At 44.1% G+C, this 530,328-nt stretch overlaps 3 protein-coding genes and 1 long non-coding RNA gene across 10 annotated transcripts; 3 read left to right on the top strand and 1 right to left on the bottom strand.

Moving 5' to 3' along the window:
* The first annotated feature begins 44,989 nt into the window (after window positions 1–44,989).
* LOC137377025 (acyl-CoA (8-3)-desaturase-like) lies at window positions 44,990–112,123 on the top strand. 3 transcript variants are annotated; one of them, XM_068046171.1, is made up of 12 exons: window positions 44,990–45,417; window positions 79,948–80,058; window positions 80,540–80,737; window positions 81,231–81,332; window positions 82,596–82,724; window positions 84,525–84,585; window positions 88,893–88,969; window positions 93,428–93,525; window positions 103,068–103,164; window positions 105,286–105,365; window positions 106,258–106,383; window positions 109,208–112,123. In XM_068046171.1, exons 1-12 carry the CDS (start codon window positions 45,235–45,237, stop codon window positions 109,257–109,259), a joined length of 1,314 nt encoding a protein of 437 aa, XP_067902272.1. In that variant the 5' UTR covers window positions 44,990–45,234; the 3' UTR covers window positions 109,260–112,123. The 3 variants fall into 3 exon arrangements, with proteins under 3 accessions (XP_067902272.1, XP_067902273.1, XP_067902274.1); XM_068046173.1 differs by lacking the exon at window positions 44,990–45,417 and adding an exon at window positions 53,922–54,159; XM_068046172.1 differs by lacking the exon at window positions 82,596–82,724.
* A 14,651-nt stretch (window positions 112,124–126,774) lies between these two features.
* On the top strand, window positions 126,775–133,950 carry tmem258 (transmembrane protein 258). The gene is made up of 4 exons (XM_068046170.1): window positions 126,775–126,873; window positions 129,911–130,020; window positions 132,253–132,402; window positions 133,781–133,950. The coding sequence occupies exons 1-3, from the start codon at window positions 126,871–126,873 to the stop codon at window positions 132,377–132,379; spliced, it is 240 nt and encodes a 79-aa protein (XP_067902271.1). The 5' UTR covers window positions 126,775–126,870; the 3' UTR covers window positions 132,380–132,402; window positions 133,781–133,950.
* Window positions 133,951–137,272: 3,322 nt separating this feature from the next.
* Window positions 137,273–505,631, bottom strand: myrf (myelin regulatory factor). Of its 5 annotated transcripts, none has more exons than XM_068046165.1 (27): window positions 505,178–505,631; window positions 496,002–496,064; window positions 297,511–297,598; window positions 282,786–283,133; window positions 254,935–254,996; window positions 245,327–245,597; window positions 243,980–244,080; window positions 236,437–236,560; window positions 229,126–229,321; window positions 227,744–227,820; window positions 226,478–226,588; window positions 224,103–224,193; window positions 203,410–203,610; window positions 199,337–199,445; window positions 194,092–194,201; window positions 193,279–193,439; window positions 191,243–191,315; window positions 189,878–189,966; window positions 188,198–188,263; window positions 185,329–185,423; window positions 178,882–179,067; window positions 178,490–178,771; window positions 177,050–177,137; window positions 167,906–167,980; window positions 162,354–162,456; window positions 154,139–154,213; window positions 137,273–141,670 (listed from the first exon to the last, which is right to left on the bottom strand). In XM_068046165.1, exons 1-27 carry the CDS (start codon window positions 505,221–505,223, stop codon window positions 141,581–141,583), a joined length of 3,381 nt encoding a protein of 1,126 aa, XP_067902266.1. In that variant the 5' UTR covers window positions 505,224–505,631; the 3' UTR covers window positions 137,273–141,580. The 5 variants fall into 5 exon arrangements, with proteins under 5 accessions (XP_067902266.1, XP_067902267.1, XP_067902268.1 ...); XM_068046166.1 differs by having other exon boundaries at window positions 137,273–141,667; XM_068046167.1 differs by having other exon boundaries at window positions 245,327–245,594.
* Window positions 143,784–194,288, top strand: LOC137377023 (uncharacterized). The gene is made up of 3 exons (XR_010976342.1): window positions 143,784–143,948; window positions 184,824–184,871; window positions 193,970–194,288. It is a non-coding gene; the product is annotated as an uncharacterized lncRNA (long non-coding RNA).
* Window positions 505,632–530,328: the final 24,697 nt, after the last annotated feature.

Below are 530,328 nucleotides of genomic sequence, written 5' to 3'. Positions count from 1 at the left end.
CCAGAAGTACTGCACAAAGAACAGCTAGGCATTGCGCAAACGACTACTGGCAACACCTATGCAGTCATATTCAGCTGGCCTCAGACACCGGAAACATCAGAGGAATGTATGATGGCATGAAGAGAGCTCTTGGGCCAACCATCAAGAAGATCACCCCCCTCAAATCTAAATCGGGGGACATAATCACTGACCAACGCAAACAGATGGACCGCTGGGTTGAGCACTACCTAGAACTGTACTCCAGGGAGAATGCTGTCACTGAGACTGCCCTCAATGCAGCCCAGCCTCTACCAGTCATGGATGAGCTGGACATACAGCCAACCAAATCGGAACTCAGTGATGCCATTGATTCCCTAGCCAGCGGAAAAGCCCCTGGGAAGGACAGCATTACCCCTGAAATAATCAAGAGTGCCAAGCCTGCTATACTCTCAGCACTACATGAACTGCTATGCCTGTGCTGGGACGAGGGAGCAGTACCCCAGGACATGCGCGATGCCAACATCATCACCCTCTATAAAAACAAAGGTGACCGCGGTGACTGCAACAACTACCGTGGAATCTCCCTGCTCAGCATAGTGGGGAAAGTCTTTGCTCGAGTCGCTCTGAACAGGCTCCAGAAGCTGGCCGAGCGCGTCTACCCTGAGGCACAGTGTGGCTTTCGTGCAGAGAGATCGACTATTGACATGCTGTTCTCCCTTCGTCAGATTCAAGAGAAATGCCGTGAACAACAGATGCCCCTCTACATTGCTTTCATTGATCTCACCAAAGCCTTTGACCTCGTCAGCAGACGTGGTCTCTTCAGACTACTAGAAAAGATCGGATGTCCACCAAAGCTACTAAGTATCATCACCTCATTCCATGACAATATGAAAGGCACAATTCAACATGGTGGCTCCTCATCAGAGCCCTTTCCTATCCTGAGTGGTGTGAAACAGGGCTGTGTTCTCGCACCCACACTTTTTGGGATTTTCTTCTCCCTGCTGCTTTCACATGCGTTCAAATCCTCTGAAGAAGGAATTTTCCTCCACACAAGATCAGGGGGCAGGTTGTTCAACCTTGCCCATCTAAGAGCGAAGTCCAAAGTACGGAAAGTCCTCATCAGAGAACTCCTCTTTGCTGACGATGCTGCTTTAACATCTCACACTGAAGAATGCCTGCAGAGTCTCATCGACAGGTTTGCGTCTGCCTGCAATGAATTTGGCCTAACCATCAGCCTCAAGAAAACGAACATCATGGGGCAGGATGTCAGAAATGCTCCATCCATCAATATTGGCGACCACGCTCTGGAAGTGGTTCAAGAGTTCACCTACCTAGGCTCAACTATCACCAGTAACCTGTCTCTAGATGCAGAAATCAACAAGCGCATGGGTAAGGCTTCCACTGCTATGTCCAGACTGGCCAAGAGAGTGTGGGAAAATGGCGCACTGACACGGAACACAAAAGTCCGAGTGTATCAGGCCTGTGTCCTCAGTACCTTGCTCTACGGCAGCGAGGCCTGGACAACGTATGCCAGCCAAGAGCGACGTCTCAATTCATTCCATCTTCGCTGCCTTCGGAGAATACTTGGCATCAGGTGGCAGGACTATATCTCCAACACAGAAGTCCTTGAAGCGGCCAACACCCCCAGCTTATACACACTACTGAGTCAGCGGCGCTTGAGATGGCTTGGCCATGTGAGCCGCATGGAAGATGGCAGGATCCCCAAAGACACATTGTACAGCGAGCTCGCCACTGGTATCAGACCCACCGGCCGTCCATGTCTCCGTTATAAAGACGTCTGCAAACGCGACATGAAATCGTGTGACATTGATCACAAGTCGTGGGAGTCAGTTGCCAGCATTCGCCAGAGCTGGCGGGCAGCCATAAAGACAGGGCTAAATTGTGTCGAGTCGAAGAGACTTAGTAGTTGGCAGGAAAAAAGACAGAGGCGCAAGGGGAGAGCCAACTGTGCAACAGCCCCAACAAACAAATTTCTCTGCAGCACCTGTGGAAGAGCCTGTCACTCCAGAATTGGCCTTTATAGCCACTCCAGGCGCTGCTTCACAAACCACTGACCACCTCCAGGCGCGTATCCATTGTCTCTCGAGATAAGGAGGCCCAAAAGAAAAAGAAGAAAGAGTGTTCTATTAATGTAAGGAGTGGGAAGAAAAATTGTAGTAGCTAAAAATATCAACTTATAAACTGTTGTCAAATGCCAAAGTAACAGAACATGTAGCCCAATGGAAGCTTAAGGAACTTCACCTCATCTCTTTGTGAGGCACATTCTGAGGCCTTCTGGATTCAACATTGAGTTCAACAATTTGAGCTCATAACCACTGTTCCCATTTTTTTGGATAGCAGTCTTTGTAACACCAGGTTGTGTAATGCACAGCAGACCACCACGATACATGAGACCCTCGCCAGGGCATACTGAAGGCCTTCACCAGACCTATCTAGGCACCTTTAGCAAACCAATGGCCTGCTGTATGGTCACACACATTGTCCAGTCTCCTCTGCATCTGTGCAAGGGTTCCTCACAGGCATCAGTAGCCATGCCCTCAGTGGGTAGCCCTTGTCTCCAAGGATCCATACCTGAAGGCATGTGGGAGGCAGGAAAAGCTTGGCACCTGGGACTGCCTCAAAATGTAGGCATCGTGACAATTTCCTGGGAAGTGTGCACAGACCTGCAGGATCCATTTATGGTGGTAACAGACAAAGAACAAAGAAAGAACAAAGAAAATTACAGCACAGGAACAGGCCCTTCGGCCCTCCAAGCCCGCGCCGATCCAGATCCTCTATCTAAACATGTCGCCTATTTTCTTAAGGTCTGTATCTCTTTGCTTCCTGCCCATTCATGTATCTGTCCAGATACATCTTAAAAGACGCTACAGACCAGTTGTATATTGAGGGAGTGGAAGCCCCTCCTGTTGATGAAGGCTGCTGGCTGGTGTACAGCAACCTTGATGGCCACAGGTGAGCTATCGATCACACCCTTCACCTGAGGGAATTCAGCAATGGCCCTGAACCCATTGGACCTCCCAGCTTGAGAATTGGGATCTGTGCAGAAGCACACATAGTCACTGGCCCTCCTGAAAAGGGCATTAGTGATCTCCTTGATGCACCGATGGGCTGCTAACTTGTAAGATCTCACGCATCCTTAGTGGATCCCTGGAATTATGCAGAGGTGTAGAAGTTCAGTGCCACAGTGACCTTCAGCATCACTGGCATTGGATTCCCACCAAGCCCCCCTGGGGCACAGCTCTCCTGCATCATAGTGTATAGAAACAGGAGTAGTCCATTCGGCCCTTCGGGCCTGCTCCGCCATTCAAAAAAGATCATGGCTGATCGTCTAATTCAGTACCCTGTTCCCGCTTTTTCCCCATATCCCTTGATCCCTTTGGCATTAAGAAATATATCTGTCTCCTTCTTGAATATATTTAATGATTTGGCCTCCACTGCCTTCTGCAGTAGAGAATTCTACAGGTTCACCACCCTCTGAGTGAAGAAATTTCTCCTCATCTTGGTTCTAAATGGCATACCCCGTATCCTGAAACTGTGACCCCTGGTTCTGGACTCCCCAGCCATTGGAAAATCCTCCCTGCATCTAACCTGTCTACTCCTGTTAGAATTTTTTATGTCTCTATGAGATCCCCTCTCATTCTTCTAAACTCTAGTGAATATAGGCCCAGTCGACCCAATCTCTCCTCATACCTCAATCCTGCCATCCCAGGAATCAGCCTAGTACTCCCATGCACTCCCTCCATGGCAAGAACATCCTTCCTCAGATAAGGAGAACAAAACTGCACACAATACTCCAAATGTGGTCTCACCAAGGCCCTGTATAACTGCAGTAAGACACCCTTGCTCCTGTACTGAAATCCTCTTGCAATGAAGGCCAACATACCATTCACCTTCCTAATTGCTTGCTGCACCTGAATGCTTGCTTTCAGCGACTGGTGTACAAGGACACCCAGGTCTCGTTGCACCTCCCCCTTTCCCAATCTATCACCATTCAGATAGTAACCTGTTTTTACAACCAAAGTGGATAACCTCACATTTATCCACGTTATCTGCCATGCATTTGCCCGCTCACCCAACTTGTCCAAATCACATTGGGGCCTCTTTGCTTCCTCCTCACAGCTCACATTCCCTCCCAGCTTTGTGTCATCTGCAAACTTGGAAAGGTTACATTTAGTTCCCTCACCCAAGTCATTAATATATATTGTGAATAGCTGAGGCCCAAGCACTGATCCCTGCGGTACCCCACTAGTCACTGCCTGCCACCCGGAAAAAGACACGTTTATTCCTACTCTCTGTTTCCTGTTTGTCAACCAATTCTCAATCCATGCCAGTATATTACCCCCAATCCCATGTGCTTTAATTTTGCTCACTAACCTCTTATGTGGGACCTTATCAAAAGCCTTCTGAAAATCCAAATACACCACATCCACATCCTTTATCTATTCTACTGGTTACATCCTCAAAAAACTCCAGTAGATTTGTTGAGCATGATTTCCCTTTCATAAACCCACGCTGACTTTGCCCAATCCCGTTTATGCTTTCTAGGTGTTCTGCTATCACATCCTTTATAATAGACTCTAACATTTTCCCACTACTGATGTAAAGCTCACTGGTCTGTAATGCCCTGTTTTTTCTCTACCTTTTTAAAATAGTGGGGTTACATTTCCGACCCTCCAATCTGTAGGAACTGCTCCAGAGTCTATAGAATTTTGGAAGATGACCACCAATGCATCCACTATTTCCAGGACCACTTCCTTTAGTACTCTGGGATGTACTCTGGGAAACTTACAAGTTTCTTTTCATACTCCCTTTTTGTAGCTTATTGTCTGCTTCATTACCCTTTGCTGTTTTTGATATCCTTCCCATTCGCCAGAATCTTATTTTTTTAATTTTTGTGTGCATTTTCGTTTACTTTTATGCGATCTCTTACCTTCCTACATTATAACAGTGACTACACTTAAAAAGTACTTCATTGGTTGTAAAGCACTTTGGGACGCCTGAGGTCATGAATGGCACTATATAAATGCAAGCCTTTCTTTTTTTTCTTTTCTCTTTAGTCATCTAGGGTGGGGCTTTTTGGCAAGTAGAGCTCTTGACCTTGAGGGTATAAACTGGTTCTGAATCACATTCAATTCTTTTTTGAACACCTCCCTCTGATTTTCTGCCATTTTACTCATTAACAGATTTGCCTAGTATGCTGTGGACAGTCTCTGTCTCATTGCACTGAAGTCAGCTTTACCTAAATCTAGAATCTTAATCACTGTTTCACGTTTCTCCCTTTCAAACATTACATTGAACTCGATCATATTATAATCGCTATTTGATAAATGTTCACGCACTGTTAGGCTGTTAACTAAATCTAGCTCGTTTCTCATTACTAAACCGAATATGACATGCTCCCTGATTGATTCTAGGACATATTGTTGCAGAAAACTATCAAGAATACATTCAAGAAATTCACTGTCTTTCTGACATGTGCTAGTCTGCTTATCCCAATCAATATGAAAGTTAAAATCCCCCATTAAAACCACTCTGCCTTTGCAACATACTTTTCTCATTTCTGCATTCATACACTCTACCAGTTCACAGCAGCTGTTCACAGGAGCCTATGAGCAAATACCAATACAGTCTTAAATCCCTTTCTTTTTCTTAATTCAAACATAAACTGCCTATTTACCACTCGTTATATCCTCTCATCATTGAAATGATTTCATCCTTAATCATTAAGGCTAACCTCCTACTTTACTATTTTTGCTATCTTTCCTGTACATCTTATAACCTGGTATAATTAGTTACTAGTTACTAGTCCTGATCTTCTTGCTGCCATGTCTCTGTAATGGCTACCATGTCATATCCTCAAGTTGAATTTCATAGAATCATAGAAAGGTTACAGCACAGAAGGAGGACATTTGACCCATCATGTCCATGCTGGCTCTCTGAAAATATAATTTAGCTGGCCCTGAAAATGTTTTCTCTTCAACTCCCTTTTGAAAGTGTTACGACCAGGTGAGAAAGGTGTCCAGCCTTCACCTGGTCTTACTGTAATAGGATTTAATTTTTAAACACACCGTGTTTTGAGCTCCCCCTTGGTGAATCCTTGTTCACTGCTTTCCAATTATAAGGCAAAGAAATGAGCACAAACAGGCTTTCTTAGGTTTAAAGATGAAAAGTGAAATTTATTAAAACTTAAATTTAAACTAATTCGGTTAAAGCCTATGGATGCATGCCATGCCCCACGCTAGCATGCATACGCGATATGCACATGCAATAGAGACAGAAAAGAGCAGAAGAGAAATAAAGTGGAGAGGTTTGAGGCAATATCTGAAGAGTTTCTTGTTACTGTGCTTCAAGCTCACTGTAGAGTCCTTTTGTAGGTAGTTCTTGCTTGTAGGTAATTCTTGCTTTTCGTTAGGGCCCAGTATTCTTCTTAAACCTTGTTCACTGTAGGAGATTTTTCTCTCTTGGGGTTCCTGTGTCTACAATGGATTCCAAAGCGGGTGATAACGAGATGAGAGCAGACAAGAGAGAGACGTTCTCAAACCAGGAGCTTTCTGCCAGTTCAAAACTCTGTGGCAAGTTCCAATTCCTGCAACAGCCAGTTAGTCATGTGACTAAACTGGTCTGGCCACGTCTTTTGTGCATTGGGAGCAGGGATTGGTTCCTTTGTTCCAACGCTATCTGCTAGTATGCAAAAAATGTCTTTTCAGCCACGGGCTTGGCAACCCCTTGTTAAAGGCCTTCTTTTCTTCCCAGCAACAATTTGAAGTTTAATGTCTATATGGCGAAAATAATGTGCCTCATTCTTGGCAGGTGGGGGCCTGAATGACCAAAGCCACGACTGAATTTGCCTTCACCATACTCTCAGGCAGTGTGTCCTAACCACTTGCTGCATAAAAGAGTTTTTCTTCATGTCACCATTCGTTCTTTTGCAAATTGCCTTAAATCTGTGTCTTCTGGTTTTCGACCCTTTCACCAATGGGAACAGATTTTCCTTATCTACACTGTCTAAACTTCTTATGATTTTGATATCTCTACCAAATATCCTCTCAACCTTCTCTTTAAGGGTAAATATGCCTGCTTCTTCAGTCTATCCACATAACTGAAGTCTCTCATCCCTGGAACAGTTCTTGTAAATCTTTTTTGTGCCCTATCTAAAGCTTTCACATCCTTCCTAAAGTGGAGTAACCAGAATTGGGCACAATATGCCAGTTGAGGTCAGACCAATGTTTTACAAAGGTTCATCATAACTTCCTTGCTTTTTTGCTCAATGCCTCTATTTCTAATGCCAGGATCCTGTATGCCTTTTTACCCACTTTCTCAACTTGCCCTGCCATGTTCAACAATTTGTGCACACATACCCCCAGGTCTCTCTGTTCTTGCATCCCTTTTAGAATTGTACTCTTTATTTAATATTGCCTCTCCTCATTCTTCCTATTAAAATATATCACTTCATACTTATAAAATCATAGAATAGATTCATAGAATGGTTCCAGCACAGAAGGAGGCCATTCAGTCAGTTGTGTCAGTGCTGGCTTTCTGTAAGTGATACTAAGCTCGTCCCACTCCCCTGCCTTTTCCCTATAGCCATGCAATGTTTTTTCTCTTCAGGTAATAATACAATTCCCTTTTGAAAGCCACGATTGAATCTGCCTCTGCCACACTCTCAGGCAGTGGATTCCAGATTTTTACAACTTACTGCATAAAAAGTTTTTCTTCATGTCACCATTGCTTAAATCAGTGTCCTCTGGTTGGATACAATCCTCCAGTTGAGGCCAAACCAGTGTTTTATAAAGGTTCACCATAACTTCCTTGCTTTTGTACTTTATGTGTCTATTTATAAAGCCCAGGATCCTGTATGCCTTAGGAACCACTTTCTGTCCTACCACCTTCAACAATTTGTGCACATATAATATATATATCATATACCTCCAGGTCCCACTGTCCGCCCATTCCACCAGTCTGTCTGCGTCCTCTTGGAGTCTATCACTACCCACTTCATAGTTCACGATACTTCCAAGTCATCTGCAAATTTTGAAATTGTGCCCTGTCTAGATCATTAATATAGATTAAGAAAAGAGGTGTCCTGGTACTGACCCCTGGCAAACTGCACTGTATACCTTCCTCCAGGCCGAAAAAAAAACTTTCACCACTACTTTATGTTTCCTGTCACTCAGCCAATGTCATATGCATGCTGTCACTGTCCCTTTTATTCCATGGGCTTTAACTTTGCCAGCAAGCCTACTATGTGGCACTTTAGCAAACACTCTTTGGAAGTCCATATGCACCACATCAATCACATTACCTTCGGACAGCGGACCTGCATGAGAAGGACAGCGGCGGCGGGAGATAAAAACCGGCGGCAGACAGCCCCTTCTACCTGTTTCTACCTGTCAGAACCGAAGTGTGACATCACAGGAAAACAGGTAAGTGATTGGTGGGTATCTCTTCCTTGTCTCTTTTGATTGGCCAAGTGGTTTAAATCAAGAGACATTATAACAGCTGAAGAGTACAGTTAAGAAATTCACTTTTAAAATATTTAACATCCAAAGTAATTAATTAAATAGAATAGAGACGGCAGGCGATGTGTCGCAGCTGTAGTATGTGGGAGCTGGTGGACACCAGTGCGATCCATGGTGACCACATCTGCAGCAAGTGTTGGCTGCTCGAGGACCTTCGGCTCAGAGTTGATGAGCTGGAGTCCAAGCTGCGGACACTGCGACACATCAGGGAAGGGGAGAGTTACCTGGACGCTGTGTTTCAGGAGACAGTCACACCCCTTAGATTAATTACATCAAATTTGGTCCGTGATCAGGGACAGGAGGGTGTGACTGTGAGTGAGGCAGGTATGGGGATCCATAATTTAGCTTCAGAGGAGCCGCAGCCAATTATCCAATTGGTACAAAGTTCTTGCTCCCTGTGTGGACAAGGGCACAGGCTGCAGGGAGGATGAATGACTGAACACAGCACCATGGTTCAGAGTGCCATTCAAGTGGGGGGAGAAAAGAGAAATGTAGTTGTACTACAGGATAGCATAGTTAGGGAATAGATACTGTTCTCTACAGCAAAGACAGCGAGTCCCGAAGGCTGTGTTGCCTACCTGGTGCCAAGGTTAAGGACATCTCTTCTGGGCTGAAGAGGAACCTGGAGTGAGAGGGAAAAGAGCCAGTTGTCCACATAGGTACCAACGACATAGGTAGGACTAGGAAAGAGGTTCTGCTGAGGGACTATGAGTAGCTCAGGGCTAAATTAAAAAGCAGAACTTCAAAGGTAATAATCTCCAGATTACTACCTGAGCCACGTGCAAATTGGCATAGGGTAAATAAGATTAGAGAGGAAACGCGTGGCTCAAAGATTGTTGTGGGAGAAATGGGTTCTGATTCATGGGGCACTGGCACCAGTACTGGGGAACGAGAGAGCTGTTCTGTTGGGACGAGTTTCATTTGAACCATGCTGGGACCAGTGTCCTGGCGAATCGTATAACTAGGGTTGTAGATAGGACTTTAAACTAATTAGTGAGGGGGAGGGTTCAATTGAAGGGAAGTTTAAAAAAATCAAAAAGAAATGAGAGAGCTGAGGTGCAGGGTAGTGAAGAGGCGAACGATAATCAAAGTGTGACAGGAAGGGGCAGAAAAAATAAGCAGAAGAGTGCAGCAGAAATTGGAACCAGAATGAGTAATACTGGTAAAAAGTCAAAGCTTAAGGCTCTTTATTGGAATGCATGCAGCATTTGAAACAAGATAGATGAGTTGACAGCACAAATAGAAATAAATGAATATGATTTGATAGCTATTACAGAGATGTGGTTGCAGGGTGACCAAGACTGGGAACTCAATATTCAAGGGTATTTGACATTCCGGAAAAACAGGCAAAGAGGAAAAGGAGGTGGGGTAGCTTTGTTAATAAAAGAAGGTATTAGTGCGGTGGTGAGTAGTGATATAGGTGCAATAGATTGTAATGTGGAATCAATTTGGGTGGATATAGGGAATAGCAAGGGGAAGAAGTCACAGGGGAGTTGTCTATAGGCCCCCGAAGAGTTGCCTCACTGTAGGGCAAAGTATAAATCGGGAAATAATGGAGGCGTGTAAGAAGGGCGCTACAATTGTCATGGGTGATTTTAATCTGCATATTGACTGGACAAATCAGATTGGCAGAGGTAACATGGAAGACAAATTTGTCGAGTGCATCAGGGATTGTTACTTAGAGCAATATGTTGTAGAACCTACCCGGGAACAGGCTATTTAGATCTGGTAATGTGTATTAAGAACTAAGACCATAAGAACTAGGAGCAGGAGTAGGCACTTCAGCCCCTCGAGCCTGCTCCACCATCCAATACGATTATGAGGTAGGATTAATAAGAGATATCGTAGTTAAGGATCCTCTAGGGGGTAGCGATCACAACATGGTAGAATTTCAAATTCTGTTTGAGGGCGAGCAACTCGGGTCTCAAACCAGTGTCCTCAACTTAAACAAGGGCAACTACAGAGGTATGAAGAAAGAGTTGTCTGAAGTGGGCTGGGAAAATAGACTAAGAGGAAGGTCAGTGGATGAGTAGTGGCAGACATTTAAGCAGATATTTCACAATGCTCAGCAAAAATTTATCCCGGTCAAAAAGAAGGACTCGATGAGAAGGATGAACCGCCTGTGGTTAACAAAGGTGGTCAAGGAGAGTATCCAATCAAAAACTAAGGCATACAAAGTGGTGAAAACTTGTGGTAGGCCAGAGGATTGGGAATTTTTTATAAACCAGCAGTGGATGACTAAAAAGCTAATAAAGAGGTAGAAAATTGATTATGAAAGTAAATTGGCAAGAAATATAAAAACAAACAGCAAGAGCTTCGTCAGGTATACAAAAAGAAAGAGAGTAGCTAAAGTGAGTGTGGGACCCTTGGAGGATGTGGCTGGAGAATTGATAACGGGAACAGAGAAATTCCAGATAATTTAAACCAATATTTTGCATCGGTCTTCACGGTGGAGGACACTATAAACATCCCACAGATATCAGATAAGCAAGGAGCTAATGAGAGGAAAGATCTTGTAACAGTCTCTATCACGAGGGACAAAGTATTTGACAAACTAATGGGACTAAAGGCAGACAAGTCGCCAGGAGCTGATGGCCTACATCCAAGGGTTTTAAAGGAAGTGGCTGCAGAGATAGTGGAGGATTGGTCGAAAATTCCAGAACTCACTGGATTCCGGGAGGGTCCCAGCAAATTGGAAAACCACTAATGTGTTGCCCCTGTTCAAAAAGGGAGGGAGACAAAAAGCAAGAAACTATAGGCCAGTCAACCTAACCTCAGTCGTTGGGAAAATGCTGGAATCCATTATTAGCAGGACATTTAGAAAAGCTTAACACAATCAAACAAAGTCAACATGGGTTTGTGAAAGGGAAATCATGTTTGAGAAATTTGCTAGAGTTCTTTGAGGATATAACAAGCAGAGTTGATAAAGGGGAACCGGTAGATGTAGTGTATTTGGATTTCCAGAAGGCATTCGATAAGGTGCCACATAAAAGATTATTGCACAAGATAGGAGCTCACAGTACTGGGGTAATGTATTAGCATGGATTGAGGATTGGTTAACTCACAGAAGACCAAGAGTTGGGATTAATGGGTCTTTTTCAGGTTGGAAAGACGTAACTAGTGGAGTGCCACAAGGATCAGTCCTAGGGTCTCAATTATTTACTCTCTATATTAATGACGTGGAGGACGCGGCAGAATGTAATATATCCAAATTTGCTGATGATACAAAAATAGGTGGGAGGGCATATTGTGATGAGGACATAAGGAATCTGCAAGGGCATATAGATAGGTTGAGTGAGTGGGCAAAAACTTGGCAGATGGAGTTTAATGTAGGAAAGTGTGAGGTCATGCACTTTGGTAGGAAGAATCAAAAGACAGACTATTATTTAAATGGAGAGAGACTCCAAAAAAGTGCAGCATAGAGGGATCTGGGTGTTCTTGTGCAAGAAACACAAAAAGGTAGCATATAGGTTCAGCAAGTAATTAAGAAGGAAATGGAATTTTGGTCTTTATTGCTGGGGGTTGGAGTTTAAAAATAGGTAAGTCTTGTCACAACTGTACAGGGTGTTGGTGAGGTCACACCTGGAGTACTGTGTACAGTTTTGGTCCCCGTATTTAAGAAAGGATATACTGGCATTGGAGGCAGTTCAAAAGAGATTCACTAGGCTGATTCTCGGGATGAAGGGGTTGACTTATCAAGAACGGTTAAACAGGTTAGGCCTTTATTCATTAGAGTTTAGAAGAATGAGGGGTGATCTTATTGAAATGTAAAAGATTCTGAGGGGACTCGACAGGGTAGATGTTGAGAAGATGTTTCTACTAGCGGGGGAATCTCGAACTAAGGGACATAGCTACAGAATAAGGGGACACTCATTTAAAACTGAGATGCAAAGGAATTTCTTCTCTCAGAGAGTAGTGAATGTCTGGAATTCTCTACCCCAGAGAGTTGTGGAGGCTAGATCACTGAAAGTATTTAAAGTGGAGGTAGATAGATTTTTGAAATATTGGGGAGTTGAGGGCTATGAGGAGCTGGCACGAAAGAGGAGTTGAGGTCTGGGGAAGATCAGCCATGATCTTATTGAATAGGGGGCAGGCTTGAGGGGCCGAATGGCCTACTCCTGCTCCTATTTCTTATGTTCTCATCAGCCCTCTCTGTTACCTCATCAAAAAATCCAATCAAGTTAGTTAAACACCATTTTACTTTACTTGACTTTCCTTAATTAATCCACACTTGTCCAAGTGATTGTTAATTTTGTCCCAGATTATCGTTGCTAAAAGCTTTCCCATCACTGAAGTTAAACTGACTCGCCTGTAGTTGTAGGATTTATCCTTACACCCTTTTTGAACTGGCATGTAACATTTGCAATTCTGTAGTCCTCTGGCACCATATTCATATCTAAGGAAGATTAAAAGATTATGGCCAGTGCCTCCGCAATTTCCACCCTTACTTCCCTCAGCATCCTCAGATGCCTCCCAAACATCCCTGATGACTTCTCAACTTTAAATACAGCCAGACTTTCTAATACCCTATCTTTATTAATCTTTAGCCATCCCAGTATCTCAGCTACCTCTTCTTTCACTAATGACTTTGGCAACATCTTCTTCCTTGGTAAAGACAGATGCAAAGTAACCATTTAGTGCCTTAGCCATGCCCTCTGTCTCCATGCATAGATCCCCTTTTTGGTCCCTAATTGGCTCCAGCCCTTCTCTTACAACCCTTTTATGATTTATATGCCTGTAGAAGACTTTTGGATTCTATTTTATGTTAGCTGCCAGTCTCTTCTCATACTTTCTCTTTGTCTTTCTTACTTCTTTTTTCACTTCCCATCTGAACTTTGTATATTCAGCTTGTATTATAATCTGTGCCAGCAATTCATTCAATTTGTTTCTTATACTATGTGCATTTTTAATAAAGAATGCTTATTTGGACCACACACCCTAATCTGTCCTTCTGCTCTAATGTTTTACTCACATGTTCCTCATTTCTCTTTCCTGGTTTAATCACTTTCTATCTTTTCGTTTTCCCTTTACCTGTAATACCTAAAACACAATTTCTGACTGTAACTCTACTTTCTTCCATTTCATTTGTTTTCAAACTATTATTTATACTACCTTTTTTCACATGAGCCCTCCCCTATTTCCTAGTTTAAAGTCCTTGTGACTGCTCTATTTATCCTTTGCACTCAAACCTTGTTCCCAGCCTGGTTCAGATGGATCCCATCCCAACGATACAACTCCTTTCTGTCTCTGAAATGGTGTCAGTGTCCCATGTAATGGAAGCCCCCTTTCCCACACCACTCCTTTAGCCACATGTTCACCTCCCTAATCTGCTTATCCCTGCAGGTAATAATCTAGAGATTATAACGCTTGAGATCCTGTTCTTTAATTCAGCGCCTAGTTCCTGGTACTCTCCAAACAGGACCTCTTGCCTATTGTTCTATATGTGTTGGTTCCAACATGGACCACAATGACTGGACCCTCCCCCTTCCTCTTCAATATCCTTTCAAGCCGTTTTGAGATGTCACTCATCCTGGCACCATGTAGGCAACATTCTATGTGGGACTCTCAATCCTGTTTATAAAGGATGCTATTTGTTCCCCTAATTATTGAATCTTCTACAACCACCACATTATGCTTCCCATTCTTCTCCTCCCTTCAGACAGCCTCCTGCTCCAAGGTGCCAAGGTCTGCATTCTGGCTGACATTCCAACAGTTTTCATCCTTGTCCTCCTACTTGCATTAAACCTGTTACATCTCTAACCTTTTCCAGTTCCAATGAAAGGTCATTAACCTGAAACATTAACTCCTGTTTCTCTCTGCATAGATGTTGCCATACCTACTGAGTATTTACAGCATTTTCTATTTCCATTTCAGTTTTCCAGCATGTACAGTATTTTGCTTTTGGAATAATGACAGAGCAATTGCAGCATGGACTCATCATCATGCTAGGCAGGGACAGAGGACAGAAAAGGAGATAGAGAGTGATGGTGGAGAAGAGGAAGGGTGGTTAGGAATACAGTGAGCGGAATGGACGTGAGGGAGTGGGCGTGAGGGGAGGAAGTGATGAGGAGGGAGAGTGGGTATTTTTGAGTGATAATGGAAATGCATGCAAAGAAAGGGATAATAAGACAGCAGCAGGGATTTCTGCAGCTCAGATGAATTGATTTAATGAAGTTTGTTGACGTGATACTGCCAATGATTTGTTACATCGTGGCAGCATTTGGCTGTTAAGCACAGCAATATAATCTTTCCGCCACACTATCTTAAAAGAACTAACCAAAGTTGCAATTTTATCTTTGAACAAATGGTTTGTTCTCTCATTCAATTTAAGAGATAAGGATAGTCAGGGATACAAGAAAGACTGTTCATTGGGCTTGACATAGCAGGGGCACAAAAGTGTTAGTTAATCAAGGCGAAGCCTGCATGTGAATGTGAAAGGCTGCTAGAGCCAAAACAAGCTGGTGCCAAGAACAGTCCTAGGGATTCTACAGACTCCCAAGGTCAGTAGTTATCAGAGATGGAAGCATGTGCTGGGTGATAGGGTAGTTAATGTCTATTGGTATCAATTGCAAGAACATCAAAGCGTTAATTTAATAAAAGGCGTTATTTGCTAAGGCAAGTGAAATAAGGTTAATGGAAGTTTGAAAACAAAGGGGAGTTACAGCTAGATGTGTCACATGGTAGTGATAAGAAACGGTATATAGGGAGAGAGTCAGCACCTAAATAGCTACAGTGTATCTATCCTCCAGAGAAGAAAGAAACCTTGGTTGATGTGGTTTCCAGGGCCGAGATAATTACTGTGTCCTGATTGGTAAGGTTGTGCCATAGTGGAATTCTCCTATGCTGCGATGGTCCATGTTGCTGCTTTGCTGGTATACTTGAAGTCTGTCAGAAATAAAAGCTTGAATATATATCTGATTCAACAGGCCTGAACCCAAATTATATTTAAAGACATGGCAGATCATTGGCTAACAGAGAAGAGGGAGAAAGAGGGAGGGAGAGTGCAGTGAGGTTAAAAGAGGGAAAGAGGAGGTTGGCGATGGGAGAAGAGCAGAGGAGGAAGTGAGGGAGAGAGCAGAGGAAAAGCAAAAGGGAGAGACAAGATGTCAAATAGAAGGAAGTGAGAAGAGGCCAAAAAAATGCTCAGGAGGGGGCTTGCAAGGCCTAGATACTGCAGGTAGGGAAACTGATATTAAGCAAGCTGTCTGGTGATGGTAGTTTGGGTGCTATTTCTGCACGGAGATTAATTGCAGGATGTGCCATGAAATTATGCTCTTATTGTGGCTGGGCTCTCAGTGCCGGTGTAGTGAACTGTATCAGATACATGGGCTGGCTTTAGTGTTGGAGAATTTGACAAGAATAACCTAGTTCAGCATGTTATGAGGGACTTTCAGGGGAGAAATTGGGTAAACTCCAAACATGGGCATGGGGATCACATTGCATGATTAACTCATGTTTGTTCCTTGCATTGCAATCAGCATGGTAAATTCGTGCTGCCTGCCACTTTACATATTGTTGCTTGCGGTCTGCACTATCTGCACCATTCATTGGCTGCATGCATCAGCAGGGGGCCCGATATCATAAGTGGTATCACTACTTAAACCTGCACTCTTAAAGGGCATTGTAGCTGCAAGAAGTGATGGGAGTTATTTGAAAACTGAATCTGTGCTGTGCTACTTTGCTCTTTCAGAGAGCCGGCGTGGACACGATGGGCTGAATAGCCCCCTCTGTGGTATATATTAACATGATTTTGTGGTATATATTAACGATTTGGACGTAAATGTAGGGGGCATGATCAAGAAGTTTGCAGACAACACAAAGATTGGCTGTGTGGTAGATAGCGAGGAGGATACCTATAGGCTGCAGGAAGATATTGATGGTCTGGTCAGATGGGCAGAAAAGTGGCAAATGGAATTCAACCTGGAGACATGTGAGGGATGCATTTGGGGAGGTCAAACAAGGCAAAGGAATACATGATTAATGGGAAAATACTGAGAAGTGTAGAGGAAGTGAAGGACATTGGAGTGAATGCCCACAGATCCCTGAAGGTCGATAAGGTGGTTAAGAAGGCATATGAAATCCTTTCCTTTATTAGCCAAGGTATAGAATATAACAGCAGGGAGGATATGCTGGAACTGTATAACTCATTGGTTAGGCCACAACTTGAGTACTGTGTGCAGTTCTGGTCACTTCATTACAGCAAGGATGCAATTGCACTAGAGAGGGGTACAGAGGAGATTTACGAGGATGTTACCAGGACTGGAAAAATGCAGCTATGAGGAAAGATTGGATAGGCTGGGGTTGTTCTCCTTGGAACAGAGAAGGCTGAGGGAAGATCTGATTGAAATGTACAAAATTTTGAGGGGCCTGGATAGAGTGGAGGTGAAGGGTCTATTCACCTTAGCAGAAAGGTTAGTGAAGAGGGAGCATAGATTTAAAGTAATTGCTAGAAAAATTAGAGGGGAGATGAGGAAAAACTTTTTCACCCAGAGGGTGGTAGGGGTCTGGAACTCACTGCCTGAAAGGGTAGTTGAGGCAGAAACCCTCGACTCATTCAAAAGGAGTCTGGATATGCACCTCAAGTGCCGTAATCTGCAGGGCTACGGACCAAATGCTGGAAGGTGGGATTAGAATAGGTGGATCGTTTTTCGGCCAGCACAGCCATGATGGGCCAAGTGGCCTCTTTCTGTGCCTTAAACTTTCTATGTTTCTATGATTCTCTGCACTGTAACAATTCTGTGATTTTGTGATTTCTGCGAATGGCTGAAGATGTGAAAGAAAGCTTTCAGACACTGCACTGGAGGTCTTGATGGAAGAGGTAGAAAGAAGGAGAAACGTCTTCTATCTGCAGGGACCAGGAGGCATTCCAGACAGATGCTCAGGAGGCAGTGCAGACAACTAGCTAACGCCATGAGTGTTGCTTCAAGAACATGGCTGCAGTGCAGGAAGAAGTTTAACAATCTTACTCGAGTTGTAAAGGTGAGTGAGTTCATCCTCAAATGGCATATCCTATGAAGAGCACCACTAGCCTCATCCACTGCTCAATTTACTATACATCCCTCACCTACTTACCAACAATCTCTATGAATTAGAGAACCCTTCAATTCTTATACTTTACCTGACCTTCACGATCTTAGCACTTTTGCAAGCCTCTCACTCACAGCTCAAAGCTCACACACACTGGCAGCAGTTCAACCATGACAACCACACCACCCAAACATATTGCAGGACACTCACTGACACACTTCCCTCTTTCATGCAGGAGAAGGCAGCATATAACAGGCAGCAGGAAAGAACTGCAGGAGTACAAGTGTGCCTGCATTTATTAACTCCCTTAGAGAAGACAATGCTGGACGTCATAGAAAGGGGCATCAATGAGGCCGTGGCCACTGGCAGTGTTGAAGTGATCAATGATGAGAGTATCTGCATACCTAATCCATCTCTTATTCTACTTCTCCCTCATTCCTCAATCTCAGCTGACTGAGAAGCTGCAGATGGTGTAAGCATCCACCTTCTTATTTTCTCGTCACCTCTCATCATAACCCAACTCTTGTTCCTTTTTCATTTCAGATACCCAAGAACTGGAACATGCCCAATCAGTGGAGGAAGAGAAAGAAGATAGTGAAGATGAATAGACAGCATAATTCATTCTTACACTTACAACCACCATCTCAGATAACCAGCATTCGCTCTTAAAATCACAGCCACTAGCTCAGATGTTGATACAAAATGTTTTTTAGAGGCTAGGATAGAGGAGGAAACTGCAATTGGTGAGACATCAGGCACAAATCTGCAGGAGCCAGAGTGGAAGGAAATGATAGCGTAGGTGCTGGCTTGCTGGAGGGTGAGCTTGCACACTAGTTTTGCTGTAGAGAACTCAAATGAGTCCTTCAATGGACCAGGGGACAGAAGGCTGATGGGTGTACATAACCGAATGCCTGGTGCAATGGAAAGTCTGTGCAATGTCAAGGAGCATGGAGGAATACAGCACCAACTTGGCTCAGGGCTTTGCATAAAGCTTATACTTTCAAATATGTAATGGGTAGTAACCTCCATCGTCACATATGTGGAACCAACCATAGAATCATAGAATAGTTACAAAACAGGAGGAGGCAATTCAGACCGTCATACCTGTGCTGGCTCTCTGCTAGGGCAATCCAGCTAGTCCCACTCCCGTACCCTTTCCCTGTAGCCCTGCAATATTTTTTTCCTTCAAGTACTTACCTCATTCCCTTTTGAAAGCTGCAATTACATCTGCCTTCACCACCCTCTAAGGCAGTGCATTCCAGATCATAACTGCTCGCTGCATAAAAAAGCTTTTCCTCATGTTGCCTTTCGTTCATTTGCCAATCACCTCAAATCTGTGTTCTTTGGTTCCTGCCCGTTCCACAAGGGAACAACTTCTCTCTATCTACTCTGTCTTGATCTTTCATAATTTTGAACACTTCTATCAAATCTTCTCGCAACCTTCTCATCGCTAAGGCAGCGTGGTCCAATAGGATTTTAATGCTCACCAAACCTACAGCGATCAGGTCATCACTTTTACCACATGATACAAAATATATGCAATATTCATAAAACAAATACACAGTCTTTTGAAAATAGGTTTTATGTTTTAAACCGTCAGAAATCAAGAGTGATACACAGTAAAACATGGTAACTTTAGGAGCTTAGGATGATACACAATAAAAGAAGGTAACTATTATTTATCCAGAAAAAAGCATCAGCTTTAGTATGTATGTACTGGCAGAATAAACATAGCATAATAGTAAGATACTGTATTTATTATGGCAAATTTAAACGTGCATTCATTTTCTTTCACCAATGTCCTGAAATTGGGCAGAAACTTATCACAGACTGAGCATCTCAACATCACCTCCAGACTTGCATCTGGTATCTGCAACTGATACTTCAACTTCATGAAAGTTATTGCTGAAAAAGTGGATTCATTGAGCCAAACATCAAAAACAGCTTTGCAATGCCTGAGTGGAGAACCATGAACTAATTTTCCTTTAAAAGCCACACCACAGCAATAAGACAGATTCATCTTTCAGCTGATGATTGACCTGGCTTTGAAGTGAAAGCAAATTGGCTTCAAAACTGCTCCTGTCCAGGGAGAACATAATGACTAGTCCTTGAGATAGCTGAGAATTATAGATACCAAAGTGAAACGCCATCAGAAACTCTTTGCTCAGCATGATAGAGCCACCTTCAAATGGCTCAGAACGCATACTGTCCATCCGACTGCTCACCGACTCTGGTCCAGAACAGCTACTCAGCATCTATGCTCCAACACTCTGCTCCCCACCTGAAGCTAAAGACCAGTTCTACGAGGAACTCCATAATATCATTAGTAGCATCCCCAATACCGAACATCTGTTCCTGCTGGGGGACTTTAATGCCAGGGTTGGGGCCGACCATGACTCATGGCCCTCCTGCCTTGGACACTATGGCATTGGAAGGATGAATGAGAATGGACAGAGACTGCTTGAGTTGTGTACCTATCATAACCTCTGCATCACCAACTCGTTCTTTCACACTAAACCCTGTCACCAGGTTTCTTGGAGGCACCCAAGATCATGTCGTTGGCACCAGCTGGACCTCATCGTCACAAGGTGAGCCTCTTTAAACAGCGTTCAAACCACACGCAGCTTCCACAGTGTGGACTGCGACACTGACCACTCCCTGGTGTGCAGTAAGGTTAGACTCAAACCAAAGAAGCTGCATCACTCCAAGCAGAAGGGCACCCCGCGCATCAACACGAGCAGAATTTCTTATCCATAGCTGTTACAAAAATTTCGAAATTCACTTGAAAAAGCCCTTCAAAACACTCCCACAGGGGATGCAGACATCAGGGGGCCCACATCAGAGGCGCCATCTATGAATCAGCTATGACCACCTATGGCAAACGCGTGAAGCGGAATGCAGACTGGTTTCAATCTCACTTTGAAGAGCTGGAACCTGTCATAGCCGCTAAGCGCATTGCACTACTGAACTACAAGAAAGCCCCCAGCGAGTTAACATCCGTCGCACTTAAAGCAGCCAGAAGCGCAGCACAAAGAACAGCTAGGCGCTGCGCAAATGACTACTGGCAACGCCTATGCAGTCATATTCAGCTGGCTTCAGACACCAGAAACATCAGAGGAATGTATGATGGGCCAACCATCAAGAAGATCGCCCCCCTCAAATCTAAATTAGGGGACACAATCACTGACCAACACAAGCAAATGGACCGCTGGGTTGAGCACTACCTATAACTGTACTCCAGGGAGAATGTTGTCACTGAGACCGCCCTCAATGCAGCCCAGCCTCTGCCAGTCATGGATGAGCAGGACGTACAGCCAACAAAATTGGAACTCAGTAATGCCATTGATTCTCTAGCCAGCGGAAAAGCCCCTGGGAAGGATGGCATTACCCCTGAAATAATCAAGAGTGCTAAGCCTGCTATACTCTCAGCATTCTACGAACTGCTTTGCCTGTGCTGGGATGAGGGAGCAGTACCACAGGACATGCGCGATGCCAATATCATCACCCTCTATAAAAATAAAGGTGACCGCGGTGACTGCAACAACTATCGTGGAATCTCCCTGCTCAGCATAGTGGGGAAAGTCTTCGCTCGAGTCGCTTTAAACAGGCTCCAGAAGCTGGCCGAGCGTATCTACCCTGAGGCACGGTGTGGCTTTCGAGCAGAGAGATCGACCATTGACATGCTGTTCTCCCTTCGTCAGCTACAGGAGAAATGCCGTGAACAACAGATGCCCCTCTACGTTGCTTTCATTGATCTCACCAAAGCCTTTGACCTCGTCAACAGACGTGGTCTCTTCAGACGACTAGAAAAGATCGGATGTCCACCAAAGCTACTAAGTATCACCTCATTCCATGATAATATGAAAGGCATAATTCAACATGGCGGCACCTCATCAGACCCCTTTCCTATCCTGAGTGGCGTGAAACAGGGCTGTGTTCTCGCACCTACACTGTTTGGGATTTTCTTCTCCCTGCTGCTCTCACATGCGTTCAAGTCTTCAGAAGAAGGAATTTTCCTCCACACAAGATCAGATGGCAGGTTGTTCAACCTTGCCCGTCTAAGAGCGAAGACCAAAGTACGGAAAGTCCTCAACAGGGAACTCCTCTTTGCTGACGATGCTGCATTAACATCCCACACTGAAGAGTGACTGCAGAATCTCATTGACAGGTTTGAAGCTGCCTGCAACAAATTTGGCCTAACCACCACTCTCAAGAAAACGAACATCATGGGACAGGACGTCAGTAATGCTCCATCCATCAATATCGGTGACCACGCTCTGGAAGTGGTTCAAGAGTTCACCTACCTAGGCTCAACTATCACCAGTAACCTGTCTCTCGATGCAGAAATCAACAAGCACAGGGGAAAGGCTTCCACTGCTATGTCCAGACTGGCCAAGAGAGTGTGGGAAAATGGCGCACTGATGCGGAACACAAAAGTCCGCGTGTATCAAGCCTGTGTCCTCAGTACCTTGCTCTCCGGCAGCGAGGCCTGGACAACGTATGTCAGCCAAGAGCGACGTCTCAATTCATTCCATCTTCGCTGCCTCCGGAGAATCCTTGGCATCAGGTGGCAGGACCGTATCTCCAACACAGAAGTCCTCGAGGCGGCCAACATCCCCAGCTTATACACCCTACTGAGTCAGCGGTGCTTGAGATGGCTTGGCCATGTGAGCCACATGGAAGATGGCAGGATCCCCAAGGACACATTGTACAGCGAGCTCGTCACTGGTATCAGACACACCGGCCGTCCATGTCTCCGCTTTAAAGACGTCTGCAAACGTGACATGATGTCCTGTGACATTGATCACAAGTCATGGGAGTCAGTTGCCAGCGATCGCCAGAGCTGGCGGGCAGCCATAAAGGCGGGGCTAAAGTGTGGCAAGTCGAAGAGACTTAGTAGTTGGCAGGAAAAAAGACAGAAGCGCAAGGGGAGAGCCAACTGCGAAACAGACCTGACAACCAAGTTTATCTGCAGCACCTGTGGAAGAGTCTGTCACTCTAGAATTGGCCTTTATAGCCACTCCAGGCGCTGCTCCACAAACCACTGACCACCTGCAGGCGCTTACCCATTGTCTCCAGAGACATGGAGGCCAAAGAAGAAGAAGAAAGTGAAATGGTTCTTGCATGATTTGAAAGGCAAACCCAAAACTTTCAAAATCAGAGAAGCGCTTGCCAAATTTGCTGAGCAGATTCTCCAATCACTTAACATAGTGCTGCCAGTCAAAATCAGGATTTTCCGCGTACCACTACAGATTTGGAAAATGCATGAAATCCTGACTCTTCATGTGTGCCACAAGAAGTTTCAGTTTTGACTGAAATGTTCAAAGAACAAAGAACAGTACAGCACAGGAACAGGCCATACTGTTCTTTGTTCTTTGAACGTTTCAGTCAAAACTGAAACTTCCTGTGGCACACATGAAGAGTCAGGATTTCATGCATTTTCCAAATCTGTAGTGGTACGCGGAAAATCCTGATTTTGACTGGCAGCACTATGTTCATACAAACTGTGCCAAATCGCAAATCAGCTTTCCCTTTCCCTGAAGTTTCAGGTTCATTCCATTCAAGTGGGCGGTGATGTCAGTCAGAAAACACAAGTCATATTGCCATGCTTCATTCTCAGTCACAAAGTAAGTTGCCAACTTTCCTTCCTCAGCTAGAAAGTCTCACATTGGAGTGAACAAGGCAGCAAATCGTTGCAAGACCTTTCCATGTCGCAGCCACTGTACAATCGCAAAGTCAATGATTTCAGTGAAATCTAACTTCACTTCTTCCAACAAATCCACAAGCTGTTGATGGTTCAGAGCGCTACTGCAAATGAAATTGATGATTTTGACCACTGTGTTCATCAAATCTTTCAGCAAGACTTCCCCTGCCACATGAACACAAAGATTTTCTTGGTGCAAAATGCAGTGAAACCAGGCCAAAGCAATGCCATCAAGGCCGTTTGCAGTCATATGCTGCTCCAGTGGACCATTCTTTCCAATCATTGCAAATGCATAGTGACTGAAGCTAACTTCTTCAAATCCAATTCAAACTTTTCCATGACACATTTAAAAGTGTCAGAGTGTCAATGCCATGTGTATGCTCTTTCAGCCCACTCATTTCCAGCATTTCTTTCTGAATCTCCTAGTCTTTGGACGCAAAGTGAATCCAAAAAAAAAGCTGTGTGCACTTTGGAAATATTTTTTCAAACTGTCCACCTTGTTTTCGTTGAATGTTGTTTACACAACATACACAGCAGTTTCTTGTTCCTTTTTCACGATAGCAAATTCCAACTCCCATTCATTGTGAAATGTATGCCCGACGTTCGTTCAATCTCACTGTTTCTTTGCTGCAGTTTCCACTAAAGTGCAGGCTTTTTCATCATCAATCTTGGGTTCGCAGTGCTGTTTTCTGATAATCTTAGACATGTTTGAAATGTGGGAAAAATATTTAGATAAATTAGAGCATCAATTTGCTACATGCCTGTTACTGATTTACCACATGTGGTGAGTGGCAAGCATATTGAACAACACTTCCCTAAGGAGAACAACTCTAGCTTCTCCAATCAATTCACATAACTGAAGTCCATCATCCCTGGAACCATTCCAGTAAATCTTTTCTGCACCCTCTCTAACGCTGTCACATCCTTCCTGAAGCGCAGTGCCCAGAATTGAACACAAGGATTGCAGCGGTTCAAGAAAGCAACTCACCACCATCTTCTCAAGGGCAATTAGGGACGGGCAATAAATGCTGGCCTAGCCAGCGACACCCAAATCCCATAAAACAAATTTTTTTAAAACTTCACTTGTGGACAAACTGGTGTTTTATAAGGTTCATCATAAAGCCACATGCTTTACTAATCACTTTCTCAACCTGCCCTGCCACCTTCAATGATTTGTGCACAAATACCCCCAGGTCTCCCTGTTCCTGCATCTCCTTTAGAATTGTTCTTGGGACCTATAAGCCAGTTAGCTGAACATCAGTAGTAGGTAAAATGCTAGAATCTATTATTAGGGACCTGGTAACAGGGCACTTCGAAAATATAATATGATTAAGCAGAGTCAACACAGATTTACGAAAGGGACATCATGTTTGACAAACCTGCAGGAGTTTTTTGAGGATATAACTAGTAGGGTAGACAAGGGGGAACCTGTGGATGTAGTGTATTTGGATTTTCAAAACAAAGTAACGCCTGACAAGGCAGAGCATGTGCAGAGCGATCGCGGACGTCATTAACGCGTGCGAAGATTTGCCAGCCTGCCAGTATGAATGCGCGCATGAGCACACATGATGCCACCATATGATGACGTCCTAATCACTCAATAGCCATCTCCATTCACCCAAACAGTACCCCGCTCCCTCCCATCATCTCTGCTTCGATCCCTACCATGTTGCTGACTTCCCTCAGCCACTCGCTCCCACTACCTGCTTCCCGCCACCACCCCCCCCCCACCTCAGCTACTCGCTTCCGCCCCACTGGCTGCTCTCCCCCCTCGGCTACTTTCCAGGCCTCCCCCCTCTCAGCCATTCTCTCCCACCCTCGACGCATTCTGACCCCCCCCCCCACTCCGCCCTCCCCATCGGCTGTTTCCCCCCGTCAGCTGCTCGCTCCTGACCTCACCACTGCTCCCCCCCACTCCCCTTGGCCAACCGTTCCCCACTCCTCACTCCCCCCCCCCCCCGCCACAAACCTGCTCTCCGGCAGCTCGCTCCCAGCTTCCCCCTACCTCGTCCAGGCACTAGCTCTAGGCTGCACCGCTTCCCTCCTCTGGGTCACTCGCTCCTATGTCGCCCATCACCCCTCACAGCCTGCCCGCTTCTTTGGACAGCACGCCGGAGAACACTTGAACGTGGGAGCGGGTGGCCGAGAGGAAGATAGCAGCAAGGCCTGGAGCTAGCAGCTGGGGGTGGGGGGGAGGAAGCGGGCAGCGAGCGAGTGGCTGGAGAGCTGGGTGGGGGGGGGGAGGCGAGGAGCAGGGTACGATCAGCCGAGAAGAGGTGGGGGGGAGCAGTGGCAAGGTCTGGAGCAAGTGTCTGAGGCGGGGGGTGGGGGGGAAGCGAGGAGCGAGCGGCCGGAGGCGGGGGGGAGTGGCAAGGCCGGAGCAAGTGGCTAAGAGAAGGCAGTGGGGAACCAGTGGCGAGAAGACAGGTGCAAGAGGGAGCAGCAAAGAGAAGTGCAATGGCAGGAGGGAATGTTGGGGGTGGGATGAAGGCGGCGATGGCTGCCATTGAGAGGATTTACGGGTTGAATTTGTTTTTTGTGATAAATTGAGCAGCGCCGTCTTTAATTCCGGCAGCTGCCTGAAATGTCACAGACAGTGACATTTCAGTGGAAGAGGCTGCATTTGTGCATGTGCTAGTACTGTACCACCTAGTGGTTGCATTGTCAGCAAACACAGCCTTTTCAAAAAGCCAAGAGGTTATTGCACAAAATTAAGACTCGTGGGATTGGAAATAATATATTAGCATGGATTGAGGATTGGTTAATAGACAGAAAGAAGATAGTAGGAATAAACAGGACATTTTCAGGTTGGCACCCTTATCCAAGAGTATTCTTTCTAAAAACCTCCCCATCACTGAGGTTAAACTGATTGGTCTATAGTTGTTGGGATTTTGTTGTTGGGTAGTTGTCCACCATTTTTTGAACAGGGGTGTAACATTTGCCCCACCTCAGTATCTAAGGATGATTGGAATATCTCGCTAATACTTCTGCAATTCCATCCTTACTTCCCTCAGCAACCTAGGATGCAGCCCAACTAGATCTGGTGACTTATCGATTTTAAGTACAGCCAGCATTTCTAGTACCTCCACTTTATCAATTATTAGCTGATCCAGTATCTCAACTACCTCCTCTATAACTGTGACTTTGGCAGCATCTTCTTCCTTGGTAAAGACAGATGCAAATTACTCATTTAATACCTCAACCACACTCTCTGCCTCAATGCATAGGGATCCTTGTTGTTCCCTAATCAGCCCTCCTGCTCCTCTTACTACCCACCTGCTTTTTATATGCCTACAGAAGACTTTTGGATTCCATTTTATGTTAGCTGCCAGTCTCTTCCCGTATTCTCTCTTTGCCCCTCTTATTTACCTTCACTTCCTGTCTGAACTTTCTATATTCAGCTTCGTTCTCACTTGTATTATCAACTCGGCATCTGTCCTATTCCCCCGTTTTCTGCTTCATCTTACTGTCTTTTTTATCATCCAAGGAACTCTGGTTTTAGTTGCCCTACCTTTCCCCTCATGGGAATGTACCTAAACTGTACCTGAAGCAGCTCCTCTTTAAAGGATGGCCATCGTTCAATTACAGCTTTGCCTGCCAATCTTTGATTCCAATGTACCTGCGACAGATCTATTCTGAACCCATTGAAATTAACCCTCGTCCAGTTAACTATTTTCACTCGAGATTGGTCCTTGTCCTTTTCCATAGCTAACCTAAACCATATGATTCTATGATCATTGTTCCCTGAAAGTTTCCTAACTGACAGTTGCTCCACTTGACCACCTCATTCCCAGAACCAGATTCAGCAATGCCTCCTTCCTCATTGAGCCAGAAATGTACCGGTCAACAAAGTTCTCCTGAACACACTTCAGAAACTTTTCCCCCTCTCTGTCCTTTACACTATTACTATTACAATCGATAAAAGGATAATTAAAGTTCCTCATTATCGCTGCTCTATAGTTCTTGCACCTCTCTGCAATTTCTGTGTAAATTTGCTCCTCTATATCCTTTCCACTATTTGATGGTCTATAGGACACATCCAGTAGTGTAATGGCATCTCTATTGTTTCTTAACTCTAACCAAACAGATTCTGTCCTTGACAACCCACCAGGACATCCTTTCTCCAGTATTACAATATTCTCCTGAATCAATTTTGCCACCACCCAACTCCTAACCCCCCATGGTCTTCCCTTTCTTTCCTGAACATCTTGTGTCCAGGAATTTTTAGTAGCCAATCCTGCCTGTTTTGGAGATAGGTGTCCATTAGAGCCACAATATCATATTCCTATGTAGCTATTTGTGCCTGCTGCTCACTAATCTTATTTACTGTACTTTGTGCGTTCACACACATGCACTGCAAACCTATCTTAGATCCTCTTGTATTCACTCTTGGTCTGATCCCACCTAATTGTAATATTTCCTACTCTAATGCTATCTATGTCTCTCAATCCATTGTGCACCTCTTTTGTCCTTTCTAATGCTACATCCTGGTATCCATCCCTCTGCTAAATTAGCTTAAATCCTCCCCACAGCACTAGTGAACCGCCTCAGTAGGGCATTGGTTCTGGCTCTGTTGAGGTGCAACCTGTCTGCCCTGTGCTGGTCCCATCTCCCCACAGAACCAATCCCAATGCCCCAGGAATCTAAAACCCTCCCCCCTGCATCATTTCTCCAGCTATGCATTCATCTGCTTTATCCTCCTATTTTTGTACTCACTAGCACATGGCACCGGGAGTAATCTGGAGATTACTAACTTTGAGGTGCTGCTTATTAATCTCTTTCCTAGCTCCCTAAACTCTGCCTGCAGGACCTCACCCTCTTTCTACCTTCTGCTGTTGGTACCGATATGGACTACGACCTCTGGCTGTTCACCTGACCTCCTGCAGCCACTCAGTGACATCCTGGACCCTGATACCAGGGAGGGAACATACCGTCATGGAATCATGCCTGTCGTTGCAGAAACTCTTACCTGTTCCTCTAACTGTTGATACCCCTATTGTATTGCATTCCCAAACTTCCAACTCCCCACCCCTATACAGCTGAACCACCTGTGGTGCCATAGACTTGGCTCTGGCTGCACGCCCTAGAGGAACCATCACCCTCACCAGTGTTCAGAACTATTCATTTGGAGAGTGAGATGCACTCAGGGGACTCATACATGATCTGCCTAGTCCTTTTGTCTATAAAACCATAGTCCTTTGGTCTGTCTGGCAGTCACCTATTCCCTCTCTGCCTGAATGCTCTTAATTTACTGGGTGACCACCTATGAGAAACATGCTTTCTACCTAGCTCTTAGCCTCACTGATGCACTTGGGTGATGCCAGCTGCTGCTCAAGCTTCAAAACCCAGAGCTTGAGCTCCTCCAGCTGATGATGCTTCCTGCACCTGTAGTTGTCCAGTACAGGGAAGCCTCCTGGAGTTCCCACATGGCTTAGGATGTGCATCCAATGAGACTGAGGTGCCCTGCCAAACCTCTATTTATTAGATTTCAAACTAAACTTAACAGGAATAAACTAAAGACAGAAAACACTGGCCAGCTACTCTTCAATCATCACCACCTCTTGTGCTGACATGACTAGATTTTGTTACCCCACTCCCTGAGGCTCGCACTCCTTCCAGGCTCTGGCCATTCTGTTGCTCCACCTCCAAACTGTTTTGGGCCCACGCTCCTTAACTCCCGGCTCTCTGATACAACAATGATGTAGTGTCTGATGGCTTCCATTGTAGTACAAGCAGCTTCCATCAAAGGTCTGACTGTTGCAGTGGAAGCTCAGGCTGCTGCCCTCATGTGTCTGCACACCAATGTTTAAAGAGGATTCCAGGGCTTCACTGCAGTCCATGAACCTGTTCTCCAACTGATCAGTAGGATTGCTGAGGTGCTGCCCCAGGAGAGTGGTAGTGGCTCCACTGAGCACGAAACTGCTTTCGTCTCTCAGGATGACACAGCATTCGTGCTCTCACCACTGCTACACCGGCAGCACCCTTTTCAGCCAACCAGCCATGACAGTTGCAGCCCAGGCTGAATGGTGCAGTCTGAAGCCAAGCCTTCGAGGCCCAGAGCTCCTTGAGGTCACCCTCCAAGACCATCTGCAGTTTCCTCCTCTGGAAGTCAGCAGCCTTCCATGCTGCAGCCACTGGGGAAGCACTTCATAGAAACACTAGGAGAGGCAAAGGCACATAAAAGACAGGCACTAAGGGAATGCACAAGGTAATTTGTTTATTTTTATATGCTTTATATCATGATTGAATTTATAAATTTGGATTGAAATGTGCATCATCTGATGGTTTTTTTGTTTTGGTGTTGTCTGAAAGCAGACAATGTCTGTGATACAGGAATGGTGAAGAGTGTGGGATGGTTGGTGAATTGGGAGCTGTGGTTGAAGTTACTGGTATCACTCATTCATTGTTTCATCACTTAGAGTCCAGGCAGAAAATGCCTGTCCACATTGTAGCCTCTCTTCCTCTTCTTCCACTTCCTGTTGCAGTTCTTCCTTCTCCACTCCACTTCCTACTCCTCAGCTTCTTGTCTGACCAGTGGTAGCAAGGGCTGTTCTTTCCCAACAGTCAGGTTGTGCAGCATGCAGCATACTTCTACAAAGCTTGATACCCTCTCAGCTGAGTACTGCAGGTCACCTCCAGAGCAATCCAGGCAGCAGAGTCATTGCTCAGGATAATAATAGCATGCTCTATAATGTTCCTAATGACAGCATGGCTCTCACTGTACGCCTGATGTGCATGTGTGCATGGTGTTAGGACCAGGTGAGAAAGGTGTCTAGGGTTCCCTCTCAGCCTTGACCTGGTCTTACCCTAACAGGGTTTTATTTTAAACATACTGTGTTTTTAGCTCCCCCTTGGTGAATCCTTGTTCACTGCTTTCCAATTATAAAGCAAAGAAACCAGCACAAACAGGTTTTCTTAGGTTTAAAGAAGAAAGGTTGAAATTTAATAAACTTAAACTTGAATTCGGTTAACGCCTATGGATACAACGCGCCCACGCTAACATGCATACACGTTACACGCATGCAGATAGAGAGAGAAAAGAGCAGAAGAAAAATAAAGTGGAAAAGTTTGAGGCAATCTCTGAAGAGGCCTTTTGTTACGGTTCTTCGAGCTCACTGTAGAGTCCTTGATCGTAGGTAGATCTTGCTCTTCGTTGGGGCCTAGTATTCTTCTTTAACCTCATTTGCTGTAGGAGACTTTTCTCTCTTGGGGTTCATGTGTCTTCAGTGGATTTGGAGTTCCGTGAGAAAGAGATGGGAGCAGACAGACAGGAGAGGTCTTCTTCAGTCCAGGAGTATTCTGCAGTCTCTGAGTTCAAACTGTTTGTACAAGTCAGAAAAACCAGGTAGACAAGCAGGCTAGTAACGTGACCAGCTGGTCTGACCATGTCTGTTTGTGTATTCGGCAATCCCAGCAGTCATCCTGAAATTTGAGATCCCTCACCTTCAATGTCTGGTGCTTAAAGTCCATTGTGGGTTGAATTGGATAAGGGAAGTAACCCCTTTTGTCTCCATAAGCACTGTCTGGATAATATGCAAATGTCTTTCCAGCCAAGGGCCTGGTGATTTTTTTAAACCAGTCCTTTCTTCACTTCAGCAACAGTTTTCAAATCAATGTTCACATGACAAAATTAATATGCCTCATTCCTGGCAGGTGGGGGTCTAGCATGACAATGGGTTTCGGACTGCAGTCATCCGCCATGTCATGAGTGGATAACGTTTGTTGCCCAACAGCCAGACTTTGACTTGCTGTGCTGGTTGAAATAAAGTTGGCACAGAGGACTGCCTCACAATGAAGGAATCATGACTACTGCCAAGATAATGGGCATTCACTTGCATGATAAGCCACACAACAGCTGCACTTTGAGGAAGTGGAATCCCTTTTGATTCATGAAAATGGCTGGGTTCACATGAGGTGCACATAGGAACATAGGAATATAGGAACAGCAGTAGGCCATTCAGCCCGTCGAACCTGCTCCGCTATTCAATTAGATCATGGCTGATCATCTACCGCAACGCCACTTTCCCCGCTATCCCCATATCTCTTGATGTCACTAGTATCCAGATATCTATCGATTTCTGCCTTGAACATGCTCAATGAGTGAGTTTCCACAGCCCTTTGGGGTGGAGAAGGCAATATGAATAAAAACAATGGTACCATGGGGAAGCCCGCTATCTTTGCAAACACATGTGCTCTCTTCGCCTGCTTATCTCTGGCAAGAGGGAATGAGGTGAAGCCGTCTGTCTGTGTAGAGAACCTTAGTGACCTCCCTTATGCAACAATGTATTTCAAGTGGTGAAATGTTGCTGATATGTCTAGCAGCAACATGGATGGAGCCAGATGCATAAAGGTTAAGAGCCATGGTCACCTTTATAGCCACAGACAATGCTGTCCTTGCTGTGCTTTGAGGTTGCAGTTGTGGCTGCAGGGGTTGGCAGATTTCAGTCATGATCTCTTCAGTGAAGCAAAGCCATCTTACGTGTTGGTCATTGCTGAAGTTCAGTTAAGAGAATTTCTCCCTGTAGAAACCCTGTGGATATGACATCCCGCTGAATAGAAAGCTCCAAAACGCATATTATCACACCTGCAGCCAGAAGAAATAATCTAACAAGTAACCTGTAAGTAGTTCGGGATCCCTACAAGTAAGGTGGCTGTGGGGTCCTTTATTATGCTTAACGTCGTGTTTAGTTGTGCGACGTTAAGAAAGGGCATAGGCTGGAGTGTGGTCTTCAAAAGTAGTGATGCTGGCATCAGATCAGCATTGCACACTGATTGACGTTATGATCTGCCTACTCTGCACGTGCCAGCCGTTATTAGGTACATGCGCGCATACGTCTTGGATGTTATTTTAGAGCATTAAAAGGCCTTGCAGTGCCTAAAAATTGGGTGCTACAGGGCCCATTGCTCTTCCTCAGTATTTAGTCAACGGTCAAATCAAGCAGCATCCTGAAGGATTGATCTGATATTTTTATAATAGCCTCTACTGCTGGTAGATTATATGCTACATCAAAGAACTTGGAAAAGGTGTCTTGTTTTTCTAGTTCTTAATTTTATTTAAGGGATTGCAAGAGACTTGAGGGCATTGAGAGTTTAATTTCATGTCACTCAGATAGGCAGTTAAACCAATTTTCCTAAATGCAAAGAAGGGAGAGTGCTGAGCTCTACTGCACTTATTGAGTTCACCCTCACAGACGATATCCTCTTTAAAATTTAGTTGCTGTGAATGCCTGTTTGTTTCAGTGTGCTCCCTTTAAATTCACTTGTACAACTGCACACTCGCATTATTTCACAGAACAAGGCCTGCATGGTCCATTTTAGGCCATGTAGCTGTGCAGCTTAGCAGGAACATTGCTCACAGCACCACCATTGGAATATTGCAGCAATTCACCCTTTCCAATATGTGATAGATGGGAGCTATTTCAGAGCCTGAACAACAGGGCCTAAAACACAATTGTGTTTAATATGCATTCTTGGGATAAAGGCAAGGCTGGAATTTATTGTCCATCTCTAGAAGTGTCTTGGGATGTTTTATTACGTTAAAGGCACTATATGAATATATGTTGCTGTTGTTGTTGTCCTTAAGAAGGCGGTGATGGGTCGTCTTCTTGAAGCACTTCAGTCTGTGTGGTGAAGGTACTCGTACAGTGTCGTTAGGTAGAGAAGTCCAGGATTTTGACCCAATGATAATGAAGGAATGTTGATACATGTGCAAATCAGGATGGTGTGTAACTTGGAGGGGAATGTGGAGGTGATGTTGTCCCACCTTTCTAGGTGGTGAAGTTTACAGGTTTGGAAGGTGCTGCTGAAGAAGCCTTGGCGAGTTGCTGTAGTATACCCTATAGATAGTATGCACTGCAACTATGGTATGCTGGTGCTGGAGGGAGTGGATGTTTAAGCCATTGGATTGGGTGCGAATCATGAAGATTTCTTGAGTGTTGTTGCAGCAGTAACCATCCAGGCAAGTGAAGAGTATTCCAGGCAAGTATCCATCACACTCCTTACTGTGCCTTGTAGGTGGTAGAGAGATTTTGAGGAGTCAGGATGTGAACTATGTATCACAGAATACCCAGCCTATGACCTGTTTTAGTAGCAGGACATTTATGTGGCTGGTCCAATTGAGCTTTTGGTCAGTGGCAATCCAGGATGTTGATGGTGGGGGATTCAGCAATGGTAATGCCATTGAATGTCAGGGGCGGGTGTTTAAACTGTTTCTTGTTGGAAAAGGTTACTGCCTTGTACTTATGTGGTGCAAATGTTATTTGCCACTCATCAGCTCAAGCCTGAAAGTTGTCCAGCTCTTGCTGTGTGCAGGTATGAACTGCTTCATCATCTGAGGAATTGTGAGTGGAATTGAACAATGTGCAATTATCAGTGAACAGCCCCACTCCTGAACTTATGATAGAGGGAAGGTCCTGAACTGAAGTAACTGAAGACGGTTGGGACGAGGATACTGCCCTGAGGAACTCCTACAGCAGTGTCCATGGGCTGAGAGGAATGGCCTCCAACAAACACAGCCATCTTTCTTTGCGTTGGGTATGACACTGGTGAATTTTGGTGAATTTTGCCCTGATCCCATTGACTTCAGTTTTACTACAACTCCCCAGTGCCATACTCAGTTGAATGCTGCCTGGATGTCAAGAGCTATCAGTACTACCTGTGAAATTTCACTTTTGTGTTTAGCAGGTTATGGTGAAAAAGTGCCTTTTGATAGCACTGTTGATGATTGGCTTGAGATGGCTGCATATATACCAGACCAGATAAAGACTGCAAGTTTCCTTCCCTTAAGGACATCAATGGAACAACTGGGTTTTTATGACAATAGAACATCTTCATGATCATTTTACTGCTTTTTATTCCATTATTTATATATTTTTGAAACTGTATTCAAATTCTCAAACTGCCATATTGGTATTTGAACTCATGTTCCCTAGATTATTTATCCAGGTATTTTTTTAAATTCATTTCAAAGGATGTGGGCGTTGCTGGCCAGGCCATAATTTATTGCCCATCCCTAATTGCCCTTGAGAAGGTGGTGGTGAGCTGCCTTCTTGAACCGCTGCAGTCCATTTGGGGTAGGTACACCCACAGTGCTGTTAGGAAGGGAGTTCCAGGATTTAGACCGAGTGACAGTGAAGGAACAGCGATATAGTTCCAAGTCAGGATGGTGTGTGACTTGGAGTGGAACTTGCAGGTGGTGGTGTTCCCACGCATGTGCTGCCCTTGTCCTTCTAGGTGGTAGATGTCGCGGATTTGGAAGGTGCCGCATGAGTGGCCTTGGTGCGTTGCTGCAGTGCATCTTGTAGATGGTACACACTGCTGCCACTGTGCATCAGTGGTGGAGGGAGTGAATGTTTGTGGACGGGGTGCTGATCAAGTGGGTTGCTTTGTCCTGGTTGGTGTCAAGCTTCTTGAGTGTTGTTGGAGCTGCCCCAATCCAGGCAAGTGGAGAGTATTCCATCACACTCCTGACTTGTGCCTTGTAGATAGTGGACAGGCTTTGGGGAGTCAGAAGGTGAGTTACTTGTTGCAGGATTTCTAGCCTCTGACATGCTCGTGTAGCCACGGTATTTATATGGCTACTCCAGTTCAGTTTCTGGTCAATGGTAACCCCTAGGATGTTGATAGTGGGGGATTCAGCGATGGTAATGCTATTGAATGTCAAGGGGAGATGGCTAGATTCTCCCTTGTTGGAGATGGTCATTGCCTGGCACTTGTGTGGCGCGAATGTTATTTGCCACTTATCAGCCCAAGCCTGGATGTTGTCCAGGTCTTGCTGCATTTCTACACGGACTGCTTCAGTATCTGAGGAGTCATGAATGGTGCTGAACATTGTGCAATCATCAGTGAACTTCTGACCTTATGATTGAAGGAAGGTCATTGATGAAGCAGCTGAAGATGGTTGGACCTAGGACACAACCCTAAGGAACTCCTGCAGTGATGTCCTGGAGTTGAGGTGATTGACCTCCAACAACCAAAACTATCCTCCTTTGTGCTAGGTACGATTCCAACCAGTGGAGAGTTTTCCCCCTGATTCCCATTGACCCCAGTTTTGCTAGGGCTCCTTGATGCCATACTCGGTCAAAGGTTGCCTTGATGTCAAGGGCAGTCACTGTCACCTCACCACTTGAGTTCAGCTCTTTTATCTATGCTAGAACCTAGGCTGTATTGAGGTCAGGAGCTGAGTGGCCCTTGCAGAACCTAAACTGAGTGTCACTGAGCAGGTTATTGCTAAGCAAGTGCCGCTTGATAACACTGTCAATGACATCATCCATCACTTTACTGATGATCAAGAGTACACTGATGGGGCAGTAATTGGCCGGGTTGGATTTGTCCTGTTTTTTGTGTACAGGACACACCTGGGCAATTTTCCACATTGCCGGGTAGATGCCAGTGTTGTAGCTGTATTGGAATAACCTGGCTAGGGGCGTGGCAAGTTCTGGAGCACAGGTCTTCAGTACTATTGCTGGAATGTTGTCAGGGCCTGTAGTTCTTTGCAGTATCCAGTGCTTTCAGCCGTTTCTTGATATCATGCGGAGTGAATCAAATTGGCTGAAGACTGGCATCTGTGATCATGGGAATTTCAGGAGGAGGCTGAGATGGATCATCCACTCGGCACTTCTGGCTGAAGATTGTTGCAAATGCTTCAGCCTTATCTTTTGCACTGATGTATTGGGCTTCCCCATCATTGAGGATGGTCCACAGCACCTCATGGATGCCCAGTTTTGCATTGCTAGATCTGTTCGAAATCTATCCCATTTAGCACGGTGGTAGTGCCACACAACACGATGGAGGGTATCTTCAATGTGAAGACAGGACTTCATCTCTACAAGGAGTGTGCGGTGGTCACTCCTACCAATACTGTCATGGACAGATGCATTTACAGCAGGCAGATTGGTGAGGACAAGGTCAAGTATGTTTTTCCCTCTTGTTGGTTCCCTCACCACCTGCTGCAGACCCAGTCTAGCAGCTACGTCCTTTAGGACTTGGCCAGCTTGGTGGTGCTACCGAGCCACTCTTGGTGATGGACATTGAAGTCCACCATCCAGGGTACATTCTGTGCCCTTTCCCCCCTCAGTGCTTCCTCCAAGTGGTGTTCAACACGTAGGAGTACTGATTCATCAGCTGAGGGGCGGGGGGTGGGGGGTGGTGTGGTGGTGGGGTGGTGGGGAATGGGGGCAGTAGGTGGTAATCAGCAGGAAGTTTCCTTGCCCATGTTTGACCTGATGCCATGAGAGTTCAAGGGGTCCGGAGTCGATGTTGAGGACTCCCTCACGACTGTATACCACTGTGCCTCCACCTCTGCTGGGTCTGTCCTGCCAGTGGGACAGGACATACCTGGGGATGGTGAAGGTCGTGTCTGGGACATTGTCTGTAAGGTATGATTCAGCGAGTATGACTATGTCAGGCTGTTGCTTGACTTGTCTGTGGGACAGTTCTCCCAACTTTGGCACAAGCCGGCAGATATTAGTAGGGAGGACTTTGCAGGGTTGACAGGGCTGGGTTTGCCGTTGTCATTTCCGGTGCCTAGGTTGATGCCAGGTGGTCCGTCTGGTTTCGTTCCTTATTGACTTTTTAGCGGTTAGATACAACTGAGTGGCTTGCTAGGCCATTTCAGAGGGCATTTTACGAGTCACTTGTAGGCCAGATCAGGTAAGGACAGCAGATTTCCTTCCCTAAAGGACATTAGTGAACCAGATGGGTTTTTGTAACAATCAACAATGGTTTCATGGTTTCCTTAGATTAGCTTTTTAATTCCAGATTTCTTTTATTAATTGAATTCAAATTCCACCTTCTGCAATGGTGGGATTTGAACCTATGCCTCCAGGGGAATACCCTGATCTCTGGGTTACTAGTCCAGTGACAATACCACTATGCCACCGCCTTCCCACTGATTGCTAGTCCCATAACATAAAAACACACTATTGTTTTTGCTTACAATTAGGTTCCACCTAATTTCATAAACAATGTGAGCAGCCACTTTGAAGTAATATAATGTGAAGCCAACTCTGTTCCTGGTTATAAAAGAGATTTTTCTGCTCAGATATCCTGATGTAATCCAAATCATTACTTTTTTCTATAGACAGTCCTGGGTGAAAGGTTGATAACATGATAACACAGGACACCATCAAGTGGGAGTAATAAAAGAGAACAGGCGAGATAAACTCAGGAAGTAGTTTGCAGTAGGAAGGCAAGACTGAGAATGGATCTCCACAGTGTTTTGATATTGGGAAACATAGGTTAAAATAAGGGATGGTGTGAGAAATATTGATTTCAACACAGTGAATATGTATGGAGGAGCAAGAGAATGTGGGATAGCATATTATGAACCAAGAAGGAATAAGAGAATTCTGAGAGGTACTGGCCATTGTAGTATCAATAACATAAAGCTTAAGTCATTCAGAAAAAAATCATGACATGGACACAGAAATCTCCCAGGTTATAATACTGGTTGCTGATGACAGGCTGTGATTTCAGTGAGATTTATAATGGACTTTTTGATGGAAAAAATAAACCTTTTTTCATAGAATATTACACAACAAATTTGACCATTCAAATTTGATCTGGTGATTTTCTCCACATGAGTCACCTGACCTAATCCCATTCTCCTGCCCATATCATATAATATTCCACTTTTTCAAGCAACTTATTAGTTTAAAAGACAATTCTCTGCTTTAATAGCAGTTTGTGGCACAGAATTCCACATTTTAACTACTCATTGTGTAAGGCCTCTTTTATCCACCCCTTTAATTCTTTTTGCAATAATCTTAAATTTGTGGCATCTTGTTATCATTTCACCAACCAATGAAAACAATCTATCATTATTTACCTCTTTGTAATCTTGAGGGCCTCTGTCATGTTCCCACTAACGTACTCAGTTCTAATGAAAAAATGACCTAATCAAGGTTCTCACTATAGTCGTAACTTACCTTTATGTTCACATTTTTCATTGCTTTTATATCTTTCCTCTGATGAGAAAACAGAACCCAACGATTCCTTTTGACTTTTGAATTATTAGAAAAAACTCTGAACAAAACAATCTTGGATTCGTTTCAGAATCATGTAGAGTAATATAAAATATGGTATTTTTCAGTATTTAACCAATAGAATCAGCAGTGGTATATGTTTCACTTAAGAACATGTAGACTTGTGTAATTCCAGAAATGATAATCAGTAATTTATTACATTAAAAAGTTTCTCTTCGGATGGATCACATCATGTAACTCAAAACAGAAACATTGTTTAAAAAGTATAACTGTCAATGTCTGTAAAATGAAAAAGAGGGCAAAAATTGAGTATTTGAGAATGTATACAGATAGCTAAAATGTAACTTTTTATCTCTGACGTCGGAGTGAGGGGAAATCAAGCAGTTGAGAATTTTGTAATAGAAACTTTACCAACTTCAGCAAAACATTTCCCTCTTTTATATTTACTAGCAGATTTCGCTTGGCACTGCCTGAACGGGATGGAAGAAATCCTGTTTTATAATAAGTGTGTTCGATGGCAAAATGATGATATTGATTGTTAGGAATAAACTTGAAGATCAGATATATAAAATAAATAGAAGCCAACACAATTTCAGAAGTGAGGCTGGAATGGAGGTGCTGGTGGTGGACATCCTACCTTATCAACATCCAAGAATTTATTTTCAGGAAGTGATATCTCAAGTGGACATCAGAAAGTCCTACGGTGTAGAGTGTATTTGGAGTTCCAGAAATCTTTTGATAAAGATCTGCATTAAAGGATGCAACAATGGAGTTTAATGCGGAAAAGTGCGAGGTGATTCACTTTGGAAGGAGTAACAGGAATGCAGAGTACTGGGCTAATGGGAAGATTCTTGGTAGTGTAGATGAACAGAGAGATCTTGGTGTCCAGGTGCATAAATCCCTGAAGGTTGCTACCCAGGTTAATAGGGCTGTTAAGAAGGCATATGGTGTGTTAGCTTTTATTAGTAGGGGGATCGAGTTTCGGAGCCACGAGGTCATGCTGCAGCTGTACAAAACTCTGGTGAGACCGCACCTGGAGTATTGCGTGCAGTTCTGGTCACCGCATTATAGGAAGGATGTGGAGGCTATGGAAAGGGTGCAGAAGAGATTTACTAGGATGTTGCCTGGTATGGAGGGAAGGTCTTACAAGGAAAGGCTGAGGGACTTGAGGTTGTTTTCGTTGGAGAGAAGGAGGAGGAGAGGTGACTTAATAGAGACATATAAGATAATCAGAGGGTTGGATAGGGTGGATAGTGAGAGTCTTTTTCCTCGGATGGTGATGGCAAACACGAGGGGACATAGCTTTAAGTTGAGGGGTGATAGATATAGGACAGATGTCAGAGGTAGTTTCTTTACTCAGAGAGTAGTAGGGGCGTGGAACGCCCTGCCTGCAACAGTAGTAGACTCGCCAACTTTGAGGGCATTTAAGTGGTCATTGGATAGACATATGGATGAAAATGGAATAGTTTAGGTCAGATGGTTTCACAGGTCGGCGCAACATCGAGGGCCGAAGGGCCTGTACTGCGTTGTAATGTTCTAATTCTAATTCTAATAAGCTGGGTGTCCCAGATAAAACTTGGAAAAGGATAAGGAATTGGTTGAGAAGATGGAAGCAGTCTGAAGGGTTCTAAAGGGCCTACTTAATGTATATCAGTGGGAGACTCGGGCTAATCGACAAGCAGAGCAGGAGGCCCAAGTGGATGGCAAGGAGAAGACTGACAGTCACATTGTGCAGAAATAAAAACTGTCACTAAGACAACTCAGTGAACTTATAGTATATTGACAGGGGAAGGCCTGGGTAGGTGGTAAAGAATTGACTGGAAGGGAACAAGGGGTGGGAAGAGGGGTGCATGGTATTATATACTTATGGGGAATGGAATAGTATGATTGATCTGCCATTGTGCAGGGTGATACACACCTTTTTCCCTCTCTTAAATGCCATATCTCTTGGTGAGCTGGTAGAGGGCAAGGCACAGACCAAGTACTGAGTCTGAGTGGAAGCCTCAGGTCCAATAACAGTCAGGTGAGACACCAGGGCTTGGAGCTGAGCAGTGTGATCCAGACACCATCTGATCTGGGGGGTGGGGGGTTTCATAAGACAGACACAGGAGAAGGTTTCGGCCATAAGAACTAAACTCTCTATTTTTTATCCAGATGCAGTTTTATACATATCAAAGGTATGTTTAAAATATTTAATAATCCTAGAAATCACTGTTTGCAACATGAGCAAATGAACCCTTAATACATTTACACAACATTTCTCTGTTAGTTTAACAAGTTTATTTTTAAAGAGTTAATGACACCATTAAAACAGTAGCCAAAATATCATACAATTAAGTTAAATATCTGTGAGTTAATATCACAAACAGTAAATTCTGGGCTATAATGAAATACTAGTAAAAATAATATTCTTCGTGCATATATACAATGCAGGCCTTCATATCTGGAGTATGAGAATTCCTATCCTGCTATTCTACATCAACAACATTTCTCTTTCTCTCTCTTCCTCATTTGTTCCATCTACTAAACAGTGTCTCCTTCTCTCTCTTCATATATTTCTCACTCCTTTCCCTAACTAAGAGATTGATTGAATATAAGCCACTCAGGAGACATGGTTGGTCTAATAATAGCACGAATTAAATGCATTACCATCCTAGACAGGGGACCAACCCAGGTTGGAGTCAGTAAAAAACATGAGTTTGCAATAATTTTCAGATTTGAAGCAGCCCAATAAGATGAAATTTCAGACTATAATATTCAATTTTTGACACTCTGATGTCATGATGTTACCAATTAAAGTCAAACTTAAATATGACATTACACCAAACTATACTAATTTATAGTAAAATTGCCTGTCTGAAAGAGAAATAAAGAAGGAGGATAGAAATTAAGAGAGGGAGGATGCAGTTAACTTCATGGTCAAGTGCATGGCTGATAAAGGCAAGTATAACTGAGCCATACAAATCAGAAAGTCCCTGGTCCCAGGTTCATGTTAAATTAGCTGATCTGAAGCAAGGTGGCCAGGTGTGGAAAGAGATGCAGTGGTTTTTGTCGAGGTTCATCCCAAGCAGCTCTGTAACACAGGAGTCTGTGCTCTACGGGCTGTTCCCAGGGACGCACACTGAGACAAACATCAATTGCTGCTGGAGGACTATCAATTCGGTGAAAGATGCCCTTTGGTCTGCCCGAAACTTGCTGGTCTTCCAGCGCAAAGAGTTGCCCACCACCGAATGTTGCAGACTGGCACATTCCAAGGTCCAGGACTACGTGCTGAGGGACGCACTAAAGCTTGGGGCAGCCGCAGCAAAGGCTCAATGGGGAAAGACCACAGTGTAAGGACCCCCACCAAGCTGAACTGAGGGGCTGGATCCATAGAAAACCCCTCGAACTGTATCGTTGATATTTTCATTTGCTGTAAATGTAAAACTGTAATTGGCATGACAATAGTGAAACGGAAGGGTTGTGAAGAAACTCATGATAGTATAGAAGGAAACTGATCTCCCTTGCAATGTTTGTATTTTTTGGTGCTGTTTGAAACTGTTTGGCAATGTAATTTTTGCAGATTTTTATGAATAAAGTATATTTTGGAAATAAAAAAAAATCTGAAGCAAGGTGGCAATGGGGGCATTACAATTGGCTGGGAAGGGGATAAGACATAGTTAGTGATCTTGCATTTGATCCTTATACAGTGACTACTTCTGGAAAGTAGGCATATGTGGACATTGGGTAAGGACAGAATTGGGCTTGATTGTGATGGTTTTCACAATTGAATAGACTGCTGATACTAGCTGTCTAAGCACTAATGGCAGAGGACAATGAAGGGCAGAAGGAAGCAGACAGAATGTGGATGTGGTGCTTTGTAGGAGAAAAATCTCAGAGATGAGGAGAAATGACTTCCCTTAAAGGGTCGTGAATTCACTATCCCAGAGTGCGGTGGATGCCAGGACATTGAGTAAATTTAAGGAGGAGATAGATTTTTAATTAGTAAAGGGTTGAAGGGTTATGGAGAACAGGCAGGAAAGTGGAGTTGAGGCCGAGATGAGATCAGCCATGATCGTATTGAATGGCGGAGCAGGCTCGAGGGGCTGAATTGCCTACTCCTGCTCCGAGTTCTTATGTTCTTATGACCTTAAAAATGGAGATACTGAAATGGGTCCTTTGGAGAGGAGAGAACAAAAAAATCACCAGCACCTTGTTAATGGGAGTGGGAAAAGAGAGTGGCGGCATTAAATGAAGGGAGAGTATTGTTAGCTGAAACTCATGAACAGTGACGTTAGTAATTTCAGACCTTAACTACGCTCTGCAATATGAGCAGGGTCTGCCAGTCTTTAGGGGCAGGAAAGGAAAGCCAGTATTTGGGGTACAGGCCTTTCAAAAGATCACATCACAGTTGTGTGTTTTTAAAAAAAAACTTGTGATTGTTTCAGTTGCATTTCCTGTTTAATTTCAAATCTGCTACATTTGCCACTTATTTTTGCTCTGTTATTGATTTTTTTCTTATGCTTTTGATGTATATGTATTTTAATTATTTGCACATCCTTTTGTCTATTTTTATATCCCTGCACCATCTAATTAATATTTTATATTCAAGGTTTATATTAAACATTTTACAAGTCATTTAACCTATTAACGCCTTCCATGTGATTGGTGTATCAATTAGTTCTCTTTTCTTCCCCTCCCTTCCTTTCCCTTGGGTGTGTTCTCATTTTTTTCCAACCTTACTGGAATGCCTCTCTATCTTTCAGTCTGTTGAAGGGTGCAAACCTGAAATGTCAGAATGTATTTTTCTTTTTATTGTGTATTTCCATGCAGTTTGTTTTAATATCAGATTTCCAGCATTTACAAAGTCCCCTTTTAGCTACAAAGACCGCTGTTTTCACATACTTATAATCAAGGCTTCTCTTCAGTCGTCAGCTTTGGGGTGGGGTGATTTCCAGCTACTTAGTTTTCTAGATTGACATATATGATCTCACTTTTATTTGTGGGATTTTACTGCGACAAAATAGCAGGTCTAGCAGGACCATTGGGAGGCACAAGTTGTTCTACTTCAAAGTAATTCACTCTCTGTGAAACTTAGTGACATTTCTGAGGGATGTAATATAGTGAGATATAAATGTGAAAAAGGGACACAAATTATTTATGACGTACTTCAAATCTACCAGATTTCAATATTTCTTTTGTCTATTAAAAAAAGATTGTAGCCTTAAAATGCTCTTTCAGAAGGGGAGGGGATGGTGTAGTGATAATGTCACTGGACTAGCAACCAGAGGCATAGACTAATGCTCTGGCAGATGACGTTCAATGCAGAGAAATGTGAAGTGATTAATTTTGGTAGGAAAAACATGGACAGACAATATAGAATAAAAGGTACAATTCTAAAGGGGGTGCAGGAGCAGAGGGACCTAGGTGCATATGTGCATAAATCATTGAAAGTGACAGGACAGATTGAGAGAGTGGTTAATAAAGCATACAGTATCCTGGGCTTTATTAATAGGGGCATAGAGTACAAGAGCAAGAAAGTTATGTTGAACTTGTATAAGACATTAGTTCAGCCTCAGCTGGACTTTAGGAAAGACATGAGGGCATTGGAGAGAGTACAGAAAAGATTCACGAGAATGGTTCCAGGGTTGAGGAATTTCAGTTCTGAAGATAGTTTGGAGAAGTTAGGACTGTTTTCCTTGGAGAAGAGAAGGCCGAGAGGTGATTTGATAGAGGTATTCAAAATCATGAGGGGTCTGGACAGAGTAGATAGAGAGAAACTGTTCCCACTCATGAAAGGATTGTGAACGAGAGGGCAAAGATTTAAAGTATTTGGTAAGAGAAGCAAAAGTGACATGAGGAAAAACTTTTTCACGCAGGTTTGCGAACATGGTGGAGGCAGGTTCAATTGAAGCATTCAAAATGGAATTAGACAGCCAAAAAGGAAGAATTTGCAGGGTCATGGGGAGAAGGCAGGGGAATGGAATTATTTATTTTTTTATTTAGAGATACAGCATTGAAACAAGCCCTTCGGCCCACCGAGTCTGTGCCGACCATTAACCACCCATTTATACTAATCCTACACTAATCCCATATTCCTACCACATCCTCATCTGTCCCTATATTCCCCTACCACCTACCTATACTAGCGGCAATTTATAATGGCCAATTAACCTTATCAACCTGCAAGTCTTTTGGCTGTGGGAGGAAACCGGAACACCCGGAGGAAACCCACGCAGCCACAGGGAGAACTTGCAAACTCCACACAGGCAGTACCCAGAATTGAACCCGGGTCGCTGGAGCTGTGAGGCTGCAGTGCTAACCACTGCGCTGCCCAACTGAGGGAGTTACTCTTTTGGAGAGCCAGTGCGGACACGATGGGCCGAATGGCCTCCTTCTGCACTGTAAGGATTCTGTGATCTTCAATTCTTAGTCTCTGAACCGCCCTCAAGTAACCTCCACCCCGCCCCGCAATAATGTAATCTGGAACTCTCTCATTCCATTCATCCTCTTGATCACTCAGCAGATCTGATGTCCATGTAGCGACCAATGAAAGACATGCCCCGAACCGCGTGAGAGGGGTTAATGCTGCAACAAGCCAGTAGCAGTTAGAATTTGGCGAATTGGCGTTTCTGTCAACCAATAAGATGTAGAAATAGTTTGATTACCGCCCAGAATATCCACCAATAGCACTGAGACCTGCGCGTGTGATTGACGGTTCCGTGAACCAATCACTGTGAAAAGCACCTGTAATTGGTATCGAAACTATCCAATAGTCTTCCCAGGGCCTGTATCCCGGCGCTTGTTGCTGGATGTGGTCCTGAAATTGGGGAGAAGCCGAGTGTGGACGGTGGGGAAATGTAAGCAGGGAGCCAGGAGACCTCGCACAATCTGAGACACAGCCCGGGCAGGGGGTGAGGGAAAGCGGGGAGAGACTGCACCACAGCCCGGGCAGGCAGGGAGGGTCTGAGACACAGTCCGGGTGGGGAAAGGGTTCCAGCCACTGCCTGGGCTCGTAGTGATGGGCACGAGTACGGAGTGTGGCCGGGACGGGGTCTTTACCTGGGAGGAAGTGCAGAAGCACTGTACCCGCACCGACCGCTGGCTGGTGATCCACAGGAAGGTCTATGATATCAGCGAGTTCAGCAAAAGGCACCCGGGAGGCGCCCGAGTGATCGGGCACTACGCGGGGCAGGACGCTACGGTAAGACTGGCACTTCAGTAATCAGAGAGATGGTTGATCAGTGCGAGAGGTCACTGAGAAATAATCAGAGCAATCACTCATCAATAGAGAGAAAGAGACCAGCGAGCAATAACCAGAGAAAGACACAGTCTCAACATTTATATACTACCTTCCACGTTTCTGGGGAAGTTTTAAAGCTGATGAAGAGCAGTTGCTTTGTTACTGATCAATGATTAGAGAGAGCGAATTTCTCTTCAATAATAAGAGACAAAAAGTCACTCACTGATCAATAATCACAAAGAGTGTTGTTACAGTTTGGACTTTTCTGAACGTGGTGAAGTAATAAGCAGACCAACTTTTCTATGATCTATGCCATAACAGGTATTGTAGCTTAACAGGTTTAATAATAAATCCGAATACTGGAACTCATCCGTCATTCAAGATCACGTGGGATGCCCACCACATCTTTCAATTTCCCGAGGCAGACTATTACAAACATTACTGGTCAATAATTAGAGCAAGATTCATGACTGACTGTCACAAGTTAGTAATCATAGAGATCAGAGATAGTAAAAATCATGAATTATTGAACCAGATCATGATTAGCATTTACTGATGGATAATCATAATGATTACTGATTAACAGATAAATGAATCTAATTGAGAGACAAATTGATAATCACATATTACAGATCAATAATTGGGGAGAGAATGTGATCACAGATCAGTAACAAGAGGATGGTGATCAATAATGGGGGAGGCGGTGGCCTACATGTGACTCCAGACCCACAGCAATGTGATTGACTCTTACCTGCCCTCTGAAATGGCCTAGCAAGCCACTAAGTTGTATCTAACTGCTAGCACACTGTGGGTGTACCGACCCCACGTGGACTGCAGCGGTTCAAGAAGGCAGCTCACCACCACCTTCTCAAGGGCAATTAGGGATGGGCAATAAATGCTGGCCTGGCCAGTGACGCCCACATCCTATGAATTAATAAAAAAAAATAATCAGAAAGAATTCTTTAGTGCCAATAATCAGAGAAAGATCAATGTTCTGGGGGAGATTACAGATAAATAATGAAAAAAACAGATAATCATGGAGATTACTTCTCAATAGAGACAAAAAATATTTGAGAATGCAAAAGGCTTACAATAAAGATGGGGGCCATGAAATCCAAAACACAAACCATAGAATAGGGAGATAAACAATAAGTCAAAATGTGAAAAGTATCTGGGCGCTCACAAAGTCATCATACATCCTTTAGCCGTTCAGTTGCCTCGGGATCAGCATTCTGTTAAGTCCTCCTGGTAGACCAGCAGGGACTGAGCAAATATTCAACAGATGTGTGGCATCCCCAGCTGCACCATTGCTACACTGAAGGACATTGCAGAGTCCACACCTTATCACCCCACATCTAAAACAGTTGAGCATGGTCCAGAGATTAGGTAGCAGCTCAAGTTATGAGTTTCTTGTAGAGAGAGCAGCTTGACCCATTCAGTCCACCATAATGAGGCAGTATCCGCTGTGGAGAAGGTTGATCACATATTCTCGCTTGGTCTTCTGCTGATTAGGGTGAAAAGCCTTCCATATAACTGAAAAGTAACAGTTGTGGCCTCTCCTGGATTTTCTCAAGGAGGTTCTTTGCTGTAATGTGATATCTGATGTTAGGAATTTATATATTTGATAGGAATGGTAACCATTTGGTGTTGGTTGGCTTAATAGTCCCAATTATTCTCATGCTTTGATTTAACTTTAGTAGTGTCTTGTGTAAAGAGTTGAAACACACAGGAAGTGCAATATTCTTCAACTAAGTAGCAGAGGTAGCGGCAAGTGGCGTACCTTTGTGCATTAGCTCACCAAGTTGTGCCTTCAAGTTTATTTAGGAGGCAATTTTTGCTGTTGGTCTTTCCTTTATGAGCCGAGGTATGGAATATAAGAGCATGGAGGTCATGCTGGAACTGAATAACTCATTGGTTAGGCCACAACTTGAGTACTGTGTGCAGTTCTGGTCATCTCATGACAGAAAGGATGTAAAAGCACTAGAGAGGGTACAGAGGAAATTTACGAGGATGTTGACAGGACTGGAAAGATGCGGCTATGTGGAAAGATTGGATAGGCTGGGGTGGTTCTCCTTGGAACCGAGAAGGCTGAGGGGAGATCTGATTGAAATGTACAAAATTTTGGGGGGCCTGGATAGAGTGGAGATGAATGGCCTATTCACCTTAGCAGAGAGGCCAGTGACTAGGGAGCATAGATTTAAAGTAAATAGATGTGGTAGAAAGAGATGAGGAAAAGCTTTTTCGCACAGAGGGTGGTAGGGGTCTGGAACTCAAAGCCTGAAAGGGTAGTTGAGGCAGAAACGCTCGACTCATTCAAAAGGAGTCTGGATATGCACCTCAAGTGCTGTAATCTGCAGGGCTATGGACCAAATGCTGGAAGGTGGGATTAGAATAGGTGGATCGTTTTTTAGCCGGCACAGACATGATGGGCCAAGTGGCCTCTTTCTGTGCCTTAAACTTTCTATGATTTTATAAGGTGGTCCTTATAGGTAAGTGTGCAATCTAGAGTTACTCCTAGATATGTTGGTTTTAGGTCATGTTCCAACTGTTCATCCAAAAAAATGTTGAGTTCTCATGAAGCATTGTCATTAAGATGGAAGGGGAGGTTGTGGTGTAATGGTAATGTCACTGAGCTAACAATTCAAAGACCCAGGCTAATCCCCTGGGGACATGGGTTCAAATCCGACCACGGCAGCTGATGGAATTTAAATTCAATTAATTAATAAAAATCTGGAATTGAAAGCTGATTTCACTAACAGTGCCATGAAACTATCATCAATTGTCATAAAAACCTATCTGGTTCACTAATGTCCTTACCTGGTCTGGCCTACATGTGACCCCAGACCCACAGCAATGTAGTTGACTCCTAACTACCCTCTGAAATGGCCAAGCAAGCCACTCCGTTCAAGGGCAGTTAGGGATGGGCAGCAAATTCTGGCCTTGCCAGTGATGCCCACATCCCATGAATCGAATTTTAAAAAATGATGGCACGGTCTTTGACACACTGGGTTTACGTCTCCACGTTTTGCAATGGTCACTGATTGCTACATGTTTTGTTTCAAGTTGAGCTCAATTTTTTTGAAGTCTCTATCTCTTGAAGTCAGGCAGGTGTCATCAACGTACGTGAATGGGCTGTAAACTGTTGGAGGTGGATTATTTTTAAATATGTTAAAGAATTGCAGTCATAACAGTTATCTGGGCAGTCCATTCTTACTGGAACTTCCATGTGTTCTAGTTATTGCCTAACATCACCTGGAATTGTCTGTCTCAAAACGTGGCCAGAATTTTACTGGGCCATTAAGAGCAAGGTTGGAGCCATTGTTGGCGGGGTTGGGGGGTCATAAAATGGGAGAAGACTGCAATTGGGTGGAAGTCCAACATTTTGCTTCCGGATTTTACCAGTGGCGGGAACAATGGAGGGCGGACTTCTGACATCGTGGCAACGGGACATTAATTGAGGTATTTTAAAAGAACAATTAACTCCAATTTTACAGGGTGTTTTGGCTCTTATCAATGGCACATGAAACCAGGTGACAAGGAAGTGGGAAATAAGTGCTGGCTGTCTAATGAAGCCATAGGGAGAGCCAGCGTGCAGTGGCAGGAAAGGTAGTATGCAAAGGGAACAGACAGACCTTGGCAGAGGGGGAGGAGAAAGTGCCAGGAGTGTGGGCGTGTGGCCAGGGACACATAGTGGCAGTGGCACTTTACCCGTGGAGAGGACTCGGGGATAGGTTTTGGAGTGCTATCCTAATAGAAGGCCTAGGAATCAGAGAGAACACCTGCCATGGGCCTTGTAGCCCCCGTTGAGGAAGAGGGGCAGCTCAGAAGGAGGAGACCCAGGCACCAGCGGGGGCATATCTTCAACCTCACGACCATTAAGAGGCCAGCCTTGGGGTGGGAGTGGGGCAGAGGGGCATGCCAACGGGCACATGCAGGCAGAAGAACCTATCCACAGGAGAGAGCCTACCACCCGAGGCTGAACTTTCTCCAAATGGCTGAGTGGCTGTGTCAATGAAGACTGCGACTCCAGTGAGGCTTCAGGGATCTCTGCTCCATGCTGCAGGATGAGCTGAGACCCATAGGATTGATGGACACCCAATACCACTGGCCCTGAAGATCCCATGGCCCTCAAAATCTACGCCTCCAGCTCTTTCCAGGGATCCTCTGGAGACATTTTTCTTATTCATTTGGGGGATGTGGGTGTGCTGGCTAGGCCAGTATTTATTGCCCCATCGCTAATTGCCCTTGAGAAGGTGGTGATGAGCTGCCTTCTTGAACCACTGCATTTTCTGCAATGGCTTCTTGAGTGTTGTTGGAGCTGCACCCATCCAGGCAAGTGGAGAGTATTTCATTACACTCCTGACTTGTGCCTTGTAAATGGTGGACAGGCATTGGGGAGACAGGAGGTGAGTTACTCGCTGCAGAATTCCCAGCCTCTGACCTATTCTTGTAGCCACAGTATTTCTGTGGCTGGTCCAGTTCAGTTTCCGGTCAATGGTGACCCCTAGGATGTTAATAGTGGGGAATTCAGTGATGGTAATGCCATTGAATGTCAAGTGGAGATGGTTAGATTCTCTCTTGTTTGAGATGGTCATTGCCTGGCACTTGTGTGGCGCAAATGTTACTTGCCACTTATCAGCCCAAGCCTGGATATTGTCCAGGTCTTGCTGCATATGGACATGGGCTGCTTCAGTATCTGAATAGTCGCGAATGGTGCTGAACATTGTGTAATCATCAGCGCACATTCCCACTTCTGACCTTATGTTGGAGGAAGGTTATTGAAGCAGCTGAAGATGGTTGGGCCTAGGACACGACCCTGAGGAACTCCAGCAGTGATGTCCTGGCACTGAGATGATTGACCTCCAACTACCACAACCATCTTTCTTTGTGCTAGGTATGACTCCAACCAGTGGAGAGTTTTCCCCCCGATTCCCATTAACTCCAGTTTTGCTAGGGCTCCTTGATGCCATACTCGGTCAAATGCTGCCTTGATGTCAAGGGCAGTCACTCTCACTTCTCCTCTGGAGTTCAGCTCTTTTGTCCATGTTTGGACCAAGGCTGTAATGAGGTCAGGAGCTGAGTGGCCCTGGCGGAACCCAAACTGTGCATCAGTGAGCATGTTATTGCTGAGCAAGTACCACTTGATAGCACTGTCGATGACCCCTTCCATCCTTTTGCTGATGGTCAGGAGTAGACTGCTAGGGCAGTAATTGGCCGGGTTGTATTTGTCCTGCTTTTTGTGCACAGGACATGCCTGCGCAATTTTCCACATTGCCGGGTAGCTGCCAGTGTTGTGGCTGTACTGGAACAGCTAGGCTAGGGGCGCGGCTAGTTCTGGAGCACAAGTCTTCAGTACTATTGCCAGAATGTTGTCGGGGCCCGTAGCCTTTGCAGTATCCAGTACCTTCAGTCGTTTCTTGATATCACATGGAGTGAATCGGATTGGCTGAAGTCTGGCATCTGTGGTGCTGGGAACTTCAGGAGGAGGCTGAGATGGATCATCCACTCAGCACTTCTGGCTGAAGGTTGATGCAAATTCTTCAGCTTGTCTCATGCTCTGATGTGCTGGGCTCTCCCATCACTGAGGATGGGGATATTTGTGCTGCCTCCTCCTCCTGTTAGTTGTTTAATTGTCCGCCATCATTCACAATTGGACGTGACAGGACTGCCGAGCTTAGATCCGTTGGTTGTGGGATCGCCTAGCCCTGTCTGTTACATGCTGCTTCTGCTATTTGGCATGCAAGTAGTCCTTTGTTGTACCTTCACCAGGCTAACACCTCATTTTTAAGTAGGTCTCATGCTGCTCCTGGCATGCCCTCCTGCACTCTTCATTGAACCAGGGTTGGTCTCCTGGCTTGATGGTAATGGTAGAGTGGGGGATATGCTGGGCCATGAGGTTACAGATTGTGGTTGAATACAATTCTGCTGCTGCAGAAGGGTCACTGACCCGAAACGTTAACTCTGCTTCTCTTTCCACAGATGCTGCTAGACCTGCTGAGTGGTTCCAGCATTTCTTGTTTTTATGACACATACATACTTCGGCAGTCCCAGGTCCCAAAGCTTTTCCAGCTCACTTTCAGGAGTAGATACTTGGAGACAAAGGCTACTCACTAAAGACATGGCTGCTCACGCCTGTGAGGAACCAATGCACAGATGCAGAGGAAAGGTAAAAAACCTGCCACGGGTCAACTCAAGCAAAGATATGGAGGAGGCAGCTGATCAGGAAATGCAAGATGAGGACCCGCTTGGACCACAGGGAAGACGCTATGAGATACACGCAAGGGAGACTTGGGATGCCCTAATATATAGTAATTTCCTGTGACCCTTGTGCCTTTTCAGAAAGCTTCCAATAAAGCCTTACCTCTAATCAGTCCTACTGTCGCACCCTTCATTTTTCACCCCATCACCCATTGTCCAGGTGCACAGTGCACTATAGCAAGGCTGAAGAGCTGAACGGACAAACCTTACTCCACTGTTTCAAGTTCATTGAGGGAGTAAGGGTGTAGATGCAATCTTACAGGGCACCAAGAATTAGAATGAGATGCAGGAAGATTGAGTGAAAGACATATTGAGGTGCTCAACAGAAAGGAAACTTAACATCTAGATATTGTAATTACCTGTGAACCCCAAGTGCAGTTAGATGCTGTTCTTAACTCTGTCTTATGAGTACTTCTACAAGGTGCCACCCTTGTGCCTGTAGCTGATGTGGAGATGACCTGCTGATCGTGCTGCTCTGTGGCCTGGGATGTCCTTGGCTACTTTTTGAGGTGATGGTGCCATTGGCGGAGGGGCTGTGGAGCTGCTGTCCACACCAAGAGCACCCTGAGAGCAGCTGCTGTTCCTCCCTTGCAAGGCACACATTGTACCTCCCTGCTCACCTGAGAAGGATGAAGACCTGGTAGAGAATCCAGGTGCCTTGTCCCCCTCTCACCTTGCCACTGCTATACTGAGCTCATGTCATGCATCTCTGGCATCCACTGAGTTCTGCTGCAGCTGGCATTCCATGAAGGTTGCCAATTTTTTAATGGAGGAAGCCAAACATGCACCCATCAAAGACATGGCAGCACTCATGGTCTGGATGGACTCCTCCATTGTCTGCGCATGGGTGCACATAGCCTCTGGAAGCTCCGTCAGATGTTCCATCATCTCTTGCTACAGCTGCACCGGTTGCCATGTCGCAGCCAACTCCAGAGGTTCGTCATCAGTCTGGAGCTCAGCATGGGCCTGGCCTCCCCCAGTCTCTGACTGTCAGTGGCCTCAGCTATCATGACCTCTGTCAGCTGCTCAAACACATCTGTGATGCTCTCACCAGCTTGTGACCCTGAATATAATCGCGAACACATGCTCACCAACGTGAGAGTATCTGTGCTGGTGGAGGGTGCGGGGGAATGATGTGGCACTGCACCCTCTGAGGATTCCTGCTCCTGCTCAGAGGTGGCTGGCTGGCCACCGGTCTTTCAACCTCTTCTTGGCTTGGTTTGACCCTGACCTATATGAGAGGACATAAATGTGTAAGGATTAAGGGCTTCCCATTTCCTCATCCCAGACATACGCTGTGAAGCTCCATGTGTCGAGTGGTGGTCACATGGGCACTATGCCTTGTGTTTGCCAGATGCACCCTAGTACACCCACACTTGTTCTCACACTCTCTTGGCTTGGCACTTCAGTCTTGCCATCAGCAATTGCACAGCTCCCCTGGTGGCCTGCCAACTCCAAGGCCGCCGCCTCCATCAGGGTGAGGATGTGGAGGTATGGCATCCCCCTGCCAGCCTTGGCCCTCTCTCTGCTGTTGTGTGCCTTCTTTTCCTCTAAGCACAAAAAGGAAGACTGTCAGTTTCCCCACAGAGGCAAGCACAACACCTTTGCTGGTGGGGCCCCAGTGGTCCACCTGAATAGAACCACTCTCGAGGGATCTTGTGGCAGTCAGCAATGACAGATGGGCATCTCTCACCAAAAGGCAGCTATGCCTCTGACAGGATATGGTGCTGCCTTACCACCTCACCACCGACTGGGTGGTCACTTCCTCGGCACCAATCGAACCCTCTTGTGTTACCACCTACCAGCCACACAGGGAACAGATGTATGGAGTACTCATCTTGGGGGACTGAATGAGGTCATTGACATGCTTGTGGCACTGGTTCCAGGTTCAGAGTGTGACCCCATGTCTGCTAACCTCATCAGCAATCTCTGTCCAGGCTTGCTTGGCCAGGTGGGGCTCTTTCCTCCTCCCATCCCTGGGGAAGAGGACCTCCTGCCTTGCCCTTGCATCTTGGAGGAGAACCTGCAGGGAGGCATTGCAGAAACGTGGGGCCACCCGGGGTCTTACTTCTGCAATTGTTGCTGTAGCCTTCCGGTGAGTTCCTCGGTTGCTTTCGGTCTTCAGTGAGGGGAACAGCAGCAGCTGTCACAGATGTGTCAAGGCAGCTGTAACAGGAAGAGGTTCTTTTCTCCGATAGCACCAAATGCAGGGCTGGCAGCTCTTTAAATATGGTGCCAGTACCTGCTACGGCATCAAATGACACTGACCTTCCCACCCTCATTGCCATCTCAGACCCAGGATGAGACAGCCCCCTCACCTCGCGTTCCTTAATTGGCCAGCCGCCACGAGATAGCATGCAGCCGGCCGCCTAACGCACTTCCGGTTCTGCCACCATGACCCGTGCCCTCAGGAGGACATCTTTGTAGCTGTAACAACTCATCAAGGTAATGTCTTTGACATCTTGGAAACTATTTTCTATACAGGTGACAAGAGCAAGAACTTGTTCACACATGCTCCTATTTGATCTGAAGCCTGCCTACCCTCCGAGCCTGCTCATCTGTGAGCACAATTGTTTACAGAATTACATACTTTTGAAGTTTGTAATCACAGCTCTGAAGGAGGGAGTGTTTCTTATTGCTTTTGGTAGAGCTATCACCCTAGTTTCTGCTATATCTGCTTATAGCTCTGTTGGATAACACAGAACATAAAGAATGGCCACCATTTTATGTTCTTCCTTCCAAAGTCTAGTCACAGTTCTGCTGAAATCTTGACAACGAAGCCAGCTTGTCCTGCTTTCATGTACTTAATGATGTCCACACATTTCCTCAGTGGAGAATGGCTGAAGATAACTTCCCCATTCTGAGTTGGAACCAGGCTGCATCTACGCTGCTTCCACTTTACTTATTTCTAACTTTTGACATGCTATTGAGGTGTGTGGTGATACTTTTTGGGATGCTTTACATTGATATCCATATGGTGGTTTATGTACTACTCCAGCTGCCTTGTGAGTGACCATGCTTTTCTGCTAGTCCTTGACTAGAATGCTTTGTAATTGTATATACTTCACTCGGATAAGGAACACACTCTGTGCAAAGTTCCTGTTTTTTCTGCATGGTTAATGTTATTAATGTGGCCTGGAGCTTGGCTAGTTTTATCATCAGAATCCAGGTGAAATCGCTTGAAACAGCGCAAAAGATCGTAGAATATCAAGCATAAGTTAGGTCAGGTATTAGTCAAATTTCTGTGATCTTTAACAGTGGTTTGAAAATAATTTGATCTAAAGCTGGCCCCACCTACAAAACTGGCCATGTGCCCAGCTTGAAATAATGAAGGTGGCAAGTTTCTGCTGACTGTGCAGCTGTTTGAGGAGGCTATTCAAATTGAGCTCATTTTCTCAGTCACACAGTCGCCAGTAGGCATGTTTTAAATGTTTTTACATATTAAAAAATTAATTTACTAAGAACAAGAAATGCTGGATTCACTCAGCAGGTCTGGCAGCATCTGTGGAAAGAGAAGCAGAGTTAACATTTCGGGTCAGTGACCCTTCTTCGGAACAGGGTCACTGACCCGAAATGTTAACTCTGCTTCTCTTTCCACAGATGCTGCCAGACCTGCTGAGTGAATCCAGCATTTCTTGTTTTTGTTTCAGATTTCCAGCATCCGCAGTATTTTGCTTTTAATTTACTAAGAAAACTGACAAAGGTATACCCATGAAATTAGTAAGTGGTTCAGTATAGTATTTCTTAAAGTCTTTACCAGTGGTTTGAAATCAGGTTACTCACATTTGGAGGACTAGACACTCTTCTTGAAATGCTTTTTTTGTGACAAACCCATTGCAGCTGCAATAATAAAATTGCACTAGGTTACCACTCCGATATGTCAATGAATATTTTTTAATGCAAAGCGAAAAACAATTATGTTCTATTATGCTACCCAATTACACTGGTTCATGGAAGATTTTATATTTGATTTTTGCAAATGCCTCATAGACGGAACTTGAACTTCAAACTGAAACATCGCAATTTCAAGTGCAATTTGCACCCAATTTCCTGATTGTGGCCAAAGCTGAAACTCTCTCCACGTGTAAAGATACAGAGTTTTGCTTCAGGGTGATTTGTACAGAGCTTTTGTTAATTCAGCATGGTGATAGTTGCTCATTGTGTATTTGTTCCTGTTTATTCAGCAGGATACGGTTACTCACTGTGCAATTGTACAGAACTCCTGTTTATTGAACTGCATAAACAGTTGTCAGTTATTTGCATATACTTGTCTGGAGTCCCCTGTGTACTGTGATGTCTGAGATAACCGTTGGCGTTTGGCATTTATTTTATTTTTATTTAGAGATACAGCACTGAAACAGGCCCTTCGGCCCACCGAGTCTGTGCCGACCAACAACCACCCATTTATACTAATCCTACATTAATCCCATATTCCCTACCACATCCCCACTATTCTCCTACGATCTACCTACACTAGGGGCAATTTATAATGGCCAATTTACCTATTAAGCTGCAAGTCTTTGGCTGTGGGAGGAAACCGGAGCAACCGATGAAAACCCACGCGGTCACAGGGAGAACTTGCAAACTCCACACAGGCAGTATCCAGAATCGAACCCGGGTCGCTGGAGCTGTGAGGCTGCGGTGCTAACCACTGCGCCACTGTTTTTGACTAGCATCTGGCACCGGTTTTGAAATTATACATTCTTGTTGTGATCCAGTTTTGAATTTATTTTGGGGTTCTTTATAATTCAAGATCGAATAAAAAACTACTTTTCTCAAGTTTAATGCAAGCAGTATAGCTTTTGTTCACATAATGTTATCGATAGTGCTCTGTGTTGGAGCAGCCTGCCAATTGCTTAGTGATTGTTTAAGGAATGTCTCCAAAATAATATGCTCATATTGATATGAGACATTGATATGTACTGCGGTAAAGGAACAAGTAGAGCCATTCTCATCGTAGAGTATATTCACAGATCCCGCACGCCCACCAAGGAGCCATGCTTGAAGGCAGAGCGAGATGGAGAATTGCTGTGACAGTTTGTTGTCCTGTCTGCAATCCATATTTTGAGCATGACTTACTTATGGGAGCATGAATTTACCCATATATAATTACTGAATTTTTCCACCCTCCTCTTGCCTGTATAGAGTGTTGCTAGTGCTGGATGTCGACAGTATATGTCTCTGCTTTAGCCACCCAATAATAAAATGCTTAAACTGTAATACAATGATTGCTGTAGGCAATATTTCCCTGCCTGTTTTGTCTTGCTGATTGGGGTCCTATCCTGGATATGGGCAGTATTTAATCTCCAATCTAACTCCTGTGCCAGACTAATTTAATAGATAATGAACTCTGTTACAAAATCCTCCCTGTCACTGTGCTGTAACAAACTTGTCGATGGACAGATTTGGGACCCAGTGGGGGGTGGGCGGGTGTACGTGCTTGTGTATTTAATTACTGACTGGTTTATTGATTGGTTTCTCTGTTATTTCTGAAGCTGCCAGTCTCTTTCTAACACTCTGTGCTGTCTCAGTAAGTAATCCTTTTTCACTCAAATTCCCTGAGCGCACTGTGTTTACTAAACTTTAAAAAAAAAATTCATTCATGGGATGTGGGCATCGCTGGCAAGGCCAGTATTTGTTGCCCATTCCTAATTGTCCTTGAGAAGGTGGTGGTGAGCTGCCTTCTTGAACCGCTGCAGTCTGGGTGGTGAAGGTGCTCCTTCTGTTCGGGAGGGAGTTCCAGGATTTTGACGCAGTGACAATGAAGGAACAACGATATAGTTCCAAGTCAGGATGGTGTGTGACTTGGAGGGGAACTTGAAGATGGTGGTGTTCCCGTACATCTGCAGCCCTTGTTCTTGTAGATGGTGGAGATGTTGTTGAAGGAGACTTGACGAATTGCTGCAGCACATTTTGTAGATGGTAGACACTGTAGCCACATTGCTCAGGTGATGGAGGGAATGAATGTTTAAGTTGGTGGATGGGTGTTGATCAAACAGGCTGCTTTATCCTGGATGATGTTGGAGCTGCACTCATCCAAGCAAGTGAAGAATATTCCATGACACTCCTGATTTGTAACTTGTATGTGGTGGAAAGACTTTGGGGAGTTAGGAAGTGAGTCACTTGCTTTATAATACCCAGCCTCTGATCTAAGAACATAAGAAATAGGAACAGGATTAGGCTGTATGGCCCCTCGAGCCTGCTCCGCCATTCAATATGATAATGGCTGATCTTGGGCCTCAATTCCACTTTCTTGCCCGATCCCCATATCCTTTGATTCCCTTAGAGACCAAAAATCTATCTATCTCGGCCTTGAAAGTACTCAATGACTGTGCATCCACTGCTGTCTCCAATAGAGAATTCTAAGGACTCCCAACCCTCTGAGTGAAGAAATTCCTCCTCATCTAAGTCTTAAATGAAAGATCCTTTAGCCTGAGACTAAGCCCCCTAGTTCTGGACTTTCCAACAAGGGGAAAACAGTCTCTCAGCATCTATCCTGTCAAGTCCCACAGAATCTTATATGTTTCAATGAGATCACCTCTTGTTCTTCTAAACTCCAGTGAGTATAGGCCCTGTCTACTCAGCCTCTCCTCATAGAACAACCCTGTCATCCCAGGAATCAATCTAGTGAACATTCTTTGTACTGTCTCCAAGACAAATATATCCTTTCTGAGGTACAGTGACCAAAACTGCAGAGTATCCCAGGTGTGGTCTTACCAAAGCCCTGTATAATTGTAGCAAGACTTCCTTACTCTTGTATTCCAACCTCCTTGCAATAAAGACCAACATGCCATTTGCTTTCCTAATTGTTTACTGTCCCTGCATGCTAACTTGTGTTTTGTATACAAGTACACCCAAATCCCTCTGAACTCCAACGTTTAAAGTTTTCTCACCATTTAAAAAAATATTCTAATTTCCGATTCTTCCTACCGAAGGGAATAACATCACATTTATACTCCCTCTGCATCTTATTGCCCACTCACTTAACCTGTCTATATCCCTTTGTGTCCTCCTCACAGCTTACTGTCTCACATAATTTTGCAACATCAAACCTGGATACATTACTCTTGGTCTGTACATCCAAGTTATTCATATTTTGTAAATACCTGAGGCCCCCGATCCTTGCGGCATCCCATTAGTTACAGCTGCCCTGTTTATCCCTATTCTGTGCTTTCTGTTCTTTAACCAATTGTCTGTCCATGCTAATATATTATCCCCAATGCCATGACCCCTATGTTGTGTAATAACCTTTTATGTAACACTTTGTCAAATATACTACATTTCCTGAAATAAAGGCAAAACACTGCAGGTGCTGGAAATCTGAAATAAAAACAAGAAATGCTGGAAATACTCAGCAGGTCTGGCAGCATCTGTGGAGACAGAAGCAGAGTTAACATTTCAGGTCAGCGACCCTTCAAAAGGCTAGACCGGCTGAGTATTTCCAGCATTTCTTGTTTTTATACTACACCCCCTGGTTCCTCTTTATCTACCCTGTTAGTTACATCCCCAAAAACTTCCAATAAATTTGTCAGATGTGATTTCATTTACATAAAATCATGTTGACTCTGCAGAATTATATTATGATTTTCTATGTGCCCCTTGTTAACACCTCCTTAATAATGGATTCCAGCATTTTCCTAATGACTGATGTCAGGCTAACTGGCCTGTAGTTCCCTGTTTTCTCTCTCCCTCCTTTCTAATCCACTGGGATCATTCTAGAATCTAGGGAATTTTGGAAGATCAATTTGGAGGTCAACCAATAAATAAAGGAATGGCAGGGGTGCTTCAACCTCAGAAGTGCACCTCCTGTGCTATGTGGGAGCTCCAGGATGCTTCCCGTATCCTGGAGAACCATTTGTGCAGGAAGTGTTGTCAATTGCGGCAACTTGAGCTCTAGGTTTTGGAACTTGAGTGGCAGTTGGCAACACTGCGGTGCATTCGTGAGGATGAGAGCTATGTGGATAGCATGTTTATAGATGTGGTCACCCCACAGCTTAAGAGTATGCAGGGCCAGAGAGAATGGGTGACCACCAGACAGTGAAAAAGAATCAGGCAGGTGGTACAGAAGACCCCTGAGTGCATCTCGCTCTCCAACAGGTACTGAATACTGAGGAAAGTGATGCTTCACCTGGGGAGTGCAGCCAGAGCCCAGTCCATGGCACCATGGGGGGCCCAGCTGCACAGTGGGGTACAGGGAAGACTGGAAGAGCCATAGTGATTGGTGACTCAATAGTCATGGGAACAGACAGGCGTTTCTGTGGCTGCAGAAGTGAATCCAGGATGGCGTGTTGCCTCCCTGGCGCCAGGGTCAAGGATTTTACTGAGCGGCTGCAGAGCATCCTGAAGGGGGAGGATGAACAGCCAGCAGTCATGGTCCACATTGGAACCAACAACATGGGTAGAAAGAGGGATGTGGTCTTGCAGTCAGAATTTAAGGGAGCTTGGTAAGAAATTAGCAAGCAGAACCACAAAAGTAGTCATCTCCGGATTACTCCGAGTGCCACGCGCAAGTGAGTATAGAAATAGAAGGATAAGACAGATCGATGCATGTCTGGAAAGATGGTGCAGGAGGGAGGGCTTTAGATTCCTGGGACATTGGGACCAGCTCTGGGGGAGATGGGACCTGTACAGGCCGGACAGGTTGCACCTGAACAGAGCCGGGACTGACTTCCTTGCGGGACGTTTTGCTAGTGCTGTTGGGGAGGGTTTAAACTAGTTTCGCAGGGGGATGGGGACCTGAGGGTGGACTCAGTTGGGACAAAATCAGAAATGAAAATGGAAGGCAGAAAATTAATGAATGAGTCTGGAAGACAGAAGAAACAAAGGTTAGAAAATTAAAAAAAACAAGTTTTGCAGTGCTCAAGGGTACCTACTATGCAAGGAGTTTAGCAAATAAAGCAGATGAGCTGAGGGCACAAATAGACACGTGGCAATATGATATCATAGCTATTACAGAAACATGGCTTAAGGAGGGATAGGAATGGCAGCTCAATGTTCCTGGTTATAGGGTTTTCAGATGCGATAGGGAGAGGGATAAGAAAGGATGGGAAGTGGCAATTTTGGTCAAGGAAACTATTACAGCTGTGAGGAGGGATGATGTGTTGGAAGGTTCATCAAATGAGGCCATGTGGATTGAGCTAAGGAACAAAAAACGGGCAATCACACTGCTGGGAGTGTACTATAGACTCCCAAACAGTCAGAGGGAGATAGAAAAGCAGATATGCAGGCAAATCTCTGAGAAGTGCAAGAACCATAGGGCAGTAATAGTAGGAGATTTTTAACTACCCCAGTATTAACTGGGATAGTTTTAGTGTGAAAGGAATTGAGGGAACAGAATTCTTGAGGTGAATTCAGGAGAACTTTTTTGGCCAGTATGTAGCAAGTCCAACAAGAGGTGGCACAGTTTTAGACTTAGTTTTAGGAAATGAAGATGGGCAGGTGGAAGGAGTGGCAGTGGGAGAGCATTTTGGTGGTAGTGATCATAATTCAGTCAGGTTTAACATAATTATGGAAAAGGACGGAGATAGAACAGGAATTAGAGTTCTTAATTCTGGCAAGGCCAATTTTACAAAACTGAGGAGTGATTTAGCGAAAGTGGACTGGAAACAGCGACTTGAAGGTAAATCAGCGTCAGAGCAGTGGGAGGCATTTAAAGGGGAGATTGAAGGGGTTCAGAGTAAACATGTTCCCACAAAGAAAAAGGGTGAGATGGCCAAATCTAGAACCTCATGAATGTCGAGGAGCCCACAGGGCAAGGTAAGGCAGAAAAGGAAAGCTTATGTCCGACACCGAGAACTCAATACTACAGAACGCCGAGAGGAGTATAGAAAGTAGAGGGGTGAAATCAAAAAGGAAATTAGGAAAGCAAAGAGAGGGCATGAAAGAATATTGAAAGGCAAAATCAAGGTGAATCCAAAGATGTTTTATCAGTACATTAAGAGTAAGAGGATAACTCAGGAGAGAGTGGGGCGGCCCATAAAAGACCAAAAAGGTAACCTATGTGTAGAGGCGGAAGATGTTGGTATTGTTCTTAATGAATACTTTGCGTCTGTCAATGCAGGTATTGTAGTTAAGGAAGAGGGGTGTGAAGTATTGGATGTGATCAACATAGGGAGAGAGGAAGTATTAATGGGATTCTTTTGGGCCTCCTTATCTCGAGAGACAATGGATATGCGCCTGGAGGTGGTCAGTGGTTTGTGGAGCAGCGCCTGGAGTGGCTATAAAGGCCAATTCTGGAGTGACAGGCTCTTCCACAGGTGCTGCAGAGAAATTTGTTTGTCGGGGCTGTTGCACAGTTGGCTCTCCCCTTGCGCCTCTGTCTTTTTTCCTGCCAACTACTAAGTCTCTTCGACTCGCCACAATTTAGCCCTGTCTTTATGGCTGCCCGCCAGCTCTGGCGAATGCTGGCAACTGACTCCCACGACTTGTGATCAATGTCACACGATTTCATGTCGCGTTTGCAGACGTCTTTATAGCGGAGACATGGACGGCCGGTGGGTCTGATACCAGTGGCGAGCTCGCTGTACAATGTGTCTTTGGGGATCCTGCCATCTTCCATGCGGCTCACATGGCCAAGCCATCTCAAGCACCGCTGACTCAGTAGTGTGTATAAGCTGGGGGTGTTGGCTGCTTCAAGGACTTCTGTGTTGGAGATATAGTCCTGCCACCTGATGCCAAGTATTCTCCGAAGGCAGCGAAGATGGAATGAATTGAGACGTCGCTCTTGGCTGGCATACGTTGTCCAGGCCTCGCTGCCGTAGAGCAAGGTACTGAGGACACAGGCCTGATACACTCGGACTTTTGTGTTCCGTGTCAGTGCGCCATTTTCCCACACTCTCAATGGGATTTCCCACATTCCCACAATGGAATTAGCATCCTTGAAAGCTGATAAGTCACCAGGGCCGGATGAAATGCACCCCAGGCCATTAAAAGAAGCAAGAGAGGAAATAGCGGAAGGTCTGACCATCATTTTCCAGTCCTCATTGGATAAAGGTGTGGTGCCGGAGGATTGGAGAACTGCTAACATTGTACCTCGGTTTAAAAAGGGAGCGAGGGATAGACTGAATAATTACAGGCCAGTCAGTGCAACCTCAGTAGTGGGCAAATTATTGGAATCTATTCTGACAGACAGGATAAACTGTTACTTAGAAAGGCACAGGTTAGTCAAGAATAGTCAGCATGGATTTGTTAAGGGAAGATCTTGTTTGACCAACTTGATCAAATTTTTTGAAGAAGTAACAAGGAAAATAGATGAGGGTAGTGCAGTTGATGTGGTCTACATGGATTTTAGCAAGGCTTTTGACAAGGTCCCACATGACAGACTGATTTAAAAAAAAAAAATCCCATGGGATCCAGGGAAATGCAGCAAGGTGGATACAAAATTGGCTCAGTGGTAGGAAACAAAGGGTAATTGTTGATGGGTGTTTTCGTGACTGGAGGGCTGTTTCCAATGATGTGCCACAGGGCTCAATACTGGGCCCCCCTGCTTTTTGTGATATATATTAACGATTTGGACATAAATGTAGGGGGCATGATCAAGAAGTTAGCAGGCGACACAAGGATTAGCCGTGTGGTAGATAGCGAGGAGGATATCTGTAGGCTGCAGGAAGATATTGATGGTCTGGTCAGATGGGCAAAAAAGTGGCAAATGCAATTCAATCTGGAGAAGTGTGAGGTGATGCATTTGGGGAGGTCAAACAAGGCAAAGGAATGCATGATTAATGGGAAAATACTGAGAAGTGTAGAGGAAGTGAGGGACCTTGGAGTGAATGTCCACAGATCCCTGGAGGTAGCAGGACAGGTCGATAAGGTGGTTAAGAAGACATATGGAATCCTTTCCTTTATTAGCTGAGGTATAGAATAAAGGCCTGCTCCGGTCACGAAAGAAAACCCGGCCTGAACCTAACAGAACCACATTGGACCCGGGCCCAACCCGGTCCGAGTCCCTCCGTTTTTTCCCGCGCCCGACCCGACCCGACCACCGGAATGTTCCCTTTACCTACCTTGCGACTCGCAATCTGCAGGAAGCTGCAGCATGAGCGTGATGACGTCATAGAGATGCTCACTGCGCAGACTCAGAGGTTCCCTCTTTGATGTCTCGGACTCCCAGCTCCGGTAGGTTTTTTACTTTTAACACTTCTTGCTGTGTGTCTCTGACCAGGACCTGGCCCGACCCGACCCGAGTCCGAAAGCCGGACCACGAAGAGCAACCTGACCTGACCCAAACCCAACACATGTCGTTGGGTCCCGTCGGGTTCGGGTCGGGTAGCAGGCCTTTAGTATAGAATATAAGAGCAGGGAGGTTATGCTGGAACTGTATAACTCATTGGTTAGGCCTTGAGTACTGTGTGCAGTTCTGGTCACCTCATTACAGAAAAGATGTATTTGCACTAGAGAGGTTGCAGAGGAGATTTATGAGGATGTTGCCAGGACTGGAAAAATGCAGCTATGAGGAAAAATTGGTTAGGCTGGGGTTGTTCTCCTTAGAACAGAGAAGGCTGAGGGGAGATCTGATTGAAATGTGCGAAATTTTGAGGGGCCTGGATAGAGAGGAGGTGACAGGATTATTTGCCTTAGCAGAGAGGTCAGTGACTAGGGAGCATAGATTTAAAGTGATTGGTAGAAAGAGATGAGGAAAAGCTTTTTCACACAGAGGGTGGTGGGGGTCTGGAACTCACCACCTGAAAGGGTAGTTGAGGCAGAAACCCTCAACTCATTCAAAAGGAATCTGGATATGCATCTCAAGTGCCATAATTTGCAGGGCTACGGACCAAATACTGGAAGGTGGGATTAGAATGGGTGGATTGTTTTTCGGCCGGCACAGATATGTTGGGCCGAGTGGCCTCTTTCTGTGCCTTAAACTTTCTATGATTCTATCAAAACCAATGCATCTGCTATCTCCAGAGCCGCCTCGTTTAGAACCCTAGGATATAGGCCATTAGGTCTAGGGGATTTGTTGGCCATTGTTTCACTAGTTTCTCTAGTACTAATTCTCTGCTGATATTAGTTGAAGTTCCTCACTCATTAGTCCCTTGGTTCCCTACTATTTTTGGTATGCTTTTTGTATCTTCTACTGTGAAGACAGATACAAAATATTTGTTTAATGTCTTTGCTATTTCCTTATTCCCCATTATGATTTCTCCTGTCTCAGCCTCTAAGGGTCCTTTGCTACCGCCTTCCTTTTTATATAATTGTGGAGCTGTTACAGTATGTTTTTATATTTCTTGCTGGTTTAATGTTATCTTCTATTTTTTCCCTTTTTATCAATTTTTGGTCAACTTTTTCTGGTTTCTAAAATTCTCCTGATCCTCAGGCTTACTGCTATTCTTTGAAACATTAGCAGCCTCTTCTTTTAATCTAATACTATCCTTAACTTTTAGTCAGTCACGGATGGATCATTTTCCCCATGGAGTTTTTGCTTCTCAATGGAATGTATTTTAAATTGAGAATTTTGAATTATTTCTTCTAATGTTTTCCACAGCTTATCTGTCAGTAGGTTCAAGTCCCATTCCAGGACTTGGGCACAAAAATCAAGGCTGATGCTCCAGTCCTGTACTGAGGGAGTGCTGCACTGTCAGAGATGCCGTCTTTAGATAAGACGTTAAACCGAGGCCCAGTCTGCCCGCTCAGGTGGATGTAAAATATCCTATGGCACTATTTTGATGAAGGGCAGGGAGTTTTCCCTGGTGACCTGGCTAATATTTATTCTTGAATCAACACCACAAAAAAAGATTATCTGATCGTTATCACATTGCTGTTTGTGTGAGTTTGCAGTGTGAAAATTGCCTGCTCACAGTGACTACACTTCAAAAGTACTTCATTGCTGTAAAGTGCTTTGAGACATCCGGTGGTTGTGAAAGGCACTATATAAAATATAGGTCTCTTCTTTCGACCATCATACCTTTTAATCTATTTTCCCAATCAACCTTACCCAGCTCACCCCTCATACCGATGTAATTGGCTTTATTTAATTTTAAAACTCTTATTTCAGACTTAAGTACGTCACTCTCAAACTTAATGTGAAATTCTGTCATATTATGATCTCTCTGCCCTATAAGATCCTTTACTATGAAATTCCAACTCTCATTTCAGAATCCAATCCAAGATTTAAAATAGCCTTTTAGTTACACAACATATTGTTCTAGGAAACTGTCTCAAATGCATTCCATGAACTTGTCCTCGAGCCTATCTTTGTCAATTTGATTTGTCCAATCTTTATGAAGATTAAACTCTCCCACAATTATTGCATTACCTATTGTTACCAGCACCTATTCTTTGTTGATTAATACTCTGTTCAACAGTATAGCTACTGTTAGAGGCCCTTTTGTTATTTCTTGTATCCACCCATACTGATTCTACTTCTTGGCCTTCTGAGCCAAGAGCTTTCCTCACTACTGTCCTCATGTCATCTTTTATTATCAAGGCTACCCCCTCCCCCCCCCCCCCCCAACCTTGACATTTCATAATGATAGGCAGAATGGAAAGTACCCTAGAATATTTAGTTTCCAACTTTGGTCACCTTGCAACCATGTCCTTGTAATATCTATTAGATCAAATCTATCTATCTCTATTTGTGCCATTAATTCAGCTATCTGGTTAGAAATACTTCATGCATTCAAACAAGGAGCCTTTAATTTTAATATTTTCCACTATTCCCTACTTTGACTTTATACATTGGTGCACTATTAGCGTTAAACTCTCTGCGTCTTCCTGTCACACTCCCTTACTCAAATGGCTATACTGCTCTCATGCCTTGATTTTTCTCTTTAGATTTCTAAATTTCCCCTCACCTGGTCCCCCCAACTGCCCCTATTTTTTTAGTTTAAAGCCCTATCTTGTGGCCACTGTATTTATGTGGCTGGTCCAGTAAAGTTTCTGGTCAATGGTGTTCCCCCCCAGCCTATTGGTGGGGTATTCGATGATGGTAATGCCATTGAATGTCAAGGGTAGGTGGTGTGGCGATGCTCATTCCATGGCAGTTGAATGCCATTTATCAGCCCAAGCCTCATGCTTTCCAGATCTTGTTGATGGGGGCAGAGACTACTTCAGTATCTGAAGAATCACGAATGGTGCTGAATATTGTGCAATCATCAGCAAGCATTCCCACTTCTGACCTTATGATGGAGGGAAGGTCATTGATGAAGCAGCTGAAGATGGTTGGACCTAGGACACTACCCTGAGGAACTCCTGCAGCGATGTCCTGGGGCTGAAATGGTCGGATTCCAACAACCACAACCATCTTCCTTTGTACTAGGTATGACACCAGCTGGTGGAGAGTTTTTCGCCTGATTCCCATTGACTTAATTTTACGAGGGTTCCTTGAAGCCACACTCAAATGCTACCTTGATGTCAAAGCAAGTCACTCTTACCTCTGGAATTCAGCCCTTTTGTCCATGTTTGGATTAAGCCTGTAATGAGGTCTGGAACTCAGGAATTTATTAGTGAGGCACTCTGCAGCTGGGTACTTACTGGGAGTCATGAGTCATCTAATTTCACAGGCCTAGTAAATGGCGCAGCCCTGGGCAGGCTGGAGGCAGACCTGAGTGGGACCCATTATTGATTTCCCCAAATTTCCACAGTTTAATTTTGAATGGCCTGTTGCAGACAAATTCCACCGATAAAAGCCTGCCACGTGGACTGACTACACATGTAAAACAGTTTCAAATTCAGTAATTAACCCTCACTCTGCGATAGGGAGTGCTCTGATACATTGTTCCCAGCTGTAAATAAGCTGATTTATTGCCATGTTTGACTTGAGTTTTGATCTCGCACCCAGTTTCAATATTGTGCTGCTCCCTCCTGACTCTCCCAGTCTGGGACCATCTCCATCCCTCCTGACACTCCCAGTCTGGGACCAGCTCCCTCCCTCCTGACGCCTGCTCTGGGACCAACTCCCTCCCTCCTGACTGTCCCGGTCTGGGACCAGCTCCCTCCCTCCTGACACTCCCGGTCTGGGTCCAGCTCCCTCCCTTCTGACACTCCCGGTCTGGGACCAGCTCCCTCCCTCCTTACTCTCCTGTCTGGGTCCAGCTCCCTGCCTCCTGACTCTCTGGTCTGGGACCTGCTGCCTCCCTTCCGACTCCTGCTCGGTGACGTGCCCCCTCCCTCCTTACTCTCCCGGTCTGGGTCCAGCTCCCTCCCTCCTGACATTCCCGGTCTGGGTCCAGCTCCCTCCCTCCTGATACTCCCGGTCTGGGTCCAGCTCCCTCCCTCCTTACTCTCCTGTCTGGGTCCAGCTCCCTCCCTCCTGACTGTCCCGGTCTGGGACCAGCTGGCTGTCGGCTGAATTTTCGCCACAGAGATGGGAAACAGGAACCAGGTTTGTTTTTGAGTCAGAAACCCGTCTCTGGTGGGAAACGGATTAGAGTTCAGATTTTCATGAGGGTGAGCCCTTAATTGTTATGGAGACGAGTTTCCTGTACACTTCGTTCCTGCCTCGCTTGGCTCTGAGGTGGGTCAGTTGAAGTGTGGGACTCATTTAGATACCCACAGCAGCATTACTGAGGATGGTTGGTTGTTCTGAGGGAGAGGTCTGAGTTTTGTACCAAGGCCTTCCACCGCACCAGAGGGAAGCCAGATGTCACAGGGTAGCCAGAGACCTGGCACCCGGAGCAGGGCACACCCTCGCTTCATCGATGCCCACCTGGATCTAATGCTGGAGGCCGTGAGGGAGAGGAGGAAGGTCCTCTTCTTGGAGGGTGGCAGGAGGAGGTCACCTCATCGTGCAGCAGGAGCACCTCTATGTTCAGTGACATTTCCCTCCACCTCCTCTTCCTTCTCCTCTCTCACCTGCTCCTGCTCTTCCCCTGATGAGCTGTGTTCTTCCAGGGCTTCATCATTCTCAAGGTCCGTACCTCACTGGAGAGCCATGTTTTGGAGAGTGCAGCAGACCACCACAGTGTCTGAGACCCTTGCAAAAGGATATTGGATTGCACCACCCGACTGGTCCAGGCACCCGATTCGCATCTTCAGAAACCAAATGACCTGTTCAATGGTTATCCTATTAAACAGGTGGCATTGGTTGTATCACCTCTGTGTCTGTCTGGGGCTCCTGCAGAGGGGTCAGCAGCTATTTCTTCAAGGGATATCCCTTATCCCCTAGGATCCATCCACGCATTTTGGGTTTGGAGTGAAGATCTGAGGCAGCATCGAATGGCAGAGGATGAAGGAGTCATGGGAGCAAGGAAAGTGAGCACACACATGGAGGAAGCTCTTGTTGTTATCACTGACCAGTTGGATGTTGAGGGAGTGGAAGCCCTTCCTGTTCATGGATCTCACCAGTCAGTTGCTGGATGCTTTGGCCACATGGATGCAATTGATGCCCTGCACCTAGGGGAATCCAGCAACGGCTGTGAAACCCAATGCCCTGTGTCCCTGCGAGGCTGCGTCTGTTGTAAAATGAATGTGCTGTCCAGCTCTGGAAAAAAGGCCATCAATGGCCTACGAGGTGCAGTGCTGTGCAGCTGTTTTTGAGATGCCACTAACATCTGCAGCTGGTCCTTGGAAGGAGCCAGAAGCGAAAAAGTTCAAGGCCACAGTGACATTGATGGCCACTAGCAGAGCATGGCAACCAGTGCTGTGAGGTGTGAAGTCTTCGGCGACGAGGGCACAGGTGTCTGTGACCATCTGCCTGAAGAGCTGCAGTCTCCTGTGGCACTGGGTCTGAGTCACCTCCAGTTACCTCCATCTTTGGCAGTTGATCCTATGTTAAGAGTTTGTCCTCCATTGCATTCGTGCCCCTCTTTCCTCTCCTGTGCCTCCTGATGCCCAGTGTTCTGCCCTTCCTGCGGAGGATGTTGCCCCTCATTGCCACTGGGCCCAAACTCTGAGGACCATGCCCGCATTGCAACTGGAAACTTCCTTTGGGCAGGTGGCTGCTCATTTATCCTTGGCAGCCTTGTTCCCTGCTCTTGGGATGTTGGGTTGCCAACTCTGTTCAAATTCCAGGCACTGAGTGCCCACTCTGCCTGCCACCTGTAAGCGTAAAGGGCACCCGCTTACCAAGTGCCCAGTCCCCCTTTGCCCCGCTGACCCTCTTGTGGGGCCATGACTGGCTTCCCACTCTGGAGCCACCTCTTTTCAGTTTCTGAAGGCACAAGTAACCTGTCCGGCCCTTAGAAAATTAGAACTTCAAATCCTTACAAGCTCTTAACAAGCTTTTTTAAAACTTATTTAAGGGGTTGTGGGTGTCGCTGGCCAGGCCAGCATTTATTGCCCATCCCTAACAGCCCTTGAAAAGGTGGTGGTGAGCTGCCTCCTTGAACCGCTGCAGTCCTTGGGGTGTAGATACAGCCACAGTGCTGTTAGGAAGGGAGTTCCAGGATTTTGCCCCAGCGACAGTGAAGGAACGGCAATATTATTCCAAGTCAGGATGGTGTGTGACTTGGAGGGGAACGTGCAGGTAGTGGTGTTCCCATGCATCTGCTTCTCTTGTTCTTCTAGGTGGTAGAGGTCTCGGGTTTGGAAGGTGCTGTCTAGGGAGCCTTGGTGTGTTGCTGCAGTGCATCTTGTAGATGGTACACACTGCTGCCACAGTGCGTCGGTGGTGGAGGGAGTGAATGTTTGTGGATGGGGTGCCAATCAAGCGGGCTGCTTTGTCCTGGATAGTGTTGTGCTTCTTGCGTGTTGTTGGAGCTGCACCCATTCAAGCAAATGGAGAGTATTCCATCACATTCCTGACTTGTGCCTTGTAGATGGTGGACAGGCTTTGGGGAGTCAGGAGATGAGTTACTCGCCACAGGATTCATAGCCTCTGACCTGCTCTTGTAGCCAGGGTATTGATATGGCTACTCCAGTTCAGTTTCTGGTCGAAGGTAACCCCCCAGGATGTTGATAGTGGGGGGTTGCAGCAATCGTAATATGATTGAATATCAAGGGGAAATGGTTAGATTCTCTCTTGTTTGAGATAGTGTCAGGCAAGTCCCCCACCTGCGAAGAATGAGGAAGATTAATTTTGCCACTTGAACATTGATTTTAACCAGTTGTTGGTGAAGAAAGAACTTGCTTTAAACAAACGGAGACTTTGGCTGGAGAGACATTAGCATATCAACATACAGTACTTCAAAGGACAAAGGAGCTATTCCCTGCTCCAATTTAATCCGCAATGGACATTTGATTACCAGACATTGAAGCATTCCAGGTTAACTGCTAAGATGACCGGATACACAAACAGATGTGGTCAGACCAGTTTAGTCACATGACTAACTGACTGTTGGAGATTTTTGAATTTGAACTTCCAACAAGGAATTTGAAATCAGAGAAGCTTTGCTCCTGGACTGGAAAAGACCTCCCTCCTGTCTGCTCTCATCTCGCTCTCACCAGCTTCGGAAACCATTGAAGACATATGAACCCCAAGAGAGAAAAGTCTCCTACAGTGAACAAGGTTTAAGAAGAATACTGGGCCCCAACGAAAAGCAAGACTACCTACAATCAAGGATCCTACAGCGAGCTCGAAGCACAGTAAAAAGACAAAGTGATTCCTGACAACGCAGCCGGCCTTGGGCATCATCAGACTGCACCAAGCTGCACGCATGTGCAAACAGGCTCCTGCTCTCTGTGCAGCGTTCCACATTGCCAGGACTGGTTGGCGCATGCGCAGATGACGCCATCACGTAAAGCAGGGAGAGAGCGGGATGGGGGGGGAAGGCATGGGGCCCCCCGCTCCCCCCCGGCCACTGACTGCAGGTTGCTCGCCCCCCCCCCACCCCCTGCTTTCTCCGGCTGCTCGCTCCCCCTGCCTGCTCTCTGCGGCTATTGTGTGCTGCCATGGGTTTACGTTGCCTTTCTGTGATTATTTGAGCAGCACCAGCTTTAGTCTTGGCACCTGCCTGAACATCGCAGACTGACGTTTTCGTGGAACAGGCTACATTTGCAAATGTGCCAGTACAGCACCACCTAGTGGTTGTGTTGTCAGCAAATGCAGCTGTAAAAAATACCCTGTTTAGAGACTGCCTCAAACCTCTCCATTTTACTTTTTTTGTCTCTATTTACATGTGCGTATCGCGGATGCATGCTAGCTTAGGGCATGGCGTATATCCATAGGCGTTAACCGTATTCGAGTTTAAGTTTAAGTTTTTAAAATAAATTTCACTTTTCTCCTGTAAACATAAGAAAGCCTGTTTATGCTCAATTACTTTGCCTTATAATTGGAAAGTAGTGAACAAGAATTCACCAAAGGGGGAGCTCAAACACAGTGTGTTTAAAAAATTAAACCCTGTTACAATAAGACCAGGTGAAGACAGTAAAAGACCCCTTTCTTACCTGGTCGTAACAGAAATTTGGGTGCTAGGGTCCGGAATTTTACCCACTGACAAATGAGTGAAATTGGAAGTGGGAAACCAAATTGTTCCCAATCAAAAACACCAAGTTTTCTATACAGGTTTTCTTGTGGTTGTGTGTGATTGAAAACTAACATGTCTGCAACTGAAGCTAGTAGTTCTTCAAGACAGGGTGAAGTAGCTTGGGATAAGTTAAACGCACGGTCTATTGAGGGTTGAGAAAAATGCCTGAGCAGTGTGGGATCACTGTACGTGGCAAGGCTAGGAAGTCTGAACTCCTGAGGCTAGTGGCCAACCATTTTTCCCTTGAATCTGAAGAAGCAAAACAGTGGCAGAAGCAAAGATACAATTGGAACAGAAGAAACATGAAGTAGAAGTCAGGGAAAGAGAAACAGAAAGGCAGAGACAGGAAAAAGAGAGAGGGGCAGGAGAAGGAGAAAGAGAGAGCCTTCCAAAAGGAACATGAAGAAGCACAAAGACAGGAGAAAGAAAGAGAGAGGCAGGAGTGAGAGAGAGAAAGAATATTCCAGGGAGAATCCGAAGAGAGAGAGAGCTGAAGCGGCTTGAGTTAACTAGGGGGTGACAGAGTAACCCCAGTGAAAGGATGGCCAATATGGAGGGGCATAATTCAGGGCTGGGTACAAGATTGCTAAAACTCACCCAACTAATTCCAAAATTCAGGGAGGAAGATGTGGAAGTGTTTTTTTGTCTTTTGAGAAACTGGCAAGGTAGTTAAAATGGCGAGCTGAGACCTGGTTTCTGTTATTGCAAAGCAGTCTAGCCAGAAAAGCCCATGAGGTTTATTCCTTGTTGCCAGATGAGAGTTCATCAAATTAAGAACTGACCAAAAATGCTACCCTCGGGGCATATAAATTAGTACCCGAAGCCTATCGCCAAAAGTTTAGAACCCTCAAAAAGCAAGCCAATCAAACTTGTCTGGAGTTTGAATGAAGTAAGCAGCTGGCTTTTGACTAGTGACTGAGGGCTTTAAAAATACAGCTCAGCTATGAGGTTCTCAGAGAAGTAATTCTGTTAGAGGAATTTAAAATCTCTCTCCCATTCTCAATAAAGACCCATGTAGAGGAGTAGTGGGTTCAGGAGCCCGGCAAGCGGCCGTTCTGGCCGATGAGTTTGCTTTAATTTTTAAGTCGGTTTTCCAGGAGAGAACCTTACCTAATGAGCCCTACAAATCTGAAAAAGACAAAGTCCTGGAAGAGAAAGGAAAGCAGGAGACACAGGAGACCCTCCTCCAGCCAAAAAGGAAGGTGCTGTGAGCAAGAGTGAGACTGGAGACCTGTGTGCTTCCGTTTTAATAAGGCGGGGCATTTAAAAGCTGACTGCTGGAAACTAAAGGGAAAACCGGTAGGGTTAATCAGGGCACACCTGCTCAGTGCAGACGGGACCCTGATGGAAAGCACACAGCAAGCAGTGGCTTTAAGTGCTGTAAGAGTGCAACCCAGGAAGCTTACTACGGCCAGTACAGGAAAAGTTAATAGGATTCCTGAAGGTTATCGGGTTTTGTGTTTGAAGGGAAAGTAACCCCATATCCCTCGAGTGGGCCAAGCAGCCCATAGTGATTCTCAGGGACACAGCGACCACCAGTTCCCTTTTACTGGGAAAAGGCCTGATCTTTCCCCCAGAGAGTGCAGTGAACACCACAGTGGTGGTGAATTGTATTGGAGGGCAGTGTATGCCTGTACCTGTACACCGGGCGCACTTGGAGTGCGACCTGATTTCGGGACCGGTGACTATAGGGATTGTCCCTAGTTTGCCTGTGGACAAGGTTGATCTACTCCTAGGTAATGATCTGGCCGGCCAGGGTGAAGGTGGTACCACCCCCCCCCCCGCTCCCCCAGTAGTGAAAGAAAGACTGCAGGAGGTCAGAGAGTCAGGGCAGTGGCAGGTGACAGTCCCCTGCAGACTCCCTGAAAGTGTAGTGGGTCAGGCCATGATCAAACCAGCTCCCCCCAGAGGAGATTGCATTGTCACTGCAGGCAAATGACCATGAGGTCTGCCTGTCCGAGACTTTCTTTGGAATGTTGGGAGACCCAGGGAATGAATTAAATGAATTTTCCCTAACTGAGGCTCAGCGAGCCGACCCAGTATTGCGAGAGTTAGCACAGGCTGCCCAGTCTGAAAGTGAAGCAGGGGGAGTCCCTGATTGCTACTATTTAAAGAATGAGGTACTGATGAGGAAATGGAGTTCTCCTCACAGACCTGAGGGCAAGGAGTGGACAGTAGTTCACCAGTTAGTGGTGCCACAGAGGTACTGGGGAGAAATATTAAAAAGGGCCCACGAGGCTACAGTGGCTGTACATGCTGGTATATGAAAGACCAAAGCCCGCATAAGACAGCAGTTTGACTGGCTAAAACTCCACAAAGATGTGGTGGAGTACTGCAGGAGTTGCCACATGTGCCAGTTGAGGGGAAACCCCAACCTACACTCCTAAGTCCTGTACCAGTGTTAGGAGGACCCTCCAGCAGAGGACTGGTGAACTGTAAGGGACCCCCCACCGAGAACAGAAGGGGACAGGCAGGCACACAGCTGGCAAATGTTTAGAAAGTGAAGGGGAAAAAGTGACCAAGAGGGCATGTTAAAGGAAGTCTGGAAAGAATCCCAGATGAAAACCCCTACTGTCTGATCAGATAACACTGAAAAATTTGAAAAGTTAGACCCCACATCCTGATACATAAATGCAGACTCTAGAAGCACCCCAGCAGAGTTGCTAACAGTATTTACAGGAACCTGTAGTGACAAAGAGAGACCTCTAGGGGGCAGAGAAACTGTGAGGCCTCACCTAATTGAAATGTCACAGGAGAGTGCAGTCAAGTCTGCACAAATACCTGCAGGTAGGAATGTCCCAGAGAACAAAGGGGGAGATTAAGAAAGAATCCTCCCCCACAGTCAAAGGAAAAGGGAACCACCCATTCCCTGAAGTCAACAGTCTTTGCATGACTTGGAGAGTTCAGGATAGACTTGCCCACTACTACCTTTCCTGAGGGAAAAAAAGGGGAAGTTAAAACAGCCCTGGCACCCCGAAAAGACCATTTTTTTAATAAGCATCAAGATTGATGAATGAATGGAAATGAATGAGAGAAATGCATGTTTTTTTCTTTCTGGATCGTATATTTCTCGCAAATCCTGTAATGAAATGTGCCATTTTTCTTACAAATTGCATTTCATTCCTCTGGGTGTGGAGGTGTCAGGCAAGCCCCCCACCAGCCAAGAATGAGGAAAATTAATTTCTCCACGTGAACATTGATTTTAACCAGTTGTTGGTGAAGAAAGAAGTTGCTTTCAAAAAACATTTGGAGACTTTGGCTGGAGAGAGACATTAGCATATCAACAGACAGTACTTCAAAGGGCAAAGGAGCTATTCATTGCTCCAATTTAATCCACAATGGACTTTTGATTACCAGATGTTGAAGCATTCTGGATTAACTACTAAGATGGCCGAATACAGAAGTGGTCAGGCCAGTTTAGTCACATGACTAACTGACTACTGGAATTTTTTGAATTTGAACTTCCAACAAGGAATTTGAAATCAGAGAAGCTTTGCTCCTGGACTGGAAAAGACCTCCCTCCTGTCTACTTTCATCTTTCTCTCACCAGCTTCGGAAACCATTGAAGACATATGAACCCCAAGAGAGAAAAGTCTCCTACAGTGAACAAGGTTTAAGAATACTGGGCCCCAATGAAAAGCAAGACTACCTACAATCAAGGATCCTACAGCGAGCTCGAAGCACAGTAAAAACCCCCCACTCAGAGATTGCCTCAAACCTTTCCATTTTATTTTTCTTCTCTTTTCTGTCTCTATTTGCATGTGCGTATCGCGGATGCACGCTAGCGTGAGGCGCGGCATGTATCTGTCGGCGTTAACTGTATTAGAGTTTAAGTTTATTAATAAATCTCACTTTTCTTCTTTAAACCTAAGAAAGCCTGTTTATGCTAATTTCTTTGCCTTATAATTGGAAGGTGGTGAACCAGGATTCACCAAAGTGGGAGCTCAAAACACAGTGTGTTAAAAAATTAAACCCTGTTACAATAAGACCAGGTGAAGACAGTAAAAGACCCCTAGACACCTTTCTTACCTGGTCGTAACAATAGTCGTTGCCTGACACTTGTGTGGCGCGAATGTTACTTGCCACTTATCAGCCCAAGCCTGGATATTGTCCATGTATTGCTGCATTTCTTTACGCACTGTTTCAGTATCTGAGGAGTCATGAATGGTACTGAACATTGTGCAAACATCAGCGAACATCCCCACTACTGACGTTATGATTGAAGGAAGGTCATTGATGAAACAGTTGATGATGGTTGGGCCTAGGACACTACCCTGAGGAACACCTGAAGTGATGTTCTGGAGCTGAGATGATTGACGTCCGACAACCAAGACCATCTTCCTTTGTGCTAGTTACGACTCCAACCAGCGGAGAGTTTTCCTCCTGATTCCCATTGACTCTAGTTTTGCTAGAGCTCCTTGATGCTATACTCGGTCAAATGCTGCCTTGATGTCAAGGGCAGTCACTCTCACCTCATCCCTTGAGTTCAGCTCTTTTGTCCATGTTTGGACCAAGGCTGTAATGAGGTCAGGAGCTGAGTGGCCCTGGTGGAATCCAAACGGAGTGTCATCCAGCAGGTTATTGCTAAGCAAGTGCCGCTTGATAGCACTGTTGACAATACCTTCCATCGCTTTACCGATGATCGAGAGTAGACTGATGGGGTGGTAATTGGCTGGGTTGGATTTGTCCTGCTTTTTGTGTACAGGACATACCTGGGCAATTTTCCACATTGCAGGGTAGATGCCAGTGTTGCAGCTGTGCTGGAACACCTAGGCTAGGGGCGCGGCTCATTCTGGAACACAGGTTTTCAGTACTATTGCCGGAATTTTGTCAGGGCCTTTGCAGTATCCAGTGCCTTCACTTGTTTCTTGATATCATGCAGAGTGAATCGAATTGGCAGAAGTCTGGCATATGTGATGCTGGGGACTTCAGGAGGAGGCAGAGATGGATCATTCACTCAGCACTTCTGGCTGAAGATTATTGTAAATGCTTCAGCCTTATCTTTTGCACTGATGTGCTGGGCTCCTGCATCATTGAGGATGGGGATATTTGTCGAGTCAGCTCCTCCAGTTAGTTGTTTAATTGTCCACCAGCATTCATGACTGGATGTGGCAGGACTGCTGAGCTTAGATCTGATCCGTTGGTTGTGGGATCGCTTAGCTCTGTCTATCGCATACTGCTTACACTGTTTGGCATGCAGATAGTCCTGTGTTGTAACTTCACCAGGTCGACACCTCATTTTGAGGTATGCCTGGTGCTGCTCCTGGTATGCCCTCCTGCACTCTTCATTGAGCCAGGGTTGGTCCCCCGGCTTGATAATGGTAGAGTGGGGGATATGTTGGGGCGTGAGGTTATAGATGTAGTCGTGTACAATTCTGCTGCTGCTGATGGCCCACAGTGCCTCATGGATGCCCAGTTTTGCATTGCTAGATCTGTTTGAAATCTATCCCATTTAGCACGGTGGTAATGCCACACAACAAATGGAGGGTATCTTCAATGTGAAGGCGGGACTTTGTCTCTGCAAGGACTGTGCGGTGGTCACTCCTACCAATACTGTCATGGATAGATGCATCTGTGGCTGGCAGATTAGTGAAGACGAGGTCAAGTATGTTTTTCCCTCGTGTTGGTTCCCTCACCACCATGCCCCTGACCCAGTCTAGCAGCTATGTCCTTTAGGACTCGGCAAGCTCGGTCATTAGTGGTGCTACCGAGCCACTCTTGGTGATTGACATTGAAGTCCCCCATCCTGAGAACGTTCTGTGCCTTTGCCACCCTCTGTGCTTCCGACAAGTGGTGTTCAACATGGAGGATTCATCAGTTGCGGGGGTGGGGGGGTTGCGGGCGGGAAGGGTATTCAACAAGAGCTTTCCTTGCCAATGTTTGACCTGATGCCATGAGACTTCATGGGGTCTGGAGTCAATGTTGAGGACTCCCAGGGCATCTCCCTCCCGACTGTATACCACCGTGCCGCCACCTTTGCTGGCTCTGTCCTGCTGGTGGGACAGGACATACCCAGGGATGGTGATAGTCGTGTCTGGGACATTGCAAGGTATGATTCGGTGAGGTTGACTGTCAGACTGTTGTTTGACTAGTCTGTGGGACAGCTCTCCCTATTTTGGCACAAGCCGCCAGATGTTAGTAAGGAAGACTTTGCAGGGTCAACAGGGCTGGGTTTGCTGTTGTCGTTTCCGGTGCCTAGATGGATGCTGGGTGGTCCATCCAGTTTCATTCCTTGTCGACTTTGTAGTGGTTCGACACAACTGAGTGGCTTGCTAGGCCTTTTCAGAGGGCATTTAAGAGTCAACCGCATTGCTGTGGGTCTGGAGTCAACGTAGGCCAGACCAGGTAAGAACAGCAGATTTCCTTCCCTAAAGGACATAATTTCAGATTTATTAATTGAATTCAAATACCACCTTCTGCCATGGTGGGATTCAAACCCATGTACCCAGATCAATATCCTGGGTTTCTGGGTTACGAAACCAGTGAAAATACCACGACTCCACCGCCTGCTCTTTAAATTGTCTTAATTGACCTCAGTTGGGAGGAGAGCAGGATTCCTGTCCCGTCCTCGTCCTGCCCTAGTGACTATTGCTGGCGCCGAGATTGGTGCCTTGAAATTGACATGCTGCCTGGTGCCGGTATTTTCGTGGCCTCCATTCCTGACTTTGGAGGAGTCCTGAAAATTCAGCTGTCAGCCTGGGACCAGCTCCCTCCCTCCGGGCCCATTTCCCTCTGCTCTTTCCTCTTTTGCTGGCAGCTCCTGCCCAACTCTCTTGATCTACAGCCTTCCGAAATTAATTTTGCTGCACGTTTGTACTGACTGAAGTGTTTGAGAAAACATCCATAACAACTTACAAGTAACGCCAAATGAGAAAGTAAACTAAGGATCACAGAAATGGCAGAAATTTGGCTCCAGATGCACTTCCTTTTCACTTGGATCCCAACAATTATTTTACAGTTTGAACTGGAAGTAAGTTACCAATAATGTTACCAGTAAAAGTAATCATCTCAGTGAATTAACCAATTTATTTTTCAATTTAGCTAATCTGTCTCTCCACTGTAACTGTTTCAGTTACATAACATATGTATTGCTTAAATTGTCTCCTGGAAAACCTCAAGGACCCACCCAATAAAGAGCTTCTCTAACTTAGCTCAAATAATCAAAGCGCACACTCAGCTCTAAAATCGTACTGCACCCAGGGCACAGAGCCACCACTACCAATTCACTCTAACCATCTCATGCACTCCCTCCTAGACAGAATAAGAGATAAGTCCTGTCAATAGGTCGCTCACGACGACCTTCTCAAGGGCAATTCGGGATGGGCAATAAATGCTGGCCTAGCCAGCGACCCCCACATACTACAGACAAATTAAAAAAAAAAGACAATCCTTTTCTCCCTTCTTGCTTTCAGCCTCTGTCTCCCCATCTCATGTTTTCTTGATGCTTTGTTCTACAATAATATAATAATTGCTGGTCTAAGCATTCTCCGATAGTCTACCCGAGCTCCACATACCTGATCCTGCACACTCTTTCTCCTCCCTAAACCCTTGCTATGTTGAATCAACATTCATTGCCATTACACTGACTTATTCTTTTCCAAAGCCTCAAAACTGTGTAATTCCTTGCTTCCCTGGGTCTTCCCTTCTTCTTAAGATCTACAGGATTATGAACCTAAGTTTGAAATCGAGTAATTGCAACTTCCGAATTTACCTCATCTATTGTCCTACTCTTCTTAACCTTGGTGTCCTGCATAATTGCTTGATCTTTCACCTGTGTTTCTCTATTAAAAAAACTGAACTTACTGAACATTTTCAAATATTACACAGACTATACCACATCATCTGTATAAATAATGGCATTTTACTCAGGATAACAATTTGTCTTTTCCTTTAGGATCCATTTACTGCCTTCCATATTGATAAGACACTAGTGAGCAAGTACATGAACTCCCTTCTGATCGGAGAGCTTGCACCTGACCAGCCCAGCTTGGAATCATGGAAAAGTGTGAGTACCTTCTCCAGTCACAGTTCTGCAGACTCTCCTTAAGTGGGTCCTGGCCAAATTTTATCCCTCGAGAATATTTAGTCATCATATTTCGGGATCTTGATGTGTCTTTTTTCTACATCACAGCAATGACTACACTCCACAAGTATTTCATTGGCTGTAAAGCGCTTTGGGTCATTCTGAGGTCATGAAAGACGCTATATAAAGTCTTTCTGTCTTTTGTGTAGGCAATTGTTAAAACTGCCATGAATGCCTAGGACAGATTGACAGGATGCTATCATGTTAACATCTAGAAAGGAAATAGTCAGCTGCTTTTAAACATTATTTGGAAGAATACTGCTGGCATTTTTTTCTATTCACTTAAAATTCAAAGCAGCACAAATTTCTCAATGTGCCGTGATCCCTCAAGGTGAGAGTCTATCCATGCTGTTAAGCAGCCGTTTTTTTGTAACGTTGGTTGTTTTCTCCATTTCACCCTCAGAAACCGGTAACGGAAGATTTCCAGGAGTTACGTGCCCTTGTGGAAAGGACAAAGCTCCTAAAGCCGAATAAGCTGTTCTTTGCTGGACTGCTAACACACCTTCTGATCCTCGATGCTGCGGCCTGGCTCACCCTATGGTGTTTTGGTACCTCCCTTGTCCCCTTTCTGATCAGCACAGCTCTTCTGGCCATCGTGCAGGTGGGTTTGCAGTTAGCGGGTACGTAACGGGGTGAATTCTTCCTGCGTGTATCCAGCTGGCATGTTAGCTGGTGCATGTACTACGTGAAGCAGAATATGTCACTCGGTCTGACTGACCCAGTTGTATAATATAATGTTAAAAAGCTGTTGTCACCAGTGAATCATGTGACCCCCAATTACCATATGAACTGCCATAAATTGTATTTTACCTCAGTTACCATATGATTAGGGGTTTCTAAATACCACATGCTGTATTTTACCGTAATCACTTTACACAGGGTTGTTCTAACAGCAGATCCAGGAGCAGTCTGGACAAAGATCAAGAATCCAATGTGGGACTTACTGGTCTCCATGCTTAGTACGAAGACTCATCTTGATTATAGTCTGTGTAGCTCAGACTGGCCATGGTAACATAGATATTCCAGTTGATGAGAATTGTTGGGGGGCTCTTGGTATTTAGTTGTAATGTGCTCTCTTGTGGTTTTGTTTGCAGGCGCAGAGTGGTTGGCTACAGCATGACTTCGGGCACCTCTCTGTGTTCAGCAAGTCCAAGTGGAACCATCTTGCCCACAAGTTTATCATCGGCCACCTGAAGGTGGGTCACAATGTACATGTGGAGTCTGCACTGCTTTGTTGCTAGTCTACTGTAACTCCTGTATCATAGACTCAATCTCTTCCCAGTAACATGTATCTCTGTAACTTGACAACCTTATTCATTCCCTCTCGTGCTTGCTGTCCCTGTGCTTTCTTCTCTTTCTCACTCTCTTCTCCATATTGCTGCCTGTCTTACATTTAATATTTCTTTTTCATATCTGTGGCTGGGAATTTGTTTGGAGTAACTTTGCCAGAAAACCTCTGACAAAGTTACGCAGTGGAGCAGGAGCAGCTTCTAGGAAAGTTCCTGACTTATTTCTGCCTATGTCTCCCTGTGCCCATCTCTCTCTCTCTCTCTCTCTCTCTCTCTCTCTCTCTCTCTCTGACCATCTGCTGTATGCTCTCTTTATATCTTGCCTTCTGTTTCTCTCTATGTACGCTTGTGTCTCTCTAACTCATGTTCCATATTTCTTGCTATCTGTATCTATCGGTGCTGTACATTGACTCATAACAACTCCCCCTGTAGAGTGCATTGACTCCATATCAACTCCTGTTTGGCCCTATGTAGCCTCCGCCATGGGATTTAAATACCATGGCAACTTTAATGTGCACTATCTTATTAAATTCTTTTTATTGTAGTCTTCCTGCCGTTGAGACCAGGTTTGATCCTTGGTATCGGCACGTCAGCTGATCTCACTTGAGTTAACAGTAGGGGCACCTCAACTGGCCTCAGTGCCCCTGGACTAGGGAACAGAAAAGGTACTCTGGTCTGGAGGCACTGAGGATAATTAAATTGCCCCTTGTATCGATCCAGAAACACTTACTGGAAAGTTTCCTTGTCTGGATGTTCAATTAGGACAGGATTTGGTCCTGGCTGCAATGCCCCCAGGGCGAAATAGTCTGCTAACACTCACTGCCGAGCATAACAAGAATAGCCTCTAGGAAAAGTTACTGAAGGGCAGTTGATACCTGTGGAATCATCCTTCAGCAAGAGTCAACATCATAAAGAGAAAATTGTTATTTTTTCATAATCAATGCAGAGATATACTGATCCCCAAGACACTGATATTGAGACCTTCCCATTGTATATACAACACAATGGGGGAAAAACAAAATGTACTTATGCTAGTGGCTGTGTGAGTTCAGACTGTGTGGTCGAAAGCTGAGCGCACTATATTTGAGGACTGGGGGACGGGGTGGGGGTGGTTTAGGGTTTGATCCTCGCAGGCTGGCATGATGGTTTCTGTTTTTTTTCTGGTTACAGGGTGCCCCAGCCAGCTGGTGGAACCACCTCCACTTTCAGCATCATGCCAAACCCAACTGCTTCCTCAAGGACCCCGACATTAACATGCATCCCATCCTCTTTGTCCTGGGAAAGAAACTTTCAGTTGAGGCAAGTAGTGCACAGATACACAGCCAGCTGCTCAACCCCATGACATCTTCACCGATAGGACTTTTAGAAACTGTTGGGGTAGGTAGGGTGTAAGCAGACAGAGTGGGATATAGGATGCTAGGTTTTATATATATATATAGTAGTATGGGATATCTGGGGAGCAGGGTGATTGGTGTCTGGGAAGGACAGGTTCCTTTTTGTGGGGGTGGGCAGGGGGAGGGTGTTGGAGGGAAGAGGGACTCGAATGGTGGCAGGGATGGGAGTACGAGTGATGTCCAGAGAAGGAGAGGTGCCCAGGAATAGTGGGGTTAGGGCGGGGGGCGGTGTGGGGAGTAGTGTTGGCACAAGCCGTGGCTGGGGGAGAGGTGGGGAAGGGGGAGTTTGGGTGGTGGCCAGTGGGGCAAGAGATGCCCGGGGGAGGGGGAGGAAGCACGAGTTGTGGCCAGCAGAGACACCACCTGGCTCCACATTAAAGTAAGTATATTTTAAAAACTTGCCTTGTTGGTTGCAACTTTAGGGCCACCTATTAGGCCTGATTTTCCTGACCCTTGGGCAAATCAGTCTAGAGGTGGGAGTTTCACATGTTGTTCTTATGTTCTTATTTTGGATACTAAGGGAATTAAGGCATATGGGGATAGTGCAGGAAGGTGGAGTTGAGGTAGATTTTGAGGTAGAGGTAAAAGTTGAGATAGGTCAGTCATGACATTATAAAATGGTGGAGCAGGCTGGAAGGACCAAATGACCTACACCAGCTCCCATTTTTTATGTTCTTACATTCAAACAGGCATTAGGCCCCTTTTTTGTACCTTAAATGGGTGGAACTATGTCTGGGAAATTATAGGTCTCTGCATCTTGAGTCTATGTTGTCATAGTGATATGCAGAGTGCAGCTTTCTGTGTCTGGGAAAGGGAAAAGATGGACATTCCTAGGGCTTCAACTAGGGCTGGGTGAATATCAAGGGTGAAGCAGCTACAACTGGCTTAAACATTGCAAGTTAATATGCAGGCTGAGTGTGCCTATGTGTATAATTATCATCAGAAACCGTAGGAGCATTAACAGTCAGTAAATGCCATATTTGTGACCTCCACCACCCAGAAGGACAAGGGCAGCAGGTGCATGGGAACACCAGCACCTGCAATTTCCCTTCCAAGTCACAAACGTTCCCAACTTGGACATATCGCCGTTCCTTCATTGTTGCTGGGTCAAAATACCGGAACTTGCTACCTAACAGCACTGTGAGAATTGTCTCAACACACGGACTGCAGTCGTCAAAAGGCTCACAACCCCTTTCTTAAGGGCAACAAAGATGAGTAATAAATGCCGGTCTTGCTAATGACACCCATATCCCGAAAATGACTTTGGAAATCCCTGATTGAATAAAGCAAAAGGTAAAGTCAAATCAGTTACAGATCATGTTTGGTGAGAGCCAAGGACTGTGTGAGGTACCCATCGTGACCAGTAATGGTGTGTGGGAACCGTGAAGGAACTAGGCAGGAAAACAAGTCAAACACTGGAATGGATTTTATGAATTCGTGCTCCTGGCACAGAGCATTGTACGTCTGCTTCACATATTGGGAATTTGGGCATGGAAATTAGTGTGGCCCCTTGGATTTTAAAATCAATGGATGAAAAACTGTGGAGTGTGCTGACTTCCATAGCTGGATTCCCAACACACTCCTATTGCTTGAAGCTCTGCACCTGGAGCATTAATTCATAAAATCTAACCCACAGGTCTTGATTTTATTTTTGTGTGTATACGTGAGAGTTATGCAAACCTTTTCTTTATTTCCTTTGACCCAGGTGGGGAAGCAGAAGAAGAAGTATATGCCATACCAGCACCAACACAAGTATTTCTTCCTGCGTAAGTCCTGGCAGCATTCTGTCACACCTTATAATTACATTTACATAGAATTACATAGAATTTACTGGACAGAAATAGGCCATTTGAACCAAATAGCCCATACTAGTGTCTATGCCTCGAGCCAGCCTCTTCCCACCCTTCTTCATTTAACCCTATCAGCATAACCTTCTGATCTCTTCTCCCTTATGTGTTTATATAGCTTCCACTTAATGAATGTTTTTTTGGTCACCTCAACTCCTGCTTGTGATAGCATGTTCCACATCCACATCGGCGCAGTGGTTAGCACCGCAGCCTCACAGCTCCAGCGACCCGGGTTCAATTCTGGGTACTGCCTATGTGGAGTTTGCAAGTTCTCCCTGTGTCAGTGTGGGTTTTCTCCGGGTGCTCCGGTTTCCTCCCACAGCCAGAAAACTTGCAGGTTGATAGGTAAATTGGCCCTTATAAATTGCCACTAGTATAGGTAGGTGGTAGGGGAATATAGGGACAGGTGAGGATGTGGTAGGAATATGGGATTAGTGTAGGATTAGTATAAATGGGTGGTTAATGGTCGGCACAGACTCGGTGGGCCGAAGGGCCTGTTTCAGTGCTGTATCTCTAAATCTAAAAAAAAAACTAACCACTCTCTGAGTAAAGAGGTCTATCCTGAATTCCCTGTTGGATTTTTTGGTGACTGTCTTATATTTATGGCCCCTAGTTCTGGTCTTGCCCACAATTGCAAACATCTACCTTATTAAACCCTTTCATAATCTTAAAGATTAGGTCACCTCTCAGTCATCTCTTTTTTTCTAGAGTAAAGAGTGCTAGATTGTTAAATCTTTTCTTATAGGTATAACCTCTCAGCTCTGCTGTCATCCTAATAAATTCTTTTTACACCTTGTCCAGTGCCTCAGTTTTTTTTATGTATAACATGAAGACCAGAACTGTTCACAGTACTGTAATTGTGGTTTAATCAAGGTTCTATGCAAGTTTAACAAAACATCTCTGCTTTTTAATTCTATCCCTTTAGAAGTGAACCCCAGTGCTTGTTTTTTTTTTATGGATGTTAACCTGCATTGCTATTTTTAGTGATTAATGTATCTGTACCACCTCTCCCCCTTGCCCCCGCCCTGGCCCTGACCTTTTGCTCTCCCATTTAGACTCTTGTTGTCCAAGGTGTGTGTGGCCTCCTTATTCTTCCTACCAAAATGCATCACCTCACATTTATCTTATTAAAATTCATTTGCCAATTACATAACCATTCTGTAAGTTTATTGATGTCTTTCAGATGTGTGAACTACAGTAGATTTCGAAATAATGATTAGACAGCCCCTCCACCATGTACTTTCACTGCAGTGGTGAAGGTGACTGAAGCAGGGCTCTCATAACATTTCTGTATTCTAACTTTTAATGAGTTTTTAAGCTATGATAAATGTGAATTTAACATGAAACTTTGTTAGCTGCTTCTGAAATGAGCTCTTTCAGTACTTGTGCCTGCCCTCCATTCCCAGCCCTGGTCCTCTTTCCTAGCTCAGGGACTCATTAAGAATGCAGCCTGGGTATTAAATTAGTCCCATAGTTTTAGCTTGAACTATACAGTCTGACGGTGTGCTGTTTTTCCACTGATTGGAGAGGACAGCAATGCACAGTGGGAAATCTGTGCAGTCTTCAGGTGTGAAGTAACTCAGTAAAAGGATCATTATTAACCCTGGCATGTTATTCCCATTCACAACAGGATTTAAATTGCAAGTTTCAGTTAACAATGAATATGAGTCAATCTATAGAAACTGCATTTTACAGTGAACACGAACAGGGAAATGGGAAAGAGTCCAAATTGGAACAGATAAAGGCAGCAATTAACCCTAATTTTACCACTAAAATGCCTGTTAATAAACTGACGAGACCTAGAGAAAGTACTGGGATCAGGAGGTAGGGAGCACCATTCATTTGACAAACTGGGATCCTTCCTTCTCTGGCTGCGCAGGAGTTGCACCTCACTCTTCTTTTGGCCTAGTAGCAGAGGAATCTCATCACTACAGATTGGGCAGGTATGGTGCCAGCTTCCACTTGCTGGGTTGGTGCCCCTCTTTTTGGTCAGGCAGCAGCATTGAGCATCCCGTTATTGTTAAGGGCGAGGGAGTACAAGTTCCTGAAATTAGTTTTGTGCTGCTATCTGAAACCAGGTGGATGGTGACCCTGCCCTGGACTACTTGGCCTTGTGAATAATGAAGTTATTAATAAAAATTAAAACAAGGAATGAACATAGAATTGCTGAGAAACCAGGCCTGCCAGAGGGCAATGTTGCTGCTTTATGCAGAAGACGTACACTGCAGAGCTGGTGCTCCTCAATGGACTCCCATCCCTGGCCCCAGACAGGCTGACACTTGGCCTCTGTCATTTCAGATCTCCTGATATATCTTGCTATGGTGACATTCCATTCCCCTCTCGTTGATTGGCCAGCTTCCTCTCCTGACTTTCTGTGTAAATTAAGCTGGTGTTCAGAGAGTGGATTTCCTATATTTACGTCATACAGACTGTGGCCTGTGAACCGTGTGAGATTTGCTCAGACATGTATTTCCTGTGAATTGATTCATTTTGAAGGCATGTATGTGGAGCTGGAAATGTGACAAAAGCTTTAGAAGCTATAAGCTGGACCCCAGGCATGTGTATACACTCAAAGGTTTGGCTCTACAACCAAATGTGTTTATAACCTTTAATATTAAATAAAAATTCTTTGTGAAAAAGTTTTTTTTCTCCAGTTTCCATTCTCTTTCTTTCCTCTCTGAATGCATTGACGTTTACTTGGTTTTGCTTCTGTAGTTTTCAATAGGCCTGTGGTACATTTCCCAATTGGCCATTCCATATGTGTGATCCAAGACATTGACTACTATCATGCTGTTTGGCTGTGGAGGGCATCACAGCTGAGCCTGCTCTTGGCCTCTCCCAATATCCATGTGTACATGGGGGTTACTGGATGCGGATCAGGAGCTGGAACTTGCTTGACTTGCCCCCCGTACGCCAGGCACACTGAGGTGAATTGCTGCAGCCCCAGTCGCTGAAATTAGCTAACACAGCACAGACTGGAGATTAAACCTGCGACCTTTTTGGTTTGTACGTGTCAGTCCTACACCAGGCAATGCCTTTAATGATTGTCATACATCAACGATGATTCACCCACTAACCTATCAAAAGGTTCAGAATGTTTTTAAAACCAAATTGTAAACAACACAAGAACCTGAGCAGTAGGTTCTTTTCACCTCTGTGATCTGGATGCAGTCCAGATTGGATCTGATAGGATGAGACTCCACTCTTTGTACTTGACCTAAATGACTGCGGTTGCAATACATGACTACCCAAACGCTTGATTGGGTAGGGAGGCAAAGAGAATCCCTGTAGGGGCTTGCTGAACACCTGCCATACTTGGATTGAAGGTCAGCCGCACCCTTGGGGTAAATGGCATTTCTGCTGTTTCTCCGATGATTCCATTGAAGTTACAGCAGGAGGTTGGGAGAACCCCATGGAAATTCTAGGTGTGGGTGTCTGTAGAGGTGGAGTAATTGAATTGGAAGTGGAATTCTTCCACTGTATACCCACTGAATCTACACAGATGCGGAGATGTGCTGTGTCTGGCCTCTGAGTGTTTGTTACCTGAAACGGAAAGTGATTCCTCTTCCCTCTACCTGACTGTAACACCACTCAAGCCGATAAATATAAAATTCACCAAAACATAAGTTTCCTCAGCTATCTTGGTTCCATGCAGGCTAACCCTCTCCTTCAGAGCTGGGCTTTGAGCTCTTGTCTCTTTCGGAGGGGATCTTCTTTACACAGACCCAGTGGAGTCAGATGGGCTGTCTGAACATCCTCTGTAGCTCACTGTATCTTTTCAGATACCCAGACTGTTTGTTCTTGATCAAAATTCATGGTCACGCTTGTGCATTACTCATGGTCTTGATAGCTTGCCAATTGTACTGCTCCACTTTGTATCAGCAAGTATGACCTCCATAATCATCCAGCTCCACTCTGTGCCATGATTTTTTTCCCTTTTGTCCTGCCACTACTTTTGCCATGAATGGTGTTTATGTTTGGCACAGGTGCAAAATGAAGGGCAATGATGAGTGTCGGGTGTCACACATCAGGGAACAAACAATGAGCATAACATCTGTATTTTGCTTCTTGTGCTTGGCTGATGGGAGAAAATGATTATAATGAACTCCTGATGGTAGGTGCAGGAAGGGTTCAATGTTACTGACTCCAGTTAAATCATAGCTGTGTATCACAATACTGCCACAGTTGTTCAATTCTAAATCCTTTTATTTCTCTTTCTGTCACAGTTGGGCCTCCAGCATTGCTCCCCCTCTACTTCCAGTGGTACGTCTTTTACTTTGCTGTGCGACGGAAGCAGTGGGTGGTGAGTATTTCCCAGCAGCCTCCTGGGTATTTGTTCAATCCCAGCTTCAATTCTCTCAGCATTATACTTGTGGTTTGAAAACAGCTCCCCCACTGGCCCAGTGGCTAAGTGTATTATCTGCGGCGTACTGAGCCATTCAGTCCAAAAGATCCCAGCTTCCATCCATGCTATGTGCTAACATTTGATCTCACTTGGACAATGGAATGGGTGCTACAGTTCCCTCAAGATTACTGGGTTAGGGAGGGGGAAAATCAGCCAGGTTCCTGCACTTTAATGCTATCCAGTGGCTGCTGAGGTCAAGAAATTAATGTGCCTCATTCTTGACAGGTGGGGGCCTGCATGGCACTCACTATACTAGTAATATTACTAAATATAGCAGATTTACCCCCTCTTTTCTGTCTCTATTTGCATGTGCATATTGCGTATGCATGCTACCATGGGGGTGGCGGGGGGTGGGGGGGGGGCGGCGTGTATCCGTAAGCGTTAACCGAATTAGAGTTTAAGTTGTAATAAATTTCACTTTTCTTCTTTAAACCTAAGAAAGCCTGTTTGTGCTCATTTCTTTGCCTTATAATTGGAAAGCAGTGAACAAGGATACACCAAGGGGAAGATCAAAACACGGTGTATTAAAAATTAAATCCTGTTACAGTAAGACCAGGTGAAGGCTGAAAGGGACCCCTAGACATCTTTCTGACCTGATCGTAACAGTGAGTAAAACTGGAGGAGGGTAGAACTGGTATATTCTGCAATGCTAGTTGTAATTGTAGTGTAGCTAGCGTGTTGTTGCTAAATCTTTGGAGTCTGGATGAGGTCAACTAATAACTCTTTTATTTACACATCTGTATTTACACTCTCTGCAAGCCTCTCTAGCTGGCATCCTTCATGCTGCTACTCTCTCTTCCAAAGCCAATTACCATGTGACTATTACATCACTACAGTGGGAGGAGGTGTCTCCAACATTAACCCTTTCAGATCCTATACTTTATTTCCCCCAAGTCTTTATCCATACATTTTCTTTAACATATATACATTCCTGACTTTACTTACTACCCTTTCACTCCTCCCCCCACCAAGTCTCTGACTTTGCAGATTTAGTCTGTTTGAAGGTTTCATGACTCTCCCCGATCTTCTAGTCTGAGTGAGATGATCATTAGTCTTCCTTATAAGTCTGGATCACTGACTTGGTTGATTTTTAGTAAGGTCTGTTGTGTTCTGTTTGCTCTGTGTTTCTCCATCATCATCTGGTTCTTCCAAACAAATGTTTGACTGTTGCTTCTGGGGAATAGGGATAATGTTTCTTCTATTTCTACATATGTTCCCTTCTGTTGTGTGCAACACATATTATCTCTGGTAGTTTTCATGTCTGTGGATTACAGTACCTTACCTATCTAGATCTCATATCCATACGCTTTGGCCTTCATTCAGTTTCAGTAAGACTCTGGGACAAAATCTTTTGTTGTAATTTCACGTTTGTTGCCTTCTATAAGAGATTTCCCGGTCACATACTGTCTCGTAGTCCTGGACATCCAATCCTGGAACCAGTGTTTCAGGCAACATAGTGTTCTTACCTTCCTACCCATCGGTAACTCTGCGGCTGGTAGTCCGCACATCTACGGTGTAGATCGATAAATTAGAAGTGAGGATGGAAGGTCTTCATTCTTCAATAAGGACTTTATGGTTCTTACACCTCCTTTCTGCTTCACCATTCGACTGTGGCTAACGTGGTGAACTTGTGAGATATTGAAATCCCATTCTTATTGCAAACTGTGTGAAATATTCATTCACAAACTGTGGTCCATTGTCTGACAATACTTCGTCAGGGATACCATGTGTTGCAATGATGTCTTGTAGAACTCTTATAACTGCTTCTTTTGTTGTTGAATGCAACCTTCTCACTTCTATCCAACTTGAGAAATAATGATGATTATGTAGGACTTTCCGTTGAACATCAATAAATCCATACTGCGATGTTTCCATGGTCTGGTGGGAAATTGAGTAGTTATCAGAGGTTCACATTGTTCTAGTTTTTGTATTGCACAGATCTGGCAGTTCTGAATCACATTTTCGATGTCTTTGGATATTTCTGGCCACCACACTGATGATTGTGCCCTTGCTCTGCACTTCGTTATTCCCATGTGGCCTTCATGTAGATGTTACAAATATCCAATCTAAGTGAACTGGGAATGACTAGTCTGTCATTATAAACTAGCAAATCATCGATGATTGATTGTGAAGTATTTTCTATATTCATAGAAAGTTTTCATTGTCTTCTCACTAGGACATTCTTGTAGCCACCCTTGTGTGCAATACTGCCTTAAATGAATACATTCTTTATCGCTTTTTTGGGCGTGACAAATTTATTTCAGTGTCTGTATACTTGCCGGCCATTGTTGTACAGTATGCTGCGACTATGACTCCACCTCGTCTACAAAATTCACATCTTGTTGTGTCGGATGGTTTACCGTTGCTCTTGATAGCGCATCAGCAGATGTTTGCTATCTTTCCCTGGACATATACGGATGTGTATCTCATCAATCTTAAACGAAATCATGGATTCTTGGAGGCATTTTTGTGATCTCCTTCTCATCCAACAAAGATACCAAGGGTTTATGATCTGTCTCGATGACGACTGTCAATCCAACAATGTAATCCGAAAACTTCTCACAGGCCCATGTGACAACAAGTACTTCTTTTCCAATTACCACATACCTTGTCTCTGTCTCCAAACAAAGCTCTAGATGCTTAGTATATTGGTCTCCAAGAACCATCCGGTTGCCCCTGGAAGAGGACTGCCCCTAACCCCGTGGAGGAGGCGTCTGCAGCTATCATTGTTGGTCGCATAGGGTTATAGTGTGTCTAGATGTCCAGTGATATGAGCATTTCTTTAATCTTCCGGAATTCTTGTTCTTTATGTGAACTCCAACACCACGCTTGATCTTTTTTGAGAAGTTGTCTTAGCAATTCTGTTACCTGCACTAAATGAGGTGCAAATTTGGCTAATTGATTCACCATTCCAAGGAATCTTTAGAGCTATTGAATGGAAGTAGGAGTAGGGAATTCTGTAATGGCTCGTGTCTTCTGTGGGTCTCCCATTATATCCTTACTGTTTACTATGTGTCCCAAGAAACGAATTGCTGTCTTTGAAAATTTGCACTTCTCATTCAGTGTTAGCCCTGCTTCTCGAAGTCGTTGTAAAACTGCTCGAACTCTCTGGTGATGATCCTCTACCCGACTGCCCACGTTATCCATGTGACAAATCTCCCTTGAGCCCTTCTAAGATGTTAGACATAGACCTTTGGAAGATCTCTGGTGCGAAAGTTATCCCAAATGGTAACTGATTGAACCAAAGCCTCCCAAATGGGGTTATAAATGCGGTTAGTAATCTTGAGGTCTCATCTAAGGGAACCTGCCAAAACCCACTAAAATAAGAGCAAAATACTGCAGATGCTGGAAATCCAAAATAAAAACAGAAAGTGCTAGAAATACTCAGCAGGTCAGGCAGCATCTGTGAAGAGAGAAGCAGAGTTAACGTTTCAGGTCTGTGACCTTTTATCAGAACTGGCAGTTCAGTGCCAAGCCAGCTGGGATTCATGTGATGTTGTAGTTCCTGATTGAGTGCAGGATTGGTGAGGATAGGATCAGCTGTGATTCCACTCACACTCCCCTTTCAATGCTTCAACAGCCTGTTAACACCAAGGCCGGAATTTTTCATTGGGCGGGAGGCCCGTCCACTGGCCGAAAATTCAGTGGCGAGCCCGCCTCCACAGGCCTGGTGAGCCAGACTGGGATTTTATGCTCCCCAGGCCCTTAATTGGTCTTGGGCAGGACTTCCACCTGCTTGAGGCAGGAAGCCCCGCCGAACGGAGCTGCAGTCAATCAGCAGGCCGGCAGCTCTTAGTCCCAGCAGCGCCACCGGGAGCGGTGGCCACCGCTGGGACCACACTCAGCCATTGCAAGAAGATGAAGGACAGCCGCGGAAAAAAGGTAAATATCCCTGGCAAGGCCCTAAAAAATCAGTCGGGCCTCGGCAAAGCAAAGGGATATCGATTAGAGGGACGAGCTTCTTGAGGCCTCAGCTGTCAGCCAACCAAGGGTAAAATACCTGCCACAGCGGGTGGAGGCCCTTATGTGCCAGTTAATTGGCCACTTAAGGGCCTTGATTGGCCTGTGGCGGGCGGGTGGTTTCTCACTGCCGCTGCCCTGTGTTAAATTTCAGTGGGGGTGGGGGGGTCGTGTACGCCCCCTCCCCGCACTCCCCGCACCACCACCAGCCTGCTCGTTTGGGGGGCATAAAATTCTGGCCCAACTGTCTTGACTCGTGTGAAGAATGGGCACTGGGGTGAAATGACAGAGGACTTGAACTCAAGGACCAGTTATCTTCTTGAGGCAAGGACTAGTGAAACTGGAAAGAAAAATAATGATTCATTTGTAAAGTGATTTGTTTCTTGTACTTCACAGGACTTGGCCTGGATGGTGTCTTTCTACATCCGTATCAGCCTGACTTACATCCCACTGCTCGGAATTCAAGGTTTCCTGTTGATGTTCTTCCTTGTGAGGTGGGGCTCTTACGTTATATTAGTAACCATATTATTTGGTTGTCTGCTGCAACAATTATAATAACTGGTGCTGTGAATCTGGAATACATAAACCATCCATTAACAAATGCCTGTCATAGCAGTGGCTATGTGGGAACTGGCTGCATGTGTGATTTTTTTTCTCTTTGCTTGATTTAATATGTTTGAATAGACTTGGTGAGGCCTTTCTCCAATAGCCCTGTTTACAGTGTTTGCTCTACATGTCTGTGTCCCTCTCTCTTTTCTCTGCCCGTCTTTTAGTTTTCCATTCACTATCTCCATCTATTTCTGTCTTGCTGCTAATTTTTCAATCCTCTATCTCCTGACATCAACTGTGTCTAATACTTGAACAATTTATTCTTGCATTCAGTCTGACTGTCTACATGGCACGTTTTTATCTTGATCACTGTAGCTGATGTAATAACAGCTGCTGCATCCCGCCACCGAGAATCCAATCTTTATGCTGAATGATGTAGTTTCGAAGTTGCCTTTATTCAACACTTCCTCCACCCACTGAGGCTCTGGCATTGATTTGTACATTTGTTTATTCAATGCTGTTAGAGGCACACTACATCCATTTATCTCCATCTCACTGCCTGGTTCTCTGCTGTTTCTCCTTCCCTCTCTTAATGAGAAGCTGGACATGCAATGCCAGTGGCAACCTCATGACAAACTGGCCAGGTTAACTAGGACTGTCAGCCAGCCATGAGACCCGGGCAAGGGCCACTCCTGCCCCCACCACTGCTAGACCCACGTGTGGGGGCCTGCCCCCACCCCCCCCACTTCCCAGACCCAGACACCAGGCCCCACTAGACCTTACTGAACACAATATAAAAGACAGATGAAATGGTGACTGGAAGCTAGGTAAAAATATGTTAAAGAAACCATAATGCACAGTGGCTGAGGTGGTCTAGGGTTGGGGTTTTGAGAATGGCCACCTGATAATTATGATATTCTGCAACTGATTACAATGCGAAATGTGCATCTTTTTCTTCAACAGTAACAACTTGTATTTATATAGCACCTTTAACGTAGTAAAACATCTCAAAATGCTTCACAGGAGCGTTACCAAACAAAATATCGCACCAAGCCATGTAAGGAGATAATTAGCACAGTTCACCAAAAGCTTGGTCAACAAGGTAGGTTTTAAGGAGCATCTTAGTGGAGAAAAGAGATGTATAGAGGGAATTCCAGAGCTTCGGGCCTTGGTAGCTGAAGGCAGAGCCACCAGGGGTGGAGTGATTAAAATTGGGATGCTCAAGAGGCCAGAATTGGAGGAGCTCAGAGATCTCAGAGGGTTGTAGGGCTAGAGAAGGTTACAGAAATAGAGAGTGATGAAACCATAGAGGGATTTGAAAACAAGGATGAGAATTTTAAAATTGAGGTGCTTCCTGACCAGAAGCCAGAGTAGGTCAGCGAGCACAGGGCGATGTGTGAATGGGGCTTGGTGTGAGTTAGGACACAGGCAGCAGAGTTTTGGATGAGCTTAAGTTTATGGAGGATGGAAGAAGCAAGAAGTGCATTGCAATAGTCAAGGCGTGGATGAGGACTTAGCTGAAGCAGGGGCAGAGTCGGGCGATGTTATGAAGGTGGAAATTAGTGCAGATATATGGTCCAAAGCTCATTTTGGGGTCAAAAACAACACCAAGGTTGTGAACAGTCCGGTTTAGTCTCAGACAGTTGCCAGGAAGAGAGATGAAGTCGGTGGTTAGGGGACAGAGTTTGTGGTGAGGACAATAGACTGAATTTTCGCCATGGAAGCAGGAAACAGAAGCCAGGTTTGTTTTGGAGTCAGAAACCCGCCTTCGGTGGGAAACTGATCAAAGTTAGGATTTTCATGGGGTGAGCCCTTACTTGAGATGGAAATGGGTTTCCTGTCCAATTAGAGCCAGTGGGGCCAGGAATGGAGGTGGGTCAGATGAAGTGGGGGACCGATTTAGACTCCCCAAGACAGCCAGCAATGAGGCTGCTGGTTGTCCGAAGGGAGAAATCTGCTGAGTGTGCCAAAGCTTCCACAGCACCAAAGGGAAGCGAGATGTCACAGGGGAGCCGGAGGCCTTGCACCTGGGGCAGGCCGGCCTCTCGCTTCATCGATATCAACCTGAATCTAATTTTGGAGGCTATGAGGGAGAGGAGAGATATCCTCTTCCAAGAGGGTGACAGGAGGAGGCCACCAGGTTGCACGGGAGCACAAAGTGGGTCACTGGGGTGTCTTCTTACTGTCTCTGCCTATGTTTTCCTCTATTTGCACAGTATTTGCAAAGTTGTAGTTCATGGAACAGTAGCAACATGGATACAAAATTGGCTGAGTGACAGAAAACACAACGTAATGGTTAATGGATGATTTTCGGACTGGAGGAAGGTTTGTAATAGAGTCTTAGAGTTCGACAGCACGCAAACAGGCCTTTTGACCCATCGTGTCTGTGCCGGCCATTAAGCACCTATCTATTCTAATCCCATTTTTCAGCACTTGGCCCGTAGCCTTGTATGCTATAGCATTTCAAGTGCTCATCTAGATACTTCTTAAATATTGTGAGGGTTCCTGCCTCTACCACCCCTTCAGGCAGTGTGTTCCAGATTCCAACCACCCTCTGGGTGAAAAAAGTTTTCCTCAAATCTCCTCTAAACCTCTTGCCCTGTACCTTAAATCTATGCCCCCTGGTTATTGACACCTCTGCTAAGGGAAAAGGTTTCTTCCTATCTACCCTATCTATGCCCCTCATAATTTTGTATACCTACCTCAGCCTTCTCTGCTTTAGGGAAAACAACCCTAGCCTATCCAGCCTCTCTTCATAGCTGAAATGCTCCAGCCCAGGCAACATCCAGGTGAATATCCTCTGCATCCTCTTCAGTGCAATCACATTCTTCCTATAGTGTAGCGACCAGAACTGTACTCTGTACTCCAGCTGTGGCCTAACTAGCTTTTTATACAGCTCCATCATAACCTCGCTGCTCTTATATTCTATGCCTTGCCTAGTAAAGGAAAGTATCCCATATGCCTTCCTAACCACCTTATCTACCTGTGCTGCTGCCTTCAGTGATCTATGGACAAGTACACCAAGGTCCCACTGACCTTCTGTATTTCCTAGGGTCCTACTATCCATTGTATATTCCCTTGCCTTGTTAGTCCTCCCAAAATGCATCACCTCACACTTTCCAGGATTAAATTCCATTTGCCACAGCTCTGCCCATTTTACCAGCCCATCTATATCATCCTGTAATCTAAGGCTGTCCTCCTCACTATTTACAACACCACCAATTTTCATGTCATCTGCTAACTTACTGATCATACCTCCTATATACACGTCTAAATCATTAATGTACACTACAAACAGCAAGAGTCCCAGCACCGATCCTTACGGTACACCACTGGTCACAGGCTTCCAATTGTAAAAACATCCCTCAACCATCACCCTCTGCCTCCTGCCACTAAGCCAATTTCTCCAAGGGTCAGTGTTGGAACCCTTGCTCTTCCTGATATATATTAATGACCTAGACCTTAGTGTACAGGATACAATTTCAAAATTTGTGGATCATATGAAACTTGGAAACATTGTGAACTGTGAGGAGGACAGTGTAGAACTTCAAAAGGACATAGACAGATAGGTGGAATGGGCGGACAAGTGGCAGATAAAATTTAATGCAGAGAAGTGTGAAGTGATTCATTTGGGTAGGAAGAATGAAGAATATAAAATAAAGGGTGTAATTCTAAAGGGAGTGGAGAAGCAGAGGGACCTGGATGTATATGTGTATAAATCACTGAAGGTGGCAGGACAGGTTGAGAGTGCAGTTAATGGCGTGTACAGCATCCTGGCTTCATTAATAGGTACATTGAGTACAAAAGCAAGGCGGTTATGTTAAACTTGTATGGAACACTGGTCTGGCCTCAACTGGAGTATTGTGTCCAGTTCTGGGTGCCACACCTTAGGAAAGTTGTGAAGGCATTGGAGAGAGAGCAGAAAAGATTTATGAGAATGGTTCCAGGGATAAGGAACTTCAGTTATGAAAATAGATTGGAGAAGTTGGGACAGTTTTCTTTGAAGAGACAGTTGAGAGGTGATTTGATAGAAGTATTCAAAATCATGAGGGGTCTGGACAGAGTAAATAGGGAAAAACTCTTCCCATTGGTGGAGGAATCCAGAACAAGAGGGCACAGATTTAAGGTAATTGGCAAAAAAAGCAATAGTGACATGAGGAAAAACATTTTCACGCAGCGAGTGTTTAGGATCTGAAATGCAGTGCCTGAGAGTGAGGTGGAGGCAGTTTCAATCGAGACATTTGAGAGGGAATTGGATTGTTAGTTGGAAAAGATTAGATTAGATTAGAGATACAGCACTGAAACAGGCCCTTCGGCCCACCGAGTCTGTGCCGAACATCAACCACCCATTTATACTAATCCTACACTAATCCCATATTCCTACCAAACATCCCCACCTGTCCCTATATTTCCCTACCACCTACCTATACTAGTGACAATTTATAATGGCCAATTTACCTATCAACCTGCAAGTCTTTTGGCTTGTGGGAGGAAACCGGAGCACCCGGAGGAAACCCACGCAGACACAGGGAGAACTTGCAAACTCCACACAGGCAGTACCCGGAATCGAACCCGGGTCCCGAAGAAGAATGTGCAGAGCTGCGGGGAGAAGGCTGGGGAGTGGCACTAGGTAAATTGCTCCTTTGGAGAGCTGGCGCAGACACAATGGATGTGCAGGAAGGATGTTTCCCTTGGCTGGGGTGGCTAGAACCAGGGGACACTGTCTCAGAATAAGGGGTAGGCCATTTCGGACTGATGAGGAGGAGTTTCTTCATTCAGAGGGTGGTGAATCATTGGAATTGTCTACCCCAGAGGGCGGTGTCGACTTAGTCATTGAGTATGCTCAAGACAGAGATCGATAGATTTCTAGTTATTAATGACATCAAGGGATATGGGGCTGGTGTGATAAAATGGCGTTGAGGTAGAAGATCAGTCATGATCGAGTTGAATGGTGGAGCAGGCTCGAGGGGCCAAATGGCCTCCTCCTCGTCCTATTTCTTATGTTCCTATGTAACAGTTCTGTGATTCTGTGATAAATGATGACACATTAAGCCAGACGTCTGGGGCTCCTTTTATTGCTGCTGTTTCAGAAAAACTGGTATGAGGTGGTGAAAGAGATAATGGGATCCTGCATGGTGAGGGCAAGCCTCTGGGCAGATGCGTTTTCATCATTGGCAGTAGGTGACCAGATGTTCTATGCTGCGTCTTCCATGCCATTTCCCTTAACCTGGGTCAGAGGGGCTCAGTTGAAACATTCCTGAATTGGGAGATCCCTGACGTTCATGGAATCATGATAAGCCCTTTGTGCCCTGAGCCATGCCTGATGACCTCTATTTGCTGCTGGGGCACCTCCTGTTCAAAGTCATCTCTCTCTGCCTCCAATTCCTCCTTCAGTCTCACCTGCTCCTCCCCTGATGAGTTGTCTCCTTCCAGGGCCTCATCATCCTCAAGGTCCACAGCTTTCTGGATGGCCATGTTATGAAGAGCATAGCAAACCACCACTATGTCAAAGACCCGTGCAGGAGGGTATTGGAGGGCGCCACTTGATCGATCCAGGCACTGAAAGTGCATCTTCAGAAGCCTGATGGCCTGCTCACTGGTTGTCCTGCTGAGCAGGTGGCATTGGTTGTCTCGCCTCTGTCCCTCTGTTTGGGTCTCCTGTAGAGGAGTGAGTAGCCATCTCTTCAAGGGATTTCTCTTGTACTCTAGGATCCATCCACACATTCTGGGGGTTGGAGTGAATATGAGAGGCAGCATCAAATGGCGGAGGATGAAGGAGTCATGGCAGCTGTCAGGAAAATTAGTGCACACGTGTAGTTGTCACAGACCAGTTGAACATTGAGGGAATGGAAACACTTCCTGTTGATGAATCTCACTGGCTGGTCACTGGGTGCCTTGATGCCACATGGGTGCAATCTATGATGCCCTGCACATGGGAGAAATCTAGTGATAGCGACGAAACCCAATGCCCACTGTCCCTGTGAGGCCATGTCTGTTGTCAAATGAGTGTACTGCCCAGCCCTGGCAAAGAGGGCATCAGTGACCTGCGATATGCAGTGGTGTGCAGCTGTTTGTGAGATGCCATGAAGGTCTACAGCTAATCCTTGGAAAGAGCCACAAGTGAAGAAGTTCAAGGCCACAGTAACTTTGACAGCTACTGACAGGGCATGGTGACCAGTGCTGCGAGTAGCGAGGTCTTTGGCAACAAGGTCGCAGAAGTCCGTGACCGTCTGCTTGGAGAGTCACAGTTTCCTGCAGCACTGGATCTCAGTCATCTCCAAGTAGCTCCATCTTCGGTGGTAGATCCTGTGTTGGGGGTTTTGCCTTCATTGCCTTCCTACCCCTCTCCTCTCCCGTGTCCTCCTGATGCCTGGCGCTCTGCCCTTTCTGCGGAGGATGTTGCCCTTCATCGCCACTGGGCCCAAAATCTGAGAGCTGTGGCCCATTACTAGCTGAAGTCTTCCTTTGGGTTAATAAAAACAAAAAGTGCTGGAAATACTCAGCAGGTCTGGCAGCATCTGTGGAGTCCAGAGAGTGTTAATAGCAGAATAATGAGCAGATAATGGTGCTCGTTATTCTGCGATTAACACTCTCTCTGGACTAATGCTTTGTCTTTCACCACAAACATTAACACACTCTTTGCCTTTGTCCCAGGACAGCTTTGTTTTTTAATCTCTCCTGCTCTCTGCCCTATCAAACACCTTCCCCTTTGTTCTCTCGCCCAACCCCCTCCCCTTCACTTGCTTAAAACCTAATTCTTTTCTAACCTTTGCCAACTCTCATGAAGGGTCACTGACTTGAAACGTTAACTCTGCTTCTCTCTCCACAGATGCTGCCGGACTTGCTGAGTATTTCCAGCACTTTTTGTTTTTATTTCAGATTTCCAGCATCTACATTATTTTGCTGTTATCTTCCTCTGGGTTGCTGGCTGCTCAAGTGTCCTCGGCAGCCTTGCTCCCTGCTCTTCTGCCCCTGCAATGCCAGGGTGCCAACCCTGTTCAAGCCCTGGGCACTGAGTGCCCACACTCTCTGCCACCTGTAAGCACCAAGGGCACCCACTTACCAAATGCCGCTGACCTTATGGGGCCAGGGAGATTCCCTGGAGCAGTCATGGTTGGCTCCCCACTCTGTACCTGTCTCCTTTCAACTGATTTGCAATAGCTCCTGAAACCCATGCGCCTCCTTCAAAATTCCACCCTGGCCCTCCAACAAGCTCTTAACAAGTTTTTAAGCTACTTTAATTGGCCTCACTTGGGAGATGGATGGGATTGCTGTCCCACCCTCTCCCTGTTCTGTTTAACATTGATGGCACCAGGAACAGCGGCGTTCTGAAACGGACCTGCCGGCCACTGCTGGTATTTTCGGGTTCCCCCTCCATTGTCTCCTATTCCAACCTCGGCGGGTGGGGGGAGGAGGTCTGAAAATGCACCCCAATAGCTTTGGTCTTCTCAATATTTAGTTAAAGGAAATTTCTACAGGATGTCGGACCAACACTGAGACAATTTAAAGACGATGACAGGGTCAAGAGAGGTGGTGGTGAGTTAGAGCTGGGTGTCATCAGCATACATGTGTTTTCAAATGATGTCACTGAGTCACAGCATATAGATGAGAAATTCACCATCAGACCACGTGCACCCATCCTTTGTAAATGCAACAAGGAAAAGTTGGTCCTAAGCAGAGATTAGCAGGATGTGACAAGTGGTGTTCCCCAATATCTGTACTGGGGCCTAACTTTCCACCATATAATCAATGACTTATTTTTATTTTTTCATGGGATGTGGGTGTTGCTGGCTAGGCCAGTACTCATTGCCCTTGAGAAGGTGGCGGTGAGCCACCTTCTTGAACCATTGCAGTCTGCCTGGTGTAGATACTCCCACTGTTGAGGAGGGAGTCCCCAGGTCCCCACTGACGATGAAGGAATGGTGATATATTTCCAAGTCAGGATAGTGTGTGACTTGGAGGGGAACTTGAAGGTGGTGCTGTTCCTATGTGCCTGTCGCTGTTGTCCTTCTAGGCAGTAGAGGTTGCAGGTGTGGGAGGTGCTGTCGAAGAAGCCTTGGGGAGTCGCTGCAGTGCACCTTGTAGATGATACACACTGCAGACATGGTGCACCGGTGGACAGTTGTATATCTAAGTTTGCAGATGACACTAAGTTAGGAGGCACAGTAAGTTATGTAGATGGCACCATGAAGTTACAAAAGGACACAGACCGAGTTGCCTAAAACTATGGTAGATAGTGTTCAATGTGGGGATGTGTGACATCATCCGAGACAAATTGGAATATTTCCTTAATCACAGAAAAAAGAATCTCAGAAAATTTATGGCACAGAAGGAGGCCATTTAGCCCATCGTGTCTGTGCCCAGAGACAAAGAGCTATCCAGTCAGTTACAGAGCACCAACAACCTCTGGGTAAAAGAACTTACTCAACTCCCCTCGAATCCTCTGCCAATTACTTTAAATTTATGACCCCTGGTTATTGACCTCTCTGCTAAGGGAAATAGGCCCTTCCTAGATACTCTATCTCAGCGCCTTATAATTATATACACCTCAATTAAATCTCCCCTCAGCCTCCTCTGTTGCAAAGAAAACAATCCCAGCTTATCCAATCTTTCCTCTTAGCTAAAGTTCTCCATTCATGATGAGTGATCAGGGACTGTGAAGAAGCTAAAGATTTTAGGAGTACACATACACAAATCAATAAAAGCTAATGGGCAGGTACAAAAAATCAGAAAAGCTAATGGAAAGTTGGCCTTTATTTTAAGGGGATTGGAATACAAAAGTGCAGTTGCACAAAACCTTGATCAGGTCACATCTGAAGCACTGCATCTCAGGAAAGATATATTGGTCTTTGGAAGGATGCAGTGCAGACTCACCAAATACCAGACTTAAATGATTAAATTATGATGACGGGTTGCATAAAATTGGTATGTATTCACTTGAGAGTTTAAATGGTTGAGGGATGATATAATCAGGGTCTTTAAAATGATTAGGGATTTGATAGGGTAAGATAGTATGCCTCTGATAAACTGTCATTCCGTGACATCATCTGAAAACACAGCGATAGGTTTCACATGTATGCTGATGACACCCAGTTCTAACACACCACCGCCTCTGATAAACAGAAAATGCTGGAAATACTGAACAGGACAGGCAATGTCAGTGGAGAGAGAAAAACAAAGTTAAAGTTTCAGATGATGATCTTTCGTCAGTACTGGAAAATGGGAGCAGTGGTTATGATTTGAAATTGTTGAATGCAGTGTTGAGGTTGTAATGTGCTGAACTGAAAGACGAGGTGCTGCTCCTCGAGCTTCCATTGAGCAATCTGAATGATTTGGGGCTTAGTGACAGCATCGCTGAAAGGATCCCATACTAGTGGGGTCTGTGTTTATGTTTTATTTCTGCCAAATTAAAGATTTTATTCTATAAATACTATGTGCGAGCACATTCCTCACCTCAGACAATTAATTCCATGGTTTCTATTTGCAGGTTTGTGGAAAGTAATTGGTTTGTGTGGGTAACACAGATGAATCACATTCCAATGATGATTGACCACGATCAGAAGGAGGACTGGCTGACCATGCAGGTGAGAGCCTAAATGTCACTGGACACTGGTCTAAGTGGGGAGTTCCTGTTAATTAGGAAACCTTTTCATATCCATTGCATGCAGTGTAAAAGCCCATAATACTGACTATACCAAAATGTAAAACATGATGAGACAAATCAAAAATCTAATTTGGGTTTTAAAAACATATCGATTGTGGAAGAAAGGAAAGGCTTAGAAAGATGAAGAGTTCTCGGTCTTTGGAATGAATGAATTAGTATTGGAGATAGTAGTATACTAGGACAGGGTATCTGAGCTTTTGTCTTCATGGTTCATGGACCACATAGATGTGGACCCTGGAGCCTCAGTGGCAGTTAAATCCAGGATCCCATTGATGTCCATATATCTGAAGTTGCTTATACAAGCAGATGTGGTGTTCTGATGTAGGAGTTATCCACCAGCGAGACAACAGCCCTAAAAACAACCTTGTGCAAACCTCTGGGGCACAAAAATCAAACTGGGAATAAGAAAGAGAACCACAGATTGTGCTGACTTCTGGGCTATGAGGGCTGAGCTGTCACAGCTTGCAGACTGCACATGACCCTGCAACTGGTTCACAGGTCACTTCAACTTCCAGATTGAGTATCAGCCTTCAGCAGTAGGTACTCTGGCTGGGTACTTCGTACAAAGGGCACACAGAGGTCAGTGTCCATCCTGTGTTATACTGAGAGTGGGGTACAGTTGATCCTGCAAATTTATGGCACAGATTGGGATACAAAGGGGTTTACTTTATTTGTATGCGGCTTTGGAACTTATGGTGAAGTTGAGTTTATCCCATGAATGTGAGAAGTAGATTCTGGAGATTATAAACTGGCCAGACAATTGAGGATGGGACCCCTGTTAGGGTGTGTACTGCTGTGTGGGGTAAAACTGCAGCGAGGAGACAGAGTGTGCGGGTGAGATATTTGGAGCTTCAGAACAAGGGAAGAAAATTGGGGGAAGGTCATGCACTGTTTCTACAGAAGATACGTAACATTTATGCAGTCATTGTACTTCTGACAGTATGAGTAGTTGCTCTCAAGTACTAGTCTCTCTGCTGAAACAGGATACAACCCAAATTGTGCACATTGGTTAATATTTGTAACCAAGTAGGACTAATGAATTCCCTTTTACCCACTCTGTAATATACAAGTATAGGAGCTGATACTAGGACAGATGTGAGCTGTACAATATCAGCTAGGTACTGTATTATTACCCAGTATATACTGTACTTATTGATCTCTATGGGTTGTCTCTACAATACCATAGGTCTGTACCAGTCAATCAAGTATATTTCACACAAACTATTACAATTAACAGAAATCTAACTATTTAATATCCTCCTGAGCTGTACCAGGGAACTATGGACAGAAGATTGGAAACTGTACCAGGAAATTAAGGAAATGCATGCCAGGCCCTGTACTGGTTAGGTTGAACTAAAAAAGGATGAGATTGCAGCTGTGGATATAAAGGGACAGCGAGACAGAGGCAGGGAATATGAGTGCAATGGTTTCAGTACCGGATTAGCAACCAGACGTCATGATTCCAAATTCCATTATGACCATTTGTGAAGTTAAGTTTAATTTGGTACTTTGTGTAATTTGTTGTAATTTGTGCACTGTCACCAGAAAACTGACCATAAAAGTTACTGGATTTTCATAAATAGAGCCTGCCACCTCGACCCAGACTGGCCTACATGTGACTGCAGTCACATTGCGTTAATTAGTGACAGCTTTGTGCTGTGGCTATCCCCACAAGAAACAGGATTAAGACTGTCCCAAATTTATTTCACATAGGATCCTTGCACCTGGTGACAAGAAACTTCCATCCTATTATCCTGGACTAGTTTCAACCCTAACACCACAGGTAAATGGTCTATTCCTAAGGATAGCTCTTATGTTGTTTTTTTTCTTCCTGCCATACATTAGTCTGCACATCTGCTGAAGAAAGGATACACAATGTGCCAGTGTGGTGGTGTAGGATATCCACCAGCGTAACGGCTGTAGTGGCTCAGCATCAAATTAGTAGTAGATGAGATTTTGCTATATTTATTCCCTGCATCCCAGAGCTCATGATGTTTGTAACCATAAATGGACCACTAGCCCTGTTTGTTTTCTCTTGCAGCTGCATGCCACTTGTAACGTCCATCAGTCCTTCTTCAACGACTGGTTCACAGGTCACCTCAACTTCCAGATTGAGCATCAGTGAGTATCAGCCTTCAGCAGTAGGTACTCTGGCTGGGTACTTTGTACAAAGGGCACACAGAGGGGCAGTGTCCAACCTGTGTTATACTGAGAGTGGGGTACAGTTGATCCTGCAAATTTATGGCACAGATTGGGATACAAAGGGGTTTCCTTTATTTGTATGGGGCTTTGGAACTTATGGTGAAGTAGAATTTATTCCAGGAATGTGAGAAGTAGATTCTGACGATTATACATTAGCCGGACAGTTTTTGAGGATGGGGCCCCTGTTAGGGTGTGTACTACTGTGTGGGGCGAAAGCTGACATGTGCATTTTATTGACTTATATTAGCAACTACCTTAAAAGAAAAAGAAAGACTTGCATTTATATAGCACCTTTCATGACCACCAGACACCCCAAGCACTTTACAGTCAATGAAGTACTTTTGAAGTGTAGTCACTGATGTAATTAAGAAATCAACTGTGTTTCCTTTGTGAACTCAGCAGGTGGAAGTGTTTGTATTGTGAGGGTTGGCTGTCAGCACTGACTGCATATGCTATAGTTCTTAATATGATAAGCAATTGTTGAGGTGTTGTATTATTAAGCCAGCTTAGCTGAGGAAATTTGTTTCTCACCAACTCCTTGCACAAACCAATGGCAAAGTGGCACTGAAGCTAGTAAGTAACAGAAAATAAAATAAATGTCAGTTATGTGATTTGAGTCAACAAGGGCTGAAATTCAACCTCGAAGGGAAGGCAAAATGGGGCAGTGACTTCAATGTAAAGAAAAATTAGACGGGGTGTATAACTTGCAGCTGATTCACTACCGCCCGTTTTGCACTCTCACTGAGATTGAATTTTACCCCAACGGTGTTTAATTTCTGTTCCATATCTGATTACTCTCTGTGTTTTACAGCCTGTTTCCCACCATGCCAAGACACAACTTCCACAAAGTGGCGCCACTGGTACGGTCACTCTGTGCCAAACATGGCCTGGAGTACCAGTCCAAGACTTTATTTACCGCCTTCGCAGACATAGTGCAGTAAGTACAGACTACGGAGTTGAACTAATAGCAGTACCAACAATTCTAAGCTGCAAATACCTCTTCCTGAATGCTCTGTATCTTTACTGCATTGAAGTCAAGACTCAGTGCACCGTCTCCAATGCTATTTCATTCATAGGATCCTAGAATTGTGGAACCCTCACTTACCTCAGGCTTTCCTTCCTGCTACAATCTTTTGAAATGTAGGCCATTTTCCTGGGTTTCTTAATCATGAAAGCTCTTGTTTTAATCTTTGGAGACACGGTGAAGTGATCAGAAATTCTGAAGGAACACTTGCCCCTGCTAGTTAGATTATTTAAACACTCCACAACTGGCCCTGTGTTTCTATTGAGAAAGCCAGATGAAGGGCTAAATCTAATAGCGCAGGCCAAAACCTGAGCCGAAGAGAGTAGAAATGAAGATGAGATAAATTATATAGGGATTAAGTGATGCTAAGATTGCATTTTAAAACCCTGTGGTGTGTGGAAGGAAATGAGGGCTGAGAGAGGTGAGGTCTGAGGGCTATGGGAAGTGATGACTGAGAGGTGAGAACTGAGGGAGGTTAGGACCGGGGCTGAGGGAGATTAACACTGAGGGAGGTGAGGAGTTCTACAGTTCGGAGATCCTGGAAAGAATGCATTTGAGTAGTAGGAGACTGCGCTTTGAGCCTTGATTTTGACACAGTGAGGAGGAAGAGTGTGTGGCATGGTCATAGTAAAAACAGGAAAGGTTGAGACAGATGTTAGATCATTCAAAGTGAGAGAGGATTGCCTGTCGGACAAGAAGCTATGTCCAGTCCAGAGAGTTGTATTATTAAAGCTGAAGCCACCACTGAGGTAACTCGGGCAGCTGCCTCTGAAATCGTTTCCTGTTCTGAGATATTGGGAAGACGGAAGAAAGGTTAAAAGCAAATCTTTATCACTAGAAAGTTTCTTTCATAATTCCTATCTTTATTAAGTGCCCATGTGGTGCTGCAGTCTAATAGCAAAGTAACAAAAACTGTGGCTGTCCATACTCATTGTGGGTAAGGAGGCATTTTTGTCTCAGTAGAAATTTGACCCTGTCCAAGGCCGTCAGAGTTCTGAGAGAAAAGAAGTGTTTGGTACCAATGAGGTAGCTTGATTTCTTGAAAACAGCTTTAATAATAGAATTTGTTTTAATGTAAGCCCATGTTGTGTTTAGTAGCATTTGAAGGAGCAGCACATTGTCCTGAGTCAGCTAATCTCAGCCAGAATCCCACCTCTCTGGAGTAGGGAGGTGTTCCTTATCACTAAACTGTAAATCACTATCCAGTGACTCTTACCTACAATCCACACATGCATTTTTCAGCAAGGTCAGGTATTGGATTGGCTGTGATGCCATCTACAGCCAAATAGGCAGCCACTGTTCACAGTCCGAGCTCTCGCATGAAAAATGGTCACTTGGCCAAAGTGTAGGAGGTGCCCAGGCCCCATAGACCCATATTCCAACAAGTGTCAGCATCTTAGTAACAGGAAAAGGGAAAAAGGGGTGCTCTGTAATGAGCTGTTGGAGCTTAGAGTTGGCTTTCTCTCCAGTGCACCATTACACCACTAAGAAGTTGTGCACTTCTTGGTGATTTCATAGAACTTAAAGCATAGTGTTATGACCCGGTGAGAAAGGGGTCTAGGGTTCTCTCTTGGCCTTCACCTGGTCTTACCGTAACAGGGTTTCATTTTAAACACACCGTGTTTTAGTTCCCCTTGGTGAATCCTTGTTCACTGCTTTCCGATTGTAAGGCAAAGAAACCAGCCAAACAGGTTTTCTTAGGTTTAAAGAAGAAAGGTTGAACTTGATTAAACTTAAACTCAAATTTGGTTAATGCCTATGGATACACGATGCGCCCCATGCTAGCATGCATACGCGATACACACGTGCAGATAGAGACAGAAAAGAGCAGAAGAAATAAAGTGGAAAAGTTTGAGGCAGTATCTGAAGATGGTTTTGGTTTCTGTTCTTCAAGCTCGCTGTAGAGTTCTTGAATGTAGGTAGGTCTTGCTTTTCGTTGGGGCCTAGTGTTCTTCTTAAACCTTATTCGCCGTAGGAGACTTTTCTCTCTTGTGGTTCATGTGTCTTCAATAGGTCCAGAGGCTTGTGAGAAAGAGATGGGAGCAGACAGGAGAGGTCTTCTCAGTCCAGGAGCAAACAGTCTCTCTCAAACTGTCTGTACAATTAAAAAGAAAACTCAGGTTTCCCAGCAGGTTAGTCATGTGACTAGCTGGTTTGACCACATCTGTTTGTGGATTCAGCCATCTTAGCAGTCATCCTGGAATGTGGGCTTCCTCACCTTCAATGTCTGGTGATCAAAGTCCATTGTGGGTTGAATGTGTCAGGGAATGGTCCTTTGTCTCCACAAGCACTGGCTGTTAGTATGTAAATGCTTTTCCAGCCACGGCTGATCTGTTTAACAAGTCATTTCCTCACTTCAATAGTTTAAAATCAATGTTCATATGACAAAATTAATATGCCTCTTTCTTGGCAGGTGGGGGTCTTCATGACAAAGAGAAAGGCCAATATTTGTTTGTTTATGCTCCTTCCTCCCAATCTTTTTACTTCATCCCACCCTATCGACATATCCCTCTATAACTTTCCCCTCATACTTATTTAGCTTTCCCTTAAATGCATCTTATATTATTTGTCTCAGCTACTCCATGAATTAGCACGTTTCACTTTCTGACCATTCTGAATAAAGAAGTTAACACCCGAAATGAGCAGAATAATGGGTTCTTGGAAAGTGATCATAATTAGCCAGCAGCTCATGGGGAGAGATACTCGCAATTTATATGTTGTTTGTGTTCTATTGCAGCTCCTTGAAAGACTCTGGGGAGCTCTGGTTGGATGCATACCTACACAAGTGATTGGTCACACCAAGCAACGAGCTACATACTCAAACTGCTGCCGCCTTGCAGATAGGAAAGAAAGAAGGTTCCTGAAGGAGCTGCTGCCATTTTGTACGCATTGTGCCAAGTGCTACATGAAGAAATGCCCAGTTGTTAATTCAACACATTGTTAACTCTGATGGGATACAATTAGGATTAAAGAAACTGAACTAATGCCAGTAAGAATCCAAACATGATTCTCTTCTTAACAGACAATACAGTTTGGGAATTTGTTTTGTGCTCATCTAGGGGTGCTAGTGCTGGGAAATTGAATATTTTCTATTCCAGTCACTCGGTGTCACCGCCAAGCACTGCCAGGTCAAGTATTATAGCATAGTTAGATGTGCAGTATAGCTTCCTTTACTCTGCCCCAGCAACGTTCCTCATCCACAGTCTCAGAAAAATGCTCCCTCATCCAAAACATACGAACGTATGAATTAGGAACAGGAGTAGGCCATTCGCCCCCTCAAGCCTGCTCTTCCATTTGATAAGATGGCTGATCTGATTGTGGCCTCAACTCTACTTTCTTGTCTCACCCCTATAACCTTTGACTCTCTTGTCAATCTAGAATTTGAACAAAAATATAACATGTTTCCATTTCCCACAGTCCCACTATTCGCATTGCCAGTTAGATGCTGCAGCTCAATGCTCTATGTGAACTGGTTTGAAACTTGCCAAACTCATTTGATGCAAGACCCCTACAGCCAGCAATGAGAAGATCCTTTCATCCCAAATCCCAGAGGTGCAGCATAGTGTTTTTAACCCACTGCAGCACCCACTTCTATTTTAAAGTTATAGCCCAATGATTACTGCTAGCAATGATACCAGACAGGCACTTAATTTCCCTATTTTACTGGAAGTATAATTCTGTTTGTTTTAAATTGGTTAGTGCCTCCACTAAAGGCAGACCGAGGAGCATCATAAAATGTTAAGTGCCTATCCACTAATAGCACAACTGTAATTTTTAGGCTTGAGTGATTTCTGGCTATGTGACCAATGATTGGTTGTGACAGACTAATCAATGGCTGCACGCACCAATAATAACCAAGGACTCTCCACCAATAACAACCTGCGGCTGTATGCTATATATATGCTAACTTATCAGTATTTCATGATGTGTGAAAATGAAATGCGGTTGTTACTGCTGTGAAACTTGTGCTGGCCGTTGAGAGCAAGGGGTAATCTAAGGTGGCTCAGGGTAGCCATTCTATATTTCCCATAGCATAGACCAGACATTCCAGTTTGGTGGGGGGAATGGGGAGGTGGTATCCAGTAGTTTAGAGAAATTCGAAACATTTACTGCCCTGTTTTCAATCACTGTGTTTAGAAAAGATTCTGCTTTTAGATCTATTATGCAGGCTCTTAAAAAAAAAAAGGTAGTAAAATCAATATACCATATGTAGTGTTAGTGCAGGAAAGGTTGTGTTATTTAATTTTTAAGTCAGGTTGTCGAATTCTTATTGAACTCCAGAGTTGATCTCATGAAGTCACCATTGGCCTTGTGTGACCACCCAATGTGCAACTGATCTGTACAGCACAGGAAAGCTCCTGGTTCAGTGCCTGGTCCAATCTGAGTCAGCTGATCCCAGTGGGATAACAGTGGGAGAGCTACAATTGGTCTCAATACTCCAATGTCAGGAAGGAGGAAAAACACAGGGTTCACACTTGTAATTACCAACTACTGACCCTTGTAGGAAAGCACATGTGTGGTTGTGGGATAGGGACTGGATTAGGCTCATCATGCAATTCCCCTATGGTTCGATAGTTTGCTAACATTCACTCTGTAGGTTCATAGAATAAATATGACCAGATAGTGTAGAGTGCAGGCAATATGCACCAATACCCTGTGAGAGTCAGCGCCGTCAACCTAAACAGTGATGGGCTGGCTGTTGGCTGTTGTAGTTCATTTCTAGTATGCACTCATTAGGAATGCATTTGCAGTTGATCACAGAGCACAATCTTTTGTACACCCACAGATCCATGTCCCCATGTTCACACATACCTTTGCACACGGATTCAGTCACAGGCACCCTGCCAGTCACCTTCACTACCAGAGCATGTTGTGAGGCCATCTCCAGTAAAAGGCCCATTTGCTTGCTGCAGGGCTGAGGGCTGCAGTGGTCAAGTGTTTTACCGAACTGGACAATTTTCTCCTTAACTGACCAAGCTGGCCCTTGCAGGGTTCAGTTTCACAGGTTCCAGCAGCACTTGTTCCTCCATAACCTCATTTAAATGGGTATTCTTTACAAGTGAACCTTGATAATGAATGGCAGCTGGTTACATGATGAATGCTGCCAGACAACATATGCAAACCAATGCTATTCAGGCCTGACAGTAAGGCAGGTGAGCTTTTGAATGGTGATCAGGAGTAGAAACTCTGTTTTTCACAGCCATGGCCCAGGAGACTGAAACCAACTGTAGCATCCACCTGCTGCCTCCTAGCTGAGATCGGCTAACTGACAACAGACTGGGGATTGAACCTTTGACACTCTGGCTTGTAAAGCTCAGTACCACAGCAGGCGGTGCATTTAATCATTGGGCCATCTGTTAATTCAGTGTTCTAACAGGTGTTGACACTATGGCCCTGGGTTTTCTGATCATAATTCTGATGGTAACCAACTAACTTTAAATGGGTTACTATCAATATTATGATCAGAAACCTAGACCTATAATTTCGAGGGCCCAATCAAATGATTAGAATTAGTTTGGTTGATGTGCTTTATTGTATTAATGTATCAAACTGAGTGAACCTAGGCTTGTGTAATGTTTTTCAGCCATTATCCAACATTTTTATGCTGAATAAAAGAGCAATTATACTTCAGTATCTGTGATAGATTACTCCAGCCATATCAATTTTGTACTGTCATTTGTGTGTATGTGTGTGTGCTTGTATATAAAACATTGTACCACACCCTATATTGATCATCCTATGCTTGTACTCCACTCATTTGACTTTAAATACAGAATTCAGCTATTCAGTGGATCAGTTTTTAAATCCGTTTTAGGTGTGGTACGGACTGTGCCCATTGGTCCCAGGTTTGATTCTCAGTCTGTGCTGAGTTCGATGTTCTCAACTGGGACAGCCGTTCATGTGTTACAGTGTACTTCCACACTCTTTAAAAGCATAATAGAATTACATTGAGTCTACAGCTCAGGAAGAGGCTATTTGGCCCAACTGGTGCAGACAAGCCTCCTCCCATCCCTCTGCATCCAACCCTATCAGCATATTCTTCCATTCTTTCCTGCCTTGTGTTTAGCTAGATTCACCTTAAATGCATCTATGCTATTCACCTCAACAACTACTTGTGGAGTTGTTACACATCCTTACCACTCCCTGGGTAAAGAAGTTTCTCCTGAATTCCCTTATTGGATATATTGATGACAATCTTCTATTATTGTCTCACAAGTGGAAATATCTCTACATGTACAGTATCAAGCACCTTCATAATCTTGAGGACCTCTATTAGATCACCCCTCAGTCTTTTCGAGAGAACAAGCTCCAGCCTGTTCAGTCTTTCCTGATACATAGGTTCTCTAAGCTCTGGTATCATCCCTGTGAATCTTATGTGCACCTCTCCAGTGTCTCAATATCCTTACTATAATCTTCTCTTCTTTGGCCTCCTTGTCTCGAGAGACAATGGGTAAGTGCCTGGAGGTGGTCAGTGGTTTGTGGAGCAGCGCCTGGAGTGGCTATAAAGGCCAATATTAGAGTGACAGACTCTTCTACAGGTGCTGCTAAGTCTCTTCGACTCGCCACACTTTAGCCCCGCCTTTATGGCTGCCCGCCAGCTCTGGCGATCACTGGCAACTGACTCCCACGACTTGTGATCAATGTCACAGGACTTCATGTTGCGTTTGCAGACGTCTTTAAAGCGGAGACATGGACGGCCGGTGGGTCTGATACCAGTGGTGAGCTCGCGGTACAATGTGTCTTTGGGGATCCTGCCATCTTCCATGCGGCTCACATGGCCAAGCTATCTCAAGTGCCGCTGACTCAGTAGTGTGTATAAGCTGGGGATGTTGGCCGCCTTGAGGACTTCTGTGTCGGAGATACGGTCCTGCCACCTGATGCCAAGGATTCTCCGGAGGCAGCAAAGATGGAATGAATTGAGACGTCGCTCTTGGCTGACATACGTTGTCCAGGCCTCGCTGCCATAGAGCAAGGTACTGAGGACACAGGCTTGATACACTTGGACTTTTGTGTTCCGTGTCAGTGCGCCATTTTCCCACACTCTCTTGGCCAGTCTGGACATAGCAGTGGAAGCCTTTCCCATGCGCTTGTTGATTTCTGCATCTAGAGACAGGTTACTGGTGATAGTTGAGCCTAGGTAGGTGAACTCTTGAACCACTTCCAGAGCGTGGTCGCCAATATCGATGGATGGAGCATTTCTGACGACCTGCCCCATGATGTTCGTTTTCTTGAGGCTGATGGTTAGGCCAAATTTGTTGCAGGCAGCCGTAAACCTGTCGATGAGACTCTGCAGACACTCTTCAGTGTGGAGGAAAATTCCTTCTGAAGACTTGAACACATGTGAGAGTAGCAGGGAGAAGAAAATCCCAAACAGTGTGGGTGCGAGAACACAGCCCTGTTTCACGCCACTCAGGATAGGAAAGGGGTCTGACTATAATAAGGAATCCAGAACTGTACACATACTCAAGTCTGGTCTAACCAAGGTTTGATACAAGTTTAATAGAACCTCTTCTTTTTAATTCTGTCTCTCTAGAAATGAACCCCAGTGCTGGTCTTGCTTTTTAAAATAAAATGCCTTAGTACTCTGTCGCTACTTTTAGTGATTTTGGTATCTGTACCCCTAGATCCCTTTGCTCCTCTACCCTATTTAGACTTATCTAAGCATTACATGGCCTCCTTATTCTTCCTATCAAAATGTAACACCTATACTAAAATTCATTCATCAATTACATGCCCATTCTACAAATTTATTAATGTCTTGTATTTGTCACAGCCTTCCTCAGTATTAACCATATCCCACAATTTGATGTGCAAATTTTGTAATTGTATTGCCAATTCGCAAATCCAAATTGTTGATGTAAATGGTGACAGCATCGATCCTTGTGGAACACCACTTCCCACCTTTGCTAATCTGAGTAGCTACCATTAACCCCCATACTCAGTTTTCTGTTCTGTAGCCAGCTTCCTATCCATTCTGCTACTTACCCCCAACTGCATGCACTGGCCTTAGTCATGAGTCTACCAAGAGATACCTTATCGTAGGCCTTTTAAAAATCCAAGTATAATCCACTACGTTGTCCTTGTCTACTCCTTTATGGTACCTCTTCAAATAATTCAATGGCCTGGATTTTGTATGGGTAATGATGGCAAAACTGTCCGTGTTCACTGACAAGACTCCACTTAAATTGTCAGCAACTTCTGGAGTCTGCACTTGCACAGGATGATGTGGAAATTCAGAAGTTGCTGTCAGTGAATCTACATTTCTTCAGAGGGTGGTACCCCCACCTAGACTGCAATCAAATTGGAAATCTATGAGTTGACAAGGACTTCCAGTCTTACACTGTTATCTCGCTGTAAAAAACCCTTGAAAAAACTTACACTTTGTTGAATGAGGTGCACCTTGGTTTTTAATGGCGTATGAAGTTCATTATTATTGCTGAACATCTTCACTGGCCCTGAAAGCTAATTTTATATTTGTGGAATGTCAAATTTCTCTATAATAAATTGCACATTTAAAAAAAAATGTTGAAGTTTGTTTATCTTTATTTTAGCTTCTTCCTTAATCCAATCATGATCATTTATTTCTCTATCTGAAAATTTAATTTAAAAGTGAAGATCCAACCCTATCAGCATATTCTTCCATTCCTTCCTGCCTTGTGTTTATCTAGGTGTGCTCTTAACCTCCTGGTTTGCTGGACTTGTTTTAAATATAGGAATCATATTACCTGTCTGCCAGTCCTCTGGCACTATTCTCTTTTTCAGTAAATTTTTATAAGTACGTAATAGTGCCTCTGCTATCTCTTCCCTAAATTTTAATACATGTGGATGCAATCCATCTGGACAAAGGGATTATCCTCTCTTAAATTTGATTAGTGTTTCAATTATCACCCACTTTTTATCTTTAATGTCTTCTATATCTTTTTTGATCTCATCAAGTATCTACTGCCACTTAGTGTCCACTTTGATACCCTGCACCTACCGAGTACACATATGTGCTCCCCACCCAGTGCCTAATGAAATCAATGGAAATGAAAATCTGACAGTTTCTATAAAGGGCCCCTGATTCTATAATGCAAGTTGAAAATCTACCCCATTACATCAGAGACCCACTTGCTGCCACTCAGTACTCACCCAGACACTCCACCCACTTGCTAGCCAGTACCCACCATGTCACTGCACCCACCCAAACACTCCACCCACCAGTACCCACCCTGACACACTCCACCCATCTAGTACCCACCCACTACCCACCCTGACACACTCCACCCACCCTGACACACTCCACCCACCCAGTACCCACCCTGACACACACTCCAACCACCCAATACCCACCCAGACACACACTCCAACCACCCAATACCCACCATGTCACTGCACCCACCCAGTGTCCATCCTAACACACCCCACCTACTCTGACATACTGCAACCCCCCCTTCCAATGACTGCCCACTCTGACACACTGCACTTACTCAGTATCCACTTTGATCCGCTTCACATGCTTGCTACCACTTAATGCCGACTCCTACACAATGCTGCAAGGACACTTGCCTGTTGCCACCCACTCTTGAGACACTGCACCCATCCAGCACCCATCTGCTGCCCTGATATACTGAACCATAGACATAGCCTAAAATAAAAACAAAATGCTGGAAATGCACAGCAGGTCTGGCAGCATCTGTGAAGAGAAAAACAGTTAATGTTTCAGGTCAATAACATTTCAGCATCTGCAGTATTTTGCTTCTGTCAACAACATAACCTGCTGCCCAATCTGGTAAAAAAGAAAGACATGTGCCTTTCAGGACCACAGGACATCTCAAGGCAGTTTACAGCCAATGAAGTACTTTTGGAGTGTAGTCACTGTTGTAATATAGGAAACATGGCTACCAATCTGCTCACAGCAAACTCCCACAAAAACATGATAAAGATCAGATTTGTTTTGTCAAGTTGACTGAGGGACAAATATTGGTCAGGACACTGGGGATAACTCCCCTACTCTTCTTCAAAACAGTGCCATGAGATCTTTTACATCCACCTGAGCAGGCAGATGGAGCCTCAATTAACATCTCTTCAAAACGACAAAACCTCCAACAGGTTCCTTGCTACCACACTCACTCAGGAGCTGCCTTGATGTCAAGGAAAGTTACTCTCACCTCATCAGTTCAGCTCTTTGTTCCATATTTGGACCAAGGTTGTAATGAGGACTTCAGCTGAGTGGTCCTGGTGGAACCCAAACTGTGCGTTGGTGAGCAGGTTATTATGTTAGTGCCACTTGATCGCACTAACAACAACACCTTCTATCACTTTGCTGATGATTGAGAGTTGATTGATAGTGTAGTAATTGGCCAAGTGGATTTGTCCTGCTTTTTGTAGACAGGACATAGCTGGGCAATTTTCCACAATGGCAGGTAGATGCTAGTGCTGTAGGTGTACCTGAGTGTTAGCATTGATTTTTGTGCTCAAGCACTGGAGTGGGACTAGAACCCAGAACCTTGTGATTTAGAGATAAGGGTGCTATCAACTGAGCCACAGCTGATAATAAATTGTATCAACAATACCTTTTGGAAGTGCAGTGCAGAATGACAAACCAATTGTGAACTGGTACAGGCTCACAACAGTAGCTGCAGAGATAATAACTGCTGCAGGGCTTCAGGAGCACATGAGAGAAGCCAAAAGAGATACATGTACTTAGATTAAACCCATTAAGAACTCACAATCATCATGATTCCCCATTTGTTTTAATAATATTGCAGATAACAATTCATTACTTTCTGATTACATGATCTTCTCTCATGTACTTCCCAATTTTGGTGGTGTCTGCATTGTGTGTCTTGGCCCTGTTCCGATGCAGCTACAACACTGGCATCTACCCAACAGTGTGGAAAATTGCCCAGGTATGTCCTGTGCACAAAAAGCGGGACAAATCCAATCCAGCCAATCACTACCCCATCAATCGGCTCTCAATCATGAGCAAAGTGATAGAAGATGCCGTCGACAGTGCTATCAAATGGCACTGACACAGGAATAATCTGCTCACCAATGCGCAGTTTGGGTTCTGCCAGGTCCACTCAGTTGAAGTCCTCATTACAAGCTTTGCCCAAACATGGAACTAAGAGCTGAATTTCAGAGCTGAGGTGAGAATAACTGCCCTTGACATCAAGGCAGCATTTGACTGAGTGTGGCATCAAGGAGCCCTAGCAAAATTGTAGTCAATGGGAATCAAGGGGAAAACTCTCCACTGGTTGGGTCATACCTAGCACAAAGGAAGATCTTTGTGGTTGATTGCTAATTTCAACGCGATGAGGAGGGATCTAGCCAGGGTAGAATGGAACTAAACACTAAAATTTGAGGTGGGGGAATAAGGGGATAAAACTGAGTACTTAGAATGGAACTAAAGACTGACAGGAAGAGCTGTATCGGAACAATGGGTTATCTGTAAGGAAGAGATGCTTCAGGTACAGGCTAGGGACATTCTAACAAGGGTGAAAGGTAGGGGAACCAATAACAGGGCTCCTTGGTTGACGAGGAAGATAGAGATTATGATGAAATGAAAAAAAGAGTGTATGATACATGTCAGGTGAACCCTTCAAGTGAGAATCAGGCCATATACAACTAGTTGAGGGAGAGGTAAAAAGGAGAATAAGACTAGCAAAGAGAGAATATGAGAGTAGAATGACAGTCAACATAAAAGGGAACTCAAAGATCTTCTCGCGGCATGCAAATATTAAGCAAGTAGTAAGAGGCGGAGTAGGGCCTAATAGGGACAAAGAGGGAAATATATGTTTATAGGCGCAGGGCAAGGCTAATATTCTTAATGAGTACTTTATATCAGTGTTCACTAAAGAAATGCAGGCTGACAAAATATCAGTAGAAGCGGAGAGAGTAGAGGCAATGGATAGGGTAAAAATTGAGAAGGGGGAGGTACTAAAAGGCTAGATATTCTTAGGGTAGATAAGTCACCGGTCCGAATGGCTTGCATCCCAGGTTGCTAAAGGAAGTGGGGATGGAGACAGCGGAAGGGTTTGCCATAATCTTCCAATCTTCCCTTGATACGGAGGAGGTGCCAGAGGATTGGAGAGTGGCAAATGTGACACCCTTATTCTATAAAGAGCAGTCCTAGCAACTACAGGCCAGTTAGTTTAACATCAGTGGTGCGTAGAAACACAGAAACATAGAAAATAGGAGCAGGAGTAGGCCATTCGGCCCTTTGAGCCTGCTCCGCCATTCATTATGATCATGGCTGATCATCCAACTCAGTAACCCGTTCCCGCTTTCTCCCCATATCCTTTGATCCCTTTCGCCCCAACAGCTATATCTAACTCCTTCTTGAAAACATACAATGTTTTGGCCTCAACTGCTTTCTGTGGTAATGAATTCCACAGGTTCACCACTCTCTGGGTGAAGTAATTTCTCCTCATCTCAGTCCTGAAAGGTTTACCCTGTATCTTTAGACTATGAGCCCTGATTCTGGACTCCCCCACCATCAGGAACATCCTTCCTGCATCTACCCTGTCAAGTCCTGTTAGAATTTTACAGGTTTCTATGAGATCCCCCCTCACTCTTCTGAACTCCAGCGAATATAATCCTAACCGACTCAATCGCTCCTCATACGTCAGTCCCGCCATCCCAGGAATCAGTCTGGTAAACCTTCGCTGCACTCCCCCTATAGCAAGAACATCCTTCCTCAGATAAGGAGACCAAAACTGCACACAATATTCCAGGTGTGACCTCACCAAGGCCCTGTATAATTGCAGCAAGACATCCCTGCTCCTATCCTCGAATTCTCTCGCTATCAAGGCCAACATACCATTTGTCTTTTTTACCGCCTGTTGCACCTGCATGCTTACCTTCAGCGACTGGTGTACGAAAACACCCAGGTCTCGTTGCATATTCCCCTCTCTCAGTTTATAGCCATGCAGATAATAATCTGCCTTCCTGTTTTTGCTACCAAAGTGGATAACCTCACATTTATCCACATTATACTGCATCTGCCATGCATTTGCCCACTCACTTAACTTGTCCAAATAACCCTGAAGCCTCTCTGAATCCTCCTCACAACTCACCCTCCCACTCAGTTTTGTGTCATCTGCAAATTTGGAGATATTACATTTAGTTGCCTCATCTAAATCATTAATATATATTGTGAATAGCTGGGATCCTAGCACCGACCCCTGCGGTACCCCACTAGTCACTGCCTGCCATTTGGAAAAAGACCCATTTATTCCTACTCTTTGTTTCCTGTCTGCCAACCAATTTTCTATCCATCGCAATCCACACTACCCCCAATCCCATGCGCTTTAATTTTACATGCTAATCTCTTATATGGGACTTTGTCGAAAGCCTTCTGAAAGTCCAAATAAGGTAAAGTTTTAGAAACAATTATCAGGGGAAAAACAATCAACAGGCACTTGGAGAGGTTTGAGTTAATTAAGGATAGTCAGCATGGATTTGTAAAAGGGAGATCATGCATGACCAATCTAATTGAAATTTTTGACGAAGTAACAGAGAAGCTTGATGAAGGGAATGCAGTGGATATGGTTTATGTGGATTTTAAGAAAGCGTTTGATAAGGTACCACTAAAAGGCTGGTTAACAAAATTGAGGTTCATGGAATAAGAGGGTCAGTATCCAATTGGATAAAAAAAACCTGGCTTAAGGACAGAAAACAATGAGCCGTGGTAAATGGTTGCTTTTCAGACTGGAGGATGGTAGACAGTGGTGTTCCCCAACGGTCAGTATGCTTTTTTTGCTATATATAAATGATTTGGATTTTGGAAATACAGAGTAGAATCTCAACATTTGCCAATGACACCAAAATCGGAGGTGTGGCAAACAGTGAGGATGATATGAACTGCTTGCAACAGGACATAAATAGGCTAGCAGAATGGGCAGACAGGTGGCAGAAGAAATTTAATACTGATAAGTGTGAGGTGATGCATTTTGGCAAAAGGGAGAGGCAATATATACTTAATGGCACAGCTCTAAAGAGTGTGCAGGAGCAAAGGGACATGGGGGTGCATGTGCACTGATCTTGGAAGGTGGCAGGATATATTGAGAGAGTGGTTAGTAAAGCATATGGGATCTTGGGCTTCATAAATAGAGGTATTGAGTACAAAAGCAAGGAAGTTATGCTGAACCTTCATAAAGCTCTGGTTAGGCCCCAACTGGAGTATTGCATCCAGTTCTGGACACCAGACTTCAGGAAGGATGTGAGGGTCCTTGAGATGGTGCAGAGGAGATTTACCAGCATGGTTCCAGGGATGGGGGATTTTAGTTACAAAGTTAAGTTGGAAAAACTGGGTTTGTTCTCTCTAGAACAAAGTGTACTATAAGGGTATGAAAGGGTTAATGTAGAGAGAGTGTAAAGAATACCTCCTACCATTATGATGTACGGGATCACACGTGAGAGAGACTTGAAGATAGATGCAGCATGGCTTTAGAGGCATCACACAGACTGGTGTGAAGGTGTACATAGTTATAATGTAATAAAGGTTAATACTCTAATTACTCCAGACTAAGGAATCTCTCTAAGCTAGACTAACTAAGCATAGTAAGGTATTAAGGCATACGAAACAAACATACAATATGGTGATCATGAAGTAGAATCAGTTTGGGTGGAAATTAAGATCAGTAGGAATCAGAAAACATTGGTGGGAGTAGTTTACAGGCCCCCTAACAGTAGTTATATTATTGGACAGAATATTAAACTGGAAATTATTGGTGCATGTTGTCATGCTAGGCCCTGACCTGCCAAGAATGAGGTACATCAACTTTGTCATGAACAATGATTTTTAACTGTTGTTGAAGCGAGGAAATGACTTGTTAAACAGATCAGCCGTGGCTGGAAAAAATATTTGCATATTAACAGACAGTGCTTGTGAAGACAAAGGACCATTCCCTGACACATTCAATTCACAATGGACAGTGAGGAGGTGGGAAAGCGCCTGCTGGGGTGGTCATCGTGGGGAATGAGGAAATGGCAGAGGCATCGAACAAATATTTTGTGTCTGTCTTCACAGTAGAAGACACGAGTTCCATACCAGAAATAGGCAGTAACCTAGGGGCTAAAAAGAGTGATAAAATTAAGGATATTGATATCAGCCAAGAAAAAGTATTGCAGAAACTTGAGGGACTAAAATCTGACAAGTCCTTGGGACCAGATGGCCTACATCCTAGGGTTTTAAAAGACATAACTGCAGAGATAGTGGCTGTGCTGGCTATGATTTTCTAGAATTCCTTAGATTCAGGAATGGTCCCGTCAGATTGGCAGTTGGCAAATGTTACACCGCTTTTCAAGAAAGGAGGTAGAGAAAAAACAGGGAACTACAGGCCAGTTAGCCTAATATCAGTCACTGGGACGATGCTGGAAACTATTGTTAAAGAAGTCTTAACATTGCACTTGGAAAAGCATAGTATGATTCGAACAAGTCAGCATGGTTTTACTAAAGGGAGATCCTGTTTGACGAATTTATTAGAATATTTTGAGGATGTAACTAGTAGGGTAGATAAAGGGGAACCAGTAGATGTAGTATACTTGGATTTTCAAAAGGCATTTGATAAGGTACCGCATAAAAGATTAATAGGCAAGATAAGGGCTCATATTGTTGGGGGTAATATATTAGCATGGATAGAGGATTTGTTAACAGGCAGAAAGCAGAGAGTGGGCATAAATGGGACATTTTCAAGTTGGCAGGCAGTGAATAGTAGGGTGCCACAAGGATCAGTGCGGTCACCTTTGTTTTTATAGAGGGTGATGATATTGGCATCGCGCATGTCCTGAGGTACTGCTCCCTCATCCCAGCATAGGCAAAGCAGTTCATGGAGTGCTGAGAGTATAGCAGTCTTGGCATTCTTGATTATTTCAGGGGTAATGCCGTCCAAATGTTGAAACTGAAATTCGGAAAGCACTGGATACTACAAACCTCAATGAAGACCGTCCAAGTCTAGAAACAAGAGTTCAGAGAAAGACTGCCAATCTTCCGCATCTGACGACAAGAAGATCAGAGAGAATTGTGAAACCTTCTGACAGATTGAATCTATGCAGTCAGTCACCTGGAGGGAGATGGGGTAGTATGTAAATAAAAAGAGAATGTACATAAATATATATATATATTTTGATTAGGAGAGAAATGTAGTATAAGGGTCTGAAAGGGTTAAAGTTAAGAGAATGTAAAGAATACCTCCTATCATGATGATGTAAGAGATCACATGTGAGAGAGACTTGAAGATAGATGCAGCATGGCTTTAGAGGAGTTACCCAGACTGGTTTGAAGTTGGACGTAGTTATAATGTAATAAAGGTTAATGTTCTAATTACATTCGCGCCACATAAGTGCCAGGCAATGACCATCTCCAACAAGAGAGAATCTAACCATTTCCCCTTGACATTCAACAGCATTACCATCGCTGAATCCCCCACTATCAACATCATAGGGGCTACCACTGACCAGAAACTGAACTAGAGCAGCCATATAAATACTGTGGCTACAAGAGCAGGTCAGAGGCTAGAAATCCTGCAGCGTGTAACTCACCTCCTGACTCCCCAAAGCCTGTCCACCATCTACAAGGCACAAATCAGGAGTGTGAGGAATACTCTCCACTTGCCTGGATGGGCGCAGCTCCAACAACACTCAAGAAGCTTGACACCATCCAGGGCAAAGCAGCCCGCTTGATCGGCATCCCATCCACAAACATTCACTTCCTCCACCACTGGGAGTCCCAGGATTTTGACCCAGCGACAGTGAAGGAACGGCAATATAGTTCCAAGTCAGGATGGTGTGTGGCTTGGAGGGGAACTTGCAGGTGGAGGTGTTCCCACGCATCTGCTGCCCTTGTCCTTTCAGGTGGTACGAGGTTGCGGGTTTGGAAGGTGCTCTCTGAGGAGCCTTGGTGAGTTGCTGCAATGCATCTTGTAGATGGTACACACTGCTGCCACTGTACGTCGGTGGTGCAGGGAGTGAATGTTTAAGGTGGTGGATGGGGGTGCTGATCAAGCGGACTGCTTTGTCCTGGATGGTGTCAAGCTGCTTGAGTGCTGTTGGAGCTGCACCTATCCAGGTAAGTGGAGAGTATTCCATCATACTCCTGATTTGCGCCTTGTAGATGGTGGACAGGCTTTGGGAAGTCAGGAATGAATTACTCGTCACGGATTTCTCAGCCTCTGACCTGCTCTTGTAGCCAATCTATTTATTCTGGCTGGTCCAGTTCAGTTTCTGGTCAATGGTGACCCCCAGGATGTTGCTGGGGGGGTGGGCGGTGGGCAATGGTATTGCCGTTGAATATCAAGCAGAAATGATTAGATTCTCTCTTTTTGGTGATGGCCATTGTCTGGCATTTGTGTGGCACGAATGTTAATTGCCACTTATCAGCCCAAGCCTGAATTTTGACCAGGTCCTTCTGCATATGGACACGGACTGCTTCAGTATCTGAGGAGTTGCGAACAGTACCGAACATCATACAATCATCAGTGAACATCCCCACCTTCTGACCTTATGATGGAGGGATGGTCATTGATGAAGCAGCTGAAGATGGTTGGGTCTAGGACACTGCCCTGAGGAACTCCTGCAGTGATGTCCTGGGACTGAGATGATTGACCTACAACAATCGCAACCATCTTCCTTTGCGCTAGGCATGATTGCAATCAGCGGAGAGTTTTCCCCCTGATTCCATTGACTCCAGTTTTGCTAGGGCTCCTTGATGCCATACGCAGCCTTGATGTCATGTCACTCTCACCTTTTGAGTTCAGCTCTTTTGTCCATGCTTGAACCAAGGCTGTAATGAAGTCAGGAGCTGAGTGGCCCTGGCGGAACCCAAACGGAGCTGGTTATTGCTAAGCAAGTGCCGCTTGATAGCACTGTCAATGACACCTTCCATCACTTTACTGATGATTGAATGAGTGTAGACTGATGGGACGGTAATTGGCCGGGTTGGATTTGTCCTGCTTTTTGTGAACAGGACATACCTGGGCAATTTTCCACATTGTCGGGTAGATGCCAGTGTTGTAGCTGTACTGGAACAGCTTGGCTAGGGGCACAGTAAGTTCTGGAGCACAGGTCTTCGATACTATTGCCGGAATGATGTCAGGGCCCATAGTCTTTGCAGTATCCAGTGTCTTCAGTCGTTTCTTGATATCACACGGAGTGAATCTGTGATGCTGGGGACTTCAGGAGGAGGCTGAGATGGATCATCCACTCAGCACTTCTGGCTGAAGATTGTTGTAAATGCTTCAGCCTTATCTTTTGCACTGATGTGCTGGGCTCCCCCATCATTGAGGATGGGGATATTTGTGGAATCTCCTCCTCCTGTTAGTTCTTTAATTGTCCAGCACCATTCACGACTGGATGTGGCAGGACTTAGATCTGATCCGTTGGTTGAGGGATCGCTTAGCTCTGTCTATCGCATGCTGCTTACACTGGGTTGTAGCTTCACCAGGTTGACACCTCATTTTTAGGTATGTCTCGTGCTGCTCCTGGCAGGCCCTCCTGCACTCTTCATTGAACCAGGGTTGATGGTAATGGTAGAGTGGGGGATATGCCGGGCCATGAAGTTACAGATCGTGGTTGAGTACAATTCTGATGATGGTCCACTGTGCCTCATGGATGCTCAGTTTTGCATTGCTAGATCTGTTCAAAATATATCCCATGTAGCACAGTGGTAGTGTCACACAACACAATGGAGGCTATCCTCAATATGAAGATGGGACTTCACCTCCACGAGGACTGTGCAGTGGTCACTCCTACCACTACTGTCATGGACAGATGCATCTGTGGCAGGCAGATTGGTGAGGATGAGGTCAAGTATGTTTTTCCCTCACCACCTGCCACAGACCCAGTTTAGCAGCTATGTCCTTTAAGACTCAGCCAGCAGTGGTGCGACTGAGCCACTCTTGGTGATGGACATTGAAGTCCCCCAGCCAGAGTACATTCTGCACCGTTGCCACCCTCAGTGCTTCCTCTAAGTGGTGTTCAACATAGAGGAGTACTGATTCATCAACTGAGGGAGGGCAGTAGATGGTAATCAGCAGGAGGTTTCCTTGCCCATGTTTGACCTGATGCCATGAGGCTTCATGGGATCCAGAGTTGATGTTGAGGACTCCTTCCTGACTGTATACCATTGTGCCCGCCACCTCTGCTGGGTCTGTCCTGCCAGTGGGACAGGACATACCCAGGGATGGTGATGTCTGGGACATTACCTATAAGGTATGATTCTGTGAGTATGACTATGTCAGGTTGTCTATGCTTGACTAGTCTGTGGGACAGCTTTCCCAACTTTGGCACAAGCCCCCAGATGTTTGTAAGGAGGACTGGGTTTGCCGTTGCCGTTTCTGTTGCCGAGGTCCGGTTTCATTCCTTATTGACTTTGTAGTGGTTTGATACAACTGAGTGGCATGCTGGGCCACTTCATTTTCTGCCATGGTGGGATTTGAACCCATGTCCCCTGAGTCTTTGGGTTACTAGTCCAGTGACAATACCACTACACCACCACCTCCCCCTCATTCAAAATGCAATGGTTTTTATTGTGTAGGCAGCCATTTTGCACACAGCAAGATCCCATATACCATAACCAGAGCAATGATCAATTAATCTGCTTTCAGGAACCACTCAACAGGTCTGGCAGCATCTGTGGATAGAGAAGCAGAGTTAACGTTTCCGGTCAGTGACCCTTCTTCGGAACTGACAAATATTAGAAATGTCACAGGTTATAAGCAAGTGAGGTGAGGGTGGAGCAAGAGATAACAAAGCAGAAGGTGTAGATTGGACAAGGCCACATAGCTGACCAAAATGTCATGGAGCAAAGGCAAACAATATGTTAATACACATGTACATTAACTGCTGAGTGGTTCCAGCATTTCTTGTTTTTATTTCAGGTTTCCAGCATCCGCAGTATTTTGCTTTTATTATTAATCTGCTTTCGAGTCTTGATGGAGAGAAGGTAGACACCAGGAAAATTCTCTGATCATCTTCAAATCCGTGCCACTTTAGTAAATCCACATCAGCCACCAAACTGGAAGCTGTCTCCTATGCAGGAGCACTGCACTGATATTATAGGTTTTACACTGTTTTTCCGCCTCTCTGTTTCAGTGGGAGGCTCCACCTATCCATGTAACAAAGACCTAGATATTGTGGATGCGCATGAGCGGCAACCCCAATGACCCATGGGAATTGTAGTTGTCCACCGAAACGCGGAGTGATAAATACCGTTTGCTGGCCGCAGTTGGCTTTCGCTGTATTTACAAAATATTGAAATGCTCCGCGCGGAAGTGTCTATAATTCAGAGTGAGAAAGAAAACGAGAAGCAAATCAAGTGAAAAGGAGTGACTACAGTTCCCAGAATGCAGTGCGACCGAGACGCATCGTGAGTGACGCATCTTCCGCCGTGGAGACGTGGCCTGAAAGAGAGAAAAGATGGTGAGCGGGGGCCCGAGGGGCAGTAGCCGGTGGTGAGGGTATGGGATAGTATTGGGACGTGGCCCAGTAGTCCGGGCGGGGCTCTGTGGCCCAGTAGTCCGAGCGGGGCTCTGATTGCATTATGTTTTTCTAATTGTTCTGTTATTTCTTCCTTAATAATTTTCCCAATGACAGCCAATTTCCCAAATTGCCCTGGTTCCCATGGTTCCGATGAAGGGTCACTGACCCGAAACGTTAACTCTGCTTCTCTTTCCACAGATGCTGCCAGACCTGCTGAGTGGTTCCAGCATTTCTTGTTTTTATCCCATGGGCTCTTACCTTCTTAACCAATTTCTCATGCGCGACCTTATCAAAAGCCTTACTGAAGTCCATGTAGACTAAGTCAACTGCTTTACCCTCATTACACATCTAGTTACCTTCTCGAAAAATTCAATTAAGTTTGTTAGGCATGATCTCCCCCTGACAAAGCCATGCTGACAGGGCCTTGGTGAGGCCACACCTGAAATATTGTGTGCAGTTTTGGTCTCCTTATCTGAGGAAGGATGCTCTTGCTGTAGAGGGAGTGCAGCGAAGGTTTACCAGACTGATTCCCGGGATGGTGGGACTGACGTATGAGGAGAGATTGAGTCAGTTAGGATTATATTTGCTGGAGTTCAGAAGAGTGAGGGGGGATCTCATAGAAACCTATAAAATTCTAACAGGACTTGACAGGGTAGGTGCAGGAAGGATGTTCCCGATGGTGGGGGAGTCCAGAACCAGGGGTCATAGTAAACCTTTCAGGACTGAAATGAGGAGAAATTTCTTCACCCAGAGAGTGGTGAGCCTGTGGAATTCACTACCACACAAAGCAGTTGAGGCCAATACATTGTATGTTTTCAAGGAGTTAGTTATAGCTCTTGAGTCTAAACTGTTCAAAGGGTATGGGGCGAAAGTGGGAACAGGCTACTGAGTTGGATGATCAGCCATGATCATAATGAATGGCGGAGCGGGCTCGAAGGGCCGAATAGCCTACTCCTGTTCCTATTTTCTGTTTTTCTAATCCTTGATTAATCCCTGCCTCTCCAGGTGGAGATTAATCCTGTCTCTCAGAATTTTTTCCAGTAGACTCACCGGCTTATAATTACCTGGTTTATCCCTGCTACCCTTCTTGAATAATGGTACCACATTCACTGTGTTTGGTACCACATTCATATATGTTTGGGCTTTTATCACATGTATGAATGCAGCCATTTCAAAATGCATGTTCCATCTGGTTTTGGACTGGGTGCAGGAGGAGCTCTATGTGGTGGCATTAATTTTAAATCAATTTTTTTGTGAATAGACATCCAAAATTGGGGTCCTGATCCACACCCCATCTGGATTCGGACTTGGGCAAAGGTGACATTTTGGGTTTGTTATTAATGTTGCTTATGAACATCACCTGTGATGTACACTGTGAAGCTTCAGAGTTTCCAGTGAGTATGAAGTCAGTTGAACATCAGGAAGGCAGAACCCAAACAACAACAATGTATATTTATGTAGGATCTTTAATGTGGGAAATATACCAAGGTTCTTTACAAAAGTGTAATCAGCTAATAATTGACACTGAGCCGGAGAAGGAGCCATCACGTTCTGGCCTCTGCCATAGGATTAGCTCGCTGACTTAATTACCCCGCCCCCGGCCGCTTGATGTTTTGTTTGATTCAGAGCTGAGCTTCAAAACCCCACATCCCATCCATCACCACTGCTGATGAAATCATTTTGTTGTCCCCAAGTCCTGTTTCTTCAATGTCTTACTTGGCTGCAGCTTGCACCCTCTGTAGACTGCACTAAAAATTAGCTGCCTGTGGCCTTTCCTGCACTGTCCTGCATGTCTAACTCTCCTATCTCCCCTACTTCCTGATCGACATGGACCTCCTAATGCATTCACTTTTAAATCCTTATCCTTCAACTCTTGCACTTTCTTAGCGCACCCAATTTTTTGAACCCCATGTGTATTCTGCCAGTCAACACATATACTGTTGCAGTGGTATTCTAGCTATTGGACACTTTCCAACTTTGAGTTAAGTGGATTCACCTCAGATTACCTCATAAATTGAGGCTCCTTGGCTGCACTCTGTCATGTTCTCAAAGCCTGCTTAATAGTAAGTCTTTTTTTCACGTGACTGTTGCTCTGCTGCAACTTCTGGTCCTACAAAATACTTGGAGAATGACCTCCTTGTGTTGTTGGGTTATGCTGACCAAGTGTCTTTACTGAAGTCCTTGTGGTGATGATGTCGGGTATAAAATCACCTGATTTGAATCAATTGTGTGAGACCTTCTCCTGTGGGGTAGTCTCATCACATCAGCTTCATTACCCTTTCGAAAGGAATGTTTGATATCATTAACAACTTTTTAATGCAGAGCATGTGTTCCCCACAGACTCCTTGCTCAAATATAACCAATATTGAACACTAGGGAACAGAGCCTTCCACATGAGCTGCACTTTACTTAGTATGATTAGTATTTTTCAGGTTTGCTGGCGCTGTTACTTTAACAAGCAGTAGTCTCATTAATACAATAACAACTGACTTCACCTTTACAAAGGTAGTGGCACAGCACTTATTTTTAATTTGATTTATTACTTTTTTTGCTTTGTTTTCACTGTTACCTGCTAGTGGTTGGAGAGGAACTGAGCCCAGGCCTCTACAACTGTCACAGAATTGCCCACACACCCTTGCAATACAGTTCTTCAAGTCTCCTTTCATTAATCCGTTTAAAAAAGATTAAAATAGCAGCAGGTGGGTGTTGCAAGTGGCCTTACAATCCTTGGGAGGAAAAATGGACTAGGCTACACACTTCTGATCACTATTCCTTGACCCCTGCTAGAAATGTGTATATGATTTCCATAGTTTAATGACCTACTCACCACTTAATGTCTAGTTTCATACATGAAGAATGACCACTTGGACAAGATGTTTGAATATTATGGCAAGCTTGGAACTATGCCCCAGCACAAGTGTGTTGTGTACCACTACTGTGGTATATTAATTGAGTGTGCATTTTTGTTTTTCTTCAGGAGCTGGAGGCTATGACCAGATATACAAGCCCAGTCAACCCTGCTGTCTTCCCACACTTGACAGTGGTTCTTCTTGCAATTGGAATGTTCTTTACTGCATGGTTCTTTGTGTATCCTTTTTAGACTGTGACTGGTTAAGAATTATTTTGGGGACTGGATGATGTGATATATTCACCTTTCACCCCTAGGATTGAGGTTCAGTTCTAACCCAGAGAATTGGCAGAAGATTTTCCCTTGGTTGAAATGTGTTTAGTGTACTCTCACTTATTTTGATGGGTGATAGTCTTTGGCACAAGCTTTCACTTGGAATGGAAGGGCTGCTTGTGTTATACCAATAGGGAACAGTAAGTTGTGGTTAAGGCAGTTTTTGTGTCACTTTAGGGAAATGGTTATTCTGTAGCTAACCTATGCTGTAGCTCAGCTGTTTCTTTACATGCTGCACCCTGACGACATTGGAAAACACAGCGTCATTTTCCACATGTATGCTCATGACATCTAGCTCTACCTCAACACCACCTCTCTCGACTTCTCCACTCATATTAAATTATCAAACTGCTTGTCTGATATCCAGTACTGGATGAACAGAAATTTCCTCCACTTAAATACTGGGAAGACCAAAACCGTTGTCTTTGGTCCCTGTTACAAGCTCCACTGCCCAGCTACTGACCCCATCCCTCTCCCTGGCAACAGTCTGACACTGAACCAGACTGTTTGCAACCGTGGTGTCATATTTGACCCTGAGATGAGCTCCAGCCACCCGTCCACACCATCACTAAGACTGCCTATTTCCACCTCCATAACATTGCCGGACTCTGCCCCTTTCTCAGCTCAGTTGCTGCTGAAACCCTCATTCATGCCTTCATTACCTCTAGCCTTTACTATTCCAATGTGTTCCTGGCTGGTCTCCCACATTCTATCCTCCGTAAACTGGAGGTCATCCAAAACTCAAACTGTCCGTTTCCTTGCTCATGTCAAGTCCCGTTCACCCATCACCCCTGTAGTCGCTGGCCTACCCTGGCTCCTGGTCAAGCAATGGCTCAATTTGAAAATTCTCATCTTTGTTTTCACATCGCTCCATTGCCTTGCCCTCCCTATCTCTGCAAACTCCTCCAGTCCCAGAACCCTCCGAGATATCTGCTCATCTAAATCTGGCCTCTTGAGCATCCCCAATTTTATTTGCTCCACCATTGGTGATCATGCCTTCAGCTGCAAGCTTTTGGCCATCTGCCCCAAAATCGCCTTATGTGGTTCAGTGTCACATTTTGGTTGATAGTGCTCCTGTGAAGTGCCTTGGGATGTTTTGTTATTTTAAAGGCACTATATAAATACAAGCTGTTGTTGGAAGTGCTTAATACAAAAGGGAAAATTATTCCATTCCCTAGCAATCATATCCCTCACGTCATCAATGATCAATCCAATTTTACCGTTGCAGATATTATCAAAACTTTTTTGAAAGGCCTTTGAAATATTCAGGAACCCAGGTTTGAAAATATTGTATAATATAAAATAAAAACAAGAAATGCTGCAGTATTTTGCTTTTATATAATTGAAAATATTGTAAATAGTTTATGGAATGGCTCTGTGAATAAATGTGTCTCCTATACTACTGAGTCATATAGAGCAGAAAGGTTCCTAGTCTCTCTAGCTGGTCTCAATCAGAGTAGTGGGACTGCTACATTTGGTCTCTGCATCTTGGGATACGGAAGGGAATGGTTAGCAGTCCCATACCTGGAAAGTGCTCATGTTGGCTCCGGTGATTGGATCAGGTTTTTTTTACATGGCAGAATAGCTTTACCACATTGTATCTAGGATTGCATGAAGAATAGAGCGTGGTAGTGGAGGGTGCTAAGGACCTACGGAACCATGGTCCAATCTGAACCAATGTCTCCAAGCGAGATGGGGAAATTGGAGAGGCAGAAGAATTGAATTCCTGTGAGCTTTGGGGATTTGATTTGTAGAGTGCTTGTATGTCTTTCTGCTCATGCTTTGCGACACATCTTTCACATGCAAATTTCTGCATGAGAAAGAGCCAGTTATTACTGGTTTCTTCTGATCTTGAAGAGCCAGGAATTTACAAGCATGTCTCAGATCTACAGAGAAACCTTTTAAAGACACAGACCAGGTTGCTGCTCCGTCCCTAGCAGCAGAATAATACACTGTATTGCATGGTATAATTCTCATGTCCATATAAAACACCATATCTTGGATACCATGGGCAGTGAAGGGGAGATTTTTTAGTGCGTACAATAATAACTCCTCATGGTGTATGTCACTTCCCCCATGCCCTGAGCTGCAGAAATTAAATCCAACTGCCAACCAATTTTCCTGAATTGTTTTATTAGATATGAGGTAACATCTACAAAATACACACGAGATATCTACAAAGAGCTCCTGATTTCCCTAGTAGCTTCTCTCTTTATGGGATTTGGAGTACTTTTCCTCTTGCTTTGGGTTGGGATCTACGTATGAGGGCAGCAGGGAGTCTGCGGGAGGTAAGGAGCAGCTTCTGTTAAGAGCATTCAGCTTTGTTTCTAAATGTGCTTTTTATTTTTTCTTCACTGTAAATCTATCTTATGCTAGCTCTGTAGGACAAAGTGAGATATGGTAGTGAGCCTGTTGTCAGTCACTGTCAGGCAGTGTCTCTGAGAGGGTGTCACTGAGCAGGTGGGTAGAAGTGTCCAGCTCCAATACACTCGAATTATCTGCATTCACAATAGCAGACCTCTTGGAAATAGCAGTCTTCATGTGAATTCCAGTGCCACTCTATATTGTCGTTTATGTCTGAAACAGACTTGTTGCTTCATTGGTGGTGGTGGGGGGGGGGTGGTTGGAGACAAGAGGGGCAGCAAATTGGAGGTGGTTGCCCCTTTTCTCTAGGGCTCCTGGTTATAAAGTAACAAGAGCAAGGGGCTAGGAGCCTGTCTTCTTTTCAGAAGGGGACAGTGCATGATGCAGCACTGATTACTCATTTGGTAAATCCACCACCTGGTAAGGGCCTGAACCAGTCACTCCAGACTGGCTGAGGTCCATGCTTGAGTTAGTTGATCTGTTAAGCAGCAGAGTGCAGTAATTGGCCTCAGTGCCTCAAGAGTAGGGATTGGAACAAATAATGTTCCTAATTACAAATGTAGGGCAAATGTAGACTCGGCTGTGATGTCTTCTGCTGCCAGATGTCCCAATGGCTACACACAGCACAGGCTTTTATATGAAAAATTGCTGCATAAGACATACTGAGGGGCTGCCATTGTCTTGAGCCTGTGCTTCAGTGCAAGTCAGCACTTTTAGAATAAGTAGGGAGATAATTGGAGGGAAAAAGAGACGTATCTGATTCTAAAAAATTATTGCCAGTACTAACAAAAGGTAAGGCTCTTTTTTAAAATAAAAAGTCTTGGGAAAATGATGTAGTGGATGAACTCAATGAATTGTGCTTTTTTTGCCTCATCTCTAACAAACTTTTTTTACCCAAACTAGTTGGTTGTGTTTTTTAATCTGTGTTTAAATCTCTCTCTAGCCTTACCGCTCCCTCTAATCTTCTCCTGCGCTACACCATCTGCACTTTCTGTTCCCCAGACTCTGGCATTTTGTGTATCGCCTCTCCTTTTCAGTCCACTGATGATAGCCAAGACTTCAGCTGCCTGTCTCATCCTGGAATTCCCTCTCTAAGTTCCTCTACTTCCCTTTCCTGCTTAAAACTCACGTCTTTGATCAAGCTTTTAGTCACCGCTCCTAATCTCTCCCCTTTGGCTCGTGTTTGTTTTTCCATACATTTTTGTGAAGCATCTTGGCTACATTTTTCTACATTAACAGCACCATTTAAATACAAGTAGCAGTTGTACATTTTTTAACTTGCCTATTTTGTATCCTGTATAGAAATATGAAGGACCATTCCATCAGGAGAAGCTGTTTCTACACTGGCTTCACTGTAGCCTCAGTATCACCATTATTACAGAAGCAGTAGCTCTTCAAAAGCCACTGAGTAGCGCCTGGACTTTTTATAAAAACATAGTCTGTACTAATAAAAAATAAAAACTTTGTTCAAATTTTTGTTTATTTTGAAATGTTTCATGCTGTTTTGGCTGGTATTTTGTGCCTTTCAGATAGTTCATCTTTCAGATAAGACATTAAACCTAGACGCTGTCTGCCCTTTCCGGTGGACATAAAAGATACCATAGCATTAATTTGAAGGAGAGCAGGGGCATTTTCCCTGATGTTCTGACCAATATTCAGTCCTCAACTGACATCGCTAAACACAGATTATCTGATCATTATCACATTGCTGTGTGCAAATAGTCATGTTCAAGCTGAGACATTTTGGGGAAGAGGATGGAATTGGTGGCAAAGGTGAAATGTTTGTGGCAGGCGCTAAAGATTATGGGCTGAATTTCCAAGCTTCTAAGATGGTGGTCTGCACATGTGGCTTTTACTCCGCGGATTGCAGCGGCTCATTTACATGGCCGGGGTGGACCACACCCCCAACACCCCCGATGACGTGGAGGGGGCAGATGCTCTGGCACCCCTGCCATTTTTAAAGGGTTTACATAAGGAGCAGGGGTAGGCCATTCAGCTCCTCAAGCCTGTCCCTCCATTCAATAAGATCATAGCTGATCTGTCCCAGACCTCAACTCCTCTTTCGGGTCTGCTCTGCCCAACCCTCGACTCCCCTTAAGAGACCTAAGTGATAGTTTAAATTATTTAAGAAACAGTGGAGAAGTTTAAATTATTTAAGAAACAGTGGAGATAACAGGTTTCCTTTTGAAAGCATCTAAATTGTTCTCTTCAATCACTTCCTGTGGTAGTGAGTTCCACATTCTACCCACTTGAGTAAAGAAATTTCTCCCTGTTTCCCTGTTGCATTTATTAGTAACTATCTTGCATTTATGGTTTGTAATTTTGGATGTTTCCACAAATGGGAACATTCCACCTTTACCCTGTATAATCCAGAATTTTAAAGACCCCTATCACGTCACCTTAAAAAAAAAACCTGTTCAATCCTTCCCAATAGCTGTAATCTCTGAGTTCTGGTACCACTCTTGTAAATCATTTTTGCACCTTCAGCAGTGCTTCCATGTCCTTTTTATGGAATGGAGGCCAGAACTGTACGCAGTACTCAAAGTGTGACACAACCAGGGTTCTATACATTTAACATAACTTTACTACACTTGAATTCTGTACCCCTAGAAATAAATCCCAATGCTGTGTTAGCATTTTAAATTGCTTTGCTGACGTGCATTGCTGCTTTTAATGATTTATTTATCTCGATCCCTTTGCTATTATACCCTATTCAGTGTCTTATTTTCTAAGGTATAGGTGATGTTTCTGTTTTTCCTACCAAAGTGCATTGCCTCATCATCATCTATGTTAAAGTTAATTAGCCACTTAACTGCCAGTCTGCAGGTTTTCTAATGTTTTGTATTATGTTGCATTTTATCTCAATGTTAAATAAAGACTCATTTCCCTGTAGTGTTTCCTGACTTGCTAACTGGGGAAGGTAGCAAGTTTTTTTTAAACAGATGTTTCATTTGTTATTTTTTCCCTTCCATTCTCCTTTCAAGCTGCTGATGATTGCTGGGGTACAGTTCTATAGCACCAGTAACACTCCTAGACAATTTCATGGTGGTACAGAGGGAGAGAAGCATACCTTCCAGCATGTTCATGCCAGAGGACTGGAGAATTGCAAATGTTACAGCCTTGTTCAAAAAAGGTGTAAAGATAAGCCAAACAACTACAGACCAGTCAGTTTAACTTCTATGGTGGGGAAGCTCCTGGAAATGATAATTCAGGACAAAACTAATAGTCACTGGGGCAAATGCGGGTTAGTTAGGGAATGCCAGCATGGATTTGTGAAGGGCAAATTGTGTTTAACTAACTTGCTGGAGTTTTTTGATGAGGTAACAGATAAAGTTGATCAGGACAATGCTGTTGATGTGTACATGAACATCCAAAGGCATTTGATAAAGTGCCACACAACAGTCTTGTGAACAAAGTTATAGCTCATGGAATAAAAGGGACAGTAGCAACATGGGTACAAATTAGCCTTCAGAAAACAGAGAGCAATAGTTAATGGATGTTTTTTGGACTCGAGGAAAGTTTATAGCGGAGTTCCCCAAGGGTGGGTGTTAGGACCCTTGCTGTTCTTGATATATACTAATGACCTAGACCTTGGTGTACAGGGCACAGATTCAAAATTTGTGAATGACACAAAATGTGGAATCATTGTGAACTATGAGGAGGATAGCGTAGAACTTCAAAAGGACCATAGGCAGGTTGGTGGAATGGGCAGACAAGTGGCAGATGAAATTTAATGCAGATAAGTGTGAAGTGATTCATTTTGGTAGGAAGAATGCAGAGAAACAATATAAAATAAAGGGTCCAATTCTGAAAGGGGGTGCAGGACCAGAGGAACCTGGGTGTCTATGTGCATAAATCATTGAAGGTGGCAGGACAGGTTGATAGAGTGGTTAATGGAGCATGCAGCGTTCTAGGTTTCATTAATAGGGGCATTAAGTAAAAAATCAAGGAAGTTATGTTAAACTTGCACAGAACACTGGTTTGGCCTCAACTGGAGTATTGTGTCCAGGTCTGGGGCATCACACTTCAAGAAAGATGTAAAGTCATTCGAGAGACTGCAGAAAAGGTTCACAAGAATGGTTCCCAGGCTGAGGAATTTGAATTACCTGGATTGTCTGGAGAAGAGAGTAGATAGGGAAAAACTGCTCCCATTGGTGGAGGGATCAACAGGGCACAGATTTAAGGCAATTGGCAAAAGAAGCAATAGTGACATGAGGAAAAACTTTTACACGCAGTGAGTGATTAGGATCTGGAATGCACTGCCTCAGAGTGTGGTGGAGGCAGGTTCAACTGAGGCATTCAAGAGGGAATTGGATTGTTATCTGAAAAGGTAGAATGTGCAGGGCTAGGGGGAGAAGGCCGGGGAGCGGCACTAAGTAAACTGTTCCTTCACAGAGCTGGCGCAGACATGATGGGCTGAATGGCCTCCTGTGCAGTAACAATTCTGTGATACTGTGAATAATTGCATGAGCAGTGGCCTTATATTGGCATGTAGAGCTGAAGAGGATTACAGAGGTAGGAGGAATTTGAAGTCAAGGTTGGGGATTTCGAAACATAGTGTAGGAAAGGGAGTCAGTGAACATGCAAGAAAAATGGCATTTATTGCAGAATAGAATGTGAGCTGCTGAGTTCTGGGTGAGTTGGTGGGTGTGGAGTGGAACTGAGAAGGCTATCTTTACCCTTGTAAAATACAGGAATCCTGTAGCTGCACGTGTAAATGGCGCAGAGCATTGCCAGCAAATTTAAATGGGCGTGGATTCTTAAAGCAAATCAAAGCAAGAGGTGCATAGATAATAACGTTTTATTGTTAAATGCCAAGTAAAAATTATACAAATCAATTTCATAATTAACGTTTCAAATTAAAATCTTCAACAAGAGATGTAAAAAAGCTCTTAGTGGTGTGTGTTATCTCAAGCTGTAATTGACAGCTGAATGTACCATGAGCACAGGAATGTTTTATTTAAAAATATTTATTGCATATTAACAATTGCAGTGCTATTTGGTGAGAGATAATAAACATATTCAACGATCACAATGCGTTTCGTCAAAAGAACGATTCCTAGCGTTGCAACAGAAGGGGTGAAACAAGTTAGATAATATTACACAAAGAGCACTTTTTTCAAATAATTAGCCACCTTAGCTAGCATTGTAGTGTCTCCTCTGCATTAAGACTCTGGATTCGATTGGTAAGTCAGAATGAGATGGGTGGGGAGGCAGAATTATATTTTTAAAATGTTTCTCCTCTCCAGAAGTTGTTGGCTGTTCCCTTGGGTACAGCTATACAGGTAATCCAGTACATTATCCCAGTTTTCAGACAGTGAACGACTGTGCCTTCTATGCAGTTTAATGCAGGGTGGATACATTATTATGGAAATAAAGCAGTGGGACCACATACTCGTTGAAAAAAAAACAGGGGAGTTTAACTCGGGATTCCTTTTGTTCTTTTGGGGAGTGCACATGATATGTTTTTGCAATATAACGGTCATTAATGAGTTGCATTTTGACAAATGCCTTTTAAAAACTAATAAAAGGACGGTGCCTTTTTAAGACAGGAAACTTGGCCATCATTCAGTGGTTCTGAAAGTTAGCAGTCCACTTAACCCTGTCGCCTGCCCTCAACAAGTGCAGAACAGAACCAGAGAGGCACTTGGATATTGGGGGTTATAAGATCTCGCGCTGTGGACTATAAATGGTATCCTGCAGTCTGGATTGGCCCAGTGCATTATTTCATCCTTAAAGTTGAGGCACACACGATTGAAAGAAAGCTTTGCACTACTCCGAGTCTCTAATCAGACACACAGATGAACAAAAGCAGTCAGCTGTCCAGACGTCAGTAGAGAGCAATAAATATATTTGCAATAATAAAAAGAACCTCAAATACATTAAAGCTAAAAAAAAACTAGCAGAAACGTATCTGTAAGCCTAGCTTACATAAAACCCACAGAAAAAAACACACACAGAAAATCCTATGGACAGGTAAAAAAATCTAACCTAGGTACATGGATTAACAAGTGATTGTAAAAATAAAATAAAAAATTAGTGCTTTAAGAAATGATTGCAACAGCAATTAAAATACATAATATTTACAGGGAGCTTTGAGCTATTTTTATTTAGCAATTTAAAGGTGCAGTTATTGTGAACTTTAAGTAGTGGGGAGTAGTGACTCCTGCCAGTGTTAATCGAGATGCTTCATGGCCTCACCTTTTCTCAGCAGTCGATTGATCTCTTGTGTTTGATACAATCCAGTTTTCTTGAAAACCATCATTTCTGTAACGGTCTTTATCTGCAAGTCCTTAATGTGATTTATTTTGTGAGTCCCCACCCTACCACTTCTTCTTTTCACCCCTTCTGAAGGTATTAATTCTGGGCTGAGGCAGTTACACCCGTGCCTCACCAAAGTGGTCCTTCCTCATGAGCAAGCCCAGTTATCAATTAAAATCATCACGTTAAGGGAAAACAAAATTTAGAATTTATGGTGCTGGAGAAAATATAGAACATTTTTGGTACTTTGGCAGGAACATGATGTGAAATTCACACCCGGAATAAGACGTACAGATATCAGGGAAGCTATCGGACAGGCATTCCAGTGTGGTATCAGTCTGTCGTTTAGTTACATGGGGCCATCCATTTCTATACACAAGCACTTGCCAACAAGATCACTGGATAATGATCAGGAATGGGAATCGTGGCTGATTATTCCCTTCTCTGAGTCCAAATTGTAACATCCCTATTGCTGAGATTAGGATAGTAGGAAATCAAAACTGGCTGAATATTCTCACTCAAACAAGTCACTAGCTCCCGAATAAGACTATTAAAAAAGGGGGATTAACAAATTCTTTGTTAGAACAAAGGAAAGCTAAAGCTAATCCATTCTGATTCAGTAACAGTCACATTATATGCACTTGATACAGTATCGCACGAGCTATCATACTAATAACTGACATGTCCTTTCTTTTAAAATACCATTTACATTAGAGAATATTTACAACAGTCACTCTAGACAGTGGTTAAAATTAAGATATCCCAGAATCCCGGGAAGGGAGGATAAATCCATTCATCCAAACCAGGATTTATGGAATCTGTTTTACAGGCACATTGGGAAATAGAAGCTGGGCCTTGCAGGAAGACACTTTTCTCACAGGTTGTTTTACATAGTAATGTAAATCAGGTGAAGGGTCAATTCTTTTCTTAACTCCACTCCTCCCCTCTCAGTATTTTTCAGTGACTTTTTTCATGAAATGTTGTGCTTATTCAGGTGAGGGAAGTTAGTGCTGAGGAATTGGAACACTTTCTATGTTGGGAACCAGTATCAGCATCAAGTTCTCCCAGGTCAGGTGCAGCACAGTTAAATATGGATTAAAGCTCCCTCAAGTCTGCTGTGGTCCCCTGCCCCTGGATTGAAATTGCTCATATTCATTTCAAGTAGAACCATTCCAGCCAGGAGATGGAGACTTGCATCCCATCAATTTGAATCAGGGTTCAAAAGGTGAAAGTTCTAATCCTCTGTCACCCAGTTACCAATTTAATTGGTCTTTGAGTACTCATGTCCAAAATACCATTAAACAGAGTGATGCTAAAGTCTGCATATTTTATGACATCTGTGTTCTCTTTCCGTCATCATAAGGAGTACTGAAATTTTGTAACATTCTGCACATTCTCAATTTCTTAATTTGAGATGGGCCTCCATCCATAAATTTAATACAAATAAGATTTTTCTAACCTTTTATGATGAAAAGCTACAAATAATTATATGCTCGAATGAGTGATGTAACCCATGACAACCCTGGAGGCCAATGCTGTCACAAAACACACCACAATATGAATGCATTACATTGTCAACATAAGTGACCCAATCTCACAGAACATTCTAAATTATTGCAGTTTATGGGTACCTTCACAGCCAAGTGTCTGGCATGGTCAACTCAACTACATACAAATATGGAAGGATTTAAATTATTTAAACTTTTTCCCTGTAACACTTTTCAGCCCAAAGGTACGACTTTCTTGTTGGGACTGGATCATCAGTCAGGAGTGGCATTTTTCAATTCCTCCTGACCAGTGTAAGACTATCAGCCAGTATTTTATATGGACCAGTTTACTGACTGATTGAAATCCACACTAGCACCCATTACTTTATCCCTACTTCATTGATCTCAGTGCACAATGCATTGGTAAACCCATTTTGCCACACATGTGCTGACTGCTAAACAATACACACTTTCTTATTCTTTTGTCAATTTTCCTGCTATCCTTTGTCGCCTTGAGGTACTGATTCTTGTTGGACTGTGCATCCGCAGGTCCCAAACCTCAGTCAAGTGGCCATTCTTCACATGTGAGCTTAGACGGTGAATGTCGACAAGCAATTTTCCTGTGGAAGTCAATGCAGCTGATTCCAATGCTGCCCACATGTGGTCTTTCGAACAGGGTTCATTGAATAGTGAGCTGGATGCTGGATCAGAACGTTTGGCTGATTTTCTTTCCCTTGTTCAGGGAAATGCATCTAATATAGCACCCTAAATGCAGCTGTGTCAGAGATCAACAACAAACTATTTTAATACCAACATATGAACCATCTTAATTTTGTGTGATGGTTGTACTGGGTAGGGTTAATGGCAACATCTGCTAGTTTTGCAACCTCCATACTGTTACTCCTATTTAGTGCATAGCTGGGCAAATTTGGCTTTAATGTTGCAATTTCAAAGTGTATACTTCCTAAAATCAAAATCTACAGAAGCTCTACGATCCATTTGGTCTGAGCTGCCAAGCAGCACAAAATCATTTTCTTTGACTATCTTTTTACTAAACTGTGCCTTTTACAACAGGCTGTACTGCACAGAGTATTTCATCCCAAAATGATTTGCAGGAAATGGAAAATACCCTCCCTCCCCCCACAAAGTGTAAAAGCTCCTGTCCCAGCAGGAAGGTGAAGTGGTAAGTGCAGGCTGCAGGTGTGTGATGTATTGAACTCCTCAATCACACCAACATCTCCTTTGGTCATTCTGAATAACTATGTTGTCCTGGGCCAGAAAAGATTCCTCGTTGATAGTGTATTTCTTCTAGAGGAGAGCTAGTGGTCCATCTCACCAGGGAGGCCCTTCCTGTTCAATTGCAGACTCTGTAGAAGTGGAAGCTGTATTGTGTGAAGGTCTCTCCTGCAGAGGTGCTCTCGCTGTTGCATGTAGCCTGGCTCTGCTGAGAGGATGAGATAATGTTGTAATTTGGTCTGCACTATACAATCACAGAAATGTGCAAGAAATACAAGACTACAGCTGAGAGTGTGTCACATACAAAGAGCTGGGAGTGTGTAGTGTACAGGGCAGCAGGGAGCTGAGAGTGTGCCCACTGGTGCTCTCCAGTATTGACCAAGCTTGAGTTAGTTTAGTTTAGTTTAGAGATACAGCACTGAAACAGGCCCTTCGGCCCACCGAGTCTGTGCCGACCATCAACCACCCATTTATACTAATCCTACACTACTCCCATATTCCTATCACATCCTCACCTGTCCCTATATTCCCCTACTACCTACCTATACTAGTGGCAATTTAAAATGGCCAATTTACCTACCAACCTGCAAGTCTTTTGGCATGTCGGAGGAAACCGGAGCACCCGGAGGAAACCCACGCAGACACAGGGAGAACTTGCAATCTCCACACAGGCAGTACCCAGAATTGAACCCGGGTCGCTGGAGCTGTGAGGCTACGGTGCTAACCACTGCGCCGCCCTGTAAGAGGGCCAGCAGACAGCCAAGCCATTAAAGGTGGATCTTGGGTGCTTGCCAGCACTATGCTGCCAGAAACTTCAATACCTGATAGCTGTTGGGATTGGGTAGTGACCAGGCTCTCCATATGGAGGTCACATCCTGTGCCCTCTTTGGCCCCACATGTAAAGTTTTAAAAGTAATTTGACCATATTTGGCGGTCCAGGCTACTTCCCTGGTCTGGATCCTCTCATGCATGCTGGGCCCACTTGCACCATTCTAGATGCGAATATTCCTCATTTGACAGCAGCAGCAACCTGTGTAGTGAGTTCCTTGACCAGCTCACCACCTCTACTGGCCTTGTAAGGGGCAGGTAGAAGCTGAATGGATTTCCCATGAGATTGAGACCCTTTTCCTATGACATTCTGCCAGATTCCTATAAGAATCGCTGAGGAAATATAACCCCAGGATATCAGAGAGCTGAAACTGATTTATATTTAGGTTAATAGGGACTTGGGAATATCCCGTGTGCAGGATAACAGAGCTGTGGTTTTATGTAAAAGATAGCAGAGCGGTTGTTCTATTTAAGATAGCAGAAGACTGGAAATGTTCTATATCCAGGAATAACAAAGCAGGGATTGTTTTATATGTATGATAACAGGCTGTTGGGAAGGTGTTATGTCAAGGATAAGGGAGTTGGGACTGTGATATTTCAAAGTGTAAAGGGAGTGTTTTATATTTAGAATATCAGCGAACTCGATTGTGTTTTAAAATAGGATAAATGGTATCAGACTGTTTTATAGTGGAAAACTGCTCAGGAATGACCTGTCCAAAATAAGCAGGACAAATCCAATCCAGTCAATTACAGCCCCAACAGTTTACTCTCAATCATCAGCAAAGTGATGGAAAGTGCCATTAAGTTCCGCTTGATAGCATTGTCACTCACCAATAGTGTGGTCACCAATACTCAATTTGGATTCCAGCAGGACCACTCGGATCCACATCACTTTACAGGCTTGGTCCAAACATGGACAAAAGAGCTGAATTCCATACAGTGTCTTTGACGTCAAGGCAGCATTTGACTGAGTGATATCAAGGAGCCCTAGTAAAATTGAAGGCAATGGGAATCAGGCTGGGGGTGGTGGTGGCAGTGGGTGGGGTGGCGAAACTCTCCACTGGCTGGCATCATACTTAGCACAAAGGAAGATGGTTGTGGCTGTTGCAGACCAATCATCTCAATCCCAGGACATCAGTGCAGGAGTTCCTCAGTGTAGTGGCCTAGGCCCAACCATCTTCAGCTGCTTCATCAATGACTGCTGACTTGGGTTGCATTAGAGTGCTATAGTGGAAGTTTGGTAAATGAGGATAATTGAGGGTTAATTTTATCTTAAATCTAATCTGTCTTTTATTTAGTAGATCAACTTAACAGTTGCTGTTAAGGTTGGGGAAGGTGAGTTTTAGACCAGCTTTAAACAGTGTTCACTCAGGCTCTGCTTGCAGCTGCACCTTGTTAATTAGAGAATTTGTTTAAACCAGTTTTCAGGGGGCGAGAGTGAGTCAGTATAAAAGTGAGCCATCCTACAGTGCTGACTTTGTTTGCATTGGAGTGCTGACTTGGGTTGTAATAGAGTGCTATAGTGGAAGTTTGGTAAGTGAGGAAGTTCGGTGAGGAGCTCTTTTCATTTCCTACCTGTCCTCAGAGTGAGAGGAGCCCAGAACTTCCAAAGCGCACAGCTGACTGGGAGAAGACTCAGAGGGCAGAGTTCCGGACCGGTAAGTATAAAAAAAAAACTTACCTCTGGTTTAAAAAAAACTGAAAGTGACGTCACAGGAAAGCTGTGACCTGATTGGCTGGTAGGGAATTTTTTTTAACTGAATTTGAAAATAAAACATTGATAAAAATTGATTAAAACCCTAATTAACTAATTAATAAGTAGAGTAACTAAACCAGAGGGAGGAGATTACTGTATTTAGTTAGCACTTAATATTTATAGTAGGATTCTAGCACTAGGGACCATATAGTTATAACAATTTAGTAAGGATTTAATAAGTATTTATTTATTTCAAATTAATTTAATTAGTGTTAGAAATGTCAGTTAGAGGGGTGAAGTGTTTCACCTGTGAGATGTGGGAGGTCCGTGACGCTTCCAGCGTCACGGACGACTACATCTGCAGGAAGTGTACCCAGTTGCAGTTCCTCACAGACCGCATGGATCGGTTGGAGCGGCAACTGGATGCACTTGGGAGCATGCAGGTGGCAGAGAGCGTCATAGACAGGCGTTTTAGAGAAGTGGTTACACCCAAGGTGCAGGCAGATAGATGGGTGACTGCTAGAAGCGGCAGGCAGTCAGTGCAGGAATCCCCTGTGGCTATCCCCCTCTCTAACAAGTATACCGTTTTGGATACTGTTGGGGGGGGATGGCCTATCAGGGGAAAACAGCAGCAGTCAGAGCAGTGGCACCATGGCTGGTACTGTTGTTCAACAGGGAGGGACAAAGTGCAGAAGAGCAATAGTTATAGGGGACTCTCTAGTCAGGGGCACAGATAGGCGCTTCTGTGAACATGAAAGAGACTCCAGGGTGGTATGTTGCCTCCCTGGTGCCAGGGTCAAGGATGTCTCTGAACGGACAGGGGGCATTCTGAAGGGGGAGGGTGAACAGCCAGACATTGTGGTACACATCGGTACCAATGACATGGGCAGGAAGAGGGATGAGGTCCTGCAGGGGGAGTTTAGGGAGTTGGGTAGAAAGTTAAAAGATAGGACCTCTAGGGTTGTAATCTTGGGATTACTCCCTGTGCCACGTGCCAGTGAGGCTAGAAATAGGAAGATAGTGCAGCTAAACAGCTGGTGTAGAAGGGAGGGTTTCAGATATCTGGACCATTGGGATCTCTTCAGGGACAGATGGGACCTGTACAAGAAGGACGGGTTGCATCTAAACTGGAGGGGCACAAATATCCTGGCTGCGAGGTTTGCTAGCGTCACTCGGGAGGGTTTAAACTAGTGTGGCAGGGGGGTGGGAACCAGAGCAGTAGGACAGCAAGTGAAATAAATGAGGGGGAACTAGTAAATAAGGCCAGTAAGACTAAGAGGAACAGCAGGCAGGGAGATGTTGCAGAGTACAGCGGGACTGGTGGTCTGAAGTGCATTTGTTTCAATGCGAGAAGTATAACAGGTAAGGCAGATGAACTTAGAGCTTGGATTAGTACTTGGAACTAAGATGTTGCTATTACAGAGACTTGGTTGAGGGAAGGACAGGATTGGCAGCTAAATGTTCCAGGATTTAGAAGCTTCAGGCGGGATAGAGGGGGATGTAAAAGGGGTGGGGGAGTTGCATTACTTGTTAAGGAGAATATCACAGCTGTACTGCGGGAGGACACCTCGGAGGGGTCGTGCAGTGAGGCAATATGTGTGGAGCTCAGGAATAGGAAGGGTGCAGTCACGATGTTGGGGTTTTCTACAGGCCTCCCAACAGCCAGCGGGAGGTAGAGGAGCAGATATGTAGACAGATTTTGGAAAGATGTAAAGGTAACAGGGTTGTGGTGGTGGGTGATTTTAACTTCCCCTATATTGACTGGGACTCACTTAGTGTTAGGGGCTTAGATGGGGCAGAATTTGTAAGGAGCATCCAGAAGGGCTTCTTGAAACAATATGTAGATAGTCCAACTAGGGATGGGGCTGTACTGGACCTGGTATTGGGGAATGAGCCCGGCCAGGTGGTCGAAGTTTCAGTAGGGGAGCATTTCGGGAACAGTGACCATAATTCCATAAGTTTTAAGGTACTTGTGGATAAGGATAAGAGTAGTCCTCGGGTGAAGGTGCTAAATTGGGGGAAGGCTAATTATAACAATATTAGGCAGGAACTGAAGAATTTAGATTGGGGACGGCTGTTTGAGGGTAAATCAACATCTGACATGTGGGAGTCTTTCAAACGTCAGTTGATTAGAATCCAGGACCAGCATGTTCCTGCGAGGAAGAAGGATAAGTCTGGCAAGTTTCGGGAACCTTGGATAACGCGGGATATTGTGAGCCTAGTCAAAAAGAAAAAGGAAGCATTCATAAGGGCTGGAAGGTTAGGAACAGACGAAGCCCTTGAGGAATATAAAGACAGTAGAAAGGAACTCAAGCAAGGAGTCAGGAGGGCTAAAAGGGGTCATGAAAAGTCATTGGCAAACAGGATTAAGGATAATCCCAAGGCTTTTTATACATATATAAAGAGCAAGAGGGTAACTAGGGTAAGGGTTGGCCCACTCAAGGACAGAGAAGGGAATATATGTGTGGAGCCAGAGGAAATGGGCGAGGTACTAAATGAGTACGTTGCATCAGTATTCACCAAAGAGAAGGACTTGGTGGATGGTGAGCCTTGGGAAGGGAGTGTAGATAGTCTCAGTCATCTCATTATCAAAAAGGAGGTGTTGGGTGTCTTGCAAAGCATTAAGGTAGATAAGTCCCCAGGGCCTGATGGGATCTACCCCAGAATACTGAGGGAGGCAAGGGAAGAAATTGCTGGGGCCTTGACAGAAATCTTAGCATCCTCATTGGCTACAGGTGAGGTCCCAGAGGACTGGAGAATAGCCAATGTTGTTCCTTTGTTTAAGAAGGGTAGCAAGGATAATCCAGGAAATTATAGGCCGGTGAGCCTTACATCAGTGGTAGGGAAACTATTAGAGAGGATTCTTCGGGACAGGATTTGTTCCCATTTGGAAACAAATAAACTTATTAGCGAGAGGCAGCATGGTTTTGTGAAGGGGAGGTCATGTCTCTCTAATTTGATTGAGTTTTTTGAGGAAGTGACAAAGATGATTGATGAAGGAAGGGCAGTTGATGGTATCTATATGGACTTCAGTAAAGCCTTTGACAAGGTCCCTCATGGCAGACTGGTACAAAAGGTGAAGTCACATGGGATCAGAGGTGAGCTGGCAAGATGGATACAGAACTGGCTCGGTCATAGAAGACAGAGGGTAGCAGTGGAAGGGTGCTTTTCTGAATGGAGGGATGTGACTAGTGGTGTTCCGCAGGGATCAGTGCTGGGACCTTTGCGCTTTGTAGTATATATAAATGATTTGGAGGAAAATGTAGCTTAAAAAAAAACTTACTAATCAGACTAGTGATACAGCACTGAAACAGGCCCTTCGGCCCACCGAGTCTGTGCCGACCATCAACCACCTATTTATACTAATCCTACACAAATTCCATATTCCTACCACATCCCCACCTGTCCCTATATAGGGGCAATTTATAATGGCCAATTTACCTATCAACCTGCAAGTCTTTGGCATGTGGGAGGAAACCGCAGCACCCGGAGGAAACCCACGCAGACACAGGGAGAACTTGCAAACTCCACACAGGCAGTACCCAGAATTGAACCCGGGTCGCTGGAGCTGTGAGGCTGTGGTGCTAACCACTGCGCCGCCCATTTGTGGACGACACAAAGGTTGGTGGAGTTGAGGATAGTGATGAGGATTGTCAGAGGATACAGCAGGATATAGATCGGTTGGAGACTTGGGCGGAGAAATGGCAGATGGAGTTTAATCCGGACAAATGTGAGGTAATGCATTTTGGAAGATCTAATGCAGATGGGAAGTATACAGTAAATGGCAGAACCCTTAGGAGTATTGACAGGCAGAGAGATCTGGGTATACAGGTCACTGAAAGTGGCAACGCAGGTGGATAAGGTAGTCAAGAAGGCATACGGCATGCTTGCCTTCATCGGTTGGGGCATAGAGTATAAAAATTGGCAAGTCTTGCTGCAGCTGTACAGAAATTTGGTTTGGCCACACTTAGAATATTGCGTGCAATTCTGGTCGCCACACTACCAGAAGGATGTGGAGGCTTTGGAGAGGGTACAGAGGAGGTTTACCAGGATGTTGCCTGGTCTGGAGGGCATTAGCTATGAGGAGAGGTTGGATAAACTCGGATTGTTTTCACTGGAACGACAGAGGTGGAGGGGCGACATGATCGAGGTTTACAAAATTATGAGCGGCATGGACAGAGTGGATAGACAGAAGCTTTTTCCCAGGGTGGAAGAGTCAGTTACTAGGGGACATAGATTTAAGGTGAGAGGGGCAAAGTTTAGAGGGGATGTGCGAGGCAAGTTCTTTACACAGAGGGTGGTGAGTGCCTGGAACTTGCTGCCGGGGGAGGTGGTGGAAGCAGGTACGATAATGATATTTGAGGCATCTTGACAAATACATGAATAGGATGGGAATAGAGGGATACGGTCCCCGGAAGTGCAGAAGGTTTTAGTTTAGGCAGGCAGGCTTGGAGGGCCAAATGGCCTGTTCCTGTGCTCTACTGTTCTTTGTTCTTTGTTCTTATGAAACAATCCTGAACCCATCCAGAGAGATTTTTGAATTGAATGTGTTCTTCTGAAACAAAGTGTGAAGTAGCTACATGCTGGGCCATTGTTAGTCACCACAGGGAAGATCTGTGTCTCCCAACAGAGGCAAAGGTGTGAAACCATTTTTGACTTTAAAAGTAGCTCTCTGGAGAGAGGAGGGAGACCCAGGAAGAAGCATCACCAAAGCATGTCCAGCTGAGAGCTGGGAGAAAATCCAACAAGCCAGAAAGAAAGGCACCCTGCTGCAAATTCTACCTTTCAAGTTGTGCAGCAGTGAATTGCAAGTGATCCTCTGCCTTCAGACTGAACTTTCAACCAACAGAGAAATCTACAAACACCTCAGGCCTGCAACTAAAGAGAACTTGACCTCAGAGTTCAACAGGTTTACTGTGAACCTGAAACTCTACCTCACTTCAAGCCACTTACCTCTTTTCCTCTCTATCTGTCGTGTGTGTGTGTGTTTGTGTCTGCACGCGCAATCGAGTCAGAGTGACTGGGTGCAGTTGTGACAATTTCAGGATAAGGCATATTGCTCAATAAATAATTAATCTTTTGTTTTATACCTACAAGAAAACATGTTGCTGTCTGTTTATTTGACAAATAAAACACTGTTATGACCAGGTGTGGAAGGAGTCTCCGGCTCCCCTTTCGCCCCCTTCTCTGGTTTGACCACAACAGGGTTTATCCTTTTTACAGTGATTGAACTACTACCTCAGTGAGCACTTGCTCCTGTTCCGCTAATATATAATTGCCAAAGAGCCAATCAGACAGGTTGGCTTGAGTTTAAATGAGAAAGATATAACTTTATTATCCTTAACGCTCTAAACCAGTTAAAATTACTAAAATACAGTATGCATCCACACACATTCACACAAGAGTCATACACACACACAAATAGATTACAGAGGGAAAAACAGACTTGGGTGGTTGGAGTCACATGACATTCCCAAACCTCTTTGTTGGGCTAATGAGGCCCTTCTGGAATCTTCTGAGATTCAAGGTGCCACACCTTAAGCTGTTCAGTCACACTTGGAGGGGGTTGGCTCTTTCAAAGTCAATGGGTGTCGATGGCTCTTGACAACTGTGTTAAAGCTACTTCAGGTAATTTAATCAGAGAGCACCGCATTGTTCTGGCTAGGTTGAATCAGTCATGTTGTCTCCTGTCTAATCCTTTGGTGTTTCAAATGTAAATGTCAGTGGCCATCTTGGCTGCCAGACTACTCTTTTTAAAATAAGTTATTTGTAAGAATTTCCAGCAAAAGTTTAAGGCAAGGTTCCAACCAATGAAATTAATATTTCCCATTTGCCATGTAGGGTTTTCATGACAGCACAAAGGTGTAAAACCCAAACAACAAAAACACTTGCTATGGTCAGGTGGGAGATGAACAGTGGGAACAACTCACCCCCCCGCCCCCCGCCCCCCCCTCACCAGATTACCATAATATTACCATCACGGAATTCCCAACCATCAACATCCTGTGGGTCACCATTAATCAGAAATTTCACTGGACTAGCCATACTTATATTGTGCCTCCAAGAGCAGGTCAGAGGCTGGGTATTCTGCAGTGAGTAACTCACTTCCTGATTCTCCAAAGCCTTTCCACCATCTACAAGACACAAGTCGGGAGTGTGATGGAATACCCGCCACCTGCCTGGATGGGTGCAGCTCTAACAACACTCGAAGCTCAACACCATCCGGGACAAAACCGTCCTCTTGATTGGCACCTCTTCCACCACGTTAAACATTCACTCCTTCCACCACCAGTGCACAGTGGTAACAGTGTGTAGCATTTACAAGATGCACTGCAGCAACTCTTTTTTTTTTTAAATTTGTTTCATGGGATGTGAGCATCACTGGCAAGGCCAGCATTTGTTGCCCATCCCTTATTGGCATTGAGAAGGTGGAGGTGAGCTTCCTTCTTGAACCGCTGCAGTCCATCTGGTGTGGGTACACCCATGGTGCAATTAGGGAGGGATTTCCAGTATTTTGATCCAGTGACAGTGAAGGAACGGCAATATACTTGCAAGTCAGGATGGTGTGCGGCTTGAAGGGGAACTTGCAGGTGGTGGTGTTCCCATGCGTCTGCTGCCCTTGTCCTTCCAGGTGGAAGAGGTCACGGGTTTGGAAGGTTCTCACGAAGGAGGCATGGTGAGTTGCTGCAGTGAATGTTTAAGGCGGTGAATGGGGTGACACCAAGCAGGCTGCTTTGACCTGGATGGTGTTGAGCTTCCTGTGTTATTGGAGCTGCACCCATCCGGGCAAGTGGAGAGTATTCCATCACACTCCTGACTTGTGCCTTGTAAATAGTGGACAGGCTTTGGGGAGTCTGGAGGTGAGTTACACACCACAGAATTCCAAGCCTCTGACCTGCTCTTGTAGCCACAGTATTTATATGGCTGCTCCAGTTCAGTTTCTGGTCAATGGTAACACCCAGGATGTTAGTGACGGATTCAGCGTTGGTAATGCAGTTGAATGTCAAGGGGGGATGGTTAAATTCTCTCGTTGGAGATCGTCATTGCCTGGCACTTGTGTAGTACGATTGTTACTTGCCACTTATTAGCCCAAGCCTGAATGTTGTCCAGGTCTTGCTGCATATGGACACTGATTGCCAGTATCTGAGGAACTGCGAATTGTACTGAACATCATACAATTATCAGCGAACATCCCCACTTCTGACCTATGATGGAACAAAGGTCATTGATGAAGCAACTGAAGATGGGCCTAGGACATGACCCTGAGGAACTCCTGCAGTGATGTTCTGGGGCTGAGATGATTCTCCAACAACCACAACCATCTTCCTTTGTGCTAGGTATGACTAGAACCAATGGAGAGTTTTCCCCCGATTACTATTGACTTCAAATTTTGCTAGGGTTCCTTGATGCCACTCAGTCAAATGCTGCCTTGATATCAAGGGCAATGACTCTCTCCTCACCTCGATTTCAGTTCATTTGTCCAAGGCTTCTTCGATTGCACCTTCCAAACCCGATCCCCTACCACCTAGAAGGACAAGGGCACCATGTGCATGGGAACACCAGCACCTGCAAGTTCTCCAAGTCATTCACTATCCTAACCATGAAATATATTGCTGTTCCTGCATTGACACTGTCAAAATCCTGGAACGCCCTCCCTAACAGCATTGTGGGTGCACCGACACCACAAGAAGGCAGCTCACCATTATCTTTTCAAGGGCAATTAGGGATGGGCAACAAATGCTGACCTTGTCAGCAATGCCCACATCCCAATGAATGAATTAAAAAAAGGATAAGAGAAAGCTGGGCATGTTTATATCCAGGATAATTGGGAGCTGGGAGTGTGTTATATAGAAAGAACTTGCAACTTTACACAACTTAAGGAAATCCCAAGTTCCTCAGTCAATTAATTAGTTCTGAAGCATAGTGACTGTTGTAATATAGGGAAACACAATAACCAAACTGCACACAGCAATGTCCTACCAACTGTAATGACTTAAATGACCAGATAATCTGTTTTAGTGATGTTGGTTGAAGGATAAACTTTGACAGTACAGCAGAATTTCCCTGCTGTTCTTCAAATAGTGACATTGCATACACCTGTGGACAGATGGAGCCTCAGTTTAATGTCTAAATGACAGTGCAGCAATCCCTCAGTACTCCCCTGGAATTACGGCCTGAATTATGTGCGGAAGTCCTGGAGCTTCTGAGTCAGGCGTGAGAGTACTTCTAATGAGCAAAGTTTGATATATACAGGATAATGGAACTGGAGGTGTTTTATGTTTAGGATAACCGGGAGCTTGAAGTGTGTTATATCCAGTATAGCAAAGCTAGGAGTGTTTTACATACTGGATTATAAGGGATTGGGAATCTATCATATATAAAGTGTGGTAGTCAGGGTTGGGAGTGTGTTATACACGTGAAATGGAATAGGAGGTGTTTTACATGTAGCATAACACTGAGCTGGGCTGGTGTTATAAAAAGTGATTAAAGGATGATTAGACTATGTTATAGACAGGATAGCAGACAGCTGGGATGGAGCTGAATTTGTGTTAGATACAAACTGTGCTATATTTATGTTAAAGCTGGCACAATGATTGGAAGTGGGATTCTGCCTGCAGTTGTCTATACATTGAGCTCCGAATTTTGATCTTGTCACCATGGCTGTTGTGAAGCAGAGGACAAGTATCTCCACTGTTCGAGGAAAACATTTGATGTAAGCAAGACTTTTGTTTTGGAGGTCCTTTTATTGTTTTTAAGTTGAAACAGTCCATTCCGTTGCCACCTTTTTACTAGAGAGCAAGGAAAGGGAATGGCACTGAATCCAAGCTCAGTTGACATTCCTCAGGCTGTAAATGGAGGCCCGGAGGCTCATGGAGCGTAAGGGCCATAGGCAAACAGGTAGACTGGGTGGCACAGGGGCCCAGTACCACGAGCTCTGTACTATTAAGCCAATTCACAAGTCTTCCACTTGACTCAAACTGGATTGCTGTTGGACTGTTTAATACAAGGAAACTTATAAATTGCTATGGAAAAATGTCTTACTAGTGTAATTGAGTTACAACTTATGGCATTGATCAGAAATTCCATTCCCCAGAGGATCAATATTTATTTAAGAATGAGAATTGAAAGAAAACTCGTAAATATGAAATTTTAAAAAATCCACCAGCACAAGATGCCTCCTGGTGGTTGAACATGCACATGACCCCTGACATTGGTGAGTTCCCGGTGTCAATAAGAGCTGTTGTGTTGGGGAAGGGGGCACTTAGAGGCAATCAACTGCATTCGCACAGGAAGGGATAAGTTTGGAGGTAGAGTCATCCTGAGATGCTCTACTGAACTTTCCAGCAGCTGGGTGCAGAGTGGCACTGGTCTGGGCGACTTGGGATTTAATCATCCATCTGGCCTTTTGCCCTTTCAGGGTGGTTTACATGTAGCATAACACTGAGCTGGGCTTGTGATATAAAAAGGATGAAACCCAGTCAGAGAAAGGTGAAAATATCTGGCAGTTGTTCATTTCCAACTTGTTTAGATGGCCTGAAGGATACTGTGTGTGTATTGAGCAAGTTTGCCAGAAATTGCTCTTTTTGTGATTTTTGAAAATGTAATGGTACATGCAAATGCAACAGTAGCTGTAGTTAGTAATTTAGTCACCAAGAGTTCCCTTCAATCCTTCACATCATATCAATTATCCTTCCAACCACTAAGGTTATGATAAATCTGGAAGTAGTGATGAGGTGATTCCAAGCTTGAGTTTTAAAGGCCCATTGAATGTGGGAGGAGAGAAGAGCTGAATGAGGTAAAGAGTTCCACAGTTTTGAAGTCCTGGGACAGAATGAGTTACAAATCAGAGACAGTGCAATGAGTCTTAATTTCAACATAGTGAGGATGCAGAGAGAAACAGTACACTGCAGTTTTTCTCAATTATCATGGGGAGGGGATAGGCAGAGAAAAGATGTACAGAACAGTCCATCAAGAAACTAGATATGAGGAATAGAGCCCATGTTAGAGTGGGAAACAGTTCAATGATTTTTGATTTCAACATGGTACATGAACCAGGGAAATCATGTAGGATGGTGATTTTTGAACTTAGAAGGAACACAAGATTGCAAATGCTCTTCAGCACTATGTGTTAGAGTTTCACTTGATACTCACCAGATCAGTCACACGGAAGTGATAGGTGATGTCGTAGTATGGTGCAACCATCAATGGCCATTTATGTATTGTTCCCTGTGGTAGAGAGTGGAGAAAGGAATGGTAAATACAATGTTAATCATAATGAGATTTCAAGCCCTATTTTTCTGTCTTTCTATATTATCAACTACTTAATTCAGAATTGTTGGTTTCTTTACCAAAAAGTTAGCTGACCAGATTATGGTATCATTCTCATGTAATGAACCCATGAGACAATGTTACCCAACAAAAATTGGCTAGTGCAATGAAATCTGCAATTTTACCTGTTCAATGTTGAAGTGCTAACAAAACCCAGTCAGTATTTATATTTTTAACTTGGGGAATATGTCCAAAGCTTTATTGTTAATCACGATTGATGTTAACAGGTGGTTGGAAGAACCTTGGCATAGACTTGCTAACTGACAAAATATGCATGGAACTCAGAATAGCTCCTTGTTAGGATAAAATAGAGAAAATGGAATTCAGCCCAGCTTCAGGAAAAAAATCCTCACTGAGACAGCACAGCCAGGAACTTAGGTGAGACACTTCAAGGCAATGGTGTTCAGGCAGATTCTTCACAGAATAGTTAGTGCAGAAGGAGGCCATTCGGCCCATCATGCCCACACTGGCTCTCTGAGAGAAATTCCCTCTGTCCCATTCCCCTGTCTTCTCCCCATAACCCTTCATATCCTTCCTTTTCATATAACTGCCTAGTTCCCTTTTGAATGCTTCAATTGAACCTCCCTCCACCATGTTCTCAGAAGGTGCATTCCAGACCTTAACCACTCGCTGCGTGAGTTTTTCCTCTCACTTTTGCTTCTCTTACCAAATAATTTAAATCTGTGCCCTCTCGTTCTCGATCGTTCATGAGTGGGAACAGTTTCTGTCTATCTGCTCAGTCCAGAACCCTCATGATTTTGAATACCTCAATCAAATCACCTGTCAGCCTTCTCTTTTCCAAGGAAAACAGTCCTAACTTCTCCAATCTATCTTCATAACTGAAATTCCTCATCCCTGGAACCATTCTCGTGAATCTCTTCTGTACTCTCTCCAATGCCCTCAAGTCTTTGCTCAAGTGCGGCGCCCAGAATTAGATGCAAGGCTGAAGAAGTGTCATAAACATAGAAACATACAGGAGCGTGAGTATGTCATTCGACCCTTCGAGCCTGCTCCGCCATTCATTATGAACTATGACCCCTGGTTCTGGACTCCCCCACCATTGGGAATATCCTTCCTGCATCCTTGTTCTTGTACTCTATGCCCCTATTAACAAAGCCCAGGATACTGCATGCTTTATTAACTGCTCCCTCAACCTGTCCTGTCACCTTTAATGACTTATCCACATATACATCTAGGTTCCTCTGCTCCTGCACCCCCTTTAGAATTGTGCCCATTTATTCTATATTGTCTCTCCATGTTCTTCCTACCAAAATGAATCACCTCACATTTCTCTGCATTGAACTTCATCTGCCACCTGTCTGCCCATTCCACCAACTTGTCTAAGTCCTTTTGAAGTTCTACACTATCCTCCTCACAGTTCACAATGCTTCCAAGTTTCATATCATCTGCAAACTTTGAAATTGTGCCCTGTACACCAAGGTCTAGGTCATTAATAAATATCAGGAAAAGCAAGGGTCCCAGCACTGACCCCTGGAGAACTCCACTACAAACCTTCCTCCAGCCCAAAAAAATCCATTAACTACTACTCTTTGTTTCCTGTCACTCAGCCAATTTTGTATCCTTGTTGCTACCGTCCCTTTTATTCCATGAGCTACAAATTTGCTCACAAATCTGTTGTGTGGCACTGTATCAAATGCCTTTTGAAAGTCAATGTACACCACATCAACAGTATTGCCCTCATCAACCCTCTCTGTTACCTCCTCAAAAAACTCCAGCAAGTTAGTTAAACATGATTTTCCCTTAAGAAATCCATCCATCCATAATTAGCTCACATTTGTCCACGTGACTATTGATTTTGTCCCGAATTATTTTTTCTAGAAGTTTTCCCACCACCGAAGTTAAACTGACTGGCCTGTAGTTGCTGGGCTTATCTTTACACCCTTTTTGAACAAGGGTGTAACGTTTGCAATTCTCCAGTTCTCTGGCAACATCCCCAAGTCTAAGGAAGACTGAAAAATAATGGCCAGTGCCTCTGCAATTTCCACCCTCACTTCCCTCAGTATCCTTGGATGCATCTCATCTGGTCCTGGTGCTTTATCCACTTTAAGTACAGACAGCATATCTAACACTTCCTCTTTACCAATTTAAAACCCCTCTAGTGTCTGACTTACCTCATCTTTCAACATTGCCTAGGTTGCATCTTCTCCCTTGTTAAAGACAGATGCAAAGTATTCATTTAACACCTCAGCTATGACCTCTGCCTCCATGTGTAAATCCCCTTTCTGATCCCTAATTGGCCCCACTTCTCCTCCTACCACTCTTTTACTATTTATATGCCTATAGAAAACTTTGGAATTTCCTTTAATGCTAGCTGCCCAGTCTCTTCTCATGCTCTCTCTTTGCTTCTCTTACTTGCTTTTTCACTTCCCCTCTGGACCTTCTATATTCAGCCTGGTTCTCAATAGTATTTTCTACCTGGCATCTGTCATAAGCACAGCTTTTCTTCTTAATCTTAACCTCTACCTCTTTTGTCATCCAGGGAGCTCTGGATTTGTTTGCTCTACTTTTCCCCTTTGAGGGAACATACCTCGACTGTGCCCAAACTATCTCTTCTTTGAAGGTAGCCCATTGTTCATCTACTGGTTTTCCTGCCAGCTTTTGACTCCAATTTTTTCGCCCCAGCACCATTCTTACCCCACTGAAGTTGGCCTTCCCCCAGTTAATTATTCTTGCCCTGGATTGCTCTTTGTCCTTTTCCATAGTCAGCCTAAACCTTATGATACAATGATCACTATCCCCTAAATGCTCTCCTACTGACACTTTATCCACTTGGCCCACCTCATTCCCAAGAACCAAGTCCAGCAGTGCTTCCTTTATCGTTGGACTAGCAACATACTGTTGTAGAAAATTTTCCTGAACACACACTCAGAGCTCTTGTCCTTCACTGCCCTTTACACTACTATTATCCCAGTCTATATTTGGATAATTAAAGTCCCCCATTAAAAGTGGCGCAGTGGTTAGCACCGCAGCCTCACAGCTCCAGCGACCTGGGTTCAATTCTGGGTTCTGACTGTGTGGAGTTTGCAAGTTCTCCCTGTGTCTGCGTGGGTTTCCTCCGGGTGCTCCGGTTTCCTCCCACATGCCAAAGACTTGCAGGTTGATAGGTAAATTGGCCATTAGTAATTGCCCCTAGTATAGGTAGGTGGTAGGGAAATGTGGGGATGTGGTAGGAATATGGAGTTAGTGTAGGATTTGTATAAATGGGTGGTTGATGGTCGGCACAGACTCGGTGGGCCTAAGGGCCTGTTTCAGTGCTGTATCTCTAAACTAAACTAAAACTACACTATAATTTTTACACCTCTGTAATTTTCTTGCAAATTCGTTCCTCCACATCCTTCCCACTAGCTGGTGGCCTATAGACAACACCAAGCAATGTAACCGCACCTTTTTTGTTCCTTAGCTCTAGCCAAATTAATTCTGTTCTCGACCCCTCTGGGACATCCTTTTACTCCAGCACTGCAATGCTCTCCTTAATTAATACTGCCATCCCTCCCCCTTTTTTCCCTTTCCTATCTTTCCTGAACACCTTGTCTCCAGGAATATTTAACACCCAGTCCTGCCCTTCTTGGAGCCAGGTCTCTGTTATAGTCACAACATCATATTTCCACATGGCAATCTGCGCCTGTACCTCACCAGTCTTATTAACCACTCTCTCCATGCATTCATATACATGCACATTAACCCTGATTTAGACTTTATTACTTTCTCCCTTACTCTGACCCCACCTAATAACTTACTATTCCCTACTCTCATGCTGTCTTTCTCCCCCAGTATTCTGTGCACCTTGGTATTCCTCTCTAATACTTGCTCCTGGTTCCCACAGCCCTCACTAGATACCAGTTTTGCTTCCCTCCACTCTGAGCTCCCTCTCAGGTTCCCATCCCCCTGAAGCACTAGCAAATCTCCCTGCAAGGATATTCGTCTCAGTCCTGTTAAGATGCAACCCGTCCATCTTGTACAGGTCCCACCTGCCCCAGAACTGGTCCCAATGTCTTAGAAATCTGATGCCCTTCCTCCTACACTAGTTCTCCAGCCACATGTTCAATCGATCAATTCTCCTATTCCTTTGCTCACTTGCACGTGGGACTGGCAGTAATCCTGAGATTATTGTTTTTGAGGTCCTGCTTTTTAATCTTTTTCCTAGCTCCCTAAAATCTGCTTTCAGGACCTCAACCCCTTCTTACCTATGTCATTGGCATAAATGTGGACCACGACCTCTGGCTGTTCACCCGCCCCCCAGAAGAATGACCTGCCTCTCCATGATATCCTTGACCCTGGCACCAGGGAGGCAACACACCATCCTGGAGTCACCTATAGTGCTGCAGAAACGCCTGTCTGTTCCCCTGACTAATGAAACCCCTATCACTACTGCTCTTCCACTCCTCTTCCTCCCCTCCTGTGCAGCTGAGCCACCTGTGGTGCCACAAACTTGGCTCTGACTGCACTCCTCTGACGAACCATCTTCCTCACCAGTATCCAAAATGGAAAACCGATTAGCGAGTGAGATCATATCAGTGGACTCTTGCACTACCTGCCTGGTTCGTTTAGACTGCATGGACGTCACCCATTCCCTCTCTATGGTGTGACCACCTCCCTAGACGTGCTATCCACGTAGTCCTCCGCTTCGCGGAGTGACTCCATTTGCCGCTCGAGTTCCGAAATCCAGAGTTCAATCTTCTGCAGCCGGTGACACTTCCTGCAGATGTGTTTGTCTAGGACACACGGTGCGTCCATGACTTCCCACATGCCACAGGCTGTACATTCCACTAGGCCGAGCTGCCCTGCTGTACCTTAACTTTACAGACTATTTATTATAAGTAGAATAGCTTACCAGGTACTCACCAAACAGCTCCTTCCACTGCACCGAAGCAAGAACTAAATACTGGAGGGCTAAAAAAGTAGAAAAAAGGAAAAATGGAGCACCTCCGCCCCCTTCACTGAACTCGCCACTCACATACTCGAATCTCCACATTCAGCTTTTAATCTGCACTCCGTGAGTCTAATAGCCCTTACCAATGATGATAAATCTTTGCCAATAGTAATAAACCTTACTATCAGTAAACCTTCCAAATACTGACAAACCCTAATAATACTTAATACAGTTTATCTATTAAGTTGTCCTAATTTGAACTAATATTTGAACTGTTGGTCTCTCTCTCTGTATTATAAATTATAAAATCTGCTTTAGTTTTTAAGTTTATATACTAATAAATCGAAGAGGCTTATTCTACATTTGATTTACATTAAATTAAATTAGAAGCTTACCTGTATACTCACCCCAGTGGCTCTCAGTTTCCCTGCTCTCACTGTTAACGTGACATCAGTGTGACGTCACAGATTCGATTTTTTTTCCCCTGCTCCTCTCTTGCTATGTCTGTCTCCAGCCTCCAACTCTGTCCCTTTTGGTGGACTTTTTAAACCTCCGCTCCTGCTGTGCTCCTCGCTCGGTCTGTCTATCTGTCTTCGGCCTCCGACCCTATCCCTTTAGGCGTGCTTTTTAAACCTCCGCTCCCGCTGTGCTGCTCTCGGTCTGTCTGACTCCGGCCTCTGACTCTTTCCCTTTTTGGCGCGCTTTTTAAACTTCCGCTCCCGCTGTGCTCCTCTCTTGGTCTGTCTGACTCTGGTCTCTTGGATTCTTGGGTGGGGATGCCTGATAGTGATGGTACAGCTTGGAGAGGTGGAGCTCAGCTGTAGGGTGAGAAACCTCAAGAAGATGGAGCCAGGTTCCTAAAAATATTCCTAGTAACTACAGGCCAGTCAGTTTAACATCAGAGGTGGGTAAGATTTTAGAAACAATAATCAAGGAAAAAAAAAACATGCACTTGGAGAGATTTGATTTAATTAAGGAAGCCAGCATGGATTTGTAAAAGGCAATGTTTGACCAGTATGATTGAATGTTTTGATAAAGTAACAGAGAAGGTTGTTGAAGGGAATTCAGTGGATGTTGTCTATATGGATTTTACAAAAGCATTTGACAAAGTACCACATAAAAGGCTGATTAACAAAATTGAGGCTCATGGAATAGGAGGATCAGTGTCCGATTGGTAAAAAAATTGGCTTAAGGACAGAAAACAAAGAGTCATGGTAAATGAAAACAAGAAATGCTGGAAATACTCAGCAAGTCTGGCAGTATCTGTGGGGAGAGAAGAATTATTTCAGATTTTCAGCATCTGCAGTATTTTACTTTTATTTGAGTCTTGGTAAATGGTTGTTTTTCAGACTGAAGGATGGTAGACAATGGTGTTCCCCAAGGTTCAATGCTAGGACTGCTTTGTTGAGATATATATAAATGACTTGAATATTGGAATACAGAGTAAAATTTCAAAATTTGCTGATGCCAAATTGGGAGGAGTGGCAAACCGTGAGGATGATATCAATTGACTGCAACAGGGTATAGATAGGCTAGCAGAATGGGCAGACAAGTGACAGATGGAATTTATTACCGAGAAGTGTGAGGTGATGCATTTTGGTAGAAGGGATAGGGAAAAGCAATATATACTTTATAGCACAGATCTAAAGAATGTGCAGGGACAGATGGACCTGAGGGTTCATGTGCATAGATCTTTGAAGGTGGCAGGACATAGTGAGAGAGTAGTTAGCAAAGCATATGGAATCATGGGATTCATAAATAGAGATATTGAGTACAAAGCTGGGAAGTTATGCTGAACCTTTTTAAAGCTCTGGTTAGGCCCCAACTAGAGTATTGCATCCAGTTTTGGTCACCACACTTTAGAAAGGAGTGAAGACCCTTGTGAGGGTGCAGAGGAGATTTACCAGAATTGTTCCAGGGATGAGGGATTTTAGCTGCAAGGTGAGGTTGGAGGAGCTGGGGGTTGTTCTCCTTGGAACAAAAGAAGTTGAGGGAACATTTGATAAAGATGTACAAGATTATGACAGTCCTATTCAAGAAAGGAGGGAGAGTTAAAGCAGGGAACTACAGGCCAGCTAGCCTGGCATCAGTTGTAAGGAAAGTGCTGGAATTAACTATGCACTTAGAAAATCATAGTATATCAGACAAAGTCAACATGGTTTTATGAAATGGAATACCTCAAGGATATGGGCCTATAGGCCACTTAAAATAAATGCTAGTCACACCAATTTAATAAGGAGTCTCCATTTCTGGAAAAGTTTACTCACTCAGCTCTTGTAAAGGCCAAGCATACAATAATGTTTTGAAGTGACAGGGAAAGTGTCAAAAATGAAGTTTAAAAATGTACACTGCAGCTTTCAGTCTCTACCTGATGTTTCATTGATGTTTCTGTTTGACAAATTTATTAGAGCTTTTTAAGGATGTAACTAATAGGATAGATAAAGGGGAACTAGTAGATGTAGTATACCTGAATTTCCAAAAGGCATTCGATAAGTTGCCACACAAAAGGCTAATATGCAAGATAAGGGTTTGCGGAGTTGAAGGCAATATATTAGCACGGATAGAGGATTGGTTAACGAACAGGAATCAGAGTAGGGATAAATGGGGCACTTTCAAGTTGGCAGGCTGTAATTAGTGGAGTGCTACAAGGATTGGTGCTGGGCCTCAGCTATTTACAATCTACATTAATGACTTAGAGGACGATTCAGTAAGTAATGTTTCTAGCTTGCTGATAATACAAAGCTGGGTGGGAATACAAGCTGTGAGGAGAACACAGAGGCTGCAAAGAAACATAGACAAATTAAGTGAATGGGTAACAAGGTTTATTGTGAAATCTTTGAGGAGATGGGTCTTAATCAGAATTCTGACTGAGATTCCTCCTGGAAATGAATCTCTATTACAATCCACAGTGAGGTCTCAAGGAAACGGAGCTATGAAAGGATCCTGGGTGGAATACCTCAAGGATATGGGCCCAAAGGCCATTTAAATTGGTGTGACTAGCATTTATTTTAATAAGGAGTCTCCATTTCTGGAAATGTTTACTCACTCAGCTCTTGTAATGGCCAAGCATACAATAATGTTTTGAAGTGACAGGGAAAGTGTCAAAAATGAAGTTTAAAAATGTACACTGCAGCTTTCAGTCTCTACCTGGGTCATTGATGTTTCTGTCTTCAAGCCCGTATTTGAAATACTCCCACATAAATTGCCGTAGTTGACACTGCACAGGTAAACAACCAGAGGCAACGGGGTCCTATCAAAACAAAGGAAAAGCGTTAAGGATAACAGCAAGAAATGAGATATTGAGTGTGTTTTACTTTTGGGACCTAGTCTTAAATCTAATCCAGACTGCAGGAAGTTTCTCTCTGTTGGCTGTCAGGCTCTTATGTGAAACGAGTCTGAGGCAGTCTCAATCCAGTTCTTACTGAACATGTGTACACAGCATAAAACACTCACATAATATGACACAAACTGTCAATCTCATTCAGAAATGGAGTAAGGTCAGCTGATGTGTGATATAGAAATATTGATCATTCTGCGAGGAGAGTGATATTAGGTTAAATTTAAAGCACATTGTTAGCTGTTGAGGCTAGGTCAACTCAAAATGTCAAAACTGATTTGACAGACTTTTGTTAGGCAAGGGCATTAAGGCTTACCAAGGTGGATAAATGAAGTTAAGATAAAGTTCAGCCATGATCTAACTGAATGGCCTACTCCTATTCCTATGTTACTGTTGAGTGCAGAGAAATTTACTCTGTGCCTAAATATGTGTTCATCATGTTTTTTTTAAAATTCAGAAACCCAGGTGAAGGGTTAAAATTCACACTGCAGGGCACCTCCAGATACAAAGAGTTGAAGAGAAAGTAAATCAGGAAGCAGTAAATCAGTAACACCAATCTTGGGTTTTAAATGACTGCAGATTGTAGTAGGAAGTAGAGACTGAGGGTGGTGAGTTGTTCCACAATGTTGAGGTCATAGGAAAGAATGAGTTTTAGTAGAAGATGGTGCAGTACATCTAGATTTCAACACAGTGATCGAGGAGGAAGCCTGTAAAGGGTGGTGCATTTGTAGTTTATGAGGGACATAATAGAACATTCAGAGGACCACTCACCATAGTAGTATTCATAAAATAGAAAGAGATGGACAATGGGTCCAAAGAGTAAGAAAAATGTTCAGCACTAACATCTCTGAATTTGGGCACAAATACACCTCATCTCCCTACTCCTTCCTCCAAATAATGACTAACAGGAGCAGCTACAGGGCCTCCATTCCCACTGTCTGGATGTCTACATTTAAATAATTTCATTATGAACAGCCCTTGTGATAATTCTATTCTGACTCTAAGATATCAAATTGGTTAAATGTAATACAATGGGCCCGAGTTGAGGACTTGGAAGATCACAGTGGAATTTATTTTTTCAAAAGTGCCCAATTATCTCTGCCAATAGCTAGTGGGTAAATGTACCAGAAATCATACAAGCCAGAAGGTTCAATTTGTGGCCTGTGCTGAGTTTACTGATGTCCTTTTGTAGGTTGATCTTGCTTTGCGTTGGGGCCCAGTATTCTTCTTAAACCTTGTTCACTGTAGGAGACTTTTCTCTCTCGGGGTTCTTGTGTCTTCAGTGGCTTTCAGTTCCGTGAGAAAGAGATGGGAGCAGATAGGAGGAGAGGAGGTCTTTTCAACCTAGGAGCAGAGTTTTCTGCCAGTTCAGACACTGTCTCTACAATTTAAAACTCCCTAAGTTGGCCAACAGGGTGGTCAAGTGACCGACTGGTTTGACCAGGTCTGTTCTGTGTATCGTATGGGAGCAGTGGATAGCTCCTTTGTTCCAACACTGTCTGCTAATATGCAAAAATGTCTTTCCGGCCAGGGGCCTGCCAATTCCTTGTAACAGGCCTTCTCTTCTTCCCAGCAACAATTTGAAATGTCCATGTGGTGAAATTAATGTGCCTCATTCTTGACAGGTGGGGGCTGCATGACAATAACATTTTTAATATTGCCAAATGTCCCAGGGCACTTCACAGGAGCATCATCAGACAAAATTTGCCACCAAGCCACATAAGGAGATAATAGGACAGGTGACCATTGCCTTTGGTCCCTGCCATAAGCTCCATTCCCTACCCACTGACTCCATCCCTCTCCCTGGAAACTGTTTGAGACTGAACCAAACTGTTTGTAACCTTGAGCTGCCTATGAGTTTCCTGACCACATACCTGCGCCATCACTAATTCCACCTCCGACTCAGCCCCACCTCAGGTCATCTGCTGCTGAAACCCTCATGCATGCCTTTGTTACCTGTAGACTTGACTATTCCAATGCACACCTGGTTGTCCTCCCAGCTTCCATCCTCCATAAACTTAAATTCATCCAAAACTCTGCTGCCTGTGGCCTAACTCACACCAAGTCCCGTTCATCCATCACCTACGCTGACCTACACTGGCTACCAGTTGAATAACACCTTGATTTTAACATTTGCATCCTTGTTTGCAAATCCCCCCCATGGCTTGGCCCATCCCTATCTCTGTAATTTCCACTAGCCCCACAACCCTCCAAGATATCTGCACTCTAATTCTGGTCTCTTGAGCATCCACAGTTTTAATCTTTCCACCATTGGTAGCCATGCCTTCAGCTGTCTAGTCCCTAAGATCTGGAATTCCCTCCCTAAACCCCCCTGCCTCTCTAACTGTCTTTCATCCTTTAAGGCACTCCTTAAAACCTATCTCATTGACCAAGTTTTGATCATTGGTCCTAATATCTCCTTATGTGGCTCGGTGTCAACATTTGTTTGATAATGCTCCTGTGAACTGCCTTGGGACATTTTACTATATTAAAGGTGTAATATAAATGAAAGTTGTTGGTGTTTTCATTATTGCTGTTGACCAAAAGCTTGATCAAAGTGGTAGATTTTAAGACATGTCTTAAAGGAGGAGAGGTTTAGGGAGCAAATTCCAGAGCTTGAGTCCAGATAGCTGAAGGCATGATGATCAATGGAAGGGTGAAGTAAATTGGGCACGCGCAAGCAAGAATTGGAGGATTGCAGAGTTCGCTGAGGGTTGTTGTGCTGGAGTGGAGAAGGTTACAGAGATAGGGAGGGGCAAGACCACAAGGCTGAGAATTTTAAAAACCAGTTGTTGCTGGACCAGGTGCCAATATAGATCAACGAGTACAGAGGTGATGGGTGAATGAACTTGGTGCGAGTTAGGATTTGGGCAGTAGCGTACTGGATAACCTCAAGTTTACAGAACGTGGAAGACGGGAGGCCGTCCAGGTGAACATTGCAATAGTCAATAAAACATAGTAAAAGAGCCTTCCAACACTCATTCTTTGCTCCCAGTTGAGAGTTGTCAGCATCTGTGGAACTGTATCCTATAAAAGTCAGTCACTTTGGGATCGCAAGAAAGAAAAATGGTTGGGTGGAGGAGGGGATGCCAAAGTTCAGTTTATTGTCGCCATTTCTTGAATTAGAGAAATATGCCAAGTCAGATCCATTTTCTCAGTTTTATTGTCAGCATGTGACATGTAAAGCTATCCGGAACAACTGGTTAATTTTTTTATGCCACATGAAAGGTGAGACTTTGACTTTCAGTATTCAGAGGACTAATTTAATCTTGTACTATTACATTCACATGCTCACTTCAGGCAATTATTTACATACCTCCGGTCACCCTATTGTGTGAAAAGCAATGTGGATACCATATCAGAATGGGCTTGATGAGCTCTTACTGAGAGATGTGTTTGGAATCTTTTCTTGTAGAAAAAATATACTAAATATTCTATAGCTGTAGAAGATGGAAACATAGCATAGGAAGGAAGGAAAATAGATAGTAGTTATTCAGCAATATGCTCCCATTATGGGGGAGCAATACTTGTCCTTCACAGAGGGGACACCCACAAGATCTTAAGATAATACAGAGGAGGAAGGCATTCCAGTCCACCTTGATTCATCCATCCAGAAGGATCTTAAACATCACATTGTTGTGACCAATTGTGTTTTTAAATGATTCTGGTTTTTTTTGCCTCCACTGCTGTATCTGGAACTCTATTCAACATATTGATTAATGTTGTGTGAGAGAATTTCCTGATATCTGTCATAAAAGTACCCATCTCTAGTTTGAATTTGTGGCTCTAGTTCTTCTCCTGCAGTTTAATTTAAATACCCTTCGTCATATACACCAATTATTTGATCAGCTCTCTATTGCCTCCTTTAAAGGATGAAAAGTCCAAGTCTCACTCTTTTCTTATAACTCAGCCCCCTGACCCAGTGGTTCGTGGTTCTTCGCTGGACCCCCTCCAGTGCTCAAATGTTTCCCTTGTTTCTTGGCGACCAGAGTTGGCAAAGTATTCAAAATATGACTAAAGAACTATCAGGTTTGGTCATTACCTCCTCTCATTTCTATTCTACTATTTTGGTTTTATAGTTGAACATCCTATTAGATTTGTTGATTGCTGATCTGCATTGGTTGTACATGTATAGTGCTGAGTATAGTATAGTACTAAAAGTACAACATCTATTTCAAATTCATCCTTAATTTAAAAAGATTATTCATGGAGCATGTCATTTTTTTCCCCTATATGTATCAGTTTACATTTGTTTCCATTAAATTACATTTGTCATTGTTCTGCCCACTTCTCTTGTCCAACATATTCCAACATTTCTGAGCTGCCCCATCAAATTTGGTATCTTCTGCAAATTTAACCGCTTTACATTGAGTTTCTGAGTCCAGGTGATTTATGTAAATTAGAATCAGTAGCGATCCATGCCGTAAGACCTGAAGTACACATTGGGTGCTTCCCCCTACTCTGACATAATTCCTCTTACGCGTACATATCATTTCCGACCTATCAAACTGTTTATCAAATCTTATGGTTTGTCCTGAATCTCCACATTTCTAATTTAATTAAATCTTTCATGTGGAACTTTGTCAAAATCCTTTTTGAAGTCAGGATACAGCACATCATTGGGCTTACCATCGTACACTTAGGTTTTACTTCTTCAAAATAGTGGAGGAGGTTGGTCAGGGAGGATTTTCTCCTTGTGAATTGATGCTGACTGCTGTGAACTAGGTTATTGTACAGATAATCCTTAAATTGGCTCTTGATAATTGATTCCATCCTTTACATGGAATGGAAGTAAGTCTATTGGGGTTCTAGTTGCCTATGCCTGTTTTGTCACCTTTTTTTAAAATTGGCACCCCATTGGTCCATTTCTAATCTTCTGATTCCTCCCCAGTGTTCAATGATTCCCTCGTAATGGTCGTCAGTGGTTCACAAATCTCTGCCCTAGTCTTTTCAGTACTCTGCGATAAATACCATTGATAAATACCAGGTATATACTGAGTTAGCTCATTTCAGCCAGGGAAGCAGCAAAGCGCTTCATTTGAACTCAGAACCCCTGGCCTGGGAAGGGAAAAATAATCGTCTCCTGATGGTTAACCAGCAATCCCTGCTTGAAAGTCAACGTGTATGAATTTTGGGGAGGGACAGGATTAGGCGTGGCTGTGACATTCAGTTAAATATCCTAAGAATTCATACTGTTTGAGCTCATGTGAAGAATGGCCACTTTGTTGCAGTACTGGAGTCTGGCGAGGACCAAATTATTTACCCCTGAAAGGCTAAAGATTCTTGTTCAAATTTACAATGAGTTCAAGAGACATATCAACAACACAAAGCTTTACTTTCGAGAAGGAACGATGCCACTTACTTCATTTGAAGAGTGATGGTGACATCTATGGGTGTGGTCTTGCTGACTGGAATTGAGTAAGTGTAATTCCCTGAGCTACAGAGGAGAGCAGAAAACAGTTAATGGGCAATCAGACAACGGCAGCTGCAGACTCTGCAATTCCTTTCTTACAAACAGATTTTTGGCAGTTTTGCGACTTTTTTGGGCATCAGTGCAATAGTCATTCCAGTATGATACCCAAATACAGGATTAATAATACTGTCATTGTCATTGGAACCAAATGCAATGCTCTGGAAACAGCTGCATTTCTGCCTTGTCCCTGTACCCAAAATGCGGAGGAAATTTCAAGCCTTTTAAAACATTTGGGACAATGATTTTTGATTCATTTCCTCAATTCATGCACCATTTTGAGTTTAAATTAATTTTCTCAATCATTACCCGTGACAGATATCCGCTCCAGTAGAGGGGTAATAAAATTGACAGGAGCGTCTTAGTTTCTCTGAGTTATTCTTTGAAAATATGTTGCCAATTAAGTTCTGGAACAAAACAGCTTTCTCCTGGTTTCTGCTACTGAGTGAACGTTTAAAAACAAATAACTACTTAAAATTATGCCAAAGCACAACAGAGATCATGAAATTAAGTAGAGAACAAAATCAGGCCTAGAACTACTGCATCAAATTATCTATTGTAACTTAAATATTATTGTTTTGTACCAATTCATTCATCCACTATTGTATATCAATAGTAAAACAAATGCAACATACTGAATCCACTGTGTCTATAACAGCATTAATCCAGTACACCTCACCTGGTAAAAGTATATATAGGAACATCAATAAATATAACACACCCTCTCGGTGTATATATAGTGTTATGAAAGACTTCCATTTTTTTATTTTCTTTGAGGACTCGTGTTTGAAGATTGTGGAGATGGATTCATTTGGGACTGAAGTGGTTCCATAGATGCTGGAATTACCTTTTTTTAAAAAAAGGTCACTGGAAGAACTTGAGCTTTCTGTTTAAAAACAACCCTTACTGGATGTCACATGTCTTAAGCTAAATAAACAGGAGCCTTGGTGACTAGGGGGAGTTGTTTACAGAGAAGTGACATGCCAAGATTTATGGTGGTCAAGAGTTGGTTTCGTTTTGGATTGTCTGAGTCAGTTGGTGGAGAGAGGAGACACCAGTTCATCCTTTCTCCACCTCTGAGAAACCCTGAGAATCCAGCATGTGATAGCTGAAACCCCTGATGCCACATTTCTCCTGGAAAGCCTGCCAGATTAATACTCAACGTTGCCTGAAGAGAACTACTCCAAAATGATCCCAGTGACAGCCCCGTCTATGCATATTTAGGATGCCAGAAAAGGGATAACTGATATCATTCCATATCTAATCCTTTTCCTTCAAGAATTAACAAGTATTTGGCCAAAGTATTTTTTAGTCTTTTTTTGTAAAGAGACCTCTGCAGAGAGAATTTTTTTTTCTTTAACCAGCGTGTGTGTACATGTGTGTTGGGCTAATTTAAAAGGGGAACTTTCATATTTCAATCTGTATGTTAATGCTTTGCATCTTTACTGAATAGGTCTTGTTTTATAATAAATTTAATAGTTTTGTTTATTAAAGAAACCTGGTTGGTGGATTTTATTCTGAAATAAAAATAGAGTACATAATTGGCCGTATCAGTAACTGGGTAAACATTTAAATATATGTTGTGATCCATGGAGAAGTGAAACCAGAGGAAGATAGTGCACACTTCCCACCTCGGTCATAACATATAATTGGGGACTTTGTGCGGGATAACCCAAAGCCGATGACGAGCACTTGTAAGTGCAGTAATAATAATCGAAAAGGGGAAAAGAAAAAAACCAGGTTTCTCGTGCATTAGAATAAAGTTTACACTACCGGAATGGCTTTGTCAGTTGTTACAAACTTTCTGGAGAGGAAGGATTGATCCCTGAGTGATTCGCAAATCTTAACCAAGGCTAGGCTAAAAGCATTGGCAGAAAAGTTGGGGTTCCAGTTAAAACCAGGAGCTAAGGAAGCAGACATAATTGAAGTAATAGCATAGCATTTGGAATTGGAAGAAGGAAATGGCAATCCAGATGGTAGTTCAGTTGAATTAGCTAGAATTCAGTTGCAGATGAAGCAGCATGAACAGGAAAAAGAAATGAAAAAAAAACTTGAACTTGAAAGAGAAAAAGAAAGGGAAAGGGAAGAAAGAGACAAAGGAAAAAAAGAGCATTTCAAAAGGAAAGAGGAGAGAGGAAAGGAGCAAGAAAGGGAATTTGAATTTTAAAAAAAGCTGGAACTAAAACAAAAGGGTGGCCTTGACTCCAGTGAAACTTTTGAGAAGGAAGAATCTGACTTTAACCTAGGACTCAGTAGAGAGTTGTTTAAATTTGTGCAAGCCCTCCTGAAGTTTGAGGAAAGGGACATACAGGCATTTTTCATTTCTTTTGAAAAGCTAGCTCAACAGATGAGGTGGCTGAAAGAAAACTGGACACTGCTCATGCAAAGCAGGTTGACTGGTAAAGCTCATGGAGTTTATGCTATGCTTTCTCACAAGGCTTCTGTAGATTATGATACAGCAAAAAAGGCTATTGCTGCTTATGAGTTAGTCCCTGAAGTTTAAATACAGAAATTTCAGAACCTCTAGAAACAGCCTGGGTAGACTTATATAGAATTTGAGGGGTAAAGCAAATTAATTTTGATCGTTGAATGTGGGTACTAAAGGTAGAGGCCATTATGAGACCCTTAAGGAAATACCCGTGGAGGATAGAAGGTGGGAGGATGAAAGGAAGGCAAGTAGCCGGGGGCAAGAAAGGATAGCTGAGAATGCCCTAGGATCTCCTCCTCAGGGCAGAAAGGAAGATGCTGAAGGTGGATGTGAGGTCCAAAAGCCTAAGTATTTCCATTGCCACAAGATGCAGAATGCTGGAAGTTGCAGGGTAAACCCTGGGATTTATTGGGGTACACAAGGCCAATGCAGAGAAAGGGGCCCTGACTGACAGTATGACCGATCAGGCTGTAGCTCTGACTGCAGCTTTACGGCTAAGTACAAAAACCACTGAGCGCGGGGGACGTGAACAGGATACCTGAGAGTTATAGGGAATTCTTGTCAAAAAGAAAAATAACTTCTTATCCCTCAAATGAGGCAGGTAAACCTATAGTTATACTTAGGGATACAGGAGCCACGCAAGCTCTTTTGCTGGGGAAAGGCATAAATTTTCCACCAGAGAATGCTTTAGTGAATGGTATCGGTGGGGAGTATATACCCATACCTTTGTATCAGGTGCACCTGGAGTGTGACCTAATGTCTGGAACTGTAACCATAGGAGTTGTCCATAGTTTGCCAGTAGACAGAGTCAGCCTACTCCTGGGGAATGATTTGGCCGGAGCGAAGGTAGTAGCTTCTCCAATAATCATGGAAAGAACAAGTGAAGTCAAAGAGACAGAGCAGTTGCAGGAAAAGGTTCCAGGAATTTTTCCTTCAGGCGTAGTGACCCGAGCAATATTTATTTATTTAGAGATACAGCACTGAAACAGGCCCTTCGAGTCTGTGCCAACCAACAACCACCCATTTATACTAATCCTACATTAATCCCATATTCCCTACCACATCCCCACCTTCCCTCAATTCTCCTACCACCTACCTACACTAGGGGCAATTTACAATGGTCAATTGATCAATCAACCTGCAAGTCTTTGGCTGTGGGAGGAAACCAGAGCACCCAGCAGAAACCCACAGTCACAGGGAGAACTTGCAAACTCCACACAGGCAGTACCGAGAACTGAACCCGGGTCGCTGGAGCTGTGAGGCTGCGGTGCTAACCGCTGCGCCACTGTTGAACAAGTTCTGTTAGAGGTCAAATTGGCACCACAGACAGAAAACTGAATATCTGAAGCTTTCTTTGGGGGTTTGGATAATTCGAAAGAAGTGTTCAATTAGTCTTCTCTGATCAATGTTCAGCAAGCCAATCCAGAATTAAGTAAAGTGACACAATTGGCTCTAACTGAAGCTGAAGCAAAGGGAGGTCCGGAAGGTAATATATTAAAAATGGGATTCTGATGAGGAAGTGGAGACCTCCTCACAGACCTATGGACAAAGAATAGACGGTTGTTCACCAGATAGTGGTACTATCCAAGTATTGCCAGGAAATATTAAAGATAGCTCATGAAATCCCTATGGGTGGGACATGTGGGGATCAGGATGACCCAATCACGTATAGGTCAACATTTTTACTGGCCAGGTCTTCACCAGGACGTGGTGCAGTTTTGTAAAACATGCCATACGTGCCAGATTGTGGGAAAACTGCAACTTGCCATTAAACTGGCACCTCTATCGAAAACAAAAGCAGGACATCAATATATACTCACTGTTACAGATATGGATACTCAGTTCCCACGGGCCATTCCCTTGAGAACAATTTCTGCTAAGGTAATGGTAGAAAAGTTAACCCAGTTTTTCACTCGATATGGATTACTGATTGAGATTCAGTCAGATCAAAGTTCCAATTTTATGTCCAAAATTTTCCAGTAACTTGGGTATAACAGTTAAAGTCCTCAGCATACCACCCACAGCAAGGGCTTTAGAGCAGTACCGTCAGACCCTCAAAATGATGTTCAGGGTATACTGTCATGCATATCCCCATGATTGGGACAAAGGGTTCGAATTTCTTTTGTTTGCCACTCTGGATTCACCTAATGAGTCTGCCGGTTTTAGTCCTTTTGAAATAGTTTAAGGACATGGGGTAAGAGGTCCTCTAAAACTAATTAAAGAAAGTTTTTAGAACAGAGGGACTAATCTTCTCTGTTAGATTATGTATCCGTGTTCTGGAGCGGCTTATGAGAGCCTGCAAAGTAACTCGGGAACACCTTAAAGCTTCCCAAACAACCATGAAGAAATGGGCAGACAAGCATGCCAAGACCCAAACATTTGAACCAGGGGATGAGGCGTTAGCATTACTGCCTTTACAGGGTGAATTGCTGAAAGCAAGCTTCAGTGGACCATATAGAGCAGCAAAAAGGATTGGTAAAGTAAATTATTTGATTGAAACCCCAGATCACCACAAAAGAATCGGCTGTGTCACATCAATGTTGAAATAATATCATCACTGGGAGGTGGATAAGCAAGAATAAGTATGTCAGGTAATAGGGACAGTGAAAGATGAAAGGGATAGTGGGGATGAGGCAGGAGGCCTAGACAATTCTCAAATTGAACCTCCTACTGTCCGATTGGCTAACACTGAGTTGTTAGAGAGATTAGACACAATGCTTTCGTATTTAGATGCAGAACAACAAGATGATCTAACAAGGTTATTCACAGCATTTAAAAAGGTCTGAAGGGATAAACCAGGATGTACAACCTTAAACCATACATGATGTGGATATAGCAGAATATAATATAGCATTCTTATCGTTTATGTCCAGAGAAACAGGCCCAGGTGAAAGCTGAAATCCAATACATATTCGAAAACCACCTAACTGAACCCAGTCAAAGCAGCTGGAATTCTCCAGTGGTGTTATGCCTAAGTCTGATGGTTCAACTAGATTTTGCACAGACTGCAGAAAGGTTAATGCAGTAACAAAGGCAGACTCCTACCCAATTCCTCGCTTGGAAGGCTGTATTGACAGTGGCAGTGCCACATTTCTTACAAAAATAGATTTGTTAAAGGAATACTGGCAGGTTCCTTAACACCCTGAGCTAAAGAAATATTGGCCTTTGTCACACCAGACGGTCTTTTCCAATGCCGAGTGATGACATTCGGGCTAAAAGATGCCCCACCAACTTTTCAGAGACTAATTAACCAAGTGGTAGCCAGTGTTCCTAACTGTGGTTTACCTTGATGATGCGCTGGTATACAGTGACACTCAGAAGGACCACTTGGAACAACTAGAAGCTCTATTTAGAAAATTACAATCAGCTGATTTCATGATAAACCTTGTCAAAAGTGAATTTGCAAAAGTGAGGGTAACCTACCTCTGGCATGTAGTAGGGCAAGGACAAGTACAGCAAAAGTACAAGCATTAATGGAGTTCACTGCCCCTAAGACTAAACGAGAAATCATGAGTTTTTTGGGGAAGTGTGGCTTCTACTGCAAGTTTGTACCAAATTTTAGCACTATAGCTGCCCCACTGATGGATTTGCTACAAAAAAAGAAAGCCAAGATAGTGTGGTCAGAAGAATTCCAAGCATCTTTTGAGAGGGTGAAAGCCATTTTGATCAATGAACCAGTGTTGGCTGCCCAAAATTTCACTAAGCCCTTCAAGGTAGCAATTGATGCTAGTGACCTGGGGGTCGGTGCAGTCCTGTTACAAGATGAATGGGGCATAGAAAGGCCGGTGGGATACTTTTCCAAAAAGCTAAATCAACACCAAAAGAGATATGCAAAAATGGAAAAGGAAACCCTGGGCTTACGACTAGCTCTTAAGCATTTTGAAATATACGTCTCCCATGACTACCGAAAGACACTGGCATATACTGATCATAACCCCCTAGCCTTTGTGGAAAATTCAAAAACCAGAATGCTGGACTATTTCTATGCAGTTTACTACTGCAGCCCTATCACTTCAAAATTATCCACATTGTGGGGAAAAACAATGTAATTGCTGATGCTTTGTCTAGAATTTAACTTTGCTTTGAGTTATCTGAGTACCAAGATGGTGCAGGGCATAACTGTATTAGTCACAGATCCAAAGTGAATGAGAATGAGTGTGTAAATGTGTTTTAATGTTTTTTTCCATATTCTATTTTCCCCCCACATTTTGTACTGAAACTCATTTAAAAATGACTTTTCATTCATCCAAGGATGGAGGTGTTATGAAAGTACTTCCGTTTTTAAATTTTCTTTGAGGACTTGTGTTTGAAGATTGTGGAGATGGATTCATTTGGGACTGAAGAGATTCCATAGATGCTGGACTTTTTTCTTTTTCAAAAAAAGGGTCACTGGAAGAACTTAAGCTTTCTGTTTAAAAACAACCCTTCCTGGATGTCACATGTCTTAAGCTAAATAAACAACAGGCACCTTGGTGACTAGGGGGAGTTGTTTACAGAGAAGTTACATGTCAAGATTTATGGTGGTCAAGATTTGGTTTCGTTTTGGATTGTTTTGAGTCAGTTGGAGGTTAGCTGGCTAAGAGAGAAGACACCAGTTCACCAATTCTTCACCTCTCTGAGAAACCCTAAGAATCCAGTGTGTGATAGCTGAAACCCCTGATGTCGCATTTCTCCTGGAACGCCTGCCAGACTAAATCTTGACGTTGCCTGAAGAGAACTGCTCCAAAATGATCCCAGTGACAGTTATCTACGTGTATTTGGGACTCCAGAAAAGGGACAACTGATATCATTCCATATCTTATACTTTTCCTTCAAGAATTAACAAGTATTTGGCCAAAGTTTTTTTTTTTTTTTGTCTTTTTTTGTAAAGAGATCTCTTCAGAGAAACCTTCTTTATTTTTTCTTTAACCAGTGTATGTGTATCTGTGTTGGGCTAATTTAAAAGGGGAACTTTCATATTTCAATCTGTATGTTAACGCTTTGCATCTTTACTGAATAAATCTTGTTTTATAATAAATTAATAATTTTGCTGTTCATTAAAGAAACCCGATTAGGTGGATTTTATTCTGAAATAAAAATAAAGTATATAATTTGCTGCATCGGTAACTGGGTAAATATTTAAATATATGTTGTGACCCGTGGAGAAGTGAACTAGAGGAAGACAGTGCACTCTGCCTGACTCAGTCGTAACAATACAAACACTATTCTACACTGATCCAATCTGCCACCCCCAGTTCAGGTATATTTAGTGAACCTGATTTAATGCACCACACCCAGTTTGTGCATACAGGTACCCTGAGCCAGTGCACCCAGTCACTGTACATACAGGGACCTGGCCCAATAAAAGCTGACCTATAAAATATTTAATCTGGTAGCCTGACTGAGAACTCATTCTCCACCTGCACATATAAAGGACACCAATTCAGTATCCCACACTACTCCCTCTGTGAGTAGATATAGGGGCCTTCATCGAGTTTACTGCAGACAGTAATTATGTATATATAGGGGATCTCGATTTGGTATATCATCGCTATTTGCTTCCCCTGTTCTTTCCCCAATGTATACAGGAACCCCAATCCCATATAGCTAAACTGCGAAGTCTATTATAAAAACAAGAAATGTTGGAAATACTCAGCAGGTCTGGCATCATCTGTGGAGAGAGAAGCAGAGTTAACGTTTCAGGTCAGTGACCCTTCATCAGAACTGACAAATATTAGAAATGTAACAGGTTTTAAGCAAGTAAGGTGGGGGTGGGGCAAGAGATAACAAAAGAGAAGGTGTTGATAGGGCAAGGTCACAGAGAAGGTCATGGAACAAAAGCAAATGGTATGTTAATGGTGTGGTGAAGGACAAAGCATTAGTACTGAGAGGGTGTTACTTGACAATAAAATGAACAGCCCTGGCCCCAAGCACAAACATGAAAAAAAGTGGGTAAGGACAGTAGAAACAAACTAAACAAACTGAAATAAAATAAACAAATAAAAAAAGAAAAAATAATTAAAAATAAAAAGTGGGGGGGGGGGGGGGGGAGGGGGGTTGCTGTCATGGTGACGCCCTACGTCATTTTTGACAATCCGTGACTTTTCTGACGCTCTGTCATTTTGATAATACGAAACTTATTTCTTCCTATCTTGACTCTATCTTTTCTCCCCGGTCCAGTCTCTTCCCACTTACATCCGTGACTCTTCTGATGCCCTTCGTCATTTTGACAATTGATGGGCCCCCCTTTTTATTTTTAGTTATTTTTTCTTTGTTTATTTTATTTTAGTTTGCTTAGTTTGTTTCTACTGTGCCTAAAGGTCATGGTACAAAGGCAAACTTTACTTGCTTAAAACCTTTTACACTTCTAATATTTGTCAGTTCTGATGAAGGGTCACTGATCTGAAATGTTAACTCTGCTTCTCTGTCCACAGATCCTGCCAGACCTGCTGAGTATTTCCAGCATTTCTTGTTTTTATTTCAGATTTCCAGCATCTGCAGTATTTTGCTTTTATTATCCGTTCAGTCTATTCTCCTGACTGAGAACTCAGTCCTCCTCACTGTTATTGTCCTGCTTTAATACTGATATTTGACAGCATTTTAGTCACCACGCTGCTGATATTTCTTACCTGCAGGATCCTTGCTTCAGACAGTACTGCTCCGAGATGATCAGCCCATTCTCAATGATCTGGGCAGAAATCAAAGTCGTGTTCTTCCCTTTTGAGAGGAGAAATGGAATAATTACAATTTGCCCACAAAAAAACATGCATATGTGTGCAGTGTGCAATATGTGGTGTCTGCATGCAGTGGTGCAAATGTAATGTGTACATATTTGGTGTGATAATGTGTGCTGTATAGACACTTTGTACAGCGAGCTCGCCACTGGTGTCAGACCCACCGGCCGTCCACGTCTCCGCTTTAAAGACGTCTGCAAACGCGACATGAAATCCTGTGACATTGATCACAAGTCGTGGGAGTCAGTTGCCAGTGTTCGCCAGAGCTGGCGGGCAGCCATAAAGATGGGGCTAAAGTGTGGCGAGTCGAAGAGACTTAGTAGTTGGCAGGAAAAAAGACAGAGGCGCAAGGGGAGAGCCAACTGTGCAACAGCCCCGACAAACAAATTTCTCTGCAGCACCTGTGGAAGAGCCTGTCACTCTAGAATTGGCCTTTATAGCCACTCCAGGCGCTGCTTCACAAACCACTGACCACCTCCAGGCACGTATCCATTGTCTCGAGATAAGGAGGCCCAAAAGAATAGTTTATGTTGAGTGTGTTGTGTATAAAGGAGCTGTTTTCAGTGTGATTGTGTTTAAGTGTGGAGCTATGTATATTTGCACAGTTAAACTAAGAATAAAAGTATGATTAATCAAAGATAAATCTTCCTCTAACTTACTTCAGATCTCTGCAAGCCTTCCCCCACAACTATCTACAGCCATATTGATAAGAAAGCACAGAACTAGAAAAGGCAGTTTGGCAAATCAGGCCTGTTTCCTCCACAGACATGCACAATCTACCCTATCCCAGATTCTACCCACCCTCTTAATCTCCTGATCCCCAAAGATAATCAAATAAATCTCAGTCACCCTCACTAGGCCACACAAAGCCCCCAATAGCACAGGGAGCTTAAACATATTTTGCGTGTGTGGGGAATGAAACACTTTCCCATTTCAGGCAGCCGGTGTCAGTATCAAATTCTCCCCAGATCAGGTACAGCACAGTTGATGCAGAGTAAAGCTCCTTCTACTCTGTCCCAACAATGCACCTCAGTCTTACCCTCACCCGACTACACCAATATGACATTTTCCCATTTCCCACGACAACTATCCTATGACTTGTCTCAGTGTGATTGCAGTTTGGTGCCAATTAGTCCCAGTGAGCAGCAGTTTTGTACTGCGTGCCCATGGGGAACCAATTTACTCTAAACAAACCCACTTGCTATAAATAACAAACTGCACTCATCTGACCAGTCAGTTGTTCTGCGATATATACGTTCTCCTCTAATGCACACCATTTGTCAAGTATATCAGAAATAGCCGGAAATACACTGCATCAAAATGGATGCAACTCACAATCTGGGTTACTGTTGGTTGGGTCCATTTGTTCGGTGCTTCTTTGTCTCCTTGCGTGCAAACTGGGCAGTTTGTTCTGCGTACTTGCATAGCGAGGAGGAAATTTTGATTTGCCGTGGATGTTGGTGATCTGCGGCGGTGGAGGACTGTAACTGTTTGAGCCAGATCCAGAGGCGCTAACCCCATCTTTGGGCGATGTCTGCCTGCCATCGTAGCCATTCTTATTCTCATTTACCGAAGATTTGGCTTTGATATTGCTGGTGAAGGATATGCCAGTTTGATCTGGAATTGTCATGAATATTAAAGAGAACACCAGTATTTTTTTTTACTGTGCATCACACAAAAGAAGATGAAGTGCATATTCCTGAAGAGGGAAAGACATCTGCACTTACCGGCAGTGGAATGGTTAGTGCTAGTTGAAGAAGGGGTCAATGGGATGGTAGTCACTGGCAGGATGCTACTGGTGGGTGGATTTGTAGAGTTAAGGGGGCAGCAAAGTACTTCACATGAAGAGGTGTAGCAGATACTAAGTGGCTGGGGCAAGTGGGACATAGGAGAAGCAGGTGAAGGCATACCAACTGCAAATAGAAAGAAAATATTTACAACATAAAAAGTGATGCAAGTTTAGCAATGATTAAGACTCTATTTATATAATTCCAAATCTTAGAAATGTGAAATAAAACATTACAATATACTAACATGCTTCAGAGAGACAAAAATACAAGTACTTCTCCACACTATGCAACCCAAGTAAAAGGAAATGATTCACACTCGCCTATTATTGTATAGCTTGTGTGAGTTCAGTGTCAGCTCCTGTATCTGTACAGTAAGCCTCAGGTGAAAGGTAATGATTCAATATGTCTATTAGCACAACCCATGTTATGACTCTGGAGCAGGTGCTACTGCCATTTTTAAAGGCCTGCCAGCCCTGCATTCACTCCTGTCCTGGATATGGTGCAGCCTACAACTTTGGCCTACTGGGTCCTTTGTCGCACCCCACCGAGGAGAGCAAAGACACAGGGTGGTCCCATGGTTCAGTGATGCCTCCTTGCTGATTCTCCTCCCGGCTGCAAGGGAACAGCAGAAGGTTCTCTTCCCCAGCAATGGCAAGAAGAGGTCCTCCCACCTCACCAAGCAAGCCTGGGTGGAGATCACAGATGAGGTTAGCAGCCATGGGGTCATCCAGTGCAACTGGGTCCAGTGCAGGAAAAGGGTCAATTACTCACTGTGTTCTGCCAAGATGAGAGCTCCATACCAGTCATAGAGTCATAGAGTTATAGAGAGATACAGCACCGAAACAGGCCCTTTGGCCCAACGAGTCCATGCCGACCATCACCCACCCATTTTATACTAATCCTATATTAATGCCATTTCCCCCTCACATCCCCACCTTCCCTCAATTCTCATAGTCGTCTTCTAGATGACTGCATGTGACTATGCTGGAGGGTGCACAGCATGGGGAGGGTGGCAATGCGGCGGCGTTGGCTGATTGGCTAGAGTTCTGTCTCTTCCTGATAGATGCATTGATGTCTCTCGGCCACAGGTCACCTTCCTTCATAGCTCACCCCCTCTTAACTCCAATTACAGCGAGTGTCGGCAGGAGAGACATGAGATTCCCCAGTAAGGATTGAGTGGCTGAAAAGAGCTGAACTATCATGTTGATCTCTGTGCCATTCTCCACCATCTCCATCCTTCCTTTTGCAGGACAAGAGGTCCCATAATAGGAGAGAGATGTTACGGACAGGTGGAGAGCTCCCAGATATACGTCCATCTACCTCTGCTGAGGAAGAGGCCTTGGAGCTGGCAGGCCTCCAGGGCAGCCGCTCAATAGCTAAGGGGGAGATTGGAGTTCCTGCGCAAGAGAATGAGAATTGTGTCCCTTTGGCATGCGCAATGTCGGAGACCCACATAACACTTGGTAGACATCAGGAGAACAGCACAGCCTAACCAACATATGTTTGTGTTCTCCCATACTGGTAGCCATTCACAGGGGTCCACAGCCACTGGGGGACAGGCATCCATCTCTGAGGAGGAGAATGACTCAGGCTATGCATTGTCCCATGACTCTCTTGCAATCTCCAGCAGAACAGATACTTTCACTTCAGTGGGTACCTGCTCAGCTTTAGAATCAGTCACAAGCTGGTCAGAGCACCACATACGTGCGTGAGAAGCTGGTGGCGGCTGAGATAGCCGAGGCCTCCAACGGTTGAAGGACTGTGGGTGGCCGGACCCATGCTGAGTCCCAGGATGATGATCAGCCTTTGGTGTCAACAGTACAGGGCATGCTAGAGTTGTAGAGAAGGATAGGGCGAAATCTGTTGAAGATGCCAGAGATCATGAGCAGCCATGAGCAGATGATGGAGGAGTCCATCCATGCCATGACTGCTGCCATACCTCAGACCTATCAGCACATGGCTTCCTCCATCGAGAGGTTGGCAACCCTCACGGAGAGCTAGATCCCACAGATCCACATGGACCTACATACCATCACCTTGGCCATGAGCTCAACAAAGCAGTGGCAGGGCGAGAGAAGGAACAGGAGCTCAAGAGATCCTTCAAAGGGAGAAGAGGATGACAGCCACATCTGGGGGTTCCCCTCAGGATGCTCTGATTGTGGCACACAGCTCCTCAGCCTCTCCGCCTGTGAGCCCAGCTCCAGCAACTATGATGCCTGAGGAGAGTCCTACACCAGTCCAGGACACCCCCAGGCAGCCAGGGCCCTCCAGGTCTCAGGCAGCCAGAGGACACCTGCTGAAGTCATAACAGGGCAAGGGGCGGCCTGATCAGCAGCCTGTCTCTAGGCTCGCTGCTGCTGCTGGGATCATACCACAGATTAGAAAGAGCACATTGCAACACTTTGGGTTTCACGGGTGTAGAATATACCTTTTGAGTAAAATAATTAAAAAGATCCTTTGTTCCCTATGTGCCATTATGCCTTAATTGTGAGATGTAGACCTCATCCTTCCCCCTTCGGACTATGCCAAGTGACCACAGCCCTCATTAATATGCCAATGTAATGAGAGCCGTTGTTAACATATGCTCTCCCATGGGCACTAGTGCACATTGCATCCACTCGCAAGACAGGGACCATAAAAGGAAAGGATAAATTTATTTATTTATTTAAAAACGATTTTTTTGTGAGGTTGTCTCTAGCTGCCTTCACGCGTAGCTGTACCTGTCTGGCCTCCTGCCTTGCTACCTGAGGATGTGCCAATTCTGTCAACCTGGTCACTCAGATCCCAACCTGAATGATGGCCCAACCTCTGTTCCAGCTGTCTGATCACAAAGCAGTTTGCCTACCCCATACTGAACCCCTACCCCCACTCCCCCAAACGCACATTTTGGCCCTTTGCAGAATCTCCATTACCCTGAACCCCTTTGCAGATCCCCCGCTACTCTGGACCCATTGGTGGAGCCCCTGCTATTCCAGACCCCTTTGCAAAGCCCCCATTACCCCGGCCACCTTTGCAGAGCCCCCGCTACCTTGATCTCCTTCACAGAGATCCCGCTACTTCGGAACCCTTTGCAAAGCCCTGCTACCCTAGACTCCTTTGTACAGCCTCTGTAACTCCGGACCCCTTTGCAGACCCTGCAGCAACGCTCTCCCATAGTGGCCTCCAAACTGCCCTCTTCGTTATGCAGCAGTGGTCAAGGCTGACTACCCATCGCGTCATTGTGCCCTCTCGCCATCTCGCCATTGTGCCGCCACATTTCACTGATTGTGAAACTGGAAGCACGTCAGTGCCACCTGCTGTTCACAGCATTGGTCATCGATCATTAAATCGCTTATTATTATATTTAAATACATTTAAATCAGCATCTCAGCAACTTAAAATAGGTTCCCATCGTGTTACAGCGGGAGTACCACCATTGTGCTTTCCCGCTACTGACAAAATCCAGGATTGACAGCATGACACCGGATTTCCAGGTGGACGGTTGCATTGCAATTCTCCGACCCTCACCCCACCCCCCCCCCCCACCCCATATCCCGCACCACCATTCCCGCCCTCGACGGCTGCACAAAATTGAGCCCAGAGACAGCACAGAATGCTGTTGTGGGAAATGGAGGAAACTGACAGTAGGGGGTGCTGTTTTCACACATGTTTCAGACTAATTGTTGGGATGGTTCAAGGAGCTGAATCCCAGAATCTCTTCTCTCTCTCTCTATCTCTCCCATTTCACTCTATCTTTCCTTTTGAGTGTGGGTTCTGGTTTGTGTGGGGAAGAGACCTGCTGAAAGCTTCAAACCATACATCTGGTAATGGGCGTGGGGACCTGCAGGCCTTGGCAAATTCCTTCTCCTTGCCACTTTAGTTTTCCCTTACTCCTTCAACAGGGCTAAGGTTGTTTCATGGACTGTTTCAGCCCAAGTGAGTGGCCATGACAGAATTTTACAGTAAGGACTAAAAACAGTACTCGAGATCTTCCTGAAGTTGAGCTGCAGGAAGCTGTTTATTGACTGATATCAGGACATACAGCCTGACAGAAATGATCAGTTCTGTTGAGGAAAGTCGTGGGGATGTCGAGCTGGATGTCACCATCATGTATGTGGAAGCTGATTCAGTGCCTGTGGATAATGTCACAGTCACAAAGCATATTATTCACATTGGCCAGGCCAATCTTGAGGACAGATGCCAGACTAAAGTGATTCAAATAAGAGGTTTTGGGAGAGATGAGTACCTTTGCATTTATATCCCTTTCTCCTTCGTCTTTCTAGTAGGCCCTGCCCTCCCCTGACCCTTTTGGTCCTGTCGCTTTGCATATCCCTTCCCCTTTGAACTTCCTGCTGATCCCAAGTATCCTCTTTATCCCCTTGCTCTGCTTTTGCACCTGCCCCCTACTCATCCCCTATTTTCTCACCTCGAGGGTAGACAGTGAGAGGCCAGAGGCCCAGTTAACCTTAGGTCTCTATTTCTTGCTCTTCTATCCAGCATTCCTCTTCTCCATTCCTCTTTTCTGTCCCTTTCCCTAACCACTTGTACCACTTCCAACCTACTCTCTGTGCTGCTCCTCAGCCCGGTATCTCCTTCCCTCCCTACCAAATTATCCTCTCCCTGATACAACCCCTAACTAACTCTGGCTATCCTCTCCTACCTTCCTTTCCTCCCATGCTGGCCCATCCTCCCACCCAATATGCCCATTCATTCAGCCAAACGAGCCTGAGCAAAGCCAGTTCCCCAACAGTAAGCTGAGAATTTATTTTAGAAATGCTTATAGCACTATAAATCAAACATAGTACCTTGAATGTTTTCAAACATTCTCTATACCTATACACCTCTAAGAAAGCAGTGAAGAGAGAAGGCTGAGACTGGGACTGAAGATGCGTGGGTCAAGATTTGATGGGAAAGCTCGGATGGGCAAGTGGGTGGATTAACCAGTGAGGGTGGGAGAAACAAAAAGGCCTGAGCCGGATATGAAGTGAGGATGGGCGGCAGCGACATGACAAGCTGACTTGAGACCTGAGCAGGGAGTTACAGAAGGAGAACTACAGTCTGAAGGCAGACATTCCCCACATAAATGTTTAATTAAATGCCATGAAATGGGACAAAATCTTTAAATAACATTGATGTCAATATAATTACTTTACAACAACAAAAAATTGTATGGAGATAGCGCCTCTAACATAATAAAACGTCCAAAGTGCTTCACAGGAGTGTTATAAAGTGAAATTTGACACCGAGCCACATATGGCAATATTAGGGCAGATGACCAAAAGCTTGGTCAAAGAGGTAGGCTTTAAGGAGTGTCTTAAAGGAGGAAGGTAGAGGTTTAGGGAGAGAATTCCAGAACTTAGGGCCTTGGCATGGCCACCAATGGGGGAGCGATTAAAATCGGAGACGCTCAAGAGACCAGAATTAGATGAGTGCAGATATCAGAGGGTTGTGGGGCTTGAGGAGATTACAGAGATAGGGAAAGGCAAGACTATAGAGGGAATTAAAAACAAGGAGGAGAATTTTAAAATCAAGACATTTCTTGACCAGGAGCCAATGTTGGTTAGTGAGTACAGGGGTGATGGGTGAATGGGATTTAGTGTGAGCAAGGACACAGGCAGCAGAGGTTTGAATGACCTCAAGTTTATGGACAGAATGTGGGAGGCTGGCCAGGAGTACATTTGAATAGTCAAGTCTAGAGGTAACAAAGACATGAATGAGGGTTTCAGCAGCAGATGAGCTGAGACAGAGGTGGAACTAGATGATGTTGTGGAGGTGGAAATAGGCTGTCTTAGTGATGGTGCGGATATGTGGACAGAAGCTCATTTTGGGGTCATTTATGACACCAAGTTTACGAACAATCGGTTTACGTTCTTTAGATTGTTTATAACAGTTTATAACAGTTTATATTGCAGATGGAGATGGTGATCTAGTATTGGGAGATTTACAAGGTATGTTTAATGGCAAACATATGAAGTGATTCTTAGTTTAAAATCATTTCTAGGTGTTAAACCCAGATGTAACTGTTTTCAGTTTAAACGTACTTTAAAGGCTCCTTCACCATGAGGTGTGCAAGATTACAGCACATAATCCTCCCTGTCACCTTGGTGTGATTGCCAGGTTTAGAATGGTGGAAGTGTAATAAACTGTGTCTGTGCACTATAACAAGACTTTTAAGATGTTATTGGCATCTATAGTCAATATACCGAACATAGGCTTACAGCAGGAAGCGTTGCCCACAGGCACAATTTTCCATCCGATAATTTTACCAATCAGGAGGTTGTCTGGACAATGTCCATGATATGGGTTCCTGCCTCTAGGAATGTGCATTCAGAACTTTGGCCCTATAGTGTCCCATTCCTCAGTCCCAATTTCAGCTTCACTTGGTGTCAGATGGGGTTAACCTACCTGGCTGCAGAGGTGCAATTGTGCCATGTGCACCTAGAGGCGTCAGCCAATGATTTTCCTTCGAGGTTGTGTCTGGGTTGGCATTTGCAAGTGGTCTGCATATCAAAATAAAATTATACAACATTTATCATAAGTATGGATGATTAAATAACCTGGTGAACCCATTTATAGTGGAAGCTCAATTACCATTATTGAAAGAATTCTCATGGATAATGGAAGCCCACTGGGAGACGAAGTTTCCAGTATTGTTTTCTTCAGTCACTTTCATTCCTCCTTTTGGTGAGGCAATACTGGAAGCCCATAACTCCAAATTACCAATCCCACTTCAAAGAATCCCAGAGGGTTGAGGCAGCATGTGGGGAAAGGTGAGATGGCACCTGGAGACAATTTGGTCATGTGTTTGGGATTAATTCTCTTCTGTGGAGGGGGAGCCTCTCTACAGATAGTTTTACTTTCTTGTTGACCATTTTAGGGAAGATTTTAAAGAAATCATCTCCACCCATTGGCTTAAGCATCATACACAGTGAACACTGATAACTGGACTAATACAATCAAACCCAGATCCAAACACTACACACTTGTGTTTATATACCACCTTAAAGTTAAAATGGAGTGACTGTTATGCAGAATAACACAACAGTCATTCTGCACACAGCAAGATGCTACATGATCCAAGGAGAAAATCACCAATAAATCAGTTTTGGTGATGTTTGTTACTGAGGACATGTCCTCAAGGACACCAGGAGAGCTTTCTGCTCTTCAGCTATTTTCATGGTATCTTCCAACATCCACCTAAATCCACAGGGCCTCGGTTTAACATTGCTTCCAAAAGACAGCACTGTGGACAATGCAGCACTCCCTTAGTACTGCACTTGAGTTTCAGTCTAGATTATGTGCTCAAATCCTGGAATCGAACCTGAATTAGCAGAGCTCTGACTCAGAGTCATCACATTTTTAAAAAATGTCACATCCACCAAGCTCAATCTAGAGCCCAGTTTATGCCAAATGAAGACATTTTTAGCAGATTCCTTTAGACTTGCTGAGTCTATAATCGTCAATAATGATAACTTTACAAAATTGAAACAGAGAAATAAAGCAGACCTGGAAAAGGAAAGACATAGTTGTAGATTCCAAGCACAGACATACCGAGGATGAACATAGGAGCAGGAGTAGGTCATTCAGTCCCTCAAACCTGTTCTATCAGTCAATGAAATCATGGCTGATCTGTATCCTAACTCCATTACCTGCCTTTTCTCCATATCCTTTAGTATCCATGTCTACAGATATTTTCAATCTCTGATTCAACATTATTAATTGAGCTACCATCTACTGCTTTTTATAGGAGAGTTCCACATTTCTACCACCCTTTACATGAAGAAGTGTTTCCTAACTTCTCTCCTGAATGGCATAGTTCTGATTTTAAGGTTATGTCCCTATCGGTGGAAAACATTTATCTCTATCTATCCTATAAATTCCTTTCAAAATCCTAAATATCTCAATCAAATTACCCCTTAAACTTTTGTATTCTAGGGAATACAAGCCTAGTTTATGTAGTCTTTCAGCATAATCTAATCCTTGGAGTCCTGGTAACATTCTTGGGAATCTGCGCTGCATTCCTTCCAAGGCCAATATGTCCTTTCTAAGGTGCGGTGTCCAGAACTGTACACAGTACTCCAGATGTGGTCTAACCAGGGCTTTATATAGCCATAGCAAAACTTCCTCCCCTTTTTATTCTAGCTTTCTCAATACAAAGGCTAACATTCCATTAGCCTTTACGTTCATTTTTTTGTACCTGACCACTACATAATTACTGACTAGTGACTAAATTCCCCTCAGAGTCACTGATGTCCCTGCTCTCTGTATAGGAGATAATGTAGACTGTAGTCATGTTGACCACATTGCAAAGATAAGGCAGTGAGGGGCATAGATAGGTGTACATGAATATAGGAGAAGGAGGGGGGAGAGAGAAAGAGAGAGAGAGAGAGAGGGACAGAGAGAGAGAGAGAGAGAGAGAGAGGGACAGAGAGAGAGAGAGAGAGAGAGAGAGAGGGAGAGAGAGGGAGAGACAGGGAGAGATTAATGCATAATTAAAATAACTTTCAATGTAGAGTTCCAGAGCAGTGTTTTTGCTTAAACTCTAGTTAGAGACATGGAGTTATGGACAAGTCAAGTACCAGAGTCAAGTGGACATAACAAGACAAAACTGGTAGTGGACAGCATCATTATAATGCTTTCTGGATGTCAGTTTCATTCTTTTAAGATTCTAGTCTTTTCACCCTAGGTTTGCACCAGCTTCCTTCAAAGGGTCACACAATTATTTTGAACCTAATTTGGTTATAGTGAGGGCTTTACTTTAACTAATGTTTGCATTAGTATACATGAGAGAGCTGGATCTAAGAGATGATCAAAGTGAACCCATGTTTGAAACTAGTAGGGTGAAAATGACAACATCATCAATTGCCCCATTTTAATACCAAGGTTAAAGACCTTGAGTTAATCAAGACCAAGTTGATTTCCATAAACACATCATGAATCTATAAAGGGAACAACCATAAAATAAAAGCAAAATACTGTGGATGCTGGAAATCTGAAATAAAAACAAGAAATGCTGGAACCACTCAGCAGGTCTGGCAGCATCTGTGAAAAGAGAAGCAGAGTTAACTTTTCGGGTCAGTGACCCTTCTCCTTCCGAAGAAGGGTCACTGACCCGAAACGTTAACTCTGCTTCTCTTTTCACAGATGCTGCCAGACCTGCTGAAGGGAACAACCATCTTGGTCTCTCTAGAAGTTCCTGTTCATGTATTTCCTAACTGAAGAGTATAAAAACTTAGCATACTGTAGTGGAGACTCAAACGTCCTATCCACCTACCCATTGGCATCTGTCCCATCATCATTGCGCAAGTTCAGCACGTAAAGGGTGGACATAGATATTACGCTGATGAGGAAAAAGACACCAGTTTAGTTCAATTTAGGGAAAACATATTCTGGGTTAAAGTTCATTACTCCTGCCACTGGAGGTCTCTAGCATACTTCAACATCACTCAACAGGCCAGTATTTACAGCTTTCCGAAAATGAGAATGCAAATGGTTTTATTTTGGAGGCAGTATTTTTTTCTCGATAGATGAACAGGACAAGCTGAAGGTCTGTCCTGTTGGAGTGAGTGTTACAGTGAGTTAAATACTATGATTTCCCTTCTGGAACCGAGCTTCAGGTTGAGCCCAGACTGATGGAATGAAAATGTGGGACGCTGTGGGTATGTTCGCTGATGATTGCATAGTGTTGAGTTCCATTTGCAACTCCTCAGATAATGAAGCAGTCCGTGCTCACATCTAGCAAGACCTCGACAACATTCATGATAAATGGCAAATAACATTCGTGCCACACAAGTGCTAGGCAGTAACCATCTCCAACGAGAGAGAATCTAACCACCTCCCCTTGACATTCAACAACATTATCATTGCTAAATCCTACACCATCACCATTCTGGGGGTCATAATTGACCAGAAACTGAACTGGAGCAGCCACATAAATACTGTGACTACAAGAGCAAATCGGGGGCTGGGAATTCTGCACACTCACCTCCTGTCTCCCCAAAGCCTGTCCACCATCGACAAGGCACAAGTCAGGAGTGTGATAGAATACTCTCCACTCGCCACTAGCAAGGACAAATCAGCTTGCTTGATTCACCACCTTCAACATTCATTCCCTCTTCCACTGGTGCACAGTGGCAGCAGTGTGCACCATCTACAAGATGTACTGCAGCGACTTGCCAAGACTCCTTCGACAGCACCTTCCAAACCTGTGACCTCTACTGCCTAGAAGAACGAGGGTAACAGGTGCATGGGAACACCACCATCGCCAAGTTCCCCTCCAAGTCACACATTATGCTCCTGAGTTGGAAACATATCACTGCTCATTCACTGTCACTAGGTCAAATTCCTTGAACTCTCTCCCTAACATCACTGTGGGTGTACTTACACCACATGGACTGCAATGGTTCAACAATGCAGCTCATCAACACCTTCTCAAGGGCACTTAGGGATGGACATTAAATACTGGCCTTGTCAGTGACGCCCGCATCCCATGAACGAATAAATTAAAAATATCAGGACTGCGATGTGGTACCCTGTGCGATATTGGGACAGCAATGTAGGTTCCCGTGGGATATTGGGGCTAGGATGTGGGATCTTACGGGTTATCAGGGCTGGGATGTAGGACACTGCAGGATATCAGGATTGGAATATGGGGCCCTACAGGATATCAGGGGTAATGCTTAGTTGGGGAAGGGTGTGTGGTCTTTGGTTTGTGAAGTATAGAAGATCTCACTATGCTCTATGTAATAACTGTGACTGTTGCACAGGATTTGAACATGGTCTTATAGTGAGTCATAATTGGACAGCGTTGGAAATAAACACATTCTCGGTACTTCACAAGGCTGTTCTTGGAACTGGAATGCTGCAGGATATGTTACCAAGGCATTCATCAGCCTTATACTTAAACCAGAGCATTGCAAGTGCCAGGCTAAATGCGCAAAGACTTAATCCTTACCTGAACGCCATGATTATAACAAGAGCTATGATGGTGCCTTGGAGGAACCTCTGGCTGAGGCAACCCTGTTCTGTTGTGTTAGAATGAGCCTGGGGATGAAGACACACAAGGGTTACCCTTGGGAGATTGCCTATGTTATAGGATGCATTTAATTTATAATTGCAGACAACTTGAAAAGTCATGGAGCCAGTGCCAAATAAGACTGTGTGGCACTAACATGAGAAATTTCAGCACCTGGAAACTTTATTCTAATTTCCTTTCTCCTCTATCTTGAAAGCATTGATTCTGCTGTAGTATGGCTTTCATTGGCACCAGACAGTGCTTCACCCAAATCACCATGGTTCATGTGCACGCCTGGATATTGAGCATTAGCAGACTACTTAGATCTGAATACAGTAAATACGTGCTCATCTGATGCCCACACATGTATTTTCGAGCTGGGAGGTCATAAGATATTAAATCCTGGCTCAATTTTGTCTCCTTTACCCAGAGCCAGGGTCCCGAGGACAATATTTATCACACAAACTCTTACGGTCATCTATTGCAACAGAGACTAGAAATCAAAAAGCCGGGACACTCTGCCCTGTATAGACACACTAGGCAGTGCATTTACACACTGAACCAGCAGGAGGCATCCTACCTGGAACCTTTAAATGAAAAAAGAAGTCAATCACTATAAAGGAGCTGGTAGTCAATACAGGCTAAAGACTCAAACTTCTCTTCATCGGACACAATACTTTCTGGGTCTGCATATTTTGAGTTTATTTTGCATTTGTGAAATTACTCATTTAACCTCACAACAGATGTTCAATGAGAAATACTTTGTGGATTAGATAGAACGAAACAGAAATAGATCAAGATATATTTCTTCTATAGCGATAGAGGCATAGAAAAATGGAAAGAGACAGAGCCACAGATTAACAAGTGCAAGTGAAACAGGGCATGCTTTTTAAAAATTCATCAAGATGTGGTAAGGCTGGCATTTATTGCTCATTTCTAGTTGGCCTGCTTGATGCAACTAAGTGGCTTCTTAGACCACTTCAGGGGGCTGTTAAGCATCAACTACACTGGCTTGTGACTGAGTGACATATAAGGACAGACCAGTTAGGCACAGCAGGTTTTCTTCCCTATAGGACATTAATGAACCGATTAGGCTTTTAACGACAATCTGACAGCTTTCACTGATATCAGTTTTTAATTTCCAGATTTTTAAACTGAATTCAAATTCTTAAACTGCCATGGTGGGATTTGAATTGACATAAAATACAGATATAGTGAAGTACTAAAATATAGAAAGATTGAGGGAGAGATGAAGTCCGACAGACTGATAACATTTAAATCCTTACCGTTCTTATGGATACATACCTTATTGCCAACCTTTGGGTGCCTTTTCTTATGTGGCCCACTTCCTGCCCGACTAAAATGACTGCCAGTTTGGCTGTAAATAAACAGAAGTATTTCCTAAGTGCACAACTCACGGAGGTGTAATCTTTTGTAATGAATACAGTGGGGCCGATAATCTAATAACTGGTGCCCATTGTACTGAAGTGCATCAGGGCTGGCTCACCATGTAATGGCGTAAGCAGACCTGAGGACTACTCTGTACCCAATGTACCTTGCATATTTCAATCAGCCAGACAGAGCAGACAGCACTGGGAACGTGCACCACATCAGTGAATTGGGTTCATTTAGATCACAAACCCTATTCAAATTAGGGCTGCTCCCCATCATTGGCACAAGGGGAAACCTAATTTAAGTAATTTTCTCGCATGGCCTTGACCAGATAGGGCCATTCAGCCTATTTCCATTTCACCTGTCAGGTGTCAAAAGGTTCCTCTGGCACTGTGTTCCCCACTCCGTGCCAATTGTGCTTTTATCTGTAGGCACCAGCTGCCATTTATGTGCTGCTGGTGTCACAGATCCAGTCTTCAGTGCCCTTGGTTCACTGCCAGCATGTAATGGGGTGAGATCATTTCATTCAAGCGCAGGCGCGCACATGGCACCTTGTCCTATTGTATAGCCAGGATTGTATTATTGGCCCCAGTAACAACAAAAATGAAAAGGATACTCTACACAGGATAGGATCATACTTGAGTACAAACATATGTCGATTGTTACTGCACAAACACTGAATGTGCTCATAACAAATTCCCCTCGAGATTATTTTAATAGAAGCATGTAAATGCTCCTGTTAAAATAATGGATGGAGAAATTTGATACAAGTGTGTTAAGCATTCATATAACATTGCCGACAGTAATTTTTACCCTTGTGTAGCTCCCTCACGTGAGGCAGGCTGTAGAGCACAAAATCTACACAGATGCTGCCCCACAGCTACAGCATTATACACCAACATTTTTATCACATGACCCTAAAGCAGTGTCACTTTTAGCTTCCCCAGTAGGCAATGATAGATTCTGTGCAGTGTCACTGGTCTCTCAAATAGATATTCTGTCCTCCTTTGATTGGCACCCCTCTCTGGGGGGAGGGGTGAAGGGGGCAGGCCTCTTCCTGCAATGGAAATATGGCCCTAACCACACCCGATCTTCCAGCCTTGGAGCCATTAGCACTTTAGCCAACCTGGGGCAGACTTTGCTGCAGCAGGTCTCCGATGTCTGTGTACTACCTAAAAATATATACCTTTTAAAAATAGATTCTGGGGTCTGCTGTTTCAGCCTGTGGAAACCCACAGAAGCAGCTAGCAAAAAACAACTGGGTCCCACAAGCTTCATGTGCCCCGCATTCAAATCGCAAGAAGTCTGTCAGAGAACACATTTTCCGTGATTTGCATTGATAATTGTAATATATGAGCAGCTGTCATTGGGCCCAGAGAGAGTGAAATGAGAGTGTGGGTGGCAGTTGGTGCCAGAACATGTTCTCAAGCAATTTACAGGCTCACCTGCTTCAGACTCATTGAAAAAAATCAATGATCGAAGGCAGTAAAGCTAGACTATTAAGTCACAAAAGGACAATCCAGTACCCTGAAGTGATTGCCAGACTCCTTTTTAATCTCTCTCCGTCTCTATTTTTGCCTCCACCTCTTCTGATAATCACATCCCTGGAGATCTTCTCTTCCATTACCCCTTTAGTTCCTACTCTAAAACTGTAGAAGACCTTCAGTCTTCTCTTCCAGTCTGTCAGCTTTTGAAACCCAAGCTTTATGCCAGCTGATCACTGCTTCCTGATCTTCTCACCTAGTCTCCTCAAACTTGGTTGTGTCCTGGTGACTGTAGCCAACACTTACCCTCACTCTGATGACCCAGGTAAACAGGCAGTATATTATGATCGAGAAAAACAGAAACATGAATAATATTCTATGCTCAGGTCAGCAGGTTTAGCATTCCCCCCCCCCCCCACCCCCCTCCATGCCCATCCTCCCAATGTTCCGGCTGCATTTCAGTACCTGAGTGTGCCCCCACTGACTGTGGATTTCATGCTGTCCAGCCGCTTCAGTCTGGCCAGTTTCCGGCTCCATGTCTCTAGCTCGTTGATTCGTGTCTCAAGGTTGTCAGTCAACTTGCAAAGTTCCTTGACAGCCCCCACATTCTCCATGAAAATCCGCTCCTATATGGAAGAGGGAGGATGATGAGAAGAACTTAAACTCATCAAGCATCACACTGTAACAAATATAATTGTATTGCATAGTTAAACACAAGAAAATAAGGATCAAATTTGCTCTTTCCAACATATTATCACAGATTCTGCCTCCTTCTATATTATCTCCTGAGGAACTATTCTGTAAAAAAATCTTCCCAAAAGGTAAGTTCAGTAACCTCATGACCTTTATGATTTAGCCCGACCCAAATTGCCGTGTTTTAGAACCATAGACAAATTACGGCACAGAAAGAGGCCATTCAGCCCATCGTGTCTGTGCCAGCCGAAAAAACTAGTTGACCAATCTAATCCGATCTTCCAGCATCTGGTTTGCAGATGAGATTTCCAGAGTGTTGTACATTCCATAGAATGTCAGTACTTATAACTGCATTTTTACATTAATGTAAATACTAGAACTAATAACTGTTTTCCTGTTGTTCATAGACAAAAATAAATTTAAGATTTTCTTCCTTTTTGTAACTGAGTCTCTGTCTTTTCAGCACTTCTCCATGCCTTTAATTGGCTGAAAAGTTTGCCAGTATTGCAAATGGTGACTGCTGGGGCCGGGAGCAATACAGGATTTTTGGCTATTTGCAGTCCAGCCAGCAGAGGGCGACTCTACCTTATTCACCACCAGGAAGTTCTCAATGGTCTCTCCGTTGGCACACACCACATCTCCCGACTCCTTCACTGCCTCAGGCAGAATTTCCTTCACCTCTTGTGCGATAACACCTAATGGGAAATTGCATCATGTATCAACATCACAAACATTAGGATATTAAAAAAAACACCGTGATAGAATTATCAGCATTTTTATCTCCCTTGTCTGCAGCTGTGTTGAAGAAATGGGTGACAATGGGAATTGGGTTGATATTTTCTAGACAGTTAAAACTCCATTTAAGGGCTTGCCCAATGATGGTCCTGTCACATTCAGGACTAGTGTGTTCCATCACATCATCTACACCCACCACCACCCCTCCCCAACCCTCCAAATTCTTTCCTTTTCGCTTCTGAAGGTACTGATCTTTGCTTGGTTATGGTTCCAATAAAGTTCACACTCACAATATTCCCATGGAGTGATCAGCAGCAGAAACCTTGGCTAATTTTCCCTCTGCGGCACTGATGCAAATAGGACTTCAGTTGAAATCAGCGAACTCAGTACAGAGTGAGGGTTGAACCTATAACAACCCCAGTTTGTAAAGCTCAGTACTTACTGAACCAACTGAAGAGCCTCCTCAAGGCTTCCCCACCATTTTCTGGCCTGGGTGACCTGCTCCCTACTATCAGTCAGCTGTTAGTGAGTAAGAAGGAAGACCTGGGGTCACTTACCTGCCCACTTGGACACGTCAGGCCAGGGATCACAGCTTCATGAGGAGCTGCAGCGGCAGTGGGAAGGAACGAGACTGAGTGGGACCGGCACAGTTTAAAAGTGCAGCGGCAGCGGGAAGGAGCGAGACTGAGTGGGACCAGCACAGGGAGTGGAGAGCAGTCGGACCTGTGTGAGAGCTGTCCAGGCGTACGGAGTTTTGAAAAAAAAAGTCTACAGTGACATCACTAGAAAGCTGGAAGGTGATTGGCAGGTGAATAACTGCTGTGAAGGAATAGCTCTAAATAGCTGGCATAGTAACTAAGGTAAGAAAGGTCCACAGTTTATTTTCATATATAGTAAGTAGTGTTTTTTAGGGAGTTCTGTAGTAATGAGGATCAGGGAAGAAGGGCCCTCGAGTAATTGATATTATTTGATATTAAGCATCTTCCAAAAGGCTTAATTTAAAGAGTTAAGTCATGGCAGGAGAGCTCAAAGCCGTGGTGTGCTCCTCGTGCTCTATGTGGGAAACCGGGAACAATTCCAGTGCCCGGGACCAGCATGTGCGCAGGAAGTGTCTCCAGCTGCAGCTCCTGGAAGCCCGGGTTTCGGAGCTGGAGCTGCGGCTGGGAACAAGGTGGAGCATCCGCGAGGTGGAGAGTATTGTGGATAGCACGAATAGAGAGGTGGTCACACCGCAGGCTCAGACTCCACAGGCAGGAAAGGAATGGGTGACCACCAGGCAGAGCAAGAGGACTAGGCAGGCAGTGCAGGAATCTCCTGTGGCTATTCCCTTGCAAAACAGATATACTGCTTTGGATACTGTTGGGGGAATGGCCTCTCAGGGGAAAGCAGCAACAGCCCAATTCGTTGCACCACGGTTGGCTCTGCTGCACAGGGGAGGAATAAAAAGTGTGGGAATGCAATAGTTACAGGGGATTCAATTGTAAGGGGAATAGATAGGTGTTTCTGTGGCTGCAAAAGAGACTCCAGGATGGTATGTTGCCTCCCTGGTGCTCGGGTCAAGGATGTCTCAGAGCGGTTACAGGACATTCTGAAGGAGGAGGGTGAACAGCCAGTGGCCATGGTACACATTGGTACAAATGACATAGGTTTAAAAAAAGGATGAGGTCCTAAAAGCAGAATATAGGGAGCTAGGAAGTAAGCTGAAAAGTAGGACCTCAAAAGGTAGTGATCTCAGGATTACTACCAGTGCCACATGCTAGTCAGAGTAGAAATAGCAGGATATATCGGATGAATACGTGGCTGAAGAGATGGTGTGAGGGGAGGGTTTTAGATTTCTGGGACATTGGGACCGGTTCTGGGAGAGGTGGGACCAGTACAAACTGAACGGGTTACACCTGGGCAGGACTAGAACTGATGTCCCGGGGGAGTATTTGCTAGAGTGGTTGGGGAGGGTTAAACTAAAATGGCAAGGGGATGGGAACCTTTGCAAGGAGTCAGAGGAGGGGGGATCAAAGACAAGAACAAAAGACAGTAAGGGGAATAGGAAAAGTGATAGGCAGAGAAATCAAGGGCCAGAATCAAACAGGGCCACAGTGAAAAATAGTGGGCAGGGGCCAAGTAATGTTAAAAAGACAAGCTTTAAGGCTTTGTGCCTTAATGCACAGAGCATTCGCAATAAAGTGGATGAATTAATCGTGCAAATAGATGTAAATGAGTATGATATATTCGGGATTACGGAGACATGGCTGCAGGGTGACCAGGGATGGGAAATGAACATCCAGGGGTATTCAGTATTTAGGAAGGACAGACAAAAAGTAAAAGGCGGTGGAGATGCATTGCTGGTTAAAGAGGAAATGAACGTAATAGTGAGAAAAGATATTAGCTCTGACAATCTGTATGGGTAGAGCTGAGAAAAACTAAGGGGCAAAAAACGTTAGTGGGGGTTGTATATAGACCCCCAAACTTTAATGGTGATGTTGGGAATGGCATTAAACAGGAAATTAGAGATGCATGCGATAAAGGAACACCTGTAATTATGGGTGACTTTAATCTGCATATAGATTAGGCAAATCAAATTAGTCATAATACCGTAGAGGAGGAATTCATGGAGTGTATACGGGATGGCTTTCTGGACCAATATATTGAGGAACCAACTAGCGAACAGGCCATCCTAGACTGGGTATTGTGTAATGAGAGAGGAATAATTGATAATCTAGTTGTGGGAGACCCCTTGGGGATGAGTGACCATAATATGATAGAACTCTTCATCAAGGTGGAGAGTAACGTAGTTGATTCTGAGACCAGGGTCCTGAATCTTAATAAAGGAAACTACGAAGGTATGAGGCGCGAGTTGGCTATGATGGATTGGGAAACATTACTTAAAGGGATGACGGTGGATAGGCAACGAAAAACATTCAAAGAGCACATGGATGACTGCAACAATTGTTTATTCCTGTCTGGCGCAAAAGCAAAATGGAAAAGGTAGCCAAACCATGGCTTACAAGGGAAATTAGAGAGAGCATTAGATCCAAGGAAGAGGCATACAAATTTTCCAGAAAAAACAACAGACCTGAGGATTGGGAGCAGTTTAGAATTCAGCAAAGGAGGACCAAGGGATTGATTAAGAAGGGGAAAATAGAGTATGAGAGTAAGCCTGTGGGGAACATAAAAACTGACTGTTAAAGTTTCTATAGGGATGTGAAGAGAAAAAGATTGGTGAAGACAAATGTATGTCCCTTACAGTCAGAACCAGGAGAATTTATTATGGGGAACAAAGAAATGGCTGACCAACTAAATGCACACTTTGGTTCTGTCTTCACAAAGGAGTACACAAATATCATACCCAAAATGTTGGGGAACACAGGGTTTAGTGAGAGGGAGGAACTGAAGGAAATCAGTATTAGTAGAGAAATGGTGTTGGCGAAATTGATGGGATTGAAGGCTGATAAATCCCCAGGGCCTGATGGTCTGCATCCCAGAGTACTTAAGGAAGTAGCCCTAGAAATAGTGGATGCATTGGTGGTCATCTTCCAAGATTCTATAGACTCTGGAACAGTTCCTGCAGATTGGAGGGTAGCTAATGTAACCCCACTATTTAAAAAAGGAGGTAGAGAGAAAACAGGGAATTATAGACCAGTCAGCCTGATGTCGGTAGTGGGGAAAATTCTAGAGTCTATTATCAAAGATTTTATAGCACAGCACTTGGAGAACAGTGGTAGAATTGGACAGAGTCAGCATGGATTTACAAAAGGGAAATCATGCTTGACAAATCTACTAGAATTCTTCAAGGATGTAACTAGTAGAGTTGATGAGCAACAGCCAGTGGATGTGGTTTATTTGGACTTTCAGAAGGCTTTTGACAAAGTCCCACATAAGAGATTAGCCTGTAAAATTAAAGCGCATGGGATTGGGGGTAGTGTATTGCGATGGATAGAAAATTGGTTGGCAGTTAGGAAACAAAGAGTAGGAATAAACAGGTCTTTTTCCGAATGGCAGGCAATGACTTGTGGGGTACCAGAGGGATCGGTGCTAGGACCCCAGCTATTCACAATATATATTAATGATTTAGATGAGGCAACTAAATGTAATATCTCCAAATTTGCAGATGATACAAAACTGGGTGGGAGGGTGAGTTGTGAGGAGGATGCAGAGAGGCTTCAGAGTGATTTGGACAAGTTGAGTGAGTGGGCAAATGCATGGCAGATGCAGTATAATGTGGAAAGATGTGAGGTTATCCACTTTGGTAGCAAAAACAGGAAGGCAGATTATTATCTGAATGGCTATAAACTGAGAGAGGGGAATATGCAACGAGACCTGGGTGGTCTTGTGCACAAGTCGCTGAAGATAAGCATGCAGGTGCAACTGGCGGTAAAAAAGACAAATGGTATGTTGACCTTCATAGCGATAGGATTCGATTATAGGAGCAGGGATGTCTTGCTGCAATTATACAGGGCCTTGGTGAGGCCACACCTGGAATATTGTGTGCAGTTTTGGTCTCCTTATCTGAGGAAGGATGTTTTTGCTATAGAGGGAGTGCAGCGAAGGTTTACCAGACTGATTCTTGGGATGGCGGAGCTAAGGTATGAGGAGAGATTGAGTCGGTTAGGATTATATTCGCTGGAGTTCAGAAGAGTGAGGGGGGATCTCATAGAAAACTATAAAATTCTAACAGGACTTGACAGGGTAGATGCAGGAAGGACGTTCCCGATAGTGGGGGAGTCCAGAACCAGGGGTCATAGTCTAAGGATATGGGGTAAACCTTTCAGGACTGAGATAAGGAGAAATTACTTCACCCAGAGAGTGGTGAGCCTGTGCAATTCGCTATCACAGTAAGCAGTTGAGGCCAAAACATTGTAGGTTTTCAAGAAAGAGTTCGATCTCGCTGTTGGGGCGAAAGGGATCAAAGGATATGGGGGGAAAGCGGGAACGGGTTACTGAGTTGGATGATCAGCCATGATCATAATGAATGGCGGAGCAGGCTCGAAGGGCCGAATGACCTACTCCTGCTCCTATTTTCTATGTTTCTATGTTTCGATGAACTGCGGGTCCCATACTGCATTACTTCTCACCCACTTTCTAATCTCTTGGTGTTTACCTGTCTCAGATGCATTCTCAATGCCTGCTGTGGCAGCAAACTCTGGTTTGTACTGATACTGGACCAGCCGCATCTGTGTGATCCTCCTCAGCTGTTCCGTTGTGTCTACCTGCAACAGCAGAAAATCACAGTTGAAGCCAAATTCCCCAAAAAGAAAGTCTGTTGCATGAAATCCTCAAAATTCAGGCTGTGTCACTCACCATCCAGTAACATTGGAAAACTCATTAAACGGAGACTGGATGTGCAGTGGGATGGACACTGGACTTTTGCATCTGGGAACTGGATCAAAATCCAGCCCAGATAAAAGGGATGATAGGACAAAAAAATGCTGTAAGTACATCTCAGGTCCATCAGTAATATTCCCTCTAAACTGCACATGTATGTGGCCACACAGAAAACTGGAATGTACCGCACTGTACAATAAACATGATGTGCACAACCAATATTCTCTTTAAGATGCATAAGTGCACAGCCACAAAGGAATCTTGAATGTATGTGCAGTATAATAAACAGGCCGTGCACGACAAAGAAAAATACATTGTCCATCAGTATCTGAAAAGAGAAAAGACACATTAATATTGAGTATAACCTTACATGTGGTTACACCTGAAATATTAACCTGTTTTTCTCTTTACAGTACTTGATGCACTTTTTAAAATTCATTCTTGGGTTATGGGAATCACTACCTAATCTAGCATTTATTGCCCATCGATAGTTGTTATTGAGAAGATGGTGGACCTTCCTCTTGAACTGCTGCAGTCCATGTCGTGATGGTACTCCCACAGTGCTGTTAGGTAGGAAGCTCCAGGATTTTGACCAAGTGATGAAAGAACATAAGAACATGAGAAATATGAGCTGGAGTAGAGCATACCGCCCTTTGAGCCTGCTCAGCCATTCAGTAAGATCATGGCTGATCTTCTACCTCTCCTCCACTTTCCTGCCCTAATCCCATATCCCTTGATTTCCTTAGTATCCAAAATCTATAGATTTCAGCCTTGAATATATTCCTCAGCTGAGCATCCATAAATCTCTGCGGTAGAAAATTCCAAAGATTCACAACCCTTTAAGTGAAGAGATTTCTCTTCAGCTTCCCAGCATCAACACTATCAAGTCTCTTAAGAATTTTATAGGTTTCAATGAGATCACCTCTCACTCTTTTGAAGTCTCAGGAATATAGGCCCAGTACAGTTAATCTCTCCTTATAGGACATTCCCTGCATCTCAGAAATCAGTTTAGTCAGTCTTTGTTGCACTTTCTCTAAGGCAAGGTAAGGAGACAAAACTGTACACAGTACTGCAGGGTGGTCTCGTCAAGATCTTATATAATTGCAATAAGACTTCTTGACTCTTATACTCCTCTTTCCATTTGCTTTCCTAATTGCTTGCTGTACCTGCACGTTAACTTTCTGTCATTCGTGTACATGGACACACGGTCCCTCTGAATACCAATAATTCCCAGTCTCTCACCATTTAAAAAATATTCTGCTTTTCTATTTTTCCTGCTGGATAAGTTCACATTTCTATATATTATACTCCACCTGCCACATTCTTGTCCATTCTCCTAACCGCTATCCTTTTGCAGCCTCTTTGTATCCTCTGCAGAACTTACTTTCCCAACTAGGTTGGATCATCAGCAAGCCATTAGCTAAGGCCCAAGGCCTAATCTTTGTGTGCCCCACTAGTTATGGCCTGCCAACCCAGAAATGATTTGTTTAATGCTACTCTGTTTTCTTTTGGTTAACCAATCCTCAATCCATGCTAGTATATTACCCCCAATCCTATTAGTATGAATCTTATGTGGCACATAATCGAATGCCTTCTGAAAATCTAAATATACTACATCCACCGGATCCCCTTATCCACTAGTTCTCCCCTGCTAGTTCCACCCTCAAAAACTCAAGATTTGTCAAACACAATTTCTCTTTCATAAATTCGTGTTGCTTCTGAATATAAATCTACAGCATACAATGTCACTAAACTTGGCGTTAATTGGCAATTTTACTCAACAAAGGATGGTTGATGTAAAAAACATGAAAATTTTGCAGGAGTGCAATGGGGTCTTTGTCTGCATTTTGTGCGAGGTACATTTTTGGAGCAGTTGAATCATCAAATCTTACAGTGCAGAAGAAGCCGCTCACCCCATTGTGTGGTGTATGTGCTGACTCTTTGAAACAGCTATCTAATCAGTCCCATTGCCCTGTTCTCTCCCCATAGCCCTACATACCTTTCCTTTTTAAGTATATATCCAATTCCCTTTTGAAAGTTACTATTGAACCTGCTTCCACCATCCTTTCAGGCAGTGCATTCCAGATCCTAACAACATAAGTAAAATAATATCATGGATGTTAACTATTCAATCAGCTGTAGTCAGCACATACACCAAGACTATGGTTGTTAACTGCAGCCAGAACTATTCCTGGAGGTAGGGTAAAAGGAGTTTGACTCTCTAATCAAACCAAAAGCTAAATCCACCCAGACTGATAAGGTGAATATTCTTGAGTTTGAGACAGACTGAATCCAGCATTTTCTGCTTTTGAATCTACAGTATTTTACTTTGCTGCATATTCCACCTCTGTGCAGAGAGACCACTCCTTGAACTACTGAGAGTGTGGTCTGGGGCAGTCCACCCTCTGCCTATTGCTCTCTCCTGGTGAACGAAGCTCCCTGCAGCTTGAGCTCAGTGTGCCATCAGCCTGCAAAATAATGAATCATGAGTGCCGCGGCATTCCTGATGGTGCATGTAGAATTCAGAGCAAGTCTTCCCACCTTCCAACCTTCTCCTGCAACCTTCCAGCTTGAGCCCATCACCCTTGACCCACCCAGTGTTACCATTACCTTTCCCTCTGTAACCATTGAGCCTCCCCCCCCATTACCATGCACAGTGTAATCATCAGTGTAGTCATGTCATCTCTCCCCTGTTCCTACTCCCATTACTATCGCCATTACGACTCACCCTTGCACATCCTCACATCGAACTGACCATTATTACCGAGTGCCGTTCCCCTCCATATGAAGCTGTCGCATACCCACCTATTAGTCTTGACCTACCCCTACAGAATCCATTTGCCCACATTGACTGTGACTGTTCCTACTGCTAGCCAGTATTCTCAATATGCCCCACAGTTCCCAGATGTCGACAGCACTCAATCCTTCACTTTAGGCCCTTGCCAAATATCTTCACACTGTACTGATCTAATCCACCCATCACCTCCACCATCAACATCAACCATTCAACAACCAGGACTCCCACTCCACCCTACCCTGCTCCTCCATGTATCCGATCAACCCCACCCTTTCCTCCCCGACTAACCTCCCCGGATCCTCCATGTAGACCCCGCACATGCCGTCTCCGCCATCCCGAGATGATTCACCCTTGCTGGTGCGGAGCCTGGAGGTAAACATCCATTCCAATGCTGGTGTGGAAGGGAACATCCATTGCAATACTGGCATTAGTTTAGCAGATGAGTTTAAGAGAGAAGAGCACAGTTCGGAGACTCAACTGCACAAATCTGACTGTTGCACACCAGGCTGAAACATTCATTAACTGGGTGGCACAGTATTATCACTCACCGTTCACTTAATCTGGCAGATAGGACTAAATTGTAACTTTGTGTAGGGTAATGAGTATTCACGTTATTTAAATGGATGCAAAGCTGCAATCTGCCACTCTGCTGGGGGAACCCTGGAATACCGCAAACCCGCCACCAACTTAATTCCTCTAAAATATCCCACCGTTGGGAGTCCGAAACAATACCTCCCTAATTATATCACCTTGCACACCACCAAATCTGCCGCAGCGCACTGTATAAAAGTCACCCAGTGTGGCTCACAAGGTAGCTATTCTTGTTGAATGGACAGAGGTGGCATTGAGTGGATTAAAGGAATAGAGCAACTTGAAAACAAATTTAATTTTCAAAGTTTTTTCTTTGATTCAGGATCCTCTTGAGAAATTTGATTAACCATACCTTTATTTAAGAAATAGAAATTCCCCTCGAGTTTAATTACATCAAAACTCTTTGTATCTTGTTTACCACACGCAGAAACGTTCATCTAAGATTAACATTTTCCACTCACCTCCTGTATGTTCTCCTTTGCCCGAGCGTCTGATGGGTGCATTAATGAGCCCATGACCTTCACGTTACCATGAACGACCAGCGCTTCATCAGGACGATCTGTGTTAATACCAACTCGGCCATGGTGGAAGACAGTGTCAGGAAGCTGACCACGCTGCCACAGTACATCTGTGTCACTCTCAAACTGGCCAGGGTTTGAAGCCTGTGGAGAATGTGGACAAAGTGAACCTGGGCTCTATCTACCAGTTAAGCACAAAGCAGCACTCAGAATCTTTCTTTAAAGCTATCTATTTTCCTATTGGTCTGATTACATCTTTAGATTTCAATGGCTCCGGTTCCGAAGCACCAGCTGAAATTGGCTGCTTCTTATTGCTCAGGTGAATTATGGACAGAAGGTGCTGTGTTTGATCCCAGTCCTTACTCCGTCTGCTGATTTTACCTCAGGAAGCATTTGGGCTGCTACAATTAGCTTCAATTCCCCCGGCTTTGGCAATTAAAATGAGCCAAGGACCTTGCTCCTAGTCACCAGCAAATGGCTCTGGCTGGAAATGGCAGCTGCAATGGATAACGGGCAAACATGGGATTAGACACAGCTGTGAAGCCTTCCCTGGGGAAATAAAAAACTTACTAGTGTTCACTGTCGTGGCTCAGACATGAAATTGGGGGAGGTGCCAGTGGAAAGACAATGTCCGTGGAACCCTAATCAAACAATAGTCAGCACTTCCAGGAGGGGAGAAAGGTGCAAAGTTGATATGTTTTATTGCATCCTAACAGCAGCATGACTGGGCAGGTTCTGATATGAACCGTATCCATCCACAAGCCAGCAGGGGCCTCCCTCACTGATTGGCACATTGCTGATAAAAAGCAGGCACTTGCCCACAACAAGATAAAGGCCTCAGGTTTCGCCCGATTTACATCCCATGGTAAATGGAATACATCATTTCCATGGCAAAAAGAGCACATTCTATTACCTAGTTGCAAACATGGGGCAGTTTATTTTCTGATTTATAGGCTGCTAACAGAGTGTTAGCTTTTCCTGTGAGGGTGGGCACTCAGCAGAAGGTTGGGCACGGGTTGGCAGTGTTTATTTTTAGACATATCCATGAAGAGATTTTTGATCCTGTAACTGTAGTGCTGGAAACATTTTATTAATTGAAAAGCAGCCAAAAGAAGTACATTTAAAAAATAATTTATCATTCCAATTTATCAGAAGTGTACAACGTGAATGGGGAAGGACTCTTCTCCAGTCTCTGCTCCCACAGATCTCTGCTCTAGGATTCAGAGGTATCAGCGAGAGGAATTGGCAGAATTACATTCACATCCACTGACAGTGCTGTTCACTGCCTGCAATAAACTAATACCAGATAGAGAAAGTGTCTTACTATATACATTACTATGTACATGGTGTATAACATCTCAGCAACTCTCAGATTGGTACTGTCTTCTGGTCCAGATTGGGAAGCAGGAGAGACCAGACACATCACCTGTATGCACCTATTACAGACAACTAAACTGCCTTAGGTGAAGCTTTCAGATCATTCCAAAATTCAGAGGACAGGACCCTCCCCAGGGCACTGATGGGGCAGGGAAGTAGATTTGAACAATGATTCCCCCTTTCTGCTTTTAAAAAACCATTGACTTCATTTAAAAAAATGTTTGGAAAACTTTTTTAATTCAGAGGAGGAGAGATAGGCAAGTTGTGTGCCCATTTGATATTATACACAAACAATGTGCTTTGCTGCTGTTTGTTGCTTGCAGTCATAAATAAACAAAATAAAAGTTGGCCAAACATTCTTTCCTGAATCCATTAAATCCCTTGAAGCACCTGCTGAGTTCTTTTCTGGTGAGTCAAAAATGACCACAAAGTCTGGACAAGATACCCAATATGTCACAGTTACAGGGCGGTAGTAACGGCGACTCAGGGCTGGCTCATGTTCAAAGCTGCAGGATAACACCATTCTGAAGGCATTTTGTTGAAGCTCTATATACATGTGTGTAAATTGGTTAGAAAGGGAGATATACAAAAATATATATACACACACACACACACACACACACACGTGTTAGATAGTGGACAATAGACAGATGGAAGATAGGCAGACCGACAGATAGAAATTTGTGTTAACTGCACCAGATATAATTATTTTCTGTATGCAATTCCCTCTCTGCTTTCATTTGCAACAAAATGGAATCAATAACTTATAAGTTTTACCATCCTCCTCAAACCCACCCATAACGACTGACAATTAACCCCCTTTAATGCTATAAAACTCTATATCTGTGTTAAGAAACTCTCCAGAGCTCCAATTCATAAAAAGTCTATAAATCTGCATCTTTATGAAGCCCTTTAGAAGGGTTTATGAGTGTGGATGTCAAGTACAAGCTGGCTGCAATTATGTCACTCTTTCCAGCACAGGGGAGCAGAGAATTAGGATGCTTCTATCTGGATTCCTCCGCTGCATATGGAGAATGTGACTTAAAAATGTCAGGGGATCTGTTGGTGAATAAACTATTAAAAAGGATTTTTTTTAGTAGAGGGAGTTTATGCTTGACCTCTGTCTGGCATGGTTATGGATGCCTACCTACCAATCTGTCTGCACTTGTACAAATGATGATGCAATCCTGCAAACAGTCCTTCTTATGAAAAGGTACACAGCATTTGTTCACCACAAAAGAGGCAGTATTATGGATAGTGTAAGCTCCCACATTGATGCATTCAAAAATGATGCAGATGAATATCTGATAAGGATCAGGATTATGTATTAAGGATAAATAGAAAGAAAGATAGAATCAAATGCTGTGTAGAAAATGGTGGTTCCTGGGCTGCTGGAACCATGGAAATGTAATGGTAAGGAAAGCAGCCAGTCAAGGGGTGAGAATTCAGACCCCCATAAGGTTACATGACTATTCCAATTCTGGACTTTTGCCTGATTTATTTTTTGGGGGAAGTGGCAGTGGAGAATGTTTGCAGAACATTCCTCAGGAGATTAAATGAGTGATGGCACTTGCCATTGACCTTAAAGAGAGCTGCCCACAAAGATCTAGCGATTTCCGTGGTGTGGATTTCCCCTTTTCGGACATTAATTTCATGTCAGCCATAGGGGATTTCTGGCACCCAACAAGAGTGATAGTATCAAACAGTTTAAGCAGCCAATCACATTGAAGAATTCTCACAGACAGCAAACCAGGAATTAACAAGTATCATTCACTTTTTATAATTTTACAGAAGGTGAAATAAAGATTGGGACTTACACATGTAGTTAAGGTAGAAGTTGAAATATCATAAACACATTTAAAGAAATCAAAAATCTATGGAATTTTTAGCGTGAAATGGCAAAATCTGATATTCCACAAATATAAAATGAGTTTTTCAGGGCCGGAGAGATTGTTCAGGAATACTTATGACTCAGTACACAGTTAAAAACCTAGATACATCTCATTCAAAAATGCATAAATTTTTCAAGAATTTTATGAGACTAGCAGCATAAAAAGTGGAAGATCACATCAAATCAGTGATTCCTAATTGATTTCTATCTACAAGGACTTTAACAGCACACCCTATAAAGGAGCGGGGAACCACTGACAGCAACTTGTGGATTTCCTTGTTTAACTGCAAATATGCGAAAACTATAAGTTTAGTCACTTTCACAGAATAATGATGGCAAATGCTGACAGTTTCACGGTTGTTACAACTGCAAAATCTGGGCCATGGACTAGGGAAGGAACAGTCTCAACAGACTGAATGGACTTTCCCCATTCTGTGCTTTGACATGGTCTTAATGCGCACACTATATTGCATCTGAGCCTCTTATGTAATTATTTGGCTGCCCTGATACTTCCGTTTTGTAATACAATAACTTTGTTAGGTATTTTCTCCCCATTCCCTAGTTGGATCTCCCTGCTCCACACACTGAGTAAGTGGGACAAAGATCTCACTGTTTGCTAATGACTGTCTAGAGATTAGGAGGAGCCCGAATACAGTCTGAAGTGGCTCTTCCTCTCTGTGAAAAAATATTTGGACTCTATCCAGCAGTTCACCACATCAGAGGTGGTTGAAGGAGTTTGGGATACGGCAGGCAAAAACATGCTTTTGCCATCTCAGACTACCGTGCAATCACAGGAACATGAAAATGATTCCAGGCGGCATCCCCCGCAGTCATCGTCATTTTCAAAGCTCTATTTTCTTTCTTATCCTGCTGCCCTTACCAGATCTGATTCCATTAGAAGCTAATGACATTTCCTTCATGGACAGTTTCACCTCTGCTTGGAAACATTCTCTCAAAATTGTGTCTAAACTATGACAGGAATCCTGAGTCATCAAGAACTTGTGTTGCTGGCTGTAAATTGCAGGCAAAGTCCTCACTGCTACCTTAGCCAAACAACATGAAAATTCAGCCAATAGAAAAGCAATGGGTTGCTCCATTACATAAATTATAATTTTTCAAAGGGGAACACAAGTGAGATTGATTGGGGTAAGATAGAAAGATTTATTAAATGTTTACAATGCAGAGACATCACTGGTTGGTAGATCGGGGTTTTGTCCTGCAATTCTCCACTCATTTTGACTCATTCCAGTTGGAGAAGAGGTTGGGGTTAACCACAAAGAAGAGGGAAGATCAATGGAAGCATTAATGTACATTCTAGTGGTTAGTTTAGAGCGACAGGGAAGTTATAAATTGACTTGGGTCAACATAATACAAAGACATCCCATTGGAGAAGAACAAGATAAAAATAACTTTTAAGAAGTTTAAAATGCAGGTTCAAGGAGGTTCTCATACTTTTGGGAATATAAGGTGAGAAAATGATTATGCAGGACCAAAGGGTCAGCTGAGCCTTGGTTAAGCTTCCCCAGCTAGCTGGTGAATTCCATTTACTGTTTTACTTGTCTGAGTGCATCCAAACGGTTGGTAGTGTTTGGTGCAATGCAGGTTTGAAATGAGGGTTAGAAATGCAATCTACGTGTAAACTGATAGATTTAGAAAATGGTGCAAGGTCTATTGAAGCATCAACCATGCTGGCATTAGTGAGCTTAACCAGGCTAATACATGGCTTCAGCACTATGACAATGACACTTCCTGCCAATAGCAGCAGGTGATAAACAGGGTTCAATATATGCTGCTCCACACTCCCACAAATACTGCCAGCATTTATTGCAGCTGCGTCAGTAATTGTTAGGCTATAGTTTCACAGCTCGCCTCAAAAATGAAACAATGACCTTCTCTATAAACCCATTCTAGAGGGTGGCATATATTAATTAATGTTGTTCAGGTAAACAACTACAGACTGCATTCCTCTTTATCCTCAGCCTCTATTCTAATTCATTCTTTCCCAGGATGTAAAAACTGTGAAACTCTTTACCACTCTGAGTGCTTCCTTCTTTGTGTCATCAAATAGCTTTTATAACCAAAGCTGGTTTTATCTAATCACTACTTCCTTATTTCCCTAACCTCCATGCTACTCTTTTCAACCTTGGCTGTGTACTGCAGTATAGGTCTTGGTCTTTCGCTGGGGTTTCTCAGAAAATAAAAGACTTTATTTTTTATTCTTCTGATGGGATGTGAGTGGTGCTGGCTAGGCCAGTGTTTGTTGCCCATCCCTATAATTGCCCTTGAGAAGGTGGTGGTGAGCCTCCTTCTTGAACTGCTGCAGACCATCTGGTGTAGGTATACCCACAGTGCTGTTAGGAAGGGAGTTCCAGGATTTTGACCCAGCGACAGTAAAGGAACGGCCATATAGTTCCAAGTCGGGATGGTGTGTGGCTTGGAGGGGAACTTGCAGGTGGTGGTGTTCCCATGTATCTGCTGCCCTTGTCCTAGGTGGTAGAGGTAGCGGGTTTGGAAGATGTTGTTGAAGCACCTTTGAGGCCCTAGTACTGATATATTAACTACAAAGAAAGGTTTACATTTGCATAGCGCCTTATCACATACTTTAGAAATGTCCTAAATCACACAGAATTACATTATGCAGCTACTGTTGTGCAGGTATATGTGTCAGCCAATTTTCACACAGCAAGGCCACACAAACAACAGTGGTATGATGACAAGGATTCGATGGTGTTGGTTGAGACTGGAATTCTGGACAGCTTTTCCCATTGACTTGAATGGGGAAAAAATCACGCAAAATGTAAAAAAGGCAAAACAAACTGACCAAAAACAGTCAAAAAGTGACTGAAATATTCAAAGTACTCATCAACTATCACCACAGCTGATTCCTTGGTGACACTGGACACTCAGTTCACCTGGGTATCTTTAAGAAACAACATCCTCAATATTGAGAAATGGGCCAGAATTTTTTGTTCGGAGGGAGGCCCCACCCACCGGCTAAAATGTCAGTGGCGAGCCTGCCTCCGCTGGGCCTGGGGAGCCAGGCTGGGATTTTTCGTTCCCCAGGCCCTTAATTGGGCAAGGGTAGGACTTCCACTGGGAGCAGTGGCCACTGCTGGGAATACACCCAGCCATCGAAAGCAAGGTGAAGGATGGTTCCAGAAGTCAGGTAGGTTTTTAGGGCCTCACCAGGGACAATTGGCCAGGCCCCGGCAAAGCAAGGGGGGTTGGTTAGGGGACCGGTGGGGGAAGGGTGGGGGGGGAGGGAGTGTTGTGCGTTGGAGCAGTTGTGGGCTTCGGGGGTGGCCCTCTGTGGGACACTGGGTGCTCGATCAGGAGGGGACCCCCCCACCCAAGCCCACAAGAAGGCAGGCGCCTCTTGAGGCTTTTGCCATCCAGCCTCCGAGGGTAAAATACCCGCAGTGGTGGGAGGAGGCCCTTAAGTGCCAGTTAATTGGCCACTTAAGGGCCTTGATCAGCCTGGACACTGGGTGTATTGAGACTTCCTCTAGTTATTTGAAGCTGCCTTAACTCCTTTTGAGACCCACCAAATCAGTCACCTTCCTCTTGAAAATAAAAGCCGCAGGACCACCAAATTCATCGAGAAGCCAGCCATATCACCAAACTCCACAGATTGTATATCCCTTTTTCTATGAACTCTAACTCGACCAATCTACCCTTCCCCACTCTGTAACCTATTTGTGTACGTGTGAACCTCTCGTGTGTGTGTCTGCGTGTGAAAGTTGCCGAGTAGTTTTTTAAAAATTAGTTTGGTTTGATTACAATAAAGTTAACCTCTTTCTTTGTTAAACTCAAGAAAACCTGTCCGATTGGTTGTTGTTATGTTCACAGCAAGTAAGCAATCAAACACCTATTGAATTGGCCAGTACATCCACTTTAAAAAAGAATTAAACTTGTTGTGGTCAAACAACAAGAGGGAAAAGAAGGAAGCCCATCAACCCCTCCTCACCTGACCATAACAGAAATTTGGGAGAAAGCCCAAAGACAAATGGGAAATTGGAAGCGGAAAACCAAATTGATCCTGAGCAATAATTTAAAAATTTTAATACAGGTTTTCATGTGGTTTTCGGTGCTAGATTACTAAAATGTCCACATTCAAGGCCAATACCTTTGTAGAACAGAGGGAAGTAACTTGGGACAATTTAAAAGCCCTATCCCTTGAAGAGTTAAGAAGTATAGCTAGGCATGTAGAGATAAATATCCGTCCAAAAGTTAGGAAACCCGAAATCCTAAAATTTGTGGCCAACCATTTTAAAATTGACACTGGAGGACCAGAGACAGGCTGAGAGTTGGAAACGGACAGAGTAACATTAGCTAAGATACAGCTAGAACAGAGGAGACTAGAATTAGAATTCCAGAAGGAGCAACAGGAGAGAGAGTGTATCAGGAAAGGGAAAAAGAAAGAGCTTTCCAAAATCAGTTAAGGCAGCTTCAATGAACTAGAGGAAGTCTCAATACACCCAGTGAAGGCACGGCTAATGAGGGAATGACCCCTAGCTCAGGACCGAGTGCTGAACTCTTAAAGTTCTCCCAGTTGATACCAAAGTTCAACGACGGGGATGTGGAAGCATTTTTCAGCTCTTTTGAAAAGCTTGCAAAACAGTTAACGTGGCCAGTAGACAGCTGGATACTGTAATTGCAGAGCAAATGAACAGGAAAAGCCCATGAGGTTTATTCACTATTGCCTGATGAGAGTTCATCAGATTATGAGATGACTAAAAATGCTATCCTGAGTGTATACGAGCTAGTAACCGCCAAAAGTTCTCAACTCTCCGAAAGCGGCCAGAACATACTTACATCAAGTTTGAAAGGGTTAAGCAACTCGCTTTCAACCGATGGATATGGGCACTTATGTTAGAGGTCCACCTATGAAAACCTCAGAGAGATGATCCTCCTGGAGGAGTTTAAAAACTTGCTTCCCCTTTCCATAAAAAAACACAGAGGAACAAAAGGTTCCAAGAACCAGGCAGGCAGCAATCCTGGCTGATAATTATACACTTATTCATAAGCCCTTGCCCCAAAGGAAACCCTTCCCCAGTCACCTCCAAAAACCTGAAAATGATAGAAGTTGGGAGGGTGATAGGAGGATGAACAGCCATGGGCAAGAAGGGATAACTGTAAACACAGGGGGGCCTCCACAGGCCACAGAGGAAGGTGCTGAGAACAGGAGTGACGCCCGAAAGCCTGTATGTTTCCACTGTAACAAGGCAGGTCACCTTCGTGCTGACTGCTGGAAGTTAAAGGGAAAACCAAGAGGATTAGTCAGACTAGGGGCGGCACAGTGGCGCAGTGGTTAGCACCGCAGCCTCACAGCTCCAGCGACCCGGGTTCAATTCTGGGTACTGCCTGTGTGGAGTTTGCAAGTTCTCCCTGTGTCTGCGTGGGTTTCCTCCAGGTGCTCCGGTTTCCTCCCACAAGCCAAAAAGACTTGCAGGTTGGTAGGTAAATTGGCCATTATAAATTGCCACTAGTATAGGTAGGTGGTAGGGAAATATAGGGACAGGTGGGGATGTGGTAGGAATATGGAATTAGTGTAGGATTAGTATAAATGGGTGGTTGATGGTCGGCACAGACTCGGTGGGCCGAAGGGCCTGTTTCAGTGCTGTATCTCTAAACTAAACTAAACTAAACTAGTGCAGAAAAAGGGGTCCTGATGGAAAGCACAGGAGACCAGGCTGTGGCTTTAACTGTGGCAGTAAAACCCAGTATACCTACCGCTATGAGTGCGGGAGAAATTCACAAAATCCCTGAAGGTTACCAGGAGTTTGTGTCTAAAGGAAAAGTGACCTCAAGTGGGGCCAGTAAGCCCATAGTCATACTTAAGGATACAGGGGCCACACAATCCCTTCTGGGAAAAGGCATGGCCTTTCCCCTAGAGAGAGCATTGAATGAAAAAGTATTAGTAAATGGTATTGGAGGAAGTTATATGCTCATACCTTTATATCAAATGCACCTGGAGTGCTACCTTATTTCAGGATTGGTAACAGTGGGGGATTGCCCCTAGTTTACCTGTGGATGAGGCTGACTTGCTTCTTGGTAATGACGTGGCAGGAGCGAAGGTGGTAGCTTCCCCAGTGGGCTTAGACCGAACGTGGTCAGAGAAACAGAGCAGTTACGGGAAAAGGTCCCTGGCATTTTCCCTGAGTGTGTGGTGACCCAGTCCATGGCCAAACAAGCTCCATCAGAGGAAGCTGAACAGGCACTGCAGGCAGATGACCCTACTGTCTGGTTATCTGAAACCTTCTTTGGGAAGTTAGAGGAACCACAGGAAGTGTTCAGCAGGTGTTCCTTGGTCGAGGCTCAGCAAGCCGATCCAGTGTTAAAAAAGTTAGCACAGTCTGCCCAAACTGAAGCTGAAGCAGAGGGAGTTCCAGAGTGCTATGATTCCAATGGCTGGACATGTCCGTATCAGAAAAACCCAAGTCCACATCAGACAGCATTTTCACTGGCCACAACTTCACAAGGGTGTGGTGGAATTCTGTAAGACTTGCCACACGTGCCAGGTTGTGGAGAAGCCTCAACCTGCAATAAAACCTGCACCCCTAATTCCCATACCAGCTTTTGGGGAACCATTCAGCAGAGTGCTGGTGGGTTGTGTGTTGCCGCTGCCGAAAACAACATGGGACTACCAGTATCTTCTCACCATTATAGATGTGGCTACCCGATTTCCAGAGGCTATCCCGCTAAGAACTACCTCTGCCAAGGTAGTGGTGGAGGGGCTAACCTAATTCTTCACCTGATATGGGCTGCCTGCTGAGATCCAGTCGGATCAGGGCACAAATTTTATGTCCAGTGTTTTTCAAAAGGTCATGGGTAATCTATGAAAATGCAGGAGGATAAACATGCCAAGGCCAGAACATTTCAGCCTGGAGACCATGTGTTAGTGCTATTACCAATATAGGGTGAACCACTGAAAACCCTGTTCAGTGGCCCGTACAGAGTAGTAAAGAGAATTAGCAAGGTGAATTATATAATTGACACCCCAGATCGTAGGAAAAAACAATGGCTGTGCCACATCAATATGTTAAAACGGTATCACAGCCGGGAAAAGGACAAACAAGCACAAGTTTGTCAGGCAGTCAGGAAAGAGGAGGGCAAAAGTAACAGTGAGGATGAGTTAGAGGGAGGCCTGGAGGATTCCCAAATTGAATCCCCTACCATCTGGTTAGCTAACACCGAAATGCTAGGAAAATTAGACACCATACTCTCCTGTTTAAATGCAGAACAGAGAGGAGACCTAACAAGGCTGCTCACAACATTTAAAGGGATCTGTAGGGACAAACCAGCATGCATAACCCTAACCCTAAACGATGTGGATGTAGGAGAGACCCCTCCCATAAAACAAAACCCCTATCGCCTAGGTCCCAGGAAACTGACCCAGGTTCAGGAGGAAATTCAGTATCTACTGAAGCACAAGCTGATTGAGCCCAGTCAGAGCAGCTGGAGTTCCCCAGTTATACTGACGCCCAAACCCAATGGCTCAACAAGGCTCTGCATTGATTAAAGAAAGATTAATGCAGTGACCAGAACTGATTCCTCCCAATTCCCTGCCTGGAAGACTGTATAGATGGACTAGGAAATGCCACCTACATAATCAAAATAGACTTGTTAAAAGGATATTGGCAGGTTCCCTTATGGCCTCCCACTCCCACCCCCCCACCCAGCCCCGAGCTAAAGAGATCTCAGCCTTTGTCACCCCAGACAGCTTATTCCAGTGCTGGGTGATGCCCTTTGGATTAAGAAATGCCCCAGCCACCTTCCAAAGGCTGATGAACCAGATAGTGGCTGGCCTGCCCAACTTATTTATTTATTTAGAGATACAGCACTGAAACAGGTCCTTCGGCCCACCGAGTCTGTGCCGACCAACAACCACCCATTTATACTAACTCTACGGTAATCCCATATTCCCTACCACCAACCTACACTAGGGGCAATTTACAATGGCCAATTTACCTATCAACCTGCAAGTCTTTGGCTGTGGGAGGAAACTGGAGCACCCGGCCAAAACCCACGCGGTCACAGGGAGAATTTGCAAACTCCGCACAGGCAGTACCCAGAATTGAACCCGGGTCCCTGGAGCTGTGAGGCTGTGGTGCTAACCACTGCGCCACTGTGCCGCCCTGCTAACCACTGCGCCACACCGTGTAGTGTACCTGGATGATATGTTAGTGTACAGTGACACCTGGGGGACCACCTAGACCATTTAGAAGCCCTCTTCCGAAGGTTACAGTCGGCTGACCTCATGGAAAATCTTGCAAAGAGCGAGTTCACTAAAGCTCAAGTAACCTACATAGGGCATATTGTGGGTCAAGGCCTAGTGCTGCTCAGAGAAGCAAAGGTACAGGCGCTGATAGATTTTCCCATCTCCATGACCAAATAGGAAATAATGCGATCTTTGGGGATGTGTGGGTTTTACCGCACGTTTGTCCCAAACTTCAACACTATAGCCACCCCATTGACAGAATTATTACAGAAAAAAGCGAAGGTAGTGTAATCAGGGAGGTGCCAAACAGCTTTCGAGAGGCTGAAAGCCATCTTAACCGATGAACTGGTGCTGGCAGTTCCAAACTTTAACAAAACATTTAAAGTGGCAGTGGATGTGAGTGACATAGGGGTAGGTGTCGTCCTGCTCCAAGATGATGAGTCAGGCATTGAGAGACCAGTTAGATACTGCTCCAAAACAATTAAACAAACATCAAAGGAGATACTCTGTGGAGAATGAAGCCCTGGGACTGTTGCTGGCTCTCAAACACTTAGAGGTATATGTCCAAAATGGATATAGAGAGACCGTAGCTTATACCAACCACAATCCTTTGACCTTTGTGGAGAAATTCAAAATCCAGAATGCAAGGCTTTGTTGATGGAGCCTGCTTCTGCAACCTTACCAACTAAAGATTATCCACATTGTAGGGAAAAACGTGATAGCTGAGGCTTTATCTGGAGTCTAGCTCAGCACAGAATCATCCTAGATTTAAAAAAATTAACCAGAGCCTGGCTATGACAGCGTGAGACTGATGAATGAGTGTTTGAGGATGAGTGTGTGTGTGTGTGTGTGTGTGTGTGTGTGTACAGTTTCTTTTTAATTTGTGACCTCATAATGAAATGCTCTTGTCGTCACATTTCATTTCGCATGGTGGGGAGGTGTCACACCAACATGCTTGCTTGAATGATAATTTTCTTTAATCCACTGACTACAGATTTGAATTTATATATTTTTTAATGAAATTTTAAAAAGGAAGATAAAAAATACTTTGCTAGCAGTTTAAGATGGCCACCTAATTTGCAATACTGTACCCTACACTGTGAGGCCTGTGAGGTGGAGACGAAATGCCTGCTCATCCCAGCAAGAACCAAGACCCAGGAAGCTTAAGGGTACTGCTTGTTCTTTTTAGCCAGAAGAACTACACTGCGAACTACCATGCTTGAATCACTGGGTTACTGTCATGTGACAAGCCCCACCTCTGTGGTTTTAAGCTGGTGTTTCTCTGCAGCAGCAAGGAGAAGCATCTGGACTTTGACATGTGCAGACCCAAGTGGGGGTCCCCCTCTCTCTCTGTCTGCATTCTAACTTGCAAGCTTCGAATCCTGCCTGTTGACTGACCACCTTTGCATATTCCAGCTACAATCAGAAATCCCCTTGGAGGAAATCATTCGCATTGCTGTCTCCAAGAGATTCGCCAGATCAGTCATCCACCTCTTCAAACTAAAAGCTTCAGGACCACCAAATTCAACTAGAAGCCATCCGAATTACCAAACTCCACAGACTGTATACCCCTTTTTCTATGGACTCTAACTCGATCCAATCTACCCTTACCCACTCTGTAACCTATTTGTGTGTGTGTGAACCTCTAGTATGTGTGCGCGTGTGAAAGTTGGAGCGTAGTTTATTATTTTAATTAGTTTGGTTTATGTACAATAAAAGTTAACCTCTTTCTTAGTTAAACGCAAGAAAACATGTCTGATTGGTTCTTGTTATGATCATAGCAAGTAAGTAATCTAACAACTATTGAATTGGGCAGTATATCCACTTTAAAAAATAATTAAACCTGTTGTGGTCAAACAAGGGAAAAGGAGGAAGCCCTTTGACCCCTCCTCACCTGACCGTAACACTATGTATCTGAGACGTTCAATTATCACTCCAATACATGGATGGACCTCACCAATGTTCAGCTCATGTCCTGGAAAATGCTCAGGTGTAATCAGGCATGGCTGCAGAGAATAGCCTTGCTGTCCCAGAAACCAAACCAAGACTTTCTAAACAGGGTGAAGAGTGCTGACAAAATGGTTACCTTCAAACGAAGGCACTGTGGCAATTCCCCCGAAAGCAAATATTCACTTGCATGATGTGGTCATAAACAAGCTGCACCTTGAGAAACTGTGGTGGCATTAAGCAAGGGATCTCAAAGTAGTTGACAACAGCAACAAAAAAAACCATAAAAACAAGCCAGAAATACACTTCACACAGTATAAATGCTGATGCTGGGGTCTTCAAATTCTCTTCCTCATTATGCCGAGTGTGTAAGGACCTGAACCCACATTTATTCTATTCAGGCAGCAAGAGAAAACAGTGAAAATGAAGGGAAAAAAAAAATGACAATCCAGGTTGGAAAGCCTTCCATACGGTGTTGTTTTCTTAAATTATTATTGAGAAAGCCAGCTGAAAAAGTCAAGGCAAGAAGCTACCAGGTTTGCAAGAGTAGATGAGATGATGAGGAAAATCAGGGTGTCATAATCAAGTGATAGCAAGGTTGGGTATTAAAAGCCTGTAGATGGAAGTGTAGACGGAGGGATGTGAGGAATTCCATAATTTCAAGGTTCTGAAAGGATGAGTTAAGATTGGTGACAAGGTGATGAGTCTTGATATCCAAGCAGTGAGGGAGGAAGAAGAAATTTTATTTGAAGCTTAGGAAGATCAAGAGAGGAAGCTCAGAGCAGCATTGATCATGTAGTATCCACACAACAGTCAACAAATGCGAGAGAGAATTGATTTGATTCTAGAGATGACAGAAGTGATCACATAGGATCTATGTATCTTTTTGAAGTGTATCAGCCTGAAAAATATAGTTAAACTGGACCTGAATCTATAAAGAGTGCTACAGGAGAAAGATCTTCAATATTACAGGAGAAAGCCAGGTCCCACTGCTGGAGTCAGAAAGCTCTGTATTTCAGGAGAGAGAAAGATCTTTATTGCAGGGGAGAGCCAAGTCCCACTGCTACTGTCTTGCACAGATTCTTTCCAAACATTTATTTAAACTCTATTTCCTTTTCCAAACACGGGTTGCTTGTTCAGGAAATGTAGATATGGAGAGAGATTTCCTACACAGGTTCATAAGTGCGGACAGGAAACTCGCACAGCAGCTTTGGTCCAATTCAGCTGATAGGATACTAACCTTGCTCTATTTCCAGAGTGAAAGGGTTTCCCTCCCCCCCAGACAGCTGGTAATTATTAACAGTCATTATTTGTCTGTTACTTTTAAAAAAAGCCAAGAACACGAGCGTTTATATATTGTTTAGGGTTTTTTAAGGACTCACTTCTGGCTGTTCCATCCCATCAATCTACTTGCACTGGAGCTGATTCAAAAGACTCAGCTACTGTAATGTGCAATCTGTCACTCCATTGGCAACAGTACAATATAATCTTTTGCCACTTATGAAGATCCCTACTTGGAAGGAGTATGTGTCTCTGGAATTGAAACCTCTCAGACTCATCTTTCCTTTCTCTTCCTTATTTTCTCATTTCCTTTCCTGGTGGCAATGGGGCAGATTTTTCTGTACTTGTGCCTGAATACCTGGATGCAACACAGGAAAGAAAATCTGGCCGGAAGAATCACCTTATGGACCATAAGGGAACCTACTGAATTCTACGTCCATTTAAATTAATGAACAGAGAAATCAGGCAGGTTCCCATCCCTGCAAACCTTCCCACATGATTTTCCTTCATATACTGTGTCCAGGCAATTGAATATATCCAGGTACTGGAACAGAAAAATCTCCCTCAATGATTATGGTCCATGGGTGTATTTATACTCTGGCATGTCACCCAAGTGCGGTTATTCTTACTGTTTGAGTCTAGATAGTTAGGGTCAACAGAGTAATCAACTTTGGGGCACATCACAGCTGAGCTAGTCCTGTTACTTGATGTTCATACGTGTACACTTCCCAGAACACCTGGCAGATTTTCTTGTCCTTTCCCTCGATTGCGGCTCCAACCCAGATGAGCTAACTCATCACATACAAAGGACTTTGTGGTGTTTATGGTTCAGTGCACACTGCATTCACCCATGTGAAAGGGTAAGCAGTGGTCTGCTTCCGGATCGCTGCCCCTGCTCACTGTGCATGGAAGCTGTGTGGAGTTCCTCATACCCTTGATTTCCAAATCACACTCAGTGTAAAGAGCTCACTGCTATGTCTATGCCTGCATACATGAGAGAGACAGGAGGAAAGTCCAATATCACCAAGGCCAGCATGCTCGGATAATAGACCACACAATCAGAGCCAACTCAGATCTCAAGTATTTTAATTCTAGATCCCTCATAGTAGAATAGTCCAATTTTACACTGTACAACTGGCGACATGGCCCAAGAAGAAATCAGACTAACTTAGAACAGATCAACTGGAGATGGTCCCTTTACAGCAATTTCTAGCAGAGTGGGTAAGAGATTAAAGGACATCTGCAACTGTTCAGTGGTGAAAAACTGGCAAAATCCTTGGTTATACAGATTGAGAGCATGGCCTACATTTCTGGCACAGAAAAAGAAAGGTAATGAGAGGAAAGAAAGGGAGAGATAAAATCTGGAAAAGAAAAATGGGGAGAATAAGGACAGGAAGAGAGATTCAGAGATGGACAGACAAAAAGAGAAAGCCTTGAGAGAGATACATGGAAAGAGACATGGGAAGAAAGAGAAATGGGGTGAAAGAGAGAGGGATAGAACAACATGGAAAAACACAGAGACACAGACAGACAAATAGAAAGACAGGGGAGAGAGAAAGAGAACAAGGTGGGGAGAGAGTGAAAGAGATGGGAGTTGGAGACAGATAGAGAGGGAGAGTGAAGAAAAGGAGGGATGAGAAGGGAGAGAAACAGCAAACAAAAGGAGAGTAAAATATAAGACAGACAGACACATGGACATAATAGTGCCTAGAGAGAGAGAATAAGATAGAGATTAGAGAGAAATGATGAGAGAGAGCGACAGAAAAGATTGTATTGTGACACAGAACATAGAGAATATAAGAAACAGGAGTGAGGGATAAACAGACAGAAGAGAATGCGTGAGACACACCGGGAAAGCAACAGAAGCGACAGGAAGGTTTATGGCACAGAAAGAGGCCACTTGGCCCATCGTATCTGCACCAGCCAAACGACAAGCCACCCAGCCTTATCCCACCTTCCAGCATTTGTTCTGTAGCCCTGCAGGTTACAGCACTGGAGATACATATTCAGACACCTTTTAAAAGTGTTGAGAGTTTCTGCCTCAACTATCCTTTCAGGCAGTGAGTTCCAGAGCCCCACAACCCTCTGGGTGAAAAAGAATTGTCCTCATCTCCCCTCTAATTTTTCTACCAATCACTTTAAATCTATGCCGCCTAGTTACTGACCTCTCAGCTGAGATAAATAGGCCCTTCACCTTCACTCTAGCCAGGCCCCTCACAATTTTGTACATTTCAATCAAATCTCCCCTCAGCCTTCTCTGTTCCAAGGAGAACAACCCCAGCCTATCCAATCTTTCCTCATAGCTGCATTTTCCAGTCCCTGCAACATCCTTGTAAATCTCTGCTGTATCCTCTCTAGTGCAATTACATCCTTTCTGTAATGAGGTGACCAGAACTGCACACAGTACACAGTGCTCAAGTTGTGAAAAAAAGATAGGAGTGAGAGGGATAGAGTGGGAGAGACAGAGGAGAGAGGAGAAAGAGAGACAGGACAGACAGCCAGAGAGAGAGGTTAAGAAAGTGATGAGAGAGAGAGAAAAAGAGAAAGCCAAAAAAGGAGAAAAATTGAAAGAACAGTGAGAGACACACCAGGAGATAGAGATGGGGATAGATGAGGAGTGGAGAGGGAAAGAGAGATAGGAAAGTGAGGGAGGGACAAGAGAAGATGAAGATGGAGAATGCCAAAGAGACAAAGAAAGAGCATGATTAAGGACAGTCAGATTATTAAAGCTCACTGAAACTTTATATATCTGCTGCTGTTCCATTACACAGAAAAGCCCTCATCTGGAAGACGTACACTCCTTATATTAGACCAGCTCCATCATCAATGTCAATTGTCCTGCCCTCAAGTATTGATGCTTCTACTATGGTATGTGTGACTGTTACCAGATTTATAACACAGTACTAGGTGCCAGTGAGGTGGCTGGTTTTATCAAATAAATATTGTGAAGGAGCTGTCAAAAAATACACAAATAATATGGTATATCAGAAGGGAGTGAATTGTCAGATTATCCCTGGGGCTTGTACAGTAACTTTGAACAAAATGCCTTCAGTGCAGTGTTAACCGATACAGTGGAGCCTGTTTATTATCATACCTCTATATTCCATCATATATAGATTGTTCTAGAACATTAAAGCATCACTATCATATTGTCACAGAATCATTGAACCAGACATTTTTGCTTACAGCTGCTCAGTTAGCCACCTTGGTGCAATGCCCTCTATTATCCAATGAATCTTTTCACCCATTCTCTGACAGACACATAGAAATCTGCCTGCTTTTCTCACCTGTTAAGCAATATTTTTGCCCCCTCAATTCTTAAACTTACCTCCTTCCTGTACAGCTCTCTTTAGTTACTGATAATAAAGGGCTCCACTGTACCTATGCTCTGAAATAGTCTCCTGTGTGAGTGTTTTAAGCATTAAAATATCTCACCTGTGCCGTGTTCTGTGAATGAAGAACAGAGGAATCAGAGACAGCTGGAGATGACATGTGAACAGTCTCTACACACAGTCAATAATAATCTAGGGCTAGGAACTATCCCTTATTGCTATCCACCCATTGTTAGTAGCCTCATTGCTGGCAATAATTGTACCAATCAATTATCAGTCATTTCATTCCTGGTAATGATCCACCATTTGTAATAATATTTAGTAACAATGCATTATTACCACCTACCCATTGTTAATAACCACCCTTTGCTGGTAATAATTAATTGTTAGTAACTCTACTGTGTTAGCAATCACCCAACGTTACTATCATTTCTAAATAGATACAGTTATTAACAATTTGTCGGTAGTAATTGTCCATTATTAGTAACTATCCAGTAGCTTAATAATGACCAAATTGTTAAGTATCCACTGCCAGCAATAATCCATTCTTAGTGATAATCCAGTTTCTAATAATTCTTTGTCCAAATAATCCACTTTAGTTTCTTTGTTTTCCAGTTACTTTTGCAGCTCTGTTTTGTTTTTCAGCTGATTCTTTACAAGGTATTTGCTCCAGTAATTGAACAGTCAGACACACAATTATATTTCACACTGTTTTTAGGTAACAACATGTTCTGCATACAGAATGTACTGTCTACCCAGTTCTGGGCCACTGGCTAAATTCCAATAGCCTTCAATGTGCTTTATTAAGAGCAGTCAGCCTGCCAGATGGAGGATGTGTGTCAATTGCATAAACTCCACCTGTGAGCGTGGAGAGCAAATATATGTTCCACGTCTCTGTAGCATCCAATCCCATTCCCTTATCTCTCCCCTAACCCCGACAACCCCAGCAGCCACTGGACTATAGTGGCTCTCAAGGAAAACATCTGGGTGAGCCACCAGCACCAATGCACGGTGGCCTGCTCTCCAGGTTGATTGAGAGGAGTGAGACAGTGATACTGGAGGGGGCACGATTACCTCAGACACACAGAGCACAGCAAACTTATTAAGCACTGCTGGGCTAAGTGTATTCTATTCACTCTATATGGGAGGTATAAAAACTTAAAATCTGCCACTTGTGAAAACCAGACACAATAAAGTCACTATAACTTGTGCATGATTTAAATATTCCTAGAAATTGATGGTGTAATAGTCCATAATGCCACATCAGGTAAAAACTGATAATCACTCCTGTCTGGTGATGTCTAACTTATGAGAGCTCCTCAATGTTAGGCACTGAGCAAAATGCTACAATTCACTCCCATCTTATATATAGGGTCTATTTGTGCCTTGGTGTCAGCTTCTGTACATGTACAGTGCACATCAGGTAAAAATAAACTATCACTCCTGTCTGATACTGTGTGGCTTGAGCGCACCTTAGTGCCAGCTCCCGCATAATACTCAGTAGCTTGGATAAGGTGTTTACGTGCTCAGGTAGTTATTTTGGAGAGCAGCACATGACATGTTGTTAATGAAGGAGCCAGAATTGATTTGTATAGACCTCAGATAAGTGCAGCAATTTAACATAGGAGAAAATGTCCAGCGTGCATTGTAGGAGTTTTCGAGAACCCTCCTGCCACTGTCAGCTTCTATAGGTATAAACAAAGGGGATTCCATTTAAATTGGCATGATCTCCTCTGGTTGCTCAGTGTATTAAAGCCCCCCTCACTGTAGTACTGAGCAGGACAGACCCGGACTGTCACAGGTTCCAAAATGCATTGTGCTGACTTGAACCATCTCAGCCAGGGCAGCAGCAGGGTTGGTTAGTCCAACTGTCCTCAGTGTGCCCAAGTTAGGGAGCGTAAAAGTCAGCCTGGATTCATTCTCAATGGATATGCGATGACTCCTTCTGGAAAATGCCTCTATGTGGAAATCAGGTGTGGACAGAATCAGCTTTAGTTGTGATGCCTCTTATGGTAAAATAGCCTGTAGATAATCTCTGTCTACACTCCTACAAAAATTGGCACTCAGATGAAGTATCAGAAAGCTAGTAATACCATGAAATCAGCAGGAAGGCATATTGTGCTAGCAACTTGTTCCCAGGAAGTCATATACTGCTGATGATATCCCACTAGTCCTACAAATGCTGACAGAATGTAACATCCCACTGCTGATATCCCGCTATCCCATAATTTCCTGTAGACATTAGCAGGAAGTAGCATTCTACTGGAAATATCCCACAATTCTCTACACATACTCATGTGACATATGCATTAACCCACATATAGTCACAGTTTACTGAGTAACAACTCATGGAGTAATAGCGGAATAAGGCATGACCACTAAGACGGTTAGTTCCTAATGTCACTCAGTAAAACATTTCAGAAAACAAGAGCATCGCGAACAAAACATTTGAAGGTACAGTGACAGCTGTGACCTAAGATCATGTGGCATTCCAGGAATCACTAAAGATAATAACCAGGCATAGAGTGCTATCACACAGGTTATGTAGACTGTACATGTGTCATGCGTGAGTTAGAAATATTCTTACCCGAACAATGATTCTTTCAGAGATCTGAGCAGCCACAAGGTGATTCTGATTCTGAGCCTGAACTTGAAGGGCTACTACCAACATGAAATACCTGAGAAATGAGGAAGGAATCAGAAAGAGGAAGAGATGGATAAGCAAAAGAGGGGGAGGAGAGAGTCAGAGATAGAAAGAGACAGATGAGTTCAGAAAATGGATGAAGAGATAAGGGAGAGAATGAAGAGAAAGATGGAAATAGACAGGTGCAGAAATGAGGGTTAGAGATGAAAGGAGTGAAACAAAGAAAGAGAAAGGGAGAGAGTAAACGATAGAAAAAGAGATGGAAGGTGAATGAGTGAGAAAAAGGGAGAGTATTAATAAACAATATTTATATATATCATACATAGATATATATCTATATGTGCACAACAGTTATGTTCCTCTATTTTATAGCACTTTTTCTCACATAATCTTTCCTTTCCTACCCAATATCTTCATTGTAACTCTACTATAAAATCTTGATGCTTCCTGTTACTCAACATGCAGCCGCTAAAAAAAGGATGTTCCTGTCCTTTTTAGTATGTTCGCCTGTAAAAGTATCATACTTACTATTGCTGCAATAAAAGATGATATGGAGACTCATCTTTATTCTCAGTGGAGATCAGGTGGTTAGTGGATGGAATGATCTGGTGGCCCGTCTGATATTCTCAGCAAAAAGCCTGAGTCTTTATGATGATCGGGCCTTATTTGCATCTGATTATTGAACTGTAAGATCACAGATTAGGATGGGGGGTGGGGGTGGGGGGGTGCAGGGCTGGGCGGAAATCCTGTGGCTCCTCTATGGAGCCAAGCTTTAAAGCCCAGACTTAAAATTGGGGAGCCACAAAGGGACTGGCTGTGGGTTGGAATACATATTCCACCTAGCCCCACAAAGATTACTTTGAAAACTTAACTGTGCGGTTTCTGCTGCAGCTACTTTACGTCTAGTAGCAATGAGTGGAGGATGCATAGCACACATTCTACCCATTGGTACTTGAAATTCCTGGTAGCACTTTCATATCCTTAGGAGGTCACAAAGTGCTTAAAAGAAGTACAAAAGAAATGCCAATATCCATAAACCCAACACCCAGCACAATTCATCACCTTCAGGTTCCTCCCATTGGTATCTGAAAATTGCAAGAGTCCTGTCAATATGTCATAGGATCTCAAACTGCTTGCCAATGTGCCGTCTGTTTACATGTTCACTTAGAAATGGCAGTGGTGCACACGGTTCAGGAGTGGGAGTGAGGCACCAAGTTCAGTGTGGTGATTTTCAAAGAACCACCACTCCAATTCCACATGGTGGAGGCATCGAATATCAGCCAAACTCTAACAAGAATGTCTGCTGTTTAAACCTTAGTTTTCATGGAACATGGATCACCTCTGAGAATCCCAAGGTAATGCTGCCAATTTAGACAAATTTACTTAGCATCCATCTTGGGCCTCTGTCCCATAAAGATTTAAGAGGAGTATTTATCTTGATTCATCTTTGCTCAATTTTCCATTAGATATTTCTGTCGCTTTTCTCTCTTCCGCACCTGATGGTGCTGACTGTTGCTGGGGTGTGGGTTCATGGGTGTTGGCTGCTATTTTGATACCTTTTCTAAGAGCTTTGGGACCTCATACGGATGTGAAAGTTCCACATAAATGCAAGTTCTCTCTTTTTTTTATTTCTTCGCAGAATGTGAGCATCGCTGGCGAGGCCAGAATTTATTGCCCATCCCTAATTGCCCTTGAGAAGGTGGTAGTGAGCTGCCTTCTTGAACTGCTGCAGTTCATGTGGTGTAGGTGCACCCATTGTGCTTTTTTCTGTAGCAGTTTGATACAACTGAATGGCTTGCTATTCTAGTTCAGAGGGCAATTAATAATCAACCACATTGCTGTTGATTTGGAGTCACTTGTAGGCCAGATCGGGTAAGGATGGTAGATATCCTCCCCTGAAGGACACTAGTGAACCAAATGGGTTTTTATGACAAGCCAGTAGTTTCATGATCATTATTAATGAGACTAGCATTTTATGCCAGATTTATTAATTAATTGAATTTAAATTCCCCCAGCTGCCATGGTGGGATTTGAACTCATGTCTCTGCAGCATTAGTACAGGCCTCTGGATTACTAGTCCAGTAACATTACCACTATGCCACCATCCCCCTTTCAAACAGTGAGCATTGGCCAGTATTTACTCGTGAAAGGTATCACCAGCACAGGAAGCTGGCTGATGTTCCGTCTCCATAGAATAGGGATGCTGAGTGGGTATTAACCATCTTCTTGGTCTATGGTCCTATAAACCAGAACACATCAGTAGAAATGGAAATCCTATCAGTTTTGCAGGACCCGACGACATCCATTACAGTACTCACCTCTGGTCTGGATTGGGTTTGCCTTTCTTCCTCATGTTGTTAGCCGTTGTTTCACTGAAATGTAACCTTCCAACGGTGACCTTTGTGACCTGATCAGAAGGGATGTTAATCCTATGGAATCAAAAACCTCCATCAATATCCTACATCTTTCAATATCCTTCAGTACATGTTAATACTGCCACAATCTCTCCATTTCCTTAGCACCTCTCAAAACCCATGACCATCTCCCATTATCCCACAATGTCCCTATTTATCCCACATCATCAATATTTCTCAAGATCCCTAAATATCCATGAGCATCTCTAAGTATCTCTCATATTCGCATGCACCTCTTTTCATTCCTGCCCATCCTTCAAGTCCACTTGAACATTTTTCAATAGCCATTAAAGTTTGATGTTCACTTTTCATCTTTACCTTACTGTATGTTGCCCGATTTCTCATTTGAAAGCAAGAAAAAAGCCCACAATATGCCATATAAAAGGACAGAATTATTGCTGAACAAACTTTGTGAAGTTGTCAACTATTCAGATTGTGTTTGCTCTTTGTAGCTACTGGAGCCAAGCTGAGATATTACTTGTCACTCCCAACAGCAATGTAAATGTATTTAGTAATCTGAGGGGTTTAAGGTCCGTCTAACCCCTCATTTTGCAAGAGTAGGGTGAGTGAGACTGCAGCCAGTGCTGGTCAGTGCATAACAAATAGCTACAGAAGAAGGTATGGCGTATGACTGTTTTAAGGACTAGGCTGTTGGTAGCTTAGTACCATGTGAAAAGAAAGGGTTGCATTTATACAATTCTTTATCACATCTCTTAAATACCTTAAAGCTCTTGCATTCCCTTGAAGAACAGTGACAGTCGTACATAGGCAAAGATGCCAACCATTTTGTGCACAGTGATACCCCACAATAACAAGATTAGTGACCAGTTAACCTAGTTTGCTAATTGTATTTTTTGAGGGGAAAATCTGAGCCAAGAAAAAAGAATTCGCTACTTTTCCTCAAATTGTGCCATGTTTCCTTTAACAACTTCAGTTTAATAACATTTCATCCAAAAGACCAATGTAGCACTCCATTAGTATCACATTAAAGTGTCTGCCTAAATGGTGTGCTCGAGTCCTCGAACTGGGCTTGAATCTACAGTCTTCTGAGTGCCGTTGAGTGAGCCAAGCTGGCATCCGGATAGGCAAATAAAAGTGATTTTCCATTGTTTGGAAGGATTGTTCCAATTCCTAAAATGCACAATGAACACCTGTGTGGCTTATACTTACGTGACTGGGTTGAATGGCCGTTTGCTGCGGTCTGACTGTGACTGCTCAATGTTGATGCTCTGGTTCATTGCCTCCAACTACCAAAGAACAGTATTAAACAATCATTAAAACAATATACATCCCTGCTCTTTTTCAACTTTACTGATCTACAAAAGGATTCAATTCCAACCAAATTCTATCCAAAAGACAATGTGAGAAAGGGATTTGAAATGGTCCCAACATGACTGTCTCCTGCCACTTCAAGCGGCAACAATTCCAATCTGACATTTTGCTTCAAGATGAACTTGCATCTTCATTTTTTATAAAATTTCTAACCCTCCAATTTTCATGAGAAACAACTAAAATAGCTGACAATGGGCCTTAAGTGGAAAAACACATTGCCCTTTATGACTTTGGGATGTGAGTTTAAAGCCATCCCAAACAAATGAAAGTTAAGTTTCCTTGCCTGTTATATGAATTTACAGCAACCAACTCAACAATGAATTGGCAATCTCACTAATTCTCCTATCCTCCTTAAATATTCACTCTGTCCCCCAACGATACACTTTGACTCCAATAAGTTTAGGATGCACTGCAGCAACTCACCAAAGCTTCTTCGACAGCACCTCCCAAACACACCATCTCTACCACCCAGAAGGACAAGCCGGTGCATGGGAACACCATCACCTCTGAGTTCCCCTCCAAGTCACACACCATCCTGCCTTGGAAATATATCATCATTCCTTCATTGTTGCTGGGCCAAAATCCTGCAACTACCTCCCCTACAGTGGAAATAGTAGTACCACACTGACTATAGGGGTTAAAGAAGGCAGCTCACCACCAGCTTCTAAGGGCAACAAGGAATAAGTAATAAATGCTGGTCTTGCTAATGATGCCCACATCCCATGAATGATTAGAGTAAGAGAAGCTGCATGATAGCAGTGTGGGAAGCAATAAGATGTCACACTGATGCAATAGGATGTTCTTCCAAGAGCAAAACAAACCAGGTGGGCAGTGGACAGGGCAATTGCACCACCCATCCAAGGGCTCTAACCAGAGGCCTGAACCATTTTCATGATTGAGTTTTATTTGAATTTAATTGGCAAGCTATCGGTACTCAATTATTGTTAACAGGCAGCTCGCTGAACATGGGTGATGAAGGGTAGGAAATTTGGACCGGTATCCAAACAAATATAAAAAATACCATCATCGTCCCTGGCTAAGGCCTCAATAATTTGTAGACATCAGCTCTATAGCCAGTCATTCACAGAAAACTACTTTGTCTCCACACTGAGTACTTTGGTAAGATTGGTAAATGGAAGAAAAGGCATCTAAGGATCAAATATATCCAGTAGTAAAGCTCTCTTACTCCCACCCCTTCCCCACCAATAAATATCACCCACCTTTACACCATGCAACTTCAGGAAGAAACAATCGATTGGTTTGAGCCCCTCAGGGGTTTTCACGTATTTAGGGTCACCCATCATGCCGACATAAACAGTAACCTGGAAGTGGTTCTTCTTTTGGCAGACAAAAGCATCATCAGGGACAGAGAAGTTAAAGCCTTTGTCAGCATCTACTCTATAGCTGGGATTGGGTCTGTAAAAGAAATGAGAAAATTTAAAAGAAATACTAACACCAGCTAATGTATAACTACAGACATTGGACCACAATGAGTTGCATTTACATAATGCCTTTAATGTAGACAGTGGCCCATGATGCTTTTATAGACAAAAGAACTAAAGGAGTGCCCCCATTCTGCCAAATATCTCGATAAACAATAGCATGACATAAAAATATAAACAGAAAGTCCTTGCTCCATACAACGGCTACTAGAATGTATCATATGCTGACATGTGATTCTCCTTTCTTTATGGATGGCAGACCAGATGAACACACTTACCAGTTTGAGACACATGAGTGAATCAATTTGTGGGGCTGGATTTTCAAATGCTCATGGGGGTGAGGTTGGGTGCGGGCATGCTTTGAAAATTGCGCTCTGGATGGTGTGCCAGTCCGATGCCTCCAGAACGCATTGCAATTTTCAAAGCGAAGGTTGGGTGGTGGGGGGTGGGGGAGGGGGTGTGCCACCAACCTGCTCACCTCCAATTAACTGACTGTGAAGCTCGTTGAACAACTTGTTAACGGGCTGGAGAGGGCCAGAAGGAAATTTTCAAAGTGGCAAATAGGAAGAGCGAACGGTCTGGGGAACCTGTCAGGGGCACTGCGGGGAGCCATAATGTGACGTAGCTGCTGAATTAAAGTGTTGAAGAAAAAGAGTTATTCACACCGAGGTGCTCAAGCAGTGGCACAAAATTGCCATTGCTTGAGCAGCATGGATCAAGTACATTGTGATTAACCATTTGGCCACTTGTATGCACCGTAATGCAGCTGCCCTGCTGTTCTCTTGCCTGCTCCAATCTTCAAGGCAATGGCAAGCCCAGTCATGGCTTCCACCTGCCTTTCAGCATCGTACTCCACAGCCAGTTCCCACCTCCAAGCAGTTCCTGGGGCCACTAATAAGGAGCTTTGCATATTAAATAACCACATTAGTGACATAAGACACGGCACGGGGTCGGAACCCAGGAATGATGCAGGCATCAGATTCCCAACACGGATTGAAAATCCAGTCCTAGGTTTGTGATTTCAGTAGAAATGAAAATTGGGTGGTTTCTAGAACATGCTGATCTGCAAACCTGGTTTTACACCCAGGCAACAATTATCCTATATGTGAAAAGAGAGGGAAATAAAACACTTAAAATTGACTCCAACTTTCTATCACAACTATTCTTGTCTCTATTTTATCAAAAATGTATATACAACCTTTCCCTGAACTTTCTTCTCACCTACAAGTATCCCACCTTTCTCCTTCTTCTATTGCCACAGTGTTGAAATCATATTCATTGCATTGCCTCCTACTCTAACTCATTCTTTCCAAACCTGAAACTCCCCCTCTCTGTCAGTCTTCTCCTCTTCCTCTTTTAAAATCTAAGCTTGGTGTCCCTAACCACTTCTATCTCCTAACCTTTTCAATCTTGGTGGTGGTGTGTGCTCTGAGCCTTGACCCTTCATTTGGGCTTCTCAATCAAATAACCTTTTCATCCACAAGGAGGCAAAGTTCACTGCCCACCCGGGAAGAGTAATAGATTTACTGCAGAGAGGAATGCTAATTTAAAAAAATAGGGTCTTGACCTTCCTAAACCAGAATGATATTTCTGGACCAAAATCAATAACTGCTCAGGATCTCATTTCCATTTTCTTGTTGAACATGTGGATCCTTACTATTCTGAAGATATGCAGTTTTACTGGGAGATGCTGTGCAATCAAAACAACATGTGAAGATCAAAAGCAGATTGTAACGACATTCAATGATATACAGGCCACACAAAATTGTACAGGCTTTCAGATTGCCTCTGTGTGGTTTCACAATAAACAGCTGCAATACTAACACCATGGTGCCATTTATATTGTCCTATGTGGTTTTATACTACTCTGTACAAGAACATGTTAATGCACTAAAGCAAAGTAGTGCAATATAACCTGAATTTTTTTGATGTAGCCATTTTTCTAAAACCGATATTTGCAAAATTCACCACCTTCAAAATAAAGAGGTAATATGGGATATGTCATAGTCAACGATTAGAGACCCACATTGGCGCATGGCATTGTTAGACAATTCTGTATACCTGACGAGAAGCTCATTTCAACACTATAACCACCAAAACCAGCACACACACACTATCATTTACATGCAGTCAGACTTAACATTTGGTTCCATTGTTGGCCAGGCAAATAAGCATATTAATTCATTCCTGGATTAAATGGATTGTGTTATAAGCTGGGAGATAATCACAGGATTCAAATAGTTTTTATATATATACATAATATATATATCTCAAGGATACATTTTAAAAGGCCTCAGTTGGGGTGGGAGGGGAAGAGGGATAAATTAGAAAAAAAAGCAAAAGCAAATAGAGATGAAGTGGAATCCCAGAGGGTCAGTCCTTTAATAACTTAGAAATATTTGACAGCTCCGTTGACAGTAACACTGCACCCACAAAAATGCAAGGAATGTACTTGCAGCAGGTTCACAACCAGTTGCTAGGAAACCAACCCCAATATTCCCAAGATCAGCCAAGAAATCACAACTCCAACAGGAATGTTTAAGCTCACATTTAAACACACGTCAGCTACAGACAGCTCTAAGCATGTGTTTTCTGTCAATCAGCAGCAGACAGAGCAGTCTGCCAGGCAAAAGAAAATACAGCTAGTTCCATCAAACAGTTCCTCAAACAGGGCATATACAGCACTGACAGACATCCAGGAGTTCACATGCAGCCATTTTTCATACTGAAGTTTTACAAGCACTCTACAGAAAAATCCTGAGTTTACACTTTTGCTCATTCCTCTTTTTCTCCCTCTTGCTCTCTCTTTTTTAACCTGTTCAAATGCCAACTGCAGCTTTCAACTCTCAGCTGAGATACTTATTCAAATATTTCCGTTCCTGAGTTAGCTTAAACTGTATTGTGTAGCTAATTTATCAGATGGCACTAAGTTTGTGTTGGAGTTACTGAGGTCCCGTAGCTGTATTAGGTGATCAACCACTCAAAAAAAAAGTTCAGGTTGGTTGCAAGGAGAGGAATGAGGGTACAGGTACTGTGCAGCTTGTGTTGGCGCCTGCACATGTCCAGTACACAACAGGTATAAGGTGACAATTCAGTTCACTTCTGTATGGTTCATGTGTACCTTTATGTAAGTTTTTGCATGTGTACATTGCAAGTGATAAAAAGGGAGCAAGTGATGCTTCTGCCTGTCCCAAGAATTAATTTGGCCCCTGCAGCTCTCTCCGCTCTGTGCGGCTTGCTGATAGAATCATGCATATCAGGACAGTGCAGCCACAGCACAGAAAGCTGTTGTCCTTCTGGTTAAAAATTCTTTCTCCGTCAGGACTCTGTTAAACTTCATCTTTTGCTGAGTGTTTGTAGAAGAGTGGGTGATGGGATTTAAACCACATGCTGTGGCCTCTTGTCCCATGTGTAATGCACATTAATAAATGGGTCTGACAGCAACAAGGAGCAGCTGTGTGGAAACTCCGAGCAGCAACCTCAACAAAATCAGCAAGAAGTCAGTCATCACTACGCTGATCTATAAAGGGTTTAAGACTGAGGAATGCGCACGCTGAGTAAATGAAAAAGGGGGGAGACGAAGAAAGATATAAATAAAAAGTTGAGAAGGGGAGAGAAAGAAAAAGAAGGGAGAAAGTAAGAAAGGGAGAAAAGAGTAAGGGTAGGGAAAGAAAGAAAGAGTGAGGGCAACAAAGCAAAAGAGGTGACAGAAAAAAAGAACGTGCAGTAAGAGAAAAAGAAAAAGGGAGAAAGGAAGAAAGTGAAGAGATGGATAGAAAAATAAAGTTCAAATAATACGAGAACAAGAGGGAAGTAATATTTATTGCATTAAGCCCTGCTTTACTTAGCACTAGAATAATAATACCAAGATAATGTTAGCATTCTTTAATAAACTTTACTCATTATTTTTCATGAATAACACAATGTGCATCATCATATAACAACAACCTACAGTTCTAAAATATTTCTACTGTTGGTAAAGCCCCAAGTGCTTTAAAGAAGTGTAATCAAAAAATGGATACCAAGCCAAAGAGTGTGTTATGAAGAGGAGTGAACAAATGGGTGGGTTTCATGGACAAAACAGAAGGGAAGAGATGGAAAAAGCAGAAAGGTTTAGGGAGAGAATTCTAGAGAATGGGGATTAAGTGGCTGAAGTGGGTGGAGAGGGAGAAATGCTCTTGAAGCCAAAGTCAGAGGAATGGAAAATTGTTAGGAAGGATTTAACAAAGGAAGTTAAAAAGATAGGAAGGGGGAAGGTCATGAAGAGATTTAAACATGAGGATGAGAATTTTAAATTTGAGGCATTGGGAGACTGGAAAATAATGTAGATAGCGAGAACAGGGGTGATGGGTGAGCAAGACAAGGGCAGGATTTTATTCTGCCCTTGGAAATGGGCACAGAGGCAGGGGGGCTGGGGTGCAAACAAAATGGCCGTGCCGTTCCTGGCATTGCCCAGGTCTCCTGCCATTTTGTCTGGGGCGGGGAAGGAAGAGAACGGCCTTGCCGCCCCAGGCCAATGGAGGCCCTTAAGTGGCCAATTAATGGCCACTTAAGGGCCTCTTCCCACCTCCACTTCAATTTTATTGAAGGCAGAGGGGCCTGCTGCTGCAGGGAGACATTGCCAGGTAAAGCCTGGTGGCTCCTAGTGGGGTTGAGAGGGGGTCCCTCCTTTGGGGCAAATCCAGGGTTCCTGGAGAGTCCCTCTGGCGGCAATGGCTGCCCCACCCTGGGAAGACACCCCCCCCACCCTCACCAACTACTTCTCCCACCACATCACCAGGGTGCCTCACTGGCCCCGGCAACCCTGACCCCACTTACCTGTCCCGGGATCTTCTCCTTCTTTCGTATTGCTGAGCTTCCAGCCTTCCAATTGGCCGGCAGCTCTGGAGGTGGGAGCTTGTCCCTTGAAAAGACGATATCCCGATGGTGGGCAGTTAATTGGTTGCCTGCAATTGATTGCAATGAGAATCCAACACAAGACCAAGGCATATCCTTCCCCCGCCTTCCGGCCCGCTATCAGGACACTCATCGCCAGAATAAAATCCGGACCTTGGTGTGGGATAGAATACACACAACCACGAACCGAGTTTGCAAACAGTCTGGTTCAGTCTCAGACTGTGGCTAGAGAGAGTAGTGAAGATGCTGGCAAGGTTTGGACAGGGACCAGTCAAACCTGTAGCCTGACAGGAGAGGCAGTCGAGGGGTCAAGAGAGGTGGTGAAGAAGTAGAATTGGGTGTCATCTATATACTTATAGAAGCTGACTCCAGACCCCAATACCTGCATATGATGTCACCGAGGCGCAGCACACAGATGCGGAAGAGCAGTGGCCAATGACAGATCTTTGGGGGAGTCGAGAGGTAACAGTGTGGGGGTGGGAAGAGAAGCCATTGCTGGAGATGCTAAGATCGGGCAGGTAAGAGTGGAACCAAGCTGGACAATGGAGATAGTTGTGGACGGAGGATGAGGAGGTGGAGAATGTATCAAAAACAATGCTGTGTAAAAAGCACAGTGTAAGCTGACAAGCACTGCGCTAACCATGACAGCAATCAGTGGGAGCAGGAGATGATGAAAAGAAAGCGACTAGGACCTGTGGTTCAAATAAAACTTGCACCAAACAAACTGGACCATCTCCATTAATGACATTATCTAAACCATTCAATTCAATCCTAGTCTATAATTAATTTGAGTATTCATTACAGGATATATTAATCATCCAAACTACTTTTATTCGATCCCAGCTGTAACTCACTCCTGACTATCCAATATTATATAAATGAATCATCCAAACTCTTTTCTTCAATTTAAACTGCCCAATTAAGACTTGTCATCCCTTTAAGAAATGAAATGTGTTGGTCTGAAGTGGCATTGTCTTTGGGAATGTGTTTGGGACTTCGTTTTCTGCTTGAAGTGGGAAAAGAACCAGAATAGTTTTGTATCATTTGTCTTTCGATGGTGGCATCAGCAAATAACATAATGACATGTTTCCAAAGCAAGTTATGTCACTGCAATGTCCTTAAGCACCAGAAAGAGCTTTGGTCAAACATTTTAATATAGTCTGATACACTAATCATTGTGATTAATGTTATCTGTTGCCAGCAATGAGAACTGCCAGAATTGAATTACTTGGTATCTCTTCACAATTGTTCGTTCTGAAACACTGGACAATCAACAAGAAATTGATCACCCCACCCCCTCTATCTCATGTATCCTAACTAACCCGCAGGAATTTAAGGAGTTCGAGAGAGAAGCCACTCCTCAGGCTTTGCTGATTGCTGGCTGCCTGTCCTTTTCCATCCATCATTCTCAGACATTGTCTCCAGGTTTCTGACAACTTCCTGACATTATCTGAGACTGCTTTACATTTTTGGTCATTAAAAAAAATTTTTTGCTTATAAAATTTACTTGGCAATGGAATACTTTAATTGAACATGACCAGGGAGTCTTGATGCTGACATTGAGTGGAAAATAAAGATTAGATGGAAAATGAAGCTCCCTTCGCACTATACCTTCAAATATTCTTAGGTTAGCCAAACAATGTGCCAGTGTGAGATGTTTCTATTTCCCACACCAGCCATCCTGTGGCCTCTCCCAGATAGAATGCCAATCTGTTCTCAATTACTACTAAGTTAGGAGCATGTGGTGTTCAGTGCCAAAAGGATCAGCACTGAGACTGTTCAATTTCATTTCACATTACCCTGTTACACTCAGCAGTGAGAGAAGACTTTCATTCCATAATTCTGGGCTGGATTTGAACCTTGGTCCCAGGGGTGAAAGGCTTAACCCTCATACTTTATTTTCTGTCCGAATTTAGATTTCAAAGAAAGGTGACAATTTTTGCACCATGTGTGTGTGTTGGCACATCAATTTCCTCAGTGGCAACTATGAAATTTCTTGACAACATGCACTTGGAACTTAACTTGGCTGAAAACTTCCCCTAAATCTGTGATGCACAGGGTATATTGTGACAATGGAACCTAAAATGGAAATCAAGAGCAGAAGGTTTTTCCTCCAGAGAGAGAGAGAGTTCATTCTGGACTGAGTAGCCTCATGGGGTTACCGTGGGGAATCTCACACTGGCCATTACTCACAGGTCTTTGCAGTTGATGTCGCAGAGAGTGGTCCACTTGTTCTGCTGGTGTGGCTGCCATTTTATGCACTGGTAGTTGGGGTCCAGGTAGGAGCCATTCAGACTGTCGTTGTCCTGCATCAACCCTGAAATGAGATGGGCAGAAAAAAAGTTTGATATCACAGTAAACCAGAATAAAACGTTTCTTTCAATGGCTGAACACTGCTCCCCAGAAACCACAGTTCCAAGACGGAGCTTAAAGAACCTCAGTATATCCCAGCCAGATATCACATATTGCCTTTTCTGACAATAGAGTTTTTTTTTCTCCCCCGATTTCTCTAGACACCTTCTGGTATCTTTTCCAAGCAACCATTCTTAGAGTGGGAGCCCACAAAGGGAGAACTGAATTTTCTCTGTTGATACATTTGCAGTGAGGCTTTTCTAACACCTGCCAAGGTAACAGTGCCACTAACCTACTGCCATTGACTCCCAGAACCCTTGTTACCCAAAGCAGAGCACTGGGGGTCAATAAAAGGCTGCAGCCAGTTAAAGGACAGCATGAGTAAGATGATAGAAGGAGTAGCTACTTTGAGATTCTAGGAGTTCCGCAGAATTTCCCATACATCAGTGAAGGTGCCGCTGGCAAAAGTGAGGGTCGTGAGTGACAATCGGATGAACACTGAGGCTACGAGGCCCTACAGGGAACTGATACAGGCTGTCTGGAGGGAGGTAGCAGATGCAGTCAGTGCAATCTTCACCAATTCAAGAACTGCTGACAATGTAGAAGGAAATTTAATGACTTCAGAAGAGTGGCCAAGGTAAGTAAAGGTTCTGGTGTCAATATACATCCTCCACCACTCATACAGCTTCACTCACCTCTTTACCCATCATATTCTCTCTTTCACTCTCTCAGCACTTATATAGAATCATAGAAGGTTTACGGCACAGAAAGAGGCCACTTGACCCATCGTGTCTGCACCAGCTGGAAAATGAGCCACTCAGCCTAATCCCACCTTCCAGCATTTGGTCCGTAGCCCTACAGGTTACGCCACTTGAGGTGCATATCCAGACACCTTTTAAATGAGTTGAGTGTTTCTGCCTCCACTACCCTTTCAGGCAGTGAGTTCCAGACCATCACCACCCTCTGGGTGAAAAGGTTTTTCCTCATCTCCCCTCTAATCTTTCTACCAATCACTTTAAATCTATGCTGTCTAGTCACTGACCTCTATGCCCTTCACCTCCAGTCTATCCAGGTCCCTTACAATTTTGTACATTTCAATTAAATCTTCCCTTGGCCTTCTCTGTTCCAAGGAGAACAATCCCAGCCTATCCAATCTTTCCTCATAGCTGCATTTTTCCAGTCCTGGCAACATCCTCGTAAATCTCCTCTGTACCCTCTCTAGTGCAATCACATCCTTTTTGTAAAGAGGTGACCAGAACTGCACACAGTACTCAAAGTTGTGGCCTAACCAATGAGTTATACAGTTCAGCATAACCTCCCTGCTCTAATATTCTATACCTTGGCTAATAACGGAAAGGATTCCATATGCCTGCTTAACCACCTTATCGACCTACTACCTTCAGGGATCTGTGGATATTCATTCCAAGGTCCCTCACTTCCTCTACACCTCTCAGTATTATCCCATTAATTGTGTACTCCTTTGCCTTGTTTGACCTCCCCAAATGCATCACCTCACACTTCTTCGCGTTGAATTCCATTTGCCACCTTTCTGCCCATCTGACCAGTCCATTGATATCTTCCTGCAGTCTACAACTATCCTCCTCTCTATCAACCACATGACCAATTTTTGTGTCCTTTGCAAACTTCTTGATCATGCCCCCTACATTTACATCCAAATCGTTAACATGTACCACAAAAAGCACGGGCCTAGTACTGAGCCCTGCGGAACGCTACTTCCAGTCGCAAAAATACCTGTCAACAATTTACGTTTGTTTCATGCCACTGAGCTAATTTTGTATCCAGCTTGCTACATTTCCTGGATCCCAGTGGCTTTTATTTCCTTAACTAGTCTGCCATGTGGGACCTTGTCAAAAGCCTTGCTAAAATCCATATAGACTACATCAACTGCATTATCCTCATCAATCCTCCTTGATACTTCTTCAAAAAATTCAATCAAGTTTGTCAGACAAGATCTTCCCTTAACAAATCCATGCTGACTATCCTTAATTAATCCGTGCTCTTCTAGGTGACAGCTTATCCTGTCTCTCAGAATTGATTCCAATAATTTGCCCACTACTGAGGTTAGACTGACTGGCCTGTAATTATTCCGTCTATCCCTCGCTGCCTTTTTAAACAAAGGTACAACGTTAGCAGTTCTCCAATCCTCTGGCACCGCACCTGCATCCAGTGAGGACTGGAAAATGATGGTCAGATCCTCTGCTATTTCCTCCCTGGCTCCTTTTAACACATAGGTGTCACGGTAACTCACTTCTGTTCAGGGTAACGGCTCCAAACACTCAAGTATCTTTTTTACAAAGCCAGTCTATCAACTCTCTGTCCCTGCCTCAGGGACATCTGCTAGTCTTCAAGGATACTTCTTTTAAAGGGACAAGGCAACTGCACCTCTCATAATAATGGCATGACCTCTTATAGGGCAAGTCCCCATGACACTTAGAGGCCTGTAACATCCTAACAAAGGAAAGAATGGACACACAACCAGCATCAGAGAAGGGCAACCAGAGGACAATCTCTCCTGCAGGCAGGAGAAGCAATAGATTTAATAAGCATTTGCACAACAGAGCCTACAGAAGAGGGGAAGGTTGATGGCAAGAGTAATCCTAAATTATCTTACTGAAGTTTGTTTTAAGTTGTGTTTGCTAGAAAACAGTTGAAGAGAGTCAGGGAGAAACAAAATTGCAGCATGTCCAAGTATGGGTTAAATGGCTATAGTGTCACTGGTTGACTGAGGGTGACATAGCCACGTGGATGCCATATGGAGTTGGGGGCATATAAAGAGCTGCCTCATGAGGGATGAGCAGAGCAGTTGGAGTCAGAACAAATGATCAGACAGCTTTAACACATGGTTACCTGCTCTTCAAAGGATTGGGCGAAATATTGACCTTTTGTACTTAGTGCCTTGTTACTGTGTGTAAATTTAAAATATTTTTAATATCTATTTAATCATGGGATGTGGGTGTCACTGGCAAGGACAGCATTTATTGTCCATCCCTAATTGCCCTTGAGTAGGTGAGGGTGAGCTGCCTTCTTGAACCGCTGCAGTCCATGTGGTGAAGCTCCTCCAATAATGTCCAATAATCTTGTTAGGTAGGGAGTTCCAAATCATTGACCTAGTAATATTGAAGGAATGGCCATATATGTTCAAGTTAACATGGTGTGTCACTTGGAGGGTAACTTGGAAGTGATGGAGTTCCCACATGCTCCTGCTGTTCTTGTCCTTCTATGTGGTAGAGATCATGAGTTTGGAAGGTGCTGTTGGAGAAGCTTTAGCAAGTTGCTGCAGTACATTTTGTAGATGGTACATACTGCAGCTAGGGTGTGCTGGTGATGGGGGGAGTGAATGTTTGAGCTGGTGGATCAGGTGCAGATCAAGTGGGCTGTTTTGTCTTGGACATTGAGCTTCTTGAGCGTGTTGGAGCTGCACTCATCCAGGCAAGTGGAGACTATTTATTTAGAGATACAGCACTGAAACAGGCCCTTCGGCCCACCGAGTCTGTGCCGACCAACAACCACCCATTTATACTAATCCTACATTAATCCCATATTCTCTACCACATCCCCACTATTCTCCTACCACCTACCTACACTAGGGGCAATTTACAATGGCCAATTTACCTATCAACCTGCAAGTCTTTAGAGGTGGGAGGAAACCGGAGCACCCGGCGGAAACCCACGCAGACACAGGGAGAACTTGCAAACTCCGCACAGGCAGTATCCAGAATCAAACCCGGGTCGCTGGAGCTGTGAGGCTGCGGTGCTAACCACTGCACCACTTTTGTTTTAGAACATTAGAATATTACAGCGCAGTACAGGCCCTTCGGCCCTCGATGTTGCGCCGACCTGTGAAACCATCTGACCTACACTATTCCATTTTCATCCATATGTCTAGCCAATGACCCCTTAAAGTTGGCGAGTCTACTACTGTTGCAGGCAGGGCGTTCCACGCCCCTACTACTCTCTGAGTAAAGAAACTACCCCTAACATCTGTCCTATATCTATCACCCCTCAACTTAAAGCTATGTCCCCTCGTGTTTGCCATCACCATCCAAGGAAAAAGACTCTCACTATCCACCCTATCTAACCCTCTGATTATCTTATATGTCTCTATTAAGTCACCTCTCCTCCTCCTTCCCTGTGCTGCCCCTATTCCAACACACTCCTGACTTGTGCCTTGTGTGTGGCGGAAAGGCTCTGGGGATTCAGGAGATGAGTCACTTGCCACAGAATACCCAGCCTCTGACCTGTTCTTGTAGCTACAGTATTTATGTTGCTCTATGGCAGCGAGGCCTGGACAACGTATGTCAGCCAAGAGCGACGTCTCAATTCATTCCATCTTCGCTGCATCCGGAGAATCCTTGGCATCAGGTGGCAGGACCGTATCTCCAACACAGAAGTCCTCGAGGCGGCCAACATCCCCAGCTTATACACACTACTGAGTCAGCGGCGCTTGAGATGGCTTGGCCATGTGAGCCGCATGGAAGATGGCAGGATCCCCAAAGACACATTGTACAGCAAGCTCGCCACTGGTATCAGACCCACCGGCCGTCCATGTCTCCGCTTTAAAGAAGTCTGCAAACGCGACATGAAGTCCTGTGCCATTGATCACAAGTCGTGGGAGTCAGTTGCCAGCAATCAGCAGAGCTGGCGGGCAGCCATAAAGGCGGGGCTAAAGTGTGGCGAGTCGAAGAGACTTAGCAGTTGGCAGCAAAAAAGACAGAAGCGCAAGGGGAGAACCAACAGTGTAACAGCCCCGACAAACAATTTCTTCTGCAGCGCCTGTGGAAGAGTCTGTCACTCTAATATTGGCCTTTATAGTCACTCCAGGCGCTGCTCCACAAACCACTGACCACCTCCAGGCGCTCGAGACAAGGAGGCCAAAGAAGAAGTATTTATGTGACTGGTCCAGTTAAGTTTCTGGTTGATGGCGACACCAAGGATGTTGGTGGTGGGGGAATTATATGATGGTAATGCCTTTGAATGTTAAAGGGAGGTAGTCAGACTCTCTCTCTTGTTGGAGATGGTCATTTCCTTGCACTTGTGTAGTGTAAATGTTACTTGCCACTCATTAGCCCAAGCCTGGATGTTGTCCAGGTTTTGCTGCGTACAGACACTGACTGCTTCATTATCTGAGGAATTGTGAATGGAGCTGAACATTGAACATTGAACTGATTGTTGCCATATTGGTTGTCTTGTGGAAGTGATCTACAGCAGGTCTGGGCAAGGCTTATTATTTGTAGCTACAGTATCTTGTGCTTTCTTAGAGTTTTGCAATGTCCTGAACACTCACATGAAATTTCTTTAAATATTACCAAATGCACAACTAAACAAGCTCTTGTGCCTTTCACATCATAGGGGATGCCTTAGTGGAAAAAAAGGGCCTGTTTCAGTGCTGTATCTCTAAACTAAACTAAACTCTCTGATAACTGTGAAGGCAGTTCCATATCCACAGCTGCTGCCACTTTGTCCCCCCAATCCATCCAGCCCATCCAACCTTACCTGTGCAAACACCAACACAGGGACCCCCCCACCTGTGAACATTTAGTTGGACTGTTAAAAGGTTGAATCATTGAACACTAGTGAGAATGAGGACTTGGGAATGAAAGAGGGAGACTGTTGTTCCACCATGGGGGGTGGGGGGGGGTGCGAAGAAATGAATGGCATCAGCTGAAGAGTCTAGGGAGCCTAATCTGTGGGCACAGTTTTCAAAAGTCCCACAGTTTGGGAACATCAATCTCACTTGGAAGCAGTGGAGGTGGTTTCCAAGCATTTAGTTAAGACAGTGAAATGAGTGGGAAGAATCCACTATCTGCATCTGTAACATTTGGCAGAACACTCCTCATAACCTGCAGAGCACCTTGGGAACTGGGGCAGTCCAGGAAATTTCTGCAGCAGAAAGATGCCAGGAAAAGCTTCTGGAGTGCCAGTTACCAAAGCTTTAACACATGCTTTGACCAGAATAGTTTCACAGGGCTTGCAAGATCTGATTGGGATGAATCAATCTGCGACAATACCGAGCAGAAGCACCTCAGTGCCTGTGCCCAGATTCAATTGTCTTCAAAGAACAGGTGCCTCCTTACTACTGCAACTGCCAGGCTGACAGAAGTTGGGCCTTTCGGGACAGAAGCTACCCTGAAATGAGTCAGTTCAAGTCTCTAAGGTAACCATCGCAGCCACCTGCTGCTTAACCTCATGTGACTCAGGGAGCACTTCATAGCAGTAGTAGATTAGGAACGAGAGTAAGTAAGATAGCTGGCACAAAGTGTAGCCAAAGTATTAAATGTTTGTAGATACGGAGAAGAGATTCTGTGGTACATCCCAGTGAGTGTTATTGTTTAAAGTAAACACAGCTTGATCAACATAGAGTTGTGAGTTCATTTCTGTGTCTACTTTCAGCTTTTGGTAGTTGGATGAAAGCAGGGAAACGTAAACTTCTGTCTTATGAAGCACTTGGCAGATGTCTTGGAAAGTGAGGGACTTTGTGCAAGCGTGTGAGCAAAACAGGCAGGTGTGAAAGGACTTTAGTGAGTCAACTTTTATTTATTCAAAGTTCTACATGCTCATTCATGCTCTCCTTCCTCTGAGCTGAGTAAAAGTAGCAGAAAATGTCCTGACTTAATCTCCCAAGGTGCTAAAATGAACACTTTACAGGCAAGGAAACACCACACAACATAGTCTCCTCAATTTGCTATCTGCCTCAGGGTTGCCCTGCAGCAGCTCTTTACACCACTGATATCATGGTGATAATTAGTGGGTTGTGGAATGGGGAAGAAGTTAAGAATTGGTCAAGGGGCTTATCCACATCTTCTTGGCCTCACTTAAATGTGGAGGAACAGACTTGTGCTGGGCCTTAAAACTGTTATTTTTTGGAAGGAGAACTCAGGTGCTATATTTCTCGAACAGATTTGAAGCAGTAGCTTTTATTGGTGCATTTTCCTCTGTTACCACCTCAACTTCACCCCAAAATGGGCAGTAACAGAGGAGAATCCAGGTCAGAGTGTCAGCTGGGACATCACAGTCAGACATTTTCCTATCTTCATCCATTTACTTTCCCGTAGGAGTTCAACAGATAAGATTAACAAATAGAAACCTGCCTGACTGGCTCCCTTCCTAACCCACGTGCACAATACCCTAATTGTGAGGGGGAAACTGCATCCTTGGCTGAGATGAACTAACTCAGCACTGATTGAACCTGAGACACAACACCACAGTGACCAACTTTACCTACTGAAAAAGCTCTACATCAGCACATTCAATGATAAAATATAATTTCTCCTTCCCTACACCAAAAAGTACAACAGTCAGGCAATTATTACTGTAGAGTCTAAGTAGCTATTGGAAGGAATGGGAACAAAGATGAAGCTCCTACCTGGCTCCTGTTTTATCATTCCATTCAGCATCTGAGCGTTTAGAGTGTTTGGAGGGGAGTCTGAATGTTTCCGCTTCTTGGCTGGATGCACAGGAATACCACTGTAGAGACGAGATAGCATTGAGGTCAGATTGCAGAAGGGTGTAGCTAAGAGAGCGAGAGATAAATTGAGAGAGAAATCTAAAAACAAACTTCATTCATGCATTCCCATGAGAACACTCTTCCTTAAGGGGGTCAGCTAATTTAGACTACTCAGAGTTAGTGCTCATGGCTGGGATTTTACGTCGGGGCTGAAGCCCCACCTATCGGCCAAAATGTCAGTGGCGAGCCTACCTCCACCGGGCCTGGAAGCTACGCAGTGATTTTACATGGCCCAGGCCCTTAATTGGCCTCAGGATGGACTTCCACCCCTCTGAGACAGGAAGTCCTGCCTCTAAGAGCTGCCACTCTGTCCCAGCAGCGCCAATGGGAGTGGTGACCTGTTTTGGGACTGCACCCAGCGAGAGGAACAGCAATGGACGAGGCCCCGGAAAATTATGGTATGTGGAGCCTCGCCGGGGACAATCAGTCAGTATAGCGAGGTGGGGAGCTGGAGGGTGGAGGGAATGTGCGGGGCGGGGGCTCTCCGTGGGGCATAGGGTGCTCAATCAGGAGGAACCCCTCCCCCCCACCCCCCAGCCCGCAAGGAGGCCACAAGGTTTTACTGGGTAGCCTCCTGAGCTGCTGAGTCACCTGCCCACTGCTGGTAATATACCAGCTGAGGCGGAAGGAGGCCCTTAAGTGTCAGTTAATTGATCAGTTAAGGGTCTTAATTGGCTTGGGGTGGGCAGGCCGTTTGTCACCTCCCCCGACACTCATAAAATTGCAGCGGGGGTGGGAAGGCGATGCCTCCAATTCAATTTTATGTCCCCTTCTGCCTCTAGACTGCTCCCACAGGGGGTGTAAAGTTCCAGTCTATGAGTACCAACCTAGCTACTTCACAATATTCAATACAAAGTAAACTCAAACAGGGTAGATTTTACAATGAAGTTAGGGCAGCCACCAAATCATCAGCAGCAAAAATACAAACAGCATAGCAATCTGTTGTTATTGGACTATTGAGTTCCTTTTTTTGCACTTGATGGAAAATAAGTGCATTCAGAATACAATCAGTAATAATAAATACCTGAAGTTTGAAGACAGTGAAGATTACTGCATGTTGAGTGGTTGAAGAAAAAGGATACCTTTTGTATTAAAATGATCAGTCTCAGCAGTACTCTGAATATATATATAAACACAGATTAAGTCATGCATTAACACACACACACAAACACATGTTCTCCAAGGCTCTAGTCCCTTGCATCTTACTCTGATCCATGATGTTGGAGAAGCTGGTGAAGCATTTGTGACTGCTGGGCTTGATGGAGCTCATTTGGAGATATTCCTGATACTGGATACTGGGGTATCATTGGCTCAGGCTTCATGTATATCTCACGTGGCACATTGGGATAGTGGGTGTTGGGCGGCTGATGAGGGTGCGGTGGCTGGAGATGTGCTTGTGCAGGATGTTCCAGACGAGAAGGGGGCGTCATATGACATAAATGCTCAGGGGTCATAGTGCGTAGGAGATGAGGCTCTGCTGAAAGAGATAAACAAGTTTTAATGCTTTACAAATTGGTATGCTTGAGCAGCTTCCCTTCATACTTTGTCTCATTTTACAAACGCCTTTGCCCCATTGTGGATTTGTTTGGAACAGGTTTAAGAGCAACTCTCTTGCAAATAGCTTACAGTATCCACATTGGTGTTACCTTGGATGATTCTAAATGAGCAACAAGCTTGGAGGTACATTAGCTCCAATTAGTATTCCTCTAAAGTTCTTATCGTCTCTTCAATTTTTGCCCTTGGACTGGAAGTCCTTGGTTTCATACGCGCTAGAGTCCTCCAGCACCTCAGCTGTCATCCTAGACTCTGAATGTTGCCAAAGGAAAGGGGAGGGACAGAAATCACACTAAAGCTAAGCCCAACCTAAACTTCATCTGACATTGACAAATACATACTTTCTAGCAGGTGCACTAGCACTAGTTATAGCATAATCAGTAAAAATTGCAGGTACAAGTTAGGAATCTCCTGGTGCTGTATGACTCAACTACTCACTGCCTCAACCAGTTGAGTGATCGGGAAGTTAGGTTTCTCTAAAGTGTCTGGTGTATTGCAACAATCTTTCCGCTTGTATATCAGTCCTTAAACACCCTTTAATCCAAAAGTCTCAATGCTGATCCTAGAAGACTATCCTGACAAAATTTGGTATTTTCAGCTTGCCTTTACTGTCTGCAATAAACTCAAAATGTTGAGCAGAGAGGTTGACCTAGAATCTGCAAATGATGTAGCCTGTTGCTAAATTATTGACTCTTGGCATGGTGAACTTGTACTGAAATTTGAAACTGAGCTGCTCTAAAGGTTAGCTTTTGCATTTTAGTTTTCCCCCGACTTCTCTCCTGAAGGTGTTAACTCATGTTGGGGCATGATGGTCACACATGTAACTATTCTTTATGCCAGGGGATAGACAGTTAAGTGGTGGAAGGCTATAAAGGCTATCATAGCTGAACCTTATCTTGCAGATACCCAAAGCTTACACAGGTACATTTCCCATGCAGAGTCCACCATACAGTGAGAACCCCAGCCGATTTTCTCCTCTCTAGCCCAGGGATGCTGGGGCCAACGTCAGAACCACAATGGATGCCATGTCTGAGATTAGCTAACTCACGACAGAGTGACGATCAAACATGAGACCCTTGTCTATATGGTGTTGTACTGTACTATGTAAGAAGTTTATTCTCTAAGCATTGATGGAACAGTCTCAAAATGCTTACATGTATGTTTCTGTGTAGCTTAAGCAGGGATGCTCAGAGAGCTTTCTATTTGAGATCAACTAAAGCCAATTGTCTGGTTGTGCTGGAACTCGTATTGAACATCCAGAGATGTTGCAATTCCACCTATCAGTTGCAGAAAGTAAATCCAAACTATTGTTTACCTACATTAATCTACCGTGTCTTTCCATCACATGAACATTATTGTTACTCATACTTAAGGGTCACTCTAGCAAACGCTTTAGCGTGCTGCACCATAGACCGATGGAGTGTGGGTTTGCACCTGCTACTCACATGTTAAGCCCCTATTTATAATCATGCCACCGTAGGCAATGGTCAAGTGCTCATTTCATGTTTGAGATGAATGATAGGATAGCTCATCCCTTGTTTTCTCTGACTGGACAGGTCAAGGAGCAGGTACAGCAGCGTCTGAGCTTGAGTAACATTCTACTGCCAACTGGGTTATGAATGAAGCCCCAGGAAAAACAGTGAGGAAGTTATTCTGACAAAGGCCACAAGTAAGGGGGGAAAGAAAAGTAATGGGAGTGAATTTTTGTGTGTGGGAACACTGGCAGTGGGGGTTTCTGCTAACAAAAGCACAGGCAGGAGTTTGCTTGGGGGCAGGTTGGTAATGGGCAGAAAGGCACAGAAGATTGGTGTGGAAATCTGGGAGCAATGAGATTTGGCAGGAAGGAACAAGGATAGAGGAATATTCGGTGGTCAGTGCAGGGGACTGCAATCACAGCAAGATAGTGGGGTGGAAGGAAAGGAGGAGGGATTTCTTAAAGGGGTTTCCCCAGCAGTGACTTGGATAAACACACAGTATTTAAAATATATGCTGCTGAGCATTTATTTTATACATTGTTTCACCAGGTCACTATCAGGAAAACCCTCTCAACAAGTTTCCACCACATCCCACTGTAACCAGATCCCTCCCCACTATAACTGACCTCAAGCTTTGAGCCACAAATTGTGGTAACATGGAGTGAGTCGGCACCATTCAGCCACATTCCCAATTTTAAGAGCTTCATGGTGAGAACTGTTCTAGACAACAGTGCCAGAATGCCACCTACCGTAAGGTGCAGCTGGGAGGTCTTACAGTTATGTAAGCAACAGCACAATCTATCTTGGAAGACTGAATCCAAGGCTAGCAAAATGAAGAAGTAACCTTGATCATGACACAAAAATGTGACAGAGGAGCTTGATTGACAGACAGACACTATCATGAAAGAAGTAGCATGACAGAAAAAAAGTTTGTTACCTCACAGGATGTGTGCAACGATGCAAGACTTTTATTATATTATTAGTAATTTACATGTTGTATTTTTTTTATATACAAGCTGGTGATGTAGTTGGGAGAGACAATCACCGCATCTAGTGCCAGAGCCAGAGTGTGACAGTTGGCAAAATAAAATTGAATGGAAAATGTTGACATTGTGATTTAGAATGGTAAATGTTAACAGGCACGGATCAAAAATCATAACTATAGAAAATAATGCTTCTCAACAGAAACTGCATGTCTTATGTAAGATATTTAACCATTGCCACAATGTAAAAGTGAAATATTTAATAGGGACATCTGATGGGCAAATCATTTCTTTCTCATGTCTTTTTCATCTGATAATCAACTTAAGAAAAATGATACATAGCATTTTTACTTTTCTTTCCAAAAAACTTTGTTGAAGATCTCCCCTTTAACAATGACTATAATCTTTAAAAAGGTGCCATATTAGCTCAGTTGTGTAACTGAACCATACAGACGAGAAGGTCCCAGGTTTAATCTAATTTCTATACTGATCTGAACTGGGTTGCTGCTTGATTTTGTTGATCCTGGAAAAGTGAGGAGGGGAAAACAATTACTGGGGAACTTCCAGGTCAGGCGCAACACAGATCTGAGGGAGAAGAAAGCTCCCTCTAATTGATTTGCTTCCACAGGGTTGCTATCAATTGACCCCAGTGGAAAAGTGGATGTTGTTGGAGGACAGGGGTGAGCTTGGCTGTGATGCTCCCAGGTTTCAATGCCAAGACCCACTATCTAGCTTCATGCATAAAAAGTGACTATTTAGGTGAGGAACTAGAAGGTGAAATCCTAAAGAGATAGTGACTTCAGAAGAGGGAAAAGTATATTTTTAAATCTTGGGTGATTATAAAATAAATAAAAATACCTTTTCATATCTCAGCCAAATGGGGAGGAGAAATACAATCAAGAGAGCTGGAGCACTTTGTGTGGAAATTGCTATGAAGATTTGCAGTATCCTAGATTTTATTATATTTGTTCTGGCTCTCTGCCAATCTAATGCAGGGAGTTTTTCTTTGACATTAGCACATTACAAGGTGTACTGTTTCTTATCATTCGGAGTAACTCTTTCACTTTTAAAAACACACAGTTTCTTAAACAAACAGTTGTTATAAATTGCCTCTCTAATCTGGATAACCCTCTTAAAATATTCTCACAAAAAAAAATTGAGGGAATCAGATCAGATTCTCAAAATCTGTCAGAAATTTTTATTCTTTACCCTACCCACCCCCAAGTCAATTCTGTGCATTACGATGAGTGACATTTATGTTGTGGAACAAAACTGGGCACCCAGTAGAATTATCAAGCCCTCCCAGGTCATATATAGCAGTTGTGAGTAACCTGTGGCAAATATAGGGACAAAGCCTGGAAATTCAAAGTTTGAGCAGAAGAAAATTCATCCTATTTGCACTTACACTTTATTTATGAGTTTATCTAGTTTGTATTTTGTGGAACCTGAGGTTCGGAATGGACTTTTTAAATGTTGTACTATTGCCTCTGTAGTGGTTAAATACTAAAGCAGAGCACCAAGATCTGTTAGTATCTGCAACTTGTGATATAGGTAAGTTAATGTGATCATGGATCCAGTGCACACACCTCCCCCCACCCTGCCTAGGCTCCACAGTATACACCTCTGGAGCTCATGAAGACAAAAGATTGACCACTCCTGCGGGGCAGCACTGTTTAAATGTGGAGTAAAGGTCCTCTACCTTTCCCAAAAAATATACCTTTGCCCTACTTCCACTGCATCAGTGTGACATTTTTCTTTTTCCTATTTTTCCTGTAGTCTCTCTGGACATGATATTCAATTTAGTGACAATCAATGGTAACTTTGTGGTACTAGGAACTAGATTGAGACTCCCCAAAGCCATGGCCAGGAAACAAAGGGCTCGAAATTAATGTGCCCCGCTTTTTGGGTGCAGGGGTCTCTTGGTGACAGTGGGAAGGCTCTGTGCCTGATCTAAAGTGGGCACAGTGAACAGCCACCAGATGTAGGCATAGTAGGCAGACCATGATGATTTGACAGCAGCACTGCCATTTGGAGCTCAATGCTCCAGCTAATGCCCTCTCTTAATCTCCCAAAGCTGAACAGGAATTCAGCAGTTGGAAGAATTCCCCCCACCAGTGCTTTTTAAAGGGATTACCAACTAGTTACAGGTTAGTAGCTGGTTGATTTCTTCTGGCTGTTGCTTTGATTCTACAAATATTGGGTGCTTTTCCATAGTTGTTTAAAGTTGCAAAAATCTACAGGGAGCGGTGTGGCAGGTGCTCTAGGCATTTTTGCTGATTTCAAGGCTTCTGCACAAACCAATTGCTCCCAGACATGGGCACACTAGTAAGCATTCCCCTTAGAATAAAGCCTGACTTGAAAAAAGAACAGAGGTCACGCAGAGCAGGACAAGCTGCTAGAAGAGGGAGGGGGAGAAGGGCTCTCAGCAGGACACCATATCTGCCTTGCATGTTCAAGGAAAAATTCTCCCACCTGAACTTCAACAAGGAACAATGTGTGAGTCACCTGCAATTCAATAAGGGTGTCCTCACTGAAATCTACCACCTGCAACCTCAGAACAGGGCAAATACCGCATTGCCAGTGGCTGTGAAGCTGTGGCCACAGACTTTCTGGCAGGCCTGCCAATGCACCAAGCATTTCATTGTGCATACCCATCAGCCTTCTTCTATACATTGCCCCATCAATGTGCTCAGCTGAGTCCTCTGCAGCAGAACCCATGTGCGACCTCCCCCTCCAGTGAGCTGACATTTGTGTTATCGTTGTCCCGTGCCCTGGCTACAGACCACTCATGCCTGCTGTTTCACTACATGCAGATTTTGCCTCTATGATATCCTCTAGGGTATGTGCAATTTCAGTATCTGAGCTGGTGGCTGCGAGATTGAAATCGAGGTGCTGTGCCTTCATCGTCACTGCCTTCTTTATGTTCCTCCATTGCCTGGCCAGGTTGCACTTCGTGAATATCTGTAAGGAGAAAAGAACAAGTAAGGTTGTGGTGAGGAGAAGGGAGAAAAGTAGGAGATGCAGGCTTTCACTGCCTGCAGCTTATAAATCAAAAGAGAGTGCGCAAAGAGTGGGAGGTGGGGTGTGAGAAGGAGAATTAGGTATGAGGATAGCGTCTTCTTTGATGGTTTCAGCACCTCTGCTGTCCAAGGCCTCAGCATTGCTGTCCTAACAATGATCAGCACTGTCTCCTCCATCGGGGTAAGGACAAGCAGCCATGCCTGTCTCCCTCCAGTTAGCTCGAGCTGCCTCTGGTTGTGCACCACCTTGTCCTGCAAGAGAGAGCTAAGTTTATCATTGAGTGTTGTGCAATCTGTTTGGCTGACATGGTTGAATAGTTGGCAGTGTTTGCAAGCTGTGTGATGTGGGCATTAGGCTTGCAGCAGTGTTAAATGTGTGAGGGTGCATTGGAGCATCTAAATGTCAGGTATGAGCCCTGGTTGATCGAGATTGTTGGTAGGTGAGTGATGGGCGTGTGATGAATTGAGCAGTGTCTGAGGCTAGTGGTGAAGTTGGTAGGCTATGGCTTTTGAAGATACCTTGGCCATTTGAGTGAGGTAATTAAACTTCTTGTGCCACTAGATCCAGGTCCTCGGAGCTTGACTCCTGGCATTAACCTCAATGGTCATCTGCTTTCATCGCCTTTTGAGAATGTGTCTGGAGGATCTCCTGGCCCCCTGTGAATATAGGACCTCTCTCTCCTCCTTTGCACCTTCTCCACCAAGGCCTCGAGTGCAGCATTCATAAACACTGGAGCCCACACTCTTCCATGTTGTGCAGTTCTTCTGTCTTTTCCACAGATTCAGTTCCCACTGAATGGAAAATGTTGACATTGTGATTTAGAATGGTAACGATATTGACCCCCTTCTCAGGTGTCCAGTCAATCAACAGAATGGTTAGCACTGGCTGGATGCTGAAATCATGTAAAACAGCAGGCAGCATGAAGTTGGTGTGCTGCTTGCATTGCAATCAACGGGCATGGGTTAATTGCACATCACAATTCCCGCACCTGGCTTCAGGGGCTATCAAATTTAGCCCCCTAATACATTACTGCACATGTGTTACCTCCAATCCAGGCTCCATTATGCTTCTACCGCACCAAAGGGCTGTGCCTACTACTTTACCAAAGATGCACTTTCTACTGGTGACCCTTCCTGAGGACTGCACCTTGATTCCCACAGGCTGCAGCAGAGATTTCCTCCTCCAGGGTACAACTGGTACCCTTCCCTGAAGCTGCAATTGCTTCCATGCTCCTACACCTAAAACTGGGAGCTCAGAATGGGTTGGATTTTTGTCTTTACTACCTGGGCATTGGGCATCAACTGCAGAGAGGGAAATCTTGCAGGGAGGACCACATGCCTGTAACAGGGCCTGTCTAATTTCTCTTCTATTTCTATTAATGGTACTGTGGCAGGTTGTGTAAAGGGCGTGTAATCCTCCCCGCAAGGATTTCCTCCCTGCATTCCATCCAGGCAATCTACCTCAGTATCTCTGCATTCAGTTACAACTCTCGACTAAAGTGTCAGCTTGACACAGTTGTAGCATTCTCATGAGATACTAATATAAGTATGATTGAGGAAGGCCTTGCAGCCTACCTGAGTTCATCCTTTCGGTTCTGCCAATTGTTTCTTTTAACAATTCCAAAGTTTTTCACTTTCACTGCTCTACCCAGTAGTTCATTTCATTGTTGATTATTTTTTGTGTGAAGAACTTCCTGACATCAGTCCTGAATTTGCCTTTTAATAATTTGAATCCTTGGCTGCTTGCCAACTGTCACAGTTTTGTTTGAAATAACTTTCTGAATCTCTTTTCTTCTTTACCATTTATTATCTTATATATACGTCATCTCTTGCAAGACTGAAAAGCCCAAATTTCTCCTGTTTAGCCCCATACCTCAAATCTATGTCACTAGAGATCAGCCTCACTGTTCATCTCTGAACTACCTCAGATGCCTGAATGTCTTCCCAGTTCCTCATTGGCCAGATTGCTTGCAGTAGGCAAGGTGGGCCTGACCAGAGCACTGTATGGTGTAAGCACAATTCACTTTGAATTATCCTCTATTGTCTTGGCTATATAGTTCAATATTCTGTTTGCCTCATTGGGTGCTGCTCCACATGGTGTATCAGAAGGTTCGGGATTCAAGCTTTAGTGAAGGACTTGAACACGTTAACTGGCTCTCCATTGCTGTATTGGCAGTGGGGTTACCCCACAGATAAAATGTTAAACTAAAGTCCTGTCTGCCTGTTCCATTGGTTCAGATAGACATCACCCAAGGACCATTGGAAGAATAGGAAGGTTTTTTTTGTGCCCCTCAACTAACAACACCAAAAACAGATTAACTGATCATTCATCTAATTGTTACTTGTGGGATCTTGCTATGCACAAAATGGCTGCCATGTTCACCTACATGGCAACTGTCACTACACTTTAAAATATTTCATTGTGACGTGCTTTGGAACTATTCTGACAGGTACGATAATGCACAATATAGACAAATGCCTTTATTTCCCAATACCTGTGCTCTCACCCAAACATTTAAAAAATCCATTCGAGAAAATGCACTCCCAGACTAAATTCTAATCTCACAGGTCGTGCCACGTTGCATGTCAGGACGTGAAAGAAAAAGTCTGCCCCATTTCCCCTGCTGTTTGCTGGTTATGTGCAAGATACTTCCCCCACTACTAGCTCACCCTCCCTTTGGGAATGTCATGGTTGTTTCAGACTGGTGCACTTCACTGCTGCCTTATCGGTACTGAAAGTTGTAATCTATTAACGTGTAACAATTTGACACAGAATAAAATAATGATCTTATAGATGACTCACATTCCCCACAGAATAAACAGTAAGCCTCTTCTCGCTTCTCCCTGCTCTCCAACATGAAAATAAAATTGCATTCCCTCCAATTACAACAGCAAGACCCAAGCTTACAAAAGCACTTATATACTAAACTACCTCCTCAAAAACGGACATCCCACACAAGACTGTATGTTTTACCCACCGACAGAAACTGTACTGTACTTGTGACCTGATCTACATTTCCTTCTATTGGTTCTTTTTTTCAATCCAAGACTTGGACTTCCTTGTGCCTTTTCTCTCATTCTCTCGTCTTTCCTTCTCACCCTACATTCTTTCTTTTCTTCTCTCTTCTGTTTTCTTCCTCTTACTCCCATTCACCTTCTGATCTCTCCTCGTCCTTATTTTTCCTATCTTTCCTCCTCTACAATTCACATCACCTTTTTCACATCAGAACTTAAACATCTGACAAAGAATCACGAAAACAGATGAATAATTTTCCAACAACATTGAGTTTGCAGGATCCCTGCCAAAAGGAACATTCGATAAGCACAACACAAAGGTTGAGTAAGCTATACAACACAGCTCAGAACAGCACAAAAAGCGCAGGCAAAGTTCATTAAAGCAACAAGCGGCAGGAAAGGTACTTGCAACAAACAGAAATACTTACTCACCATCCAGAGTCTTCCTTTTAACTATTTTGGCTTTTCACCTTCAGACCTCAGCACACCATTTCAAAGAGTGTCCACTGACCAGTAGTCCTCTTCCCTACAAATTCTTAGTGTTGCCACTGCAGATTTTCTCATTTGCTAGCATTGTTTACTCACTAATTTTAGCACGGTAAGCCGTTTAGTGAAGTGTAGCTCTAAACAAAAGCTGAGAGCTTTGATAATATTTATAAATGGTTGCTTTCACTGATAATTCAGGCATGCGGTCACACCTTTATTCAGACAGAAGTTTGGTAGAGCCTAGAGCAAACCAATCCCAAATAGGAAGACATGGGGCTTACCATTCACCTGTTGAGGGGAGTACGGCTCAGATCCAGAATCAGGAGGAGATTCAGGTAAAGTGCTGAGAAGACAAAAGTGTTGCACAGCATTCCGTTATAAGGTAAAAATGATTAAATGCTATGGCTTAACACGTAGCCTAACTTAAAAGAGAATCTAGCAGATATAGTATTCAATCAAGGATTTTATTAACAAATACCTAATCCTTTCTTGACCAATTGGCCGGTTGGAATCGCACTCCTATACTGTGAATGTTGGCTTTAAAAATGAACCAAAACCATTGGAATAACAAGTTCTTTACCAACACTCATGGCTAGGAGTTGCTGAAATCAATAGATGCAGAGGACAAGGAGACAAAGTAAGTTTTGAAAAATAGCAGGGGGAGGAATGGAGCGAACGGCAATAATGATGTCAGACAGACCAAGTGTCCCTGATTTTAATGGAGTAAGTTTTGAATAATGTGTTTCATAGGATTCTCATTCTTTTAACAAATCCAGTATTGAAACATTGAAAAGAATTTATCACGCAACTCCCAGCAACCTGGCTCCACCTTTTTAGTATTGAGAAACCACATTAAAAGCATTTATATTTCACAAGGCCCGTGGTGCAGAACACTAGGATTAGGAGAGAAAATGGGATAAGTCAATGCAGGTGATATCAAGCTTGGGCTGAACTGTTCAGAAGGGAGTTGCATCAGTCCCAATGAAGCAAACGAGTAGTTGGGCAGAAAACTATATGAAAAATGGCCAGATCAAACCCTGAAAGTTAGATCAAGCAAAGAGGTAAATGCCAAAAGCATCGTTAGAAGGGCCCAAACTGATTTATCACAAAATACCTATTTACATCCTCGTTGCCGATTCCCTCCACAATCCCATTTTTACCCTCACCCACATGAGATTGGATACACTTCCTGAGCTTCTCTCCATTGTGCAATGATCAAAATCGAGATTTGTATTTGTTACTCTGAATCCTGTGCACTTTCTCGCTATGTTTGTATAAGTACGGTGGCCCAACCTGAACATGATATACCTGCTGAGAATTTCCTCATGACTTTTACCAATCGGCTGCTGTTTATAGATCTAACTAGTTACAATGGTTAATTGGGAGATTCTGCAAGGAAGTTCCTGGTGCATATATGGACCAATTAATGCTTTATAAAGTATTGGTTTTAATTCCTTAGATTTACTAGTGGGGCCAATTTTGACTTTCAGCAGACTTTGAGCAGATGGTGGATGAAGTGATCAGACCACCACCCAATGTCATCTGTGAAAGGGTCACTTAAATCTCACTGGAGAGCTGCCCACATGTTTCTGCAATGGTAGGCAGCTCGCTGAATTGAAGGACAGGATTTCCAGCGATCTTGGTGCCTATTAAAAGAATGTGTGAGCCTCTTAAAAGTGAGTAGTCTTTTTACTCTGCTGTAATATTTGCTGTGAGTCCAAAATTTGGAGTGATAGATATCATATTCAAGAGCCCCAAGGTTTAGTGACTCAGCACTGGAGATTTTCATGGAGCAGGTGAGAGCCGACAAAGAAGTCCTCTTCCCCACTGATGTCAAGGTAGACCCTCCAGAAGATCGGCACGGAGATAGCAGAAAATAGAAATGGCAGAAGCAGCACACCTGGAATATGGGTTCAGTGCTGCAAGAGGGTCAAAGAGCTTACCCAGACAGAAAGGGTGAGAATTATGATTTGCCATCTCTGTTTTGCTGCATTAGACTTTCCGATAGCACTTCCTCCCCCTCACATTGCAAACACTTCCCTTCCCACTTTCCTTGCTTGTCCTGCAATCACATGGTGATCTTGCACCAACCCTCCTTCTCATTCTAATCTCTCTCTCACACACACACACACACCTGTTTTCCTCACAACTGCACAAACTGCATGACGCTTTTAGCTGGTAGCAACTAGAAAGCCTCTGTTGACTCCTTTCATATTTCACACAGGAGCCATTTTCTTGTACATGACCTACTCACATGCTGTTTCTCCTTCTCAGCATGCCTACTATCAGAAGATGCTCCACACATCTGCATAATACTTTACAAGAATGATACACTAACTCACTCCTACTCTTTCTGCAGGATACACTAGCACACAACAACTGGGAGAGGATCTGAGCCAAAGGAGGGTCAGCTTTCACTCAAGGAGCAACTTGACTGCAGTCAATCACACCCCATACTTAGGGGAAGCCTGCTATATTAGGAGAATCTACAGCCCCTTCCTGCTGGCTTCTGGAGTCTCTGAGGAACATGATACACTAGTTGGCTTTGGCAAAGAGGGCTTCAGTCACTGTTTGATGCAGCCATTGTCTGCAAACTGAGCAATATGACTGATAGCATCTGCTGGAACCTGGAAAGACCTTGAGGCAAAATGCACTGAGGGCTCTAGTGACTTTCACTGCTACAGGAAATGCATGGCTAGCTGTGGAAATGGGCTGCTGGTCTTGCTGCAAGTGGATGTGCATCTCCCCGATAAAGAGCAGTCTCCTCATTCAAGCAGTCCTCCTCCTTTGTGGATTCCCAACTACCCCAACTGCAGCTCCCTGTGGTTCCCCCACTTGCTGTTGCTGCTCTTCCTGCAACCAGAATGCAGCGACTGAGACAAATCCCATGTTATGAGCATCCAGAAGCTCCCTGAGCTTTTTGAAGGCTTCGTAGCAAGTTGTACCATAAATCAAATCAATGTCCATGTCTGCAAGCAATGTTTTTTTCCTCTAAACAAATGCCAATGACCTGAGTACTTGCTGAGTGCCCCTTTAAATAACACTTCAAATGACTGTTCTTGGTCTGTGCTGCTCAATACTCTGTGTGATTTCAGGCAAAAATTGGCTTCAGAGTCCGACTGACGTCACAGGATCCTGCTTTGAATACGATAATGAGCTCCCATCTAAAACAGACAGGCACTTGGGACACCCTTATAAAGGCCCTAATCAAAATGGGGGTGGGCTGATCAGGAGCGGAAATGGGAAAGTTCATACCTGGCAGAGGCTGTGAAAATCAGCCCCACCATCTATCTCGCAGTTAATACACCCAACATTTTATTGGCATGCTGTCCTTCACTGTGGGAAGCTTTCAATGTTTGGTCAAGTATTACACTAGGAATTTTTTATTGACTTCACTTAATGGTATACTCTTTATGCTGTAATCACCTTTGTTATTTTAGTGATGGTGTGTGCTACTTAATTTCTTTCAATGTTATATATCATCTGCGATTCTTCTATTCCACTGCTAATTCTTTATCTTCCTTTACTTGTCTGACTGTTATCTTTTTCTTATCATTTGGTGCCAGAGACATTCTAATATAATACTATTTATAAATATCGTGATCGTCAACAGCTCCAGCATTCTTCATTGGCCAAAGCCCTATCAGCTCATCGATTGCAGTGCTTTGTTTCCTATTAGCTGGTCAGATGGTTTCTCAACTTTGTCTGAGAGCTGGGGACAGTGAGCCAATCTGGGGAGGGATAAGAGCTGAGCAAAGTTCAATCTGTTCTACAATGTCTTTATTTTTGCTGTGACCTTTTCAGTGTATTTCTTTTGTTTCCAGGCCACCGTAGCAGAGAAAATCCAGTCAGAAGGGTCTACAAAAAAATCCAGTTCCTAATAATGATCAGTCAAAATCAATATAATTGCAAGTTAGTAATTCAGCTAAGGCTCCAGGGGTTAAAAGAATCTGTACAACTGACCCTTTTTATTAATTTCAGCTAGACCACACAGGCTGTTTTGATTCAAGTTGTATAATGTAAAGGTTTATCAGATACAAGCTCTTTTTTGAAAGCAGTGTTTGCATGGTAGATACAATTTAAACATTGGGAGCCAGTCTGTACCAGGCTGACAAAATGGACTTAATCAACATACTTCTGCTAGTGGGGGAGGGGAGACTTCCTTTAAAAGCACCATTCCTCTGCTGTATATGTCCAAGTTCAAAGTTCAAAGAACAACACCACCACTACATAAAGTATATAGAAGATCCCACATAGTATTCTGGTCACTATACTGCGGAATAGTTATGAACCAACAGTCCAGAAATTCTTTGACACCTGGTTTCCTGCTAGAACAAGAAGGAAGAGGCCAGCGAAACCCCCAGCTAATCAACAGAAACCTGGTTGTGCCATGGCTCCACTGTTTCAGGGAGGTCCCTCAATCTCTGTAAGGTGCAGAATATCTGTCCACCTTGTACAAAGCAAATTGCAATGCGGGATGTGCAGTATAAGGCTTTGAAAGGGTTAATTTTGAGAGAGTGTAAAGAATACCTCCTACCATGATGATGTAAGAGATCACATATGAGAGACACTTGAGAACAGATACAGCATGACTTTTGAAGGAGTCACACAGGATAGGTGGACTGTAAATAGTCATAATGTAATAAATTAAAGTTTAACTACTACAGATTAAGAATCTCTTTGGCTAGATTAAATAAGGTGGCAGCATAACAAACCAACATATAACATCACGTTCAGCAGTGGGATCGAAAACAACAGAAGTTCTTACTATCCTACACCCAGAAGAAAAATTTGCAGCAACTGGCCGAAAAGGTCTGACCTGGAAAAAAGCACCAAAAAACTGCAAATCTCGAGAAGAGGCTGAGAGAAGCTCCACAGAGCAGAAGCGTGGTTGCCTGCAAATCAATTCCATTGATCGGATGAGTTACAGTGCCGACAGTCGAGGAATCACATTAAAAGCCTTTGAAGGGTTTAGAGTAATTTTCTGAAGGTATCGTGCGAGAAATAAAAGGAGAAAACCCCAATCCTTTGTTCAGGCTGAATGCGAAGGTGAAGAGCAAGCATGGGAAGCCCCTGAACACAGCAGTGACACTCCATAAATTGAAGTTCTCAAAGAAAGGGGAAAACCCTAGAACAGTCTATTAAAAAAGCAGGGAACTCTCAAACAGCTGTGTCAACTCCATTAAGGTAAGCTGAATAAACAAACAAAGTGAAGTGCTCTTGCAAAGGAGAAAACCCTAAATTAGCCTATTAAAACAGCAGGGAACATTAGAGAGCATCTGCAACACTCCATTAAAGCAAGCTAGCTTGAAAAAAAGAGTTTCTTAAAGGGGAACACTAAAAAAAAAGCCTATAAAATAAAGCAACATGGATCAAAATTTGGGAATGCCGGAGAGTTTCTAAAGTCAAGAGGGACCCAATCAGTTTCAAAACTGGGTATTATGGAGAAAAAAGTTTCTCACATACAGAATTGCATCTATGTTAGACAGCCAGTCTGAATTAGAGCAAGTGAATACACTGTTATATTCAATTGGGGCTATAGCAGATGATATGATTGCCAGACAAGGTCTTAATGAGGCATCTGCCAAATTTTACGAATTTTGAAAAGCTTTTCTTATTTCAACTTGCAGAGTAATAAGATTTTAGAAAGAGCAAGATTCAACAAAACATACGAACAAACGAAGTAGGATCAGGAGTAGGCCACTCAGCCCCTCAAGCCTGCTCCGCCATTCAATAAGATGAAGGCTGATCTGATTGTAACCTCAACTCCACATTCCCGCCTACCCCAATTTCCTTGCTTATTAAGAATCTATCTACCTCTGCCTTAGAAATCTTTAAAGATTCTGCTTTCACCACCGTTTAAGGAAGAGCCTTCCAAAGACTTAGAGCCCCCTGAGAGAAAATTTTCTTCTCATCTCTGTCTTAAATGGGTGACCCCTTATTTTTAAGCAGTGACCCCTAGTTCTAGATTCTCCCACAAGGGGAAACATCCTTTCTATATCCACTCTGTCAAGACCCCTCAGAATCTTATATGTTTCAATCAAGTCATCTCTTACTCTTCGAAACTCCAGCCTAGCCTGTCCAACCTTTCCTCATAAGACAACACGCCCATTCCAGGAATTAGTCTAGTAAAGCTTCTCTGAACAGTTTCCAACGTATTTACATCCTTCCTTAAATAAGGAGACCAATACTGTACACAGTACTCCAGATGTGGTCTCACCAATACCCTGTATAACTGAAGCATAACCTCCCTACTTTTGTATTCAATTCACCTCGCAATAAATGATAACATTCGAATAGCTTTCCTAATTACTTGCCGTACCTGCGTTCTAACCTTTTGCAATTCATGCACTAGGACACCCAGATGCCTTTGCATCTCAGAGCTCCGCAATCTCTCACCATTTAGATAATATGCTTCGTTTTATTCTTCCTGCCAAAAAGGGTCCAGAAACCGGGCACTACAGTCAATGCTTTTATCAGTGACCTTTGCAGAATAGCTGAGGGATGTGACTATGAAGACCTTAAGGAAAAACTGATAAGAGATCATACTGTTGTGGGTGTTGCTGATGAATCCCTAGCAGATTATTTGCAGTCTAAAGAAGACCTCACCCTGGATAAATTTATTCAGCTGGTGAGGCAAGCTGATGTCCGAAAGAACAACAGAGCAATCCTGCAAGGTGAAGAAAGACTTTCGTTCAGGAAACCTCCTGCAACCATTCAGTTCCTTCACCAGAGGGCTGAAAAAGAGGCATCAGGAAAAAAAGGTACACTGGGGGGGCGGAGGGGAAGAAGCGAAAGATGCCATTAAATCCTGCTGGCGATGTGGCGCCAAAAGTACCCACAGACACAAACAATGTCCTGAGAATAGAGCAGAATGCTTTTATTATAGAAAATTTGGGCATTTCAGTAAAATGTGCCAAAATAAAATCTTGACTACCTTAAATTCTCAAGAAAAAGCATTTAAGAATAGAGTGGTTAATGAAATAAAAACAAGAAATGCTGGAAATACTCAGCAGGTCTGGCAGCATCTGTGGAGAGAGAAGCAGAGTTAATGTTTCAGGTCAGTGACCCTTCATCAGAACTGGCAAATGTTAGAAACGTAAAAGGTTTTAAGCAAATCAATCGGGGGTGAGGCAAGAGATAATAAAAGGCAAGGCGCTGATAGGACAGAGGGTCACAGAGAATAATTGACCAGAAGGTCATGGAGCAAAGGTAAACGTGTATGTTAATGGTGTGCTGAAAGAGAAAGTGTTAGTGCAGAGAGGGTGTTAATCGACAGAAAAATGAACAGCCCTGGCCCAAAGCACAAACATGAAAAAAAGTGGGTAGGCACATGGTAAAAAAAATGAATGATGAAACAACTGAAATAAAATAAACAAATAAAAAACAATGAATAATAAAAAAGAAAAAATAACTAAAGATAAAAAGGGGGGCCCGTCATGTTCTGAAATTATTGAACTCAATGCTCATCCCAGCAGGCTATAGCGTGCCTAATTGGTAAGTGAGATGCTGTTCCTTGAGCTTGCATTGCTGTTCACTGGAACACTGCGGCAAGCCCAGGACAGAGATGTGAGCATGAGAGCAGGGGGCGTGTGTTAAAATGGCAAGCAACCGTAAGCTTGGAGTCATGCTTTCGGGCTAAGCAGAGGTGTTCCGTAAAGCGGTCACCCAATCTGTTTTTGGTCTCCCCAATGTAGAGGAGACCACATTGTGAGCAGCAAATACAGTATACTAAATTGAAAGAAGTACAAGTAAATTGCTGCTTCACCTGAAAGGAGTTTCTGGGGCCTTGGATAGTGAGGAGAGAGGAGGTAAAAGGGCAGGTGTTACACCTCCTGCGATTGCATGGGAAGGTGCTGTGGGAAGGGGATGAGGTGTTAGGGGTAATGGAGGAGTGGACCAGGGTGTTGTGGCGGGAACAATCCCTTCGGAATGCTGACAGGGGAGGGGAAGATGCATTTGGTATTGGCATCACGCTGGATGTGGTGGAAATGGCGGGGGATGATCCTTTAGATGTGGAGGCTGGTGGGGTGGAAAGTAAGGACAATGGGAACCCTGTCACGTTTCTGGGAGGGAGGGGAAGGAGTGAGGGTAGAGGTGCGGGAAATGGGCCAGACACGGTCAAGGGCCCTGTCAACCACAGTGGGGGGTGGGGGGGAGAATCCTTGGTTGAGGAAAAAGGAAGACATATCAGAAGTGCTGTCGTGGAAAGTTGCATCATCAGAGCAGATGCGTCGGAGACGGAGAAACTGGGAGAATGGAATGGAGTCCTTACGGGAGGCAGGGTGTGAAGAAGTGTAGTCGAGGTAGCTGTGGGAGTTGGTGTGCTTATAATGAATATTAGTAGATAACCTATCCCCAGAGATGGAGACAAAGAAGTCGAGGAAGGGAAGGGAAGTGTCGGAGATAGACCATGTAAAGGTGAGATAAGGGTGGAAATTGAAAGCAAAGTTGATAAAGATTTCCAGTTCAGGGCGGGAGCAGGAAATGGCACCGATACCGTCATCGATGTACCGGAAAAAGTGTTGGGGGAGGGGGCCTGAGTAGGACGGGAACAAGGAATGTTCAACATATCCCACAAAAAGACAGGCATAACTAGGACCCATGCAGGTACCCATAGCAACACATTTTACTTGAAGGCAGTGAATGGAGTTGAAGGAGTAGTTGTTCAATGTGAGAACAAGTTCAGCCAGGCGGAGGAGGGTGGTGATAGATGGGGACTGGTTGGGCCTCTGTTCAAGGAAGAAGTGGAGAGCCCTCAAACTGTCCTGGTGGGGGATGGAGGTGTAGAGAGATTGGACGTCCATAGTGAAGAGGAGGCAGTTGGGGCCAGGAAACTGGAAATTGTCAAAATGACAGTAGGGCGTCAGAAGAGTCACAGATATAGGATGGGAAGACACTGGACCAGGGGAGAAAAGATAGAGTCAGGATCGGAAGAAGTAAGTATAGTAGGGCAGGAACAGGCTGAGACAATGGGTCTGCCAGGACAGTCCTGTTTGTGGATTTTAGGAAGGAGGTAGAAGCGGGCTGTCTGGGGTTGTGGGAGTGGTTCATGAAGTTGGGCAACCTTTTGCAGCAGAGCAATCGGAACATTTTCTTGGTGAGATCAATGATCCGAATCAGGCAATTTGGTCTGCAGACATAAATGTCAATGGGCATATCACTAATTTCAAACTGGACACCGGAGTAAGTGTAACGGCCTTATCAGATAAAAAGCCGTGGCTATCCTCACTTTCTGCAACCAAGGGAAACTCAGTTACAAGGCCCAATAGGGGTTGAACGTGAAGTAAAGGGGAAATTACAGGTAACACTTCAGTACAAGGGAAAGCAGATATTAGAAACATTGTACGTCCTAAGAAATCAGAAGTTCTCACTCTTATGTAGAGGAGTTTGTTCATCTTATAGAGAAAGTAGAAGTAGTTAAACAACAAGAATCCAGGAGTCACTTTCAAGAGGAATTCCTGAAATTGTTCACATTTCTACAGAGACTGAGTTGGGACAGAGAGAGAACCCCCTACCCCGACCTGAGAACCGTGGAGAGTCCGGACTCCGCCAGAGAGCCCGGCCAACGGAGAACCCGCACAACACAGCACAGACCGCCATGCCGCCAAAAGATGACCAGAGCAAGAAAGAGAAATGCAGCAAGTTCCTGCAGGAGTTCTTCACGGACAGAAAATTTGGGAAGAAGTGACTCCAACAAATTCGTCAGGCACCAAGGCAAGGTGAAGAATGCATCTATGTCTGTTGGACATGCACCTGAAGTACTGTAACCTGCGTGGGTATGGACCAGGTGCTGGAAAGTGGGATTAGATTGGGTGGCTAGTTTTTTCAGCTGGGACGGACATGATGGTCAGAAAGGCCTCCTTCTGTGCTGTAATTTTTCTATGGTTCTATGGTTCTAAATTGCGAGCAAGGTTGGCCACAAGATTTCCAAGGGTAAGAAGATGAAAATCTTCTTCGAATACAGAAGGCACTTTACCATAGTGGATGATCTGCTGGTATATGATGAGAGACTGGTGATTCCAGAGTTACTCAGATAGGTATCTTGGATAAAATACACCAGGGTCATAAGCGCATAACTAAATGTAGAGCACGGGCTTAAGCCATGTAGTGTAGTGGCCAAGAATCTCGAAGGATATTGAAGAACTGATTTCAAATTGTGACGTACATGCAGTTCACACACAGGATAAGAGAGAACCTCTAATTTCAACCCAATTCCCAACTAGACAGTGGGAACGGTTGGTGATGGATTTATTCATCTTTGACGGAAGATCCAATCTAATTATAGTCGATTACTTCTGCAGATAGATTAAGGTTAAACGGATGTACACAACAACAACTGAAGCAGTCATCAGAGTTTTACAAGAGGTTTTCACAATACATGGTGATCAGATAGTATCTGATAAAGGACCAATATTTGCAAATGATTACCCCCTGCACTTTATGGAAAAATGTGGATTTGTTCATCTAACCAGTTCTCCCAGGTATCCACAATCAAATGGAGAAGCTGAGTGAGCAGTCAGAACCATTAAAATAATGTTGAAGAAAAATCAAGATTTCCAATTCATACTTCTGATCTACAGAAATGCTCTATTATTATGCGGATTAGCACCATCCGAACACTTAATGGAAAGAAAACTTTGAACACTGCTTCCAATTCTACCCAAGAAATTACTTCCAGGGTTACAAAGCAAGGATTATCAGAAAGTACAAGACAAAGAAAAGTCTTATTGAAAGAAACAAGCCCATAATTATAACAGGAAATACCGTACCAGAAACCTACCGAAGTTGTCAGAAGGTCAAAAGGCATGGGTATGAGACCAAAACAGAGGAGTAATTCTCCAGAAAGAGACAAATCAACAGTGATCTAAGAACTCTAGCAGGTGCTAAAAGAAGAAATAGAAGGAATCTTATTCCTTTACAACAAAGACATCAATCAGTCATATATTTAAACAAATCAGATGTTGAACTGGAAATTCAGAAAGCACCGAATACTATAAACCTTAATGAAGGCTGTCCAGGTCAAGAGATGAGAGATCAGAGAAAGACTACCAATCTACTACACCTGATGACAATAAGATCAGGGAGAGTTGTGAAGCCTCCTGACAGATTGAATCTATGAAGTCAGAGACTTGGGAGGAGATGGGGTAGTAAGTAAATAAAAAAGTGTATGTATGTAAATATATATTTGGATAAAGACTTGGGGGGAGATGTAGTATAAAGGGTCTGAAAGAGTTAATCTTGAGAGAGTGTAAAGAAATACTTCTCGCCATGATGATGTAAAAGATCACATGTGAGAGACACTCAAGAACTGATGCAGCTTTTGGAGGAGTCACACAGGCTAGGTGGACTGTAAATAGTTATAATGCAATAAAGATTAATATTTAACAATACAGACTAAGGATCTCTCTGGCTAGATTAAATAAGGTGGCAGCATACCAAACCAACATATAACAGGGTGGGGTGGGGGTGTTCCTCAGGCTCACTTGAGGGCCAGCATTGCCGTGGCAGAAGGTATGCTGAGTGAGTGGAGGTGTTCTGGATTCCACAAGGGCATATGCTAGCCCACTGATGGGAGTCCAGGGCCTGACAAGCAGGTTGGACTCTCAGAGTCTCAACATGTGGGGATAGGATGGGAAAGTGGAGTTGATGTAGAAGTTCAACCATGATCTTACTGAATGGTGGAGCAGGCTCTAGGGGCCATATGGCCTACTCTTGCTCCTATTTCCGATGTAAACAGCAAGAGAACGCGGCGGATTCCCAAGGTTGGGTGGAGAAGGACAACACCCCTGGTTAGGCAGCTGCTGCAGTTTCTGGCTGGATGGAGTCAGTGGGCACCAGAGATCTGCCCAAAGTGGCGCTTGAGCTTATTAACCCCATGTTAATATGGTAGGCTCAGCATTGGAGGGCACCATCAATCACAATCCTGACATAACAACAAGGATTGTGACCTAAGGAAATCTGGGACCATTAGAAAGAGCCAAAAGAGGAGAAATAAGGATACTTCAGGGTCTTAGGTCATTGGAAAGGGCGAAATAAGGTCTGGGCCGATTTTCCACTATATTGCACCCGGGAAATTCTTATTTCTCAAGGGAAAAGGGGGCAGAAACCCTTGACATCAGGGGCTGAATTTTCCTGCTGGTGGTGGGAAAGAAGTCGGGACTGTTTCCGGTCCCCAAACCCAATTTGGGGGGGAGCAATCACTCCTTGGGGTTTTCATGGGGGTGTTCCCTTAATTGGCATGGAGACAGGTTCTGTCCAATAAAGGGCAGTGGGTGGGCTTTCGAAGCTGGAGGGGCCAATCAGGCCTTCAAACCTGGATCTGCAGGCTGTAATTGAAGGTAAGAAAGAGGGCCCATCAACATGGAGGTGCCCTCTCTCCAACTTTTAAAAACATCTTTAAGTAAAAGAAGTGATACAGCAGCCAGGCCACCAGTTTTTGTGGGAGGTGGGTGGTGGGAATCCCTCCACAGTGTGGCCTGTGGCTGCTCTTACACCCAGGCAGGCAGGGAGGGCATCTAGGCCTGCTGGGAGCACTGGACCCCAGTCTGCTGCTTAATTAGCCCTTAACATCTTATTAGGCTACCGGCCCTGTGTGAGTGGGTAGCCCTGCTGGCACTGAACCTCCATACGCAAAATGGCCAGTTAACGGCACTGGGAAATTGAGATGCCAGCCAGTGCCGGTATGTTCGGGCCCCATCTGCCTCCATTCCCGCCCCTAGCGAGCCCAGAAATTCAGCCCCAGATTTCTGTTCCCTTTGTGTTGCCCTTGGTTTCTGGAACCTCCCTTAAAGAGAAGTAGAGCATCTGCACCTATAACAGTGGCAATCAAACCTTTGCTCTGGTAATGAGGGAAAATTCGGCTGTTTGCCCACAAAAAACCTCTTTAAGTTCACTGGCAGTGTGAAGAGAAGAAGGGGAGGAGGCAAAAAGACTGGTAAAATCTATTTGTTCCACAGCCATCCCGTGAACATAAGGATAGCAGCCAGGTGGCCCTCTAACTGTAGTGGCTGTATTTCTGACCCCTCTTTCTAGGTACAAGCTCCATCATGGAGTGGGCCTGTGTCAAGGTTATGTCAGATGTAGGATAATGAATTGAACCCGAAGAAAAGAGAAAGAACTTGCATTTATATTGTGCCTTTCACAACCGCAGGACATCCTGAAGTGCTTCACAGCCAATTAAGTACTTTTTTACAGGGGAGGCGGTGGCGTAGTGGTATTGTCACTGGACTAGTAACCCAGAGGCCCAGGGTATTGCTCTGAGGACATGGGTTCAAATCCCACCACAGCAGAAGGTGGAATTTGAATTCAATTAATAAATCTGGAATTAAAAAAAGCTAGTCTAATGAAACCTTATGCGCAGACTGGGTGACCGCTTTGCGGAACATCTCCGCTCAGTCTGCAAGCAGGACCCTGAGCTTCCGGTTGCTTGCCATTTCAACACTCGCCCCTGCTCTCATGCTCACATCTCTGTCCTGGGATTGCTGCAGTGTTCCAGTGAACATCAACGCAAGCTCGAGGAACAGCATCTCATCTACCGATTAGGCACACTACAGCCTGCCGGACTGAACATTGAGTTCAATAATTTCAGAGCATGACAGCCCCCCACTTTACTTTCATTTTTAGTCATTTTTAGTTATTTTTTCTTCCTTTTTTTTACATTCCTTTTTACATTTTTTACAATCTTTTTTTGCATTTATTTCATTTCATCTTAGTTTGTTCAGTTTGCTTACCCACTGTTTTTTTCAGGTTGTTTTTCTTCAGGTTTGCACTTGCTGCTGTTCAATATTCAGTATATTCACACCTAATCTGTACTAATGCTTTGTCTTTCAACACACCATGAACATATTGTTTGCCTTTGCTCCGTGACCTTTTGGTCAGCTATGTGGCCTGGTCCAATCTGCACCTTCTCCTTTGTTATCTCTTGCCCAACCCCCACCTCACTTGTTTATTATCTGTGACTTTTCTAATATTTGTCAGTTCCGAAGAAGGGTCGCTGACCCGAAACGTTAACTCTGCTTCTCTTTCCACAGATGCTGCCAGACCTGCTGAGTGATTCCAGCATTTCTTGTTGTTGTTAATGAAACCTTTGTTGATTGCTGTAAAAACCCATCTGATTCACTAATGTCCTTTAGGGAAGGAAATCTGCTGTCCTTAACTGGTCTGGCCTACATGTTACTCCAGACCCACAGCAATGTGGTTGACTCTTACATGCCCTCTGAAATGGCCCAGCAAGCCACTCAGTTGTATCTAACCACTACAAAGACAATAAAAAGGAATGAAACCGGATGGACCACCCAGCATCGACACAGCCACCAGAAACGGCAACGGCAAACCCAGCCCTGTCGACCCTGCAAAGTCCTCCTTACTAACATCTGGGGACTTGTGCCAAAGTTGGGAGAGCTGTCCCACAGACTAGTCAAGCAACAGCCTGACATAGTCATACTCACAGAATCATACCTTTCAGACAATGTCCCAGACACTGCAATCACCATCCCCGGGTATGTCCTGTCCCACCGGCAGGACGGACCCACCAGGGGTGGTGGCACCGTGGTATACAGTAGGGAGGGAGTTGCCCTGGGAGTCCTCAACATCGCCTCTGGACCCCATGAAGTCTCATGGCATCAGATCAAACATGGACAAGGAAACCTCCTGCTGATTACCACCTACCGCCCTCCCTCAGCTGATGAGTCAGTACTCCTCCATGTTGAACAGCACTTGGAGGAAGCACAGAGGGTGGCGAGGGCACAAAATGTACTCTGGGTGGGGGACTTCAATGTCCATCACCAAGAGTGGCTTGGTAGCAACACTACTGGCCGAGTCCTAAAGGACATATCTGCTAGACTGGGTATGCGGGAGGTGGTGAGGGAACCAACAAGAGGGGAAAACATACTTGACCTCGTCCTCACCAATCTGCCTGCTACAGATGCATCTGTCCATGATAGTACTGGTCGGAGTGACCACCGCACAATCCTTGTGGAGACGAAGTTCTGCCTTCACATTGAAGATACATTCCATCATGTTGTGCGGCACTACCACCGTGCTAAATGGGACAGATTTCGAACAGATCTAGCAATGCAAAACTGGGCATCTATGAGGCGCTGTGGGCCATCAGCAGCAGCAGAATTGTACTCAACCACAATCTGGAACCTCATGGCCCGGCATATCCCCCACTCTGCCATTACCATCAAGCCAGGAGACCAACCCTGGTTCAATGAAGAGTGCAGGAGGGCATGCCAGGAGCAGCACCAGGCATACCTGAAAATGAGGTGGCAACCTGGTGAAGCTACAACACAGAACTATCTGCGTGCCAAACTGCGTAAGCAGCATGCGATAGACAGAGCTAAGCGATCCCATAACCAACGGGTTAGATCTAAGCTCTGCAGTCCTGCCACATCCAGCCGTGAATGGTGGTGGACAATTAAACAACTAACTGGAGGAGGTGGCTCCACAAATATCCCCAACCTCAATGATGGGGGAGCCCAGCACATCAGTGCGAAAGATAAGGCTGAAGCATTTGCACCATTCTTCAGCCAGAAGTGCCGAGTTGATGATCCATCTCGGCCTCCTCCTGAAGTCCCCAGCATCACAGATGCCAGACTTCTGCCAATTTGATTCACTCTGCGTGATATCAAGAAACGACTGAAGGCACTGGATACTGCAAAAGCTATGGGCCCTGACAATATTCCGGCAATAGTACTGAAGACCTGTGCTCCAGAACCTGTTGCACCCCTAGCCAAGCTGTTCCAGTACAGCTACAACACTGGCATCTACCCTGCAATGTGGAAAATTGCCCAGATATGTCCTGTACACAAAAAGCAGGACAAGTCCAACCCGGCCAATTACCACCCCATCAGCCTACTCTCAATCATCAGTAAAGTGATGGAAGGTGTCATCAACAGTGCTATCAAACGGCACTTGCTTAGCAATAACCTGCTCAGTGACGCTCAGTTTGGGTTCCGCCAAGGCCATTCAGCTCCTGACCTCATTACAGCCTTGGTTCAAACATGGACAAAAGAGCTGAACTCAAGAGGTGAGGTGAGAGTGAATGCCCTTGACATCAAGGCAGCATTTCACCGAGTATGGCATCAAGGAGCCCGAGCAAAACTGAGGTCAATGGGAATCAGGGGGAAAACCCTCCGCTGGCTGGAGTCATACCTAGCACAAAGGAAGATGGTTGTGGTTGTTGGAGGTCAATCATCTGAGCTCCAGGATATCACTGCAGGAGTTCCTCAGGGTAGTGTCCTAGGCCCAACCATCTTCAGCTGCTTCATCAATGATCTTCCTTCAATCATAAAGTCAGAAGTGGGGATGTTCGCTGATGATTGCACAATGTTCAGCACTATTCGTGACTCCTCAGATACTGAAGCAGTCCGTGTAGAAATGTAGAAAAGACCTGGACAATATACAGCTTGGGCTGATAAGTGGCAAGTAACATTCGCACCACACAAGTGCCAGGCAATGACCATCTCCAACAAGAGAGAATCTAACCATCTCCCCTTGACATTCAACGGCATTACCATCGCTGAATCCCCCACTATCAACATCCTAGGGGCTACCATTGACCAGAAACTGAACTGGAGTAGCCATATAAATACCGTGACTACAAGAGCAGGTCAGAGGCTAGGATTCCTGCAGCGAGTAACTCACATCCTGACTCCCGAAAGCCTGTTCACCATCTACAAGACACAAGTCAGGAGTGTGATGGAATGCTCTCCACTTGCCTGGATTGGTGCAGCTCCAACAACACTCAAGAAGCTCAACACAACCCAGGACAAAGCAGCTTGATTGACACCCCATCTACAAATATTCACTCCCTCCACCACCGACGCACAGTGGCAGCACTGTGTACCATCTAGAAGATGTACTGCAGCAATGCACCAAGGCTCCTTAGACAGCACCGTCCAAACCTGCGACCTCTACCAACTAGAAGGACAAGGGCAGCAAATGCATGGGAACACCACCACCTGCAAATTCCCCTCCAAGTCACACACCATCCTGACTTGGAACTATATCGCCGTTCCTTCACTGTCGCTGGGTCAAAATCCTGGAACTCCCTTCCTAACAGCACTGTGTGTATACCTACCCCAAATGGACTGCAGCAGTTCAAGAAGGCAGCTCACCACCACCTTCTCAAGGGCAATTAGGGATGGGCAATAAATGCTGGCCTGGCCAGTGACGCCCACATCCCATGAATGAATAAAAAAAAGGTACTTTTTTTGAAGTGTATTCACTGTTGTAATGTCGGAAATTCAGCATTCAATTTGCACACAGCAAGGTCCCACTAACAGCAATGTGATAATGACCAGCTAAGCTGATTTCTGCTGAAATTGGCTGAGGGTTAAATATTAGTCAATAACAGCCCTGCTCTGTTTCAAATAGTGCCATGGGACCTTTTATGTCCACATGAGAAGGCAGACAGGGCCTCAGTTTAATGAAGAATTTCCCTGCTCTATCCAGAAATAGAGGTGAATTCAGGTCATTGCATGTACAGCGTGGGCTTTGCTTTCCTGTTTTCCAAGCACAGGAGGGACAGGAAAATCAGATCCTCTATCTGTTCTGTTAGAAAAAGGCTACTCTTTTTTTCCAAATTAGGAAGTGCGTTTTAGCAGATTATTCTGCTGTGGGAGAATCTGAACCAAGCACAATCCCATCTTCGTTTGACATCAACACATATCTACTTTCTCAAGACTGTATGCAAATGAGTAATTCATATCTAGTTCAATACCAGTAATATGGGACAACTAACAAAAGCATTCCCATATAAACATTGAATACGTCGGATTGAACACCCCATCCCTCAAGAATGTGTAAACTCTAATTACAAACCACTGACCACCTCCAGGCGCGTATCCATTGTCTCTCGAGATAAGGAGGCCCAAAAGAAGAAGTATTCATAATTTGTGTATAACTCTGACTTTACAAGGACAATTTGCATTGAAGATTGGAACAGATGTGAAAACATCTGCAGTAATGCATAGGTAAAAATTATGCAAAAAAATACAGGTGTATATTTGTTCCTTTAACATCCGCCATGCACCAAATCACTTCTAGTGATGATGCTCCCAGGTCTCTGCCACAGTGTATCTAGCTACAAGAAAAATTGGGAAAAATGGCTCAGTGTGATGGGCCATTGATTTTCCATCCAACACCATGAGGTGTTCCTGGCCTCTATGATTCCCATAGCTAGCTATTTGTTATTGGAAACTAAATGTGTGGGATAACAGGGAGATGAAGACAGATCCTTGCACTGTGTGTGTGTGAGGGAACTAGTACTCAAACAATAATATATTTCCAATTACATAATTTCTAGTTAGTCCAAATATTTTGAATTTGAACTGGAACTTTGTTGCTGCACCCTGAAAGGAACTCTTTGGTCTTGGGTCATTAGTTATACATGATAACTTTGGCAGCTAACAATTAGTTTCAAAGGGAAGGTGACTCACCAAACAGAAGCAGATCTGGGCCGTCCTGACCAATACCTTGGATTGGTGAAAAGGCAATGTACATGAATTTGTCACTGAGAGTTATAGCAGAGTTGTGCAATCATAAAGGATTTATGCCAGATGGAATTTGCAAAAGGCTTATGACAGACTTGAACTAGTAAACATTTCTTGAGATTGCACTGGAGTTTCTATTCTCATTCCTATGCATTTGACTGATAGAAATAATTACTCTAAATATTGCCTGTCGAGAAAGATCACACCGAGTGTGAAAGGTCTCACTTAATGTGGAGCGTCGAAAGCTTGCTAATATTAAATGTAGCTGGCTCTTCATGTTCTGCAGTTTACTTGTTTCCACCTTTTATTTACAAAACGCAGCAGTGAAACGGAACCACAAGGGTGCAGAGATGTCTACCATCCAAGGATTCATAGACTCAGTTGAAAGATTTTAAAATTCTAACTTCATAATACTTTAATTTTTCAAATCATGATAAAACAGTCTGGATGTTTAGCATTGAATTTTATCTGTACTCATTTTGCATCTATGTATAGTTAAGTTTTTGTTAAAAAAAACTTGTAGTTTTAGCCTGAATGATATGGTCTGAAAGCATGATATGTTTCCACCTATCAGAGAGAACAGGATTGCATAATGAGCCAGCCATGAATCACAGGTGTGAAGTACCCCAATAAAAGAATAATTTTTAATCTTGAGGCATGTAACAGTCTGATATGAAATGGAATATTAACCTTTTGAATATCTTTTGCACTTTTATAAACTGTCAAAAACGATTTTTCTTTGCACTGTTTAGTAAGATTGTAAATTTCCGATCATAGTGAGTAAAGACCTGATTATGGAAAATGCAAACCACCGCAAACAGAAATGAGTATGGTGAGTAACAAATGTTTTGAAAGTGCTTCCATTTTAAAATAATTTTTTTTTGAGGACTCGTGTTAAAACTGAAAATATTCCATGGATTTGTTTTTTTTTACCAAGTTCACTGAAAGGACACGTGAGATGTTGTTTGAAAAAACACCTGTGCTGGAAGTCATGTGCTTTGAACTCAGTAAACAACAGAAATCTTGGTGACCTGGGGAAAAATGGTTTTAGAGAAGCCATATGTCAAGGTTTATGGATGTCAGGAGGGCGACTCTCTGTTTGGGGTTTGGACATTGTTTTCAGTTTTAGTTGGGTGTGAACTGTTTAAATATAGTGGATGTTTTCCTGCCAAGGAAAAATAAACCACCCAGCTCACCTCTTTCTCTACCTCTTTGAAGAAGTTCTGCAAAGATCCAGTGTGAGAGATCTAAAGTCACTGGTACTGCATCACTCCTGAGAAGCTGGAAAAAAAATCCTGTGATTCAAGTGTGTGCTGGCGGAAAACCCTGATGCCACATTTCTCCTAGAAAGCCTACTAGAATAACTATTGACATCTCCAGAATGGACTACTTCTGAAACGATCCCAGTGACCCATCTCCGTATACCTGGACATCAGACCAAAAAAGGGACAACTGACATCCTTCTATATCTTCTCTTTTTTCATCAAGAATTAGCAAGTATTTGGACAAAGTAGTTTTTTTTGTCTTTTTTTTGTAACAGACCTCTCCAGAGAGAATTTCTGAATTTTTTTCCAGTGTGAGTGTAATTGGGAAATTTAAAAAGGGAACTTTCATATTTCAGTTTGTGTGTTAATGCTTTGTTCCATTACGGGTTAAGTCTTGTTTCATAATACACTGATAATTTTGTTGCTTATTAAAGAAACCTGGTTGGTGTATTTTATTCTGGGATACAAAATAGAGTATATGATTGGCTGTATCGGTAACCAGGTAAATATTTAAATATATGTTGTGACCTGTGGAGAAGTGGAACTAGAAAAGACAGTGCACTCCTTCTGCCTCAGTCGTAACACAAAGAAGAATGAACTTGCATTTCTACAAGCCCTTCTTGTTCTTAGGAAGTTCAAAAGAGCTTCACATCCAGTTATTACTTTTGAAATATAGGGCAGGACTTTTAGGCTCCAAAGGGGGCCAATTCAGAGGCCAGTGGGCACAAAATTTTGCATTGTCAGCTGGCATGCCAGTTTGCCCGCATCATTCCGCCCCTGAGCTATTTTCCTGGAGGTGGAATCGGACTCGACAAGGCAGATAAAGGCCTAATAAGGCCTATTGTCAGAGGCCAACTAGAATTTCCAGTTGACCTCACCACCGCTCCCCCCACCCCCCCCACACCCCCGAGGCTTCAAGGATTAGGCCAGCTACCCGGAGGTGGCCTCCCGGCAACAGACCAGGTGCCCAGTGCTCCACGATGTCTTTGAGGACCTCCTCATCAGCCTGGCTTCCGCTGCTGCTGCAGGCTGGTCTACAATGAAGGCCCGACTGCTGAAGACATTTTTAAATTTAAAAGTGCAAAATGTTGGAGAAAGGGTGCCTCAAAATGGAGGTGACCTCTCTCTCACTTACTTGAACTGCAAGCTGCTGCTCCTTCAGTGCTGATGGACCTCCTATTGGCCCTCCAGCTTTATCAGCCCTCCCACCATCCTTAATTGGATGGTGAACCCACCCTCTCTTCACTAATTGGCCAAATCGGGGAAAAATCACTGCTGGGTGACTGTTTCCCACACAATGCAGGGTTATGACTCCCATTTGACCCTGATGTCAGGGTCCCAATCCAAAGGGAAAAATCCTGCCCTTAGTCTCTTCTCATGCATGGAAGGAGCAGTGATGAAATAAATGATGAAATTGAAGAATATATGAAGTAAAAAAGTCAACTATTAATCAAAACCGCAAGAACATAGACACTTGTATCACAGTCAAAATGGAGCAGCAGTCATGTGACCCCTCCTCTCCGGGAAATCAACAAACCTATCTACAAGGATGGAACTTGTTAAGCTCGTCTGAAATAGCTCTGGGAGAATCCCTTTGAAATTGAAAAGAGTACGATTGCATTAATGATTGTTAGCGACATGAATGACCTAACAAAGGATTCTGAAGTCAGACAGACTCACAGCTCAAACCAAAACTGAATAGGTGTGAAATAGCATTGTGTTAACAGAATGATCCCCATTGAGACATTAATTGATAGCCATGGTTTCCACATCCTGGTCCATTGTGTGATCACACTAGGGAGTGGGCCATGTATCTCCCAGCAGAAACTCTAATGCGATGAATTTTTACCTTAAGAAGGTAACCCTCTGGAGAGAGAGGAGGGGATCAAGCCAACACTTTCAGAAAGCAGTTCAACCGTGGACTGTGAAAGAGATCCAGCCAAGCAAGGAAGAAGCCCTGCTGCTAATTCTACATTTCAACTTGCTGCAGCAGAGAACCCTCACCTCCAGTCTGAAGTTTTAACCACCAGAAAATCTACAACACCTCAACAAGTTCAAGACTGCAAACACCCAGGCCTGCACCTTTAAAAGCGGCTGTCCTCCTGAGAAAATTCAACAGGTGTACCGTAAACCACGAACACCTACCTCAATTTGAACTTTAAACTGCTCAACCTTTTTCTCTCTATCTATCTATCTATTCTTGCATGGGTGAGTGAATGTGTGCGTGGGTGACGTTGCGACTATATTGGGAATTGTGTAAAAATAAATAGTTTTTTTTTTAACCTGTGAGAAAACCTGTCATTTGTCTGTTTATTAGACCCTAAAAACACTCAGGGACTAACTTATGATTTTTAACAAAACACCATTGCGGTCAGTTGGGAGGTGAACAGTGGGAACCACCCACACCCCTTTCTATCTGTCTGTTTGACACTGATGTTGCATAGTTAAAGACTACAGCTATCTGCACAGAGAACGATGTTAGTTGAAGGATAAAAGTTGTCCATAACAAACTTTGTGTTCTTCTTTGAATGACACTATAGGATCTTTTTATGTCCACCTGAACACCGGGACCAGATTTTGGTTTAATGCCTTATCCAAAAGACGACACCTCGACAGTTCAGCAGTCCTTAGTACTGCACTGAAGTGTCAACCTAGCTCATCTGCTCAAATTCCTGTAGTGTGATTTCAATCCATTACCTACCTGACTCAGAGCGATAATGACACACTTTTTGTTTTGTCTGTCCTGTCCCAAAAGTGACCTATCATTTTAATTCTCTTTCCTTCCAGGCTGCTCTGCTAATGTAACTACTACTTGCAAACCCAGAGAAGTTCCTCTTACAGCAATTCGATCAGACTGTGGACCAACTTGGAGACTAATAACTTTTTGTTAAAACATGTAAACCTGATAGTTACTCTCAAGAAAACACAGTGGAAATCTGATAATAATTAGAGGCTTCCTGTCTGCTTTTAAGATTCAATTGAAAAAAATTCAAATTAGAATGAGGAAAAACATTCTCTCTTGTTCAGCCTCCTCCTCCCTCTTTTCCTTCCTCATATCTGTCTGCCTGTCTCACTCTCAGATAGCAGAAATTAGAAGGTTTATATTTTCTGTACACATAATACAAGTTATAATTTAAGACTTTAAAAAAAATGAACTAAATTGTTTTTTCAATGAAGTCAAATTAGGATGAGAAAAGACACTCTGGGCATGGCACTATGGAGACCTTGCACTGCTCTACATGCTTGCTCCGTGCCACTGGCAGCTTCTTGCATGGTGTTGCTGAATAAGAAGGGTGTACACAGGGCTGTCCCACGTGTGCACCAGAAGACCTTGAACCAGCTGATGTGACACTAAGATTCCAAATTTGATCAACAAATGTGCAGGCAGCCTCTTCGTTATTCACTTGGTAAACAAGTGTGAAGCTGCAAGATGGGCCCTGTCTTGACATTGTCTAAAGAGCCAGGCACCCTACTTACAGGTAAGGTAATGTTTTGGAATATTTACCATTACGAAGTGTCTGGAAGTAATCTGGAGTGTTCATTGGAAGTGTCTTGTTGAGTTCCCGCATTTGCTAGAGAGTGTTGCTGCATCCTCACAGGAGGGAACCAGAGGAGTAGGTGACCTGTCTACACAAAGGATGCAACAGGTATTGGGGCAGTAGCAGCAGTGCCTCCTGGTCTGCTGCACGATGGAGATGGAGCAGAGGCTGCAGAGAGGGCAAGCTCTGCACCACCCCTCTGTCAAGTTGGAGCCGGTCTCCTCCTTGCTCCTTGACAGTAACAGGAGGCTGTTTGGCAGGCCAGCCAATGCACCCAGCATCTGTGTATGCATGCCCATTCAGCATTTTCCTATATGCTGCCACATCGAGGTCCTCATCGGAGTCCTCTGCAGCAGAACTCAACTGTGACCTCTAAAATAAAAGCAAAATACTGCAGATGCTGCTGCCATACCTGCTGAGTATTTCCAGCATTTCTTATTTTATTTCAACCGTGACCTCAACCTCCAATGAGCTGACAAATGAACCATCCTTTACGCTTGGCCAGGATACAGTCCCTTCGTGCCTGGATCACTCACCATGTGCTGATTCCAACTCTTATACTAGCCTCCAAGGTACATGACATGCCAGTATCTAAGCTGGTGGCTGTGAGTGTCAGGTCAAGTGAGAGTCTCTTCATCAGTACTGTGCTGTTCTTCTCTTTCCTCCTCCTGGGGCGCCTGTGGCTGGGCAAGCAGCAGTTCTTGGGTATTTGAAAGCAGGAACTCAGAAGATTGTGAGAAGAAAAGAGGTTGGGGTGGGAAGCAAAAGGTCCATGGTCACCCCATCTGCAGCTTGCTCATCATACCAGATAGCAGGATGAGGTGAGCTGGGAGTGGAAAAGGGGCATTAGGCAGGAACATGCCGTCATCCTCATTAATGTTCTCAGTGATGCCGGATGCGACGGGCTCTGTTGCAGTCAGCCCCATGATGCAGAGCATCATCTTCTCTGTAAGGCTCAGGAGATACAGGAATCTTTGTTTCCTCCTCGTTCTGCTCTACTTCTTCCTGTTTTGTGCCACCTTGTCCTGCTAGGAAGAGGGCAAATTGTCAGTGGTTGTGTTGCACCATTTGGGTGATGTGCCTGCCAAAGCTGAATAGCTAGAGGTATGTGAAGGCAGCGAGAGGTGGATGTGAGGCTGGCAGCACTGGTAGGTGTGTAAGGGTGAGTTGGAGTATCTTCATGTTAGGCGTGAGTCCCGAGTGTCGGCAAGTACTGCTGAGTAAGCGATGGTGCATTGAGCAGGGTGAGAGGCTGGTGTTGTAGTGGGTAGAAGTTGTCATGTGACAATGCATTCACTGGTGTTGACCACCTGAGTGAGGTCATTATACTTCCTGTGGCACTACTGCCAGGTCCTTGGGTCCAGTGTCTGGGAGTAGACCTTCCTAGTCACTTTCTCCCACTCCCTTCTGAGGGTGGTCCTTGAGGGCCTCCTGCCCCTCGCGGAACCATTGCATCTCTCCTCTTGCCCACCTGTACCACTAATGCCTCTAGTGCCACATCCGCCACTTTGGAACCCTCTCTCTGTCCTGCTGCTCACTTTACAATAATTTACATTGTAGCAATATTTTTGTGCAACTTCTCTTTAAAGTACAGCCCACCTTTAAAAAGAGCAGGCTGGCCGTACCACGTGGTCCGTAAACAATGCTGCTGGCACCCATTGCTGAGCGCAGAGCCTCCAGGCATCTTGAAGCTGCAGACAGAAGTGCAGGACCTGCTCGGTCAGACGCTACAATTACATAGGTGAAGTGGGTAGACCAAATGTGTGTGCCCACCTCAATCTGCCTGGATGCAGGCAGTTCAGGAATCATGATCCCCGCACCCAAAAATCGAGGCTATCTGATTTCTAGCTCTCTCTCTCTCTCTTTCTCTGTCTCTCTCTGTACTTAGTGACCCTGAAAGCCTGTGGGAGTTCTAACTGTATATCAAAACTCTGGCAAAAGACTGGCATAAACCTCATAGAAATTCAGGACTGCTATGTTTTCCGTAATTTATGGAATAAAAAGTAATTAATCAGGCATTCTCTTACATGCAGACACCATCTCTGTTTTTCTTTAAAAACACTCAAATAAACATAACCTGAAACAAGTTTTTGAAATTTGTCACAGATTTTATTTCAAATATCTTTGAAAAACAAGTTAAAGACAAAGTGCCAGTCATTCAGCTGACCACTGTAAATCGCGGCACATAAGCCAACCCGACATATAAGATGACCCCATTTTTCTGGCCCCAAAAATTATGTTTTTGCAAACACAAGTCAATCCTCCCTTTTCAGCCAAGGCAGGCTATACTCACATTAGTAGACAGCCTCAATTTTTCTCCCCACAAACACATGTTTTACTTTACTTACAACTGGGTTCAAGGGATCAAGCAGGCGATGCAGGCTGTGTTGCAAAGATTAAGGGAGTTTAAGACATGCCCACACACAGCAGACCCCGCATGGCGAACGACAAAGAGAAATGGGCCCTCCAGAAAAACGAATGAAGTATGAAGCTGGTTTCAAGCTAAAAGTCGTAACATTTGCTAACTCGTGAAATAACTGTGCTGCAGCGAGGGAATTCAGTGTTAGTGAAAAACTGGTGCAAAATGAAAGAAGGAGGAATCCGCCCTGAAGAAAATGCCCAAGACCAAATGTGTCCTGAAAACAGGGGTCAGTCGCTGGCCTGATTTTAAGATGCATGTATCAGAATGGGTCCTCAAAAATCGTCAGAATGGTTACATCATCACTAGAAATGCAATGTGTATATATGCACTTAAATGGGCCAAATCAAACCCTGTGTCCAGCAAAGATTTCAGAGCAACAGCTAGTTGGTTTCGTTGCTTAATGGAATGAAAATGTCAAGTGCTGTGGCAGAAGACCAAGATTGCACAGACACTGCCAAAAGGCCTCGATGCCAAAATTACCAGTTGCCAGTGATTCATCATCAGAAATGAGTACCCATTATGCCACATTGGCAACATGGATGAAATGCCCATTAATTTCAATATGCCCAGCAACTGGACTATGGAGTGGAAAGGTTCAGAAACAATTCTAGTGAAAACTACAGGACATGAGAAGACAAGATTTACGATGGTACTAGCCTGGGTGGCTAACGGAATGAAGTTAAAGCTTATGGTGATTTTCAAATGTAAATCCGTGTTGAACATCAAGTTCCTGCAGGAGCTTTTGTGCAGGTCCATGACAGCGGTTGGATGGATGAAGATGGATCGATAATGTGTGGAATAGGCATCCCAGTAGCCTACGTAAAGAATGCAGCTTATTAGTGTGGGACACATTCTGATCCCATATAACCGATAAGATCAAGAGGTGCCTGCGAAGAAATAACTCCCACATTGCAGTTATACCAAGAGGTCTAATGTCTCCAGGTTAACCTTTGGACATGTGCCTCAACAAGCCATTCAAGAATCATGTTAATACCAAATGGAATAGGTGGATGGTTGACAGAAAAAAACTTTCACAAAAAGTGGAAATATGTGCGCTGCCCACTTGATGTTTGGTGTGGTTCTGTCATCAAATTGTGAAATGCTATTAGTACACAAACTGTCATCAGATTGTTCAAAAAATTGCGGAATATCCAATTGAATGGATGGGGAGGAAGATGATTTGTTTTGGAGGAATGATTATGAAACTGAAAGCACCACATCTGATCCAGAGTGGGATCATTACGACAATGCCATAACTAAAATGACTCAGAATGAATTCAATGAACGCTTTTTGTCGGCAATGAATTTGATGGGTTTTAAAATGCTTTGATTGTGGTTACAGGTATCTTTGTAGATTATTACTTTAGACGCTGTTAAAAACGATGGATAAAAGCGACCTTTCAACTAGCATCTGTTATTGAGTCCTACATTAAGAGGCAATATGTCTTAGAGAACTAAAGAGATCAAGTTTCTGATTGTATTTGTAGAATTAATTTATTCAAGAAACTGTGCCACATTAATTTAATATGAATTACCAGTGTTATTTTCTTATTACATTTCAAAACGGCGACCACCCACACACACATTTTATACTCAGCGTATAAGTCAACCCCCGTTTTTGGAACGATATTTGGAGGCTTCACAGGTTGTTTTGTATGCCACGATCTACAGTAAATGGTACTGATGTGTCCTGGGAAACTGGGTTCACTAAATTTGCTCAGACTGCATAATCTGCATTCTTAAGAACAGGAATAGGCCATTCAGCCTCTTATGTCTGTTCCACCATTCAATTAGCTCATGGCTGATCTGTACCATTTACCCACCTTTGTTCCATTTCCCATGATATCCTTATCTAACAAAAATCTATTGATCTTGGTCTTGAAGATTTTAATTGACTCAGCAGCCACAGGCTTTTTGGGAGACAGAGTTCAGAGTTTCACTATAATTTGTGTGAAAGAGTGCTTCCTGATTTCACTCCAAATGGCTCTGATTCTACAAATATGCCACTTTGTTCTGGATTCCCCCAGGAGATGATGCAGTTTTTCTATACCTACTCTAGCTGGTTAACGAAGTCACAGCTCTGGGCAAAGTCCGAACCCAGAGTTTGGGAGAATCAGAGGCCTTCGATAATGAAGGCATTAAAAGGCACCAAAAAGATAATTCAGTGGACAAATATAACTTTGTTATTGTGAGCATGTAATTATGTGGTTTTTAAATTTTGTTTGATGTTACACATTGGACGTGAGATTTTTGGTTGCTAAGAAGAAAACAGAAAATGATTATTATTTTTCAGTGACCATTTTTGTGGTGTAACAAGGAATGGATTCTGGTACGTTTAAATATTTAAGTTTGGAATTCCCATTAAAATACATTCAAGTGTTGCGCAAATTTTTTGTTTTCACTTACCCAGGTGCATAGGAGGGCTTTGGTTCCACTTTGATAGCAGTTGTATTGCTGTTCATGCAAAGGTTGCTGGGATAGCTTTTGGTTAGCATTCCATTGTTGCCATTGCAGTTCACATGGCTGTTGAGGTTTGGGCCACATGATACGGGGTTTGGCACGAGACCTCCATGCCTAGCTGCAACTGGAATACAACTGGTGGGTACATGGCAAAGATGGTTGACTCCACTGGTGGAAGGGCTGTTTAGGTGACTTGTATTCACAATGGCGCTGGGGAGAGGATGGCCGACTGAAGCACTGCTGGATGCTTGAGGATTGGAATAACTTACTGTGACTGGGAGATCTGGAAAACAGCTGCAGAGAAAGGAATCATGTGATATATTACAGCACCATTCTTTAAAAAAAGACAAACATAACTATTATATTTAACAAAGATTATACTTCTGGTGACCCCAGTCTGCTTCTAACTTTAGGCTGCTAATACATTATCTAGTAAGCTGGGTAAAATTGCCATAGTAATAACCAATCACAGAACAGCTTCGGGTAAATGCTATAGAAACATTTGTTGGCCAATCAAAGTAAGCACTGATAGCATGTTGTCATTGGTTACTTCCACATAAGATCATAACAAATGTTTGTCAAAACGAAACCATAAAAAAAGGCAGGAATCTAAACTTCTGTAAGTAAGCCACTTTAATAAAAAAATCTTTCGCATGCAGCATGGTAGTGAAGTGTTTTTGTTCTGCTATGGGTTTTGTGCCTGCATTTCACTTCATTGTTAATTTCACATCTCCACCATGTAGTCGGGGAACCGGGATTGCAAAGCTCAGATTCTTCTATAAAGGAACTTTGACAAAATCATGAACACTGCCCCATGCCCAAAATGGTAAGGGTAAAGAATCACTGAAAAAAAAATTATATAAATTTGTATAAATAACCTCTAAAATTGTCACAACCTTATTTATATAGGAGCTCAAATGTTAAGGTCCCTTCCAAGGAAGAACCTCTGGTTTTCTAAATGCTAGAATTTTAACAGTTGGCAATATTGGTGAATAATCACCTAATGCATTTATGTGGCAATCCTTTGTTGCTATTTTAACAGAGACCCTAACCTCTTTATATTAATTGGAACACAAAGTACAAGAGTAGCAAAAGGAATGCTACATGAATTTTGCAAGGAACTGCAGTGAATGTGGTTCTGAAAATTGGGGGACAATGTTGTAGGCCCATGCCCAGTACTACACTCCCTGTTCGTCAGGCTTTGTACTGGGATTGGAGATCATATGTTAGCGCCTGAAATTAACTGACAAGCCCTGGCATGTTTAATTAAACACACAACCATGAAAACATACTAGTTCTTCTCAAAGGATGGTTACATTACTGTACTATGTTTCACTGCCAATTTTCAGATGATAGGCATTTTTTTTTTGTAGATACAGTGAGGAGGTCACTACTATCTACACGTTTAAAAGCCAAAGCTTTGAAGATATCTGAGACAGACAAACAAGGCTACTGCCAAACAAAGCAGAAACAAATTTTAACCCCATATGTGGGGTTGGGATGAGAAGGCGTGTGTGTGGATTAAAATAGAGGCAGAGTCCTCCCCAACAGGTTGATGCACAGCACTGGCAAACCAGGGCCTCAAATATTCAAGATGTAAATAGGACTCCAACTCAATTTTAATGTGCACTAATGAGCAGTGCCAGGCTCCAAGAACAAACTGGTGGCAGATATGGGGTAGTAAACCCAAGAGAATATCTAGTTCAGACTAAAAATTTGAAACAGGTGCCATGCTTTGGTGGAATAGTCATAGGTGTGTTTTTGTACATCATTTGTGATTTCTTGAATTTCCAAATTAAGTTTTGCCAAAATATTACAAAGGGAGTGAATGAGATCAAGCCCTTTCCTCAGAGTGTACACTGGAAAGTTAAACCGGCACATCAATGTAGTCACATGAAAACATCCTCAATCTGTTGAAATGAAGAGTCATTTGCATCTCTTACTCTAACACATTCTTTGAAACATTTAAACTCCTTACCTCCTTCTTCCAAAAGGCTTTTAAAATCCAAGCTTGTGACACCTAATCACGACTTCTTGATTTGTTTTGCCCTCCTTTCCTTTTCAACCTTGTGAGATTGGAGTTTCACTTCAGCTTATCGGTTTATGAAAATGAATTGTGCAAGTTCTAATGATGGTCAGGTACCAAATGTGGTGAATGATTAAATCATCCTTCCTGCTATCTTTTATGTAATTGCAGCCTTGGTGACACCATAATTTTGGTATAGCCGTGGTGTAATTTCAGTTGGCATCTCACGAAATATTCTCATGTAGGTGATCTATTGTCATATGACCAATAGTGTGCATCGTTATCACTCCCTTCCCTCACATTGAGTGGCTCAGCTAGTAAGTATATTGCGTAGTATAGAAATAAGTCAAACAGACCAAAAGGTCTCAGCTTTTATCCATGAATGTGGTGAACTAGCTGATTTTAACCAGGGTTGTAATTGAACTGTTACAACTGGGGGTAGTGTCCATGAGCTGAAGAAGGAAAAATCAGGCAGGGTAATTGCTCCTAATTAGTATCCAATTCTGGAAATTACGTAAGTGCAGATGTCATGTTAGAACAACAATAAATTGCATTCACATAATGCCTTAAACATAGTAAAATGTCCCAAGGCACTTCACAAGAGCATTATCAAACAAATTTTGGCACAGAGCCACATAAAGAGATATTAGGACAGATGATCAAAAGCTTGGTGAGAGGTAGGTTTTAAGCAGCATCTTACAGGAAGAGAGAGAAGTAGAGAGGTTTAGGATGAGAATTCCAGAGCTTAGAGCTTAGGTGGCTGAAAGTACGGTCACAAATGGTGGAGTGATGAAAATTGGGAACACACAAGAGCCAGAATTGGAGGCGTGCAGAGACCTTGGAGGGTTGTAGGACTGACAGAATCAACTATCATCCTAGCTATGGTGCTCAGCATAAAACATCTTCAGGAGAGGAGGGAACAGGAAAAAAATGACTAGCACTATTACGCTCACTAATTCATCAAAGGCACCAGCAAGGGACAAACTCCAATAGGCTCACAAGTTTGCTTTTGTGATTCCCTAAAGTGGAGAACAGGAAAATTGGTTCATGTTATGAATGAAACACACATGGGGTATTTTCCCACAGGTCAACCAGACATGTGTATGTTGACATAGGCCTTGGCAGCAGGCTGGCGACTTATGCACTTACCCAGGGAAATGCTGGCAAAACATCTGCAGTCAAAGACACTGAAGGGATTTCATTCTGCAGCCAGTGAGTTGGGATGTACTTTTTTTAAAAAAAGAGCGATGTAACATAGCACTGATTGCTTTACCTAACAAAGAAAAATAGACCAAAGTGTAGTGTTCCTGACACCATTTTGAAATGTCCCGAGTTATTGCTGTTGCTGTGTCAAAAATACTCATTGTCTTGACTGTTATATCTAAGAGGGAGCAGAACAATTGTAAAATGTCCCAATCTCAACAAAACCATGCTTTTATGATACATTTATTCTATTCCTATAGGAATAAGGGAGAAAGAAAAACTGTGAATGCTGAGAATCTAAAATAAAGTTTGAAAAGATTGCATTTATATAGTACCTTTCACGACCACAGGACATTTCAAAGTGCTTTACAACCAATGAAGTACTTTTGAATTGCAATCACTGTTGTAACTTAGAAAACGCAGCAACCAATTTGCATACTGCAAGCTCCCACAAACAGCAACGTGATAATGACCAGATAATCTGTTTTTGTGATGCTGATTGAGGGATAAATATTGGCCAGGACACCAGGATAACTCCCCTGACCTTCTTTGAAATAGTGCCATGGCATCTTTTGTGTCCACCTGAGAGGGCAGACGGGGCTGCAGTTTAACATCTCAACCAAAAGACAGCACCTCCAACAGTGCAGCACTCTCTGAGTACTGCGCTAGAGCGTCACCCTTGACATTTGTGCTCAAGTCCCAGAGTGGGACTTGAACCCACAATCATCTGACTCAGAAGTGCTACCAACTGAGCCACGGCTGGCACTGTATGCCAGAAAATACCTGAAATGCACAGTAGATGTGTCAAGATCAGAAACAGAAAGATAGTTTGGCATTTCACATCAAACCCTTCTTGAGAATGGACATTGAGAAGAAGCCTCTTCTATTGGGTTCTCAAAGTCAAGTCAAGAACATATGCAAGAAATGAAAAGCAGGGAGGGAAGGGTTGAACAGTAAGTGTCGGCCATGAGTTGAAATCTACTACTTTCACAGGCAGCTAACAGATTAGAGTAGTCCATTAGGAAAGCTCGATGCTAGCCAGCCATGTTAAATGCTGTACTGAATACAAAGATCCTCTCAAAATGACGTCTGGCATGCAGGTATTTGAAAGATAAAGAAGTGAGAGTCAGCTTTGGCACTGAAATGGAAGGGAAAATAGTAGATACTGTAGCTTCATGATCATGGTACTAGCCTCATAGCCTAGCAATTGTGAGTTCAAATCCCATCATAGCAAACTGTGGAACTGATCTGGTCATTTCTTGGCTAGTACTAGGATAAATGACCATTAAAGCTGCTGGATTTTTGTAAGAATTTAACTGGCTCATTGGTGTCATTCAGAGAAGGGAATCTGCCACCCCTTAATCGGTCTAGCCAGTGAATGAAGTAGCCATTCCGTTGTAAACTATGGTTACAGAATACAACCATGGCTGGACAAGGACCACAGCCTACTTCTCAGGGCAACTAGGGATGGGCATTAAATGTGGAATTTGCCAGCCCCCTCTCTCTCGAATTCTGAGAACAAAATAATAACAAAAGCAAAACTTGTAGGAGACGTAGGGGGTGAATTTCTGCAGGGTTCTCCCACTTGTCTGCCATAACCTCAGTGGAAGAGCCTTGGAAATCCCAGGAAAATTATATAAATGGTATTTATGCTGTTTCTCCAGGGTTTCTACAACTCTTCTGCCAAAGTTACATTGGATAAGCAGAGTAACCTCCACAGAAACCCACCCTCCTAGTGGGAGAATCCGACCACAACATCATCGACCTCATACTGGCACTGCCTCATATATTTCCTACTAGATAAAATGAACTTCTCCAACTTGACCATTAAAATTCTGCTTAAGGGCACATCCACCCCTGAAGGACTAGATTATCTGTAACATTTCTGATGTGATGCCACCGATACAAGAATGACTATTCTACATCACATTCTGAGTTTCATCGAGATCCAGGGTGCTGAAGAATAAGTCAGAAGGGTTATTGAAATCAACAGGGGAGGGCTGTCACGAGCATCTGAGTGTACTATAGACCCCCAAATAGTGAGAGGGAGATAGAAGAACAAACATGTCGGCAAATTTCTGAGTGCAAAAACTATAGGGCAACAATAGTTGGGGATTTCAACTACCCCAATATCAACTGGGATACAAACAGTGTGAAGGGCACAGAAGGCACAAAATTCTTGAACTGCATTCAAGAGAACTTTTTTAGCTAGCATGTAACAAGTCCAACGAGAGGGGGCGTAATTCTAGATTTAGTTTTCGGTAATGAAGCTGGATGAAGTAGCAGTGGGTGACCATTTTGGAGATAGTGACCATAATACAGTTAGTTTTAGCATAATCATGGAAAAGGACAAAAATAAAACAGGAGAAAAAGTTCTAAGTTGGGGGAAGGCAAATTTTACAAAGCTGAGAGGTGATCTGGTGAAAGTGGACAGGATACAGCTACTTGAAGGAAAATCAGTGGCAAACAACCGGGAGGCATTCAAAAGATAAAGGGTGGTACTGCCAAGAGCCACCGGTTATCTAGAAGCCTACAGGGTAAGATTAAGTAGAAAAAGAAAGCTTATGACACTCACAAAAAACTTAATACTTTAGAAAGCCTGGAGGAGTGTAGCAAGTGCAGGGGTGAACTAAAAAAAGGAAAGTAAGAAAGCAAAGAGAGGACATGAAAAATTACTGGCAGGTAAAATCAAGGAAACCCCAAAGATGTTTTACCAGTAATTAAGAGCAAGAGGATAACTAAGGGTGGGGCCTATCAGAGATGTACAAGGGAACATAAACGTGGATGCAGAAGATGTGGGCAGAGTTCTTAATGAGTTTTTTGTCTCTGTCTTCACAAAGGAAAGGGATGATGCAGACATTGTAGTAAAAGAGGAGGAGTGTGAAATATTAGATATGGTAAGCATAATGAGAGAGGAAGTACTAAAGGGTCTGACATCCTTGAAAGTGGATAAATCACCAGAGCTGGATGGATTGTATCCCAGGTTGTTAAAGGAAGCCAGGGAGGAAATAATGGATGCTCTGAGGATCATCTTCAAAGCCTCACTAGATACAGGAGAGGTACCAGAGGATTGGAGGTCTGTGAACGTTGGACCATTGTTTAAAAAGGGTGCGAGGGATAGGCCATCACAAGCAAGGTGAAGGACGGCCCCGGAAGACGTAGGTTTTTAGGGCCTCGCAGGGGACAATTAGCCAGGCTCCAGGGAGGCAAAGTGGGTCAGTTGGGGGGAGCGGGAGTGTTGTGTATTGGGGGCGGTTGGGGTTTTGGGGGCGGCCCTCTGTGGGGCACAGGGTGCCTGATCAGGAGGGTCCCTCCCAGCCCACAAGGCCACCAGGTTTTACCTGGTGGTGGTCTTAGGGCCTTTGCTGCCTACCCGCCACGGGCAAAATACCTGCAACGGTGGGAGGAGGCCCTTAAGTGGCAGTTAATTGGCCACTTAAGGGACTTGATTGGCATGCGGGGGGGGGTGGGGGGGGTGGTGGCAGACGGGCCTTTTCTCATTGCTGCCGTCCCGGGTAAAATTGCTACAGAGGCAGGAAGATGTCAGGAACAGCACCCCCTGCCTCCACTCAATTTTGCAGTCGCCCCTGCCACAAGCCCACTCGTTGGGGGGCCATAAAATTCCAGCCTAGAAGAGAGAATTGAAGGGTAAAACAGTGGATGTGGAGGGAGCAGGAAGGATGAGGAATAGCTGATATGTTGCCTTATCAGACCAGTTACCGTTAGCTCCTATTGATGAGGTGCAGCAGTAATCATGTGAAGAAATATAGATATAATAGGCTTGATTAAGTAGAATTTGGAAATAGTTACTGTATTATGCCTTTAGAGTTAAAGATTGGATAAATGGTTAGTTTTCAGAGCTCACTGAAGTTCCCCTTTAAGATGGTAGAGTTAAACATTTCAAGGTCTCTTTTGAATAGAATTGCTGTTACCAGGGACTTGGGAGATAAACATACACATTGAAATATCCTGTGTGACTTCAGTAAGAGGTAGTAATAAAACTTATTTGGTTTATAGGGTTGTTGTTTAGACAGGTCGGCTCTGGAGGTTGCTTTGGAGTACCATAGAAAGGGTAATTAACAAGAAATGGAATGTACTCACAGGAACAAGAGAGGTCAAATAAACACAATTATGAACATTTTGACCAGATAAAAGCTCATAACTTTAAATTCCAGTAAAATATTAAATTAAAGATATAGATTTTAAAAGGGAACACAGGAAGGTCACATCTAAAGCAAAAGTCATATGACACCTTAGAAATAGTATAAAAATACAAGATTCTGAAGCAAACACTAAGGGGTGTTGAATCCTCAGCAACACTTCTCATTCCATGCCTTATTCAGGAATTTAAGGTACAAGTTTACTTTAAATTTTGATGGATAATCTGGATATTCTAAGATAATTTTGCTGCAACATTAGCAAGGTTAAACTTTTGGATTCTAATTCTCAGTAATATTTGATATTGTTATATACTTATCCACTTAAGAAGTTTGCAAGTTAAATTCTTTAATAAATATATTTTATTACAGCACTGAAACAGGCCCTTTGGCCCACCGATTCTGTGCCGACCAACAACCACCCATTTATACTAATCCTACATTAACCCCATATTCTCCATATTCAGCAAAGTGGCGCAGTGGTTAGCACCGCAGCCTCACAGCTCCAGCGACCCGGGTTCAATTCCGGGTACTGCCTGTGTGGAGTTTGCAAGTTCTCCCTGTGTCTGCGTGGGTTTCCTCCAGGTGCTCCGGTTTCCTCCCACACGCCAAAGACTTGCAGGTTGATGGGTAAATTGGCCATTAGCAATTGCCCCTAGTATAGGTAGGTGGTAGGGAAATATAGGGACGGGTGGGGATGTGGTAGGAATGTGGAATTGGTGTAGGATTGGTATAAATGGGTGGTTGATGGTCGGCACAGACTCGGTGGGCCGAAGGGCCTGTTTCAGTGCTGTATCTCTAAACTAAACAATTCTCCTACCACCTACCTACACTAGGGGCAATTTACAATGGCCAATTTACCTATCAACCTGCAAGTCTTTGGCTGTGGGAGGAAACCGGAGTACCCAGCGGAAACCCACGCAGACACAGGGAGAACTTGCAAACTCCGCATAGGCAGTACCCAGAACTGAACCTGGGTTGCTGGAGCTGTGAGGCTGCGGTGCTAACCACTGTGCCACTGTGCCATCCAAAAGTTAATAAATCGTCTCATGTATTCTGTATACAACTATAAGAACCCCCTCTCTGTGTCTCTTTAAGTGGAGAGTTACGCATTGAAGAGAGTTTCCCAGACCCTTATACTATCTGGGATATTTATGACTTAGCCATAAAAATATTAGAAATAGGCTATCCGAAAGATGATAACATTCTCTGTTGGTTTTCTTTCTTTGAGGGAAAGCTAGTGCAATTCTTTGGACCCAAATGAGTGTCTGAGAATTTGTCTGGTTAGAACTTGATTAAAGGAGATTCGTGGGGATGTGCTCCTGATTTGGTTTAGTCCCTACAAGGGGTTAAAGTCATAAATCACTTCAATCAGAGCACAGATTAAGGGAGTGGAACCTGTAAAACAAGGTCATTCTTTGTAAAATATAATGAATTAATACCACAACCCCTAACCCATTAAAATCACCAGTGAGGAGGTGGGGAAGGGGCTTACAACCAACAATTCGATAAACTATAATGGAAATACAGGAAAATGGCAGTAATACACACCTGTTTTCAGAAACAGCAGAATGAATTTTGGATGTATGGTAGATGGAGTGTGTAGATTATAATAGTTTATAAATTTTATGCACAATATATATCTTTAATAGACCAACATGTACCATATTTTTTGTTCTATGATGTTTGATCACTTTAAAGAGCAGCTGAGAAAACAGTGTTACTTAGATCACATTGAATTGCAATGTGACATTTTCTGTCAGGTTTAGCTTTAAATCAATATTGGATAATGTGGGATTATCGATGAGTCTTGTTTGGGGCTGTGTTTTCCCCTTTAAAGGTTCTAAAGGTTTTGATTCAGTGAGGAAGATGGCTCCTTGATTGTTGACAAGCTATTCAACTGTTGGAAATTTCACAAGGCAAGTTCAAAACTGTCCTCACCTGACATTGACATGTCCATTTGGTGATGAATGATCGGGGGCCTTGATTGGTGTTTCCCTCTTTAACCTGTGCTGGGACTAATGTTCTCGATAACTTCTGTTTGCTGTGTGTAGCCGGCATCTTGCACTGCACGCACCCTTTAAGATTGAAGCACAGCAGCGGCTGTGTGCATCTTAAAGGGGATGTTGCTTGTGCATAGCCTGTTTGCTCCCTGCACAGCGCATTCCCGATTACTGCGTGGCCGCGCACCCTAGAGGGAACATTATCTGGGGCTAGTTGTAGTACCCCTACCACTATCCCTACCCCTGGCTGAGCTTGGCTAACTCAGCACAGAAAGGGGATTGAATTTGGGACCTTATGGTTTATACATCTACATTCCTTGTTGAGTATGTATTTACATAGTTTTTAGTTTTAGTTTTAGTTTTAGAGATACAGCACTGAAACAGGCCCTTCGGCCCACCGAGTCTGTGCCGACCATCAACCACCCATTTATACTAATCCTACACTAATTCCATATTCCTACCACATCCCCACCTGTCCCTATATTTCCCTACCACCTACCTATACTAGGGGCAATTTATAATGGCTAATTAACCTATCGACCAGCAAGTCTTTGGCATGTGGGAGGAAACCGGATCACCCGGAGGAAACCCACGCAGACACAGGGAGAACTTGCAAACTCCACACAGGCAGTACCCGGAATTGAACCCGGGTCGCTGGAGCTGTGAGGCTGTGGTGCTAACCACTGCGCCTAGAAGTGAGATGTTTGGGAATCTCTTTCAAAGTACCTCAATTTTGCTTTGTTACAATTGCACAAAGTAAATCGGAACAAATTGTTGGCTCACTGTGTAAAAACACATGGCTTTTTACCTCCCCCACCTTCCCAAAATAGGTTTGTCCAATATTTTATTTGCATGTGTTACGAAAGTACCTCTGTGATTTATTAAATATATTTTTTGAGGATTCATTTTTGAAAGATTGAAGAAATGTTAAACTTTGGGGTCTTCATAGGGGATCATTTAAAGGCCACTTGACTTTGAAAAACAGTCCTTGGAAATATTTTTTAAAAGGGGCACTGAGAGGTCTTGTGAGGAAAACAAGCCTTGCTGGGAAACCACCAGACTTCCAGCAACAACAACAAACCTTTCTGGGAAACCACCTAACTTCCAGCTCAATAAACAACAGAGAACTTTGGACACCTGCAGAAGTTGTTTACAAAGAAGTGATAGGTCAAGATTGACGAAGGTCAAAAGGTTGACTTCTGTTGTTGGTTTCACTTTGAATTGTTTTGAGTTGGCATTGAACAGTATAAAAAGGGAGAGAACTTCCAAGGAGAGAAGACAATGTCTAAGGAAGGAGAAAAGACCACAACCCAGCTCAACTTTCCAGAACCTCTCTAAAAGACCCTGAGAAGTCCACTTTGTCAACTCATCTTATCTCCTATCTTTGAAGAAAAGCTTGCTAAATTAATTCTCAATACCGCCTGAAAAGAACTGTTCTAAAAGATCCCAGTGACCCGTCTACATGTATTCGGAGGCCAGATTGTCTGCCAGTTTTGGAACAATACGTATCTCATCTGCTGTTTCTTCAAGAATGAGCAAGTATTCAGCCCAAGTGTTTTGTTTTGTATGTAATAGTGCTCTAAAAACAAAAATCCATTTATTTCTCCAGTTAACCGGTGTATATGTATATGCATGCGTGTGTGTGAGTGTGAGGGGCTAAGGTAAAAAGGGAACTGTTAATATTTCAATCTGTGTGTTTATGCTTTACTTCATTACTGGTTAAGACGTTTTATAATAAACTGATAATTTTGTTGTTTATTAAAGAAACCTGTTTGGTGTGTTTTATTCTGGGATAAAAATAGAGTATATAAGTGACTGTATCAGTAAGTGGGAAAAATTAAAATATATGTTGTGACCTGTGCAGAAGTGGAACTAGAATAAACAGTGCACTCCTCCCACCTCGGTCATAACACATGAAGTTGCCATTTAATGTGCTACAGACAGACCAGGGATTAAATCTGGGACAATATAAATTAAATGTGTGTGTGTTGCTTCCCAATATGTGCTGAGTTCCTGGGGGAAGTATATCCCAGTCTGGGGAATAGAGGAGGGAATGTTTTTTTTAATACATCAGTAAACTCTGCTCCTCTTCTGAAGGCACTAATTCATGCTGGAGTACAGAAATATAAGCACCAGCAGCACTCCATTACTTGCCCCGATTGCTCATTCTTCATGTATAAGCCTTCAGTGTGATTTTTGGAAGGTAGTTTGTCTGTGAAGCTGTTCATGGTCAAAATTGGTCCTATCCTCAGCCAACATCTACCTGTGAACTTTCCAGCAGGAGTCACTGAGTAGCAAACATTAGCAGAAATTCAGGTTATTTTAACCTTCCCTAGATCAAGTGTGTTCAGCTTAATTACAACACCCTTGTAGGCATTCTCACATAGATTAGCAGAATCAGTTTGAACTAAATATCAAACTCTCAGAGGCCAACAGGGAACTGCGTACAGATTGCTTTAAATCAGCAAATGTCAGTGAAAGTTAGTTTCAGTACTGGTAAATGCCTATCTTAATGCACTGTCAAACCCTTTTCACATCTCCATAAAACAGCAGATATTAAACATTATCAATACTCTCTAATAAGAACAGGAACATTAAAACATTATTTAATGACACACATATGTGTTCCAATGACAGCAATTTGAGTTTATAGCATTTACTTAATATTTTGCTTTTTGAGCAGTTTTCGTGATGTTCTCCCAATGTTCTCTCATTGCCCCACTCTTCTAGTAATTTGATTGGTTTTGTGACAGACATCATTAGATCAGAGGTCATTGTGATTTATTGTCAGAAATGCCAACCTACAAAACTCACAAAACTGACCTTCATAATAAGGCAGCAGCTGACCATTTCCAGAAAGTTCCTTTGAAGAAAATAAATTTTTAAAAGCTGCATTTTAGTAACTTATTTGCTAAGATTCTTTGGGATCAAACTAAATAAACACAAATGTAATTGCTTCTCACAGAAACTATTAACTCATCTTAAATGTTCTCTGCCATAAATTTGTGTTCAACCAACAATGGGAGAACACAAAGTTTGAATGATTGGTTCTGACAGTATTCAATGCCTCTAATTCATCTGATTGCTTCTGAGACCCTACAGTTCCACCTCTTAACTGATCCAATTGGTTGGTTATGACAACCTCGAATTCCAGTGTAAATGATGATTTTTCTTGTGAGTCCGTAAACTGCTGGCATAAGATGGGTCATTTTCCAACTTTTGGTGCAGTGCTATGCCTGCTGGAAGCATATATCAGAAATTCAGGCACATTCATACCAATATTTTCAATCTGCACTTCCAGAAGGCAGACTGTCAAGATTGCAGAGTCAGAAAATCATCCACATGATTTGAAATGTTGACTGTCAGCTTAAAATGCTGATGGTTGGCATGTATGCCAAGGTTGTTAAGTTACCTCAGATACTGACCCTGATTTTGAAGGGATGCAAAGTGGGTTTGTAGAAAGTTAATTTTTGAAGCCTGCACAACATGCAAATATTTCATTTCTTTTATAAATACTCATAACTTTAAAACATATATTTTTAAAATTATATATTTGCAAGTGCCCATGTTGCCATTGTAAATTTCTCTTTTACTTTGCAGGGGAGTGTGAGGAGCAGATGAGCAACTCTGATAACAGCCCTGAAGAGCAAAAATGGTGGGAAATGGGAGTGTGCCCCGAATAGCATCCCCACAATCCTGGCTATCACATTCTGTGTGCAAATAATGAGGTTGCCCTGAAGACTGTGTTATTTAAAGAGGTATCACCATTACTGAAAACCTTTTTGGTAAACGTTGCTTCTGCAATGTGACAATCTGCATCATATGCGTGCAACATAACTGCAGTGACTATCTGACTATCCAATGGCAGGCATAGTGCCTCTTTATAGTTCAGAGCTAATTTTTGAAGGTTGCCCATCTCGGATGATCCCAAGTCCAATAGGACCAGCTCATAAACCATTTTTGTGAATCGGCTATTAAAAAAACATAGGACAGGTTATTATGTCAAAAATGCTTGTTAAGGTTGTTCATTGGTTTATAGTCATTTTAGAACTAGATAATGCAACAACTTTAAGGCCAAGTTTTTAGGGTCCATGGACAACATCTATAAAACTAAGGCAAGAGTCAATACTATTTTAAAAATGCCATTTCCCCTGATGGCTTAGTTTATAAAGTGTTATGAAAATGTGCTATGCTGAATGATGATTTTTAATTCATTGGTTGGAAACCTAAATTCAACTTTTAAAAAGAAAGCAGCTAAGATGGCCATCGAAATTTGCAATGAAATACCTCATATCCCAAGGTAACGAGGTGGAGATGCATGTCTGAATAGCCCTCATCCAGAACAATGGCTTGAGCAGTTTGAATGAGCTACCTGGCATTGCCTTCATTAGCAAGACATTCAAATCTATCTTGGAACATTAACACTAGAGGAGATGAATCTCAAGGAGTAAACAATGAAACCTGAGAGAGATTGGAATTCTTAGACTTGGATCTCATTAAAGTGCAAAAAAGAATACACTGGGAAAATCATATGACAGCCTCTCCATCTGTATGAAAACTTGGAGTTTCTTTTGGCTACATCAGACAAGCATTTGAGTTTTAACCAGTGCAGGACCCAAGTCGGTCTCTCTCTCTCTCTCTCTCTCCAGGCAACACTATAAGCTTCAACCTTGCCTATGGGCTACAAAACATCCAAGTCTATCATTGCTGCAGATAGAGACTCCGGGAGAAAGACATCTATATCATTGTCTCCAAGAAAACCCTGAACCAAGTGGCCACCTCTACCAACCAGAAACTTCAGGACCATGAGTTCATCCGCAAGACAACTGAATTATCAGACTCCACAAACTGTATATATTCTTTTATTTGTTCTGGACTCTAATCCAACCAATCTACTCTTCTTCACTCTGTAACCTATTTGTGTGTGTGTGTGTCTGTGTGTGTGTGTGTCTCTGTGTGTGTGTGAGAGAAAGTTGGAGCATACATTATTATTTTACTTAGACCAGGTTTTGATTTTAAGTACAATAAACTAACCTCTTTCTTGTTTAAACTCAAGAAAACCTGTCCGATTAGTTCTGTTATGATCATAGCAATAAAGGGTTAAACACTGAATTGGTAAGGACATCCGCTGTTTTAAAGAAATAAACCCTGTTGCAGACAAACAAGGAGAGAAACAAGAGCGGAGCCTTTTGATCCCTCCTCACCTGATCGTAATAACATGCGCTGCTTGGTGTGCTATTGAGCTATTTGTGTCATCTCATAAGGTCACTGGTTGGACTTACATGTCTGTTGAGTCTTCTTTACTGATGTACTCCTCCAGAATACTCGTATCAATGTTGGATGTATCAAGAGCCCCATTGATTTCATGTCCTTAAAACAGAAAGAGATATTCATGTTACCAGAGATAATGAGATAATCTACCAGAGAGGCAGGTTGGCCTCTTACTGACTATGAACATTGTCCAGCTCAGGACCAAAGCTTGTTTTTATTTTGATAACTTCTTCTTGGTCCCAGCTACAATTGCTGGGGACATTTTCCTATTATCTGAACTGGTTTCCACAGAAAGTTACTAAGGAATGAAAATTTTATCCACCTCGTCTGGGCTGGATTTGAGCCCAGATTCTAGAAGTAGAAGGATGGTGGTATTAGCAATAAGCATGCAAGGAATGAAAAAAGTCCACTCAGCACATCACGTTTTGCAAACACTAGTCATTTAATCTCATAAGCAAAAGGTTCTGCAAACTTCTACATTCCCTCTAAAATAAATTCAGTCTCTCTAACCTTACACTCTTCATCATTTATCAGTGATTGATTGCCTTCTTTAGCATTATGCTTCCATGGTTCCAGCAACACAGGAATTATCGTGTTCCATGTACCATTTGATCATCTATCTCTCTCTCTCTGTCCTATATACCAACCTTCAAAACTAGCAAAAGCTGATCAGCAGCTTCAAAAAGCTGAAACAGTCTCAAATAGACTGACAACTTAATGGAAACCCTGAATGAAACAAATAGATACATCAGAAGTACAGAGGAAAACTGGCTTGCTATGAATTAAACTTTAATTTTACCAAATATTCAAATCATTTGCAAGAGAGGAACAAAAGCTGAAGTACATGAAACTGTTTTTTAAGTTGATGCAAGTGTTGATGGCCCAAAGTATATTTGCTAGAAGATCCATAAGGACACAACATGCCAACACTTTTCTGACATTTTTTAGTTACAAGTGAGCTCTACTGTATAATATCTTTCAAAAATAGTTTCTTTATCCGGCATTAGATAGTTATTTGAAATGTGAAAAGTTGTTGTTCAGACTTCCTACGACTTTACAGAGTCTAGTTAGTTCAATGTGGCAACCATTTGTATTTTATGTAGACAGCCAACATTAAAACATTAACATAGATTTATAATCCCCACACTGCTCTTAGTTCAATCCAAAAAAAGTCATTAAACTGGAGCGGAAGAGACAACTAGCAGGATACTAAATCAAAATTGGTTCTCTCCTGCTGCCATGCAACTACTGGGAATGGAATAGACAGGATGACTTGAGAAATCTCAAAACAGGACAGGATAGCATGTGGTAAGTGTGGTATAAGCATGGAAAGTGTCAGAGAACCTATATAGGAATCCAGGTGACTTGTATGATGGTCATACAGATCAGCAAACAGCATAAGATTTACACAAATTAAGTACAGACCCATTTACACACAGTAAATTAACCACACTATTGGGAAACCAGCATCACATCTCTCCCACAAACTGCAACAGGCTTCCCTTGCCCCTTGTCTATTTACTACCGCAGAATGTATTACTCCATAAAACACACACTGCTCGCGATCAGAATCCCAGCAATTACAGAAACTCCGCCAACAGGCTCAGCCCGATCCCATAAGATTGAGCAGAAGCAAACTGCAATGAAACAATAACCCATTGCCTCACAACCACTCCTGCGATTACAGCAAAGTGCTGCAATGTTACATTATTTTTGAAAAGCTGCTCTCTTCTCCCTCCCTCCCACCTCACTCTGCCATAACATGTGCGCCTTTCTTGATTCCATAAGGAAAGGTCTCTCGTCACTGACAGGGTTTAGGGCCTGTGTCATGAACATTTTTTTATGGCTCGTGACTAATGAGCCCTTTTAACCTCACCCCAGTGACTGCCAGTTCCTGATGTAATGCAGTAGCGTATCTACAGATAAACTGACCCACTGTGGCTCATGGGAATACCTCAGGAATCTGAATCCTTGACCATATTTACCATCAAATATGACAAGCAAGCACTGGGACTGAAATGTACATGTACGATTTTTAACTTGTTTTAAGATTCCTTTAACATAGAATCACAGAATCGTTACAGTGCAGAAGGAGGCCATTCAGCCCATCATGTCCGCACTGGCTCTCCGAAAGAGCAAATCCCTCAGTTCTATTCCCCTGCCTTCTCCCCAGAATTCTTCTTTTTCATGGAACTGTCTAATTCCCTTCTGAATGCTTCAATTGAACCTGCCTCCACCACATTCTCAGGCAGTGCATTCTAGACCTTAACCACTCGCTGCATGAACATCATCGTAGCCTTCCATTAACCTTGGAAATAGCACGGTACTTTTAGATAGGAACAGTCCTTCTGTGATGTTTAAAGCGCCAATTGTTATATGGTTCCCTAATTACCGTCTGTTATGACCAAGTGAGAAGGGGTCTAGGGGTTCCCTCTCAGCCTTTGACTGGTTTAACTGTGACAGGGTTTAATTTTAAAGCACTGCATTTTAGCTCCCCCTCATTAATCCTTGTTCACTGTTCCAATTGTAAAGCAAAGAAATCTGACAGGTTTTCTTAGATTTAAATAGGAATGATGGAAGTTGATTAATCTTAAGCTCTAATTCGGGTAATGAGTACGAGTACGCGACGCGACCATGCTAAACACACACTCAGATAGAGACAGAAAAAATAGTTTGAGGCAATATCTAGTAGTTACAGTCCTTTGAGTTTGATGTTGAGTCTTTGGTTGCCAGTAGGTCTTGCTGCTCATTGGGGCCCAGTGCATGCTTCAACTTGTTTCGATGTAGGAGTCTTTTCTCTCTTGAGGTTTATGTGTCTTCCGTGGGAGAAAGCGAGAGAGAGACAGCCAGGAGAGAGACTTTCTTGTTCCAGCTTCAGTTGCAAACTCTGCAGTCTCAATTCAAACTGTCCTGTGTCTAGTTCAAAAGCCTGGATCAGTCAGTCAGTCATGTGACCAGCTAGTTTAACTAGTCCTGTCTTTGTGGATTGTATCATTTCAGCACACCCTGGAATGTGCTTCCTTACACCTTCAATGTCTGGTGATCAAAATCCATTTGGGTTTAATTGGACCAGGGAGTAGTTCTCTGTCTCCACAAGCACCGTCTCTTAGTATGCAAATGTCCTCTAGTCAATGATCTGGTGATCTCTTTAACAAGTCATTTCTTCACTCCAGCAACAGATTAAAATTAATGTTCATATAACGAAATTCATATGCCTCATTCTTGGCAGGTGGGGGCCAGCATGACACCCTCCCAAAAGCACTTTTTCCCTTTTAGTCCTCCGATCTTGGCAGCTGGCATACTCCGCTTTGTATATTAAGGCAGATCACAGAAGCCCCACTTCATTAAGCCACTCTTCCACTCTCTCTCTCCTACAGTGACGAGATTCCCTCAATTAATGAACACACTCTTTTCCTATTGCCCACTTACCCTTCCCCTGGTTTGACAGAGCCATTCTTTACCCTAGTTCATGAAGGCAGTTCTCTCCCCCATTCACAAACACACTTTTCCCCCCTACCCCCACAGTTCACAATAGCATTCTCCTCCCCTTTGCATTCTTGAGTTCAATAACATTTTTAAAAGCTAAATAAAAGTTCATTAATGTAAATGATGCAAGGTCAGGTCATAATGATACAAGTGCAGTGTAAATGATACACATATGAAGCAACACTAAGTTTGTTTCATCCCCTTGCTAACCTCGCCTAAAGTCTGCTATTCTGCCAATACAACAGGAAGAACACTGCAGTTATGATAGTGTCAAAATGCTTGGGATGGAGAATCCTTGAGAAAACCTTGCTTCAGAAACATGTCACAAATAAAAGTAATTTAAACTCTGGATTCCTGTGAGGGTGAGTTCTACCAATGAATCTACATGATGCCTCTGAACATTTCTGTGTACAACAGCAGCTTGCATTTATATCATACCTTTAATAGGCACTTCATAGAAATATAATCAGACAAAAACAGCGAGCCACTGGAGATACTAGGACATATGACATTGTCTTGAGAAATAGCTTCTTGGGTGAGATACTGAAGGGCAGACAGTGCCCATGGAACTATACCCTACAAGAGTCTACACCTTCAGCAGTGAAGGGGGAGAAATTTGGAAGATGTTTTTTCTTCTTCCGTTTTCTTCTTTTTCCACAAAGGTGCTAAATCTTTGCTAGGAAACAGCTCCTCGGGCTTTGATTAACTTCTAAGTACTTTGGCAATAGTCAATATTCAGCATTGACTGCTTGACCCAACCACTCATTGGGTAAACTCACAGAACAATTGAAGGAACTGGAAAGATTTTCAAAACAGAATATCAACAAATGATTCTTTCTAAAGATGTGCAAAGGCTTCAAGCAAACAGAATATTGTCCTGACATAAATATTGCAAATTGCTGAGAGTTTCCATTTCCCCTTAAGATGATACATACTTATAGATATTGCTATGGATAATCAGTTATTTAATCTCACAAGTTAGGTGACACAAGACACAAGTGAAAAAATGTTACCTTCTAAAAATTGTATTACAGCCTCACTTTCTTTTCTATCTGCTGTTATAATACCTAGTGCAGTTTGAATAAAATACAAATAACACCAATTAAGGCTAAAATGGGATTATTGTGCAGGTAATACATTGGATGTTATGGTGCTAATAGTCAGTGCCTCAGTTTGAATTATGCTCTCTCAGTTTCTAATCTAAGACACTTTGAGTAAACAGAAGCTGCCACATCTTCAACCAGAAGGGAGAGAGATTTCAGGGCTGACAGGTGGCAGATGCAGTTCAATGCAGAGAAATGTGAAGTGATTCATTTTGGTGAGAAGAACATGGAGAGACAATATAGAATAAAGGGTACAATTCTAAAGTGGGTGCAGGAGCAGAGGGATCTAGGTGTATATGTGCATATGTCATTGAAGGTGGCAGGACAGGTTGAGAGAGCGGTTAATAAAGCATACAGTATCCTGGGCTTTATTAATAGGGCAGAGAGTACAAGAGCAAGGAGGTTATGTTGAACTTGTATAAGACACTAGTTGGGCCTCAGCTGGAGTATTGTGTACAGTTCTGGGCACCGCACTTTAGGAAAGACGTGAGACCATTGGAGAGAGTACAGAAAAGATTCACGAGAATGGTTCCAGGGATGAGGAATTTCAATTATGAAGATAGATTGGAGAAGTTAGGACTGTTTTCCTTGGAGAAGAGAAGGCTGAGAGGTGATTTGACAGAGGTATTCAAAATCATCAGGAGTCTGGACAGAGTAGATAGGGAGAAACTGTTGCCACTCATGAAAGGACCGAGAATGAGAGGGCACAGATTTAAAGTATTTGATAAGAGAAGCAAAAGTGACATGAGGAAAAACTTTTTCATACAGCGAGTGGTTAAGGTATGGAATGCGCTGCCTGGGAATGCGGTGGAGGCAGGTTCTATTGAAGCATTCAAAAGAGAATTAGACAGTTAAAAGAAAAGGAAGAATGTGCAGGGTTACAGGGAGAAGGCAGGGGAATGGAACTGAGAGAATTGCTCTTTCAGAGAGCCAGTGTGGACATGATGGGCTGAATGGCCTCCTTCTGCATCCTAATGATTCTGTGAGTCTGTGAAGAATCTCTTCTGGTAGCTCGCAACAGGAGTCATTGAGAGCAATTGGGAAAAAGGCCAATACACTTGCTCTTAGCTGCAGGAATTGTGAAAGACACATAAAGAAAGAAGGGAGAACCTCATTGAAATACATCGAAACGGCTGAAGGTACTGGATACTGCAAAGGCTCTGGGCCCAGACAACATTCCAGCAATTGTACTAAAGACTTGTGCCCCAGAACTTGCTGTGCCACTAGCCAAGCTGTTCCAGCACAGCTACAACACTGGGGTCTACCTGGAAATGTGGAAAATTGTCCAGGTATGTCCTGTACACAAAAAGCAGGACAAATCCAACCCGGCCAATTACCGCCCTATCAGTCTACTCTCGATCATCAGCAAAGTGATGGAAGGGGTCGTCAACAGTGCTATTAAGTGGCACTTGCTCAGCAATAACCTGCTCACTGATGCTCAGTTTGGGTTCCGCCAGGGCCACTCAGCTCCTGACCTCATTACAGCTTTGGCCCAAACATGGACAAAAGAGCTGAACTCCAGAGGTGAGGTGAGAGTGACTGCCCTTGACATCAAGGCAGCATTTGACCGTGTATGGCATCAAGGAGCCCGAGCAAAACTGGAGTCAATGGGTATCAGGGGGACAGCTCTCTGCTCCACCTAGCACAAAGGAAGATGGTTGTGGTTGCTGGAGATCAATCATCTGAGTCCCAGGACATCACTGCAGGAGTTCCTCAGGGTAGTGTCCTAGGCCCAACCATCTTCAGCTGCTTCATCAATGACCTTTCTTCCATCATAAGGTCAGAAGTGGGGATGTTCGCTGATGATTGCACAATGTTCAGCACCATTCGTGACTCTTCAGATATTGAAGCAGCCTGTGTCCATATGCAGCAAGACCTGGACAACATCCAGGCTTGGGCTGGTAAGTGCCACACAAGAGCTAGGCAATGACCATCTCAAACAAGAGAGAATCTAACCATCTCCCCTTGACGTTCAATGGTATTACCATCGCTGAACCCGCATTATCAACATCCCAGGGGTCACCATTGACCTGAAACTGAATTGGATCAGCCACATAAATGCGGTGGCTACAAGAGCAGGTCAGAGGCTGGGAATTCTGTGGTGAATAACTCACCTGCTGTCTCCCCAAAGCCTGTCCACCATTACAAGACACAAGTCAGGAGTGGAATGGGATACTCTCCACTTGCCTGGATGGGTGCAGCTCCAACAACACTCAAGAAGCACGACACCATTCAGGACAAAGCAGACCACTTGATTGGCACCTTCAACATTCACTCCCTGCACCACCGACACACAGTGGCAGCAGTGCGTACCATATACAAGATGCACTGCAACAACTCATCAAGGCTCCTTAGACAGCACCTTCCAAACCCGCAACGTCTGCCACCTAGAAGGACAAAGGCAGTAGATGCATGGGAACATCACCACCTGCAAGTTCCCCTCCAAGTCACACACCATTCTGACTTGGAACTATATCACCGTTCCTTCACTGTTGCTGGGTCAAAATCCTGGAACTCCCTTCCGAACAGTACTGTTGGTGTACCTATACCCCAAGGACTACAGCGGTTCAAGAAGGCAACTCACCACCACCTTCTCAAGGGCAATTAGGGATGGGCAATAAATGCTGGCCTAGCCAGAGATGCGCACATCCCCCGAATGAATAAAAAAAACACTTGTACAAAATGGGATAATTGACTGTGGAAAATAACTGTCACGTCATCACCACTGAACATCACTATCACATGTCTCACAAGGAAAAAGTAATAAAGAAATGCAAGCCTTGTGGTAAATTATTAGAATGATAATTACTTACATTGAGGTCAGCTGCATTTACCCACTCACTTTCAAAAGGAATTACTTGTTTTAACTAGTGGATCTCCCATGGTATTGTTTGCATTACATCAGAAGATATGCTACTTTACAACAACAGAAGTGTTATATTATGCAATGCAAAATTCTGCTACGACGGTGCTGATGTGTTTAGCCTAACCTGGCCCTTTAATTGTTGTAAATCCTGAGGTCAAATAGTGGTTAATTGCAGTTGTTGAGTGAAGATTGTGGATAGTGCTAAAACCGAGGCGGGAGGAGTGCAGTGTTAATTCAGTCCCACTTCTCCACAGGTTACTGCATATGCACAGTGGTGCAGTGGTTAGCACTGCAGCCTCACAGCTCCAGGGATCCAGGTTTGATTCTGGGTACTCCCTATGTCTGCGTAGGCTTTTGCCGGGTGCTCCGGTTTTCCTCCCACATCCAAAAGGCTTGCAGGTGATAGGTAAATTGGCCGTTGTAAATTGCCCTTAGTATAGGTAGGTGATAGGGAATATGGGATTACTGTAGGGTTAGTATAAATGGGTGCTTGTTGGTCGGTACAGACTCGGTGGGCCGAAGGGCCTGTTTCAGTGCTGTATCTCTAAATAAATAAAAAATAAATAAATAATATATTTTCCCACTTGCCAAACCAGCCAATTAGATAGTCTATTTGTCCACAGAATAAAGCAGGCCAACCAGGTTTCTTTAACAAACAACAAAATCATCCATTTATTATGAACCAAGTCTTAACCAATAATGAAGTATATATATATACGCGAATTGAGATATTAAAGCCCTGTATTTTATCCCAGCCCTCACGCACACGCAAATAGATCAAAAAAGCGGTCAACCGGGAAAAAAATGATTTTTGTTCACAGCTCTTACAAAGAAATAGAAGGAACTTAAAAAAAAACTTTTACTGAAAAGATATGGAAGTGCTTTGGTTTGGTGAGGTGTCCCAAAGTTGAATAGTTGGTGGCCATTAGGAGTCTTTCCAGGCAAGGTTAATGAACATTCTGTTTTGGGTAGGCGTTCAAAGAAATTCAATGGCAAAAGGCTTCACATAGGTTTTCCATCAGGTGTACAGCAACAGGTGTCAGTTCTCACACACATTCAATACAAAGTTCATTTGGAAATGCAAGGTTTCTGCAAATATTCAGGGTTTCTGAAAATACAGGAGGCAAGAGTACCACTTCATACAGGCTTTATCTTTTCAATAGCAGGGATTTTTCAAAAGGAACTCCTGGCAGGTCCATCTCAAATTCTAATTGCCTGCTTTAGTCCAAACTCACTGGCTTTTAACAGTTCAAAATGAAACTACTTTTCCAGGAAAGTCTCAAGCTGGTCATAAATTCTCTCTTGTCACAACAAAGAATAGCTCTTAAGTGAACTTCCTGTAGTGCTTACTTGAAATTACCTGTTTTCCAGTATTTGTTTACTGGTAAAAACCAGGAACCACTTGTTGACCTTTCTTTTTTTAAAAAAGAATCCATAAAGTTCAGCTATCTCCAAATGTTTCAAAATCCTTTTTTAGTTTTTAAAAATATAGATTCCCAATTTTAAACACAAAAAATGGAAATTCCATAACAAAGCATAAACACACAGATTGAAATATAACAGTTCCCTTTTTACCTGAGCCCCTCTCTCTCTCTCACACACACACACACACACACACACACAAACACGTTAACCAGAAAAATAAAGGGCTTTTTGTTTGTAGAGCTCTATTACAGACATAAAAAACACTTGGGCTGAATACTTGCCAATTCTTGAAGAAACAGCAGATGAAATATGTTGTGGTCCAAAACTCGCGTACAGTCTGGCCTCTGAGTACACATAGACGGATCACTGGGATCTTTTAGAGTTGTTCTTTTTAGGCGACGTTGAGAATGAATTTAGCAGGCTTTTCTTCAAAGACAGGAGACAAGATGAGTTAACAAAATGGACTTCTCAGGGTCTTTTAGAGATGTGCTGGAAAGCTGAGCTGGGTTATGGTCTTCGCTCCTTCCTTGGGAATTCTATTCTCTCCTTGGACGTTCTTTTCTCTCCTTAGAAATTCTCTCCCTTTTTATACAGTTTAACCCCAACTCAAAACAATTCAACCTTTTGACCTCCATCAATCTTGACCTGTCACTTCTTCATAAACAATTTCTCCAGATGCCCAAAGTTCTCGTTGTTTATTGAACTGGAAGTCAGGTGGTTTCCCAGAAAGGCTTGCTGTTGTTACTGGAAGTCAAGTGGTTTCCTGGAAAGGCTTGTTTTCCTCACAAGACCTCTCAGTGCCCCTTTTAAAAAGCATTTTCAGGGATTGTTTTTCAAAGTCAAGTGGCCTTTATATGACCCTCTTTGAAAACCCCAAAGTTTAACATTTCTTCAATCTTCCAAAATGAATCCACAAAAAATATATTTAACAAAACAAAGAGGTACTTTCGTAACAAGAGACAGATGTTTGTAAAGTTCCCGTTCCAGATTAGATGAAACCAGCATAAACTTGCCCTGTCTAGTTTGTTGTCTAGATTTTAAAGTGTGAAGTGGATGTACTAAATGCATGACTTTTATAAATACTAGCAAATTTCCCATGGTGTTACTCACGGTGAGTCAGAGGTTATGCTTTTTCTCTCCCATGCAATATCCAAAATAGAATCAGGGCCAATGATTCATAGTCAGTGAAAAGCCAAGTGGATTTTAAGTACAGTGGATTGTTGGGACATTACTGATATTTTTGGATTCCAATTTCTGATTAGAAAATTTCCAATTTAAACTTTCAGTAGGTGAGACTCCCTGTTAGGAGACATAATTTGTAACCCCTTTAATTTATATTATACTAAAGATTGTGTGTATAGCACGTACTTCATGTCTACAAACTATATTTGCTGTTGCCATGATTTTGAATCACATGTTTATAACAGCATTTAACATTGAAACTCTCCATGTAAGCATTTATAACAGGAAAATCATATCTAAAGAGGGAAACAATTCCTTAACTAAAATAACTTGAAGCAATATTGTTTTCAAATAAAAAAAAGATGCAGCCAGCTTTTCTCAGAAACTGAAATTCCTAATATCCAATTCCAAAACAAGGTTTTTAAACAAAACTTTCAAAAAAACAGAATGCACAATAGCAGGATTCAATTTGATCACTGCATTGTATTTTATGCCTTTTATTAGCTCCATTAAAGTTTAAGACTTCAGCCTGTTTCAAGTGGCTATTATTACCTCACAACAATGAGAAAGCTTTCATTCTGAGCATGCAATCTGTATCTACAGGAGTTGAAGGATAGAAGAACATATCCCTTCATCCTGTGGGGATTTGAGAGTTTATTTGCTTTTTTCCAAAAGACTTTAAGAAACAGAAGATTGAATCCTCAAGTTTGATTTTGGGTAGATTGTGGCTTTTATTTAAAAAATTCTGTTTCCTGTTATGAACTGTTCATAGATAACACATGCACTGAGTGCAAAGGGAGTTTGGTAAGTGAGGGAGGGGCTCCTTTCTTTCTTCTACCTTTTTTCAGCCTCCAGTGGCTGCATCTCTCTTCGGTATAGGGGAAGAAGCTGATTGCTGAGAAACTGGTAAGTTATTTTACTTCTTTATGTAATAAAAAGTTTTAAATGTTATGTTGCGGCAGGTTAGCTCAGCCAAGTGGAATGTACGTCCTGCAGTATGTGGGAAGTCATGGATGCACCACGTGTCCTAGATGAACACATCCGCAGGAAGTGTCACTGGCTGCAGAAGCTTGAGATCCGTGTTTCAGAACTTGAGCAGCAGCTGGAGTCACTGTTGTGTATCCACGAGGTGGAGGACTATGTAGATAACATGTTTAGGGAGGTGGTCACAGCACAGGTTAGGAGCATGCAGGCAGAGAGGGAATGGGTGACTGCCAGGCAGTCTAAGAGAACCAGGCAGGCATTGCAGGTGTCCCCTCAGTCTATCTTGCTTGCTAATCAGTTTTCCATTTTGGATACTGGTGAGAGCGATGGTTCCGCAGGGGAGTGCAGCTAGAGCAATATCCATGGCACCACGGGTGGCTCAGCTGCACAAGAGGGGAGGAAGAAGATGGAAGAGCAGCTGTGATAGGAGATTCGACAGTAAGGGGATCAGACAGGCATTTCTGCAGCAGTAAATGTGAAGCCAGGATGGTGTGTTGCCTCTCTGGTACTGGGGTCAAGGATGTCATGGAGTGGCTACAGGACATCCTTCTGGGGGAGGGTGAACAACCACAGGTCGTGGTCCACATTGGTACCAATTATATAGGTAGGAAGAGGGATGAAGTCCTGAAAACAGATTTTAGGGAGTTAAGGAAAGAAATTAAAAAGCAGGACCTCCAAAGCAATAATCTCAGGATTACTCCCAGTGCTACATGCTAGTGAGCATAGGAATAGGAGGATTGGTCGATTGAACACATGGCTGGAGAATTGGTGTAGAAGGGAGGACATCAGATTTCTGAGGCATTGGGACTGGTTCTGGGGCAGGTGGGACTTGTACAAGATGGAGTACGAGTGCTGTTGGGGAGGGTTTAAACTAGTTTGTCAGGGGCATGGGAACCTGAGGGGTAGCTCAATTTTGAAGGAAGTAAAGCTGGTAACAGGAAGTAGAAAAGTAGCAAGTGGCATTAGAAGGCAGGTGAAACAAAGGCATGCATCAACTAGGCTTAGAATGCAGAATGTCAAGAAGACAAGGTTAAGGGCACTCTACCTGAATGCACGCAGCTTACGCAACAAAATGGATGATTTAAAGACCCAAATAGAGGTAAATGGGTATGATCTAATTGCCATAACAGAAACGTGGCTACAGGGTGACCAAGACTGGGAACTGAATATTCAAGGATATTCAACATTTAGGGAGGATAGACAAAAAGGAAAAGGCGGTGGTGTTGCACTGATAATAAGGAATGGGATCAGTACATTCGTAAGGGAGGATCTCAGATCGGAAGAACAAAATGTGGAATCTGTTTGGGTGGAGCTAAGAAACAGCAAGGGGCAGCAAACATTGGTAGGAGTTGTTTATAGGACACCAAACAGTAGTGGCAACATGGGGCATGGTACTAATCAGGAGATTAGAGAAGTATGTAGCCTGGGTAATACAGTAATCATGGGTGAATTCAATCTGTATATAGACTGGGTAAACCTAATGAACACTAATGCTGTGGAGGACGAGTTTCTGGAATGTGTTAGGGATGGTTTTCTACAGCAGTATGTTGAGGAACCGACTAGAGAACAGGCTATTTTAGATTTCATATTATGTAATGAGAAAGGGCTAATTAATAATCCTGTTGTAAAAGAACCTTTAAGGATGAGTGACCATAATATGACAGAATTTTACATTATGTTTGAAAGTGAGGTCATTCATTCTGAAGTCAGGGTTTTAAATTTGAACAAAGGAAATTATAAAGGTATGAGGGGCAAATTAGCTGAGGTGGATTGGGAAAATACATTAAAAGGTATGACAGTATATAGTCAATGGATAATCTTTCAAGAAATATTACATGGTTTACAGCAACAATACATTCCTTCAAGGCACAAAAACCCCAAAAGTAAAGGCAGTCAACCATGGATAACAAAGAAAGTTAAGGACTGTATAAGATTAAAAGAAAAGGCCCATAAAGTTGCCAGAAATAGTAGTAAACCTGAGGATTGGGAGGATTTTAGAATGCAGCAAAGGAGGATGTAGAAACTGATAAAGAAACGGAGAATAGAATATGAACATAAGATAGCAAAAAATATAAAAATGGACTGTAAAAGCTCCTACAGGTACGTAAAAAGGAAACGTTTGGCTAAGACAGATGTGGGTCCATAACAGGTAGAGTCAGGAGAATTTATAATGGGGAATAGAGAAATGGCAGAGAAGCTAAATGATTACTTTATGTCTGTCTTCACTGAGGAAGATGCAAGAAATATCCCAGAATTAGAGATCCAAGGGATTAGGGAGAATGAGGAATTGAAGGAAATTAGTATTCGTAAGAAGGTTGTATTGGAGAAATTAATGGGGCTGAAGGTTGATATGTCCCCAGGACCTGAGATTCTACATCCCAGAGTGTTGAAAGAGGTAGCTTTGGAGATAGTGATGCATTGGTGATCATCTTCCAAAATTCTATAGATTCTGGAGTGGTTCCTGCGGATTGGAAGGTAGCAAAGGGAGGGAGAGTGAAGACAGGGAATTACAGACCTGTTAGCCTCATATCAGTCATTGGGAAAATGCTCGAATCTATTCTAAAGGATGTGCTAAATGGACACTTGGATAATAATGATCTGATTGGGCATAATCAACATTGATTTATGAATGGGAAATCACGTTTGACGAACCTGTTGGAGTTTTTTGAGGATGTTACTAACAGAATTGATAAAGGGGGAGGGGTGGTGGGTGGACGTAGTATACTTGGATTTTCAGAAGGCCTTTGAGAAAGTCCCCCACAGGAGGTTGGTTAGCAAAATTAAAGCACATGTGATAGGAGGTAATATACTGGCATGGATTAAGGATTGGTTAACAGGCAGAAAACAGAGAGTAGGAATAAACAGGTCATTCGCGCCTCGGCAAGCTGTGATTAGTGGGGTACTGCAGGGATCAGTGCTTGGGCCCCAGCTGTTCACAATATATATCAATGATTTGGATAAGGGGACCAAATGTGGTATTTCCAAGTTCACGAATGACACAAAATTAGGTGGAAATGTGTGTTGTGAGGAATATGCAAAGTGGCTTCAAGGGGATTTGGACAGTCTTACTGAGTGGGCAAGAACGTGGCAGATGGAATATAATGTGGAAAAATGTGAAGTTGTCCACTTTGGTAGGAGGAACAGATGTGCAGAGTATTTCTTAAATGGTAAGAGATTAGAAAGTCTAAATGTACAAAGGGACCTGAGTGTCCTTGTCAATAAGTCATCGAAAGCTAACATGCAGGTGCAGCAAACAATTAAGAAGACTAATGGTATGTTAGCCTTTATCGCAAGAGGATTTGAGTACAGGTGTAGTGAAGTCTTGCTTCAATTGTATAGAACCTTGGTTTGATCACACTTGGAGTACTGTGTGCCGTTTTGGTCCCTTTACCTCAGGACGAATATTATTGCCATAGAGGGAGTGCAACGAAGATTCACCAGACTTGTTCCCAGGATGGCAGGACTGTCCTATGAAGAGAGATTGGGGAAACTGGGCCTGTATTTTCTAGAATTTCGAAGAATGAGAGATGATCTCATTGAAACCTACAATATACTTAAAGGGATAGACAGGGTAGATACAGCTAAGATGTTTCCCCTAGTTGGGGAATCTAGAACCAGGGGACACAATTTCAAAATAAGGGGGAAGCCACTTAGGACAGAGATGAGGAGAAATTTCTTTACTCAGAGGGTTGTGAATCTTTGGAATTCTCTACCCCAGAATGCTGTGAAAGCTCAGTATGTTTAAAGCAGAAATTGACAGATTTCTAAATACCACTGACATAAAGGAATATGAGGATGGTGTGGGAAAAAGGCATTGAAGTAGATGATCAGCCATGATTGTATTGAATGGCAGGGCAGGTTCGATGGGCTGAATGGCCTATTTCTGCTCCTATGTTCTTATGTTCCTACATGCCAGAAAAAACACTTACCAATAGAAACACCTGTTGTCATTTTTTGTTTGCTGATAGCAAAGAGATTGCCTATGGATTGATATTTATTGTTCTGAAAATTCAGTTAAAAAATTCTCTTCTTAAACCATTTTTGAACCTTAAACGTACTATAAAAAATATCTTGGGAAACTAGAAACAATGAGCTTCTGAATTTATTACATACTTTTTCATTGTTTAAAGGAATTTATGTTTGCTAGTTTACAGTCGTTAATAAACTCACTAATAGTGCACTAGAGGGTAAATTTCCTGCCTTTCACATTCCTGATAAAAATCAAAGCCATATCGGAAAACTACGCACCCCCAGGCCCATGTCTTTGCGCACTTATTTTAAGATGCAGGAATTTATTCCTAAATGCTTGACGGTGAGAAGGTTTGGTCAAGAACTGGCTGATGGTGAATTCTAAGGGTACAAAAATTGGTGCAAACAGATTGAGAAAGGAGACACATGGAAGCAACATGGTAGGACATTGGGTCTGATCGGATCAGTAGCAGCTAAGGGCAGTTTGGGTCCCAATTGCTTGACCCTCTACCCCCAACAGAAGGAATATTAACTTTGCTCCCCACCTCCCTCCCTTGACTAGAGGATGCCCTTCCAGCCTTCCCGTCCACACTCCCAGAAGCTGGGAAACTTTGCCCCCCTCACCTCAGTGCTCACAAACTCCTAGTCCTCATTTTCAATGCTATCTGCAATTCTGCCCTATTCCAAGACTCCTCTCCCAGTGTTCTCAAAATCCCCTTCAAGGTGAACCTATACCCTGAGATCATCACCTCAGCTCTCAAAATACTGCTTAACCCTTAGAATCCATACCAGAATTGCCAAATCCCAGGGCCACTCCCAGTGCTACTTGGCATAACAGCAATATATTACCTCCAATAAGAGTCTGCAATGCCATGGGTGAGCAGCTAGTATATTATATAAACAGGTACAGTTAGGAAGAGCATACCAAAGGCTGTCTCTCACCCCTTTCCAATTAATGAGATGTAAGTGAAAACAAAATACCTTTCCATTGAGAGGAAGCATAACCCCTGAAGCTACTCTTTGACATCTCTCAGTAGTGTGTTTGAAAACTGCATTGATAGAAGTGGTGTGGTGGAGAATTGCAGAAGTCCAAGAAGTTGAAGAGAAGGGAGAAAACAAGTTAAAAAGGGAAAGCTTCGCCTTTATTAACAAAAATAATTAATAAGACTCAAAATAATGGCTGTTGCTTGGCCTGAAAACAAGTTCAACACTCAGCAGTTCTTCAAAATGGATGACAAGAGAATTAATTAGTTGAAATCATTGGGGAGCATGCATCTCTCATTCACAGTTCTGGGTTCATGATTGGAAGAATCTCTCAGTGAACTGCAGAAAAAGTCCTTCACATATTACTTTTTATTCAAGAGCTTTGATTAAGTGAGTGGATGTACTTCAGGGCAAATTTTTTACAAATTCTCCATGTTGATGGATGAAGTGGAAAGAAATCTGGGGTTTTAGTAGACTTGATGCTCAAAACATTCAATCACATCAAATCTGGAAACTAAATTTAAATTAACCTTCACTTAGTACACAGGTACAAACAAGTAAACGTCAGGCAAAAGATCACGCACACAATCATCAAAAATAGAAATGGAGTTTGATGTTGAGTAATAGAAGTGAAAATCCTGGAATTATTTAAGAAACAATTGGATTCTGCGATGGATAAGCCAAGACAGTCTTATCTATCACGATCTTGTGAACGGCCCAGAACTATAGTGCAGGATACCAATAAGACTAAGAGAAGAGAGGACAGTTGATGCTAAGATTGTGGAACAATGGTAAAACTGTGGGAGATTTGGAGTTCCACAGTTTTACGGTCTGGTAAAGAATGAGTTACAGCAGGAGATGTCATAATGAGTCTTTATCAACATATTAAGATGTCAGGAGGATAAAGAATATCTAGAACAGAATATTTGGAGAAACCAGTTAGGTGTGTTGAGGACCAATGAAATAAAGAGACAAGAAAGAACATAAGAAATAGGAGCAGGAGTAGGCCATATGGCACATCGAGCCTGCTCTGCCATTTAATACAATCATGGATGATCTTCTGCCTCAACTCCACTTTCCCACCTGCCCCTCATATCCCTTGATTCCCTGAGACACCAAAAACCTGTCTATCTCAGCCATAAATATACACAATGATGGAGCATCTACAACCCTCTGGGGTAGAAAATTCCAAAGATTCACAACCCTCTGAGGGAAGAGATTTCTCCTCATCTCAGTCCTAAATGATCGGCCCCTTATCCTGAGACTATGCAAGGGAAACAACCTCAGAGTCTATCCTGTCAAGTCCCTTTAGAATCTTTTATGCTTTAATGAAATTACCTCCCATTCTTCTAAACTCCAGTGAATACAGGCCCAATTTACTTAGCCTGTCATCATAGCACAACCCTCTCATCCCAGGAACCAACCTAGTGATCATTTGCTGCACTGCATCCAAAGCAAGTATCTTTCTTTCTTTGGCCTCCTTATCTCGAGAGACAATGGATAAGTGCCTGGAGGTGGTCAGTGGTGTGTGGAGCAGCGCCTGGAGTGGCTATAAAGGCCAATTCTAGAGTGACAGGCTCTTCCACAGGTGCTGCAGAAAAATTTGTTTGTCGGGGCTGTTACACAGTTGGCTCTTCCCTTGCGCCTCTGTCTATTTTCCTGCCAACTGCTAAGTCTCTTCGACTCGCCACACTTTAGCCCCGCCTTTATGACTGCCCGCCAGCTCTGGCGAACGCTGGCAACTGACTCCCACGACTTGTGATCAATGTCACAGAATTTCATGTCGCGTTTGCAGACGTCTTTAAAGCGGAGACATGGACGGCCGATGGGTCTGATACCAGTGGCGAGCTCGCTGTACAATGTGTCTTTGGGGATCCTGCCATCTTCCATGCGGCTCACATGGCCAAGCCATCTCAAGCGCCGCTGACTCAGTAGTGTGTATAAGCTGGGGATGTTGGCCGCCTCGAGGACTTCTGTGTTGGAGATACGGTCCTGCCACCTGATGCCAAGTATTCTCCGGAGGCAGCGAAAATGGAATGAATTGAGACGTCGCTCTTGACTGACATACGTTGTCCAGGCCTCGCTGCCGGAGAGCAAGGTACTGAGGACACAGGCTTGATACACTTGGACTTTTGTGTTCCGTGTCAGTGCGCCATTTTCCCACACTCTCTTGGCCAGTCTGGACATAGCAGAGGAAGCCTTTCCCATGCGCTTGTTGATTTCTGCATCTAGAGACAGGTTACTGGTGATAGTTGAGCCTAGGTAAGTGAACTCTTGAACCACTTCCAGAGCGTGGTCGCCAATATCGATGGATGGAGCATTTCTGACGTCCTGCCCCATGATGTTCGTTTTCTTGAGGCTGATGGTTAGGCCAAATTCATTGCAGGCAGCCGCAAACCTATCGATGAGACTCTGCAGGCACTCTTCAGTGTGAGATATTAAAGCAGCATCGTCAGCAAAGAGGAGTTCCCTGATGAGTACTTTCCGTACTTTGGACTTCGCTCTTAGACGGGCAAGGTTGAACAACCTGCCCCCTGATCTTGTGTGGAGGAAAATTCCTTCTTCAGAGGACTTCTATAAGTATTCAGATATCCTTCTATAAATATGAAGACCAAAAATGCGCACAGTACTCCAGGTGTGGTCTCACCAAAGCCCTATTACAACTGTAGCAAGACTTCCTAATTCTTGTACTCCAATCCTCTTGCAATAAAGGCCAACCTATCATGTGCCTTCCTAATTGCCAGATTTCTAGCATCTGCAGTATTTTGCTTTTATTATTATGCTGGCATGTTAACTTTGTGTTCCTTGTATGTCTACACCCTCATCTCTCTGAACTGCACCTTTTAGAAGTTTCATGCCTTTTAAAAAAATTCCAGTTTTCTGTTCTTACCACAAAAGTGATTAACCTCACATTTCCCAGCATTAAACTCCATCTGGCACTTTCTTGTCCACTCACTTAACCCGCCTGTATTTCTTTGCAGCCTCTTTGTGTCCTCCTCATAGCTTACATTCCCACCTAGCTTTGTATTGTCAACAAACTTCAATACATTATTCTTGGTCTCTTAGTCTAAGTCATTAATATAGATTGCAAATAGCTGAAACGCCACAATGATCCTTGGGGGACTCTACTACTTACAGCCTCCTAACTTAAAAGTGCCCCATTTATCCCTATTCTTTGCTTCCTGATTGTTAACCAATCCTCCATCCATGCTAAAATATGACCTCCAAAACCATCTTGGGTATTAACTTTTTGTGTGGCACCTTATCGAATGCCTTTGGAAATCCAAGTATACTACACTTACTGGTTCCCCTTTATCTACCCTACTAGGTACATCCTCAAAAAACTCTAAAATTATCAAATATGATTTCCCTTTTGAAAAAATCATGTAGACTCTGTCATCATGCTATGATTTTCTAAGTGCGTTAAGTGTCATAGAGTCATTTATGGCATAGAAGGAGACCATTCAGTCCATCGAGTCCATGCTGGCTCTCCACAGAATATGCAGTCAGTCCCACTTCCCGGCTTGATTCCCAAAGCCCTGCAAGTCTATTTCTCTCAGGTGGCCATCCAACTTCTTCTTGAAGTCATTGATTGTCTCTGCTTCCACCACCCATAATAGTTTCCAGCATTTTCCCAATGATTACTGTCAGGCCTGTAGTTCAGTGTTTCCTCTCTCCCTCTTTACAGTTGCTAACTTCCAATCCACTAGGACCATTCTAGGATCTAGGGAATTTTGGAAAATCATAACCAGTACATCCACTATCTCTGCAACGACCTCTTTTAGAAGCCTAGGATGTAGGACATCAGGTCCTGGGGGTTTGTCAGCTTTTAATCCCTTAAGTTTCTCCAATATTTTTTCTTTGCTGATATTAATTACCTGAACTTCCTCACTGTTATTAGCCCATTGGTTACCCTCTATTTCTGGTATGTAATTTGTGTCTTCTACTGTGAAGACAGGCACAAAATATTTGTTCAAGTCTCTGCCATTTCCTCATTCCCCATGATAATTTCTCCCTTCTCTGTCTCTAAGGGACCAATGTTTACTTAGGAAAGGTTGTAATGGAGAGGTTAGAGCCCAGAGCAAGGTGAGGGATGATTTGTTAGATGAGAAACTACTCAGGAATGTGCAATGTGCTGGAAAAGTATTTGCCATTCAAAATAATTACACATCCATTTACCATCCTGTTTAAGTAACATGCCCAGTTGAGAGTTGTTCTCAGTCTTGCACTAAATCACCAGCCTCTAGGAGGCTCCCATGGTTAAAGTGCTCTTGTGACCTATTTAGACTCAGTGGTTATTAATACTTTCACATACAAAGCAGGTCAATTTCACCATTGTGTAATAAGGTGCAGGTATTGGTTGTGAGCTATTGACCTGAACGAGTACCTCCACATCACACTGCAGAGTTATCAAGAACAAGACACTGCCATGAAGCAAATCTCACCACAGCATCAAAATATGCCCCTTACACTCTCAGCAAACTGTTGCTGGCACTCCAACTTAATTGGTTAAAGACGACGACTGGAGCTCAATCACATGAACTAACACAGGGTAACAGTTCAATCCCTGGCATGTACTAAATTAACTGACCTTAACTGCGATACCTCACACCCCAATTGAACTGTCTCCAAGTCTTAATGTCAAGGCTAAAGTGAAGAATGGTAACTCAAGTGAGGTTATGGAGGCAGTCAGCCTCAGTGGAACTGATTCCCAGAAGGAATGCAGGGAGGAAATTGGAAAAAAAAGGAAGGAAAAATATTTTGCTCTACTGTGAGACATTTGTTCTTTGCCAGCAGGCACGGTGCTTAAGTGGTGATACAGTGAATCTAATCTATGGGTACTGATAGAGGTCATAGCATCTGGCAGGCTGTCTGAAGTCCAGCCAGGATTTCCTTGGAGCTCTCAGCACTGTTAGTAAACATCATGGTGCAGGGTTACAAAGTCTGGCTTTAACAATGAGTGCAGAATTCTTCTCTCCATTAATACCCCCACAAAAACTGAGCTCAATTTCAATTATGAACAGTTATACTTGCCTGGCTTTTCCTTATCTAAGAGCTAATTTTCTTCTCCCCATCCCAGGCACCAGACATTATACACAAGGTTGCACTGTGCCTGTAAAGAATTGCCAAAATTTACTAATTGTTCTCTTTATTTCACTGGCAACAGAGCGTTCTCCGGGTACAGCAAGGAGGAAAATCATCACTCCATTGTTACTCCCCAAAGGCTGTTAGTAAATGCACAACAGGCTTGGAACTTAGCCACACACATCAAGGTCTCAGCACCCCAGGCATGAGTCAGCTCATCTCTGGGCTGGCAGTATGGTGTTACAATCAGGCTCTGTGTCCTTGAGCTTGGGAGGGAGAATCAAAAAGTCTGCTGCTCCTGATTGCTACTCAGTAAGTCCAGCTGGAAAGTGCATCAGGTGAGAACAGAATCAGATGACAACAGAATCAGGCTGAGTCATGTGGTCCCACATGACCACTTAGTCAGTCAACACTAATGATCCAGATCACACATGAAGAATGACCATTTGGATGAGATATGTGGTCTGCTCGTGCCCACGAAATCACACCCCGTCATGTTTGTGCCTTCAAAGAGGGAAGTGCTTTTTTCTTTTAAAAAGCCATTTTCCTTCTCATTTCATAGGATTTTCTTAGAGATCCTAGCATTCTGGGTGTTTTACCTGGATTAAGAATAAAGAGGTACCATCACCTGTTTCATGATACAATTGCATCATCACATCACTTATTATGCCTGCACTAAGAAATAATGCAACTTTTTGTTAAGTGCAGTGCAGAGCCAAATAAAAAACACATCCAGACAAAATGATTCTACCATGACTCCACACCTTGGGACAATGAAAATGGTGGCAGTGGAAATTAAGCTCTTGAAGCAGCTGTGTCTTCCTGTTCCAACATGTGCCAGCCAGCAAACATGAACAACACTGCTTAAAGGAAAGTTTTCGACTCCAGGTGTGAGCTGCTTAGAAAATTTCACCATATTGACAGCTGGATATCAGCTTGTGCCTTGACAACAAGCATCAAGATCTGAAGGGGCTCAGAAGAAATGCCACTGATTTAGTTATATTCAAGACTATTTTGTGTTTTAATGTCTTCTCCCTTGGGCTGCACCCATGAGAGCAGCTGGGCATTCTGTTGCTGGTTATTGCGCAGTTCTTGTTTCGAATTTGTTTATAGGGTTCATTCTAATCCAAGATTTAAAAAAGTAGAATAACTTCCTTTATGTTTTAAAACATTATATCGAGCAGCTCAGCAATTTAATCTTTGCTTCCAAGCTCCATGTACAGTGATGATTAGACAATTGCAACATTGTCAGATACTGCTTGTTAAGGTATTGCATCTACCTTACACAAACTGATCCAAACATTCAACATTTATATCTTTAGAATTGTTTATTAATGTCCTTCGATGTTGTCCCATCTGTCCCTTTGGAGTTGATGATATTAATTGGCAGCTGAGCTACCTCCTCCAAGACTCTGTTGGAGCACAGACAATATGCAGGTATCATCCTTTGAACTACCAGCTACTAAATTCAGTATCCGATGCTCCCAGATCAGGTACAGTACGGATAGATACACTACTCTGTCACATCAAGCATCCCAGATCAAGTACAGTACAGTCACATTTGAGGGGATGGTAGCATACAGGTAATGTTACTGGACTAGTAATCCAGAGGACTGGACTAATGCTCCAGAGACATGAGTTCAAATCCCACCATGGCACCTGGGCGAATTTAAATTCAACTATTTAATAAATCTGGAATAAAATGCTAGTCTCGGTAATAATCATGAACTACCGGATTGTTGTAAAAATCATCTGATTCATTAATGTCCTTCAGGGGATGAAAACTGCCATTCTTACCTGGTCCAGCCTACATGTCACTCCATACCTACAGCAACGTGGTTGACTCTTAATTGCCCTCTGAAATGGCCTAGCAAGCCACGCAGTTTAAGGGCAATGACGGATGGGCAATAAATGCTGTCCATCAACCAATTCTCAATCCATGCTGGCAACGCCCACATCCCAAGAGTGAATAGGAAAAAAAGCTATCTGTAATTCTACTCCAACAAAGCGGCCCAACTCCAACACTGTACACCAGCCACAGGATCACTGAAGAATCCCTAGTTTTCCAGTATGACATTTTTCCATTTCCCACACCAGTCCCAACACTCGATGGTTTGTTAGGGTGGGGGGTGGTAATTTGAATCTAAACCCAATGGGTGGCAAATCCACGGGATTGGGTTGAATGCTGGTTTTACACCCCACCCAGTTTTAATCACCATTTAATGTTTCTTAACTGATGGGTTAGGTTAAAATTGCTGGCTAATTGGACTCTGGACAAGACTGCCACTGTCTGTTCCCACTTACAGGTGTGTGCTGTTGGGGCTCCCCGAGTAGTTCAGTGGGTAGAAGCACTGTGTGGTACTGAGCTATACAGACCAGATATGATTGCCAGTTTGGGCTGAATTAGCTCATTGCAGCTGAGGTGAAGGTTGGGGCTGCAGTTTATTTCAGATTTATTGTGAGAGAAGAGAAAAATCCAGCCACACTCGCTGGAGTTATCAGGTGAGGACAAGATTAGATTCAGCAAACTTATTCTCCCAGGTTAAATAGCAGACTTTCTAACTCACTGTCTAAACTTCTAGGAGCACCTCACAAGAATAAGAGGGTCAGAGGCTATCCCAGCAGCAGATGATTCAGAGCGGTGAAGGAAATTAGAAAAAATAATTAAGTTTGGGGTATTTGCAGCGAAAACTTCGGGAAAAGCAAAAAGTCACCAAAATTTGGCACAATTTCCATTTGCTTTGCCAGCAGTTCCCAAGTATATAGTTGTGGGGCTGTAGGTCAACATCCACAGTACAGTCATGTGGTGCTCCATCTTCTGAGTAACACTTCAGCTGTTAACATTTCTCCAGGGCAATCATCCAGCAATTCAAGTGGCAACTCTAAAGTTACAGATTGGTAGAATAAAAGGGCAGAAGAAGAACATGGGAAATAGGAGAAGGAGTAGGCCATTTGGTCCCTCGAGCCTGTTCTGCCATTCAACTAGATCATGGCTGATCTTCCTCAATGACATTTTCCTTCACTATCCCCAAATCCCTTGATATCTTTAATATCTAGAAATCTATCGATCTCTGTCTTGAATTAAAGGACCTACTTCTTATTCTGAGACTGTGTCTCCTGGTTCCAGACCCCTCAGCCAGGGGAAACATCCTTTCTGCATCCACCCTGCCAAGATCTGTAAGAATTTTGAATACTTCAATGAGATCACCTCTCATTCTTCTAAACTCTAGAGAATATGGCCTAGTCTCCTCAATCTCTCCTCATAGGAAAATCCTGCCATCCCAAGGATATGTCTGGTGAACCTTTGCTGCACTCTCTCTATGGCAAGTATATCCTTCCTTAGGTAAGGAGACCAAAAGAGTATACAATATTCCAGGTGCGGTCTCACCAAGGCGCTATACAATTGCAAGAAGACATCTTTATTCCTGTACTTAAATACTCTTGCAATAAAGGCCAACATATCATTTGCCTTCCTAATTGCTTGCTGCACCTGTATGTTAGCTTTAAATGACTTAGAACAAGGACACCTAGGTCCCTTTGGACATCAACACTTTCCAATCTCTCACCACTTTCCAACCTCTCACCATTTAAGAAATATTCTGCATTTCTGTTTTTCCTACCAAAGTGGATAACTTTACATTTTTCCACATCATATTCCATCTGCCATGTTCTTGCCCACTCACTTATCCTGTCTAAATCCCCTTGAAGCCTCTTTGCATCCTCCTTACAACTCACATTCCCACCTAGCACTGATGAAAGGTCACAGACCTATAATGTTAATTCTGTCTCTCTCTCCACAGATGCTGTCAGATCTGTTGAGTCTTTCCAGCACTTTGCCTTTATTTCAGATTTCCAGCATCCACAGTATTTTGCTTTTATTTTATCACATTCCTACCTAGTTTTGTGTCATTAGCAAACTTAGAAATATTACATTTGATCCCTACATCCAAATCATTGGTAGATTGTGAATAGCTGGGGCTCAAGTACTGATCCTTGCAGTACCCCACGAGTCACAACCTGTCAGTATATTACTGCCAATCCTATGTTTTCTAAGTTTGCTTACTAACCTCCTGTGTGGGACCTTATCGAAAACCTTCTGAAAATCCAAATACACAACATCCGCTGGTTTCCCCTTATCTATTCTGCTACTTACATCCTCAAAAAACTTCAACAGGTTTGTCAAACCTGATTTCTCTTTCATAAATCCATGTTGACTCTGCCCAGTCCTACCATTATTTCGTAAGTCTCCAGTTATCACATCCTTTATAATAGATTCTAGCATTTTCCCTACTACTGACAGCAGACTAACATGTGTGTACTTCCCCATTTTCTCTCTTCCTCCTTTCTTAAATAGTGGGGTTACATTTGCTACCTTCCAATCTTCAGGAACCACTCTAGAATCCATAGAATTTTGGAAGATGATAACCAATGCATCCACTATCTCTACAGCCACCTCTTTCAACACTCTGGGATGTAGATCATCATGTCCAGGGGATTTATTAACTTTCAGTTCCATTAACTTCTCCAGTACTACGTTTTTACTAATACTAATTTATTTCAGTTCCTCGCTAGTACTTTGGTTCTTTAGAATTTCTGGGAGGTTTTTTGTATCTTCCTCCATGAAGACATACACAAAGTATTTGTTTAGTTTCTCTGCCATTTCCTTATTCCCCATTATAAATTCCCCTGTCTTTGCCTGCAATGGGCCCACGTTCGTCTTTGCTAATCTTTTTCTTTTTACATGCCTATAGAAGTTTTTACAGTCTGTTTTTATGTATCTCGCTAATTTGCTTTTGTATTCTATTTTTGCTTTCTTTATCAATTTCTTGGTCCTCCTTTGCTGAATTCTAAAATGCTCCCAATCCTCAGGCTTACTACTCTTGTTTGGAAACTTTATAAGCCTCTTCCTTTGATGTAATACAATCTTTAACTTGCCTTGTCTGCCATGGTTGGATCACCTTTCCTGTTGGGTTTTTGTACCTCAAAAGAATGTAAGTTTGTTGTAAACCATGTATTAATTCTTTAAATGCTAGCCATTGCCTCTCTACCATCATACCTTTTAATGTAGTTTCCCAATCTACCACAGCCAACTTGCCCCTCATACCTTCATAGTTTCCTTTGTTTAGATTTAAGACCCTAGTTTTGGATTGAAATACATCACTTTCAAACTTAAGATAAAATTCTATCATATTATGGTCACTCTTCCCTAGAGGCTCTTTTATGAGATTATTAATTAGCCCTTTCTCATTGTACAATACCAGATCTAAAATAGCCCATTCTCTAGTTGGTTTCTCAACAGACTGTTCCAGAAAACCATCTCGTATACATTCCAGGAATTCGACCTCCACAGCATTAGTGCTAATTATTTTTACCCAGTCTATATGTAGATTGAAATCCCCCATGATTACTGTATTACCCTTGTTACATGCACCTCTCATTTCCTAATTTTTACTAAGTCCTACATTACCACTACTATTTGGTGGCCTATAAACACTTCCTACTAATGTTTTCTGCCCCTTGCTGTTTCTTAGCTCTACCCAAACTGATTCTACATCTTGTCCCTTCAATCTAAGATCCTCTCTCACTAATGTTCTGATCTCATCCTTTATTAACAGTGCTACCCCATCTCTTTTTCCTTTTTGCATATCCTTCCTAAATGTCAATGAACCTTGAACATTCAGTTCCCAGCCTTGGTCGCCCTGCAGCCACGTTTCTGTAATGGCAATTAGATCATACCTGTTTACTTCTATTTGCGCTGTCAATTCATCTACCTTGTTGCGAATGCTGTTTGTATTCAGATAGAGTGCCTTTAAGCCTATCTTTTTATTATTTTCACAACCTCTAGCCTTATCTGCTAGTGCATGCTTAGATTTGTACGCTTTGTCCCTTCCTGCCACACTCATTACCCTTATTGCTGCCGCGCTCTATTGCCTTCTCTCTCTTTAAATTATTACATTTTCCTCACGTGATCCCTCGCCCCCAGCCCCCCACCCCCCCACTATTTAATTTAAAGCCCTCTCTATCACCCCAGTTATATGCTGGAACACTGTCCCAGCACAGTTCAGGTGAAGACCATCCCAATAGTACAGCTCCCACTTTCCCCAGTACTTGTGCCAGTGCCCCATGAATCAAAACCCATTTCTTCCACACGAAACTTTGAGCCACGCGTTTAACTTTCTAATCTTATTTACCCAACTCCAATTGCTTGTGGCTCAGGTAATAATCCAGAGATTATTACCTTTAAGCTTCTGCTTTTTAATTTAGCTCCGAGCTGCTCATACTCCCTATGCAGACCCTCTTTCCTAGTCTTATCTATGTTGTTGGAACCCACATGGACCATGACAACTGGATCCTCCCCCTCCCACTGCAAGTTCCTCTCCAGCCCCCAGCAGATACGCCAAACCCTGGCACCGGGCAGTCAACGCAGCCTTCTAGACTCTTGCTCTTGGCCGCAGAAAAATGTGTCTATCCCCCTGACTATACTATCTCCTACTACCACTACATTCCTATTTACTCCCCCCGCTTGAATGGCTTCCTGTACCAGGGTGCCTTGGCCAGTTCACTCATCCACCTTGTTCTTGTTCTCATCAACATCATCATTGTTCCCAAATGAGCTGAAAGAACTTTGAACTTGTTGGACAATTGCAAGGGCTGAGACACTTCCGCTTCTGCCTTCTTGATTCCCTTACCTGCCTCACTCACTGTGACACCCTTCTGTCCCTGACCACTGATCAAATCAGAAGACACTATCCTAAGGGGTGTGACTGCCTTCTGGAACAAAGTGTCCAGGTAACTTTTCCCCTCGCTGATGCATCGCAGTGTCTGTAGCTCGGCCTCCAGCTCACTGACTCTGAGCTGAAGCTCCTCGAGCCGCAGACACTTACTGCTGACGTGTCTGCCTTGGATCACACTGGTGTCCACTGGATTGCACATACTGCAGCTACAACACTTCACCTACCCTGCCATCTTTATTATGTGTTAATTTATTTATTTTTCTTAGTTAATTTATAATTAATAAACCCCATTACTACCAAACCCTATTACTAATGAGCTTTACTACTACTAGTAAACCTTACTACTAATAATAAAACCTTAATAAATTACCTGAGTTTCAGAATTAATGTCATACTAACCCCAATTAAAATTCCCTGGTTTAGATGAAAGAAAAAGAGAAAATGGTCACCAGCCAATCACTTACCTTCTTTGCTATGACATCATGCGTCAATTTTCTTTGGAATGCTCTGAACCCAAAGATTCACCACCCTAGCTCTTCAAACTCTCGCTGCTGTCTCTAGAGGTTACCCTCTATTTCTGGGAGGCAACTTGCATCTTCTACAGCTACTGGAGGCTGAAAAAGGAGCACCTCTTTTCCCCTCTGCATCGAATTCCCATGTGAACCAAATTCCTACCCTCATACTCTGACTACCTTTTTGGTTTGATGAGTGAAGCAAACAGTCGAATGCTCTGTTCAACTTTCTTAAGCAGCTTCGCCAGCCTTTAGAGTCTTGGCACTCCTGAAGGCTTGAAGTTGCTCAATCCAATATGGCAGCCACCAAGTGCCAGGTGAATGAAATCGTGATCGGATCTTGGTAAATTTCTCCCTTGTTTTACTCTTGAAAAATGGGTGAAATGAAGTTGAATTTCTCCTCCCTCAGGCAAAGTCTCCTCTCTATGCGCCCCATAGTCCATGCGGTTTGAAAACCTGACTGCTTATGTAGGGCCTCTGATGAAACTAATATTCTGTAGCTGGTGAAACACATAATAATCTTTTCTTTTTCCTTCCAATTCCTCTCTTGAAGGAACTGCGCCCTGCTGGGATCTGGTTCTACAGTACGAGCTGCACTCTGGTACCTTACCCAAGTGGTCATTCTTTAGGTATCAACCCAAGAAATGTCAACTGGATATTCCACCATGGAGGTCATCACACTCAGCCTGATCCTGTTTACACCCGCCATCCACACAATGTACACTTCCTGTAGGTATCATCAAATAGCAATCAGTAAGGTAAACTCTGGCTGACTTTCTCCTCCTTAACCCATTGGTATTGAAAACAATTGTAGCATCCAACTGCAGCCCTCGGTCAGATTCAGAGAGAAGGTGATGCAGAGATACGTTCTGACACTATTCACCAGCATTGTTGCTGAACAGTTGTGCATCCTTATGGTAAATAAATCTCAGGGGCCAAATAAGGTGCCCCAAGGATCCTTGACAGATTAAGGTAGGAAATTGCAGAACTCTGGCACAAATCTTCCAGAAATTATGTAATACTGGAGAGGTGCCTGGAGTATGGAGAAAGGCAGATGTTACTCCTTTTATTTAAAAAAAAAAGGGGGTAGAAAAAGTAACTTAGGAAATGATCATGGAGAATCTGGTTAGAGAAAAAATCATATATGATGGGCATGAAGGGGATGGTTGTCAATCTAAGCTTATGATTTTCTTTGAGGTTGCGAGACAGTTTATGTGGTGGATTTGGATTTCAGTAAGGCCTTTGATATTACACCTATTGAAAGGGTGCAGAAGAGGACAATCAGAATGATTAAGGGGATGGAGAGATTGGATTATGAGGAGTGATTATGTAAATTAGGCATGTTCTCAATGGGAAAGAGAAGGTTAAGAGGTGAAATGATTTTCGTTTTAGGATTCTAAAGGAACTAGATGTCAACCATAATGAGAAGTTTCATCTTATCCAGAACAATAGAAAGAGAGGAATTGGCCTCCAGAAACATTGTTTCAGTGAGGGAATGGTAAATCTATGGCATAGTCTTCCAAGTGTTGATTAATGCAAATTAGATTTCTTTCAGAAAATAATATTTTGGAACATAGGATTTGAGACATGACATATGGTAAGTGTATCATGCATGGCAGAAACAACTGATTTTGGACCTATGACTACCAAAGCTTTTCTCCACCGGGAGTTCTCTTACCTCATGTCTAGGTCTGTTGTAGACTGATTGATACAGATTGAGTCCCATAATTAGTCAACAACTTTATTATTGTTGCATATTGCAGAATTACATAGCATTTACAACAGAGAAACAGGCCATTTGGCCCAACTGATCTATGCCAATATTTATGCTCCACACAAGCCACCAACCACCCTACTTCATCTAATCCTATCAGCATACCCTTCTATTCCTTTCTACCACATGTACTTATCGAGCTTGGCCTTAAATGCATCTATACTATTCACGTCAACAACTCCAAGTGCTGGTAAGTGCATATTCTAGCCACTATGTGAGTAAATATGTTCCTTCTGAATTCCTTATTGGATTTATTAGTTGACTATACTATAAAGAAAGAAAGACTTGCATTTAATAGCACCTTTCATGTCCACTGGATGCCCCAAAGCGCCTTACAGCCAATTAAGTATTTTTGAAGTCTAGTCACTGTTTGTAATATAGGAAACACAGCAGCTGATTTGCACACAGCAAACTCCCACAAACAACAATGAGCAGATAATCTGTTTTTGTAATACTGATTGAGGGATAAATATTAGCCAGGACACTGAAGATAACTCCCCTGCTCTTCTTCGAAATACTGCCTTGGGATCTTTTATGGCCACCTGAAAGGTCAGACAGGGCCTTGGTTTCACATCTCATCCAAAAGGCAGCACCTCTGATCGTGCAGCGCTCCCTCAGTACTGCATGCAGTGTCAGTCTAGATTTTGGTGCTCAAGTCCTGGAGTGGGATTCGAACCCACAACTTCCTGATTCAGGCGAGAGAGCTCCCAACTATATATATATATTTTTTTTAAATATATATATATGTATCCATCAGCAATGAAGGAACAATGATATATTTCCATATTAGGGTTATGTGTGTCTTGGCGGGGATCTTGCAGGTGGTGACGTTCCCAGTGCCTGATGCCCGTGTTCTTCTAAGTGGTACAGGTCATGGGTTTAGAAGGTGCTGTTGAAGAAGCCTTGCTGAGTTGCTGCAGTGCATCTTGTGGATGGTACGCACTGCTGTCATTGTGCTCCGGAGGTGAAGGGGATAAATGTTTAAGGTGGTGGATGGGCTGTTGATCAAGCAGGCTACTTTGTCCTGGATGGTGTCAAGCTTCCTGAGTGTTCTTGGGGCTTCACCCATTCAGGCAAGTGGAGAGTATTCCATCACACTCCTGACTTGTGCCTTGTAGATGGTGGACAGGCTTTGGGGAGTCAGGAGGTGAGTTACTCACTACAGAATATCCAGCCTCTGAAAGGCTCTTGTAGCCCCAGTATTGATGTGGCTGGTTCAATTAAGTTTCCTGTCAATGGTGGTGCCCTGGATGATGATGGAGGATTCAGCGATTGTAATGCCATTGAATGTCAAGGTGGGGTGGTTAGACCCTCTCTTGTCAAAGATGTTCATTGCCTGGCACTTGTGTGGTGAGAATATTATTTGCCAGTTATCAGCCCAAGCCTCAGTGTTGTCCAGGACGTGCTGTATGCAAGCACGGATTGCTTCATTATCTGAAGAGTTCTGAATGGACCTGAACGCTGTGCAATCATCACCAAACATCCCCACTTTTGATCTTATGATGGAGGGAAGGTCATTAATGAAGCAACTAAAGATGGGTGGGCCTAGGACACTGCCCTGAGGAGCTCCTAAAGTTCTGTCTTGTGGTTGAGATGATTAGCTTCCAGCAACCACAAACATCTTTCTTTGTGCTAGGTATGACTCCAACCAGTGGAGAGTTTTCCCCCCAATTCCCATAGATTTCAATTTTACAAGGGCTCCTCAATGCCACACTCTTCCACTGTTTAGTGTGCTTTTAGTCCTGTGTTGTGGCTTCACCAGGTTAGCACCTCATTTTTAGTTATGCCTGTTGCCGCTTCTGGCATTCTCTTCTGCACTCCTCATTGAACCAGGGTTGGTCCCCTGGCTTGATGGTAATGGTAGAATAAGGGATATGCTGGGCCATGAGGTTGCAGATTGTGGTGCAGTACAATTCTGCTGCTGCTGATAGCCCACAGTGCCTCATGGATGCACAGTTTTGAGCTGCCAGATCTGTTGTGAATCTATCCCATTTAGCATGTTGGTAAAACCACACAACATGATGCAGAGTGTCCTCTATGTGAAGACAGGACTTTGTCTCTATAAGGGCTGTACGGTGATCACTCCTACCAATACTCTTCTGGATAGATGTATCTGCGAAAAGAAGGTTGGTGAGGATGAAGTCAAGTAAGTTTTTCCCTCATATTGGTTCTTTCACCACCTGCCACAGGCCCAGTCTCGTAACTGTTTTCTTCATGGATTGGTCAGTAGTGATGCTACTGAGCTACTCTTGGTAATGAACGTTTATGTCCCCCCACCCCGGGTACATAGTGTTCCCTTGCTACCCTCAGTGCTTCTTCCAAGTGCTTTTCAACATGGAGGAGTATTGATTCATCAGATGAGGGTGGGTGGTAGGTGATATTCAGCAGGAGGTTTCCTTGCCCATGTTTGACCTGACACCATGAGACTTCATGGAGTCTGAGTGTTAAGGACTCCCAGGGCCACTTCTTCCAGACTGTATACCACTGTGTCACCACCTCTGATGGGTTTGTCCTGCCAGTGGGATAGGACATACCCAAGGATGGTGATGGAGGAGTCTGGAATGTTGACTGAATGGTATGATTCTGAGTATGACTATGTCAGGCTGTTGCTTGACTAGTTTATGGGACAACTCTTGCAATTTTGGTACAAGTCTCCAGATATTAGTGAGGAAGACTTTGCAGGGAAAACTGGGCTTGGTCCTGTTGTCATGTCCAGTGCCTAAGTCAATGCCAGGAGCTTCATCGGTTTTATTCTTATTATTATACTACTTTGTAGCAGTTTGATGCAACTGAATGGCTCGGTAGGCCATTTCACAGGGCTGTTAAGAGTCAACCACATTACTATGGGTCTGGAGTCACATATAGGTCAGACTGGGTAAGGATGGTATATTTCCTTCCCTGAAGGACATTAGTGAACCAGATGGGTTTTTACAACAATCTGGTGGTTTCATGATCACCATTACTGAGACTAGCTTTTTTTTAAAATTTCCAGATTTATTTAATTAACTGAATTTAAATTCCTCAGCTGCTGTGGTAGGATTTGATCTCATGCCTTTGGATCATTAGTCTGGGCCTCTGGATTACCATAATCACTTTGCTACTGTACCCCTAGTTATGGACTCCCCAACAAATGGAAACATCTTCTCTACGTCTACCCTATTAAACCCCTTCATGATTTTAAAGCCCTCTAATACGCTTCTCTGACTCTCATTCCAATCTAGCAAATGTGTGCTCTTGGAGCGCAGTCTCAATAGATTTGTCCTCACATCACTGTGTCCCTGTCTTTGTATAACTTAAGCCTGGTAGAAGGCAAACTAGAAGGGCCTTGGACATCTTTCATAAGCAATCTCTATGATCCTATTGGATAATACAGCAGACAGGATTGAACCTGGCACTTTGTGGCTCAATGTCATGCCAGTTTGTCTTCATCCAGTAGACTTGCACAGGAGCCTAATTACACTTGTCTTAATGAACCATTGATATTATTTAGATGGAGTATATTTGTAGTCCCAATTTCACGGAGCTCAAGATGGTGCCAGTGTTGACTCCTGTCTAAACTATGGGTTTTACAGAATGAAATATCCAATGCAAGAGGGATGATGAAAGGAAAAGAAACAGCAAATGAATAAAGTGTGGAGAGTGTTACTAACAAGATTTGTTTTGAGGAGATAAACATCTGGCCCCGAAACCACATGGCTCTTCCAGCAGAATCCCTTTGTAACTTATTCCTTTCCAGGATCTCAAGTTGTGGAACTCCTCGCCTCCCTCCATTTTTCCTTTCACCAGTGATTGCAGGCTATAGCATAATCAGAATGGATAAGGAAGAAATGGGAGGGGTGGGGTGGGGGTGGTAATGCGAGGGGCTGGGCTGTACTAATTACAGATAACAATGGCAGTAGAAAAAGGGGATCTGGCTAACAAAGATAGAAACAGAATCCATATGGGGACCTGAGGGTAGACACGGGACAAAATAAGAAATGAAAATGCAAGGCAGAAAATTAATGGATATATCTGGAAGACAGAGGAAACAAGGGTTAGAAAAGAAAAGAAAAGAGTTTGGCAGTGCTCAAGGGTACCTATTTCAATACAAGGAGTATAGCAAATAAAGCAGATGAGCTGAGGGCACAGATAGACATGTGGCAGATATGACACTATGACACATATAGCTATTACAGAAACGTGGCTTAAGGAGGGACAAGAATGGCAGCTCAACGTTCCTGGTGACAGGGCTTTCAGATGCAATAGGGAGGGGGATAAGAAAGGAGGGGGAGTGGCAATTTTGGTCAAAGAAACTATTACAGCTGTGAGGAGAGATGATATGTTGGAAGGTTCATCAATTGAGGCCATATGGATTGAGCTAAGGAACAAAAAAGGAGCAATCGCATTGCTGGGAGTGTACTATAGACTCCCAAACAGTCAGAGGGAGATAGAAGAGCAGATATGCAGGCAAATCACTGAGCAGTACAAGAACAATAGGGCAGTAATAGTAGGGGATTTTAACTACCCCAATATTAACTGGGATAGTTTTAGTATGAAAGGAATTGAAGAAGTAGAATTCTTGATGTGCATTCAGGAGAACTTTTTGGCCCAGTATGTAGCAACTCCAACAAGACAGGGCGCAGTTTCAGACTTAGTTTTAGGAAATGAAGATGGGCAGTTGGAAGGGATGGCAGTGGTAGAGCATTTTGGCGACGGTGATCATAATTCAGTCAGTTTTAACATAATTATGGAAAAGGACGGAGATAGAAAAGGAGTTAGAGTTCTCAATTGGGGCATGGCCAATTTTACGAAACTGAGGAGTGATTTAGCGGAAATGGACTGGAAGCAGCTACTTGAAGGTAAATCAGTGTCAGAACAGTGGAAGACATCCAAAGGGGCGTTCAAGGGTTCAGAGTAAATATGTTCCCAAAAAGAAAAAGGGTGAGACGGTCAAATCTAGAGTCCATGGATGTCAAGGAACCTACAGGATAAGATAAGGCAGAAAAGGAAAGCTTATGTCCAACACCAAGAACTCAATACTACAGAAAGCCAAGAAGAGTATAGAAAGTGGAGAGGTGAAATCAAAAAGGAAATTAGGAAAACAAAGAGAGGGCATGAAAGAATATTGGCAAGCAAAATCAAGGTGAACTCAAAGATGTTTTATCAATACATTAAGAGTAAGAGGATAACTAAGGAGAGAGCAGGGCCCATAAAAGACCAAAAAGGTAACCTATGTGTAGGGGTGGAAGATATGGGTATGGTTCTAAATGAATACTTTGTGTCTGTCTTCACAAAAGTGGGGGACGATGCAAATATTGTAGTTAAGGAGGAAGAGTGTGAAGTATTGGATGTGATAAACATAGGGAGAGAGGAAGTATTAATGGGATTAACATCCTTGAAAATTGATAAGTCACCAGGGCCAGATGAAATGTATCCTAGATTGTTAAAAGAAGCAAGAGAGGAAATAGCAGAGGTTCTGAACATCATTTTCCAGTCCTTACTGGATGCAGGTGTTGTGCCGGAGGATTGGAGAACTGATAACGTTGTACCTACCTTTAAAAAGGGAGCGAAGGAAAGACCGAATAATTACAGGCCAGTCAGTCTAACCTCACTGGTGGGCAAATTATTGGAATCTATTCTGAGAGACAGGATAAACTGTCACTGAGAAAGACACAGGTTAATCAAGGATAATCAGCATAGATTTGTTAAGGGAAGATCTTGTTTGACCAACTTGATCGAATTTTTTGAAGAAGTAACAACGAAGATTGATGAGGGTAGTGCAGTTGATGTGGTCTACATGGATTTTAGCAAGGCTTTTGACAAGGTCCCACATGGCAGATTGGTTAAAAAAATAAAATTCCATGAGATCCAGGGAAATCCAGCAAGGTGAATACAAAATTGGGTCAGTGGCAAGAAACAAAGGGTAATTGTTGACGGCAGTTTTAGCGACTGGAGGGCTGTTTCCAGTGGCGTTCCACAGGGCTCAGTACTGTGTCCCCTGCTTTTTGTGGTATATATTAATGATTTGGATGTAAATGTAAGGGACATGATCAAGAAATTTTCAAACGACACAAAGATTGGCCGTGTGGTAGATAGCGAGGAGTATAGCTGTAGGCTGCAGGAAGATATTGATGGTCTGGTCAGATGGGCAGTAAAGTGGCAAACGGAATTCAACTTGGAGAAGTGTGAGGTGATGCATTTGGGGAGCTGAAACAACGCAAAAGAATGCACGGTTAATGGGAAAATACTATGAATTGTGGAGAAAATGAGGGACCTTGGAGTGAATGTCCACAGATCCCTGAAGGTATCAGGACAGGTCAATAAGGTGGTTAAGAAGGCATGTGGATCCTTTCCTTTATTAGCCGAGGTATAGAATATAAGAGCAGGGAGGTTATGCTGGAACTATATACTCATTGGTTAGGCCACAACTTGAGTACTGTGTGCAGTTCTGGTCACCTTATTACAGAAAGGATATAATTGCACTAGAGAGGATACAGAGGAGATTTACGAGGATGTTGCCAGGACTGGAAAAATGCAGCCAAGAGGAAAGATTGGACAGGCTGGGGTTGTTCTCCTTGGAACAGAGAAGGCCAAGGGGAGATTTGATTGAAATGTACTAAGTTTTGAGGGGCCTGGATAGAGTGGAGGTGAAAGGTCTATTTACCTTAGCAGAGAGGTTGGTGATGAGGGAGCATAGATTTAAAGTGATTAGTAGAAAGATTAGAGGGGATATGAAGCAAACCTTTTTCACCCAGAGGGTGGTGGCAGTTTGGAACTCACTGTCTGAAAGGGTAGTTGAGGCAGAGATCCTCAACTCATTCAAAAGGAGTCTGGATATGCACCTCAAGTGCCGTAATCTGCAGGGCTACGGATCAAATGCTGGAAGGTGGGATTAGAATAGATGGATCGTTTTTCAGCCGGCACAGATGCGATGGGCCAAGTGGCCTTTTTCTGTCCCTTAAACTTTCTCTGATTCTATGATTCTATGATAAAGGATCAGCCAAGCTAATAGGGGTATAGTTCAGACCACCCAATGGTGAAAAGGAGGGGGAGAAAGAAAAACCTAAGCAAATATGTGAAATGAATAAATGACGTAGTTTAATAATCACAGGGGATTTTAAACTACCCACAAATAAGTTAGCAAGATGAAGTAGTGAAAGGGATACAGGGAATGCAGTTTTTACAGTATTTGCAGGACTACTTTCCTATCTAGTATGTTAAAAAGCCCAACAAAAGAACAAGCACTGCTGGATATAGTAATGGTATATGAACCAGAACAGATAAGAGAAGCAAGCATAGGGGAAAATCTAAGTATTAGTGATCAACAGCAATAACTTTTATTTGCTGTATTACAATTTGGGATGACCTGAGGTCGTGAAAGGCGCTATATAAATTCAAATTTTTTAATTATATGGCGCATTTAATGTTATAAAAGTTCCCAAGACACGTCGCAGGAGTGTTATAAAACAAATATTCAACACAGATTTCAAAAAGGAATGTCATGCTTGACCAACCTTATTGAATTCTTTGAAGAAGTAACAAAGGGTAGACACAGATAATTTAACAGATATAATATATTTGGACTTCCTAAAGGCTGCAATAAAATACCCAAAAGCCTCATGACCCAGGACAACTTGCATGCCAAACAGCGTAAGCAGCATGAGATAGACAGAGCTAAGCGTGCCCGTAACCAACAGATCAGATCGAAGCTCTGCAGTCCTGCCACATCCAGTCGTGAATGGTGGTGGACAATTAAACAACAATTTGGAGGAGGTGGCTCCACAAATATCCCCATCCTCAATGATGGGGGAACCCAGCACATCAGTACAAAACATAAGGCTGAAGCATTTGCAACAATTTTCAGCCAGAAGTGCCGAGTTGTTGATCCATCACAGCCTCCTCCTGAAGTCCCCAGGATCACAGATGCCAGTCTTCAGCCAATCTGATTCACTTCACGTGACATCAAGAAATGACTGAAGGCAGTGGATAATGCAAAGGCTATGGGCCCTGACAACAGTTTGGCAATAATACTGAAGACATGTGCTCCAGAACTTGCCGCGCCCCTAGCCAAGCTGTTCCAGTACAGCTACAACATTGGCATCTACCCGGCAATGTGGAAAATTGCCCAGGTATTTCCTGTACACAAAAAGCAGGAAAAATCCAACCTGGCAAATTACCGCTCCATCAGTCTACTCTCAATCATCAGTAAAGTGATGGAATGTGTCGTCAACAGCGTTATCAAGCGGCACTTGCTTAGTAATAACCTGCTCACTGACGCTTAGTTTGGGTTCCGCCAGGGCCACTCAGCTCCAGATCCCATTGCAGCCTTGGTTCAAACATGGACAAAAGAGCTGAACTCAATAGGTGAGGTGAGAGTGACTGCCCTTGACATCAAGGCAACATTTGACTGACTATGGCATCAAAGAGCCCTAGGAGTCAATGGGATTCAGGGGGGAAACTCTCCACTGTTTGGAGTCGTACCTAGTGCAAAGGAAGATGTTTGTGGTTGTTGGAGGTCAATCATCTCAGTTCCAGGACATCACTGCAGCAGTTCCTCAGGGTAGTGTCCTAGGCCCAACCATTTCAGTTGCTTCATCAATGACCTTTCTTCAATCATAAAGTCAGAAGTGGGGATGTTCACTGATGATTGCACAATGTTCAGCATCATTTACGACTCCTCAGATACTGAAGCAGTCTGTGTAGAAATGCAGCAAGACGTGGGCAATATCCAGGCTTGGGCTGATAAGTGGCAAGTAACATTCATGCCACACAAGGGCCAAGCATGACCATCCCCAACAAGAGAGAATCTAACCATCTCCCCTTGACATTCCGTGGCATTACGATTGTTGAATCCCCCACGATCAACATCCTGGGGGTTACCATTGACCAGAATCTGAACTGGAGTAGCTATATAAATACCAAAGCTACAGAGCAGGTCAGAGGCTAGGAATCCTGTGGCGAGGTAACTCACCTCCTGACTCCCCAAAGCCTTTCCACCATCTACAAGGCACAAGTCAGGAGTGTGATGGAATACTCTCCACTTGCCTGGATGGGTGCAGTTCCAACAACACTCAAGAAGCTCAACACCATCCAGGACAAAGCAGGCTGCTTGATTGGCACCCCTTGTATTCGCTACAGTTTAGAAGAATGAGAGGGGATCTCATAGAAACCTACAAATTTCTAGCAGGGCTGGACAGACTAGATACAGGAAGGATGTTCCCGATGGTGGGGGAGTCCAGGACCAGGGGTCACAATCTAAGGATAAGGGGTAAGGCATTTAGGACTGAGATGAGGAGGGATTTCTTCACCTAGAGAGTGGTGAACCTGTGGAATTCTCTACCACAGAAATCAGTTGAGGCCAAATCATTACATATATTCAAGAAACAATTAGATATAGTTCTTAGGGCTAAAGGAATCAAGGGATATGGGGAGAAAGCGGGAACAGGGTACTGAGTTTGGACAATCAGCCATGATCATATTGAATGGCGGTGCAGGCTTGAAGGGCCGAATGGCCAACTCCTGCTCCTATTTTCTATGTTTCTATGTTTGTATCCACAAACATTCACTCCCTCCACCACTGACGCACAGTGGCAGCAGTGTGTACCATCTATGAGATGCACTGCAGCACTGCACCAAAGCTCCTTTGACAGCACCTTCCAAACCTGTGACCTCTACCACCTAGAAGGACAAGAGCAGTAGATACATGGGAACACCACCATGTTCCCCTCCAAGCTACGCACCACCCTGACTTGTTACTATATCGCCATTCCTTCACTGTCACTGGGTCAAAATCCTGGAACTCCCTTCCGAACAGCACTGTAGGTGTACCTACCGCACATGGACTGCAGCAGTTCAAGAAGGCAGCTCACCACCACCTTCTCAAGGGCAATTAGGGATGGGCAATAAATGCTGGCCTAGCCAGCGATGCCCACATCCCAGTACAAATTTTAAAAAACTAAGGTCAGTGCATGTGAGATATGTAGCAGAATGGACAGCAAGCTGGCTACAAAACAAGGAAAAAAAGGTTAAAAATAATAAGTCAGATTGTCAAAAAGTGGCAAGTAGTGTTATGCAAGCATTAGTGCTGGAACTAATGTTGCTCACTATTTACATAAAAGATTGGACTTAGGAATCCGAAGTACTATTTCAAAATTTGTAGACACCACATTGAGGGGTATGAAGGAGGACTGTGATAAACTACAGGAAGACATTAAGAAACTTACAAAATGGGCATGTATTTGCAAAGGATCTTCAGTATATATAAGTACAAGGTAATACATTTTGGTAGGAAAAATAAAGAGACTACATACTCCCTAGAAAATATGTGTCTAAATTGGGTAGAGGAGCAGAGAGATCTGGGTTTATAGATGCACAAATCACTAAAAGTAGAGATGCAAGTTCATAAGGCCATTTAAAAAAAATACATAATGCATTGGTGTTCAGTTCTAAAGGGATAGAACTGAAAAGCAGAGAAGTTATGATAAACTTGAATAGAAGTATAGTTAGACCACACTTGGAGTACTATGAGCAGTTCTGTTCTCCATTATGATAACAAAGATATATAGGCACTGGAGAAAGTGTAAAAAAGATTTACTGGGATGATACTGGAATTGAGAGGGTATACCTGTCAGGAAAGATTGAACAGGCTGGAGCTCCTTTCAAAAGGGAAGACAGATCAAGGTCTTTAAGATTATGAAAGGATTTGATAGGATGGATGTAGATATAATGTTTTCACTTGTGGGGAAGACCAGAAGTAGGGGTCATAAAGAAAGTATAGTCATTAATAAATCCAATTCAGTGTGTAACAGTGGGGATGGCACTTCTGGATAACTGGATTGCTCTTTGAAAGAGCTGGCGCAGACTTGATGGGCCAAATGGCCTCCTCTGTTGCACTTCTGGATAACTGGATTGCTCTTTGAAAGATCCAGTGCAGACCTGATGGGCCGAATGGCCTCCTTCTGTGCTATTCTATATGATAACTTCATTACCCAGATTTGTTAGAATGTGAGACTCTGCTGCAAGGAGTATTTGAGGCAAAATAGCAGGGAAACATTTAAGGGGAAGTTGGATAAACACATGAGGGAGAAAGGAATAGAAGGATATCTTGATGGGGTCAGATGAAGAAGAGAGGGAGGAGGCTTGTGCACAGCATAAACACAAGTCTAGACCTGTTGGCAAAAAGGACTATTTCTGGGCTGTAAATACTATGTAATGGTCTGTGGGCTTTTAAAACTCAAGCTTGGCATTAACAAACTGCCATGTTTTAATTTCTCTCACCTTTCCTCTTGCCTTCCTTAACCTATTTGGTGCCCTAAACCCATCACAAGATAGATATGGATGAGGACAGCCAATCAAACTTATGTTTTTATTCATTCAAATTGGTCCCATTCTCTACATCATTCTAACAAATTTTTTCTCAGATTTATCCAGGGTTTCTACCCCCACTACCCTATCTAGAATGAGACCAGAATTCACAGCCCTCCCTCACTGCATCAGTTACGTAACCCCAAAACCACTCAAATATGCCCGATACATAATCTGCATCCCCACTCAAATTCGCCTGATAGATAAAACCTCCCCTCACTCAAATACACCTGATACTTAATACCCCCACAGACACAAAGACACCTGATACATAAAGCCCCTCCCCCACTCAAATACACCTAAAACATAAACTCCCATTCCCCACTCAAACACACCGAATACATAACCCCCCGTCCGAACTCTATTTGCAGTCCCTCTATGGCAATAATATCCTTCCCTAAGATAAGGGGAACAAAACTGCACACAGTACTCCAGGTGCGGTCTAAATAAGGTTCTATACAATTGAACATCGACAGTATTGCGGCTTCCTGCAACGAATTTGGGTGAACCATCAGCCTCAAGAAAACGAACATCATGGGACAGGACGTCAGAAATGCTCCATCCATCAATATCAGCAACCACGCTCTGGAAGTCGTTCAAGAGTTCACCTACCTAGGCTCAACTATCACCAGTAACCTGTCTCTTAATGCAGAAATCAACAAGCGCATGGGGAAGGCTTCCTCTGCTATGACCAGACTGGCCAAGAGAGTGTGGGAAAATGGCGCACTGACACGGAACACAAAAGTCCAAGTGTATCAAGCCTGTGTCCTCAGTACCTTGCTCTACGGCAGCGAGGCCTGGACAACATATGTCAGCCAAGAGCAACGTCTCAATTCATTCCATCTTTGCTGCCTCCGGAGAATCCTTGCAATCAGGTGGCAGGACCATATTTCCAACGCAGAAGTCCTCGAGGCGGCCAACATTCCAACTCACCCTACTGAATCAGCGGTGCTTGAGATGGCTTGGCCATGTGAGCCGCAAGGAAGATGGCAGAATCCCCAAGGACACATTATACAGCGAGCTCGTCACTGGTATCAGACCCACTGGCCGTCCATGTCTCCACTTTAAAGACATCTGCAAACGTAACATGAAGTCCTGTGGCATTGATCACAAGTTGTGGGAGTCAGTTGCCAGTGATCATCAGAGCTGGTGGATAGCCATAAAGGCAGGGCTAAAGTGTGGCGAGTCGAAGAGACTTAGTAGTTGGTAGGAAAAAAGACAGAAGTGCAAGGAGTGAGCCAACTGCGTAACAGCCCCGACAACCAATTTTATCTGCAGCACCTGTGGAAGAACCTGTCACTCGAGAATTGGCCTTTATAGCCACTCCAGGCGCTGCTTCACAAATCACTGACCACCTTCAGGCACTTACCCATTGTCCCTCATGACAAGGGGGCCAAAGAAGAAGAAGAATACAATTGAAGCAAGACTTCACTACTGCTGTACTCAAATCCTCTTGTGATAAAGGCTAACATACCATTAGCCTTCTTAATTGCTTGTTGCACATGCATGTTAGCTTTCAGTGACTTATTGACAAGGACATCCAGGTCCCTTTGCATATCTACACTTTCTAATCTCTTACCATTAAGAAATACTCTGCACATCTGTTCCCCCTACTAAAGTGGATAACTTACATGTTTCCACATTATATTCCATCTGCCACATTCTTGCCCGCTCACTAAGTCTGTCCAAATCCCCTTGAAGCCGCTTTGCATCTTCCTCACAGCTCACATTCCCACCTAGCAATATGGTTGACTCTTAACTGCCCTCTGAAATGTCCTAGCAAGTCATTCAGTTATTAAGGGCAATTAGGAATGGGCATAAACCCCAACCAAACTTAAACACTCTGGATACATAAGCCCCCTAGTAAATACACAAGATACACAAAACCCAAACTCAAAACACGTGATACATAAACTTCCCCCCTCCTCCCCCCCTCGGAATCAGATACATCTGATACATAAAGCCCCACTCAAATACAGTTGCTACATAAACCACCCTCCCCCAATCTATTACACCTGATACATAAACCACCACCTCAACTACAGCTCATAAATAAACACCCCCCTCAAATACACTTGAAACATAAACCCCCGCACCCAAATATACCAGATGCAGAAAACCCCCCACATTCAAATACACCTGTTGCATAAACCCCCCCTCCCCTACTCAATTACACCTCATACATAAGGGGCAGCACAGTGGTGCAGTGGTTAGCACTGCAGCACCGCAGCCTCACAGCTCCACTGACCCAGGTTCAGTTCTGGGTGGTGCCTGTGCGAGTTTGCAAGTTCTCCCTGTGACTGCGTGGGTTTCCTTTCGGTACTCCAGTTTCCTCCCACAGCCAAAGACTTGCAGGTTGATAGGTAAAGTGGCCATTGTAAAAATTGTCCCTAGTGTGTAGGTAGGAGAATTGAGGGAAGGTGGGGATGTGAGAGGGAAAAAATGGGATTAATGTCGGATTGGTGTAAATGGGTGGTTGATGGTCAGTGTGGACTCAATGGGCCAAAGGGCCTGTTGTAGTACTGTATCTGTCTATGACTCTCTAAACCCCACACAAATACATGATTCATAAATACCTCTCCCCCACCTGATGTATAAAACACCCCCTCCCCAAATACATGTGATAGACACCCACCAAGTCAAATGCACCTGATACATAACCTCCCCCCCCATTGAATTACATCTGATGCATAAACCACCCACCCCTGCCCCCCTCAAATACATGTGATAGACGCCCACCAAGTCAAATACACCCGTTACCTAAACACCCTCCATTCAGATACATAAACACCCCACACTCAAATAAACCTGATACATAAACCCCGCACCCAAAAACACCTGATGCATAAATGCCCCCTCCCCCACTCAAATACACCTGATCTAAAAACTCCATCTCACTGAAATACACTGATACATAACAACCGCCGCCCCCCCCAAATGCACCTGACATAAACACCCCTCCACCACTCAACTATACTTGATATGTAAAGCTGCCTCTCCCACTCAACTATGCCTGATACATAAACACCACCCCCCCCGCCACTCAAATAAACCTGATGCATTAAACCCCCCTCCCTACTCAATTCTTTGACCTCCTTATCTCGAGAGACAATGGGTAAGCGCCTGGAGGTGGTCAGTCGTGTGTGGAGCAGCGCCTGGAGTGGCTGTAAAGGCCAATTCTAGAGTGACAGGCTCTTTCACAGGCGCTGCAGAAAAATTTGTTTGTCAGGGCTGTTACACAGTTGGCTCTCCCCTTGCGCCTCTGTCTTTTTTGCTGCCAACTGCTAAGTCTCTTCGACTCGCCACACTTTAGCCCCGCCTTTATGGCTGCCCGCCAGCTCAGGCAAACACTGGCAACTGACTCCCACGACTTGTGATCAATGTCACAGGACTTCATGTCGCGTTTGCAGACGTCTTTAAAGCGGAGACATGGACGGTCGGTGGGTCTGATACCAGTGGCGAGCTCGCTGTACAATGTGTCTTTGGGGATCCTGCCATCTTCCATGCGGCTCACATGGCCAAGCCATCTCAAGCGCCGCTGACTCAGTCGTGTGTATAGGCTGGGGATGTTGGCCACGTCGAGGACTTCTGTGTTGGAGATACGGTCCTGCCACCTGATGCCAAGAATTCTCCGGAGGCAGCGAAGATGGAATGAATTGAGACGTCGCTCTTGGCTGACATACGTTGTCCAGGCCTCGCTGCCATAGAACAAGGTACTGAGGACACAGGCTTGATACACTCGGACTTTTGTGTTCCGTGTCAGTGCGCCATTTTCCCACACTCTCTTGGCCAGTCTGGACATAGCAGTGGAAGCTTTTCCCATGCGCTTGTTGATTTCTGCATCGAGAGACAGGTTACTGGTGATAGTTGAGCCTAGGTAGGTGAACTCTTGAACCACTTCCAGAGCGTGGTCGCTGATATTGATGGATGGAGCATTTCCGACGTCCTGCCCCATGATGTTCGTTTTCTTGAGGCTGATGGTTAGGCCAAATTCATTGCAGGCAGCCGCAAACCTGTCGATGAGACTCTGCAGACACTCTTCAGTGTGAGATGTTAATGCAGCATCGTCAGCAAAGAGGAGTTACCTGATGAGGACTTTCCGTACTTTGGACTTCACTCAAATACAACTGATGCATTAAACCCCCCTCCCTACTCAATTACAACTGATACATAACCCCCCTTCCCCCACTCAAATACAGCTGATACATGACCAGCACCAGCACCCTGCCCCCTCACTGACTGCTGCCAGGAACATCATCCCCTACCCTGATACATAACCCCAATCGCACTGGACTGGCAACATTGAAAACTGCAAATTTGTATTTTGCACATCTGAATGAACTCTTTTGCTGTTTCCCATCATCGACCTGAATCTCGTTTCATTTCAGATGTCTGACACTTATGGAATCAAAACATCAGTGATTGTGGGAATTAAGTGTTGGATACCTTTTCCTGGCTGTGTGCCCTGGAACACTTAAATTTTGCAACAAAAAAAACCACCAGGGAACAAAGGTTAGAAAGTGTTTTGCAGATTCCCCAGTTACCATGAAATGGATTTTCTGATTTGAGTTGTGCAGTCTGTCTTTGTCTCTGGCCCACATTCAAAAGCCCAGTTGTCTATAAATAACTTAATTTGCTGTGATCCTTGTCAGCTTTTTAAAGAGTAACAGCAACGACTTGAGCAGAATTTCAAGTTTTGTAGGGACAGAGCTTGAGCTATCAGGTATCAGATTTCCAACTTTGAGCTATATACCTGGGGCATTACCTGATACCAAAGTCATCAGCCCCTATTTTAACTTAACCCAACTGATTAGAATGTGGCAGGTGTGGGTTGGATTCCTGATTTACACTCTGTCCGATTTTACTGTCGACTGAAGTCATAAATGTGGTTAAAGGGGACAAGCTTCATCGGTCACAGTGACTGCAGGAGACAGCCAAGCAGTATTACTTAGTATTCTTCTTCCCTCCATTGTGGACACTTTTACTTTGCAAATGAAAGGGGAGATGGTGTCATATTAGTAATGTCACTGCACTAGTAATCCAGACAACAAGGCTAATACTCTGGAGACATGGGTTCAAATTCCACCATGGCAGCTGGTGGAATTCAAATTTAATTAATAAAAATCTGGAATTGAAAGCTAGTCTCAGTAATGGTGACCAAGAAACTACCATCGATTGCAGTGTGGTTAACTGCCTTCTGAAATGGCCTAGCAAGCCAATCAGTTGTACAAAACTGCTACACAAAAGTTGAAAGGGAATAAAACTGGACGGAACACCCAGCATTGACCTAAACACTGGAAGCGGCAACGGCAAACCCAGCCCTGTCAACCCTGTAAAGTCCTCCTTACTAACATCTGGGGGCCTGTGCCTCAATTGGGAGAGCTGTCCCACAGACTTAGTCAAGCAGCAGCCTGACATACTCATGCTCCTGAAAACATATCTTACATCTATTTTCTCAGACACCACCACCACCATTCCTGGGTATGTCTTGTTCCACCAGCAGCACAGACCCACAAGAAGTGGCGGCACAGTGGTATACAGTTGGCAGGGAGTTGCCCTGGCAGTCCTCAACATTGACATCGGACCTCATGAATCCCCTGTTGATTACCACCTACCGCCCTCAGCTGATGAATCAGTACTCCTCCATGTTGAACAACAATTTGAAAAAGCACTGAGGGTGGCAATGGCACAGAATGTACTCTGGGTGGGGGTCTTCAATGTCCATCACCAAGACTGGCTCGGTAGCACCACTACTGACTGAGCTGGCCATCATGGAGGACGTAGCTGCTAGACTGGGCCTGCAGCAGGTGGTGAGGGAACCAACAAGGGGGAAAAACTTACTGTAGACGCATCTGTCTATGACCGTATTGGTAGGAGTGAACACCGCACAATTCTTGTGAAAATGAAGTCCTGTCTTCACACAGAGAATATCCTCCATTGTGTTGTGTGGCAGTACCACTGTGCTAAATGGCATAGATTCAGAACAGATCTAGCAGCTCAAACTGGGCATCCATGAGGTGCTTTGGGCCATCAGCAGCAGCAGAATTGTATTTAGCCACAATCTGTAATCTCATGACCAGGCATATCCCTCAGTCTACCATTACTATCAAGCCAAGGAGTCACCCCTGGTTCAATAAAGTGTGCAGGTGAAGCAACAGGCATAACTAAAAATGAAGTGTCAACCTGGTGAAGCAACAACACAGGACTATTTGCATGCCAAACAGCAGAAGCAACATGCGATAGACAGAGCTAAGCGATTCCACAACAAACAGATCAGGTCAAAACTCTGCAGTCCTGGCACATCCAGTCGTGAAGGGTGTGGACAATTAAATAATTAACTGGAGGAGGAAGTTCCACAAATATCCCCATCTTCAATGATAGAGGAGCCCAGCATATAAGTGCAAAACACAAGGCTGAAGCATTTGCGACCATCTTCAGCCAGAAGTGCTGAGTGGATGATCCATCTCAGCCTCCTCCTAAGGTCACCAACATCACAGATGCCAGTCTTCAGCCAATTTGACTCACTCCACATGATATCAAGAAACAGCTGAAGGCACTGGATGCAGCAAAGGTTATGGGTCCTGACAACATCCTGGCTGTCATACTGAAAACCTGTGCTCCAGAACTAGCCGTTCCCCTAGCCAAGCTGTCCCAGTGCAGCTACAGCACTGGCATCTACCTGACAATGTGAAAAATTGCCCAGGTATGTCCTGTCCATAAAAAGCAGGTCAAATCCAAACCAGCCAACACTGCCCTATCAGTCTACTCTCAATCATCAACAGAGTGATGGAAGGAGTCATCGACAGTGCTATCAAGTGCCAGTTAAACAGCAACAACCTGCTGATTGATGCTCAGTTTGGTTTCCGTCAGGGCCACTATGTTCCTGACCTCATTACAGCCTTGGATCAATCATTGTCAAAAGAGCTGGACTCAAGAGGTGAGGTGAGAGTAATCGCCCTTGATATCAAGGCAGCATTTAACTGAGTGTAGCATCAATGAGCCCAAGCCAAATTGAAGTCATTGGGAATCAGGGGGAAAATTCTCCACTGGCTGGAGTCATACCAAGTACAAAGGAAGATGGTTGTGGTTATTGGAGACCAATCATCTCAGCCCCAGGACATCACTGTAGGAGTTCCTCAGGGTAATGTCCTAGGCCCAACCATCTTCAGTTGCTTAATCAATGACCTTCCCTTCATCATAAGGTCAGAAGTGGGGATGTTTGCTGATGATTGTACGATGCTCAGTATCATTCGCAACTCCTCAGATACTGAAGCAGTCCGTATCCATATGCAGCAAAACCTGGACGACATTCAGGCATGGGCTGATAAGTGGCAAGTAACATTAATGCCACACAAGTGCCAGGCAATGACGATCTCTAACAAGAGTGAATCTAACCATGACACTCAACACCATTACCATCGCTGAATTCCCCCACTATCAACATCCTGGGAGTTACCATTGACCAAAAACTGAACTGCAGCAGCCACATAAATACTGTGGCTATGAGAGCAGATCAGAGGCTGGGAATTCTGCAGTGATTAACCCATCTCCTGCCTCCCCAAAGCCCATCCACCATCTACAATACATAAGTCAGGAGTGTAATGGAATACTCGCCATTTGCCTGGATGAGTCCAGCTCCAGCAACACTCAGGAAGCTTGACAATATCCAGGGCAAAGCAGCCCACTTGACCGGCACCCGATCCACAACCTTAGACATTCACTCCCTCCACTGATGCACAGTGGCAGCCGTGTGTACCATGTGTTACGACCGAGGTGGGAGGAATGCACTGTCTTTTCTAGTTCCACTTCTCCATAGGTCACAATATATATTTAAATGTTTTCCCAGTTACCAATATGGTCAATCACACACTCTACTCTTCATCCCCGAATAAAATAAATCAACCAAGTTTCTTCAATAAACAACAAAAATATCAGTTTATTATAAAACAAGACTTAACCAGTATGGAAGCAAAGCATCAACACACAGATTAAAATATCACACACACACTGGTTAAGTGAAAAAAATCGAGATTTAGTCTGCAGAGCTCTTTTACAAAAAAAGCACATAAAAAGCAATACTTTGGCCAAATACTTGTTAATTCCTGAAGAAAAAAGAGAAGATATGGAAGGATGTTAGTTGTCCCTTTTGATCTGGCTTCTGGGTATACAGAGACAGATCACTGGGATCTTTTCTGGAGCAGTTCATTCTGGAGATGTCATGAAGTAGTCTGGTTGGCTTTCCAGGAGAAATTGGGCATCAGGGTTTCAGTTATCCCACTCTGGATTCACAGGTTTTGCGAAGAGGTAGAGAAAGAGGAGCTGACACACTGGATTTCTCCAGGTCTCTTAGAGAGGTGCAAGAAAGATGAGCTGGGAAGTTCTCCCTTGGCAGATTGATCTCCAACTGCATTTCTACCCAATCTTCACCCCAACTGAACTAAAACAATATCTCAAAAGCGAAACCCCAAACAGCAAGTCAGAACCTCCTGACCATCATAAATCTTGGCATGTCACTTCTCTTGTAAACATCTTCTCCAAGTCACCAAGGTTTCTGTTGTTTATTGTGCTTAAGGCATGTGACTTTCAGTAAAAGTTGTTTTCAAACAAGACCTCTCAGTGGCCTTTGTAAAAAAAACATCCATGGAGTCTTTTCAGTTTTCTCAAATAAACCAATGTCCATAATGCTACCACACGAATCCTCAAAAAAATAGAAGCACTTTCATAACACAAGATACACTGCAGCAACTCACCATGCCTCCTTTGACAGCACCTTCCAAATTTGTGACCTCTTCCACCTAGAAGGACAAGGATGTGTGGGAGCACCACCATCTGCAAGTTCCCTCCAAGCCACACACCATCCTGAATTGGAAATATATTGCCATTCCTTCACTGTCACTGGATCAAAATCATGGAACTCCCTCCCGACTAGCACTGTGGGTGTACCCGCACCAGATGGACTGCAACGGTTCAGGAAGGAAGCTCACCACCACCTTCTCAAGGGCAATTAGGGATGGGCAACAAGTGCTCCTTGTCAGCAATGCCCACATCCCATGAAACGAATAAAAAAAGGCACTCAGGGCAAGCATGCCATCACGAGAGAGAGACAGCATTCTATAATATTTAACAGAATCAGCCTGAGCGATGAATTTTCATCGTGAAAGATATTTAATAGAAACATTGACTGCTATATATATAATTTATTTAATCTCTTCTCATCAAGGCACTAACTCTGTTTAAAAAAAAATACCCAGTATCATCCAAGATTAATTTTCAGTTGTTCTTCGCATCCCTGTTGAAGGTGTTGACTCCAATTTAGGTACCCCTCTAGGACTACTCAACAAAATGGTCATTCTTGCAGCATGAGACTGGAGTGAATCTTACAACTGTTGATTTGTGGAGGCCTGATCTTCTCCTTAACCCAGAAACCAAAGCCATATGGGATGGGTAATAAATGTGGCTTTTCCAGACCATATACCGAGAACAATTAAAAAAAACTTTTCAATGGAGTCACTGGATAGCAATAAGCAGTGGGACTTCTGGCTCACTTGTCGTTTCCTAGCCCATGATTGGTGACATCAATTGTAACTTCTCTGAGATCAGCTATCTCAACAATAACAAGTTGAAAACTGGAAACTGTCTAGCCTGGATAAGTTGTGGTGTTCCACTGGATGGTTCCTTTACCTATCAGGGAGAGCATTATCTGAAAAAATGATGGAATTCCACTCTCTATAGATAGAGTTAAGACATTTAAAGCTTGTTAACTATCTCTTCTCTGATCAAAAGATTCCAAAAGCATAAGAAATAATTGAAGATAATTCTATGTAATTTTAGTGCATTTATAAATAAATGAAAACACATCTTCATGAATCAATGTCTCCTTAGGACAGTTTTAAGAAATATCATTGTGAATATTATGCCTTTAAGGTGTTCGTATTCAGGAAAGGAACACTTTTTCTATTTTGGGCACCCAGTAGCTCCCAGATCAATTTTCAGATCTGATGAATGGTGCACACTCAAAATGTCATAACCTGTCTTTTTTCTCTTTACCAGTGCTGACTAACATACTGTGTATATCCAGCATTTACAGTTATTTTTCTTTTTCAGGTATAGTATGCTACACATGCTCAGCCCTGTTTTGGGTTGTGAGACCACATTAAGAGGCTGTAAGTGAAGGCCACCGGAGGAAATGATGTCGCTTCACACATGACCAGGGAGTTGTGGGTGTAGCCTGACAGAGTGAGAAGTGTGTCGGTGTGGCTCCTGTATATATGTATATCTTCTTCTTCTTCTTTGGCCTCCTTATCTCGAGAGACAATGGATAAGCGCCTGGAGGTGGTCAGTGGTGTGTGGAGTAGCGCCTGGAATGGCTATAAAAGCCAATTCTAGAGTGACAGGCTCTTCCACAGGTGCTGCAGAGAAATTTGTTTGTCGGGGCTGTTACACAGTTGGCTCTCCCCGTGCGCCTCTGTCTTTTTTCCTGCCAACTGCTAAGTCTCTTCGATTCGCCACACTTTAGCCCCGCCTTTATGGCTGCCCGCCAGCTCTGGCGGACGCTGGCAACTGACTCCCACGACTTGTGATCAATGTCACAGGATTTCATGTCGCGTTTGCAGACGTCTTTAAAGTGGAGACATGGACGGCCGGTGGGTCTGATACCAATGGCGAGCTCGCTGTACAATGTGTCTTTGGGGATCCTGCCATCTTCCATGCGGCTCACATGGCCAAGCCGTAGGTGAACTCTTGAACCACTTCCAGAGCGTGGTCGCCAATATTGATGGATGGAGCGTTTCTGACGTCCTGCCCCATGATGTTCATTTTCTTGAGGCTGATGGTTAGGCCAAATTCATTGCAGGCAGACGCAAACCTGTCGATGAGACTCTGCAGGCACTCTTCAGTGTGAGATGTTAAAGCAGCATCGTCAGCAAAGAGGAGTTCCCTGATGAGGACTTTCCATACTTTGGACTTCGATCTTAGACGGGCAAGGTTGAACAACCTGCCCCCTGATCTTGTGTGGAGGAAATTTCCTTCTTCAGAGGACTTGAACGCATGTGAAAGCAGCAGGGAGAAGAAAATCCCAAAAAGTGTGGGTGCGAGAACACAGCCCTGTTTCACACCACTCAGGATAGGAAAGGGCTCTCATGAGGAGCCACCATGTTGAATTGTGCCTTTCATATTGTCATGGAATGAGGTGATGATATTTAGTAGCTTTGGTGGGCATCCAATCTTTTCTAGTGGTCTGAAGAGACCACGTCTGCTGACTAGGTCAAAGGCTTTGGTGAGATCAATGAAAGCAATGTAGAGGGGCATTTGTTGTTCATGGCATTTCTCCTGTATCTGACTCAGTAGTGTGTATACTCATATATATATATGAGTATATATATATATATATATATATATGTTTTAGTTAAGTTTTAATAAAAATCCATGTATTCTTTGGATAGTACATGGAGTCCTGTGAATCTTACAATAGTTCACCTACCAAAGGGACAAGTAATATCACATTTGGGATTTATTTTTCTGAATACCACCAAATATTACATCATGACAACATTTGACTGTTTCTGAAGAACACACCAAGAGTGATTGCACCAATGACAACACCCATTGCATACCTGGAGTGGAAGGTTCAGGTGGAGAGCAGTTGGCAGGTGACCCCACAACAGTGCATTGAGCTAGGACTGCAGATAGGACCCCAGGAGGTGTTGAAACTCTGAGTACAACAGGCAATTTGCCTAGAGATCGGAGCTATTAATCAATCTGGCAGTGGGTAGAAAAAGTTGAAATGAAGTAGTGCAGCCATAACTGCTTTAAGTTCTCCTGTTTTCTTTAGCTTTGTGGTGGGGCCTAAGCCAAAAAGAGCACGAAGAGCTCCACTGCACCAATGAAGGTCCAGCACAAAGTAAAAGGCTGACTGTAGCAGCTGCCAGTACTGCAAGCTGCAGCTCTTCAGAGAAAAAAAACTGCTCTCAGTTTTAAACAAAGTTGAACAAGCTATGTAAACAAATAAAGCAGCTGTCTTCTCACTCTTAAAAGGGGCAGGCCTGCTAAAATGAGCATGTCTGAAAAAGGAAACAGAAAGCTGTAACTATAAAACAGACGACCTATAAAGCAGAGAGCCTATTAAAGAAGTGTGCCTGTGAAAAAGAAAACCTGTGAAAAAGCCAGTATTTGTGAAACAGCAGGATCATCCAGAAAATGACTTTCAGGTATCCAATCATGGATTGGAAGGCATCAAAAATAGTGTCTGAATTTAAACTGTTCCGACAGTGGAAGAAACAGTAATTCCTGGATCAAGAAGTGAGCAAACCAGAGAAGCAACCAAAATCAAGATTGCACTGGGCAATGAGGGCCAGTAAAGCATCAATACGTCAAGATTGTCAACTGAGGATCAGAAGGACCCTAGAAAGCTATGGACATTCCTGGAGCTCAAGGTGAAGGTAAATTTCTGAGTATATAGGCTTGAGCTTATGACCTACCAGCAAAGACAAGATGAGTCCATTGACCAGTTTGTTGCAAGGTGCCTAGACAAAGCTCAAGAATGTGACTTCACAGTTATTGAATAGTCAGAATGGATTACCCCACTAGAGGCCTTTCAATAAGACCTGGTAAAATGAAGAAAGGGCACACCAAACATGCACTACTCAATGATAGAAGGAAATTTGAAGCCATCATAGCCGGGCATCAACAGTTACAAGCGTTGGGAGTGGCTTTGACAATTGGTATGGTAACCAAGGCTCAGAAGTCTGCAAGACAGGATGCTAACACACAACAAAAGCCCAAGCAGATACATTGAGTCAGCAGAGAGACAGATTATCAGGAGGACATGGATGAAGCATGGACTCATGTGAACAGCGAGCAAGCATTTCACATAGTTAATTTGGATCAACATGTCAATGCTATTACGCAATCTGAGGCATTTGACATGATTGGGATAATATGTCCACAGAAGAGTGGCAAGCATAAGCTCAGAGTAAAAATCAACACCAGAGCAAGTGCATATATTCTGCCCATTTATATACTGAAGGACTTGTACTTAAAGAAATGGGAATCCATGGTGCAACCCATCCTGGCTAGGGTGACTGACTAAAATGGTTCTCCAATAAAGTGTATTGGAACAATAACCTTACAGTGCAGCTATGGGAGCTCTGAATGGCTACCACAAATGTTTTATATTGTAGACACAAATGGACCAGCTGCTGCAGGACTTCCAGTATGTCAAGATCTACACATTGTCACAATACATGAAGTCAGGAACGCATTGAAGATGGTAGAAAATATCCAGGTCAAGTGTATCGGGTCGGTCCAAGTAAAGGACGACACAAAGGCTGGGAGTTTTGACACGAAGAGGTGAAATGACTGGGAGTCTTTCTTTGGGCTTCAGTTCGTTGCAGCAAGTACCCGGAGGCCAGAGGGATTGTCGGTGATTGGTGATGTTGCCAGTCATAATTTCTCTAAGCTTTCTAAACAAGGGAAGATAAAGGCATCATTTGACAGGCAAACAGGACCAGAATTAGCTTGATTGTGAGTAGAACAGAAGGCCAGAGTCCTCAATCATGTGCTTGGTGCTTGGTATCCTGTAGAGGTTTCTAAGATATGCGACCAACCCAGATCGTACGAGCTCCAGGCACCCAATGGGGCAATTTTCAGACAGAACTGCAGTCAACTCAGAGAGTTGTACTACAACACTACATGTGACAACCCTGTGGCATTGCAGACACGTTCAAAGACAAAGTCTGAAGATGAATGTACAGATGCTACAAGCACAGAGGAAGAACCAGTGTTCTGAGTCACCAGAGTGTCAGAGGAAGCATCAAGACAAGATCAGGCCAAATAAGCAAACCTCCTCTACGTTTTAGAGTGTTAAACTTTAAACTTGCTTAGTCATAAATAACATTCTGTTTTCATCATCTGTAGTTAGTCTAAACTGCAACATCATTTTATATTGTACATATGCTTTCATCTTTGGAGAAAAGGGGGATTTTGTGGGATTTGGGACCACCCTTGAGAGAACCACCTTTAGAGGCCATAAGTGAAGGTCACTGGAGGAGGTGATGTCACGTCACACATGACCAGAGAGTTGTGGGTGTTCCCCAACAGAATGAGATGTGTGTTGGAATGGCTACTGCAGTAGCTGTGTGTATATGTTCTTAAGTCTTAAGACTTAAGTCTTAATAAAAACCCACGTTTTCTTTGGATATTACTTGGAATCCTATGAATCTTACAATAATTCACATGCCAAAGGAACAAGTAATATTACAAGCCTCATCCTCAGTAGAGCAATCCCTACTGCACCAACATAATATTTTCCACATCAACCATCCAAAGGCTTCATTGAGTGAGAGTGCACCTTTCTGTCAGCCCACAGAGGAGACTTTAAACCCATCAACCTGGTTTTGAAACAAGAGGCGAAAGGTCACAGTCCAATAGACTGTGCCACTAAATCCATTTTTAAAAAAACTTGGAGCACTATTAGGTTTTAAACCAAGTGCTACCATATGGAAATTCAACTAGTCTGTGCTTCTAGTCTTTAGATATGAGCAAGGGTCAGAGAATCAGGCCATCTTATTACATAGAATTTACCGCACAGCAACAGGTCCTTCAGTACAACTGATCTGTACTGGTTTTATTCTCCACACGAGCCTACTTCATCTAACCCTATTTGCATATCCTTCTATTCCTTCCTCCCTAATATACTTATCTAGCTGTCCCTTAAATGTATCTATGCTATTCAGCTCAACTATTTCTTTTACTGGTGAGGTCCATATTCTAACCACTGTCTGGGTAAAGAAGTTTCTTCCGAATTTGTTATTGGATTTATTAGTGACCATATCATATTTGTCTCCTCTAGTTTTGGACTTCTCACAAGTGGAAACATCTCTATGTCTACCCTATCAAACCCCATTATAATTTTAAAGACCTATTAGCCTTCTCTGACTCGAATTCCCATCTCTTGAATCTGCTCCACTGGAGCACACTCTCAATGAACTTGCCCACGCATCACTGTCACTGTTTCTTGTAGTATAAGGGGCTGAAAAGGTCGTTGTTTGAGACAGTAAGAGCAACCCCTCCCACTGTAGTGATGATGATGCATTAGTCACATGGGTATTAGGTTTGGAAGAAGCGAGAAGCATTATGAGATGCTAGCTGGACACGCTTAACGAGAGTGTAAATATTTATGTATATAAAATAAATTATTTACTATTTAGGCATGCAAAGACTCTGAGACATCTGTAAACAATGCTCGAATTATGCTAACAACAATATACAGTATGGTGGCAATAGTGAACACACCCAGAAATTACTGAAAAACCTCACCTCGTACAGTAGGGCCAAAAAGATAGTGGATCTCAAAGGGAGACAGTGAAGAGCTCCAGAGCTGCTCCATAGCTGAAAAAAAGTGGTGTGTCAGCTTTGCAGGCATTCAGGCTGCACAACAGAAGAGTGGTGGTCTTTCAGCAGAAACCAGGTCCAGTGATCGGGCTGTGAATCACTGTACCGAGCAACGGTCGGGGATTGGGTGAGAAACCTTTGGGAAAGGATGCATTTATTGTTTAACAGCACACTGGGCAGGTGAGATGTGGAGAAAAGTTGATCCCTTGCAAGGGCAAGTTCAGAGTCAGTGGCCTTTTTTAAGACTTCGTAGCGGTTTGATACAGCTGAGTTGCTTGCTAGGCCATTTCAGAGGACATTTAAGAGACAACCACATTGCTGTGGGTCTGGAGTCACATGTAACCTAGACCAGCAAAGGATGGCAGATTTTCTTCCCTAAAGCACATTAGTGAACCTGATGTGTTTTTACAACAACTGACAATGGTTTCATGGCCACCATTAGACAGCTTTTAATTGCATATTTATTAATTGAATTCAAATTTCACCATCTGCCATGGTGAGATTCGAACCCATATCCCCAGAGCATTAGCCTGGGCCTCTGCATTACTAGTCCAGTAACAGTCCACTACGTCACATTACTAGTCCACTATGCCATCGCCTCCCCGAGCAGACCATGGAGGAAAAGCGCAGGAACCCCAAAAGGAACGGGAAACCTCAGAAAAGAGCCGGAACTCCCAAAAAAGCAGGAAATCTCCAAAAAGAGTGGGAATACCTCCATTAAAGCAAAGAAAATTTTCTTCAAAGAAAGAGAAATCCTAAAGAGGTAGGAAAGAATGGGTTTGAAATACACAATGCCTGAAAGCTCCCAAAATTCGAAAGGACCCAATCAGATACAGAATTGGTCGATGTGGAGAAAAAGATTTCTAAGATTTAGAATAGCTTCTCAGCTACACACTAAATCTGAAGTGGAGCATATAAATACTCTAGTATACTCCATGGGTGCAATTACTGATGAGATGTGATCATAAAATAAGGCATCAATGAGGCTTCAGACAAGTTTCGTGAAGGTTTACAAGCCTTTGATTAATACTTTAATTTAAGAAGCAATAAGGTCCTGGAAAGAGCAAAGTTCAATTGTTAAAAAAATCCAGAAGCTGGCGAATCAGTGGACGATTTAATTAATGATTTGCACAGATTGGCTGAAGGATGTGCGTATGGAGAACTGAAGTCTGAGTTGATCAGGGATCGAATAGTAGTGGGAATAGCTGACGAGCCTTTATCAGATCTCTTACAGCCAAAAGATGACCTCACTCTGGAGAAAGTGATTCAGATGATGCAACAGGCAGAGGTCAGAAGACAAAATAGAGCCATCCTGTAGGCTGAAGACAAGAAGCCTTGGATCAGAAAGAATCCAATGACGGTACAGTTCCTGAAGCCCAGGACAGAAAAGCACTCTACAGATAAGAAGGTACACTCGGTGGTGGAGCGGGGAAGGTGCAAGATGCCTTGCAACCCTGCCAGCACTGCAAAGCCACAAAGACCCACAGACGTGAACAGTGACCTGCCAATAAAACGAATGCTTTAATTGAAATAAAACAGGCCATTTCGAAAAGACATGCCAAAGCAAGACCACTTCTCACAAAAATGCCAAGCAAAATGTTTTCACACATAGAGCTGTGAATGAAGTGAAACAACTTTCATTGGAAGACAAACCAGGAGACGTCCTGGGGGGAATTAATGACCCCAATCAGGCATTCTGAATGGCAGACATTTCTCAATGGACATATTACTAATTTCAAATTGGACACAGGCGCAAGTGTCACAGTTTTGTCAGACCAAGAGGCATGGTTGTCAACACATTCCTCACAAGCAGCAGACACTCAGTTACACAGTCCAGGAGAGACTGAACTGAAGGTCAAGAAAAAGCCATAAGCAAAACTCCAATATAAAAATAATGAAAATAATAAATAATATAAAAATATAAAAAGTAAGTTGAGAAGAGGACATAAGGAGTCTGCAAAGGGATACAGATACATTAAGTGAGTGGGAAAAATTTGGCAAATGGAGTATAATGTGGGAAGATGTGAAGTTATCCACTTTGGCAGCTGAGCAGTATATTATTTAAATGGAGAGAGATTGCAGAACTCTGAGGTACAGAGGGACCTGGATGTCCTAGTACATAAATCACAAAAGGTTGTGTTACGACCAGGTGAGAAAGGGGTCTAGGGGTTCCCTCTCAGCCTTTGCATGGTTTAACCATAACAGAGTTTAATTTTTAAAACACTGTGCTTTTAGCTCCCCCTCAGTGAATCCTTGTTCACTGCTCTCCAATTGTAAGGCAAAGAAATCAACCAGACAGGTTTTCTTAGATTTAAACAAGAAAGGTGGAAATTTATTAACCTTAAACTCTAATTCGGTTCACGACTACAAATACGCGACGCGACCACGCTAGCATGCATACGTGATAAACACACGCAGATAGAGACAGTAAAGTAGAAAGAATAAAGGGGAAAGGCTTGAGGCAATAGCTGGGATTTATTTACCGTCCTTTGAGTTCGATGTAGAGTTTTTGATTGCCGGTAAGTCTTGCCATTTAGTTGGGGCCCAGTGCATGCTTTAATACTTGTTTCGATGTAGGAGTCTTTTCTCTCTTAAGTTTTAAGTGACTTCAGTGGATCTGAAGATTTGTGAGAGAGAGAGCTAGCCAGGAGAAAGGTTCTCTTCTTCCAAGTTCAATCTGACTCAAACTGTGGTGTGAGTAGTTCAAACAAAACCTGGGCCGGTAGTCATGTGACTAGTTGTTTTAACAAGCTCCTGCATTTGTGGATTCTCCATCTTCGCAAACACCCTGGAATGCTGGCTTCCTTATACATTCAATGTCTGGTGATCAAAATCCATTTGGGTTAATTGGATCAGGAAGCCATTCTATTGTCTCCAGGCACTGTCTCTTAGTATGCAAATGTTTTCCACCCACTGCTGACCTCTTTAAACAAGTCATTCCTTCATTCCAGCAATAGTTTAAAATTATTATTCAAATGAAGAAATTAATATGCATCATTCTTGGCAGGTGGGGTCTTCATGACAGTTGGTATGCAGATAATGTAAGCGATTAGGAAGGCAAATGGAATGTTGTTGTTTATTGCAAGGGGAATGTAATATAAAAGTAGGGATGTTTTGCCACAGTTGTATAGGGTATAGGTGAGACCACATCTGGAGTACTGTTTACAGTTTTGGTTTCCTTATTTGAGAAACAATATAAATGTGTTAGAGGCAGTGCAGAGAAGGTTAACTCGACTGATACTTGGGATGGGGGGGCAATTATCTTATGAAGAAAGATTGGGCAGGTTGGGTCTGTATCCATTAGAGTTTAGAAGAATGAGAGGTGATCTTATTGAAACATATAAGATCCTGAGGGGAGTTGACAGGGAGGATGCTGAAAGGATGCTTCCCCTTGTGGGAGAAACTAGAACTAGAGGACACAGTTTAAAAATAAGGGGTCACCCATATAAGACGGAGATGAGGAGAAATTTTTTCTCTGAGGGTTATGAGTCTTGGAACTTTCTTCCCTAGACAGAAGTGGGGGCATTGAATATTTTTAAGGCAGAGGTAGATAAATTCTTGACTAACAAGGAAGTCAAAGGGTATCAGGGGTAGGTGGGAAAGTGGAGTTGAGGCCACAATCAGATCAGCCATGATCTTATCAAATGGCGGAGCAGGCATGAAGGAGCCGAATGGTCCACTCCTGCTCCTAATTCATATATTCGTATATAGGGGAAGACAGATAATGGAAACCCTGTATGTTCTGAAAAACCAAGAATTTTCTTGTTGAGCAGAAAAGTGTGCTTAGATCTACATCTAATTAAAAAAGTGGATGAAATCAAACAGTCAGAGTCCAACAGTCGCTTTCAAGCAGACTTTCCAAAACAATTTTCGGGTCTAGGAAGACTGAAGACTGAGCATAGCAGAATGTTAAGGGACGATGCCAGACCAGTATGCCAAGAAAAATACTACACCCATTCATGAACCAAGTTCAAGATCGGCTGGAAGAGATGACCAGGATGGAAGTCATTTCTCCTATCACGAAGCCAACTGAGTGGTGCTTGGCTATGATTGCAGTTCCAAAACCCAATAGTACACTTCATATATGTGTGGACTTAATGCAGCTTAACAAATCCATGGCAAGGGAAATCCATTCTGTGTCTTCAGTGGACGAAGCCTGGCAAAGCTATCCAAAAGCATAATGTTCACTAAACTCGCGCGAATAGCGGCTTTTGGCAGTTTCCTTTGGACTAGAAGTCAAGCCTACTCACAACATTTATCACACCATTTGGAAGAATTTGCTTCAATTGTTTGCCATTTGGTGTAAACATTTGCCCTGAAATCTTCCGAAGGACCATGTCCAATATTCTACAAGGCCTCAAAGGGGTGATATGTCATGTGGATGACATCCTGGTCCATGGGGAATCTGTCAAATAACATGATCAGAGAGTAAAAGTGGTTTTAAGTCATCTTCAAGAAGGGCTGACTCTTTATGTTAAGTGTGAAAATTCTTTTTAAAATTTTTTTGTTTCATGGGATGTGGGCATCGCTGGCAAGGACAGAATTTGTTGCCCATCCCTAATTGCCCTTGACAACTGAATTCAGAGGGCAGTTAGGAGTCAACCACATTGCTGTGGGCCTGGAGTCACATGTAGTCCAGACAAGGTAAGGAGAGCAAATTTCCTTCCTGAAAGGACATACTCAAAAATGTCTATTCATTTCTTGGGACATATTATAAGTAGCAAGGGCATAATGGCAGACCCGCAAAAGACGAAAGCCATTCATGAATTCCCAATCCCAACTTCAGTCCAACATCTCCAAAGATTGCTTGGAATGGTGAATCAGTTGGCAAAAATTTTACCCAATTTGGTGCAAGTAATAGAACCATTAAGACAACTCTTGAAAAACGATCAAGCGTGGTGTTGGAACACACATCAAGAGCCAGCATTTCAAAGAATTAAGGAGATGCTAGGGCGGCACAGTGGCGCAGTGGTTAGCACCGCAGCCTCACAGCTCCAGGGACCCGGGTTCGATTCCAGGTGCTGCCTGTGTGGAGTTTGCAAGTTCTCCCTGTGTCTGTGTGGGTTTTCTCCGGGTGCTCCGGTTTCCTCCCACAAGCCAAAAGACTTGCAGGTTGATAGGTAAATTGGCCATTATAAATTGTCACTAGTGTAGGTAGGTGGTAGGGAAATATAGGGACAGGTGGGGATGTTTGGTAGGAATATGGGATTAGTGTAGGATTAGTATAAATGGGTGGTTGATGTTCGGCACAGACTCGGTGGGCCAAAGGGCCTGTTTCAGTGCTGTATCTCTAATCGTCAGAGATATTAGTGCATTACAACTCTTCATTCCCAGCTACAATTGCAGAAGATGGCTCATCTACAGGGTTGGGGGCAGTCCTTTTTCAAGTACAGCAAAATGGATGTCAAAGACCAATCTATTTTGCATCTAGAGCTTTGTCCAAGACAGAGACAAGGTACGTTGACATTGAAAAAGAAGCATTTGCAGTCATGTGGGAAGTTTCTGATTACATTATTGGCCTGAAAGTAGCTATCAAGACAGTCCACTAACCTTTGGTTTCCTTACTGACTTTTTTGACTTTCTGACTTTTTTTTCTAAAAACCCGCCAGAAAACCCCAAATCTGTCTGAAGTTGGGAAACTGCTGTTCCCAATGTCAGCAGCTGTCAGCTGTGACTTGCGATCTTTTAAAAAAAAAATTGACCAAGCATCTGCTGAACGTTCCCGCTCTTTGCATCTGACAGAGAGAGAAAGGGGGAACAGAGAGAGAGAGTGAGAGGGGGAAGAGAGAGATAGAGCGGGACAAAGAGAGAGAGTGGGAACAGACAGAGAGAGAGGGAAAAGAGAAAGAGAGGGGGAGAGAGAGAGGGGGACAGAGAGAGAGAGAGAGAGACGGAGAGAGGGGAAGACAGAGAGAATGGGGGAAGAGAGAGAGGGGGAGGGACAAAGAAAGAGGGTGACAGAGAGAGAGTGGACAGAGAGAGATAGAAGGACAGAGAGAGAGAGAGGGGGAACAGAGAGAGAAAATGGGCGACAGAGAGAGAGAAGGGGGAACAGAGAAGGGGAACAGAGAGAGAGGAGGGACAGAGAGAGAGAGATTGAGCGAGGGGGGACACAGAAAGAGAGGGGACAGAGAGAGGGGGGGAAGAGAGAGGGGGAAAGAGAGAGAGAGAAGGGGGAACAGAGAAAGAGAAGGGGGCACAAAGACAGTAGGGGGAAAAGAGAGAGAAGGAAGAAGAGAGAGAGAGTGACGGATGCCAGAGGGAGAGTAGGGGGGAAAAGAGAGAGAGAAGGGGGGCACAGAGAGAGTAGGGGGAAAAGAGAGAGAAAGGGGAAGAGAGAGAGAGTGAGCAGTGAGAAAAAGAGAGGGGACAGAGAGTGGGGGACACAGAGAGAGAGGGACAGAGAGAGAGGGGGACAGAGAGAGGGGGGACAGAGAGAGAGAGGGGACAGAGAGAGAGAGAGGGGACAGAGTGAGAGACGGCGAAAGAGAGAGAGGGACAGAAAGAGAGAGAGAGGGGATAGAGAGAGAGAGGAGGTGTTAGAGAGAGAGGGGGACAGAGAGAGGGGGGAACAGAGAAAGAGAAGCGTCACAGAGAGAGAGAACGGGGTACAGAGAGAGTAGCGGGAAGAGAGAGAGTGAGGGGTGACAGAGAGAGAATAGGGAGAAGAGAGAGAGAAGGGGAAGAGAGAGAGAGTGAGTGGTGACAGAGAGAGAGAGAGGGGACAGAGAGAGAGAGAGGGAAAAGAGAAAGAGAGAGAGAGACGGAGAGAGGGGAAGACAGAGAAAATGGGGGAAGAGAGAGAGGGGGAGGGACAAAGAAAGAGGGGGACAGAGAGAGAGTGGACAGACAGAGATAGGAGGACAGAGAGAGAGAGGGGGAACAGAGAGAGAAAAGGGGCAACAGAGAGAGAGAAGGGGGAAGAGAGAGAGAAGGGGGAACAGAGAAGGGGAACAGAGAGAGAGGAGGGACAGAGAGAGAGAGATTGAGAGAGGGGGGACACAGAAAGAGAGGGGACAGAGAGAGGGGGGGAAGAGAGAGGGGGAAAGAGAGAGAGAGAAGGGGGAACAGAGAAAGAGAAGGGGGCACAAAGACAGTAGGGGTAAAAGAGAGAGAAGGAGGAAGAGAGAGAGAGTGACGGATGCCAGAGGGAGAGTAGGGGGGAAAAGAGAGAGAGAAGGGGGGCACAGAGAGAGTAGGGGGAAAAGAGAGAGAAAGGGGAAGAGAGAGAGAGTGAGCAGTGAGAAAAAGAGAGGGGACAGAGAGGGGGGAAACAGAGAGAGAGGGACAGAGAGAGAGGGGGACAGAGAGAGGGGGACAGAGAGAGAGAGGGGACAGAGAGAGAGAGGGGACAGAGTGAGAGACGGCGAAAGTGAGAGAGGGACAGAAAGAGAGAGAGAGGGGATAGAGAGAGAGAGGAGGGGTTAGAGAGAGAGGGGGACAGAGAGAGGGGGGAACAGAGAAAGAGAAGTGTCACAGAGAGAGAGAACGGGGTACAGAGAGAGTAGGGAGAAGAGAGAGAGAAGGGGAAGAGAGAGAGAGTGAGTGGTGACAGAGAGAGAGAGGGGACAGAGAGAGAAAGAGAGAGATGAACAGACAGAGAGAAGGGAGACAGAGTGAGAGAGAGGGGGGGATTGAGAGAGAGAACAGAGAGAGAGGGGGGGACAGAGGGGGGGACAGAGAGAGAGGAGGGACAGAGAGAGAGGAGGGACAGAGAGAGAGGGGGGACAGAGAGAGAGAGGGGACAGCGAGAGCAAGAGGGGGATAGGGCGGACACAGAGAACGAGAATGACACGGTGGGGGGGGGGGAACACAGGAGAGAGAGAGACAGACAGAGAGTGATCAAGATCACTCCTGACAGAATGACATCTATCTGGAATACTCTGCATTGCTACATGAAGTTTGCAGACAAACAGTGACTATTTGTGCACGCAAAAAAATGACAGGTATCTCACTAAATCAGTGTCCAACATAGTGAAGAGAAAGTAAATCAATAAATTAGTCTTCTCATTTAAAGCTTCTTCATAAAAATGTACATTTGTTGTTTTGATTAATAGATAATTTTTTAATGCCTTTATCTCTCTGAAATTGTATTACTGGCCCCCACGATGTAAGACAAAAGTTGTGATGTGGTCCCCCACATTAGGTTGGACAACTTTGAGCTAGAAGCATCATGAGAGGTGCTAACTGGACATGCTTAATGAGAGTGTAAATAATTATGTATACAAAATATATAAGTTAGTATTTAGCCATACAAAGAGTCTGAGACATCTGTAACCAACGCTCGAACTACACTAACAACAGTATACAACATTTCTCTATAAACTAACCCTGGCTGCTGTACACAGACAGCAGGACTGTTGTGAATTGTATATGCACAATACATGTTAGGCAAAGGAGAATGATTCAATCCCATTTGGTACTGTGTAGTTAGTGTGTGGGTCTGCAACTTAAAGGTTAATTTGCTGCAGGAATGTGCGCTGAGAAGGAGCTAGTGATGTGTGATTGTGGTGAGTTATTGCCTCACTGTACAGATTAAACACTCAAGCTATTGCTGCTCACTGAAGTGACATTCATATGAATCCTGTTTGACTCACACTGGATGGGGCCTTCCATTAACATTCCATTCCAGCTCGGCTTCTTGTACAAGCTGCTCCAGATTTCAACACAAAGATGTTAGGGATTTCCCACAATATATTATAGCTGCGAGACTCGGCTAAAGGTCTTCTCCATCTTCTGTGCCAACTGGGCATGGCAAACTGTACCAATTGTCAATGCCTCCGATAATTTGAGCTGAGAGTCACTTGCTCTAATCAGAAAGAGAGAGACCGAAAAAAGGAAATGCTCATCCTTTCATCCCTGCTTTCTGGGTTGAACTTTAACCTAGGTTGCAGAGGTGAAAGATCAGTGTTCAAATCGTTGTGTTACCTAGTCTTCCATCAAGGAAATGAGACATCTGTTCCCTCTGTTTGGATTGGATTTTAACAACATTTGACAAAATCTTACACGAAAAATGGTGAGTTCAGCTTAAAATGGTAGGAATTCAAAATATAACTTGGGAATGTGGGAAAATGTTGGCTGAAGGGCAAGAAGAAAAGATTACTTGTTAGAGGAATTATGTTGGGGTGAAGTGTTGAGTGGGATACCCCAGGGATCACTGTTCGTAATGTGCATTAAAACAATGATTCAGAATATTGATCTAAACTGGTCAAAGTTGCAGGTGATACCAAAGTAGGAGGGACAGTTAAATCTCAGGAGGTGGCTTGGAGAGTATGACATGAATTGGGCAAAGTATATAAGTAGGCAGAAGGATGGGCAGATGGAATTCATATAGACAACTAAAGTACTGAATATCGGAAGAAAAAAACTGAAGTGTGCCATGCATGGTGTGAAAAATATCTACAGTTAAAGTTGAAGGAGAGCTGAGAGTTTTAGTGAAGTTGATGCTTTTCTCTAATCATGGTAGAGCAGCAATCAGTAAACCTATTCAGTAGTTGGAATGCTGAACTAGCCAGCCAACAGTAGAGTACAAGACTTGGAGGAAGTCATGCTCAAACAGGTCACATTCAGCCCAGTTCTGGTCACTGAGACAAAAGATAAATGTTCAAGCCCTGCAGGAAGTGCCAAGAACAGTCACGAGGCTGATCCTTAGTGTTGTGTAATTGCCTTTAAGAGTAATGTACCTTTAAGATCCATCATGCAGACTCCCACCTGCCAAGAATGAGGAAACATTAATTTTGCCACTTGGACATTAAATTTCAAATTGTTGTTGGAAGGAAAAGAAGGCATATGACGAGGAGTTGCCAGGCCCCTGGCTGGAAAGACATTTTTTCATATTAAGAGACAGTGCGTAGAATAAAGGAACTATCCCCTGCTCCAATACAATCCACAAACAGACGTGGCCAGACCAGTTAGTCACCTGACTAACTGGTTGTTGCAGAGTTTGAACTGAGAGTATTAAATTTGGAAAGACAGTGTTTGAACTGGCAAAAAGCAGAATGCTTCTGGACTGAAGAAGACCTCCTGCCTGTCTGCCTGCTCCCATCTCTTTTGCACCAGCTTCTGAATCCATTGAAGACACATGAACCCCAAAAGAGAAAAGTCTCCTACAGTGAACAAGGTTTAAGAAGAATAGTGGGCCCCAACAAAAAGCAAGATTTACCTGTAAGCAAGGACTCGACAGTGAGCTCGAAGACCTGTAACAAAATCTCTTCAGATATTGCCTCAAACTTTTTCCACTTTATTTTTCTTCTGCTCTTTTCTGTCCCTATCTGCATGTGTGCATTGCATATGCATGCTGGCGTGGGCACATCGTGTATCCATAGGCATTAACCGAATTAGAGTTCAAGTTTCATGAAATTTCACTTTTCTTCTTCAAACCTAAGAAAGCCTGTATGTGCTGGTTTCTTTGCCTTATAATTGGAAAGCAGTAAATAAGGATTCACCATGGGGGAACTAAAAACATGGTGTGTTTAACATTAAACCCTGTTAGAGTAAGACCAGGTGAAGGTTGAGAGGGAACCCTAGACACCTTTCTCACCTGGTCATAACAGATTTTAGTATGTTAATGAGCTGATGCTACCAGGATGCAGTCATGTGACTACATGCCTCTCTCTCTCTATAACTGTAACACGAAGAGGCAAGTCCTGTAAATAATAGCTCTTGACTGTATATAGCTGTTTGATAAAGCTGTTTGAGATCTTCAATCAACCTGAACTCCTTGCATCTCATTTTATGTTGTGTCAGACAAGCTTCTCATTGCACTTACTGTTGGAGATCAGTTATGAGGAAAAACTGGAGAAACTTGGGCTTTACAGCCTTCGGAGGAAATGGCTAAGGGCTGATTTTTATGAGGTCTTTACAAGAGTAAATGGTATGGAAAAGTAGATCTAGAATGGGCGGCACAGTGGCGCAGTGGTTATCACCGCAGCCTCATAGCTCCAGGCACCCGGGTTCAATTCTGGGTCTGTGCGGAGTTTGCAAGTTCTCCCTGTGACCGTGTGGGATTTTGCCATGTGCTCTGGTTTCCTCCCACCGCGAAAGACTTGCAGGTGATAGGTAAATTGGCCATTGTAAATTGCCCCTAGTGTAGGTAGGTGGTAGGGAATATGGGATTACTGTAGGGTTAGTATAAATGGGTGGTTCTTGGTCAGCACAGAGTCGGTGGGCCGAAGGGCCTGTTTCAGTGCTGTATCTCTAAATAAAAATAAAATATCATTGTAGACAAGGGGATACACTTCAAACTCATAAAAGGAGTTCTGGAGTATCTGAGGCTAAAAAACTTGAACTTATTTAATAAACAGTTGGATGTTATGAAAGGGGGGGACTGTAAGGTCTTTCTGGAGGATAAGCTAAGATGGACTTTTCTCATTTGTAACCTTCTCGTAAAGTTTCAGAGGTGAATAATCAGGGGCCTTATGTCATTTTCCACCCATCTTCCTTCACTAACCTTTTAAAAAATTCATTTAATTGCACAAAATCCTAATTTAGATTAATAGGATAGGATGTTTGATATTCTAATTACTATTATTCATGCATTCTCATCCCCAACAAGATCCAACATTTTCTCTAGATAATGCAGAGATAATATGAACTAGAGGTTGCTCTTCCCTGCAGTTATCACCCATCACTTCAACGACTTCTTAATCAGCTGCAACACGAAGAGCAGGACTGGAAGTGAACAATTATCTGCTCCTTAAGGTGGAGCTTCCTGTCCCAGTTAGCTGCTCAGTGAAGCCACCCACCTCAACAACATTCTGCCAGCCACAGTGAGTTTGCTGCACACATGGGTTTAAAATCTCTGGCACCTGGGAAGCAGGAACTCTACTGTTATATTACCAGGATTTGTTTATGGTTCTTAATATTGAGCATTTTAGGCATTAGTACAATAAACCATGCAGTCCTAACAGCACTATGGGTGTACCTACCCCATATGGACTGCAGCAGTTCAAGAAGACAGCTCACCACCACCTTCTCAAGGGCAATTAGGGATGAACAATAAATGCTGTCTTAGCCAGCGATGCCCACATCCCATGAATGAATAAAAAAAAAGTACAAAGTGGCACAGTGGCGCAGTGGTTAGCACCGCAGCTTCACAGCTCCAGGGACCCGGGTTCAATTCTGGGTACTGTCTGTGCGGAGTTTGCAAGTTCTCCCTGTGACTGTGTGGGTTTTCGCTGGGTGCTCTGGTTTCCTCCCACTGCCAAAGACTTGTAGGTGATAGGTAAATTGGCCATTGTAAATTGCCCCTAGTGTAGGTAGGTGGTAGGGAATATGGAATTACTGTAGGGCTAGTATAAATGGGTGGTTCTTGGTCGGCACAGACTCCGTGGGCCGAAGGGCCTGTTTCAGTGCTGTATCTCGAAATAAAAAAATAAAATAAAAATAATTAAACATACAGGCCACATTGGCAGATAGGTACAACATGTGCAGGTGACTACTGGCTCCTGTATTGCTAAGCTATTAAGACTGGAAGATTGCAGGTTCAAAACATCAGTTGAGTTTGCTGAACTTATCTTAAGTAACAGCAGTGGGTGCCATAAATGGCCTCAGAGCCCCTAGTCTTGAGAGTTGGTAAACAGCCAGGGTTCATGCTATTGGTTGCAATCCCCCTACTCCTGTTGGAATGTGCATTATTATGGATTGTGGTTCTCCTGTGGTCAAATAGCCCACTGACACTCAATCTAGGCTCACAGAGAAATAAAGGCTACATGGGCCAGAGGGTTACAGCCATCATGAATCCATGTGCTAGCGTGATCTTTTACCACATCCTCACACTAGGGATATCCTCGGATATCCTCAGATATCCCAGATTAAGCATGACAAAGTCCAGGATAATAGATTGGAGAAAAGCTGATTTTGAGAGGCTGAGAACAGAATTTGGGAAAATAAAATGGACAACAACATTGTCAAATAATGGTGTAGAATGTCAATGGAAAACATTTAAAGTGGTGTTCAACAGAGTCCAGGAAAAATATATTTGCTTAAAAACAAGAACAAACTAAACACTAATGAATCACCATGGTTGAATAAAGACATAAGGCAAAAATTGAGGGTAAGGAAAAAGGTGTACGCTAGGTATATGGACAGCAGGGGAGAGAGAACATGATATGGGAGAATATAAAGAGACTAGGAAAAAAGTCAAACAAAAATTAGGAGGGCAAAAATGAATGAAATTATCAAGGAACATAAAACAAAATAGGAGGCTGAACTTTACAGCCCCCGCCCCCTGCAACCCCCACCACCCCCCCCCCCACCCCCGACTTCAGGGGTTGTGGTGGGGTGGGGGGGGTGGGGCGCAGTAAATGTCTCTGTCAGTGGCCCGCCACAGGCCTCGATGCTGGGAAGGCCTGGCCCGATATTGCCGGTGGCGGCAAGGCCTCGTGGCGGCCCCGCTAGCGCTCGGTAACAGGAGCAAAATTTGCATAGGTAAATTTATTTAACTAAATGAATTAATTATTTACCCATTCCCACCATCTGTCCCGGAGCAATATTGCTGCCAGTGCCACTCCCGCGCCTTTGGAACCCTGTCATGGGATCTGAGGCATAATACTGGTGGGGAGGGGGGAGCAGGTAAGGTTTCAGTGTGGGGGATGGGGTAGCAGAGTCAAACTCATCTGATTGGTGTAGGGAATGGTGGAAAGGGGTAAAGTTCACAGTTTAAGAACTGTGGGGGATAGGGAATATCAGGTGCACAAGGTAAGTATTTTGGTGGGGGGGGGGGGGAGTGGACAGGGAAAGAAATGAATTGTATGGTTATTGGGAGGGGTGAGAGAGGGGCTAGAAACATTTATTTAATTTTTTTGAATCGATTTAAAATGACTATATCATTAAATATTTAAATTAAATGGAAAGGCTCGAAGCCCTTTAAAAATGGCATCAGCGTCTGCGATTTCAGCGGCGGACATGTAAAGTGCAGCCCAGTGAAATCTCCTACAGGCACATAATTAAAAAGGAAAGTCTGGTTGGAAATAGGGCCACTAAGAGATGGACAGCATGAAATCAAAGGCAACAATAGAAAAATGGCAGGAATATTAAACAATTACTTTGCTCCGATATTAACCATGAAAGTAGGACAGGTGAGTATATCATCAGGTAATGAGATTAGAAATGAGATAACTGCATTTAAAATAAAGAGAAATATTAAATAAACCAATCAAACTTAAAGAGGATGAAACCCCTGGTCTGGATGGATTGTATCTCCGTATTCTAAAAGCAGGCAATATTTTGCATGTTAGTAATCTGTTAGAAAAAGGTGTTGTGCCAGAGGGCTGAAGGATAGCTAAAGTTATATCAGAACGCTATAGACTCATCAGCTTAACATCGGTGGTAGGAAAAATAATAGAATCACTACTAGAGGAGAAAGTAGAAAACCATCCTGAAACTAAAAATAGAATAATGAATAGTCAAAATGGATTTCAAAGGGGAATGTCTTGCTTGACCAACCTGAGTAAATTCTTTGAACAGCTAAAATACAGTAAACAAGAGTAATGTAGCAGATGTATTTTATCTAGATTTCTAAAAGGCCTTTGATAAGGTGGTACATAATAGACTAATATATAAGGTCACTGCATGCAAAATCAGGGGACAAGTAGCAGAATGGATAGCTAGCTGGTTGCAAGGCAGAAAGCGGAGAGCAGGGGTAGTTATGCAAAGTGACAAAATGGAAAGTGGGGGTGGGGGGGGTGGAGTTCACAAGGATCAGTGCTGGGATCACTGCTGTTCACAATTTATATTAATGATTTAGACTTAGGAATCACAAAACATAATTTCTAAATTTTTGGATGATACCAAATTGGCGCTGGAGGTGGTCAAAACTGAGGAGGACTGCAACAAATTATAAGAAGACATTAATAAAATTCCAGAATGGGTGTGTAATTGGCAAATGAATTTCAACACAGACAAGTGTGAGGCATTATATTTTGGTAAGGAAAATAAGGAGGTCACATATTACTTGGAAAATACAGAATTTAAATAGGGTAGAGGAACAAAGAGATCAGAATACAAATACACACATCACTGAAAGCAGTGATGCAGGTTATTAGGGCCATAAAAAAGCAAACCAAGCACTAGAGTTTATTTCTAGAGGGGTAGAATTGAAAAGTAGAAAAGTTAAAGTAAACTTGTATTGAACCTTGGTTAGACCACACCTCCTGGAGAACATTGAACAGCTTTGGTTGCCATATTATAAAAAGGATATAGAGACACTTGTTCGAGCCATAGTCCCAAAGGACCATAGGCATCTCTCCCATTTGCGAGAGACAGTTGGTGATGTATAGCTTGAGGGTCACCACCCCACAAGCGTGGGGCAAGGTGAGGAGGCAGGCCTCCATGAACTACCACAGCCAGTACGGGGAGAGGGTGCAAAAAGATTTAAAATATGATATTAGAAATGCAAGGTTATACCTATCAGAAAAGAATGAATAGCCTGGGTTAGAGGTCTTTAAAATGATGAAAAGTTTTGATAAGAGTAGACATGGAGAGAGTGTTTCCAGTTGTGGGAAAGTGTAAACTAGAGGCTATCGATAGAGGATAGAAATCAAATAGGGAATTCAGAAGAAACTTCTTTATCCAGAGACAGGTGAGAATGTGAAATTCACTACCACAGAGTGGTTGAGGGGAATAGCATAGATGCTTTTCAGGGGACGCTAGATAAGCATAAGAGGAAGAAGCATATAAAGGATTATGCTGATAGAGTTAGTTGAGGAAGGAGGGGAGGAGGCTTGAGTCGAGCATAAATGCCAGCTGGACTGTTTGGGCAAAATGGCCTGTTTCTGTGTTATATGTTCTATGTAATGCTCAGCAATATTGTTTTGTGCTCATCTAGGTAAGAGATTATTGTTCCAATCCCCATTCTTTCCATTTCAAATCTCCAGCATCATTATCAAACATTCACAGGTCAGATAAAGCATGGCTGACTACATTAGCTTCCTATATATTGTCTCAACAATGTGCCTCAGCCCCAATCAGAGAAGAGCTCCCCTTCACTGCACCATGCAATATGCTTGTTTCTATTTCCTACCCCAACCTTCCTGTGGCTTCTCAAAGAGATCATCAATTTAATGCTATTTACCCATTAGAAACTGGGTTGACACTACCAAAGCTCATTTCAGATTGGACCCTACAGACAGCAAAGGATACTTCCATCCTATTTGGCTAGGCTAGATTTCATATCTAACCTGAGTAAATTCAAGTCCCACTCCAAGACGTGAGCACAAAACTCATACTGATAATCCAGTGCCGTACTGAGGGAGCATTGCACTGCCTGAGGTGTCAGGCTTTGGATAAGACATTTAAACTGAGGTTGCAACTGCCCTCTCAAGCAGATATAAAAGATCCCGCACCACGATTCAAAAAAGAACAGGGGAGTGCTCCCCGAGATCAGGCCAATATTTATCCCTCAAGCAACTTCTAAAAAACAGATGAACTAGTCATTTGTCACACTGTGGGACCTTGCTGTGTGGAAATTGGCTGCCATGTTTCCTATGTCACAACAGTGATTATACTTCAAAAGTGCTTTGAGGTGTCCTGAGGTTGTGAAAAACAGAAGTCTATTTTTCTTTAAGTAATGTGTCAATCAAAATACAGATGAAGTTATGCAATAAGCCAAAAAAAAAATTCAAAGTTTCCAGACAAAAGTGAAAAACTCCTTTAAGAAGTCAAATCTTAGAGGCCAGTTGTGGACCGTGTTACATGGGTAAGCAGGACTGGGGCAGAGGAGGTAGGAGAGTCCTCCAAAATCATGAACTTCTGGTGGGACCTATTAGCACAGACAAAGAAGGGTGGTTGAGCCTCATGCTAGAGAGCAGTGCAGTCTCAGTAAACAGCACTGTGAATTGAGAGTGCAAACCTCTGTGCCCAACTCTGTGACCCACACTTTCAGTGCACAGCCTTGCAACTACGACCCTTAAATGTTTATTTTTAAATTGTAGTCCATTTTCTACTCATGTCTGTGCTCTATTATGAAGAATGTTAAATATTAATGTTATTTTAATTGGGGAATTTATCAGCACAGTGCAAAAATCAGAACTCACTGTGGTCCCACCTATCCATTGCCTCTATTATGATTTGGACTTAGCAACCTGGGAGAAATCCTGATGTCCAGCTGGGCAGCAACTTATTTTCCTTTTTCGCTCCCATTTTCTCTCTCCTTTCTTTACACTTCAGAACCAAGCGACTCTCAGCTGAGGGGGCAGATAAGCTCCTGTCTGTTCTGAACAACTAACAGTACCAGGCTGGGCTGTATTATCTAGTCTCAGCAGTCACTGAAGTGCCCCTAAATTAGGAAGAGAGGAGTTGTCCAGGATTCCTGCTCGTGATGCTTGATGGACAGCGCACATGTGTGACTGACATGTGAGAGCAAGATTGATTTTGGCTGTGATGCCACCCATGGTCAGTAAGCCCCATAACACTATCTGTTAATGTTAAATAATGGCTGTTAGGCAAGAAGGCTCCCAGTACATGTGAACATACCCAGGCAAGAATCCTGTGTTTTCAGTCGAAAGAAGGATGGAAAAAAACACTGACACAGAAAATGTGTTTGTCCATCATGGGGTTAACAAGGCGATTAAGTACTTAACATTCACTTGAGTGTCACGTGTCTGCTGACTGGATACAGCTAGTGACACAGAAAGGATCAGCATAGGATCAGGGTCAATGAGATTAGGGTACAAAGCAACTCACATCTCAGCCCCACTCAGACAACCCAACTGAAGAAAAAAAACAACAGAACTCACATGAAGGCAAAGTGCCCCCAGAATGGAAGGTCACTCAGCATTCCCAGCAGGATTCCCATTGACATCCCATTCCAACACTTTACTAACATTGCACAAAGTAAGAGTGTGGGGAGGATTTTCAGGAGTTGGACACACACACACAGATGACAGACAGAACATGAAGCTAAGAGAGCTTAGTTTCAAATTCAAACAGAGGCTCGTTATTCCAGAAACTCATTTTTCTCTCGTGATCATCAGAATTTCTCTAATTTGTGCATTTTTAATTAGTGTCATTGGTAAAATGTGATAAATTGGAGAAAGCAAAATGATCATTGCTAGCTTATTGGCATTGAGACTCTTCAATGACAGGGCTGAATTCAGCAGGAATCTCATTTGTGGAACGATGATCATCCATGTTCCCACCTCACGATCGGAATCTCACATCTGCATGTAACAGGAATTCTCAACATTACTTTTGTTGGAGAGTAATATAAAAACGCTGACAATCATGTGTGAAAGAGGACAGAATTTTGTAGTCCACGTTAAGCAGTTAGATGGGCCTATTTCTAATTTCTGCCCTCTCCCCCTTCCGCTTGTAGATGAGGGTGATGATGCCTTTCCTCATGGATTCTGACATGCTGCCAGCCAGAAGCATACTCTCGTACACTTCCAGCAGGTCTGGGCCAATCCAATCCCCCAGAGCCGAATACAACTCAGCTGGTAAACCGTTGCTTCTGGGAGTTTTACTCATCCCAAAGGACCTGACGACCTTTGTCAGTTTGTCCAGATTTAGCAGTTTGTCTAGACTCTCCGCGTACTGTCGTCAAAGACCTCCATGATAGAGAACAGGAAGGACTGAGAGCCCGTGCTGTCTTTGGGCTTCACAGCCCGGCATAAAAGGATTGACTGATCCTCAATATGCTGAAGTTACCGAGCCGTCTTCCTCCTTCAGACTGCTGATTGCAGAGCTCTGTCTGTGAACCTTTTGGAAAAAGAAACGCGAGCACATCTCATTCTGCTCAACAGAGTGGACTCTGGACCAGAAGATGATCTTGGAGGCCTCCGAAGCAAAGAGCGAGATTTGCTGGCTCTTCAGCTCTTGGAGGTCCTCCTTGACATTGATGCCCATCAACTGCAACAGGAGCAGATTCTGCATGCTTTTCTGGAGTCGGGACACTTCCTCCCATCTCTCTCTTGCCTTCTTAACACCCTTGAGGATGAAGAACCTCTTGATGTTCACCTTGATCACTTGCCAACAGTGCTACAACTCAACTGGTAAACCATCGCTTCTGGGAGGTTTACTACGCTCGAAAAGGGGCTTCACGGTTCTCCAACCTTTGTATTCCCTTTTGAGTTCCTCAATGATTTTTGGGGTCAACAGTTTCACGTTCAGCTTCCATGTCCCCCTGCCTACTCCCTGGTCTTCCTGTAGGTGACAGTTGGCAAGTAGCAGGCAGTAATAAGAAAAGAATGCCGGCCTATGTCGATGGATCTGACCATGAACACTTGGGACACAAACAGGAAGTCTATCCTGGAACAGACGTCCATCTGCAGGGTTGGTGAAGGCGTCGTGTTGCTTGCCGTTGTTTAATGTTTCCATCAGGAGTCTGGACATGGTATCCTGTTCAATGTAGTCACTGCCAGATCGTCCAGCCGTATTGATGATGTAGTTGACGTTATCGCCTAGAACCTTTCTTTAGTGAAGCTACTTCTGATAAACGAAAAGTATCACAAGCCACCTAAACATATATTGAAAAAATATCCGATGGATGAATGCAAACTAAATATGTAGTTATAATTACATTATAATATATTTAATATGAAGGAAAACTGATATTAACTTTATTTCAATGTGATACTTGACACTGCATGCTGTCCAAAGATATATGGAACCAAAAAGCCACTTTCATTGTGCTGTGCAGATATTGCTGTACCTTTCCCTATCCACAAGACTCCAGAACTCACTGGCACCCATCTATCAGCTATGGCTCCAAGTAGTTGTTTGCGACATGCGACAGCAGCCACACTATCTCAATGGTGGGTAAAACCAGGTGAGGGTAGCTGCTATGTCTCCCCCATTGGTGAGTTAGGATTTGCCTATCCTTGCATGCAAAGTCTTAATTGGCGGAGTGGGCGGAAGAGTTGAATAATTACTCCTCTATTGATAAATAGAAGAAAAAACTGAGAACACAGGAAACCCCATGACTAAGTAGTAGCAGGGGCAAACGAAGGAGAAAGAAATGAATAAAGTGATGAACTATGTTTCTCATTAGAACAGTCATTCAGATAATGAAAGGACAGTTCCATTAATAACTCTGCAACCTCTCATTGATAACACTCTTATTTTAATCACCATAATATGATATGTAAAATATCCATTGTTCTCTTGTGTTTATCTTATTGCCACCTGACCTACTCTGGAGAGTCCTTATCAATGTTCTGTAAAAATCATATTTGCATTTGAAGGTCACACTCTCATTCACACCCCAGTTACACTGAGACTTAATTCTAATCCAGATAGCTGTCATCATACCCAACTGACCTCACTTCTGCCCACTAGTGCTCAGGGAGCAGGCCGTACAATTTGTCAACATCAGACAATAGACCAACCAACTGCAAAGGAGGCAGATCAGAGCATGCAAGAACTGGATTCAAATCCACTTTCTTCTCAGTTAATTCTTAAAAGTATTTTATCTTCTCTTTCCCTCTTCTTAAAGCACTGAACCTTACAGAGGAGAGGTACAGTCCCAATGTACCTCTACTACTTGGTTCAAGTGTCTATACTTTGTGTCAATCCAAATAGCGAATGTTCACAAACTACTCAATCAAATGAGATCATCAGATCCGAACTCAATTCAATATCCATATAAGTACACTTTCCAGAGGGAGCAAGCAGATGTAAAATACAATGTCCATCAGGCAAGCCAGAAGGAGGAAACCATCAGTCAGGACTTGAGAAAACACTGCAAGGAACTTGGAACTAAACTGCAGAATGCAATAGGATACAGGTTAAAAGAAAGGGGAAGGATTAGAATGAGATTGTTAGATTTGAGTTGTTAGTCTCACGTATATACTATATATTTTGTCCTTTCCTCTTATTCACTCATACACCTACTTGAGCACACAGAAACATATATCTTGGAAATGTAGGAATGTAGAGGACCAGAAGAGACCAGCACTGTCCATTTTCAAACAGTGTTTATTTTGTGATTGATCTGCTATTTTTCTCATATAATGTGATAAGTTTGAGAACCAGGATTGAGGAATCAGCCCAATCTTCCTCCTCTCCTGGCATTTGCTACAACATGGCTCTGCAGCCATTGGTAGTCCTTCAGCCGAGTGGTTATTCCTCATAGGTAAACTGAGGTATAGGCCAGTTACCCAACCCGAACCCGACGGCACCCAATAACATGTATCGGGTTCAGGTCGGGTCAGGTCGCACTTCCGGGTCCGGCATTCGGGCTCAATTTGAGTTGGGCCAGATTGGACACACTCTATCGCCACCTCAGGTAAGTGACTCTAATGTTAATTTACTTTTTGGACTTTAAAGGTGGTTTTGTTACAGTTATTTTAAGCTTGTGTAGGTAAGGAACAAAGTGAAAAATGGAAGGTAAGTTAACTGATAGTCGGGTCGGGTTGGGTTGGGTCGGGCGCAGGAAAAAATGGAAGGACTTGGGCCGGCTTGGGCTTGGGCTCGGATAGGGTTCTGTCGGGCTCGGGTTGGGTCTCATTTGCAAACTCGAGCTGGCCTTTAAACTGAGGGAACAGTAAGCTATTAAACTTTAGCTGGTATCCTGGGCAAGTTTGATTCTGTTCTCATGCGACATCGACACACACACTTTCCAGTGCTTGTCATTGAATGGTGATCAACTGCAGGAACTCTGGCTCTTATTTAATTACAAATTCCAGACCCTGATACCAAAGCTAGCATCTCTGTTACTGCCTGGCTGAGATCAGAGATGCAAACATACAAATTAGGAGCAAGGATAGGCCATTCGGCCTTTCGAGCCTGCTCCATCATTTGATAAGATCATGGCTGACTTGATTGTGGCCTCAACTCTACTTTCCTGTCTACCCACTATACCCTCTGACTCCCTTGTCAATCAAGATATGATAGATCAATGGTTCAATACAACACTGGTGGAGTGTATTTACCCCTTGAGCCATCAGTGGAGCTCCCAATGACAATATTTAAACCTTGATCTGAACCCAAGGCTTCAAATCTGAAAAAACATTTTCCCCCCAACTCTGACCCTAAAACCTGCGAAGATTTTCTTTTATTTATATTTTTCCCAAGTCAGGTTCCCATAATGTAACGAAGCATATAAAAACATCATGCACCTAGCTTTCACATAGTGCTCCACTCTGCTTAAGAATTCCAGGAATCCTGCTGTTTATGTTAGATCTCTCTGGTTTTTCCTTGAAACTTCTAGACTCTCTAAATAATGGAGCTTATGAGGATGTTAATGCAGTACAGTTTCAGGGATTCCCGCAATACTTCAATTAGTTCCAGGTGACACTGTAAATATTACGTGGAAATGTGCATACCAGACTTGACAGATCATTGAATCAATCCCATTAATCACCCAACATTTGTTACCATTTAGACACCTCACTCTTGTCAAGGTAGGGTGGGGGCAGAGGACATGGGTATTGTTCTTCATTGAGTTATAAAGGAAATACAGTGGGGACTTCTCAAGAAGCTTATGATGTCCCGCCTAACTTGTAGGGGACATTCCTGTTAATAGACAACATGGTAAGTCTTCCTCTCCCCTCTTGACAAGTTGCCCTGCCTACCACTGAAATCTACTTTTGTATGTATCCAGGTGAGTAATGTTACTATTGTTGTGGGATGACCTTAAGAGCAGACTACCTTAAGAGCTGTAAGAGAAGGTCACCGGGGAAGTGTTGTTGTGTCACACATGACTAGAGAGTTGTGGGTGTACCCCAACAGAGTGAGATGTGTTTAGATGTGGCTCGTGCAGTAGCTGTTTGTGTGTGTATATATATATATATATATTCTAGTTAAGTTATAATAAAAATCCACATTTTCTTTGGATATTGCTTGGAGTCTTAAGAATCCTACAATGGTCTGCATATCAAAGGAACAAGTAATATTACATGGTGGCAACTTTTGGGATATATTTTTCCGAAGACCGTCAAAAATCACATTGTGGCAACGTTTAATTTTTTTCGGAAGAACATACTAACAGAAAACAAGGAACAGCAGGTTGCTTACCAGGAGTGGCTAAAGATTCAGGCAGAGAGCAGTTGACAGGAGACCACACAACAGTGCAGTGAGATCGGACCACAGACAGGACCCCAAGAGGTGTTGAAACTCTGAGTACAGCAGGCAATATTCCAGGGGTTTGGAGCTGTTACGGACAACTGAGGAGGGGTCGAAGGGCTTCCTTCTTTTCCCTCTCCTTGTTTCACCACAACAAGTTTAATTCTTTCTTAAAGTGGATGCACTGACCAATTCAGTAGGTGTTTGATTATGTACTTGCTATGATCATATCAAGAACCAATCGGACAGGTATTCTTGAGTTTAACAAAGAGCTTAACTTCATTGTACCTAAACTGAACTAATGAAAATGATAAACTATGTGCCATTTTCACTCACACACACACACACACAAGCTAGAGGTTTACACACACACAAATAGGTTACAGAGTGGGGAAAGGTTGATTGGTTGAGTTACAGTCCATAGGGAAAAAAATGGGTATACAGTCTGTGGCATTTGGTAATTCGGATGGCTTCTGGCTGAATTCGATGGTCCTGAGGCGTTTAGTTTGAAGAAGTAGATAACAGATTCGGTGGGTCTCTTGGAGACAGCAATGCGAATGATTTCCTCCAACGGAGTTTCTGATTGTAGCCAGAGTATGCAAAGGTGGTCAGTCAACAGGCAGTGTTTGAAGCTTGTAAGCTGAAATGGAAATGGAGAGAGAGAGAGCGACCCCCACTTGGGTCTGCAAGTGTCAGAGTCCAGGAGATTCTTCTTGCTGCTGTAAAAAACCACAAGCTTAAAATCACAGATGAGGAGGGCTTTGTCACATAAGAGTGATTCAGTGTTTATTTTCTTGCTAAAAGGAACAGGTAGCTCCCTTAAACTTCCTGGGTCTTGGTTCTTGCTAGGGAATGAGCAGACATTTCATCTCCCTCCTCACAGGCCTTGCAATGTAGGATACAGTGTTGCAAATTAGGTGGCCACCCTAAGCTGCCAGCAAAGTCATCTTTTTATATCTGTTTTTTTTAAAATTTCTTCATAAATATAAATTTAATCTCCAGTCAGAGGATTAAAGAAAATTATCCTTCAACAAAGCAAGTTGGCATGACAGAGCTTTAAACTGGTCCGGCAGTAGGTCGAAAAATTTGAAAAGCAGTAGCTGAAGCCATCATTGTTTTAGTTTTCCCTTTTTTGCTTTGTGGGCAGGGCCTAAGCCGTAAAGAGAAGGAAGAACTCAATAGCACCACTGGAGGTCCAGCAAAAGTAAAAGGCTGGTTGTGGCAGCTGCCAGTAGTGCAAGCTGCAGCCCTCTAAAGAAGACTTTCCAGTTTTTAAAAATAGCTCAGTTAACAAAAACTAGCCTGTGTAAACAAAGAACAGTTCTCTATGTTTAAAAAAAAAACAACGTAGTCTCACTATTAAAGGGGCGGGCCTGCAGAAAACTAATTTGCCTAAACAAGAAAAAACAAGTGTGCCTGTGGAAAAGAAAACCTGCATAAAGTCCTATATTTACGAAAAATCAGGGTCTTGAAGACAATGGCTTTCAGATATCCAGTTATAAATTGGAAGGCACCAGACATCGCATGTGAATTTAAACTGTTTTGACAGTGAATCAGACTGTGTTTCCTGGATCAAGAAGTAAGCAAACAAGAGAATAAAGCCATCAAAATCAAGATCGCACTGGGAACGAGGGCTTGCAATGGTGCAACATATCAGGATTGTCAGCTGAGGATGAGAAGGACCCTAGCAACTTATAGACATTCCTGGAGCGGCAACACAAGGCAAAGGCAAATTTCTGAGTACATAGGCTTGAGATTATGACCTACTAGCAAAGATAAGATGAGTCCATTGACCAGTCTGTTGCAAGGTGCCAAGACAAAGTTCAAGAATGCGACTTTGCAGATATCGAATTGTCAGGACCAATTATTAAACTAGTAATCACGTCTACCCAATAGAGGGCTTTCAAAAAGACCTGCTAGAAAAAAAGGGCACATCATAGATGCACTGCTCAATGACAGAAGGAAATTTGAAGGCATCAAGGCTGGGCACCAACAATTACAAGCATTGGGGGCAGCTGCGACTATTGGTATAGCAACCACATCTCAGATGTCTGCTAAGCCTTGTGGCGAATGTAGCCTGACTCACCCAATTTGCAGTTGTCTGGCATACCAGGACCAGTGCAAAGCTTGTGGTATGCAAGGACATTGAACATGCAGGGCAGTGCAGAAGGCCGAGCTCTGATACTGCACACAGGAATGGTGGTAGAATACATGCAGAGAGAATGTCTGCAAACAGGATGGCAAATGCAAGAAAAGGTATTCCAACACACAACAAATGCCCAAGCAGGTACATCAGGTCAACAATGAGACAAATTTTCAGGAGGATACAGATGAAGAATGCACTTGTGCGAACAGCGAGCAATCATTTCACATAATTAATTTGGATCAACATGTCAATGCTATTACACAATCTGAGGCCTTTGCCATGATCGGAATTCTACATCCGCAGAAAAGTGGCAAGCATAAGCTCAGAGTAAAAATTGACACTGGAGCAAGTGCAAATATTCTGTCCATCCGTATACTGAAGGACATGTATCTAAAGAAATGGGAATCTATGGTACAATGCACCATTAGGCTGACTGCCTACAATGGTTCTCCAATCAAGTGTGCTGGCACTATAACATTGCAACGCAACTGTGGGCACTCCGAATGACTACCACAAATGTTTTATATTGTAGACACAACTGGACCAGCTGTCACAGAATGTCCAGTATGCTGAGATTACGGATCACCACAATACATGAGGTTAGCATCACACTAATGATGGTAGAAAATACTCAGGTCAAGTGTAACGGGTTGGTCCATGTAAAATCTTGACGAGAAGATGTGATATGACTGGGAGTCTCTCCTTGGGCTTCAGTTTGTTGCAGTAAGTACCTGAAGGCCAGAGGGATTGTCAGCGATTGGTGGAGTTGCCAGTCATCATTTTTCTAAGCTTTCCAAACAAGGGGAAATGAAGGCACGATCAGAATTAGCTAGATTGTGAGTAGGACAGAAGGTCAGAGTCCTCAATCATGTGTAAACTTGGTATTTTGCAGAGATTGCTAGGATATGCAACCATCTCAGATAGTATGAGCTCTAGGTACCCAACGATATGATTCTCAGACAGAACTGAAGTCAACTCAGACAGGTGTATGACAACACTGCGTGTGACAACTCCGTGGCATCGCGGACACGTTCAAAGACAATGTCTGAAAATGAATGTACAGAGGCTACAAGGACAGAGGAAGAACATGCTAACCAAATTTCTCAGCTCTGGGAAGAGTTCACGATAACAAGATTGGGATGAATAAGCAAACCTCCTCTACATTTTAGAGAGTGTTTAACTTACTCACTTGTAAATAACGTTTTGTTTTAATCATGTATAGTTAGTCTCAACCGCAACATCATTGTATATTGTACATATGTTTTTATCTTTGGAAAAAGAACGGAGGCTATGGGATGACCTTAAAAGCAGACCACCTTAAGAGCTGTAAGTGAAGCTCACCAGAGGAACCATGATCATGGAGTTGTGGGTGTACCCTGACAGAGTGAGATGTGTTTAGATGTGATACGTGCAGTGACTGTTTAGATATACATGTTCTAGTTGAGTTATAATAAAAACTCACATTTTCTTTGGATATTTCTTGGTGTCCTATGAATCTTAGGATAGTTTACATATCAAAGGAACATGCAACACTACAACTATCAGGTATGATGCATAATACATTTGCACCTCCCTTGGAAAAGTTGGAAGTATTAATTGTGTTCTCAAACATAATAAAATCAGTGAAATGATACTGCAGGCAATTTTTGACTACTCCTTCAGCTGCTAAAGAGCCTTTGAGGTGGCCTAGATGGGATCTTGAGCTGAAATGCTGATTTAGCCTGCTGTCAAGAAAACATGAAATGACAAATGAGAAATATTAATTCATTGGTTGGAAACTTATATTAAACTTTTAATGGAAAATCCCTACAGTTAACTTTAATAGAAAACTGACAACTAAGATGGCCACTGCAATTTGCATCTGAAATACCAGGAGATCGAATTGGAGACAAAAGTCTAACAAGAAGCCTAGTCAGGACAATGCTTTGGCTAACTGAGTAGATTATCCAGATCACCGTCGTTAGCATGACATTTAATTCCATCTCGAGGCAGCCATAAGGGGAGACGTCCCTCCATGGATAAAAACTGACAATACTACCTGAGAAAGGTTTTGGGTTTTAGACTTTGGACCTCATTAAAAACATAGGGGATTGAGAGAATCATGTGACCGTCTCTCCAGGCTGTGAAAAACTGGGAGTTTTGTTACACACAAAGAGACAAGCAATAACTGAGAGTGCAGCAGCAGAGAAGGCTGTGTGCCTCCCTTTCTTTCTCTCTCTCTCCAGAAAATATCAAGGTTGAAAACCATCTGCGACTGTGGACCCTTCAACCTACAGACTGCTATAAACAGAGACCAGGGAAGAGAGCCAACTACAATTCTGCCTCCAAGAAAACCCTGAGCAAAGCCGGCCAACCACAAAGTGCACTTTGACCAGCCAAAGATTTCAAGAATACAACCGAATACAATTACAAGACCACCAAATCATCCAACCTCAGACTGTGTATTTAACTTTTATTTATTCTGGACTTTAATCCAACCAAAAAAACCTACTTTCCACTTTCTAATCCATTTGTGTGTGTGTGTGATTCTCATGTGAATGTGTGCGCAAATGTGTAGCGTATTTTTTTTATTATTTTAGATCAGGTTTAGCTTGTTGAGTATAATAAACTTATCTTTATCTTGTTTAAACTCAAGAAAACCTGTCCAATTGTTTCTTTCATGATCACATTAAAGGTAAAAGGTAAAACAGTCACTGAGGTGATAAGCACAACCACTGTTTAAAAAAGAATAAACCTTGTTGCGGTCAAATAAGAGGAAGGGCAATTGGGGTGACAGTGACCCTCTGCTCGCTTGGCTATTACACTGCATTTAGCGCAAGACACCTTCTTGGTAAAGGAGTTGAAGATTGCACGAGGAACTGTTGCCCAGAGGCTTGTTAAGGGGCTGATTACCACTTAAATTGCCTGCTAGCTCTCATTAATGAGGCTTAACACCATTTTGGTGGGTAACGCTTAATCTAATGGCCCTAACAGCAACCAGCTGATTGAGAGTAAACAAGGCATTGCTAAGGAATTTGAGCACGACTTAAAGGTATATCATCTTTTACTGCTTACCTGTTGCTGAAGGTTTTGAAGGGAACTTTTTAAGCACATTGGGAGACTTTATGGGACACTTTATCAAGACTTCACCAACATTATCAATATTTCTTCTGGAAACTTTATGAGGAATTCATGGAGGAGTCCACATATACTGCTCCATGCAAATTGCAACTAATCACTGCTTGAATGCTAAACCCGCAGGTGGCTGATTTAACACCTCAAGACAAGTTCAAATTAGGGTACTCAGAAACTAGACCCCAATTACTTGCTGAAACCAGACTTTCAACAGACGTGTCTTATTAGCACAGCTCCCATTTAGTGCCTGTTTTCACCCTTGCACCAAAATAACCCCCACTTTCTCTTGGAAGGAATGCCTGCACTAGAGATAGACAAACCACAGTGTAGGATTTCTGAGACTGATATGATGCTGAACTCCTCTTCTGCCTTTGTGCCCTCACCCCATTAATCTGAGTCTTTCTGACTTCTAACCTTCTTGATCCTCATTTATCATTTCTCAGCTTGCAACTGGTCTCATCTCTTCAGAAGATATTCTTCCCGCACTTCCAATTTTGTAGTTCCCAAGGCCTGCAGAATCCGTGTCTTACTGATATATAATCACAGCTGTATTGGAAGACTGATTCAGCCTACTCCAGTCCCACTGAACTAACTTCCTCCCTTGTATAATATGATAAAAAGCCAAGTGGGAAAGTAAGCTATGAGGAGGATGCAAAGAGGCTGCAAAGGAATATAGACTGGTTAACTGATTGGGCAATAAGGTGACAGATGGAGTATAATGTGGGGAAATTATCTACCTTGATAGGAAGAACAGAAAAGCAGAATATTTTTTAAAAGGTAAGTGATTAGTAAATGTTAACATTCAGAGGGATTTGGGTATCCATGCACATGAATCACATAAAATTAACATGCAAATGGCATATTAGCCTTTATTGCAAAGGGGTTGGCATTTAAGAACAAGGAAATCTTGCTGCAATTATGTAGGGTTTTGGTGCAATCACACCTGGCGCACTGTGTACAGTTTTGGTCTCCTTACCTTAGGAATGATATACTTGCCTTAGAGGGGGTGCAAGGAAAGTTCACTAAATTGATTCCTGGGATAAGAGGACTGTCGTATGAGGAGAGATTGAATAGAATGGGCCTATATTCTCTGGAATTCAGAAGAATGAGACATAATCTCATTGAAATGTATAAGAAAGGGCTTAATGGAGTGAATGTTGAGAGGCTGTTTTCCCTGGCTGGAGAGCTTAGAATTAGGAGTCAAAGGGAAGAATTTTAAACTGATAGCCCTTAGTCAAAAGGTTGGACCATTTGCAGGTTGAGAACCCTTTGGAATCTTCAACAGGCTTTGCCGTGGTTCTTTAACTGAGCCACGGCATTAGCATTCAACCTCCAGGCTCCCTGACCAATCAGGGAGGGTTGGATCATGTGCTAAATCTGTCAAAGGAAGGATTTCTAATTAAAGGTATCCCAGCATGGTTTACAATGGATTTTTAAGGCTGCAGCAACCACAGGAATGGAGAGGAGACTTGTGAAGGCTGCTCCTCAGGTCTGTCTCTCTTAACTGGAGCCCTGCTACAGGATCTGAGGGACTGAAGTGACGTGATCTTTTCCCTGAATGGGAGGAAGAGGACAACCTCTCCATCCAAGCAAGCCTGCATGGAAGAGGCCGAGGAAGTCAACAGCAGAAGTGTGGTCCTTCCAACCTGGAGCCAGTGCACCAAGAGGACCCAGGAACTCAGGAGGACAGGAAAGGTAGTGGAATAACATGTTCAGTTGCCAAGCCCCACACTCTGACTTTCCCAGCATTCTCATGCACAGCACTCCTCAAAACAACACACCTTTACAGCTCCACTCATTTTTCTCTCTAGGCAATTCAAATCCCCATCTGAGCAGCCAACACTCAAGCTCACCCTTTGTCTATTGCCCACTCATACCCAATCCTCACAGTTACCCTCCACAAATGTTGTCCTTTCCTGCTCTCCACACAAATCACTAGTAACACTCATCACTCTCTGCTTTCTCTTCTTGCAGGAGGAGAGCACATAAACTTGGCGAGAAGCCCTCCAATGATAGGCACCATGATTGACACCGGCAATGTGTGCTCACCTGGTCCACTGGGAAAGGACGTCCTGTTCCAGGAGACTGCAGATACCAGCCAGGACCTACCTTGAAAACCTGAGCCTCCTGAGGCACTGGTGCTCACACATGTCAAAAGAGCTGATCCTCTGTCTGTAGACCCTGTATTTGAGGTCTCGCCTTCTGTGGAGCAACATGAGGCTGAGGAGAAGGCGGCTGGTGCTGCTGCTGGTGTTGTTCTTATTGCAGCTGTTTGATGTTGCTGCTCCTCTTGTTACTCAGCAGAGGTGAAAGGTAGAACTGCATAAGCTGCTCCCATGCCATGGTGAAGACTGACAGCAGGGAAGTGCAGCTGAAGGTGAATGAAGTGCAAGTCAGATGAAGTGACTTCCAAGAACTTGGCATTCACTTGTCAAGCACTGAAAGCACTCACTCAGAAGTGGGCAGAGTGATATTGGGATCTTGATCCAACATCACTTTTAGGGGATTTAGCTCCCCGCATGCAAACAAACCCACCTCCCCTTGCCTGGAAAAATTCCACCCAAAGACTCAGGATAAGGGGTAGATCATTTAAGACTGAGATGAAGAGAAATTTCTTCACTCAAAGGGTTGTAAATCTTTGGAATTCTCTACCACAGAGGCCTGTGGCTGCTCAGTCGTTGAGTATATCTGAGGCTGAGATTGATAGATTTTTGGGATGTAAGGTAATCAAGGGATATGGAGATATTGATTAGATTGATTAAATGGCGGAGCAGGCTCAAGGGGCTATATGGCTTACTCTTGCTCCTATTTCTTATGTTTATCTACCCACCTATAGCAATGATTCCTCTGATACACTCTGGCACTTTCGGATGGCTTTTACGCACTCGGCGGCAGCAGTAAAAGATGGTGGCCCGCACGTACAGGCTTTCACTCTGCGGAGCCGCCGCTATCTTATATGCGGCATCTAATTAACATGGCCGGGGTGGACTGTCCCCTCGATGAAGTGGAGGGGTTGGGCGAGCCGTCCCTGGCAACGGTGTCTGGCACCACTGCGCATGCGCCATTTTTAAAGGACCTAGAGCCCTAAATGACAATTTAAAATTTTTAAAGGAACTGTGAATTTAAAATTATTAACAATAATTTTTTAAAAAACTTTCCAGCTTCTCTCCCACTCCCCAATAGCATGACATGTCATTCCTGCTGTTCCCCCGCCGAAATACTTACCTTGATTATATGACCTACCCCACCTGCAAAGTTCAGAACCTTTTACCTTTACCCCTTCCCATGATCCCCTAGACCAATCAAGTTAGTTTAACCCCGCTCCCCCCCCGCATTGATAAACTTCTCTCCTTCCCCCTCCCCATAGGTGGTGCGCCTTGTTTCCTCGGACAGGGATTCGAAGGCACGGCAGTGCCGGCTGCTGGATGAAGATCGTAGCGGCACATTAGGAGGCAACGGGAACTTCATTAATACAGGTAAGTAAATTAATCTGAATATTTAAATGACGGTCCCGTCGCCGAGTGGCTGGGATGCTGCCATGAGGCCTTGCCGCTGCCCTCAAGATCTGGATGGGCCCTGCCGGCGTCCAGGTCGGTGGTGGGCCTCATCTAGGACAATCCTCATGCCCCCCCCTGTCCCCCCAACATATCCCGACATCGAGGCCCCTATAAAATTCAGCGCTTTCACTATTACAGGTTCATCATTAACAAATATCTCCTTTTCACTATGGACATACAGTCTCTTTACACCTCCATTCGTTCATGTCCTCAGGTCATACCAAAGCACTTTATAACTAATGAAGTACTCTTGAAGTGTAGTTACTGTTGTAACATAGGAAACACAGAAAAATTCCACAAACTGCAACGTGATAATGATCAGATCATCTGCTCCTTAGTGATTTTGCTTGAGTGATAAATATTAGCCAGGACACCAGGAAGAACTCCCCTGCTCTTCTTCGAAATGTTGCCATGGAATGTTTTACATTCACCTTTGAAGCAGACAGGGCCTCAGTTTAATGTCTCACCTGAAAGACAGTGTAGCACTCCCTCAGAACTGCACTGGAGTATCAGCTTAGATTTTGTGCTCAAGTCTCTGGAGTGGGACTTAAACCAATAACCTTCTGACTCCAAGACAACTTGTGAACCCTTCGCTTCTCTCTTGAACAGTGGCCACAACTGTTCTCTTCTTGCTCTGGATTAAACAACTTCACTCTTAACTCCACTCACTTCATTGAGAGAAGAAATATTCCAGCTGTACCTCTTTTTTTAGCAGGTTAAGGGGAACTGGTGGTGGCAGGAATGCTGCTGTTGGATGGCAATGTGTGTCAAAGGTGTGCTGAGTTGCAGAAACACAGCAACAAGTAACATTTGTCTTGTCACATACAGCAATCATAGTGCAACTCTCACAAATATGGCAACCCAGTTTGAAGTGTCGGAGTTCTGCAGCAGAGGCCTACAGTCCTCCCAGAGCCCATTTAATGCAGGTAAACATTAGGATATTTTTGTGGACACTCATAAGACCAGTGGATGCTTGTAGTGCAACCTCAAAAGATGAAAAACTTTACCCTGTCAGATAATTGAGAGTTGAGTGCTGAGTGTGCTGAGGCCTACCATCCAACCCATTGACCCTGTAAGGGGCTGCTTCTGGGCATTACACAGGGGAATCTCATCTTTTTCCTTACTCTGTAACGTTCTCACCTGAGCATTGGCTTTATTAACTTCAGGGCTTAGCTATATTCTCCCTTTTCTTTACAGCAAGGGGTGCTGCCACTGTGGGATGGGTCTATCAATGTCTGGGGATGGGTGGGGTGTGGTAGGTTTGCATGCTAACATTTACAGTGTAGGCCATTTGTCAAGAGCACAGTACTGTCAGCAATAGAGAGACTGCACCTATAATGCTGGTCTGCTCTTCTTTTTGGGACTTACAGTCCCCAAAGTCGTTTGTCAGCACTTTCTGTTTTCATTACAGCCCCCATATATTTGTGAGGGTTTTCCCTCTTTTTTCAATTTTTCTCATATTCTAATTTTTTTTGAATGGACCTCTCCCATTTTGAACTTCTTGACTTGTTCATGTAACTTTGTTCTTTTACTGATTTTCCATTATCTCACTGAGATGATATTTTTACACCAGCTAACAGTTTTCTATTAAGTATGAGGTCATTGAACCCATCGACTCTGTGATTAGAGCATTTGCTAAATCTCTCCTCCCCACTTTTTCCCTTAGTGTTTGTCCAAACCTAATGAAATAGTTATATATCTTCCTTTATGAGGGCGGCACAGTGGTGCAGTGATTAGCACCGCAGCCTCACGGCTCCAGTGACCCAGGTTCAATTCTGGGTACTGCCTGTGTGGAGTTTGCAAGTTCTCCCTGTGTCTGCGTGGGTTTCCTCCCACATGCCAAAGACTTGCAGGTTGATAGGTAAAATTGGCCATTATAAATTGCCCCTAGTATAGGTATATGGTAGGGAAATATAGGGACAGGTGGGGATGTGGTAGGAATATGGAATTAGTGTAGGATTAGTATAAATGGGTGGTTGATGGTCGGCACAGACTCGGTGGGCCGAAGGGCCTGTTTCAGTGCTGCATCTCTAAATAAAAATAAATCTTTTATTTTTCAGTTCTGATAAAGAGGTATACCTGAAACATTAATCTGCCTTCTCTCTTTTAGGTGCTGGCTGTCCTGCTCCTTGTTACTAATGCTTTTTGTTTGCGTGAGATTATAATTTTTAAAAAAATGTTCTCCCATCCTTTCCTGAAGCTGCTGATTCTTGCTGAGTTTACCATACACTACTTTGCCCAACTGATCTATTTTCATTAGGTAAGCCTAGCAGTGATTGTCGGCAGGCTAATCAGTCCTGAAAATGGATAGGCTAAAATCACAGCTAAGCCCAATTCTGCCTTCCCTCGAATGCCATCTTCCACAGATCTCCTCACATTCTCAGCATCCTGGAATACTGACTGATTTCCTTTCCTCCAATTCCCCAGGAATGCTGAGGCCATTTGTAGCACCAGTCTGCATCCTTGCCTCAGATCAGGAATCGAACCTGGGGCTTTCCTGCCCTGTTGCATGCATACCGATGTGTGGAAAAAGTTACCAGGATAGGTATTCAAGTGGACAGAACAAATGGATTATTTGGTGCACTTTGGGAGAGAAAAGGAATTGGGTGATATGGTGATGAGGTAAGTTTTAAAAAAGTCCTAATCATTTCCAGTTCCTCAAAATTGTTATATTTTTACACACTACACCCCCAAGTGCATTATCTCCCTGAGCTACTGGGAGACCTTTGTTATCAAACTGATGCAGGCTCATTCCAAACTGACTGCATCACCGAATCGTACTGTACTGGTGCAAGATATACTGGGCACATCACACAAACTACATCTTGTCCTGTACATATCATACAACTGCTGGACTTATAAATATCACCAAATGTATGTATTGTATATATCATACAAACTGCATACTGTACATATGTGTATATACTGTAAACAGATACCCTGAAAACTACAGATTCAGTAGAATTCCATCTCATGTGTTGTACCTGATGTGGGAGTGTTTGATTGGGTAAATGTAGAGGGTGCTCTGTATCGCACTTTCTTACTCTTTCTATTCAAGTGTTATCTAATTCCTTAAGTGCTGTGATTCACTCGGTGTCAATAGCCCTTGATGGGATAATGATCAGCCAGCTCTGTATTATATCTGGATTGCCTAATCTGGAAGTGATTAATGGGAAGATTTATATTATACTTGCACTGCATTGTCCCTGACCTGGAAGTGCTTTTTATTAAAAGCAAAATACTGCGGATGCTGGAAATCTGAAATAAAAACAAGAAATGCTGGAACCACTCAGCAGGTCTGGCAGCATCTGTGAAAAGTGCTTTTTATTCTTGTTTTGCACAAATTGGATGCTTAAACATCAATTCTGGTGTGCAATAGCTTCTGTGAGTAGGACAATAAGTTAACCAGCACCTCCATGAGGGGGAGAAGCTTATTGCTATAGTTACACTTTACAGTGTTTATAGCTGTCAATTTATGGTGTTATTATTCGTTAATTTGAAAACTAAGCTTCAAAGCTTCATGTGTTATTATCGCAACAGCAGCACCTGAATTGTGCTTGCACATCCAGCATTGGACATCCTACAGCTGGGTTTCACACTCAGCTCTTTCCTGATATTCAAGGACTTGAAGGTTAGAAACTCACTAATCAAAAGAAACAACCCCATTCCAAGGCACTGCACCTCTAGAACCAGAACACATCTCTGGGAAGACATCTGTTCTGTCAATTATTTAGGTTGCGCAATGCAACCAGTGTTTGCAATCCACTTATTTCATCTTGACTCAGTACAATAAATCACTGCACTATCTGGGAAGGATGCTCATCCTGTATTGCACTTCCTTAATGTGGTAATGACCAGCCTGATGTCTCCCTTTGTGCACTGTCTCAGACAGATTAATATACCTGATGTGCTGCCCCCTTCCCACCAATGTTGCTGTGGCTTGTGATTTCAAAGCTGTCTGAAATGTTTTGAGTTCTCACAGTTCCTCCCCAGGTTTGTCACTGAAGTTGAGTGTCTTAAGTTGGGTATATTTGTGGACAGAGCTATAAAAATGGGCACTTGCCATCTTGTGTGGTGACCAAGTAAGGTTACATTTTTCACTAGCAGAGAGCAGTTATGAGGGGAGAAGGGGGAAAGAGAAATGGAGGAAAGTAATAGAAACATTTTAAAAGCAACTACTGAGGTCATCCAGCTGCTTTTCTTATCTACCTGCAACTTCCTGAGCATAAATTTACATAGCTATCTAATTCAGTTCCCAATTCTTCCAAACCCATTCTCTACTTGTTTGTCCACACAGCAATGGTGACTGAACTGCAAAAGTGCTGTAAACTATGTTCCAAATATGTAAGAGTTCTGTACACTATAAATGCCACAGAGACAGTTTGAAAGCAGATAAGATTTATCTGGATTGTTTTCCCAACTACCAACACCCCCCAATCCATGTTTCACTAGGTAGTGTTCAATCACTGCCTTTAAAAAACACTGAGCAGAGGCCTTTCATATTGCATGTATCCATGGGCAAACATGCTTTTCCCACAAGCATACCATTAAAAAAAAAACCTTTACTTCAGTCCTGAATACATGCCCCGTCAGTTTTGGAGGCCAATGTCTTGCCTCAAAACAATACTGAAAGACATCCAACCCGATTTTCAGTCAAGCTATTTTTTAGGCAACCCTGGTGACCACCTAAAACAGGAGGGGCCTATGCCTGTTTTAGGTTCCCTGTACCAAATTGGCCATTGCAAAGCAGAGCACTTGGGATTCTTCAGCGACTGTCACCAAAAAGTTATTATGTTAAAAAAAAATTAAAATATCCCCGTGGAGCTAGAAGAAGCAGAAGTGCTCCCCCAATTCCATAGCATTCTGATTGAATCTGCACCCATTGCAACTCCCACCCCCAGCCTTATCTTCAAGCCACTGCTAGTTGGGTAAGTGGCCTGAAACTCATCTTTTTCAAATGGATGAGCTGCTTTTGGATGTGCAACAGGCACGGCAGCTCACCAGGTAATGTTAATGAGATCTGTGGCCTCCCGGTCAGGAGGTCCATGAGTGTCGTCCACTTCAGGCCTGGAACAGGCATTATCACATCCAGTTCTGTCCCAATCTGGCTTTCAACAGGGCAGAAAATGGCAATTCTACTCTTCTGTAATGTTATGTGTTTATGGTTTAAAATACCAGCTTGTGTGGTTTTTTTTACACAAAGGACAGTAATGAAGATGGTGCAATTAAGTGTCGTGGTTACGATACTGAACCAGCAGCCCAGAGATGATGAGTTCAAATCCATGGCATGTTGTGAAATTGAATTCAATAAATCTGTAATTTGTGGGCTGACTTTGGAAAACTGACAGGTTGTTGTAAAAGAAAGAAAAGAGAACTTTCATTTATAAAGTGGTTTTCACAACCTCAGGACATCCCAAAGCACTTTACAGTCAATTAGGTATGTTTGAAGTGTAGTTACTGCCGTAATGTAGGAAATACAACAGCCAATTTGCACACAAGCTCCCATAAACAGCAATGTGATAATGACCTTTTAAGATGTTTTTAGTGGTGCTGGTTGAGGGATAAATATTGGCCAAGACACTGGGGAGAAAATTCCTTGTTCTTCTTTGAAGTACTGCCGTGGGATTTTTTTTTACGTCCACCTGAGAGGTTCTTGGTTTGCTAACTCATCTGAAGGACCATCCTTTGGCATTGCAGTAATCCCTCAGGAAAATAATGGGACTTGAGACAGACAAATCTCCAGGAACTGATGGTTTCCATCCTGGGGTATTAAAAAAAACAGATGGGGAAATTGCAGATGCATTAGTCATCGTTTTCCAAAATTCTCTAGATTTGCAAATTGCGCCTATGGATTAGAAAATTGTAAATCTCACTCCGTTATTTAAGGAAGGTGCGGGGGGGTGGGGGGAAGCCAGAAAACATACAGATCTGTCAGTTTAACATCAGTTGTGGGAAGTTACTGGAATCTATCATCAGGGACAGAGTGACTGAACATTTGGACAAATATTAGCTGATTAAAGAGAAACAGCATGGATTTGTTAATGGTCTATAGGAGAGAAGGGGATTAAATAGGAATAATAAAAATTTTAAAAGAGGAAACTAAAAGAACTGGACACATTCAATTAGGGCCGATCCCAGTACATAACATAGATAAGCCTTTTCTAACACATCGACTGTCAACCCCTCCCCCAGCTTTCAGTGTTTGGACACTGACGGTTAAATGTGCTCAGTACCTCCAACATCTCCCAGACATGAATTGAGCAACAGAGCAACAATAACTAATGAGGGGAAAAATTCAGCTTCTTCCCGAGCTCAGTGAAAGCAGTCATTATAGACAGAGGAGCTGTAAGGTCAACAAGCATGGATCTCTGATAAGCAGAACTGCTCGATGAGCCCTTGGGATAATGAGGTGGGATTGTGCACAATTGACATTATTGATACAATAGAGCAGCCGTAATCTGAAACTGGGGCGATACTGGAGCCTCTGCTTACAAGAATCTCCCCTCTCCCTACAGGATGGCTAATATCTCATCTCCCACTGCCTCACCAATCCTCATTAACCAGCAACTTCAGGGTTAGCAGGGAGATCAGCTGACAGCTCTTTCTTGGTGCCTGGGACCCTCACTAACAACTTCCAGATGTTTGAGTAGAAAAGTGGCAGAGCCTCAGCCTACTGACACTGAGAGAGGTCATAGGTCAGGAGTTAGCAGCCAGCCTCTGCAAGGAGTGCGGTGGCTGCCACTTGGGTTGAGAGCTTTAACTGGCTGAGTGCTGAATGATACATGCACAGGAATCACAGTAAAGATTTGTTTACAGCCTGAAACTCCTGATTTATACAGTGGATGGAAACAGTTCCACAATCTCAGCCAGTTCCCATGGTTCTGAGCTCCCCCTCCCCCACCCTCCCCTTTATATTGTGAGCCAGATTGGCAACCCTGGAACAACAGCATATGGGCAAAATCTGTGAAGTTAGTTAAAAGTCAACTTTACGATTCTGACCAATACCAGGGAAGGAAACCCCTGAAGACTAGTTAACTACTTAGCCGTCTGATCCTACAGGCTCAAAATCATATAAACATAGAACAGCACAGCACAGAGGAGGCCTCTCAGCCCGAGAAGTCCACACTAGCTCTTTCGAAGAGCAATCCTGTTAGTCCCACTCCCTGAAATGAGTCCAATCCAGATTGGTGCTTGCGTCAGCCCTTCTGTACGTGTTTTTTTTCAAACTCCAATGTTTGTAAAAACAGGAGGTGGATTTTCCTTTACAATTATGCGATCTCCCTGATGTAACTCCAGCAGCCAGAGAAAAAATATCCGGTGAAAAGCTGGTCCACCAGTTCCCCACCAGCCACTCAGATTTCCAGTCTGGGTATCTGATGTACCCATCCAACCTTGAGCAAGTATAGTATATTAAAGTGGAAATGAGGCGAGAACACATATGATGAATTCCCATCATTTGCACCACCACAAACTGGCCAGTCGGAGCCTCATGTCTTACTGGCATTGCATGGAGTGAAGAATTTAAATTTTTGCAGCCCCAAGGAAGTATGGTCCAATTGATAGACACCTGACTAAACTCCCTCTGCCCAAATTTCATTTGTCAAAATATTTTTAAAAGATTTCTTTGCTGCCGTCAGAAATGTCTTCAACCAGAGTTAGCAACCCTAATGGTGTAGAAGTGAGCAAGAAGATTCCATGTTCCTTCTCGGACTGTGCTGTGTTAAAATGATCTCAGGTGGGCAGCTGTTGTGGTGCTACAAGTGGTCTCTGGGTCAGAGAAGGGAAAATCAAGCAGGGTTTCTGCTCCAGATCATTATCCGGTGATTCCTACTGAAAAGTATACGTGTGTAAAAGTCAGATGATGTCAGGGTTGGGGAGGCAGAAAAGTGTAGGGGAAGGGTCAAGAAAACATGGGGTGAAAAAACTGAGTGTGAACACTTCAGCAATTCAGCAGCTTAATTTAAATAATTGGTAACTAAATGAAGCCGAGAACTCTTTCAACTCCTTCACAATCTCACACTCAAGTGGAACGCAGAACATCCTCCACATACAAATACCCCCACCTCCAGCCCCAATATCTGTTAGCGAAAGTGGTTTGCAGCCTGTATTTGGGCTGGATTTGTGTGGCTCCTTAAGCATCCTGGATACATACACAGACAGAGAAACACACCCTGGACTTGAGCTTTCCTGCAAACTCAGCACATTTCTGATTATTGCATGCTAATCCCATTCACTGTGACCACTGACTGGAAGCCGTCCTGGAACATGTAGTCAGACAAATGACAGCCTGTTCCACAGGCCTGTTTCTCCCCCTCCCCCTTCCCCAGTATAAAACAACTAGTCCGTAAAATCAGGGCCAGCCAGCTACCAAATTCCTTCCATTATGGCATCACATTGGTTACTGTGCAAGGTTCCTATGGTTTGAATACTTTTATTAATAATCTAGCAATATAAAAATTTATTGGATTTGCCACAGCAGCATTGTTACACATCAGACTGCGGCCTCCCGTGAACCAAAAGAGGAAATTCTTTGCCATATCTATATAAAGCAGGTGGAGGGTTAAATGATCGCAGCTCTGCACATACCCTGGCACATTGTAACAAAGTTTTAAAATGGAGAGGGAGTGAGTTGGACAGAGGGAATAGGAGGGAAAGAGTGAGAGGAAATGAGAAGGGGAGGTCACAGAGAGTGAAAAGTAAACAGACAGGGGCTGGAAGCAGGAGGGAGTGTACAAGTGAAAGGAAGGAGTGGGAAGGAGAGGAAGATAGTGGAAGGAAATAAGAAACACATAAGGAGAGAGCAGACGTTAAAAGGAAAGGAGGAGTGGGTCCTTGAGAAGCAGCGAGAGGGATTGGAAGAGAGGCAAATAGGTAGCGGAAGCAGATTAGAAAGGAAAAGAGGAGAGAGGCCAGGAGAAGCAGAGAGAGGGAGTGGAAGAGAGAAAATGAGTGGAATGGAGATGGAGAATTGAAAAGGAAGGTGAGAGAGAAAGTGAGAGTGTGGAACAGAAAGCGGGAGATGGTAGTGAAAAGAAATGGAAAGTAACATGTGCAAGAGCGACGAAGTAGGAGAGTGGCTGAAAGGGAGGGAGAGTGGAGTGGCAGAGGTGGTGGAGGAAGAAGAGGAATAGGGAGAGAAGAGAAAAAGAGGGGATATAAAAGGAAGGAAGAGTGAGAGAGGGTGAGGAGAGAAACAGGAGGTGAGTAATAAGGGGAGAGAAAGGGGATGAGGAGAGAGGGGGAATAGGTGAGAGAGGGAGTGTGTAAGATATGTGAGGAAGAGGAAGACAGGTGATAAAGCAAAAGGGTGAGAAAGGAGGGATAAGGTGAGGGACAGGAGAGAAAGGGAGAAATAAGGGGAGGGTGGGAAAACAAGAAAAAGATAAATGCGAGTGGATGACAGATATGAATGGGAAGAAGAGGAAAGGGAATGGGAAAGAATGTATGGAAGAGAGTGAGTAGAAGAGATGGGCAGAAGGAGAGAGAGTGAGTGGGATGGGACATTATCAGAAGTGGGAGCTGCACTCAAGAGGCAGACCAACTGTTTTTAACCAAATCTCCAGAGTCCTCAGCATCATTCCTGACTACACAGACAGACAAAGGTAAGAACTTTGACATGGGGGAGTATTCTGAATCACAGTTTAACCTCCAGTCACATATTGTCTACTGACATAGTAAAGGCTATGGACAATATCCCAGCTGAGGTGTTGGAAACCTGAACACCTGAACTAATAGTTTCTCTGGTCAAGTTGTTCCAGCACAGGTATGACACTGGCATCTACCTAACAGTGTGAAAGATTGCCCAGGTGTCTCCTAGCCACAAAAAACAAGTCTACTCCAGACAATTACTGCCCTCTCAGTCTTCTTCCAATCATCAGTAAAATAATGGAGGAGGCTTCAATTGTGCCATCAAGTAACAACCATTCACCAACAACTTAATAACTGATGCTCAATTCAGGTTTGTCATATCCAGTCACCTCCAGACCTCATCACAGCTGTGATACAGATGCAAGCTGAATGATAAAGGAGGGGTGCCTAGTTGCCCTTGACATCAAGGCAGTATTCAACCGAGAATGGCACCAAGGAGAGCCAAGCTGAAGTCAATGCAGGCCAAAGGGAAAATCCTCCAATAGCTTGAGTTATACCTGATGCAAAGCAAGATGGTTGCAATTATTGGAGGGAGGTCAGACTTCATTGCTCCAGGATGTCATTGCAGGAATTCCTCAGGGATGTGTCCTTGGCCTAACCACTTCAGCTGCTTCATTAATGACCTTACCTCCACAACAAGATCAGGAGTGGAGCTGTTCACTGACAATTCAGTAGTGTTCAGCTTCATTCACAGCTCCTCTGATTATGAAGCAACCTATGACAGCTTACAGCAGAACCTGGATAATATCCAGACTTGGGCTGGCAAGTGGCAGGTAAAATTTACACCACATAAGTGCCAAGCAATGACCATTTTGAACAAGAGAAGACCCAGGCACCTCCCCTTTACCTTTACTAACACCACCTTGACTAAGATCCCCTCCCTACTATCAACATCTTGGGGGCCACTGGTGACCAGAAGCTGAAGTGACCCAGCCATAGTAGAACTGTTGCTACAAGAACAGGATAGAAGCTATGTATTCTGTGATGAGTGGTTGACCTCTTGATCCCTCAAAGTTTCTCCACCCGCTAAAAGGCTAAGGTCAAGAGGGTGATGAGGTATTTAATTCACCTGGATGGCTGCAGTCACAACAACATTCAAAAAGCTTGACACCATCCTGGACAGCGCAGGCTGCTTGATTGGTGCCCATGTCACTGGATTCAATAACCACCCCCTCCACCAACAGTGCACTGTGGCTGCAGAATGTGCTACCTAAAGCATGCAATGCAACAAATTACCAACGTCATTGAGATCCAACATGCATATGCAAAAAAACAACCTTGCTGGTTTGGGCAGCTGTCCTTTCCACCGGCTGAGTAGATTATATTAAACTGTGATTTCCTGGCAACTTTCAGGCAGGTAAGTAAACTGGGCAATTGTACATGCGCCCCCCCACCCCACAGCCCAATTTCCACCAGACAGGTAGGATTAAAATTGCCCCACTGAGTTAGCAGATCCCAAATGGTTAAAGTTACAGAGACTTAAGGCCATATAATTCCATCCCCTTCCCTCCAAGTCTGCTGACACCTGGCTGTTTTGGCTTGACTTACCCTATTGTCACTCACTGATTCTCTATCCTGGCCAGCACACTGGCCTTTTGTCCAGCTGCTGGATTTTCTAGTCACTTTGTCATCGTGTCAATACACTGCTTGTGAATGAAGAAAAAATGCACCATTATCAGCACCAAACAAACAACCGTCAACACTACCACTGCTGCAAGCCGCCTGCTGCCCTCCCCACCCTTCCCTCCCAGCTTGGGGAGAGGCCAACTTCTGACTGACTGATGCTCACTCCATTCCAATGTTAATGAAATTAGGATGAGGGTTTGAAGTACAGGGTGCACCGATAATGCAAGGGCTGGCAAAAGCTTCGCCACATTGAATGAAGGCACAACAGCAACACAGGGAGAGATTATGCATTAGTAAACTGGGGCATAGGAAGACAGCCCAAAGCATAGGTGTTCTGCATCATTATCGAGGAGGGCAAATGAAAGCATGGTTCTTTTGCTCAATGGAACACAAACTCCAAGTAGCCTTGGGCAGCAGGACTATGCCAGAATGATTTTGGGAATGTGCACCTCAGGATCAGCCCCTAGATTGGTCCAAAGTTGTCAAAAGGACCCCAGGTGTTTCAAATGGTTTTGCCTGAAAGAAAACCCATCTTACTGTGGAACTTAGTAACTTAGAAATTAAACACTTTAAAAAAATGACAACTTCTGCAAGTGTTTTTATGGGAAACACTTTTAATAGAAGTAGTTTCCCTTGATTTGCCTTCCTGTTGCTAGAGTATAGTTTTGCAAACACCATCCCCTCTGTGGGGCCTCAGTTAACTGGCCTTTTTCATGGGTAAGACTGGATAGTGAGTGCTGGCTGGCTATTTTAACATAGGGGTAACACATCCTGTCCTCACCTGATGCCCACACAAGTGGAGCAGGAATCGCTAGATAGTAACCGGGGTGACCTCTCCCCTCAGTTCATTGTTGAACCCCACTGTATCTCCAGTTGATACCAGTCAACTCAACATTACTAAGATTCGTGAAGCTAGGCCACTCCAGTGTGTATGGCTCAGTACTCACCAACTCAGCCATTGGGGAACACAAGACATTTTGTTAACATGCTGCAACAATCCAAAGGACAGACCACCCGGCATTGACCTACGCACTGGAAACAACAACAGAAAACCCAGCCCTGTGGACCCTGCAAAGTCCTCCTTACTAACATCTGGGGCTTTGTGTCAAAATTGGGAGAGCTGGCCTACAAACTAGTCAAGCAACATCCTGACATAATCATACTCACGGAATCATACTAATGTCCCAGACGCCACCATCACCATATGTCCTGTCCCACCAGCAGGACAGACCCACCAGAGGGTGATGGCACAATGGTATACAGTTGCGAGGGAGTTGCCCTGGAAGTCCTCAACATTGACTCCAGACCCCATGAAGTCTCATGGTATCGGGTCAAATGTAGGCATGAAACCTCCTGCTGATTACTACCTACTGCCTCCCTCCCCCTTCTTCAGCTGATGAATCAGTGCTTCTTCATGTTGAACACCAATTGGAGGAAGCACTGAGGATAGCAAAGGCACAAAATGTACTCTGGGTGGGGGACTTCAATGTCCTTCACCAAGAGTGGCTCAGTCGCACAACAACTGACCAAGCTGGCTGAGTCCTAAAGGATATAACTGCTAGACTGGGTCTGCGGCAGATGCTGAGGGAACAAATAAGTGGGAAAAACCTACTTGACCTTGTCCTCACCAATCTACCTGCCGCAGATGCATCTGTCCTGACAGTATTGGTAGGAGTGACCACCGCACAGTCCTTGTGGAGATGAGGCCCCGTCTTCACATTGAGGATACCCACCATTATGTTGTGTGGCAGTACCACCTGCTAAATGGGATAGATTTTGAACAGATCTAGCAACTCAAAACTGGGCATCCATGAGGTGCTGTGGGCCGTCAACAGCAGCAGAATTGTATTCAACCACAATCAGTAACCTCATGGCCCGGCACAACCCCCACTCTACCATTACCATCAAGCTGGGGGACCAACCTTGGCTCAATGAAGAATTTAGGAGGGCATGCCAGGAGCAGCATCAGGCATACCTGAAAATGAGGTGTCAACCTGGTGAAGCTGCAACACTGGACTACTTGCATACCAAACAGCGGAAGCAGCATGCAATAGACAGGGCAAAGCAATCCCACAACCAACAGATCAGATCTAAACTCTGTAGTCCTGCCACATCCAGTTGTGAATGTTGGTGGAAAGTTAGGCAACTGACAGGAGGAGGAGGCTCCACAAATATCCCCATCCTCAATGATGGGGGAGTCCAGCACATCAGTGAAAAAGACAAGGCCGAGGCATTTGCATCCACCTTCAGCCAGAAGTGCGTAGTTGATGATCCATCTCGGCCTCCTCCTGAAGTCCCCAGCGTCACAGATGCTAGTCTTCAGCCAATCTGATTCACTCTACATGATATCAATAAACGACTGAAGGCACTGGATACTGCAAAGGTTATGGGCCCTGACAACATTCTGGCAATAGTACTGAAGACATGTGCTCCAGAACTAGCTGCGCCCCAAGCCAAACTGTTCCAGTACAGCCACAACACTGGCATCTACCCAACAATGAGGAAAATTGCCCAGGTGTGTCCTGTGCACAAAAAGCAGGACAAATCCAACCGGGTCAATTACCCCTCGATCAGTCTACTCCCGATGGTCAGCAAAGTGATGGAAGGGGTCGTCGACAGTACTATCAAGCGGCACTTGGTCAGCAATAACCTTCTCACTGACACTCCGTGTGGGTTCCGCCAGGGCCACTCAACTCCTGACCTCATAACAGCCTTGGTCCAAACATGGACAAAAGAGATGAACTCCAGAGGTGAGATGAGAGTGAGTGCCCTTGACATCAAGGCAGCATTTGACCAAGTCTGGCATCAAGGAGCCCTGGCAAAACTTGAGTCATTGGGAATCAGGGGGAAAACTCTCCGCTGGTTGGATTCAGGCCAAGCACAAAGGAAGATGGTTTTGGTTGTTGGAGGTCAATCATCTCAGTCCCAGGACATCACTGCAGCAATTCCTCAGGGTAGTGTCCCAGGCACAACCATCTTCAGCTGCTTCATCAATGACCTTCCCTCCATCATAAAGTCAGAAGTGGGAATGTTCGCTGATGATTGCACAATGTTCAGCACCATTTGCGACTCCTCAGATACTGAAGCAGCCCATGCCCATATGCAGCAAGACCTGGACAATATCCAGGCTTGGGCTGATAACAGGCAATGACCATCTCCAACAAGAGAGAATCTAACCATCTCCCCTTGACGTTAAATGGCATTACCATTGTTGAATTCCCCCACTATCAACATCCTGCGGGTCACCATTGACCAGAAACCGAACTGTGTCATGTAGACCCCTACCTGCCAAGCATGAGGCATATTAATTTTGCCACATGGCCATTAAATTTCAAACTGTTGTTGAAGTGAAGAAAGGACGTGCTTTAAAAAATTGCCAGATCTTGGCTAGAAAGACATTTGCATATTAACAGATAGTGCCTGGAAAGGACAAAGGACCATTCCTGACACATTCAACCCACAATGGACTTTTGATCACAGACGTTGAAGGTGGGGGAGCCCACATTCCTGATGGCCGAATACATAAACGGACATGGTCAAACCAGATAGTCACATGACTAACCTGCTGGGCAACCTGAGTTTTTAAAATTTGTACAAATAGTTTGGGCAGAAAGCAGAATGCTCCTGGACTGAGAAGATCTCTCCTGTCTGGCTCGCCCAAGCCTCTCCTGTCTCCCTGCTCTCATCTTTTTCTCACAAACCTCTGAATCCACTGAAGACACATGAACCCCAAGAGGGAAAAGTCTCCTACAGCAAACAAGGTTTAAGAATAATACTGGGCCCCAACGACAAGCAAGAGCTACCTATAATCAAGGACTCTATAGTGAGCTCGAAGATTCACAACAAAAACTCTTCAGATATTGCCTCAAACTTTTCCACTTTATTTTTCTTCTCTTTTCTGTCTCTATTAGCACGTGTGTATTGCATATGCATGCTAGCGTGGGTGCTCATGTATCCGTACGCGTTAACCAAATTAGAGTTTAAGTTTAATAAATTTCAACTTTTCTTCTTTAAACCTAAGAAAGCCTGTTTGTGCTGGTTTCTTTGTCTTCTAATTGGAAAGCATGAACAAGGATTCCCCAAGGGGGAGCTAAAAACAAAGTGTGTTCAAAAATAACACCCTGTTACGGTCAGACCAGGTGAAGGCTGAAAGAGAACCCCTAGACCTTTTTCTCACCTGGTCGTAACAATTGGATCAGCCACATAAATGCTGTGGTACAAGAGCAGGTCAGAGGCTGGGAATTCTGCGGCGAGTAACTCACCTCCATTCTCCCCGATGCCTGTCCTCCATATACAAGGGACAAGTCAGGAGTGTGATGGATGGGTGCAGCTCCAACAACACTCAAGAAGCCCGACACCATCCAGAACACAGCAACCCACATGATTGGCACCCCATCCACCACCTTCAACATTCACTACTTCGCCATCGACGCACAGTGGCAGCGGTGTGTACCATCTACAAGATACACTGCAGCAATTCACCAAGGCTCCTTCGACAGCACCTTCCAAACCTGCAACTTCTACTACCTAGAAGGACAAGAGCAGCAGATGCATGGGAACACCACCACCTGCAAGTTCCCCTCCAAGTCACACACCATCCTCACTTGGAACTATTCCTCCACTGTCTCTGGGTCAAAATCCTGGAACTCCCTTCCTAACAGCACTGTTGGTGTACCAACACCCCAAGAACTGCAGCAGTTCAAGAAGGCAGATCAAAACCACCTTCTCAAGTGCAATTAGAGATGGGCAATAAATGCTGGCCTAGCCAGCAATGCCCACATCCCATGAATGAATAAAAAAAATAGCTGCCTTGGGTCTTCCAGTTTAACACTGCAACAGCACTGGATTTCCTTCCCCACAGGAACAGGCTCCTAAAACAGGTATCCAATAGTGCTGGGAACTTAGTCAACACTTTAATGAGGGCCACCTGTGTTTTGGACAATCTTCTACTTTATAGGTGCCATAAAAATGCAAACTGTTGTTGTTGTTGGCATCTGTACATAGACAATTTAAACCACTGTAAGGGGCAGTTCATGATCCGGTGAAGCTGAAGCCAGGCTTATGGAGATCAGTGGGATTGTGCTGGAGTGAGGGGAGAGAGGGAGACTGGGGAATGGGATGGCGGTGGGACAGCATTTCCTAGAGAGTTGAGAGCAGCAGCAGTAGCAGCAAGGTGGTAAGTGGGAAGGGGAACAAGGGAGCAACAGCCGCTAAAGGGGTAAGTGAAATTGGAAACTTTACCATGGGCAAATAGTGAAAGATAGTTTCCATTGATGGTCGAATGGGAAACAGGAGGCGGAGACTGAGGATTGGATGGACCATGGGGGCAGAAAGAAGGAAGATTTTTGAATTGAGGCCTATTAAAGCATGGAATGCTTCACCATAAGTGGTTATCGAGGCAGAGAATAGAACATCATTCAAAAGAGAATGGGATAAGTATTTTAAAAGGAAGAATTATTTTTTATTCATTCATGGGATGTGGGCGTCACTGGCTATGCCAGTATTTATTGCCCATCCCTAATTGCCCTTGAGAAGGTGGTTGAGCTGCCTTCTTGAACCGCTGAAGTCCATGTGAGGTAGGTACACCTACAGTGCTGTTAGGAAGGGAGTTCCAGGATTTTGACCCAGCGACAGTGAAGGAACAGTGATATAGTTCCAAATCAGAATGGTGTGTGACTTGGAGGGAAACTTGCAGGTGGTGGTGTTCCCATGCATATGCTGCTCTTGCCCTTCTAGCTGGTAGAGGTCTCGGGTTTGGAAGGTGCTGTCGAAGGAGCCTTGGTGAATTGCTACAGTGCAACTTGTAGATGGTACACACTGCTGCCACTGTACGTCGATGGTGGAGGGAGTGACTGTTTGTAGATGGAGTGCCAATCATGTGGGCTGCTTTGTTCTGGATGGTGTCGAGCTTCTTGAGTGTTGTTGGAGCTGCACCCATCCAGGCAAGTGGAGAGTATTCCATCACACTCCTAACTTGTGCCTTGTAGATGGTGGACAGGCTTTGGGGAGTCAGGAGGTGAGTTACTCGCCGCAGGATTCCTAGCCTCTGACCTGCTCTTGTAGCCACAGTATTTATATGGCTACTCCAGTTCAGTTTCTGGTCAATGGTAGCCCCTAGGATGTTAATAGTGGGGGATTCAGCGATGGTAATGCCATTGAATGTCAAGGGGAGATGGTTAGATTCTGTCTTGTTAGAGATGGTCATTGCCTGGCACTTGTGTGGCGCAAATGTTACTTGCCACTTATCAGCCCAAGCCTGGATATTGTCCAGGTCTTGCTGCATTTCTACACGGACTGCTTCAGTATTTGAGGAGTTGCAAATGGTGCGAAACATTGTGCAATCATCAGCGAACATCCCCACTTCTGACCTTATATTCAGGGATCTTGGGGGGAATGGGGTTACAAGAGAGTGACAGCACCAGCACCTGGAGATGAATGGCACCCTCCTGTATTGTAATTTCTATCATTCAAGAAAAACTTTTCTTTATTGAATCTGAACCCAGGCAGAGGTTTATAAATGTTGGTGCTGAGCTGAGTTGAGGATGATGCAGCCTGTGAGAAGTGCTCCAAACTCTGAACCCACTGTCCTATGTGCAATCTCTCAGTTTGGTTCAAGTCACTCTGTGTCAGCCACTTCTGACATCTGAAGTCCAAGGGCAAATGGGCTCTGACTGAGGCTCCCAATTCAAAATTGTTACCTACACACAGAACCTGAGTCCAAGGAGATAGTAAGGAAAATGGGGGCCTATGGCATCAACTGCACCGGGGCAGCAAGATTCTTTTTATTTGTTCTCAGGGTGTGGGTATCACTTGCAGTCCAGAAAAGAACAGCAGTTTCCTTCTCTAAAGGACATTTGTGCACTAGATGGATTTTCATGATAATCCAACAGTTTTGTGCTCACATTTACCGACACCAACTTTTTTGTATATTTTCTGATTTTGTTTTTAAACTTCATTGAAATTCTCAAACTGCCATGGTGTGATATAAACTAGCATTCTCTGGATTATTAGTCCTGTAACATAAACACTTCTGGCTCTAGTTCCAGGATGAATATCAGTGGGTTATAGGATTACCATAGGTAGGATATTACGGTGTTACACCTGACACTATTTTACATCTAGACTATCAGTGAATTATTGTAGTCTGGCTGGCTACACGGTTGTCAACCCTCCAGGATTGACCTGGAGTTTCCAAGAATTGAAGGTTGATCTCAAGAACTCTGCTGCAAGCAACTCTGGAAATAAAAATCACAGGGGCTTTACCAGAATGGTGTTTCTTTTGATTCTGAACACTTTTACTTACTAGTTATAAAAATATTGGAGATGTTAAAAAAGACTGTTTTACTGACAGTCAAGAATCATCCAAGTCTTTTCACTTTTCAGTTGACATGGGAAGGCAGAGGACCAGGACGACAGGCATATTAAGCGACCAACGGCAGGAGTTTGGGGGCAGGACAATTGGAAGCAGGGGGTCATGTGATGAAACCTCAAGGAATACATCCAACCAGGGTTGACAATCCTAGATGCCAATAAGGGGAATCCGACAGTACCATTATTACAATGAGTTATCAGTGCACTTTCAGTTACTATTAATTATTGGTGGAATTAAAGTTTCTCCCACCCCTAAGTTTTGACTGTAATTTTCTCATCATTCCTCACCATACATTACCTCTCTTCTACATCTCTGCCTTTCCCTCAGCTCACTCTAATGGTATCCTGTTCTCTCACCAGAGCAGCATTGGCTCACTTACACCAATGAAGATTTAAAATGCTGTGATACTTTCAAATCAATTATTATTTCTAAAATGAGCCAACGTCAAATGAGGGGAATGGGGCTGCTCGTCTGCCTCCACTAACAAGACTGATATTATTAAATCAGAGCTGAATTCTTTGCTGGATTAACTGTTGTGCTTGTGACACTGCCTCAAAAACCAGAAAGCTAAGTGAGGAGCCGGGCCATAGTATAGGTTTAAAGAGTAGAACAGTTGATGGTAAAGTTGTGAATCTCATGGGGCACTCGTTACTGACAGATTGGGTTTATCTGAAGCCCTGTTCCTGACCCTTTGTCTGTGGCTATCTGTAGCAGTTGGTTATTATGACTGACTGTCAATTTGAGAGCACTTTCAGTTGTTATGTGACTGGCTCACCATTGTTATCTCAGCAACTTGTTAGGATTCCCTGTCCATCACTATCCTCAAGTTAGATCAGAATGCCGAAAGAATTGCAATCTGGAGGTTATATTTCAGCAGTTAACCTGATGTGATTGCCGGCTAGTTTTTTTAAATAACTTTTCTCCCCTCTGCAGATAGCATTGGCCTAAAAATTAGTTGATGGCACATCCACTTTACAGGTGTAAAACAGGTGCCTGAGTCCAATATGGCAAAAATGCACCGTCCGCCTTATTGGTAAAGGCTGATGTATAGGCATCCAGGGCCCGCTCCTGAAACAGGCATTAGGTTCTTTGCATAAGCAAATAGGGGATCTAACCCCTGTTTTAGGAAACCTTCCCAAATTTGAACTGCACTGAATGCATCTAGCAATGGGCCACCTGTGCTCAGGGTAACAAAATCTATAGGTGGCCTAACCAGCGTTCCTTGAAGAACCTTACCTGAACGTGGAGTCAGGAGGAGCAGGAATTTCCAGCCCCTTGCTCAGACCCATCTGATCTGTCCAACTCCTTGATTCCCTCCCTGTTGTCAGGACCAGCCCGAGGGCCGTTGCTGATGATGCAGCAGCCTGTAACTTAAATTCATGCTTCTGGTGAGTTGCCCAGGGATGTGCACCAAGCATCTGTGGCTCACTAGCCTGCTTTAAATGAGGTTTGAGGCCCAATAAGTGTGCCTCGGGCCTACCAGTTCCCTGTGCCCAGTTCACGCTGGCCCTATTCAATTTCACCCCGTTGATTCTTCTTGGGATTCAGTTGCATGGGTGCCACAAGCTCACTAATACCTCACCAAAGTGACTGTCATTCATGTACGAGGTTAGATATTGTGTGCTGATAGATTATATCACCATGCAAACAATGAAAGCCTTATCCCAATCCAACATTCAGACACATCCATTTTCCAGCACCCCCTGGATAGCAGTAACCCTGGCTAATATCTCTTCTAACCCAGTGGCAGTGAGGTCAATGATCGAGATCAGCTAACTCAGTAGTGACTAGCAATCAGAACCTGGGAATCTCCTGGGAATTTCTGTATGGTTTAGTAGCACACCGTGCAGGGGAATTACAGACTGAGACATTGGGGCTGATCATGACATGATGTATCAAAATGATAATTCTTTGGTACTCAAACTAAGTTTGTTATTGTTACAACTCAAAGAATTCAATTAAGTTTCATCAAGGAGATACCAAAATTTCCATCAGTCTCACGAACCCACAGTGGCACACAAGCAGCCGCAACATGGAAATAATTAGCCTCCATTCCCAATGGTAACAAAAATATTTGTATTTATATAGCACCTGTAATGCCTCTAAAAATGACTTATTTTGAACACGAAAGTGTTGTCCCAGCAACGTCGCACAAAGATCAACAAGATGAATGATCAGTTCCAACTGTTTTTGGTGGTATTAGTTGAGAGAAAAATGTTGTCCAACATAGCGTGAGGACTCCCTGCTCTCCTTCAATGTCCACCTGAACAGCGAGGTGAAACTTCAGTTTAGTGACACATCTGAAGGACAGCAGATCAAATGATGCAGTGCTCCCTCAGGATTGCAATGAAGCACCACCCTGAATGACAGGCTCACACTCCTGCTATGTGGCTTAAGCCCACAACCTTATGACACAGAAAAGAGTGTGCTAACAACTGAGCTCCAAGCTGACACATATGATATAGTTTGGGGCTCAATGATGATTGTGTAGTGCGTGCCTTAAGGAGTTTCCTGACACCCTGTGTGTAGCGTCTTACAAAGGTAGGCACCTCTGAAAATATAACGTTCCTTCAGCACTACACTGGAGTTGCAGTTAGATTATGAGTCGAAACCCCTGCCATGAAGCTTGAACACACAGACTGGCCTAATAGCCTGAATCTGGGAAACTGCAGTGCCTCCTATTTCCCATGAAGTCACTCCATGCACAGCAACATTTGCCTTTGGCCCAAATGCTTTTTCCTCCATTCCCATTGTACAAAATTCCAGTAAAACAAACCTCTTTCCTATTCAATTCCACTGCTTAGAATTCCAAAAAGCCAAACCCTTGGTTTTGAGTATACCTGGTCCAACCAATGCAGTATCCAGCTTGTTAGCAGGTCTTCTCTGTAGCAGCCCCAGCTCATCTCTTACAAATGTCAGCTTAGCTCAGTGATAATGCTCACTGCTGAGTCAAAAGGTTGTGCTCTAAATTCCCACTCCAGAACTTGAGCACAAGTTCTAGGCTAACACCTGAGGGAGTGCTGCATTGATGGAGATGCTGTCTTTTGAACGAGACGCTAAACAAATGTCTCATCCGTCTGGTCAGGTACGCGTTAAAAAACATACCATGGCATTAGTTTGTAGAAGAATAGAGAGTTCCCCAGCATCCCCAGCTACTGTTGTATAAATCAGATCAGAGCAGATTCAAATAGCTCACACCCCAAGATACATTCTCATACTATGACCAAAAAAAACCTTTACAGCAAGCAACAAACACAGCCCTGTATTATCTGATCATATAGATTATAATGCTCAATTAAAATTCCTTTTTGTAAGTACAGAAAGATTTCTTCCACCAAAACATTGCTATAATTGTTAAGGATTAATGATCTATTACTGATCAGAGTGACTGAGAAAGTATTGAGCTATCTGAGAGACATAAATAGAAGTGTAATGTGGCACTGCACTGCTAATAGACAAAAACACTAATTCTGGAATTTCTACTTCCTTTCTCCTTCCAATTTTCTCTCTTTGTGTCTTTGCTGGAGCAACAGTAACACAAATGTAACTCGGACAATGGCAGTCTACTGACAGGCTATTCAACCACTGAAGATATCAAAGCCAAGCCTGATCCTGTTCTCATCCAACATTGACACACATGCACCTCCCAGAAAAGTCACTGGATCACAGGAACACAGTTAAAAGTGGGAACCTGGCTCTGATTCATTACACATTCATGGAAACTGCAGGGAACTGTCTCCTGCCACTGCACTGTTTCTCTGACCTCCTTCTTTCACTACTGGGGAGGCTATCACCTTCGCCCCCACCAGATCATTACCTAGGAGTAGGTCAACCCCGTCCACAGGCAAACTGTGGTCATCGGTCATGAAACTAGGTCGCACTCCAGGTGCACCCGGTGTACAGGTACAGGCATACACTGCCCTCAATACCATTCACCACCATTCTGGTGTTCATTGCATTCTCTAGGGGAAAGGTCAGGCCTTTTCCCAGTAAAAGGGATCTAGTGGCCCCTGTGTCCCTGAGAATCACTTTGGGCTTGCTTGCCCCACTCGAGGGGTATGGGGTTACTTTCCCTTCAGACACAAAACACTGATAACCTTCAGGAATCCTATTGAATTTTCCTGCACTTGCAGTAGTAAGTTTCCTGGGTCTCATTCTTACTGCAGTTAAAGCCACTGTTTGTTCTGTTGTGCTTTCCATCAGGTTCACTTCGTCACTGAGCAGATGTGCCCTGATTAACCCTACAGGTTCTCCCTTTAGTTTCCAGCAGTCAGCTCTATTACAATGGGAGCACGTAAGTCTCCGGGTCTCACTCCTGCTCACAGCCCCTTCCTTTTTAACTAGAGGAGGGCCCCCTCTGTCTCCTGCTTTTCTTTCTCTCCCAGGACTGCCTGCGGAGATCACCTTCCCACCCTTTGTCCTTTTAGGATTTGTGGGGGTGACTAGGAAATGTTTTCCCCTGGGAAGCCAACTTATAAATTAAAGCAAACTCATCAGCCAGAATGGCAGCTTGCCGGGCTCTCTGGACCCACTGCTCCTCTACATTGGTCTTTATGGAGAATGGGAGAGAGTGTTTAAATTCCTCTAACAGAATTACTTCTCTGAAATTCTCATAGTTGAGCTTTACTTTAAGAACCCTCAGCTGCTGGTCAAAAGCCAGCTGCTTACTTCTTTCAAACTCCAAATAAGTTTGATTAGCTTGCTTCTTGAGGGTTCTAAACTTTTGGTGATTGGCTTCGGGTACTAATTCATATGACCCGAGGAGGGCATTTTTTGTCAGTTCATAATTTGATGAACTTTCACCTGGCAACAGGAAATAAACCTCAAGGACTTTTCCAGTAAGCTTGCTTTGTAATAAAAGAGGCCAGGTCTCAGCTGGCCATTTTGGCTGCCTTGCCAGTTTCTCAAAGAAAACAAAAAATGCTTCCATATCTTCCTCATTGAATTTTGGAATTAGTTAAGCTAGTTTTGACAATTCTGTACCCAGCCCTGAATTACAGTCCTCCATATTGGCCATGCTTTCACTGGGGTTACACTGTCGCCTCCTAGTTAACTCAAACCACATCAGCTCTCTCTCTTCACATTCCTTACAGAATATTCTTTCTCTCTCTCTCTCTCTCTCATTCCTTCTCCTGCCTTTCTTTTTATTCACATTCCCGCTGGAAGGCTATTTCTTTCTCCCTCTCCTCTAATTCAAGTTTCCTCTGTTCCAATTGCATCTTTGCTAACTATACTCTGTCAGATTCTGCTTCTAGCCCTGTTTCTGCTTCTTCAGATTTAAGGGAAAAATGATTGGCCACTAGCCTCAGGAGTTCAGACTTCCTAGCCTTGCCACATGCAGTGATCCCACACTGCTCAGACATTTTCTCCAACTCCTCCATAGACAGTGCTTTTAACTATCCCAAGTTACTTCACCTGGCTTGGGGAGCTACCAGCTTCAGTCGCCGACATGTCAACCACAAGAAAACCTGTATTGAAATCTTGCTCTTTTTTGATCGGGAACAATTCCCACTTCCAATTTCTCTTGTTTGTCTGTGGATCAAATCCTGGACGGTAGCCCCCAATTTTCTGTTATGACCAGGTGAGAAAGGGGTCTAAGGTTCCCTCTCAGCCTTCACCTGGTCTTACCATAACAAGGTTTAATTTTAAACACACTGCTCTTTTTTTAGCTCCCCCTTAGTGAATCCTTGTTCACTAACTTCTAATTATAAGGCAAAGAAACTAGCCAAATAGGTTTTCTTAGGTTTAAAGAAAAATGGTTCAACTTTATTAAACTTAAACTCTAATTTGGTTAACACCTCTGGATACACGATGCGCCCACGCCAGCATGTATACGCGATACACACATGCAAATAGAGACAGAAAAGAGCAGACGAAATAAAATGGAAACCTTTCAGGCAATATCTGAAGATCGTTTTGGTTACTGTTCTTTGAGCTCACTGTAGATTCCTTGATTGTAGGTAGGTCTTGCTTTTTATTGGGGCCCACTATTCTTCTTAAACCTTGTGGTTCATGTATCCTCATGGGTCCAGAGGCTTGTGAGAAAGAGATGGGAGCAGGCAGGAGAGTTCTTCTCACTCCAGGAGCATTCTGCAGTTTCTCTGAGTTCAAACTCTTTCTACAATTCAGAAAAACCCAGGTTGCCACGCAGGTTAGTCATGTGACTAGCTGGTCTGACCACGTCTATTTGTGGATTCTCTTGTCTTAGCTGACCCTGGAATGTCCCTTCTTACATACAATACCTGGTGCTCAAAGTCCATTGTGGGTTAAATTGGAGCAGGAATAGCCCCTTTCACCCTCCAAGCACTCTCTGTTAGTATGCAAATGTTTTTTTCCAGCCACTTCAATGCCTTTTTCCCACACTATCCTCGTATCCCCTTATGTCATTTGTAAAGCATAGAAGGAGGCCATTTAACCCATCAAGTCCATGCTGGCTCTCTGCAGAGCAATCCTATCAGTCCCATTCCCTGGCTCTATTCCTGTGGCCCTGGATGTTTATTTCCCTCAAGTGCCCAACCAATATCCTTTTGAAATCATTCATCATCTCTGTTTCCACATAGGTAGCGAGTTCCAGATCATTGCCACTCGCTGTGTAAAAAAAAGTTCTTCCTCATATCCCCTTTGCATCTCTTGTACAATAACTTAAATCTGTGTTCCCTAGTCCTTGTACCATCAGCTGATGGGAATAGCCTTTCTTTGTCTACCCTATCCAAAACCGTAAGAATCTTGTACAACTCTATGAAATGTCCCCTCAATCTCCTTTGCTCCAAGGAGAACAACCTCAGCTTCTCCAACCTAACCTTATAGCTAAAATCCCTCATCCCTGGAACCATTCTGGAAAATCTCCTCTGCACCCTCTCAAGGACCCTCACATCCTTCCTAAAGTGTGGTGACTAGAACTGGATGCAATACTCTATTTGTGGTCGAACCAGAGCTTTCTAAAGGTTCAGAATAACCTCCTTGCCTAGGGTCCCACATGCTTTGCTAACTACTCTCTCAATATGTCCTGCCACCATTAAAGATCTATGCACATGAACCCCCAGGTCCCTCTGTCCCTGTACACCCTTTAGAACTGTACCATTTAGTCTATATTGCCTCTCCTTATCCCTTTTGCCAAAATGCATCACCTCACATTTCTCTATTAAATACCATCTGCCACATGTCTGCCTATTCTCCTAGCCTGTTGCAATTGACTGATATCATCCTCACTGTCTAGCACACCTCCAAGTTTGGTATCATCAGCAAATTTTGAAACTTTAATGTGTATTCAATATCCAAGTCATTTAAGTACATCAAAAAAGCAGTGGTCCTAAGAACACGGCTGTCCACTAATCTCCAGTCTGAAAAACAACCATTTACCCTGCACAACTCGCTGTTTTCTGTCCTTAAGCCAACCATTTCCTCGCGCCAGCAAGTTTAAAATCAATGTTCATATGACAAAATGAATATGCCTCATTCTTGGCAGGTGGGGGGTGGGGGCGCTGCATGACATGGTAAATCGCTATTTCACCTGGAAGGAATGTTTGGGGCCTTGGATGATGCTTATGTAAAATGCTCTGAAATTTTGTGGAAAGAGCATTATAAACATACAAATATTATCATACCAGAGCTGGATGTGCTTGCTGCTGACACCAGGTTCCTAAGGTGGACAGTTCCATACTCCAGTACTGATAAATACCTTGGCTCAGTGGTTGTATTCTTGTCTCTAAGTCAGAAGGCCATGGGTTCAAGTTCAGCTCCAGTAAGTGCTGTAATGTTAGCTATGAGGAGAGGTTGGAAAAACTCGGATTGTTTTCACTGGAACGACGGAGGTGGAGGGGCGCCATGATAGAGGTTTACAAAGTTATGAGTGGCATGGACTGAGTGGATAGTCAGAAGCTTTTTCCCAGGGTGGAAGAGTCAGTTACTAGGGGACATAGGTTTAAGGTGCGAGGGGCAAAGTTTAGAGGGGATGTGCGAGGCAAGTTCTTTACACAGAGGGTGGTGAGTGCCTGGAACTTGCTGCCAGGGGAGGTGGTGGAAGCAGATACGATAGCGACGTTTAAGAGACATCTTGACAAATACATGAATAGGAAAGGAATAGAGGGACATGGGCTCCGGAAGTGCAGAAGGTGTTAGTTTAGGCAGGCATCAAGATCGGCACAGGCTTGGAGGGCCGAATGGCCTGTTCCTGTGCTGTACTGTTCTTTGTTAGAGGTTTTTCAGATGAGATGTTGCATCACTGGGGCGGCACAGTGGCGCAGTGGTTAGCACCGCAGCCTCACAACTCTAGCGACCCGGGTTCAATTCTGGGTTCTGCCTGTGTGGAGTTTGCAAGTTCTCCCTGTGTCTGCGTAGGTTTCCTCCGGGTGCTCCGGTTTCCTCCCACATCCAAAAGACTTGCAGGTTGATAGGTAAATTGGCCATTATAAATCGCCCCTAGTATAGGTAGGTGGTAGGGGAATATAGGGACAGGTGAGGATGTGGTAGGAATATGGGATTAGTGTAGGATTAGTATAAATGGGTGGTTAATGGTCGGCACAGACTCGGTGGGCCGAAGGGCCTGTTTCAGTGCTGTATCTCTAAATCTAAAAATCATGCCTGCTCTCTCAGGTAGATGTCAGAGATCACATGGTACTATTCAAGGAAGAGCAGAGGATTCTCCTGATATCTTTCCCAATTTTTATCCCTCAATCAACATCACTAAGAAGCAGATTATCTGGTCATTTACCTCATTGCTGTTTATGGGACTTTGCCATGTGCAAATTGGCTGCTACATTTCCTTATATTACCAGAGACACTACACACCTAAAGTAGTTAATTGGCTGTGAAACATGTTGGGACCTCCTGAAGATGTGAAAGGTGCTGTAAAAATGCAGGATCTTGCTTTCTCCTTTCTTTCTTGAACAAAATTCACATAAAAAGGAAAGAAAAGAAAGCTTCTGCAGGTTTCACTGGAGGAAACGATTCCGGGTAAATCCAGCAGTGAAGGATCAAGTACTGTTAACAAGGGCATATTTTGCCTTAAAAATTAACCATCATCCTTGTCCAACACCCCAGAGCCTCTATTCCTGCACACTCAGCAACCAACAACACAGGTAAATTTAAACAGCAGAACAATTACATATTGTGGGCTCTGTGCCATGACTTTAAAAAGGCAAGTGAGTGCTCGCTCACAGGGTGCTCTTTAATCATCAGTACTGACAATAATGTGTTTCGAATCTCCATTGATAAAGCAAGTGTGTATCTAAACAGTCCAGTTCCAGGGTTGATTCCTGATCTGTTAGCTGATGGGGCTGCTACAGTCAAGCTCAATGCTTCTGGGGGAAGGATGAAGAAAATCAGTTAGCTTTCAGCTCACCTCAATCCTGTTATGCCTGCTGGAACACATGTGAATGGTGTTGGGTAAAGGGAGAGTTGCACTTGCTTGTAACACTTGCATGACCAAATAGCCTACACACACACACACACACACACACATGCACACACACATGCACACATGGTGGCTATGGGGGCAATCATCACCTGTAAACCCATACTTCAGTGTACAACTAGCATCTTCAGGAAAGAAGGGGCGAAAATGAGCATTAGGAAATCATTGACCTGGAAATTGCAGGTACCCTGCTCTCATCAGTATAAGTGTGAAGGAGCAGAACACCTGACCCAACTCCCCTCCCCCCCACCACCCCCTGGCAAAGCCAGAGTCCCATCATTTGTATAGCAAGGCCTCATCACAAGGATAGTTTAGTTTAGTTTAGTTTAGTTTAGAGATACAGCACTGAAACAGGCCCTTCGGCCCACCAAGTCTGTGCCGACCATCAACCACCCATTTATACTAATCCTACACTAATCCCATATTCCTACCACATCCCCACCTGTCCCTATATTTCCCTACCACCTACCTATACTAGGGGCAATTTATAATGGCCAATTAACCTATCAACCTGCAAGTCTTTAGCATGTGGGAGGAAACCGGAGCACCCGGAGGAAACCCACGCAGACACAGGGAGAACTTGCAAACTCCACACAGGATAGGTAGAAAAGTAACTTGTGAAGAGGACATGAGGAGACTACAAAGGGATATAGACAGGTTAAGTGAGTGGGCAAAGACCTGGCAAATGGAGTATAATGTGGGAAACTGTGAAATTGTCCACTTTGGCAGGAAGAATAAAAAAGAAGAATATTATCTAAATGGTGAGAGATTGCAGAGCTCTGAGATGCAGAGGGATCTGTGTATCCGAGTGCATGAATCTCAGAAGGTTAGTATGCAGGTACAGCATGTAATTAGGAAAGCTAATAGAATGTTATTGTTTATCACAAGGGAAATTGAATACAAAGGTAGGGAGGTTACGCTTCAGCTATACAGGACATTGGTGAGACCACATCTGAGTACTGTGTACAGTATTGGTCTCCTTATTTAAGGAAGGATGTAAATGTGTTGGAGGCAGTACAGAGAAAGTTTACTCAACTAATACCTGGAATGGGCGGGCTGTCTTACAAGGAAAGATTGGACAGGCTAGGCTTGTATCCCCTTGAATTTAGAAGAGTAAGAGGCGACTTGATTGAAACATATAAGATCCTGAGGGGTCTTGACAGGGTGGATGTGGAAAGGATGTTTCCCCTTGTGGGAAAATCAAGAACTAGGGGTCACTGTTTAAAAATATGGGGTCGCCCATTTAAGACAGAGATGAGGAGAAATTTTTCTCTCAGAGGGTTATGAGTCTTTGGAATTCTCTTCCTCAAAATTTAGTGGAATATTCTTTGAATATTATTAAGGTAGAGGTAGATAGATTCTTGATAAGCAAGGGGGTGGAAGGTTATCAGAGGTAGGTGGAAATGTGGAGTAATCAGTTCAGCCATGAACTTATTGAATGGCGGAGCAGGTTCGAAGGGCCGAGTGGCCTACTCCTGCTCCTAATTTGTATGTTCGTATGTATGTATGTTCGTATCAGCAGTTGGCATCCTCCTCTGAACATATCTGTCCTTCTGAAGCAGAGCAAAGTTTTCCCGAGGCCCAAATAAGCCAACGTTTTTGGCCACCACTGGAACCACACCGACTAGAGAAGGTAATAATCAATTGCATTATTCTAGTAAAGGTTTGCGGCCTTCAGAAGGCCTCAAAGGGAATTTTTAAATTCTTTCATTGGATGTGATCATCACTGGCAAGGCCAGCATTTGTTGCCCATCCATAATTGCCCTCGAGAAGGTGGTGGTGAGTCACCTTCTTGAACGCTGCTGTCCATGTGGTGTAGGTACACCCAGAGTGCTGCTAGGGAGTTCCTGGTTTTTGACCCACTGGCAGTAATGGAATGGTGATGTAGTTCCAAGTAATGATGATGTGTGGTTTGGAGGGGAACTTGCAGGTAGTAGTGTTTCCATGTGTCTGCTACCCTTGTCCTTCTAGGTGGTAGAGATCGCGGGTTTTGAAGGTGCTGTCAGAGGAGACTTGACGAGTTGCTCCAGTGCATCTTATAGATGGTAACACTGCTGTCACTATGTATCGGTGAAGGAGGGAGTAAATGTTTAAGGTGGTGGAAGGGTGCTGCTTTGTAGTGGATGGCAACGAGCTTCTTGAATGTTGTTAGAGTTGTGCTCATCCAGGCAAGTGGACAGTATTCCATCACACTGCTAACAATCATTGATGGTGGACAGTCTTTGGGGAGTCAGGAGGTGAGTTACTCACCGCAGAATTCCCAGCCTCTGACCTACTCTTGGAGCCACAGTATTTATATGGCTGGTCCAGTTAAGTTTCTGGTCAATGGTAACCCCCAGGATGCTGATAGTGGGGGATTCATTGATGGTAATGCTGTTAAACATAAAGGGGAGATGCTTAGATTCTCTCTTGTTTGAGATGGTCATTGCCTGGCACTTGTGTGGTGCAAATGTTACTTGCCACTTAACAGCCCAAGCCTGGATGTTGTCCAGGTTTGCTGCATGTGGGCACAGTTTACTTCAGTATTTGAGGAGTCACGAATGGTACTGAACACTGTACAAGCAACAGCAAACATCCCCACTTCTGACCTTATGATGAAGCAGCTGAAGATGGTTGGCCTAGGACACTACCCTGAGGAACTCCTGTAGCGATGTCCTGGGACTGAGATGATTGGCCCCCAACAACCACATATGACAAGTCTTAAGTTGTGAGTGTTTCACTGAGGCATTTTAAGGGTGGATCTCATTGAGAAGCCGAAGAACTCCTTTTGATACACCTCCTTGATGTGAAGTAGTTCAGGGTATCTACCGATGCCGCCCCCAAGCTAAATTTAAAAGGCAACTCTAAATCATGTACAATCTTGGCAGAGCTGGAGTTGGCCCATATTTGGGACATATGCCCTGTCTAACCCTGTGAGCTGAGACCTTCATCTCCCTTTATTTAATGGCGCAATAATTCAGCCGGAGTGCAGTCAGACAATATCAAGCTTTAACAAACTCCATACAGATGCCTGCACGGGTTTATAGCAGTTCCTGGGTGGGAAGTAAGGCGAGTTTGAAATTCTCTACTCTGGAAAGTCAGCACACAGCAGAACTTCAGTCTTATGAATTACACTTAAAGGCAATTTTGTCTGTGGGTCTCTTACAGCTGCTCACCATTTGATCCTGAGAGCTTGTTACTATAGTAATATCACCTAGGTCTTCGCCTAGAGAAAGGCTGTTATGTCATTTGTTTATGTTCCAGATCCTTACAATTTACTTTGGTTGGCAGTGGGGGGAGGGGGTGGGGCGGAGGGAAGAGATAAATTTAAAGGTTAGAATTGTGAGGCAGACAGAAAATAGAAACAAAGAGAGTAATTTGCCGTTGGAGAAAGAATTTGGATAAAGTTCATGCTAAGTTCATCATTTGTTTCAGGAAGGCAAAGTATATGGATTTAAACTGAGGAAAAGTTCCCCCAACAAACTGCACACAGGGAATTAGTGAGAAGATTGCTAAGAAATGGGGAAGTCATTGCGAAAAGACATCAGGAAGATGTTACCTACAAACCCTCAGGACTGATCTCTGATTTTTTTAAATTAATTTCATGGCACGTGGATGTGACTGGCTAGGCCAGCATTTATTGTCCATCCCTAATTGCCCTTGAGAAGGTGGTGGTGAGCTGCAGCCCATGTGGGGTAGGTACACTCACAGTGCTGTTAGGAAGGGAGTTCCAAGATTTTGATCCAGCGACAGTGAAGGAACGGCAATGTAGTTCCAAGCCAGGATGGTGTGTGGCTTGGAGGGGAACTTGCAGAAGGTGGTGTTCCCAAGCGTACACACTGCTACCACTGTACGCCGGTGGTGGAGGGAATGAATGCTTATGGTGGTAGGTGGGGTGCCGATCTAGCTGACTCCTTTTATACAAAGGAGAAAGAACAGAGGGTGTAATTTGTTCAGTGTATAGAGTGACTGCATGTTGCCACTCAACTGCAGTCTCTCTCTCCCAACCCCTTAGCCAGAGCTTGCTTCTGTACCAGACCAGAAAGATCTCACACAGCTGGTATAGGCTGGTTTGAGTGTGCACATTGGCTTTGCTGGTGACTCTGCCATAATCAGGAGCATGCTGGAGCAGGTCAGTTAGAAATAAAATTGTCTGTGACTCTGAAATACTTTACCAATTAAGTTGTTTTGTTAAAGAAAAATAAATGGTCCCATTAGGTGGAAGATGAGAGTTCAGCCCAAGAATTTGTAATGCCCCAGAGAAGATAGGATGGCTTCTGGACCTCACTATCCAGCTAGCCCCTCCCTGCCATGCCCCACTAATCCTAAAGGAGTAACCCCATTGTACTAGAATCATGTACAATCATGCTAACAGTTGTGATACATCAACAATGTTCCTATGAGTGACAAAGGTACAAAATTTACAATAACTGAATCAACGTGTAGACTAATGTACAATTTTTTAAAAGCTATTCCTTTTTTAAATTGTTAAAAATGGCATTGTAAAGAGAGTGGAGTTCCAGCTCCATCTTAACTTCTCTTAAAGGAACACTGATGTTATGGTATAAAGTTGGGTGAGAGACTTCGCCATATTTCCACCCACAGCCCAATTACTATTCACTGGACCATACAGAGCACAGCAGATCCCAAGATTTAAACTCCACTCTTTACGGAATTAGCTAATTTCAGCTGAAGCAATGAGAAATAAACAACTTACATTTATATAGCACCTTTCATAATCAAAAAGGCAGTGACCGGAGCTTTCAGCAGGTAAGTGCTGGACGGAAAGGATGCAATGACAAGGCCTTCTCCTTTCATCAGAGCCTTCCTGCCACTCCAGGGAGTACCTCCAGGTTCCATCTGATGATCCTGGGGGGCAGCAGAAACAGGGACAGCAAAGAAGGAGATGGGAAGTCAACTCGGTCCCTCCTTCATTACTGGCATTGTATGAATCGGGCAGCAAAGCAACAATTTTGGCAAGTATGGGAAAGAGACATCCAAAGACTTGCAGGTTGTTAGGTAAATTGGCCATTGTAAATTGCCCCTAGTGTAGGTAGGTGGTAGGAGAATGGTGGGGATGTGGTAGAGAATATGGGGTTAATGTAGGATTAGTGTAAATGGGTGGTTGTTGGTCGGCACAGACACGGTGGGCCGAAGGGCCTGTTTCAGTGCTGTATCTCTAAATAAAAATAAAAATAAAAAATAAAAGTGGAGGTAGTCAGGTATCGATAGGCTTTGCCACCCAACTTTCACCTCCTTTTCTACCGCTATCCTTGTTAATAGTGGAGGAAAATTCAGCCATTGCCGTTTCGAGCCACACCCGAAGAATTCTCACTTGGAGATAATACTGGAGGGCTTTCACTGACCACAACCCAGCAAGAGTCAGTGCATTGAGAAGAGGAGAGAAAACAGTGGGGGAAGTGGCTGACGCAGAATTGGGACACACTGCACTGAGTTCTTAGTACTTGTGATGAATCCTTGAGAACAGGTTTGCAATAGCAGTATGGGGGAGAATTCTGAAACTTAGAACCATATATTGAGATCAATGTTCACACAGGGAGTTACTCAACTGAGCTCAATCCTAAACACTCACCCATAAAGCAAAAATTTTCAGCTGTGTTTAAAACTGCCAAAATAAAAAGTGGGTCTCCTCCCCTTTAGCTGCAGACTTTAAGCAGTGGCTGACTGTCAGCCGCTTCAGGGAGTCAGGGGCCAAGTAACCTATGACATATAGCTTGCCCTAGACAGTGTCACCCACACAAGCTGAGGTAACATATTCTCTTTCTTAACCTCCCCCAGCCCCATAATTCACTCATACTGAGTCGTCTCACGTTTGTCTATATGTTTCTTTTGCAAAATCCATCTTTCTGGTAATTCTTGTTTCTCCATCAGTATAACATTGCTCCTGAATGCTTCATTAGGTTCAGCACCAATTAGCTCAGCTTCCTCAGACTTTTAAATCATGCAGTGTTGAGAAAGGGGCTGTTCAATGATAGAGTGGGGTGAGAGATGTTATTACTGATCTTTTACCAGACTAATATTTCTAGCTACAGTGCATCTTTTGAATTAATGTGCAATATTACAAAATCCGCAGCATAATTAGAGCATAATTGTACACAAATCAAATTCAGCCAGGCCTCAGGAGTAGTATGATAGTGTGCTGAAAGAAGTCCATGGCCTATTTCAATACCATTGGTCACAACTGGAATTCTTTCTATAATTCTACATTAGTCATTACCAACATGCCAGGAGTCTGTGCTCTACGGGCTGTTCCCAGGGACGCACACCGAGACAAACATCAACTGCTGCTGGAGGACTATCAATTCGGTGAAAGACGCCCTTTGGTCTGCCCGAAACTTGCTGGTCTTCCAGCGCAAAGAGTTGTCCACCACCGAATGTTGCAGACTGGCACATTCCAAGGTCCAGGACTACGTGCTGAGGGACGCACTAAAGCTTGGGGCAGCCGCAGCAAAGGCTCAATGGGGAAAGACCACAGTGTAAGGTTCCCCCACCAAGCTGGACTGAGGGGCTGGAACCATGGGAAGCCCCTCGAACTGTATCGTTAATATTCTCAATTGCTGTAAATGTAAAACTGTAATTGACATGACAATTGTGAAACGGAAGGGTTGGGAAGAAACTCATGACATTATTGAAAGAAACTGATCTCTTTTGCAATGTTTGTATTTTTTCGTGCTGTTTGGAAACTGTTTGGCAATGTAATTTTTACAGATTTTTCTGAATAAAGTATATTTTGGAAAAAAAAAAATTACCAACATGCCCAGGGTTAGTGGTCTGCAACTGAGACCATGAAAGGCGATGTATAAATGTAAATTCTTTCTTGCATTAATTGAATAAATGGCCCAAAAAAGCCAACAGACTGGTTAAAGATCATACAGATTCCCAAAATTCCACTTCAAATGAATTCACATTTCACGGCATCATTCATAAAATAAGTCACAATACTCCTCTCCCCTGCCTTAGGACCTTTAATGTCAATGAAGGAACACATGCCCTTCTGAAAAAAGCTCGAGTGATGAACATCCAACACCATCTGGGTTGCCATAAAAAAAAATGAGGCTTTCAAAGGTGGAGTGCTATCAAACAAAGCCCCTCGAGGTCAAACCACGTGACCATAAAGTTTTAGATAAGAATAGTTTTAGGAAAAGTAACTGACTATTAGGCCTTTTTTCACAGATGAAACCCAGTTAACCTTTGCATCATACCCCTCAAGCCTTTTTCCCTCAAGAAAGGCATCTAATGATCTCTTGAATAATTTATAGTGTTTGCTTAAGTGCCTTTCCCTTACACATTCTTCCACAAGGCCCTGAAAACTGAAGGTGGGAGATGAGTGGATAAACCCTTAACACATTCATCTAAGATCTCACTTTTTGGGTGAAAAAGTTTTGGCTAAATTTCCTTCTTAGTCCTAATTTAACACATTGCCTGGATCAATAATGTTAATTCCAATCTATATCTTAAAACTGTCTTCTGAAAGGTGGGGTTTGATGACTGGCTACATAAAATGGATCTTTTGTCCATAATCTAACCTCAGATCCTTCAACAAATCCCTGCCTTTTTCATAATAGATCAGTCCACATGATCTCCAGCACAAATATTAGCTTAAAGAAGGTATTTCAACTGTGACACTTCAGTCCCAATTTTAAGTTGCAGTGTGAGTGCATCATGTGGGCAGCAGGCAGCCATGACAGTGCTGCCATAAAACCCAGACCATTTCAATTCCCCAGGCTCATTACATTTTTGGAGGATGGACACCTGCCCTGAACGTATGGGAGTCAAGAGCTGGCCAGAATGGTCCCCAGCACTGTGGAGGAGAGGATTCCTGATGCAATTGAGGTCAGAGGAGGGGAGAGGGAAGCCCAGGGCAGGAGTGGGGGTGGGGGGTGGGGGATCCCTGAAATGATGAATCCTGAGACAGTCACTGTGACCTACTCCTTATTGCTGCTACTTTCCTGGCTGTCATGACTATTTTTAGCAAACTCTCAAATCTAGACAGCTTATTCACTGGGCTCAATCAGTCTTGTAAAGATATTTAGTTAGAAATCACATAGACATCTCAAACTGCTATTTAGCTTCAACTCTTGCTACCAAAGGATGGGAGGAAGTAGCAAGTGCTATCTAACTATACCTCAGCTGCATAACGTATTCAAGCTTTGCCCTTCTCCCCAGTTGAAACAAAATCGCTAAAAGTCAATCTAATGTTTAGTTGGTGGACTAGAACATTCACAGCTTAGATTTTGGCACTGGATTTGATTTATTTGGAGAGAGTTGGATCAGGCTGCGACCTTGACAACTGAAAGCAACAGATGGGACAGTAAAAGATTCACACGGTGCTTCTCTGTGCACAGCTTCATGAGTCACTGTGTTTATGGTCCGTCCGAGTAATCAAAATCCGGCGGGTGTTGCCCGGCAGTTGCCGTGGCTGTTTGTAATGGTGATTAGCTGGAGATTAAGAGCTCTATTAGTTCTGCTGGGTTGCCTGTGAGGCATCACTGCAGTTACGTGGTTGTCCCATTAACTGAATTTAACAGACTGATTAAACAGAGAATTGGTTTCTTCTTATACCAGGTAGCCCCTCATTTGCAGCAACACCCCATTTAAATTTGTCATAAAAAATAAATCTACCCCTTGCAGGAGTGCAGTCCTTTAAAGGCATAGTTACCGTTTTAAAGAAAGACTTGCATTTATATAGTGCCTTTCATGACTACCGGAGATCTCAAAGCACTTTAAAGCCAATGAATAACTTTTTGAAGTGTAGTCACTGTTGTATTATAGAACATAGAACATAGAACATAGAACAGTACAGCACAGTACAGGCCCTTCGGCCCACGATGTTGTGCCGAACCTTTAACCTACTCAAGATCTAAGTAACTACCTACCCTTCATTCTACTTTCATCCATGTACCTATCCAAGAGTCGCCTAAATGCCCCTAATGTATCTGCTTCTACTACCACCGCTGGCAGCGCATTCCACGCACCCACCACACTCTGTGTAAAGAACCTACCTCTGACATCTCCCCGAAACCTTCCTCCAATCACCCTAAAATTATGCCCCCTGGTGATAGCCCTTTCCACCCTGGAAAAAAGTCTCTGACTATCCACTCTATCTATGCCTCTCATCATCTTGTACCCCTCTATCAAGTCACCTCTCATCCTTCTTCGCTCCAATGAGAAAAGCCCTAGCTCCCTCAATCTTTCTTCGTAGGACATGCCCTCCAGTCCAGCAGCATCCTGGTAAATCTCCTCTGCACCCTCTCTAAAGCTTCCACATCCTTCCTATAATGAGGCGACCAGAACTGAACACAATATTCCAAGTGTGGTCGAACCAGGGCCTTATAGAGCTGCAGCATAACCTCGCGGCTCTTAAACTCAATACCCCTGTTAATGAAAGCCAACACACCATACGCCTTCTTAACAACCCTATCAACTTGAGTGGCAACGTTGAACGATCTATGGACATGGACCCCAAGATCCCTCTGTTCCTCCACACTACCAAGAATCCTGTATTTAAGCCTGTATTCCGCATTCAAATTCGACCTTCCAAAATGAATCACTTCACACTTTTCCAGGTTGAACTCCATCTGTCACTTCTCAGCCCAGCTCTGCATCCTGTCAATGTCCCGTTGCAACCTACAACAGCCTTCCACACTATCCACAACTCCAGCAACCTTCGTGTCATCAGCAAACTTGCTAACCCAGCCTTTCACTTCCTCATCCAAGTCATTTATAAAAATCACAAAGAGCAGAGGTCCCAGAACAGATCCTTGTGGAACACCACTGGCCACCGAGCTCCATGCTGAATCCTTTCCATCTACTACCACCCTCTGACTTCTTTGGCCAGCCAATTTTGTATCCAGACAGCCAACTTTCCCTGAATCCCATGCCTCCTTACTTTCTGAATGAGCCTACCATGGGGAACCTTATCAAACGCCTTGTAGGAAATACAGCAGCCAATGTGTGCACAGCAAGTTTCCACAAATAGCAATGTGATGATGACCAGGTAATTTTTTTTTGTGATATTGACTTTATAATAAAGTGTTTCTTTAGCACAGTAGCAGTGATCTCTCGCTTGCAAATATTACTGTTTTAAAGGCACATTGTCTCCTATGAAGCAGTGCTTAACCTTTGTAGATGAGTGAGAAAAGCCATTTTTGTCAGTGATATCATTCATGGTTGACCTAGGCAAAGAGTCAAGATCTAAAGTCCCAGACGGTACCAAGATTGAAGAGTGGAAGGAAGATAAGGCAAGTGCATATGACAGATGTCAGGTGGAACTGAGAACCAGGCTGAATATAAAAAATTCAGAGAGGAAGTGAAAAAAGAAATGAGAAGCAAAGAGAGAGTATGAGAAGAGACTGGCAACTAACATAAAAGGGAATCAAAAAGTCTTCAATAGACATATAAATAGTAAAAGGGGGATGTCACACCTACGAGAAGTGTGACGATGAAAAAATACTAACTAAAACTGAAGAGTTATAAAAATAGATTTCTCCTTTAAAAATAAAATGGACAAAGTTGCAAAAGATGGCCACATGTGTATTCGAACATTGCCACACTGTCTGTTTAGAACAAAGGATGCCTAACTAGGTGAGAGGTGTCAATTACACCCATCCTGAAACATTCCCGAATTGAATGGGTTCTTCTGAAACAAAGAAGGTGTGAAGTAGCCCCATCCTGGGCCATTGTGGTTCACCACAAGGAGAGAGAAATCCACATCTCCCAACAGAGGCAAGACGTAAGACCATTTTGACCTTAAACATAGCTCTCTGGAGAAAGACATCCAGAAAGAAGCATCATCAAGTAGCTTGTCCAGCTAATAGCTGGGAGAAAAATCCAGCAAGCCAGTATGGATGCGCCCTGCTGTAAATTTTACATTTTTAACTTATGCAGAAGTGAAATTGGAAGTGATCCTCTGTCTTCAAACTGAAAGTTCATCCAAGAGAGATAGCTACAAACACCTGAGGTCTGCAACCAATGAGAACTTGACTTCTGAGAGAATTCAGAAGGTTTAGCATGAACCCCGAAACTCACGTGAAAACCACTTACCCTCTTTTATCGCTATCTGTCTCTTGTGTGTGTGCATGTATGTGTGTGTGTGTGCGTGCGCGCGCGTGCAAGTGAAAGACAGACGAACTGGAGCCAGGCTAAGAGATACAAATAGGTAAGTGTTTTTTTTCTTTGCAGTTGGTTTTCTTGTGGAACTAAAAGGAGCGGAACTGCTGCTGCAAGCCCCACAAGGAAAATGGAAGCCTCCTTTGCCCCAAACTCTCCAGCCGCCTCCCGATCACGAAATCATCTCTTCCCAGCCACTCACCTGAGTGCCGAAGACTACTGCCTTGGAGTTGACCGAGTTTTGACGTCTTGCACATTCACACATTTGAAATTGTATGCAGAGCATCCCAACTGTATTTGAATATGTAAATAAGTTCACATCTGTTCAGACAGGAGCTTCAAGCACTTACTCCAACTCTGACTGGGAAATTCAACGGTGCCTAAAATGTGAAGATCTGGTCCACACCTGGTCTCTGATGAATTTGGTGTTCCATTACACTCCAGCTGAACCCTCTTATGGGTACACCCATTTTCGATAACTTACAGAAATGAAAATCAACCCCATCCACTTTCTAGCAGGTGTCACTGCACAGTGGTATTCCCTCGTCTAGCCCAGAGGTGCTGTGGAAAATTGTACAGCCTCAACAGTTACCCAGGTTGATTAACTTTGCCCTGAATCAAACTGAGCCATTGAAGGAAACTCTTCCATGATGAGGGGATAGTGGCATCTCAACAAATATCTCTACTATACTTAAGAACAATGATATAGTTAAAGGGTACATGACAAAAACATACTTTTTAAATCTACGATGAGTTTTTATAACTTGCACGAGGCAATTTTCAAAGAAACACACATCAGTTCAGTTCCAGACCAGCTATCTGTGGTATTCTTAATAAGTGTAAATCAATAAGGTGGAGTGACAATTGTAAGCTCCAGATGTTAATTGGGTGCAACTATCACTTTCACATCTTTGCCTCTGTCAAAGATTCCCATTATTCAATATTGATGAATGACTATTTGTTCTAATATAGTTATTAAAGATATAGTATTCTGCTGTCCATGTGTCAGGGTATCTGTCAATGCTAGCTGGTCACAGATTATCAGGATAGGCTAAAGCCTGGGTACTGACTTTGATTGCCAGCTCTTTGGTCTTTTGAGGAGAGAGCAATGTCATTAATTGGCTGGAGTCTTCTGTCACAGCTTTAGATATGTGAATTTCTTAAAATGTCAGTGCTGAACTAACTATAGAAGTAAGGCTAGAGTGTATTTATAGGAATTAGAAATTTATTTAAGCTCCCTGTTTAATCAGAATCCAAATAATAGAGAGAAGCATGTGACATTTTTTTGATGTTCTTAAGGCGGGGAGAAAAATGTGTACTTCACTTTATTCTACTGCTTCCTGTTCATTCTATTTTATGAAAATGAAACCACTGGTTGTTCCACTGCCTGGATCCTGATTTGGTACGGTTGTGGCCACAAAACTTGGTTGCGCCGCGCCTGTTTTTTGCAGCACTTCTGGTGCATTTTCAGGTCGAAAATGACATCCATGCCACAGATGCCTATTTCAGGTTCTAGCTCTGTGGGTTGCTATTTTGGGTAGGTTGTTAGATGGGCGCTGGGAGGGTGCACCGGAAATATGACGAGTAGACAGTTCTTGATGTCGGTCAGCGCGTAATGCTGGTTTGATGCCTGCGTTGCTGTTTTCGACCTGAATGCTTCACCTAATGCCCTCTCTTAACATGTATCTAGCAGCTAAAAGACCCACACACTATTTATTGGGATCATTAACAATCTTCAGGTTAGTTTCTGATTGATTTTTACTGACTGTTGCTGAGTCAGTAGAAGTGTTTGAGGTTTGTACAGGGTGTGGTTTGGTAAATGGTGAAGGCCTTGGTTCTGACTTCATGGGTTCTGCTCACACTGCTTGTTATCAGACTTGGGTGCTGTAGTTTCCATTGCCCTTGGTCTACAGCATAACAGGGAGAATGAGCAAAGGTGACATTGCAGAGACAGAGGAGGACAAGCTGCTCTAAGAGGGAGGAGGAGGAGGGGAGAAAGCCTCTCAGTAGGAGGTCAAATCTATACAGGGTCTTCAGGAAGCAATTCTACTACCTCGACAAAAGCGAAGAACAGTCTGACGTCTCTGATTCACTAAGGAAGTGCTCACAGAGATTTGGCAGCGGTTGCAGGCAGACCTGCAGCCTCAGAGAAGATGAGGATGGCATTGCCAGTGGCTGTGAAGGTGACAATGGCCATGTTTTGTTTGCAACAATGGACATTAATTTTTTTGCATAGGCTCCTTCCAGGCTGGAGCAGACAATATTTCCAATATCTCGCAGTTTGCCGTCCACTGTTGCATGACGGTATTCACTGAGGCCCTGTGTGAGAAATTAATACATTTCATTCTCTCTTGCCAGACAGAAGCAGGAGTTTCGAGCACACATCATGAGGATTGCAGGCTTCCCCATGGTGCAAGGTTCCATTTACTGCACTCACATCACTTTGCGGCCACCGCATGTACATTCAGAGATATGCCAAATGGGAAAGGATTCGACTCCTTCAACATCCAGCTGGTGTGCGAGCATATAATGTATCATACAGGACAATGGCTAGTATCCTGCCAGCGGTCAAGATGCCTTCATTCTGCAGAGCACCACTGCTCCATGAGCATTAGAGCTGCCATGAGAAACCAGAGGGTGGCTACTGGGTGACCAGGGCTATCCACTGACCACCTGGCTCATGACATCCTATTCATAACTCAAGCACACATGGGGAGCATGCATATGACAAGATGCTGCCACATGAAATGTGATCAAGTAGAAGATTGGGGTATTGAGATAGACAGATATTTTGCATCTCAGGTAATTAAGGAATGTGGGGAATAGGTAGGATAGTGGAGTTGAGACAGAAGATCAGCCATGATAGTACCGAATGGTGGAGATGGCTTGACGGGCCATGTGGTCTACTCCTGCTCCTATTTCTTATGTTTTTGAGCAAAGAACAAAGAACAGTACAGCACAGAAACAGGCCATTCGGCCCTTCAAGCCTGCGCCGATCTTGATGCCTGTCTAAACTAAAACCTTCTGCACTTCCGGGGACTGTATCCTTCTATTCCCATCCTATTCATATATTTGTCAAAATGCCTCTCAAACACCATTATCGTACCTGCTTCCACCACCTCCCCCAGCAGCAAGTTCCAGGCACTCACCACCCTCTGTGTAAAGAACTTGCCTCGCACATCCTCTCTAAACTTTGCCCCTATCACCTTAAACCTATGTCCCCTAGTAACTGACTCTTCCACTCTGGGAAAAAGCTTCTGTCTATCCACTCTGTCCATGCCGCTCATAACTTTGTAAACCTCTATCATGTCGCCCCTCCACCTCCGTCGTTCCAGTGAAAACAATCCGAGTTTGTCTAACCTCTCCTCATAGCTAATGCCCTCCAGACCAGGCAACATCCTGGTAAACCTCTTCTGTACCCTCTCCAAAGCCTCCACATCCTTCTGGTAGTGTGGCGACCAGAATTGCACGCAATATTCTAAGTGTGGCCTAACTAAAGTTCTGTGCAGCTGCAGCATGACTTGCCAATTTTGCAGAAGCAATGCTTCTGCTTCCTGGATCGCTGTGGAGGAGCCCTGCAGTACTTGCCAGATCATGTGCCACAATTTATCATGGTCTGCTGCATACTGCAGAATCTCACCATCAAAAGGTGCCAACAGGTATATGACAAGAAGCTAAAGAGGAAGGAGAGGGAGTGAGGAGGCAACCAACATAGCCCCATTCTGTCCAGGCTGTTCATGTTTGGCTCACCTGACTGCAATACCAGTGAACACAACCCGAATTCCTATTCATCAACAATCATACACCTTACCATCCCTCTGTTACTGACTATCATAGCATCATCTTGGCCACAACGCTCCAATAAATCCGTCACAAAACAAACATTCCAAACCAACTTATTAAATCAAACCATTCAATATTCCATACAAAAGTTAACTAATCACCTTTGTGCATTTCCTTAGTGCCTGTCTTCTGTGTGCCTTTGCCTGTCCTGGTGCTCCTATGCAGTGCTACCCACTCAGCTGCAACATGGCTGGTGGAAGGCTGTTGACTTTCAATGGGGGGAAGCTCAAGCCCTAGAAGGCCCGAATTTGGACTGCACCAACTCACATGGGTGGCAGCAATCTGGGCTGACTGTCTTACAGGCAACAACAAGGGCACTGGTAGGGTGGCAGTGGTGGGAAGATGAATTATGTCATCCTGAGAGAGGACAGCAGATTCATGCTGCACAACACCACTGCCACTCTCCTGGGCAACACCTCAGTAATTCTAGCAATGTGTTGGAGGACAGATTGATGGACTATGGTGACACCCTGCAAGCCCCTTTGCACATTCGTTTCTGCAGCCACGACGACAGCAGTCTGAGCTTGCATGGCAACAAGCTGTGCTTGCATGACTTCAGTCTGAGTTTCCACTGCAGCATTCAGATGTTAAGTGGCTTCTGTTTGTTATGCAATGGAAACTGAGACATCGTCTGTCTGAAGCTGCATTATGGTTGGGTCCACAAAAGTCCTGATGGAGTTGCTCACCATTTCCACACTGGAAATGTGGGCTCCAAGCTGTGCGCAAGGTTGGTGGTGCTGTACTCCTCTATGCACCTTGCCATTGACCATAGACTTTTTGGCTGGCCTGCCAAGGCACCAAGCATTCCCATGTGCATACCCATCAGCCTTTTTCTGCACACCGCCCCATCAAAGTCCTCATCTGAGTCCTCTGCAGAACTCGTGTGTGATCCAGGGAGCTCGCACCTGCACTATCCATTCCCCTTGCCCTGGCTGCTAGCCACTCATGCCCAATATCTCACCATGTGCAGATCCCACCTCTAAGCTATCCTATAAATTATACACAGTGTTAGTATCTGAGCTGATGTCTGCAAGTGTGAGATTGAATGATGATGTTTCTTCATCATCAGTCTCTTCTTCCTCTTTCATTCTTGCTCCTGCAGCACTGCCTCGCCAGGTTGCAGTTCTTGGGTATTTGAAAGCAGAAAGGCACAGAGGTAGGGTGAGGAGAGTGGGGGGGAAAACATGCTTAGACCATCTGTAGCTTGTAAATCAGAAGAGATTGTAGGGTAAAGAGGAAGTGAAATGTGAACGGAAGGATCAGGTATGAAAATATTATCATCTTCTATGGGTTCAGCCCCGCCACTGGCCAGTGCCTCAGTCATGGCTGCTCCAATGATGGTGAGCACCATCTCTTGGGGTAAAGACATGCAGCCAATGTTCCTTCAAAGCTGTGTGGGTGCACTGCCGTGCAGAAGCCTGAAAGGTACCGTACAAGCCTTGTTCTGTGATAAATAACACGTGTGCAGCCGCCCCAAAAAAATTTGATGTGGTACTTTGTCAAACGCTTTTTCAAAATCCTTGTAGACAACATCTATTGCATTCCCTTCATCAATCTTTTCTGTTACTAAATTAGATTAAATTAAATTAGACCACCTCCAGGCGCGTATCCATTGTCTCTCGAGATAAGGAGGCCCAAAAGAAGAAAGATTAGATTAGTCAAGCACAATCTGTCTTTTATAAATCCCTGCTGGCTCTCCTAAATTAACTCAAACCTCTCCAAGTGCCTGTTGATTTTTTTTCCTGATTATTGTTTCTTACACCTTACCCCCAGTGATGCTAAACTGACCAGTCTGTAGTTGCGAAGAATGTCCTTGCACTGTTTCTTGAATAGCATTGTCACATTTTCCACTCTCCAATCCTCTGGCATCTCCCCTGTATCCAGGGAAGATTGGGCAATTATGGCAAGCTCTTCCACCATCTCCACCCCTACTTCCCTTAGCAACCTGAGATGCAAGCCATCCGAACCAGGTGACGTATCCACTCCAAGCATAATCAGCCTTTCCAGTACATCCTGCCTATCAATTTTCACCCCATCCATTACGTCTACCATCTCTGCTTCTACCAATATTTTGCCAGCATCCTCTTTCTTAGTAAACACTGATACAAAGTACTCATTAAGTATTCTATCTTTGCCCTGCACCTCTAAGCATGTGTCACTCTCTTTGTCCCTAAGAGGAGCCACCCTTCCCTATCTTTTCTGAACACTTTGTATCCTTGAATATTAATCACCCAGTCCTCACCTTTTTTAAGTGTTGGACCCCCTGCTCAGGCGTGCAGCCACCCAGCAACATGCTTAGTGCTGGATGCATGCTACAATCATGGCAATGAACAGGCAGCATGAAATTTCCATGCTGCCTGCATCAGAGGCAATAGGCATGGGTTAATTGCGCTTTGTGATCCCTGTGACAATTTTCAGGCCTTATTGAATTTTGTGGCCTGTATATCCAGTCTGCTTTTGGAAAGATAGGAGAATTCACTTGGCTGCAAGTGATACATTGCAGTAGCTAATGTACAGAGTGATCTCTATCATTTGCTATCTTTCTATCATTTGTCTTGATATTGTGTGGAAAAAGGACCATTCCTTTTAGGTGCTGTCAGGTTTACTTACAAAAGCCCAGTGATGTTGAACCCAAGAAAATATCTAGTGTGAAACCTCTAAATATGACAGAATCAAATTAAAATAAATAGAGACATTTAACTTCAGAAAAAGCTATAAAATGAAATTTGTGTTTAGTAATTCATTACATGTAGGGCTTTGCCTTTTCTGAGACTAGGAACTGAAGGATGACTTTTTTTGCATTGTCTCAGGCCACAGCATTCTGATGGCGAGACTGCGAGAAGAAATGCTTCAAATAACGGAAGTGACACAGGGATGGCAGCTGCAATGGCAGGCTATTCAATGTGTAGGGAGCCTTTGTTTAACTAGATAATGCCTATATAAGGCCTTATCTTGAGTTATTCCATTACGGAAGGATAATATACAGAGAACGCTTTCAGAGTATTGTCTACCTAATAGTGATCACAGAAAAAACATCTACCTTTAAGAGAATTTAACCTTTTTATAATTTTTATTTGGTTTCCTACAATGTATATTCATATTTAATGGCACTGTTCTATATACATTATGAAGCCATTGTACGATTAAGGGTACATTCATGTTAATATTTTATGAGATCATTGTATATTTAGGTGTACAATTACACACATTTTCTAAGTGTGCATTCCCATACATAAGTCATGGAATCGGGTTGCATCCTTTCTGCACAGCTCTTGCCCACATCAAGCTGCTTGCATTGGGAACAGTACAAGGTCATTGGGCTGAGGCAGATCGCTCAGTCCTGGGTTAATAGATTAATTAGAGTTGAGATAATGTGGAGGGATCCGCAATACTGGTGGATGCACAGGTTAGGGTTGATGCCCCATATGTCTGGTTGGGTGGTATGTGGTGCTGAGGGGATTGTTTGTGTTGAGTGGGCCCTACCCTGATCTTTCCCCAATTCCCCCTGCACTTCACCCGTAATTGCAGGCCATTCCTTCAGCTGCCGCAGTCCCATGTTTTGGCATTTCTACCTAACCCCACCTTCTTATCCTTTACTTCTCGTTAAAAGCTTTTGGTCCTAACACCACCTTCTTAGGTTTGCTATCCATTTTTTAAAAGACATCTCATGAAGTGCCTTGGGCTACTTTTCTATGTCAAAGATGCTATATAAGTGCAAGTTGTTGTCTTCAGCTTTCCCCCTCACTCGGTAAGTAGATGCTAAAGGGGAGTGTGTAGACCCAAGGAGACCTTTAACCTGCATCTTTTCAGAGACAAAAGACATTTATCCTGGTTACGACCCAGGCCTTAAATGGGAAATGGCAGTGTTTACCCCAGTGCACTACTCTGTCAGAGAGATCTACGCACCTTCAGTCTAAACTGCATTCAAACCAGTGCCCCAGATTGTACTTTTTCAGCTGCAACACACGGCACCACCCAGCCTCCATTTTCACTCATTCTGTCACTTGTTTGGTAATACTTGCACTCTACCCTTCACCTTTTAATGACCTCTTTAGTTCCTCCTATGACGAGAGCTGAAATCACAAAATGAAAAACAAAATACCTTAAACCCCATCTAGGCCGCACCTTAGCAGAGAAACTGCTCCAAATATCTATCACACCCAATGTTTAAAGAGAGATGAAGGGAGGGGCTTGGCTCAGGATAGTAAATCATTTGCTTCCCCCAGCTAGCTCAAGATGGGAAGCAATGCTAATACATTAAAAGCGTTATCTCTCCCTCCCAATGCTGATGTCTGCCCCCATCTCTCTGATCCGCCTCCTTCATAAAGTAGCTGGGGGTTCCACACAGTTGAGCAGACATCCCAACAAAAGTCCCAGAGCCCAACAGAACCTTGCTGACCAAAATTATTTCTCACTTGAGAACACTGAGTAGGAGGAAAATCCTCATCTGTTATAAACAAATACAAAGTTAATCATTGTACAGCTACTTCTGCAAAATACTAGCTTGACTACTGATGTAACCAGCTCAAAGTCCAAGGGTAGCTTTTATGTACATTAACTGCAGAGGCTGCTGAGTGTGGCCTACCCAGCATGCCTTGCAATAAACCTTCTCAACGCATTAAACAGAGATCCAGAGTGGCTTCTGGGAACAGTGTGTCAGCTCTACCTCTGATTGTTCATTCTCACTGTGTGACGACATGGCCCGAATCTTTGTTCTGTAGTCAGGAACCTGAAACCTGGGTCATTTTCAGGACCCAATCCTGCTCCACAGTAGTGTTGCTAACACATTATTTTTAAATGCAAAAGGCCTAATTGGCCAGGCAGCGAAAATGGCGCTCAATTAGTGGCGGAGGGATGGGCATGGAGGCAGGACTCGGTGAAGGAGGACCCTTTGAAAAGGTGAGCGGCAACCATGGCTGGGCTTCCCATTCACTGAAGAAATGGAGCAGCAGGGCACTTCCATGAAATTAGTTAGAACAGGGAGATGTCCACTGGCGCCTCAAGATTCTCAGTCGCCTCACTCGAGGCATTAACAGTGGCTGTCAGTGATAGGAGAGAGAACATCTTCCCACCATCTGGAAGGGGGAATCCACCAAAGGAAACAAAAAAGGCACGGATGGATGTGGTGAGAGGTTAGCGGCAGGGGAGTAATGGTGCAAGAGATTCAATGACTTCATATGGTCTGGAAAGCAGTGCCCGAATGCCAGGTGACCAGCTCTATATGCAGCAGAATGCAGGCAGATTGGACCCACAGAATGTCTATAGATCTCCCTAACATTGTCAGAACTGACCACGTGATCGATCATTGAGATGGCAGCCGACCTCGCATATGGGGTGATATTCAGAAGGGGGCATCACTGAGGAGCATGACAGTCCGTGTGAATGTCATGCTGGAATAGGTGAAGGAGAGCATCCTACTCATGAATCTTTCTATCCTCATCCTGCAGGAAAGGAGAGCCCACAATGCTCACAAAATGGCCAGAATGGGTGGTGGTGTGCCTGAGCTGCACAGACTGATGCCAATGGAGGAGGTAGCACTGGATATTGCCAGGTTGCTGACGTGCCAGTTCATGGGCAAGGGGGAGATGGAAGGCCAAGATCAACAGGGTCATTTGATAACTTTATCTGGGGCTGGAAGGCATGGAGGAGAGCTTTGGCTCTTCGATTGATGTCTTCTATGGGGTCACTTGTGCTGTTTGGGACGTATGATGACTAGGCCGAGTTCTAATAAGCACCTTCTTGTGTCTCCCACAGGGCCAATATCTGATGGGGATCACAGTGCCGAAGGACAAACATCGCTGTCCTCCTCAGCGTCTGTGGGGAGAGCTACCAGAGCGAGCACCATCACATCACTCCTCAGCACCTTCTACCAGCATAGACACAATCACATTGGTTGGGCCACAAACTAGCTTAGAACTGGGAGCACTGGGTGAACCTCAAATCACCCGTGAGCAGAAGGAGCATGAGGCAGAGTCAGCTGTGGGCAGTCCCCCTCGGAGGACAGTGGACAGACCAAGCGATGCTCTGCTGGGTGAAGATGCTGGGCCTTGGGTGTCACAGACAAGGAGGGTCTTCCTCGAGAACGAGGCAGATAGATTCCTGTTTGTCACAGATCCCTGAGGCCTTGAGGAGCCATGGGCAGGCAGGGGAAGAGTCCATGTAGCTCATGTACTCTGTCATGACTTAGCGATTCGATTGCATGAGTCCGCCATTGAGAGATTAAACAACCTCTTGGAGAGCCATATGCAGCACCACCCCTGAGTGGACATATGGGCAGTGTGCTGATATGCACAGGAAGAGTGAGACTCTCTGTGGCATTGACCATTCATCGTCGCTGATGGCACTGAGATGCTTGGAGTGGATGCCAGTTACGTCCCAGTCAGTGGCCTCAACTAGCATCCAAGGGCACCATGAAAGGGTTGAGGCAGTCGAAGCGGCAGATGAAGGAGCCACCCCTCAGGGGGCACCTTCAGCCCCTCACCCACTCTGAGGAACCATCTGAGCCATCGGGCCCTGCGATAGAGGCTGCGCAGCTGGCTGTGGAGCCGCCCCCACTGACACCTCCAAGACGAGGATGGAAGCCATGGGCATCTCAGCTGGAGACAGAGACTAAGGAACAAGCTGCCTCACCTCATCCTCTGCCACAGCGGGAGCACCCCATAGAAGTGTTAGGGAAAGAAATGCCCTTAATTTCACTTCGTGGGTCACCTGGGTGCTCTTTTCCACATTTGTCTGCTCTTTTGTTTTTATTTCAATATTAATTAGAGTCATAGAGTCAGAAAGTTATACAGCACAGAAACAGGCCCTTCGGGCCATCGTGTTCAAACTGATATATGTGTTATTGATGCTTCATGTCAAAAGGGGGCTGGAGTTTTGGGGGTGATTTGGCCAGGGGGCCTGGGATTGCTGTATTTCCCAGCTCTGTAATGTTGGAGAATGTTGGCAGTGGGAACTTCATTTTCCATGATCATGTTTGTCAATGGGACTCCTCAGATATGGGTCATTGCTGCATGATTGCTCTCTATGCTGGAAGATGAGTTTTGGGGGCTTTTGTTTATAAATGTTCGGAGGCGATCAGGTGAAATATTGCTGAATCAGCATGGCCCTTGAGGCCATGCCAGCCTTCCTTAGGATGGTATCGATGAGCATCCTCCAATACCTGCACGCCGGCCACCTCTGGAGGGGTCCCTTCCTCCTCCTCTTCCTCCTTCAAGGTGGAGTGGTATTCCAGCTCCTCCTATTCATCCAGCTCCAGGCCTCTTTGTATAGTCATGCTGTGTAGGGCACAGCAGACGACCACAGTACGGGACACTCTCACTGGCTCGTATTGGAGGGAACCACTCGACCGGTCAAGGCAACGGAAGCACATCTTCAAGATGCCAATGGTCTGTTCAACGCAAATCCCTGTTAATGGATGGCTCTGGAAGTAACGCCTTTCTCCATCTGTGTCTGGGTAGGGGATGGGTATCAGGAGGAGAAATATTTTCTCTCAGAGGGTTGTGAGTCTTTGGAACTGTCTTCCCCAGAGAGCGGTGGAGGCAGGGTCAATGATAAATTCTTGACTAACAAGGGAGTCAAAGGGTAGCGGAGGTAGGTGGGAAAGTGGAGTTGAGGCCATAAACAGATCAGCCATGATCTTATTAAATGGCGGAGCAGGCTCAAAGGGGCTGAATGGCCTACTCCTGTTCCTAATTCGTACGTTCGTATGAGGAGCCATCTCTTTAGGGGATAACCCTTATCTCCCAGCAGCCACTCATGGAGTCTGGATGTGGGTCTGAAGAGGTGCTGCACCTGGGATTCTCGGAGGATAAAGGAGTCATGACAGCTGTCTGGGAATTGGGCACAGTCCTGTAAGATTAACTTCCTGTGGTCACAGACCAGCTGGACATTCAATGAGTGGTAGATCTTTCCATTGAGGAATCTGACTGCCCGGTGTGTCGGTGCCTTGATGGCTACATGGGTGCAATCGATGACCCTTGGACCTGAGGGAATCCATCGATGTTGGCAAAGCTCAAAGTCCTCTGTGCCTGCGCCAGCCCGTCTGTGTCAAAGTGAATGTAGTCCCCTGCCCTCCAGAATATGGCATCCATGACCTGCCTCATGGCGTGATGTGCTGCCGATTGCTAGATGCCACCTAGGTCCACAGCTGATCCCTGGACTGACCTGGTTGCTTAGAAATTCAGGGCGATGGTGACCTTGACAGCTGCAAGTAAGGGACTGCCATGGGGGCTGTAAGGCCTCGGGTCATTGTGGATCAGAGCGGAAATGTCCAAGACAATTTACCTAGAGAAGAGTAGCCTCCTATGGTACTGGCACTCTGTTATTTGCAGGTAGTTGACTCTTTAGCAATAGACCCAATGTCTTGTGTAGCACCTCCTTCCCCTTGCAGCCCCTTTCTGTCCCCCTCTGACCACCTCCTGTCCAGGAGGTTGCATCTGCTGCAGCTCATCCTGGCTGCTCTGTCCAATGTCAGAGTAGCTTGTTTCCATCTCAACTCCCTCAACTGGCACTCGTTCATTCACCAGGCCTTCCCCTGCAAACCCCAACTACCCAAGTGATGCCAGCGGCCTCAGGTCCCTCTCCAGATTCCTACCATTCACCACTCACAAATGCAAGTTTTTCAGCTCCGGTGATGACTAGTCAGTGCCATTGTTTGAGCAGCTGAGCTTTATTCTGTGCTTCTAAAATATGTTCAACAGCCCTTCCAATAGCTCTCATGGCCCCTTGCAGTGTTCAAGACCTATATTCCCTGCCGTGTTCCAGACATCGCGTTTCCCCGTGCCCTTCTATTGAATATCACAAACTGCTCTTGACAAGCCTTTCAATGAGCTCCTCCATTAGCTCAACGGCCAATTAATTGGAGGTGTACAGGTTTCCCATTTCCTGGCATCCCTTTCAAAATCACTTTGCGTTCCAGAAGCAGTGGGACCCAGTGCTGCCCTCCGGGAACGTGATTTTCAAAGTACGCTCGCACCCATGCCCGTCCCCACCAGCATTTGAAAATCCAGCACAACGTGTCAAAAGCTTGTAGTTCATACAATTCAAAATAATAGTGTCCGAACAGTCAGGAGATATTTACAGTAGTTAGTGGTTAGGAGGAACCTCCCCTCAATTAGCCCTGCAGAGATGTGAAGTCCAAGTTTTTCATCTGGCAGGGCTTAAGTTATGGTGGATTATTGAAATGGCTTTTAACTGAGAGAAAGAAAATCAGTCCAGGGAGTGGAGGGTAGGGTAGGGTTGGGAAAGAGAAATCCAGTTTTCAGCAAAAAACCTAGCTTTTAGCTGGCCTTCAGTAATGACCTTTTCCGCAGCTCCAGATCAGCCCTCAGTACAAGTCTCATTGGATTGCTTGCTGACTCCAAGTTGGACATCAATACTGGGGATCAGCTTTGGTGCAGGCCATTTGAGATTTTCTCCTAATTCAGAACTATCCTCAATACAGATTGTGAACATTCATCCGGACTGGATTGACCCTCGAGATTCATAAAAACATTTAGAAATAGGAGCATAGAAACAGTCCCGGGACATTACTGAAGGAGTTCCTTCGACAGCACCTTCCAAATCCGCGACCTCTATCCCTAGAAAGACAAGAGCATGAGATGCATGGGAACACCACCACTTGCAAGTTCCCTCCAAGCCACACACCATCCTGACTTGGAACTATATCGCCATTTCCTTCACTGTCGCTGGGTCAAAATGCTGAAACTCCCTTCCTAATAGCACTGTGGGTGTACCTACACTCCAAGGACTGAAGCGGTTTGAGAAGGCAGCTCACCATCACTTCTCAAGGGCAGTTAGGATGGGTGATAAACACTGGCCTAGCCAGTGACGCCCACATCCCCTGAACGAATGAAAAAAGGTAGGCTATACAGCTCTTCAAGCCTGCTCTGCCACTCAATAAGATCATGGCTGGTCTTCTACGTCAGCTATACTGTCCCCCTTCTCTCAGCCTCCTTTCTTAAGTAGCTGGGTTATGTTTGCTACCTTCCAATCCATAGGGGCCATTCTAGAATCCCCTGTGGATTCTAGAAAATCAAATGCATCCACCATCTCTATAGCCGTTTCTTTGAAAACCCTATGGTATAGGCCATCAGCTCCAAGGGACTTGTTGCCTTTCAGTTCCATTAGTTTCTCCAGTACTACTACTTAACTAATGCTAATATCCTTTAAGTCCCTCATTTTCACCAGACCCTTGGTTCCCTATTACTTCCAGAATGTTTTCTGTGTCTTTTAACATGAAGACAGATACAAAGGGCTGGATTTTACAGGGCCCCTGACGTCGGGCTACATGGAGGGGGGGTGCCGGAAGATCGTTCTGATAGTGGTCCGCCAAATGCCAGGAGGGCCGGGTCCGATCCTCCAGTTGGCAGTGAGGCTCCGTGGCGCACCACTGCCCCCCCAACCCCAACTCAGTAATCAGCCCAAGTGTCTTTGTTTCATCTGTAACAGAGCTCTGAATTTTAAAAATCCCTTTTTTATTTTTTCGGTTAACCAGTGTATGTATGTGTGTCCATGTTGATGAGAGTGAGGGGTTAAGGTAAAAAGGGGACTTTAAAATTTAAATCTGTTTGTTTATGCTTTACTTCATTACTAGTTAAAACTTGTTCTATAATAAACTGATAATTTTGTTGTTCATTAAAGAAATCTGGTTAGTGTGTTCGATTCTGGGAAAAAATAGAGCATATGATTGACTGTATTAGTAAGTGGGAAAATTTAAAATATATGTTGTGACCTGTGGAGAAGTGGGATTAGAAAAAACAGTGCACTCCTCCCACCTCAGTCATAACAGTTGGTTCAGATTTGAGATCCTAGTTTCGGAATTAATTAAATCTCTCTCAAACTCAATATAACATTCTCTTATATGATGATCACTCTTCCACAGAAGAAATGACTTGTTAGAGAGATCACCAGACCTTTGACTGGAGGACATTTGCATACTAAGAGACGCTGCTTGTGGAGACAAAGGAACTACTCCCTGATCCAATTAACCCAAATGGATTTTGATCAGCAGTCATTGAAGGTGTAAGGAATCTCATATCCTAACCACCATTGTTTTCTCACCGCTTGTTGAAATAACAACTTTATTAGGACGGTGAATGCTCCTAGTGATTCAAGATCCCCTAATAGATCCAAATCCAAACTGCCAAGAATTACACAGGAATGGAGGGAGCCATGAATTCATAATAGCAAGTGCAGAGTAGTCCATCACACTCCTGACTTGTGCCTTGTAGATAGTGGACAGGCTTTGGGGAGTCGAGAGGTGAGTTACTCACATCAGAATTCACAGCCTGTGACCTGCTCTTGTAGCCACAGTACTTATGTGGCTGGACTGGTTTAAGTTTCTGGTCAGTGGTGACCCCCATGATGTTGATGGTAGGGGAGTAAGCATTGGTAATGTAATTGAATGTCAAGGGGTGATGGTTAGCCTCTTTTTGGAGGTGGTCATTGCCTGGCCCATGTGTGGCACAAATGTTACTTGTCATTAAAGGGCTGAATGGCCTACTCCTGCTTCTATTTTCTTATCAACCCAAGCCTGGTGTTTGTCCAGGTCTTGCTGCATGCAGGAATGGACTGCTTCATTATCTGAGGATAGTTGGGACAAGGATACCACCCTAAAGATCCCCTGCAGTGACATCCTGCTAAAGGCATGAAGGGTTGCCCCAATATGTTAATGACTGCATCACTAAGATTCACCCCTTCATACTCCCAGTGGTGCTGTTGCGCTGCTAGAATTTCTACCCTATTTTATTCACAGGAGCCACTTTAAAAAACAATTAATTCACTGTGTCTCAAAACCTCTTTCCTAAACCTTTTAATGACATGTACACTCCTCCCCCACCATAGCAGTGCCATCATCCTGCAACATTATAACCTCCACTCTACAATGAGCAACACCTTGAGAGGCATCCCAATAGATATCAGAGGCATTTGGTCACCTATTACACTCTACGGCAGATCATTTGACAGGTCACCTCTCTCTCACCTCCAGCCTCACAGCGCCAGCGACCCGGGTTCAATTCTGGGTACTGCCTGTGTGGAGTTTGTGAGTTCTCCCTGTGTCTGCGTGAGTTTCCTCCGGGTGCTCCGGTTTCCTCCCACATGCCAAAGACTTGCAGGTTGATAGGTAAATTGGCCATTATAAATTGCCCCTAGTATAGGTAGGTGGTAGGGAAATATAGGGACAGGTGGGGTTGTGGTAGGAATATGGAATTAGTGTAGGGTTAGTATAAATTAGTGTAGGGTTAGTATAAATGGGTGGTTGATGGTCGGCACAGACTCGGTGGGCCGAAGGGCCTGTTTCAGTGCTGTATCTCTAAATAAAAAATAATAAAAAAATATTTCAATCCAGCTTTCCTTACTTCTCTCTTTAACTGCCACTACAGTGTTTTTCTACAGATTTCTTTTTTTGTGCCTTCTAAGCTCCAAATATGCTCTTCCAATATGCTCTTTCTCCTTCCTCCAGCTTCACTATGTTGAAATCAAGGCTTATGCCTAAGATGAGGAGAAATTTCTTCACCCAGCAAGTGGTGAACCTGTGGAATTCGCTACCACAGAAAGCAGTTGAAGCCAAAACATCGTATGCTTTCAAGAATGAGTTAGATATAGCTCTTGGGTTTAAAGGGATCAAAGGATATGGGGCGAAAGCGGGAACAGGTTACTGAGTTGGATGATCAGTCATGATCATAATGAATGGCACAGCAGGCTCGAAGGGCCGAATGGCCTACTCCTGCTCCTATTTTCTATGTTTTTATGTCTCCTGCAGTAACTCATTATTTTCCAGATCTCCAAAAATGTGGAATTCCTTGTGACCTTCAGTCTTCCCTGTTAATTGTATATCAATTGTTTAATTATTTGCAGTTGGAGGGTGTTAATTGGGGTCTTACTTGAACACATATAAGGAGACACTTGCTCAGACTGGTAGAGGTTTTTGAGTAAGGAGCTACATGTTTGTCATCTTTTTACTCTGTAAAATAAATGTAAGACTGAGTAAAGATTGGCTCCAGCATCATCCTTCAACAACAAGCTTTCTGTAATAGAACATGGTAGCAGAGGATGGTTGCCATAGATGAAGGTTGGAAACTAAGGAAAAATAATTCATATCGAAAACTAAAATCCCAGTGGCTAGTGTGGAAAATGGCAGAAAGCAGTGCAAATTGCCAGGGTATGATTACCCTCGGAATCTGAACCATATGACCAGTGGAAGAATTAAGTGGATATGTGAACATGGGCATGGCCTTGGTGTTGTCATTTCCTAGAGCATTTTGTGAGATGGGTGCTCATCAGTTGGATACTATGAAGGTTTGGATCTTCTGTTAGAATTCTTGGATAAAATTTGCAAGAAAGATGATCTATTAAATGCCTATGAGGTATGGTCAGACTTCAATAGATTTCAGAAAACAGATGTTTATTCAATGGAGGAATATATCATGGACTTTAACAGACTGTATAGAAGATTGAAGAAATTCAATTTGGAGATCCCTGGTTCAGTGCTAGCATTTAAATTGCTCTATTGTGCTAGGGTGTCGCATACGGACAGGTTCCTGGTTCTAACTGGGGTTTGGTTCTCGGAAATAGACTCCCTGTTAGATCAGATGTCTGCTGCCTTAAAAAAGAATTCCTGGGGCAACAGTCATTTCCTGCAGCTTTGGTAAACAAATGGGACATTCTGCAGTGACACAAAGGATGGAAGACTCAATGATTGCCGGATCTCAATGGTCCAGATACTGGATGTAGGCTTCAGAATAATGAATGACTTAAAGATGGGAGGAATGAGGTTGAAAGTACCTTTAGCAGGTCTGGCTTTTACTGCAGAAGACAGAATTGGAACAACAATATTAGGCGAATGAATCCCAGGAATGCCCAAGGAACTTCAGGTGCGACTTGAATTACCTTTATGTAATGTACTGCCCAAAGCAGAGAGGCAGGGTCCTCAAAATGACATGTGATACAGAGAATTCTGAGGCAGAAGAGGAAGATAATGATGAATCTGAATGAATTGTACTAGTCACAAAGAGTTTTAGTCCTGTGATAGATGTATTAGTTGCGGATTCGTTTAGCTGTGCTGTTAGATGGTGCTTGCACGTCCATAGTATGTGGAAGAGATTGGTTAAAAGTTTAGCTGAATTCACTCAGAGGTGAGGATCAATGCGAGGTTAATGAGTATAAAAGCTTTAGGTTTGGTGATGACAACACATGGAAGTTACTAAAGAGAGGTGTAATTCCATATAAAATAGCTGCAGTAAGCAACTTTATCAGCACTGATATAGTCTTTAGTGAGATATCTTTACTTTTGAGTAAACCTTCCACGAAAAAGGCAAAAATGAAACTTGATATGGAGCATTGTTTTTGGAAAGTCAGTGAACTTGCAGTTTCCCCAATCAGGATATTATTGCATCCCCTTCACAAAACCTGATGTTACTAGTCAGAGTGTTAGAGAAGGATTAATGGCATCAGGTGATGAGAATCAGAGAGGGAAAAAAAAGCAAATTGTCTTAAAATTACATAGACAATTTGATTACCCTTGTCAAATATTAAAAACTCTGCTAAAAATTCAGGAATGATTAATCTAGAGTATACAAGGATAATAGAAGAGATTAGCAAGAAATGTAAAATCTGCAAAAAAATATCTGAGAACACCATTGCGCCCTATTGTAAGCCTTCCATCGAAATGTGACTTTAACTAGGTAGTTGCCATGGATTTAAAGGTATGGGACAAAGTCAGAAATACTTTCATTCAGACCTGGCAACTGATTTAGTCTTTCTACAATAATACATAGCAAGGTCAAAAGGGTGATTATGATAAAAGCATGGAGAAATGGATAGGGACTGGACTTGGGGCACCAGCTAAGTTTCTGACTGATAATAGAGGGGAATTTGTCAATGATGAGTTCAGAGATGTGTGAAAATATAAACATTATAGTCATGAATACTGCAGCTGAAAGAGTATTCCCCAATGGGCTCCGTGGAAGGAATCATGCAGTGACCGATGAACTGCTACATAAAATCTTAGCTGGCCAACCAAACTGCAAATTGACAACTGCCCTGGCATGGGCAGTTCATGTAAAGAATTCACTTCAGATGGCTGGAGGGTATAGTCCTGGTCAGTTGGTCTATGGGTGAAATCCCAAATTATCTTCTGTGTTGTGCGTCAGACCTCCTGCTCCAGAAGGTGCTACAGTTAGTTTCATTTTTTCTTGCCCATTTGAATGCTTTACATGCAGAGAGACCGGCTTTCATCAAGGCTGAGGTCTCTGAGAAAATTCAGAGAGTTCGGAGACATTGTATAAGGCCATCTGAGACAGAATTTGATTCAGGAGATTTGGTATATTCTAAAAGAGAGAGGTATTTGGGAATGGAAGGGCTCTGATAAGGTAATAGGACATGTTCGTAAGACAGTCGTCATCAAACATGGAAATCAGACTGTTCAGGTTCATTCCTCACAATTAATCGGGATTGATTAAAAAATCTCAGAATCTGAGCAGCTGATAGAAGGACTCAAGGCACCCTATACCTCAAATGCTCATGTGTTTTGTGATGAAGGTCATGAGAAACAGAATATGGTAGATCAAGGGTTGGATCGTGATAACGTGAGTGGTCACGCCACGCAGGACAGAGCTATCGCATCCAAAGGCCAATTGCCCCAAGTAGGTACTCGAGTGACATATATTCCAGAGGGATCTAATGAATGGAGGGATGTGACAATTGTGGGTTGTGCAGGAAACTCTAAATATTGGTTGAATGTTCCGATGATGGCCAAGAAGCGCGATCCATAGACTGGCAGAGTGGGTGGAATAGTGGAGAGCACAGTGCAAGTTCTAATAGTGGGTCTGGAAGTGACTCTTGCATCAGGAAACAACCACGTACTGGAATAATAGCCCCCAATAGTGCAAGAGGGTGATCTTACTATAGTCCTGAAAGACATCAAAGTGCTCGTACAGGCTGTAGTTTGAACAGATTACACAGTGAAATGAAGGCTAAAGAATAGTATCGCAGTCGAACTAGAAGCAGAAGTCCTCATGACCATGAACTTTTGGTACCTGCCAATAAATTTGAGGATAAACTATGAGGGGCAAACCAAAAGGAATTAGTGAGTTGGAGAGAGTTTGGTGTTTATTCTGAGGTACCAGATAAGGGAAAGTCTTGTCACTTCGATGGATTTGTACTGAAAAGGTCCTTCCAGATGGGACTTATAAGGCCAGAGCGACGCTAGTTGTTAGGGGTTTTGATGAGCAACTGGGTGATACAGATGTTAGAGTGGACTCTCCCACAGCTGGAAAGTAATCCTGAAAATATTTTTAGCTCTTTTGGCCACATATTCTTGAGAGTGTAGATCAATCGGCATAAAAGTTGCATTTCTGCAGGGTGATACTTTTCAGAGAGAAGTGTTTCTGAAACTGCCTAAAGAGGCAGCAGATGCAGAAGGAAAACTATGGAAACTAAATAAATACATCTATGGCCTTAATGATACTTTCAGGGTGTGGTATTTCTCAGTTTGCATTTTGTTGAAAATTCGTTGTGTTCAACTAAAAGCAGATCCTGCAATGTTTTATTGGTATCATAAAGGGAAACTTACAGGTATCTTCATAATGCGTGTTGATGACTTCATATGGGGTGGTACTGTGGAATTTGAGAAATGTTATTAATAAGATTAGAATAGAATTTAAGATTGGGAGTCAGGCTTGTGGGGCTTTTAAATATATTGGTTTAGATATTAAGCAGAGTAGATCTGGAATAGCTTTAAAACATTAAACTTATTTAGAGAGTGTTACTCCCATCCTGGTTAATCGTGCTCGGTCATCACACAAAGATGATGATATTATCTAAAAAAAGAGACAGAGTAATTGCAAAGCTTGATTGGTCAATTAAACTGGTTATGCACTCAGACTAGACCTGATGCTAGTTTTGATGTGCTGGAGTTAAATACTATGATGAAACACCTGAAAGTTGCGAATAGGGCAAATGAAACGTTTAAAAAAATTAAATCTGGAGAAATGCATACTTAAGTTCCCATCCTTGCACGAGCCAAAGAATATGAAGCTAATCATTTTTAGCGATGCCAATCTTCCTGATGGGTATTCGGGTGGAGCTGTTTTCATAACATTTCTGATGGGTGGAAATGGGAAATGTTGTCCTGTAGCTTGGGAAGCTAAGAAAATAAAAAGGGTTGTTAAAAGTACTTTAGCTGCCAAAACACTGGCTCTTGTGGAGGCAGTGGATATGGGGCTCTATTTGTCAAATATTTTAGGTGAGATTCTGTACAAGGGATATACTGAAGATAGGATGTCCATTGAATGTTACGTAGATAATTGTTCCTTGTGGGATAATGTACACTTTATAAAAAGTGTGTGAGAAAAGACTATGTATTGACCTTGCTAGATTAAAACAAATGCTGGAGAGAAAGGAAATCTCCAAACTTAAATGGGTAGATGCAAGTCATCAGCTTTGTTTTACAAAAAGAAATGCTTGAGCAAAGAAACTGTTAGGGGTGCTAGGGGAGAGGTGTCTCACAATGTAATGCTTTCCACAGAATATGGAATTTATTTTGATTTATTGTAAAATGTTCTTTGTGCCTATTAAACTCAAGTTTCTTTCTAAGAAAAAGAAGGGAATCTGTTAATTTATATCAATTGTTAAATTATTTGCAGGTGGAGGGTGTTAATTGGGGTCTTACTTGAGCACATATAAGGAGACATTTAGTGAGACTGGTGGAGGTTTTTAAGTCAGGAGCGACATGTTTGTAATCTTTATACTCTGTAAAATAAATGTAAGACTGAAATAAAGATTGGCTCCAGCATCATCCTTCAACAACAAGCTTCAACAAGCTTTCTGAAATAGAACATCCCCTCCCTCCAACTGTCTGCAAATTTATTAGGATGTAGCCTTGGCATTGCCTAAACACTACTTGTTTTCTAATGTTGTCTTTGATCCCCCTGTTTTATATCGTGTGGATATCCTGCGATACTGGCCTCAGCCCATCACCTAGCTTTCTCAATTTTAAGTGCACAGAACAGACATGAGCAAGGTGCCCCCAAGGTCCACTGCACTGGTATGAGGCAGTAGCAAAGCAGAAACCCTCAAAATCTTCCTTCATTAATCTTACCTCATCCGTCGCTTCAGCCACGAGGCATAACAAAGCTTCTCACTGAAAGACTGATAATTAGAAATATAACCATGCTATTCATTCCTGAATATTGGACTATCCCAGTTAATCTTTAATAAACCCATTTTGTCCCTGCTAAGACTCACTATCATAATAATAATGCTATGCTGGTTTTGGCTGACTGGTCAGGGAGCTGAATGACATCGTACAATAAACTGTGAGCCTTACATTTGCTGTCAAGTTACGCATAGATTCTCAGGCCAGCAACAAGACCCAACCTCATACACTTACTTTGAGGAATTTTGTAGATTGCAATGTAAAGGATTTTAATGTTGGGTATTGCAGGAGCCAGTGTCAGCCAGGGCCAACCTTATTGGAGGTCAATGTAGGCGACTGCCCAGGACACCTTGGTCAGGGGATCATTGTGGCCAAGGTGAACATAATTAATGAACCATAGGATGAAAGATGCTTGGCAGGAAACCCTGAAACGATAATTAAAAATCAAGCACTGAATTGATCTGCAATCAGATTGAGCAGAACCTTCCTTGCTCCCTGTCCCCAAACCCTTCAATAGGAAGTTGCAAGAGTGGGTTACAAGTGAGTATGATTGTTCCACCCGTGGTTGTTAATTAGCACTCCCATCATATAGTGAATCAGGCAAGTAAGAAAATGAGCAGATCTGGAGGCAGGTTTGGTGTGAGGCGGGTGTGGAATGCAGCACCACATGTGCAGCACAAAGTGGACTGGCTGTCTCACCTAGGAGAGCATGCTTAGAGGAGCATTGAGAGCAGCATGGTGAATCGCGAAGGAGAACCCGCAGTTACCTAGGCTGGTGATGGGCACTGGGTGAGTTCAGGTAGGCTTCTCAATAAACCAATCAATCTGTAAAATAAACAAAAGAACTCCTGTGTTTAATACATAGGCTTTTACTGAGCCTTGCTCAAGAGAGTGGGGAGATTTTTTTAAATATTTAAGGATGTAGCAGTTGGGAGTGAGTCACATTATTTACTGTTAATTATAGAACCATAAAAAAATTACAACACAGAAGGAGACCATTCAACCCATCATGTCTGTGCCAGCGAATAAAATTAGCCGCCCAAACTAATCCCACCTTCCAGCACCTGGTCCGTATCCTTGCAGGTTACAGCACTTCAGGTGCATTCCAGGTACCTTTTAAAAGAGTTGAGAGTTTCTGCCTCCACCATCATTCCTGGCAGTGAATTCCAGACACCTACCACCCTCTGGGCGAAAAAGATTTTCCTCATGTCCCCTCTAATCTTCCTACCAATCACCTTAAATCTATGCTCCCCGGTCCACTAGGGGAAACAGGTTCTTCCTGTCTACTATGTCTAGGCCCCTCATAATTTTGTACACCTCATTTAAGTCACCCCTCAGCCTCCTCTGTTCTAAGGAAAACAACCCTAGCCAATCCAATATTTCCTCATAGCTGCAACCTTCAAGCCCAACAACATTCTTGTAAATCTCCTCTGTACTCTCTCCAGAACAATTATGTCCTTCCTGTAATGTGATGACCAGAACTGTATGCCGTACTCCAGCTGTGGCCTAACCAGCATTTTATACAGTTCCAGCATTACATCCCTGCTTTTGTATTCTATACCTCGGTCAATAAAGGAAAGCATTCCAGATGCCTTCTTCACCATTCTATCCACCTGTCCTGCCACCTTCAGAGACATGTGAACATGTACTCCAAGGTCTTTCACTTCCTCTACCCCTCTCAATATCCTCCTGTGAAATTTGTCTGAAGAATGCAACCCTATTGGCAGGTTGCTTTATTTTTAATGGAGGCAAGTGGATTTAGAATTTAAAAGTGGGATTTCTTTTCGCGACTACATACTTAAACCCAAAGAAACGGCGCCAAAATACAAGTTCACCCAGGGCATCATTTTCCCTAAGGCCAGCCCTGGTGTCAGCTATACCTGACCTGGGGAATGCTTAATGGAACAAAGTAAGGCGAGGTTTACTCTGTGCCTAACCCCCTGTTGCACCTGACAATAGACTACTGGATGGAGCAGATAATGGGAGCTTTGCTCTGTATCTCACTGTACTATACGCAGGCTGGAAATACTTGATGTCAATAGTGGTTTCAAAAGTGGAAAGGATTTGTTCCACTGTAGCACATAGTTCATCACTAAGGAAAAAAAATACTCAAGGAAAGACGATAAAGCAACACTGAAAAGTTACAATTTCTGGTCAGTACTGCGATAACTGATGTCAGCCAGGGAGTTATTCAACACTACAGCTAGTCTCAGCAACTCTAGGTTATGGCTTGGGTTCCTAGTCCTCATGACAATTGAGTGACCCCTATTCAGTGTGCTCATGTGAGGATGTTGAATGATGACAGGATCAGCCTCTGAGCTGCACAGGCATGGGGCTAATGTGTACAAGTAAGCAGATAGGCTCAGCCTGCATGTGCAGCTTAAATCCCACACCTGTACAGCACAGTCCTGTTTGGACAATTCAATCCTCTTCTCTATATAGCTCAATCCTGCCTGTTTAACTCAAACCTGTTTGTACAACTCAATCCTGCCTGTACAGATCAGTCCTGATGGTAAAGCTCAGTCCTGTTGGTTTAGCTCAGTCCTGTTGGTTTAGCTCAGCCGTGATGGTTCACCTCAGTCCTGATGGTACAGCTCAGTCCTGTTGGTTTAGGTCAGTCCTGTTGGTTCAGCTGAGTCCTGTTGGTTTAGGTCAGTACTGATGGTTCAGCTCAGTCCTGTTGGTTTAGCTCAGTCCGGACGGTTCAGCTCAGTCCTGTTGGTTCAGCTCAGTCCTGTTGGTTTAGCTCAGTCCTGATGGTTCAGCTCAGTCCTGTTGATTTAGCTCAGTCCTGATGGTTCAGCTCAGTCCTGTTGGTTTAGCACAGTCCTGATGGTTCAGCTCAGTCCTGATGGTTCAGCTCAGTCCTGTTGGTTCAGCTCAGTCCTGTTGGTTTAGCTCAGTCATGATGGCACAGCTCAGTCCTGTTGGTTTAGCTCAGTCCTGCTGGTACAGCTCAGTCCTGTTGGTTTAGCTCAGTCCTGATGGTTCAGCTCAGTCTTGTTGGTTTAGATCAGTCCTGTTGGTTTAGCTCAGTCCTGATGGTTTAGCTCAGTCCTCTTCGTTTAGCTCGATCCTGATGTTACAGCTCAGTCCTGATGGTTCAGCTCAGTCCTGTTGGTTTCGCTCAGTCCTAATGGTTCAGCGCAGGCCTGATGGTTCAGCTCAGTACTGTTGGTTTAGCTCAGTCCTGTTGGTTTAGCTCAGTCCTGATGGTTCAGCTCAGGCCAGATGGTTCAGCTCAGTCCTGTTGGTTTAGCTCAGTCCTGATGGTTCAGCTCAGTCCTGTTGGTTTAGCTCAGTCCTGTTGGTTAAGCTCAGTCCTGATGGTTCAGCTCAGGCCAGATGGTTCAGCTCAGTCCTGTTGGTTTAGCTCAGTCCTGATGGTTCAGCTCAGTCCTGTTGGTTCAGCTCAGTCCTGTTGATTTAGCTCAGTCCTGTTGGTTTAGCTCAGTCCTGATGGTTCAGCTCAGTCCTGATGGTTCAGCTCAGTCCTGTTGGTTTAGCTCAGTCCTGATGGTTCAGCTCAGTCCTGTTGGTAAAGCTCAGTCCTGATGATATCGCTCAGTCCTGTTGGTTTAGCTCAGTCCTGTTGGTTTAGCTCAGTCCTGATGGTACAGCTCAGTCCTGTTGGTTTAGCTCAGTCCTGATGGTTCAGCTCAGTCCTGTTGGTGTAGCTCAGTCCTGATGGTTCAGCTCAGTCCTGTTGGTGTAGCTCAGTCCTGTTGGTTCAGTTCAGTCCTGTTGGTTTAGCTCAGTCCTGATGGTACAGCTCAGTCCTGATGGTTCAGCTCAGTCCTGATGGTTCAGCTCAGTCCTGTTGGTTTAGCTCAGTCCTGATGGTTCAGCTCAGTCCTGTTGGTAAAGCTCAGTCCTGATGATATCGCTCAGTCCTGTTGGTTTAGCTCAGTCCTGTTGGTTTAGCTCAGTCCTGATGGTACAGCTCAGTCCTGTTGGTTTAGCTCAGTCCTGATGGTTCAGCTCAGTCCTGTTGGTGTAGCTCAGTCCTGATGGTTCAGCTCAGTCCTGTTGGTGTAGCTCAGTCCTGATGGTACAGCTCAGTCCTGATGGTTCAGCTCAGTCTTGTTGGTTTAGCTCAGTCCTGTTGGTTTCGCTCAGTCCTGTTAGTTTAGCTCGATCCTGATAGTGCAGCTCAGTCCTGATGGTTCAGCTCAGTCCTGTTGGTTTCACTCAGTCCTGATGGTTCAGCTCTGTCCTGATGGTTCAGCTCAGTCCTGTTGGTTTAGCTCAGTCCTTTTGGTTTCGCTCAGTCCTGTTGGTTTAGCTCAGTCCTTTTGGTTTCGCTCAGTCCTGATGGTTCAGCTCAGTCCTGTTGGTTTCACTCAGTCCTGATGGTTCAGCTCAGTCCTGATGGTTCAGCTCAGTCCTGATGGTTCAGCTCGGTCCTTTTGGTTTCGCTCAGTCCTGATGGTACAGCTCAGTCCTGATGGTTCAGCTCGGTCCTTTTGGTTTCGCTCAGTCCTGATGGTACAGCTCAGTCCTGATGGTTCAGCTCAGTCCTGTTGGTTTCACTCAGTCCTCATGGTTCAGCTCAGTCCTTTTGGTTTCGCTCAGTCCTGATGGTACAGCTCAGTCCTGATGGTTCAGCTCGGTCCTGTTGGTTTAGCTCAGTCCTGATGGTTCAGCTCAGTCCTGATGGTTCAGCTCAGTCCTGTTGGTAAAGCTCAGTCCTGATGATATAGCTCAGTCATGTTGGTTTAGCTGAGTCCTGTTGGTTTAACTCAATCCTGTTGGTACAGCTCTTTCCTGTTGGTTCAGCTCAGTCCTGATGGTTCAGTTCAGCCCTGTTGGTTTAGCCCAGTCCTGATGGTTCAGCTCAGTCCTGATGGTTCAGCTCAGTCCTGTTGGTTCAGCTCAGTCCTGTTGGTTTAGCTCAGTCATGATGGCACAGCTCAGTCCTGTTGGTTCAGCTCAGGCCTGATGGTTCAGCTCAGTCCTGTTGGTTTAGCTCAGTCCTGTTGGTTTAGCTCAGTCCTGATGGTTTAGCTCAGGCCTGATGGTTCAGCTCAGGCCTGTTGGTTTAGCTCAGTCCTGTTGGCTTAGCTCAGTCCTGATGGTTCAGCTCAGGCCTGATGGTTCAGCTCAGGCCTGTTGGTTTAGCTCAGTCCTGTTGGCTTAGCTCAGTCCTGATGGTTCAGCTCAGGCCTGATGGTTCAGCTCAGTCCTGTTGGTTTAGCTCAGTCCTGTTGGTTTAGCTCAGTCCTGATGGTTCAGCTCAGTCCTGTTGGTTTAGCTCAGTCCTGATGGTTCAGCTCAGTCCTGTTGATTTAGCTCAGTCCTGTTGGTTTAGCTCAGTCCTGATGGTACAGCTCAGTCCTGTTGGTTTAGCTCAGTCCTGATGGTTCAGCTCAGTCCTGTTGGTGTAGCTCAGTCCTGATGGTTCAGCTCAGTCCTGTTGGTTTAGCTCAGTCCTGTTGGTTTAGCTCAGTCCTGATGGTACAGCTCAGTCCTGTTGGTTTAGCTCAGTCCTGATGGTTCAGCTCAGTCCTGTTGGTGTAGCTCAGTCCTGATGGTTCTGCTCAGTCCTGTTGGTGTAGCTCAGTCCTGTTGGTTCAGGTCAGTCCTGTCGGTTTACCTCAGTCCTGTTGGTTCAGCTCAGTCCTGATGGTTCAGTTCAGCCCTGTTGGTTTAGCCCAGTCCTGATGGTTCAGCTCAGTCCTGTTGGTTTAGCCCAGTCCTGATGGTTCAGCTCAGTCCTGTTGGTTTAGCCCAGTCCTGATGGTTCAGCTCAGTCCTGTTGGTTTAGCCCAGTCCTGATGGTTCAGCTCAGTCCTGTTGGTTTAGCCCAGTCCTGATGGTTCAGCCCAGTCCTGATGGTTCAGCTCAGTCCTGTTGGTTTAGCCCAGTCCTGATGGTTCAGCTCAGTCCTGATGGTTCAGCTCAGTCTTGTTGGTTTAGCTCAGTCCTGTTGGTTTCGCTCAGTCCTGTTAGTTTAGCTCGATCCTGATGGTGCAGCTCAGTCCTGATGGTTCAGCTCAGTCCTGTTGGTTTCGCTCAGTCCTGATGGTTCAGCTCTGTCCTGATGGTTCAGCTCAGTCCTGTTGGTTTAGCTCAGTCCTTTTGGTTTCGCTCAGTCCTGTTGGTTTAGTTCAGTCCTGTTCGTTTAGCTCAGTCCTGATGGTCCAACTCAGTCCTGTTGGTTTAGCTCAGTCATGATGGTTCAGCTCAGTCCTGTTGGTTTAGCTCAGTCCTTTTGGTTTCGCTCAGTCCTGATGGTTTAGTTCAGTCCAGTTCGTTTAGCTCAGTCCTGATGGTACAGCTCAATCCTGTTGGTTTAGCTCAGTCCTGATGGTTCAGCTCAATCCTGTTGGTTTAGCTCAGTCCTGATGGTTTAGCTCAGTCCTAATGGTTCAGCTAAGTCCTGTTGGTTTAGCTCAGTCCTGATGGTTCAGCTCAGTCCTGTTGGTTCAGCTCAGTCCTGATGGTTTAGCTCAGTCCTGATGGTTCAGCTCAGTCCTGTTGGTTTAGCTCAGTCCTGATGGTTCTAATCAGTCCTGATGGTTCAGCTCAGTCCTGTTGGTTCAGCTCAGTCCTGATGGTTTAGCTCAGTCCTGATGGTTCAGCTCAGTCCTGTTGGTTTAGCTCAGTCCTGATGGTTCTAATCAGTCCTGATGGTTCAACTCAGTCCTGTTGGTTTAGCTCAGTCCTGATGGTTCAGCTCAGTCCTGTTGGTTTAGCTCAGTCCTGATGGTTCTAATCAGTCCTGATGGTTCAACTCAGTTCTGTTGGTTTAGCTCAGTCCTGATGGTTCTAATCAGTCCTGATGGTTCTAATCAGTCCTGATGGTTCAGCTCAGTCCTGATGGTTTAGCTCAGTCCTGATGGTTCAGCTCAGTCCTGTTGGTTTAGCTCAGTCCTGATGGTTCTAATCAGTCCTGATGGTTCAGCTCAGTCCTGATGGTTTAGCTCAGTCCTGATGGCTCAGCTCAGTCCTGTTGGTTTAGCTCTGTCCCGTTGGTTTAGCTCCGTCCTTTTGGTTTAGCTCAGTCCTTTTGTTTCAGCTCAGTCCTTTTGGTTCAGCTCAGTCCTGTTGGTTTAGCTCAGTCCTGATGGTACAGCTCAGTCCTGTTGGTTTAGCTCAGTCCTGTTGGTTTAGCTAAAACTTTTGGTTCAGCTCAGTCCTGTTGGTTTAGCTCAGTCCTGATAGTACAGCTCATTCCTGTTGGTTAAGCTCAGTCCTGTTGGTTCAGCTCAGTCCTTTTTGTTCAGCTGAGTCCTGTTGTTTTAGCTCAGTCCTCTTGGTTTAGCTCGGTCCTGATGCTACAGCTCAGTCCTTTTGGTTTAGCTCAGTCCTGATGTTACAGCTCAGTCTTGTTGGTTTAGCTCAGTCCTGTTGGTTTAGCTCAGTCCTGATGGTTTAGCTCAGTCCTGTTCATTTAGCTCGATCCTGATGGTACAGCTCAGTCGTGCTGCTACAGCTCAGTCCTTTTGGTTTAGCTCAGTCCTGATGCTTCAGCTCAGTCCTAATGGTTCAGCTCAGTCCTAATGGTTCAGCTCAGTCCTGTTGGTTGAGCTCAGTCCTGTTCGTTTCGCTCAGTCCTGTTGGTCTACCTCAGTCCTGTTGGTTTATCTCGTTCCTGATGGTTCAGCTCAGTCCTGTTGGGAAAGCTCAGTCCTGATGATATAGCTCAGTCCTGTTGGTTTAGCTCAGTCCTGTTGGTTTAGCTCAGTCCTTTTGGTTCAGCTCAGTCCTGTTGGTTCAGCTCAATCCTGATGGTACAGCTCAGTCCTGTTGGTTTAGCTCAGTCCTGTTGGTTTGCTGAGTCCTGATGCTTCAGCTCAGTCCTGTTGGTTTCGCTCAGTCCTTTTGGTTCAGCTCAGTCCTGTAGGTTTAGCTCAGTCCTGATGGTTCAGCTCAGTCCTGTTGGTTTAGCTCAGTCCTGTTGGTTCAGCTCAGTCCTGTTGGTTTAGCTCATCCCTGATGGTTCAGCTCAGTCCTGATGGTTTAGCTCAGTCCTTTTGGTTTAGCTCAGTCCTGTTGGTTCAGCTCAGTCCTGTTGGCTCAGCTCAGTCCTGTTGGTTTAGCTCAGTCCTGATGGTTCAGCTCAGTCCTGTTGCTTTAGCTCAGTCCTTTTGGTACAGCTCAGTCCTGTTGGTTTAGCTCCGTCCTTTTGGTTTAGCTCAGTCTTTTTGTTTCAGCTCAGTCCTGCTGGTTTAGCTCAGTCCTGTTGATTTAGCTCAGTCCTGTTGGTTTAGCTCAGTCCTTTTGGTTTAGCTCAGTCCTGTTGGTTTAGCTCAGTCCTGATGGTACAGCTCAATCCTGTTGGTTTAGCTCAGTCCTGTTGGTTTGCTGAGTCCTGATGCTTCAGCTCAGTGCTGTTGGTTTAGCTCAGTCCTTTTGGTTCAGCTCAGTCCTGTTGGTTTAGCTCAGTCCTTTTGGTTCAGCTCAGTCCTGTTGGTTTAGCTCAGTACTGATGGTGCAGCTCAGTCCTGTTGGTTTAGCTCAGTCCTGATGGTACTGCTCAGTCCTGTTGGTTTAGCTCAATCCTGTTGGTTTAGCTCAGTCCTTTTGGTTCAGCTCAGTCCTTTTGGTTCAGCTCAGTCCTGATGGTACAGCTCAATCCTGTTGGTTTAGCTCAGTCCTGTTGGTTTGCTGAGTCCTGATGCTTCAGCTCAGTGCTGTTGGTTTAGCTCAGTCCTTTTGGTTCAGCTCAGTCCTGTTGGTTTAGCTCAGTCCTTTTGGTTCAGCTCAGTCCTGTTGGTTTAGCTCAGTCCTGATGGTACAGCTGAGTCCTGTTGGTTTAGCTCAGTCCTGATGGTTCAGCTCAGTCCTGTTGGTTCAGCTCAGTCCTGATGGTTTAGCTCAGTCCTTTTGGTTTAGCTCAGTCCTGTTAGTTCAGCTCAGTCCTGTTGGCTCAGCTCAGTCCTGTTGGTTTAGCTCAGTCCTTTTGGTACAGCTCAGTCCTGTTGGTTTAGCTCCGTCCTTTTGGTTTAGCTCAGTCCTTTTGTTTCAGCTCAGTCCTGCTGGTTTAGCTCAGTCCTGTTGGTTTAGCTCAGTCCTGTTGGTTTAGCTCAGTCCTTTTGGTTCAGCTCAGTCCTGTTGGTTTAGCTCAGTCCTGTTGGTTTAGCTCAGTCCTGATGGTACAGCTCAGTCCTGTTGGTTCAGCTCAGTCCTGTTGGTTCATCTCAGAACTATTGGTTTAGCTCAGTCCTGATGGTACAGCTCAGTCCTGTTGGTTTAGCTCAGTCCTGTTGGTTTAGCTCAGTCCTGATGGTACTGCTCAGTCCTGTTGGTTTAGCTCAATCCTGTTGGTTTAGCTCAGTCCTTTTGGTTCAGCTCAGTCCTTTTGGTTCAGCTCAGTCCTGATGGTTTAGCTCAGTCCTATTGGTTTAGCTGAGTCCTGTTGGTTTAGCTCAGTCCTTTTGGTTAAGCTCAGTCCTGTTGCTTTAGCTCAGTCCTGATGGTTCAGCTCAGTCCTGACGGTTCAGCTCAGTCCTTTTGGGAAAGCTCAGTGCTGATGATATAGCTCAGTCCTATTGGTTTATCTCAGTCCTGTTGGTTTAACTCAGTCCTTTTGGTTCAGCTCAGTCCTGTTGGTTTAGCTCAGTCCTGACGGTGCAGCTCAGTCCTGTTGGTTTAGCTCAGTCCTGTTTGTTTGCTGAGTCCTGATGCTTCAGCTCAGTCCTGTTGGTTTCGCTCAGTCCTTTTGGTTCAGCTCAGTCCTGTTGGTTTAGCTCAGTCCTTTTGGTTCGCTCAGTCCTGTTGGTTTAGCTCAGTCCTGATGGTGCAGCTCAGTCCTGTTGGTTTAGCTCAGTCCTTTTGGTTCAGCTCAGTCCTGTTGGTTTAGCTCAGTCCTTTTGGTTCAGCTCAGTACTGTTGGTTTAGCTCAGTCCTGATGGTAGAGCTCAGTCCTGTTGGTTCAGCTCAGTCCTGTTGGTTTAGCTCAGTCCTGATGGTACTGCTCAGTCCTGTTGGTTCAGCTCAGTACTGTTGGTTTAGCTCTGTCCTGATGGTTCAGCTCAGTCCTGTTGGTTTAGCTCAGTCCTTTTGGTACCGCTCAGTCCTGTTGGTTTAGCTCCGTCCTTTTGGTTTAGCTCAGTCCTTTTGGTTCGCTCAGTCCTGTTGGTTTAGCTCAATCCTGATGGTGCAGCCCAGTCCTGTTGGTTTAGCTCAGTCATTTTGGTTCAGCTCAGTCCTGTTGGTTTAGCTCAGTCCTTTTGGTTCAGCTCAGTCCTGTTGGTTTAGCTCAGTCCTTTTGGTTCAGCTCAGTACTGTTGGTTTAGCTCAGTCCTGATGGTACAGCTCAGTCCTGTTGGTTCAGCTCAGTCCTGTTGATTGAGCTCAGTCCTGATGGTACTGCTCAGTCCTGTTGGTTCAGCTCTGTCCTGATGGCTCAGCTCAGTCCTGTTGGTTTAGCTCTGTCCCGTTGGTTTAGCTCAGTCCTGTTGGTTTAGCTCATCCCTGATGGTTCAGCTCAGTCCTGATGGTTTAGCTCAGTCCTTTTGGTTTAGCTCAGTCCTGTTGGTTCAGCTCAGTCCTGTTGGCTCAGCTCAGTCCTGTTGGTTTAGCTCAGTCCTGCTGGTTTAGCTCAGTCCTGTTGGTTTAGCTCAGTCCTGTTGGTTTAGCTCAGTCCTTTTGGTTCAGCTCAGTCCTGTTGGTTTAGCTCAGTCCTGTTGGTTTAGCTCAGTCCTGATGGTACAGCTCAGTCCTGTTGGTTCAGCTCAGTCCTGTTGGTTCATCTCAGAACTATTGGTTTAGCTCAGTCCTGATGGTACAGCTCAGTCCTGTTGGTTTAGCTCAGTCCTGTTGGTTTAGCTCAGTCCTGATGGTACTGCTCAGTCCTGTTGGTTTAGCTCAATCCTGTTGGTTTAGCTCAGTCCTTTTGGTTCAGCTCAGTCCTTTTGGTTCAGCTCAGTCCTGATGGTTTAGCTCAGTCCTATTGGTTTAGCTGAGTCCTGTTGGTTTAGCTCAGTCCTTTTGGTTAAGCTCAGTCCTGTTGCTTTAGCTCAGTCCTGATGGTTCAGCTCAGTCCTGACGGTTCAGCTCAGTCCTTTTGGGAAAGCTCAGTGCTGATGATATAGCTCAGTCCTATTGGTTTATCTCAGTCCTGTTGGTTTAACTCAGTCCTTTTGGTTCAGCTCAGTCCTGTTGGTTTAGCTCAGTCCTGACGGTGCAGCTCAGTCCTGTTGGTTTAGCTCAGTCCTGTTTGTTTGCTGAGTCCTGATGCTTCAGCTCAGTCCTGTTGGTTTCGCTCAGTCCTTTTGGTTCAGCTCAGTCCTGTTGGTTTAGCTCAGTCCTTTTGGTTCGCTCAGTCCTGTTGGTTTAGCTCAGTCCTGATGGTGCAGCTCAGTCCTGTTGGTTTAGCTCAGTCCTTTTGGTTCAGCTCAGTCCTGTTGGTTTAGCTCAGTCCTTTTGGTTCAGCTCAGTACTGTTGGTTTAGCTCAGTCCTGATGGTAGAGCTCAGTCCTGTTGGTTCAGCTCAGTCCTGTTGGTTTAGCTCAGTCCTGATGGTACTGCTCAGTCCTGTTGGTTCAGCTCAGTACTGTTGGTTTAGCTCTGTCCTGATGGTTCAGCTCAGTCCTGTTGGTTTAGCTCAGTCCTTTTGGTACCGCTCAGTCCTGTTGGTTTAGCTCCGTCCTTTTGGTTTAGCTCAGTCCTTTTGGTTCGCTCAGTCCTGTTGGTTTAGCTCAATCCTGATGGTGCAGCCCAGTCCTGTTGGTTTAGCTCAGTCATTTTGGTTCAGCTCAGTCCTGTTGGTTTAGCTCAGTCCTTTTGGTTCAGCTCAGTCCTGTTGGTTTAGCTCAGTCCTTTTGGTTCAGCTCAGTACTGTTGGTTTAGCTCAGTCCTGATGGTACAGCTCAGTCCTGTTGGTTCAGCTCAGTCCTGTTGATTGAGCTCAGTCCTGATGGTACTGCTCAGTCCTGTTGGTTCAGCTCTGTCCTGATGGCTCAGCTCAGTCCTGTTGGTTTAGCTCTGTCCCGTTGGTTTAGCTCAGTCCTGTTGGTTTAGCTCATCCCTGATGGTTCAGCTCAGTCCTGATGGTTTAGCTCAGTCCTTTTGGTTTAGCTCAGTCCTGTTGGTTCAGCTCAGTCCTGTTGGCTCAGCTCAGTCCTGTTGGTTTAGCTCAGTCCTGATGGTTCAGCTCAGTCCTGTTGCTTTAGCTCAGTCCTTTTGGTACAGCTCAGTCCTGTTGGTTTAGCTCCGTCCTTTTGGTTTAGCTCAGTCTTTTTGTTTCAGCTCAGTCCTGCTGGTTTAGCTCAGTCCTGTTGATTTAGCTCAGTCCTGTTGGTTTAGCTCAGTCCTTTTGGTTTAGCTCAGTCCTGTTGGTTTAGCTCAGTCCTGATGGTACAGCTCAATCCTGTTGGTTTAGCTCAGTCCTGTTGGTTTGCTGAGTCCTGATGCTTCAGCTCAGTGCTGTTGGTTTAGCTCAGTCCTTTTGGTTCAGCTCAGTCCTGTTGGTTTAGCTCAGTCCTTTTGGTTCAGCTCAGTCCTGTTGGTTTAGCTCAGTACTGATGGTGCAGCTCAGTCCTGTTGGTTCAGCTCAGAACTGTTGGTTTAGCTCAGTCCTGATGGTACTGCTCAGTCCTGTTGGTTTAGCTCAATCCTGTTGGTTTAGCTCAGTCCTTTTGGTTCAGCTCAGTCCTTTTGGTTCAGCTCAGTCCTGATGGTTTAACTCAATCCTGTTGATTTAGCTCAGTCCTGATGGTACAGCTCAATCCTGTTGGTTTAGCTCAGTCCTGTTGGTTTGCTGAGTCCTGATGCTTCAGCTCAGTGCTGTTGGTTTAGCTCAGTCCTTTTGGTTCAGCTCAGTCCTTTTGGTTCAGCTCAGTCCTGTTGGTTTAGCTCAGTCCTGATGGTACAGCTGAGTCCTGTTGGTTTAGCTCAGTCCTGATGGTTCAGCTCAGTCCTGTTGGTTCAGCTCAGTCCTGATGGTTTAGCTCAGTCCTTTTGGTTTAGCTCAGTCCTGTTAGTTCACCTCAGTCCTGTTGGCTCAGCTCAGTCCTGTTGGTTTAGCTCGGTCCTGATGGTTCAGCTCGGTCCTGATGCTACAGCTCAGTCCTTTTGGTTTAGCTCAGTCCTGATGTTACAGCTCAGTCTTGTTGGTTTAGCTCAGTCCTGTTGGTTTAGCTCAGTCCTGATGGTTCAGCTCAGTCCTGATGGTACAGCTCAGTCCTGTTGGTTTAGCTCAGTCCTGTTGGTTTAGCTAAAACTTTTGGTTCAGCTCAGTCCTGTTGGTTTAGCTCAGTCCTGATGGTACAGCTCATTCCTGTTGGTTAAGCTCAGTCCTGTTGGTTCAGCTCAGTCCTTTTTGTTCAGCTGAGTCCTGTTGTTTTAGCTCAGTCCTCTTGGTTTAGCTCGGTCCTGATGCTACAGCTCAGTCCTTTTGGTTTAGCTCAGTCCTGATGTTACAGCTCAGTCTTGTTGGTTTAGCTCAGTCCTGTTGGTTTAGCTCAGTCCTGATGGTTTAGCTCAGTCCTGTTCATTTAGCTCGATCCTGATGGTACAGCTCAGTCGTGCTGCTACAGCTCAGTCCTTTTGGTTTAGCTCAGTCCTGATGCTTCAGCTCAGTCCTAATGGTTCAGCTCAGTCCTAATGGTTCAGCTCAGTCCTGTTGGTTGAGCTCAGTCCTGTTCGTTTCGCTCAGTCCTGTTGGTCTACCTCAGTCCTGTTGGTTTATCTCGTTCCTGATGGTTCAGCTCAGTCCTGTTGGGAAAGCTCAGTCCTGATGATATAGCTCAGTCCTGTTGGTTTAGCGCAGTCCTGTTGGTTTAGCTCAGTCCTTTTGGTTCAGCTCAGTCCTGTTGGTTCAGCTCAATCCTGATGGTACAGCTCAGTCCTGTTGGTTTAGCTCAGTCCTGTTGGTTTGCTGAGTCCTGATGCTTCAGCTCAGTCCTGTTGGTTTCGCTCAGTCCTTTTGGTTCAGCTCAGTCCTGTAGGTTTAGCTCAGTCCTGATGGTTCAGCTCAGTCCTGTTGGTTTAGCTCAGTCCTGTTGGTTTAGCTCAGTCCTGTTGGTTTAGCTCATCCCTGATGGTTCAGCTCAGTCCTGATGGTTTAGCTCAGTCCTTTTGGTTTAGCTCAGTCCTGTTGGTTCAGCTCAGTCCTGTTGGCTCAGCTCAGTCCTGTTGGTTTAGCTCAGTCCTGATGGTTCAGCTCAGTCCTGTTGCTTTAGCTCAGTCCTTTTGGTACAGCTCAGTCCTGTTGGTTTAGCTCCGTCCTTTTGGTTTAGCTCAGTCTTTTTGTTTCAGCTCAGTCCTGCTGGTTTAGCTCAGTCCTGTTGATTTAGCTCAGTCCTGTTGGTTTAGCTCAGTCCTTTTGGTTTAGCTCAGTCCTGTTGGTTTAGCTCAGTCCTGATGGTACAGCTCAATCCTGTTGGTTTAGCTCAGTCCTGTTGGTTTGCTGAGTCCTGATGCTTCAGCTCAGTGCTGTTGGTTTAGCTCAGTCCTTTTGGTTCAGCTCAGTCCTGTTGGTTTAGCTCAGTCCTTTTGGTTCAGCTCAGTCCTGTTGGTTTAGCTCAGTACTGATGGTGCAGCTCAGTCCTGTTGGTTCAGCTCAGAACTGTTGGTTTAGCTCAGTCCTGATGGTACTGCTCAGTCCTGTTGGTTTAGCTCAATCCTGTTGGTTTAGCTCAGTCCTTTTGGTTCAGCTCAGTCCTTTTGGTTCAGCTCAGTCCTGATGGTTTAACTCAATCCTGTTGATTTAGCTCAGTCCTGATGGTACAGCTCAATCCTGTTGGTTTAGCTCAGTCCTGTTGGTTTGCTGAGTCCTGATGCTTCAGCTCAGTGCTGTTGGTTTAGCTCAGTCCTTTTGGTTCAGCTCAGTCCTTTTGGTTCAGCTCAGTCCTGTTGGTTTAGCTCAGTCCTGATGGTACAGCTGAGTCCTGTTGGTTTAGCTCAGTCCTGATGGTTCAGCTCAGTCCTGTTGGTTCAGCTCAGTCCTGATGGTTTAGCTCAGTCCTTTTGGTTTAGCTCAGTCCTGTTAGTTCACCTCAGTCCTGTTGGCTCAGCTCAGTCCTGTTGGTTTAGCTCGGTCCTGATGGTTCAGCTCAGTCCTGTTGGTTTAGCTCAGTCCTTTTGGTACAGCTCAGTCCTGTTGGTTTAGCTCCGTCCTTTTGGTACAGCTCAGTCCTTTTGTTTCAGCTCAGTCCTGCTGGTTTAGCTCAGTCCTGTTGGTTTAGCTCAGTCCTGTTGGTTTAGCTCAGTCCTTTTGGTTCAGCTCAGTCCTGTTGGTTTAGCTCAGTCCTGTTGGTTTAGCTCAGTCCTGATGGTACAGCTCAGTCCTGTTGGTTCAGCTCAGTCCTGTTGGTTCATCTCAGAACTATTGGTTTAGCTCAGTCCTGATGGTACTGCTCAGTCCTGTTGGTTTAGCTCAGTCCTGTTGGTTTAGCTCAGTCCTGATGGTACTGCTCAGTCCTGTTGGTTTAGCTCAATCCTGTTGGTTTAGCTCAGTCCTTTTGGTTCAGCTCAGTCCTTTTGGTTCAGCTCAGTCCTGATGGTTTAGCTCAGTCCTATTGGTTTAGCTCAGTCCTGTTGGTTTAGCTCAGTCCTTTTGGTTCAGCTCAGTCCTGTTGCTTTAGCTCAGTCCTGATGGTTCAGCTCAGTCCTGATGGTTCAGCTCAGTCCTTTTGGGAAAGCTCAGTGCTGATGATATAGCTCAGTCCTATTGGTTTATCTCAGTCCTGTTGGTTTAGCTCAGTCCTTTTGGTTCAGCTCAGTCCTGTTGGTTTAGCTCAGTCCTGACGGTGCAGCTCAGTCCTGTTGGTTTAGCTCAGTCCTGTTTGTTTGCTGAGTCCTGATGCTTCTGCTCAGTCCTGTTGGTTTCGCTCAGTCCTTTTGGTTCAGCTCAGTCCTGTTGGTTTAGCTCAGTCCTTTTGGTTCGCTCAGTCCTGTTGGTTTAGCTCAGTCCTGATGGTGCAGCTCAGTCCTGTTGGTTTAGCTCAGTCCTTTTGGTTCAGCTCAGTCCTGTTGGTTTAGCTCAGTCCTGATGGTAGAGCTCAGTCCTGTTGGTTCAGCTCAGTCCTGTTGGTTTAGCTCAGTCCTGATGGTACTGCTCAGTCCTGTTGGTTCAGCTCAGTACTGTTGGTTTAGCTCTGTCCTGATGGTTCAGCTCAGTCCTGTTGGTTTAGCTCCGTCCTTTTGGTTTAGCTCAGTCCTTTTGTTTCAGCTCAGTCCTGCTGGTTTAGCTCAGTCCTGTTGGTTTAGCTCAGTCCTGTTGGTTTAGCTCAGTCCTTTTGGTTCAGCTCAGTCCTGTTGGTTTAGCTCAGTCCTGATGGTACAGCTCAGTCCTGTTGGTTTAGCTCAGTCCTGTTGGTTTGCTGAGTCCTGATGCTTCAGCTCAGTCCTGTTGGTTTAGCTCAGTCCTGTTGGTTCAGCTCAGTCCTATTGGTTTAGCTCAGTCCTTTTGGTTCAGCTCAGTCCTGTTGGTTTAGCTCAGTCCTGATGGTGCAGCTCAGTCCTGTTGGTTCATCTCAGAACTGTTGGTTTAGCTCAGTCCTGATGGTACTGCTCAGTCCTGTTGGTTTAGCTCAGTCCTGTTGGTTTAGCTCAGTCCTGATGGTACTGCTCAGTCCTGTTGGTTTAGCTCAATCCTGTTGGTTTAGCTCAGTCCTTTTGGTTCAGCTCAGTCCTGATGGTTTAGCTCAGTCCTATTGGTTTAGCTGAGTCCTGTTGGTTTAGCTCAGTCCTTTTGGTTCAGCTCAGTCCTGTTGCTTTAGCTCAGTCCTTTTGGGAAAGCTCAGTGCTGATGATATAGCTCAGTCCTATTGGTTTATCTCAGTCCTGTTGGTTTAGCTCAGTCCTTTTGGTTCAGCTCAGTCCTGTTGGTTTAGCTCAGTCCTGACGGTACAGCTCAGTCCTGTTGGTTTAGCTCAGTCCTGTTTGTTTGCTGAGTCCTGATGCTTCAGCTCAGTCCTGTTGGTTTCGCTCAGTCCTTTTGGTTCAGCTCAGTCCTGTTGGTTTAGCTCAGTCCTTTTGGTTCGCTCAGTCCTGTTGGTTTAGCTCAATCCTGATGGTGCAGCCCAGTCCTGTTGGTTTAGCTCAGTCATTTTGGTTCAGCTCAGTCCTGTTGGTTTAGCTCAGTCCTTTTGGTTCAGCTCAGTCCTGTTGGTTTAGCTCAGTCCTTTTGGTTCAGCTCAGTACTGTTGGTTTAGCTCAGTCCTGATGGTACAGCTCAGTCCTGTTGGTTCAGCTCAGTCCTGTTGATTGAGCTCAGTCCTGATGCTACTGCTCAGTCCTGTTGGTTCAGCTCTGTCCTGATGGCTCAGCTCAGTCCTGTTGGTTTAGCTCTGTCCCGTTGGTTTAGCTCCGTCCTTTTGGTTTAGCTCAGTCCTTTTGTTTCAGCTCAGTCCTTTTGGTTCAGCTCAGTCCTGTTGGTTTAGCTCAGTCCTGATGGTACAGCTCAGTCCTTTTGGTTCAGCTCAATCCTGTTGGTTTAGCTCAGTCCTTTTGGTTCAGCTCAGTCCTTTTGGTTCAGCTCAGTCCTGATGGTTTAGCTCAGTCCTATTGGTTTAGCTCAGTCCTGTTGGTTTAGCTCAGTCCTTTTGGTTCAGCTCAGTCCTGTTGCTTTAGCTCAGTCCTGATGGTTCAGCTCAGTCCTGATGGTTCAGCTCAGTCCTTTTGGGAAAGCTCAGTGCTGATGATATAGCTCAGTCCTATTGGTTTATCTCAGTCCTGTTGGTTTAGCTCAGTCCTTTTGGTTCAGCTCAGTCCTGTTGGTTTAGCTCAGTTCTGACGGTGCAGCTCAGTCCTGTTGGTTTAGCTCAGTCCTGTTTGTTTGCTGAGTCCTGATGCTTCTGCTCAGTCCTGTTGGTTTCGCTCAGTCCTTTTGGTTCAGCTCAGTCCTGTTGGTTTAGCTCAGTCCTTTTGGTTCGCTCAGTCCTGTTGGTTTAGCTCAGTCCTGATGGTGCAGCTCAGTCCTGTTGGTTTAGCTCAGTCCTTTTGGTTCAGCTCAGTCCTGTTGGTTTAGCTCAGTCCTGATGGTAGAGCTCAGTCCTGTTGGTTCAGCTCAGTCCTGTTGGTTTAGCTCAGTCCTGATGGTACTGCTCAGTCCTGTTGGTTCAGCTCAGTACTGTTGGTTTAGCTCTGTCCTGATGGTTCAGCTCAGTCCTGTTGGTTTAGCTCCGTCCTTTTGGTTTAGCTCAGTCCTTTTGTTTCAGCTCAGTCCTGCTGGTTTAGCTCAGTCCTGTTGGTTTAGCTCAGTCCTGTTGGTTTAGCTCAGTCCTTTTGGTTCAGCTCAGTCCTGTTGGTTTAGCTCAGTCCTGATGGTACAGCTCAGTCCTGTTGGTTTAGCTCAGTCCTGTTGGTTTGCTGAGTCCTGATGCTTCAGCTCAGTCCTGTTGGTTTAGCTCAGTCCTGTTGGTTCAGCTCAGTCCTATTGGTTTAGCTCAGTCCTTTTGGTTCAGCTCAGTCCTGTTGGTTTAGCTCAGTCCTGATGGTGCAGCTCAGTCCTGTTGGTTCATCTCAGAACTGTTGGTTTAGCTCAGTCCTGATGGTACTGCTCAGTCCTGTTGGTTTAGCTCAGTCCTGTTGGTTTAGCTCAGTCCTGATGGTACTGCTCAGTCCTGTTGGTTTAGCTCAATCCTGTTGGTTTAGCTCAGTCCTTTTGGTTCAGCTCAGTCCTGATGGTTTAGCTCAGTCCTATTGGTTTAGCTGAGTCCTGTTGGTTTAGCTCAGTCCTTTTGTTTCAGCTCAGTCCTGTTGCTTTAGCTCAGTCCTTTTGGGAAAGCTCAGTGCTGATGATATAGCTCAGTCCTATTGGTTTATCTCAGTCCTGTTGGTTTAGCTCAGTCCTTTTGGTTCAGCTCAGTCCTGTTGGTTTAGCTCAGTCCTGACGGTACAGCTCAGTCCTGTTGGTTTAGCTCAGTCCTGTTTGTTTGCTGAGTCCTGATGCTTCAGCTCAGTCCTGTTGGTTTCGCTCAGTCCTTTTGGTTCAGCTCAGTCCTGTTGGTTTAGCTCAGTCCTTTTGGTTCGCTCAGTCCTGTTGGTTTAGCTCAATCCTGATGGTGCAGCCCAGTCCTGTTGGTTTAGCTCAGTCATTTTGGTTCAGCTCAGTCCTGTTGGTTTAGCTCAGTCCTTTTGGTTCAGCTCAGTCCTGTTGGTTTAGCTCAGTCCTTTTGGTTCAGCTCAGTACTGTTGGTTTAGCTCAGTCCTGATGGTACAGCTCAGTCCTGTTGGTTCAGCTCAGTCCTGTTGATTGAGCTCAGTCCTGATGGTACTGCTCAGTCCTGTTGGTTCAGCTCTGTCCTGATGGCTCAGCTCAGTCCTGTTGGTTTAGCTCTGTCCCGTTGGTTTAGCTCCGTCCTTTTGGTTTAGCTCAGTCCTTTTGTTTCAGCTCAGTCCTTTTGGTTCAGCTCAGTCCTGTTGGTTTAGCTCAGTCCTGATGGTACAGCTCAGTCCTGTTGGTTTAGCTCAGTCCTGTTGGTTTAGCTAAAACTTTTGGTTCAGCTCAGTCCTGTTGGTTTAGCTCAGTCCTGATGGTACAGCTCATTCCTGTTGGTTAAGCTCAGTCCTGTTGGTTCAGCTCAGTCCTTTTTGTTCAGCTGAGTCCTGTTGTTTTAGCTCAGTCCTCTTGGTTTAGCTCGGTCCTGATGCTACAGCTCAGTCCTTTTGGTTTAGCTCAGTCCTGATGTTACAGCTCAGTCTTGTTGGTTTAGCTCAGTCCTGTTGGTTTAGCTCAGTCCTGATGGTTTAGCTCAGTCCTGTTCATTTAGCTCGATCCTGATGGTACAGCTCAGTCGTGCTGCTACAGCTCAGTCCTTTTGGTTTAGCTCAGTCCTGATGCTTCAGCTCAGTCCTAATGGTTCAGCTCAGTCCTAATGGTTCAGCTCAGTCCTGTTGGTTGAGCTCAGTCCTGTTCGTTTCGCTCAGTCCTGTTGGTCTACCTCAGTCCTGTTGGTTTATCTCGTTCCTGATGGTTCAGCTCAGTCCTGTTGGGAAAGCTCAGTCCTGATGATATAGCTCAGTCCTGTTGGTTTAGCTCAGTCCTGTTGGTTTAGCTCAGTCCTTTTGGTTCAGCTCAGTCCTGTTGGTTCAGCTCAATCCTGATGGTACAGCTCAGTCCTGTTGGTTTAGCTCAGTCCTGTTGGGTTGCTGAGTCCTGATGCTTCAGCTCAGTCCTGTTGGTTTCGCTCAGTCCTTTTGGTTCAGCTCAGTCCTGTAGGTTTAGCTCAGTCCTGATGGTTCAGCTCAGTCCTGTTGGTTTAGCTCAGTCCTGTTGGTTCAGCTCAGTCCTGTTGGTTTAGCTCATCACTGATGGTTCAGCTCAGTCCTGATGGTTTAGCTCAGTCCTTTTGGTTTAGCTCAGACCTGTTGGTTCAGCTCAGTCCTGTTGGCTCAGCTCAGTCCTGTTGGTTTAGCTCAGTCCTGATGGTTCAGCTCAGTCCTGTTGCTTTAGCTCAGTCCTTTTGGTACAGCTCAGTCCTGTTGGTTTAGCTCCGTCCTTTTGGTTTAGCCCAGTCTTTTTGTTTCAGCTCAGTCCTGCTGGTTTAGCTCAGTCCTGTTGATTTAGCTCAGTCCTGTTGGTTTTGCTCAGTCCTTTTGGTTTAGCTCAGTCCTGTTGGTTTAGCTCAGTCCTGATGGTACAGCTCAATCCTGTTGGTTTAGCTCAGTCCTGTTGGTTTGCTGAGTCCTGATGCTTCAGCTCAGTGCTGTTGGTTTAGCTCAGTCCTTTTGGTTCAGCTCAGTCCTGTTGGTTTAGCTCAGTCCTTTTGGTTCAGCTCAGTCCTGTTGGTTTAGCTCAGTACTGATGGTGCAGCTCAGTCCTGTTGGTTCAGCTCAGAACTGTTGGTTTAGCTCAGTCCTGATGGTACTGCTCAGTCCTGTTGGTTTAGCTCAATCCTGTTGGTTTAGCTCAGTCCTTTTGGTTCAGCTCAGTCCTTTTGGTTCAGTTCAGTCCTGATGGTTTAACTCAGTCCTATTGGTTCAGCTCAGTCCTGTTGATTTAGCTCAGTCCTGATGGTACAGCTCAATCCTGTTGGTTTAGCTCAGTCCTGATGGTACAGCTCAATCCTGTTGGTTTAGCTCAGTCCTGTTGGTTTGCTGAGTCCTGATGCTTCAGCTCAGTGCTGTTGGTTTAGCTCAGTCCTTTTGGTTCAGCTCAGTCCTGTTGGTTTAGCTCAGTCCTTTTGGTTCAGCTCAGTCCTGTTGGTTTAGCTCAGTCCTGATGGTACAGCTGAGTCCTGTTGGTTTAGCTCAGTCCTGATGGTTCAGCTCAGTCCTGTTGGTTCAGCTCAGTCCTGATGGTTTAGCTCAGTCCTTTTGGTTTAGCTCAGTCCTGTTAGTTCAGCTCAGTCCTGTTGGCTCAGCTCAGTCCTGTTGGTTTCGCTCGGTCCTGATGGTTCAGCTCAGTCCTGTTGGTTTAGCTCAATCCTTTTGGTACAGCTCAGTCCTGTTGGTTTAGCTCCGTCCTTTTGGTTTAGCTCAGTCCTTTTGTTTCAGCTCAGTCCTGCTGGTTTAGCTCAGTCCTGTTGGTTTAGCTCAGTCCTGTTGGTTTAGCTCAGTCCTTTTGGTTCAGCTCAGTCCTTTTGGTTCAGCTCAGTCCTGATGGTTTAGCTCAGTCCTATTGGTTTAGCTCAGTCCTGTTGGTTTAGCTCAGTCCTTTTGGTTCAGCTCAGTCCTGTTGCTTTAGCTCAGTCCTGATGGTTCAGCTCAGTCCTGATGGTTCAGCTCAGTCCTTTTGGGAAAGCTCAGTGCTGATGATATAGCTCAGTCCTATTGGTTTATCTCAGTCCTGTTGGTTTAGCTCAGTCCTTTTGGTTCAGCTCAGTCCTGTTGGTTTAGCTCAGTCCTGACGGTACAGCTCAGTCCTGTTGGTTTAGCTCAGTCCTGTTTGTTTGCTGAGTCCTGATGCTTCAGCTCAGTCCTGTTGGTTTCGCTCAGTCCTTTTGGTTCAGCTCAGTCCTGTTGGTTTAGCTCAGTCCTGATGGTTCAGCTCAGTCCTGTTGGTTTAGCTCAATCCTTTTGGTACAGCTCAGTCCTGTTGGTTTAGCTCCGTCCTTTTGGTTTAGCTCAGTCCTTTTGTTTCAGCTCAGTCCTGCTGGTTTAGCTCAGTCCTGTTGGTTTAGCTCAGTCCTGTTGGTTTAGCTCAGTCCTTTTGGTTCAGCTCAGTCCTTTTGGTTCAGCTCAGTCCTGATGGTTTAGCTCAGTCCTATTGGTTTAGCTCAGTCCTGTTGGTTTAGCTCAGTCCTTTTGGTTCAGCTCAGTCCTGTTGCTTTAGCTCAGTCCTGATGGTTCAGCTCAGTCCTGATGGTTCAGCTCAGTCCTTTTGGGAAAGCTCAGTGCTGATGATATAGCTCAGTCCTATTGGTTTATCTCAGTCCTGTTGGTTTAGCTCAGTCCTTTTGGTTCAGCTCAGTCCTGTTGGTTTAGCTCAGTCCTGACGGTACAGCTCAGTCCTGTTGGTTTAGCTCAGTCCTGTTTGTTTGCTGAGTCCTGATGCTTCAGCTCAGTCCTGTTGGTTTCGCTCAGTCCTTTTGGTTCACTCAGTCCTGTTGGTTTAGCTCAGTCCTGATGGTGCAGCTCAGTCCTGTTGGTTTAGCTCAGTCCTTTTGGTTCAGCTCAGTCCTGTTGGTTTAGCTCAGTCCTTTTGGTTCAGCTCAGTACTGTTGGTTTAGCTCAGTCCTGATGGTACAGCTCAGTCCTGTTGGTTCAGCTCAGTCCTGTTGGTTTAGCTCAGTCCTGATGGTACTGCTCAGTACTGTTGGTTCAGCTCAGTACTGTTGGTTTAGCTCTGTCCTGATGGTTCAGCTCAGTCCTGTTGGTTTAGCTCAGTCCTTTTGGTACCGCTCAGTCCAGTTGGTTTAGCTCCGTCCTTTTGGTTTAGCTCAGTCCTTTTGTTTCTGCTCAGTCCTGCTGGTTTAGCTCAGTCCTGTTGCTTTAGCTCAGTCCTGATGGTACAGCTCATTCCTGTTGGTTTAGTTCAGTCCTGTTGGTTTGCTGAGTCCTGATGCTTCAGCTCAGTCCTGTTGGTTTAGCTCAGTTCTTTTGGTTCAGCTCAGTGCTGTTGGTTTAGCTCAGTCCTGATGGTACAGCTCAATCCTGTTGGTTTAGCTCAGTCCTGTTGGTTTGCTGAGTCCTGATGCTTCAGCTCAGTGCTGTTGGTTTAGCTCAGTCCTTTTGGTTCAGCTCAGTCCTGTTGGTTTAGCTCAGTCTTTTTGGTTTTGCTCAGTCCTGATGGTTCAGCTCAGTACTGTTGGTTCAGCTCAGTCCTGTTGGTTTAGCTCAGTCCTGATGGTACAGCTGAGTCCTGTTGGTTTAGCTCAGTCCTGATGGTTCAGCTCAGTCCTGTTGGTTCAGCTCAGTCCTGATGGTTTAGCTCAGTCCTTTTGGTTTAGCTCAGTCCTGTTGGTTCAGCTCAGTCCTGTTGGCTCAGCTCAGTCCTGTTGGTTTAGCTCGGTCCTGATGGTTCAGCTCAGTCCTGTTGGTTTAGCTCAGTCCTTTTGTTTCAGCTCAGTCCTGCTGGTTTAGCTCAGTCCTGTTGGTTTAGCTCAGTCCTGTTGGTTTAGCTCAGTCCTTTTGGTTCAGCTCAGTCCTGTTGGTTTAGCTCAGTCCTTTTGGTTTAGCTCAGTCCTGACGGTACAGCTCAGTCCTGTTGGTTTCGCTCAGTCCTGTTTGTTTGCTGAGTCCTGATGCTTCAGCTCAGTCCTGTTGGTTTCGCTCAGTCCTTTTGGTTCAGCTCAGTCCTGTTGGTTTAGCTCAGTCCTTTTGGTTCGCTCAGTCCTGTTGGTTTAGCTCAGTCCTGATGGTGTAGCTCAGTCCTGTTGGTTTAGCTCAGTCCTTTTGGTTCAGCTCAGTCCTCTTGGTTTAGCTCAGTCCTTTTGGTTCAGCTCAGTACTGTTGGTTCAGCTCAGTCCTGTTGGTTTAGCTCAGTCCTGATGGTACAGCTGAGTCCTGTTGGTTTAGCTCAGTCCTGATGGTTCAGCTCAGTCCTGTTGGTTCAGCTCAGTCCTGATGGTTTAGCTCAGTCCTTTTGGTTTAGCTCAGTCCTGTTGGTTCAGCTCAGTCCTGTTGGCTCAGCTCAGTCCTGTTGGTTTAGCTCGGTCCTGATGGTTCAGCTCAGTCCTGTTGGTTTAGCTCAGTCCTTTTGTTTCAGCTCAGTCCTGCTGGTTTAGCTCAGTCCTGTTGGTTTAGCTCAGTCCTGTTGGTTTAGCTCAGTCCTTTTGGTTCAGCTCAGTCCTGTTGGTTTAGCTCAGTCCTTTTGGTTTAGCTCAGTCCTGACGGTACAGCTCAGTCCTGTTGGTTTCGCTCAGTCCTGTTTGTTTGCTGAGTCCTGATGCTTCAGCTCAGTCCTGTTGGTTTCGCTCAGTCCTTTTGGTTCAGCTCAGTCCTGTTGGTTTAGCTCAGTCCTTTTGGTTCGCTCAGTCCTGTTGGTTTAGCTCAGTCCTGATGGTGTAGCTCAGTCCTGTTGGTTTAGCTCAGTCCTTTTGGTTCAGCTCAGTCCTCTTGGTTTAGCTCAGTCCTTTTGGTTCAGCTCAGTACTGTTGGTTCAGCTCAGTCCTGTTGGTTTAGCTCAGTCCTGATGGTACAGCTGAGTCCTGTTGGTTTAGCTCAGTCCTGATGGTTCAGCTCAGTACTGTTGGTTCAGCTCAGTCCTGTTGGTTTAGCTCAGTCCTGATGGTACAGCTGAGTCCTGTTGGTTTAGCTCAGTCCTGATGGTTCAGCTCAGTCCTGTTGGTTCAGCTCAGTCCTTTTGGTTTAGCTCAGTCCTGTTGGTTCAGCTCAGTCCTGTTGGCTCAGCTCAGTCCTGTTGGTTTAGCTCGGTCCTGATGGTTCAGCTCAGTCCTGTTGGTTTAGCTCAGTCCTTTTGGTACAGATCAGTCCTGTTGGTTTAGCTCAGTCCTTTTGTTTCAGCTCAGTCCTGCTGGTTTAGCTCAGTCCTGTTGGTTTAGCTCAGTCCTGTTGGTTTAGCTCAGTCCTTTTGGTTCAGCTCAGTCCTGTTGGTTTAGCTCAGTCCTTTTGGTTCAGCTCAGTCCTGTTGGTTTAGCTCAGTCCTGTTGTTTTGCTGAGTCCTGATGCTTCAGCTCAGTCCTGTTGGTTTAGCTCAGTCCTTTTGGTTCAGCTCAGTCCTGTTGGTTTAGCTCAGTCCTTTTGGTTCAGCTCAGTCCTGTTGGTTTAGCTCAGTCCTGATGGTACAGCTCAGTCCTGTTGGTTTAGCTCAGTCATGTTGTTTTGCTGAGTCCTGATGCTTCAGCTCAGTCCTGTTGGTTTAGCTCAGTCCTTTTGTTTCAGCTCAGTCCTGTTGGTTTAGCTCAGTCATTTTGGTTCAGCTCAGTCCTGTTTGTTCAGCTCAGTCCTTTTGGTTCAGCTCAGTCCTGATGGTTTAGCTCAGTCCTATTGGTTTAGCTGAGTCCTGTTGGTTTAGCTCAGTCCTTTTGGTTCAGCTCAGTCCTGTTGCTTGAGCTCAGTCCTGATGGTTCAGCTCAGTCCTGATGGTTCAGCTCAGTCCTTTTGGGAAAGCTCAGTGCTGATGATATAGCTCAGTCCTATTGGTTTATCTCAGTCCTGTTGGTTTAGCTCAGTCCTTTTGGTTCAGCTCAGTCCTGTTGGTTTAGCTCAGTCCTGACGGTACAGCTCAGTCCTGTTGGTTTAGCTCAGTCCTGTTTCTTTGCTGAGTCCTGATGCTTCAGCTCAGTCCTGTTGGTTTCGCTCAGTCCTTTTGGTTCAGCTCAGTCCTGTTGGTTTAGCTCAGTCCTGACGGTACAGCTCAGTCCTGTTGGTTTAGCTCAGTCCTGTTTGTTTGCTGAGTCCTGATGCTTCAGCTCAGTCCTGTTGGTTTCGCTCAGTCCTTTTGGTTCAGCTCAGTCCTGTTGGTTTAGCTCAGTCCTTTTGGTTCGCTCAGTCCTGTTGGTTTAGCTCAGTCCTGATGGTGTAGCTCAGTCCTGTTGGTTTAGCTCAGTCCTTTTGGTTCAGCTCAGTCCTGTTGGTTTAGCTCAGTCCTTTTGGTTCAGCTCAGTACTGTTGGTTTAGCTCAGTCCTGATGGTACAGCTCAGTCCTGTTGGTTCAGCTCAGTCCTGTTGGTTTAGCTCAGTCCTTTTGGTTCAGCTCAGTCCTGTTGGTTTAGCTCAGTCCTTTTGGTTCAGCTCAGTACTGTTGGTTTAGCTCAGTCCTGATGGTACAGCTCAGTCCTGTTGGTTCAGCTCAGTCCTGTTGGTTTAGCTCAGTCCTGATGGTACTGCTCAGTCCTGTTGGTTCAGCTCAGTACTGTTGGTTTAGCTCTGTCCTGATGGTTCAGCTCAGTCCTGTTGGTTTAGCTCAGTCCTTTTGGTACCGCTCAGTCCTGCTGGTTTAGCTCCGTCCTTTTGGTTTAGCTCAGTCCTTTTGTTTCAGCTCCGTCCTGCTGGTTTAGCTCAGTCCTGTTGCTTTAGCTCAGTCCTGATGGTACAGCTCATTCCTGTTGGTTTAGTTCAGTCCTGTTGGTTTGCTGAGTCCTGATGCTTCAGCTCAGTCCTGTTGGTTTAGCTCAGTTCTTTTGGTTCAGCTCAGTCCTGTTGGTTTAACTCAGTCCTATTGGTTCAGCTCAGTCCTGTTGGTTTAGCTCAGTCCTGATGGTACAGTTCAATCCTGTTGGTTTAGCTCAGTCCTGTTGGTTTGCTGAGTCCTGATGCTTCAGCTCAGTGCTGTTGGTTTAGCTCAGTCCTTTTGGTTCAGCTCAGTCCTGTTGGTTTAGCTCAGTCTTTTTGGTTTTGCTCAGTCCTGATGGTTCAGCTCAGTACTGTTGGTTCAGCTCAGTCCTGTTGGTTTAGCTCAGTCCTGATGGTACAGCTGAGTCCTGTTGGTTTAGCTCAGTCCTGATGGTTCAGCTCAGTCCTGTTGGTTCAGCTCAGTCCTGATGGTTCAGCTCAGTCCTTTTTGTTTAGCTCAGTCCTGTTGGTTCAGCTCAGTCCTGTTGGCTCAGCTCAGTCCTGTTGGCTCACCTCAGTCCTGTTGGTTTAGCTCGGTCCTGATGGTTCAGCTCAGTCCTGTTGGTTTAGCTCAATCCTTTTGGTACAGCTCAGTCCTGTTGGTTTAGCTCCGTCCTTTTGGTTGAGCTCAGTCCTTTTGTTTCAGCTCAGTCCTGCTGGTTTAGCTCATTCCTGTTGGTTTAGCTCAGTCCTGTTGGTTTAGCTCAGTCCTTTTGGTTCAGCTCAGTCCTGTTGGTTTAGCTCAGTCCTGATGGTACAGCTCAGTCCTGTTGGTTTAGCTCAGTCCTGTTGTTTTGCTGAGTCCTGATGCTTCAGCTCAGTGCTGTTGGTTTAGCTCAGTCCTTTTGGTTCAGCTCAGTCCTGTTGGTTTAGCTCAGTCCTGATGGTGCAGCTCAGTCCTGTTGGTTCATCTCAGAACTATTGGTTTAGCTCAGTCCTGATGGTACTGCTCAGTCCTGTTGGTTTAGCTCAGTCCTGTTGGTTTAGCTCAGTCCTGATGGTACTGCTCAGTCCTGTTGGTTTAGCTCAATCCTGTTGGTTTAGCTCAGTCCTGATGGTACTGCTCAGTCCTGTTGGTTTAGCTCAATCCTGTTGGTTTAGCTCAGTCCTTTTGGTTCAGCTCAGTCCTGATGGTTTAGCTCAGTCCTTTTGGTTCAGCTCAGTCCTGTTGCTTTAGCTCAGTCCTGATGGTTCAGCTCAGTCCTGATGGTTCAGCTCAGTCCTTTTGGGAAAGCTCAGTGCTGATGATATAGCTCAGTCCTATTGGTTTATCTCAGTCCTGTTGGTTTAGCTCAGTCCTTTTGGTTCAGCTCAGTCCTGTTGGTTTAGCTCAGTCCTGACGGTACAGCTCAGTCCTGTTGGTTAAGCTCAGTCCTGTTTGTTTGCTGAGTCCTGATGCTTCAGCTCAGTCCTGTTGGTTCCGCTCAGTCCTTTTAGTTCAGCTCAGTCCTGTTGGTTTAGCTCAGTCCTTTTGGTTCGCTCAGTCCTGTTGGTTTAGCTCAGTCCTGATGGTGCAGCTCAGTCCTGTTGGTTTAGCTCAGTCCTTTTGGTTCAGCTCAGTCCTGTTGGTTTCGCTCAGTCCTTTTGGTTCAGCTCAGTACTGTTGGTTCAGCTCAGTCCTGTTGGTTTAGCTCAGTCCTGATGGTACAGCTCAGTCCTGTTGGTTCAGCTCAGTCCTGTTGGTTTAGCTCAGTCCTGATGGTACTGCTCAGTCCTGTTGGTTCAGCTCAGTACTGTTGGTTTAGCTCAGTCCTTTTGTTTCAGCTCAGTCCTGCTGGTTTAGCTCAGTCCTGTTGCTTTAGCTCAGTCCTGATGGTACAGCTCATTCCTGTTGGTTTAGTTCAGTCCTGTTGGTTTGCTGAGTCCTGATGCTTCAGCTCAGTCCTGTTGGTTTAGCTCAGTTCTTTTGGTTCAGCTCAGTCCTGTTGGTTTAGCTCAGTCCTTTTGGTTCAGCTCAGTCCTGTTGGTTTAGCTCAGTCCTGATGGTACAGCTCAGTCCTGTTGGTTTAGCTCAGTCCTGTTGGTTTAGCTAAAACTTTTGGTTCAGCTGAGTCCTGTTGGTTAAGCTCAGTCCTTTTTGTTCAGCTCAGTCCTGTTGTTTAAGCTCAGTCCTGTTGGTTTAGCTCGGTCCTGATGCTACAGCTCAGTCCTTTTGGTTTAGCTCAGTCCTGATGTTACAGCTCAGTCTTGTTGGTTTAGCTCACTCCTGTTGGTTTAGCTCAGTCCTGATGCTTCAGCTCAGTCCTAATGGTTCAGCTCAGTCCTAATGGTTCAGCTCAGTCCTGTTGGTTGAGCTCAGTCCTGTTCGTTTCACTCAGTCCTGTTGGTCTACCTCAGTCCTGTTGGTTTATCTCAGTCCTGATGGTGCAGCTCAGTCCTGTTGGTTTAGCTCAGTCCTGATGGTTTAGCTCAGTCCTGATGGTAGCACAGTCCTGTTGGTAGAGCTCAGTCCTGTTCGTTTAGCTCAGTCCTAATGGTTTAGCTCAGTCCTGATGGTGCAGCTCAGTCCTCTTGGTTTAGCTCAGTGCTGATGGTTTAGCTCAGTCCTGATGGTAGCACAGTCCTGTTGGTTTAGCTGAGTCCTGATGGTTCAGCTGAGTCCTGTTGGTTTAGTTCAGTCCTGATGGTACAGCTCAGTCCTGTTGGTTTAGCTCAGTCCTGATGGTACTGCTCAGTCCTGTTGGTTTAGCTCCATCCTGATGGTTCAGCTCAGTCCTGATGGTACAGCTCAGATCTGTTGGTTTACCTCAGTCCTGTTGGTTTAGCTCAGTCCTGTTGGTTTAGCACGGTCCTGTTGGTTTAGCTCAGTCCTGATGCTACAGCTCCGTCCTGTTGGTGTAGCTCAGTCCTGATGGTTCAACTTCAGTCCTGATGGTTTAGCTCAGTCCTAATGGTTCAGCTCAGTCCTAATGGTTCAGCTCAGTCCTAATGGTTCAGCTCAGTCCTGTTGGTTGAGCTCAGTCCTGTTCGTTTAGTTCAGTCCTGTTGGTCTACCTCAGTCCTGTTGGCTTATCTCAGTCCTGTTGGTTTAGCTCAGTCCTTTTGGTTCAGCTCAGTCCTGTTGGTTTAGCTCCGTCCTTTTGGTTCAGCTCAGTACTGTTGGTTCAGCTCAGTCCTGTTGGTTTAGCTCAGTCCTGATGGTACAGCTCAGTCCTGTTGGTTCAGCTCAGTCCTGTTGGTTTAGCTCAGTCCTGATGGTACTGCTCAGTCCTGTTGGTTCAGCTCAGTACTGTTGGTTTAGCTCTGTCCTGATGGTTCAGCTCAGTCCTGTTGGTTTAGCTCAGTCCTTTTGGTACCGCTCAGTCCTGTTGGTTTAGCTCCGTCCTTTTGGTTTAGCTCAGTCCTTTTGTTTCAGCTCAGTCCTGCTGGTTTAGCTCAGTCCTGTTGCTTTAGCTCAGTCCTGGTGGTACAGCTCATTCCTGTTGGTTTAGTTCAATCCTGTTGGTTTGCTGAGTCCTGATGCTTCAGCTCAGTCCTGTTGGTTTAGCTCAGTTCTTTTGGTTCAGCTCAGTCCTGTTGGTTTAGCTCAGTCCTTTTGGTTCAGCTCAGTCCTGTTGGTTTAGCTCAGTCCTGATGGTACAGCTCAGTCCTGTTGGTTTAGCTCAGTCCTGTTGGTTTAGCTAAAACTTTTGGTTCAGCTGAGTCCTGTTGGTTAAGCTCAGTCCTTTTTGTTCAGCTCAGTCCTGTTGTTTTAGCTCAGTCCTCTTGGTTTAGCTCGGTCCTGATGCTACAGCTCAGTCCTTTTGGTTTAGCTCAGTCCTGATGTTACAGCTCAGTCTTGTTGGTTTAGCTCAGTCCTGTTGGTTTAGCTCAGTCCTGATGGTTCAGCTCAGTCCTGTTCATTTAGCTCGATCCTGATGGTACAGCTCAGTCGTGATGCTGCAGCTCAGTCCTTTTGGTTTAGCTCAGTCCTGATGCTTCAGCTCAGTCCTAATGGTTCAGCTCAGTCCTAATGGTTCAGCTCAGTCCTGTTGGTTGAGCTCAGTCCTGTTCGTTTCGCTCTGTCCTGTTGGTCTACCTCAGTCCTGTTGGTTTATCTCAGTCCTGATGGTGCAGCTCAGTCCTGTTGGTTTAGCTCAGTCCTGATGCTTTAGCTCAGTCCTGATGGTAGCACAGTCCTGTTGGTAGAGCTCAGTCCTGTTCGTTTAGCTCAGTCCTAATGGTTTTGCTCAGTCCTGATGGTACAGCTCAGTCCTGATGGTGCAGCTCAGTCCTCTTGGTTTAGCTCAGTGCTGATGGTTTAGCTCAGTCCTGATGGTAGCACAGTCCTGTTGGTTTAGCTGAGTCCTGTTGGTTTAGTTCAGTCCTGATGGTACAGCTCAGTCCTGTTGGTTTAGCTCAGTCCTGATGGTTCAGCTGAGTCCTGTTGGTTTAGCTCAGTCCTGATGGTTGCACAGTCCTGTTGGTTTAGCTGAGTCCTGATGGTTCAGCTCAGTCCTGATGGTACAGCTCAGTCCTGATGGTGCAGCTCAGTCCTGTTGGTTTGGCTCAGTCCTGTTGGTTTAGCTCAGTCCTGTTGGTTTAGCTCAGTCCTGTTGGTTTAGCTCAGTCCTGATGGTACAGCTCAGTCCTGATGGTGCAGCTCAGTCCTGTTGGTTTGGCTCAGTCCTGTTGGTTTACCTCAGTCCTGTTGGTTTAGCACGGTCCTCTTGGTTTAGCTCAGTCCTGATGCTACAGCTCCGTCCTGTTGGTGTAGCTCAGTCCTGATGGTTCAGCTCAGTCCTGTTGGTTTAGCTGAGTCCTGATGCTTCAGCTCAGTCCTGATGGTTTAGCTCAGTCCTAATGGTTCAGCTCAGTCCTGTTGGTCTACCTCAGTCCTGTTGGCTTATCTCAGTCCTGTTGGTTTAGCTCAGTCCTGATGGTACAGCTCAGTCCTGATGGTGCAGCTCAGTCCTGTTGGTTTGGCTCAGTCCTGATGGTTTAGTTCAGTCCTGTTGGTTGAGCTGAGTCCTGATGGTTCAGCTGAGTCCTGTTGGTTTAGCTGAGTCCTGATGGTTCAGCTCAGTCCTGATGGGACAGCTCAGTCCTGTTGGTTTACCTCAGTCCTGATGGTTTACCTCAGTCCTGTTGGTTTAGCTCAGTCCTGTTGGTTTAGCACAGTCCTCTTGGTTTAGCTCAGTCCTGATGCTACAGCTCCGTCCTGTTGGTGTAGCTCAGTCCTGATGGTTCAACTCAGTCCTGATGGTTTAGCTCAGTCCTAATGGTTCAGCTCAGTCCTGTTGGTTGAGCTCAGTCCTGTTCGTTTAGTTCAGTCCTGTTGGTCTACCTCAGTCCTGTTGGCTTATCTCAGTCCTGTTGGTTGAGCTCAGTCCTGATGGTTCAGCTGAGTCCTGTTGGTTTAGTTCAGTCCTGATGGTTCAGCTGAGTCCTGTTGGTTTAGCTCAGTCCTGATGGTTCAGCTCAGTCCTAATGGTTCAGCTCAGTCCTGTTGGTTGAGCTCAGTCCTGTTCGTTTAGTTCAGTCCTGTTGGCTTATCTCAGTCCTGTTGGTTTAGCTCAGTCCTGATGGTACAGCTCAGTCCTGATGGTGCAGCTCAGTCCTGTTGGTTTAGTTCAGTCCTGATGGTACTGCTCAGTCCTGTTGGTTTAGCTCCGTCCTGATGGTTCAGCTGAGTCCTGATGGTTCAGCTCAGTCCTAATGGTTCAGCTCAGTCCTGTTGGTTGAGCTCAGTCCTGTTCGTTTAGTTCAGTCCTGTTGGTCTACCTCAGTCCTGTTGGCTTATCTCAGTCCTGTTGGTTTAGCTCAGTCCTGATGGTACAGCTCAGTCCTGATGGTGCAGCTCAGTCCTGTTGGTTTGGCTCAGTCCTGTTGGTTTACCTCAGTCCTGTTGGTTTAGCACGGTCCTCTTGGTTTAGCTCAGTCCTGATGCTACAGCTCCGTCCTGTTGGTGTAGCTCAGTCCTGATGGTTCAGCTCAGTCCTGTTGGTTTAGCTGAGTCCTGATGCTTCAGCTCAGTCCTGATGGTTTAGCTCAGTCCTAATGGTTCAGCTCAGTCCTGTTGGTCTACCTCAGTCCTGTTGGCTTATCTCAGTCCTGATGGTACAGCTCAGTCCTGATGGTGCAGCTCAGTCCTGTTGGTTTGGCTCAGTCCTGATGGTTTAGTTCAGTCCTGTTGGTTGAGCTGAGTCCTGATGGTTCAGCTTAGTCCTGTTGGTTTAGCTCCGTCCTGATGGTTCAGCTGAGTCCTGTTGGTTTAGCTCAGTCCTGATGGTAGCACAGTCCTGTTGGTTTAGCTGAGTCCTGATGGTTCAGCTCAGTCCTGATGGGACAGCTCAGTCCTGTTGGTTTACCTCAGTCCTGTTGGTTTACCTCAGTCCTGTTGGTTTACCTCAGTCCTCTTGGTTTAGCTCAGTCCTGATGCTACAGCTCAGTCCTGTTGGTGTAGTTCAGTCCTGATGGTTCAGCTCAGTCCTGATGGTTCAGCTCAGTCCTGATGGTACAGCTCAGTCTTGATGATATCGCTCAGTCCTGTTGGTTTAGCTCAGTCCTGTTGGTTTAGCACAGTCCTGTTGGTTTAGCTCAGTCATGATGGTACAGCTCTGACCTGTTGGTTCAGCTGATTCCTGTTGGTTCAGCTGATTCCTGTTGGTTTAGATCCGTCCTGTTGGTTTAGCTCTCTCCTGTTGGTTTACCTCAGTCCTGTTGATTCAGCTCAGTCCTGTTGGTTTAGCTCAGTCCTGATGGTTCAGCTCAGCCCTGTTGGTTTAGCCCAGTCCTGATGGTACAGCTCTGTCCTGTTGGTTTAGCTCAGTCCTGATGGTTCAGCTCAGTCCTGATGGTTCAGCTCAGTCCTGTTGGTTTAGCTCAGTCCTGTTGGTATAGCTCAGTCCTGATGATATAGCTGAGTCCTGTTGATTTAGCTCAGTCCTGTTGGTTTAGCTCAGTCTTGATGATTCAGCTCAGTCCTGTTGGTTTAGCTCAGTCTTGATGATTCAGCTCAGTCCTGTTGGTTGAGCTCAGTCCTGATGGTTCAACTCAGTCCTGTTGGTTCAGCTCAGTGCTTTTCCTTTCGCTCAGTCCTTTTGGTTTAACTCAGTCCTGTTGGTTCAGCTCAGTCCTAATGGTACAGCTCAGTCCTGATGGTTCAGCTCAGTGTGTTCGTTAGCTCAGTCCTGATGGTTCAGCTCAGTCCTGATGGTTCAGCTCAGACCTGATGGGACAGCTCCGTCCTGTTGGTTTAGCTCAGTCCTGTTGGTTTAGCTCAGTCCTGATGGTTCAGCTCAGTCCTGTTGGTACAGCTCAGTCCTGATGATATAGCTCAATCCTTTTGGTTTAGATCAGTCCTGTTGGTTTAGCTCAGTCCTGATGGTACAGCTCAGTCCTGTTGGTTTCGCTCAGTCCTGATGGTTCAGCTCAGTCCTGTTGGTTTAGCTCTGTCCTGTTGGTTTAGCACAGTCCTGATGGTTCAGCTCAGTCCTGTTGGTTTAGCTCAGTCCTGTTGGTTTAGCTCAGTCCTGATGGTTCAGCTCAGTCCTGTTGATTTAGTTCAGTCCTGTTGGTTTATCTCAGTCCTGATGGTTCAGCTCAGTCCTGATGGTACAGCTCAGTCCTGATGGTTTAGCTCAGTCCTGTTGGTTTAGCTCAGTCCTGATGGTTCAGCTCAGTCCTGTTGGTTTAGCTCAGTCCTGTTGGTTTAGCTCAGTCCTGATGGTTTAGCTCAGTCCTGTTGGCTTAGCTCAGTCCTGTTGTCTTAGCTCAGTCCTGATGGTGCAGCTCAGTCCTGTTGGTTTAGCTCAGTCCTGATGGTTTAGCTCAGTCTTGATGATTCAGCTCAGTCCTGTTGGTTCAGCTCAGTCCTGATGATTCAGCTCAGTCCTGTTGATTTAGTTCAGTCCTGTTGGTTTAGCTCAGTCCTGATGGTTCAGCTCAGTCCTGATGGTACAGCTCAGTCCTGTTGGTTTAACTCAGTCCTGATGGTTTAGCTCAGTCCTGTTGGCTTAGCTCAGTCCTGTTGTCTTAGCTCAGTCCTGATGGTGCAGCTCAGTCCTGTTGGTTTAGCTCAGTCCTGATGGTTTAGCTCAGTCTTGATGATTCAGCTCAGTCCTGTTGGTTCAGCTCAGTCCTGATGATTCAGCTCAGTCCTGTTGATTTAGTTCAGTCCTGTTGGTTTAGCTCAGTCCTGATGGTTCAGCTCAGTCCTGATGGTACAGCTCAGTCCTGATGGTTTAGCTCAGTCCTGTTGGTTTAGCTCAGTCCTGATGGTTCAGCTCAATCCTGTTGGTTTAGCTCAGTCCTGTTGGTTTAGCTCAGTCCTGATGGTACAGCTCAGTCCTGTTGGTTTAGCTCAGTCCTGATGGTTCATCTCAGTCCTGATGGTACAGCTCAGTCCTGATGGTTTAGCTCAGTCCTGTTGGTTTAGCTCTGTCCTGGTGGTTTAGCTCAGTCCTGTTGGTTTAACTCAGTCCTGATGGTTTAGCTCAGTCCTGTTGGCTTAGCTCAGTCCTGTTGTCTTAGCTCAGTCCTGATGGTGCAGCTCAGTCCTGTTGGTTTAGCTCAGTCCTGATGGTTTAGCTCAGTCTTGATGATTCAGCTCAGTCCTGTTGGTTCAGCTCAGTCCTGATGATTCAGCTCAGTCCTGTTGATTTAGTTCAGTCCTGTTGGTTTAGCTCAGTCCTGATGGTTCAGCTCAGTCCTGATGGTACAGCTCAGTCCTGATGGTTTAGCTCATTCCTGTTGGTTTAGCTCAGTCCTGATGGTTTAGCTCAGTCTTGATGATTCAGCTCAGTCCTGTTGATTTAGTTCAGTCCTGTTGGTTTAGCTCAGTCCTGATGGTTCAGCTCAGTCCTGATGGTACAGCTCAGTCCTGATGGTTTAGCTCAGTCCTGTTGGTTTAGCTCAGTCCTGATGGTTCAGCTCAGTCTTGATGATTCAGCTCAGTCCTGTTGATTTAGTTCAGTCCTGTTGGTTTAGCTCAGTCCTGATGGTTCAGCTCAGTCCTGATGGTACAGCTCAGTCCTGATGGTTTAGCTCAGTCCTGTTGGTTTAGCTCAGTCCTGATGGTTCAGCTCAGTCCTGTTGGTTTAGCTCAGTCCTGTTGGTTTAGCTCAGTCCTGACGGTACAGCTCAGTCCTGTTGGTTTAGCTCAGTCCTGATGGTTCAGCTCATTCCTGATGGTACAGCTCAGTCCTGATGGTTTAGCTCAGTCCTGTTGGTTTAGCTCTGTCCTGATGGTTTAGCTCAGTCCTGTTGGTTTAACTCAGTCCTGATGGTTTAGCGCAGTCCTGTTGGTTTAGCTGAGTCCTGATGGTTCAGCTCAGTCCTGTTGGCTTAGCTCAGTCCTGATGGTGCAGCTCAGTCCTGTTGGTTTAGTTCAGTCCTGATGGTACAGCTCAGTCCTGTTGGTTTATCTCAGTCCTGTTGGTTTAGCTCAGTCCTGATGGTACAGCTCAGTCCTGATGGTGCAGCTCAGTCCTGTTGGTTTAGCTCCGTCCTGATGGTTCAGCTCAGTCCTGATGGTTTAGCTCATTCCTGTTGGTTTAGCTCAGTCCTGATGGTTTAGCTCAGTCCTGATGGTACAGCTCAGTCCTGTTGGTTTAGCTCAGTCCTGATGGTACAGCTCAGTCCTGTTGGTTTAGCTCAGTCCTGATGGTTCAGCTGAGTCCTGTTGGTTTAGCTCAGTCCTGATGGTAGCACAGTCCTGTTGGTTTAGCTGAGTCCTGATGGTTCAGCTCAGTCCTGATGGTACAGCTCAGTCCTGTTGGTTTACCTCAGTCCTGTTGGTTTAGCTCAGTCCTGTTGGTTTAGCACGGTCCTCTTGGTTTAGCTCATTCCTGATGCTACAGCTCAGTCCTGTTGGTGTAGCTCAGTCCTGATGGTTCAGCTCAGTCCTGATGGTTCAGCTCAGTCCTGATGGTACAGCTCTGTCTTGATGATATCGCTCAGTCCTGTTGGTTTAGCTCAGTCCTGTTGGTTTAGCTCCGTCATGATGGTACAGCTCTGACCTGTTGGTTCAGCTGATTCCTGTTGGTTCAGCTGATTCCTGTTGGTTTAGATCCGTCCTGTTGGTTTAGCTCTCTCCTGTTGGTTTACCTCAGTCCTGTTGATTCAGCTCAGTCCTGTTGGTTTAGCTCAGTCCTGATGGTTCAGCTCAGCCCTGTTGGTTTAGCCCAGTCCTGATGGTACAGCTCTGTCCTGTTGGTTTAGCTCAGTCTTGATGGTTCAGCTCAGTCCTGATGGTTCAGCTCAGCCCTGTTGGTTCAGCTCAGTACTGAAGATACAGCTCAGTCCTGTTGGCTTAGCTCAGTCCTGTTGATTTAGCTCAGTCCTGTTGGTTTAGCTCAGTCTTGATGATTCAGCTCAGCCCTGTTGGTTCAGCTCAGTCCTGATGATATAGCTGAGTCCTGTTGATTTAGCTCAGTCCTGTTGGTTTAGCTCAGTCTTGATGATTCAGCTCAGTCCTGTTGGTTGAGCTCAGTCCTGATGGTTCAACTCAGTCCTGATGGTTCAGCTAAGCCCTGTTGGTTCAGCTCAGTGCTTTTCCTTTCGCTCAGTCCTTTTGGTTTAGCTCAGTCCTGTTGGTTCAGCTCAGTCCTAATGGTACAGCTCAGTCCTGATGGTTCAGCTCAGTGTGTTCGTTAGCTCAGTCCTGATGGTTCAGCTCAGTCCTGATGGTTCAGCTCAGACCTGATGGGACAGCTCAGTCCTGATGGTTCAGCTCAGTCCTGTTGATACAGCTCAGTCCTGATGATATAGCTCAATCCTTTTGGTTTAGATCAGTCCTGTTGGTTTAGCTCAGTCCTGATGGTACAGCTCAGTCATGTTGATTTCGCTCAGTCCCGATGGTTCAGCTCAGTCCTGTTGGTTTAGCTCTGTCCTGTTGGTTTAGCACAGTCCTGATGGTTCAGCTCAGTCCTGTTGGTTTAGCTCAGTCCTGTTGGTTTAGCTCAGTCCTGATGGTTCAGCTCAGTCCTGTTGATTTAGTTCAGTCCTGTTGGTTTAGCTCAGTCCTGATGGTTCAGCTCAGTCCTGATGGTACAGCTCAGTCCTGATGGTTTAGCTCAGTCCTGTTGGTTTAGCTCAGTCCTGATGGTTCAGCTCAGTCCTGTTGGTTTAGCTCAGTCCTGTTGGTTTAGCTCAGTCCTGATGGTACAGCTCAGTCCTGTTGGTTTAGCTCAGTCCTGATGGTTCATCTCAGTCCTGATGGTACAGCTCAGTCCTGATGGTTTAGCTCAGTCCTGTTGGTTTAGCTCTGTCCTGGTGGTTTAGCTCAGTCCTGTTGGTTTAACTCAGTCTTGATGGTTTAGCTCAGTCCTGTTGGTTTAGCTGAGTCCCGATGGTTTAGCTCAGTCCTGTTGGCTTAGCTCAGTCCTGATGGTGCAGCTCAGTCCTGTTGGTTTAGCTCAGTCCTGATGGTTTAGCTCAGTCTTGATGATTCAGCTCAGTCCTGTTGGTTCAGCTCAGTCCTGATGATATAGCTGAGTCCTGTTGATTTAGCTCAGTCCTGTTGGTTTAGCTCAGTCTTGATGATTCAGCTCAGTCCTGTTGATTTAGTTCAGTCCTGTTGGTTTAGCTCAGTCCTGATGGTTCAGCTCAGTCCTGATGGTGCAGCTCAGTCCTGATGGTTTAGCTCAGTCCTGTTGGTTTAGCTCAGTCCTGATGGTTCAGCTCAGTCCTGTTGGTTTAGCTCAGTCCTGTTGGTTTAGCTCAGTCCTGATGGTACAGCTCAGTCCTGTTGGTTTAGCTCAGTCCTGATGGTTCAGCTCATTCCTGATGGTATAGCTCAGTCCTGATGGTTTAGCTCAGTCCTGTTGGTTTAGCTCTGTCCTGATGGTTTAGCTCAGTCCTGTTGGTTTAACTCAGTCCTGATGGTTTAGCGCAGTCCTGTTGGTTTAGCTGAGTCCTGATGGTTTAGCTCAGTCCTGTTGGCTTAGCTCAGTTCTGATGGTGCAGCTCAGTCCTGTTGGTTTAGTTCAGTCCTGATGGTACAGCTCAGTCCTGTTGGTTTATCTCAGTCCTGTTGGTTTAGCTCAGTCCTGATGGTACAGCTCAGTCCTGATGGTGCAGCTCAGTCCTGTTGGTTTAGCTCCGTCCTGATGGTTCAGCTCAGTCCTGATGGTTTAGCTCATTCCTGTTGGTTTAGCTCAGTCCTGATGGTTTAGCTCACTCCTGATGGTACAGCTCAGTCCTGTTGGTTTAGCTCAGTCCTGATGGTACAGCTCAGTCCTGTTGGTTTAGCTCAGTCCTGATGGTACAGCTCAGTCCTGTTTATACCACTCGATCCTGCCTCTACAGCTTTCATCCCACACCAGTAAAGCTCAGTTTTCCTTCCGGTACACCTCAGCCTCCCATAAAATCCCAAAATTTTTTTTTAACATTGCTGGCATGTACAAACATTAGAACAGAAACAGGAGTAGGCCATTCGGCCCCTTGAGTTGTCCCACATTTCATTAAATCATGGTTTATGTCTACGTCATACCTTTCCCAGAGTTTCCATGACCTTACAATAGAAGGAATAACTTGCTTTGTCTACTGACTTTTATGTCCTCATAAAATCCCAAGGTAATTCACAGCTAATGGATTACCTCTGAAGTACACTTGTTATCAGCAGCCTATTTTGCATACAGGCAAGGTCCCACAAACAAGGATGAGATAAATGATTTTTTATACTATTGTTTATGGTGTTTTGAGGTATAAATGTTGGACGGGCACCGGAAGAACTCTCCTATTCTGTTTTGAATAGTTCCACAAATAGCGGTGGATAAAATGACAAGTTAATCTTGCATGAGATTGGTTAAAGGAAAAGTGTCAGTCAGGACACATTCCCACTCTTGACTGAAGAGCATCATGGGAACTTTTACATTCACCTGACTGGGCAGATAAGTCATCAGTTTAATATCTTATCGGAAAGGCAGTACTTTGGAGAATCAATACTCCCTCAGAACTGCACCAAAGTGACTGCCAAGATTATGTGCTAAAGTCCTGGAGTAAGGCCTGAACTCATAATCTTCTGGCTCTTTTATTTTATCCTTTCATAGGATGTTGGTGTCATTGACAAGACCAGCATTTATTGTCCATCCCTAATTGTCCTTGAGAAGGTGATGGTGAGCCAACTTCTTGAACGATTGCAGTTCTCATAGTGTAGGTGCATCCACAGTGTTGTTAGGGAGATGTTCCAGGATTTTGACCCAGAGACAGTGAAGGAACAGCGATACAATTCCAAGTGAAGATGGTGTGTGGCTTAGAGGGGATCTTACGGGTGATGGTATTCCCTTGTGCCTGCTGCCCTTGCCCTTCTAGGTGGTAGAGGTCATGGGTTTGAGAGGTGCTTTCGAAGGAAGCTTGGTGAGTTTCTGCAGTGCATCTTGTAGATGGTACACACTGCTGTCACTGTGTGCTGGTGGTGGAGGGGGTAAATATTTAAGATGGTGGATGGGTTACCAGTCAAGAAGGCTGCTTTGTCCTGGATGCTTTCAAGCTTCTTGAGTGTTGTTGGAGCTGCACCCATCCAGGCAAGTGCAGAATGCTCCATCACACTCTTGACTTATACCTTGTAGATGGTGGACCTGCTATGGGGTTTCAGGAGTTAAGCTACTCGCAGCAGAATTCCCAGCCTCTGACATGCTTTTGTAGTCACAGTATTAATGTGGCTGGACCTGTTCAGTTTCTAGCCAATGTTAACCCACAGGATGTTGATGGTGGAGGATTCAGCCTTGGTAATGCCATTGAATGTCAATGGGAGATGCTTTGATTCTCCCTTGTTGGAGATAGTCATTGCCTGGCATTCGGTATGGCGTGAATTTTACTTGCCACTTATTAACTTAAGCCTAAATGTTGTCCAAATCTTTCTGCATGCGGGAAGGAACTGCTTCGTTGTCTGAGGAGTTATGAATGGAATTGAACATTGTGCAATTATCAGACAACATCTCCACTTCTGATTTTATGATGGAGGGAAGGTCATTGATGAAGCAGCTGGAGATGGTTTGGAGACTGCCAATACTGAGCAAAGCCGGCATTTGGATCCCAAGCTTCTGCAGCCCATGAAAAGACAGTGTAAAATAAAGCTACCCATATCATAACTGAAGTGGAAAACGAACAGCAAAATGCCTCTAACATATTAGTCACACGAGTCTTGCCCCCCCCCCTCAAAACTAAATGGATGATCCAATGGTGAAGATGGTGAGAAAGAATTTTTGAAACCAAAAAAGGCTCCTCGGCCCAGCATTCCTGTCAATTTTTTGACAGATCAACCTTCATCTACCCACCTTTTGAAAGTATCCACCAATTCCTTCTCTCTCCAGAAATGCATCTAACTAGGTCATTCATACCATCAACTTCAATGTCCTGTCCTGGTGTCTTATTCCACAACTCTATTACCCTTTAGTTGATAAAACTACACCTACCGTAACTTCTTATTCCTCACTTTCTTGCTAGTAACTTAATTTCCCTTTATCTAACACACTGAAAAATGTAAGCAAAATAATGTGGATGTTGGAAATCTGGAATAAAAACAGAAAGTGCTGGAAATAATCAGCAGTCCTGGCAGCATCTGTCGAGCAAGAAACAGAGTTAACATTTCAGGTCTGTGACCTTTCATCAGACCTGAAACATTAACTCCATTTTTCTCTCTCTCGACAGATGCTGCCAGACCTGTTGAGTATTTCCAGCACTTTCTGTTTTTACACTGAAAAATTTGTCTGGATCAACTTTTTATCATTTACCTTCAAAAAAATCCCTGAAACTTCAATTTGGTCTTCTCAAAGTCTCCTCTTTTCAAATAAAAATAATCCCAAATTTCTTAATCTTTCTTCATTATTTACATTCCTGAGACCCTAAATCAACATACGAACATACAAATTAGGAGCAGGAGTAGGCCACTCGACCCCTCGAGCCTACTCCGCCATTCAACAAGATCATGGCTGATCTGATTTTCTTGCTCAGTGAGAAACATGAAAAGTAGGCATCTTCTTCATAATAATGTAAATCTATAAGACTAAATGTCATTGGGGAAGATTTTTAGTTCAGGCCCAAACCAGGCAGGATATTGACAACGTGTCCGCAAAGCCTGTCCAAAGCCATAGTCAGGATGCTTCTGCATGGCACTGGCTGACTGGTAGGGCCTACTGTGGGGGGAGGGGTATGCAGGGGAAGGGGAAAACGAGCTCGCAAAGGGCCAGACTTTTGGGGGACTGGGAAGAGCACGAATGCTCTTCCTGTTCCCCCAAGAAAACAGGATTTACCTTTTCTGAGCAGCCTCTAGTAGCCCCTTTCAGGATTACTGTTTAGGCCTCTCAATGCCGGGAAAAAGTGCAACTCGCAACCACTTGGCATTCTCCACCATTTTTGGCATGAAGATTGCAATCGGGGTCCTATACCCAGTGTAGCACCATGGTTTGCTTATTTAAACAGCCTCCCCACCTGTTTAGGGCAGGAGTGTCAAGTGTGTATTTAAGGGCCTGCCTGAAAATTAAATCAGGCAATAAGTTAACGTACATGGTTCCAATCAGAGTTTTCTCTGCCGGTCACCATTTTACAGGTGAGAAACAAGACGGTTATCAGTTGAAAATAGTCCCCCTTCCCCATTGATTCCAGTTCCATTATTTAACCTCCTTCAACCCTGCTTCTTCCCTGCAGTCACTCCACCCTGTTTATAAGCTGTCTTGTGGCAAAAAGAATCGCTGAAGTAAATCACTGCCCCAAGTCACCTGTTATTTATGTGTTAAGGACACAGCGGGCTGGTAACCATGGAAACAATTTTATATCTGAATGCTTATGATGTCATAAAACTACTTATTTACAACAAACATTTATAATGTTTGGTCACAGCAAGCTACAGTAAATATTAACACGCAGACGGAAAGGGGACAGCAACTGATCCGAAGCTTTGTTATTGCAGTTATTCCATCAGCCTACTGGTTGGTTACCTCTGGTCACTGACCAGGGCATGTCTTCTGGATTAGGGTGTCTAAGTTGCAATATAAAAAAGCAGCACACACCACCAACGAGCACATCAGTCACAAATTGACCCCATTACATAAATGCCTGCAACCTGGCAACTGGATTTGGCGTCTGGAGACAAGAGTGTAACAGGTAGTGGAATGGAAAGAGAGACAGAGATAGTGAGAAAGACACATTGTACTTACACAGTTAGAGAGACAAACACTGTGGCTTACACAGATAGAGTGAGACACACACACACGCAGTGCATTTACTCAGACTCACAGGGACATTGCATACACACACAAATAAATGGAGGTAGCTCGTGACAAACACATATAAAGGGATGAATATAGAGATAAATGGGGAAAGATAAAGAAAAACACCCAATCCGCATAGACACACTGAGATAAAGGAGAGCAAGAGAGACTGGCTGTGTACTTACACAGATGGAAAGACAAACACAGACAAAGACATTGTGTGCTTATACAAATGCAATCAAGAGAGCATGGGTCAAAGGGAGGCAGAGTAAAAGAGGCAGGCAACTAGATGGGGATACATACAGACACTAAGGGCTGAATTTTTGCTTTGGAGATGCGAAACAGGAGTCGGGTTGTTTCTGTGTCCTGAGCCCACCCCTGGAAGGCAGTAGTCACTCATTGGTATTTTCATTGAGGTGCCCACATAATTGGCATGGAGACAAGTTCCATGTCCAATTAAGGATGCAGGTGGGTGGAGGTCCAATCAGAGGCATTCCAGCTTGAAAGGAACATCAGACTACAGTTGACAGTAAGTAACTGAGAGGGTCCTTCAACATGGAGGCACCCTCTCACCAACATTTTAAAATCTTTAAATAAAAAAAGATTCAGCAGCCACCACTGTGGGATGGGGGGTGGGGGGACCTTGGGTGAGGTGGGGGGGGGGGGGGGGGGGTGGAATACTTCTATAGGGTGGCCTTTGCATATACGCACACCCCAGCAGGCAGGGAGGGCCTGTAAACCTGCCCAGAGCATTAGTCCCTCGGCCTGCCACTGGGCGGCAGCCTCCAGGCAGTTTAACTGCTGCCCGTCATGTCAGTTATAACCCTAGATTAGTGTTATGATGAAGGGTCACTGACCTGAAAGGTTAACTCTGCTTCTCTCTCCACAGATGGTGCCAGACCTGCTGAGTATTTCCAGCACTTCTTGTTTTTATTATTGTGTTATTATCACTGGTTTTCAACACACAGGTCTTGCCAGATGCTGGCAACCCTAATGTATAGTTGCCAAATTCACTAAGTCTTTCTGTTGATTAGATCTGTTTGTTACTCAGTGCAAAAGACAAGGCTGGAGCATTTGGGACCATCTTCAGCCAGAAGTGCCAAATGGATGATACATCTCTGCCTACTCCTGAGGCTCCCAGTATCACAGATGCCTGTCTTAAGGCAATTTGAATTACTCCACATAATATCAAGAAACACAGGGCGGCACAGTGGCGCAGTGGTTAGCACCGCAGCCTCACAGCTCCAGCGACCCGGGTTCAATTCTGGGTACTGCCTGTGTGGAGTTTGCAAGTTCTCCCTGTGTCTGCGTGGGTTTCCTCCGGGTGCTCCGGTTTCCTCCCACATGCCAAAGACTTGCAGGTTGATAGGTAAATTGGCCATTATAAATTGCCCCTAGTATAGGTAGGTGGTAGGGAAATATAGGGAAAGGTGGGGATGTGGTAGGAATAGGGGATTAGTGTAGGATTAGTATAAATGGGTGGTTGATGGTCGGCACAGACTCGGTAGGCCGAAGGGCCTGTTTCAGTGCTGTATCTCTAAACTAAACGGCTGAAGACACTGGATACTACAAAGGCTATGGGCCCTGACAACATCCTGGTTGTAGTACTAAGGACTTCAGATGCAGAACCACCCGCGTCCCTAGCTAAGCTGTTCCAGTGCAGCTACAACACTGGCATCCACGCGACAATGTGGAAAATTGCCCAGGTATGTCCTGTCCACAAAAAGCAAGACAAATACAATCCAGCCAATTCCTGCCCCATCAGTCTACTCTCGATCATCAGGAGGGTGATGGAAGGTGTTGTTGACAGTGCTATCAAGCACCACAACAGCACCAACCTGTTCACTGATGCTCAATTTGGATTTTGCCAGGGCCACTTGGCTCCTGACCTCATTACAGCCTTGGTCCAAACATGGACAAAAGAGCTAAACTCAAGAGATGAGGTGAGAGTGATTGCCCAAGGCAGCATTTGACCAAGTGTGGCATCAAGGAGCCCTCTGTCAAGTTGAAGTCAATGGGATTCAGGGGGAAACTCTCCACTGGTAGGACTCATACCTAGCACAAAGGAAGATGATTCTGTTTTTTGGAGGCCAATCACCGCAGCCCCACGACATTGTTGCAGGAGTTCCTCAGAGTAGTGTCCTGGGCCCAACTATCCTCAGTTGCTTCATCAGTGACCTTCCCTCCATCATAAAATCAGAAGTGGGGATGTTCACTGATGATTGTACGATGTTCAGTACCATTCATGACTTCTCAGACACTGAAGCAGTCCGTGTGTATATGCAGCAAAACCTGGACAACATCCAGGCTTGGGCTGATAAATGGCAAGTAACATTCGCGCTACACAAGTGCCAGACAATGAGCATCTCCAACAAGAGAGAATTTAACCCTCTCCCCTTGATATTCAATGGCATTACCATCACTGAATCCCTTCTATCAACATCCTGGGGGTTACCGTTGACCAGAAACTGAACTGGAGCTGCCACATAAATAGTAGGCGGGGAGGCGGTGGAGTAGTGGTAATGTCACAGGACTAGCAATCCAGAGGCCCAGGCTAATGCTCTGGCGACTTGGGGACATGGGTTCAAATCCTACCACTGCAGATGGTGAAATTTGAATTCACTTAATAAGTCTGAAATTAAAAGCTCGTCCAATGGTGACCATGGATCCATTGTCAATTGTTGTAAAAATGCCATCTGGTTCACTAATGCCCTGTAGGGAAGAAAATCTGCCGACCTTACCTGGTTGGGCCTACCTGTGACTCAAGACCCACAGCAATGTGGTTGACTCTTAAATGCTCTCTTTAATGGCCTAGCAAACCAAGTCAGTTCAAGGGCAATTAGGGATGGGCAATAAATGCTGGCCTAGCCAGCGATGCCACATCCCATGAACGAATTAAAAAAAAACATGAGCAGGTCAAAGGCTGGGAATTCTGTGGCGAGTAACTCACCTCCTGACTCCCCAAAGCCTGTCCATCATCTACAAGGCACAAGTCAGGAGTGTGATGGAATGCTCTCCACTTGCCTGGATGAGTGCAGCTCCAACAACACTCAGGAAGCTCGACATCATACAGGACAAAGCAATCCATTTGATCAGCACCGAATCCACCATCTTAAACATTCACTTCCTCCATTGCCGACACACAGTAGCAACAGTGTGTATCATATGCAAGATGCACTGCAGCATCTCACCACGCCTCCTTTGACAGCACCTTCCAAATTTACCACCTCTACCACCTAAAAGGACAAGGGCAGCAGATGCATAGAAACAGTACCATCTGCAAGTTTCCCTCCGAGCCACACAGCATCCTGACTTGGAAATATATCACCTTCAATGTCACTCGATCAAAATCCTGGAGCTCCCTTGCTAAAAGCACTGTGGGTGTACCCGCACCAGATGGCCTGCAGCAGTTCAAGAAGACAGCTCACTGCCACCTTCTCAAGGGCAATTAGGGATGGGCAACAAATGCTGGCCTTGCCAGCGATGCCCACATGCCATGAAACAATTAAAAAAAACAGGTCTACCAAATGGCAACTTTACACTGAGGTTGTCATTAACTGCATGAGACCTGTGCTTAGGCAGTGTAAGAGTAGCTAGAGATACAGGGATAGAAAGACAGAGAAAGCCAACACAAGAGAAAGACAAAAGCAGCAGGTTTGACATAAATGCAAATATGTTCTAAACATGCTGCTTAACAAAAGACTTTAACCAAAAATAGGGAATGCACATGTCGCAAAGTGTCATTCACTGCCTTTTACTCTGTGCATGTTTAAACTGTTTGTTCAGAGTTTAGTGCAAATCTTAAAAAGCCGTAACACGGTACTGTATCATACAGCACACCACATTCAAATCTGAATCGGAAGCACATTATGAACTGTTGGTTCTTGCTGCACAGGGGACTCTATAACTGTCAAACTGGGTCAGCACCAGTGTGAAATTCAGTGACCTTGGTTTGATCACACCTCTTCTTCTGTGAATGTTTGTTATTCAGATTGAATGCATAATTTTTTTGAATTGCTCCTAAATTCCATCACTGAGACCTCCAGTCACCTCAATTTGACCTTAATGATTAATCTCATTCAAGACAATGCATAAAATAACAAGGTTTTTTCAGAACCAGAAAAATAGTTAGGTCCTTTTTAATATATCACTTTTACATACCCTCTTTGCAATACATCCTTAAATCCTTTCCTCTTTAACATATCTAACTATCCATTGAACTCTAGAACTCTATTATCTTTTGTGCAAAAATGTTCTGACTTCCTTTCTCATTCCTACTTGCTAATTTTTATGATATGTCTCTTGATAATAGAAGGCTTTACTGATTTTCCTGGCTCAATGTTGGAGGTCACCATTGAACAGAGGTTTAACTGGACCAGCCATATCAAAAATATAGCAACTATAGCAGGGCAGAGGCTGAAAACTATGATGGCTCATAGATGGAAAACTATGATGGCTCATCTCCTGGCCTCTCAAAGCCGACACAATCTACAAGACTCAAGTTAGAATATGATGGAATACTCAACACTTGCAGGGTGAATATAGCTGTAGCAACACTCAAGAAACTTGACACCATGAACATATAGTTTACCTGGTCATTGCCTCCATCAGTGGACTCAATATCCATCACCTTCCAGCATCAGCGCACTGTGGCTGCGGTATGTTTTATCTGCAGGATACACTGCAGCAACTCACTAAGCCTACTTCAACAGGACCTCCTTCATCTGTGACCTTACCCCCCACTAAGAAGGACAAGAACAGCAACATCATGCGTATCATCAGCTCCCCACCACCTCCCCACCCGCTCCCCCCCCACCCCCCCCCCCCCCCCCGCAATATATAGCGTGTGAATAGGTAGAGATAGCGAGCGAGAGAGAGGGAAGAACCTAGCAGAGACTATAACAATGCACAGACCACTTTCAACAATGTGAAGCAACTCATGCGAGGACTACCACTGTCTAATAGTTAGATCAGATCCATGAAATTCATGCTCCTTTGCGAATGAGCAGACTTTGAGGTGATCCAATTATCAATATGATGTGGATTTATTTTTCTGGGGATTTGGGCAATGTTGACAAAGCCGCATTTATTTTCCATCCTTAGTTGCCCTGGAAAGGAGATAGTGGTCCTTCTCCTCAAAGCACTACAGTCTTTGTGGTGAAAGTGCCTTATGAATAGTGCGATCAATGGAAAGGGAGATACATAAGAAAAAAAGAAAATCAAATGAATTGCACAAAATGTTTATTTCATGAGCTAGTACTGATTGAGACAGTGCAATGACTGAATAGGACGGAGTCCTTTCTTGATAGCCTCCTAATCTACTGCATAAAGAGCCAAGCTGATCTCTTCCTCATTACCACATCTGACCATTGCTATGCCTCAAGGTATCAGTACTGGCATACTTATAATGCCATTGAGTGCTCCTCTGACTTTCCTCTCTTACTCCCCTTGAGCACTAAGTACCCTACCTATATCTACAATTAATTTCACCTTCGTCTACTCTAAATCTCTAAGCTGATGAACTGCGACCAATGGATTCTAACACCTGAACTGTCACCTTGACTGACTCAGTATAGGAGGCAGATAAGACTTAAAATCCTCTGGTCAGTGTGGTTCAAAGCTATACTGAGCAATGCTTTCAACCACTGAGCCTTTACAGATGCTAGACTGATGTTTTTACTCAATGAGTGGCCTTTTCAAATGTCTGGTGTGACCCATCAGAGCAGCACGCTTTTCAAAGACTGCATGTGTTGCAGCGAAGCTCCTTAAAAGTCCAGGGGCGGAGAAGGCAAAGGAATCCACAAAATTCAATAACCTCGCCTAAAGACAGCATAAAGCATTCTAACATACATTGATGAATTTTTTAGGGTTGCTCTATCTTCAGAGATTCCATACAACAAATGCAGCCCATGAAAGACATACAAGCTACTTAACACTTACCATCCAAAATACAGGGCAAAGCAAAACATTAGTGACAGAAAGAAAAACTGCAAACAGTGGAAATACACGGCAGGTCAGTCAGCATCTGAAATAGAAGACAGATGAACATTTTGCATGTGTCAACCTCAGAGCCCTGAACAGTCAGATGCTGAGGGGCCTGGTGTATATTTTTATCAGGCTCTGTTTTTATTCTAAATGAAACATTCGTTTTACGGATGACAGACAGTGTTAAGGTATATATGTGATGCTGACCTGTGTTGTAATGTCTGAAGGGACCGTCTGCATAAGCCATTCTGGAGTGCGCTACCTCTTGGTCTGTGTACAAGTGAGAATAGATCATAAACAAATGCATCAATTTTCATCACTTCCTTTTTTTCTCCTCTTCCAGTTTCCGCCACCTGAAGGCACTGCCTCTCCCAGGGATACAGCTATTGGGTGACAGCAGTCCTCAGGTAACATTCTTTAATGCCAGGTCCTTGTGTAGGAGGCCCAGACAGTGTCAACAGGCTACTCTTTAAAGGATAGCAATGTTCCTGCCTTCAACTGGTGCCCACGTATGGAGACCTTCCAGCATGGCTTACTGGATAATAATCTGGAGCAGGAATTCCTTTCCCTGGTCCAAGGCCACTAAGACGAAGTGAGCTGTGATTTGCAAAGCCTGGGGACTGTATACGGGACCTTCCTGGTTTATTCAGTTCTGTATTCCAACTAGACCAGGCACTGCCCTAAGTAACTGGGATTGGCCCTGTCAGGTGGGCAGCAGGGTGGACCAATGCAACGCACCACTGAATGGCATGGTGCAACTGCATCGTTCCCTAAGCTATGAGTTCCTGACCTTAGACAGATCATTAGAAGATTAGCAATTATGAAAGGCCCAGGGAAGGAATACAGTACAGTGGGTGGTAGGCAGCCAGCAAACCTGCTGTCAGGCTTTCTACCAATGCTGCTCTAAATCTAGCTCCTGGGAGTTGTTCTAGAAGGGCCCAGCAATGAGGCTGTTTCCAATTCCATGCACCCACCCCCCATGGAGGACTGGGCTGCACTCAGCAGGTCTCCTCCTATATATTGCTGGTACTGGAAGGTCCATGGCTTGGGGAAATCACAAGTCCCGTTCACTCAGTCTGCGGAATGTTGCTCCAACCTGATATATTGGCACAACTTCTCCTGTTATACCCCTGGGTAACACTTTTAAACTGGGGTTCAGCAAGTTACCCTGAATACACCTAGTGTGAGCGGCGTGGGCAGCAGCCTTGGAGCAGGTAGCCACGTTGGTTATGACAGTCAGGGATGCTACACAGCAAGGAAAGAAGGGAGAATCTAAAGGCAGGGGGGAGAAAAAAAACACAAATATTTTTATTAAATAACTGATAAGGTTAACCCACAGAACCTGCAATACATTTCTATATCAACAGATGATAATCTCACACAGTCACAGTGTTTGCATTCACCCTTGCAATGCAGTGCATAAAGCACTGGTTTGATTTCAGTTTTCTTTGCTCCTCCCCTGTAGGCACTGGCTCTTGCTGGGATACAGTTCAATGGTCAACTCTAACCCTTCAATGCCTCGCCTCTAGTGACCATTCTTCAATGTGTGAGTTAAGACCCAGGGAGGAAGCACTCTACAGAGGCTGGAAGGCAGGCAAGGAAGATACTGCTAGAGTCTCTGCCGATGCTGCTGTAAGTCCACCTGTGATTGTTGACTATTCAACTTTGAGGGGGGTGCACCAAAACAGACCCTGATCCCATCCTCATCTGGCATCAGTTCATGGACTTTCCTGCAGGAATCACTGGATACATTTTTCCCACATTAGCCCAGGGTTGCTCAGCCCAATTGTCATGCCCCAACTGCTGCTCTGACTCAGGTCAGATAACTCAGCACAAACCAGGGGTCAAGCCTCAGCCCTTCTGGTTTTTTATGACTCAGGAGAAAACTGAGAGATACAAAAAACATTTAACAATTCAATCCATTCCTCTGATTCAGCTTCAGAACAGCTTCTTTAAAATGCTGCATCCTCTGGTTTTTCAGCATTGAATTGAAAGGAAGAATGGAGCGTATGAAAATTGGACATTGATAGAAGGCCCCAGGAGGGGTGACTTTTGAGGCTTTCAGCTTCAAGCTTTTGGTAAATCCTGCTTTATTTACAAATGTAGCAGGATGTAAATAAAGAGGGTTGAACTGCATCCTCCCATCACTTGAGGACAATGTTGCAAGAATGAGGCTCGGCATTTTTTTTCTGCTTTCTGTCTTCTTAAACCCCTCTCCGCTGTCCCCTTCATCTTCACCTCCAACAATAAGTGCGAAGACTCATGGACGTCTTTGTTACTAAGATCGAGACCATCCAATCAGCTACCTCTAACGCTTCCCTCTCTTCCACTAGCCCACCTGGCCAAACTTCCTCTAATGCTCTCCTTTGCCCTCGCCCTGAACCCACATCTTTCTTCAGTTTCCCTCCTATCTCTCCTCATGCCCTCTCTGAGCTCACTTTGTCCATGATACTCACCTCCTTCTTCCTCAGTCCTACTCCCATTAAACTGCTGATCATCCAACTTCCCCTCCTGCTCCAAATGTTAGCTGATATTGTTAACGGTTCTCTCTCTTCAGGTGTAGCCCCTATCTCCTTTCAATATGCCGTCATTACCCCTCTCCTCAAAAAAAATCCCTTGACCCTACTGTCCTTGCAGACTACCGTCCTGCCTCCAACCTCCTTTTCCTCTCCAAAGTCTTTGATCGTGTTGTCACCTTCCAAATCTGTTCCCATCTTTCCTGGAACCCTCCATTAAGGTTTCCACCCCTTCCACAGTACTGTAACAGCTCCTATCAAAGGCACAAATGACATCCAATATGACTGTGACAAATGTAAACATTCCCACTTCATCTTTCTCAAACTGTCTTCAGCCTTTGACATGGTTCACCACACCATTCTCCTCCTGCATTTTCCCACTGTCGTCCAGCTAGGTTGGACTGTTCTCACCTTGTTCCGTTCTTATCGAACTCATCGGAGCCAGAGAATCACTGGCAATGGCTTCTTTTCCTGCTGCGGCACCATTACCTCTGGTGTCCCCAAGGTCCTATCCTTGGCCCCTCCTATTTCTCATCTACATGCTGCCCCTTGGTGACATCATCTGAAAGCACCACGTTAGTTTTCACATGTATGCAGACAACACTCAACGCTACCTCACCACCACCTCACTTGACTCCTCCACTGTTGCTAAGCTATCAATCTGCTTATCTGACTCTCAGTACTGCACGAGCAGAAATTTCCTCCAATTAAATACTGACAAGACTGAAACCATTGTTTCAGTCCAAATGCCGTTCCCTAGCTATTGGCTCCGTCCCTCTCCCTGGCAACAGTGAGATTAAGCCAGTCTGTTCACATTTGACCCAGAGATGAGCTTTTGACCTCATATGCACACCATCATTAAGACTGCCTATTTCTATCTCCGTAACATCACCCAACTTCATCCTTACCTCAACTCATCTGAAACCTTCATTCATGTCTTCTTTACCTCCGGACTTGATTATTCCAATGTACTCCTGGCTGGCCTCCCACATTCTACCATCTGTAAACTTGGGGTCATCCGAAACTCTGCTGCCTGTGTCCTAATTCGTATCAATTCCCATTCCCCTATCACCCCTGTGCTCACTGACCTACATTGCCTCTCAGTCAAGCAAAGACTTGATTTTAAAATTCTCATCTTTGTTTTCAAATCCCTCCATATCCTCACCACTCCCTATCTCTGTAATTTCCTCCAGCCCCACAACCCTCTGAGATATCTGTGCTCCTCTAATTCTGGCCACTTGAGCATCTCCGATTTTTCATCGCTCTACCATTGGTGGCCTTGGCTTCAGTTGCCTAAGCTCTGGAATACCCTCCCTATACCTCGCCACCTCTTCACCTCACTTTCCTCCTTTAAGATATTCTTAAAACCTACCTCTTTGACCAAGCTTTTGGTCACCTTTCCTAATACCACCTTATGTGGCTCAGTGTCATATTTTGTTTTATAATGCTCCTGTGAAGTGCCTTGGGATGCTTTATGATACTAATGCTTTATGACAGGGGCGGCACAGTGGCACAGTGGTTAGCACCGCAGCCTCACAGCTCCAGGGACCCGGGTTCGATTCCGGGTACTGCCTGTGTGGAGTTTGCAAGTTCTCCCTGTGTCTGCGTGGGTTTTCTCTGGGTGCTCCGGTTTCCTCCCACAAGCCAAAAGACTTGCAGGTTGATAGGTAAATTGGCCATTATAAATTGTCACTAGTATAGGTAGGTGGTAGGGAAATATAGGGACAAGTGGGGATGTTTGGTAGGAATATGGGATTAGTGTAGGATTAGTATAAATGGGTGGTTGATGTTCGGCACAGACTCGGTGGGCCGAAGGGCCTGTTTCAGTGCTGTATCTCTAATCTAATCTAATCTAATCTACTAAAGGCACTGTATAAATATGAGTTGTTGTTGTTTCCCAAGCAATAAAAAAGTTTGCCAAATCCTCTCGCTTCACATAACCCACTTATAGATGAGGGTCTCAATATCTGCTCTGTCTTTAAAAGGCAGGCCTGATGGTAAGAGTCCACCTTTAGGAGGGATCCTGATAGGAGAGTCCCTTTTTAAACAGAGATCCTAATAGTGAAACTTTTACTATTATGAGGGATTCTCTTTAAAATGTGGTCTTGATAATGAATATCCCACTTTAAACGAGGTCTTAATGAGGACACTTGTTTTTTTTAAAGGGATGGGATTCTGATGGTGAGGCTTCCTTAATGCACTGCCCTGCCTGAATAGTTTGGCATGAAGACTTGAATTGAAAATAATATTTTAGTGTCGCAATGGCAGGGATAATGATGAATATAGCTCCCGAGACTGCAGTAATTAACTTCTAGTTAACTGTTTCTACAGATAATTAACAAAAACACGGCAACATCGAAAATGCAAAGCAATAATAGAAAATATCAGAAGCACACATCAGGTCAGTCAGCAGCTGAAGAAAAGCACTATCCAAAAAGGTAAATTGGTTATTCCTCTTTACAGATGACTGACTTGCTATACATTTCCAGCAGTTTGTGTCATGACAGGTAGTCAGACAATCCTGACTGAATAATTTCAATAAGAGGCTGCATATATTAGTTAGAAACTGAGGAAATTAAGATGTGTGTGCAAGAGGGAATATGATAGAAATGTGAGAGGAGGAATGTGGCTGGATGTGTGAGACTGTGAAAGAGAGTGAGATAGAGAATATGTGAGCAATGGAGAAAAAAATGACAGAGAATGAGAGAAGGGGGATATGTTAACACCATAATAGAACAAGGAAAGTGTGCGAGAGAAAGAACAAAATAGAAGCTAAAATATATCAACATTTTTTAAAAAGATGAAGATGGAAAGTATGAGAGAGACACAGGGACAGATAGGACACTGATTTGCTCTGTGGAAAGTGTCTTTGTACTCGAGGGAAAGTTTCAATTATTATTTATAATGTTTTAAAATATAGGTACGGTGTCAGCAGCAAGCATTTCTTCTGAACTGTAATAATCTAACCTTTAGAGTCCAGCAGATATCTGTAGAGTATAATATGCAGACAAACAAATCAGAATTACACTGCATTGCACTCTTCCTGGTGACAAAGCAGCTCTGCTCATATGCATCGTGCATGTGTGTAGTCCTATTCCCTAGCTGGTTAAATTATTAATGTTACGAGATAACTTGGAAAAATGTTTGGCAAAATCAACTTTATTGCTAAGAAAGTGACCTCTTTACCAACACAGATTAATTCCGAATTAAGTTTTAAAAAATGTCCCCAGACTAATAGATCACCTGAGCACTTTAAATGTAGCTTTATATTGCCCTGGAGTTATACTAAACTTGGTGTAATGACTGGAAAGAAATACTTCAATTTATAAAGCTCAGTGCAATATCTCGAAACATTTCAGACAATAAACTACATTTAAAGTGTAGGGTCTGGAAGAGTAGGGGAAAATACTGTGGCTATAAATCCTCCACACAGCAATCAGATGACTGGCCAGTTCATCTGTTCATGCTGGTGTTGGCCGATGGAGGAATGTTGGCCAGGACAGTACACCAGGACAGCTGCCTGCTCCTTTTCAAACAACGCCTCAGGAACTTAAACAACCACCTGAACCACCAGCACACGTGGACGGAAGCTCATGTTAACGTCTTATCCCAAGGATGAAAGCTCTCATTTCCAATGGGTAGAGTGCGCCCCATTTGGATGCATATCTGACTGTGCCCTGTGTCAATGGCCAGACAGTTGAATAGGACAGTCTCACTCGTAGCACACAGAGAACTGTGTCCAAAAAGAAATCGTCAGCCTAGGAGCAAAGTATTGAGTAACAGATTTGAGTGACACAGGTCACTCTTAAAGCTGGGTGCATCATAATAAATTTTTAAAACGGTAGTGTTTCAGAATGAGCCTTGTCAATTTGCAAAGAAAAAACTAACTGCTGGAATCTGAAAGAAAGAGAAATACTGATATAATCTGAAAAAAGAAATACTGGTTAATGTTTCATGACTAGCCCTTGTTAAACAAAAGTAACTAAAGTGGAGTCTTTGAAACGAGTATATTTCAATTCCATTTCAAAATTAAATCTCCTTTCTAAATAAATTCAATTTTGGTACTGATGAAAGGTTTCTATCCGAAGTATTAACCTACATTTCCTTTTCAGATGCTGGGCTAGCCTGCTGGTGTATTTCCAGCAATTCCTCTATGTGATTGCTGTCGCTGGGTTTGTGGGGAAATACTTCCGCATTAACCAGTACACTTCAACGCTGTCTAATATGCTTTTTTTGTCTGATACTCTTAATGCATCACCTCAAATGACTCCTCCTTATCCTTACCAGAGACAGATCTGTACCCAAAGGCACCTCCATCCCGGTGTTACTCCCCTCAAAACACTCTCTCCTGTTCAATGTTGGAGACCTTTCTGTGCAAACCTAATTGTTAACACTCACTAGTATTTTAGACCGATTGTCAGGATTTCACTGACTGCAAAATCCATTCCCATTTTATAGATAAAAGCAAAATACTGCGGATGCTGGATAGACCCTCGCCGGAATTTCCTCAAGGCTTATCCCCATCGACCGAATTCGGCAGAAAGTAACCAAGAAACGCTGTTTACACGTCTCGTCTATCCAAGGTTTCCGCCGATCTTCCACCAACGTTACGACAGCCGATCAGGAGAACATCTTGAGGAAATTCTTTATAAAGCCCAAATCCGTTCACAGAATCGTACAACTCAGAAGGAGGCCATTCGACCCATCGTTTCCCTGTCAACTATTTGAAAGAGCTGTCCAAACATTCCACGCCCCTGCTTTTAACCCCTGGCCTTGCAAATCCTTCACATTCAAGTATAACCAATTTCTTTTTGAAAGGTACTATTGAATCTACTTCCACCATCTTTTCAGGCAGTGCATTCCAAGACTCGGATACTGCTCTGTTGCCAGGGAAAGCTTGTTGGGTGAGCGGCAATTCCTCTCTCACCTTTACCCCCCAACCTCTCACTGTTGCTTTATTGCATCTTTCCTTCTCTCCTCTATTTAGTTGATGCTATTGCAGTCAGTGCACCTCTGACTTTACCACGTCCATCTTCCTGCCTTCTATCTATTTCCACATGCTCTTTCTTCTCTCAGTGTCCTCAATTTGAAGAAATCAAAACTTGTTCTGCCATCTCCTACCCTAACTCCTTATTTCCAACCCCTTAAAACTGTGGAACGTCGCCTCCAGCCACCCTTACCTTCTACAACATACAGACTTTAAAAATCAAAGCTTGCTGTCACCTCATCATTAATTCCTCATCTCCTTGTTTACTGTTGGCAATCTTTACCCTGGTAGTATTAGCCGGCCAGTTAGGTTTCTCAATAATGAGAAAGGTTGATTCCCCCACAGTCCACAGGTGCCCCAAACCGGTTAACAAAACAGAATTCAGTCACTGCAGCACCCAAGAGTTAAATCATATCATCCCAAATCCACTATACTGCAGGAAGCAGACAGATTGCCTGAGGTTTTCTAGAATATTCCTTTCCTTCCCGTGGTTGTACGCTGTCTGGTGAGAAGTTGGGTGCAGTTGGTGATCAATGGCCCAGGCAGGGCCTCTAACACTGAACACAACCTAAAACTGTCTCTTTAATTAACACGGGAAGCAAATGAAATGATCCCTTACAATTAGGAACCATTCAGTAATTTAAAGAAAGAAACTTTTAAACACATGTGGCTTCATGAGGATTTCTTCCTTCTTACTTATATATAAAAGCTGTTACCAGAAAAATGTTTCTAACACAATTTCATTTTAATAAATTGGATCTTTTCTAATTTACCTCAATTTATCTCACTGCTTAACATATTCCAGTAAAAAGAAATGGAATAAATTGTGCCCATCACCTGGCTGCGATGTTCTCTCCTCAACCACTGTCACTTTACGTCTAACAGACAGATCTCTCTCCACCAGCTTTGGTTTTCCGTTTCAAGTCCAAAACTCCCTCGATCATTGCAGTTTAACGCTATGCCCGAGAGTTGTAGAGAGTTAGAAGGGGGATTAGTGTGTGTGTGTGTGCAAGAGAGTGAGAATCGGAGTCATATGCTCCCTCTGTACCAGCTAGGCTGACAATCCGACAACACATTCTCCGAAAGCAGATTCATTTAAATAAATACATGTGGAAATCTCAACCTTAATTCCAGCTATAAAACGAGTAAATCTCACAATCACAAGAAACAAAGTAAGAACATTAGGGCAAGCGGGTGAACGAAGGCAACTCGAAGGTTTGATTTTTAACAGCAGTTTATGTCAAATAAATAAACGGAATCCAGAAAGTTTAAGGAAACTTGAAAAGTTTTCTTTTTCCAATAAATATCCCATCTTCATTGTAAAAAAATACAAATTAAACCTTGATTTATGTCAAACACATGAGAGGTTGCAACTATAAATTCCATAAACTTTAAAGACTACATATTAAAATAGCGTTTTCTTTTTTTAAAAAAATGCTCGTCGGAATCTGATAATATTTTGCTGGAATTTATCAACTATGTTAAGTCGGGTAATTGTTACACCTTTGAGTTTGAAATAAATATATATTCAATGCTGCAAAACTGCAGAAATTATTGTATATTAAACTTGGTTTCACTTCTGGTATCGAGGTTTACACAAATGAGAAGCAATTAATTCAAATAGATATTTAGCTCCAAATAAATTGTTTTAAAATGTTTTGGTATGTTTTAGATACACACAGATAGAAACGTACACAGTAAGGAACTCCCAGTACAAAACAGCACCAGTCCTACCCCAGACTCTTCAATCTTTTTTTTTTGTTTTACTTCTGTCTTCTCGCTTTCCCGTAGATCGCAGCCATTTTTGACATAAAAATATAACCGATCAGAATCTCTTAGAATTACAAAATAAATCTGAGGGGAAATTCCCTTTTCTTTACCTTCAAAAAAGCGTTGCAAAGCTTCAGTCTCGTCAACCACTTCCATTTCTCTATCAGCTAGCGACTCCTCCCCGACACATCCATGTAAAGAGATCGCCTGCTTCCCAGGACTTCAAAACATCAGGGAATTCCCACAAAAATAAAATATACAAGCAAAGATTCAACTGAGACTGGAGCCCCTACTAGCGCCTCTGGTAATCCACAATCTCGCACCTCCTCAATGTACCTGCGGGAGGTCAGTTTCACGAGTCAATTTCGTGCTGGCTGATCAGTTTCAAACCAAACTTTACTCTTTATTTTGTGTTGGCTAATTTCAACACGAATATAATATCAGACCTGGGATTTTATCCTTCTCACTCCTTCAAGAGTATAAGAGGATCCACTGAGGGTTGGGGGGAAATGAAACCTTTCTCCTTTAATAAAGCAAAAGTACTGGCCAGGATTCCCGGTTCAGATTCCTTCCCCTCCTGCTTCCCCCCCACCCCCCCCCCCCCCCCCCACCCTACCCACCCCCCCTTTCGATGGGATTTTTTTCTCTCTCTCCACTTATCGCTCTGCCGACCGATGTGATGTCGGCTGGAACATAACGTCACTCATTCGCCGACGTGCTGGACAATAAACTTTGCAATCGAGCAATAGCCGAAAGGAGACATGTAGGTTGCAGAATTCGAGAGGGTTTGTAATGTTTACTCTATAAAGTATATATTTAAAAAAAAAATAATGTTTGACGAACAAGTCAAAGCTTGCTTCGTTTGTAAATTTAAAAAAACCTGAAGTCCGACAAGATTTCTGCATTCTTCAGCCTGTCACATTTCCTTGTTTATCTGGTTTTATCAGACTACTATGGGTGGTGTTCACCTCAACTCTTTCCTCCTTAACTCCAAATACCCCATCCTGCAAACCCTTTCTAATCTGTAGTTTCTCCTCCTTTAAGACGCTGTATAAAATGTACCTCTTTAGCTACCTCTCCAAATTTTTCATTTTTTGTCTGTTTACACCCCTGTGATGCGCCTTAAATGCAAGTTGCTGTTGTACTGAAATCCTGGCTCATTTTGTGGTATCCCACTCTAACATCTTTACCCTCCTACCTTGCAACTGTGGAACTCATTACCTCCCTTAGTTGTCCCTTTTAGAAACCATGCTGGGTGTCACCAAGGCACTACTTCCGAATTTACTTCAGCGTCTCTCCTACTTTTATCAGCCTTACTTAACCTGCACTACAGGTCCAGCCCTTCACTTCAATTTCTCAGTAATAAAAACACACTTTTAAAGGGGTATTTTTTCATTTGCAAACACACAATACGATGCAGCAATCATACAGGTGCCTGGCTCTTCTTAGTCCCTCCTCTTTGCTTAGTGTAAGTGTGAGATCACCTTTGTGACTAAAGAGATTGAAGACGCAGGTACGACATGAACTAGCCTGAAGCAAACTAGAGGTTACAAGTTCTTTTCATGGATAGTACTGAATATATGGAATCAATTCCCATTGAAAGCAATTAATAACGTGTGATTGAGTTCCATTTTAAAGGAATTAATCAACATCTGTTAGGTGATGAGATTGAAGTTTATAGGATAGATAATCAAGTTTGAACAGACTGGTTCCTGGTTTAATACTAGTTCAATACGATCAGCTGTAAAACTGGATTAAGATCTTGGAGTTTTACTCAATGATCTTTGATTACGGAGAAGAAAACTTTACTTGAGATTTAACTTGCTATCGTTCGTTTCACCTCTTAGGGGATTGGTTATAGCTTGGATAGATTGTACAGGGAAGTTTGGGCAAGGTCTGTGGAGGGAATAGATGCGATAGACCAAATCACCCTTCCTTGATTTACATACGAACATACGAATTAGGAGCAGGAGTAGGCCACTCGGCCCTTCGAGCCTGCTCCACCATTCGATAAATTCATGGCTGAACTGAGTACTCCACATTTCCACCTACCCCCGATAACCTTCCACCCTCTTGGAAAGTCTTATACTTTCTTATATCGGATGACTTGGTTTGAAGATGCAAACTTGTTGAACAGTGCTGTTGCCACATCAGGTAACGTTTAGCGAATGGCACAAATGACAGATATCGCAGGAGAAATCAGATGCATACCTATAGGATGCTGTTAGATGTGCTAATACTAAAGAACTCCTTTTTGGAAATACTGTTCTATGTTGGTTCCCATGCTGATAGGACAGAGGATGGCATAGACCATTCATGGACCATTCAAGATCATCCTTTGTTCAATGTCTAGGACAGACCCACTTTCTTATGTTGACTTTGAACAATGCCATGGTAACTGTTGTCATGTCTTGCTGTAACATCCACTATGTAACATGCTGTAACAGACTATAGTAAAAGAGGCAAAGATGAGAAATCCATAATCGAAGTGCTGGGAGAAGTTATGGAACATACGAACAAGGAGCTGGATCTCTATGTGCACAGTTTGGGTTCCGCCAGGGCACTCAGCTCCTGACCTCATTACAGCCTTGGTTCAAACATGGACAAAGGAGCTGAACTCAAGAGGTGAGGTGAGAGTGACTGCCCTTGAAATCAAGGCAGCATTTGACTGAGTATGACGTCAGGGAGCCCTAGCAAAGCTGAAGTCAATGGAAATCAGGGGGAAAACTCGCCGCTGGTTGGAGTCATACCTAGCACAAAGGAAAATGGTTGTGGTTGTTGGAGGTCAATCTTCTGAGCTCCAGGACATCAGTGCAGGAGTTCCTCAGGGTAGTGTCCTAGGGCCAACCATCTTCAGCTGCTTCGTCAATGACCTTCCTTCAGTCATAAGGTCAGAAGTGGGGATGTTCGCTGATGATTGCACAATGTTCAGCACCTTCATGACTCCTCAGATACTGAAGCAGTCCGTGTAGAAATGCAGCAAGACCTGGACAATATCCAGGCTTGGGCTGATAATTGGCAAGTAACATTTGCACCACACAAGTGCCAGGAAATGACCATCTCCGACAAGAGAGAATCTAACCATTTCCCCTTGACATTCAACGGCATTACCATCGCTGAAATCCCACTATCAACATCCTAGGGGCTACCATTGACAGAAACTGAACTGGAGTAGCCATATAAATACTGTGGCTACAAGAGCAGGTCAGAGGCTAGGAATCCTAAGGCGAGTAGCTCACCTCCTGACTCCCCAAAGCCTGTCCACCATCTACAAGGCACAAGTCAGGAGTGTAATGGAATACTCTCCACTTGCCTGGATGGGTGCAGCTCCAACAACACTCAAGAAGCTCGACACCATCCAGGACAAAGCAGCCCACTTGATTGGCACCCCATCCACGACCTTCAACATTCACTCCCTCCACCACTGACGCACAGTGGCAGCAGTGTGTACCATCTACAAGACGCACTGCAGCAATGCACAAAGCTCCTTAGACAGCACCTTCCAAACGCGCGACCTCTACCAACTAGAAGGACAAGCGCAGCAAATACATGGGAACACCACCACCTGCAAGTTCCACTCCAAGTCACACACCATCCTGACTTGGAACTATATTGCCCTCCCTTCACTGTCGCCTGGTCAAAATCCTGGAACTCCCTTCCTAACAGCACTGTGGGTGTTCCTACCCTACATGGACTGCAGCGGTTCAAGAAGGCAGTTCTCAAGGGCAATTAGGGTTGGACAATAAATGCTGGCCTAGCCAGCGATGCCCACATCCCATGAATGAATAAAAAAAACACTGCACTGACCAATGGAGGATGATCAATCTCGCATGGCATTACACATTGGGAGTCAAGACCAAGTGCAGTCTTCAGGCGAAATGGGGTTAAATGGGTGGAGATAACTGGACCATGGCCTTTAAATGTAATTCAGTCTCCATTTTAAAGTCATAGATACTGAAATTATTTTTCTAATACTTCAGTTTTACGTTTATAATTAAATAGTAAAATATATGCCAACTTGAGAAGTGGAATTGGTTGGAACATAAATGTTTCTCTGCAGCACAGGTTGAGGAGTGGAGAGACACAATGCTAAGGAGCTATAGTCCCACCACTGGCAGACTGTACAATTACAGTGTGACAAGTTTACATTAGGCAGTTTCTACTTTAAATGTGGACATATGAATTTATAATGGGAAAAGTTGACAACAGGATGTAAGATTTTGTAGAAAGGAAATGTATGTATATTCTTATAAATATATGTGTTATATCTAGTGCAACAATCTCTGCCCTATTTGATTGGTTCAAATACTACATTGGTAAAAGAGCAAAAAAAACTCAACTAAACAGGCAGGGAATACATCAATAACCAGGTTAGAGTCATAGAGTTATACAGCACAGAAACAGGCCCTTAGAAAAGAAAATGTAAAAGAGGAAGAAAGCAAGTTATTTCCTGCTGGTTTCTTCTAACTTTGATAACCTGACCTCTCTCCAAAGAGAGAAGCCGTAGATTTACAAACAGCTGCAGATCTACAGACAAAATCCCCACAGCAATTAGTTTCTGAATGACTTTGTAATGAACCTCTGTGGCCATAAAGAGACAGACCTGGTTAAACTTAGCTCCAACTTAGTAGAATAATAAACTGTGTGGGACAGAATTCCTGTTATTATTAAACAGTGTATTACGAAAGTGCTGCCATTTTTAATATTTTATTTTTTTGAGGACATGTGTTAAAACTGAAAAGATTCCATGGATGTGTTTTTTTTTGCCAAATTCACTGAAAGGACACTGAGATATTATTTGAAAACAACTTGTGCTGGAAATCATGTGCTTTAAGCTCAATAAACAACAGAAACCTTGGTGACCTGGGGAATATGTTTACAGAGAAGCCACATGTCATGGTTTATGGAGGTCAGGAGATTAACTTTCTGTTTGGGGTTTGGATATTGTTTTCAGTTCAGTTGGGATGTAAGTTGTTTTGAAGACAGATGGTGTTTTGCCTGCCAAGGTAAAAGAAACCAGTCAGCTCACCTCTTTCTCTACCTCTTTGGAGAAAACCTGCAAAGATCCAGTGTGGGAGAGCTAAAATCCCTGGTGCTGCATCTCTCCTGAAAAGCTGGAAAAGCCTGACAGATTAATTCTCAACGCCGCCTGAAAAGAACTGCTTTAGAAAAGATCTCAGTGATTCGTCTCCGTATACCCGGATGCCCGACCAAAAGGGACAAAGTGACTTCCTTCCATATCTTCTGTTTGTTGCTTCAAGAATTAGCAAGTATTTGGTCAAAGTATTCTTTTTTTTGTCCTTTTTTATAACAGACCTTCTTTTCTTTTGGGCCTCCTTATCTCGAGAGACAATGGATACGCGCCTGGAGGTGGTCAGTGGTTTGTGAAGCAGCGCCTGGAGTGGCTATAAAGGCCAATTCTGGAGTGACAGGCTCTTCCACAGGTGCTGCAGAGAAATTTGTTTGTCGGGGCTGTTGCACAGTTGGCTCTCCCCTTGCGCCTCTGTCTTTTTTCCTGCCAACTACTAAGTCTCTTCGACTCGCCACAATTTAGTCCTGTCTTTATGGCTGCCCGCCAGCTCTGGCGAATGCTGGCAACTGACTCCCACGACTTGTGATTAATGTCACACGATTTCATGTCACGTTTGCAGACGTCTTTATAGCGGAGACATGGACGGCCGGTGGGTCTGATACCAGTGGCGAGCTCGCTGTACAATGTGTCTTTGGGGATCCTGCCATCTTCCATGCGGCTCACATGGCCAAGCCATCTCAAGCGCCGCTGACTCAGTAGTGTGTATAAGCTGGGGGTGTTGGCCGCTTCAAGGACTTCTGTGTTGGAGATATAGTCCTGCCACCTGATGCCAAGTATTCTCCGAAGGCAGCGAAGATGGAATGAATTGAGACGTCGCTCTTGGCTGGCATATGTTGTCCAGGCCTCGCTGCCGTAGAGCAAGGTACTGAGGACACAGGCCTGATACACTCGGACTTTTGTGTTCCGTGTCAGTGCGCCATTTTCCCACACTCTCTTGGCCAGTCTGGACATAGCAGTGGAAGCCTATAACAGACCTCTGCAGAGAGAATTTCTGTATTTTTTTCAGTACGTGTGTGAGTCTGTGTGTGGAGAATTTAAAAATTGGAACTTTCATATTTCAATCTGTGTTTTAATGCTTTACCTTGTTGCTGGATAAGTCTTGTTTGATATTAAACTGGTAATTTTGTTGTTTGTTAAAGAAACCTGGTTGGTGTATTCCATTCTGGGATAAAAAGTAGAGTATATGATTGACCTAATCGGTAAATGGGTAAACATTTTTAAAATATATGTTGTGACCTGCAGAGAAGTGGGACTCGGTTGTAACAGTATTCTCTGACTTAAACCTTCCGGGCTGTCAAATCAGGCAAAGCCCAAAACCAAGACCATTTTATTAACCTCAATAACATTGTCTGCCTCCATGCTTTCTCTCCCCTTCTGCTGCACATATCCAAGTATTTGTTATTTGATGACCCCTGATACAAGCAGATTTCAGACTCATTTGCAGCCAAGCACAAGATGACCTAGATGATTGCATCGACCTGGTCAGGTACCCCCTTCCATGCAGGTGGCAGCGAGCATTTACTGGGGGATGACCTTCCAACTCATATAGGACTAGCCTCCTTTCATGTACTTCCTGCTGCAGGACCTTTGAATTTTCCAGCATTAAAAGAAGCATCTTTTCACACATTTTCTCCTTTGAGTCATTCTGCACAATATATCCACTTCTCAGCCAACAACAAACTAATCCCTTAATGATCAGCTGTAGCCATTTACTAGGTTCTGCTTCTCCAGATTTTGCCCCCTGCCCCTGCCTGGTGTGCTACAGGCCAAGCTCCCTTGGCATGTTTTCTCATGTGTTGGGAGACTATTCAAATTAAGAGAAAGGTGGGCCAGTCCTTCAATTTATTGAATTGAGGCAGATGGTGGTGTAGTGGTATTGTCACTGGACAAGTAATCCAGAGGCCTAGGCTAATGCTCTGGGGACATGGGTTTGAATCCCACCATGGCAGATGGTGAAATTTGAATTCAATCAATAACTATAGAATTAAAAGCTAGTCTAGTGGTGACCATGAAACCATTGTTGATTGTTTAAAAGCCTATCTGGTTCACTCATGTCCTTTAGGGAAGGAAGTCTGCCACCCTTACCTGGTCTGGCCTACATGTGACTCCAGACCCGCAACAATGTGGTTGACTTTTAATTGCCCTCTGAAATGGCCGAGTAAGCCACTCAGTTGTACCAAACCACTATGAAGTCTAAGAAAAGGAATGGAACTGGACGGGCCACCTGGCATCAACCTAGGCACTGGAAATGAGAACAGCAAATCCTGCCCTGTCATCCCTGCAAAGTCCTCCTTACTAACATCTGGGGGCTTGTGCAAAAATTGGGAAAGCTGTCCCACAGACTAGTCAAGCAACAGCCTGACACAGTCATACTCATGGAATCAAACCTTACAGACAATGTCCCAAATACCACCATCAGCATCCCAGGGTATGTCCGGTCTCACCAACAGGTCAGGCCCACCAGAGGTGGCAGCACGGTGGTGTACAACCGCGAGAGAGTTGCCCTGGGAGTCCTCAACTATGACTCTGGACGCATGAAGTCTCATGGCATCAGGTCGAACATGAACAAGGAAACCTCCTGCTGATTACCACCTACTGCACCGCACACCCCCCACTAACTGCACCCCCCGCCTCCCCACCACCCGGCTGATGAATCAGTGCTTCTGCCTGTTGAACACCAGCTGGAAGAAGCACTGAGGATAGCAAGGGCATAGATTGTATTCTGAGTCGGGGACGTCAATGTCCATCACCAAGAGTGGCTCGGTAGCTCAGTAGTACCGGATTATTGGAGGGTGGCAAATGTTGTTCCCTTGTTCAAGAAAGGGAATAGGGATAACCCTGGGAATTATAGTCCAGTCAGTCTTACGTCAGTAGTGGGCAAATTATTGGAGAGGATTCTGAGAGACAGGATTTATGATTATTTGGAAAAGTATGGTTTGATTAGAGACAGTCAGCATGGCTTTGTGAGGGGCAGGTCATGCCTCACAAGCCCTATTGAATTCTTTGAAGAAGTGACAAAACACTTTGATGAAGGAAGAGCAGTGGATGTGGTGTATATGGATTTTAGCAAGGCGTTTGATAAGGTTCCCCATGGTAGGCTCATTCAGAAAGTAAGGAGGCATGGGATTCAGGGAAAGTTGGCTGTCTGGATACAAAATTGGCTGGCCCATAGAAGTCAGAGGGTGGTAGTAGATGGACAGTATTCAGCATGGAGATCGGTGACCAGTGGTGTTCCACAAGGATCTGTTCTGGGACCTCTACTCTTTGTGATTTTTATCAATGACTTGGATGAGGAAGTGGAAGGCTGGGTTAGCACGTTTGTCGATGACACGAAGGTTGCTGGAGTTGTGGATGGTGTGGAAGGCTGTTGTAGGTTGCAACGGGACATTGACAGAATGCAGAGCTGGGCTGAGAAGTGGCAGATGGAGTTCAACCTGGAAAAGTGTGAAGTGATTCATTTTGGAAGGTCGAATTTGAATGCGGAATACAGGCTTAAAGACAGGATTCTTGGTAGTGTGGAGGAACAGAGGGATCTTGGGGTCCATGTCCATAGATCGCTCAAAGTTGCCACCCAAGTTGATCGGGTTGTTAAGAAGGCGTATGGTGTGTTGGCTTTCATTAACAGGAGGATTGAGTTTAAGAGCCGCGAGGTTATGCTGCAGCTCTATAAGGCCCTGGTTCAACCACACTTGGAATACTGTGTTCAGTTCTGGTCGCCTCATTATAGGAAGGATGTGGAAGCTTTAGAGAGGGTGCAGAGGAGATTTACCAGGATGCTGCCTGGACTGGAGGGCATGTCCTACGAAGAAAGATTGAAGGAGCTAGGGCTTTTCTCATCGGAGCGAAGAAGGATGAGAGGTGACTTGATAGAGGGGTACAAGATGATGAGAGGCATAGATAGAGTGGATAGTCAGAGACTTTTTCCCAGGGTGGAAAGGGCTATCACCAGGGGGCATAATTTTAAGGTGATTGGAGGAAGGTTTCGGGGAGATGTCAGAGGTAGGTTCTTCACACAGAGAGTGGTGGGTGCATGGAATGCGCTCCCAGCGGTGGTGGTAGAAGCAGATACGTTAGGGGCATTTAAGCGACTCTTGGATAGGTACATGGATGATAGTAGAATGAAGGGTAGGTAGTTAGTTTGATCTTAGAGTAGGTTAAAGGTTCGGCACAACATTGTGGGCCGAAGGGCCTGTACTGTGCTGTACTGTTCTATGTTCTATGGCCAGAGTGAGGGTAGGGCCGATCAGGGATAGTGGAGGGAACTTGTGCCTGGAGTCGGAGGAGGTAGGGGAGGTCCTAAATGAATACTTTGCTTCAGTATTCACTAGTGAGAGGGTCCTGGTCGTTTGTGAGGACAGCGTGGAACAGGCTGATATGCTCGAACAGGTTGAGGTTAAGAGGGAGGATGTGCTGGAAATTTTGAATGATCTGAGGACAGATAAGTCCCCAGGGCCAGACGGGATATACCCAAGGATATTACGGGAAGCGAGGAAAGAGATTGCTTCACCTTTGGCGATGATCTTTGCGTCCTCACTGTCCACTGGAGTAGTACCGGATGATTGGCGGGTGGCAAATGTTGTTCCCTTGTTCAAGAAAGGGAATAGGGATAACCCTGGGAATTATAGACCAGTCAGTCTTACGTCGGTAGTGGGCAAATTATTGGAGAGGATTCTGAGAGACAGGATTTATGATTATTTGGAAAAGCATGGTTTGATTAGAGACAGTCAGCATGGCTTTGTGAGGGGCAGGTCATGCCTCACAAGCCTTATTGAATTCTTTGAAGAAGTGACAAAACACATTGATGAAGGAAGAGCAGTGGATGTGGTGTATATGGATTTTAGCAAGGCGTGTGATAAGGTTCCCCATGGTAGGCTCATTCAGAAAGTAAGGAGGCATGGGATACAGGGGAAGTTGGCTGTCTGGATACAAAATTGGCTAGCCCATAGAAGTCAGAGGGTGGTAGTAGATGGAAAGTATTCAGCCTGGAACTCGGTGACCAGTGGTGTTCCGCAGGGATCTGTTCTGGGACCTCTGCTCTTTGTGATTTTTATAAATGACTTGGATGAGGAAGTGGAAGGCTGGGTTAGCAAGTTTGCCGATGACACAAAGGTTGCTGGAGTTGTGGATGGTGTGGAAGGCTGTTGTAGGTTGCAACGGGACATTGACAGGATGCAGAGCTGGGCTGAGAAGTGGCAGATGGAGTTCAACCTGGAAAAATGTGCAGTTATTCATTTTGGAAGGTCAAATTTGAATGCAGAATTCAGGCTTAAAGACAGGATTCTTGGTAGTGTGGAGGAACAGAGGGATCTTGGGGTCCATGTCCATAGATCGCTCAAAGATGCCACCCAAGTTGATCGGGTTGTTAAGAAGGCATATGGTGTGTTGGCTTTAATTAACAGGGGGATTGAGTTTAAGAGCCGCGAGGTTATGCTGCAGCTCTATAAGGCCCTGGTTCGACCACACTTGGAATATTGTATTCAGTTCTGGTCGCCTCATTATAGGAAGGATGTGGAAGCTTTAGAGAGGGTGCAGAGGAGATTTACCAGGATGCTGCTGGACTGGAGGGCATGTCCTACGAAGAAAGATTGAAGGAGCTAGGGCTTTTCTCATCGGAGCGAAGAAGGATGAGAGGTGACTTGATAGAGGGGTACAAGATGATGAGAGGCATAGATAGAGTGGATAGTCAGAGACTTTTTCCCAGGGTGGAAAGGGCTATCACCAGGGGGCATAATTTTAAGGTGATTGGAGGAAGGTTTCGGGGAGATGTCAGAGGTAGGTTCTTTACACAGAGAGTGGTGGGTGCATGGAATGTGCTCCCAGCGGTGGTGGTAGAAGCAGATACGTTAGGGGCATTTAAGCGACTCTTGGATAGGTACATGGATGATAGTAGAATGAAGGGTAGGTAGTTAGTTTGATCTTAGAGTAGGTTAAAGGTTCGGCACAACATCGTGGGCCGAAGGGCCTGTACTGTGCTGTACTGTTCTATGTTCTATGTTCTAATTGACCAAGCTGGCCAAGTCCTAAAGGACATAGCTGCTAGACTGGGTATGCAGCAGGTGGTGATGGAACCAACAAGAGGGAAAAACCTACTTGACCTCATCCTACCTGTCACAGATGCATCTGTCCATGACAGTATTGGTAGGAGTGACCACCACACAGTCCTTGTGGAGACGAAGTCCCATCTTCACATTGTGGGTACCCACCCTCGTGTTGAGTGGCACTACCACCATGCTAAATGGGATAGATTTCGAACAGATCTTGCAACTCCAAACTGGGCATCCATGAGGCGCTGTGGGCCATCAGAAGCAGCAGAATTGTATTAAACCACAATCTGTAACCTCATGGCCTGGCATATCCCCCACTCTACCATTACCATGAGCCAGGGGACCAATCCTGGTTCAATGAAGAGTGCAGGAGGGCGTGCCAGGTGCAGCACCAAGCATACCTCAAAATGAGGTGTCAGCCTGGAGAAGCTGAAACACAGGACTGCTTGCGTGCCAAACAGCAGAAGCAGCATGCGTTGGATAGGGCTAAGTGATCTCACAACCAACGGATCAGATCTAGGCTCTGCAGTCCTGCCACATTCAGTCATGAACTCTGACTGAATGTGGTGGACAATTAAACAACTGACAGGAAGGGGAGGCTCCACAAAAATCCCCATCTTCAACGATGGGGGAGCCCAGCACATCAGTGCAAAAGACAAGGCTGAAGCATTTGTATCCATCTTTAGCCAGAAGTGCCAAGTGGATGATCCATCTCGGCCTCCTCTTGAGATCCCCAGCATCACAGATGCCTGTTTTCAGCCAATTCGATTCACTCCATGTGATCTCTAGAAACGGCTGAAGACACTGGATACTGCAAAGGCTATGGGCCCTGACAACATTCAGCAATATTACTGAAGACGTGCTACAGAACTAGCCAAGCTGTTCCAGTACAGCTGCAACATTGGCATCTACCCTGCAATGTGGAAAATTGCCTAGGTACGGCCTCTCCAACCCGACTAATTACTGCCCCATCAGTCTACTCTCAATCATCAGCAAAGTGATGGAAGGTGTCGTCGACAGCGCTATCAAGCGGCATTTGCTCGGCAATAACCTGCTCAATGACACACAATTTGGGTTCCGTCAGGGCCACTCAGCTCCTGACCTCATTACAACCTTGGTCCATACATGGACAAAGGAGCTGAACTCAAGAGGTGAGGTGAGAGTGACTACCCTTGACACCAAGGCAGCATTTGACCGAGTATTGCATCAAGGAGCCCTAGCAAAACTAAAGCCAATGGGAATCAGACTCCACTGGTTGAAGTCATACCTAGTACTAATGAATATGGTTATGGTTGTTGGATGTGAACCATCTCAGTCCCAAGACATCACTGCAGGAGTTCCTCAGGGTAGTGTCCTAGGCTCAACCATCTTCAGCTGCTTCATCAATGACCTTTTCTCCACTATAAGGTCACCAATGATTGCACAATGTTCATTAAGTTTCACAACTCCTCAGATACTGAAGCAGCCCATGTCCAGATGCAGCAAGACGTGGACAACATCCAGGCTTGGGCTTGGGCTGATAAGTGGCAAGTAGCATTTGCGCCACACAAGTGCCAGTTATTACAACCGAGGTGGGAGGAGTGCACTGTCTTTTCTAGTACCACTTCTCCATAGGTCACAACATATATTTAAAAGTTTACCCATTTACTGATGCAGAGTATGCTCTACTCTTTATCCCAGAATAAACTAAACCAACCAGGTTTCTTTATTAAACAACCAAATTATCTGTTTATTATAAAACAAGACTTATCCAGTAATGAAGCACTAACACATAGAATTAAATATGAAAGTTCCCTTTTAAAATCACACACACACACACAAACTCACACACATACTGAAAAAAATACAGAAATTCTCTCTGCGGAGGTCTGTTACAAGAAAAAGACATAAAGAGAAGATATGGAAGGATTTTAGTTATCCCTTTTGGTCTGGCGTCCAGATATACGTAGATAGGACACTGGGATCTTTTCTCGAGCAGTTCTTTCCAGGCAGTGTCGAGAATTAATCTGGCAGGTTTTTTCCAGCTTCTCAGGGGAAATGTGACATCAAGGGTTTTAGTTATCACACTGAATATGCAGGGTTTTTTCAAAAACAAGAGGAAAGAGGAGCTGACATATCGTACGTCTAAGGATCTGTTAGAGAGGTGCAGGAAAGATGAACTGGGTGTTTTTTCCTTAGCAGGCTGATCTTCAACTGCTTTTCAAACACAGTCCACAACCCAACCGAACCAAAACAACATCTCAGAAGCAAAACTAAATAGCAAATCAGAACCTACTGACCCTCATAAATCTTGACTTTTCATTTCTCTGTAAACATCTTCCCCAAGTCACCAATTTTCTGTTATTTATTGAGCTTAAAGCACATGATTTCCAGCAAAGGTTGTTTACAAACAACATCTCATGACCTTTCAGTGAACTTTAGTAAAAGAACACATACATGGAATCTTTTCAGTTTTAAAACACAAAATCAAAAAATTGAAGCACTTTTGTAACGCAGACAATGACCATCTCAAACAAGAGAGAATCTAACCAACTTCCCTTGATTTTCAGTGCAATTACGTTCACTGAATCCCCCACTATCAACATCCTGAGGGTTACCATTGACCAGAAACTGAACTGGACCAGCCAAATAAATATTGTAGCTCCCAAAGCAGGACAGAGACTGGGAATTCTGTGGCAAGGAACTCACCTCCTGTCTTCCCAATGTCTGTCCATCATCTACAAAGCACAAGTCAGGAGTGTGATGGACACTTTCCACTTGCCTGGATGGGTGCAGCTCCAACAACACTCAAAAAGCTTGACACCATCCAGGACAAAGCAGCCCACTTGATTGGCACCCCATCCACCACCGATGCACAGTGGCTGCAGTATGTACCATCTACAAGATGTACTGTAGTAACTCATCAAAGTTCCTTTGACAGCACCTTCCAAACCTGTGACTGCTACCACCTAGAAGGACAAGGGCAGCAGATGCATGGAACACCACCACCTGCAGGTACCCCCTCCATGCCACACACCATCCTGACTTGAAACTATATTGCCATTCCTTCACTGTAGCTGGGTCAAAATCCTGGAACTTCCTTCCTAACAAGCATTGTTGGACTATGTACATTTATTTATTTATAGTTACAGCACTGAAACAGGCCCTTCAGCCCACCAAGTCTGTGCCAACCAACAACCACCCATTTATACTAACCCTACATTAATCCCATATTCTCTACCACATCCCCACCATTCTCCTACCACCTACCTACACTCGGGGCAATTTACAATGGCCAATTTACCTATCAACCTGCAAGTCTTTGGCTGTGGGAGGAAACCAGAGCACCCAGCGGAAACCCACGCGCTGATAGGGAGAACTTGCAAACTCCACACAGGCAGTACCCAGAACCGAACCCGGGTCGCTGGAGCGGTGAGGCTGCGGTGCTAACCACTGCGCCACTGTGCTGCCCAAGGGCTACAACCGTTCAAGAAGGCAGCTCACCACCACCTTCTCAAGGGCAATTATGGATGGGCAATAAATGCTGGCTTTGCCAGCGATGCCCACATCCCATGAATGAAAAAATATTAAGAATATAAGAAAGCAAGAAATAAGAAAAGATCAGCCACCATTCAACACCCTCCTTGCATAGCAAATATATAGGCCTGGATTTTGTGGTAGCAATGATGGCAGGACTGCCAGCATTCACTGTCATTACTCCTCTGAATCTGACAGCATACTCTAGAATCCACACATGCGTAGATAACATGGAAATCCAGTTCCTGTCAGTGATTCTACACTTCTCCATAGGGTGTGCTGCTTTTGTTAGGGACACTGCTAGGATGGGGTGGAAAATGGCTATGGCAGGTCTTGGGCTGGTGGTCTCCTGGACCAGGAATTTTTTTTTTTTAAAATCTCACCATATTAAATATAAATCCACTCCCTCCTCCACCCAGCCCTACCCTGAGGTTGCCAAGCAAGGTGCCAAGCAAGGTGGCCCTTTAACTTCTACGTTCATCCTCACCCTACTCTGACAACCAGAAAAGAGTTTCTAGCAGGTAGCATTGCTGTGGAGCAAGTGACTGGTACACATTTGGTGGGCTGAAGGATCTGTTTCTGTGCTATATAATTCTATGACTCTATGACATTGTATGGCGTACTCCCCTCATTAGGAAATCACTGGGACGAAAATCAAGCTGGTCTTACACTGGGTAGTGATCTGTTCAGTCAGATTGTCACCCAGGTAGTAAAGGTGATAATTACCCCCATTAGATCTACCAGTCCACTGACCAGTGGTCCCCTAGAGCCTGGGCCTAGTACCAGTGGCTGGATTCTTCTAATATGCAGCTGCTCTTTCTCAGGATAGAAACACAGGCCAAGCTTCTGATCTAGACCTCATAGGCTGAAGGGTCAGGTTGTCCAGGCAATTGAACAAGAGATACAGCACCAAGCAGGTCCTTCTGGTGAATTATCTGACATTAAATGACAAGCTCAGTCCCACGAGGTTCTTGTACCATGCCAGCATCCAGCTACCTCTCATGACTTAGAGTCTCACGTGGCACTTAGAAGCAGCCCGGGGATAGTTATTAGAAGCCATGTTGAGGCAGCCATGGGCGGCGCAGTGGTTAGCACCGCAGCCTCACAGCTCCAGGGACCCGGGTTCGATTCTGGGTACTACCTGTGCGGAGTTTGCGAGTTGTCCCTGTGTCTGCGTGGGTTTCCTCCGGGTGCTCCAGTTTCCTCCCACCACCAAATGACTTGCAGGTTGATAGGTAAATTGGCCATTATAAATTGCCCCTAGTATAGGTAGGTGGTAGGGGAATGTGGGGATGTGGTAGGAATATGGGATTACTGTCGGATTAGTATAAATGGGTGGTTGATGGTTGGCACAGACTCAGTGGGCCGAAGGGCCTGTTTCAGTGCTGTATCTCTAAATAAATAAAAATAAAACATGATGATAAAATGTAGGTTTGAACACTGATTGTAAAATAATATCATTTTGCTTTTTGATCTGGCTTTGTTGTTCGATGAGCACTAGAGATAGCATGAGGTCTGGTTAACATAAGTGATAGATTTGCTATTGGAATTCACCAAGTCAGATGTGTAGGTACTGGAGTTGTGAGGAAAACTGGGAAGAGGTAGTGTTGTAGTGAAGCTTGCTCTGCATCCAGAACCATCTCTTTCTAGGTTTCCATTTCCAGCCCTTTCCAGGCACATTATGTGAGATGGGTGACCTGTCCACACAAAGGTTGGGCTGGGGGTCTGCAGGTGCAGTGCCTCTTGATCTGCAGAACAACAGGAAGATGAAGCAGAGGCTGCGGAGAGAGCAAACTCTGCACCATCGCCTCTGCCAAATAGTTGCCAGACTCTTCCGTGACAGGAGGCTGTCTGGCCGACCAGCCAATGCACCCAGCATCTCGATGTGCATGCCCATCAGTGTTTTCCAGTATGCCACCCTATCAATTTCTTCATCTGAGTCCTCTGCAGCAGAATTCGTCTGCGACCTCGCCTTCCGTCAAATGAGACATCCTTTCCCCCAGCCAGGCAACATGCCCGATGACTCATCATCTGGTGATCCCAACTCTATCATAGTCTTCAAGGTATGTGCAGTGTCAGCATCTGAGCTGGTGACTGTGAGTGTCCTATTAAATGACAGGGCCTCTTCATCAGTGCTATGCTCTCCCTCTTCCTCCTTGCGCTGCTGTGGCTGGGCAGGCAGCAGTTCTAGTGTGTCTGAAAGCAGGAATTCGGAAGGGGAAAGTTGGTGTGAGGGAAATGGGTTGGGGTGGGAAGCAGGAGGTCCATGACCACATCAGCAGCAGCTTGCTCATCATGTCAGTTCCCAGGATGAGGGTGAGCTGGGAGTTGAGAAGGAATATAAGGCAGGACCATGCTGTCATCCTCAATGTTCTTAGCAACGCTGGATGCCACGGGCTCTGTCGCAGCCAGCCCCATGACACTGAGAGTCATCTTTTAGTTTAGTTTAGAGATACAGCACTGAAACAGGCCCTTCGGCCCACCGAGTCTGTGCTGACCAACAACCACCCATTTATACTAACCCTACACTAACCCCATATTCTCTACCATATCCCCACTATTCTCCTACCACCTACCTACACTAGGGGCAATTTACAATGGCCAATTTACCTATCAATCTGCAAGTCTTTTGGAGGTGGGAGGAAACCGGAGCACCCGGAGAAAACCCACGCAGACACAGGGAGAACTTGCAAACTCCACACAGGCAGTACCCAGAATCGAACCCAGGTCTCTGGAGCTGTGAGGCTGCGGTGCTAACCACTGCTCCACTGTGCCGCCCTTTGTCTCCTTGGTCTCAGGTGATGTAGACGTTCTTGATCCCCACCAGATCTCCTCTGCTCTCTTTTATCGTGTGCCACCTTGTCCTGCAAGAGAGAGGACAGAATGTCAGTGATTGTGTAGCACTGTGTTTGGCTTTGGTGCCTGCCATAGCTGAATAGCTAGTGGTGTGTGGCGGTAGTGAGGGGTGGGTGTGAGGCTGGCAGAATTGGAAAGTGTGTGAGGGTGAAGTGGAGTATCTGGATGTTTGGCTTGAGTCCTGAGAGTCAGGGACTGCAAATGGGTGAGTGATGGGGGTGTGGTGCATTGAGCCGTGTGAGTGGTTGGTGGTGTGATGGGTAGAAGATATCATGTGAAGATGCATTCACTGACCTTGACCACCCATGTGAGGTCATTAGACCTTTTGTGGCAGAGCTGCTAGGTCTTTTGACCCAGATGCTGGGAAATGACGTCCCTGGCCACCTCCCTTCTGAGGGTGGCCCTTGAGAGTCTCCTGGCCCCCACAGGATCTTGGCATCTTTCCTCCTGCTCATCTCCACCACTAATGCGTCCAGTGTCACAACCGTCACCCTGGAATCCTCTCTCTCTGCTCTGGTGTTCCATTTTCTACGTTTTAAATTGCAGCAATATTATTCAGTGCAGCTTCCCTTTACTAGAGACAGACTGCCTTTAGGAACAGAGTGCTGGCTGCACCATGTGCTCTCAGCACACGCTGTTCATCTCCCTGCTGAATGCACAGGCAGTCGGCAGTGCGCAATAGAAGCCAGCAGCACAACATACTCTTGGGCTGTTGCGACAATCATGGTAATGTGGTGGCAGCACCAAATTTACATGCTGCCCACCTCCAACGGAACCAGTCTGGGCAGGTCAAGATTTGCAATGCCTGTGCCTGAAAAACGGGGCAAGCCAATTTTTATCCCTGAATACCTTCTTCTCATTTGCGAGCTAGTGAACAGAGAGAAATCAGAAATGGCCCCTCCCAGTTGAAGCAAAAATGTTGTTAAAATGAAAATGGGCACAAATGGGTCCCGCTCAAAACTTTGACTTTTAATATGGAGGTGCTTCTACACTACACCCCTGTCATGCCAGAGAAACCACTAAGCAGCAGTAAGAAGGAATGGTTCTTGAATAAAAATAGAAATAATGTTCAATTAGTTGAAGCTAAGAGCTCCTCAGTCAAATCCTGTCACACCAGTGTGGTTTCTGGGCTCTTCTGCTTCTGTCATCTTTGTCTTACTTCTCCTTAGTCATAACTTGTTGCATTTCCTTATCCATAAAGAGGTAGAAGCCTCTTTCCACATCTATAATCTTCAACATGCTACATAACTATCATTCATTTGATTCTCCCCTGCATGTGGCAAAGCATCCCCATTGCAATCCAAACATTTCAACATTTTATTCATCATGGAAAATATCTTCTTATTTAGGTTGTTAACTTTACATGTGCTCCATTGTTGGATCTTTGCTGCAGGGGTTGTGGGGGAAGGATTATATATAGACATATCATGAACCATGGTTTACGTGCTAGTAAAGCATATTTCCAGGAAACAACTATTCAACTGTTTTTGCCCAAGAATAAATGGGCAGCTCTTGAGTACTTTAATATATGGGCATCGTGGGCATTGCTGGATGACACAGGGGCAATTTTAATCCATTCTGTCCAGTGGGAACCGAGAAGCCACGCAGTTAAGATTACCTCCAAAAATGTAATGCCCCTGTTCTGAACTGGGCCCTTCTTTTAGGTGGCTGATGTGCCCACCTGACTCAGACAGGACCCTCATTAATATATGCAAATCGAGGTCTTATGATATCATTAGGTCCCTGATGGCATTTTATCTGCCATGGCCGCACACTCAGTGAAACCTGTTCTGCAGGAAGAAGATGATCTGTAAGGTAAATATTAAACTTTCCTTAATCTGGCCAGGAGGAGCAGGAGTGCCCCTTCAGACTCCACAAGTAAAGTCTGGGCTTTTACTGTCTTAGGTTCCTCTACTTCTCAGCTGCAGGACTCTGTGTGTCTGGGCTCTGAGGTTAGGCTCCAATACTCAGTCAGTGGTGGACCTGGATGGTATGAATCCACTGTGCTATTGTTGTTTCTTCCATAAGCATAGATCTTCCATGAATTATGTATGCAAATGCGTTTCCTGGAATTGACAAGAGGATGATTCCTTTGTCGTTTTCACATATGATTTTGCTGTCTTTATCTTTCCAGATCAAGATTATTAGTCTGCTTGCCTCTGACGAATATTTGGGAGGACACTGCTACTATGACATCAGAAACCTAGAGATAAGAAGGCACATAACACAACCTGCTGTGTCCAAAACCATCAGTCTCCAATGACTGGAAATATTTGGGCCTACTGCTCAGAACTCTGATCTGCAGGCCTCCCAATCAAGTTCCTTCCATATTGGCATAGACTTTGAGGCTGATGAAGAACCACTTAGATGCATGCAGTCACGCAGGACCTGAAAAAGCTCAATGTCGGCATGGTACTATGTGCAGGAGAGAGAAGGCTGGAAATGTTGCAAACACAACACCATACTCCCATTGGTGCAGTCAGTAATCAGTGGTAGCAATACTTGGATTGCTGGTGGCAGTGGCTGTTTTCAGGTTAGTAAGCTGACTGCGTTTGGCAGTTCCTAACCTTCTTGGTCTCTATGGCTTAGAAAGTCATTAAATAAAATGACTGAGTCATCAGGGAAGCATGTTTAGTGTATGTTAATTGTATGGTTTGTTTTACATGCCATGAATTAGTAAACACGTCATAAAGTACATATAGATAAAAAGGAAAGAATTTACTCCAAAATGCACCAATAAAAGTGACAGAAATCCAAATGTTGAGGTCAGAAAATGGGTAGTACAGGTAGAGTTTCTGATGCTGATGTCAGGTAAGGGTCTATGCCAATCCCACTGACTCATAAAATTACCCCAATTCCCCTTCGTCCTTCCCAGCCTTAACAACATTTACTTTCTAATTCCCCCCAAACATTCTCTTTTAAGCAGGCCTACTAACCTTTTCACATCCTGTGAGAGTCTTAGGTAGGAAATCGCAATGTTGCACCCCCTAGCTAGAGAATGCAGGAAAACAGGTAACCGCAATGGAGGTAAGACTATACCAGCATGCATAGCAATAGGTAAGTAGTGATTGGGAAAATTCGCTATTAAATCCATAAATTTTACTCCATTTCTGTAGCAAGAGGAAACACAATTCATGCTATTAAACAAACTGTGAGCAAAGAGAAAATGCAGAAAAAGAGAAAGAGAGAAAAAAGAAGACAAGGACCCAGAAAAGAGAATAAGAGACAGAAGGAGAGAAGAGTAAATTAAGACCCCTTCATTGCACCCTGCAAATCACGCGAGAGATGCAGATTGTCAATTTTGACCACATATATATCTTTTGTTGGAGACGACACTTCATGCATAGGTTCACAATTGGCAATCTCATGTTCTTCAATATTGACAGCTCCGCTTTTAACTTGTTTATGATGAGTCTTACATAATAGTCTCCTCATGAAGTCAAAGATATGTACAAAGTTACTGCAAAGTAATGCTGTTTGTGCAGAAAGAATTCTACTTCCTCTTTGGAAACACATTGGCAATCATTAAACTGAGCCATTTCTCACAACTACTTGAAGGTAATTGTCAGGTTATTAGGTCTCACCAAACAGAAGCACTGTGTATATGCATGCCAGTTTCTCTGTGACCAAATATAGCTTTGTCCTGCTTTAATGTGTCCCCTCCATGACATTAAGGTTGGGTTTTCCAGTGGAGAGGTATTGCCTCCCACCACTCCATCCCCGTCAGAACCCTGACCCACATTCCTGGGTTGGGTTCATACCATATGCATAGTGAGCGGATTTCAACCACCAAGAGGCAAGGCACCATTGATTGGCCACAAAATCTCAGTGGTGATGCAGTGTCACTTGAAATTATCCATGAACCTTTCAATCCTGAAACAGCCTCCTTGTCACGAAAGTGTTGTGCTTGTCTTTACTAATTCTAATTGCCATTAATTCTTACAATGTGTCACTGAAAACTTCTAGTTCACCCTTGTGTGCCTGGATGAGCAAGCAAACTAACAGTTGGGTTGGTACTAATAATACATTTCTGACCAATGCCTGATTGGAAGCCTGCTTGGAAAACCTAGTGGACTATGTCTAAACAGTGCAAAGTACCAATAAACAAATTAAATAGGATGTGGGATATACTGCCAAATTAGTTCAGATCATATCAGCAGAGGCTATGATGAAATTGCACTGTGCACTGGTTAGGCCATACCAAGAGTACTTCAGGTTGCCAACTTTCCTGGATTGACTGGCAGCTTCCTGGAATGGAAGATTGATCTTCCTACTACTGCTGTGAGGAAAACAGGAGTAAAATCGTAAGGAAATACAGTTTGCACATAGGGATTTGGACTTTCTTTTTCCTGCCAGTGGTGTCCTAGAATATCCACAGGGTCGGCTCTGTTGTTCTTTGCCTGAAATGAGCGTGTGGATCACTGTCAGCCCCAGTAGCAGGTGTGCCTTACCAAGTCAAGGCACCTGTCCTGAGCTTGCTGGATCGCATCTTTATGGGCTGCCCTGCTAGAAACATCAGTCAAAGGGCAATCTCAACCCTGTGATTGGCCTCAGCGATAAGTGGGGACTCGACCTTGCAGGTTGTCGCTGCTCCCAGCATCGGACCATGGAATGTTCAGCAGACCAAGGGGAAGAACAGATAATGGGAAATAAGCTGCATTTGCTGAATCACACTGAATGGAGAGAAATAGTACAAGGGCGAACATTTCGCAACAAAAACCAATCAATTTTAGGAATGTTCCAATAAATCAAATCTTCAAATGACTTGTAATTATAACACCATGGATAACACAAACTTAATCCAATTCATGAGTAATTTCAAACAATTTATAGGTACAACCTGGTGCATATATAGAATTATCGAATTGCACACATTAGTTTTAATAAAGCCAGAACCACAACTCAGTTTTAGTTGTTGTATTAAACCATGATAATCTGTAGACAATAATAAGGTCTTCAAAATAAAATAGTTGACTCGCTATACTATTTAGGTGCAAAACTGAATTCAGGCTTGTGAAATTGCTAATGGATGCATAGAAAGATAGAAAATTTACTGCACAGAAGGAGGTCATTCAGCCCAGTATGTCTGTGCCAGCTGGAAAAGAGCTGTCCTGCCTAATCCCACTTTCCAGCTTTTAGTCTATAGTCCTGTAGGTTTCTTTTGGGCCTCCTTATCTCGAGAGACAATGGATATGCGCCTGGAGGTGGTCAGTCCTGTAGGTTACAGCACTACAAATGCATATTGTTCTGACCAAGGCAGGAAGAGTGCAATGTCTTTCCTAGCACAGGTCAGAACATATTTTAAATGTTTACCCAATTATCGATATGGCCAATCATATACTCTACTCTTTATCCCAGAATAAAATACACCAACCAGGTTTCTTTAATAAACAACAAAACTATCAGTTTATTACAAAACAAGACTTATGCAGTAACTTATGCATTAACACACAGATTGAAATATGAAAGTTCCCTTTTTAAATCCCCCCCACACACACACACACACTCACACTGGTTAAAGAGAGAGAAATAAAAATTTCTCTGCAGAGCTCTTTTACAAAAAAAAGACAAAAAGGGAAAACTTTGGCCAAATACTTGATAATTCTTGAAGAAAATGGATGAGCTATGTTGTGTCCCAAAATGGCATACAGGCTGGCATCTGAGAACACGTAGACGGATCACTGGGTTCTTTTCTGGAGCAATTCTTTTCAGGCGGCGTCGAAAATTAAGCTGGTAGGTTTTTCCAGTTTCTCAGGAGAAATGCAGCATCAGGGGATTTTAGCTCCCATACACTGGATCTTTGCAAGGTTTCACAGAGATAGGAGGAAAGAGATGGATTGGTTGATTCTCTCTTGGCAGTTTGATCTCCAACTGCTTTCAAACACAGTCCACACCCCAACTGAACCAAAACAACATATCAGAAGCGAAACCAACTCCTGACCCTCATAAATCATGTCATGTCACTTCTCTGTAAACATCTCCTCCAAGTCACCAAGGTTTCTTTTGTTTGTTGAGCTTCAGGCATATGATATCCAGTAAAGGTTTGTTTTCAAACAAGACCTCTCAGTGACCCTTGTAAAAAAAATCCATGGAGTCTTTTCAGTTTTCCCAAATAAACCAATGTCCATGATTCTAAAATATGAATCCACAAAGCAAAATTAGAAAATAGAAGCACTTCCATAATAATATCCAATTTTTAAAAAAATACGATGAGGGTTTCTGTCTTGACCACCCTTTCAGGCAGTGAGTTCCAGATCCCCACCATTCTCGGGGTGATAAATTGTCCTCAACTCCCCTCTAATGCTTCTGCCAATTATTTTAAATCTATGCCCCTTTGTTATTCGCTTCTCTGCTAAGGGAAATAGGTCCTTCCTATCCCTCTATCTAGGCAATTTATCATTTAGTACACCTCAATTAAATCTTCCCTCAGCCTATTTTGTTCCAAAGCAAATAACCCCTGCCTGTCCAATTCTCCATTCCTGGCAACATCCTTGTAAATCTCCTCTGTACCCTCTCAAGTGCAGTCACTTCCTTCTTGTAATGCAGTAACCAGAACAGTGCACAGCATTCTAGCTGCAGCCTAACTAGTGTTTTATATAGTTCTATAGAATAATCTCCCTTCTCTTATATGCTATGCCTTGGCTAATAAAGGAAATATCTGGTATGTCTTCTTAGTCACCTTATCTACTTGTCCTGCTACGTTCACACAGTGTTAACCATGGGTCAGTTGATAGCTCTCTCGCCACTGCATCAGAAGATTGTGGATTCAAGTCCCACTCCAGGACTTGAGTACAAAAATCAAGGCTGACACTCCAGTGCAGCATTGGGGGAGTGCTACACTGTAGGAAGTGCCGTCTTTCAAATGTAGCATTAAACCGAGGCCCCTTTTGACCCCTCAGGTGGATCTAAAACTCCATGGCAGTATTCTGAAAAAGAGCAGAAGAATTATCCCTGGTGTCCTAGCCAATATTTCTCCCTCCGTCACAAAAACAGATTATCTGGTCATTATCACATTGCTGTTTGTGGGAGCTTGCTGTGTGTGAATTGGCTGCCATATTTTCTACAATACAATACTTCAAAAGTACTTCATTGGCTGTTAAGCACTTCAGGACATCCTGAGGCTATGAACGTCACTGTATAAATGTAAATCTTTCTTTCTTTCTGGGTGCTGTAGACATACACTCCAAGGTCCCTCTGTTTATCTACATTTCCCAGTATCCTACCATTTATTGCATATTCTCTTGCCTTGTTTACCCTCCACAAATGCATTAGCTCACACTTCTCCAGATTGAATTCCATTTGCCACTTTTCTGCCAGTCTGACCAGTCCATTGATATCATCTGCAAACTTCATAACCATGCCCCCTACATTTAAGTCAAAATCATTGATATATACCATGAAAAGAAAGGGACCTAGTACTGAGCCCTGCGGAACCTCACTGGAAACACCTTCCAGTCAGAAATACCCATTAACCATTACCCTTTGCTTCCTGCCACCGAGCTAGATTTTGCATCCAACTTGCCACTTGCCCTTAGATCCCATGGGCGCTTACTTTTCAGATCAGTCTACCATTTAGGACCTTGTCAAAGGCCTTGCTAAAATTCAATATGCTACCCTCTTCAATGCTCCTTATTAACTCCTAAAAAAGTTCAAACAGGTTAGTGAGACATAAACTTCCCTTCACAAATCCATGCTGACCGTCCTTGATTAATCTGTGCCTTTTTAAATGACAATTTATACTGTCCCTCAGAAT

The sequence above is a fragment of the Heterodontus francisci genome, chromosome 14 (assembly GCF_036365525.1).
Source record: "Heterodontus francisci isolate sHetFra1 chromosome 14, sHetFra1.hap1, whole genome shotgun sequence".
Lineage (NCBI taxonomy): Eukaryota > Metazoa > Chordata > Chondrichthyes > Heterodontiformes > Heterodontidae > Heterodontus > Heterodontus francisci.
Note: the sequence above shows the minus strand (reverse complement) of the source record. Positions and strands in the feature narration are given on the sequence as shown.

Excerpts from the sequence above, each read along its gene's own strand:
- LOC137377025 (XM_068046171.1), top strand. The coding sequence starts at position 45,235 with ATGGGCACGAGTACGGAGTGTGGCCGGGACGGGGTCTTTACCTGGGAG. Across the intron at positions 80,738-81,230 it reads CTCTTCTGGCCATCGTGCAG|GCGCAGAGTGGTTGGCTACA; the intron begins GTGGGTTTGCAG and ends TTTTGTTTGCAG. Across the intron at positions 93,526-103,067 it reads TTGATGTTCTTCCTTGTGAG|GTTTGTGGAAAGTAATTGGT; the intron begins GTGGGGCTCTTA and ends TTCTATTTGCAG.
- tmem258 (XM_068046170.1), top strand. Across the intron at positions 130,021-132,252 it reads TTTACTGCATGGTTCTTTGT|ATATGAGGTAACATCTACAA; the intron begins GTATCCTTTTTA and ends TTGTTTTATTAG.
- myrf (XM_068046165.1), bottom strand. The coding sequence starts at position 505,223 with ATGGAAGTGGTTGACGAGACTGAAGCTTTGCAACGCTTTTTTGAAG. Across the intron at positions 283,134-297,510 it reads AAAGAAGACTCAACAGACAT|CTGTTTTCCAGATCTCCCAG; the intron begins GTAAGTCCAACC and ends CTTTCTCTGCAG. Across the intron at positions 177,138-178,489 it reads AACCAACAGTAACCCAGATT|GGAAGAACACGACTTTGATT; the intron begins GTGAGTTGCATC and ends TCCTCTCAAAAG.